Raw genomic sequence first — 506,554 nt, forward strand, 5'->3', positions numbered from 1 at the left:
TCCTGACTTTGTCCCATTTTGGTAATGCTTGCAGTATTTCAAACTTTTTCATTATTATATTTGTCATGGTCATCTGTGATCAGTGATCTTTGTTACTATTGTAATTGTTTGGGGGCACCACAGACTATGCCTGTATCAGACGCAAACTTAATTGATAAATGTTGCTTGTGTTCTGACTGCTCTGCCGACCAGCCTTTCCCCATCTCTCTCCCTCTCCTTGGGCCTCCCTATTCCCTGAGGCACAATAATATTGAAATTCAGCCAACTGTAACCCTACAATGACCTCTAAGTGTTCAAGTGAAAGAGTCACACATCTCTCACTGTAAATCAAACACTAAAAATGACTAGCTTAGTGAGGAAGGCATGTCAACAGCTGAGGCAGGCCAAAAGCTAGGCCTCTTGCACCAAACAGCCAAATTGTAAATGTAAAGGAAAAGTTCTTGAAGGAAATTAAAAGTGCTACTCCAGTGAATACATGAATGATAAGAAAGAAAAACAGCCTCATTGCTGATATGAAGAAAGTAGTAATGGTCTGGACAGAAGATCACACCAACCACAACATTCCCTTAAGCCATACCTAACCCTGAGCAAGGCCCTAATTCTCCTCAATTCTGTGAAGGCTGAGAGAGACCAAGAAGCTGCAGAAGAAATCTAACAGAGGTTGGTTAATGAGGTTTAAGGAAAGAAGCCATCTCCACGACATAAAAGTGCAGGGTGAAGCAGTAAGTGCTGAATGGAGGTGGCTACACTAAACAACAGATCTTCAGTGTAAACAAAACAGCCTTATATAGGAAAGAGATGCCATCTAGGACTTTCATAGCTTGAGAGGAGAAATCAATGCCTGGCTTCAAAGCTTCAAAGGACAGGCTGACTCTCTTGTTAGGGGCTAATGCAGCTGGTGATTTTAAATTGAAGCCAGTGCTCATTTACCATTCTGAAAATCCTAGGGCCCTTAAGAATTATGCTAAATCTACTCTGCCTCTGCTCTATAAATGGAAAAATAAAACCTAGATGACAGCACATCTGTTAACAACATGATTTACTGAATATTTTAAGCCCACTGTTGAGACTTACGGCTCAGGAAAAAAAAACCCTTTCATACTGCTCACTGATAACGCACCTGGTCACCCATGAGCTCTGATGGAGATGTACAATGAGATTTATTCATGCTTGCAAACACAACATCCATTCTGCAGCCCATGAATCAAGGAATAATTTTGGCTTTCAAGACTTAACAGTTAAAAAATACATTTTATAGTGCTCTAGCTGCCATAGATAGTGATTCCTCTGAAGGATCTGAGCAAAGCTAATTGAAAACCTTCTGGAAAAGATTAATCATTCTACATGCCATTAAGAACATTCATGATTCATGGGAAGATGTCAAAATAACAATATTAACAGGAGTTTGGAAGAAGTTGATTCCAACCCTCATGGATGACTTTGAGGGGTTCAAGACTTCAGGGGAGGAAGTAACTGCAGATGTGGTGGAAATAGCAAGAGAACTAAAATTGGAAGTGAGACCTGAAGTTGTGACTGAATTGCTGCAATCTCATGATAAAACTTTAATTGATGAGGAGTTTCTTATGGATGAGCAAAAAAAGTGGTTTCTTGAGATGGAATCTACTCCTGGTAAAGATGTTATGAAGATTGTTGAGATAACAACAAAAGTTTTAAAACATTACATAAACTTACTGTCTTCTATTAAGCTAGACCTAAAGGTATTTGCAGAAATGTAAAATAATGCCACTCTTATCACTAAAATTTTTGTTTTGGAAAATATAATTATCTTGTAAAAATGTTATTCATATTAACATGTAATGGGCTTGTTGCTTTTTAAATGACTTAATAAATGTATTTTTAAATTTCTCAACGTTATTTTCTAATACAGTAAATACTGATAGACATCACTCACATAAACAAAAGGTCTTTGGTATCCTCAATGATTTTTCAAGGTTTAAAAAGTTCCTGGGGGGACTTCCCTGGTGGTCCAGTGATTAAGAATCCATCTTGCAGTGCAGGGGACGTCAGTTAGATCCCTGGTCAGGGAACTAAGATCCCACATGCCATGGGGCAACTAAGCCCGCACACCACAACTAGAGAGCCTGAGTGGTGCAACTATGGAGCCCACGCACTCTAGAGCCCGTGCCACAGCAAGAGAGAAGCCCACACACCACAACGAAGGGCCACTAAGACCCGACACCCAACACAGCCAGTAAATAAATAAATAAATTTTTTAAAAATAAATAAATAAATATTTTTTTAAAGAAGAAAGGTCCTGGGGCCAGAAATTTTAAGGACTGCTGCTAGAGGATATATCCAAGAGAAGAATTGCTAGATTGGATTTTATCTTTGCTAAATATTTCCAAATTATTCTCCAAAATCATTATCAATTTAAACTCTCACTTGCAGTATATGAGGGTGTCCATTGCTCACATCCTTCTCAGCATTCTGGAATTGTTTCTTAAAGTTTTGCTATATCTCATAGGTGCCAAAGTGGTGATTGGGGAGATTATACACTTTCCATGTATTTATTGGCTCTACAGATTTTCTCTTCTTTGAAATTTCTGTTTACACTTTTTGCACATTCCTCTATTAAGTTGTCTTTTCACATGAACTTTTAGGGACTCTTTACATTTTCCAGGGATGTATCCTAGCTGGTTTCTCTTTTTACACTTTTTAATTTTTAATATTTTTCTTTTATATAATGGATTTTATTAGAGATTACATAAAATGCATAATAGTTATGGGTAACATTGATGCAAAACGCCTTCTATAATTAATTTCCCATAGTACCAGTTGACTTATCATTACAAAAAAATCTATTCATGAACTTCCCTTGTTAAAATCTTTTACTGATTTTCATTGTATGACACCCAGGCCACCTGTTGTTGGATACCACTTATCTTTTCAGAATTCATTTCCCAGAATACTCTCCCAAGAAGCACATGGTTTAGTGCAGAATTTCCCGAACATTTTTGGTCACATAACACTCTTTATTTTTAAGTATTATAATGACAAAACACTAGCAGGGGCACAAAATAAAAGGCTCTCGAATTCAGGAGAGAAGTATAACTGATTTAATTATAGTAAAATATTATTGAAATTTGATGTATGATTTTATTTTTTAATTTTTATTTTATATTGGAGTATAGTTGATTTACAATGTTGTGTTAGTTTGAGGCGTACAGCTAAGTGATTCAGTTACTTATTACATATATCCATTCTTTTTCAGATTCTTTTCCCATATAGGTTATTACAGAATACTGAGTAGGGTTCCCTGTGCCATATAGTGGGTCCTTTTTGATTATCTGTTTTATATATAGTAGTGTGTATATGTTAATCCCAAACTCCTAATTTATTCTTCCCCCCCCCCAACGTTTCACCTTTGGTAATCAAAAATTTGATTTTGAAGTCTGTGAGTCTGTTTCTGTTTTGTAAATAGGTTCATTTGTATCAATTTTTTTAGATTCCACATACAAGTGATATATGATATTTGTCTTTCTCCTTCTGACTTATTTCACTTAGTACGGTAATCTCTAGGTCCATCCACATTGCTGCAAATGGCATTATTTCATTCTTTTTTATGGCTGACTAATATTCCATTGTATATATGTGCCACATCTTCTTTATCCATTCCTCTGTCAATGGACATCTAGGTTGCTTCCATGTCTTGGCTATTGTAAATAGTGCTGCAGTGAACATTGGGGTGCTTATGTCTTTTCAAATTATGGTTTTCTCTAGATATATGCCCAGGAATGGGATTGCTGGATCATATGGTAGCTGTGTTTTTAGTTTTTTAAGGAACCTTCATACTGTTCTCCATAGTGGTTGTGCAAATTTACATTCCCACTAACAGTGTAGGAGGGTTCCCTTTTCTCCACACCTTCTCCAGCATATATTATTTGTAGACTTTTTGATGATGGCCATTCTGACCGGTATGAGGTGATACCTCATTGTATTGATAGTTTGTTTGTTTTCCACCATGCAGCTTGCATCTTAGCTCCCCGACCAGGGATTCAACCCGGGCAGCGGCAGTGAAATTGTTGAGTCCTAACCACTGGACCGCGAGGGAATCCCCAACCTCAGTGTAGTTTTGACTTGCATTTCTCTAATAATTAGTGATGTTGAGCATCTGTTCATGTGCTTTTTGGCCATCTGTATGTCTTCTTTGGTGAAATGTCTATTTAGATCTTCTGCACATTTTTGATTGGATTATTTGTTTTTTCTGATACAGAGCTGCTTGAGCTATTTATATATTTTGGAGATTAATCCCTTGTCAGTTGCTTCACTTGCAAATATTTTCTCCTATTCTGTGGCTTCTCTTTTCGTTCTGTTTATGGCTTCCTTTGCTGTGTGAAAGCTTTTAAGTTTCATTAGCTCCCATTTGTTCATTTTGTTTTTATTTTCATTACTCTAGGTTGTGGATGCAAAAAGATACTGCTGAGATTTGTGTCAAAGAGTGTTCTGCCTATGTTTTCCTCTAAAAGTTTTATAGTATCTGGCCTTACATTTAGGTCTTTAATCCATTTTGAGTTTATTTTTCTGTATGGTGTTAGAGAATGTTCTAATTTCATTCTTTTATATGTAGCTGTCCAATTTTCCCAGTACCACTTATTGAAGAGGCTGTCTTTTCTCCATGGTATATACTTGCTTCCTTTGTTGTAGATTAATTGACCAAAGGTGCATGGGTTTATTTCTGGGCTTTCTATCCTGTTCCATTGATCTATATTTCTGTTTTTGTGCCCATAGCATACTGTCTTGATTACTGTAGCTTTGTAGTATAGTCTGAAGCCAGGGAGCCTGATTCCTCCAGCTCCATTTTTCTTTCTCGGGATTGCTTTGGCTGTCAGGGACTTTTGTGTTTCCATACATATTTTAAAATTTTTGTTCTAATTCTGTGAAAAATGCCATTGATAATTTGATACGTATTGCATTGAATCTTTAGGTTGCCTTGGGTAGTAATAGTCATTTTGACGATATTGATTCTTCCAATCCAAGTACATGGTATATCTTTCCATGTGTTTGGGTCATCTTCAGTTTCTTTCATCAGCGTCTTAGTTTTCAGAGTACAGGTCTTTTGCCTCCTTAGGTGGGTTTATTCCTAGGTATTTTATTCTTCTTGATGCGATGGTAAATGGGATTGTTTCCTTAATTTCTCTTTCTGATCTTTCATTGTTAGTGTAAAGGAATGCAAGAGATTTCTGTCTTAATTTTGTATCCTGCAACTTTACCAAATTCATTGATGAGCTCTAGTTTCCTGGTAGCATTCTATGTATGATATCATATTATCTGCAGACAGTGACAGTTTTACCTCTTCTTTTCCTACTTGGATTCCTTTTGTTTCTTTTTCTTCTCTGATTGCCATGGCTAGGACTTCCAAAACTATGCTGAATAAAAGTGGTGAGAGTGGACATCCTTGTCTTGCTCCTGATCTTAGAGGAAATGCTTTCAGCTTTGCACCATTGAGAATGATGTTAGCTGTGGGTTTTTTGCATATGGCCTTTATTATGTTCAGGTAAGGTCCCTCTCTTCCCACTTTCTGGAGGGTTTTTATCATAAATGGGTGTTGAATTTTGTCAAAAGCTTTTTCTGCATCTATTGAGATGATCATATTGTTTTTATTCTTCAATTTGTTAATCTGGTGTATCACACTGATTGATTCACGGGTACTGAAGAATCCTTGCATCACTGGGATAAATCCCACTTGATCATGGTGTATGATCTTTTTAATGTGGTGTTGGATTTTGTTTATTAGTATTTTGTTGAGTATTTTGCATCTATGTTCATCAGTGATATTGGCCTGTAATTTTCTTTTTTTGTGGTATCTTTGTCTGGTTTTGGTATCAGGGTGATGGTGGCCTCATAGAATGAGGTTAAGAGTGTTCCTTCCTCTGCAGTTTTTTTGAACAGTTTCAGGATAGGTGATAGCTCTTCTCTAAATGTTTTATAGAATTCGCCTCTGGAGCCATCTGGCCCTGAACTATTGTTTGTTGGGATTTTTTTAAATCACTGTTTCAATTTCATTACTTGTGAATGGTCTGTTAATATTTTCTATTTCTTCCTGGTTCAGTCATGGAAGGTTGTACCTTTCTAAGAATTTGTCCATTTCTTCTACGTTGTCCATTTTATTGGAATATAGTTGCTTGTATTATGATCCTTTGTATTTCTGTGGTGTCAGTTGTAACTTTTTCATTTCTAATTTTATTGATTTGAGCCCTCTCCCTTTTTTTCATTTTTCTTTTAACATCTTTATTGGAGTATAATTGCTTTACAATGGTGGGTTAGTTTCTGCTTTATAACAAAGTGAATCAGCTATACATATACATATACCCCCATATCTCCTCCTTCTTTCTTCTCCCTCCTACCCTCCTTATCCCACCCCTCTAGGTGGTCACAAAGTACTGAGCTGATCTCCCTGTGCTATGCGGCTGCTTCCCACTAGCTATCTATTTTACATTTGGTAGTATATATAAGTCCTTGCCACTCTCTCACTTCGTCCCATTTTACCCTTATGCATCCCCATGTCCTGAAGTCCATTCTCTACATCTGCGTCTTTATTCCTGTGCTGCCCCTAGGTTCTACAGAACTTTTTTTTTTTTTTAGATTCTATATATATATATGTGTCTTAGCATACAGTATTTGTTTTTCTCTTTCTGACTTACTTCACTCTGTATCACAGACTCTAGGTCCACCCACCTCACTACAAAAACTCAATTTCATTTCGTTTTATGGCTGAGTAATATTCCATTGTATATATGTGCCACATCTTTATCCATTCATCTGTCAATGGACACTTAGGTTGCTTCCATGTCCTGGCTATTGTAAATAGAGCTGCAATGAACATTGTGGTATATGACTCTTTTTCAATTATGGTTTTCTCAGGGTAGGTGCCCAGTAGTGGGATTGCTGGGTCGTATGGTAGTTCTATTTTTAATTTTTTAAGGAACCTCCATACTGTTCTCCATAGTGGCTATATCAATTTACATTCACACCAACAGTGCAAGAGGGTTCCCTTTTCTCCACACCCTCTCCAGCATTTATTGTTTCTAGATTTTTTGATAATGGCCATTCTAACTGGTGTGAGGTGATATCCCACTGTAGTTTTGATTTGCATTTCTCTAATGATTAGGGATGTTGACCATTCTTTCATGTGTTTGTTGGCAATCTGTGTATCTTCTTTGGAGAACTGTCTATTTAGGTCTTCTGCCCATTTTTGGATTGGGTTGTTTTCTTTTTGATATTGAGCTGCATGAGCTGCTTTTATATTTTGGAGATTAATCCTTTGTCAGTTGCTTCCTTTGCAAATATTTTCTCCCATTCTGAGGGCTGTCTTTTCATCTTGTTTATGGTTTCTTTTGCTGTGCAAAAGCTTTTAGGTTTCATTAGGTCCCCTTTGTTTATTTTTGTTTTTATTTCCATTTCTCTAGGAGGTGGGTCAAAAAGGATCTTGCTGTAATTTATGTCATAGAGTGTTCTGCCTATGTTTTCCTCTAAGAGTTTTATAGTGTCTAGTCTTACATTTAGGTCTTTAATTCATTTTGAGTTCATTTTAGTGTATGGTGTTAGGGAGGGTTCTAATTTCATTCTTTTACATGTAGCTGTCCAGTTTTCCTGGCACCACTTATTGAAGAGGCTGTCTATTCTCCATTGTATATTCTTTCCTCCTTTATCAAAAATGAGATGACCATATGTGCGTGGGTTTATCTCTGGGCTTTCTATCCTGTTCCTTTGATCTATATTTCTGTTTTTGTGCCTGTGCCATACTGTCTTGATTACTGTAGCTTTGTAGTATAGTCTGATGTCAGGGAGCCTGATTCCTCCAGCTCTGTTTTTCTTTCTCAAGATTGCTTTGGCTATTCAGGGTCTTTTATGTTTCCATACATATTGTGAAATTTTTTGTTCTAGTTCTGTGAAAAATGCCAGTGGTAGTTTGATAGGGATTGCATTGAATCTGTAGATTGCTTTGGGTAGTAGAATCATTTTCACAATGTTGATTCTTCCAATCTAAGAACATGGTAAATCTCTCCATTTGTTTGTATCATCTTTGATTTCTTTCATCAGTATCTTATAGTTTTCTGCATACAGGTGTTTTGTCCCCTTAGGTAGGTTAATTCCTACATATTTTATTCTTTTTGTTGCAGTGGTAAATGGGAGTCTTTCCTTAATTTCTCTTTCATATTTTTCATCATTAGTGTATAGGAATGCAAGAGATTTCTGTGCATTAATTTTGTATCCTGCTACTTTAGCAAATTCATTGATTAGCTCCAGTAGTTTTCTGATAGAATCTATAGGATTCTCTATGTATAGTATCATGTCATCTGCAAAAAGTGACAGCTTTACTTCTTCTTTTCCAATTTGTATTCCTTTTATCTCTTTTTCTTCTCTGATTACTGTGGCTAAAACTTCCAAAACTATGTTGAATAATAATGGTGAGAGTGGACAATTTGTCTTGTTCCTGATCTTAGTGGAAATGGTTTCAGTTTTTCACCATTGAGAACGGTGTTGGCTGTGGGTTTGTCATATATGGCCTTTATTATGTTGAGGTAAGTTCCTTCTATGCCTACTTTCTAGAGAGTTTTTATCATAAATGGGTGTTGAATTTTGTAGAAAGCTTTCTCTGCATCTGTTGAGATGATCATATGCTTTTTCTCCTTCAATTTGTTAATATGGTGCATCACATTGTTTGATTTGTGTATATTGAAGAAGGCTTGCATTCCTGGGATAAACCTCACTTTATCATGGTGTTTGATCCTTTTAATGTGCTGTTGGATTCTGTTTGCTAGTATTTTGTTGAGGATTTTTGCATCTATGTTCATCAGTGATATTGGCCTGTAGTTTCCTTTCTTTGTGACATCTTTGTCTGGCTTTGGTATCACAGTGATGGTGGCCTCATAGAATGAGTTTGGGAGTGTTCCTCCCTCTGCTGTATTTTGGAAGAGTTTGAGAAGGATAGGTGTTAGCTCTTCTCTAAATGTTTGATAGAATTTGCCTGTGAAGCCATCTGGTCCTGGGCTTTTGTTTGTTGGAAGATTTTTAATCACAGTCTCAATTTCTGTGCTTGTGATTGGTCTATTTATATTTTCTGTTTCTTCCTGGTTCAGTCTTGAAGGTTGTGCTTTTCTAAGAATTTGTCCATTTCTTCCAGGTTTTCCATTTTATTGACATAGAGTTTCTTTTAGTAATCTCTCATGATCCTTTGTATTTCTGCAGTGTTAGTTACTTCTACTTTTTCATTTCTAATCCTATTGATTTGAGTCTTCTCCCTTTTTTTCTTGATGAATCTGGCTAATGGTTTGTCAATTTTGTTTATCTTCTCAAAGAACCAGATTTTAGTTTTATTGATCTTTGCTGTTGTTTCCTTCATTTCTTTTTCATTTATTTCTGATCTGATCTTTACGATTTCTTTCCTTCTGCTAACTTTGGGGATTTTTTTGTTCTTCTTTCTCTAATTGCTTTAGGTGTAAGGTTAGGTTGTTTATTTGAGATGTTTCTTGTTTCTTGAGTTAGGATTGTATTGCTATGAACTTCCCTCTTAGAACTGCTTTTGCTGCATCCCATAGGTTTTGGGTCTTCATGTTTTCATTGTCATTTATTTCTAGGTATTTTTTTATTTCCTCTTTGATTTCTTCAGTGATTCCTTGGTTATGAAGTAGTATATTGTTTACCCTCCATGTGTTTGTATTTTTTACAGTTTTTTTTTTCTGTAATTGATATCTAGTCTCATAGTGTTGTGGTCAGAAATGATACTTGATATGATTTCAATTTTCTTAAATTTACCAACGCTTGATTTGTGACCCAAGACATGATCTATCCTGGAGAATGTTCCGTGCGCACTTGAGAAGGAAGTGTATTCTGTTGTTTTTGGATGGAATGTCCTATAACTATCAGTTAAGTCCATCTTGTTTAATGTATCATTTAAAGCTTGTGTTTCCTTATTTATTTTCATTTTGGATGATCTGTCCATTGGTAAAAGTGGGGTGTTAAAGTCCCCTAATACGACTGTGTTACTGTTAATTTCCCCTTGCATAGCTGTTAGCATTTGCCTTATGTATTGATGTGCTCCTATGTTGGATGCATAAATATTTACAATTGTTGTATCTTCTTTTGGATTGATCCCTTGATCATTATGTAGTGTCCTTCTTTGTCTCTTGTAATAGTCTTTATTTTAAAGTCTATTTTGTCTGATGAGAATTGCTACTCCAGCTTTCTTTTGATTTCCATTTGCATGGAATATCTTTTTCTATCCCCTTACTTTCAGTCTGTATGTGTCCCTAGGTCTGAAGTGAGTCTCTTGTAGACAGCATATGTATGGGTCTTGTTTTTGTATCCATTCAGCCAGTCTATGTCTTTTGGTTGGCGCATTTAATCCATTTACATTTAAGGTAATTATCGATATATATGTTCCTATTACCATTTTCATAATTTTTTGGGGTTTGTTATTGTAGGTCTTTTCCTTCTCATGTGTTTCCTGCCTAGAGAAGTTCCTTTAGCATCTGTTGTAAAACTGGCTTGGTGGTACTGAATTCTCTTAGCTTTTGCTTGTCTGTAATGTTTTTAATTTCTCCATAGAATCTGAATGAGATCCTTGCTGGCTAGAGTAATCTTTTAGGTTTTTCCCTTTCATTACTTTAAATATGTCCTGCCACTCCCTTCTGGCTTGCAGAGTTTCTGCTGAAAGATCAGCTGTTAACCTTATGGGGATTCCCTTGTATGTCATTTGTTATTTTTCCCTTGCTGTTTTTAATATTTTTTCTTAGTTTGATTAATATGTGTCTTGGCATGTTTCTCCTTGGATTTATCCTGTATGGTACTCTCTGTACTTCCTGGACTTGATTAACTATTTCCTTTCCCATATTAGGGAAGTTTTCAACTATAATCTCTTCAAATATTTTCTCAGTCCCTTTCTTTTTCTCTTCTTCTGGGACCCCTATAATTCGAATGTTGTTGTGTTTAATGTTGTCCCAGAGGTCTCTGAGACTGTCCTCAATTATTTTCATTCTTTTTCCTTTATTCTGCTCTGCAGTAGTTATTTCCACTATTTTATCTTCCAGGTCACTTATCCGTTCTTCTGCCTCAGTTATTCTGCTCTTGAGTCCTTCTAGAGAATTTTTAATTTCATTTATTGTGTTGTTCATCATTGTTCGTTTGCTCTTTAGTTCTTCTAGGTCCTTGTTAAAAGTTTCTTGTATTTTCTCCATTCTATTTCCAAAATTTTGGATCATCTTTACTATCATTACTCTGAATTCTTTTCCAGTTAGGCTGCCTATTTCCTCTTCATTTGTTTGTTCTGGTGGGTTTTTACCTTGCTCCTTCATCTGCTATGTATTTCTGTGTCTCCTCATTTTGCTTAACTTACTATGTTTGCGGTCTCCTTTTTGCAGGCTGCACGTTCGTAGTTACCATTGTTTTTGGTGTCTGCCCCCAGTGGCTAACGTTGGTTCAGTGGGTTGTGTAGGTGGAGGGGACTAGTGCCTGTGTTCTGGTGGATGAGGCTGGATATTGTCTTTCTGGTGGGCAGGTCCGCATCAGGTGGTGTGTTTTGGGGTGTCTGTGCCCTTATTATGATTTTAGGCAGCCTCTCTGCTAATGGGTGAGGTTGCATTCCTGTCTTGCTAGTTGTTTGGCATAGGGTGTCCAGCACTGTAGCTTGCTGGTCATTGAGTGGAGCTGGGTCTTAGAGTTGCAATGGAGCTCTGTGGGAGAGCTTTTGCTGTTTGATATTACATAGAGCTTGGAGGTCTCTGGTGGGTCAATGTCCTGATCTCGGCTCTCCCACCTCAGAGGCACAGGTCTGACACCCAGTCGGAGCACCAAGACCCTGTCAGCCACACGGCTCAGAAGAAAAGGGAGAAAGAAGGAGGGAAGGAAGGAAGGAAGAAAGAAGGCAAGAAAGACAGAAGGCAAGAAGGAAGGAAGGAAGGAAAGAAAGGAAGAAAGGGAGAAAGGGAGAAAGGGGTAAGTTATTAAAATAAAAAATAATTATTAAAAATAAAAAAATTTAAAAGTACTAAAAAACAGCAAAAAAAGAAAATAAAAAGAAAGAAAGAAGAGAGCAACCAAACCAAAAAACAAATCCACCAATGATAACTAGCGCTAAAAACTATACTACAAAAAATAAATGGACAGATAGAACCCTAGGACAAATGGTAAAAGCAAAGCTATGCAGACAAAATCACACAAAGAAACATACACATACACACTCACAAAAAGAGAAAAAGGAAAAATATATATATATATTGTTGCTCCCAAAGTCCACCGCCTCAATTTTGGGATGATTCATTGTCTATTCAGGTATTCCACAGTTGCAGGGTACATCAAGTTGATTGTGGAGATTTAATCCGCTGCTCCTGAGGCTGCTGGGAGAGATTTCCCATTCTCTTTTTTGTTGGCACAGCTTCTGGGGTTCAGCTTTGGACTTGGCCCCGTCTCTGAATGTAGGTCCCCTGAGGGCATGTGTTCTTCACATGGGGTTAAAGCAGTGGCTGATATGGGGGCTCTGACTTACTCAGGCCTGGGGGAGGAAGGGGTATGGAATGCGGGGCGAGCTTACGGCGTCAGAGGCCAGCATGACGTCGCACCAGCCTGCGGCACGCTGTGTGTTCTCTCGGGGAAGTTGTCCCTGGATCACGGGACCCTGGCGGTGGCGGGCTGCACAGGCTCCCAGGAGGGGAGGTGTGGAGAGTGACCTGGGCTTGCACACAGGCGTCTTGGTGGCTGCAGCAGCAGAAGCCTTAGCGTTTCATGCCCGTCTCTGGTGTCCATGCTGATAGCCACGGCTCGCGCCCATCTCTGGAGCTTGTTTAGGCGGTGTTCTGAATCCCCTCTCCTTGTGCACCCCGAAACAATGGTCTCTTGCCTCTTCAGCAGCTCCAGACTTTTTCCCGGACTCCCTCCCGGCTAGCTGTGGTGCACTAGCCTCCTTCAGCCTCTGTTCATGCAGCCAACCCCAGTCCTCTCCCGGTGCTCCGACCGAAGCGCGAGCCTCAGCTCCCAGCCCCGCCTGCCCCGGCCGGTGAGCAGACAAGCCTCTCGGCCTGGTGAGTGCCGGCAGCACCAATCCTCTGTGCGGGAATCTCTCCGCTTTGCCCTCCGCACCCCTGTTGCTGTGCTCTCCTCCGCGGCTTCGAAGCTCCCCCCTCCGCCACCCGCAGTCTCCGCCCGCGAAGGGGCTTCCTAGTGTGTGGAAACCTTTCCTCCTTCACAGCTCCCTCCCACTGGTGCAGGTCCCATCCCTATTATTTTGTCTCTGTTTTTTCTTTTTTCTTTTGCCCTACCCAGGTACGTGGGGAGTTTCTTGCCTTTTGGGAGGTTTGAGGTCTTCTGCCAGCGTTCAGTAGGTGTTCTGTAGTTGTTCCATGTGTAGATGTATTTCTGATGTATTTGTGGGGAGGAAAGTGATATCCGTGTCTTACTCTTCTGCCATCATGAAGGTCTCCTCTCACTTTTTTTCTTGATGAGTCTGACTAAAGGTTTATCAATTTCGTTTATCTTTTCAAAGAACCAGTGTTTAGTTTCATCGATCTTTTCTATTGTTTTCTTCCTCTCTAGATTTTAAATTTTTTACTGAGATATAATTTACATACAATAAAACTTACACATCATAACTGTTTCATTTATGAGTTTTGACAATTGTATGAGCCCACAATACCAACACCCAAAACAAGCTGTAACATATTACTGTCACCCCAGAAAGTTCTTCATGTTCCTCCGTAGCAGCAACCACCATAGATTAGTCTATTTCATAACTTCACATGAATGGGATCATACAGTCTGTATTCCTTTGTGTCTAGCTTCCTCTCTCATCATATTTTTAAGATTCATTCATGTGATTATGTGTGTCAGTAAATAGTTCATTCCTTTTTATTACTGAGTACAATTTCGTTATACAAATATACCAACATTTGTTTATCCACTCTCCAGCAGATGGACATTTGAGTTGCTTCCAGTTTTCAGCTATTGCAAGTAAAGCTGCTGTGAACATTCTTGTCACGTTTTTGTGTGTGTGACATATGTTTTCATGTCCTTTGGGTAAAACACCTAGGAATGGAATGAAACACCTTCTAAATGTATATTTGACCTACACATTTTATCTTCCATACGTTTTAATTCATCTCTCACATTTTTTGTCTCTTTGTACTACATTATATATAATCTCTTTAGATTTATCTCCAAGTGCACTCATTCTTCCTCCAGTGGTGTCTACCCAGCTGCTTATCCTATACACCAAGTTTTCATTTCAATACTTTTATTTTCATCTCTAGGATTTCTATTTCATTTATTTTTTAATCTTCTAAGTTTTTGTAAATAGTATCTTATTCCTTTATTGTTTAGTCCATGTTTTACTGCCTTAATTATTTTAAATATCTTGTATGTGATATTTTTATTATCTTTTGGGGGGTTCTAATCACATTGCTTCTTGTTTCTATTTGTTCTCACTCTTAGTAACTTACTTCTTTGTCATGTGTTTATAATTTTGGTTTGAGTTCATGTTAGTGAGGTTTATTTGTGGGGCTTATGCTGTGGGAGTGTGTGTGTATATATATATATATATATATATATACAGATCTGAATTCTTTTTTTCTACTCAGAGCCCAGAAGCAGACAATTTTTCCTGTCATTTCTCTTTGCCTGGACATCTTTTTTTTCTAGTGGCTAGCCTTTTGAGAGTCCTCCACTTATGCAGAGCCTCAGTTCTGCCTCCCAACCATTCACAGTTCAAGGCCTTGCCTCTGTCCCTACATGTCAGAAACCCAAACCTCTTGACTACCAAGCTCACCAAATGTTCCAAAGCAGGGTTGGGGCTGGTATCAGCACCACTTCACCACCGTTGGTGTCTGGAAGTTTCTCCTGTGTTCAAGAGCTCAATATCTTAAAGACTACTGGTTATATTCAATCCCTCAATTTCTAGGTGTTTTCTATTGAGACTTTTTCAGGGTATCTAGTCTGTTAAGATGACAGAATCAGAAGTCCACAAGCTGTTGTTTCCTCCCACCAAAGTCATCAATGAGTAACAGCCACTATTCTGTTTTTCTCCAAGTCAGAGGTCAACTGCTTAGTGCTTAGAAAAGGGATATTATCCAGTTAACAAACAGACATACAGAAACATCTTCCTATCTAAAAAGTTCTTACCTAATCCCTTTATCAGGCTGTAAGAGTTCCTGGATTACTCAAAAAGTTGGTGAATATGGAGAGCTTCCTGGGGGAACATTCCAGGAAGTTTAATTGAGTATAGGAAATATGGAGGCATTTGAAGTGATCCAGGCCTCTCAAGCAAGTTCCATGTTCTTACAGTGTAAGGACACATTTGCTTAAAGATTCTACTCCATGTTTGCTTTCTTTTGCTTTGTTTTCAATCAAAGAAGCAGCTGATCCAAAAATAATTGAAACCTAAACTTAGCAAAAAAGACAAAAATTTCCCAGTGAATCTCATGAGGCAGGATTTGAGAAAGAGTATTATTAATCTAGAGAAATTGCAACTTGTTGAACTTGCTTGTTTAGCAACTGGACTCTAGTTCTGAGGAGGAAGACTGTGCCATTTCCCTGTAATCTCCAGCCCCCATATGAAGTGTTTTCTTTCCTAATTACTATTTCAAAATCAAAACTTCTGTGTTAAAGGTCTTTTACTGAAAGGCAAATAAGAGAACAACATAAATTAGTGGTCAGAGAGGAATGATTTTTTTAAATTGAGTGTAGTTGTGATTTACAATATTAATTTCAGGTATACAACAGTGATTCAGAATTTTTATAGATAATACTCCATTTAAAGTTATTATAAGATGTTGGCTATATTCCTTATGCTGTACAATATATCCTTATAACTTATTTATTTTATACATAGTAGTTTTATACCACTTAATCCCCTGCCCTCATCTTGCCCCTCCCTCCTTCCCTTTCCCCACTGTAACTACTAGTTTGTTCTTTATATCTGTGAGTCTGTGTCTGTTTTGTTATGTTTGTTCATTTGTTCTATTTTTTAGATTCCACATATAAGTGGTAACATACACTTTCTCTGTCTGACTTTTTTCACTAAGCATAATACCCTCCAGATTCATCCATTTTGTTGCAATGGTATTATTTCATTCTTTTTTATGGCTGAGTAGTATTCCATTGTATATATGTACCACATCTTCTTTATCCACTCATCTGTTGATGGACACTTAGGTTGATTCCATATCATGGCCATTGTAAATAATGCTGCTATGAGCATTGGGGTGCATGTATCCTTTTGAGTTAGTGTTCTAATATATACCCAGGAGTAGAATTTCTGGATCATATGGCAGTTCTATTTTTAGTTTTTCGAGGAGCCTCCATGCTGTTTTCCATAGTGGCTGCACCAATTACATTCCCACCAACAGTGCACAAGCGTTCCCTTTAGAGAAAAATGAGTTTTTAAAACCCCAGCCATTTACACAATTCCAGGGAATAAGATCAAGCTATGGATGGTACAAAAAAAACTGTGACAATGGCTACCCCCTGATATGAAGGAAGTAAAATCCCTGTGATGACTAAATACTCAGAGTTAGACCTGAAGAATATTCAGAGGTAGGAGATGAAATGGGAGGGAAGAGGGTGATGTCATGAAAAAGAGTCACTAACTACAGAAATACACCAAAGCCCTAATCCATAAGGACTCACAGACTAGACCTTTCAAGCAACATTATGATGCTTTGTTCTTGGAGACCCGCCTTCTGTCCCTGCAACCTTTCTTGCAGTAATTCTCTTTGGTGTCCTCGTCACATACAGCCTCCTGCAGCCACCTCACACCCCGCATCCCCGCCATCCACACTGGAATACTCTGGTGCCCTCCACCTTCCTGTCGAGCAGAGTGGCTGGGTGAGGTAGGGAGGTGATCTGGGAAGATCCAGCAGCTGCACCAGGAGGCAGATGGAGGTTCCCAGAGGAGAGAGTAGGTGAAAGTCTGGAAGTTAGACAGCTCTGCGGTCAAAATGATGCTGTAGCCAAAGAGGGTAGATTCTGAGACTCTGGTCCCTGGGAGGATTGGTGGTGAGGGAAGCCAGGCAAGACTCCAGTTCAAAAGGCAGTAGGGACTAAGAAAGAGCAGAGGAAAGGAACTGCGAGGCCCAGGGAGCTGTTAGTTGAAATAGATCCCATAACCAGTGGAGTGATCACAGGGATGGAGACAGGAGTCTATGGGCCAGATGAAGGACTTGGTGTTGCCGATAATTTTGAGATGTTAACAAAGGCTCTTCCCATGCGTCCTTCTCCTAGCCTTCTTTGTGTCCATTACTCTTCCCGATTCAGCAAGAACAAAGAATCATATTCTTAGCTCCAAAACATGCTCTTAAAATTCATAACAGAACTGAGCTTATTAAGAGCCAAAATATTTTGATTTGTATGAATTGACCTTTTGAGAGACAAAAGATTGTTTTGGTTCCAGAAGCTTGGCTTTGACTATCAGAATCCAGTGGACTGAACACAAAGTTTATAATATAGTCAAAGTTTGTACTATCAACAAGGGATTTGGAAAGTGCAGGGTGATGATTATGCCGTTTTTCTCCTCCCCCAACAGCCACTGCCCACTCCCCAAGACCAGAGGAAAATCTCACAGATTTGAGGAAAGAAGGTAGTTGGGAAAGGAGAGCAGGGCAGTGAGTAATTGATATGAATTCCTGAGAAAGCATCTCCGTATCCTGCGCATTCCAGCTTCAGACACATGGTGCTAGAGTGGGAACCTCTAAGAGAAATCCCAGCTGGGTTTTTAGGGGGACCTGAGAGCACAGGAAACTTCTACCTATCATCTCAGGGTACCACCCAGAGACACTGAAAGCCTCTTGGAGAAGCCCATATCCAACAAGAGGCTAGAGCGGAGAAGTGACAAAGGCTAAGAGATGCCCATGTAGATGGGCCTGAGCACAGCTTCATAGAGACTCAGCACCTCGGGGTGGTGCAGGAAAAGCAGTCAGGGGTTCCCTGGCCTCCCCCTGAAAAGGGCTCACATAAGCTAAGAGGGGTCCTGGAATGGGGAAGGAGAGCACAGGGCCCTGGAACTAGCAAATGGAGGCCCATTGGCCAGTGTGCAATGGTAAGAACCAGAGAGATTGAGTTACATTTTGTAGATGCCAGGAAAAGATATGAAGATGGCTATTAAACGGATTCATCCCCTTCACAAAAGCCTGGATAAGAGAGAAGCTGTCGTCATCCCCAGCCCCCAGAGCTTAGATCATCCATGAGAGACAGAGATACCTTGAATTAGCTGAATTAAGTGTTCTGCCACAGAATGGACATGGAAGCTCAAGGGCTAAATTAAATTCAGTTGTAGAGAAGTAAAGATACATCTTTTGCACATCTGAACTTTGCAATTGTGAAATTTACACCTGTTAGGCAATCTAGATCCAGAATAACACTGGTTTAATACTGGAGCTCCTGAACTAGTGGTTTAGGGCACCATAAATTTTCTCTAATTAAATTTTACAGAGTTGAGATATACACCTAACTATATACCAGAATTTAGTATAAAAGCTACATTTCAGACCAGTGAGGAAAAGATTATTCAATAAGTGGAACTGGTATAACTAGGAACCACTTGGGAAAAAAATTATGCCAAATTCTCATCTTCTTATATGAAAGTAAATTTCATATAGATCAAATATTTAAACTCTATAAAAGAAACTATAATAACACTTGAAGAAAACTGGGTTTATTTATTTACAATCTTAGAATGGAGAAGACTTTCCTAAGAATGACACAAAACTCAGAAGCATAAAGAAGATTGATAAACTTGACTACAAAATTTTTTTTAATTTATAATAAAAATTAATAATGAAAAAAACAGTTGGTAAACTTGGAAAACTGTTTAAAACCCATACTGTAAACAAAGAGCTAGTTTCCTAAATTTACAAGGAACAAGTATAATCAGTAAAGAAAAAGATGACCAACCAAATAGAACACTGAACAAAGGATAAGAACAGGGAAAGCAAGAAAAGAGATACAATGACCAATACACATATGACAAGATGTTAAACCTCATTAATAATTATGGAAATGTAAACCAAAATAACATTTTTTCAATCTTTAAGATTGGCAAAAATCTAAGTTTGCTATTATTGGTGAGGGCATGGAAACCAGACATCTTCATACAACTTTGAATAAGGGTAGTTGCTACACTATGGCAACGTGTATCAGATGTTTTAATCCATGTGCTTTTTATTCAGCAATTTCATTTTAGGAACTTACAGTAGAGATATACTTGAAAAAGTAGACCATGAAATATGTTCATTGCAACGTTGTTTTTAGTAGGAAAATATGGAAATTCTCTTTAAGTAGGGATGTAAGGAAAGATTGTTCAAGGCAGGCCACACCAATGGCAGGAGCCTGGGGGGAACAAGGGGATCATAGACAATACATTCGACTCACATTGAAGTTCAGTTATACTTCTCGGCTAACGAAATAATCCCTCATCCTTTATTCATACTGTGAAGTTTTGGTATCTTCTTTTTCACTTAATTCAGCCCCAAAATATTTGAGTCCTACTATATTGTAAACATATTTTATTATGTCTTTCTAATGAAGCTGGACCTTGAGGGACTGGTAAAATTTGACCAGGCAGAAAAGGCAGGAAGGGCATTATAGGAGGACAGACAAACATGAAGCTGTGGAAGTTTATGGTGGCTTGATGAGCAAAAAGCAGCACATGTGAATGACAGGGTGTAGATGGGAGAAGCAGTGAAGCCAGAAAATGAGGCTGAAGCCAGACTATGCTGCAGCAACCATTGCTTTTTTGCAAACGATCGTTATTATTAGATTTGTGTTTTAGAAAAACCACTCTGGCAGCCACATGCAGGATGGAATGAAGAGGGAAGGAGGCAAGGAGGCCAGTTAGTTGATTGATGCACTAGGTGATGATGTCAGAACAAGGACAATAGAAGCCAGAACAGAGAAAGGAGAAAGGAATTGGCAACATTTTAGGTGATGTAGATGGAATATGGCTACTTATCAGAAATGATGGGGGAGAGGTCATCTGAGACAGCATTGACAGGACCCGGGCGTTAATTGGAAGTGGAAAGGCAAAGGAGGTGAAAACGTTTCCAGTTTCATAGACTATGAAAAGGTGACAGTGTTTATCAACAGGAGTCTGGAAAGAAAGGCATTTTAATTGAGGGCTGGAAGACATGCTAAATTCTGGAAGTGTTGGGTTTGAGGTACCTAGGGGGCACCCAGGCACAGATGTCTGATAGATATTTGGAAATACGGTTGGAACCTCCAAAGTGGAAAAAGACCACTGCAGCACAGAGGTAATGCAAGATGAGAAGAGGGTGAAGGTAGAACTTTGGAGAACCCCTGCACTTCAGGGCCGGGTCAAGAAAGGGGAGTCAGCAAAGCAATTGAAGAAGCAGCAGTGAGAGAGGTTGGAGAAAAAGTCATGCTCCAGAAGCCACATGGGGAGCCAGCCCTGAATTTGGGACTGCAGGGCAAGCCCTGCAGAGCCCCATAGAAGATCAGCAGAGCAAGCCGCCCCCTCAGCCCCATTCTGATTCTCTCCAGCTGCTATATGGTGTTCGAAGTATTGTTCAGCTTTTCACATAAAACCTCTCAAACACTTTCTAAAAAAGTAAGTGGTATAATCCCCTTTGTCCCGGGATTCACAAATATGAAAAGATGCAATTTCCCTATGCCACCTGGCAAGTCGAGAGCACTGGAGCTCAGGGTTCTTCAGGCCTTAGTCCAAGAACCCAACAGCCAAAACCTTCCAAGCAAATGAACAAAAGCAACAAGATAAACCAGAGTTGGCAAAAAGTCATGCAGATCAAGTTACATTTCTTTTCCATTTTTATGAGGAAACTTGCTACTCACAAAAATATTGAGTTCCTTTCCTACATTTTATAGCATGGTGTTCCTGTTCCTTTTAAAATCTTATAAGAATTTCCCAACAACCCTCATGTTCCTTAAATCCTAACGAAGCCAAGGACATTTCTCAAGGCTGACTTTAGTTAGAAGAATAAGGAATTTCTGGACATTTTACTACTAAATGTTTAAACATGTAATTAATCCTAAAGCCCTTCTGATTATCTGTTTGCTCAGAAAAAAAAATTGATCCTGATTGCAGTGACAGACTCTTAGACATGCCTTGGAATTTATATAAGAAACCAATACGTTATTACAAAAATAATTCAGATCTGTATATTGTGACTTAAAGCTGCCAAAACAAACTTAAGATGCAAAGATGTTTTTAATAAAGAATGTTTAAGAAAACAGCTACACAAGATGTATCCAAAAGAAGAATATTTTATTAAATAGTATTTTTTAGAGTAAGAACACAAACCAGGCACTAGAAGTGAGCTCAACAGGTGAAGGAATAGTTATTTTCCTACAATAGAGTACTGAGGACTCTGGAGCATAACTTGGAAGAATTATAATCATTTTGTTTTATAAATCCAGTTTTTATATGCATAAAGAAGAGTTCTCACATTTTCACAGACTGTCAGATATTTTAATAACTGGAAATTTTAATTCTGAATTAATCTAAATGAAAATTGACTTTATTTGGTACCAGCGTGGTAAAATCCGCTCTCTTGGTACCAAGGCAGCTGTGTCTCCTATAGTGGAGGGATGACTTTTTCTAATTTGCCCAGAAACTTCATGTAGGCTTCCAATGGTCCTGCTTGCTTCTCCTACAAATGCAAACTATATAGACATGTACAAAGCAGAAAACCAAATCCTATCATCCACTCCCCAGGAAGTAACCACTATTAATATTTGATGTATATGCTTCCAGATGTTTCTTTTTACTGCTCAATTATTATATCTGGATAGGTAGATTTTTAACAATAGAAACATACCATAGTATTCTTCTTTAACACATGCTTTTTTTGCTGTTAAGAATATATCAAGAACATATTATCTTTCCCAGCAACCTGTTTACATGAAACACTATACCAGGCAGTCTTCTAGAGGCTAGGGATAAAAGTGAAAAGTAAAAAGAAAAGTTCATGGAAAGATTACATTTTAGAAAAGAGAGGAGGGGACAGAAGATAATAAATTTCAGTGAATAGTATGTACTTGAAAAAAATAGTTAAAGGGGTAAAAAGTGGAGATAAAGGATATTTTATAGAGGGTAGTATGTTGATCAGTGTGCCGGCAGGAAAAGAATGATGATTCAAATGAAGTGGCTGATGAAGGAGCTGTTTACAGAGGCATGGAGAGGGATGCAGGGCAAGAGAGGGAAGGTGATACTATCCCAAGGGCTGAAGTGGCAAAGAAAGGAATAAACAGGGTCATAGGAGTGCCCAGTACCGGTGGGGACATGGAGAAGGTGCCTCTGGTGTTGTGGGGATAGAGCTACTGCTAGAGATGCAAGCCTGAAGCAAAGAGGGAGTGGGGAAGAAATACCTTGACCTTTCTCTGCTCCCTTTCTCTGCTGTCCTGCTGGTCCACTCGTTGGCAGAACCCAAAAGGAAGCCAGAAGGCATGGGAGGTGGTGAGAAGTTGTCAGATTTCAGATAATGTGAAGGTAGAGCCAGTAGGTTTTGCTGATTGGTATGGGGAATGAAGGAAAGCAAAGTACCAGGGATGACACCTACATTTTTAGCCTGAATTAACTGATTGAATAGAGTTACCATCATTGAGGTGAAGATGGCTGGGGAAGAAGCTGGTTATGGAAGTTAAAAGTCTGGGTTTTGGACATGTCTGGTTTGAGATGCTTGTTAGAGATACAAGTAGAGATGACTAGTGAGCAGATAGGTGTGTGAGTTGGGAGTTAGAGGAGATATAAATTTGGGATTAATCCACAAATAGATGGCCAACGGGGCTGATCCAGATCACCTGTAAAGGGTATGCTAAAAAGTCAAGGACACTGTCCCTAGGGTCCTCCAACATTGAGAGGTCCAGAGATCAGATGAAGCCAGCAGGGGAGATGGGGAAGCGTCCAGCAATGTAGAAAGAAACTGGTAAAGGATGGAGAACTGGAACCCAGGTGAAGAGAGGTTTTCATAGGAAAAGGAGTAACCAGCAGTATTAAATGCCATTGACCCGGGAGTTTGGCAGCACAGAAGATGCTAGCAACCCTGATGAGAATAGCTGCATTGAAGCAGGAGGGATGAAAGCCTGACTGCAGTGAGTTATAGAGAGAATGAGGACGTGAAAACAGCAAATCCAGGGAACTGTTTTGAAGAAATTTTGCAATGAAAACAGCTATAATAACGGAGGAGAATTTGGATGAAGAGAAGGTTGTTTAATATGAGAGACATTACACATTTGTATGCTGATGGGAATGATCTCTTAAGGAGGTGGAAATCGACAGTGCAGGAAGGACAGGGCATGACTGCAGAAGCAAAGTTCTCAAGGAGGCAGGACAAGCTGGGCTTCAGGGATGTGGTGCCCAGTGGAGAAGATGTCCCATATGGGCACAGAGACTGTTGGAATGATGTAATAAGAGGGAAGACAGAGGCAGGCAGAGCTGGATGTAGGAAGGTAAGACACACCTCTCCTGATTGCTTCTATTTTCTCAGTAAACTTAGAAGCAAAGTCATCAGCTGAGAGTGAAGCTAGGGGAGAAGGTGCTGGAGCGCTGAGAAGAGACTCTGTGAAACGATCCCTCTTGAAGAGAGGAAGCGTACCACAGAAGTGTGGTTTGACTGTATGACAGCAGTAACAATAAATCTTAAGTGAGACTAGCCAGCAGAGCAGCATTTCTCGACCTGCTTCCTTTCTCCACAGTCAGCAGCTCAGGCGCAGGTATGGAGTAGGTAGAGAATTGAGTTGTCCTAGGGTTTAGGGATTCTCTCTATAATGGCTACAAGGTAGTTTTATTTTTGTGAGCAAAAGGATTTCAAGTTTTGAATTTGGGAGTCCACTTATGGTTTATCCATCACATTAAGTGAGCCAAAATGTTTAAGCAATACTAAGTATAACTTAATCTAGGATTCAATTATATTTTTATATTTGGAGACTTCGAAGCAATTTATTTTGAAAGAACATTAGAAATACATAGGGATGATGAGGCCGTTTGTAATGTCATTTGATCATTAGGATTTATACTAAGAAGTAAAGTTTGAAAGCCACCTTGTGAAGGAGCTTATTAGTCAGTGGCTTACCAACACACCTGTATATATCCCCACATGGGTCTGCAAGTTGGCTGGGTGCAGTCAGGGGGGCCAGGTTCAACCTGAGGCTCTCAGTTGGGCTCAGGTCTGCTCCTCAGGTCTCCTTTCTAAGGCCCAGGCTGAAATGGCTGTATGTTTTTCTCATGGAGATGGCAGAATACAAGAGGTGGGTGCAGAAACATGCACTGTCTCTTAAGTTCTTGTCTCTGAACTGGCACTGTCACCACTGCCCACAGTCCATTGGCCAAATGAAGTCACATGGCCAAGCCCAACATCAATAGGGAATGAAAAGATTATCCACCCACTTTGGGAAGCCCTTCAAATTTCCATAGCAAAGAACATGGATGTATCTTTTTATTATAGGAGAGAACTGGGAATCATAATCCTGATTTCTGCTGGTAGGATCAGACTTCTTAACATCATTGAGATCTTCAAAGACAGACGACTGGAGTTTCATATGTACGAGAATTTGATCTAATACACAATACAATCTATTTGAAACCTCAGAAGTTCTCTGGACTTCTGGGTTCAGAATGATTAGTCAGTGGTCTGAATCCCCATCTATCCCTTTCTTAATCTCCTAAACTGGTATTGAAATTGTTGTCAGATGGGTCCCAATAATTTTATATTTATGAATTGAACACAAGCTAGCCCTCAGAAAAACAGCCCTTCCCATCCTCATCTGGTTTGTGCTTGGAAAATTTCCTGCTTTAAGAACCTTAAGGTCTGTAAATTTAAAAGAACTGTTTTCTCAGGCAAGCATTTTTTTAATACAGATAGAGTTTCAGAATGGGGTCTATCTGGAAATGGCGGGAGAAGGGGGACTGATAAGGGCTATTGCAAATGACTGACTTAAAATACTGGGCATAAGACAGTAGTGCCCAAAGTCCACTAAGCCATTATCAGATACAGTTCTACCACTGAGTTCTTAAAGATTTAAACAAAAAGAAATGAAAAAGGAAGACAGAAAAAAAAAGGTTTTCTTTGAAGTCTCAGAGTTGTTTGCCTCTGCAAACAGAAGTGTTGTTCTTGCCTCTTAGCACAGTACTTTTCCTACTGATTCAACACTTCATTGCTTTTCTGTCTTCTCAGGACTTGCATGGGGGTCTTGTTCAGTGCTCAGGAATCTTTTTACTTAACTATTTCCAGAGACTTAGATCCTTTCATCTTTGTCCACAATTTCCTTCAGTTTGTTTCTTTTGATTCTGTTATTTGATGCTCTTCAAAGATTGTTGAATCCTTGAAGCCATATTCCAACTCTCTTTAATGTTTTTAAACACACACACACATTCATTTAAAGAAAAGTGAAATGTAGTTTGAAGATCATGATGAATCACTAAACATATTGTTGGGTATTTTGGTCATCTTTCCTTTTCAGTGAGAAATTTTAGCTTCCATGTATTCAGCAGAGGCACTTAACTTACTCGTAATAACCTCTTCAAACTCCTCAGTGAATTACCAAGTGCAAAACATCTCACTTCTTTTTTGGTCTGAATTTATGAGACAACAGTTCCAGAATCATGCCTTGCATTGAGGCCCCAAAATTCTTCCATGTTATAGTTAGTACGAGTCCTGAGGCAGAATCATGGAACAATGCAGTGTTAGGCCAGTCAGGGACAGAAAACCTGTATTTTATGCTCTATCATTATTTAAGCAAATTGCTTGGCTTCTTGAGTTTTAAAAGAAACAGAAAAGGATAGTCTTGTGGCCATGTTTAGGTCTTTTACCTTTAAGTTATTTACCTTAATTTGATCATGTTACTAATTTTTTTTTTTTTTTTTTTTTTTTTTTGGTGCGGTACGCGAGCCTCTCACTGTTATGGCCTCTCCCATGTGGAGCAAAGGCTCCGGACGCGCAGGCCCAGTGGCCACGGCTCACGGGCCCAGCCTCTCCGTGGCATGTGGGATCTTCCCGGACCAGGGCACAAACCCGTATCCCCTGCATCGGCAGGCGGACTCCCAACCACTGCGCCACCAGGGAAGCCCTGTTACTACTTTTTACATAAGAAAATAGACAACTGACTATATAGACACATTTTTTAATCCAGTTTATTAACTAGGTATTAAAATTCTCAGTCAAGGCACTGGATTGTCCACCTTTGTTAATTTGAGATGTTTGCCATATTAAGAATTTGCATAAATAAAATTATTTTACTACCCTAAGCCACCCCAGTTCCCAAATATTAGAAAAATGTTTCATTTAATGAGGATTTACTAAGTGTCTTTTTATTTAAGTGAAAAAGAATTGTTCCTTCTCTATTATCTCCCTCAGGAAATAATTTCTTGAAGGTAGATAGATACATTATATTCAATTAATTCCCAGTATAATATCCTAAGACAGTTTTATTAAGCCGGTGGTTATTCAGTTAATAATAATTCAAAGCATTTCTTCAGACTCAATCACTGATCACTTGGTAATAATTACCTCAAGAGAATAGCAAAATGGAGTCATAAATAATTGTTTGACTTCATCTGGTTTAAATTAATAGTATTTACCATGCCTTTCAATGGTTAAAGACAAGAATAAATGCCTTTGGGGTGAAATTTCATGAAGTGATTAGAGGGAGCAATGCTGACCCTTATTTTACACTATAATAGCTTTACAGTCTAGTCTCTTCACCAATAATTGTTAATTCCCACTATTTTCCAATCCTTCTGGGCATATTAAAAAAGGAAAGATTGTATATTAAAAGAGATTTCCCTTCTGGCCCCAAATAAGAATCTAAATAAGGAATCTGAGTCTAATTATCCAGCATTCCATTAGTCCCGAGAAGAAAAAACATGTTTAATCTTTTCATCTTTTTAGAAGACCTGGAGAAAGCTTCACTTCTCGTTGGTATGGAAAACAAATATGTAGTGTATATTGTTTCATTTCTTTTAAATTTTAGAATTTCAAATAGACCTTACTCTTCTTTTCCGTTTCCTCCCTCCCCTTTTCCCTCGCTTTCCCTCCTCCAAAACATAGTCCCGAAGCCACAAAGTGTGGCAGATTAAGGCAGGCATCTGCCCTCGAAGGAGAGGGCCACAGTGGCCCAGTGCAGGGTGTCAGAGCTCAAATCCAGCAAGACAGTGACCACCCAGGATGGTTGCCCTAGGTGAGGTCAGAGCCGGAGCTGGGTAAGCAACATGTCTGCAAAAGGGCAACCTGGTGTATGTAGCCTGTCAGAGCCCAGACAGGATGAGGAAGACATCCAGGCATTGGGCTGCCCAGCACAGAATGCTGAAGCCCAAGCAGGGTAATCAGGTGTCCCTGAGGTGAGGACAGCCCAGGACAGGGCATCTCAACTCGAGTGAAGTGAGTGTCCATGTGGGCAAGAGGGTGGCAGCAGAGGTGGGTTACCTACTAGGGGACTGATGAAATAAGTAAATAAATTAAGGACATTAAGAGTCAGGTTCCCCATGGTTGGAGAAGGAAGGTACAAATATGAGAAGGAAGAAAACTGGAATGGACCCCATGGTGTTGGATTGGAATTGGAGATATCAGTGTAAACTCATGCTTTTCAATATAAATGGGTATAGAGACATAGAAAAGCATATAAATGCAAATGTGTCTTTATACATGCATGTAAATAAAACCATATTGTTTAAAGATACATTTGCATCTATGTTTGAGATATAGATATAGATAGATATAGATATACATAAATATAGATATAGGTAGATATAGATATGGATATAGATAGAGATAGATATAGATATGGATATAGATATGATATGGATATAGATATTGATATCGATATGATATGGATAGAGATATGGATATGGATATAGATATAGATAGATATGGATATAGATATAGGTATGGGTATAGATATAGATATGGATATGGATAGAGATATAGATATGGCTATGGATATAGATATAGGTATGGATATAGATATGGATATAGATATAGACATGGATATAGATATAGATATGGATATGGATATAGATATAGATATGGATGTCTGTCTCTTTCCACTGACAGGGCTTGGGAACAGCCACACTCATAGCAATGAACACACCTAACACCCAGATCTTGAGTTATAAATATAATTTTCCACTAACAGCAACCTATATTTCTTGGAGAAATGGATGATTCTGGAACTGGGTCAGAGAGAGTATAAGATGAGCCTATAACATCTTATTATATCAGGAAGCAAGGAAGTGCTTCAGGAATGATGGGGGGAGCTTCCCTGGTGGCTCAGTGGTTAAGAGTCCGCCTGCCGGGCTTCCCTGGTGGCACAGTGGTTGAGAGTCTGCCTGCCGATTCAGGGGACACGGGTTCGTGCCCCGGTCCGGGAAGATCCCACATGCCGCGGAGCAGCTGGGCCAAAAACAAAAAACAAACAAAAAAAGAATCCACCTGCCAATGCAGGGGACAAGGGTTCGAGCTCTGGTCCGGGAAGATCCCACATGCCGTGGAGCAACTCAGTCCGAGCGCCACAGCTACTGAGCCTGAGCTCTAGAGCCCGCAAGCCACAACTATTGAAGCCCGCGCGCCTAGAGCCCGTGTTCTGCAACAACAGAAGCCACCGCAATGAGAAGCTCTCGCACCTCAATGAAGAGTAGCCCCCGCTCTCCACAACTAAAGCCCCTGCACAGCAACGAAGATCCAACACAGCCAAAAATAAATAAATAAATAAATAAACTTTAAAAAAATTTAGCATTAAAAAAAAAAAGAATGATGGGGAAATGTCAAAAGGATAGAGAAGCCAGCTGGAGGGGGCTGTCACTGGCCAAATCAGGGATAATTTGAGCATCAAAATAAAAATAATAATTATAACCTATTGAATAAAACAGGAAACCGTGACTCCAAACAGATTTAAGTTATGAATGAATTAAAAGTTTCGTGAGAAACAGTTTCAAAGTACCAAAGAAAGTAAGAGTAACTTTCAATGGAAAAGCAGATGCCACCTTAACTAGGTGATCAAAGTGAACTTCATTAGCAATGGGACAAATCTAAATTGTACATCACCTGATAGCTGTAGCAAAGAGAATGTTGTGGCAGTCCTACCAAAGACTCATGGCCTGAATATAATCACGAAGAAATGTCAGAGGAGCCCATATTAAAGAATATTGCACAAAACAACTACCATGTGATTATTAAGTGTCAAGGTTGTGAAAGTCAAAGAAAGACCGACTTCAAGACTGAAGGAGACTAACATGACTGCTAAATACCATGTGTGATTCTGAACCGGATCCTTTTACTATAAAGTACATAATTAGGATATTGGCAAAACTGAAGTGGGGGCTGAGGATTAGAAGTTAGCAATGATTCAGTGTTAATTTCCTGATTTTGATGGTTATTCTGTGGTCATGTAAGAGAATGTGCTTGTAAGGAAATGAACACTGAAGTATTTAAGAATGATAAAACATCAGGTGAGCAATGTGCTCTCCAGTTGTTCAGGAAAACAAAAAGGTTTCTGTCCTGCACTATGCTTACAACTTTTCTAAATATTTACTACTGTTCCAAATTTTAAAATAAAATATATTTATAAAATATAATATTTATTTGAAAAATGAAATAAATCTCATTATTCAATTTGGATTGTTCCCACCTTTTATTTTGTATTCTCAGTATTACCCAAAATGCATCTGGAGCTCCTCAAAGGTAAAGACTGCATCTTGCTCAGCTTTGTACTGCCAAAGTACCTGGAACATAATAGTGTTGCTGAACTGAAAATGGATACATCTCTGTCACCTTCCTTATTTATAGTTGCAATTGTTACTTTTTCCTGTCAACTTTAATGATGCTTCAGGGAAAATATATTAAAATGGCAATGCCTCTGATAAATATTTCTCACTTGTTTCTTTTTGCCTCAACACATATCTCATTTAACCCCATCCCACCCCCCAAATAAAATAAAATAAAATAATAGAAATGCATATCTTAAACAATCAAAGTCTTTATTATGCTTACAACTTAGTCATATCATTGTTGTTGTTGATGATGATGATGTTGTTGTTTAGATTTTACCTCTAGGCTATTTTTTTCCTACCTTATCCACCTTTTAACATACAGGTCCTATATTTCCCTCAATACAAATTCCGCATAACCCACATTTTTTTTTTACACACATCATTCATTAGAGCCCTTTAACTGACGTTTGTTGGCCACATTCTGAATTTTTTCTTGGCTTCCAAACAAACGATTCGAGCCATGACATGGGGAGCTACCTAAGGCCCGTCAGCCACTTACTTTGTCCAGCACAGCCATCTTTATGACAGGGTGGTGCTGTAGAAAGAATTTGACCGCTTTATTATATTTTGCCATTAGCATTTTATAAAATGTAGTGGAAAATAGGAAAATGAAATGGTTGATATTGGTGAAAAATATAGGTTTCATAAAAGTAATACTATTGAGATAAAGATGGAAATCAGTGGACATGCCAAAAGCTGTAGATTGCATTCCTATTCAAATGTTTTTTAAGTTTTGAACTTAACCCAGGTGACAGAGTGTTCTATTACAGGGGGAAAAAAGATCAAAATTACAGCACATAGCATATGATATGTTAGAAATACATCTTTAAAGGTGTTTAGTTGGTATAATTAGACTTACCTTATATGTTTGATATTCAATTTTCATTTATGCTTTCAAGAAGGCTTTATATACGAAAGTAGCAGACTTTCTATAGGGTTCATGAGAGAAAAAGTCCACTCCTCTCCTAAAATTCAGGTAACTTTTCCAGGGTTTTAATTTCCAGCAGCTGTGACTGAGAATGGAGGGATGGTTGAGAGCAATCATGTTGGTGGCCAAGATGATCACCTCCACCCTCAGCAGTGACGCTGGAATGGTAGATTCCCCCACCCACCCATAAATCTCATATATGAGTGTCCAGGAGAAATGATCATCTTTTTTTTTAAGCTGTGGGCTTGGTGAAAGCCAAGATTGTCATAGACTTTATATAAGTTTTTCACTGGGATTCAAAACTCAAACTCAATTCTAAGGGCTCTGTCCTACTGTTCTGTTCCTATTTTGACAGAAAATGTCTAGAATGCAGGTCAGTTAAAGATAGAGAAGGGAGAGGAGAGGAGTGGAAGGAGATGAGGAAGGAAGAGAAAGAAGAAAAGAAAGAAAAGGGAACAAGAGAAAAGGAAAGTGGAAATTAAGCAGAGAAAAGAAGGAAATGCTGATAAGAAGGACAACAAAGAAAACAAGACTAGCTCGGAGGGGTTCAGATTTGACTTCATGATCTCTGGTGTCCATAAATCATGGATGCTAGATTCAGAGTGTTCCTTCTAACTTCTCTTTTTCCTCATTATTGTCAAGAGCACGTGGTCAGGACCCCCGTCATGGGGCTCTTACACAACTTCCAAGCCACCAGGTTAGTTAACAAGGACAATAACATTTGCATTTGCACAGTGCATCCCACTTTCTGTGTTTTTTTTAATTGAGTATAGTTGATTTACAGTGTTGTGCTAATTTATGCTGTACAGCAAAGTTACTCAGTTATACACATATATACATTCTTTTCTTATATTCTTTTGCATTATGGTTTATCCCGGGAAACTGGATATAGTTTCCTGTGCTATACAGTAGGACCTTGTTGTCTATCCATTCTAAATGTAATAGTTTGCATCTACTAACCCCAAACTCCCAGTCCATGCCTTCCCCAACCCCCTCCTCCTTGGCAACCACAAGTCTGCTCTCTATGTCTGTGAGTCTGTTTCTGTTTTGTAGGCAGGATCATTTGTGCCATATTTTAGATTCCACATATGAGATATCATATGGAATTTTGTTCTCTTTCTGACTTATTTCACTTACTGTGATAATGTCTAGTTGCATCCATGTTGCTGCAAATAGCATTATTTCCTTCTTTTTATGTCTGAGTAATATTCCATTGTATATATGTACCACATCTTCTTTATCCATTCATCTGTTGATGGACATTTAGGTTATTTTCATGTCTTGGATCTTGTGAATAGTGCTGCCATGAACATAGGAGTGCATGTATCTTTTCAAATTATAGTTTTGTCCAGATATATGCCCAGGAGTGGAACTGCTGGATCATATGGTAATTCTATTTTTAGTTTTCTGAGGAACCTCCATACTGTTTTCCATAGTGGCTGCACCAACCTACATTCCCACCAACAGCGTAGGAGGGTTCCCTTTTCTCCACACTCTCTCTAGCATCTGTTATTTGTAGACTTTTTAATGGTGGCCATTCTGACTGGTGTGAGGTGGTACCTTATTATAGTTTTGATTTACATTTCTCTAATAATTAGCAATGTTGAGCATCTTTTCATGTGCCTATTGGCCATCTGTATTTTTTCTTTGGAGAAATGTCTATTTAGGTCTTCTGCCCATTTTTCTATTGGGTTGTTTGTTTTTTTGTTGTTGAGTTGTATGACCTGTATGTATATTTTGGAAATATACATACGTACATAAGCCCTTGTCAGTCGCATCATTTGCAAATATTTTCTTCCATTCTGTAGTCTGTCTTTTCGTTTCGTTTATGGTTTCCTTTGCTGTGCAAAAGCTTGTAAGTTTGATTAGGTCTCATTTGTTTATTTTTGTTTTTATTTATATTGCCTTGGGAGACTGACCTAAGAAAACATTGGTACTGTTTATGTCCAAGAATATTTTGCCTATGATCTCTTCTATGAGGTTTATGGAGTCATGTCTTATGTTTAACTCTAAAACTCAAAACTCCATTTGGAGTTTATTTTTGTGTATGGTGAGTGGGTGTGTTCTAACTTCACTGATTTACAGGCAGCTGTCCAACTTTCCCAACACAACTTGCTGGGGAGATGGTCTTTTTCCCATTTTATATCCTTGCCTCCTTTGTCGAAGATTAATTGACCATCAGTGTATGGGTTTATTTCTGGGCTGTCTATTCTGTTCCATTGATCCGTATGTCTGTTCTTGTACCAATACCACACTGTTTTGATTACTGTAGCTTTGCAGTATTGTCTGAGGTCTGAGAGGGTTATGCCTTCTGCTTTGTTCTTTTTCCCCAAGATTGCTTTGGCAGTTCTGGGTCTTTTATGGTTCCATATAAATTTTTGGATTATTTTTTCTAGTTCTGTGAAAAATGTCATGGGTAATTTGATAGGGTTCACATTAAATCTGTAGATTGGGGACTTCCCTCATGTCCAGTGGGTAGGACTCCATGCTCCCAATGCAGGGGGCCTGGGTTCGATCCCTGGTCAAGGAGCTGGATCCCGCACGCATGCTGCAACTAAGAGTTCGCGTACCACAACTACAGATCCTGTGTGTCACAACTAAACATGCTGCAACAAGGATCCCACATGCAATAACTGAGACCTGGCGCAGCCAAAATAAATAAATAAATAAATATCTTTTAAAAGTCTGTAGATTGCTTTGGGTAGTATTGCCATTTTAACAATATTAATTCTTCCAATCCAAGACTGTGGGATAGCTTTCCATTTCTTTGAGTACTCTTTAATTTCCTTTATTAATGTTCTATAGTTCTCAGCATATAGGTCTTTCATCTCCTTGGTCAGGTTTATTCCTAGGTTTGTTTTTTTTTTTTTGGTGCAATTTTAAAAGGTACTGGTTTTTTACATTCCCTTTCTGATATTTCATTGTTAGCGTAAAGAAATGCAACCGATTTCTGAATGTTAATCTTGTATCCTGCTACTTTGCTGAATTCATTTATAGTTTTAGTAGTTTTTGTGTGGAGTCCTTAGGGTTTTCTATATATAGTACGTGTCCTCTGCATATACACAGTAAGTCCCCTACATATGAACCTTCAAGTTGCAAACTTTCAAAGATGTGACTGTGCATCGTTCATCCAACTTATGGACCAGGGAGTTATAGCAACTTTCAGGAAATATTATTTACGTCACACTTTTCATCAGTAAAGGCGAATGACGAATCAGGAATAAACCTGTGACAATTTTGGATGGACTATAACATCTACAGGGCCATAAAAAACATTGACTTTGCTTGGAGTAAGGTTACAGCCATCACCATGAATGGGGTTTGGAAGAACCTTTGCCCGCAGTTTGTTCACAATTTTTGTGGATTTGAGAAGATGGATGAGGAGTCCAAAGAGGTCTTCAACAACTTACTGACCCTCATCGAGAAGCTGGAGCTAGATCTGCAAGAGGACAACTTCACTGAACTCCTTGCTGTGCAACATGAGGAGCTTATTAATGAAGGCCTGATGGAATTGGAGGCCCAGGAGAAAGGACAAAGAGAAACAAAAGAAAGAAGAAGTAACTGAAGAACTGAAGAGATTCATGATGCAGGAAATGGCAAGGGGATTTTCTTTATTTGAGGAGGACTGTTAGTTTTTGAGGCACAGGACCTGAACATAGAATGGTACACAAAGGTTGCAGCAGCCATTCAGAATGCAATCCAGTGCTACTGTGTCATCTATGATGAGATAAAAAGAGCTACTACCCAGGCATCACTGGATCTTTTTTTCAAGAGAGTAGATAGAATTGAATCCAGCAAGGAACCAGAACCTGTGCCAACAACATCAGGTGTGAATGAAATTGCAACTTGCCCTCTGTCTCCTGTTGCTGACGATCCTTCAGCTCTGCCATGTCCCACCCTCTCTTCCTCCTCCAGTCAGTAACTCTTCTTGCCTATTCACTCATTGCCAGCCCCTGTATGCCAGCTGTTGTACTGTACTACTGTACTTTTGAAGCTACTGCACTGTAAGATTAAAAATGTTTTCTTTTTTTTGTGTGTTTGTTTTTTATGTATTATTTGTGTGAAAAGTATTATAAACCTATTACATTATATAGTACCATATAGCCGATTGTGTTATCTGGGTACCTAGGCTAACTTTGTTGGACTTACAAACAAATTGGACTTACGAATGCACTCTTGGAACAGAACTCGTTCGTATGTAGAGGACTTACTGTAGTGACAATTTTACCTCTCCCCCTCCAATTTAGACACCTTTTACTTCTTGTCTGATTGCTGTGGCTAGGACTTCCAACATTATGTTGAATAGAAGTGGTGAGAGTATGCATCCCACTTTCTGAAGCACCAGCACTTTGGTAACATTTTTGCTTTGTGGAAGCTGAGACCTAAAAGGATTTATTTTTTTTAAGAAAGGGGTAGGTGCCAGTTGTGAATGTCAGGCTTTATCTCAGGTTTTGGCCTTATACTCAAAGCTCTGTTTTTGTGTTTTTCTTCCCATTCCACATTACTTGTGTGTTCAAAGTAAATAGAAAATCAATAGCCTTGCTTAGTCATAAGTAGAGAAACTATGGTGTTTAGTTTCTATGGCTGTGGTTAGGTAACCCTCATAAAATTAGGAAACTAAGCCAATGCATACACCACATACATAAAGACATACACTATATAACACCTCAGAGGTATTTCTAGATGGTGAGATTTTAGACCATTTGTCTGTCTTGTATTTTCTAAATCTTCTACAATGAACATGTATCACTTTCATAAAAAAATTTGAGTCTAATGCAAACACAGGAAACATGTAAGAAATTTTATTTAAATCTCTTAACCTCTGCCCTCTTTCCTCTATACACCTGCTAGAAGGTATAGGAGGAATATTCAAATAAATAGCATCGAATGACAGTAAGCAATAATAATAATAACTACTCAGTGAAATTAAGAAAAATTGTATTTACCTCTGGGATTAAAAATATATATGTAATTTTTTTTGATTCTACATTGGCTATACGTCAGCTGCCAAAGTATTGTTGCCTATGTTAATCTAGGAAAACAATAACATTTTGCCATCTTCCCTTCCTCAAAGATTCCTGAGCCATAGTAAACTATACGCAGCTCACAAATGAAAAACAACTATTTCTGGAGAAGTAAGTGTCAGCCAGCCTCAGGGCACTCTGGATCGTGGAACAACCAAATAAAACTCATCACTGTCCTTACTCAGGGGATATTGCTGAAGACTTTGTTTGTTATTTTACTATACCCTCTATGAGAAGTTCTCCTGTTTTTCTTAGTATCAGAAATGGCTTTTCTCCTGCTAAGTCAGTTTTGGGCCTATGTTTCTTTTTATATTAGCTGCTGAGCAAATATAACCCAACATGTAGCAAAGAGACATGTAGCAAAGAGCCCATGTAGCCCAACGTGAGCAGAGACCCATCCTTACAGCACACACTGCAGGTACTAATATCACTCCTAGCTTCATCTGCATCTTTCCTACCCTCTTAGGGCCTTAGGTCCCCTCATCCACTTGCTTTCTATTTTATTTATCTCTTTATATCATGTATATTTTGGTAAATAATCTTAAATCCTTTGGGGGATAAGCAAGGCCATAAATATATGTATGTATTTATTTATATATACATACATATACATTCTTATTGTGAATATGTGAAGCATTGATTTTTGACTATCAGTTGTATTTTTCATACCCTGTCTACCTACCACAGGTAATACTCAACAAATAACTTAAAATGTACTACCCTAAATTCTTGTTATTTATAATCTTTGCAGCCCATAGCCCTTAATATGTCATAAGCAATTAGTGGCAAAGCTATTTCTATCCAAAGTAACTGCTTCAGTATCTGAATTCAACTATATGATCCCCTTGGCCTTGCTGTAGTGATTCACACCTCTTAGAGTGTTAGCAGAATTTTCTAGATTGCCCTCAAGGGGAAATAGAAGTATTTCCTCCCTCAAGGTACTCTTTGACTGTAAAAACATCCATGACTTGTTTCTAGAGTTGGAGATGGGAGAAGAGGGGCAAGAGTAGGAGGGAAACAGGGAGAGAGAATAATTTTGACATAATTTTAACTATATGCTCATAGAAAGACATGTATAACTACTTCCAGTTTTTGAAAAAGAAAATCAGATACACATTAGGTAATGGTAAAAGTTATACAGCGGTTTACCATATTAGTGAATCAATAAATGTTGACATGGGGGCTGATGGCAAGGAGACCACATTTTCTCAAAATATTCCAAATAGAAACAAATAAACAAAAAAGTGTGTGTGTGAGAAAGAGAGAGAGAGAAGGTGAGGCCAGCCAGAGAAAACCAGGACCACAGGAGAGTCAAAATGTGCTTCAATGCAAAGCCCTCCCTTTGATTATAAACAAAATTAGGAAGATCCCCAGCTTGATACTCATGAAAAGCATATTTTCTAAGAAAAATATGGTTTTGATTTCTTCAGCTCTGATGATTACTTCTCTGTGGAGCTCACAGTTGGTGAATTTCTTTCTAACCAGTCATCACTTGCAACAAGTATGTTTTCAAAATGCTTTAGCTTACAGGAAATATAAAGTTGTGGTTCCAAAACACCCTCTCGAGATGTGGCTTAGGAAGGATTTCAAGGGAAGCTGCAGGTAGTGACATTTTCTTCTACTTCCAAATCCTTTAAAGCTGTCATTGTTTTGGTGGTGGTGGTGGTGGTGGTGGTGTTTTGGGGGGTGGTGTTGTTTTTTTTTGGTGGAGTCCGCCCGTGACATGGCTCTAGGGCAGGTTATACAGACTGAAACCTCAGAGCTTGGCATGCAGATTCCCGAACTTCCACAAACCTTGAACAGGCACAACCAAACCAAACTTCCTAGAATCATAAACAACAGGGTGGAGAGGGAAATTGGGATCCTACAATTCCCAGTCAAAGATATTATTGAAATATTCCAGAAAAATGTCAAAAGTTATTTTATACAAAAATTTCACATCTTGTTCCACTAAGCACAGGATGAAATGAGTTTGGGGGTTCTTTTTAATTTTTTAAATTTTTGGCTTCATTGGGTCTTCCACGTTGCTGCTTGCGGGCTTTCTCTAGTTGCAGCGAGCGGGGGCTACTCTTCCTTGCAGTGCTCGGGCTTCTCACTGCGGTGGCTTCTCTTGTTGCGGAGCACGGGCTCTAGGCATGCAGGCTTCAGTAGTTGTGGCTCTCGGGCTCTAGAGCGCAGGCTGAGTAGTTGTGGCGCACGGGCTTAGTTGCTTCGCGGCATGTGGAATCTTCCCGGACCAGGGCTCGAACCCGTGTCCCCTGCATTGGCAGGCGGATTCTTAACCACTGTGCCACCAGGGAAGCCCCGGGATGAAATGAGTTTAAGATTCCTCTAGCAATTAGAGGTCATGGGCAATTTACATAGAGAAAGTGACAGGGTGATTAAGTGGGTAAAACTCAGCCCAGGCATGCAGTCCTAGCAACTTCCACCCTCTCTGTAAAGAGGGTTAACCAACATTTGCTACACCATTATTGTGTGCCTGGCCTCATTCTAGGCTGGAGGGACACAGGAATCAATAAAACTCTGTCCTCAAGGCCCTAATAGTCTAGAGAAGAAGAGAAGTTACCCAACAATTAATGCAAGAGGCAGCAAACATAGTAATTTAGAAGTTAGATATCTGAGTTTGAATTCTGGCTCTGGCTTGTAGCCTATAAGTGGCTGTGTGACTTTGAGAAAGTTATTTGACTTCTGTGCCTCGGTGTTTCATACATGCCCGCACGCATGTGCACACACACACACACACATATCTACAGATACCTTTGAACAGCACAGGTTTGAACTGCACAGATCTCCACTTAAATACACTTAAATGGGGATTTTTTTCAATAGTAAATACTACAGTACTGCCCAATCTGTGATTGGCTGATGACTCCTCAGATCCAGAGAAACTGGGGATATGGATGGCAGACTATAAATTACACGTGGATTTTCAACTATGTGGAAGATCAGCGCCCCTAACCCCTGTGTTGTTCAAGGGTCAACTGTACCTACATACACACACATACACACACACACACACAAAGCAGTTCCTCTTTCATATGGTGGTTGTGAGAGTTAACATATATTCATCACTTAGAAGATTGCCTTGCCCTTAGTAAGTGCTGCATGTGTTTGTTAAATAACTAAATAATAAAATTATAAACAAAATCCATAAGAGAACCCTGCACGACTCTGAGAATGAAAAAGAGGCATCTCTGCTAGCCAGAGAACATCAGGAATGGCCTATCAATCAGAAGATACCGTGCTGGAACAGGTTCTATATGAGACTAAGCAAGAACAAGTCCAAGTTAACCAGGGGGGCAATTGAGAAAAGATGTGCTCCTTACCTCTCCCCCCAGTGTATCCACACAGCAAAGGAAATCAAACTAGAAACAGAGCCAGAGTTCCACCCCTTTTATAGAAGAAATTTTCTTGTAGTTCTAGAGTTAAAATTCAAGAGGATTTACATTCTATTCCCTAATGTATTTATGTTTGTTCCAAAATAAAAAATAATAGTTTTTATTTCTCACCATTGAGTAAAATTGATGTTGGGGCAGATGTGCCATGCCCCTCCTTGCTTCCCAGATCAGGTCAGGGGGTGACCTGATCTGGGAAGCAAGTGGCAGAAGCATTAGAAGATATAAAGGCATGAAATTATTAGAAAGGGTGACATATTCAGGGTCAGTATTAGCAGGTAAAACAGCTGGAGTATTGGTGGTTATGGAATGAGCAGCAGGGTCTCCAGGAAACCCCACACCAGGCTATGCCAGGAGGAAACTCCATAGCAAGTATCCTACAAAAACCTCAGGAACTGCTGTGGGGAATAGGACAGGGAGCCTGCTAGAGATAACTAAGGACAGCCCCAAACATCCAGATAGATAGATACATATATACTCTGCCCCATGGCTCTTAATATTGAAAGCCCAGCTAAGATCAGAAGGAAAAATGTGACTGAGCAGTTTCACCTCAGAGACGACTGTCCCCAAGATGTGACTTCACAAGGTGGTGTTTCTATGTGGTTTCTAGGTAGTCTTTGTATATGCAGAACCAGAAATATGGTTTTATCAACACTCTGAGTATGAAGCAACCTCTCTGACTTTGGCTCGCATTAACGAAACTCACAGAAATATATAAAGTGGGATGCTAATTCATCCACTTACAGTGAGAAAAACAACTTTCATCAAAGTAAAAAATACCAGATAATTATTGAGAAAACTATCTACCAAGCACTGACCTAAATACTTCACTAATGTTATTGTATATAATTCTCAAAACAATCTTACAAGGTAGATGTCAGAGAAACTATTAATGCCCGTGGATATCTCTGTGTACATCTACATTTTCCTGCTTCCCTTGCAGCTCTACTGGACAATAGAATGTAAGCAGAAGTGACTGACGTGGGTCACTTCTGAGCAGAGGTAGTTACGTATCTGATGTGCTTTCCCCAGACTCTCTCTTTACCAAACATGAAGCTGGGAGCAAAGGGTATGGTGGGCCAACAGACGGGAAAGAGAGGGAGGGAGGTGTTAAGGGGAAGGACATCACAATGAGATCAAGGCTGTTCTCCTTCCTAAATACACATTCTCAAGAACCAAGTCTGGTCTAGATGAGATTCCAGGACCCAAGTGAACAGAGAGAGACAAGAGGCTAGAATGGGCCTGTTGCAGGCTACATGGAGGAGTGCCAAGGGTGAGATTGAAAGAACAACCATTTCAGAAGGGTTGAAAAATGGGGGAGGTTGAAGAAAAAGTTGTGGTCAAAGGGAAAAAAAAATTCAGTGGTAAAGTACTTCCATGTGATGATGAGGTCTAGGGTATGAACATACCAAGGGTTGGCAGAAGTGGAGAAGTAGAGGCTTAGGGATAGTCAAGGAATGATGATGAAAGGGTCTGGATGGGTCATTGAAATATCAAAATCTTAAAACCAAGACAAGACCTTAGATTTATGCAATCACAAATCCATTATTTAATATATCGCATACACAAACATAGACATCTGATATACTTGGAATCCTGCCTTATTTTCATTAGTGATTTTCTGCATCATACCCATGTGTCATCCAGACTGGTTTACTTTAAGTCCTATAGGACAGAAGTTTGATATAAAGCTTTAATTCAATATATTGGCCCTTGTTAACAAGAATAAATCATATGCAAACTGACAAATCTTTGGAATGAACTTAATAAATTTATATTTTGATTTTGAGATATGTGATCATGAAGACATGAACTCTGCTCTTGTCTTCAACCAAGTATTTCCTTTTTTATTTTACCAGGCAGAATATGGGTGATGTTTCACAGGTATAATAGAGTCATTCTTTTAAAACATTGTGCTTAAATAGTCCAGATTTTTAGTATATTCTATTTTACAAATTTGCTATTTTTTTTTCTTTAATTAAAAGTCTCTCAAAAAAAAAGTCTCTCCCAATACTCTTGGGATAGATGTATTGGGGAAGAACTGTTACTAACTTGGTAACATATGCTGTTGCAATAGTGCCAGAAAACACACCAGTGAAGACTTCTTGGCTTATGTCAGGGAATGGCCAAAAAATTCTATTAATAGTATGACCATCTCAAAGTTACTTGATGAGTTTCCACTTAATCAACTGGGACTCTCTGACTTTTTGTACCTAACTTACGTGAAGAAATATTTATAGACAAAAATCATCAATACATACAGATGAGGCAAGCAGAACTGTACTAGCAAGGACTCTCTACTTCAAAAAAAAAAGTTCTTCATCACCCTCTGTTGACTTTGAAATTCCTTTTACTGAGGACAAAGCTTATCTTTCAGAAAGAAAGAAAAGACTTAAAATATAATGTATCTCTAAAGGACGTAATATACTGGCTGAAATTCACAAACTGGATTCTAGAACATTCTTAAGATCAGGTTTAATTAAATATAAGAATGTTGAGCTGTTGGGAAGGAAAGAGGCAAAAAATGAAATAAGGTGAAGACTTGTTAGAATTACATTTCCAGATTTATTTTGGCTAATGTTGTTATATACATTTCTCCTTAATTTGTATACTTCTTACCCACTCCTGGCCTCACCTAGCACTGAACACTGCCTTTAAAAGTTACTTTAGGGCTTCCCTGGGGGCGCAGTGGTTGGGAGTCCGCCTGCCGATGCAGGGGACACAGGTTCATGCCCCGGTCCGGGAAGATCTCACATGCCGCGGAGCGGCTGTGCCCGTGAGCCATGGCCGCTGAGCCTGCGCGTCCGGAGCCTGTGCTCCGCAACGGGAGAGGCCACAACAGTGAGAGGCCCGCGTACAGAAAAAAAAAAAAAAAAAGTTACTTTAATTCCTGCCATCCACTATTCCAACTTACATAAAAACAGAACTATAATAACAATGCTTTTTCTTGAAAAATGTCCAAGATGTTTAGACCAAAATTGTTATGCAAATGTAAAATATTGTAGTGGTGGGTGTGCTGTGGTGTGCTTTATTAGGTCAAGGTCCCCAAAATATGTGCACTGTTTGATAGTCCTTTCTTCTGAGCTTGCAAGATTGCCCTCCCCTGGCATCAGGTCCAGCTCTCCAGAACTGCCTACATCCCACCTAATTGCTAATTGTGTTCATTGCACCTCAAATGTGATGTCACCTCTGGTCTGCCTACAGTGATGGAAAACACACAATCAATGCCAGAAGAGACAGGGGGACTCAGAGTAGGTGAACTGCACCTGTGTCACACTTTTCAAGACGTAATGTATCCTTTAGGTGATTTAATGATTTTTGGGGGGTTGGGTGTTGGTAAGTGGATGCCACTAGATATGTGTGATCTGGACACAGGCATGTTAATTTTACTTTCTGAGTCTAATATAACCACGGGGCACTGGAAACTGAATCTGCCCCATCTTCCCTCTGTGCCCTCATCTTTTTATTTTCTTTCACAATGCATCTCTGGTCCTCTCTCACCAAGGACTGCATTATGATTAATGAGTTCACTGACTCTGAGAAAATAAATAGGAAAACTTGACAACTAATGCACATCCCTGACCATTCTCTTTCCATTTTGAACAAAAGAATTGATGGAAACAAATAAGGGAAGAGTCAAAGAAATTAAAATAACCAAAGTGGGTACTTTGAGAAAATATGCCCTAATGGCTGGGTACCCTTCAACTAAGGCTCAAATAATCTGCCTCCAAAATGATGCAAACAGAAAACAAACAAAATCATTTCTAATCTTATCACTTCCCAGTTTTGAGGCTAATTCTCCATAGAACAAAGTCAATTCAATGAAGGATTCAACTTGAACTCACTTTTGCCTTTAAATGAATATTTCAGACTTTCTTATTTCTTACCTAGAAAATCAGCTCAAATTTTTACTTTGCTTTGCACCTATAACACTCACTTAAGCATAGCTTTAGTTTTCTATTCTTTTGGTCAAAAACAAAATAAAGTACTTGACATTTCAAAATACCTTTGACCTTATCCAAAAAATTTCAACAGAGCCTCCAGAAAGCCTTTAAAACCACATCTATTATTTCATGCCTGGGATCACGTGTACTGAAGTATTTGTTAATATTCTCGAACGTCACAGGACTATCTCCACATAGTCTTTTACTGTGAAAGATGCTCTCAGTATAACTAATCCAATTGGCTATTGCAAACATTATTTTCAAACCTTAAAGTGGACCACAAAATTTACACTGAGATACAAAGTCAATATATTTTAAAATTCTATAATCCCTTCCCCTACTTTTCTATACAGAAAAAACTTCTTTAATTTTTTTACCCAGAAAATTACAAACTTACCATTTCCTTCTTCCCGTCTCCTCTTAATTATATGGAATTTTCCCATTTTCTTGGACTGAAATTTAATCCTTCAGAATTCCCAGTTTGTCCCACATGGTTGAATGGAATGTTCAGCATTTTTAAAGTAATATGCCTCATTAGGCAAGTAATCAAGCAAAACAGACATTTATGATAGACTTAAAGTTCTCCAGTTTTAAGTAAACATGTACTCTAAACGTTTTAATAAATCATACTTCTAAATATTCACTAAGAGTTTTACATTGAAAATAGACTACCGGAAAAAAAACTCATGTAACACCAGTCTCGACACTCCAGCCAATGTTGTTGCAAAAGGCAGTGAGATCTAAGTATGAAGGAGTTAGAATAACTCAGCTGATAGTTGAAATCACTGGGACCATTGTAACTAAAAATTGGCCTTTTATTTAATTAAGCAAATAAGTCTGAAGAAATATAAAGTCATTGAAAGAGATAGGGCATGGCTTAGAAATACACAAGCCAAGCACTGTTTGTGGTGTTTGCTAATCCTCCTCCAGGCTAATTAGCTGAAGAAGTCCACGGCAAATCCAAAGAAGGCTAAAGATGATTAAAGGACTCAGAAGGAAAGCCTACAGCAACCTAGGAGGAAAGAATAAAGAAACTGAGGGACTTCCCTGGCAGTCCAGTGGTTAAGACTCCACTCTCCCAATGTAGGGGGCACAGGTTTCATCCCTGGTCGGAGAACTAAGATCCCTCATGCCACACAGTGCAGCCTAAAAAGAAGAGAAAGAAAAGAAATTGAGGTATTCCAGTGAGGAAAGAAAAATTGGGAGGCTGATTTCCAATAAGCCTTCAGTTTAAAATGGCTGTTAAACAGGTCAGGGACAGACTGCTCTCCAACAGAACAAAACAGGAAAGGATGTCATGAATGTCAACACAAGGAATTAGACATAAGACAGATTCCATCTGACTGTTAAACTTTAGCCTGGATCACCACTTTGTGAAGAGTGTGTAACACTGAATCCTCCAACACACCCAAGTATCATGATGGAAACAGGAAAGCAACTGGAAAAGAGGGGAAGAGGAATGTGTTTCTTGACAAAAGGTCTTGAGGATATCAGGAGGGTGTCACACCACACATTATAGAGCAAGACTCCCTGCAAATCCTCTCTAATTCCTCTTTCCCCCCAAATTCCAATCCTTCTGGCAAATTCCACTACTCTGATCATCTCTGAGTCCCTGTCCCCCCCACCCCAGCTCTCTCCTTCCTTCCCACTATCTCTCTCCCCCTTCCTCAGGTCACTCCCTCTCTTCCTCCTGGTCTCCCTCTAATTTTCTTTTTCTCCTTCCCAGCCTCTTTGTACTTCCTCCTCTCTCCTTCCCACCACCCCTCCCTCTTTTTCTCTACCCACCCCACACAAACACCTTTCCCACAGTAGGAAGGTGGGGAACTAAAAGCACTTGTGGTAGAATTTCTTTTTTCATTTTTAATCAGAAATCTCTAGCTTTATTGAATTTATTCAACAGTTAACTGAAAAGAAAACTGTTATTTATTTACTTCTTTAATGAATATTTATTGACTGCTACTCACTGGCAGTCATGGTGGTAAGCTATTGATTTAGCTCACAGCAGTGAGCTAAATCAAGTCTCTGCCCTCAGGAGGTTTACAAGGTATTTGTTTTTTAATGACACAATATAATTTAGGCACACCAAAAGATGGTGGTGTCATGCTTTTTCTATAAATGATATAAACTTCCTCACAAGCCCACTGCTATGAGCTGAATTGTGTCCTTCCTCCAAATTCAGATGTTGAAGCCCTAACTCCCAATGTGATGGTGTTTGGAGATGGAGCCTTTGGGAGATGGTTGGGTTCAGATGAAATCATGAGAGTGGGGCTCTCATGATGGGACTAGTGCCCTTGTTAAGAAGAGGGAGAGACACGAGAGCCCGCTTTCTCTGCCATGTGAGGACATAGTGAGAAGGTAGCCATCTGCAATCCAGGAAGAGGATTCTCACCAGGAACCAAATCTGCTGGCACCTTGATCTTGGACTTCCAGCCTTCAGAACAGTGAGAAAATAAACTTGGGTTGTTTAAGCCACCCAGTCTGTGGTGTTTTGTTATGGCAGCCCCAAAGTCTAATATATCCCCACTCCCACTTTTTGAGGTGGTGGGATGGGATGGGATAAAGGGAAATACAAACTTACCAGTTAAGAATCAATCAGTTACTTTGGTTTAAACAGTCCCAGATAAATATGCAGTCAGTTGAAGTTCAAACTCTCTCTAAGACTTTTCTCTCCTCTCTTGTTCCTCCCTCCTCCCAAGATGGGGACTTACAGGTAGGGCAGAGATTGCATATCCTTGGGGGCAGCTGAAGGGGGTGGTTGACTCCAGGACTGGAGTCCTCAGAGGTGTCCCCTGCACCACCTGCTCATACCCTGCTGGAGACATTTGTCGTCAGATCTTTTGGCAAAGCTGGGGCTCTCGAGAGTCTTTTCCTCTTAACTGGCTCCACCTTATCCCAGGCTGGCTCTGTAAATCCTCTGAGTCTGTCTCCACCTCATCTTCCAGCAGCGCCTAAGAGAAGCCTGCACTGGGGTCCCACCCATTGCTACCACAGCCCAAGCAGGCTTCTGCTTTGTCCCTTCCTCAGGTCAAGTAGGAACTTCTGGATCCTTCCACATCACATAGAGGCCAAGGGATTCTTGGGACTCTGTATTTAACCCTGTCTATGTTTAAATGCTACCGTCAGCCATTTCTACGTTGCTGCTTGGGTGGTTCCATATTGGATATGGTGATTCTCTTAGAAGTCTTGAAGTTTTCCCAGTCTGTTTCTAGGGAAACTAGACCCACTGGAACTGGTGATCAGAACTGTATCTGCCTTCATCTATACTCCACATTTCCCTTTCCTATCACTCCATGACATCCTGGCCAGATTGCATCACTTTCTATTCACTTTTGGTTATTCAAAAATGTATAAAACTTCAATTTCAAACTCTATGTAAATTCTGTCTCCTCGTAGTGCACGACTCCAGAGAAGGTATGAATTGGAATCTTGACTGCTTGGCATGAGATGGAGTTGGAGGGAATCCTGGCTGCAAAACACCCTCTCCTATCTGTCCCAGGCCGGGCTTCTGTCTCTCAAGTGTTGGAATCAGGAAGAAGGGGAAGGAAAGGGGCAGCCGTAGCCATCTCTCTGTTGGCTGCTCTGCTTCTCCAGTGAGCCCTGAGTGTGCATGTCAGTATCCAAAGTCCACCTCTCTGGGAGCACAGGTGAAAATTATCCAGAGGGATCTTCCCATTGGAAGGTTCAGCTCTAGCTGGACCTCTCCCACCCACGCCCTCAGTTATCTCAGTAATATAACCCAAGTCGTGGTGCATAGTCGTGGGACGGGGGGGAGTTGTACAGCAGGGTGGCTCAAGAATATTTGCCTTCTGTATGTTCCCTTGTTCCAAGGAATTTCTCACACCCTGGCCATGCCACATAAGGGTGGGCAAGATCACTGTTCCACTGTCATCTCTTCCACATGGCCAGCCAGCTCTCCCTGGCTTCCATCTTTTCTGCTCTGGTAGGAATGGATAGCCCAGCAACTCTGCTATCCAAGCAGAGGTCACCAGGGGTAGACCCTAAAAGCCATTGTCTTGGAGCCTCTTTCTTCATTTGGCAATGGGAGTCAGGAGAAATCCCTCCCCAATACGAAGGGCAGGAATCACCTACTACCCTCATCTTTTATAGACCAAGGACTGAGTATTAAGGGGCAGGGGGAGTAGGTGTGGACTGATGCCCAGTTCTTCAGACCCTTAGGAAAACTTTGGAGAAAGTGGCAGACCCCAGTTAGTGTTTTGAGCCCTGGACCCTTTTTGTCAAACACAGGGCAATAGAATAAGTCCCCCTTGCCATCCTGTCATTCTCACAATTGCACTTCCCCTATCATATTGGAATCCCTTTCTTCCTAATTCTTTGAAAACAGATAGAGGTGCTTCCCCAGATGGGTGAAATGAGTTCTAACCAGCAATCACTGAAATATGTCACGTGAAATTTCAGGGTCCCTTCTAAAGATCCTGTGATTCTATGAAAACAAGGAAAGAAAAAAAGCAAGTTACATTTATGAAACTAGGTAGATGATTAAAACTAATTCATTATCCTTATTTCTGAATGAATTAAAGCGTTTTTTAATCTAAAGTTTATATTTTATTGATCAAATACCTATTTTCAACAAGTTTCTACAATAATCGAACCATTCATTTTCCCTTTCTTATACTCCAACTTCCGTTCAACTCTATATTTTGATTATTATCTTTACTGAAAAACAGTTCCTATCAATGGATTTGCTACTTGTAATTTTAGATGTGTTTAATCTGAGCAGGATTTGGATTTTATAACTGTTCAATATGCAAAGCTCTGGTGATATCCAAGAATCTTTGCCCTGAAAGATTTTTGGATATGTGTGATTAGGTAGTCTACAACTTTAAAGAAAAGGAGAAAAAACAACTTGTTAGAATCTTTGCAGAAGCATCAATTTAATAGTAAAATGCTGCCTCCTTCTGGATAAATCGTGTTAGGCATGATAAGTTTGTAAAACTGCTTATTTTATACAAGTAAAACATTTTTTAAAGAATTATAATCCTACTTTTTTTCATTAAAAAATAAAATTAGAGGACTAGAGTAAGCCTTGAAAGATTACCTAGATTCTGCCTATGAGAGAGAGTATAAAACATCTAAATTATCTAACCTATAGCGCTGATTTAATTGTCTGACTTCCTTTCAAAGATCTCTAACAGTAACTGAGGAAGTAGGAGATAGCAGATAAAATTGCAGTTAGCATGGTTTCACTTTTATATGAGGCTACCTTACTTAACATGCAGTTGGCATCGTCATTTATTCATGCACACATATTCATCTGCGTGCCTGGAAAAATGTGTGTGTGTGTTAATAAATGCAATGAAATGCCTAGGTGTTCTAGTCTTAATTTTATGCCAGCAGTCGTGTGTATTTTGGCAAGCCACTTAATCTCTCTGAGTCCCAGTTTCCTTATCTGTATACTGAGGATAATGGAACCATTGTTATCGACCTCAAAAATACTTTGTGAAGCTCACTGAAATCAACAAAGCACTGTGTGAGGTATTAACTTATTTATTATCATTAAGGTTTTAACTGGTCACATGCCAGAAGTGAAAGAATAGAACCAGAGTTGTGACCAACAAGAAGAAGAATGCTTAATGATGTCCTATTTATTGCATAAACACACACAGCTAGTTTGGTTACACTCAATCAACTCTCTACTATCTGGAGTAAAAAGCTGAAGAGGAGGTTATAAATAACCTCAGACCACAATCATACAAAAGTCAAATTTACTTCAATTCTCCAGGGGCAGTTTACCCCCACAGAGCCAAGAGAGCAGGTAGGTCTAACCAAGGTAGATCAAGGAACCAGCAGGTAGTTCAGGGACCAGAGTGAACCCTGTTTGCTCCACCTCATCCCTGAGCCAACATCTCCAACCCAACGTGGAGCCCCAGCCCAGGATGATCAAGGCTGACTGTGCCCTGGTTCTATTAAAGGGACTTTCATGATTCTCCAAAAATCCTTCAACCAAAGTAGTACTAACCAAAATCCAAAGCAGCTAAGAGACCAAAGGACACTCCAAATATTCTGATCCCTACTCAGCCTTTCACTAGTGGGCATTCTGTGCCTCAGTTTCGTCTATAAAATCGGTATAACAATAGTACCTGTTTAATTAGGTTGTGAGTTAATGCAAGCAGAGCATTCAGAATAGCGTCTGGCACTTAAGCATTCAATATGTTAGCTGCTGCTACTACCACCACCATTATTATATCACACTAATTTGCTTGCACATGGCACTCATTTATGGGCAAATGATATGTCTCTCTCATAGCTCTTCAATTTTCTGAGACTGAAAATTGTTGATCCTTTAAACCCTTTGGCCATCATTATTTAGAATTTTGTTCCTACACTAGTTACCTCACAATACATGTAATACTTCTTTTTACTTATCAGTTACAAAGTAATAAATTATAACTACTGGTGCTATTTAATGACCTAGTAGCCAAACCAAGCAACAATTCTTTGTTTTGCAGCCATACAAGCAGATGCATCTGGAATAAGAGCTAGGACTTAGGCACATTTCAAGCTGTAAAACGTTTTTTACGGTCAGGAAATATTCCAATTCCATTTCACTCAAAGACCAGAAGCAGCTATAATATCCCTAATTCAGAACTATCTGGTAAATCACTCTAAGAAAAATACTAGAAGGCACCAAAACTGTTTTGATTGAGGACTAAAAATGACATTTGGCCACTAGATGGCATTTAAATTATGTAGCAAGTTTCAGCTCATACGTGATCTATTTAAAATCCTAATTGGTTTGCACTTGGCTCAAGCACTGGCTGTTCATATATTTTGACACTGTGGGAACTCTCATGATTTGGCTGAATGGAGGCCTAGGAATATCTACAACAGGTCCTGCAGCTATGGACATAAAATCATAAAAACCTTTTGAGTTATGAAAAAAGAGAAGTAATTTTAAATTTTTGCCTGAAATCTCCAGAACAGTGTTGTTGGGTTTTTTTAAGTAAATTATTGAGGGTAAGATTGAGAGACTGGATAATTTACGTTTTTTCAATTCACTGGTTGTAACATGAAGTCTTAATAACCACAGAGCAGCATAATTCACAGGCAGCTTGTCTCAGCTGGCCACAGGTACCTCCAAGCCTGGCCTCTAATGTTCTACTGGGTCCAGCAGCTTAATCCTATCTGCCATTTCCTTTTCAATTAATTCCTAGGAAAGGCCAGCCATAGACTAGTGAAATATCCCAGAGGAGAAAGAAATAGAATCTAATCCTCATTGAATAAAAAGCCTGTTATAAAGAAAGGAGGACAGTCAGGTCAGTTATTTTTTCATCTCCCACAAGGATATTAGTAGAGAAACATTTTAAATTTCAACAATTAGACTTTAAGATAGCCATAAATATGAAATAAAATATGTACTAAAATAAACTACAAAATAAATGTGTGTATGTTCTTTCCATATTATAGAGGAAACACTTCTATTTGGGGAGATTTTGCATACAGACACCAAGGTAAGTGATGGTAGTAAGTGATGCTTTCTAGCTCTTTTCCTAGGTTTCAGAAAGTGCCCTGCTGCATTTAAAGCCTTTGGTGCTAAATTCAAATTGTCCACTAGATGGCCCTAATACATATGAGTTCCTTTAACCGGTGGAACATTTAATCCCATGATAAAATAAAGTACTGACATATTTAATTATATTTGTGATTGAAGAAGTCCTCTTCTAAGGGAAAACCATGCAGTGATCATCTACAAAGTTTAATAATGAATTATTAATTACCTAAAAGATAGAGAATTGAACATATGCTTTTTATCTCCTCTCTCAAACTCCCCTCAAAAGACAGAAAAGGAAAGTAAAAGTTATAAATCCACAAGGAAATAAAGAGAAATATAAACAGCAGACCAACTCACATTTTTAGGAAGCTGGCAACCCAATAGCTGAATGTGACTAACCTAGGAAAAAGCTGAAACCAAAGCACCAGCAGAGCAGAGAGCAGTGATCAGGAAGCCTATCCCATCCCAGGATTCTGGAGACTCAGAGATCAAAAGTGCCACTCCCCCTTGCCAGTGGAAAGGCAGGGGCCAGAAATAAATTGAAAATAGAATAATTTGGGGGGAAACCTACATACTGGTCTGCAAGACTTCCCAGCCCCTTTGCCCACTCAGTTCCCGGAAAGCTTTCTGACCAGGCCGATTTACCCCCTCCAAAACTAGAGAGCCATAGATCCTCCTGTGCTCTAACAGAGGGCAAGGCTTCTAGAGATTGGCTCACTCCCGCCTTAATCCTCCATGCATCAGGCTTCCCCTTCCCACCAAAATCAGCTTTTTCCATCCTCACTCTTACGTACAAACAGACAGCCAAGGATCACCAAACATTTTAGGGAAATCTCCAACATAAGAGACACAGAGCAAGGCAAAAAGGAAAAAAAAAAAATTGAAGAAACAGAGACAATGCAGACAACAGAAGAAAATTTCAAAGTAACTAGTGTCCTCTGAAAAAGAAGAAAAACTGTTGGACCCACGACACAAGAATAAAGTGATACTTAAAAGTTTTAAAAAAAAAGAAAGAAGCAATCAGAGAAAAAGAAAGGGCTTTTGAAAACTAACCCTACCCCTAATTAGGGTATAGTATAATAACCAGAATGAAAACTATTTCAAAAGAAATGTTAGAAGAGAATTTTAAGGAAACTTCCCATAAAATAAACAAAAAACAAAAAAAGGGAAGAAGAATAGGAACATTAGGAGAAAAATCCAGGCTCCCCAACATTAGACTAATAGAAGTTCTGGAAAGAAATGAGAATAAAGCAAAGGGAAAAAATTATTGAATAAATAATGAAAGAACATTCCCTCAAACTTAAAGAAATGAGTTTCCAGATTGAAAGCATCTACTTAATACCCAGCTTACTGAATTAAAAAAAAAATAAGTTACATCACTGTACAATTTCAGAACATTTGGGATAAAGAAATGATCCTAAAAGCCTTGGAGAAAGGGGGTATAGTATAGTTATATGCATAGAACAGGTAAACAGAACATACTGGAGGGGCTTCCCTGGTGGTGCAGTTGTTAAGAAGCCACCTGCCAATGCAGGGGACACGGGTTCGAACCCTGGTCCAGAAAGATCCCACATGCTGTGGAGCAACTAAGCCCATGCTGTACAACTACTGAGGCTGCGAGCCACAACTACGGAAGCCCGTGTGCCTAGAGCCCGTGCTACACAACAAGAGAAGCCACCACACTAAGCCCGTGCACCACAACGAAGAGTAGCCCCCGCTCACCTCAACTAGAGAAAGCCCACGCGCAGCAATGAAGACCCAGCGCGGCCAAAAATAAATGATAATAAATAAAATAAATATTTTAAAAAATCTTATCTATAAAAAAATAAATAAAAAATATAAAAAAGAACATACTGGAAACGAGAACTCAGGAAAGTAGCAAGGCTGGAGAGATTTCAGAGTCATCATACAAGTATGTGCAAGCTGAGGCAGGTGAGCAGGTGAAAGTTCTCAGGAAGAACACACACAGCCGCCTTCTAAGTCTTGGACCACAAAGCTGATGTAATAGCAGCTCACTGGGCAGTGACCAGCCTATGCTTGCTACTAAAATGGGGCAGACCACGCTGAGTCATATTAGATCCTGAGGCAAAAGGGAAAATCAGTAATACTGATCCTGTCTACAGTGTTAACTAGTGCCTCCCAAAAATTTATGTCCACCGGAGCCTCAGAATGTGACCTTATTTGGAAATACGGTCTTTGCAAATATAATTAGATTAAGATGAGATGAGATCATACTGGATTAGAGTGGGCTCTAAATCCAGTGACTGGTACACACAGGGAAGAAGGTCAGGGGGAGATGGAAGCACAGATTGGAGTGGTGCAGCTATAAGCCAAGAAAGTCCAAAGACTTCAGCAATCACCAGAAGCTAGGGGACAGGCATGAAGTTTCTCCCTGCAAGTGGCCAGCCTCCAGCACAGGAAGACAATATGTTTCTGTTAAGCCATCCAGTTTATGGTGCTTTGTTACAGTAGCCCTAGGAAACGGATATGGCTTTATTTAAAATTTTGACATTTTATTATGGATTGCTTGGCATTAATTTTGATTTCTTTAAATACTACATTAAAATATCTTGATAAATGAGTTTTTTGGCCCCCCCCCCTTAAATTTTGCCCCTGAAATCCAGGCCCTGGGGCATGTTTTAACTACTTTCATTGAATTGCTAACACATAGCTTTCTCAGTCAGTCATTTTGCAGAGACATATACTCTATATCCAAAGAACAAAGAGTAAAAGCAAGCAAGCATGATATTTTTTTTGGAATCTTTGAATTTTATTTTATTTATTTTTTTATACAGCAGGTTCTTATTAGTTATCTATTTTATACATATTTGTGTATATATGTCAATCCCAATCTCCCAATTCATCACACCCCCCCACCCTCCCCACCATTTTCCCCCCTTGGTGTCCGTACGTTTGTTCTGTACCTCTGTGTCTCTATTTGCGCCCTGCAAACCGGTTCATCTGTACCATTTTTCCTGGCTCCACATATCTGCGTTAATACATGATATTTGTTTTTCTCTTACTTCACTCTGTATGACAGAATCTAGATCCATCCACACGTCTACAAATGACCCAATTTCGTTCCTTTTTATGGCTGAGTAATATTCCATTGTATATATGTACCACATCTTCTTTATCCATTCGTCTGTCAATGGGCATTTAGGTTGCTTCCATGACCTGGCTATTATAAATAGTGCTGCAATGAACATTGGGGTGCATGTGTCTTTTTGAATTATGGTTTTCCCTGGGTATCTGGCCAGTAGTGGGATTGCTGGGTCATATGGTAATTTTATTTCTAGTTTTTTAAGGAACCTCCATACTGTTCTCCATAGTGGCTGTATCAACTAACATTCCCACCAACAGTGCAAGAGGGTTCCCTTTTCTCCATACCCTCTCCAACATTTGTTTTTTGTAGATCTTCTGAAGATGCCCATTCTAACTGGTGTGAGGTGATACCTCATTGTAGTTTTGATTTGCATTTCTCTAATAATTAGTGATGTTGAGCATCTTTTCATGTGCTTTTTGGACATCTGTATGTCTTCTTTGGAGAAATGTCTATTTAGGTCTTCTGCCCATTTTTGGATTGGATTGTTTGTTTTTTTAATATTGAGCTTCATGGACTGTTTATATATTTTGGAGATTAATCCTTTGTCCATTGATTCGTTTGCAAATATTTTCTCCCATTCTGAGGGTTGTCTTCGTCTTATTTGTGGTTTCCTTTGCTGTGCAAAAGCTTTTAAGTTTCATTAGGTCCCATTTGTTTCTTTTTGTTTTTATTTCCATTACTCTAGGAGGTGGATCAAGAAAGATCTTCCTGTGATTTATGTCAAAAAGTGTTCTTCCTGTGTTTTCCTCTAAGATATTTATAGTGTCTGGCCTTACATTTAGGTCTCTAATCCATTTTGAGTTTATTTTTGTGTATGGTGTTAGGGAGGGTTCTAATTTCATTCTTTTACATGTAGCTGTCCAGTTTTCCCAGCACCACTTATTGAAGAGGCTGTCTTTTCTCCATTGTATATCCTTGCCTCCTTTGTCATAGATTAGTTGACCATATGTGTGTGAGTTTATCTCTGGACTTTCTATCCTGTTCCATTGATTTATATTTCTGTTTTTGTGCCAGTACCGTATTGTCTTGATTACAGTAGCTTTGTAGTATAGTCTGAAGTCAGGGAGTCTGATTCCTCCAGCTCCATTTTTTTCCCTCAAGACTGCTTTGGCTATTCGGGGTCTTTTGTGTCTTCATACAAATTTTAAGATTTCTTGTTCTAGTTCTGTAAAAAAAAATGCCATTGGTAATTTGATAGGGATTGCATTGAATCTGTAAATTGCTTTGGGTAGTACAGTCAGTTTCACAATATTGATTCTTCCAATCCAAGAACATGGTATATCTCTCCATCTGTTTGTATCATCTTTAATTTCTTTCATTAGTGTCTTATAGTTTTCTGAATACAGGTCTTTTGTCTCCCTAGGTAGGTTTATTCCTAGGTATTTTATTCTTTTTGTTGCAATGGTAAATGGGAGTATTTCCTTAATTTCTCTTTCAGATTTTTCATCATTAGTGTATAGGAATGCAAGAGATTTCTGTGCATTAATTTTGTATCCTGCAACTTTACCAAATTCATTGATTAGCTCTAGTAGTTTTCTGGTGGCATCTTTAGGATTCTCTGTGTATAGTATCATGTCATCTGCAAACAGTGACCGTTTTACATCTTCTTTTCCAGTTTCTATTCCTTTTATTTCTTTTTCTTCTCTGATTGCCATGGCTAGGATTTCCAAAACTATGTTGAATAATAGTGGTAAGAGTGGACATCCTTGTCTTGTTCCTGATCTTAGAGGAAATGCTTTCAGTTTTTCACCATTGAGAATGTTTGCTGTGGGTTTGTCATATATGGTCTTTATTATGTTCTGATAGGTTCCCTCTATGCCCACTTTCTGGAGAGTTTTTATCATAGATGGGTGTTGAATTTTGTCGAAAGCTTTTCTGCATCTATTGAGATGATCATATGGTTTTTCTTCTTCAGTTTGTTAATATGGTGTATCACATTGATTGATCTGCATATATTGAAGAATCCTTGCATCCCTGGGATAAATCCCACTTGATCATGCTGTATGATCCTTTTAATGTGTTGTTGGATTCTGTTTGCTAGTATTTTGTTGAGGATTTTTGCATCTATATTCATCAGTGATATTGGTCTGTAATTTTCTTTTTTTGTAATATCTTTGTCTGGTTTTGGTATCAGGGTGATGGTAGCCTCATAGAATCAGTTTGGGAGTGTTCCTTTCTCTGAAATTTTCTGGAAGACTTTGAGAAGGATGGGTGTTAGCTCTTCTCTAAATGTTTTTTTTTTATTGTTGTTGGTTTTTGCGGTACGCGGGCCTCTCATGTTGTGGCCTCTCCCGTTGTGGAGCACAGGCTCCGGACACGCAGGCTCAGTGGCCATGGCTCACGGGCCTAGCCACTCCGCGCCATGTGGGATCTTCCCGGCCCGGGGCACGAACCCATGTCCCCTGCATTGGCAGGCGGACTCTCAACCACTGCGCCACCAGGGAAGCCCTTCTCTAAATGTTTGATAGAATTCACCTGTGAAGCCATCTGGTCCTAGACTTTTGTTTGTTGAAAGATTTTTAATCACAGTTTCAATTTCAGTGCTTGTGATTGGTCTGTTCATATTTTCTATTTCTTCCTGGTTCAGTCTTGGAAGGTTACACCTTCCTAGGAATTTGTCTGTTTCTTCCAGGTTGTCCATTTTATTGGCACAGAGTTGCTTGTAATAGTCTCTTAGGATGCTTTGTATTTCTGCTGTGTCTGTTGTAACTTCTCCTTTTTCATTTGTAATTTTATTGATTTGAGGCCTCTCTCTCTTTTTCTTGATGAATCTGGCTAATGGTTTATCAATTTTGTTTATCTTCTCAAAGAACCAGCTTTTAGTTTTATTGATCTTTGCTATTGTTTTCTTCATTTCTATTTCATTTATTTCTGCTCTGATCTTTATCATTTCTTTCCTTCTACTAACTTTGGGGTTTTTTTGTTCTTCTTTCTCTAGTTCCTTTAGGTGTAAGGTTAGATTGTTTTTTTGAGATTTTTCTTGTTTCTTGAGATAGGATTGTATTGCTATAAACTTCCCTCTTAGAACTGCTTTTGCTGCATCCCATAGGTTTTGGATCATCATGTTTTTGTTGTCATTTGTCTCTAGGTATTTTTTATTTCCTCTTTGATTTCTTCAGTGATCTCTTGGTTATTTAGTAACGTATTGTCTAGCCTCCATGTGTTCGTGTTTTTTATGTTTTTTTCCCTGCAATTGATTTCTTATCTCATAGCGTTGTGGTCAGAAAAGATGCTTGATATGATTTCAGTTTTCTTAAATTTACTGAGCCTTGATTTGTTACCCAATATGTGATCTATCCTGGAGAATGTTCCGTGTGCACTTGAGAAGAAAGTGTAATCTCTTGTTTTTGTAATCTCTTGTTTAGGACATTTTTTGACTGTCCTATAAATATCAATTAAATCTATCTGGTCTATTGTGTCATTTAAAGCTTGTGTTTCCTGATTAATTTTCTGTTTGGATGATCTGTCCATGGGTGTAATTGAGGTGTTAAAGTCTCTCACTATTATTCTGTTACTGTCGATTTCCTCTTTTATAGCTGTTAGCAGTTGCCTTATGTATTGAGGTGCTCCTATGTTGGGTGCATATATATTTATAATTGTTATATCTGCTTCTTGGATTGATCCCTTGATCATTATGTAGTGTCCTTCCTTGTCTCTTGTAACATTCTTTATTTTAAAGTCTATTTTATCTGATATGAGTATTCCTACTCCAGCTTTCTTTTGATTTCCATTTGCATGGACTATGTTTTTCCATCCCCTCACTTTCAGTCTGTATGTGTCCCTAGGTCTGAAATGGGTCTTTTGTGGACAGCATATATACGGGTCTTGTTTTTGTATCCATTCAGTGAGCTTGTGTCTTTTGGTTGGAGCATTGAATCCATTCACATTTAAGGTAATTATCAATATGTATGTTCCTATTACCATCTTCTTAATTGTTATGGTTTTGTTTTTGTAGGTCCTTTTCTTCTCTTATGTTTCCCACTTAGAGAAGTTCCTTTAGCATTCATTGTAGAGCTGGTTTGGTGGTGCTGAATTCTCTTAGCTTTTGCTTGTCTGTAAAGGCTTTGATTTCTCTGTCAAATCTGAATGAGATCCTTGCCGGGTAGAGTAATCTTGTTGTAGGTTCTTCCCTTTCACCACTTTAAATATATTGTGCCACTGCTTTCTGGCTTGTAGAGTTTCTGCTGAAAAATCAGCTGTTAACCTTATGGGAGTTCCTTTGTATGTTATTTGTCGTTTTTCCCTTGTTGCTTTTAATAATTGTTCTTTGTCTTTAATTTTTGTCAATTTGATTACTATGTGTCTTGGCATGTTTCTCCTTGGGTTTATCCTTCCTGGGACTCTCTGTGCTTCCTGGACTTGGGTGGCTGTTTCCTTTCCCACGTTAAGGAAGTTTTCGACTATAATCTCTTCAAATATTTTCTCAGGTCCTTTCTCTCTCTCTTCTCCTTCTGAGACCCCTGTAATGCAAATGTTGTTGCATTTAATGTTGTCCCAGATGTCTCTTAGGCTCTCTTCAATTCTTTTCATTCTTTTTTCTTTATTCTGTTCCGCGGCAGTGAATTCCACCATTCTGTCTTCCAGGTCACTTATCCGTTCTTCTGCCTTAGTTATTCTGCTATTGATTCCCTCTAGTGTATTTTTCATTTCAGTTATTGTATTGTTCATCTCTGTTTGTTTGTTCTTTAATTCTTCTAGGTCTTTGTTAAACATTTCTTGCATCTTCTCAATCTTTGCCTCCATTCTTTTTCTGAGGTCCTGGATCATCTTCACTAGCATTATTGTGAATTCTTTTTCTGGAAGGTTGCCTATCACCACTTCATTTAGTTGTTTTTCTGGGGTTATGTTGTTCCTTCATCTGGTACAAAGTCTTCTGCCTTTTCATTTTGTCTATCTTTCTGTGAATGTGGTTTTCCTTCCACAGGCTGCAGAGTTGTGGTTCTTCTTGCGTCTGCTCAAGCAAGCATGGTTTTTAAATAAAAAGTTGATTTCTTCAACAAGGGATGATTACATGTTTTCCTCCCTCATTTCAGATATGCAGCCCATCTCTCAGGAGGGACATACAGATATTGGCAGCCGTGTTTAAAACCAGTAATCACAGTCTGATAATTCCATCTGCTTCCCCTGAGAAAGAAAAATAATTACATGGCAGTTTCAGTGGCCTTGGATCCCATGTAGGGAATTTTATTAATACATTGTATTCACTTTGAGAAAACATCTGAAGGAAAATTCTTTTAGAATTGAATGGGGGAGAGTTGGGTATTGGAGTAAGTGGCAGTTTTAGAACATGGCCCCAAGTCTTTTGACACTCCTTTCATGGAGAGGTGATGGTGGGTGGGGGTCCTATGGGCACACTTCTTTTTTTTTTTTTTAATTGAAGTATACTTGATTTACAATGTTGTGTTAATTTCTGCTATACAGCAAAATGACTTAGTTATACACATATATTCATTCTTATATTCTTTTCCATTATGGTTTATCCCAGGAGATTGGTTATAGTTCCCTGTGCTATACAGTAGGACCTTGTTGTCCATGCATTCTAAATGCAATAGTTTGCATCTACTAACCCCAGACTCCCAGTCCATACCCCCCACCCCCCTTTCCCTTGGCAACCACGTGCTGTATTTTAGATTCCACATATAAGTGATATCATATGGTATTTGTTTTTCTCTTATTTCACTTAGTATGATAATCTCTAGTTGCCAAAAATATGGAATGCTTCACAAATTTGCATGTCATCCTTGGTCAGCGGCCATGCTAATCTTCTCTGTATTGTTCCAATTTTAGTGTATGTGCTGCCGAAGCGAGCACTGGGCACACTTCTTGAATCTGGGCAGGCTTATGACTCCTTCAACCAAGAGACTGCAGTGGACACAATAGTGAGGCTGGGTCATAAAAGGTAATGCAGCATCAGCCTTACACACTAGAACACTCAAGCTTGGAGCCCTGAGCTGCCATGTAAAAGTCTAACTACCCTGAGAACATTAGCTGTAGAGAAGTCAAGCCACATAAAGAAGACAAGTGCAGTTACTTCTGTTGGCAGTCCCAGACCCTGAGGCAGCCCAGCCCAAGGGATGAGACCTGAAATCTCAAGGAGGAGAGGTCCACCATCCCTGCTGTGCCCAGTCTGATTCCTGACCCACAAAACCTGTGAACATAATCAAATGGTTGTTTCAAGTTGCTGAATTTGGGTCAATTTGTTATGCAGCAAAAGTAACTGCAAGAGAGTATGAGGGTCGAAGACATATCAATATGAATGGGTAGATTCATTATCCAAAAATCTTCCAGTCAACTGCAGAATGGAAGTTTACAATACTTTGGAATAAAAGTTTTTCCAAAATAATCTGGAATAATCTTTGTACTTGTTTTCTATTATAGCTTCAGAGCAGTGAAACGTATAAAGCCCATCCCTTGCTCATGCTTTCTGTTCAAATTGCTTCTTAATTGTGAAAACCTCTATCTTAGTCATAAGACAGAAGGATAAAGTCAGCCTTGCCACATTTCAAATTTTATCCCATGAATGCAGATGTGAGTGAACTGCATCCTCAAGCTTCCTAATAACAGAATGGATTAGCATAACTTCTCAGGTGATAATGCTATTTCATGTCTATATGTTTCACAGTTCTAGCAGTAAAAATGCTAATACTATTGCTGACATTTTAAAAACTAATATGATCCTTATTTTTGTTTGTATTTTAAAGCCACAAAAAATAAAACTAACCCCCAACAATGCTCATGCTTTTTTTTTTGTCCTTAAAACACAGTATATGATAAGGATAATGATAAAGTCCTATAAATATATAAAATGCTCATTAGAATAAGCAAGCTTTGTGTTTCTACCATCCTGGAATCCAGGTTCTCAACTTATGGTAAGGTACAAGATATACAAGTTGAAGAATCACCACCCTGGAATGTAGAATTTAAAAAAAAATGTAGTGAGGTGGATGGACATAGAATCTGTCATACAGAGTGAAGTTAGTCAGAAAGAGAAAAACAAATACCGTGTGCTAACACATATATATGGAATCTAAAAAAGCAGTACTGATGAACCTAGTGGCAAAGCAGGAATAAAGATGCAGACATAAAGAATGGACTTGACGGCACAGGGAGGAAAGGGGAAGCTGGGACAAAGTGAGAGTAGCACTGACATATATACACTACCAAAGGTAAAATGGATGGCTAGTGGGAAGCTGCTGCATAGCACAGGGAGATCAGCTCAGTGCTTTGTGACCACCTAGAGGGATGGGATAGGGAGGGTGGGAGGGAGGCTCAACAGGGAAGGGATATGGGGATATATGTATACATATAGCTGATTCACTTTGTTGTACTTTGTTGTACAACAGAAACTAACACAACACTGTAAAGCATCTATACTCCAATAAAGATGTGAACTGTATAAAAAACAAATAAATAAGATAAAATTCAGAAAAAGAAAGATGTGAAAAAAAATGTAGAACAGTGCTTCTGTGAATTGTTGAATTCAAGGTAGACATATAGTATTACACAGATATTATGGGAATAATAGAATTTATCATTTTTTTCTATTTTTACTATTCAGCTACCAAATGTCATTGAAATGAATAATTGTTTTTATTTTTCCTCCAACTCTATCGAGATATAATTGGCATATAATATTACATAAGTTTAAGTTGCACAATGTGATGACTTGATACAAATATATATTGCTAAATGTTTACCATAATAAGTGTAGTTAACACATCCTTCACCTCACATACAGTAATTACCATTTATTGTTGTTGTTATTATGTTGAGAACATTTAAGATCTACTCTTACTGGGAAAACTGGATAAGCACATGCAGAAGAATTTGACCTTATCTAACACCAGTCAAAAAAATTAACTCAAAATGGATTAAAGACTTAAACATAAGACCTGAAACCCTAAAACCCCTAGAAGAAAACATAGCTGAAAAGTTCCTTGTCATTGGTCTTGGCAGCAATTTCCTGGATATGACACCAAAGGCACGAGCAACAAAAGCAAAAATCAATAGGTGGGACTACATCAAATTAAAAAGCTTTTGCACAGCAAAAGGAACAACCAACGAAATGAAAAAGCAACCTACAGAATGGAAGAAAATATTTGTAAACCATATATCTGGTAAGTGGTTCCAAAGTACTTAAAGAATTCATACAACTCAGCAAAAACAACAAAAAACCTTATTAAAAAGTAGGCAGAGAGGGCTTCCCTGGTGGCGCAGTTGTTGAGAGTCCGCCTGCCGATGCAGGGGACGTGGGTTCGTGCCCTGGTCCGGGAAGATCCCACATGCCGCGGAGCGGCTGGGCCCGCGAGCCGTGGCCGCTGAGCCTGCGCGTCCGGAGCCTGTGCTCCGCAACGGGAGAGACCACAACAGTGAGAGGCCCGCGTACCGTAAAAAAAAAAAAAAAAAAAAAAGTAGTCAGAGGAATTGAATAGAGTTTTCAAAAACAACATACACATGGTCAACAGGCACATGAAAAGGTGCTCCACACCACTAATCATCAGGGAAATGCAAATCAGAACCACAAGATATCACCTCATTCCTGTTAGAATGGCCATAGTTAAAAAGACAAGTGATAACAAGTGTCAGCAAAAGGTGTGAAGAAAAGGGAATCCTTTTGCACTGTTGGTGGGAATGCAAACTGGTGCAGCCACTATGGAAAACAGTATGGAGTTTCTTCAAACAATTAAAAAAATAGAACTACCAGGCTTCCCTGGTGGCGCAGTGGTTGAGAGTCAGCCTGCCCATGCAGGAGACACGGGTTCGTGACCCGGTCCGGGAAGATCCCACATGCCGCGGAGCGGCTGGACCCATGAGCCATGGCTGCTGAGCCTGTGCATCTGGAGCCTGTGCTGGGCCACAACAGTGAGAGGCCCGTGTACCGCAAAAAAAAAAAAAAAAATAGAACTGCCATGTGATCCAGCAGTCCCACTTCTGGATATATATTCAAAGGAACTGAAATCAGGATCTCATCAAGGTATCCACACTCCCATGTTTATTGCTGTATTATTTCACAATAGCCAAGATCTGGAAACAACCTAAGCATCCATCAATTGATGAATGGATGAAGAAAATGTGGTGTATATATAATGGAATACTATTCAGACATGAGAAAGAAGGAAATTCTGCTGTTTGAGACAGCTTAGATGAAACTTGAGGGCAGTGTGCTAAGTGAAATAAGTCAGACAGCGTAAAACAAATACTATATGATCTCACTTATATGTGGAATCTAAAAAAGCCAAACTCAGAAAGCAGAGTCACCAGGAGCTAGGGGGTGGGAGAAATGGGAAAGTACTTTTGAAAGGGTACAAACTTCCAGTTAGAGGATTAACAAGTTCTGGGGATTTAATGCACAGCATGGTGACTATAACTAATAATACTGTCTTATATTTGAATGTTACTAAGAGAGTAGATACTAAATATTCTCACCACAAAAAAAAGAAATGGTAATTATGTAACAGGAGGGAGGTGTTAGCTAACTATGGTGGTAATAATCTTGCAATATATGGATGTATCAAATCAGCACATTGTACACCTTATACAGTGTTGTCAATTATATCTCAATAAAGCTGGGGGAATAAAAAAATCTACTCTCTAAGCAACTTTCAAGTATATAATACAGTATTGTTAACTATTGTTAACTATAGTCACCATCCTGTACATTTCATGCCCAGAATGCATTCCTCTTACAGCTGTAGTTTGTACCCTATGACTAATATCTCCACATTTCTTCTACCAGCCCCTGGTAAACACCATTCTACTGTTTCTGAGTTTGACTTTTTAAGATTATACGAGTGAGATCATACAGTATTTGTCCCTCTTTATTTGCCTTATTTCACTTAGCATAATGCCCTCAAGCTTCCGATTATTTTTAAATGATGGAATACAGAGCAGTGTATTTTCTTTCATGAAGGGAACTAAGACATAAACCACACTTCAGGAGTACCTTTGAATGTTTTAGCAGAATACAAAATATGTTTCCAACCAACTTCTGCAAGTTATTGTTAACCAAGCAGAATAAGACAGACACCAAAGAGAGAAATTGATAACAAGAGAGCATACTTCAGTCAGTTGGCAATAGTGTACTTTAATGAACTCTATTATTCATTTTAAATTAGATGTTAATTCCTTATTATTATACATATTCACTCAGAGACCATGGAATTGGAAATAGCAGCAGAGGTTCTGCCTTCTATAACACTGGGCAAGGGATTCTCTGGGCTTTAGGTTCCCCAAGTGTAGAACAAGGATAACAAAAACCACTGGCAGGACTGGGCACAGGGGCCAACACGTTGAGAAGCCTATGGGTTGGCATGTAGTCTGCAATCACTGGTATATTATTATTTCATAGGTAGAACCCCTGTGATTGTTTCTTCTGGAGCAGCTAAAGCAGCTAAAGCACAGGTTTATGCTGTGAAAGACACAACTCATCTGAGGCAATGCGTCACAGAGGCATGTGCAGGGATTGATGGAAAGTGATGTGTTTCTTGAGTTTTATAGAACCTACCTACAGCTATGTTATTTTACGTTGAGTTTTGTATAATTTAGAGCATGTCTCTGTTTATATATGTTTTTCTCCTCTTTCTGATTCTAAACAGCTCACCACACACTCCGTCCTCTTTCCTATCTCTCCCTCTCTTTTCTTTCCTTCACTACTCTCTCTTACACACTCCTACTTTCACTGAACATCTATGGAAAGAAGTAGGAGGCAGCTTTTAGAAGAGGAAATTTTATATCTAACTATATACATAATATATATCTAACTGATCCCCCCCCCCAAACAAAACACCCTTAAAACAAGAAAATAAACTTTAAAAATTCTTCTATTTCCTTTTATGGTCATTTAAGGGAGAGGCATTTAAAGGAGGAAGGAAAGGCTGGCTCAACTATCACAAAAAAACCCAAAAAAAACAGAGGAAGTTAAAGAAATAGAGAAAGCAAAGGGAGGGCGGGGAGAAAGAGAACTCCGGAAGAAAACAAAAATCATGGAAAGTGGAAAAAGACAAGTGAGGTAGGAAGACAAGAAAAGAGGCAATAAAAGATCAAGCTCAGAGGGCTCTAAAGACAGCCTTAGTCACGCTGGCCAGAGTACTGGCATGGTGAAAACAGTGGCCTGAATTCCACCCCTCTCAGGCAAATCACAGAAATCTTTGGGTCAATTTCATTGCCTGTAAAAGGTAGACAAAACCTTTGCCCCTTATAAATTTAAATTCTCATTTTATTTCTGATACCTTTTCACGTTGTCTTTAAGCAGCTTACAAAATGATTAACCACGGTTTCAAGTTCTTTAACAGCTTTTTATACCCATCTTTTCAAAATGCCACCCCTGTATTATTCAAATGGAAACTAACTTAAAATCACATTAATCTCATCAAGCCGGACTAGGTACTGCTTATCCCAGCCTCCATACACAAAGTCGTCATTTTATGGATGTCACTCTTCCACTTTACACCCTAAGGGCACACATAAAAACGACAAGCGAAAGCCTTCAAATAAACCCAAATAACAACACATTTTACAGTTCCCTTTTAACAGAACTCCCAGGTTGGAAGATCAACTAGGATGAGAGGTCGTGTTCACCCTTATTAGGAAACGGGCACAGTTTAAAGGCTTAATTCGAAGTCTTAGGAAATTACAAAAGAGGTTTCCTTTCCAAGAGAGGTTCAGGCCAGGGGAGGAGCAGGCGACCTTCCTACCCACCCCACCCAGCACTCGGCATCAGATTAGAACTAAGCGGCAGCATTCTGCCGCTGACGTCAAAAGAGGCCGGCTGCTGCGAGGGGCGGAGGGAAGGGCGGGCGACGACGCGACTGCGCAGGGGCGGAAGGCGGACGGACGGAGAAGGCAGGCGAGCTAGATCCGGCAGCTGGCGGAGGGAGCCGCACGACCGCGGCCACGCGAGGGCAGGGCGCGCCGCGCGTGCGCGGGGCGTGGCTGTAGTTCTGCAGGTTTTCCGGCATGTGAGTGTCTCTTCCCGGCCGCCCTCGCGGCTTGGTCGCCTCAGGCCTTCCTAGAAATGATGGGGTTGGCGCTCTCCTCCCTCATGACCGTTGTGAAATCATTACGCCCCCGGAGTCCACGGCAGCCCAGCCAGGTCTTGCACGTGTTCATTGTCCCCGGGCCGAGTGCGGTCAAACTTTGCGGGGGTAGCGGGGCCTGGGGCGGGGTGGGGGTGGGGTCTTCAGTCCGAGCACTTGTCTCGCGGGGTGTGGGCCCCAGGCTGACGCCGAGTTAGTTGAAGGGCTTTGCAACTGACCACCCCCTTCGTTCACTTCCCCCACGGTAGAGCCCTCCGGGAAACCCGCCTCTAGATCTGGGATGGCCCTTTAGCAGCTGGAGAAGGGAGTTACCGCCAGAGTCCTTCCGTAAAAAATTGTAAATGCTGTAATAACTATCTAATTAAATTCACTTCCGCAAAGCAGGCAGAATGTTGTGAGGTTCTTTATTGAGAAGGGCGAGCAAAGGGCAAATGATGCTTGGTCTTCGCTTTTAAAAACAGTTGCTGAAACTGTTGAGGGGATACAGTGGAGCTTTTCCAGCTTGTCTTTTCCCCGCCGCTACCTATTTCTCCCTGAACTCCCTCGGCCCAGGGAACAGAGAGACCAGGTTGGGATTTCCGGGTCTACAGATCCGAAGCAGCCTAGAAGGAATCACATGAACAATGCCTAAAACAGCCCATCTCCATATCCTTTTTTAAATTGGAAGCTGAGATAGTCCTGCTGGGAGTGAATGAATAAATATACACTAGTGATTAAACGTATGTATAAGGCTTTGTCCGTGATGTTTCTATTCTGAAAATTAGGTACGCACTAGATATTTTTAAACCTAAAGGCAAAACTGTTAGTAACCCAGCAGACATCTACCACTGATTCATGCTTCCCACCTTAAGGAGTAACTGGATTGCTTTTGAGATTCCAGTGATATGTATGAAAACACTGTACACTCTAAAGCAATTATATGTCAGCTCTAAGTAGTTGCTCTCAGGATGTAGGATTTAGATACCTCTGAATTGTTTCGTGATTTGTGAATAGAGAAATCTGTGGTAGTTTTAAGGTGTGGCAGAGGAGCAATATCAGGTTCGATAGTGTGCATGTGTCACTGTCACTATGAGGAAACATTTCCCTGAGACAAAACTAGACTAGGGCTCCAGTGAGTTTAATGTCACAGTGTACATAATTTAAATCAATCCAACTAACAATTCCTCTAAAGCATCTTGTGGTGGGCCTGGAGAAAGCTTGTTCTTTTAGTTACATAGTAAGATGAATTATTTTCACTGTAGCAACCAATGTTACACCGGTCCAGGGAGAAACAGTGTTACAATAGAGCCTTTGGATGCTGTCATGGAAAGAACACTGGATTGGGCATCAGAAAAACCAGAGTTCTAATCTAACCCTGCCACTCAATCTAAAATCGTCTAAAATCGTTCGTTTCTCTGGATTTCCCTTTCCTCACATTTAATGTGGGTTTGTCACTCTCCTGAATTCTGTTTGCTGGTCAGGCTTTCCCTCTTTGGTCTTAGCACTTTAGGGTAACATAATTTAGTGAGCACTCACTAGAGGTTTGTTGAAATAATTCCAACTCTACAAAGTTTGATGTTGAGCTGTTTTTATTGTTTGAAACAATACATGTAAGATCTGTTATTAAGAATGCTATTTATTGTCAAAGAATCACTCCATAGATGACTTATTACAGAGGTGTACAGGTACCTTTACAGAGGATAAATCTTGACACCACCTTAATCAAATAATCAAAATTAACCAAAAATTGGACAATAATTGGACATCATGTGCCCCTTGCTGTGAAGCTTAGAGAAAGATTCAACATCATCAATGGAGTATTCCTGGGAAAATATTTAACCTGAATCTAATCATAATCTAATCACTGACAACTCCAAATTAAGGAACATGCTGCAAAATAGTTGACCTGGAATCATGAAAAATACCATAAAAGACAAAAACCCTAGGGAATTGTTCTAAATTAAAGAAATGTGACAACTGTTTGCAGGGAACTTGATATGAGGCTCATTTATTTTTATTTTATTATTTTTTAATGAGGCTTATTTATTTTTGTTTCATAATGTTCAAAATAGCTAATGTGGTCCTCAGATTCCCAGAAGTTACCTCCTGTTCGCTCTGAGAAAACTAAATGTGTAGGGAGCTTCAGAAAAGCTGATTCTTATTATTCCTGAAAGTTTCTTCCGTGAAAGACCGCTTGTGTTAAACACTTACTGGAAACAGAAAACACTACTAAATGAGGTCAGCTACTTCACTGCTCAAAATTATAACTCAATCCTTAAAAGGAAAATGGAATCATTTTTAAAATGTCATTTTTAGGGATTTGCTGGCCCTTTCTATTTTTAATTGCCTAGGCCCAGTTAGAGGGAAACAGGCAAAGAATAATAAAAATGAAACTACTACCTAGGGGTAAGACAGGAATAAAGACACAGACCTACTAGGGAATGGACTTGAGGATATGGGGAGGGGGAAGGGTAAGCTGTGACAAAGTGAGAGAGTGGCATGGGCATATATACACTACAAAACATAAAATAGATAGCTAGTGGGAAGCAGCCGCATAGCACAGGGAGATCAGCTCAGTGCTTTGTGACCACCTAGAGGGGTGGGATAGGGAGGGTGGGAGGGAGGGAGACGCAAGAGGGAAGAGGTATGGGAATGTATGTATATGTATAACTGATTCACTTTGTTATAAAGCAGAAAGTAACACACCATTGTAAAGCAAATATACTCCAATAAAGATGTAAAAAAAAAAATGAAACTACTAGAAAAGCTTGAGGAAGTAAATGTTCTTAATATTATTCTTTTATTAATATAGCTCTTGATTTTCTTGAGGTAATCACTGCTTTACACCCTCCAGAGGTCCTGAGAGCCTCTAGAAATGAGGGCCTCTTCCTGAGTCCTTCACCTTCCAGCCCCTGCCTACCTCTGCAGACTCATCAATCCCTGGTGTACACACACACTGTATTCTCACACACCAGAATATTCCTCGTGTAAGTCTTCTTTCAATTAAGGTAGGTTTAGGATGAAATGAATAAAAAGGAAGTTATCTGTTCACATAACTGAAAATCCCAGGGGTAGCATATAGGCTGTGACTACAGGGAGGGGCCCATATGAAGTCTTGGGTTGGGTTTCCATCTCTGGTCTCTGCTCTTTTTTTCTGCTGACTTCATTCTCAAACTGGTTCTCTTCTGCAGCTCCAGGCTTATGTCCTCCTTTCAGCAGTCCCAGCAGCAACAAGCAGCTCTCTCCCCTCCCCTGGCCAGGAGTACAGCCAAAGCCCTGGACTTGGCTGTTGTCCTGAACCAGTCACCGGGAGGAAGTGGGGAAGGGGTCAGCCCCACCTCAGCCACCTACAGCGAGGACGGAGAAGTTGTGGGTCCCCCAGGGAAAATGAAAGAAGGAAGACTGAATGCTGGGCAGGCTGAAACAACAGGTGTCCACTGTATTTCTCAACACACCCAGCAATCTCATACCTCCCTGCCCTGGCCCCTGTTTTTCCTCTGCCTAAGATGCTCTTCCACAGTTATCCTTCTGACAAATACCTGTGTAGCCTTTAAAAGCCAGATCACATGTCACCTCCTTTTTGCCACCTTTTTTGTCTGTAAAATTACTCCATCCTTGGAACTGTTTCTATACCTCATACCTATTTCTATTATTATCAGACTGAACTGGATTTTTTTTAGAACAATTAATTGCAATTATACAAGTAATATATATTCATTATTAAAAATTCAAAGAGTAATATCACTCAAAGAGTGGCCCATGGACTGTCACCAAACTCTGAACTGTTTGTTACAGTCCTCAATAAGTACAGAAATTGAGAGTAAGTCTAAAACTTGTTTTGGCAATTTGATAGAACTTTATGTCTGTTGAATCTAACAATAAACAATTCACAGGACTTCCTGGTGGTGCAGTGGTTAAGAATCCACCTGCCAATGCAGAGGAATGTCGGGTTTGAGCCCTGGTCCAGGAAGATTCCACATGCCGCGGAGCAACTAAGCCCGTGCGCCACAACTACTGAGCCTGCGCTCTGGAGCCCGCAAGCCACAACTACTGAGCCTGTGTGCCACAACTACTGAAGCCCACACACCACAACTACTGAAGCCCGTGCGCCTAGAGCCCGGCTCCACAGCAAGATAAGCCACCGCAATGAGAAGCCCACGCACCACAATGAAGAGTAGCCCCTGCTCTCCGCAACTACAGAAAGCCCACACGCAGCAACGAAGACCCAATGCAGCCAAAAAATAAATTAATTAATTAATATTAATAATAATTTGCCTATATTTGCATGGCTATTGAGTGACAGGATTTTTTTTTCCCAGTAAGTCAACTACAGAGCCTCCAATACTTTCAGCCATTGGGTTCCACTTCCTACATATTGAGATTATTAAAAGAGATAAAATCATCTAATGTGCTTTAAAGCCTTGCCACTCAGTATAGCTCTTAGACTAGCAGTATCAGCATCACTTGGGAGTTTTTTTGAAAATGGGGCTCTCAGTCTCCACCCAGGTAATTTGTATACATCTTAAAGTTTGAGAAGCACTTCTTAAAGAATATCAGGAAATGGCAACTCTCACTGCACTGGTTTTCTATAACTGCTGTTTAAAATTACAACAAATTTAATGGCTTAAAGCAACACAAATTTATATTATCTTACAGTTCTGCAAGTTAGAAGCCCTAAATCAGTTTCAATGGGCCAAAACCCAGGTGTTGGCAGGGTCACACTCCTTTGATGTTGTCTGTTTGGAAGTCATGCCAATAAGCTCTTCTTACTCTTGAACTGCTGACTAAAACTAAGACTGGTTGGCCAATTTTTGACATGAAGTACCATAAAGAATAAATCCATCCAAGGACCAGCTTGACTGGATTATTTGCAATCAGCAGATATTTACTGAGTAGCTATTTGAAGCCTCATCTTTGGACCTTAATTTCCTTGCTTGAATAAAAGAGATGAGAGTAGATACTAACTTTAATCTAGCTCCAAAAGCAAACCTGTGGTTTTGTGTTAGCTTTACAGTTCAGTTTATCAAATTGGCACTGGCCTTAACTCTTGGTCACACATGCCCAGTTTCTGGAAACACCTCCAAAAACTGTCTCAGAGCTTTGGTCCATACTCAGTCACCAAATGACTTCACTATATTGTTTCTGTGAGCTCCTGTCCCCCCATTGCAACTCTCTGGGTATAGCAATTCCAACAGGCCTTCTGTTCTGCAGTCCAGGCCTATACAGAACAGAGGTGGTGGGCTATTTAAGTAGCCCACTGTGAGGACACAGAATAGAGCAGAAGTGGAAACAGCTGATCTGCTACAAAGTGCTGCAAAAATAACAGGATAAATTGGGACCCGTAGCTCCCCGTTAGGGAGACAGGGCTGTGGTGATAGGACAGGCACTTGAAGATGGAACTGACTTCTGGATGGAAAGGAGAAGGCAAGACCAGGTTGCCTATGGAAGGCCCTTGGAGAAAAACACGCAATTCAGTCCACAAGTTCTGATTATGTATCTACCATATACACAGTGTCTATCAGGTTCTGTAGAGAATGCAAATAAATGCAAAAATGGTCCTATTTTTAGGGAGTCAATGAATTCACCCATGAACTAATCAAGTAACAACAATGCATGATAGTATGGAATCATGTGTCAAAATATACTAAAGGTCATTAAGTGCTAGGTCTTGGTTCAAGTTGAGACATAGAGGGGAATAAGGTCAGGTGGTAATGGGATATGGAAATGAGTGACAAGGTAAGTTAAGATTGTGGAAAGCCTCAATTGCCGAAAGGTGTTTGATCTCTATCTTTTATCTTCAGCATTTTTTTTGAGGAAGTGGAAGAAGTAAACTGATATATCAAGAGCAATTTAGAGATGTCCCAGGTTGAATGAGGGATGGGAGAGACTGTAGGCAAGAAGACCATTTAGAAAGCTACTGTGATGGTCCAGGCAGATATAGTAGAATAGAACAGACAGATTCAAGAACAATTTCCTTCTTTGAAGGAAGGAACAACAGGACTTAGTGACTAAAATACAATAAAGAAGAAATAACCAAAGATGAGTCTGAGGTTTAAGATGTCTGGATGACCAGAGTCAAAGAACTTTAGACCTGCAAGGGGTCCAATTGGACTCCCTCACTTTAAGAAATGAGAAAACTGTGGTTAAGTGTCAGAACTAGTTCTCTGCAGAGCCAGCAGCAGAATGCCCAGGCCAGTGCTATTATGAGATTTACCAAGCAGTATATGCCTAAGTGTTAATTACATATAAATCATGTTCAGTCCCAACCACTGGACCACCAGGGAATCCCCCAGAATGACTATTTCTAATGATGAGGGAAACCAGACCAGAATGCATTGTCATATAACTGCCACAGGACTAAATGAAAAAGTCATGTAAGTACGTGAATAAAGTCATGTGTAAAGTCAGATAGTCTCTGATTTCTGCCATAAATAGAAACTTGATGAGCAACTTCTTAAGGTTCTAAGTGATCCCTGTTGACATTAACCGTAATGATTTACACCTTCTCTGACTGCTTTTTGCACTTACTAGTCACCCTGACATTTGTCTGTGTGTGTACCATTCCCTTTATTAAGAGTGTACCTCCATCTAGGCGGGGGACTTACATTTCATTTGTCCTTAGCCTAAATTACACTGTTGCGTTATTAAATTCTGCTGGTCTAACCAATTGCTGAAGAAATTAATGAAATTATGCCAATTGTAATTTTAGGATTAAAGAACCTGAATGTTTAAATATTAATGAAAAACATGCTCCCCTGAGAGGCTGCAGAGACTAATGGAATGAGAGCTGATTTAAGTATCAGGAATATGATTCTTCAGTAGCCCCCAGGTCACAGATAATTCCATTTTTCTCTTCAGTCATCCTCTGAAGCCTGCAGGTCTTGGTAAGTAAAAATGCAACTTTAATTATCGTTGATTTCCTTTTAGACATGGGTGAACTCAGGGTATACTAGTACTAGGACCTCTGTTTGTTGAGAAAGAATATACAAAATATATTATAGACTTACCATTCTATTTTTATTTCGAATGACAACCCAGTCATTTACCTTCTTTTTTAAAAAATTTATTTTATTGAAGTGTAGTTGATTTACAATGTTGTGTTAATTTCTGCTGTACAGCAAAGTGATTCAGTTATACATATATATATTTTTCATATTCATTTACCTTCTTAATGGAACAGTCTCACTTGTCTGAACTCATTGCTACTAAAGCTTTTATGCAATTAAAACATATGCTTTATCCCTCCCAATTCTGGATCCTTTATAACTCTGAATAGGTCTTAGTCTTTCCACATTTTAATGTTGATGTTTTGGAAGTAGGTACATGGAAAAGCAACTTTCTTCAAAACAACTCAGAAATAATGTAACAACCTTTTCAAACCATGATTTTTCTGGAATTTGACTCTTAAAAGGATAGTCAAAAGTTTTTTTCAACTCCGGGCCTTAGACAGCCTTGTGGAGCAGAGCCACTAGACCCATTACTTTCCATCTTCTGGATTAGTCATGAACTTTTTTTTTTAAAGTTTAAATTATAAGTATCAACAACATCACAGTTTAATGAGTTAATGCTAAGCATTTAAAACATCGGCCCACTTTCTCTACCACCATTGTTGAGCCTGAAGGGAGGAACAGTGAAAATAGTCATGTCTATTGGATATAATTTGGGGTACAGTCAGAAGGGAATGGGAAATGGGCACAAAGCTGTGGAATAGTTTGGGTGGTTCTGCACTCCTGGAAATGACTGCCAGACACAGGAGGTGTGGGGAACAGGGAGGTCCGCTGGGAAAAGATATCGGGAGTAGAGCAGGTAACCCCTCCTTGTCCCAGAACTTCTCACTCCTATGCTTGTGAACTTTTTTAGATTAATCATAGACCTAGAGATTAAAAAATAATTATAAAATATATCAAGATATCACCAAATCAGCCTACTGGAGAGGCATGGTGGGAGACCCTCTAAATATTAGAAAAAAGTTCCATTAAGAAATTAAAAATAAATTATATTACTCTTAAGTCATTACAAATATAGGTGGTGATTTCACTGAAGCTCAATGTTTCAATGAAGCATATCACCAATTAGGGTTTTTTTTCCCCTTTTTATTTTGAAATAATTGAAGCTTTACCCACTGATACTATCTTACACAACCATACTAGATGATCAGAACCATGAAAATAGCATATCATCAATTTTTAAAGATTTCAAAGTTTGTTAAAGCATTTTAAATCCCTGCTGAATACTGGAGAAGGAAGTTTCCCTGGAAGCAGCCTAGTCAGAAAGGTGAACATGACATGCAGAGAGGTCCGGTATCTCTATTGGAGCAATGTTTCTCAATCCTGGCTGAACATTCCAATATCTGGAGGATGGGCGAAATTCAACCACTGGCTGGGCCCACCCCAAATCAATAAAATCAACCCCTACAAGTAAGACTCAGGCATCAGTATATTTTAAAAAACTCCTCTGGGGAATTCCCTGGCAGTCCAGTGGTTAGGACTCTGTTCAACCCCTGGTCAGGGAACTAAGATCCCACAAGCCACCGTGGCTCAACCAAAAATAAAAGCTCCTCTGAAGATCCTTATGTGCAGCCAGAGTTCAGAAATACTGATGTAAGGTTGATTTAATGCTTTTTTAAAAATGAGGTTTTTGAATTTTTTTTTTTTTTTTTGGCTGCATCGGGTCTTAGCTGTGGCACACGGGATCTTCGTTGTGGCATGCGGGATCTTTCGTTGTGGCGCGCAGGCTTCTCTCTAACTGTGGCGCACAGGCTCCAGAGCGTGAAGGCTCACAGGCTCCGTAGTTACCGCTTGGGCTCTAGTGCGCACGGGCTTAGTTGCCCTGCAGCACGTGGGATCTTAGTTCCTCACCCGCGTCCCCTGCATTGGAAGGCAGATTCTTAACCAGTGGACCACCAGGGAAGTCCCTTGAATATGTTTTGCTTTAGTGACATCACTGACAAATATTTCAATGTATTCAAGCTCCCTTTGTTCTATAGATCCAGGCTTCAACTTTCTCTAATTAAACTAAGTCTTAAAACTGAGCTATGTAATAGAAAGGCAATGGGACTTCTCATCCCTGGACGTCTCCAAAGTTCAGTCAAAGGACAAAAAAATGGCTGGAGTAAATCAGGATCTACTCCTTTTTCTCCCTCTCTAGCTTCTAGTAGTCTGGATCAGTATCATTGTTTTTACTTCAATTTTGAGGAAATTTGGAGAACTTTTAATATCACAGAGGGAAAAATATGTATACAATGGAAATTTTATTTCTCCTATACTACCTAATTGGAGTAACCACGCAGGAATACAGAGACCCCAGGCATTATCAAATTACCTCTGTAAAGTCTCGCCCTAAGACTATTTTTGGAAACTAGGGATTTTCCAGATTAGCGAAAGCTGTGACGTTGTCACTGGCTCAGGCCTGAGTTTCGCAAGCGAAACTGCTAAAGCAGCTGCCCTCCCAGTCAATACGAAGCCTTCGCCTTACTTCTAAACCCCTGTGAACCACACGCTCATCGTAGAGGTTTTTGTTTTTTGGGTTTTTTTGAGCCGAAGTAGTTCACATTCCTGTTTTCTAAAAATACTGTAAAGCACCTTTCTCCAGATTCCTTGCGGGTCACTTTAAATTACAAGTTCGTCCGTACACGACATCGGAGTAGCCACTTCCACCCGCCAATGTGGGCGAAGGTCGACGCTTTGTGCTCGCCGAAACTGCGCCACCTAAATGCGAAAAGTTAGGAGAGGAAGAGAGACGGGAGCACAGGGACGCACGTTCTAGACAAGTTGTCAACGCGCAGGGGTTACAGTAAATTTTGCAGACCCGAACTTGGGGATAAGGTATCTTGTAAAGCTATTTTGTTAGCCTCCCTTATTATACTTGTGGTTTAAAATATTACAAACGAGGCGGCTTGGGCTTGTTTTAGGAATAGATCACCTCCTCGACCACTCTGGAGGCCCAGCGGAGGGGGAACCCAGGACACCCGAGCGTCCCGCCGCTCCTGGGCCAGCGCAGGATTGATGCGCCGCGGGCGGAGTCGAGGCCTGAAGGGACTAGTTGGCGCACGCCGGAGGGGCGTGGTGACGTCAGGGCGGAAGCGCACGCTGCGTGAAGCGGACCAGAACCCGGCGGTCACGGGAATATCCGTCGCGCCGAGGACGCTGGTTAGTCTCTCTCCGGGTTCCGGCTGCGTCGGGTGTGCGTGCAGCTCGCTGAGACCATGGCGTCCGGGCCTCACCCCACCGCGACCGCTGCCGCCGCCGCCGCCTCGTCGGCCGCCCCGAGCGCGGGCGGCTCCAGCTCCGGCACGACCACCACGACGACGACCACGACGGGAGGGATCCTAATCGGCGACCGCCTGTACTCGGAAGTTTCGCTCACCATCGACCACTCGCTGATTCCGGAGGAGCGGCTCTCGCCCACCCCGTCCATGCAGGACGGGCTCGACCTGCCCAGCGAGACGGACTTGCGCATCCTGGGCTGCGAGCTCATCCAGGCCGCCGGCATTCTCCTTCGACTGCCGCAGGTCAGTGCTCCGGCCCCGGGCCGACCTGCTGCGCCTCTCTCTCCGCTGCGTCCCGGTACCGCCAGGTCCCGGCCGGGTTGGGGGTGTCCCCTTGGGGCTCTCTAGCCGCGGGTCCCAGCCGGAGCCCGGGCGTGTCGAGAGCGGGAGGGCGCTGGGCGACGAGAAGACGGGGACTGGAGCTGTTCGCGGCGGGGAGGGGGAGGGGGAGGGAAGCGAGCGGCGGCGGCACAAAATGGCGGCGGCGCCTGGTGCGGGCCCGCCTGACCCCTGCGCTTCCGTTCTTCTTTCTTGTCTGCAGGTGGCGATGGCAACGGGGCAGGTGTTGTTTCATCGTTTTTTCTATTCCAAATCTTTCGTCAAGCACAGTTTCGAGGTAAGCAGAGCGGGGGCGGGTGAAGGGGGATTTTTTTCATCCGGAAATGGGAAGGAGGGCGGAGGTGGTGTCAGCAGCCAGTTTTTCCAGAAAGGGAGTGGTTAGTTTCAGGCCTTTGTACCTAGCTCTCACCCACCGGGAAGTAGGGACTTGAGAAAAGTGTTTTAGAACCAGAGATGGATCCTGAGCCCAGGTGCCCTGTTATCAAGGATTAGAATTTTCAACCAAATGCAAAATTCCTGTGAGATTGAGCTTGGCTCTGGATTCACAATTAAGGGGAATTAAGCAATAAAAAGAAAGCATTAACGCTAGCATACCTGGTAAGCCTATGGCCTAGAAATGTCAACTGCGATTTCATTTCACCAAAGGTCTTAAAGTTCTCAGCTGTGTCCTAAAGTGTTTTCAACAGGATAACTTCCTTAGACTTTGAGAGGGGCACTTTTTTCTAGCAGTACTCTGTAGTGCCATAATCTCACAACTTTTTATTGGATTGTGGTTCTTTCAGATTGTTGCCATGGCATGTATTAATCTTGCATCAAAAATCGAAGAAGCACCTAGAAGAATAAGAGATGTGATTAATGTATTTCACCATCTACGCCAGTTAAGAGGAAAAAGGTAAGATTGGCATTATTGAACACAGATCTCTTGATACTACTGTGCTGTGCACCAATCATCAGATCAAAACATTCTTTCCTCTCAAGTTAAAACCAATGCAAGGGAAAACTGACTTTCATTTAGGTGTTAAAATTCACGTAGGAGCACGCTGATACTTAATTTGAAAAATCACAATTAACCAGTTATCTAAAGTTTGTAGAGGCAGTTGCGTTTATGGACAATCCTAACAGTGCTGTGAAGCCAGTCCTGTGGTTTAAGATTAAACAAGAAAGGGAATGCGTTTGACTCAAGTCTGAGTGTATTCTGTAAGTTATTTTTCCCCTCCCTTCTCTGGAAGACTGAAGGCTGGAAGTGTAAACACTGCAGTTCAAGTTAATACTGTGGCAAAATTTTGTGTAGATTGTTTTTCCATGGGAAGTCCCAGTTAATTCCTTACCAATTGAGGTTGGCTTTTGTTAGAATACTTCTCAACATTGAACTACGATATATAATACCGGATCTGAAAGGACTGCAGGATGATAAAGTTTGGAGTCAAAGGGATTAAACAGGTATTTTGTTTTGGTCAGGTGACAGTCTCAGTGAGTGGGTTGCATTTAGATAAGGTCCATTTATCTGATCTTGTAAGATAGAGACCAAAATAGTGTTGTCTTTTAGGTGTCGCGGATACCTGCTAACACTTTATGTGTTTCTGCGAGGCAGTACCAAAAAGTTTTAGTTGTAGTGCTTTTGTCTATAGATGATCTCTAGTACAGGCTACAAAAGAATATATTTGGTGTAGATTAGTTCTTGTGTTCGCTTTTTAAGGAATTGTTGTGATGTTAGATAAACTTGTATTGAGTTTGAAAGGAAGTTAGTTATAAAAGGATTTTAAGTCGTTTTGGGGTTGGGTAACCGGTTAGTACCCAATTAGTGTCTTACGTGAGTGGTCTTTTTGCTGAGTCTGTAAGTTGGCAGTAATGGAATTATTCAGAGACAAGCCAGTAGTAACCTTAAAATCTGAAACATTGCTACCCAGATAGTTTTCACGGCATTTTTCAGTTTTCTACATTCTTTATTCTGCCATCTTTTCTCATTAACCGTAACCATTTCCAGGGATAGACTACTTTTTTTAGTTTTCATTTTAAAACATCTTTTAGCTTCTTAGTGAGGAATCCCTGAAAATTGGGAAGTTTTCAAATTGGTATTTAGCATGTTCTGAGCTAAAACTTAGATTTAGGTGATTCTTCAGGGTGTTTAAACAAAATGACACTAATAAAAAGGTTTTGTATCTTTCGTCAAAGGATTCTGTGTTTGCTTAAAGGAAATAGTTTTGTTAGTATTCTTTGGACCATTGAGCTCACTATTATCATTTAGTATTATCTACTTTGAAATTTTTCTTTGAGTAGTCTTCCTTGATTTCAGAGTAGGTCCTCTTAACTATAAAAACCTTGGAATTTAAAACATCTCACCTGATTTGACTGTCGTGTCTGATGTAACTGTGTTTTTTTTTTTTTCCCCTTTTCTTTCGGTCATTATCGCAGAGAAATTGATTGTGTCTCAATCTTAGAAGTCTGATTATAGCATGAAATTTAAAAGGAGTTGTTAATTGCATGGAAGTCTTTTTTTTAAGGCAGGATGTAAAAGTGTTCTATGCATATTACAAGTTTACTCAGACAGGTAGCTTGTATATGTTATTAACTTCAACTCTTTTTTCCCTTGCAACCGACTATACAGCGACCAGCTACATTTACCAAAGCCTGGGTGATGTGGAGTGGTACATAGCGATGAAGCTGTCGTCATGGCAACAGTGAGTGAAGTATCGAAAATCCCCAAGGAGAAGCCAGTGCTCTGAGAATAGGTCACTGGAATCGGGGACTAACAGGTTGGCCACTGGTGAACCATTTAGAAAAACTCCTGTTTCTTGTTATAAGCGTTTGTCTTTGCTGTCCAAGTTATTAGAACGATAGTTTAGTAATTTTTTGCATAGGTTAATGTTATTAGAAAGTACTATCAATATCACACTTTAGTTAGGTAAAGTATGTATCAGTTTGTCTTATTGGTGCTATTTATTTTAATTTAGTTTATGAATAGCTTTAAATTGAAGTGTGACCTTGGTAATAAAAAAAACAGAGGCATTGTATTTGTAGACTTTAGGTCACTGGATTTAAGTCCTGACTACATATTAGAATCATCAGAGGAGCTTTTAGAAAGAACTAATGCCCAAGCCCCATCCTGGATTTTTTTTTTTCTCTCTTCAGTTTTTTGTAGTTTGAGAATGGTTTTTTAAGCTCGGAATAATGGCTGAATTTAAAAAAGTAAGATTGCTTTTTTGTTTCAATAGTTTCCAATTATAATTTGCTTTTGAGATGTAGCATACTCCCAGCAAATTAAGAGTTTTATGTAGTTTTAAGGCACCTACCTTCATACTATAAGGCTTCTCTAAAAGAAGACAAATATTCGAAGCCTGGTGCAACCCACTCATTGGTGAATATGGTGTGGTATTTTCAATATGCATATAGATCATAGATTAGAGTTAGAAAGGAAGAGATCTTGTCATTTAGTCCAGTCTTCCTCTGCATTTTATTTTGGTGGCTCGAAAACTGTTTGTTTAAACACTGCCAAAGAAAGAACGTTCTTTTGAGGTAGGAATTAACAAATTTCTGTAGGTTGAGTAGCAGTCTGCCTTCTTGTAAACTGATCTCATTTAAGTACAGTCTCTTAAAGAACTTGTTCTTCATTTTCTTGGTCCTTTGTACCACGTGAGAGAGACAAACCATGTTTGGATCTGCTCCTAAATTTGTTGTTGTGGTTGTATTTCAAGATCATGCTGAAGGAAAAATAGCTATTCTGAGAGACCAGATAATAAACGTCAAATGACCGGAACTCAGAATTTCATACTAAGACTAAAATTTGAAAGTTGTTCTTTTCATATAAATTAATCTGAAAAATCTGACCAAGTTAAAAGAGGAGGAGGTAGGTAGAGTTAGGTTTGGGTACTTTTTGATCATGAAAATTGTTTTCTGAACAAATGGTTTCTTTTAAAAAGATTTAAAATGTTACCTCTTCAAACTTTTATTGGAAAGGAAAGTTTACCTAATTGGGGAGGAAGAAATTCTAGTAAACCTTAATTCAATTTGATGTACTTGTTACCACGTAAGGTACTAGGTTGATACTTTAAAGAAACCATTTGCTGAGGCAGTCTGAATCTTTTCTTACTGCTGTTATATGGGGACACATTTTTCTACTTCTGATACAAAATAGTCTTTGTAAGTAGTGTAAATTATATATTCATCGAGCCTTTGATTTGTGAGGTAAAACCAGTTCTGAACAAAAAGAAGGTATCAGATTATACACCTACAAAGTTAACTTTGAAGACTACAGGTAGTAGTAGGCCTAAGCAATAAGCTGTGCACTTAGTGGAATTATAGTAGATAGTTTGGTTTGCTTCATTGGTTTAATGTCGGGATTTTGACACAAAAAAATGGGAAAGTAAAGATTGTGGCAGAGTGGATGGGAAGTAATTCGCGTAAGCAGAATTAATGATTAAACCTGATTTGGGACTAATAGCCATAATTCAAATGTTTAGTTGGTTGATTGCAAGAAAATGAATTTTAACAGAATTTGAAATCAACTCTTAAAGCAAGTTGAGTAAGAGGTATAATGAATTTGTTCAACATAAGTGGGAAAAAATGAGACAAAACTGCTTTTATAATAATTTTATAAGGATTCTAATGGTGCAGTTTACTGTTTGAGTTGTACGTTAAGGGTTAAGGTGATGCGCAACTATAACACCAGAGGTATTCTGTCTCCTAATGAATGCCTGATGAAGGGGCCATCAGATAACTAGTCCATTTGACTTTTTTTCCAAATTTTCTGTTTTAATATCTGAAAAATCATAAACCTTAAGATCTTTGGAATATGTTTTCATATATACATTAATTGTTATCATTTGAGTTAAATTTGATTTTTTTCCAAAGAACAATGAACTTGTAGCCTATTTGTCCTGATAAAAATGGGTTAATTATTATGTTTTTAATGTTAGAAATCAGCTCCCTCCCCAATTGGTGGCCGCATTTCTCACACCTTTCAAAGCTATAAGAACTGAATTGAGTGAAGGCCATTTTAAATGTTGTTAGCATGCTGTTTTCCATCTTGTCAGCTTTGCCAACTTTTGTCTTATATCCAACTTGATAGAAATCGTATAGTATAGAATAATTTAAAATAGTTTAAACATTCCAGTTTTATAATTTGAAATAGGAGAAGGAATGGAAAATAAATATGGTAGCTGATTGTTTTTACTCTGGTAGCATATCACTACAGGGTGATGTAGCTTATTTCAGGTTGTTTTCTGATCTTCAAATGGATATCTAGGTTTTTGGCTAACGTGGGCTTAAATTTTTCTGGATTTGGTGTGCATGGTAAAATGAGTTATAAAGTGGGGGCAATGTTCAGAATGACTGTCTTTTTAAAATGTTGTGTTCTGCCCAGAGCAAAAACTCTTGAATCTTTTGGCTGAAAATGAATTGAGTATGGGGAAAAGTATTTAATTGTTCTACCCAGATACATACCTTATCAGGGTCTTAATAAAAACGTATTTGTTGTTGGTTGGATCTAAGAATGTCTCAAATGAAGGACATTGGGACATTTTACAGGCTTTAAAGTGAAAGTCTAAGTCCTGACTGACTTCTCATTAAGAAACTAGTTTTCAATTTTAAGACTTAAAGATGTTTTAATTGAAAGCTTTTTTTCCCCAAAGCATTGAACCACTGATATATGTCGCCTTCTGCATCATAACTTTTGAAGCTATCATAATTTAGTCTGGCACAGAGACCTTGAGTACTCTTCTAGTTTCTTCATTATGGTTGGTCTTCCCATCTCTTTTGCCATTGCATACTAAAGTTAGTACCTAATAATGACAACTCTGACCAAATTTTGGCCTGGTTTTATTGATCACTTCGAATTTTAAATTTGATTTTTAAAACATTTCTTTGGTAATTGAGCTGAATCTATAGTTTCCAGATTATTTTAACAGAGATTCTTAGATCAGTTTATTTAAACAAATTGCCCATTTAGGGGAATCTGAATTAGCTACCCACCGTTTTATCCCCTAATTTTAATTTTGGCGTTAAACTAGCCAAGAGTTGATATTTTATAAAATGAGTAAAATCACTATAATTTTATGAGGTCTTTATAATACATATTTTCAAGAGCACATTAGTTTTGTTCCTGGAGTCTATGGAGACTAACGAGGTTTGTGGAAATCAGGCTATCACCTAATATATATACCTAAAATATCTGGATGAAAAAAATCAACAAGGATGTATCTAAGAGCATTAGAGTGAATTTTTTTCATTGCAGGGTTTTGTTAGTAAACTAGGAACTGAGTCTAGAAAGTATATATTTAATTAGTATAACTTGGACAGCACAAGATTAATGCTTTTAACTTGTTTGCAGGAGTTTAAAAAGCTGGTTTCTGTTGCCAATAGTTGGTTGGAAGGGAAAATGGAGATGCCACAAATAAAATTTTTTGGATGTGCAAAACAGTTTTGATTTTATTTCTTACAAACTATAGGACTCCAAGCCCCCTGATCCTTGATCAGAACTACATTAACACCAAAAATCAAGTTATCAAGGCAGAGAGGAGGGTGCTAAAGGAGTTGGGATTTTGTGTTCATGTCAAGCATCCCCATAAGGTGAGTTGTAGAATACAGAAATAACATTCGTAAGTATTAGGGATTTTCTTAAAATTTTATTTTACATGAATTTATATTTGAGAGTTGGTTGTAAAAAGCAACTTTTTGGATATTGATATTTATCAGTAAAATGGGAGTTGAAAAGACTTGGGTTCAAATCTTCACTCTTTATTTTGTTCTTTTTGCTTCTGAGGTAACCCAGTTTCCATACCTAGAAAACGGAGATTTTTAGATATTAGCCAAGGAATAAATAATATGTGTATCTGCAGAAGTATCTGACAGTATGCTACCCTGTTGCATGGTGAAATGCTGAGTGTGGCTGCTCACTTTTAGCATTATTGAATGTTCTTAGGTTTCTCCAGTGTCTCTTGGCTTCCGTATGCTCAACATAAGCTGTAGCACAATGGTTAAGAGAACAGGTGCTTTGGGGGCAGGATCATCTGCACATAGAAACTTGTTTCTGCTATTAGCTGTGTGACCTAGGCAGATATGTTTCTCAGATTCCACATCTCTAAAATTGTAAAATGCGAGTGATAATACAGGTCCAGAAAGATCAGAACTGAGGTAAACTCATCACACTTTAGTGTGATAAGCTTCACTGTAGAAATATTAGTGTTTGATTACTTACCCACTCTGAGTTGTACATACGTATGTATCATACCCATTGTGTAACTTTAAAAATACAGCAGTCTCTAGGTTTTTTTTTTTTTGTTTGTTTGTTTTTTTTTTTTTGCGGTACACGGGCTTCTCACTGTTGTGGCCTCTCCTGTTGCGGAGCGCAGGCTCAGCGGCCATGCCTCACGGGCCCAGCCGCTCCGCGGCATGTGGGATCTTCCCGGACCAGGGCATGAACCCGTGTCCCCTGCATCGGCAGGCGGACTCTCAACCACTGCGCCACCAGGGAAGCCCTTCTAGGGTTTTTGTACCTTGGGAAATTAAATGAAATAATCAGTTCCTGTCACATGAAACTTAGATACTGTTCTTAACTGATATAACTTCCTTTTTTTTTCCTGCACGATTTTGGAACATTACGTCTCCGTATGAACTCTAGTAGCATAATAACCTACATTGACTCTCGGGTACATTTTAGTTGGTCTGTATTATTTATACAGTTTATAGAAGAATTAAAACTTGCACCTAACATTTTCAGTTACTTATGTTCATTGAACTCTGTACTCTGAAAGAACCACCAGTATGCTAAACTGAGTTTTTTTCCCTTGTCCTTCAGATCATTGTTATGTATTTACAAGTCTTAGAATGTGAACGTAATCAAACCCTGGTTCAAACTGCCTGGTAAGTTGCTTTTTTACATTTCTTTCCTAGCCAGGAAAACAGAAGCAGAAATAAAGTAAGTTTCATTTTCCCTTTCCAAAATAATGAGATGAGTTTGTTTTGGTGCTTTTTGTTTTTTTGTTTTTTAATGAAAAGGTAAATAATGCTTATTTCTGCTTCCTGTTTTCTTGGCTTGACTAATTACTTTTAATGGAGAACTCAGTTTAACTTTGTTCTTTTTTCTACTCTTTAATTAAAGGGTAGTCCATGATGGTAAGTCATAGAACTCTGCCCTCTGCACTTCAGCCCATGACCTCAGGATGGCCTGATTGGCTGCCCTGCTCTCCAGCCAATCCAGTGCAAGCTCTCATCCGAGATTCACTGAAGTGGTCCATATCCATCTGGCAGCATCTTCTAGTTCTGTCGGGGTGTCAAAAGGATTTGTATATTTGCTTCTAGAAGTAACTCTTCAACATGCCTATGTATTTAATGTATACCTGTAACTATCAAAATGAATAGTTCATTTTTGATAGATTTGTTGTCCAGCCATTATGAATTAAATGATTTTTGTTAGGAGTTTGACTAGATTTCTATTTTTTTTTGGTATGTATAGCATGAATTCTACCAAAGGAGACGGCAGCTTAAAGTGGGCACCATTACCATACTTGAATTCATAGCTGCTGGGCTATTGGAGGCAATAGTATTAGAAGAAAGAAGTACTTCATTTTTAAGAGATGTTAATATTAACATAGCACTTTAGAACTTACTTTGTGTGATTTGCAGTGCTGACTTATTTAAAGTCAAAACAAGGAGTTCGTGGTTCAGCCACAACTACTGTCTTAAGACTGTTGATGATGTGCAGTACTTAAGTGATGTAATTCTTATGTTCTGGACTTACGACTGCCATGCTTTTTGGGCTCAATAAATATTAATACTAGAAAAGTCTCATTACTTTTATAAAATGCATGACATTTTTTAATATATGTTCTATAAAACAGATTTTTAGCAGTTTTCATGGGTAAGGAATTTTAAGAAATAGTCTTTTAGTTAACCTTTTGAACTATTTGTAAAATTTCTTCAATACTTTAGGAATTTTGTGGGGAGGGTTCACTAATATAAAAGTCCAGTAATTTGTTAACTGAAGTAGTTACTGCTTTTATTTATACTTAGTCACAAAAAGGTATGTAAACAAGGCTGTTGTATGTGTTTGCTCTTCACTTCCCAACCCAGGTTTTCTGAAGTAGATTACTTAGCTTTCTTAATATAATTTGGTGAGTGCTTATTGAAAATGCCTTTTTTACCCCTCTCACAGTATTGAGTTTTTGAAAGAACTTGATTGACACTGCTTTTCATTGTGGATAAAGGAGAGATGGTCAGTAATTAATGGCTTGAAGTATTGTTGGAGTGGTTTATTTCTGAAACTGGTCATGTCAGAACTGACTTTCATTGCTTTTCATAGAAATATGTTTTTAAAAAACTTTACGTTCTATTTGGAATAATAAGGAATTATTTTAAAGGACTTTGCTTATATATGAGACATGAAGAATGATTCTAGTGTTAAATTCTTATCTCTTACTGATTTTTGAGTTAAGAATTGTTATATGCTAGAATATTGAAGATAAAAATATGAGAAGAAAAAAGAATAAAGTAGATTGAGTCTCCAATTTTATGTAAGCTTCAGAAGAACTGGTTTATTTACATACAAAGCTTATGGTTGAAATATTTTTCAGGAATTATATGAATGACAGTCTTCGAACCAATGTATTTGTTCGATTTCAACCAGAGACTATAGCATGTGCTTGCATCTACCTTGCAGCTAGAGCTCTTCAGGTAGGTTGTTATATATATAGCCTGATATATATATATTCTATAGTCCTGTAGGGTAAATCACAAGAAGTATCAGTTCTCCTAATAAAAACAGTGACAATTTCATGTAAACTATTCTATTTTTATGGTTTAGATTCCATTGCCAACTCGTCCCCATTGGTTTCTTCTTTTTGGTACTACCGAAGAGGATATCCAGGAAATCTGCATAGAAACGCTCAGGCTTTATACCAGAAAAAAGGTAATTCTGTTTACTAGTGTTTGTGTTAATATTTTGTCAGTGCTAAGAATCTAAACTTCTGTAAAAGAGAAATACTAACTTCACTTTCTTCAACAGCCAAACTATGAATTGCTGGAAAAAGAAGTAGAGAAAAGAAAAGTGGCCTTACAAGAAGCCAAATTAAAAGCAAAGGGATTGAATCCCGATGGAACTCCAGCCCTTTCAACCCTTGGTGGATTCTCTCCAGCCTCTAAACCATGTAAGATTAATTCAGGATTGAAATGACTTGAGTACTGAAGATGTATGGTTATTAGAAAGCCTTAGCACTTAACAGTTGCATAGAAACAAAGATGTTAAGAAACTATTACTGTTTTCTCTCATGACAGCCAACTGAGGACTGATACTTGGATGGTATTTGGAGTCACATTTAGAAACAAAATTGGCCCTCTGTAAAATCTAATAGTTAACATGCCTTATTATGTTTTTTTTAACAGCATCACCAAGAGAAGTAAAAGCTGAAGAGAAGTCGCCGATCTCCGTTAATGTGAAGACAGTCAAAAAAGAACCTGAGGATAGACAACAGGCTTCCAAAAGCCCTTATAATGGGTGAGTATACCTGAGTTAGAAAAATGGCCTGAGGAATCTTTTTATGTGTTTAATTTCTAACATACTTAGTATGCAACTAAAATATTGTGTGGGTTTTTTTTTTTAAGTGTAAGAAAAGACAGCAAAAGAAGTAGAAATAGCAGAAGTGCAAGTCGATCAAGGTCAAGAACACGATCACGTTCTAGATCACACACTCCAAGAAGACAGTAAGTAGATACTCTCTTAGGGAAAGCAGTCTTATTTGGAGTAAAGGTTCTGGCTTTTTTTTTAAAAATTGCACATAGACTATTCTCAAAGTTAGGCTAGATTTAGCTTAATATGAGGTAAATTGTGAGAAATGAGTTTGGAAATACGCTCTGTAGGCATGTGGCTTTTTTGTTTTGTGGTGGTGTATGTATGGCATTCTATTGTTTTTGTCCACGTTTTTTGAAGTGTAGGGCCTGGCTGACCACTTAATAATTAATAACCAATAATCAGGACAATCATAGCCAAAGACTCTTCACTAATTAGCTTTATAATTAGATGGCTGGCTACTTGTGGCTCTTCAGTGGTTCTTTTGAGCGTGTGGGAGATAATTCAATAAATAGCTATCTAGGGCACTAAAAATTAATTACTCCCCTCCTTGGAATATAGACATACAGTAAATTTGTTCAAGATTTGTCTAATATGTGAACAGGCTGGAGGAGAGGTAGTGAGGGGTGGGGAAGTACAATAAAAGTCTTCAGTCTGGCCTGTTACTGACACCATTTGATAGTTTTGTTTTGAACCTGCTATGATGAGCACCACCAAAACTAATCTGTTCGCAGTAGAAACTGAATCTAAACCTCAAATTTTTATTATCTAAGTTACAATAATAGGCGGAGTCGATCTGGAACATACAGCTCGAGATCAAGAAGCAGGTCCCGCAGTCACAGTGAAAGCCCAAGAAGACATCATAATCATGGTTCTCCTCACCTTAAAGCCAAGCATACCAGAGATGATTTAAAAAGTTCAAATAGACATGGTCATAAAAGGAAAAAGTCTCGTTCTCGATCTCAGAGCAAGTCTCGGGATCACTCAGACGCTGTCAAGAAACACAGGCATGAAAGGGGACACCATAGGGACAGGCGTGAAAGATCTCGCTCCTTTGAGAGGTCTCATAAAGGCAAGCACCATGGTGGCAGTCGCTCAGGACATGGCAGGCACAGGCGCTGAATTTCTTCCTTTGAGCCTGCATCAACTTTTGATTTTGGCTATCTACAGTGTGATGTATGGACTCATAATTGAAACAAACAATTAAAAGCAAACTGATTAGGATTTGATTTCTTAAAATTCTCTAGGTCTCTAGAAACACTGAGGACATTTTCTTTTGAAAAGAACTATGTTTGTTTCTTTTTTGTTTGTTTTTTTTTTGCACATAAAATGCCCTAGCAGTATCTAATTGAAAACCATGGTCAGGTTCAATTGTAATTATTATACTTGTGTATTGTTTATTGCTATAAGAACTGGAGCGTGAATTCTGTAAAAATGTATCTTATTTTTTTATACAGATGAAATTGCAGACACTGTTCTATTTAAGTGGTTATTTGTTTAAATGATGGTGAATACTTTCTTAACACTGGTTCGTCTGCATGTGTAAAGATTTTTACAAGGAAATAAAATACAAATCTTGTTTTTCTAAACTGCTTCATACATCTTATTTAAATAAATTATTAAAAAGAGAAAAGTTTCAATAGTAAAATGGCTGTACTGATTTTCTGACAGACCTGTTCTTTCTTCCATTACATAAAGTTGGAGATTAAAATGTAATTCTTACCTGCATTGGGAGCTATCATAGAAATCTTCTCTGTATATATGGAAAAAGCAAATGGGTGTGGCCCAACAATGTAACATTAAATGTTTAATTGTAGCATGAAACTAAGTCAAAACTTGATTTGCACATAAATGGCACCATAAGGTTATTTTAAGTCGGTTTTAAGTACTATTGCAAGGGTGAGCAAACCAGAACTTTCAACATGACAGCAAATTAGAGACAACTACTGAGCGTTAACATTTTTCTTGAGGTATTTAATGACGCTTTTTATCTAAGCTAGGAGAACTAAGTGATAAGGTGAGCCGCCCACCCCCCAGGCTGGCTGTTAAAGTCAAGTCTGACCACAAAGAAAAAAAGCCAGAAGTCATAGCCAAAGAATATTTTTAGCATTATTCACATGGAGAGTTATTTCCCCAATATTTTGGAAGTCAATTTAGAGATCGTAAAGGCCATAATAAATAAAAGATTGCTTTATAGTTAAAATTTTCCATTAAAATTTTCACCCATCTTGATTACTTACCTTGTTCACTAGACTTGGCTCCAAATGACTTGTTGCTGTTTCAAAAAATCAAATACACCCACAAAGAGATGAAGATTTACTGCCACTAAGGATGTTTAAAAAGAATAGTTACAGCTTCTGAAGAGGATTCCAAAGATTTCCGAACACATTTCAGCAGTGGCGGGCGTTGGGGCTGGAAAAAGTAGAAAGCCTCACAGGGAGACAAGATTCACTTGGATATAGAAATGTCGGGTATGATACTTAATCAGTTACATTTCTGACTATAAAAACTAACTAACATGGCCTAGTATGAATGAGCAACTTCTGGAAGGATAAACAGTTCATTTAGAGTGTTCTTTCTACATGTGCTTTTATGATAAAATTGCTAAACCGTAACAGTATTTGTGCAGAGCTTAAACTGCCTCTAAATAGCAAACAGTTTCTTTCCTTTACAAAACTGGCATGAAGAAAAGCACAGGCAAATGTCAAGGCCCTGTTTAACAAATTAATCCGGAATTCTTAATAGTGTAGAAATTTTTACCTGCTCTATCCTTGTTTGGAAATAGTACGCGGGTGAAGGGGTTTTGTGAATATGGAAGGTATGGAGGATACATCTGCATGTGAAGTGAGGGTTGCATGTTAGACGTTGCTTTGAGATGGTAACTTTTCCTTGTGTCCTAATTTTTGTCCTGTGCTGTTAGTGAATCAGTTTTCTAGGTTGTCAAGAGCTTGACAACGTTATGCTGCTGTACCCAAATTAAAAAACTTAATTTTCAGACTTTTATTAAGGGAAAGTCGGATACCCACCTCTTGGCTCCAAAAGTACTGATCAGTTCTAGGTCAGGCAATGTTGTTTATACCTCACCAACTCACCATTCCACCTCCCACCCTTACTTGGAAGAAAATCCCAGACAAATGATTTCATCACGTATTTCAGTCCAAAAGGTAAGGGCTTTTTAAATGTCCATAATATTTTTATTATACTTAAAGTAACAGTGTGTCTAACTTAGTATTCAGATTTCCCTTACTGTCTCTCATTTGTTTTTATAATTGGTTTGTTCAAACAAGGTCTATATTTGGTTTAAATCACAGATTGTCCATCTTTTTTTTCCTTGAAATTTAAAGAAATTGGGTCATTTGTCTTGGAATTTTCCATATTCTGGGTTGCCCGATTGTAACCCTATGGTGTCCCTGAACACATTTTTCTGTTCCTTGTAGATCTCAAGGCTTGGTAACTATAATTTTTTTTTTACTGAAGTTCAGAAGTCTGGGAACCCAGGCTAAACGTACTAAATTGCGGCCTCATTCACCAGGTATCTCACCAAGTTCCTGATGTTAATACATTACTTCTTGTACCTCAACAGCCTTGTATGTACGCGCCCCATTTGTGTCTGTCCGCTCACCTTTGGTTTCCACTGCAGCTGTAAATCTACAAATAAGATGTTTAGTATTCATCCTAATGATTCTTAATACAAGCCCTTTCTTGGGGAAAGTCGAGTACCCACCTCTTGACTCCAAAAGTAATGATCAATTCTAGGTCCAGCCTTGATCCCCTCGTGTCCCTTAGAGGAGCCAATCCTGTGGCTGGAAGACACAGCTTGACTTTGTAACCGTTTGAACTTTGTCCATTTCTGGAATAAAAGGAACATGGGCTTCCATGTCAGCTCTGCATTCAAGTCATTCATCTACTAAGGGGATGTGGCAAGTTATTTAACGTCTTGTCTGCAAACTGGCCCTTACCTCCCAGCATTGTACACAGTATGTGTGTTAGACATAAGGGGGTTCTATTTTTACCCCTGCAATCCAAACAATCATGTTAGAAAGCACCCAACTACTTAGAGAAGTTTGAATTCTACATTTCCTATGAACACAGTTCAAAATACAGCTGTTTCAGAATGCTGCCTCACTGAGATTAGCTCTGAATCTGAACAGTACAAGATTTTAATAATTAAAGCATGAAGTAAACACCAGTCTCCTTGATTCCAGCTGTCCTCTTGACCTTTCTGCTTTTGCCACCTCTGCTCAGGATAATTCTAACTCAGTTCTAAGGACAGGAAATTCCTACCCTGCCTGGTTCTATGTCATCAAATTCCTCTCCTATATCAACTATCATCTCAATAGTAGGTATAGTAGCATTTCTGTCTGTACGTCTTTGCCACAGTCTTCAAACAGTAGCTAATGATGTATTGGAAACGTTAATCCCATGTTGTTCTAATACATAAAACTTGCAGTGGTTTCTCATTTCACTCTACAAACCCGACTCCAGCTGTATGTGATCTGACCCCTGCCAGCCTCTTCCATCAACCAACCTCTCCTCCTCTTCCTCAAATGTGCACATCTATTCCTGGTCCTTCCCACTTGCTGTCCTCCCTGCTCGGGATGCTTTTCTTCCATATCTTGTGTGATAGGCTTCATCATTCAGGTCCCCTCTCCAGACATAAGCCCCTCTTGACAACCCCCATCAACGTTCTATTCCTTGCTAACATTAACTTCTTCATAATGCTTGCCACTATCTGAAATTACCTTATTTTACTTTATCATTGACTCTCTTATTAGAATATAAGCTTCAAGAGAGCAGCAGAAATGTGATTTATTCATTACTGTATGGCCCTTACCTAATCCTACAACAGTGCCTGGCCTGCACTAGGATATGCAATAAATAATGAGGAATGAATGAATTTCACATACACTAATTTGCTGAATGAGGCTTTTAAGCCCTCATCTTTCAAGTTTGAGTGCATGTTCTTATTCCAACTGCCCTTCAGTGAATGTGTATATTCCTTTTACCAGGTTCTAGGGTCCTGGAGCTCACCGGCAAAAGGGGGCAGATAAACTACAGCCCAGGGGTAGCCAATTGGTGATCCATGGGCCGAATCTTAGCTTGCCACACGGGTATTTGGTTTGTACAATGTTTGTTTTAGTGAACTAGCTGCTAGCATTTTTTAATTGGAAATACATAAAAACCTAGACCTCCAACTTTTTTATAAAAATTAGAATACATGAGATCTACAATCCCTCAAGGCAACAACTGACTAGCACCAAGCAGCCCTCCGGTTGGGGTGTGCACACTACAGTGTGTTACAGTTCTGTCTACTCCCTCTTAATTGCAACAGCGAAGCAGGTGTAAGTTTGCATTTATCACTGTGTGGACGGTGGTATCTTCCTTGGATCCTACGCCTTTTGCTCACTGATGTTACCTGCAGTAGACCCCTGACATCTCGAAAGATAGCCAAGACCTATATGAATCCCCACATCTGTGAATGTGGCATTGTTTGTATAGGCTCCTGGGTCAGTTGAAAATCAGATTGTGTACTGTGCCCAAAATCTCTCCACTAGTTACCTGCAGTATAATGTGGTTTACCTTTTCAAACTGGAATTCCTCACTCGGGCAGCTGTTTCATTGCTGGAGCACTTATAGAAAAATTCCACAAGTGGATTCTTCCTGGTTTTACGTAGAGCATATGACACATCAGATCTTTGAACAGAGCACAAGGCACATCATAATGCTGAGCCACCCTGAGGTGTAGTATTCCACCCAAGTTCCAAAACTAATTTTCCGCTCAAAATATATTCTTTTCTTGGGCTTTTTCAAAAAAACCAAGTTTCATTCATTGGACAATATCACACACACAGGTATGCATATACACATATATATGAGGGGTGGTATATTTGATGTATATTAACTTGAGGTGTACAACATAGTGATTCACAATTTTTAAAGGTTACGTTCCATTTGTAGTTACAAAATATTGGCTGTATTCCCTGTGTTGTACAATATATCCTTGTAGCTTATTTATTTTATACATAATAGTTGGTACTTCTTAATCCCCTACCCGCCTTGCCTCTTCCCCCTTCCCTTTCCCCACTGGTAACCACTAGTTTATTCTCTACATCTGTGAGGCTTTTTTGTTATACTCACTAGTTTTATTTTTTAGATTCCACATGTAAGTGATATACAGTATTTCTCTTCCTCTGACTTATTTCACTTAGCATAATACCCTCCAAGTCCATCCATGTTGTTGTAAATGGCAAGATTTCATTCTTTTTATGGCTGAGGAATATTCCATTGAGGAGTATTCCATTGTGTGTGTGTGTGTGTGTGTGTGTGTGTGTGTGTGTGTGTGTGTGTGTGTAAAAAACATCTTCTTTAGCCATTCATCTGTTGATGGACACATGTTGCTTCCATGTCTTGGCTATTGTAAATAATGCTGCTGTGAACACTGGGGTGCATATATCTTTTCGAATTAATGTTTTCATTTTCTTCAGATATATGCCCAGGAGTGGAATTGCTGGATCATGTGGTAGTCCTATTTTCAGGTTTTGAGGAACCTCTATAATGTTTTCTACAGTGGCTGCACCAATTTCCATTCCTACCAATACTGTACAAGGGTTCCCTTTTCTCCACACCCTCCTCAGCATTTATTTGTGGTCTTTTTGTTGTAGCAGACGACATTTTATACAGATTGAAAGTGAGAGTCAGCGAACTTGAAAACAGTCAAATTGCAAATGTCGAGTTTCTACTGTAATTGCATATACACCTGATGATAGCTTTCATGATAGGTTTCTACCTAGAGAAATAAGGGTAGCGAAAGTCTTGATGTTCAGGTATGTGGCAGATAACCTGCATATAATTAACACCTGCTTGCAGGATACTTGCTATCTGGGTGGAGACAAATAAGTTTTTAAAAAGCCAAGTAACATCCAAAGTAATCCTGAGTATATTTTAGGTCCAAGCAAGCAGTACACTGAGGACTGAGTTTAAGAAGGAAGAGGGACCGCTGTGGCCTAGGTGCCTTGGAAATTTCATAGAGAATAGGGAGCATGGGCTGGGCCTAGGATGGGAAGGATTTAAAAGGATAAGAAGGAAGAGGCAGTGTAACCTTGAGGCAAGATTCGAGTTATAGACTCAGGGCAGCTTGGAGTGTGCCCCGAGAGGGCACACTAGGCTTGTTTGCTCTTACAGGAGGGGCTCATTAGGGGAATAATGAACTAATATTGGAGCAGAAATGGTGAGGCTTATGGAGTCAGACCGCCTGGGGTCTGCTGTCTAATTTTGCACATACTACTTAACCCCTCTAAGCTTCCATTTCCCAGCCGTGAAGTAGTCATTGAACCTGCTGTATTCAGATAAGCATTAAAGGAATCGTGCATATAATACACTTAATGCAGTGTTAGGCTTGTAGTAAGTGTTAAATAAATAATGGTATTATCATTATTAACATCATCGGAGGCTTGGGGATGCCAGAATAAGGTGCCTTGTAGACCGGAGAGCCGTTTTAAGCAGATGGGTGGCTATCATTTTCCTAAGATTGCCCTAACAAATGACCACAAACTTGATGACTTAAAACAAGCGTCTTCCCGCTCACAGTTCTGGAGGCTAGAAGACTGGAATCAAGGTGTCGGCAGGACCGCGCTCCCTCTGAAGATTCTAGGGAAGAATCCTTCCTCGATTCTTCTGGCAGTCCTTGGCTTGTAGCTGTCACTGCATTCTCTGCCTCCATCTTCACATGGCCTTTTTCTCTGTATGTGTCCTCTTCTCTTCTTATAAGGACACCAGTCATTAGATTTAGGGCCCACCCTAACCCAGCATGACCTCATCGTAACTAGTTATATCTGCAAAGACACTATCAAATAAGGTCACATTCTAAGGTTCTATGTGGATGTGAATTTTGGGGGGACACTTTCAACTCACTACAGGGACATAAGAAAAAAAATGTGGAAAGAAATTGGAAACATTTTAAAAAACATTTTCATTTTGAAATAATTTTAGACATAAAAAAGTTGGCAAAAATACTACAAAGAATTCCTGTATATCCTTCACCCAGGTTTCCCAAATATTATGTTACCACACTTGCTTTATCACTCTCTCCCTCATACACGCATGTGTATGTGTATGTAATGGATCTGATATTTTTGTGAGGAAGTTGTTACAGTCATGATGTCCCTTTACCTGTAAGTATCTCAGTGCATACTCCCTTAAAAACAAGGACATTTCTCTTACATAGTCACAATATAATTATCAAAGTCAGGAAATTAACTGATCCCAAACTATAATCACTGACATTTTTCACATATTGCCAATTTTCCTACCAATGTCCTTTTCCTGGTCCAGGATCCAATCTAGAATCACACGATGCCTTTAGTCCTTTCATCTGCAACAGTTCCTCAGTCTGTCTTTCATCACTTTGACATTTTTGTTTGGGGGAGATTTGTTTTATTTTTCCCCATATGATAGTGTGATAAATTTAAAATCTTTAAGGAAAATTGTAAGAGTAGTACAAGCACTACCCTTATATTCATTACCTAAGATTCATTAATAGTTGATGTTTTGCTACACTTGCTTCGTATCTCTACGTATCTATGTGTAGACACATATTTTTCTTTTTCTTTTCTGAACGATTTGAGTTACTTCACCCCTAAATACCTTAGCATGTAGCACCCAAGATCAAGGACATTTGCCTACATAGCCACAATACAACTGTCCTCATGCTTAGGAAATTTAAACACTGATACAGTTATGTAATACACAGTTTATGTTTGAATTCTCCAGACAGTTGTAGTAATGTCCTGTATAACTGTGGGTTGGTTGTTTGATCCAGGATCCAATCAAAGATTATCTATTGTATTTAGTTGAGTATCTCTTAGGCCACATTAATCTAGAAAATTCCCCATGATTAGATTCATGTTAAACAGTTTTGGGAAGCATACTACATAGATGATTGCATATTCTCAGTGTATCACTCAGAGGGCACATGTCAATTCGGCCCACTATCGGTGATGTTAAGTTTGATCACTTGACCGAGGTGGTGTCTACCAGATTTCTTCACTGTAAAGGTATCTTTAATCTGTACTCTGTGGGGTTATACATGAAGACAGTGAATTTCCTGTTCCTTGAGAATTTTTACCAGTGGCTTTACCATCCATTCATGGCCTTGGCTGGAAAATGTTTTTTCCAATTCTAGTTTGTTTAAACATTTGTTCTTCTGAAAAGAAGAGCTTTCCCTTCACCTCTTCAATTTTTTTTTTTTCCCTCTGTGTTGGGTCTTTGCTGCTATACATGGACTTTCTCTAGTTGCGTCAGCGGGGGCTATTCTTCATTGCGGTGCACGGGCTTCTCATTGCGGTGGCTTCTCTTGTTGCGGAGCACGGGCTCTAGGCGCGCGGGCTTCAGTAGTTGTGGCATGCAGGCTCGGTAGTTGTGGCTCGCGGGCTCTAGAGCTCAGGCTCAGTAGTTGTGGCGCACGGGCTTAGTTGCTCTGTGGCATGTGGGATCTTCCCAGGCCAGGGCTCAATCCTGTGTCACCCTGCACTGGCAGGCAGATTCTTAACCACTGTGCCACCAGGGAAGTCCCTCCACCTCCTTAATATTTTAAAGTATCTGTGGATTCATAGATTTTAAAAATTCAATGTGTTATAATTCATTCCTATCATTATACATTATGATGTTGAAATCATGCCAAATTAGGCCAGTGGCCATGCCAATTTAAGCCAGCTCCTTTGACCTTTCGACATGCCCCCATTTATTTTGGGGCGTTACATTACTTTCTTGTACAACAAGATTATCCAGGCTCACCCGGTACTTTCTCTGCTTTCAACCTAGGAATGAGCCACTCCTCTAAGAAGTATAGGTTCTTTTAAGGGAGGGACCAAATTCTGGCTATTGGGGTGTCATTGTTTCTACACTTTTTTGTATGAAACTTCTGATTCCAATCTATCACTATAAGATTCTTTCCCTCTTCCCCCCGTCCCCACCCCCGGTGTAAAACAGTGGTTTTGTAGAATGTCCCTTAATTGGGGATTTTCCTTGTGGTTAGATACGGGTTTTGATACAACAGAAGTGAGTGTCCTCTCAGTGCACCCTCTTAGGAGGCATATCATGTCGATTTGTCCCATTACTGATGGTGTCAGCTTTGATCATTGTGTTAAGGTAGTGTCTGCCAGTGTTCTCTACTTAAATGTTACTATTTTTACCTTTGTAATTAATCAGATACTTTAAGATCATATATTTTCATCATAATTCTGCCTGCTAACTTTAGCATCCATTGATGATTTTTGCCAGAAACATTTACTGAAAATAATTTTCTGGGATTTCCCTGGTGGTCCAGTGGGTAAGACTCCACGCTCCCAGTGCAGGGGGCCCGGGTTCGATCCCCGATCAGGGAGCTAGATCCCGCATGCATACCGCAACTAAGAGTTTGCATGCCACAACTAAGGAGCCCGCCTGCCGCAACTAAAAGATCCTGCATGCCGCAACTAAGACCCAGCGCAGCCAAAATAAAGAAAATAATTTTCTAATTCTATAATACCATCCCTTCTACATGTATTAGTTAGAGTCTCACTGGAAGGAAGAGCATTTCTTCATTTGTAAATGGACTAATTTTGTGCGTTGTAATTCATTACTATCATTATGTATTTTGTTGTTCAAATTATCCCAAATGTGGCCAATGGGAACCCCCTTAAGCTTTGAGAGGAACATTTTAAAAACTTTTCTTCACATGTATGATTTACCGGAAGATTCCACCATCTGTACGTTCTCTGGAAGCGTAAAACGAGAAGTTCTCGGGCTTTCTCATCAGCACTGGCTTTAGAGGGCATGAAGTGACTTTTGAAGGTCAAGATGCCGACACTGCCAGTTCTTAGGGCTTCTCATGGCTGCAATTTCCGGAACAACTGTCCTTCAGTCCAGGACAACCTCCCTCCCTCACGGATTATAAAAGTTTCCATACTCTGGCAATCTGTTCTTTCCTGACAGGAGCCTTTTAGTTTGCAGTACGAGGTAGTAATAAGCACTACCGCCACTAGAGGTCACTGTTTGGCTGGAGGCGCTGGAAGATCTCACTCTGATCAGCTGGACTCGTAAGCCTTATTCTGAACACAATAAGGACTTGTCTGTTTTCAAAGGAGCAACAGTATCTTTAGCCATGTCCACTTAAGCCTCATTTGGGCCCTTAATCAGACATGAACCCTTGATAACAACTCTAAGAGTATACGCCTTTGCTAAGTTCTGCTGGCAGGAGAATAGACAGCCACCCCAATATATATGTGCACCGAGTTCCAGGTGCCATTCTATTTCACATACAGTAACTCATTTAGCATCTTTCAAAAACCCTGTGGTGGTGGGGAACCCATGAGGAGGTGACTTCCCCCAGCTAGTAAGTGGTTGAGCCAGGATTCAACCCGAAATGGTTTGCTCATATCCTCACCCACTGCACGGCTTTGCTAGAGGCCCATTTTGATCCCAGCTTTCCATATCAAGCCTGGAACCACTGGCCTCTTTATAAACTGCTCACATAATGAGATTTGAAGTTGTCGAGCCTTTCATAGCTTGGCAGTGGATGCCGCTCACCTGCTGTGCCCTGGGAGCTGGTCCAGCAGCCGTGCCCTGGCCCACACCTCAGCCCAGCCTGCCTTCGTGGCGGTAAGCTGGCCAGTCTTGGGGTTGCTCCCAGTAACCCTGTGGCCCTGTTCAGTGTCATGCCCAGAGTATCCGAGGCCACCAGCTTTCCCCCACTTGGCCCTTTCTTCCTAGAAGCAGTAGCAGCCTGCTTTGGAAGCTGCTTCAAATTAAGCCCAAAGAAAGATACCTGATAAGGTTTGAGGTCTTTCCTCCTTGGCAGTGGGTGGTGGAAGGGTCATGGGTTCTGGAGTTAGACCAGCCTGCATTTGAAACCCGTTGGTCCTGATCAGTGCTGTGTGGCCTTGGATAGAATTGCTAATCTCCTCTGAGCCTGAGTTTCCTCATCTTTGCGTAGTCAGTGATAACATCTCCCTGAAGGCTGTGAGAATTAATGATATACATAAAGGACACCAGTACAGGGTAGGAGGTACTTGATAGATTTGACTATTATCACTTCCTTAAAGGCACAGCCCAATCCCCACCAATCAGAACAGCTGAACCTGATGTCACAGCCTCAGTGGAGCTCTCCTTTTTACCAAACACGGGTGCTTCCTACTGCCTGTGTTATTTCGTGAGCAATGAAAACACTGGCAAGTGTCATCTCTTGTGCCTGGACTACTCGACTCCAATCAGAGCTGGGACGGTCCTTTATACAAACTCTAGACACTTCGTCTTAATCAGGGACCCAAAACAGTGCCCAGCACATGACTGTTGATGACAGAAACTAACTGAAGTCAGTTCACAAGTATTTATGGAGTATTTACCAAGTGTCAGGCCATGGGTGAGCCTCTGGGAACAGGGAGGAGATTAAAACCCAGCCTCCCATTGAAGGAGCTCCTGCTAAGGCTAAATTTTTCTGCAAAAGCCTGGAATAGTTCGTGCACTTTTCCAAGCATCCGATTCCCAGGGGAGGGTTTTCTTGGTCGAGGCAGTCTGGTTCACTGCGTTTCAAACAGGAAGCAAAAGCAAAGTCCACAGCCCAGAGCCTTTCACCCTGGAGAGCACATAACATAGCCTTTAGTGCCCGAGGGCCCGGGGGTAAGAGATGGTGAGAGAGGAGATGGCCACGCCCTCCTCACCACGAGGGGGCAGTGTTAGACCGCAGGCGGCGAACTCAGTCAGTGATGGGTTCCCTGGTGACTCACTCCAGCAATGTGGTGTCTGCATGATTTGTTCTTGGGTGGAGTGGAAAAAGGAAAGAGAACGGGTTGGAAAAAATGAAACCATCTGTTGAATTCGCAAGCTGCCACAGTCAGGAGTTCAACCAATGTTCAAGTGACTCTAAGTATTTTTAGTGCAAAGGAATAAGGTAATTTGAGGGTTTCAGAAAACAAGCCCTATCCAGAAACCCAAATGATAATTGAAGGAATACTATGCATTAGCAAAAGCTTTACTCTTTCCTTTGCAAAAACAAAATGACATTTTTTTTTCCAGGAAAAGGAAGGCTTTCAGAAGATAAAAGAAACACAATTGACTGAGTAAACCCCTCCCCACCCTTTGCAATTGATTAAAGAACCTTCCCTCTTATCTAGGTTCAGAACGTCAAGCAACCTCGGTGTGGGCCCTTCATAAATATTCATCGATGATGAAAACGTCGAGAGTGCAAAGGTTCTGTCATCTCAAGAACCCTTCTGAAATGCCAGCAACTGAAGCAGGATCTCCACTATCCTTGGCAAATCGTGAACAAGAAAAGCTCAGTTCAGCTGGTTATGTGGGAAGAAACCGAACAAGGACAGTGGATTAATCCCTCCCAGAGTCTGGGGTTGTGACTGTCCTTACAAAGAGCAGCGCTAACTGAAGCCATGGGTAGGATTTTTTAAACAGCCACTCCCAAAACATCCAAGTCATTGGGATTCAGTGAGTCCACTTTGTGGAAAAAACCTGCCCCGCTTCCTGTGCATCGGAGAAGCAGGCTGTGCCTATGAGCACACACTAATGTCAGAGCAGGGTGCGGCAGTGCATCTGTCATCTTAAACCATCCTGATCACGCTGTATCCACTGAGCTGAGGGACATTCAGAGAGAACATGGTGAAACCAATACATTGGTATGTTGTCCGGTCAAGGTCTGCTTGTTTTGGCCCGGGGAACACCTGGCCTTGGCCCGCGTGATCTCGATAAACAGAGATGAATGTACCTCAGTAACCATTGCCCGGACTGCCTGGGTTGGTGAAGCCAGGTTCTGGCGGAATTGTGCCAGCAGGGCTTGGAGTCCTTCCATCAGAGAGCTGGTCTCCATTGGCCCCTACAGAGACCTCTTTCTGGTTCTCCATTTGCCAGTCATTGACTCAGGCCAGAACAGGGGTAGGGCAGCCACTGCTTGGGTGTGGGCCTGGGCTATCTTAGGCCTGGAACAGAACAGCCCCATTTCCTCACACCAGCCCCCCAGGCTCCACCCACCGCCCACACCGCCAGCCCAAGGAGTAGCCTCTGCCCTCTCTCGGCACTAGAAGGGGACGAGTGGCTTCCCAGCTGTTTGGGGCTCCCAGGCGCCAGGGGGTCTCTGAGGCTAATGCCATGATGTAAGGGGCAGTAGGAGCCGAAGTCCCTTCTCATGGACTCGAACCCGCAGCCAGCGTGGTGGCACCTGGGTGTGCAGGCCAGGCACTGGGAGAACCATGGCACCGGCCACAGCTTCAGCCCTCTGACCACGGCCTCGCATATGCACCTCTATTTCTGGTGTCCCCCGCCCCTCCTCCCTGCCACCCACCTTGTCAAAACTCGCCCTTTCATTCTTCCTTCAGAGACTGATCCAGGACCTACATGCGCAAGGCAGACCTTTGCTGAGAGAGGTAGGCTATGGCTCCCTCCTCACAGATCCGAAAGGCCAGGAAGGAAAACAGCATTAACTGAGTTCGTGCTTTGTGCCCAAAGCTTCAGTTGCAGGGTCTCTCTTAATCCTGCCCTGTCACCTGAGCAGAAGGTCTCATTACTCCCATAAGAACCTGAGGCCAAGAGCAGGCCCTCTGCCGCCTGAGCTCAAAGTCCAGCTTTGCTCCTCACTCTGTGTGACCCTGGGCAGCTGATCTGACCTACATGCCCGCCTTGCCAGGAAATGGGAATCAGGCTGTTGAAAGCACAGAAGGAGTTAACTTATGTAAAAAGCACCGGGGGGCTTCCGTGGTGGCGCAGTGGTTAAGAATCCACCTGCCAATGCAGGGGACACGGGTTCAAGCCCTGGTCCGGGAGGATCCCACGTGCCGCGGAGCAACTAAGCCCGCGAGTCACAACTACTGAGCCCACGTGCCACAACTACTGAAGCCCGCGTGCCTAGAGCCCGTGTCCCGCAACGAGAAGCCACCTCAATGAGAAGCCCACGCAGCGCAACCAAGAGTAGCCCCCGCTCGCCGCAACTAGAGAAAGCCCGCATGTAGCGACGAAGACCCAATGTAGACAAAAAATTAAAATTAAAAAAAAAAAAGCGTCGAGAGAAGCAGTGTTAGTCATCATCATATAGTATTAGCTTTATCATCATACAGTATTAGCTTTATACGTTAAAGATGAGAAAACAGGCCACGGATCAGGTGTAAAGCACAGATTCTGATGGGCTCCACGCAAATGCTCCCCTGAACCCCATGCTGTTTCTCTTTAACATTGTAAAGTGTGGTCCCATCCCAGGGATGGTTACACTGAGCCTTAAAAGTGAGTTTTACGGCTTCCCTGGTGTCGCGTGGTTGAGAGTCCGCCTGCCGATGCAGGGGACACGGGTTCGTGCCCCGGTCCAGGAGGATCCCACATGCCGCGGAGCGGCTGGGCCCGTGAGCCATGGCCGCTGAGCCTGCGCGTCCGGAGCCTGTGCTCCACAACGGGAGAGGCCACAACAGTGAGAGGCCCGAGTACCCCACCCCCCCGAAAAAAAAAAAAAAGTGAGTTTTAGACCACTGTGTGGGAGAGAATTTGGAGAACCAGAGGCACCGGAGTCTTATTTGGGCCCTGAAATTGTACCCCTTGAGCTGAAGCCTGCCAGCTGCCAGCGGTGGGCTCATTACCCATCTCGGGGCAGGAAGGTCCAGCTTGCTCTGGAGAGGGCTGGCCCTGGTTCCTCCCCTCCTCTACTTGGCAGCCAACTGAGACCACAGGGTTCTGACTCTAACATCCTCATCCCCATCGCTATCCTAAAATCTGAGTTGTTTTGCCTGAAAATGTGGCAGAGGTGGAATTTAAACTCAAGCCCTCCTGGCTCCAAAGCCCATGGACTTTCCATTCTTATCTTGGTCAGCTGCCCATAGCTGCCCAGACATCTGTGGCAGACAGACAAATGAGGCCACTGGGATTGACAGTCGGGACTCGGCCTTCATGTGTGGTGGAGGCAGGGAACAGGAAACTGGGCCAAAGGCGGAGGCTGCAGGGAGCAGAGCAGGGACGGGCACAAATGCATAACTAAGTTATCCAATCACTCAACTTATAAATCCAATCAGTGGGGAGACCGTACACACTAACCTAACATGCTACGAGGGGCTCACTTCGGCCCCAAAGCAGAAAAGTATCCAGAGGTGTCTTGGGTCAGGCAAACTATGGTCTCAAGGGTGCAACATTTTCTGGAGCTAGGGCTTCCCTGGTGGCACAGTGGTTAAGGAATCCACCTGCCAACGCACAGGTTCGAGCCCTGGTCCGGGAAGATCCCACATGCCACAGAGCAACTAAGCCCGTGAGCCACAACTACTGAGCCTGCACTCTAGAGCCAGTGAGTCACAACTACTGAGCCCACGTGCCACAACTACTGAAGCCCAGGGGCCTAGAGCCCGTGCTTTGCAACGAGAAGCCACTACAATGAGAGGCCCGCGCACTGCAACAAAGAGTAGCCCCCATTTGCTGCAACTAGAGAAAGCCCGTGTGCAGCAACGAAGACCCAAAGCAGCCAAAAATAAATATATAAAATAAATTTATTTAAAAAAACCAAAACATTTTCTGGAGCTTATCTCATGCCCTGAATTGATACTCTCCTAATTAGCTTTGTGATCCTGGCCAAATCCCTCAGCCTCTCTGAACCTCAATTTACTAATAGGTAAAGCCAGGCAGATGATCCCTACCTCACAGGGGTTTCCAATGGTTAAATGATTTGACATATGCAAAAAGGCCAGGGGCTGGTATGCAAGAGAGGTTTATGAAATGTGAGTATTCCTAGCCTGTGTAAGAACCCACATATAATCTCACTTAGTTCCACCAGAGATGAAAGATCTGGAAGAAGGCTTTCTGCACGCCTGCTCGAATTTTCACGCCTCATATGGGTAAAGAAGCAAGTCTTTGTGTCACTTCACTGCACTGTGGGCGTCAGAAGCCCTTCTCAGCAAACCCAGCAGCTATGATGGGTTGTCAACTGCCTTCCTGGGTCCCTGAGTCCTCTGTGACATGGCTGCCCACCTGCCGCTCCACCGTCAGTCCACGTTTTTCAGTGTTGTGCTTAGCTTCCTCAGAGCAAGATGATACTTTGGCACCAAACTGACAACATTCTTTTCAGTTCTGCCCATCATCCTGCCTGTTTAGGAGGAGGGGCTGGAGGGAGCCATGGAGGGAAGCCTCCAGAAGTCCAGCAACCTTTCATCCCTGTCCCAATGCCAGGAGGCTAAGTCTAAAAGGAAGCTCCTCTGAAGCCTTGGGAAGAGGCCTGGGAGGGGTGTGAAGAGCTGTCTGGAATGTCCGAGGCGCTCAAGGAATCTCTGTCAGATGAGAAGGGAAAAGGAAAGGGCTTAACCAGGTGAAAGGGCACGAGATTTCAGCTGATAATTCATCATAACTAGAGGGTGACCGTTGACTAGATTACTAATTCCACAGGTGTTGACTAGATTACTAATTCCACAGGTATGGGGGAAAAAGGCTTGTTGACTTTTTGTGCCGCGTTGTCCTCTCCACCATGCAGAGCGGGGGTGATTCAACTCCCAGCACTCGAGGGCAAAGGGTGTGAAGCCAGAATCCCTGGGTTCAAGCTATGGTTCCACTCTCACCAGCATGTGACCCTTCAGACCCCAAATTCCTCATCTGAAAACAGGGGCAGTTGCTACCTGGGGCTGCTGTGAGCAGTCTGTGAGAACACTTCTCATAAAGAGGGAACCCAACTTTTATTGGTCACTTGTTATTGCTAATATGCAAGAGCCCTAATTTCTCTCCAGGCCAACTAGTGCTGTCTCAATATCAGCAAAGAGAAAGGTAGCTATTTATCAAGGCATTTTGTAATCTTTGGGGTTTTTAAAAGGCCTTTTAAAGGCTGAACAAAAGCAGACAAGTTGCTTTGCTTTCTCCATCTGTTCCTCCATCTTATCTCCATCATCTTGGGGGAAACACAGGCCCTTTTGGGGATGGCCTTGGCAAGTGGCCACCATCAGTCCCCAGGGCAGGCTCCCCGCGGGCCTGGAGGAGCAGGCAGCAGCCGGGTAGCAGCCTGGGGAAGGGCGAGCTCCAACATGCGTCCCACCTTGGGACCAGGGCTGCTTTAGGCACTTTTGCCCTCATGGGCCACTTCCTCCATTAAAAAATATTTTAACATATATTTTTATGACTGCATTGGTATAAAAATAGATTGAATCCACGCTGGGTTCATTATTACATACTCATCCTTAATTTTTCTGATGATTTTGAGAGGATTGAAATTTAATTGGAAAAAAACTTATTATGGGCTTCCCTGGTGGCGCAGTGGTTAAGAATCTGCCTGCCAATGCAGAGGACACGGGTCCGGGCAGATCCCACCTGCCGAGGAGCAACTAAGCCCGTGCACCACAACTACTGAACCTGCGCTCTAGAGCCCACGAGCCACAACTACTGAACCCGCATGCCACAACTACTGAAGCCTGCGCGCCTAGAGCCCGTGCTCCGCAACAAGAGAAGCCACCATGATGAGAAGCCCCCCGCTCGCCGCAACTAGAGAAAGCCACGCACAGCAACGAAGACCCAAAGCAGCCAAAAATAAATAAATTTATTAAAAAATAAATTTAAAAAAAGAGAAATGAATTATGAGGAGCGGTTTAGCCACTAGGGGGCAGCACGAGCTCACCAGATGCTTATGGGACCCGGGGTGGCGGGTAAATCGTGGGTGAGGACCGAGCAACTGGACTCCCACCGCTGACTCACAAAGGCCTTTTGCTTCTCCCAGCGCTTCCTCGGAGAGGGCTGTGTTAGCGCCTCTCAGCCCCAGGAAGCAGGCGGGCGGGGCGGGACTTACTGCCCCTCTCGGGGCAGAGAGGCTCACCCTGGGAGGCGCGGGGTCGCGCGAGGTCACACGGTGACAGAGACGGGCGACCAGAATTTCCTGGCTCCTCCTGCGAGACTCTCCCTCGGAGCCTCGGCGGGCTGGGTGCTCCGAAGACCTGAGACTTTGGTGATGCCGGCGGCGCAGCCCTGCCACGTCCCGCATCCCAACACTCACCGGGGAGCAGCAGCCCCCGTTCCCATCCCGGCGTCGGGGAGGAGGGGTGACCCTGCATTGCGACCCAGGCCCTGCCCCCCACCCCAGCCCCACCCCGCGTGCCTTTGTTCACTCGCTCTGCCCGGCCCCCCGGGGAGCCTCGCAGGTGAGAGATGTTCCCTCCGCTCCCCCCAGAACTGAGTGCGGACATCAAAGGCGCACACAAGGCGTTCGCTGTGCACAGGGTACAGGACGGACTCAAGCGCGGGGCCGAGGTGGGGCTGTGTGGCCTGGGCCAGGAGGTATAGCAAAAAAGGAAAGACCAGAAACAAAACCAAACAGAACACCAGACAGGAGATGATCCGATCTCCCGGAGGCTTTTCTGCCTCTCGTGGCGGGGGGGGGGGGGGGGGGGGGGGGGGGGGGGGGGGCGGGGGGGCGGGGGGGGGACACCCAGCACGTGGCCGGCGGGAACAATAGGCCTTTCTCCCTTCCCGCAGCTGAGCACACGTCCAGGAGGAGGGCGGACCCTCTCCTGGAGGCCCCGTCTGCACGGAGCCTGGACCCCAGGGGAAGCTACTTTACCACACACATAATTTGCGTTGTGTCCTTCTGCAGAGGTGAGGGTGGTGCCTAAACCCATGACATAAATACATGCTTCTCCCTGTTGGATGAGCAGAAAAATTGCTTTTTTCTTTTAAGGGTAAACATGAGATGCCCGCTGACTCTGAAATGGATGTGGCAAAAGGCAACCCTGTTCTCTTTCAGAGAGCACCTGTTTGGTTCAAAGGGGGCAAGATGGTTCTGGAACCTTGGCAAAGTGCGGCAGGGCCTGAGGCAGGGGGACGAGGCCTTACACAGAGGCCCTAGAAGGGTGGAGTGGGTGGATGGGGGCCCTGGGTGCTCCAGAGGCAGAGGTGACATCCACCCGCTGGGCAGTGCCTGCCCTCGGAGTTACCACACAGGCAGGAGTCTCTCCCATCTCTCACACACGGTGACCCCAGCGCTGGTCTGGTTAGGCAGGCCTGACGATGAAAGAGGAACGAAAGGCTTGTCACGTGGATGAATAATAAGTCCCGGCCCAGTTTCTGGTCTCCACAGTCGCACCTCTGACCGCCTCCCCCAGGGGACTGGCACGTAGAGGTGACAGTCTAGCCTATCACCTAGATAGGCTGGCAGGACTGAGAAGCCTGCTCAGGAAAGGAAAGGGGCCCTCGGCAGAATGCCTGGGTGCAGAGGCTGTGGCTCAGGAGCTTCGTGGCAGGGGGACAGATGTGGCGGTCAAGAGCCACAGGAAAAGCTAATCCAAGGAAGGCTTGCATTTGGGGGTAGCTGTGGCTTTCCCCAAGCCAAGCCAGACTCACCATACTCAGGAATTCTGTGACAGAGGATGACTGACTTCCAGAACCAAAGAGGACTTTCAGGATGATCTATTCTGATCCCCTCAGATGGCTGCTGGAAGGGGCTTTGGAAGAAATATCATCAAACCCCTACGTGGCCCAAAGGGATGGTGTGACTTGCTGAAGGCCCCAGAGCTGCTCAGAGGACAGGAATGGGAAGCCCTGGTTCCCTGCTCTATGGCCCAGAGCTCTTGCTGATAGATGACACTACCTCGAAAATGGAAAGTGTAGGTGGCCTACAGGAGTCCTGAGGACCTGGGGTGCCTCTCTGAGGCCCATGGGGCTGAGGGTGCAAAGTGAACCTTAATCTTAAGGCCAAACCAGCGAGGGAGGTGGGCCACCAAAACACTACAATTTATCCGAGTAGCTGGAGAGCCAAAACACAACCAGCTCGAGATCACGTGACAGGGGAGGATATCTGTGACATGGTGTCTGAAGTTCCATCCATCTTCAGTGTTTAGAGACGTGCTGTTCTAGGAGCCTGAGGCTCCAGGGAGGTCAGAGGCAGCCCGTGTGCCGACTTGAGAGGAGCAGGCCTAAGAGGGCCGTGACTCATCCTGCTGGGGCTTCCCTGGACCACTGGAGCAGCTCTGAGTCAGCAGCCATTTCTGAGATTGGCACCATCACCCAAGGCCTTTGATAGTGACTCAGCGCATTGCCTTCCCCCCCTGGAGAGGTCTCTCAGCCGGAACCTCCCACCTGTGCCTTCCAGGCCCCTCCTCTGCCTTTGGGAGAGCAAAGGGCTGCCTGCTTTCTCCCAGTCTCCCGTCCAGTGGGCTGTCGGAGCCTCCGTGGCCCAGGGCGGGGCTGGGGGCTGGGCAGCGTGCACTGGAAAAACATCAGTTTGGCTTCTTGAGTTAAGCAACCAGATTTCTTCAAATGCTTATTTTGCCAAAGAAAAGAGGAGCATAGGGTTTAGATTTGGAAGACGCTTTAGAGCCCATTGCACTATTTCACCGATGAAGAAACTGAAGTATGGACTGATTACGTGCTTTTCCCAAGATTACACAGAAGTTATTTCCTCGAGGCCACCGTTTTGCCCGGCTCACCAGTAGGCCAGGGTGAGGGGTCCTCTGAGAGATGAACCACAGGCCAGCTCCTGTGCCTGTGCGGTGGCAGGCGGAATAATGCCGCCTGCCCTCGCTCCACAGACGTCCACCCTCTAGTCCCGGGAACCTGTGAATATATCACCTTACATGGCAGAAAGGACTCTGCAGGTATGATTAAGTTAAGGATCTTGAGGTGAAAGATCATTCTGGATTATCTGGGTGATAATCCCACAGACATAAGGATCCTTATAAGTGAAAGGAGGCAGGAGAGGCAGAGTCAGAGAGATTGGAAGATGCTCTGCTGCTGGCTTTGAAGATGGGGGAAGGGGCTCCAATCCAAGGTGTGCGGGGTCTAGAAGCTGGAAAAATAAGGAGATTCCTCCCTGGCCCCTCCAGAAGGAATCGGCCCTGCCTGCACCTTGATTTTAGAGCAGAGAAACCCATTTCGGACTTCTGACCTCCAGAACTGTAAAATAATAAATTTGTGTCGCTATACGCCAGTAAGTTTGTGGTAATTTGTTATAGCAGCAATGGGTAACTGACACATGTCTCCTTACCCCTCCTTCCCACTGCTATTCAGTCGGTGGCTTTAAAGATTATGTTTGAAAACTATTTGCCACCCCTGGATGTCTACTTAATGTGATATAAACATAATTTGGAAGGTTACAATAAAAATATGAAGTCCCTTTTCTTCAGTGAGAGTTGTACATACTTGATCAAGTTGGACTCAGTTGGATATAAAAAATAAACAATTTTCCTCTCATCAGCACCCTTTTAAGCCCCCTCTGTTGAATTATTTCTTCAGCTTTCGGGGGTGAAATGTGGGGCGTATCCTAAAGCTTTTTCAGTCACTTTCTGGTATTAAGAAACATCTCATTTTTAGGTATGGAAGGCCAGTCCAGTCTCCCATCTGAGCTTTAAGCTCTCATCTAATTGGAAGCTTTCCCCATCTGAAGCCTGCAGACGTGCAGAGCCGGGCATTGGGCACAAAGGTGGTTGGCTTTCTGACTGGTCTCCCACCTGACTTTCCTACTGTCTGCCACTCACTTTGCCGGCTCCCGCTCCCAAGGTGGGGAGGCAAGAGGCAGGTCGATTTCACAGACTCAGAAGTGGCTGATGTCCAAATGACTGCTCCTTGCTCAAGGAGCGTTTTGGAGATCTCCAACCACATGGGTCTCCAGCAAAGTGTCCCAACCCTTGGCCCTCTCCTACCAAACTCTTCCGTCAGTCCCTCCACCCACCATGTGCCCGGAAAGAACCTGACTTTCTATCAGAAGTGTTGCACTCCATCTTCTTGGGTGGGGGCGCCTGCCAAGTCTCCACTTGACCACAGTGAACATACTTCTTTGCTTCACCCAGCACTGCACCTGCAGGCCACCCTCACTCGGCCCTTCCTCTCCACTCTCCTGTCCCAGGCAGCTCTAGCCAGGGTCTCACCTTTAGATTTTTCCAGGTCAGTTTCAGTGTTATGAACCATCCTGGCCAATCTGGCCTGGCACGACCATTGGGTTATTTGTGGGAGGTAATAGCAGCTGCTGATCTATAGAAGTAGGTGAGGTGGATTATTTCTTCACAACTCTGCTATTAGGTTCTCATGAAAGCTCTCTGTCTTTGCACAAGAGACCCACTCAAGGGAAACGTCACAGTGTTGTAGAGGTAAGGTTCAAATAAACTACAGGTTTAGCACATCAGACGACCAGATTCCTTCGAACCAACTGCTAGCCAAAGGACCCTTTAGGGATCAAACCTCTGGTGCCTTTTAGGGTACAGGCTACAGGCCCCTAGATCCACACTCAGTTCACACAAGTGTGAGGAGAGTCGCAAACACTTGACCAATCCACATAACTCCAGCCCTGTTAATTTCACAAAATAAAATCCATTTTATTATGCTCATTATGCTAATTAGCAAAGCCTCTGCTATTGTTCAAAGGTAGAGATAACTGTATAGCCTCCTGTGGTAGCTGCCTCTAGAGTGTGCGGAAGGGCACAGTTTAACACACACCGCGTCACCCTGCCTAGTCAGAAGCATTTCAGTGTATACTACAGACATTATGACAGTCGGGGTCCGGCCCTCCTAAACACCTGGGGACGCAGGTCAAGCTCTCCTGAGATGTCTCTCCCACATTCTGTCCCAGTCCTGTGACAGCGTGGGGCACAGCATTTCCACGGCTCTGCTTGGACCAGCCAGGAGACAAGATGTCCATCTCCCCTCCTCCCCTCCTGGGGGCACCCCACCTTCTCCCAGTGGTTCTCTGGGAGCTCCCTCCACTTGGCTTGAGGTCAAGAGTCATGTTCTCAGCGCACTGACAACTCACCACTCTTGTCTTCCTCATCAAACCCCTCCCCTCCTCCCCACATCCCACGGGGATGGGCTCAGGGTCACTGAGCTCCATTTTACGGGTCACTGCTTAGTAAGTTCTGTGTGGATGGTCTTCTGCCCTCCATAGAATGTGGAATGGCCGCATAATACCCCTTGTTTTTAGCTTTAAGGGATCGGCTGAGATTCTGCAGCAGGAGGAAAAGCCCCCCCTTAACATCCTGCTACAGAGCAAGCAACAGAATGTCTTGTTTTCCTTTTCGCCTCTATTGCTGAGACTAAGTTTAACACCCGTCTGCAGTAACCTCTCCTTGGCCTAGAGTTTGGATACTCCTGGATCCCTCTCTCCCTCTGCCTCCTTTCCCCGCCTCCCTGCTAATTCATTCACACCTTCTCTCTTCTGCTCCCCCCACCCACGCTCTGCTGTTGTTCCTTCGTCCTTGCTTTCACGATTCTGTTGCTCATTCACTTGCGAAGCTGAGGCAAAGCAATCTAGAAGTAAATGAATCATTTAGAAAAAAGTATAGTTTTACTACAAGCTTCTCCGTGGATAGTTCCATGAGGCATGAGAAAAACATGAGTGTTTTTCCTGTGAGAAGTTACACCACCAAAGATGCACAGATGGCGTTTGTTTCACTCCAAGCTACAATGGCCTTTCTCTTTTAATCAGATGACGAAAGATACATTGTATGACATTGGAGAGACATCTTCTGATCACAAGTTCCACAGAATCTGGACAGACACTGAAGGCAAAAGCTTAATGCAAACACTTCTTATTTTCAAAAGAGACTAATGATGGCTAAAGGAGCAGGAACAAGACACAGGGTCCGAAGAATTCTGAGTGCTCTGGGAGTTGCCTGTAAGGAAAAGAGGGAAATAGACATCCATGCCTCTGAGAGTGTCGGGGCATCATGTCAGGTGTCAAAACAGAGTTATACAGAGTCACTAGAAGGGACGGAGTAGCTCTATGGACTGCAATATCCAACTAAAACCTTCTGCAGTGTATTAATAAAAGACAGATCGCACCGATTATGGGAGAGGGGGCAGGGTGGCGGGAGCAAAGAAAAAGGAGAGTAACCAAGGCAAAGGACAGCAGTACCCGTCCCTCAGTGCCCAGAAGAGGGGAGGGAGTTTTAGGGCCCACAGGCCTATGGCAGGCTACTCTGATATGAGGGGAGGGGCTGTAGCCAATGGACTCTTGGTAATGTGGATTCAGAGGAATTCAACATTTTTGGTTCATGGTTTCATGATCCCCATCATGAAATGTGCAAATTGGGCTAGTTTAGTTTGATGTCCTTCGACATTTAATAAAGAGACTTCTGGTGGGGACCTGGCTTTCCTTGGGGCTGGGAGAGGATGGGTTGATCGAGTCACAGCATATTAGGGTTCTAGGGAGACTAGTGTACTAGTGGTTCACTGTTCAGTGTAAATGAATACATAGGTCCTCTAGGTCAGTCTCAGTCTCCAGGCCTTGTATTTAGGATGAGGTTATCTCAGGGCTCTGCCTCCCCTTAGAGCACTGGCTCTCAGACTTTCATGGATGCCAGATCACCCAGAAGACCTGTTTTGCTGAGTTCTGCTCCCCAAGAATCTGATTCAATAGGTCCAGGGTGGAGCCTGGGAATTTATGTTTTCAACAAGCAAGCTCTGAGGTTATACTGAGCTGCGGGTCCAGGGATCACACTTTAAGAACCACTAAGAACCTTCTTCCCCCTGCCTAGGCTACTCCCCAGATCAACTGAATCCGGATTTCTAGGGGTGGGAAACAGGCATCAATATTTTAAAACCTACCTAGGCAGTTCCAAAGATGACCCCACTATCAAGATCTACCATTCCAAGTAAATGATTTCTTAACATAGGCAGACATAAAAACACCATCATTTGGGCAAGAAAGCAGCAATAAAATAACACTGGGGGTAGAACTGGGGAATGACAAATAACACCTATTGAAGGCGGACACTGTGCCAGGATTAACTACTTTGCTTCTCACAACAACTGTACCCATTTTGTAGATGTATGAAACAGGCGGCCCGTGAGGCTAAGTAATCTGTCCAAGGTCATGCACCTGGTGACAGGGCTGGGCTTTGAACCCAGGCACCCTGGTCTCAGAGCCCCTGCCTGAGGCCTGCACTATAGGACCCTGCGTCCTCAGTTCGTGGTGTTTATTAACAGTCTTGCTCTCTGAGAGCAGAATTCACAGTGAACATGGAATGAGCCCCATCATCTATCAAACTGGCTTAGAATCCGGGACTCAGCACTTAATAGTGATGTAACTTGAGCAAGTCCCTTAGCCCTTCCGAGCTTTTTTTCTCATCTGGAAGATGAGTATAAATGTGCCGCCCTCAGAGTCCTGCAGGGAAGGTTAAAAAAGTTTGCCTAGTACTCGACATATATGGTGTCTGGCCCACAGCTGAGGCTCAAGAAATGTTTATTCTCCTTCCCTTCTCCATCAGCCATTCCTCTAAATGTCCTCAGAACCCCAAGAGTTTTTCCCAGTTGCTTCCTGAGTAACTTTGCTAATACTCCTTCCCTCACAGCTGGCAAATAAATTCTAGGGAAATGAGAAAGTTTTCCTGCGGTGTGGAAGGAAGCACAGATGTCAGGCTTTCTTGGACAATGAGTTGAGCACACTTGAGTTAAGGAAATCTGTGCTACCACTTGAGGGAAAATAAGGAATGACTCATGAGCTGCGGTGTCCCAGCTGCACTGCACCCAGGGTCCGGGCGCTGGGTGAGGCCCCCAGAGCTGCAAGGTGTGCTGTGTGTCAGTTGTTACTAATTTAAAAAAAAGTACTGAGGCTTGTGAGTGACTCACTCGAAACAGTAATACATACGACTAGCTCTCTTTCTTGAATGAAGAGAGAGGAGCAGAGCTAAGGGTCGCTGGGGCTGTACACAACTCTGGGTAGGCCTTTGGTAGTCTTGAAAGTGAATGTCACCTGAACAGACAACAAAATTAAAAAAGATAGAAGACAGTGTTGAAGGCAGATTGAAAGAACATTTTGAGGCAATCTAGAATAACTAATTTTTATATCCTCTCACTTCTGGGAAGTTTCGAGGGGATCATAAAAAAAAATATGAACAAAGACGGTATAAATAAGTCAGAAAAAGCAAAATCTGGTGGTGGTTGGGGAAAAGGGGTCATAGAATGGGAATTAATCCAGAAAAGCTAGGTTAGGAGGGATTCTTGAGATGGAGCAGAAAACGAAGCTCTGAGATTCCTGGCGCTGAAGGCAAAAAGAACTGTAGGATGCCTTCCGCGGCTTTCATTAATTGATAAAAGAAAACACAGCCAAACTTTATCTTAGTCCTGAAGTACAAGTGGAAACTATTTGCAAGGGTTTTTTTTTTTTTTTATATTCAGCAACATAATGAATGTCTATGGCAGTTTTACAGAGAATTTAAAGTTGTTCTTCACCTGACCATTTCTTAAAATGACATCGGATAAAAGCTTAGGGGCATGATGTTAAACGATCTGAGAACACATCTCTATTGAGTACCAGAGTAATCTAATCCAGGAAGAGAACCTTGTGATTCCAGAGAAGGAAAAGTTTAGAGAATTGCCAAGTACCTTACATATTACCCTTGCCGATTGTCTTGGCAACATGTAACTCCCTTTTTAAATGCAAAGATAAACATTATTAGAGAGCAGCATTTAATAGCTCTTTAATAAGAGTGTTTAAGGACGAACAATTTGATGTGTACGCAAGATATCGGGAAATGCAGTGTGTGGAAGGAAAGAGAAGTACAGTTTTGTGTTTCTATTTGGACAAAAGGTGTTGAGGTGAAAGCCATTTGTGTAAATTCCAAATAGATTTTCAAATCTAGAAAAACAAAACCTCCATTGTGGATTAAGCCCTATTTTGAACAAAAGCTGGAATAGCTTGCTTTGGTTTCTGAAGCTAACAACAGCAAAAAGGGGACCTGTTTTGCATTTAAAAGAAGCAGGGGGAGACAGAAGCTAAGGACAAAAGAATCACCATAGTCTTCCTAAATGTATTACCATCATTATCATCATTAAATATATTTGCTTCTTAAGGCTAAAGAGGGCTTTCAGATGGTCAAAGTATACTAGATGGTCACTGCATTGTGGCCTAGGACATCCTTCATTACAAATCTTGGCCTAAGGAAGCTTTAGGAACCCTCAGTTTAGGGCAGCCACCTGGGGTTCAGCTCAAGTCACCAGCTGACTTGAAGGCCTGGAGGGCCCCCAGGACCTCCTGGCATCTGGAAAGCCCTCCACAAACCCGGCCGCCGCCTGCAATTTTCCCGCTGCTGGTCGATTGCTGAACAAACACAGGTCGTTTGCAAAAAGTACAAGGTTCAATTTGTCAGAGAGGGAAAACCAGACACCGAAGCACAGGAACACAGGCACGCGGGGCCCACGACGAGCCCAGGCAAGGTCAAGGCCCGCCTGCGGCCGTCAGGGCGGAGACGGGACAGGAGGCCTGAACGCTAGGTAGTCCCTCCCGCGGTGGGTGACCCTCGGGCCCCAGCCCGTCAACCACACGCCCCAGCCGGTTTCGGATTCCTGCCCGCGGGGCCTACCTTGCTTCTGACAAGCTGATAACGTCTAAAGTCCCAGCCGGCAGCGGGACCCCCGGTACAAAGCCGCGGCGGGGCCTCTGCCTTCCTCCCGACGCCCGTCTCGGCCCGCGGTGGCGGCAGAGGACGGAGCTTCGGGTCTGGACCGCGCGCTGCCGCCGCCGTGACACCCAACGAGTCCCTGCATCTTCTTGAGGCTCTGGCTTCCTCATCAGTGAGATGGGGCCAAGCCCAACACTAAGCGTCCTACCCGCATTAGAGGGATGTGAAAATACTTAGAAAATGGGAGCCTTGGTTGTCCTAAGTTAACTCACCTGTGAATCCCATTTCCTTCTTAACAGCCTTCCTAGATTAGAGTTGATTTGGGCCAGTAGGTTTTCTCAGTTTCTCTTCCCTTATATTGATTCTAATTTTAAAGGGATCTTTGCTTCCCATACCTAAAAGAATTATTTGACCTGTGGTTTCATGTTTCTACTCTAATGCTTATAAGTCCTATGTCCACATAGGCCTGTAGGCCAAGGGCCAAATGTAAGATTTTCTGGACAGGGCCTGTTTTAGAACTACTTTTTAAATTTCTTTCTCTCTTTTTTTTTTTTTGCTGCACCACAGGGCATACAGGATGTTAGTTCCCCCACCAGGGATGGACTCCATGCCCCCTGCATTGGGAACACGGGAGTCTTAACCACTGGACCCCCAGGGAAGTCCCCAGAACCACTTATATTCTCTTCTCCAGACATTTAGAATTGGGTTGATGGTGAAAACAATTTCAGGTATTTTAACCTTTGCCTGAGTATTTTTCTTCATTTTTCTATGTATAAAAATAAGTACATGTAATAGAGCAGGACCCTATGGGGCCTTCCCCTCCCCCATATCCTCTGCTGTAGCTCCTCTCTGAAGTACCTAGATAATAGTATCTGATGCACATTTCCTGAGCTGCTTTACAGAGACTAAAACCCCCACCAAATGGAAGAAATTACCTAGTTGATGATAATGAGCACATAGCCCCCAGGCCTACTGGCCTCTAAGGGTTGATTATATTAACCCCTGTGACTCAGCCCTGTTACCTCACCGGCAACCAATCAGAGGATTGTGCACAAGCGGATGAAGTACCCTGGGACTCCCCTCCCTCACCTTGCCTTTAAAAACGCTTTGCTGAAACCCATCAGGGAGTTTGGGCTTTTTGAGCACTAGCTGTCCTGGACTCTGTACAGCACCCTGCAATAAATGCTGCACTTTCCCTCACCACAACCTGGTGTCAGTTAATTGGCTTTACTGCACGTGGGCAAGCAGACCCAAGTTTGGTTCAATGACGTACATAGTTGAGATTACTCAACTCCATGTCATTTTTCACTCATAGATTAACTCTGTGTAATTTGGTAGGCCCTACATTTTTTATTCAGTATCATAAGTGTTAGTATTTTTCCACATCATTTAAAAGTCTGTATGTAAAGATCATTTGGGATGGCTATTTCACCATTTAGTAGGCTATACCATATTTTACTAACTCATTCCCCTGCTATTAGACGTATGAGTGGTTTCCAATGTTCTACTATAATAAATAATACTGAAATGAACATCTTCATAAAGCTTTTTCTGCTGTTTACCTCCTTAGAATAGATTTCCAGAAGAGGAACTCTGGGTCAAAGTTTGTGAACAATTTCAAAAGACTTTTTGATATAATGATGTACAGAAGTAGCATTAAGATAGTTTGGAGCAATAGGGATTTCAACGAATAACTATGAAAATACCTGAAAAGGAGACAGAAAGGGAAAGATGGCATGGGGAATCTATTTAGAGTTAGGGCCTTGTTCTGAATAATATAAATAAATAAATAAATAGATGAAATTTCAAAAATACATGAAATAATTGTATACTTTAAAGTCTTATCCCTGGATGTTTAACTAGCTTTACTCAGAGCCTACACTGAAGTATAAAGTTGGGGGAGTACCTGGCAGGGTGGGTAACAGCTGCTTACTCCCAGTACATTGGGACTTCTCAAGGAGCAATGCGTCCCCCACAACTGTCACCACAGTTTTGGTGACTACAGAAGTAGACGTGGTGACTACAGAATTAGACTACAGAAGTAGATATGAGCTTAGAGCTGTCCATCTAAACTTCTTCTTGAAGAAACTGAAGCTCAGTGTACCTCATACAGTGGTTCTTAACCCTAGTTGCATATTATAATCATCTAGGGATTTTTAGAAATCCAGGTTCTACCCCCACATATTCTGATGCCATTGGTCTGTGGTGGGACCCAAGCCATCTGTATTATTTAACAGTTCCTTAGGTGATACTAATATGACCTAGGATTGAGAAGCTCTGGTATAGCAGGAAAAATATGGGCTTTAGAGTCACTCATATCTGGGTCAAATCCCAGCTTTGCCATTTATTAGCAGTGTGATTTTCATTAGGTTAATGACCTTTCTCCTCCTCAGAGTCCTCATTTGTAAATCATAAGATTGTCATGAAGATTAAATGAAATAACATATGTAAAGTGTGTTTCAAGGTTCCTGGCACACAGTTGACATTCAAAAATGTTGGGTCCTTTAGAATGTACCTAAGGTCTCAAAGCTAGTTAGTTAATGGCCAAACTTAAAGGCCAGTCAGAACCATGCAGTGCAACCAGTAGGCACCCACTGAATACTTGTTGATATTCCTTTGATAGGATAGTCTTTGAACATGAATATGAATGTTACTGAGAAGTTCAAAATCCATGTTGGGTTGATATTAGAACAATAAGACCTTACCTCATAGAGAGAGATTAATCTCACTAGGCATTAATTTGCATCCAACTTTTAGATCTTCAGCTAAAAAGGAAACATTTTTATTCTGATAAAACAATTGATTATGATTGAACTCCTGCTAGGAAAGAAATACTTTTATAATTACATGAATGTTTGAGAATGTTCATGTAACTCATGTAATAAGCTAAGGATATATTAGTTAAAATATCCTTTTTAAAAATTTGTCATGACAATTTTAAGACCCCTCAAGCAATGAGCTAATACTATTTCCCTTTTCACTAACTTTAGCTTAAAGTTCTTTAGCATAATATTTTTTGTCTCCATACTATGATAAATGATAGACAGATAGATGGACTGGATTTAGTTTCAAAAGACCTGGGATTGAGGCCTGGCTCTGCCATTGAATATGTGTAAACCCTGGATGATCATTTGTCTTTGCCCTTTGCCTTCTCATGAGTAAAATGAAGGCCTTCATGGCATGATCTGGCTTTAGGACAAAGTGAGTGTAGAACTGTGATGCTGACCCATAGGACATAGTTATTAAATATTTATTAAGCACCTGCTGTGTGCCCAGCGCTATAGTGGGAGGCCCTAGGGGAATTCCAAAGCCTTGGGCCTTATGGGAAGTAGCTTGGAGCCTATCTAGAAGAAAATAAATGCCACATATGAGGAACAACTAGGGTCCACTTTCCACCTAAAAGCTGTGATAAGTCCAGCCAAGTGACTCATGCAAGAAATAACTGGGAACATGTAAGAGATGACAACCATGGAGAAATTCAATTTCTGCCTCAGCGCTTTATTCCTCTTTGGTCTCAGACACAAAGTCCTGGATGGTGACAACCTGAAACAAAACTGCGTAAAGCTCGATGGAGCCAGGCATTTCCTAACTGCACACTCCAGCCCTTCGTCCCCATTCTACATCCCATTACTTTGCGCAGTTTCCAGCAGCATCTGTAAGCCCCAGGCTTGGCCCCTTCCCTGCTTAGAACTTGTGTGCCTCCTACAGCTCTCGACAGAGCCCATACTGTGTAGCGGCTGCACAAAAGGGCACAGTATGCAAATGGCCGTGTAGGAAGCGTGGCAGCAGGAATGTTTCAGCTGTGCCATCTCACAGATGGCCCCTGGGAGGGCACGTCCCTAGCTGTGAGTCATAACCCTCGGCAGGGGTGAGCCGCTCATGAGGCGGGTGGGCATTTTTGTCTGACCCCATTCTAAGCAACTCCCCGAGTCCTTCAATTACCCATTTGTAACATTCTCTTCCAGCAGCCTGGGTGGGGGAAAAACCACCGTGGCATCCCATATACAGAACCTCAAAAGTAAAGCTGCCTGGATAATGAAGATAGAAGATGAAGTTTGAGAAACTCACGATGGAAGAGTTTAACAACAGATGCCTGTGAGAGTGTTGACTTGGAAGCTCTCGGAGCACTGGAAATGATTTCCTTAACAATGGAAGGAAAATTGACCGGGGGGCATGAGTGTTTCATTCATTTTTTCAGACAAGTACAGCAGCACTGCCAGGGAAAGAGAATGTCTGCTCTAGTTCCAGGTTTTCGCCTTTGGCCCAGCCATGGACTCCCTGTGTTTTCTTGTGCAAATCATTTCTTCTCGCTGGGTCTCAGTTTATCCATCTGTAAAATGACCGGTTGATCCAGGTAAATTGTAAGGTCCTTCCTGACTGGAACATCCTGATTCTAGTCAAGCCATCTTGAAGGCTGCTAAATTTTGCAATGCTTCACCCAGAGAGCTCTAACTTGTGCAAGAGATGAATAAAGCACACTCATTGACTTTCTGACTCAGTGGGCTGGGGCACCTCCACACTGCTGTGCTGTGCTGTGCTGTGCAGGGATGACGGGTCTCTGCCCGAGGGAAGAGAGAGCTATTTTGAGGCCAGGCTGATTAGAGATAAGGTGTCTCCTTTCTTCACCAGGCTCTGGCCCTGACTCACGCAAAGCTCTTGGGCTTAAAGCTTAACCCTTAATGGAGGATGTAAGCTAACCCCTCTGCTTGCCTAGGAAACTGGCGCCGGGTACCCAGCTTCCCGAGCCCCTGCTTTATCAGTGTCCGTTAAAACATTTTTTGACCTCTCCTTGCTTAGAGAGCATCTTTGAAGAGCAGCCCTTGCTTGTAACCTCTCTCCTTGACATCTCTTATTTGCTCTTTCCTGTTATTCCCAGTCTTCTGGATTATATAAAGGAGAACATCTCAGTAATCCTCTTAACAGCAAAGACATCTGGCCGCCCCTGTTGGGTCAGGGGATGGAAGTGTCACAAGATTCTTGAAAGAAGTACTGGGCAAAGCTGCAAAATACTTTTGCATGGAAAAGCCCAGAACATGAATACATGAGTGACACAAAAGATCACTAGAGTTATGCTGTTTTTAGTGCCAACAAAATTAAACTATAAGGCAAAATTATCCTAATATTTTAATTTAAAAACTTCTTTAAATCAACATATGTTTTTAAAAAGATATGTTATGAAGTGCTTGATTTTTTTTCCTCGTGTGTGTGTGTGTGTGTGTGTGTGTGTGTGTGTTTTCCATTTATTTCCACTCTTGGTGTGTTATCTCTGATTGATTTGTTTATTTTTTGGCTTGGGTATGTTGAAAGTGCCCTCGTGACACTTGACATGACAGGGCTGTGAGGCTGTGGCTCGGGCTGTGCCTGATTTTATTCAGTTGCTTCATTCCTAACAAGCTGGATGCAGATGGAATTGTTAGAAACTGACTCATGTTTCAGAGACACTTGAGAGAGTTCACCTCTTTAAAAGAAATGTGCGCCAAAGCCGTTTCTAATGAGAATAATCACCCCTCTGTTTGTTTTGAAAATTAAGGTTTTCGAATTTTAAGTTTTCTTGAAGTAAGAGACAAAATACAATGTGGAGAACACCGTTCTGGAGAAAGCTATGGAGTCACGATAACCCAAGACCGTGAGAAAATTCTAGTTACTTCTTTGAAGTTCTCTTTCTTTACCTGTGAAAATAGAATTGTGGGTACGTGTCGAATTCACAGCTGTGGAGCTGGATGGTAGAACACAAAGAGGCCAGCCTGGGCTCTAGGAGCCTGAGTTCCGATTCAGGCTCGGTCCCTACCAGCTGTGTGACCTTGAAAAGGTCACTTTCTTCTTTGCACTTTGGTTTCCTCATCTATCATATGAGAAGTTTGTAGACAGTGGTCTCTTGAGTCCCTCTCAATTCTGACAGTTTAGGATTTGAATAATTTATTGTTTGAAAGCAGCTGCAAAGAAGAAAGAGAGGTTGGTAGTATTGATTTCAGTTCAAGTTATGAAGCACTTTGTGCACCTGTGCCATCTTGGGGCTGCGTCAGGCCTTGTGGAAGATATGAATTCAAGCTTTCACTTGCTCAGCAAATGCTTATGAGCACCTATTATGTGCCAGGCACTGTGCTAAGGGTCAGGGATACAGACACGAATAAAGCCCAGCACGTGGAGGGAGCTCTCAGTTACACAGAGGAGACAGGCACCTGAAAACCCATTTAAAAAATAATAATTTGCATATTAAACCCATTAGACGCTTAGATTCTTGATGAGCAACTAATATACCAAAGAGACATTCCTCACCCCACCTGCTCAGCTATTACCTCATGCCTTCTCACAGTCACTGGGTTGAGGCGAAGCCAGGGCTCCACAGTGATTGTTTTAAACATTTTATCATGGAAATTTTAAGTGTGTGTGTGTGTGTGTGTGTGTGTGTGTGTGTGTGTGTGTATGAGAGAGAGAGAGAGAGAGAGACAGAAAACCTGTATGTAAACATTACTCAGCTTCAATAATTATCAACCTTGTTTAATCTGTACCTTTCCTCAACTGCAGATTATTTTGAAGCAAACCAAAGACATCATATCATTTCATCTGTAGATGTTTAAGAATGTATTACTAAAAAAACAATGTTTCTTCTTTAAAGAACATCCTATAATGCTTGCAGTGGTCTGTTTCTTGATCCGCAGGCTGGCAATTTGGGTGTTTCCCCTTTAAAAAAATTCATCAGCTGAACACATATGGTTTGTTTCAGTGTATACATCGTACTTCAATAAAAAGACAAAACAAAACATAACCACAACACCATTACCGTAGTTCAAAATGGAACAGCAATTCTTTACTACTAGGTCTCTAACTAGTGAGGAACAAGTTTAAGCTATGTGGGAATCCAGCAATAGAGATAGGTGTAGGGCACGATGAGCGGGAGGGTCAACTAACCTGGCCTGGAGGTGGGGTAGGGGACACAGTTGGATGCCTAGAAAGTGCCACGGTCATGTCCCTCACGTCCCTGTCCTGTAGTGGCCACAGGAGATGCACACACAGGCATTCACAGGCATGTGCACGAAAGCGAGTGAGCGTGGCCTCAGAGGGTAGAACCTCTGGTAACTGCCTCTTAGTAGACATTTGGAACAGAGGAGAAAGTTCTCAGGGTTAGCTAGGGCCTCCACAGGACTGTGTAGAGATGGTGAAAGACCTCCCTGTCTGCCCACAGAAAGGAAGCCTGGGGCGCTTAGCATTCTCAGAGCTGCTCCAAGCTGGGGGCCCTCAGAGCCGGGCCCAGGCCACGTGGGCGGCTCAAGGTTCACCCTGGGCACACCGCCAGCGCACACATGTGGCCATCCTGAGTGACGAAGAAGAGGCAGGAAAACGTACCTTTCTCACTGAGCTATTTTCCTTCGGATGTGCCCACACGCTCTATACATTTTGTCTGGAATCCCCGGAAAGGCTCCCTTCTCGCTCCCCACCCTCAGAAGCTCCGTACGTGGTTCAGAAAGAGCCCCTCCCCTGCCACCACCAATACCACCCCATCTCTTGGATTTTTCAGCCTCTAGTCCTGCCCACGCTGTGGAGGCAGCTCCCTGAGGCTCCTTTCTTCCCTGCTCTCAGACAATTCCTCAAGACCCAGTGTCTCTGCTCGGGGCTGCCCTGTGGGCCCACTCTGCAGCTGACCTCTGCAGTCAGCACCCTCAGGAAGGCCGCAGTCAGGGCGCAAACAGTCCCCGCCTCCGGGGCGGTTGGGAAGGCGAGAGAGGATGACGCAGCCAATGCTCTCACCATGGAAGTGAGCTTTAATCAGCTTGAGTTTTGGGTATTAGTCCTGCTTTACTTTTATTTAAAAAACGTTCTGTTGCAGGAAGTTTCCACATTCACAGCGTAGCAGAGCACTACGAGTCTCATTCATTCATCATCGAGCTTCCGCAGCTATCGACTCACAGCTGGTCCTGTCTCACTTGTATCTCCACCTCTTCTCTCCCTCCCATGTTTCCTTCAACAACTGGATTATTTCAAAGCCAGTCTCAGGGAATCTATTTAAATTTCAAATTTTTTTACTTCTTTTTGAGGAGGGTGTATTGGCACGACTCAAATTTAAAAAGTACGAAAAGCTACAAAGAGAAAGGCGCTCCCTCCGTCCTTGCCTCTGCCTCACTGTGTGGTGGATTGATGTCCACTGCATTTTGTAGCTCCTCCCGGTAACACACGGAGTGGGGAATTCCCTGGCGGTCCAGGGGTTAGGATTCTGTGCTTTCACTGCCAAGAGCCTGGGTTCAATCCCTGGTCAGGGAGATCCCAAGAAGCGTGGCCAAAAAAACCCCCAGAAACAAAAAAACAAAAACATGGAGTCCATTTCTCTACCTTGAATTTGGGCTTGGTTGTGTGAATTGCTTTGGCCAAGGGGACTTTAGCCAACGTCACGCAGGTAAAGGCTTGAAAGTGTTTGTGCACTAGGCTCCCCCTCCTGCTCCTAGGGACTCTGTTGTCATGTGCAGAAGCCCCACTAGAGCCAACCCACATATATGTGAACTGGGTAAAATGGTGATGGTTTTCAGCTACTAAGTTTGGCCTGGGTTGCTGTACAGCACAAGTCAACGGCTACCTTCCAGCTCTCCCACCCGCCCGGGGAACATTCCTTCCCAGGGGATATAATACTAGCAGCTCGTGTAGCCTTCCAAGACAGTCCGTGCATAAACAAGCATATAGATACATGTTCTCCCTTCCCCACTCCCCTCTTTTTTTCTTTTTTTTTTGCGGTACGCGGGCCTCTCACTGTTGTGGCCTCTCCCGTTGTGGAGCACAGGCTCCGGACGTGCAGGCTCAGCGGCCATGGCTCACGGGCCCAGCCGCTCCACGGCATGTGGGATCTTCCCGGACCGGGGCACGAACCTGTGTCCCCTGCATCGGCAGGCGGACTCTCAACCACTGTGCCACCAGGGAAGCCCCTCCCCTCTTTTTTTAAACAAACAATAACATACAGTTCCTAACCTAGTCATATTTGTTGGACGTAACTGTATTTTGGAGATCATTTCCTACCAGTGCACAAGGAGCTTTCTTTACAGCGTGCCATTGTATACACACACCATACATTTCTTGATCAGGCCTTTGTTGATGGCATTTCGATTGTTTCCAGTCTTCTGCTATGAACTCCATCGTCGGTACACATGGGGGTATTTCTGGAGGACAAATTCCTAGCTTTGTTCCCAGGGTACAAGCACAGTGGGGCACCACACGGAACGCAAGCTGTAGGGAAGGACAAGCTTTCTGTTCCTCGGGCTGCCTCTTTTCTGTGGGCCACAGCTGTGCAGCTGCATATCCCCACAGTGTCCCTACCTGTCTCTTCTGCTGACAAGGGCAAACCTGCCAGGAATGAGCCCTCTTGAGTCTGTGCAGCTCACCTGGCCTTCAACCGCCCAGGACACCACGGTGAGGGGCGCTCTGCCCCCGCCTCTCTTCCAAGCACTAGAAAGTGAAAACACTGACATGAGAAGCTTCCGGCGAGTACACAGCTGTGATTCTGGGGACAGTTCAAATGAGTTATCATTTACTGACAGACCCTAACAAGGCCAACAAAGGCAAGAGTCCTGGTACAAACAAACCAGTGTCTGGGGCAGCAGGACACAGGAGCCTGTATAGAATGAATTCTAATCAAACACCCCCTGCCCCGACGGCAGCCCCGGGCCATGAACCCCAGGGAGTATTTGAGCCACAAACCTAAACAAACCAGAGCGGCCTGGATATGAAGTGTCCTTGCTGTATGGCGTAGGGGCTGACACAGAGCAGTGGCGTCCATGACATGGACCTGTGAGCAGAGGCCCCCCCCACCTCCCTGCTCCCCAGTGGGCTCCTCACTTCCTGTCCCAGTCCTCCAAGACCCACTTCTCAGAAGACTGGGCTCAGCTGGATCTCCCTGCTGCCTGGGAGGAAACAAGTTCCCAGAGGAGCCTGAATTCCCACCCTGACCCGCTGCCCTCTGCGTGTTGCCCCCGGGGGAGCCGAGGCGGGAGTTGCCGCGCCCCCCTCCCTCTCTCCTGCTTGGTGGAGCTCAGCATCTGCTCTGTTCCTTGTCAACACTTACGTAAACCTCCCCCTTCCTCCCGACTCTGGGCCTCACGGCCTTGCTCGCAGACCCCTGTGGTCGCTCCCGGTTTGGCAGGTGGCCACCATGTTCAGGGCCAGAGGTGGCTGGCCCTCCTCTGCCTGGGTGTGGGGAGAATCCTGGGCTTGGAGCTCCCAGAGTGGGGAGACGGTTCTGTCCACACCTGATAAGACTGACGCCGAGGTGAGGTCAGAGTCCGGCGAGGAGCCGGCTGGCCCGGGGCAGATAACCTGAGGGTACCCGGGGCCCTCGGTGGCCCTCGGGAAGGAAAATACCTGCTCGAGCGAGAAAGCAAACTCCGGGGAACAGGGAGAAGGGAACAGGGAGTGGAAAGAAAGCCGGGGAGGGGGACCTGGGGTGCAGCCTTAGGGGTCTCCTAGGGGCCTCCATCGGCCCACACTCATGGTCTTTATCTCCAAAGCTGGAGACACTCCGGAGAATTTTATCTCACTTCCTGTATCTCGGATGCTTGAGCTGCAGGAGAGTTGCACATGGCCACGGGTTTTATTTACTCCCTGCCTGGGTCCCTCATGCCTGGAGAGGGTGGGCAAGGTTTCTCTTTATCTTCCTGCTTAAAACATGGATCTTTAATAAACACTTGTTAGTTCACGGCTTAAAAAATCGTGACTCTGGGGCTTCCCTGGTGGCACAGTGGTTGAGAGTCCGCCTGCCGATGCAGGGGACACGGGTTCCTGCCCCAGTCCAGGAGGGTCCCACGTGCCGCGGAGCGGCTGGGCCCGTGGGCCGTGGCTGCTGGGCCTGCGTGTCCAGAGCCTGTGCTCCGCGGTGGGGGAGGCCACAGCAGTGAGAGACCCACGTACACCGCCCCCCCTAAAAAAAATCATGACTCTGCTTCTTGGGTGGAATTTAGTTTGGACAATACTAAATGGCTACTATTGCTTGAGCAACAGCGGGCTGACGTTACCGCATTGAAACCCTCTGCAGGGTAGGTATGGCCTCCATTTAGTGGGGGAGAAAGTGAAGCCACAGAGAGGCTGAAAGGCTTGCCCAAGCTCACACAACTTGCAGAAGGTTGGGCTGGGGTTTGAATCCCAGTCTGCAGGGCTCCAAAATTCAGGCTCCTTTCCCTCAGCACCTGAATGCTGCTCTGAGGTTGAGGAGAAAAAACACTCAAGCTGGGAGCAAAACTGCCTTCCTCTCCTGCTCGTCGCTGTTGGTTTGGGGCCCATGATCAGCCCTTGCACCATGGCCATCTCTGGGCACCATGTGGAGGGCAGGCATCAGCAGATCACTGTGAATAAGCAGAGAGCAGGGCCCAGTTGACATTTGGCTTTGCACATAGCAGTAGGAGAGTAAATGAGGGTAGTAGACCTCTTTCCCACTCCCCTGGCATGAACTGGGGCTTGTTCTGGGCTAGTGAGAGGGAAGCTCACACGAATGTTGGCTGAGTATTTCTAAGGTTACTGAAATGGAGCTAAAATGATCATAAAAATAATAAACTGTCAGATTCTTTCCCTTTATTCTAATCCCAAGTCTCTTACAAACTCTGTGCCTGTGGGCAATTTGGGGAAGTTGTGTAACCTCCGCGAGGCTCATCTCTCCACTTCTATTTTTTGTTAATTTTTTATTTATTTATTTTATTTATTTTAAAAATTTACTTATTCGGCTGTGTCGGGTCTTAGTTGTGGCACTTGGGATCTTCGTTGTGGCATGTGGGATCTTTGTTGTGGCGTGCAGGCTCTAGAGCGCACGGGCTCAGTAGTTGTGATGTGCGGGCTTAGCTGCCCCACAGTACGTGGGAAGGTGGATTCTTTTTTTTTTTTTGGCTGCATTGGGTCTTCGGTGCTGTACGCAGGCTTTCTCTAGTTGCGGCGAGTGGGGGCTACTCCTTGTTGTGGAGCACAGGCTCTAGGCACACGGGCTTCAGTAGTTGTGGCACATGGGCTCAGTAGTTGTGGCTCGCGGGCTCTAGAGCGCAGGCTCAGTAGTTGTGGCGCACGGGCTTAGTTGCTCTGCAGCATGTGGGATATTCCTGGACCAGGGATCAAACCCGTGGTGTCCCCTGCATTGGCAGGTGGATTCTTAACCACTACGCCACCAGGGAAGCCCCAGAAGGCGGATTCTTAACCACTGGACCACCAGGGAAGTCCCTCTCCGCTTTTAAAACAGGATCATAACTGTAATGTGCTGTAAAACCCAACGCCTTGCACAGTGTTTTGCACATAGAACAGCCTCAATTAAGGTTTGATGTTTGTGTGAATGCAATACAGGGACTGTCTGACTTAGTTTGCTTTTCCTGTAGCACAGAGCACGCTCTGGACTTGTGCATGATTAATGAACATTTGTGACTTTGAGGTTGTCTTTATAGTTAAGAATGAGGACAAGCCCCATTAAAAAAACAACAACCCCCCCAAAAACAAACAAACAAACAAAAAATCAGCTCCACTTAAACACAGAGAAACTCCTGTTAAGAGAGCCCGTGATTTGCTGCAGAACCCATGGGGCGTTGTGGTATTGGAATTAATAATAAAGGTTTGTTAATTCTCTGCCTTTGCTCCGGCTGCCTTCCAAGATGTAATGTGGAATCCTGCTGTTTCTGCTCCAGATAAATCATTGATAATCTTCAACCCAGTGAGGGGCAAGTCATGGGGACGTACTCCCGTGTCCACGGCGCTGATGAAATCAGATTTCTTGGAACCCATTTACCAGCAGCTTTGAATCGGCCAGATTGCTTGCTGAGCCTAAAATATTGCACACACGTGGCGACCTTGACTTGGCTGTTCCCATGAATCCTCTTTTCCCTTAAGCCATGGTTGACGTTTCCAGGTCAGATGGCAGGGATCGGGCTTCATCTTTATCTTTGCACTAATAATTATTGTCCAGATCTGGCCCACTCTCTGTGCACACTCACTTCCTGGCATTGATTCTGCTCTGATGGGAGCAGAGAGGCTGGGGAGGGGAGAGGAAGGCAGCTATAGGTGACTCTGAGGGCTGACACCTCCTCTTCTCTTCTTGGTTCCTCCGCTGGGGCTACTTTTGGGTAGCAGAACATTTTTTCCCCCACCTTCTGTCCACTCATCCATCTGTGCTTTCCTTTGTTTATCCATCCATTTATTTAAAACACACGAACTGAGACCCTGTTGAATGGAAGCATTGTGGTGGCTGTGAAGGTACACAGAGAGGAGGGGAGATTTGGACTTGGCTTTAGAAGAGCTGAATGCAGGCAGAGAAAAGAGACATGAACCTAAACAGGGCCAACACCCCCAAATGCCAACAGTGGTTACCTCCAGGTAGCACATTTGAGCGGTTTTCAATCTCTTCTTTGTGAGTGTCTGTGTTTCTAATTTTTCCTTCAATAAGCACATATTAATATTTGTGTAACAAAAGTTATTCAAAACGTGAGGACATGGTAAACAGGTGCTAAGTGTACAGGGAGATGCAAATGAAAACACTGGGTAAGTAGAGAGGAGGAAAGTGTATTTCCAGCCCAGGTGGATTTGAAAAGGCTTTAGAAGAAGGTCATCGTTGAGCTGGGCCTTGAGGCTGGAGGGAGACCTTGCAGTGGTTGTCTATGTGGTGCCCTGCCCAGCACCTCTCCTCTCCTCTCCTCTGACTAGCTCCCCTCTCTGTGGCCTGCAAGGAGGTACCTCTTTCCCAGCTGACCTTGCCCTCATCCCCATGGTATCATGTGGCTCTTAAGAAAGGCCCTTGGGACTTCCCTGGTGGCGCAGTGGTTAAGAATCCGCCTGCCAATGCAGGGGACACGGGTTCGAGCCCTGGTCCGGGAAGATCCCACATGTGGTGGAGCAACTAAGCCCATGCACCACAACTTCTGAGTCTGCGCTCTGGAGCCCGTGAGCCACAACTACTGAAGTCCGCGCGCCTACAGCCTGCGCTCCGCAACAAGAGAAGCCAGTGCGATGAAAAGCCTGCTCACTGCAACGAAGACCCAACACAGCCATAAATAAATAAATAAATTTATTTATTTAAAAAAAATGAAACGCCCTTATCTGAAAGCTTGGGGGCAAGCGGGAAAGCTAGAGACACAGATTTCAAAGGTGAGGGTTAGAGGCCATGCCCTCTGCCCTCTCGTTCTATAGATTCCCTGAGTAAACCAAGGACAGGCAGCTAGATCCTAGGCCTCGCACCATTCCAGCTATGTGACATACTGGCAGCCGCACACTCAAATCATTCTGATCCCTCAACCTCTGCCCCCCAGCCCACCCCCGCTTCAACATCTTGTCTGCTCAAGAACAGTGTTCAGAGAATATCGGCGGCCACCCAGCTCAGGCGTTTCTCCTCGGGGAAGGGGTCCCTGACCCCAAAACCACGCCCAGCCCCGATCGACTGGCCTGACTGTGACTCTCTGGCTGAGACGGGGGCTGTCTGGACGCATGGGTGGAGGCAGCAAGGTCACGTGGCTTGTTTCTGTTTCATCTCACTCAGTTACTTGAGCAACAAGAGACAGCAGGAGGCCAAGCACGCCCATCACGGCCTCATCCATCAGTCCCTGGAGAGGCGCAGGGGGCGGAGGCAGCTCTCGGAAGTCAGGAGGCGAGGGTCCTGCCCAGGCTCTCCTGGTCCCCGGCTGGCTGCACGACTTACCTCCTCCCTGGGCCTGTTCTAGACAGAAAGGGCGCCAAGTGCTCTCTGGACGCAGCTCAAGGAGGCGTAGAGGAGCACAGTGCTCTGGGGAGAAGACCGTGCTGCTTCTGCTCTTGGTGGCTTTGACAACTATCTGTCAGCCAGTCTTCCGCGACTTAACTTGTCCCTTGCCACCTGTGATGCAGGAATGTTTGCTGACCAGACAGGCGATTGAACTCCAAGGAGGCCAGCACTTGGCAGTGCCTGGCCTACCAGGATGCATATTTCTTTAGCTGGGGAAGGAGGTAAACCTGGCTTTGGTTCCTAAGCATGAACTTGTGGAAGAAAAGAGATTGAGAAAAAAGATAATCACGAGCAGCTCAAGTCCACAAGTATCTGTAACAAAAAAATATATATATATATAAAAGTAATACCTTCGGCACGGTCTTTGAAATTCTCAGAAAATTGTTACATCCATTCTCGTGTCACGTTCTCATAACCATGCAGAGAGGCAGGCAGAGGAGACAGGATGACTTCCATGCTGCAGCGGAGGACGCTGAGCTCCAGGGAGGCCGAAGGTCCCAGGGTTTCTTGGATAATGGCTGAGCCAGACCTGGACCTCTGCCTTCTGGCCTCAGGACCTTTTCCTTAGACATGACCCATGAGAGCTATTACAAAGCAGAAGCATTCTCCAGCCTTGTTTGTGGTCATGATTCTCGGACTTAACACACATCAGACATCTTTCTGAAGAAGAAAGAAAACAAAGGTGCATTCACCCAACGAACAATTTTACTGCGCATCTCCTATGTGCCAAGCTCTGGGCTAGGCAGCAAGGATTCAAAAATGAACAAGGTGTGGTCTCCACTTCGGAGAAGTTCCATCTATTAGGCACTTACTGCTGCTTAATTAAATCTCCCATTTTGGTGTTGGATGGAATCACCAACCATGAGATCCTCAAAGTAAAACCTCCCACTCTGCAAGCATTTTCGTATCCCAACAGAACTCCAGCAGGCTGCAGCTATGATAAGAAAAGGTACGCTTCTCCTCAACTTCCTGGGAGGGTAACCAGTAACAGGCAGCAAAGATGAAAATACTTGGGGGCTTCCCTGGTGGCGCAGTGGTTGAGAGTCCGCCTGCCGATGCAGGGGACACGGGTTCGTCCCCGGTCCGGGAAGATCCCACATGCCGCGGAGCGGCTGGGCCCGTGAGCCATGGCCGCTGAGCCTGCGCGTCCGGAGCCTGTGCTCCGCAACGGGAGAGGCCACAGCAGTGAGAGGCCTGCGTACCGAAAAAAAAAAAAAAGATGAAAAGACTTAAGCAGATATTAAAGCCACTCCTGGCTCTGGGATGGCGCCTGGGCTGCAGGGAGGTGAGAGAGGCCCCCTGGCCTGGTCAGGAAGTGCTTCCAGGAAACCAGTGGGAAGCAGCCCCCTGGCCCAAGGCTCAGGGGCTGACACGGCATGGGAGAGGCAGCCTTGAGAACAGGTGCAAAGGGATGCCAAAGGAACCTGAAGTCCTTTCTCTGAACATGCACAGCCATCAAAGTCCTATTTCCACAGATGGGGACTTGGGGGCCACACCCCACCTACAGCAAATCACTTTCTGACTTGATGTGTAGAATCTAAAAGGCAGAGGGGGACTTCCCTGGCGGTCCAGTGGTTAAATCTCCGTGCTTTCACTGCAGGAGGCACAGGTTCGATCCCTGGTCCGGGAGACTAAGGATCCCGCATACCATGTGGCAGCTCTGACAATGGGGGGCCTGTCACTGCAGCCTAAGGAAAACTGTTTAGCATTTTACCTCTTTCCCTACACTGGGGCCAACGGTGCCTTGTCCTAGGAAGAGAAAAAGTGTTCGACAGCTTTTAGACTCTCTTAAAGCAGCTTTTATCTGCTCAGTGACATGGCAGTGTGAGGACACATTTCCACCTGAAGAACCCAAACTTTCCAGGTCTAAATAGGGTTCCAATGATACACTCTTAACTGACAGGAAACAACCTCTACCTTAGATTTCTGCTTTCCTCTGCAGAATTTGTAGCCCAGCACACACTGTGGGTTAACCTCGGCAGCCCCAAAGACACAAGGGAAAGGGATTCAGAAAAACCCCACGGCTGAGTGAGTTGATGATACAAGCAGGGACATCAGAAGGCAAGTTAGGGCTCAGGGGTTTCAGTTGTAATGTATAGGGATGTAACCCGTAACACAGGAAGAGAAATTCCTTGCGTCGTTTTGTTTTGTTTTGCTTATTAAGACCACCTCTCCCATCTTTAAAACAGCAAAGAAATGCTATAAGACCTGGACCATTGGTGCAAGTGACAAGCGGAGTTGAATTATCCTCGTGGGATAATCATGCAAAATTAGACCTGGAAAGTGGAAGAGGCCTTAGAGATCATCTAACTGACTGATTATTTTTCTGTGAAGAATCTGAAGCCTCCATCATAAAAATAATAAGAGCGGGGACTTCCCTGGTGGTCCAGTGGTTAAGAATCCGTCTTGCAATGCAGGGGATGCCAGTTCAGTCCCTGGTCAGGGAACTAAGATCCCACATGCCACGGGGCAACTAAGGCCGCATGCCACAAGTAGAGAGCCCATGTGCCCTGGAGCCCGCGTGCCACAACTAGAGAGAGAAAACCCGCACGACAAGAGAGAGAAAACCTCCACAACTAGAGAGAAGCCTGTGTACCTCAACAAAAGAGCCCGCGTGCCACAACTAAGACCCAATGCAGCCAAAATAAAATAAATAAATAAATACTAAAAATATAGTAAGCCTGGTTACCTACCATTTATTGTCCTCCCACTCGGAACCCAGTGCTTGTGTAAAGAACCTGTACGAGCTTGCTAGGGTGGCTGTAACAAGGTACCACAAACTGGGGGGGGGGGGGGGAGGCTTGAACAACAGCAATTTGTCTCACGGTTCTGGGGGCTACAAGTTTGAGATCAAGGTGTTGGCAGAATTGGTTCCTTCTGAGCGCTGACTGAGAGAAGCCGTTTCATGCCTCTCTCTCCTAGCTTCCAGTGCTTTGCCGGCAATCTCGGGCATTCCTTGGCTTGTGGAAGCATCACCCTGACCCCTGCTTTCATATTCACCTGGCGTTCTCCCTGAGCACATGCCTGTCTGTGTCCAAATTTCTTTTTTTAAATAAGGACACAGGTCAGATTGAATTAGGGCCCACCCTAATGACCTCATCTTCATTTAACTAACTGTATCTGCAATGACCCTATTTCCATATAAGGTTATATTCAGAGGTACTGGGGTTAAAGTTTCAACAAATGAATTTGGCGGGGAGAGGGACACAATTCAACCCATAACAGAACTCTACTTACATTGTATCTGGTCCTCAGAGCAAGGCTGCAAGGTTGGCATGATCCGTATTCTACGGATGGGTCAGGCCCCGTTCGAGAAGTGGGCAGCACCGAGGGGCACAGCCACGTGGCTTTGAAGAGCTTGGAGTCTGGAGCCAGGTTGCCCGGGTTGGTGGCCCAGCCTCACCTCCCGTGAGTTAACGAATGTGGGACACTGTTTCACCTCCCTGTGCCTCAGTGTCTTCATCTGAAGAAACAGGGAGAATATCATTTCAAAACCTTAAAAGTTCCGAATGCCAAAATTTATAACTCATTTGGCAGCAAAACCTGATCTGAAATAAACTCATTTGCTAGAGAAACCTGTCTTGAGTTACATGAGGCTACTTTATTTATGCACTCTATACATCTCACTACAGAAATATGAGTACGTTTGATTACAGGATGCTGTCACAGATGCTACAGGACATTATGCAGCCTACAGTACATGCAATGCATTTGCTTTCTCAAGTCCCCAAGTTCTGACACACCAAACACTGCTGGCCCTGAATATTTTTTTTGGATACATCTTTACTGGAGTATAATTGCTTCACAATGCTGTGTTAGTTTCTGTTGTACAACAAAGTGAATCAGCCATATGCATACATATATCCCCATACCCCCTCCCTCTTGAGCCTCCCTCCCACCCCTCTAGGTCGTCACAAAACACCAAGCTGATCTCCCTGTGCTATGCGGCTGCTTCCCACTGGCTATCTAGTTTGCATTTGGTGGTGTATATATGTCGATGTTACTCTCACTTCAACAAGCTTCCTCCTCCCCACCGTGCCCTCAACTCCATTCTCTCTCTATGTCTATGTCTTTATTCCTGCCCTGCCACTAGGTTCATCAGTACCACTTTTTTTTTTTAGATTCCATATATATGTGTTAAAATACATAAGACTTTACTATATACATACATAGTATACAAAAATAACATACATATTTGTTTTTCTCTTTCTGACTCACTTCACTCTGTATAACAGACTCTAGGTCCATCCACCTCACTACAAATAACTCAGTTTCGTTTCTTTTTATGGCTGAGTAATATTCCACTGTATATATGTGCCACATCTTCTTTATCCATTCCTCTGTCAATGGACATTTAGGTTGCTTCCATGTCCTGGCTATTGTAAATAGTGCTACAATGAACACTGTGGTACATGTCTCTTTTTGAATTATGGTTTTCCCAGTAGTGGGATTTCTGGGTCATATGGTAGTTCTATTTTTAGTTTAGTTTTTTTTTTTTCTTTTTTTTTGCGGTACGCGGGCCTCTCACTGTTATGGCCTCTCCCGTTGTGGAGCACAGGCTCCGGACGCGCAGGCTCAGCGGCCATGGCTCACGGGCCCAGCCGCTCTGCGGCATGTGGGATCTTCCCGGACCGGGGCATGAACCTGTGTCCCCTACATCGGCAGGCGGACTCTCAACCACTGCACCACCAGGGAAGCCCTAGTTTTTTAAGGAACCTCCATACTGTTCTCCATAGTGGTTGTATCAATTTATATTCCTACCAACAGTGCAGGAGGGTTCCTTTTTCACCACACCCTTTCCAGCATTGTTTCTAGATTTTTTGATAATGGACATTCTGACTGGTGTGAGATGATACCTCATGGTAGTTTTGATTTGCATTTCTCTAATAACTAGTGATGTTGAGCATCTTTTCATGTGCCTCTTGGCCATCTGTATGTCTTCTTTGGTGAAATGTTTATTTAGGTCGACTGACCACTTTTGGATTGGGTTGTTTGTTTTTTTGATATTGAGCTCCATGAGCTGTTTGTATATTTTGGAGATTAATCCTTTGGCTGTTGTTTCATTTGCAAATATTTTTTTCCATTCTGAAGTTTGTCTTTTCATCTTGTTTATGGTTTCCTTTGCTGTGCAAAAGCTTTTAACTTTAATTAGGTCCCATTTGTTTATTTTTGTTTTTATTTTTGTTACTCTAGGAGGTGAGTCAAAAAAGATCTGGCAGTGGTTTATGTCATGGAGTGTTCTGCCTATATTTTCCTCTAAGAGTTTTATAATATCTTGTCTTACATTTAGGTCTTTAACCCATTTGGAGTTTATTTTTGTGTATGGTGTTAGGTAGTGTTCTAATTTCATTCTTTTACATGTAGCTGTCCAGTTTTTCCAGCACCACCTATTGAAGAGGCTGTCTTTTCTCCACTGTTTGTTCTTTCTTCCTTTGTTGTAAATTAGGTGACCATATGTGCATGGGTTTATCTATGGGTTTTCTATCCTGTACCATTGATCTATATTTCTGTTTTTGTGCCAGTACCACACTCTCTTGATTACTGTAGCTTTGTAGTATAGTTTGAAGCTGGGGCGCTGATTCCTCCAGCACTGTTTTTCTTTCTCAAGATTGCTTTGGCTTGGGCTTCCCTGGTGATGCAGTGGATAAGAATCTGCCTACCAATACAGGGGACATGGGTTCGAGCCCTGGTCTGGGAAGATCCCACATGCCATGGAGCAACTAAGCCTGTGTGCCACAACTACTGAGCCTGTGCTCTAGAGCCCATGAGTCACAACTACTGAGCCCGAGTGCCACAACTACTGAAGCCTGCATGCCTAGAGCCCGTGCTCCACAATGAGAAGCCACCACAATGAGAAGCCCACACACCACAATGAAGAGTAGCCCCCACTCGCCACAACTAGAGAAAGACTGCACGCAGCAACAAAGACCCAACGCAGCCAAAAATAAATAAATAAATAAATTTATTAAAGAAAAAAGATTGCTTTGGCTATTCAGGGTCTTTTGTGTTTCCATACAAATTGTAAAATTTTTTTGTTCTAATTCTATGAAGAATGTCATTGGTAGTTTGATAGGGATTGCACTGAATCTGTAGATTGCTTTGGGTAGTAGAGTCATTTGCACAATATTGATTCTTCCAATCCAAGAACATGGTATATCTCTCCATCTGTTTATGTCATCTTTGATTTCTGTCATCAGTGTTTTATAGTTTTCTGAGTACAGGTCTTTCGCCTCCTTAAGTAGGTTTATTCCTAGGTATTTTATTCTTTTGGTTGCAATCGTAAATGGGACTGTTTCCTTAATTTCTCTTTCTGATTTTTCCTTGTTAGTGTATAGGAACGCAAGAAATTTCTGTGCGTTAATTTTGTATCCTGCGACCTTACCGAATTCATTGATTAGTTCTAGTAGTTTTCTGGTGGCATCTTAGGATTTTCTATGTATAGTATCATGTCATCTGCAAACAGTGACAGTTTTACTTCTTCTTTTCCAATTTGGATTCCTTTTATTTCTTTTTCTTCTCTGCTTGCCGTGGCTAGGACTTCCAAAACTTTGTTGAATAAAAGTGGCGAGAGTGGACATCCATGTCTTGTTCCTGATCTTAGTAGAAATGTTTTCAGTTTTTCACCATTGAGTATGATGTTTGCTGTGGGTTTGTCTTATAAGGCCTTTATTATGTTGAGGTAGCTTCCCACTATGCCCACTTTCTGGAGAGTTTTTATCATAACGGGTGTTGAATTTTGTGAAAAGCTTTTTCTGCATCTATTGAGATGATCATATGTTTTTTATTCCTAAATTTGTTAATATGGTGTATCACATTGACTGATTTGCATATATTGAAGAATCCTTGCATCCCTGGGATAAATCCCACTTGATCATGGTGTACGATCCTTTTAATGTGCTGTTGGATTCTGTTTGCTAGTATTTTTTCAGGATTTTTGCACCTATGTTCATCAGTGTTATTGGTCTATGATTTTCTTTTTTTGGTGATATCTTTGTCTGGTTTTGGTATCAGGGTGATGGTGGCTTCGTAGAATGAATTTGGGAGTGTTCCTCCCTCTGCAATTTTTTGGAAGAGTTTGAGAAGGATGGGTGTTAGCTCTTGTCTAAATGTTTGATAGAATTCACCTGTGAAGCCATATGGTCCTGGATCTTTGTTTGTTGGAAGATTTTTAATTACAATTTCAATTTCATTACTTGTGATAGGTCTGTTTATATTTTCTAATTCTTCCTGGTTCAGTCTTGGAAAACTGTACCTTTCCAATAATTTGTCTATTTCTTCATGGTTGTCCATTTTATTGGCATATAGTTGTTTGTAGTAGTCTCTTATAATCCTTTGTATTTCTGTGATGTCAGTTGTCATTTCTCCTTTTTCATTTCTCATTTTATTGATTTGCATCCTCTCCCTTTTCTTCTTGATGAGTCTGGCTAAGGCTTTATCAGTTTTGTTTATCTTCTCAAAGAACCAACTTTTAGTTTTATTGATCTTTGCTATTGTTTTCTTCATTTCTATTTCATTTATTTCTGCTCTGTTCTTTATGATTTCTTTGCTTCTACTGACTTTGGGTTTTCTTTGTTCTTCTTCCTACTGGTCCTGTTCACTGAAGAAATCAAAGAGGAAATAAAAAATACATAGAAACAAATGACAATGAAAACACGATGACCCAAAACCTATGGGACGCAGCAAAATCAGTTCTAAGAGGAAAGTTTATAGCAATTCAGTCTCACCTCAAGAAAAATCTCAAATAAACAACCTAACCCTACACCTAAAGCAGCTAGAGAAAGAAGCCCTGAATATTTTGAATTAAGTGATCGTGAACCTGCTGTCTGTGTGTCCATCTGTCTATCTATCTATCACAGGATTGTAATGAGGATTAAATGAGTTAATATTTGCACAGTGCTTAGAACATTACCTGGCACATAGTAAGCACTATGTGCATATATTTTAAATAAAATAATAAAAAAATAATGACTGTCTTGTTTAAACCACTCAGGTGGTAACCAGGAGAGAAGGTTCTGGCCACTGAGTGCAGGCATGTCTGACACTGGAAGCTGTGCTTTCTGTGTAGCCTGAGCCACCTCTGACACACCAGGGCTGGGACTCATGTCCTTTGGTCCTTAAAACTAGCCTGTTTATACAGTAAGCTGAAGCACGCTCTACCTTCTGAGAGGATTATTCAGTGAAACCAGGTCTCCTATTTGTATTAGTTTGGTAGGGTTGCCATAATAAAGTACCACAGACAGGGTGGCTTAAACAACAGAGATTTATTTTCCCACAGTTCTGGAGGCTGGAAGTCTGAGATTGAGGTGTCTGCAGGTTTTTTTCTGAGGCCCCTCTCTAGCTTACAGATGGCTGCCTTCTCCCTGTGTCCTCACATGGCCTTCCCTCTGTGCGTGCCTGTGTCCTAATCTCGTTTTCTTATAAGGACACCAGTCATATTGGATTAGGGCTCATTTAAAGACCTTATTTTAACTTAATTATCTCTTTAAAGTCTCTGTCTCCAAATACAGTCACATTCTGAGGTCCCAGGGGTTAGGACTTCAATAAATGAATGTGGGAGTGTGGATCACAATTCAGCCCCTGCCACTATTTTAAGACACTAGATGAATTTACCTCTCACACTAGCTGTACCCCATACACAGGCTGGCTCATGCCTGCCCCAGTGTTTTTCGAAGTGTGGTCCGGGATCACCTAGAGTCCAATCCCTTGGGCCCTTAATAAAATAAGGCTGCCCCCCTAGCCTGTGAGTCAGAATCTGGGGGAGGGGACTGCAGGCCCCAGGTACGGAGCTTGCTTGTTTTTTACATTTATATAAAGGCTTAGTTTAATTAAAGAGATTCAGGAAAAGCCAGGTAGCATGGTAGCTCCCACCCCATCCCCACCCGCCCCTGCAGTCTCCTCCCCCACCTCTGACACCCCACCCCAAAAATGGGTGAAAGAGGAGCTGGAGAGAGAGGGGCAGCCCTATGGGAAGTTGGAGGGGAGAGTACAGTGCATCCTGATGGCTCCTATAGTGTGGGTCGTCCTACAGGGCAACATAGAGCCTACTTTCCCACTCAGAGCCTCGAGGTCCCCTTCAGCGCAGACAGGCAGAGCTTTGCAGCGTAGGTGCCAGCAGGGGAGGCTGTCCTCCCAGGCAGCGCCAGGGTGCAGCCTGACCTCGGGCTCCAGTCATTTCCCGTGCGCAGCACCCCTGCCCCTCTCCCCAGCTCCTGGAGACCTGGAAGCTTTCCCTTGTCCCTCAGATTAGCAGAAGACCTGAGCCTTGAATCCTATTTAAGAGACAGCGATGGGGCATTTTCCAGAGCCACATGCTGAAGCAGGGAGCAGAGAGTGAGTTAGTTCCTGCATCCGCGGACTCTGCTCCAAAACACCCAGTGATGTCGCGGGAGGCGGGGTCACGCTGGCTCCCTGCAAGCTGATGTCGGGCGCGGATTTACCATTCGCATGAGCACAGCCGATTAACCACGACCCAACCAACGTGAGCCTCTAGAGTGGGTGTCTGCTGCAGGTGTGTGTGCACACGCCCTGTCCTACACCCGTGTCTGGGTGGTCACTAGCAAAACAGCGGTGAGCCGGACCCTAACCAGAAAAGGTTTTCCCAGCACCATGACAACCATCAAAGCGAATGGCGATAACCCATCCTTCACCTTTCTTTGCTGGTTCTGGCTTAGATTCCTCATGTCTTAAAATACCTGCTTGGCTGGCAGTGACTCACCTGGACTGGCATTGAGCAGAACAGGCAGGGGATGCTTTTTCTGAAGAACCGTCACAAACCTGCACAGCATCTGAGGTCTTTCATGTCACACATTGTTCCCGTCAAAGCGGAGACGTATTTCCTACTCTCTCGTCAAGGTTGGAGCTGCCAAAGAAAGTAAAGTGATTAGAATGTGTCAAGCTTTGGCACATGTCCTAAACAGCGTTTAAAGAAATCAGGTTTATCGGAGAATCTCTACCGCATCCTCTACCCAGTGCAACAGGGGCCTCATTTTTGATAGGACACTCTCAAAACTGAAAGTTCATAGGTAGAATCGGTCACCTCCATGTCGGGTCCTCTAGTGGCATCTCAGGCAGTGTCAAGCTCTAATTGTTGGGATTTCATGAATTCTGAGTACTTCACTGATTTAAGAACTCTCTGGAAGCTGGTAATTTTGAAACTGCATTGTTTGTAAACTTGAATTAATAAAAAGGGTCAAGAGTTTTACTGTCCAGTAAACTGTATTTATTCGTCCTCTCTTGATTCCACCTGAATTCCACAGGCTGTAAATAGTGGTTTATTGGAAGTCAGACCTGGATTCAAATCATAGGTTCGCCACTTATTAGCTGCGTGACTTTGGCCAAGTTACAGCACTTCTCTGAATGTTTCCTCGGCTGCCAAAGTGGAATTGATACGACCTTCCACATTGCATAGTAGTGAATATTGAAAGAGATCACGAATGTCACAGTTGCCAGCACAGAGTCTGACCCATAGAGGCGCATTCCTTTTCACGTCTCTCCCTTTCCCCCTGCTATTTGAAATGAGCATCATTTCTGGCTTACTAATGTTCTAATATTGGCACATTTTAGTATGTGGTTTTGCTTTTAGAAGGTCATAAATAATCCTCCAGGAAAAATTAGAAACGATCAGTATACAGAGCCCAAGGCCAGCAGTCGCTGAAGTGAGGAGAGGTGGTTTGTACACTCAGACAGAAAGACGGGAGCAAAGACACTTGGCAGGAGTGAGCAGCTGCAGTTTCCTCTTGAAAGCTTCCTTAAGAATTCTCTGTGAAGTGTGATAAGTCGGGGGCAGCTCCAGGGGCACAGGCAAGGTCCCCGGGAGCCCAGCCATCCCCGCACGCGGCCTCCATCCTACACACCATCCCCCGCCGTCCACCCCTGGTCAGGTCCAGCTCCAGTCCCCGCTGACTTCTCCAGCTCTTCCCATCAGAACCTCAGCTTTTATTATTTGCTCCGTTTTCCCCTCATTCCTTCATCTCTTTGGTCTCAGCTTCCCGCCAAAGAAAGGACGGGTTTGAGCCCCGCTACACCCCTTATTAGTTGGGTTATTATGGGTAAATTACTTAGCCTCTTTGAAACTCAGTCTTCCCGTCTGTAAATGGGGATCCTACCTCGTTAGGTTGTTATAAAGACCAATGTGAATAAAATGCATGTCAGAGTATTTTGTAAAGTGCTGAGAAAAAAAAGAATTGAAACCCCTCTTAGCACGTATACCTCACTGGCACACAGCAGGTGCTCAAAAATACACGTTAGGTTACGTTTCGATGACAAACCTTTGCCATAGGAATGCCATGCAACACTCCAACGCCCCAGGGGTCGTCCCAAACCGTCCTCCAAGGGGCCCAAGGGTCTCTAGGTGGTTTCTGCAGAGAATCTGACATTTGCTGTGCATTCGCCGTGTCCAGGCTCAGGCCCGGGGACAGCTTGTGCAATCTCCAAGGGATAGGTATTAACCAAGATGCCTTCACCACGTGTGCGGCAAAGGAAGCCACACCAGGACTAATAATCCAGATATTAGTTTGTTACCACCATCTCTTACACGGAACTTAATCCCAGCAAGGCGCCTTCCCTCCTGTACATTCGGGGGGCCCCTGGGGGAAGATGTCTTACCTGTTCTCACCAACAAATCCATGGCTGGGTGCCAGGTCCCACCCCTTTCCCTGCTCTGCCTCTTCGTCCAGGCAAGACTGCACCGTGGAGAAGATGCCTTTCTCCCTATGCTCGTTTCTGGGGTCCCCATTACGGTGAGCTTGTACCTCTGCAAACAATCTGTTAGCTTTTAGAGACGGCTTTGCCCGGGGATCAGACTTGGGGTAGGGCCCAGGATAGATTGGCCGCTGTTAGCACAGTGTACTCAAACCTACTCCCTTCTTGGACCTGCATGCTTTGCCCCTTGGCGAGCTCACCATACTGGGCTCCTGGCAGCCACTCCGACCCCTGGGGTTTCCCCACTAGCTCAGCAGATGGGACTGAATCCCAGTGCAGGCTCCAGCTACACCAATGAAGAAAGGAAGGCTCAGAGGGGAAAGGAACTTACCCAAGGTCGTGCAGCCAACAGGCGGCAGACAGCCAAACCCAGCGCAAAGTCCAAATCCCATGTTCTCTCTGATCCAAATCCCATGATCAAAGTGGCAACGTGACACGCTGTTCTGACCCTGGCGTCCCTACAGCAGGGCACACTGTGCCGGTCAGTGTTTACTGTACGTACTTTTCTCCTCCCCGGAGACTTCAGTCTCTTTCTGCTTGGTTTCTATTTGGATTTATGCTTTCAACATAAAAAGCTGGGGATTCCTTGCCATTTCACCCTCTTAGCTCCCTCCCATCAGACTCATAATTTATCTCCATGTTATTTGGCTCGTGGTTAAAAGTACCGTGGTACTTATACAGATGAGAGAACAAGCAGGTCAGCCTTAGCCAGGGTTAGCAGATCTGAGAAAAACACAAACCCCTCGCTCGGTTCCCGAAGCCCCTGCAACTTGGCCACCCTACACCAACCCTCTGCTCCAGCAGAAAGGTCCTGACCCTGAGTTCTCCTCACTCTGTCCCCAGTGTAGCCTGGTGCCCAGAGGGGTGGGGCCTGTGCCCCCATGTGCTCACACTAACACAGCTGTCCCCCCCAGCCCATTCCAATGACCTGGCGTCTGCCCCCCTTCCTCATTGACACTCCAGTTCCCAGCAGGGATCCACACCCAGTGCTGGCCCCAGCCCTCTTGGCCCAGGACCTCGATTTTCTATTGTGGCCTTGCCAAAGCTCTTCTTGGGGAGCTGGATGTCTCTTTTTCCCAAGATGCTGCCAGGGGACCTGCCTCCATCTAAACAAACCTTCTCCTGACCCCCATTTCCTCCCCAAGCTTGAACTCTCTCGACTGCCCTAGACTTGGGCTGTACCAGCTCCACTCATCAGATGAGGAAACTCTTTTTTGGGAGGGAGGGGACGCACACCAGCCTGGCCTCCTGAGCTGGCCACTTCCTGGGGTCAGGCGACTTGTCACTTTCTTTGGTGGGCTCCTAATGTACCAGCAGCCACGGCTCTTGGGTGCTCAGTTAATGCAGGGGTGAGGGTAGGGGGGACTGAGTCTTCAGCTGGACTTCTTAAAGACCTTATTTTGTACCACATACCCCCCACCTCACATTCCTGGTCCTCCCATTCTTTCTTTTTCTCCATAGCCCTTATCACCATTCTGATATCCTATGGGTCCCCCTCTCCAAGTAGAGAAGTGAGCTCCCTGAGACCTGAGGCTGCTTTGCTTGAGCACCTGGCCCATGGTGGGAGCTCAACAACTCTCTGCGGAACGGAGGAGCGGAACGCCCGCGGCCTTGGCAGGCAGCACCCGAGCGCATACACCGCGGCGCTGGGAAGGCCAGGAGCTCTCGTTTCTCAGCTGTCACAGAGGCCAGCTGCCTCAGGGCTGCCAAAGAGGATTTCTACGCCTGCTCCATCATAGCCGGGGCAATAAAACGTCTACCAGGGCTTCCCAGCACTGCACTGGGTGTGGGAAAGGCAAAGCCTCCCGGCAGCTTCTTAACCTGGCTGGACTCAGCCATCCACCCTGCTGAAAAAGGGACTGTCCCCTCTGTTCCTGCACCCCCTAAGCCTGTCATACCCCGACCCAGCGGCACCATCTCTCCTTCCCAGACACGAGCTGTCTTACCCACCTTTACACCCCAGTGCCCGGCACAGTGCAGAGAAGCTATGAAGCCTGTGATAGATATTTGATGAATGCCTGGATGCCACGTGAGAAAGGCAGCCCCTTCTGAATTAATTATGTAACTCAAAATGCCAGGGCAGGATGAGTTTATTTCTCCTTTATTGTGATTAATGATTTTATTTTTCCAAAGAGTTTTTCAATTCTGAGATTTAAGTTTTTTTTTTTTTTTTTTGCGGTACGTGGGCCTCTCACTGACGTGGCCTCTCCCGTTGCAGAGCACAGGCTCCGGACGTGCAGGCTCAGCGGCCATGGCTCACGGGCCCAGCCGCTCCGTGGCATGTGGGATCTTCCCGGACCGGGGCACGAACCCGTGTCCCCTGCCTTGGCAGGAGGACTCTCAACCATTGCGCCACCAGGGAAGCCCAGATTTAAGTTTTATATACTGTAAATTTTAAGATATCCCTCCTTTCAAAAAAGACACAGCATAAATTTTAGAGTAAAACTGATGGCTATGTTTTCTCTCCCTAGACCTTAAATATCTCCTTTTATTGAGGGCCGATTTTTTTAAAAAAAATAATGTGGAGTGTTTTATGATACTGAAAATAAAAGTCTGTGAGGAAAAGCTGATGTTGTCTTTACTATCTCTCTTGGAATAATTAAACTTCGTATTTATTACAAAAAGCTTTTTTCTAAAAAAAACAACAGGCAACAACTAATTATCCAGTTTCTCTTGGATTTAGGAGAGGGTGATTTACTTTCAAAAGGGGAAATAAGACACAGAGAAAAAGTAAGACAGTTGTTGTCACATCCAAAAGAGGAGAGACCAAACAATTTCTAAATGGAACTCTTCATGGATACTAAATAGTACTAAGTTTTAAACCAGACTGGACATTTAATTGATTATATTCCTCAAATTCAATGATCAGAAATTAATTTAGTCAGTGTGGTAAAAAAATTTAAGAAGAGAAAAATTCTGCTTTATGATTTTCTTTTTTTTTAAATTTATTTTTGGCTGCGTTGGGTCTTCACTGCTGCACGCAGGCTTTCTCTAGCTGCAGCAAGCGGGGGCTACTCTTTGTTGCAGTGTGTGGGCTTCTCACTATGGTGGCTTCTCGTGTTGTGGAGCACGGGCTCTAGGCTTGTGGGCTTCAGGAGTTGCAGCATGCGGGCTCAACAGTTGCGGCACGTGGGCCCTAGAGCACACGGGCTTCAGTAGTTGTGGCACGGGCTCTAGGGCGTGCGGGCTTCAGTAGTTGTGGCTCGCGGGCTCTAGAGCACAGGCTCAGTAGTTGTGGTGCATGGGCTCAGTTGCTCTGCGGCACGTGGGATCTTCCTGGACCAGGGATTGAACCCATGTCTCCTGCATTGGCAGGCGGATTCTTAACCATTGCACATCCAGGGAAGTCCTATGATTTTCAACATTAGTTATCTATGCTGATCACAGTTTATGGATAAGTGTACAGGTGCCAGTTCACTTCATGCTGTGGAAAGACTCCATTCGTCCCTGAGAGTTCTAGAAAGTTAAACCCCAGAAGGCAGAGTGGTGTTCCTCTGTTGTGCCTGCTTACATAACAACCAGTACAGCATTTCTGCTAACAGCATCCAGATTGTTTCGGGGGGAGCCATGCCCCACCCCACTCTCAGTTCCAGAGGTTAGGAATAGTCATGTGACCTAGGCTTGGCCAATCAGGAATTGACTCAGAAGCAGGGACACGAGTAAAGCCGGGCCAATAGGAATCTGATTTGGGATTGTTGCTGGTGCTATTGAAAAAGGTGTGCTTTCCCTTTTGGGATTGCTAACACTTGGAGCTGCTGCCTGAGACTGAAGGCAACACAAAGGAAAGCAGACAGATGGTAAATTCAACTCACACTGCAACTTGGATGTAACAACAAACGTAATTTCTCTAGCTTACCCATAATCAATCTGGCCCTCCACTGGTTAGTAGGGGTTGAAACCGGTTTAAATCTTGGTGCAATCCAATAATTCCAATATCCTCTTTGAGAACATGCTCAGTTTCTCAGATGGCCTCCCCCATCTCCTGCTCCACCAATAAAGATGATGGTGTCTGGCCAACATTCACCTGTACCCTTCATTATGGCTGACCTTGCTGATAAAATACTGAGATATACCTGGAGCAGCTGGTAAACAGGTGCTGCCTTGAATTCCCTAAGCACCTCCCACTGCCCCCTCCCTGGGACTTTTCCCTAAGCTCCCCACAATCCATCAGTGAAAACGTTAATCCTGGACACAGCAGGGCACTCCATTCTGACTGGTCAATGTCTGAGCCTGTAAGATTTTTAAATGTTTTGGCCATCATCCCTGTAGGGTATATGCAGTGGGGGTAGAGGAGGGACTGTGCTTCTGCATCCTCATGGTGTTGAGAGAAAGGGAACTCCTGGCCTTGCACGCACCCTTGAGTATAGCTGCCCAGTGTCTGTGCATGTCAGAACAAGGTCCACTTTTTGCCTGGACTGGGTGTGCTGCCAGCCTCTGATGTGATGTCTGTGGATGGCGAGTTTGTAGTCGATCCCCAAGTCTGAGGCAGTGCTCCCTGGCTGACGTAGCCTCTTCTTTGATCTTCCAGGTGCTTCTGACTTCTGGCCATGAATTCCTATCAGTCCTGGTCCCAGGGGTCCACCCTGCAGCCTGTACCACTGTGTCACCCCACCACAGTGATCACCCTGGTAAGCTGGCCACAGACTTGCTGCTACATCTGGGTAGGTCCAAGCTACACGGGGACCTAGCATAGCTTAAAAAGTCCATTGTGGGCCTCCCTCTGTCAGACCAAAATCAGGCTACCCAGGCTCTCCCTCTCATACTTCTGGAACCGTGGCAGGGGACAGGGTCTTCCCATGCCTGTGGGGCTAATCATTACTTTTCCACCACAGTTGCTCCTCCCAGGCCTCTGGTCTTGTGCTGCTGCTTCTGTCCTTCCACAATCCCCCTTTCTCCCTCTGTCTGGACGTCTCATACATAAAACCCAAGGTTTAGTCTACCAAACCCAGTCCTTGATCTTCTAAAGAGGAAGGTAATGGAATGCAGAGGCTATTTTCTCAAGGTAAGAGCTTGGATGACAGGGCTCTCATTTTGCTACAAACTCTATTTTTGAATGTCAGAAGCTGAGTGTTACTTTTTCTTTCTCTTTGCATACCTTCTGGAAAGAATCTTCATCCCCTCCTCCAAACTTGAGTAGACTAGATTCATATGCTCTGAAAGGCAAAAGAGAAAAGCACGCTAATAACTTCAAAACATAATCCCTATGCCTTCTGACAACATCTTTCAAGCACCCTAACCTAACCATGCCTGAAGCCAGTAGCCCAGTTTAGCAAACCAGTGGATTCCATTTTGGGTTTAGCTGGTTAGAGCTGGGTTTCAGTCACTTGCTACTTGGAGTCCTGACTGACGCGGGAATAGCAGCAGCTATTTCACATGGTTGTGTAGCATTCGGCACAGCTTCACATGCAAGTGGGGCTGGTTAAATGCATTTGATGGTCAGATTGCTGCCATGGCTAGAACCTGACAAGGACGAACCTGGTTTTGAAGAATTCCCCAAGTCCATTCCTAAACCTTGCAAGTGCATTGCTTCCTCTCATACGGTAGAAGGAAAAGAACGAAGAGAGAGGAATCTTTCCTTTGGGTTATCTAGGTTCAGAATCACCTCTCCTCCCGTTCACCCCTGTGGAGGCTCTACTGAGACCCCATCCTATTAACCCTTCCTGCTTCTCCTTAGCCTTTAAACATGTTTCAGTTTCCCATAGCAAAAAAGACAACGACAAAAAACTCACACCCAGGGACTTCCCTGGCAGTCCAGTGGTTACGACAATGAGCTTCCACTGCAGGGGCTGGGGGCGCAGGGTTCATCCCTGGTTGGGGAACTAAGATCCCACATGCCCTGCAGCTCGGCCCAAACAAACACACAAACGAACAATCAAAAAAAAACAACTCACGCCCAGTTGTAACTTCCCCTTGCCTGCCAACCAACTCTCCTGCAGCAGTGGGCCATATCTACTACCACTGCTGCTCCTCTGTCTGGACTCCATTGACTTCTAACCCACCGTGGCTTGGTTTCTGCTCTCACGTCCCCAGCGAAACTGGAGTCACACGCGTCAATAACTTCCTCATTGTTGAGATCAACAGGCACATTCCAGGACTAGTGCACTGAACCCCTCTGTGTCATTTCCCACTCCTAACCACCTCCTGAGCCTGGATAATCTCTTCATTTGGACTGTTTGATGCCACTTTTTTTCCAGTTTTCTTCTCACTCCTCTGCTCCCTCCTCAGGATCCCTATTTGATCCGTAGAAGCTGGTGTGTGTCACTGTTCAGTTCTCATCCATCCCATGATCTTCTCCGTCTGCCTGCTCTCTCTGGGTCATCTCAGCCCCGCCCCAGCTTCAGTGACTACCTGTGTCGACCCTTTCCCAGTGGGCATCTCCGGGCTTCTCTCCCACGCTTGGCACCTACGCTCCTGACTGCCTCCTGGCTGTCTTCCCTGGAAGTTCCATAGGCACATTAAAATATATATTCAAAACGCGCCATCTTCCTCTCAGACCAGTTTCTACTCCTTTACTTGCTATCACAGTAAATGGTATCACCATCCGTGAAGCTGCACAAACTACCTGGGAGTCCTGAATTCCTATTTTCCTTTCCCCTTTCCCTGCTTACTGAGGCAGACCCCTTGTACCTGGCAGTATATAATGGGTCCCCCAAAGCAGTGTGTGTAAATGGGTGAATGAACTATGGGGGACACAGAAAACCAGGGCTCTAACTTGAGTCTAAAATTTTTTCTTTTTTGCGGTACGCGGGCCTCTCACTGTTGTGGTCTCTCCCGTTGCGGAGCACAGGCTCCGGACACGCAGGCTCAGCGGCCATGGCTCACGGGCCCAGCCGCTCCGCGGCATGTGGGATCTTCCCGGACCGGGGCACGAACCCGTGTCCCCTGCATCAGCAGGCGGACTCTCAACCACTGCGCCACCAGGGAAGCCCCCGAGTCTAAAATTTGATGCTGGTTTACCTTTCACAGTTTTTCACTGCTTCTTCCTTAACAAGAGGGACCATCATTGTACCAGGTGGTCTTCACCGCTGGTCATCTGTGATTCAAGATGACTCCAATCTGTTACCTTAGGCGCGTAACCACCATTCCTTCTTGTCCACTTAACCCCATTGCTCCTTCTTGTGCCTGTCCCGCCTAGGAAAAGAGGAGAGAGGCCCCCGTGATAAAGTAGAACTTCAAACGTAAATTGCACCACCTCGCAGAACACATTTCACCCTGATAAGAGGTCCCGATGTATCCCTGCCGCCACCAGGAGTCACAGTGAGGACTGGGAGGGGAGGAAGGAAAGAGGGAGGGGGAAGGACGGGGCAGTAGGAGGAAAGATAAACAGAGGTCATTTCCTCCTTTCCCTGTCTTGCCAGGTCACGTAACCCTGTGTGAGTCTTCCCAAGTGCTGCGCTGCGCGCGGGAAAGTACCTTCCCTCTCTTGCAGCCGAGTTCAGCCTGGAAATGAGTACCCTGACTGTCTCACGAAAGCCTGTGCGCCTAGCACTTTCGACTTCTCAAAACACTGCATGAATATGTTTGAGTGACTTCCAAGTGCAGGCTTTGTGCTAAGCAATGTGCACCTTATCTCATTTAAGCACTGCGACCTTAGCAGGTAGGTCCTGTTTTTTATCTCCGCTTTGCAGACGAGGAAACTAGGGCTTAGAGAGGTTAATTGCTTCACAAGGCTATCCAGCTAGCAGTGTAGTCCTGCAAATCATCAAATCAAACCCAGGTCTGTATCATTCTACGTGTAAGTCTGGGGTGGCCACGGTTACACTGCTTCTGATGTATTCGTGGTTATCTTCCATACCATACATACATTTAGGACATGGTACATCCAGGTGCCAGATAAACGCTCGGGGAAGTAGTGCCTAAACCACGCCAATAAGAGCTGGATCTGGTCCCAGCCGGCAGAATTCAGAAATGCAGCTTTAGGCGGTTCCCAATGGTTCCTTGTATCTCAATTTCCTCATCTGTAAAATGGAGGCACGAAGCAAGCGTCCTCCAAGGAGCCTGTAGCATTCTGTGGCTCTATTCCAATAGTGCAGTGTCCCAAACACGCTGCGAGGAATCTGGACGGAGAGCGTGATCAAACGGGCAGTGCTCTCTGCGGGCGCTCCCCTGACCTACCGCTGACGCATGCGCCCTCGCCCGCGGCCCTCGCGCCGAGCCCAGAGCAACGCGACCCCTCTCCGCGCATGTGCAAGCCCTGGTGGCCCAACTGCGGGCCCCGGGTGCAGAGACGGCTCCCTCCCCCGGCGCGGCGGAATCAGTGCCCTCAGTAGGGATGGGGTGATCCTGCCAGAAACGAGCCGGGCCCACGGGAGATGCGCCTGGCCCTCGTTGGGAAAGGCCACAGCCTCCCCCAAGGCCCCTGGAAAGCTGTTCCTGTGGGGGAGAGTGTGTTACAGCCTCCGCGCCCTCGCTCTGGACGTGCTGGGCGGCACAGAGAGGCCGTTCTTTCCCAACACAGATGGAAACGCTCTCCTGGCACTGCTGCCTGGGGTGTGGAGGAGGGGACGGCCCCGCAGCTCCGCCGACTCGGGAACCCGGGGAGGACTTTCCTCTCGAAAACCATACTGCTGATTAAAATGAAAACGTCTAAGGTCACCGAGGACATTTATCCAACTAGGAGCGGGGAATGGGAGGTGTGAGACATCACCTGATAGTAGAAGCTCCTAAAGGGCAGCTGGCACTGCAGGGAGGCCCACCCTTCATTGCTGCTTAGGGATGAATAACAGAACCTAGACAGCTATTTTTACACTGGTTGAGAGAGAGAGAGAGAGAGAGAGAGAGTTGCGGGAGGAGGTGGGAGCAACAGGGGGGAGGACCTAGGGAGACAACAAGTGCAGCCTCTTCTCTACTCATCCCGTGAGCTTTCTTATTCCTCTTCCCAATGCGGATTCCCTCCCCGGAAGTTAAGAATTATTTATTACTTTGAAATCAGAAAAGGAAGAAGGACGCTAATCAAAAAGTTCTCTGAACGGTGAAAATAAATGAGATCTCAACATTCTGAAATTGCCCCTGTCGTCGGTCCCCTCAGTCCTTTCTCCCCTTGTTTGCCATCTTTTGAATGTCCAGGTCCGAGGTTATGGATCTGAATTTTCTTTTCCCTACTCAGGGATCATGGAATGGCCTCTAGGAGGTTTGGGTCCATGGGCTGAAGGAGACAAGGAAGAGGAGCCCTTCTACCAGGATGCTATTCAGGTTGTCACTGTTTACTGTATGACTTTGTCCTGAAAGCCCTGCTTCTTCAAACGGGGATTTTTAGACCATGGTAAGTTCTGGGAAGGCAGAAGGATGTCCAGAAAGGGTGGTTGCTTTCAATGTTCAGCTGATACGAGGCAGCCAGAGCCTGTGCCTGTGCTTTCGTCTGTCAGAATAAATATGGTGCTGAACTCACCAGTCCAAGGAGATGTGCTATGGGAGACGGTCGCAAGCTGCGTGGGGAACCACTGCTGACATCAGCTCACTTCACACCACTCAGGCTACTTTGATTCCATTGAACTTCATTTCGTTTCCTCCCCAAGCCCTGACAAATCTGGAAAAAGGAGGCACAGAAAATAATTTCAAAAGTTAAACGAGGCATGAAATGACCCCTGACATCAAAGGGAGGTTGTAGAGGTTACCATCTTAAGAGTTTGCTTAGGGGAACCTTTTAGAAGTTTTTGTCTGAGAATTATGGTGACCAAAAACAGAACAAAACAAACCCCTTACTGAGGAGGAAAGGTTACTTGGAGCTCTTTATTTCATTTGGCACTTCGAAGATTCACCAGATCACAATAAGGGTATAGGGTTGGGGATGTGTGTGGGGGGGATGAACGTGCTTCATCTGTGACTGATGTCTCCCACAAAGAGAAGAAAGTAATCTTTCCCTCTGCAAAGGGAAGTTGGAAGTCAAAGCTGTGGACAAGCATCTAACCCAGCAGTACCACAGCCTCCCAGGTTCCAGCACAGCTGGGCTCTTAGATATTCATCCACTTCTTCCAAAGGCAGGTCAAAGAAGATGGTGTTTTATTAAGGAGATAGTACGATTCAGGGGCTCTTTCATAGCAGAAACCACCCCCTGCCCCGGCCGCCAAACACCCCCATTATCTGTATTCCAGTTTCTTTTTAGCCGAGGTTGAGGGGAAATGCCCCCAAATGATCATTATTATTGTTTGCATGTATGTTTGTTTATTCTGTTTGGCTTTTAAAAACATAGCAGAACTTCTGTATCCAAATGGATAAAGACCCTGAGAGCTTTCAGATCACTAAGAAAAGTGGGAGCACAGCCAGCCATATCCATCCCAGCGGACGATCCTATGCTAGTCCCCTCTCTTCTGTCCCCAGCAGGTTTAATTTAAGGTGGTCCCACACAGTATATTCAAGTGTGGGCAAGTTGATCCGCCCCTCCAGTCACCTTTACTCTGTGTCACTCTGTGTCCCTAGCAAGTTAACCCAGGTCTAAAGATCAGAAAACCAGGCTCCTGAAGAGATTAGGTCTCACAAGAGATTAGTATTAATAATCCGCCTTTGCATATATCCTATCAGCTATCACATTTATTTTTAAGAAATCTAAACTATTTGAGTTCAAAATTCAGTGTCTTTTTCCTGTAATATGGTACAGGAGAAAGGGTTCCGGGAGTGGCAACTTAGTTTGTATCTAATTTCAGCAAAATAATTGCAGACTGCTTCCAGCCTGAATAAGCAGTGAGGTATAGCTCCCAGTATTTACTTATTTTAGAAGCACTCCCTCAGGATGAATGCTAGCTATTTTCAGTTGCATGTGGGAAAACCAAGGGCACTGCCAAGCTGTGGTAAGTTGGCATCGTGTTATGAGCTGTCAACCTCGATACTTAGTTCCACTCAGATTCATTTCTGATTTTCACTTGGCGTGTAACCTTTTTCTTTATTCACTTTGGGATCCTGATCACTTCCTCTGTCTGCCTCCCTACCTTCGCATCTATCTCTATCCTCACAGGCAGCTTTGGCTGAATCCATCTAATAATAACAGCATGAGTGCCAAGTGGGTTGTATAAAATCCTTAGGGAGAGATGTGAAATGAAGCACATTGTTCTTCAGGGCTCCTGGGGACCAGAGTGTACCCACTCACAAAAACAAACTAATATGCAGTGAAATTATACGTCTTTCCATATTATTTATGCAGAATGCGATAATGCTGGGATCGCGCCTGAAGTAGCTATGGTACCTACGGCAGGCAGCCTCTAAAACGGCCCAAGGATCCATCACCTACTAGTTCTCTCATATGGGCTGGAACTAGTGACCCATATGGGCTGGACCTAGTGACCCTTTAGAAGACGACAAAAGTGATGGGATGTCACTCCTGAGATTAGATAACAGAAGACGTCTTTTTGTACATCTCTCTCTCTCTCTCCCTCTCTATCTCTCTATCTCCGTCTGTCTCTCTGCCATAACTGCCATGTTGCGAGCTTCCCTATGGATAGGCCCATGTGGTAAGGAACGGATGTCTCCAGCCAGGAGCCAGTGAGGACCTGAGGCCGGCCAACAGCCATGTGAGCGAGCCTGGAGGGGGAGCCTCCCTCAGTGGATCCTTGAGATGACCGTAGCCCTGGCTGACACCTTGACTGCAGCCTGTGAGACCCGGAGCCAGAGGACCACTAAACTATGTCCGGACTGCTGACCCACAGAAACTGTGAGATAATACATGACTGTTGTTTTAAGCACCTAAGTTTTGGAGTAATTTGTTATACAATAGAAATACTAATATTAATACTAATATTCCCTTAAGCAGGTAGTTAGGAGCTTCCAGTGACCTCACCAGAGGTCTGTCTCCAGCCTCACCTCCTGCTATAGCCCCCGCCATCACCTCTGGGCCCACTTTTTGGCTACATCTTACTCCTAGGTATTTTTGTGTCTTTATATGAGCTGTTTCTTCTGCCTGAAATAAGCAGTCTCCTCTTCTCCATATAAATTCCTGCTCACCCCTTGACACCTTGCTCAGATGTGTCTTCTGGAAAACCTTCCTAACCTTCCTAACTCCGCCAGACAGAGCTCCTGTCCCCTGCCCTGGGCTTTGCCTCTGCCTGTACTTTATCACTCACGCTGTGCTGTCCTGATTGGCAGACGGGCTAGATTGCAACTCCTGGAAGGCAGGACACTTTTATTCATCTTCCAGTCCCTTCCAGTCCCTGTTAGCACAGCACAGTGATAAAACACCATTTCTGGAACAGATCAATGGCTGTTTTGCAGAAGCAAGGATCCTAGGTAGCTAGTTCCACCCCCAGCTGATGCAGAAATTTTACATAGCATCCTCTAAATGTGTGGTAGAAGAATACTTTGATTAATTGGGCAATACATGAATTTTAAGCAGTCAACTCAATCAGCAGATCCAACACTGTAGCAGCCTGCAGTGTTGTAAGGCTCTCTTGGTCTGCTATCAACTCCTCAGCCCTTCAGTTAAGGTCACAGGAGTTGACAGTCCTGTAATCTGAGTTGTCATTTCAACCCATGACCTTTGATATGTTCCAGGCATCACAGACCTTCCTTCCCTTCATTTCTAGAGGAAGCTAGAAAGAAACCATGAAGGAAGGCATCCTTAGGGGTAAACCTAGAAGAGGGGGAAGTTGTATTTGTATCTCAGTTGTATTTGTATAGCAATCTAGCCCATGAAGAGAGGGCTCATTGCAGGGGAGGTTGTTGGAAGATGGTATAGGTGTGGAATACATTGTAAGCCTATCTACTCTGTCACCACGTCCTGACAGTTGTGCCTCCTATATAGAATCTTCCCCCTTTCTCTCCTCTGTGGCTCTTCTCCTAGTCTTGAACTCACCTATAACAGCTTCCTAACTGGTCTCATGACATCCACTTATGACCCTTTCCAAGCTCTTCTTTCCAAACTCTTGTGGCCAGAGCAATCTTTCTAAAATGCACATTTGATCACATCGCCTGTCCACTTAAACACTTCAGTGGCTCCCTGTTAACGGCCTGGCTCGAATCCAGCCCTATCATGCATGTTGCCCACCTCCCTGTTTGTGCTGTGGTCACACTCGAGTCTTTCACGACCTTGAAGACACAAGCGCCATGCCACGCGGAGATGCACAGACCCACCTGCCCTAGTTAATCCTATTCCTTCAGATTTCATTTCACTCATCAATTCCTCAGAGATTTCCCTGATATCCCTTATTAAATCAAGCCCCTTATTATGTACTTGGGGCACCACACATTGCAGTGTCATGTTAGTTTGTGTGGTTATTGGATCAAGGTCGTCTCCTTTTCCATTGTGTAAGTTCCATGAGGGCAGGGATCATGTCTTTTTTCACTGACGTTGTATTCTTGGTACCTAGTATGACCCGGCAAAGAGTGGGCATTCAATCCATATTTGTTGACTTGAAATGAGTGAATTATGGGTGCTATTAAGGGTACATGGAGGAAAAGCAGAAATGCGGGAAGAATGAGGACTTCATGGAACCCAGAGCTGGGGCACAGGATGATAATTTGAATGCACGCCATCCTAAAATAGGATGTTGGAGTTTCTTTAGACTAGTTGCAAAAGTTGCAGAGTGCACAACATTTATAGCTATATCTAACTTCCCTTCTCCCAGGCCACAGCCGCCTCAGGGAAAACCAAGGATTTCGGGTCAATTCCCAGAGGTCTCTGGCTCTGCCTTCTGAACACCTCGCAGGCGCCATCCGGTGCTGACCTGCAGCTCCACCCTTCTCCGCTGGGGGCGAAATGACCGCCTTGCTCTGGCTGCCCCCGCTGGTGCTTCTGCGCCCTCTCACCAGCGCCCCACACCACCCCCGACCCCGGCGGAGAATTGTCCCCCCACCCGCTCCTCTCCCGTAGGCGATTCCCATCCTTCCTCGGTCGTAACATCTCTCAGTAGTTTCGTAGCACACAAGTCATTTCCTCTTCTTTGTTCATGAATCTTAAATGCAAGCGTCTAGGGCCTGCCAGTTGGTTTCATTTCCCAGTCCGTGTTTCTGCCAGGGCTTGACAGGGCTGGAGGTGGCAACCATTCATCCCACAAACATTTACTTCATCAGAGAGAGAGAGAGAGACAGAGAGACAGAGAGACAGAGAGACAGAGAGAGAGAGGAGCAAATGCGGCCCAGGCCCCAGGAACTTGTCACCTTCCGGGGGTCTTTACAGGCACCTTCACCTCTGGATGAGGTATTCCGCTGTCAGACCGTGGCTGAGAATCCGTCCTCGCGACACTAATTTTTGCCAGGAGCCAGGAGTTCAGAAGAATGTTAACCTGTTTTTCTTCCAGCTTTCCTTACACAGCCGACAATATTATTACTCTCAGCTTTTACAGTGCAGGTCGATACACAGATCACAGGGTCCAAGAGGGCTCCTGAGTCATTTGAGAGAGTGACCTTTTTTTTTCTTTTCTAGGTCTTCCATCTCTGTGAATCAGCGATGTGGGAAACCCGGGCCTCAGAAAAATTCAGGGAGGCTTGAGGTGAGCAAGCCAGAGGAGAGTGTTGGCAGGAGCTGAGGGCTGCCACGGTGGGAAGCTCGAGCCCCATCTGAGGGGCTCCGGGTGATGTCTGCCTCCTGTCAGCGCCGTCGGATCTCTGTGACTTGGGCAGGGATGAAGATGCGCAGCACAGCCAGGGTATCCTGGGGGTGTGTGGGGTCCGGACAGCCCGTGCCAGCCGCATTTACTTTTCCGAGTCGTTGGAACAAAGCAGCTGTGGGGCTAAGCCTGCCGTGACGAGAACCCACAACAACTCCAGAAGGCCCCTGCCCTCACCGCCTTCGCTCCCGCAGCGCCGCACTCCTGTCTGTTTAGAGGTGTGCCTCCAGGGCCGGGTGCAGGGTGCGGCATCTAGTAGGTATCTGATGAATAAGTGAATGGCTATAGGGACATATAGGAGGCATAAGAGGCCCCTAGAGTGGGAATGGGTTCCATAGCACCGTACTGTGTTGGTTCTCTACAGTTTGCGGGACCCAAAGAAGGAATAATTGGTCCTTTCTAGAAAAGGCATGTCTCATGTGGGGATTGCACAAGGGAAGGTGCCGGCCAGCGGGGGATCAGGCAGGCAGAGGTAGAGGAAAATGGGGAAGACGACATAGGAAATGATGGTGTTCATCCTAGGGAGGCTTCAGAGCATGCCAGGCGGAACCCTGATTCTCCAGGAAATGGACCGAGAGTGCCTCCAGGGCTGGGGGAGGCCCGCTCTCAGGGAGTCGCATCTCAGCCCCTGCAAAGACCCCCAGGCGGACTCCCGCGCTTTCCCACGGCCGTCCACTAGGGGGCAGGCGGAGGCAGGAGAAGAGGTGGGGCGGCAGCCAGCCGGCTCCTGGGCTGGGCGCCTCAGGCCGCAGTGCACCCAGGCTCACATTCAACACACTGGGCTGTTTGTATTACTCAGACAAGGCCCCGCCTCTCTTCCTGCCTGTCGTGGCCTCTGTGATTTTATACGGTGTGGCCTGTGACATGAGATACCACGAGGCCATGGTAACCAAAGTACACAGCTCGGTGTGAATGTTAATAAACAGGAAAAAAAAGTAATCCCTGGTTTTCTTATTTTACTCACCATTTGTGGTTTTTCTATCCCTGTCTCACATATCCTTTATTATACTGAACAATCAAGATGTAACCGAATTCCACTACTCTTTAAAATGAAAAGATAAATGGGGAAAATATGCCCTGGTCTCCTGTCATGTAGCCTTGAAAGTAGCGACTCATTTCCTCATGTGCGAGTTATCAGTTCCTCTGGATATCCTGCCAACACTCCTCTTGTGTACCAACACACCATCTCAGGGGAAAATTACATTCTTGATAATTCCCACATGCCTTGAAAAGTCATTTCCTTCTAAGAAACTCCTGATGATGGGAATTCTTAATTGGTTTAAATTTTTCCTAATCCTCAAGTATTGAATATAAACAGCACAACTGTCTTCCCATATAAATTATCCTCCTCTACATATTATCAGGCCCACAGACCTGGGACTCAAATAAACTAGACTGAGCATGAAGGAATCAACATTTTACCAGGTCAGATCACAGAAATGAAAGTCTTTGTGTAGAAATGAGCATTGCTTCATACAAAATCAGAGGGTTTGAAAGTTGTTTTCCTACCTGCTGAGAATGTCCGATTAGAAGCCCATCAGTGCTTGATAACATTAATAGAAAGCCTTGCTTTAATGAAGTTAAAGACTCCTGAATGAATTGCTTCTTTAATTGTAATGAGAACAAACCAACCATATTACATGAGCCATTGGAAAATGGCAAAGCCATCTTAAAAGAAGCGGTTTTCTAGTGGAATCAGAATTCTTAAGCAAACCTTTCAGGCTGAAGACCTTCTGGGATGCTTCCCCTGATTTCATTCCAACAGCAATCACAGCTGGGAAATATAAAGTATGATGTCAAGCTACTTTAATGGTATGCAAAATTCTCAAGAATTTTCTAAAAATATGCATTTCCAATGATACCATAAACAAGTTGGTCTAAAATTGTTTGACTTTCAGTTAAAAACATAAACAAACAGGCTTGGATATATTTGGACACAACGTTGCTGGAGGTTCCAGATTCCATTGTTTAAAGGTATTCCATAAATACGACAAAAAGTGTGGAGAAGGCATCCATCTGGTCCGGTATTCAGGTTTACAAAGAAAGTAATTACAGGGCCAGAGACTCGGTGTCAGCCCTCATTCATCTAAATTCTCTTTCTCACATCAACATAGCTTGACCTTGATTTTTTTAGATGCAAGTAAAGGATACTGATGTAATTTGAATAAACCAGTTTTTAAAATTCCCTGAGGAGTCTGGAATCAGAAACGACAGGCTTGATGGACATAAGCTTGAAGGAGTAACCAACTCTTAAGTAATTATGGTGGTTTTAAAACAGTATCTTCCCTTCTTATTGAGCTAAAATTCCATCTTCTTTCTAGGGAACGTTTATTTGTCCTATTCTTTGGAAAATAGCCAAACGCTGGCTGCCACCCCTCCCCTCCCTGACATCCCCACCAGGCCCTTGGTGCCTCCGCAGTGGCCTCTGTGGTCAGTGGCCATCTCTGCTGCTAGATGACCTCCAACCTTCCTCGCCTTTCTCTGAGGGCAGGGGCCTCGCTTCTCTTCCTGACAAAGCACTTTCAGTCAACTCCTGGTTTTCTTCATGGTTGATTAAACTGTCTGTGTTTATTCAGGACCCTTCTCCTCTTTCTGTGTCCGGATGCTGACCTTTCTGTGGCTTCATGGTAGAGGAGAAAGCTCACAGGGCAGTCCATCTGACTGCTTCTTTGCAGCTCTGGTAAAGACTTGGTCCTGGAAAATGTTTAGGCCATTGAAACGTTAGTATGTCTTCAAAGCGTGTGACTTTTTGCCTGGGTAGGTTTCTGAGTTGCTGTTACTGAGTGAGGTCAGAGGCACGTAAACAACACTAGAGGCCCCGTGAGTAAGAACTGCTAACATCCCTCTTGAACCTCACTGATGTTGATCATCTTGCCACTACGCTCCACAGGGCTTCACACGGTCGTGGTTCCTAATAAGAGTAGGTATGGTCTTAATTGCTTGGAAATGGGAAGGAGGGAGAAACTGAAGTGCAGAGAGTTTTGCTGAGTGGCCAAAAGACAAGCCAGAACAGATACCGTAAATCAGAACGCCCTTTACAGAGATTCTTGTCAGCATGATACCTAATCCCCCGCCTGCATCCCCGGTCTGGGGCTCTCAGGCAAGCTCAGCTGCCCCCAGCGGCACCCAGGCCCCGGGCCCAGGTCAAAGGCAAGTTCTACCACGTGCAGACATCACCCCCTTCACCAAACCCTATAACATCTACTTGCTGTACCTCTCAAAATGACATTGTTGTATTTTGCTTATTTGTGTGAATCTTAGGGGCACAGAGACTGTGCCTTCTGTACGTTTACTGCCTGGAAGCATGCAGTGCATACTTTAGTGAAAGTACAGATAAATGAAGGTACAGGTGGGCACCATCTGAAGGCCGTCTCTTACGTTCCTTCAGTGCCACCTTACTCACCTGTGCTGACTCTTATCCTCCCTCACCATCTCTCAGAATATACTCAGTTCCCAGCTTGTACGATTGGCATGGCCTGACTTCTCCCTTTATTTGTTCATCTCAGCTTTATAGGAAGCGCTGCCCAGTTATTACTCTCCATCTCATATTGTAAACTCTTAGAGGACAGAGGTTCCATGGAACTCCCTTTGCCAATTAACTTGACTGTAACACAGTGAGAGGCTAGATGCTTAACGGACTTCAGAAGACGATGCTTAAAATCAGAGAAGTGGCTCCCTAGAGCTGACTGCTGGTGTTCTTCAAAGTGTTTGATGGTCCAGGACTTGCTGTGTGTTCTCGGTCACCGTCGAGCCCTCTCTTGTTATGAATCCCCCATATACATTTTGTTTGGTTTAGCAGCACGTGAGTTGGTGAGAGACCAGGAAAATTACTCTCTGAAGGCAAGGTTTCTCAGCAGCGGCTCTTTGACATTTTGGGATAATTCTTTGTCGGGGGGAGGTGGGGGCGCTGCTGGCGTGTGTGTTGCAGGGTGTTTAACAACATTCTTCATCTCTCCCTTACTAGATGCTGGTCGTGTTCCCCAGTTGCGGCAACTAAAACCGTCTCCAGACATTGTCAAGTGTCCCTTTTAGTTGGGGTGGGGGCAGACACGCTGCTGGGGAGCCACTGTCTAAGGGATAAAAGCTGGAGGGAAAGAATGATCATAACCAAGGTTTCTTCTTTTCTTTGGAGGTTTTCTGGGTTTTTTTTAGAAAAATATAACCAGTCTGGTGCCCTGGCCTAGCCAGTTTCAGGGAGAGTCTCCCAAAATGCATTTAAATTACAGTACTTCACCTCTTTGCCTTTTTTTTCCCCTTAGGGGCCATTTTTTCCCCCCATCATTACCACTGGGTTGGGCCCTGCTTTCTGTGGCTTAATCCCATCTTGTTTCAGGAGTCCCACTGACTTTCAACAAATTCTGAGGGGCACATGACGAACCTCTAGGAGAGGCAGCTGGCCAGAGGTGCTGGGCAGGGCTGCCTGCTGTCCCCAGCCTGGACACTGCCCTGGTGAGGATATCGTGCTTGGGGATCTGCTCCTCCCTTTTGGGAAAAACTAGATTTTTATCTCTTCCTTGGGACTTAATAAGCCACTGGGGGCAATAACTCACACAAAACCAGGCTGCAAACCAGACCGCGACCGTATTGCCTTAAAATGCTTATCTCCTCAGAGCTTTACCCAGGGTTTGAGCTCTGAATGTGGGCAGCGTGGATGTGGTCCAGAGTGCATGCAGGGCCCCCAGGCCACAGGCTCCAGGCCCTGGCTGGGTACCTGGCCCCTTCTGTCTGTCTCAGCTTGCCCAGGGATGACCCTTGTGGGCTGATGGGGGAGGGAGGGAGGAGGCTGGGATCTGAGAGCACAGTGAGAGCTGAGAGATGTGCACAATCCTTAGATATCATTTACAGCTTCTGCTACATTACAGGCCGAGGGCCGGTTACCCCTCCTGCGCAGACACCTTTCCAGGAGACACCGTGCCTTCCGTTATCGGGAGGCCTGGGAAACAGCAACAGCTGTGATGGATGTGGGATCAGGACAGAGGGACTCGGATGATCTCATGAGATATTCTCTTCGGGCTGTGGGAAAGCCTGATGAAACAGCCCTGCCTCTGAGGAAAGCTCATCTCCCTAGAGAAGGGAACAGTCCCCACTGCCCTGGGGGAGCTGATCGCTCGCTGGAGGGGGCTGATGGCCCCTGGCTCTGGTTTTTCTGATCCCTATCTCCCTCCTTCCCTTGAGGACCATCTTCCTCTGTCCTTATATACTTTACTCAAGGGTCTGGCCACTGTGTTTGCTAACGCCGGGTCTCTCAGGAGCGACCTTTGGCATTCTGTGCACAGCTTTCAGAACCCAGGCATCAGTAGGGGTTTTTCCTGAGTGGAGCTGCAGCCTCATGGCTGCCCTGAGCGATAACCTTGTGTCAGGTGTGTTCTCCAGGCTTGTCACTTGGCCACATCCTGTGGGATGTGTTCTTCTTGACTGTGGTCTGATTTTGATAGACATTTCTGCTAAGTGGACAAGGAATGCCGTTGTGAAGTTCGTATGTCTCCTAATAGAGGGGCAGGGAAAAAATTAAAAGAACACCGTGGTCCCCATGTTTTTAAGCAAGGAAAGCAGAAAGCCACCTCTTTTTCCAGGCCATCGAGGTATCTGGTGCTGTCTTTGGAGCCTTGTCCATCAGAGGCTCTCTCCAGCTTGGGCTCTGGAGGCAGTGCAGCTCTAGGGACTGGCGGTAGGTCCTCAGCGTGTGGAAATGCATCAGCTCGACCCACTTTTCTGTCACAAACCAAGTGGGGCAGTAAGCGAACCACATGGAGAGCCCTTTCTGCCACTTGAGTCATTCTCACTCCCATTGCTGGGCCTTTGTCGGAGTCCTTTGTCACTTCTGAAAATGTTATTTCTTAGGAAGTAAAAGAACAGTATGGCCATGGTTAGTGTTGCTGGTAAGTCCTGTTACTTGAGGCACATTTACTATAATAGAAAAATGTGAATCTGACCAGTGTGTTACAAAGCTGGTTACTACCACAACCGTCAGCTTTGTCCCCACGGCACCTGCACTTCAAAAGCATGTTCTTCAAAAGCCATTGTGTTGGGGAAACGGGATGAACAGTGCTGTGCGAGGCTGATTTCTGTTCAAAAGGAAAGAGGAGAGAATGAAAAAAAGCCACGTGGTTGCCACAGGGCTCTCTGCAAGTGTTGTTTCCACACGGGTCTGGTTTGTTGGTCAGGGATCTTGGTCAGGGATGCCCTGTATTTTCTCTGTGTATCTAGTTCACATGACTTCTCGTTCAGCCCTGTCTCAGTCAATATTCTTCATGCTCATTTAGGTTAAATGTGCCTTTTCTTCCTTACAGGTGTCTCTGCTTCTCAGAGGCTCTCACACTTGGTGTGAGCATCCTCTACAGACATGAAAAGATGTGAGGTCTCAGGTCCCTAGGATCAACATGCAGCAGCTTTCTGGATCACGAATTTTACTCACAGACTTTGGGGAAATGTTGTTTTATATGAAATAGTGATCTAACAATGGAGTTGTGTGCTCAGTTTGCAGACATTTTAAAGATAATGCACGATGCTTCAGAAACATTTTGTGCTGGTAGCAGAGGCCATAAGCCACACCCCTGAGACTCCTGAAGTGGGTAGTATTATGGGTTGAATTGTGTCTCTCCAAATACGTTGAAGTTCTAACTCCTAGGACCTCAGAATATGAACTTATTTGGCAATAGGGTATTGCAGATGTAATTCCTTAGGTGGGCCCCTAATCCAGTGTGACGGGCGTCCTTATAAAAAGCGGAAATGAGACACAGACATGCACACGGGGAGAAGGCTGTGTGAACGTGGAGGCAGAGGTGGGGGTGATGTGTCTACCAGGCAAGGATGCCAAAGGTTGCCAGCAAACCCCCAGAAGCTAGGGGAAGGCCTGGAACAGATCCTTCCTCTCAGCCTTGGAAGGAACTAACCCTGCTGACATGTTGATTTCAAACTTCCGGGCTCTGGAATCGTGAGGCAACATATTTCTTTTGTTGAAGCCCGTGGTACTTTGTTACAGGAGCTCTGAGCAAACTAATCCAAGGGGTCAGTCTTTTCTCTTGCTGGAGGTGCTTCATGGGCGGAGTTTGCGATCCCCTGAACCGTGCCATTTAGGGTTGGACAGACCCAGCTTTGGATTCTGGCCATGCCATCTACAAGTCACGTGGCCTTGGGCACAGATCCAAAAGTCCCATTGCGAGGATTTACTTATTTTTAAAGATTTTTAATTTTTTATAAATTTATTTGTTTTATTTATTTACTTTTGGCCGCGTTGGGTCTTTGTTGCTGCACGCAGGCTTTCTCTAGTTGTGGTGAGTGGGGGTTACTCTTCCTTGCGGTGCACGGGCTTCTCATCGCAGTGGCTTCTCTTGTTGCGGAGCACAGGCTCTAGGTGTGCGGGCTTCGGTACTTGTGGCATGCGGGCTCGGTAGTTGTGGCTCGCGGCTCTAGAGCGCAGGCTCAGTAGTTGTGACGCACGGGCTTAGTTGCTCCGTGGCATGTGGGATCTTCCTGGACCAGGGCTCGATCCTGTGTCCCCTGCATTGGCAGGCGGATTCTTAACCACTGTGCCACCAGGGGAGCCCCTCCATTGTGAGGATTTAAATGAGAGGATGGGTGTGATAATACCAGGCACGGGACCTGGTAACCTGGGGTTCTCGGTAGATATTACTCCTGTTTCCTTTTTCCCTTCTGACCTTCTTGTCCCTAGAGGTCATTTTGTCAGAGAGACAGGAGCTCAGGAGCCCTGGAGAGGTAAGATGACATCCTCAGTCACACCATGAGCTGGTGCAAGGCTGGATATCAAATCCAGGCCACCCGACTCCATATCTGTGCTGTGGTTCCCTATGATGTCATCTTTGGGGGGCTCCTCACCCCCTGCTATAAAAATTCTCTGCACGTTGTCTCCCACAGACAGTTGCAAAGGTGATGAAATAGGTGACACTCTAGGCCCTGGGTGCTTTTTGTACCATCTAGTGAGAAGTTCCTGCTATGGGTTCTTGCATTGTCCAGAAAGACTTCTTAACAGAAGAAATGCCTGTTACTTTATTGCTTACTTTGTTCTTCTTTTTACATATTCTTTAAAAAAAATTTTTTAGTTGAAGTATAGTTGTACAGTATTAGATAAGTTACAGGTGTACACTACAGTGATTCACAATTTGGAAAGGTTATACTTCATTTACAGTTATAATGAAATATTTGCTCTATTCCCCATGTTGTGCAGTATATCCCTGTAGCTTAGCTTATACCTAATAGTTTGTAGCTCTTAATCCCCGACCCCTATATTGTCCCTCCTTCCTTCTCCCCACTGGTAACCACTAGTTTGTTCTCTGTATCTGTGAGTGCTTCTTTTTTTGTTGTTATAGTCACCAGTTTGTTGTATTTTCTAGATTCCACGTATAGGTGATATACAGTATTTGTCTTTCTCTGACTTATTTCACTTGAGCATAATGCCCTCCAAGCTCATTCATGTTGCTGCAAATGGCAAAATTTCATTCTTTTAATGGTTTTAGTGGTTGAGTAGTATTCCACTGTATATATATACCACATCTTCTTTATCCATTTATCTGTTGATGGACACTTAGGTTGCTTCCGTATCTTGGCAGTTATAAATAATGCTGCGATGAACAATGGGGTGCATGTATCTTTTCGAGTTAGTGTTTTGTTGGGTTTTTTTGGATATATACCTGGGAGTGGAATTTCTGGGTCATATGGCAGTTCTATTTTTAATTTTTGAGAAATTTCCATACTGTTTTCCACAGTCGGTGCACCAATTTACATTCCCATCAACAGCGTATGAGGGTTCTTAACATGTTAGCACAAAGTAATTATTCCTCATGAAAAGATTACATTTTGTTCAAAAATGTTTTGCAATGTTCATTACAGGAAAAAAGGGCTTGGGCCTTTTAAGAAGAAACCAACTATAAAGTCTGAGGGCTGATCAAGGTCCTAACAACTGCGGAGGCCTGTCCTGCAGGAACACAGCCGGATCCATCGTAATAAGCCATTGATAAGCAAGGGATTAAATTAGTTGGTGGTGACCAATTTCAGATGCAAAGTGGCTTGAGTTACATCTTCCTGATAGAGGAGCGTATTGGGGAAAAATCAGTTTGCAGATTTAGGAAGGTTGCTTAAGTTATGATTCAGTATCGATAAAGATCAAGGGTTTGGAGCCAAACCTGCACAGCTCTCGCCCTCTGCAAGAAAGCTGGACACCCTCCGGAGGAAGCTACAGTCTCCTTCCCCAGAACACGCCCAGGGCACCTCTCCACACAGTGTTGCAGACAATTGCAGGGGGTACAGGTTTCCTCCTTCCACTCACTCTTAGGCCCCCCAACCTTGGGTTAAGAGCCATCACCCTCTCCCTTATTGGCCTCTTAAAAAAAAGCTCAGTGCTAGGTTAAAGGAGAGTTTATGATTTCTTTTCTATTTCATGCTAGAGCTGACTTGGGAAAAAAATTGTGTGGTCTGGGGTGAAGAATACTTATTGGTATAGTAGTGCTGATGAAAGAAACTAAAAATCAAGGTTTACTGAATGAAAAGAACAGAAGAGTTGGGAAGCTGTGGCTGGGTTTCAGGCTGACAGTGTGTGGTCCTGGGGCTTTGAGTCAGTGGCTGAGCCTCTTTCAGCCTCAGTTTCCCTGCCTGCACCCAGGGAAGTAACAGTGCACACCTCACAGCTGCCTTGTGAGCAATAGATGGGACAATATCCTCGATCTTAATGCACCGTGTAAACTGTCGTATGCATAGAAGGTGATATTAATATGGAAAATAAAGTTAGTGACAAAAATACCTAAGCATTTATATTTTTTAGGACTTTGTTCTGAAGTTTGAGGATTTTAATACACTCTAATAAAAAGTATATTTCATGAAAAAAAAATGGGTCTTGTTCTATCCCATGTTTGAATTTCTATATCTCATGGAAAACGTAACCTGGAAGTTGCAAACCAGCTCCCAAATGTGTTATTTCGCCTGCAGGGTGTTAAACAAGTTTTGTTTCGTTCATTTTTTAAATCAGTTGCAACATTTAAAACTAGAAGTTTTCTTATATAAAACGAAAACAAAACCTAGATTTCAGCTGCTTTGGGGGAAACAGAAGCTGAATTACTGGCGCAGCTGTCTGGGATTTCCCAAGACCTACTGCTCCCTACCTTGGGTTGTTTGCTACCTCAGGCCAGCCATACCCAACGCACCCCCATCTCCCTGGTATCATTTTCCCAGTAGTAGGACTAGAGTATCAAATAGCAACTCGATTTGAAAAATCAAACCTGTAAAGCGACAGCAAGTGCCATAAGGATGCTCAAACAGGGGCTGTCTGGCCTCCTACCTTTAGCTGGGTCTACATGGGTCAGTTTGGGTGAACGTGGCCGGCGTGGACAGAATTCCTTTCTTGTAAAGTGAGCACAGGATCCCTGTGAGGATTAAGTTAGATGACATATGTAAACACCTTGCAAGAATCAATGCTTGGTAAATGATAGCTCTGAGCAGGGCATCAGGGCATCACAAAGATTCTGACGAATAATCTGCAGTTCAAACTCCAGAAGTGATGGCCCCAGTCAGGCAGCAGCCGAGCACCTGGGAGGGTCAGCCTGGGGAATAAGGTGGCCCTTGAAACCACAGTTTCTGAGAACAAGGATGCAGGCCTCCAGACTCACACAGGAAGACCGGGGATCCAAGGTGGAAACAGACCCTCGGTGTAACACAAATGCCCTTTACCTTTGGTAAATCACTCCTATGTCACCAGGAGTGTTAGAAAGCTCAGGAGATGTGAAGGGCCACACACAGCAGATTTGATGTGTACCTGCTTCTACTCCAAAGAAATATTAACCAGTGACAGCTTGGTGCCTTTGCCCTAAGCACTCATTCCAGTGCAAATGCACAACTGACTTCCTGCAGAGAGCCAGTGACCAGGAGCCTGAAAATCCATAGGGCAGCCTGGGCGTCTCCTGGGTGGGAGGGAGGCAGCCACTATGACCCTGATTGGCGTTATCTTGGAAGGTACCGCCAACCCCTAGAAGCCATGTCCAGGAATGATCTCCCCACTTTCTTCTCCCTGCCGTGGATTCCTCCCAAGTCTGTTTTTATGGAAGTTGCCTTTCTTCTATTTCTTCTGAGCAGAAGGGGACCATCCCTGGGTTGAGCAAAAGATGAGTAAGTGATTAGTGGCTGCCGTAAAGGGATCTCGTAAAGCATTTATGTTGTCACACAAAAACGATCTGGTTTTTACACATCTGTCTTTTCAGTTCATTTGTGGCAGGTAGAAGGCTGCCAAAGTCATTTTATGACGCCAGGGGTAAGGCTCGCTTTAGGAAATGGGGTAGCCAAGGATCTGGTGTTTCCCCACACTGTTTCCTTCTTCATCTCATGACCTGACAAAAGCAGCTCTCTGAGTCACACGCTGAGTGGCCTACTATTGAGGAAATAATCCATTTGCTATGGTAAACTAGGGATGTCCCTTAGAAAGAAAATCAGGGCTTTTCCTGGGTGGGTCCTGCCCTGGAGTGGGACAAATGATGCAGCAATGAGCCCCACATTGCGGATGTTGACGTGAATAGGGGTGCAGTTTTCACAGGAAAATACAAGGTCATCTCAGTTCAAGCTGTAATCAAGGCAGAGCTTCTGAACCAGGGTGGGAGGGTCCCCAGGGAGCCTGGATTCAGGGAAATCTGGGTTGGAGTGCTTCTTGGTAGCCACAGGCACTCAAGATCCCTGGGGAGATCCACCCTCCACCCCTGCCGCCCCCAAGGGAGGCTGTCTGCTCTGCCAAAAGCCTGAATTTCCTAAAATGGCTCCAGTATCCAAGGAATCCCTGGACAGACACTTTCCAGATGGACTTTAGCTGCTGACTATTAACAGTCCCAACTGTTCCCCACATCTGCTTCTAGGAGATCTCACTGGCTCTGCTCCCTCAATCAGCAGAGATGAGGACACCTCACCCCCATAAATCTTGAGATTGGTGGCTTCTTATTGCCCTTTAGCCCTGCATTCACTCTCTCTCTCTCTCTCTCTCTCTCACACACACACACACACACACACACACACACACACACACACACGTGAGTGCGCTAAGATTATCTCCTTGATCTCTGGGCCAGCAACTCTGGGCAGAGCCACTTGGACAATGGTTACTCCCCCAAATCTGAAGAACTGTACCCCTTAGCCAATGTTTCCAATAAATAATCCTGCCGTTTAGTATAGGTTTATTCTCTGTCTGAAATATACAGAAATGTAATGGTCTCACGTGTGAAAGGGTGATGATCAGCGCTTGTCTGCTGGACTGGACAAAACTGAACCTGAGCATTTCTTGAGGTTTCTTCCATTCCTAGAATCTCATGATTCTGAGATCCTTCCAAATATACACACTCAAAGCGAGTTTTTCTAAAAACAAATTGGATCTCACACAAAGTGAGTAACGACTGAACCAAGTACAGAATCTTACTTGGTTCTGGCCCCAGGAGGAACCTGATAATTTACATTTTGGGTGAAAACTCTTCTCCCCTTTAAATACTGCATAAAAATGGCAAGATTCTCGACTGACTAGTAATGTTACTGTAGCAAACAAAGGGGAAACTATGGAAATCTGACACAGAAATACGTGGCCTGTTATTCAACAAAAAGTAAATGCAACAAAAAGAAGAAAGTTGGCCTCATCCTCCGTCCCAAAGCACCACGCAGCCCATGCCAGCCACCAGCACAGCCCTCTGGTCCTCTCCCACCAGGCAGGCCCCTGTCTTTGCTCAGTTCTTCCCAAGCCTTCAGCGCTTCCTGTCCCACTTTGAAGGCAGGGGTTTCCTCGTCTATATTCACAGCGTGAATTCACAGTGTGAATTCTCCTTTCTGAGGACTTCTGAAGCCCGCCTGCCCTCCAGGCCAGGGGGAGTTCATCTCTCTGTCTCAGGTTCCCAGCCCTTCGCATGAGGAGACAACGCTCAACACCGCTGGCTTATCTTCCCTTGTGTGGTTTGTATATGTGTCTGTCTCCACGGCTGGGATTAGACTTCCGGAAGGCAGAGACGCAATCCTATCTGTGGACGCTTACACAAGTAGACACGTTTGATACATTTTAATGAAGTTTAAGTGAATTGAAGAAGGGTGACAATACCTCCACTCTAGATTTCTCTGTATATACCACAGACTACTTGGAATGTCATGTAAGAGTGGGGGTGACTTAGCAGATATGGTCAGGGTTTCTCCACCTTGGCACAAGAGACGTTTGGGTCGGATCGTTCTTTGGTGTGGGGGCTGTCCTGTGCCTTGCAGGGTGTTTAGCAGCATCCCTGGCCTCCACCCTCCAGATGCCGGTAGCATACCCCGTCCCCTCAAGTTGTGACAACCACAAACACCTGCAGACGTTGTCCATGTCCCTTGGGGTCAGAATGGCCCCAGTTTAGAACCACTGATGTAGGTGATTCCCGAAGGAGAGGGAACCTTCCTGAGCGGAAGTCTGAGACACCTTGCCCAGTGAGGAGCTGCCCAGACCTGCTCCTTACTCCTATAATCATTATTGGTTTAATACATCAGCAGAAGGCAGCTATTTATAGCTTCTGGCCAAATATTTTACTCTGACAGGCTGTCACTGACAGGTTGCCAAACACTGGAATTTTCTTAAGTGGGGTGTGGAAAGAGAGAACAGGGTAAGGCCCATCCTCTGTGAAATATGAATATCTTTTTTTGGGAGGTTGTCGTCTTGGAGACAGCACAACAGCTACTAAGAGGTGCCTGGGGTCATGCCAGGAAGACAGAACAGGCAAAAAATAACAACAACAAAAGCTGAAATGAAAGACGTTTTTTCTTAGCAGGATGTGGGGAGACATCACTCTTAATAAATCAACAGATACAAACTCCAGGAAGGTGTTCACCTATTTTGGCACAAGCCACAGAGCTGTGGGTGGAGATGGTTGGAATATCTTCGGTGTGCAGGGAGGTAACCCCGCGGGTCATCCCTTTGGCCTCCAGATGCTGGGGCCATCTATCAGCCAGGCAGCAGCCCACAGGCAGGTGGAACTCTGATGAAGTGCGTTGGCTCAAACATGGCAAACAGTGTTCGGTGTTGGCACAAACCACCACCCTTGCTTTTCTTTTATGCTACGACACTCTTTCATGTCAGGGAACTGAGTCTGAGTGAGGCTCCAGTGGCCGTGATGGACTCAAGGTCCAGGGCCCCGGGAGAACTGCGGGATTGTTTTTTTCCTCGCTGAGGCGTTAAAGATTGGTTTGTGAAGCAGTGACTGAGGCATTACACATTAATGGTTGCACAGGGACTTTGATTCCATGTATCTCACGCTGACGTAGAAACTGGAGCTGTTATATAAGGTGTTGACTCGCTGCCCTTTCATGCAAGCCCCCCTCATCACATCATGTACCTCCCGGGGCCTGGGGGTGGGGAGAGTTGGGGGGTGGGGAGAGGGGGAGTGAGGCCTGCAGAGCTGCAGAGGCGGGACAGCTGAGGAAAGGCCTGAGGTTTGGGGCAGCGCATGTTAGCACAGCTGCTGAGAGGACGTCTGCCTGCAATAGTGATAACCACCTGACTGCTCTCACCTTTGATTTCTGTTGGCTGCCTTCAGATGTGGGGAGCCAGCTGGGGGCCTCTGATGAGAAAATCAAAGATTGGAGGCAACAAACAGGTTGTCGATACCACACGCTCCTCTCTGACACTGAAAGAGAAACTCTGCTGAGATGCAGCTGGACTTAGCAAGGCCCTGTTGCATCAGGAGCAAACATGGGAACAAGGGCAAGAATGACATGAAATACAGTTTCTGCCCTGATGCACAGGTGCTGAAGGAAGATTTTGCACTTCTAAGGACGAGTCTGCAAAATAGGTACTGAAGGGGACGTGGGATCTGGGTGAGGGCAAGGTGGCCGCACCCGCGATGCGGGGACCCTCTGACCAGGACTGAGGGGCCCAGAGGAGAAGGAGGCTATGGGCACAGATCAGTTCTGGGGTGACAGTCCACCCTGGATAGCCCTGCAGACTCTTCCCTGCTCTCAGTCCCTCAGCCTTGCTCCCAGATGGGGCTGAGGGGCTCCCCTGGAGCAGCCCGGGGGAGGGCAGAGCTGGCCGGGACAGACATTCTCTTCCTCAGGAAAGCAGCCGGGTGACTCACAGATTCCAGGCAGGGAGCGCTGCACGTCTAGACTCAATTCTTGCTGTGATGCATGCAGGCTGCCTCCACACAGTTAGCAAAGTCCCTCTGTTCGGGCCTCATGGGGCCACACCCAGCACTTAGTTACCCCAAAGCACACTCAGCAGACAAAGCCCTGGAAAATGGGAGGAAAGAATTGGAAATAATTTCATATTTCAGAAAAAAATATTGAAGTGTTCATCATGGGAAAAATCAGAACGTTGTTAGTGTCTTTACACCTTGTATGGCCAGGCAGTTTCTCACTTCTGCGTGTGCTGGGGCCACCATAGCCCCTCCTGCCCTCTCCGTCCTGCTCTGACCCTGGCCCCTGATGATAAGGCCACCTTCCCCTGCTCAGCAAGGGGTCTGGAACAACGGCCACATGCCCAGTCCCCTCCATGGTGCTGGAAGGTCTTTCTAGGGAGGTGTTGGGATCTTGCCGCAGCCCTGTGGATGTGAAGGTCCTGTAGTTGTTTCTAGAACGTGCCCTTGAAGGCAGACGTAGACTCTGGCAGCCAGTGCAGGACCCTTCTCCCCACCTTGTGCCCCAACACCCACTTCCCAAGGGAGCAATTAATTAACGATAGTCCTGATCACCAGAGGGAATATCTTACTCTGCAGCATCCCATGATGATTCTCCTAATGAGAGAAACGATGGGAAGCTGAGACCAGGGCTGCTGCCCTCTTCCCAGAAAGGGCAGAGCTGCCATTTGCTGACCACCCTCCTGTCCCAATGGGCCCTCCTTCCCCTTTAGGACACTCTCTCATCCTAGGAGCACCTCCCTGACCCTGTGACTTTCTGTGTCCCCCAAGTGCGATGAATCTTTGTCACCTTGCTTCTGTGCCTGAGATTTAACCGCCCTCTTTTCGTTCTGTCACTGCCTGGCTGAATGATGGGGTATCTGACAGGGCAATCTGGTCTCTTCTTCCGGTTCCCAAGTACAAGATGCACCTTCAGGGCTGATGACCCTGTTCATACCCCGGAATGAGGAGTAACTCCCATCAGCTCGCAGGGAAAGACAAGGCTGGGAGATACTGCCCTAAGGGGGAGAGCTCTTGGGGAGAGCCAGCCTCCTAAAGTTAGCCCATGTCCTGACCCGCGTCCAGTATCCCCCCAACAGAGCCAGGTGACAGTATCTTCTGGCTCCTCTGTTCCGCATCGGCTCACCAGGCGGAGGAGGGGACTCCAGCCAAGCAGAAGGCAGCGTGTGGTTCCTGGCTTTGGCCCTCTGTCAAGATTCCTTCCAGTCCACTTGCTCCCCGGTTGCTTTTTTTTTTTTTTTTTTGCGGTACGCGGGCCTCTCACTGCTGTGGCCTCTCCCGTTGCGGAGCACAGGCTCCGGACGCGCAGGCTCAGTGGCCATGGCTCACGGGCCCAGCCGCTCCGCGGCATGTGGGATCTTCCTCGACCGGGGCACGAACCCGTGTCCCCTGCATCGGCAGGCGGACTCTCAACCACTGCGCCACCAGGGAAGCCCTCCCTGGTTGCTTTTAATCAGTCAAAGCCCAGTGTTCCAGATGAGAAAGGAGTGGGGAGGGGAAGAGGCTAAAACTCTGTTCAAGTTAAAGCGGGATTTACTGTAATTGGTTGTTCATGCTGACTTCCAGCACAGTGCCTCATACACTGCGGCTCAAATTTAGTATTTCTCATCCATGTCTCATCAAAGCCTGACAGTCCCTGAGTCTCTTTTCATTTCCACAGAACCCTACTTTGGTGGGAGCGTGGCAGGGCGGGGAGGCAGGGGCTCAGTCTGGTAAGTGACTCTGGGCTCAGAGATTAACGCTGGTTAAGTGTTAGTGTACTTCCCCTGCCAGGTAAAGTGGTATGGTAGATAACTTTTGGTTTGGGCTGGCTGTGCCCTGAGTCACCTCTGGAAATTACTTCTTCCACATACCGGAAGCTGTTAGTCGAGGTGCGTGCCTGTCCCTGGCCCAAGGTCAGACACTCAAATTTTTTGAGGTTAGTCAGATCTGCCTTCCCTGGAATCCGAAATTGGAGCAAAGTCATCAAAAGGCAGAATCCAATTGGAGGTCATTCCTTATTCACAGCAGTGTGCCCAGGTGACACTGGTGAGGGATTCTTGTGTCTTAGACCCTTGATTCTGTGCTGCTTCCTGCCCATGAAGTTCCTCAGTTCCTGTCCATTTTGTCCTGGTTTCTGAGCCTGGTTTCCTAGCCATTGAGAAATTAGCTGTTTTTCCAGTAAATTCCCTTTTGGTGTAGATTAGCCAGGGTTGGTTTCTGTTGCTTACCTCCCAAGGAGCCCTAATTCACACGCACAATGAACCTGGGTTTCTGAGCATCCCTTAAGTCACACTTGGTTTCAGAATGTTGCCCCAAAGTTGAAGCCAGGGAAGTCTTTTCATTTACCCAGACTACATAGTAATCATCTCCCAGCATCCACCTCTTTAGTTGCCAAGCCCATGCTGGTTATTAGCTGACTATGGTTTCTAACCTGCCTTTTGGTTTCTTGCAGTATTCTTTTACTCAGTTCAGACTGGGCCAAATCTTTCCACCCTGTACCTGGGGAACAGACTTGCTTCCCACGTGTTCTGCTCCTTGATGCTCCTCAAACACACACTAGGGAAATGCAAACTGGGACAATATTTTTGCAAACCAAAATTGCAAAACCATAATCAAGAGCTTTTAAAACATTCTTTCTTTCTGAACTAGTAATTCAACTAATTGAGGACTTTATCCTAAGAAAATTTTCAGAGAAGCAGAAAGATGACTAAGCATATTTATTACATTATTATTTTGTAGTAGCCCAAACTTGAAGACAACTTAAATGTCTAGCAGCAGGGAAATAAACAATGGGTCTGTTCATATGATGATTTGTGATACACCCATTCAAAATCAGTTTTGTGGAATATTTAATGCTATGAGGAAACTCACACTATCTTGTGTACCAGGTGTAAAAAAACCAGGACACAAACCTGTAAGAATCATCTCAACCCATTTTATTCAAATTGGGAAGGACTGCACCAACATATTAGCAGTGGTTATCTCTTCATGGTTTAGTAGGAAACCCTCTGAGGTAAGAACTATGTCTTACTTAAAGTTATAGCTCTAATTCCTAGCTCAGGTCCAGTCATATAGCTTGCCTGGTGAAGTAATGAGGAAGTTTCTTTTTATTTTTCCATAATTTTCATTTCTTTTAAGTAATGAATGTGCATTCATGTAAAATCAGAAAAAAAACATTTTAGGCAATAAAGCTTCAGTGCATGAAGACACTATGGAGCAGAGACAGGCTGTCCAAATTGTGTCTCATCCAAACTCCTGACCCACAGACTTCCTGAGCATGATAAAATGGTGATTGTTTTATGCCACTGAGTTTGAAGTGGTTAGAGAGCAGTGGATACAAAAACATTTCTCCTTAAACTCCCTCTTTGTGAAGCCTTTCCGGATCCTTCCTGTCCTTCCCATAATTCCATGTCCTAAATTAAAATTAGTCATTCCTGTTTTCCAAAGCCCTTCTCTATACCTATATCGAAGTACTGACTCATCTTGCCTTTGGCTTTCTCCAGATGATGAGTTCCTTAAGGGAAGCAACTGTGTGAGTCACTTTTGCATCCTCAGGGCAGTGTCCAGCACATGGAATTTAACTGATGGTCCTTCTATTCCTTTTTCTATCAGTATAACGCACAAGAGAGACAAGAATTGACAGAGAAGCCAAATTTGGTGTGTGCATCAGGCTTTCATGGAGTTCTGGCTATCTCCATGCTTCTGGGCTGCAACTCAGTGCAGCAACGGGACGCACTGGGACGGCACTATGCCTGGAAACCACCCCGGTTCTTGGTTTACTCAGGCTGCCATAACAGCGGGGTGACTTAAACCACAGAAACTTATTTTCTCACAGTTCTAGAGGCTGAAAGTCCAAGAACAAGGCGTTGGCAGGTTTGGCTTCTTCTGAGGCCCCTCTCCTTGGCTTGCAGATGGCAAGTCTTCTCACTGTGTCCTCACATGGTCTTTCCTCCATGCATGCACATTCCTGGTGTCTCCTCCTCTTCTTCTTTTTTTTTTTTTTCTTGCGGTACGCGGGCCTCTCACTGTCGTGGCCTCTCCCATCGCAGAGCACACGCTCCAGACGCGCAGGCTCAGCGGCCATGGCTCACGGGCCCAGCCACTCCACGGCATGTGGGATCTTCCTGGACCGGGGCATGAACCCGTGTCCCCTGCATTGGTAGGCGGACTCTCAACCACTGCGCCACCAGGGAAGCCCTCCTCCTCTTCTTATAAGGATACAGTCCTATTGAATTAGGGTCCCACCCTTATGTCCCCATTTATCTTTACCTCTTTAGAGGTCCTGTCTCCAAATCCTGTTATAATTGAAATTGGGGCTTCAACATATGAATTTAGGGTTGGGGAGAACACAATTCAGTCCATAACACAGTGGATTCTTACACCCCCTGTAGTTTACACTCCCTGTAGTTTACACTCCCTGTAGTTGTAGATGTCAGTGAAAAGAATGAATGAGCTCAGTGATCTACATTCTACCCGCAAGTACTTTCCTGGCTGTTGCTGTTCTTGCTCCCATATCCCTTTACATGATGACCTGCTTAGGGGATAGACGTCTGTGATAACTTGTCCTTCTCCACAGCCAATGGCAAGATCTGATCTCAGGTAGCTTTTGTTTGTTTGCTTGTTTTCTGTTTGGTGCCCAAGGAAACCACAGACAAATCTTCAGTATAAGGCAGTGCTGACTGCAAAGTGACGCACGACATGCCACTGTGTACAAGTGGGTGCTCTTCTGTTGCAACCTGGTCAGTTTACAATAGCTGAATAAACAGCATCTAGAAAGGGGCTTGGGAGGGAAGCTGTCATCAGCGGTCGGAGGATGATTTAAGGACATGCAGGAATGCCAGGAGCTAGGGTGACTGGCAAGTAGTCTTTAGAACTTTTCTTCGCAAATTAATTCCTAGCAATGTCTTTTTTTGTCAATCTCTGTTTTATTGTTTTATATCACATTCCAAAAATGAGAGCGAGAGAGAGAGAGAGAGAGAGAGAAAGAGAGAGAGAGAGAGAGAGAGAGAGAGAACACAATCTTCTACTGAGTTGAATTGGACTTGGAACTATTTTACATCCATATCTGTGAGCCTCAGGTGCTGAATAAGGCATGGAGCAAATATTCAAGGTCATACACTTGCCCTTTGCAATTCAAATTAAAGCGCACCTACCTTGCAATTTTTGCCCTTGTTTTCAGCTGGTCTTTGTCATACTACCTCACTGTCAAACCAACCCTCTCCCCACCCCTCCTCCCACCTTACTCTCACCTCTTAAGGAATGAGAAAATGTTTCTTGTTCTGATTCACGCTATCACTAATGCATGCTCCACAAGAATCAATCAGCTTTCATTTTCACATAATGTAGTATGTTTACAATTACCAACCACCCTGACTGCATGGAGTGTTCTAATATTATAAAGTTCTTTATGTGAAAGTCAGTTCTGAAATACATTTTTATCTGCCAGTTGAAATTGGTAAGAATTTTGTTCCAGTCTGTAAGAAGGCTTTATCCCTGCTCAGTACTATAAAGCCCTCAAGATTTTATCTTTCTTGAATTATCTAAAGGTAGGAAGAGATTCAATTTGTTAAGAGTCCTTGTTTTTGACACAAAGACAAATATCTGCTCCTGAGCTATACTTCACAAAGCAATGATTCATTTTAAAAACCTCTCAGGATCATGAATTCTCCAGATAGAAAAAATGAAACCTAAAAAAATGAACCTAAGTCTTGCTTTCTTCATTAATTTTAGTATGTTCTCTCTCTGCTGCTTCACTTTAGAAAAGAGGTATAATTACTATCTCTATGAGTCAGACTCGTTGCCCAGCATGTTAGAAAATTAAAAAATATTTTCCCCACATCACACCACAAAGTGAGGCCATTGTTCTCATGCAGTTGCTGATGTTCATTCATTTGCCAAAATGACTATACTGGAGGCTTTAGAAGCCATAGTGATAATGAAAAACCATGACTAGAGACTTTTCCAAATGCCAATACATAAAGATAGTAACATGAACTTGATAAACTCTGATTTTCATTCTTTTTCAATTATTCGTAGATCAATAAGGGAGAGTCCGTTTCTCCCAGGCATGACGTAGCAGCAGATGCAGGCAGTTCAGAGTTGTCTTCTTAAACCATACCCCAGGTAGTTACTTAGGCGTTAGGTATGGAATTCAGTCAATGCTAATTACAGAAGGAGACTCAGTATGTGTGAATATGTTATTGACGTAAGAGATTAAGGGATAATTGTAAGTAAGGAAAACTGATGTCATGACATAAAAACTATCCAGCTCAGGAAGGAGCAGAGTATAATAAAATATCTTTACACAGTCCATTTCTTGCCTAAATGCTGTATAAAGAGATAAAGGTCAAAATACTCTTGTTTTTTGGATAACAAATGTAGTGTTTGATCCCAATGCCAAACAAAGACCACTTAGATCATCACTTCTTTCAACTCTGCCATGCTTTTCATGACTTCAAAAGGTGTTTCTGTACAGACTAACATGGAATTTACTTTGAATGAGAAATACAGGCTGCACAGTCACAGATTGTTTGGGGTAAGCAGGAGAGCTCTGCTAATACTCTCACCCAGCCCAGCGAATAGGTAGCATGTCCAGGCCTTTGCCATGTGCACCATGGGGGAAAAGCAAATGAGATGGTGCATGCCCTTGGCCAATGGTGATAGTAAGTGAAACAGAGTTTGGAAATGCCTCCAAAGTGAGGGATGCTGTTACTAATTTTTGTCTTAATCTAGGCTTTTTTGATTAAACGTATTTTTTATATTCTTCTTTTCCTGAAGCCATGAATCTATACTGAATGAATTAGTGGAGAATTCATTCAACAGGCAATATGTAACTTATGTTCTTCACCTCTTAAAGAAATTTCTTTTTTGATCCATTTCTTTGTAAATAATTATGAGTTCAACAGTTTATTAATGACACAGTCATTGGAGCTCCTGGGGTTCATTCAAAATGTGTTGGAGAATTGTTTAGTAGCGATTTGAAATCAGGTAACCAATGCTTTGTGGTCAAACACTGACTTGTTATCTGCAGAAAAGCAGGTTTTCATCTTCCTCTCTTTTTACAGTATTTAATGCAAGAAATTAACTATCTGGTACAGATGTTTCTTAATTTATCACCTCAGCATAGTGATTAGCACAAAGAGCTTAATAAATCTTTGTTGAATGAATGAATGAAGAGAAATAATATAAAGTTAAAAAGTATGGATAATTTTACTTAAAAATCAGCATTTCTTTTCAGGATTAGTTTTAGAGAGCAATGTTTGTTCTAATTTGCTATGGACTAAAAATAACCAAAAAATCAAAATAAATAAAATATATCCTGGGTATTTTCCAAACAGAAAAATATATTCTACATTAAACACTATATGGATTTGCTTCTCCCAGAAGCAGATGACTGGAGGAAATTTCTAGCTTTAACTTCTTATATTACAAAAAAAGAGAAAGGTGGTCATTGGAATAATGGTAAATGAGGCCACTTTTGTTTCTATCCTTTGGTTCCCAGACCTCTGTATTCTTCTGACACAGTGCTTTATAGAGGTCTTCAATTCAGCACATATACTGCGGGGAGGGGATGTCCCCCCATCTCCACAGAATATTTACTGCCTTTAGTTTGCTGAACTAGATATGCTAAAAGATTTACCCAGTGAAAACAACCAGAATGCTAGACAAAATAACAAAGAAAACACTTTTTAAAGGCATCAACAGATGGCACAGAAGTAAGGAATCTGCAGAAATCAAAAACAAGACAGAAGTAGCGACTTCGGGAGAGGAGAGCCAAAGCCAGCTCTCTCAATATTTCTGCCAAAACCTGGAAACCTTGAACTTTTGGGAAAATGTTTGATAGTGGAGGGGAGGAGATGAAGCCTTGGGCCCATGCAAAATTGGAAGTTTTATAGGAGACTCTCAGATAAAGCTGGAATCTCAAAGGGCTTTACCTTCAGTTCAAAGGATGAGTAAAAAATAACCCACTATGCAGGAGACAGCCATGCATCTTGATTTGATCTTTATGCTGGAGGAGAGTGGGATGAATTCTCACCTGAGAATCTGTACCTGCAGCCTGGCCCTCATGTGGCTTTTTGTATGAATTTATTTTATCTGCATCTGAAAAATTGAAAGAAGAGAATTTTAATATAAGTGCTCCAAGAATGTTTGTATAATCAAGAGCAAAGGCAAATCTTTTATGGAAGAATGCAGTCTGTACCCAGGTCTCAAAGAATTCCTATAGATAAAGTTCCAAGGAACTTAAGCTCACATAAAAACACACATAGGCATATTCTGCCCTTCCCCCCACCCCACACAAGAAAATAAATCACCATGAGCGAGAACCAGCAGAAACAGGCAGAAAAATCAGATCTGTAAAGACGATCAGACACAATAAAAAATAAGCATGTTTGGTATGTTTAAAGAAATGAAAAGTTTGTGAACAAGGAATAAGAGAATTTTTAAAAAAAATCTAGCAGATTGGAGAAAAATTGAGTAAAACTTTTAGAATGGAAAACTGCTTTATGCAGAAAGATTATGAGGCCAAATGGAGGAAAGTCTGAGATGCAAGAACAAATGGTGAGCAAAGAAATTGACGAACATTGACTACATATAACAATAATAGTCATGTCTAATTTGTGAGGTTAAACAAACAAGATAGAATTCAAATATGGTCAAAATATAATATAAATTGGAACACTGTGAAAGTTGTAGTTATAATATTGTAAGGTACTTGTATTGTTTGGGTGAAGCATCAAGAGATTAAGTAAGCATGTTAAAATGTCTGGGTAACTCCTGGGACTTCCCTGGTGGTCCAGTGGTAAAGAATCTGCCTTCCAATGCAGGGGACGCGGGTTCGATCCCTGGTCGAGGAACTAAGATTCCACATGCCACGGGGGAACTAAGCCTGTGCACCACAGCTACTGAGCTCGCATGCCTCAGCAAGACAGCCCACGTGCTGCAAACTGCAGAACCCTGAGAGCTCTGGAGCTCACACACCACAACAAGAGAGAGAAAACCCGCACGCCACAAGTAGAGAGAAGCCTGTATGCCACAATGAAGACCTGATGCAGCCAAAAAGTAAAAAATAAAATAAAATAAAATATTAAAAAAAAATGTCTGGGTAACTCCTAAAAATAGTTGTAGAGAGAATTACTTCCAAAGGGACAGAAGTAGGGCGTAATGGTGGGAATAAGAAAAAGAAACGAAAAAAGAAAATCTATTCAGAAGATGGCAAGTAAGAAAAAAAGAGAGAGAGACAGTGGAAAGCACATAATAAGATGGTAGAAATACATCAAAGGAAGAAGAGCAAAGACAGAGTCTTAAGATACTTTGCTCCAAAACAAAACAATGGGAGTCCATACACACTCTAAAATGTTCATTCACTCTATAATTTCATACTGTTAACAATGAAAAAAGAGCATAATGACTTTTGAGAACAAAAGGCTTTAATTTCAACTATCTCAAGTACAGTAGTAGTTCAGCATATCAGAGACCATTCAGCTTATCAGAGACCAATGTCTCCCATAACAGGGCTTTTAATGGGATATTGGAAGGGGCTGCATCAAGGCCTTCTGTTTTATATTAACTTTATTTAAAGTTAAAAGAAACTTTAACTTTTGAAGATCTATGTCTCAAAAATGGACTTTTATAGACAATTTTTAGGAGCACTTTTATGACTACTAAATGTAGAACATGTTTTTATTCTTATAAATTTTGACCTTTGTCTTTATCTGGAGAGTTTTATCTTGTGAACAGCTGTATAATTTGTTATTTCTCTCTCCTTCTGTACCAGTCTTAATACTCTTTTTCTCCTTTGTCTGTGTTTAAAAGAAACTGCTTTTTTAAGGCTATAGCTAGGACACCATATTCTAGAAATAAATCAGGAAGCACAGGACCTAAAGACTTAATATAGAAAATGACATATTTTAAAAAAAGAAATGTGAGGCCTATAATATTTTGCTTCTACAGGATGCTAAATCACTTCCTAGAGGGGCCTCATAAGATTGTGCAGTAGATCTTTTCTTAGGTCTGTTTTGTTATTTCCTATATGCTACTTTCTTTCCTTTGTTCTGTAATGCTTTTTTCATAGCTTCTAAGCTGTTCCTTCCTTCCTTCCTTCTTTTCTGCCTTCCTTCTTGATTGCCCACTCTCAAATGAAGCTAGATCTTTATTTCAACAGATAGGTTACAGAGACATCTCTCAAGTTTGCTCTGGGATGAGGGTAACATCCCTTCTCAGAGACAAAACTTGGGAGTGGGGGGGAAGGTGATGTACCTGGTCCCTGGCCCAGTTTTCAGCTTACAGTGCCTATTTGCCAGTCCAGGCGTTGTCACTTCCTAGCTGTGTAACTTGGGTGAGCTGCTTAACCTCTCTATGCCTCAGTTTTATCCTCTGTAAAAGGAAGCTAATAAATATGTCAACCTCATAGGGTTTCTCGGAGCATTAAATGAAATACTTTTAAAGCCCTTAGTATTGTACATTGCCCATGATAAACAATAAATATCTGCTATTATCATTTTCTTTATTATTGCTACTGCTACTGCTACTGCTACTGCTACTACTAGTACTAAACTGTTGTTACTGCTGCTACTACTACCCCTACAAGTACCGTCAGGTGTATTTCTCTACCTGGCTGCTCAGCCTCTGTTATGCTGATCCACTGCTATTTGAGAGAATCCCACTTCCTAGGGTACAGTGCATCACTGCCCATCTTTCCCTCCTCACCACCACTCAGACATGACTCCTCTTTTCTTTTAGGAATGGCCATCTCAGAATGTTCCCAGCAAAGTAGCTTGGGTGCCTTGAGGGGCAGCACCCATGTGGCACAGCAATGGGGGGCCAGGCTCTTGCTGTGACTTGGTTGTCTGTGTGCTGTGCGTATGTGACATTTCCTTTTCCATCACAGGGCTTTTAATGGGATATTGGAAGGGGTTGCATCAAGCCCTGTTAGATGCCATGCCATTTTACACTGGAAATCTACTTTCTGCTTTTAAACCAGGGACACAAAGTGTGGGCATAAGCCTGATGCCTGTGAAGACCTCCTCTTTCACCAGGCAAGGAGGACTCCATGCTTTTTTATTCATGCCCTTTTGGTGATGAACGAAAACCCCTCAATCTAACCTGCAACGAGACCCTGATCCTAACCTGCGTTAACTCAAGGAGTATAATAGCCTCATTTTTACACACATTTAGATAAGTTAGAAGATCTGAGGTAAATTATTCCCTCAGGAGTACTAGGACTAAATCCAAAGGCAGCCAAGGAAAACTGCTGAGACAACATTCTCATCATATTTTCAGGAAAGTTCAGAACCTTTACAAGAAGAGCTGTCCTGAAACTCATGATATTACATTTAGAGTAAGGTTTGTATTAAACGTTTAATGACTGAGTTTCAATACTGTATGAATATACAATTTCTTCGTTAAAAGTTTAGCTGCTTTTACACTAAGGAAGGTCAGAAGAGGCGTAAACAACAAAAATAAATAAATGGACAGTTCCTAAAGATGTTGTGGTTGAAATACAGTCAGGATCATATATTCAGTCAGGTCACATGCCCTCAGACCCAGCCAGTTGCTCACCCTTTCTGGTGTCTTTCCAACATGTGTCCCAGTCCTGGAGGGGCTGGATGGTTGCAGAGACTCTGGGCATCTGGGGGCCATTGATAATTAAAGAGTGCACCTATTAAGTTAGTATTAGAAACATTTGGGACATCGGTAATTAAAGTAGGAATAGCAATATAGATTCTATATATATATGCTATTGAAATGCATTATTACCAGTTTAAAACATCAAATTACAGATGTTTTGACAAACATTTTCAAGGGCCTTTAATACATGAGCAAAATAAATTCTCATATTGGTTGTATGACTATATTTGATCATAAATAATAAAATCAAAACATGGAAAAATATCTCTTTCCATCAAATAGGGTCATCTTTCCCTACCAATATACTGTGTCCAGGGCACAAATGGTAAACACAAGTATAATCTCTTTTCCCCAAGTTAATGTAATGTACATATCGAGAATTTGACGACATTAACAATTATTGGTTCAGAGTTCCAACCATGTAGTTACAAAGAATTTAAGCCCTCCCTGACCCCAAACTTGATCTTTGTGTCTCACATTTCCCTTCACTGCTTCTCCTACTGCTGCCAGCTGGATATTGAAGAAGAACTTTTTCTTCTTGGTGATTGCAGGTCTGCCTTACACTGCATAAAGTGGATGGGCTTGGTCGGTTCTGGGGTCTCTCCGGTATATTAAGAGTTCCATGGGGACATGGCTGCAGAGAACCACAAGGACCCCACTGATGCTGCACTCAGAAATTTCCTCTTCTGTGATCTGGGCTCATGACCAGAAGAGGCAGGAGGTTGCTCTCAGGTCCTCTCCTTGACATTGGGAACTCTTGGGTGGAGGCAGGCCCAGGGAGGGGAGCCCAGCCTCTGTCTTGGATCTGAGGTCTGGGAGTCCAACCCTCTGACCTGAGGTACCCTACTAAGTTATGCCCAGAAGGTCTAATGCTTCAATGCAAACAAGATTCTGGTTGACTTGACTTGCTAAGTTAGAACAGTGGCCTTTAACATGGAGTATGTGTACCCCAGGGGTACTTGAAGGGGTTGATGATCTTAAGTTCATAGAGCTTCCTGGATTTCCCTAACTTATAAATATTCCTGTTGAAATAAAGTGTCATGCTAGAAATGATATTTTAGTCCACGCTAGGATTTTCTGAGCTCACATACAAGTAGATTGTAGCCATGGGAATTAGACAATTTTGGACTGATGGGTCTCTTTTTTTTATGCCTTGGCTTTGTCAAAGTATGCATTTGGACGACAGTCTTATGAAAGTCTTATGAAAGCAAGGCGAAAATAACACTAGTAAGAAAGGCTGACTGTTAAAAATTCCCCTTCCTGCAATGCATTTAAATATAAGCAGCTCTTTTCAGGTCTTCTTTTTTTAAAAAAAAAAAAGATAAATAAATAAATTATTTATTTTGGCTGTGTTGGGTCTTCGTTGCTATGCACGGGCTTTCTCTAGTTGAGGCAAACGGGGGCTACTCTTCGTTGCAGTGCGTGTGCTTCTCATTGTGGTGGCTTCTCTTGCTGCGGAGCACGGGCTTTAGGCATGTGGGCTCAGTAGTTGTGGCTCAAGGGCTGTAGAGTGCAGGCTCAGTAGTTGTGGCACACGGGCTTAGTTGCTCCGTGGCATGTGGGAGCTTCCTGGGCCAGGGCTCGAACCTGTGTTCCCTGCATTGGCAGGCAGATTCTTAAGCACTGCACCACCAGGGAAGCGTCTCAGGCCTTCTTGATATTTGTCCCCAGGACACTTCCTTATCTGAAAAGAAAAGAAACTTTAAATAGCAAAGCAGTGTAGGTTAGTGTCATTAATTATTTTAAATGTAATTAGAATGTCTTCTTAGACTATCAAAATTTTGGAGATATAATAGATAAACTTTCTATGACATCTTTCCACTTGGCACTTATTATTCTATGAAGTAGTTAAAACAATTTTTTACCAGATACTGTTTCAAATGTTTATTATAATACAGTAAAATCCTCATCTTATTTCATCATAAAATGTTTAATATTTTCTACATCCTACTAATAAAAAGTAAGTAAGATCCTATGTACAGATCAATTATTTTTGACTACATCTACCTTCTTTTTCATTAAATGTATAGAGAAACATTAGATATTGATTCATGGTATCAAGAAATGCATTGTCAGCAAAACTTAACTTTTATACTTATTTGTCAAAATTTATAATATATTTGTTATTTTTAATAGTAGTATATTAATGACTGTAGTAACAACTCAATCCAGAAGAACTTTGTAAAGTTATGTACATGCTTTTGTAGTAATTTAATATGATAGGAGAGCAATAAAAGGTTTACAATTATAAAAATATATTAAAGTAACAGTTTTAGTTTTAAATGTCCATATTTATAATATACTGGTTATCATTACAATATCCTTTGCAACTATTTATATTTATGATGAAATGTTTTAGATGTCAACCTAAAAATGTGCAAGAAGTACATATTAAAAAAATTTTTTTTTCAGGGTACATTGGCAAAAATATTGACCAACAATTCTGGAGGGAACATGTGTATTAAGTCCTTACCTAATCACTGCTATTAAATAAGGTAGTGGATTCTTTTCTCCCTAACTTCACCTCTTCTCACTAACCTCAGTTCTATACTGAGTACCATGTGTCCCTTGGAAGAATAAAAAGATTCTAACTTTGAGATCCCATGAGATCCCAGCTTAAACGTCAACCATTTAAAAAGTCTAGTAATAGGGCTTCCCTGGTGGCGCAGTGGTTGAGAATCTGCCTGCTAATGCAGGGGCACGGGTTCGAGCCCTGGTCTGGGAGGATCCCACATGCCGCAGAGCAACTAGGCCCGTGAGCCACAACTACTGAGCCTGCGCATCTGGAGCCTGTGCTCTGCAACAAGAGAGGCCGCGATAGTGAGAGGCCTGTGCACCGCGATGCAGAGTCGCCCCTGCCTGCCACAACTAGAGAAAGCCCTCGCACAGAAACGAAGACCCAACACAGCAAAAATAAATAAATTAATTAATAAACTCCTACCCCCAACATCTTAAAAAAAAAAAAAAAGTCTAGTAATAGAAAATGGAAACTTGGCTGCCCTGGGTTTTAAGAAATTCTGCTTTAAACGAAAGAAGTAGTCACTTGAATCTTGACAGTAACCTTTATTCCCTAGAAATTTAAGGTTCCAGATAGGAAATTACAACTGTAGAACTCATTCACTTTAAGAAGGCAGAAGGCAGAAGGTGTCTCTTTAGATTAATGTGTTAGACCACATCAAGCTCACTTGAGAGCAAGGTGGATGTATCTTTCCATGGTGCCCGATGCAAAGCCAGATGTTCGTATTTTTCAGAAAACAAATATATTTCCAATGTTAAGTCATATGAAAGCCTCTACTTAAAAGTGCTTCAACGTTCTAAATTATATGTCTGTCTAATTCTTGGGTTTGAATTATTATTATTTATGAGAATTAATAGTAATAACAAATAACCATACAAGTTAAATAACAGCAGTAAGTATGTTAATAAAGAGTATTCAAAACTTTTTACTGGCAAATGAATTCAATCCCTTTCACTATTTTCTGGATTCAAAAAGATTAGAGAATATGGCCACCCTGTGGTATAATGAGATGAGCTGACTTAATGCTCACAGACAAGTGAGCATAGTGCCTTACTGTGTTAAATACAGATTTTGAAATTGAGAATCTGAATCAAATACCCATTCAGTTCTACCTTTAAAATAAACTGATCTTGGTGTAATACTGCAAGTTACTGTTTTATATTTAAGTGACTGAGAACTACTTTCAGGGGGAATAATGATACTCTAACATTTCCTTCATAATTCTAAGAACTTATCTAAGTATTCTGTTTCACAAGCCTCAAAAGAAAACCAGTATTGTCGAATTTTCTTTTGGGAATCAGATATCCAAATATATATCATTATGAGATTAAAATGTAAGGTTATTCAATGACTTGCCAATGATCAAAATGAAAGTATTTCTACTGGATTTTTTTTTTTAAATAACAAATCTCTAGTTCTTTTCAGGCTCAGAAATTTGGGTGATGATATAAGCTATTTATGAATATTGGTTGAATATTGATTTCCTTTAATTCACTAGCTTTCCTGGAGAGTTACAGATTCACAGTCAATAGGCAAAGAAGTAGAATTGAGTGCACTGGAAGCTGAGATGTTGAATGGGTCCACACGATGTGGTGGCGGTGGTCTCAGATTAGGCATAAGGGAACCGAGTGTGGCGAGGCAATTTCCATCTAACACTAACACACAGCTCTTAGAGGTGGAATACGCCAGGGGCAACGGCACCACTGTGAGCAGTGATTCTCATACTTTAACATGTATATGAACCACCTGAGGGTCTCATTAAAATCTGATTTCATGCAGCAGGTTTGGGTGCGAGCCCTGATATTCTGCATTTCTAACAAGCTCCCAGGAGACACTGATCCTGCTGAAGCACTTTGAGTAGCAAAAATTTAGAGCACTGATACTGTTCTTCCAGTGTAGAAATGAGATGTGTGGCCAAGAGTTGGAGGCCAAGGCTCTCTTGTCAAGTCAGCTGTTAAGCAACTGTAAGAATGGAAAATTATTCAACATTTAAGGGACCTATTATCTCCTTCTGTAAAATTACAGGTCTGGACCAGAGGATGTGTCAGGTCCCTTCAGAACTATAAAATTTAAGGACTTTAAGATAATCTTTATTTTTATTTTGGCTGCTATCTTCTGTATTTTCCCTCATAAATGGTAAGCAAAAATCGGAAAGAAGTTTATTGCATTGTATCACTCCCAAAGCTCACCACTGAGTTGTGCTTTGCATTCTTTGAGCCAAGATGATAGCTATTTTTAATGTCCATTTCCACATTCTTCTCTCATAATTCTTAGAACACTATTCAGATTTGTAGTTTGCTTTAAGGAGAATTCTTATGAATACTGAATCTGTGGGTTAGTTATCTGTTGCCCAAATGAAAAAGTAGTTCTTATGATTTCACATTTTCAGAGAAGCTGTAATATTCTTAAATAAAGGGTGATCCTTTAATTGGAACGAATTTCATACATTGCACCCCTGCTAAGTGGCAATGGCTGGTAATGGTTTCAAAGTGCATTTAACAGGGAACAAATTCTTTCCCTTCTCTGAATAGACTTTGAGTCAGCTGCTTCCTGTTTATTCCCATTATCAGCATCTTTATTCAGAATTTCATTAACTCTTGTTTGGACTACTTTACAAATATACCGATTGGTGTTCCACCTCCAGCCTTTTCACTCTATAATTATTCTAATACAGCCCTGCCAGAGCTATGTTCCCAAATTTCAACAAAGTGCATGCCACTTCTAAGTCAAAATCCTGCTATGGGCTCTTCTTCAACACCTCCAAGCTCTGGGGTCAACCTACCTTTTTCAGGTTCCCACTACTTCCCTTCAGCAAGTATTTTCTACATATCTATGACTCTGTTTATACATGTCCTCTACCTGGTATACCTTCTTCTATAAAACCCTCCTCCATTCTTCAAAACCTATCGTAAATTCCAATTCTTGCTTAAAGTGTTCCCTGATTCTTCCATCAAAAAGTTGAACTCATATAACACCTTGTTTTTGATTCTCTTCCCAACACCTGCTGCCCTATATTATAATCTCTGCATACACTTCCTCACTGCCCTCTGTTATACAATTCTTGGGCATCTGTAGTACATCTTAATTATTGTTGTAACTTTCACAGTGCTTTTTCAATTCTCCATACCTGTTGAAGAAATGAGTGAATATATAATATAGCCTAAGTATTAAGGCTATATTATGCCGGTAAGGGGTTTTTAGTACATTTTTTACTCACTTAATGGATATAAAGCTTTATACTATATAAATGCTAGAGCAGAGAGAAAACTTCCAATTTTCTGGATCATGGTAAATATTGCCATAGGATAAGTGTGTTTCAGATTCAACTACTGTTAAAATTTTTTATCTGTTAATTCAGAATATACAAAGATGATATAATTTATATTTCAGATTCTAAAGATGCAACACAATTACACTGGCCTTACAATTTATTATTACACAGGGTTAATATTTTCAAAAGAAAAAGTAGAATTTCTTCCTTAAGATACCACAGACACTGCCTTAGGAATGCTTCCATTATTGTCTATCATGGTTTGGGATCATTAAAGGTGCCCTGCGCAAGTTACAGTATACACTAATTATTATCTTAAAACATGAAAGTAAAAAAATCCATAATTACTGTGGGATTTGTGAACTTTGGACACACACCAAATTGATTTCCCGTGCTCAGTAAGACTCAACATGATGGTTCGGAATTTTCAGCTACAGAGAATTAACCCTTTTAGGGTACTAGGTTGATCTATAAGTGCAATATTATAATCATCATAAGAACTTTAAAAGATAAAGCTTGAGAAAACTTGTTGCATAATCAAAAAGAAATTGGCTATAATCTGTAATATTACAAAAACTTTTAGACCAATAGAACATTAAAAGATCTTAGCTAACATAATTTTCAATATTAATTTCTCTTCCAGTCAATTCTATTGCCAGAAAATATAACTTTTAAGTAGTTCTGACTAACTATAGTCATTTAATTCAATAAACTTTTATAAAATAGTGCTTGAGAAATCTGTTAACTACAGAAAAATTCCCCCATCTTTGTCTACCAATCTAAGTTTAAGAAAAGAAACAAACAGTATTATAATTTCCTAAGGAATATTTTCTATGCTATTCTTTTCTTTTGACACCTATAAATTCTTCCACTGAAGTCATGGAAAATGTATGTCTTATAGGGAAATTAAAACTATTAGACTTAATATCCATTATATGCATTTGAGAGCCCTATTTTGCCATAATAGTCACTGGTTTCTTAACATTCCTGATACTCTTTCATGTCAGGAGTTAATCAGTGCAAAAATCAAGGAAAGTTTGAATGTGTTCTTAACCCTCAGGTTACGTACTCTAATGCTATTCTCTTTTCTAAGTGTCTTTCTTCAAAAGATATAAACACACAACCTAGACTGCTTCAGATGGTCTAGGTTGAAATAAATGTAAATATTGTCTCTATGTTTATCCATGGAATTACCTCTCTGACATACGTGTGGAATATAATACAGCCTGACTGCAGATCATGATTCTATTCTCAGAGTGCCTATTTACCAAATTACTCATTGTAAAGGAAGAGTGTAACAACAAACTGAGAAACCAGGTTTTGCAATGGATGGTCTGTATGTCACTTTTGAAAAGCTTATGGGTGACGTTCTTTACAAATTTAAATATGTTCATAATTTAGAAAAAATGTAGCCCCATGGTTCCTGAAGAGAGAACTGAAATTGCAAGACTGTGGAAAAGCACGTATAATATGACAACAAAGACTGTTGCCCAAAATATTCTCCTGTGCTTTTACTAGACTTTCCACTAGCTTTTGCCATCCACCTTATGAGTATTTGTAATCTGAACATGCAAACACCAGATCAAAAACACTGAGGTCTGGTGGAGTAGTCTCCAGAGTGTGGCATGAGTACTGCTGGCATTATACAAGATAATTTTAGGGGGTATGTTAACAACATTTTGTATTTTAATAGATACATATTTATCTTAAAGTATATTAAACTCATTACTTTATAATTATTCCTCCTCGGGTCAAGCTTCCTTTTTATACAAATTTAAGTTTAAAAATTGAGTGCATTTAAAGAAAATATTAGGTAACCACACTGTAGGTGCTTCTGACAAAAGTCATGATGGAGGTTTGGGACTCTCTGGTAAGCAGAAAAGTGAGGTGGAAAGGTTGGGTTCGGGTAGTAGTGGTTCTGGTTCTAGCTCAGTTACTAACTAGCTGTCCCACCTTAGCCAAGTTAGACTTCTTTGAGCATCTATTCCTTATTTGTAAAGAGACTGTTTCTCTTGCCCTCTAAAAAGCCGGCCGAGGCCGCTTGTACAGCCATGGCCAAGATTAAGGCCTGAGACCTTGGAGGCAAGGAGGAGCTGCTGAAACAACTGGAGGACCTGAAGGTGGCGCTGTCTCAGCAGCGCGTCGCTAAAGTGACAAGAGGCGCGGCTTCTAAACTCTCCAAGGTCCGAGGTGTTAGCAAATCCATTGCCCATGTTCTCACCGTCATCAACCAGGAGAACCTCAGGAAATTATATAAGGGCGAGAAGTATAGACCCCTGGAACTGTGCCATGTGACGCTGGCTGAACAAACCCGAAGGGAACCTGAAGGCCAAGAGGCAGCTGCGGAAGGAGCCACACCCACCATGGAAGCGCGCGATCAAGGCCTGAGCATCCAGGCGTCAATAAAACACGAACAAACTGGCAAAAAAAAAAAAAGAGAGAGATTGTTGGGGTTGGCCTCTAAGATCCACTCCAGCACCACCATTAGATGACGTTATGTTCTCCTGTCAAACCCATTATAAGTACGCCAATCTCTGTAAAACAAAAGCAAGGCATTGTTAAGACTTTATACACGATGTGCTCACTTAAACTAGTCGGGGAAGTTAGTGGCGCTAATGTGGAATTGTTTGAGGTTAAAACACCCTAGATTAGATCAATCCTTTGAAAGATTGGATATAAACTTGATTTTGATTAGTAACTTTACTTTTTTTGCACATGGAAGGGATTCCGAGTACCTTTGGATTCTCTCATCTATATGGTGGCCAATAGCAGAGAGTTTTATGTGCCATATTTCACACATGTTAGTATCGTTCTAATCTGGGAGTAAGAAGCCTGGATATCTATGATGCAGTCAGATGAAGGATTTGAGTAAAATCAGTCATGGAAGAGAAATACACTATTATCAGATGGATAAAATGATAAATAAATACTAGCGTAAGGTAAAGAGTTGTGTTTTAAGAAACGGGAGGAGCCTGAAGCTTTAAGATTACGTAAAATAGCTGGTCTGGTTTCTGGTTTTAATTTTTCACTCTGAAAATAGAAAACATGTTAACAAGATGCCCATTTTCAGGGGTAATACAATTTGAATCCCAAATTAGCACTACGTGCATCTACTAAAGTGTCTTGAATTAGTTCTCTACACAATGGCTCCAGAATACTAGTTAAAACAAAATCTGACCTGGAATACCAAAAAGCATTCAATGCAGAAAATCTCTACCAAGTAATATTTTCATGGCCAGCCTCCTTGTTATCGAAAATAATCTCTATAGTTTGAGAAATAAACCACTTTTTTCTTGAATTGGAGTTTCTGTCCCTTTTTCTAGAGGTTCCCAAACTGTCTTCCTAAAGATTACCTATCATTACTTCTGACCACACTTAAAAAGAAATTAGATTAACCAGTTAGATTGTGAGGTGAAAAAGAGAAAGTTTTGATTGTGAAGAACTTTGTGAATATTTGAATGAGCATTTTGAAAATTATCAAATTAAGGATTAAGTCCTTTCATTTTCTATTTGGAATACTAATTACATCTATTTAACCTATTCAGTTCAACAAACAAATGAACAAACACCAACAAAACCAATAAAATCTATTATTATTATTTTGTGGAAGTAGATCTGCTTGTAATAGTGCAAAAAAGTAAAAAAGATGCTATGGGTGAAAAATTTTACCTATGATCTCTAAAAGGGCATATTCATAGAGCACATCGAAACACACAATACATAAATATAGAAATTGGCCCTCTGGAATACCAACAACTTCATTATCTGTTGCAGTTTCAAAGGCCTCTTGGAAAATGTGGTTTCACAATTCTTTAGCTTTTCCAACTGTCTTGTTAAAAATATCTGTAAGTATGCATTCTTAATCTGTGGTAGTAATTTGATCCTTTTCATCCTTGTACAGTGAGTTTCTGGACTCTGGGAAAGACAGGCATGCTGTGTGGAGCTGCTCCTGACTTTGGCTCCATCACTGCTGACTCAGTCTCCTCTGCAGAATGACAGCCAGTCTCTGCCGGGTCTCACTGACTGAAGACGTTCGACCCCGGGGAGGGTGTGGCTGGGGGAGGGTGGGCAAACCTGAGCTGCTGACCCTGCTGGGCTGAGTTGAGGCTGGGGAAGCGGTGGGTTTCGACACTCCGTGCAGGCTGGGGATTTTGATTCTCATTTCGGAGTTCAGTCTTGCGAGCCTCTTCTCTCCCTGACTGCTGCTAGCTGCAACAGAGGAGGTTAGGCTGCCCTGGCTGAGGGAGCATGGTGATAGGGGTGACCGCCCGCCGAGCTTCCTGAGCTCCAGGAGCTGTTCTCTGGCTTGACTCAAAGCCTCCGTCAGTTCAAAGCGTTCTTCACACTCTCTACGCACTGTTTCCTGAAGAAAAGTGTTCTGCAATGAAAAAAAGGAAAGAAAAAGCAGCCCTAGCTTTAAACGGTGTACATATGGATAGTTACTGGCAATATAAATTGAGAACTGAACTGGAAATCAGAGGTCTATGTTCTTTGACAGGGACAAATAAGTCAAAAATGCAAATGACCTGTAAAGCTGGAAAGAACTTTAAGAGAACATTTGGTTCAACCCTCACAGTTTGCAGAAGAGGAACCAAGAGTCAGCGTCACTCAGATGATAGTGGTGGAGTTGGTGCTAGAACCCAGAATGTCCAATGCCTACTTCAGTGGGGTTTCAACTCCTCTGGGCCTGAGACAGTCTGTCCTGCACGTGTGACGTCTGTAGTTAATATCTGTAGTGCAATTAAGTATGTTATTTTATTTATTTATTTATTTTAAACACATTTATTTATTAATTTATTAATTTTTTTTGTCTGTGTTGGGTCTTCATTGCTGTGCACGGGCTTTCTCTAGTTTTGGCAAGCGGGGGCTTGCGGAGCATGGGTTCTAGGCGCACGGGCTTCAGTAGTTGCAGCACGCGGGCTCAGTAGTTGTGGCTCGCAGGCTCTAGAGCACAGGCTCAGTAATTGTGGCACACGGCCTTAGTTGCTCTGCGGCATGTAGGATCTTCCCAGGCCAGGGCTCGAACCCGTGTCTCCTGCATTGGCAAGCGGATTCTTAACCACTGTGCCACCAGGGAAGTCCCAAATATGTTATTTTATAATGAAGGGAAACTGCAGTATGTGACAGATAAAAATTGCTCGAATTATAAAATTGAAAGAATAAAATATATCAGCTCTAGCATTTAGATAATAAAATCAGTAATTTTATGTGATGCTTTCTCAGTAGAACTTAAATATACTGATGATCTGCTCTTTTGTAAGATATATATTGAAATAAAGAACAAAATCTGCTTTGAACTCCACTCAACAATCATGTATCAAGTTACTAGAAGCTGTAGTGGATACAGTTCCTGCCCTCAAGAAGTTTGCAGCATCATAAGTTTGAGCAGAGCTGCTTTTTATGTCCCCAACATTGGTTGGAGCCAACGGTGGAAGCTATGAGGTTTAAGAGAAGGAAGAATTTTTTAATAGCTAGAGCTGTCCAAGGATACTCTGAAGGGTTGAATCTCACTTGACTGGGAGGTTTTGGAGCAAATTTAAGCTTCAAGCGTTTGACTAGACTAGAGATCATTGCAACTTCTTCAAATGATGAGACTCTACATTTCTAGTTGAAGAATGATAGCCACCTTTCATCTATGGAATTCATCAAAATTACTTCAAGCCCTGTGGTAAGAGTTAGGTCTTGGATCTCCCTAATGTCCTGACATTCATGGCTGCAGGATGTCAAAAAAGAGATTGAAAAGTAAACACTTCAAAATGGTATCCAAATAAGTAAACACAATTCAAGTGACTGTGCTGTAGGATTCTTCAGCTGAAAATGACTTTCCATCAGGTTAGCTTGTTTGTAAAAACAGCCAAGGCATTCCCAAGTCTGAGGCTCAGTGGAAAGCATCCTCCTAAGGGCTTACTGACTAATCTGCTGTCAGTGGAACTAAATAACAAAGCATCAGGGAAAGTAGCATCTTCCTGTATTTGAGTTTCTTGTGATTACGGTCAGAACTCCATCCGATTCCAAATTTGGTAATTAAAGTTGCAGAATATGGAGCAATTTCAGATTAACCGTTGCACACTAATATTCTATAAAATCAGTGGCATGTCTGGGTCAAACAAAGCCTCATCATTTACATATATTAGTAATAGACATATGAGCCATACATTCACATTTTTTTTCAAATCATGGGGATTAATTACTTGCTTCCAGTTGTTATTATCATTATTATTTTAGAGGAACAGGAGACCAAGGATGGTGTTTGTGGCTTTATCATCTGGTTCTCATTAACTCTTCCTGAAATACTTGTTAAAAAGGCAGGAGAGGGAGGGCTAGAGAAGAGGTTAATAAAGTGCCTTGTTAGGTGTCATCTCATTTCTTGCTCCCAACAATTATATTTGACAAAGAAAGACACTGAAGATCACACTGGTATGTAACTTGCTGAGAGTAACCCAGCTTTGAAATGGTGGGGCCCCTGCCTGCCTCCAGAGCCTGGCTCCAAGCTGCGTAGGCCTAAATTAATTGTCTAATTATATCAAGCATGCAGGGGCCATTTTGTTCCAGAACACTGAAGCAATAAAAAACAGTAAGACATCACATCTGGTTTTGCCCAACTTTTCTAAACTTAAACTAAACTTTCTTTTAAAAGGAAAAAGCATCAATGCATTTTGTTCCCCACTAGTAAACAGGCAAAATGTATTAAGTGATTAGATTTACAGGGCTTTAAATAAGTTAGTATAAAAACTCTCTTGATTAAGAAAGTCATGGGAGGGCTTCCCTGGTGGTGCAGTGGTCGAGAGTCCGCCTGCTGATGCAGGGGACACGGGTTCGTGCCCCGGTCCGGGAAGATCCCACATGCCGCGGAGCGGCTGGGCCCATGAGCCATGGCCGCTGAGCCTGCACGTCTGGAGACTGTGCTCCGCAGTAGGAGAGGCCATAACAGTGAGAGGCCCGCATAACGCAAAAAACAAACAAACAAACAAACAAAGAAAGCCATGGGAAAGAGTTAACTTTATGTAAATATATAAAAGAAAAAAATTATAGAAGTTAACAATGCGGTCAATAAATGGGTGACATGAATAAAAGATACACAAATATGGAAGGATAAAATGATGGGTGATGTGATGACAACGGCTCTCATTAAAAGAAAAATAAAATTCAATCCATTTACTAAAATTAAATTCAGGGACTTCCCTGGTGGCCCAGTGGTTAAGAATCTGCCTGCCAATGCAGGGGACACGGGTTTGAACCCTAGTCCAGGAAGATCCCCCATGTCACGGAGCAACTCAGCCCGTGTGCCACAACTACTGAGCCTGTGCTCTAGAGCCCATGAGCCACAACTACTGAGCTCACGTGCCTAGAACCCATGCTCTGCAACAAGAGAAGCTACCGCAATGAGAAGTACTCGCACCGCAACAAAGAGTAGCTAGCCCCTGCTCACCGCAACTAGAGAAAGCCCGCGCGCAGCAACGAAGACCCAACGCAGCCATAAATAAATAAATAAATAAATTCAAGTCTCAAAGGAAAGGAGTAGTGCTCTATGGAAAACATCCATAAAGCAAGTCATTTAAAAGTTATTTTGGGCAAGTGACACTACACTGAAGGAGGAAATGGAAAGGTGGAGCGAACCCAAAGATGTCCCCATAACAAGTACAGTGGGAGCACCCATTCTACCTGTCAACTCCAGATTGAATTTTGGAAGAGCTGCTGACCATCTTAGTCTGGGGCCCACTGCTCTGGAACTCATCCTTCTTCAAGGCTATTAGTTTCCAGAACAAAGGACAAATTCTCTCTTTTCTCTTATTCCCCAAACCAGGAGAACCTCTAAACTGAGAACAGGATCCAAAGATAGAACTTCTATTTTTATCTTTGTCATAAACACTATGAAATCTCAGATGAGTCTTACAATATCTGTATATCCTTTGCCACCATTACTTCCTCCTTTAAAATCTGGATTATAACTCAGTTTTGTACAACATGTAGTTCAGATGTTAGAATTTATTCAATCATGGAATAAACAAATGGAAATAGAACACATCCAGTTTAGGGGACTGCTATTTCAGAGGTGGAGTGTGTGTGACAAGGCATGACAAGAGCACACGTGGATGTGGCCAGAGTCAAGGAGACACATTAGTGGAAAATTCCATCATATGTGGAAAAGAATCATTCACTCATGGTTAGATCGCTTTCAGCAATTTAGGCAAAATGTTTGTCTTTTGGGGTTGTTGATCTTTTTGTAAGGTTGTGTTGCTGCAGAATTTTAATACGTGTTTTCACTGAACAACACAGGAAAATGTCTAAGATGGAATATGTTCAGTAAGACTGAAAATCATGGGCAAACATGAGTATAATCAGTGAAGCTATAGCCTTCTAAATGTTTTAGGTAAAAGTATCTTGGCCATATTTTAGCATGGTAAAATAGTGTTATCACTGGATTGCAACTAGACTGTAAGTCAAAATGGAAAGGGAGGCATGAGTCAGGTGAAGAGGGGCAGTGAGTACAAATTCCTGGCAGTGAGAGAGGGAGAGTCACATCTCGGGATGACACATGGCTTAGTGTGACTCAAGGGCAGAGTGCAGAACGGGAGGAGAGACCAGGACTGAGGCAGGCAGGAATAAGCAGGATCAGATCAAGGACGACTTTGACAACCTGCAAATATTAGAGTTTTAACTTAATTCTGAGGGCCACATGGAGTCATTGAAAGGTTTATTTCAAGCAGGGGGCTGGCATTGTCAAATCTGCAACAAAGGAAGATTGCTTTGCCAGCTCAGTAGAAAGTAGCCCTGAGTGGTGCAGGATGGGAGGCAGGGAGGACAGGAGGCCAGTTTTCATGGAGGAGGTTCCTATTCCGAGGGCCCCTTGGTTAGGGTGGTCTAGGAGAGGGGGAGCTAGCATTCCTGGGTCCTTAATCTCTGCCAATTGGTTGAGAGCATTATCTATAGATATGTCTACAACATTTTCAGATGAAGGCCACTTTGAATGGACTTAAAATATGGCTTAATTGCATTCCCACTGGGAAAGTAAATTTCAAAATGAAAATATAAATTAGCTCACCATCTGTTTGAAATTTCTAATATTAAAAAATGGCCAATTTTCCCCACTCTTTGCTATGTAAGAGTGGTTTATTTTTATGTTTGTTTTCATTTTTATCCTTAGAGACAGCTGGATTGGTTTCAATTCCAAAAACAGTGGAAGAAGCAAGAGAAAGCTTTGCTGGGTAACTTGATCATTCTGAAGGTGAGAATTCCATTTGTGATGGCAATCAGCTGTATTTGGCATAATCTGGGGGGAACATGCCAGGAAGGCAAGTCCTCAGTGAAAAAGAAGCACAGATGGGTGCCTTTGTTCATGCTTTATTACACCCAGTTAGGTGTGAACCAGTCATGCGTTGATCAGATTACAGTTTCCACCAACCCAAACTAGATCTATCCTAGGCTGGCCAACTGGGTGGGGAGCTGAGGCGAAAGGAGACTGTGGAAAAGGTGTGGAAACCAGAAAGATGAGTAGGAGTTAGCAAAGGATGTGCCCAAACTTCCATTTAAGGCTTCTGTTCAACGAATCTGATCAGCCCCAAACACTGCAGAAAAACAGTGGAAATGGCCGTTTGGAAAGGCATGAAGGAGAATCTGAATAAATTTCCAGGAAAGAAGCAAAACGGATGTCAGACAGGTTGTTCTTAAAATTGTATTTCTGTGCTTGCAAACATAATGTACACTGTGAAGTAACTATGGCAGACTTCAAACCAGAAGTAGAAACAGAGGGCAATACTCCCTTGGACTGATAGGCTTCAAGAGCGGATTTTCAGGATGGAGAGGAAGAGCCCATGAAGACACAGTGTTCAGAATTTACTTTCTAAGTCAGTAAGCCAACTTTAATTGAGACTTAATTAGTATTCATTAACTACAACAAAAAACAATTTCTCTGTATTTTTTCCTCATTCTGTCAAATTTCTGTCATCCATACTCTGCATCAGGGCTGACTCTCCAATACGTGGAAGACAGTCTTGCCTAGATCTGCCTCTCCACGACTGGAGATCCTCAATCTGAGCCCTCTACCCCTGCCAACCAACCCTAGGAACAGCCCCTCCGCACCTACACCCCGTCCTCTCCTGTTCCCTGTGGAGCCAGAAGTTAGAGCACCTCCCATTTACCCCTTTACTCTTTGGAAAAGACTCAGATGTTCTCTTTACTCAGGCCCAAATTGAGAGCTACTCATTTTTTAATTTACTAACTTTGGTTTCTCATAAATGGAGTTACCAGAGAAATGTGTAGCATTTTCTCTATATCAAATAAATACAGAAATACAGTAAATGCATATCTTAAAACTAGGCAAATCCCTCTTGCAGAAAAGCTATTTATGTTTTCAAATGTATGTATTCCTAAATTTTAATTAGACCCATCCTTACCAGATGTATTAGTAAAGTTTCCTAAATAAATAGGTTTTTTTAAAAAATAGGCTTTACATTTGGAAAATATTCAGAACACCAAAAAATTTAAAAGTCATCCATAATCCCCCCAATTTTAAAAAGCTATAAGAAGTGAAACCTCTGCCCATCTCTTCTTATCCCCCGGTGGTGACCACTGTAAATAGTTTGGGGAAAATTCTCCCTTCACTTTTTCCTGACATTTCTCTATGTATGTGATCCTATAGAGAAACATATATACTTCCTTTTTTGTTTTTTAAACAAAAACAGATCCAGGATGCCAAGAGATGGTCAGGTGAACCAACAGAAACAGCAAAAACAGCTGTTGTAAAGAAAGAAAGCAAATACACATCTACACTGCATTAGCCACAATTCTGACATACAAAAAGCTCAGTAAAGAAAAATGTGTCTAACTTGTAACATTTGGTAATAAAATCTGACTGGACTGATAGTCTTGTTATTTCACTCATGGGGCCATTCCTGTGTTTCACTGCAGAAATATTAATGTCACTGCATGGAAGAGGCTACTCTAGATCTCCAGGGGCATGTGCATTTTGTTAACTTTCTAAAATTCAAAGTTGAATTCCAAAACCTATCTGAAATCAAAGTTCTTATACAGGAGATTGTGAGCCTAAGTTGCATGCTCCTTTCCTTAGACACTTTCTTTCCTTACAGTCCTTGTTAGTCTCCTCTTTTCCTCCTACCTCACTAGCTATTCCCTCTCTGTCACCATGGCCTAGTCTCCTCCTCCTCCCAGCCTCTCAGAGTTGGAGAGTTCTCCACCCTCTTCTTTGTTACCTCATGCCCTGGGTGATCTCATTCAGCCCCAAGGCATAAGTATCAGCTACATGTGGACGTTTCCGAAATCAGCATTTCTAGTCAGCCTTCCCCTGAACATACCGCCCATTCAACACCTCCGTTTGGATATCTAACATACATATTAAGGTTAACATGTCCCAAATCAAATTCTTGACATTCCTCCCCAGTTGTATTCCTTGACCAGTGTTTCCCATCTCAGTAAATGGCACTTTCACTCTCAGTTGTTGAGATTCCAAACTCTGGAGTTATCCTTGACCCTTCTTAGTCTTTCATATCATCCAACCCATCTCCAACTTCTGTTGCCTCCATCTAGGAAATATATACCAAATCTGGCCACTTGTCACCTCCTCTACCACGATGACCATCAATGCTTTTCTAGACCTTTTCAAGGACCTTGTAATAGGTCTTTCTGCTTTCATTTTTGCCTCTCCCTGCCACCTTGCAACCTATTTTCCACAAAGCAGTCAGAGTTATTCTCTAAAAATAAGTCAGATCATGTCACTCACTTGTTCAAAATTCCCAGGTAGCTTTTCATCACACTTAGAAAAAAATCCAAAGTCTTTACTGCTTCAAAGACTCCACATGAATTGGCCCCTCCAACCTTGCTTTCTACCACATCCTCCTTGCTTACTAAGCACCAGCAATGCTTGCTGACTTCCTTGTGGTTTCTTGAAGGTTCCCAGGATGTTCCTAGCCACAGGGCCTTTACACTTCCTGTTTGCTCTGCCTGGAATGTTCTTTTCCTCACTTCAGGTCTGTTTGAATATTATCTCTTCAGAGAGTCCTCTCCCTCAGAAAGTATGCCTTTACCCAAATTAATACTTCATCTTAGCATCTATTAAAAAACAACTATTGGGGCTTCCCTGGTGGTGCAGTGGTTGAGAGTCCGCCTGCCGATGCAAGGGACACGGGTTCGTGCCCTGGTCCGGGAAGATCCCACATGTCGCGGAGCGGCTGGGCCCGTGAGCCATGGCCGCTGAGCCTACGCGTCCGGAGCCTGTGCTCCGCAATGGGAGAGGCCACAACAGTGAGAGGCCCGTGTACCACAAAAACAAGAAAACAACTATTTACATGTTAAATGAGTGCATAAACAACTGCATTAGACCTATAATGAAAAAGGATATATATGTATATTATATATATATACATATATATATGTATATATATATATAAAACTGAATCACTTTGCTGTACACCAGAAACTAACACAACATTGTAAATCAACTCTACTTCAATAAAAAAGTAAGATTAAAAAAAACAAAAACAGCCACATTAGGCACACAGATGTATACCCAAGCTTGCCTCTGGGATTCTGTGGGTTCATGGAGGAGCTCTCCTTTTGTTCAGACTTGAAGAATAAACAGAAGTGTGTCAGGCACCTGTTACTGAAATTTAAGCTAGAATCTGCTTTGTCTTAATTTCTAAATTTCTCATAATCTTAAAAAATATCTCATTAAGCTTCGTATTCTGTTGTTTATTTGCTTTACTTATAACTTTCCTGGTTCTTCTTCTATACTCTTGTCCTTTATCCTTTCCTCTGCTGCTCTCTCTATCAGGTCCTCTTTATAATTTACTCCTTTCCATTATTTTAAATTATTTTTTAAAATTAAGGTAATATATTATGCATAGTTAAGAATTAAAATACTATAAAATTATAATGAAATAAAGTATTCCTTCACACCTACAAGTTCTGCCTCCCAGGAACAACCATTTTCAGGTTTTTAAGCTCTTTCTTATGATATTTGTCTCCATAGTCCTAAATAATATCATTATACAGCTATCTCATAGTTTTCAGTTTTGAAGTCGTTATCTACTGATTTCATAGAATGAAAGACAAGGATTTAACTTCCTATTTCAACTCGTAACAGTTGTTTCTCTTCCCCCCATTAGGAGATGTTTCTGCTCCTTTGGGAGAAGCTTCTATCACAATTTTATTGGAAAATCTTCCCAATTTCTATAGCAATTTTCAGTCAAATCTATATTACACCTTATATGATTATAGTATAAAAATATTATGCACATCTTAGCCACGCAGTGTACTATGATTACATTTTCTTTCTTGCAAAGTTTCCTTCTAGAGTTTATTATTATCCCGTTACTTATCTGCTTAATTTTCTAGGTGTTGATAACTAATTTTTCACCAAACCTACTTACAGACGTGTAAATATCCTCTCAACATGTTCAAGCGCTCCATGTAATCTATCAGTTCTCTTTTTTATCAGAGACATACTTCTAAAAACCCTCCATTCTTCTGCAGAGCTCAACCTGGCTATTCTCTAAATCTGTTGTACTGCTGTCATCCTTGGATTTCTTCCCACCATCATCCTGGGGAATCCCTCTACCTCTCTCCTGTGCTGGAACGCTCATTTCCTGATTCCTGTGTCTTCTCCCTTCTTAGTTTACTCCCTCTTTGTGGTGTCGTATATCTTCTAACAGCTTCCTGAGAAAGGCTGCAAAGGAAGTACCGTTTTTGAGAACTTTAATGTCTGAAAATATCCTTGACACTTGCATTTAATTGATGATTTAGCAGGATATAGAATCCTAGGTTGGAAAAAATTTTCCTTCAGAATTTGGAAGCCATTGGCTTCTAGTTTCTACTGCTGTTGTAAAATGCCAGATTTCTAATCCTTTTTAAGTGACCCCTCTTTTTTTCCTGAACGCTTTTAAGTACTTACGTTTGTCCTTAAGGTAATGACATTTCATGATGTGTTTGCTTTGCCATCCATCATACTGAGTGGACCCTTTCAATATAGAAATGCCCTTCAGTACTTCGAAAAATTATTGGATTAGTTCCTGGATAGTTTTCTCCCTTCCATTTTCTCTGTTCTCTCTTTCTGGAACTCCTATTAATGAGGTATTAGACATCCTGGCTTGATCTTCTAATTTTCTTTTCTTCTCTCCATCTCTTTGCCTTTTCCTTCTACTTTCTGGGTAATTTCTTCATCTTTATCATCTAAGCCAAATATTAAATTTTTTATTTCAGTTCTTGTATTTTAATACTCATTCCTGTTCTTTTTTTTTTTAATAGCCTCTGTTCATGTTTCATGGATACAATATCTTCTCTTTTCTCTCTAAGGATATTAATTGTGCTCTTTTTTGAAGCTCACTTTTGCTTCCCACATTGTTTTGTATCTGTCTCCTATGAGTTCTTTTTTTGCTTATTTGTTTGATCCTGACTTCTGCCTTTCATGTTAGAGGTGCTCCTCAAATGGTTGGGGATTCTTGGCTTTTTGGGCTTAAAAATGAGTCTTCAAAATGTTACTGGAAGCTCTGTGTGCCTGCATAAGGGCTTATTTACCGGTATATGTCTCAGTGGGTAGATTGGACATGGATATAACTTTTACTTAAGAATATACAAACAGCTTGTGCAGCTCAATATCAGAAAAACAAACAACCCAATCAAAAAATGGGTGGAAGACCTAAACAGACATTTCTCCAAAGAAGACATACAGATGGCCAAGAGGCACATGAAAAGATGCTCAACATCACTAATTATTAAAGAAATGCAAATTAAAACTACAATGAGGTATCACCTCACACTGGTCAGAATGTGCATCATCAAAAAATCTACAAACAATAAATGCTGGATAGGGTGTGGAGAAAAGGGACCCCTCTTGCACTGTTGGTGGGAATGTAAATTGATACAACCACTATTGAGAACAGTATGGAGGTTCCTTTAAAAACTAAAAATAGAACTACCATATGACCCAGCAATCCCACTTCTGGGCATATACCCAGAGAAAACCATAATTCAAAAAGACACATGTACCCCAATGTTCATTGCAGCACTATTTACAATAGCCAGGACATAGAAGCAACCTAAATGTCCATCAACAGAGGAATGGATAAGGAAGATATGGTGTATGTATACAATGGAATATTACTCAGCCATTAAAAGGAATGAAATTGGGTCATTTGTAGAGACGTGGATGGACCTAGAGACTGTCATATGGAGTGAAGTATGTCAGAAAGAGAAAAACAAATATTGTATATTAATGCATATTATGTGGAATCTAGAAAAATGGTATAGATGACCTTATTTGCAAAACAGAAATAAAGACACAGATGTAGAGAACAAACGTATGGATGCCAAGGGGGATGGTGGGGTGGGATGAATTGGGAGATGGGGATTGACATATATACACTATTGATACTATGTATAAAATAGATAACTAATGAGAACATACTGTATAGCACAGGGAACCCTACTCAGTGCTCTGTGGTGACCTACTAAATGGGAAGAAAATCCGAAAAAGAGGGAATATATGTATACGTATAGCTGATTCACTTTGCTGTACAGTAGAAACTAACATAACATTGAAAAGCAACTGTACTCCGATAAAAAAAAAACCTTTTAATTAAAAGACCCCAATTGTCAGTATCCAGAGGTCTTTTCTTTTGAGCTAGCTCATTTCGCCACAGAAAGCTCCTCCAATTTCCTGGATATTGATAGATAAGCCTGGTTGTCTGTGTTTTGGGAAGTGAGTGGGTTTTAGGGACTGGGAGGTCTCACCCTATAATACACAGACCTTCAGTCCAGCTCTTGCCTTATCCCATATTCTGCTGTTGTGTATCCTCAAGACCAAAGCCTCTTGCATTCAGTTTTTCTAGAGTGTAAACCTTTGGTATCCTGCCAGGATCGTAGGTGGGGGCCGCTTGGGGGTTAGAGAGGGCATCTAAGCATCTATTTGCTCCTTTTACAATGATTCAAACAGCCCTGTTTTCAGATCCACTCTTCTCTCCCTCTTTCAGAGGTATCTGGTGTCCTCAATTCCTGAGCCTTTCCAGTGTCATGTCACATGATTGGGTTTGCTCCTTTTAGGATTCCGCATACTCCCACACTCTCCACAGGCATTAGGTTTCAATAGCCGTAGCCTGCTGATTACCTCTCATCCCTACCTTACTTTCCATTTTCCAAAATTTAGTCAACGTCTTTTTCATCTAGTGTCACCTCCTTTCTTGTTCTTTTCTCCTTATGGATTTATTCACTTTTTATTAACTTACTGTCATTTTAGTGGTGTTTGGCATGGAAGCAGAGATAAACATATGCATTCAATTCTCCATGTTTAACCAAGAGCAATCCCTCCTATTTTTGAATCTTCCATTTTCATCAAATAGCTGCAGGAAGTAGTAGAATTTAAAACTTCTGCCCCTTATGTTTTCCTTATCTATAATTTTAAGACAACAAAAATATTGAACTCTCTGTACGGGCTTTCCTTTGATAGTTGTACATGGACTGTTTTTTCAGATTTACCACGTTCTTCCTCTGGATCACAAGGCCCCTAACATCGGGGCCACGCTGTCTTGATAGGACTCATACAGAGCTAGTAGGAAGGAAAACTGGCAGCAAGAAGCATGTGATCTATTTTAACCTTTCTTTAAATGATAATGTCCTATTCTCTAACATACTATGTTTCTTTTCTGACTTGCTACTTTTTTTTTTTAATGTTCCAATTTTCATGTCTGTGTCTTCGCCCTATATAGAATTTCAGGAGCCCCCTTTTCACATTTACGTTTCCCAAACAGTTTTACTTCCCATTTGCTTTCTTCTTATTGACCTGCACCTTTTGTCGCCTCAGCTTCTTGACCCTTGTCTCTGTGGCAGCTCTCCGCTAATCCCTGTTCCATGCAGGAATGTCCATTTTGCCCTTTAGAGGCTATGGCTTTCCTCCTATCCTTGAGAACTTTCTTTATACAATTAAAAACAAAGTTCTATCTATTCTCTGGCCTCTTGAATGAGAGCAGGGCTTTCCTCCCCTTAATTAGCTTCCTTATTAGACCATTGATTTATCTTCTTTTTAATGTGAATTTGTTCTCCACTTAAATGAAGCTTTTTTTTTCCTCCAGAACCTGAGAAATTTCAAGTGTCTGGAATGCATGGTCACAAAAAAGTAGTGCTTTTCACTTTACCTGTTAACAACCTTGATTCTTTCTGGCTCATAACTCCTATCACTTTTATTAGCTCATTTCCTATTTTTATAAGAATATTCTGGACTTTAGCATTCTTAACCAGAGAAGCAGCCTTAATTATTTACTCTTACCATTCAGTTGTAATTATTTAACTTCTAATGGAAAGTCTGCCCTCAGGCATGTCCTTAGGTAACTACTTTTGTGCTGATCTCTTTCTATTCCCCAATAATGATCCATGATCATTTAAATACCAACTCAGTGTCTTGTATCTTTCAAAAGTCCACATTTAAAAAAATAAAACTTTATCTCTAAGTGGCTTCCTTTTACAACAAGCAGGAAGAACTCCAAATGTAGCTCCTTTTGTGTGAAAAAGATATTTGCTCTCCACTTTTAGCCTAGCTTTTCTTGCCAAAATTACCTCCAGAGGCCCTGAGATTGGCAGCCTCTAAAACGGCTCCCAGTTATCCCTGCCCTCCTGCTGCTCACAGCCTTGTGCAATCCCTCTGTGTTGAGTGTGGGCTGGACTTGTTGTTTCATCTCTAATGAATAGAATGCAGCAAAAGCAGTGGGATGCCACTTCTGAGATTAGGTTACAAAAAGACTGTGGCTTCTAGCTTGGGCAACTTCTCTTGCATGCTCTCATTCTCACTCGCTTGTTTTGAGGGAAGCTAGCTGCCACGTTGTAGGCTCTTCTTTGGAGAGGTTCATGTTGGAAGGAACTGAGTGGGGACCTCTGACCAACAGCCAGCATTGAACTGAGGCTCTCAGCCCAACAGCCTTGAGGAAATAAATCTGGCTGACAACTACATAAGTAAGCTTGGAAGCCAACGCTCCCCCAGTTGAGCCTTTAGATGAGACTGCAGCCCCTGACACCCTAACACCAACCTCATGAGAGGCCTTGAGCCAGAGGCATCCAGCTAAGCCCCACATTCAGATCCCTGACACTCAGAAACTATGAGATAATAAATGTTGTTTGAAGTACTGATTTTGATGACAATTTGTTATGCAACAATAGAAAACTAATGCAAGTCCTTATGGCCAATTTTTTAGCTTTTAGTCTGTGCTTTTTATATGAGAAGTTTCTTTTTAGGCCATTCTTTCCTCTGGATGGCAGTTTAATTGCTCACATAATATTTTCTGTAAATTCCTCTTTGAAAGCAGGGAATGGCAGTTGCCAGTCTTGTTCATAATTGCCTATTGATGACTAGCACAGTGCCTGGCACTTGAATAGTTGCCTATTATATATTTACTGGATTTGACCCTTCAGTCTTTTTCTACATGTCCTAGTTTATAAGTTACTCGTCACTTTCCATATTGCCATTTCTTTTGGGGATTTAGGAGTTAGAAAACCTGCTGGTCTAGTAACTTTGAGTTTTTTCTCCTTTAATCTGCTGTCCCTCCTCCTCTTGAACTTCAACACTGCTGTCTCATTTGAAGCATCACCTCTCTCCTTCTCCAGCAGAGCTGAATCCATGTGTGCTCGCTCTTGCCACTCCTGCCTGGACTGGTGGAGCAGCTCCCTTTTTCAAGGGAGGCTGTGCTGCTGTGTTCCAACAGGAGACACTCAATCACGTAACACCCTAACTATCTGGTGGAGTAAGCACTAGTGTGTTTGTTGTTATTCTAAAAGTGAGAGAGAGAGAGAGAGAGAGAGAGAGAGAGAGAGAGAGAGAGAGAGAGAGACAGTGTGTGTGTGTGTGTGTGTGTGTGTGTGTGTGTGTGTCCTGGAGATGTTGAGTGCCAAGCCTGAGGTCACTTTGAAATTTGGAAGCAGAATAACTAGAATTCTGGTATCCTAAAAGAGGAAGTATAGAGATTCATGGAGATGAAGTTTGGTGAGTCAAATCTTGGAGATTCATATTTGAATCTTTGCTCCACCATGTTGTGTGAGCTTACAAATTATTCAAATATCTTGAGTCAGTTCCTCATCTGTAACATGGAAATAATTCCTACTCTATAGGGTTTTAGGCATTATTCTTGATCCAGTATTCTGTTAATTCTACATTTTAACTTAAAATTTGTTTGCAATAGGTTCACTTCATAATTATAATGATAGCATAAACTTTTAATTTGGGTTGATAATTTAAATACAGGAAGAAAACATGGTATGTTTGTTAACGATCAATATTACTACTAGCACTTTCCTTTTATTCTTTTATTATGATGCCAATAAAACCCCCCAAAAATTACTCATCACAAACATTCAGAATCTTCCTCCATTTGCCTTTATTTGCTATACTGTCATAAATGGGATCAAATGTTCTAATGTGACAATATTCTAATTCCTGGCTATTGGAAAATTGCCCCACTGTCTTAATAAGTTTGGGCTGCTATAACAAAATACAAGAGGCTGTGTGGTTCAAACAACAAACATTATTTCTCACAGTTTGGGAGGCTGGGAAGTTCAAGAACAAGGTGCCAGCAGATTTGGTGTCTGGTGAGGGCTCGCTTCCTGATTCAAGATGGCCATCCTCTTGCTGTGTCTTCACATGGTGGAAGGGGCGAGGAAGTTTTCTTTCATAAGGGCACTAACCCCATTCAGGAAATTAGTTCATCTCTCAAGATGTAATCACCTCCCACAGACCCACCTCCACATATTATCACGCTGGGGATTAGGTTTCAACATATGAATGTGGGGGGACACACACACATTCATTCCATAGCATCCACCATTTCTAAACTGTTCAGCAGTTCAGAAATAAGATTTTCTTAGGAAAAAAATTTCAAATCGAAATAAGTCTACTCCGGTTTAAATAAAAACACTGCTGAAATAATCATGCATACATAGGAAAGAAGACCACTACATGTAAATTATCTTATAACTTTAGATTGACAGAAAAATAAAACCCTAAAGAACAATTGTTTTTCAAATATATTGTCCAAAATATTAACTTAAGCAGCAAGTACTCTAAAAGTTTCTTTGGCAAAGATTTAGTGTCACAACAAATAAGACATAAATTTATAAAGATTTCTAATCTGAGAGGTTTTAAATGGTCATTTGCAACACAGTAGAACTGGCTCAGGAAACCTTAGAGATTATGTAGTTAAATGTATTATTCATTTTACAGAAAAGGAAGCCAGGTCCAGAGAGGTTAAGTGCCTGCCTAGTTAAGGACAGAGCCAGGATATGACCCCAGATCTCTGATTAATAGTCCAGGACTCTTTGCATGACACCAAGCTACCTTTCCTGTTTTGTTTGTTGAAAGAACATGCACTCTTCCACTAATTGCAATGGTACCATCACCTGCTTCTTACCTCTTCCTGGGACTGGTTGAATTGCTGTATCAGTTGTGCTTGTGCCAGCATTACTCTTTCCAGTTCATCTGACTTCTGTTTCATTTCCTTCCTCAAGTCCTCTGAAACTGAATCATTACTGTCAATTTCCTTCTTCAAGCGTGATTCAAATTCTGCAACCAAATTTTTAAGGTTTTCGATTTCCTTCTCCTTTAACTCAGATTCTTCAGTATATTGAATATGGGATTCATGGAGCTTTTCTTCAAGAGCAGCCACTTTCAGCCTTAGATCCTTAGTAGCGCCTTCAATTAAGTCAGATATCTGTAAGATAAATCTTGCATTAGTTTGTGGGTGATAGTCTCTAGGTATCCACAGAATTCTCGTGGTTTTAAGAGGTTTATTCTAAATAACTGGTGTTCTGATCTGATGAAAACAAATCCTATGACATATATAGGGCTTCAAGATTTTAAAAGTTAAGACTAAAATTTTATTTTTATCAACTAAAATGGAATTGCATTAATCACTTGGGCATACTTGGAAATACATAAATCTCTGTGGCTGAACTGAGCTACCAAGGACAGCTCAAGTCTTGATCAAGTGCCTGTCTGGACTCACTTTAGGGTGGCTTTGGGACCTAGAAATGCCTGATGTTTGGGGATGCATGTAGGAGAGCACCACACTTATAGTCTACTCAAACCATACCAGTTAAGTTTTCCTTCGATATATTTTTTTTCTTTCTTGAATATGATGACTGGAGGTACCCTAGACACTACACCTTCTATAGCAGCCCTGCCCAACAGAACTTTCTGTGATGATAGAAATAGTCTGTGCTGTCCTATATGGTAGCCACTAGCCACATGTGACTATTGATAGTGGTGTGCTGGTAGATATTTAACAACGGACTCACACATACACACACAAAAGCCAGATTTATATCTAATTTCCATGGTGTGAATACTCTCACCATGGCCAAATCCAAGCTATGAAGGTGATATCACTGTTCGTTAAGCTGGGAAGAAATGCACATAATAGGCTCTCGCTTGTTAGTATGGGCTCTTGTGCCTTTGAAACGTGGCGAACATGAGTGAGGAACTCAATTTTCAATTTAATTTTAATTAATTGAAACTTAAGTAGACACATTAGTTACCACATTAGACAGTGCAGTTCTAGACGATACCAGAATACTTAGAAAATATACTGCTTCTAAAGGTGGTACCTCTAGACAAAGAGAGGAAAGAATAACTTGAGAAACTTCTCCTCAAAGTCATGAAATTCTTTAGAAGGGAAAAGATTACTTACTTTTTTCTCCTTAAAAAGCAAAACAAATAACAGAAAACAGACCAGGAAGAGCAAAACTCCTTCTGATGAAACATATCCTTATTATTTATGCTATGGATATTGTCACATAAATATTAGTACAAGAAATCAGCCCATGAAGAATCTGGAAAACATTCATAGACCAAAGTTCCAAGGATTTTGTGAACCATTACTTAAGTTATGTATCCAAAATTTGTTTCAAATGTTAAATTTACATTAAGAATAACTTTTACAAGAAATATATTTACCACATTAGTAATTTTATAAATTAAATTAATATTCCATTTTCTTCAATTAATCCAGGAAGGAAGAGGGCCACTGCTAGGTCTGAACAGTAGTCTCCTTCATCCAGAGGAGAGCTGACACTGAAACAGAGCAGGTTATCCTGGGGAGAGGAGGCTCACATAGCCACAAACATGTTTTGATTTTTTAAAAAGGGAGTCAACATTTTAAAAATCAAGGGACCTCCCTGGTGGCACAGTGGTCAAGAATCCACCTGCCAATGCAGGGTACACGGGTTCGAGCCCTGGTCCAGGAAGATCCCACATGCTGCAGAGCAACTAAGCCCATGCGCTGCAACTACTGAGCCTGTGCTGTAGAGCCCATAAGCCACAGCTACTGAGCCTGTGTGCCACAACTACTGAAACCTGTGCACCTAGCGCCTGTGCTCTGCAACAAGAGAAGCCACTGCAATGAGAAGCCTGCACACCACAACGAAGAATGGCCCCTGCTCACTGCAACTAGAGAAAGCCCACACACAGCAATGAAGACCTAGTGCAGCCAAAAATAAATAAGTAAATAAAGCTGAATAATATTCCTTTAAAAAAAATAAAAAATCAAGAGAATTCACTCACAAAATCTGGACTTATGATTTCTCTTGAAAGACTGTAGCCCTGGTAAGTTGGGGCCTGCCTTTCAGCATTCCCCTGCTGCTGGTCCTGAGCCACCTGGGGACTGCAACAGCAGTCACAAGGTTACAGGAAAAGTGGGTTGGGGGGCAGGAGCCAGGAAGCAAGAGGTCTGTCTAGGATAGAATCTGTCCAGAAGAGGAGGGGCCTAAGGTGAGCCAGGTTACAAGTTCCCAGCACATACTCCATTGTCCCAATATGACTTCACTTAACAAAACACAAATTAAGAGATAAAATTACTTTTTAAAAAACTTTTTAAGAATTTATTTTTTGATGTGGACGATTTTTTAAGTTTTTATTGAATTTGTTACAATATTGCTTCTGTTTTATGTTTTGACTTTTTGGCCCCAAGGCATGTGGGATCTTAGCTCCCTGACCAGAGATCCAACTCACATTGGAAGTTAAACCCTCTGCATTGGAAGGGGGCGTCTTAACCACTAGACCACCAGGGAAGTCCCCCCAGATGTAAAATTATTAAGAATTTCAAGACAGCATTTGCAGAATGTTAAACCTGAAAGGCCTTTTTGAGTGCGGGGACCTATGGTGCTATACTCACGTGGCTAGCCCTGCCTATCGTTCCCAGTGAGCTACTGAAAAGGCTGTACCATACCCACTATACACCAAAGTAGAGGCCAGTAGGTCTCATTTAAGGCTAATTTACATAGACTCTTAATGAGTTTATTCAAAAATATGACTTCACCACTGGGTCTTGGTTAATACACACACACACACACACACACACACACACACACACACACACACACACACACACACATTCTACTCTCAGGTGTTATGAAAACAAGGGAACCTTAACGAAACCTTGTATTATGTTTAGGATGCATTGCTTAAGAAATTATGGGGACTTCCCTGGTGGCGCAGTGGTTAAGAATTCGCCTGCCAATGCAGGGGACACAGGTTCGATTCCTGGTCCGGGAAGATCCCACATGCCACGGAGCAACGAAGCCCGTGCGCCACAACTACTAAGCCTGAACTCTAGAGCCCACAAGCCACAAGTACTAGAGACCGCGTGCCTAGAGCCCATGCTCTGCAATAAGAAAAGCCACTGCAATGAGAAGCCCGTGCACCACAATGAAGAGTAGCCCCTGCTCACCACAACTAGAGAAAGCCTGTGCGCAGCAACAAAGACCCAACGCAGCCAAAAATAAATAAATAAATAAAGTTAAAATGATACTTTGAAAAAAAGAAATTATGGAGGTGTGATTACATTTAAAAAATATTTCCCTTCATTCAAAAATATTTAGAGTTGAAAATATTTGCCATTAAAGGGGATAGCCTTTAATTGTTGGTAAAATTTTAATTATGTGAAACACCTCATTATCTTTTGTTGGATACTTGAGGTATTGGAACATCTAACCATGCTAATTATTAGTTATATAATTTATGTTGTTTTAAAAATAAGTTTATTTTAGTAGGAAAAAATACCATACATAGCTGGATTGTATGCTTATATAATTTATCTCAGTCATTCATTCTGGAGAATAGCCAAACCATTCTATCTACCTAAAACTAAGGCACAATGACCATGAGAAAATCTACAGGAGTTATAAATATAGTGGTGTCCTTAGGAGGAAATAACCAACATCTACAGTTTCAAACCCATTAAATAATGATGAACATCATAATGACAGACCTTCATTTGTAGTTCTTCTTTTTCTTTCTTACACTTTTGGATTATTTCTTGGTGTTTTTGCTTTTCAATATCGAGTTCCAGTTTAACTTCTTCAAAGAGAAGAGCTTGCTCCTGAAATTCAACTAAATGTTGGGCCCTTTCCTTGGCGAGTTCAGCTTCAACCTAGAAAATAGCATTTAACACACAAATAGAGCCATTTTATCTTAAGATAAGTAAATTAAGCCTATTTTCAGACTCATATTTTTTCTCCCAGACTCATATTTTTCTCCCACTCAGATATAATTGACATACAGTGCTGTATAAGTTTAAGGTGTATAGCATAAAGATTGGACTTACATATATCCTGAAGTTATTATCACAATAAGTTTACTGAACATCCATCATCTCATATAGATACAAAATTAAAGAAATAGATTTTTTTTCTTGTGATGAGAACTCAGGATCTAATCATTTAAAAAATTCTAATCCTAATATTAATTTTTAAATTCTAATGTTTAAAAACAATCTGACTCAGAACTCGGGCCAGAAAAGTTGACCTTAGGTCAAATAGCGTTACATCTTCTAAGACCATCAAAACCTGTAAAATGAGTAGAGAAGTTAGTACAATATATTATAACAGTTTTCAGAAATACTAAAAGCTTCATCTTCTGTACATTTATGGTGTAAACTCAGTCCTTGCCAGCAACCCTATAAGGAAAAAACAAAAGATTTTGAGGCTCTTACACTAAGTTCTGCTGAAAACTAAGAGTGGATACAAGGAATAAATGTCGATTTTTAAAAAATGGTCCTTTCTTGATAGAGATCAGACAGTTTTGGGGACAAAGATTATCATTTTAATGCGATTGAGGCCAGAAGGCTGATTGAAGGAAAACATAGTCAGTGATGCCCGTATCCAGATTTTGACTCACATAAAATCACGGTGCTGGAAGGGACCTTAGAAATCCCCTAGTTCATTTTCTCAAGCTTCCATGAATTGTGGAAGAATAAACAAAGGCTTTGGATTGAGTTTAAATCCTGGCTCTAAATCCTGGCTCTGCCACTCTAGTTGTGTGATCTTAAATTGTGACTGTAACCTCTCCTGATGTGGTTGTAACTAATTCCCTTGGGGGTCGTTATGAGGATTATAAATGAGATGAAACATCTGTGTAAAGCTCTTGCACAAGCAGGGATTCAATAGGCAGTGGAGATTATTTCTACACCCTGACTTCAGTCTCTACCGTGGAATTTGCACCAAATCATTGTCTGCTCTGTGCCTCAACACCACCAGAAACCATAATTCACTCCTTCCCCAGCAGGCGTTTCCATTTTCAGATAGCGCTCAGCATTAGGAAGTTTTTCCTTTAGTTGAGCCAACATCTCTCTCCCCATGGTTTTTAACCATTGGTTTTGGCTCTGCCTACTGGAGCGAGAGAACAAATCTATGAGTCCTGGAGTCATTTAGCCCTGGGAGACTATATAGTGGAGTAAAGAAGGGATCCCAGTGACAGGCCGGCTCGAGATTTACATTGTGCCATGATTATAAATTCTAAGAGGGAGTAAATGCCAGATAACTTGGGAGAAAAACCGTCAAACATGACTTACTGTGACTGTGATTCTCAGGCCACTAAGAGGAGAAGGAGAGAGGTCAACCTGAATTTCTCAAGGGGATACTGAAACTAGGGTACCAGGAAACAGAAAGTTTGCTAAGAAAGTGTTCAGGAAGCCATTTAAATTACATAAAATCCACATAGAAGACTAGTCCCAGTGTGGGGTCTGTGGGATTTATTGCACTGGGTATAGGACTGACCATTTGCATCAAGGCAAAACAGTTATGTTTATACTCAATGCACGGAGTTATTTTGGCTCTCTCAAAATAAATGTCTGGATTGTTTGGGGGAAAGGATACCGATAATCATTTAGGAACATGATAGAACTGTTCAGGTGTGTTGCTAGCAGATTACAAAAGACAAGGAGAGCCTCAGGGCCCTCAGAAAAAAGAGCAGATGTTCTTCTAAATTCCAGGTACTTGTGTTCACTTGCCTCCTGGTAGCCATTTAGATACATCACAGGTATCTCAAAAAAACTGTCTGAACCAGAGATCTTGATACAATTCCCTCCCCACCTGTTCCTTCCTCAATGCTCCCCATCTCAGGACACAGTACCGTCACCCATCGAGTTATTCAAGTCAGTAACTGGGGTAATCACCTTTCACACTTCTGTCTCCCTTACCCTCCACACCTAACCCAGCACCAAGTCCTGTTCATTTTGCCTCCAAAAGATGCATCGAATCCATCCATTTCTCTACACCTCTACTTCCACCACCCTAGTTGTGGTCACCACCACCTCCTGAGTGGCCTCCTTACTTCTATTCCTGCCTCTCTCCAACACCTGATACACAGCAGAGTGTTCTTCACAAACTATAAATTGGATTATTTTATTCCTTCTTAGTGGTTTTTCAATGCATTAGTATAAAATCCAAACTTCCATACACGATCTTCTACAGGACCACCATCAGCCCGTATGACACCTTTGTGTAAATCAAAAAAGCATGCCTTCCTTAGAAGAACACAGCCTTGGGGAGGGCACAAGACTTGGTGAGCAGAGCCCAGGCCGGATTCCAGCTCCCTTCTCTCCCTTGGCCTGTGCTATTAGTCACGATGCAACCTGAACAGCATGTATGGCGGCCCTGGACTTCTCCAACCTGACTTTTACTGCCTTTCCCATTTGATTACTGCGCTCCAGCCACACTGGAATAGATAAGTCAAGAACACATGAAAGGAGGAAATCAAATGCAAAACATTCAGAAAACTTCAAGAGTTAATAGCCCACAAGATACCATGACACTATAAAAAAAAAAAAGAGTAAACAAACATTTTTTGAAAAACTCAAGAAAAATTTGTGCCAAGGTACTAAAATATCAAATGTTCAAAAAAATTTCCTTGTGTGGTTAATTGGTAGAGCCAGAGTTATTTTAGGATAAAAAGACATATTTCAAAATATGGATTCAAATTAAGAGAACAAGGATGTACATAAACTATGTGGGACAGGACAAACTAAATTAGATGACAGAAGGACTTGAGAAGAACTTTTAAAAACAGAAGTTCTTTAAATTTATCACGGGGAAGAGGCCATTTAGCAAATCAGCAGAGTCCCTTGATGAAGAGGAAACAAAGGAAGAGTTCAGGGAAGGAAAGGGGGTGGCTGACTGGTTGAATGAGAAGAATGTTCTGTTCTACCTGAGTCAGGAAGAAAGGAGATCTTCTTGCCCCTGAACTGTTCCTTGGAATGAACTAGTGTAGGTAAGGGGAAGGGGAAAAAGGAAGGAATAGATGGAGGATGGGAAAGAAAAACACTGTAGATAAAAAGAAGAGTGATTTACTATTTCTGATTTGATTTTTAATTTGCACAACCTGAGAAAGAGAAGCAACGTGACGAGCTTCAGGTGGGATTTCTAAACATTTAAGGAAGCTGCAGTGGGAAGCCAAAAGCCATCTGAATGTGTTGACTCTGTAGCACAGAGAGATGACACTACTGGTTCCTTCACGATCTGAAGAGTCTGAACAAAGTGATGAGCCCACAACAATGATTTGCTTAAGCTGGTATATTGTCATTGAAAAGACGAATTCATACCAAATTGTCATGTTTACGTTTTTGACATGTTGATAAGAGCTGTTTGTTTAAAGTATCTTAGATGGCAGGACTTATGTTTATGCAAAATAAATGAATTAGGTGATGGTGCATACATATGTTATGAACTGCTTTATACAAAACTAATAGTAATTTTGAAAATCATGAAAAAATTCTAATCTCTAAAAAACAGCATGAATAATATATGAGTTCAAGAGCTACACAAAAATCAATTATTGTCTGTGAACACATTCCAGATGTTAATTCATCCATATCTTCCTCTAGCTCAAACTCTCTCTCCTCCCTGAAGGCCTTCTGATGACTCCAGAGCATTCTGAGTATGTTGTTTTTTAATTCCTTTTGTATTTGTTGTTGAAATGCATAATTAGAGTTTTATAATATTTGTGTCTAATACTAGTGTGCAAAATGCTATCTTTCCACTAATTATTTTCCAAGTGAGATCTTTGTGGTTGATTTTTTTTTTTTTGCTGTACGTGGGCCTCTCACTGTTGTGGCCTCTCCCGTTGCGGAGCACAGGCTCCGGACGCGCAGGCTCAGCGGCCATGGCTCACGGGCCCAGCCGCTCCGCGGCATGTGGGATCCTCCCGGACCGGGGCACGAACCCGTGTCCCCTGCATCGGCAGGCGGACTCTCAACCACTGCGCCACCACGGAAGCCCTGTGGTTGATTTTGATATCATTTTCTAACTGTTCGTGGAGCCAAACACCAAATATAATCACTGATTACTTTGATGATCCCTTTAAAACCAAGGGAGTTTCTGATGTCAAAGTAGAAATCAGACCACTTGTTTATATTTGATGTATATATATCATTAAACAAAATATATCTCCTAAAAATAAATTATACTATTTTCTAAAAGTTTAAAAACAAATACTGGTTGAAAACTAATACTTCAGATTATTTCTAAATTAACCACTGAATAAATATGTTATAAAAGTAGATGACTATTCAAATACTAGGCTTTGTATTGTAGTAAAAAAAATACGAATGCTAAGGAATCAGACTATGCACTGAAGTCCTTCCAAGAACTGAGTAAACTGAGGGCGGAAGGAGAGAATGTTCACCAAGTAACAAACAGGCTAGGTGGTATGGTACAGGGATCTTTTCATCTACTAACTCATTTAATTCTTACAACAACCCTGGAAAGAACATACAATAATTATTATTCCCACTGTCTACAGTAAGAAATAGTCTCAGAGAAATTAAGTGCCTTCACAAAGATCTTAGAGCTACCATGAGGTGGAGAGGGCTGCACACCCAGGTGTCTCTGGTGGACTCCATAGCTCAGCGTGGTGAGTTTTTCCACACAGCTGTCTTCCTACACATCTACATGGCATAGTGGTTAAGAGCATGGACTTGGTATTTATTTAGTTTCAAAATATTGGGGGATGTTTTTCCAGATAACTGTTAATGAATTCTAATTTGATTCCATTGTGGTTAGAGAAAATACTTTGTATGACTTGAATCCTTTTAAATTTATTGAGACATATTTACTCCCAGTATATGATCTACTTTAATAAATGTCCCATGTGCACTGGAGAAGAATGTGTATTCTGCTGTTAAATGGAGGATTCTATACATATCAATTAGGTCATATTTGGTAATAGTGTTTACTGTATCTCTTCAAAATAAATTATTATACTATTTTCCATAGTTTATATCCTTAATGAGTTTTCTGGATATTTTTCTATCAATTATTGAGAGAGGGTTATTGACATCTTTGACTCTAATTATAGATTTGTCTATTTCTCCTTGTAGTTCTATCATTTTTTGCTTAATTTTTAAGTTCTGTTACTAGGTGAAAAACCATTTAGGATTATTATGTCTTCTTGGTGAACCAATCTCTTTACCATTATGAAATGACCTTCTTTATCTTTGGTAATATTCTAAATATTCAGATTTATTTCCCTGAAATCTATTTTGATTGTAATGTAGCTACTTTAGCTTCTTTTGATTTGTTCTAGCATATCTTTTTTCCATCCATTACTTTTAACCTATTTTTAAAAATATTTCTTTATATAAAAGTACATTTCTTATAGGCAACATATAGTAGAGTCTCGCATTTTCATCCAACATGACAATCTCTGTCTTTTAATGGGGGTATTTAGACTAGGGCTTGGCAAACCGTGGTCCACAGACTAAATTCAGCCATGCCCATTTATTTGCATATCATCTATGGCTGCTTTTAAGCTACAATGATGGAGTGGAGTGGTTGCAACAGAGGCTGTATGTTCCACAAACCAAAAATATTTTATTTACTAACTGGACCTTTATAGAAAAAGTTTGCTGACCCTGGTTTAGACCATTTATATTTCATTTGATTATTGATATAATTAGCTTTAAATCTATCTTGCTATGCATTTTCTATTTGGCCCATCTCATTTTTTCCCCTCTTTTTCTGCCTTCTTTTGGATTATTTTTTAAATTCAATTTTATCTCCTTTGCTGGTTTATTAGCTGTAACTCTTCGTTTTTCTATTTTTGTGGTTGGTTTAGAGTTTATAGAATATATTTTTAACTTATTGCAATCTATCTTCTTGTGATATATCACTTCATATATTGTATAAGAATCTAAATATTCTCACCACCACTACCAAAACAACAAAGGTAATTATGTGAAGTGAAGGATATGTTAACTAACCCTATTGTAGTAATTATTTTGCAACACATATATGTGTGTGTCAGATCATCATGTTGTACATACTAAACTTACAGTGTCACATGTCAATAATATCTCTATAAGGCTGGAGGAAAAAGGGGGCTGTGATGGTTGGTTGATGGATAAAACTAAAATGAAAGGACCCCTTCTTCCCTTCCTTAGATCTCCTGCCATTGTTCCATACTCACCAACCCCAACCAAAAGTCAGAGGGTCCAGGAACTATTACTTTCATCCATTCAATTCAGGCTTTGGGGATAGAAAGCAGGGTTTCAAGGGTGTAGAGTGGCCAGAGTGGGGCAAATGAAAGGAATCTGGCTCAACCCATGAGGCAGATGGAGAAATTCTCAGAGAAGGGTAATCTGCCAGGAAGGTACCCCCAGAAGGGTCCACTGTATTTCCCAGCTCATTGTCAGTTTGCCTACCCATTGCCCTATCTCTTGGCCTATCTTTCAACTGAAAACTTGAGGGGATATTTGTTATTTTCTTTTCTTTTTTTTTTTAGGGATTCATTCTTCCCCTATTGTAGTCAATATGGTTGAGTGGGAATCTGTCCTGTAAGGGTGAGCATGTGACTCAGGTCCAAATGAATCAACATGCCCCGTCTTGCCAGCTGTGGTGATTGGTTCAAGACTAAGCACATGATTCAGTTAGAATCTGACAGCTACAGTGAGTTTTTTGCTAAGAATGCAGAAAAGAGACGGGAGGAGCTACTGTTCCCTTTTTGCCATCAGGAAGGACAACTCTGAGTCTGAAAATGAAACCAATCTGGCAGAAAACCAGCTTGACAGCCCTGAATCCAGCTGTGCCTGAAGGTAGCCCACCACTGAACTTTGCAGTTACGAGAGCCAATAAATTGTATTTTCACTTAAAAGAAGAAAAAAAAGAATTTCACAATAGTATACTTCCATCTTTCCCTTCCCAGCTATTGTGATATTGTTGTCATATATTTAGCTTCTACGTGTTATAAATCTCATTAGATTATTAATATTTTAATTTAAATAGTCCATTATAATTTAAAGAAATTTAAATGATAAAAATATCATATTTATCCATATTGTTACCAGTTCTGGTGTTCTACATTCCTTTGTATAGATCCATATTTCCATCTGGTATAATGTTCCTTCTGAATAAAGGACTTCTTTTTACATTTCTTATAGTGTGGGTGTGCTGGAGATACATTTTTTCTGGTTTTTTCACTCTGAAAAGACCTTTATTTCACCCTCATGTTTGAAAAATATTTTCACTTTGTATAGAATTCTAAGTTGACAGCTCCCACCACCACCCCCTCACCCCTGCCCCACCCTTCTTCTTTCAATACTTTCTGTCCCACTGTCTTCTTGCTTATATTGTTTATGATAAAAAAAAAATCAGCTCTCACCCTTATCTTTGTTCCTCATATATGTCTTTTATTCTCTGATTGCTTTTAAGATTTTCTTTTTATTAATAATTTTGAGCAATTGGATTATAATGCTTGAGGTGTGCTGAGCTTCTTGAATCTGTGGGTTTATAGTTTTCATCAAATTTTGTTTTTTTTAACTGTTATTTCTTCAAATATTTTTTCTGTTCTCTCTTTCCTGTGCTTTGAGGAGTCCAATTATACATATATTAGGCCACTTGAATTTGTCTTACAGCTCACTGATGCCCTTTTTTTGTTCTGAGTCTCTTTTCTATTTTATTTCATTGTATAGTTTCTATTGCTGTGTCTTCAATTTAACTAACCTCTTCTTCTGGAATGTTTAATCTGCCATTAATCCCATCCAGTATAATTTTCATCTCAGACAATTGTAGTTTTCATCTCTATAAATTCAGTTTAGGTCTTTTTTATATCTTCCACATCTCTGCTTAACATGGTCAATTTTTCCTCTAGTTTTTGGACATATGGAATACAGTTATCATAACTGTTTTAATGTCCTTGTCTGCTAATTCTAACATCTGTGCCTTTCTGAGTCAATTTTTATTTGTTGATCTTTCTTCTCATTTTGAGTCCTATTTTCCTGTTTCCATGTGGGGCAATTTTTGATTGGATGCTAGACATTGTGAATTTTATCTTGTTAAATGCTGGATATTTTTGTATTCTTATAAATATTCTTGAACTCTCTTCTGGGATGTAGTTAAGTTTCTTGGAATCAGCTTGAGTTTTTTTAATGCCTTCCTTTTAAAATTTGTTGAGCAGGACCAACTCAGCATTTAGTCTAGGGCTAATTATTCCCTACTACTGATGCAAGACCCTTCTGAGAACTCTACCTACTGCCCTATGAATTATAGGTTTTCCAGTCTGGCTGGTGAGAACAGGCATTATTATTGGCCTTGTGTAAGCATTATCTCTGATCCTTTCAGATGGTCTCCCTTGCTCTGGATAGTTTCCCCATTTATATGCACTGAGCATACATATAATTAATGGGGATTCTTTGTAGACATCCAATATTCTTTCTCTGTGCAGCTGAGAACACTATCCTGTGAATTCTAGCCACTTAGATTCCCTGCACTCTTCATAAGGTCTCCTCAACTCAGAGAATCTGCCACACTCCACCTGGATTCCCACTCCCTGTACCATGGCCTTAAATTTATCTCAAGGCACTAAGTTAGGGCAATCACAGGGGTTATCTTGTTTGTCTCTTATCTCCAAGAATCACTGTCCTTCATTGCCTGATGTCCAGTGTCTTGAAACCATTGTTTCTATCTTTTCTCCAGTGTTTTAGTTGTTTCAGGAAGGAGGGTAAATCTGGTTCCTGTTAGTCCACCTAAGCCAAATACAGACATTTTGGACTTTGTATTAGCTCTCATTTTGGAAGGGGGTGGGGGTGTGGTATCAGTTCTCATTTCCTGGCTATATAACCTTGGCAAATTACCTAACTTCTCTGAGCTTTATTTTTTTCCATGTGCAAATGGGAATAATAATGTTAGAATGATTAAAATTATATTGATGAAAAGGATTTAGCACAAGGCTTGGCATATAGTAAACACTCTAATAATAGAGACTATTTTTATTATGTAGATTAAGGGTTTAAATCAGATGATCTTTGCAGGCTATTCCAGACCTAAAATTTTATGATTTTATTAATTCAATTTTGAAAATTACATGGCATAATTTAAAAAATTAAAGTGTACCCTCAATATTCATTTTAACCATACATTAATTACACATAAATGAAAACTGATATTTTTTAAATGACGACTTTATCTCTGTCAAATTGTATTTTACAAGTTGTTTTTTTTAATTCTATTAACAGTACACTGAGGTACATTAGGAATTATTAGGCCATTTGGCTCTTCCATTATAAAGAAGAATTTGAGATTTTTTTTTGCCTCACCCTTCAATGCTGGAATTATTTCTTGAAGTAAACTTTTTCTCCCTGAGTTTTCATTATCAATCCATTTGCTTAGTCAGGAATTAAGGTTTTGTTTGTTTTAACTACTGGTTTCTCAAAACGCTATGTACTGTTTAAAATGAGGTCAATAGTATAATCCTAAGATGTTCCATAATGTGATATCTTAGTAATAATCTAAGAAAATATTTGGTTGGAATTTGTTTATGGCACTATAAAGTGATCGTCAATAGGTGACTATCACTTATTGTAAGCAGTCTGGCTGTGGGAAATGTTTTAATTACAACAGTTTTTGTTTGTTTGTTTTTTGTTTTTTTTTTGTTTCCCGGTACGGTACGCGGGCCTCTCACTGCTGTGGCCTCTCCCGTTGCGGAGCACAGGCTCTGGACGCGCAGGCTCAGCGGCCATGGCTCACGGGCCCAGCCGCTCCACGGCACGTGAGATCCTCCCAGACCGGGGCACGAACCCGTGTCCCCTGCATCGGCAGGCAGACCCTCAACCACTGCGCCACCAGGGAAGCCCTTAATTACAACATTTTAACTGAAAAGTAACAACACTGCATTTGGAACCAAATTAAAATGTTCAGCATGCACATTAATTTGCTTTCTTCACATCAAAGCAATACTTGAAATAAACAAAAATCCATGATAATTAGTAAATACTCAGTTATTTAAAAATGTGCCATCCTTGTTGCACAGCAACTATTGCTTCTATTACGTGCTTTTTACATACTCTAAAATAATTAAGGAAGGGCATAAATTGCTATCTACTTTTTTTGACTGTTAAAAGCATTTAAGTTGTGAAGTTTATTCTAATATGTGTATCACACATTTGTAAAGGGAACATTTCATTCCTATGCAAAGGCACAATGACCCAAGAAAGAGATGACAATGTCATATTAGCGATTCTCCTTTCTCATGAGAGGACTTTCAGGGAACTTTTAATTCATAGTCTCAATAACTAACACAGCCAAGCGTAATTATCATTCGCTGGCTTTACTGGTCTGGATCTTGATTTACTACTAAGCTAAATTATAAGGTTTATTAACAAAAAGTCATGTCCTCTCAAAAGAATGAAATGTCCATTTATATTAAAGAAAATTACACAGGCCAAAATACATCTATGATATAATTAATTTATTAGAAAGATATCATGGTTTTAATAAGAACTTAGAGAATCTCACATATGTTTATTTTCATCAACAAATTAACTTAGCATAAAGCAAGAACATATAGTTTTATACGGTCAGATGCTAACACTAACTTGGTCGGCATGCTGTGTTAGCACCTCAGGGATAGGGCACAGGAAGCAGCAGTACTAGAGTGGATCATGGATGCAGAGACTTCTTTTCCAGTGGATTATATCTGAAGGTCATTGGTGGGGTGTGACCAAAGAGATGAGGAACTTCTACATAAGCAAAGGCAGGAAAGTTCATTTTGTCAATCTAAGAGGAGCTCAGGAGTTTGAGGGAAAGGAATGATCTGTGAATCTCCATCTGCATTTCACTAATTCCATTAGTGAAATTTCTTTTACTTTTTCAAAGATTTATTTATTATTTATTTATTTAATTTCTTTTTGGCTGCATCGGGTCTTAGTTGCGGCACGCAGGATCTTTTTTGAGGCATGCGGGATCTTCATTGTGGTGTGTAGGCTTCTCTCTAGTTGTGGCATGCAGGTTTTCTCTCCTCTAGTTGTGGTGCACAGGCTCCACGGCACGTGGGCTCTGTAATTGTGGTGCATGGGCTCCAGAGTGTGTGGGCTCTGTAGTTTGCGGCAAGCGGGCTCTACTTGAGGCATGTGAGCTCAGTAGTTGTGGCATGTGGGATCTTAGTTCCCTGACCAGGGATCAAACCCGCATCCCCCTGCATTGTAAGGTGGACTCTTTACCACTGGACCACCAGGGAAGTACCCATCAGTGAAATTTCTGACTCAAAAGATGGGATGTTTATAATATCTCTTTATACATATTGCCAACCTGCCCTCCAAAAGGCTGTGTGTAATTTCCTGTCCCTTAAAGAGTAGAAAAGACTATCTCACTAGACTTTCACCGCAAGACAAAGCTGAAGCAGTAAAAAATAATCTCTCCTTGCTTTAATTTGAATTTTTTGGATTGCTAGATAGGTGGGTCATCTTTTCATATTTTTAAACATGGATTGGTAAGGGTAGGGGAAGTGAATAAGGATAGACTAACCAACTTAGTACACCGAGGCTAAAAAAAATAGAAGTAATTAAAGAAGTGTGGGCTTTAGGGAAGAAGGAGAAGAAAAAGCCTATGTTGGAGGTTCCGAGTCAAGATGGCGGTGTGGGAAGACGCAGAGTTCACATCTCCCCACAACTAGGGTGCCTGCTGGATGCTGGTGGGGGACCCTGACGTCCAGGGAGATGGGAAGAACCCCCAAGAGCACTGGTAGGATGTGGGGACACTGAGGGGGGAGGAGAAGTGGAGCCTGGACAGGACAGGCGCCCCTGAGGGGTGACTGAGAGGCAGGAAGGGGAGGGGTTCCCACGCCTGGAGGGACCCTCAGGGGCTCAGATCAGAGGGGGAGCGGGCCCAGCATTTCCCCTGCCCAATCAGCTGGGGAACTCTGCCCGGCTCTCGGGCTGGGTCCTACACGCTCAGTGGTCCCCTCTGGGCCAGGCTGGTCCTGGGGGCATAGGAGGGAGGCCAGGAGAGAACGGGAGAGGCGGTCGAGAGGGGCCCTCCAGGACCAGAGGATCAGGAAATGAGCAGAGGACGTTTGCCATGCTCACTCAGGCACTGGGAACCTGCCGAGCCCCCAGGCTGGTCCCACACCCTCCAAAGCCCCCTCCAGGCTGCGTGGGTCCTGGGGGCATAGGAAGGAGGGCAGGGAGATCAGGAGAGGCAGGTGGGAGGGGACCTCCAGACTGGAGGAGCAGTAGAGGAGCAGAGGGCATTTGCACCACCCACTGGAGCCCCCCCACCCTCTAAGACCAGAGGCAGGAGGCATGCTTGGGGGCTTCTGTTCTGTTGAGCCTAAGCCCCCCCTCCCACAACCCCCCCACCCACCCCACTTCCTTTTCCAGCCCTTTGGGTCCTAAGCATAGGGCCCGCCCACTGCCCAAACTTCACCGCTGCTTAGGCCTCACCCTCCACAGCCAAGGCCTTTTCCACTTTTTTTTTTCCTCCTCCTCTTTTTTACTATTGTGGTTCTGTTTTACTTTCTAGTTGTTGTTTCATCTATATTTTTATTTTTATATTTTTTCTAACATAGCTGTTAGTTTCCTATTCTAATTTTGGTTTTCACTTTGTTATTGTTCTACTTTTTTATTTACATCTTTATTGGAGTATAATTGCTTTACAATGGTGTGTTTGTTTCTGCTTTATAACAAAGTGAATCATATGTTCCCATATCTCTTCCCTCTTGCGTCTCCCTCCCTCCCACCCTCCATATCCCACCACTCCAGGCGGTCACAAAGCACCGAGCTGATCTCCCTGTGCTATGTGGCTGCTTCCCACTAGCTATCTACCTTACGTTTGGTAGTGTATATATGTCCATGCCTCTCTCTCGCTTTGTCACAGCTTACCTTCCCCCTCCCCATATCCTCAAGTCCATTCTCTAGTAGGTCTGTGTCTTCATTCCTGTCTTACCCCTAGGTTCTTCATGACATTTTTTTCCCCTTAAATTCCATATACACGTGTTAGCATACGGTATTTGTCTTTCTCTTTCTGACTTACTTCACTCTGTATGACAGACTCTAGGTCTATCCACCTCATTACAAATAGCTCAATGTCGTTTCTTTTTATGGCTGAGTAATATTCCATTGTATATATGTGCCACATCTTCTTTATCCATTCATCCGATGATGGACACTTAGGTTGTTTCCATCTCCGGGCTATTGTAAATAGAGCTGCAATGAACATTTTGGTACATGACTCTTTTTGAATTATGGTTTTCTCAGGGTATATGCCCAGTAGTGGGATTGCTGGGTCATATGGTAGTTCTACTTGTAGTATTTTAAGGAACCTCCATACTGTTCTCCATAGTGGCTGTATCAATTTACATTCCCACCAACAGTGCAAGAGGGTTTCCTTTTCTCCACACCCTCTCCAGCATTTATTGTTTCTAGATTTTTTGATGATGGCCATTCTGACCGGTGTGAGATGATATCTCATTGTAGTTTTGATTTGCATTTCTCTAATGATTAATGATGTTGAGGATTCTTTCATGTGTTTGTTGGCAGTCTGCATATCTTCTTTGGAGAAATGTCTATTTAGGTCTTCTGCCCATTTTTGGATTGGGTTGTTTGTTTGTTCTTTTGTTATTGAGCTGCATGAGCTGCTTGTAAATTTTGGAGATTAATCCTTTGTCAGTTGCTTCATTTGCAAATATTTTCTCCCATTCTGAGGGTTGTCTTTTGGTCTTGTTTATGGTTTCCTTTGCTGTGCAAAAGCTTTGAAGTTTCATTAGGTCCCATTTGTTTATTTTTGTTTTTATTTCCATTTCTCTAGGAGGTGGGTCAAAAAGGATCTTGCTGTGATTTATGTCATAGTGTTCTGCCTATGTTTTCCTCTAAGAGTTTGATAGTTTCTGGCCTTACATTTAGGTCTTTAATCCATTTTGAACTTATTTTTGTATATGGTGTTAGGGAGTGATCTAATCTCATACTTTTCAATGTACCTGTCCAGTTTTCCCAGCACCACTTATTGAAGAGGCTGTCCTTTCTCCACTGTCCATTCCTGCCTCCTTTATCAAAGATAAGGTGACCATATGTGCATGGGTTTATCTCTGGGCTTTCTATCCTGTTCCATTGATGTATCTTTCTGTTTTTGTGCCAGTACCATACTGTCTTGATTACTGTAGCATAGTCTGAAGTCAAGGAGCCTGATTCCTGCATGGCTGCCGGCATGGCTTGCGGGATCATGGTTCACGAGCCAGGAGTCAGGCCTGAGCTCCTGTGGTGGGAGCCCCAAGTCTGAACCACTGGACTAAAAGAGAACCTAAGACCCCAGGGAATATTCATCAGAGTAAGGTCTTCCAGAAGTCCTCATCGCAGCACCAAGCCACAGCTCTACCCAACAGCTAGAAACTGCAGTGTTGGAAGCCACAGGCCAAACAACCAGTAAGACAGAAACACAATCCGATTCATTAAAAAAAAGAAAAAAAGTGAGACAGCAAAAAAATATGTCATAGAAGAAGGAGCAAGGTAGAAACCTACAAGACAGAATAAATGAAGAGGAAATAGGCAATCTACCTGAAAAATAATTCAGAGTAATGATAGAAAAGACGATCCAGAATCTCAGAAATAGAATGGAGGCACAGATTGAGAAAATACAAGAAATGTTTAACAAAGATCTAGAAAAACTAAAGAACAAACAAACAAAGATGAACAACAAAATAAGTAAATGAAAAATACACCAGAAGGAATCAATAACAGGATAACTGAGGCAGAAGAACGAATACTTGCGCTGGAAGACAAAATAGTGGAAATAACTGCCGAGGAGCAGAATAAAGAAAAAAAAAGAAAAGAATTGAAGACAATCTCAGAGACATCTGGGACAACACTACATGTACCAACATTCAAATTATAGGGGTCCCAGAAGAAGAAGAGAAAAAGAAAGGGTCTGAGAAAACATAAGAAGAGATTATAGAACAAAACTTCCCTAACATGGGAAAGGAAAGAGTCACCCAAGTCAGGAAGCACAGAGAGTCCCATACAGGATAAACCCTAGGAGAAACACACCACGACACATATTAATCAAACTAACAAAAATTAAATTCAAAGAAAAAAATTAAAAGCAGCAAGGGAAAAGCAAAAATTAACATACAAAGGAATCCCCATAAGGTTATCAGATTATTTTTCAGCAGAAACTCTGCAGACCACAAGAGAGTGGCAGGATATACTTAAAGTGATGAAAGAGAAAAACCTACAACCATACCCAGCAAGGATCTCATTCAGATTTGATGGAGAACTCAAAAGCTTTACAGACAGGCAAAAGCTAAGAGAATTCAGGACCACCAAATCAGCTTTACAACAAAGGCTAAAGAAACTTCTCTAGGCGGGAAACACAAGAGAAGAAAAAGACCCACAAAAACAAACCCCAAACAATTAAGAAAATGGTAATAGGAGCATGCATATCGACAATAACCTTGAATGTAAATGGATTAAATGCCCCAACCAAAAGACACAGACTGGCTGAATGGATACAGAAACAAGACCCATATATATGTTGTCTACAAAAGACCCACTTCAGACCTAGGGACACATACAGACTGAAAGTGAAGGGATGCAAAAAGATATTCCATGCAAATGGAAATCAAAAGAAAGCTGGAGTAGCAATACTTATATCAGATAAAATAGACTTTAAAATAAAGACTGTTACAAGAGATAAGGAAGGACACTACATAATGATCAAGGGACTAATCCAAGAAGAAGATATAACAATTATAAATGTTTATGCACCCAACATAGGAGCACCTCAATACATAAGGCAAATGCTAACAACCATAAAAGGAGAAATCGACGGTAACACAATAATAGTAGGGGACTTTAACACCCCACTTACATCAATGGACAGATCATCCAAACAGAAAATAAATAAGGAAACGCAAGCTTTAAATGACACAATAGGCCAGATAGATTTAATTGACATTTATAGAACATTCCACCTGAAAGTGGAAGAATACACTTTCTTCTCAAGTGTACACAGAACATTCTCTAGGATAGATCACATCTTGGGTCACAAATCAAGCTTTGGAAAATTAAAAAAAATTAAAATTGTACCAAGCATCTTTTCTGACCACAACATTATGGGATTGGAAATCAATTACAGGAAAGAACCTGTAAAAACCACAAATACATGGAGGCTAAACAGTGAGCTACTAAATAACTAGGAGATCACTGGAGAAATCAAAGAAGAAATTAAAAAATACATAGAAACAAATGACAACAGAAACACAACAACCCAAAACCTATGGACCCAGCAAAAGCAGTTCTAAGAGGGAAGTTTATAGCAATTCAATCTCACGTCAAGGCGCAAGAAAAATCTCAAATAAACAATCTAACCCTACACCAAAAGCAACTAGAGAAAGAAGAACAAACAAAACCCAAAGTCAGTAGAAGGAAAGAAATCATAAAGATCAGAGCAGAAATTAATGAAATAGAAACAAAGAAAACAATAGCAAAGATCAATAAAACTAAAAGCTGGCTCCTTGAGAAGATAAACAAAACTGATAAAGCCTTAGCCAGACTCATCAAGAAAAAAAAGGGAGAGGACACAAATCAATAAAATTAGAGTTGAAAAAGGAGAAATGACAACTGACATCATAGAAATACAAAGGATTATAAGAGACTACTACAAACAACCATATGCCAATAAAATAGACAACCTTGAAGAAATGGACCAATTCTTGGAAAGGTACAATTTTCCAAGACTGAACCAGGAAGAATTAGAAAATATGAAGAGACCTATCGCAAGTAATGAAATTGAAACTGTAATTTAAAATCTTCCAACAAACAGAAGTCCAGGACAAGATGGCTTCTATCAAACATTTAGAGAAGAGCTAACCCCCATCCTTCTCAAACTCTTCCAAAAAATTGCAGAGGAAGGAACACTCCCAAACTCATTCTATGAGGCCACCATCACCCTGATACCAAAACCAGACAAAGATATCACACAAAAAAGAAAATTATAGACCAATATCACTGATTAACATAGATGCAAAAATCCTGAACAAAACACTAGGAAACAGAATCCAACAACATATCAAAAGGATCATACACCATGATCAAGTGGGATTTATCCCAGGCATGCAAGGATTCTTCAATATATGCAAATCAATCAATGTGATACAACATATTAACAAATTTAGGAATAAAAAAACATGATCATCTCAATAGATGCAGGAAAAGCTTTTGACAAAATTCAACGCTGATTCATGATAAAAACTCTCCAGAAAATGGGCATAGAGGGAAGCTACCTCAACATAATAGAGGCCATGTTATGACAAACCCACACCAAATGTCATTCGCAATGGTGAAAAACTGAAAGCATTTCCACTAAGATCAGGAAAAAGACAAGGATGTGCACTCTTGCCACTCTTATTCAGCATAGTTTTGGAAGTCCTAGCTATGGCAATCAGAGAAGAAAAAGAAATAAAAAGAATCCAAATTGGAAAAGAAGAAGTAAAACTGTCACTATTTGCAGATGACATGATACTACTATACATAGAAAATCCTAAAGATGTCACTGGAAAACTACTAGAACTAATCAATGAATTTGGTAAGGCTGCAGGATACAAAATTAATGCACAGAAATCTGTGGTGCTCCTATACACTAACAAGGAAAAATCAGAAAGAGAAATTAAGGAAACAATCCCATTTACCACTGCAACAAAAAGAACAAAATATCTAGGAATAAACCTACCTAAGGAGGCAAAAGACTTGTACTCAGAAAACTATAAAACACTGATGAAAGAAATCAAAGATGACATAAACAGATGGAGAAATATACCACGTTCTTGGATTGGAAGAATCAATACTGTGAAATGACTATACTACCCAAAGCAATCTACAGATTCAATGCAATCCCTATCAAACTACCAATGGCATTCTTCACAGAATTAGAACAAAAAGTTTACAATTCGTGTGTAAACACAAAAGACCCCGAATAGCCAAAGCAATCTTGAGAAAGAAAAACGGAGCTGGAGGAATCAGGCTTCCTGACTTCAAGCTATACTACAAAGCTACAGTAATCAAGACAGTATGGTACTGGCACAAAAACTGAAATATAGATCAATGGTACAAGATAGAATGCCCTGAGATAAACACACACACATATGGTCACCTAATTTATGACAAAGGAGGCAAGAACATAAAATGGAGAAAAGACAGCCTCTTCAATAAGTGGTGCTGGGAAAGCTGGACAGCTACATTTAAAAGAATGTAATTAGAACACCACCTAACACCGTATACAAAAGTAAACTCCAAATGGATTAAAGACCTAAATGTAAGACCATACACTATAAAACTCATAGAGGAAAACATAGGAAAAACACTGACATAAACCACAGCAAGATCTTTTTTGACCCACCTCCTAGAGTAATGGGAATAAAAACAAAAATAAACAAACGGGAACTAATTAAACTTAAAAGCTTTGCACAGCAAAGGAAACCATAAGCAAGACAAAAAGACAACCCTCAGAATGGGAGAAAATATTTGCAAATGAAACAACAGACAAAGGATTAATCTCCAAAATATACGAACAGCTCATGGAGCTCAATATCAAAAAAACAAACAACCCAATCCAAAAATGGGTGGAAGACCTAAATAGACATTTCACCAAAGAAGACATACAGATGGCCAAGAGGCACATGAAAAGATGCTCAACATCACTAATTATTAGAGAAATGCAAATCAAAACTGCAATGAGGTATCACCTCACACCGGTCAGAACAGCCATTACCAAAAAATCTAGAAAAAAGGGTGTGGTGAAAAAGGAACCCTCCTGCCCTGTTGGTGGGAATGTAAATTGATACAACCACTATGGAGAACAGTATGGAGGTTCCTTAAACAACTAAAAATAGAATTACCATATGACCCAGCAATCCCACTGCTGGGCATACACCCTGAGAAAACCATAATTCAAAAAGAGACATGTACCACAATGTTCACTGCAGTACTATTTACAATAGCCAGGACATGGAACCAAGTCAGAAAGAGAAAAACAAATACCATATGCTAATGTATATATATGGAATCTAAAAAAAAAAAAAAAAAAAAAATGGTACTGTTGAACCTAGTGGCAGGGCAGGAATAAAGGCGTAGACATAGAAAGTGGACTTGAGGATATGCGGGGGAGGGAGGGGAAAGCTGGGGTGTAGTGAGAGTAGCATCGACATATATACACTACTGAATGTAAAATAATTAGCTAGTGGGAAGCAGCAGCATAGCACAGGGAGATCAGCTTGGTGCTTTGTGATGACCTAGAGAGGTGGGATGGGGAGTGGGGGAGGGAGGCTTAGCGGGGAGGGGTTGTGGGGATGTATGTGTGCATGTGGCTGATTCACGTTGTTGTACGACAGAGACTAACACAGTATTGTGAAGCAATGATACTGCAATAAAGATCTATAATAAAAAGAAGCCTATGCTATAAAATAAAACAAAAGAATGAGACACTTAGAGCAACTTTAGTCCATATTCTCAAATTTTAATTGTTGCCCATATGGAACTGTTGCTATAGAGATCATTTTTGTTATAGCCTGAATGTGCTGTCCCCAAAGGATAAGGGAAGGGGGATTGATTTATAGAGGGCCAGACTGGCTGAGTATGGCCAACTGTGTGAAGACTGGAAATGAAAGTGACAAATTTAGAATTAACCTGACCCAGCAACAATACCTAAAGGATTTCATCTGTGGATGGCAGAGTGGGGAATTCCAGGTGGAGACATTAGTTTGAAGGTGGCCACCAATTGTTGCTTGAGGTTACAAGTTATAAGGTCTAGTCACCAAGGAGAAGCATCTGATGATAACCAAATACATTGTTGGAACTTCAGTCAAACAATCTGAATTTCAGTAGCCAGCTCTAGTTCTAGATGCACATGTAAGACAAAATCAGAAAACCAAGACAGAAGGCTAGAGCTAGGATTAGGTACTGGTGGGGGAAAAGAAACAGCTTGGAAGGTTTCAGCACAGTATGCATGATAAAGCCAAGGGATCAATCAAAAAGTATGAGAAGTTTATGACAGGAAGATGATGTCTATAGCCTCAATGACTAGAGCTGTGCAAGGCCTGAGAAGGCAGGGGCTAACAATTTTAAAAGTATGATTTGTATTCTTTAAAATTATGAAAGCAATACATATTCACTCTTGAAAGTTTGAAAAATATAGAAAAGACAAAAGTCAATGCAATTTTTTCATACTCTAAAAGCAAACATCTTCTTTGTAAATAGTGAGCTAAATACTTATTCATTTTATTTGCCAGAAGTTTATAACTGAATAATTTTAAGTCATTGGTCATTGTTCATTCTCTTGTATTATCTTCTTAAAAGCAGAGAAATCATAAGAATGAATTAATATTCCCCTGCTTTTAAGGATGTAGTCAAATGCAGATTCTGTCATTTTATGGGAAAAAGGGTAAATATTTAAAAGTAAAAATTATGCTTTTACATAAGAACTAACAGCTATCTTAATCTTATAAGATTTCAAATTCTATTCTTATGTTTTAACTTCCTACTTGTCTAATATTTTGTAAAAAACATATATTGTAAGCACGTTTGGTCTAGGAAATTCCAGAAAGAATCAAAGGTGTGCATAGAAGCAAAGAGACCTATCTGAAGTAGCCTGGCAAATGGACAGAATTTTTTAAAAACAAATAAGACACATGCTGCTGAAAGCCACATTACTGTTACCTTCTCCCTCCAGTTATCACCGTTCAGCATCTTCTGTCTAAGGGTTTCCTGCAACTGCTCCATGCTTTTCTGATGTGAAATCAGCATCAATTCCCTGAAAATCATAAACACAACAAATGAGTCAAGACACACCCTTAACACCCTTCTTAAATTACAGTTCGTGGCTCAGGGATTATTTCACAACTCAGTCTGTTTATTCTTCTCTTTAGAAATATATATATACATATGTGTGTGTGTGTGTGTGTACTGCTACTACATACTATTTTAACTGTTGTTAACAGCAATTTAAAAACACTGGCAACAAGGTAAGTATTTTCTCAGGCTTAATTTTTGCTTAATAAGTAATATTATTATTTTTGCATGAAATAGTAACAACATATGTGTAGTCACAAATATAATAAAATACTATACATTGTGGTTCTAAAGTTTATGACTAAATTCTAACACTAGGTCATATTTTGTTTCTTTAAAAAAGGAAAATGTGTTGGGATATGACACAAAACCAGCACGTTTGTAGTTCCTGCTAGATTTATTTTTCTTTTATTTATCTCAAGTGCTAATAGGAACAGACTGAATTAAGTAGAGGGTAATATCTGAAATGTGGTATAGTACAAAACATACTAGAAAATAGGAGAGAAAACACAAAGAACATTTTAATATTTTAATCCACGTAATTGGATCTTTTTCTAATAAATTTATTTATTTATTTATTTTTGGCTGTGTTGGGTCTTCACTGCTGCATGCGAGCTTTCTCTAGTTGTGGCTAGTGGAGGCTACTCTTCGTTGTGGTGTGTGGGCTTCTCATTGCGGTTGTGGAGCACCCGCTCTAGGTGTGCGGGCTTCAGTAGTTGTGGCACACAGGCTCAGTAGTTGTGGCACACGAGATTAGTTGCTCCGCAGCATGTGTGATCTTCCCATGTCCCCTGCATTGGCAGGTGGATTCTTAACCACTGCACCACCAGGGAAGTCCCCACGTAATTGGGTCTTAAAGCTAAGTTTGTGACCCTCTGGGTGGAAGTAAGTGTGGGAGATTCATGAGAACATTTCTCCAGGGGCCCTGAAGTTAAGACTTTAAATATCACAAGTGGTGGCAAAAGTATGCCTGTTGATCAGGGAGTCCCTCCACCCCCTTCTATAATCACCATAACCCTTCTTATTTTCTGTGTAGGTGATTCTTTTCCATTGCTTATTCCTCTTTCTAATCCCTTTGTTTTCCATCATCACCCTCTTCCCTTTAGTTCTGACCCCTTTTCTCAAACTTGTGACTTTCATTTATAACTGCCTGTTAGACATCTCCACCCTGATGAGCCATCAACACCAAAGATTCCACACATCAAAAAACAAATTCATCATCATCTCCAACGGTCTTGCCTTTCCTTTTGACTTCTGAAACCTTCAACAGTCACAATCTTTAGCTTGAAATCCCTGAGTCATCTCTGACTTTTCCTTCTTCTTGTTCTACCACATCCATTCAGTAACAAGTTCTATGTATTCTGCTCCGTGGTGCACCTCGAACTATTTCCTCCCTTCCTTTCCGACTACTAACAGTTAAGGTTCTTGACTTTATTTCTCACCAAGAGTATTGTAATAGACTGTCAATCTATCTTGATCTGTATTCTCATCTCACTCTTACAGTATTATTAAACATTTTTTAATAAAAATAGTGCCTACATTTCTAGGCAAGAAAATTTTAAGGTCATGAACATAAAGACACATCAACTTGGTAACCAGGATTATGAATATTATTTGAGGGAAAATGATTGAAAAGAACAAAACTCCCCAGACTTTTTTTTCAGAACTGTGTCAGACTAGGTACTTTGACAACTTTCCTACTGAAAATAAGTAACGTTTTGTTTTCACTTATAAAAAAAATCTTAAAATTCATCAGTGATCTGGACAAAAAGTTAGGAAGATGCAGGAAACACAAATCAAGAGAAAGGACAGAAAAAGGTTATCAGTGGAAAACTAGTGAAATTTGAATAAAGTCTATAGGTTAGTTAATTGTATTATACCCATATTAATTTCTTAGTTTTTACATATGTGCCATGGTTATGAAAAATGGACAAGAGGGAAACAAATTCTCTGTAACTTTTCTTTAAATACAAAATTATTCCAAACTAATGGTTTAAAAAAATGAAGTAAAAGGAAGAACCCCAACAATAAGTAGAGCACTGAAGCCAATTCTCACCTTGAAGGTACTTTCCAAATCTGATGTACTTGAGCATTAAATTTCATAGCCATGAAGGGCACTGGAGTCAGGAGAGAAAGGAAGAGCTTGAGAGGAAACTCACCTGCATAAAACTGCATCTCAAAGAGGGACACATGCAGTATGCATTTTTGTCATACTGTATGTAAGAATATGAAATTCACACCCAGTATGTGTAAAATACAAATAACATCCCCTCTCAAAGAACAAAAAAGAAATTTCTGGCTTTGAAGTTTGGTGCTAGGTAGAGGGGAAAATACAAATCTCCCACAAGAATTTGTAAACACAAGCCAGTCCCAGTGCAGGTTTGTATCCTGAATTCACACTACCTGAGTGGTCCAAAAAGCTTCATATTGAGGAGATATCTTACAATGGTGTTAGGATAACCTTGCCTCCAGATGCCTGGTAGGAAAAACACCAATATGTTTGGGAGAAACCTATCTTCGACTTGAAACTCAGAGATTCCTACAGATAAAAATTTAAGACCTATGAGACCATAATTTTAAGAATCACAAAATTATTTTTTTTAAAGCTAGTAAGAGGAAGAATGAGCAGACACAAATGATAGCATAATCAAAGCCACAAATTCTAAAGTATTTTCAGATATTGAATATAAATAAGGATGTACAATATGTTGGAAGAAATAAAAGATTAATTTAAATGACTAATGAAATCTGAAATGAACCAATCAAACTTGTAGAAATGAAGCATATAATAACTGAGATGAAAAGCTCAGTAGATGGTCCTATAGCAGATTATTCACAGCTAAAAATGAAGTAATAAACTGAAAGGGAGATTCAAAGAAATTATACAGGGTGCAGTACATGATGTCAAAAATATGTAAAATATAAAAGAGGTTGATATATGGAGGATAGAGTGAAAAGATCTAATATTTCTCTATTTACCATCTCAGAAGCAAATGAGAGAGAAAGGGAGAGGAAGGACATTACAGATTGATGAAAAATACCAACCCATAAATCTAGGAAGCCCAAAGGATTCCAAGCAAGATAAATAAAAATAAATCTCATATCTGGCACCTGGTAGTGAAAATGAAGAATACTGGAATTAAAAGAGATTTTAAAAGATGCTGGAGAGGAAATAAAACATATTGTCTTCAAAGGAACTCAAACGTATTGAAAGCTTACTCTCCAATAGAAACAAGGAAGGCCAAAGACAGCAAAATAATATATTAAAATCCCATGAGAAAATAACCATCAATCTGAAGTTGGGTACCCAGCAAAACTATCTTTCAGAAAGAGGCCGAAATAAAATATGCTCAGAAAAATATAATCTGAGGGTTTACTGCCAGCTAAACGACTTCTAAAAAATATGCTTTGCAGGAAGGATTATGATCTCAGAAGGAAGGTCAGACGATCAAGAAAAAATGGTGAGCAAAGGAACTGGCAAACACACAGGCAGGGAGGGCTTCTTGGGTGTGTGATCGATTCAGCTGTACGGGGCCCATGTTCTGAAGGGGGTCCTGGGTTTCAGATTTAATGCTCTGTGGTCACCACTGAGAAATTCTTAACAACTTTATCTTTGAGTCTGTGTTTTGTAAGTGAGGTCTAATGGGACAGTCAAGCACATGCTGGGGCCTTGGAGCCTCGGCTCACACAGAGTCCTACCTCTCGACACCTCCCTGTCTCCCCAGGATGGTTCTCAACCCTTTTCTCCCTGACCCTTGCCCAGCATCTGCTGTCATCCTCTGCTTCAGTGGGCACAGGCATGGGGAATGTTGGGTCTGCCATATGTGTCCTTTTGGCTGAGTCTGGGGCAGGGCCTTGGGTGCCTCTGAGAGCCTGCATCCATGCTACAATTTCTCCATGCCCAAGGGAGCACAAGATTCAACAGCAAACAAACAAAAAAAAGACCCTGACAAGCTGAGAGAAAGATGGTGAAGGAAAGGAAAAAGCTTCTTTCTTTTTTTGAAGGGGCTCCACGTTTTCATTTTACACTGGGCTTGAAAATTATGTAGCCAGCCTTGTATGTAAGTACTTGTAAATAAATATCATCTGTATAAAATATTAGTTTTGACTGTGTGTAATCAGTGGGGCTAACAAAAGTATAAAACTAGAACACTAGACAAAAATGTAGAATATAGGATGGCACGATGGCAACTATAAGGTGCCAGTGTTATTCAAGAGAAGTTTGCATTATTCAAGAGAAGTTTGAGATATTAATTTTAAACTTCATTAAGCATGCATGGTAAAAATCTCAGAAGTAACCACTAAAAGAACAGAATACGCCATTAGAAGAAGATGCACTAAGAAAATAAAAGAAACTCCAACAATATTGCCCCCGCCCAAGGCCCAAAAGGAGAAAAGAGTGTAGAAAAAGAGGGAGAAGTATTGATAGAAAACTTAAAGTAACAATCATAATAATGGCAAATAAACTAAACTCATGAGTTAAGAGAAACAGGCTTGATAAAACCAAATCCTATCCCTAACCCTACATATTGGGTTAAGTAAAATATATTAATTAAGATAACTTTTACCTGTTTATTTTTACTCTTCTAATATGGCAATTAAAATTTTTAAAGTGACATATGTGGCTCACATTATACTTCTACTGAACAGCACTGTTATAACCCATATTCTCTGAAAACAAAGAAACGTCAGTAACAAAGATAAATATCTCCATGTAGTTGGAGCTTTTAAAAAATGTGTTTCTGAATAACTCTTGGGTCAAATGAAAAATCATAACTGATACTTCAAAATACTTAGAAATGAACAATAATAAAATTTCTACACATTAAAATTTATGAAATATAGCTAAGCAGAAAAGATAAATAAATTGTGGTATACTTCAGAATATAATACAGATGAAGAAATGAAAGATCTTCAGCTACATGTAACATCATGGACAAAAATCCCAGGGACATAATCTTGAGCACAAAGAATAAATCACTGACTAATATATACAGTATAATTTTATTTCCATGAAGATAAAATATATGCAAAATCTAATTTTTTTTTTAGGAATACAAACATACGTGGTAAAATTATAGAGTGAAGCAAAGGAATAACAAGTGTTTTCTGTAGGTTTTTGCGAATGCTCTTTATCAGTTTGAGGAAGTTCCCATCTCTTCCTAGTTTGCTGAGAACCACAAAATGCAGGTTGGTGGTTACCTCTGAGCAAGGATGCCATGTGGTGGAATAAGGAGAAGCACCAAGGGACTTCAACGTTAATGGTAAGGCTCTTTTTCCTAAACTTAGCGTTCATTATATTGTAGTTCTTCATACTTTATACCTATCTAAACCTTTTATGTAACTACTCAGTATTTATAAAAACAATTAATGATAAAGCCTAAGCATAGAGTAGAATGGGCATCTGGAGAAAAGAGAATTAAAGGGAAAGACCAAGGAGAGGGAAATGGCAAGTGAGCAGCAGGGTGGGGTTTACTGCCCACTATGCACACTATGGACAAGGCAGTACCTGGAGAGACAGAGGTGAATGAGGGCAGGGTCCCTGTCCAAATGGTGCTCAAAAGCCAGCAATGTTGTAAAAGGAACACTTATCTTTTAAAATGTGAGGCGGACCTAGCAGGTTATGATGCTTGCTCAGCAGTCTCTAGGCTGGAGAAAGGAAGCAGAAGGAATAAAGAATGAGGATAGTAAAAGTGGGATTACATTAAAACCTCAATTCTGGGCTTTCCTGGTGCCGCAGTGGTTGGGAGTCAGCCTGCCAATGCAGGGGATATGGGTTTGAGCCCTGGCCCGGGAAGATCCCACATGCCGCGGAGCAACTAAGCCCGTATGCCACAACTGCTGAGCATGCATGCCACAACTACTGAGCCTGCATGCCACAACTACTGAAGCCCACGCGCCTAGAGTCCATGCTCGGCAGCATGAGAGGCCACCGCAATGAGAGGCCCATGCACTGCAGCGAAGAGTAGCCCCCACTCACCGCAACTTGAGAAAGCCCATGCGCAGCAATGAAGACCTAAAGCAGCCAAAAATAAATAAATAAATACATAAAACAAAAAAACACCTCAATTCTGGCTTTCTTCCAAATATTTGCCCATTCCCGTCTCCTTTGCAGACTCATCTTTGCCGTCAATTACATGTTTGGTGTTCCTTAGCACTTTGTTCTGAGGCCTCTTTTTTCTCTCTCTCTACTCTTTTTCTAAGTGATCATACCCATGCCTATGGTTAAAATGCAATAGTTGCTGACAACTCCCAGATTTTATCTCCAGCTCACATCTGTTCTCTGAGTATTTGACTCATGTTTCCAACTCTCACCTGACTGCTCTACTTTTATATTTCAGAGTCATCCAAAACTCAACATGTCTGTAATCCCAGAGGCTAACAAGGTCAGTTTATTTTTTGCTCATGATATATGTAATCTGCTGCTTTGCTCTGCATGTTTTGTTCCAGGATGTAGCCCAAGGAACAATTCTTACCTGGGAATGCTGCTTTTGTGATAGAAAAGAAAAATTGCGAAAACATAGGATCTGTTAAAGTTTCTGCTCAGAATCAGTGCATGTCACTCCTCTCCCATTTCAATGGCAAGAACAAATCAAATGGCCAAGTCTGATGTGAATCAGGTGTGGATAGTATAGTCCTCTCACCGGGAGGTGCACAGTAGGTCACCTGGCATCAGGTGGAGTCCATCGCAACTCTGAAATTCTACTGGAAACGACTGTGAGGATTTCTACCCTGGAGGTAGAGAACATTCCTTGCTTAGGCTGTGGTTCTTTCACTTGGGAGTGATTTCTCAAACCATTTTTCTCTGTAGCTCCTGGCTTTCCTCTCTGAGATGTAATTTTTTTTTTTTTCATCCTACAGCCTTGCCACATCAGAAGAGGGTGTTAGAAATTCTGCCCTGTTGAGAGACAGTTTTCTCAACTTCTTTCCTATCCACAGAAGATTTGGAGGAGAAATGGTTCCAAGAGAATTTAAAAAAAAAAACCACAACATTTATTGAGATATAATTGAAAACAGTAAACTACATGTTTAAAGTATACACTTGGATGAGTTTTGACATATGCATAAACATATGTGTGTGAAACCATCACTGCAACCAAAATAATGATATATCCATCATCTCCCAAGGTTTCCCTATGCCCTTTGTTAATCCCTCACTCCTGCCCTCTCGCCCCCAGCAATCAAGAGTTTGCTTTCTGTCATTATACATTAGTTTGCACTTTCAGAATTCTATAAAAACTCTCTATATATCATACAGTATATTCTTTTTTTTGTGTTTGGCATTTTTCATTTAGCATAATTCCTTTTAGATTTGTCCATGTTGTACCATGAATCAATAGTTCATTATTATTATTTTTTGCTGAGTAGTATTTCATCACATGGATATACCACAATTTGTTTATCCATTCACCTGCTGATGGACATTTAGTTTGTTTCACAGGTTTTGGCTATTACAAATATAGCTATTAATATCTGTGTACAAGTATTTGTATGGCTATGTCCCTTCATTTCTCTTAGGTAAATACCTAGGAGTGAAATGGCTAAGTAGCAAGGTAAGTGTATGTTAAACTTTTTAAGAAGCCTCCATACTGTTTTCCAAAGTGTTGTGCTGTTTTACATTCCAACCAGCAGAATATGAGAGTTCCAGTTTCTCCACAACTTGCCAACAATTGGTATGTTCAGGTTTTTTAATTTTAGCCATTCTAAAAGTGTGTGCTTGTGGGACTTCCCAGGCGGTGCAGTGGTTAAGATTCCATGCTTCCACAGCAGGGCGCATGGGCTCCATCCCTCGTTGGGGAACTAAGATCCCACGTGCCGTGAGGTGTGGCCAAAAAAAAAAAATCAATAAAAAAAATAGAAGTGTGTGGTCGTATCTCATTATGGTTTTAATTTGCATTTCCCTAATGACTAATGATGTTGAACATCTTTTTTATGTGCTTCTTGGCCATCTGTATATCTTTGGTGAAGCGCCTGTTCAAATCTTTTGCTCATTTTTTATTGGGTTGTTTATGGTCATCTGAGTTTCTAAAGTTCTTTATATATTCTGAAGACAAGTCCTTTATGACATATATATTGTGCATATCTATGACGATGGCTTGTCTTCATTCGCTCAACAGTGCCTTTTAAAGAACAGAAGTTTTAACTTTGATGAAGTCCAATTTATCAGGGGTTTCTTCTTTTATGGATTGGGCTTTTGGGGTAGAATCTAAGAAATCTTTGCCTAATCCAAGGTCACAAAGATATGTTTCCTGTTTTCTCCTGTAAGTTTTATAATTTTAGGTTTTATATTTAGATCTAGGATCTATTTTGAATTAATCTCTATATATACATTTCACAGTATGAATCAAAGTTCATTTTTTGCATATGGATATACAATTGTTCCAGCACCAATGGTGAAATAAACTATGTGTTCTCCAATGAACTGCTTTGGCACCCATGTAGAAAATCAATTAACCATACATGTGTGCCTATTTCTGGATTCTCTGTCCTGTTCCATTGATCTATTTGTCTATCTTGAGATTAATACCACACTGTCTTGATTACTTGTAGCTTTACGATAAACCTTGAAGTTAGGTAGTGACTTTGATCTTTTGGCTCCTCAAAGTGTTTTCAAAGTTGTTTTGATTATTCTAGGTCCTTTGCATTTCCATATGAATTTTAAAATTAGCTTGTTAATTTGTACAAAAATGTTTGCTGGAGGTTTGATTGTGATTGCATTGGATCTATAAATCAATTTGGGGATAACTGTTAACAATATTGAGGCTTCTGTTCCATGAACTTTGTATATCTCTCCATTTATTTAGATCCTCTTAACTTATCTCAGCAATGTTATGTAGTTTTCAATGTACAGGTCTGGCTCATTATTTGTCAGATTCATTCCTAAGTATTTCATGTGTTTTGAAATATTTTGATAAATATTGCTTTTTAAATTTTGATTGTTCTGTGCAAATATATAGAAATTAATTTGGGTTTTGGATGTTGACTTTTTTTCCTGCAACCTTTTGCCAAACTCACTTATTAGTTCTAGTAACTCCTTTTGTAGATTCCATGGGGTTTTCTATGTTAGTGAGCATATCATCTGTGAATAAAAAAATTTTATTTTTCCTTTCCAGTCTGATGCCTTTTATTTCTTTTTCTTGCCTGACTGTACTCAGTAAAACTTTCAGCACAATGTTGAACAGAACTGATGACAGCAGGTGTTTTTTTCTTGATCTTGATCTTAGGAGGACAGTATGTATTCTCTCACTATTAAGTATGATGTTGTCTGTCAGTTTTCTTAGATGCCCAGTATCAATTTGAACAAGTTTTTCTCTATTTCTACTTTGCTGAGATTTTTTTAAAAATTAGGAATGAATGTTCTGTTTTGCCAACTGCCTGTTTTGTTTCTATTGACATAATCATTGAGTTTTTCTTTTTTACTTTTTGGATAACAATAATCGATTTTTGAATGTTAAACCGATCTTACATTCTTGGGATAAACTCCACACATTCATGATTTCTTTTCTTTTTTATGTTGCTGGATTCAAGTTTCTAAAATTTTGTTTAGAAGTTTTGCATCTGTGCTCATGAGGGATGTCGGTCTGTTAATTTGCTTGTAATGCTTTTGTCAGATTTTGATATCAGGGTAATACTGGCCTCATGAAGTAAGTTAAGAACTATTCCTTCCTGTTTCATTTTCTGGAAGAGTTTAAGTAGAATTAATACTATTTCTTCCTTAAATGCTTGATAAAATTCACCAGTGAAACCTTCTGGGCCTGAAGTTTTCTTTGTGGAAAAAATTTAAACTATAAATTCAGGTCATCTATTCATTTTAGTGAAGCTGGGTAGTTTATATTCCAAAAAAATGTATCCATTTTTCAGAGTTGTCAAAATTAATGGCATAGTCAAGCAAATGGCTTTGTGGCACCAGTTTTCCAAGAGCATTGGCTCACTTTGTTTCTCTGTGACATTTTGGTAAGTCTCGCAATATTTCAAAGTTTTCATGATTATTATTTTGTAATGATGATCTGTGATCAGTGATCTTTGATGTTACTTACTGAAGACTCAGATGGTGGGTAGCCTGTTTTAGCAATAAAGTATTTTTGAATTAAAAAAATTAATGGCATAAAGTTGTTTATAATATTCCTCTATTAATGTATTAATATCTGAAGAATGTAATGTCACCACTCTCATTTCTGATGTTGGTAAATTTTTGTCTTCTCTATCTTTTCCTGATGAGTCTGACTTGAGGTTTATTGATGTTATTGATCTCCTCAAAGAAACTGATTGTTTAATTGATATTCTATATTGTTTTACTGTTTTCTCTGTCATTGATTTCTGCTCTGATCTTTATTATTTACTTTCTTATGCTTATCTTGGGTTCTGTTTGCTCTTCTTTTCCTAACTTCTTAAGGTGGAAGCTGACCTTTTTTCTTTTTTCACATAGACATTTATTGCCATAAATTTTCTCCCTGAAGTTTTGCTTTAGAGATGTTCCACACATTTTGATGTCTTCATTCGCATTTAGTTAAAAAATCTTTGTAATTTCCCCTTTCATATTTTCTTTGACCCATATCTCATTTAGAATTGTGTTATAGTTCACAAATATTGGGGGATTTTACAGATACTTTTCTGTTATTTATTTCTAAGTTAATTACATTGTGACCAGAGAATACACTTTGTATGATTTGAGTCCTTTTAAGTTTTCTTTGGTTTTGTTTTATAGCCAAATTATATGGTCTACCTTGGTGAATATTTTGTATGCTCTTGGAGAAAAAAAATGTGTATTCTGCTGCTGTTGGGTGGAATGTTGTATAAATGTCAATTAGGTTAAGTTGATTGATTGTAAAGTTCAAGTCTTCTATAGCCTTACTAATTTTTCTGTGTACTTGTTTTATGTATTGTTAAGAGAGAGCTATTGACATCTCTAACAATAACTGTGAATTTGTCTACTTCTCCTTGTAGTTCTATCAGTTTTTGCTTCACATATTTTTAAGCTCTGTATTAGAGGCACAAACATTTAGGATTGTCATGTCCTTCTGATGAACTTGTCTATTTATCATTATGAAATGAATTTATTTATTCCTGGTAATAGTCTTTGTTCTAAAATCTACCTTGCTTGATATTAATAAACACATTCTAGCTTCTTTTGATTAGTGTCAGCATGGTATATCTTTTTCGATTCTTTTACTTTTAGTCTTTTGTATCTTTATTTTTCAAATACATTTCCTGTAGGCAGTATATGGCTGAATCTTACGTTTTTATACAATCTGAAAATCTCTGTCTTTTAATTAGAATGTATAGACAATTTACATTTAATTGAATTGTGAAACACTTAGACTTAAATCCATCATCTTGCCTATTTGCCCCATCTGTTGTTTCCTTGGCCTTCTTTCTCCGCCTTCTTTTGGATTTTGCATATGGCTTATGATTTACTTTCATCTGCTTTGTTGGCATATTAGCTATAACTCTTTGTTTTGTTTATTTAATGGTTGCTCTAGGGTTGATAATAGCTATTTTTAACTTGTCACAGTTGTGGTAGGCTAAATAATTGCCTTCAAAGATATCCATGTCCTAATCCCCAAAGTCTGTAAATATGGCAAAAGGAACTTTGCAGATGTGATTACATTAAGGATCTTGAGATAAGGAGATTATCCTGGTTCACCTGGATGTGCCTTAAGTATAATTATCAAGGTCTTTATGAGAGAGAGGCAAGAAGGTTAATGTGGCGGGGGTGGGGGGGAAGGTGGTGATGTGACAATGGAAGCATAGATTAGATTTATGAGGCCAGGATCCAAGGAATGCCAGCAGCTTCTAAAAGCTGGAAGAAGCAAGGAATGGGTTCTCCCCTGGAGGCTCCAGAAAGAGCCAGCCCTATTGACACCTTGATTTTAGCCCCTTAACACTCATTTGGACTTCTGACCCCCAGAACTGTATAAATTTGTGTTGTTTTAAGCCACTAAGTTTGTGGTAATTGTTATAGCAGAGATAGAAAACGATGCTGGTTTACCGTCAAATGTTATTACACAACTTTCAGGTATAAGAGTAGAATCTTATAATAGTAAACTTGATAAAATAAGGAGCAACAGTCAAGGCAAATAAAGTAGCTCTTCACTTGGTTTTCAAAATACCAGTACCATAGAATGGATGTGGCTCGCTATGTGCTTGTTAGAAGTGGCTAGGCAGCAGAGTCCTGGCAATTTGATCCACTTTATTTCTTAAGCCAGGTTTCCTATTTGAAAAGAGGTCTTACTGATTAGAAAATTCCAATGAGCATTTTCAGATGGGTGCCTGTGAGTACATTAGAAGTTACCTTTACTATAAAATGGATGGTACTGAATATTTGAGATGCTCAAATTTTAGTCTCCCTGGAGACAGTTATAATTTTGATATCAACAAAAGTAGAATCCATTCCATATACATTCCTCTGAGGGACCCAGTACAAAACACTGCTGTTATATGTATCCCTTTAGAATAAAAACTGTGAAAGGCTAGCAGATTATAGAAGCCAAAATACAGTAAGCCAAGGTTCAAACAAGGTTAATGAAGTGATAATCATTCACTGAATTGACAAAGAGTCATAAAGTTCCTTATGACATTTCCACAGAATATAAGGTGTTTTGAGTGAACTGTTATAAAATTTATGAACTTGTGTTTGTGATGATAATTTTGCTTGACATTAAAGCTACAGAAATTAGGACTTTCATATCTCATTGATTCCTGCTGAGCCTCTGTTCCCAACTCTTCAGTGCAATTCTTTAATGAGACAAGGCAGAAAGAATGATTATAAATGATGTTACAAACACACTGTCCTTGATTACCATGGAATGGGCACTGGGTAATGTATACAGAGATGAGTATATGTGTGAAAAAGATAATCTTGATTCCAAAAATAAAAATCACACTTATATAGTAAACTCAAGAAAGAGCTTGCACATTATTCAGGAATGTAAAACCATCTTAAGACATTGATAAAGAAAAAGCAGTCTTGCCGTGAAAGAAACTATAAAGGATCAACTTTGACTCTAGTGAGGCTTTCTGAGAGAAATTTAGAGGATTTCTAGAAATTAAATATTGTTAGAGGCATATTCATATTTTAAAAAGCTGAAAATGTGCACCTGTTTTTGAACATCATACAGATATCCAATTTCCTCTTTACAGCCAGTTCTAGAGGTATTCATGCTTTAGAATAATAAGAAACAACACAGATTCAGGTCCTATATTTGGATTTTAGTAAGAATCTGATAGAGAAGATCATCACTAGAATCCAGGAGTTTGAATTGATTTTTGGCAAGTCAGAAGCTGATTTGCTACCAGACAATGAGAGCTTCTGAGTTTTAAATCCTGTGATCGGTGGTTTAACTGGGATTAAATTCATTCCTACTCATCCATACATCCATCCAGCAAATATTTATTGAGTACCCAACTATGTCTCAGGCACTAGGGATAGTCTCTAGGGATATGGTCATTCTTTCTTGCCACTCATTGGAAATATATTAATGCAATTTCCTAATTTTTAGAAGATCCTGAGTGGTAAATGACTATATAAAGTGACATAATTCACAAGAGGTAAAGCTGGTTCAAGCTTGTACCAGCCTAGGGCTCTCTACCCTGTAATTTCATCAGATTTTTTAAAAAAATAACATTTTTGGAGTTGGCACAATAGGCAAATTAGGATCTACTCACAATTAAGAGTATTTATTTTAAAAAAGCATTAACTTTTAAATTCTTAGACCAAAAAGAAAATGAGAATCTAATTTCTTACATACATGCAAAAATCTAATTCCCTTAATTGTAGTTAAAAACATAACTGCAAACAAATGTCAAACCATAATGCCAAATGACAGCTTTAAATTCTGTTTCACAAGTTGTTCTTTTAGAGATGTCTTCACACTGTCAATCAAAGAGATAATTTTGATTTTGCCACAACTCCTGCCACTGTTAAAAGCAGTGTCTGTGATATCATAAGAAGTTTGGCAAGTCTCTTGTTCTGAGAGTTGTTGATAGACAGGAAATCAGAGAAAGAGGTATGTCTTGGGAAAAATACCTGATAAGGTTTGTTATTTTAGAATGATATTACTTAGAACAATTCATTTCATAACACTCTAAACTAACAGAATTGCGTCCAAAATAAATCACTCCATGGACTCATCTTTACAACTCAAAGAGTAAAGCAGATAACACTGAATTCAACAGATATTTACTGAATATCTACGTCACCAATGCAGGGTATAAAAGATGTGTTGCTTTAAGAGGTTAGCAACCTAAACGAAGATGAAAGGAAGGAAATTAATACTTTCTGGGCACCTACAACCTACCAGGCATAATACTAGATGCTTTAATCTTCACAAGAAGGTAGCTATTATTAATATGTCCATTTTACAGATAAGGAAAATGACCCTTAAAGTGGTTAAGCCAGTTGTCCAAACTTGACAGTGGGTTTAAACCTATGTTTGCCTAACTGAGTCCATTCTTTTTATACTAAGCCACACTACCACGAGGTAACAGAACCCTTGAAACCTTGCTTCCACATCCCTTTTTATATTCTACACTTCTTATTGCTTCTAGCCTTCATGAAAGTATGACAAGGCTCATCAAAGTAACTAAACATCAAGTTTCTCTTCTTATAGAATGTGTTGTGAAATGTTTTTATTCTACTTTTGTTCTGAAGATATAGCTCCCCTTCTGACTTTGCTAAGGCACTAGAGAAAGGAAGACAAAAGTCACCATCTTATATTTATTAAATGAATGGAAGAATCCTGAAAGAGTGGGGAGGTGGGGTAAGAAGGCAAGAGGAGGGGAAAAGGGGGTACTCTTAGATTTTCTGCTTTCTGCAGGGCTGGGAGTCCCCTGAAGACTCAGTGTTACAACATGATTGAGAAAGAGAAGCTGACAGAACTGATCCCTTCAAGACAAATGCTAAGGGAACTGCGTAAACTGTAGTGGAGGGAACACAGTTTATAAAGCTAGATACAACGGAGCTTGATTTCTGTCTTTGCCAGTTATGTAGCCCTGGGCAAGACATTTAGCCTTGCTTAACCTCAGTTTCTTCAAGTGTAAAATGTGGAAAATGATACCTGCTTCACAAGAGAGGGTCACAGCTCTGTTAGCCAGGGCCTTTGTGCGAATTTGAAAATGGCTTGCCCTCTGGGTTGGGGAACTAGAAAGAGTGCTCCCTCTGGGTGGGGGCCGACCCAGGTCCCCTCATAGAGCTTGGTGAGGAAGGAATGGTATGCTTATGCAAGAAAAATAAGCCCCTTCCTCTGTGGCAAGTGGTGAGGAGAGCAGAGTTCAGGCTGGTTTTCAGGCCCCTGACCCTTTCTGATGAGCACCACACAACGATGCGTCTCACTCAGGGCAGTGTGAAGACAAGATCATGTCCACAGAAGCACCAAGAGGGCTCCCCATGACTGTGAAACCTGGGGATGGTGTGTGAGAGAGCTTGAGAGGGACACAGCGGGGAGGAGAGAAGAAAGGAAGCAGGGAGGAAGGGAAGAGAGGGCCTGAAGAAACAGGTATGTTTGACCATGGGGCTGTGTCGTATACAGAATGGGAAATTCCATGAACCTCCTGAAATAATTTGCTAGATTTTATGTACATTTCTCCGAGGTGAGGGTTTAGAGCTGTCAATTAAAAAAGAAAAAACAAAGAGAAAGAGAAGAGGATGAGGAAATTGAAAAAGAAGTTAATGTTGTGGGTGTAGGAGGGGGAATAAAATCCTTCCCTATAGCCTCAAAGGTATGCTTCAGGGGGACGGGGAGCAATTAAGCAAATCTCACTTAAGATAAGTAAAGAGCTAGCTGTTAGAGACAGACAGATAACTGCTTATTTCACAGAACAATTTACACATAAGCCACTTGCCCCCCACTTTGGTCACAATGAAGCTTTTCCTCCAACGACATTCTTCACTAATCCTGTCATGTTACTGGCAAGTAAATCATAATAAGTATTTTTCTATATTTTTTCTTGGAATTTACCAAGATAGGGCCAACACAGCTCTTGGGGAGGAACGCATAGGGTGCGGACTATTACAAACAGCTGTGTGTCTCAGCAGTACAGCTTTAGGCCACACGCTACTGCATAAATGAATTTCTCTGAGCGTTATACGTGGGCAGTCTCCAAGCTTAAACACATATGCCCTTCTAAAATGTATTTGTGAGTTGGTTATAGGAAATTCCCAACACATTTTACTATAGAAATACTTTTCCATAAAAAAGGAATTAGGCCTGCAGGCCAGCCCACAAAACCCTATTTAATCCACAATACTTCTGAAGTGGTATCACAAATTCATAGCTCTGGGTGGAGTTCTGGCCCTGGCCGAAGAGACCCTGTAGCCCAGAAGCATGAGAGCTGAGGGCTCTCCTTACACAGAATTTTAAAAATAGCCACACTTTTCTCTGGCACTGTCCCTGTGCCCTGCCCCGGTCCTCCCCATCCAGCAAGGAGAGCCCTCTCTCCAGGCCCAGTGTGCCTGTGACCAAGCTGGCCAGGCCTTCTCTACCCCCAGCATCCAGGATCCTGAAGGACCTACTTCTCATCCTTCCAGTGGAGCCTCTTCTCCTAAGAGAGCTTCCTCAGCTGAGTGCGGGGGAGAAAGCAATGCATACCTAATTAGATTTGTACTAATGTATGAGTTATTTCCTAGTCACTAGCTCCTTTCCTGCTTCAAATTCAGAAGTTCTGCCAGTTTTTTTTCCTAGGGTCAGTTCTGGCTTTTCATATCTTTTTTCCCTCCTCTTCTGAAACTACATACCTTCTAAGCCTCGCATTTTCCACAGTGGTCCCAATGGAAGCAAGGGCAAGTGGCTCTGCTGTGGGGAGGGGTGGGGGAGGAGGGGCAGTGTGCGGAGGCTGCCTGAATTTGCAAAGCCCACACTGGCACCTTGAGTGAGTTGGGCTTTGGCCTTTGGAGAGCACATCTGGCAGCCTGGTTGGCTGCTGTCCTTCCACAGCGGTGGTTTGGGACCTTGCTGTGCAGCAGATTCCCAGGCACCGCCCAGTCCTACTGAACTAGAATCTCTGCTGGTCTCGTCAAGCATCTCTATTTTAAGTTTTTTCCTGAGCCCAGCTTCTATTTTTCGGGAAGGACTTTCACATCTCCAACTTCTTAAGGACACTTCTATTTAGAGATCCCATTGGTGCTTCAAATCAAAGCTCCAAGAGCAAATTTGCTCAGCTGAGAGACAGTTTACTGAAGGAAAGAAAGTAGAGGGAGGAAAGCCAAGTTCATGCATGAGCCTTAAGGAATGTCTGCTGTCAGGTGATGGCAGGAGGGAAGAGCTAAGAACCAAAACAGAGAGAGGAAAGGGGCAGGATAACAGGTTGCCCCTGAAGCCAAAGGAAGACAAAGTTTTAAGGCAGGTTTAGACAATAACGTCAAAGCCTCCGAAAGGTAACTTGTTCTTCAGGATATCTTTTTAACCTGGCTCTCATATCTCCCCCTGGCTCAACATGGAGTAAGCCCTGGCTGTTTGCTCTCATTCACTTGGTACAGACATTCAAATAACCCAACAGAAACTGGCAGAGGGTGAGAGCTAAAGATTTTCATTTTTCTCATGTCTCTTAGGCTTAGCTATGCACAAAACCCTTTGATGAATATCAAAACAGTAAATGACCTGACTTGCCCCCACTGCCCATTGCCAATCCCTTCTCCACCCAGCAGCCAGAACCATCTTTCCATAGTGTCGGTACTTGCTTAAGTCCCTCCAATGGTTTCTTTTCATTGCACTGAAACTAATACCCAAACTCCTACGGGCCTGTGAGGCCCCGAATGACTCGACCTTCACCTTCGCCCCTCACATTTGCTAGGCCTCGTGTCATACTGCCACTTCCAAGAAGTTACCAAGCTCATTTTTTACTTGTAAGACTCCTCCCTGGCCCTTGGCGTGGGAACCTCTTACTTGTCTTCCTTTATGTACCATTTTGGAAGTTACTTTTACAACCACCCTTTCCAAAGCAGGTACCCCTTCTATGAGTCTCTACTACAACACCCTTTCACTTACTTTATATCTGTTATCACAATCTAGAATTATTCTGGTTAGTTCTCTACTTTTTTTTTGTTGTTTAACTGTTTGTCTCTCCTATTAGAATGTAAACTTCATGAGGACAGGGATGTTTCAGATTCACCATTGTATCCCAGGGTACGTAGTACCTGGCACATAGTAAATGCTCAACAAATAACTGTTAACTGACTGAATTATCCAAAGTAGGTCACTCATTGACTCAACAAATATTTATTGAGTGAATACATGTGCCAGATTCTGAGGATACAATAGTAGACAAGGCAGGCAAAATCTGAAAGCGGCCTTGGACAAAGAAAAAAAACCAAAACAATGCTTATATCTAGGAGTAATCCTATGATAATACGATAACTTATTGGGCTGCAAGCACATTTTAATTTTTATTATGTGACAGACATCATGTCAGTAAACTTGGTGCCACCAAATGACTAAGTAATACCATGCCTGCTTTTGGCTAGACTAAAGTATAGAGAGAAAAGAAAGAAAAAGGGCAAGGATGTAAGAGGAAAAAAAGAGGGGGGGAGAGGGGAGAAGAGAGGAAGAAGTAGTCCAGTGAGGTCTCTGTTCTCTGAAAACAAAGAAATTATCTTTACCACTTATAATAGAAGGTAAGATTAGAATCATACTAAATTTTTTAAAAATATGGCAAATATAGTGTGCTATTTCAAAGCAATCAATCCCCTAAGAAAGCTCTATATTTATTCGAATGATGTTATTAATCCTCAAAACATTCATGAAACTGCTGTCTTCAAATTGCTGCCAGAGATAATTTATTAAGCATAGAAAAAAGGAAAACATTTTACATATTTTTAATCCCCAAAGATATTTCCCAGATTGATTTCCCATCATTCTCCTTGAACTTGCTTTCACTGGACCTACTGAGATTGTTTTAAAAATCAAATTCATTCCTAAAGGTCAAAGATTCATCATACTAAGGATATTCTAAAACATGCACACTTAAGCCAATTCTCAAAAAAGAGTTCCAGAAATGTTTGAGCAAAGATAGGATCTTCTCAATGACCAGTATGAAGGAGACAGAATTCACCTGGATAAACAGCTAGATCTAATTAATCTGACATCACTGGAAATGGGGTATTCTGTACCTTTTATATACATAGAGTATACAGCTGATTTTAATCATTCTGACTCAGTCATCATTATGGCCATCAATTACTAACCCATATTATAAATATAAGGGTACTCATGATTACTGATGTGTGTAAGGCTGTTTGTCTCTATTGTATATTGGGCCAAACCGCAATTCTTTTAAAGTTTTTTGTTGGCACTTATAGATTTTCTTTCTTCTTATGCATGGTCAATCTTTCAGCTGCCATTCCTTCTTGTTATTAGTAAGCCTGGCTCTTGCCAATTTCCTGCTTATAAAATTACTGCTTCTAATATGCTATGGGCTTATCAGTGACACAACTGTGAAACGGCAGAAGTGGGGGTGGGATGAAGAGTCACGGAACTACAAGACAAAATATCTTAGCGACAGGCAGTTTATTGGTGTGGCAGGGTGAGGAAGAAATGGTGGATGGCAATAAGCTCTGCATTTGTTCATCTTACTAAACCAAAGAGAAGTAAATGTATATCATCCCAGAGGGGACCAGAGACAAGCCTTGTTTCTCTGTGAACTAGACAGACCTCTGACTAGCCTGGAGTAGAGACAGATGTGATCTAGGGCATAGTGTTGTTGGTTAGAACCTAATTCTAAGCTGCCTGCTAGCCACTTCTGTGGCCCCACTCCCAAACTCCTCTGGGAGCAAATAGTTGCCCTTAAAAAGAATGAAAACAAAATTATAAATCTTCTAAATTAGAAAGCAGTCAAATACTCATAAAATAAAATGAATAAAATAAAAAATAAACTAAAAACGAACCACAACTAGGGCACCTGCTGGTCGCTGGTGGGGGGCCTTGATGCCCAAGGAGAGAGAAGGAACCCCCGAGCAGCCGGGTAGGATGTAAGGGGCAGTGAGGGGGGAGGAGAAGTGGAGATTGGACAGGACTAGCACCCCTGAGGGGTGGCTGGGAGAAGGGAGGGGTTCCCATGCCTGGAGGGACCCTAGGGGGCTTGGAGGATCAGGGGAGGTGCAGTGGGTATTTTGCCCACACACTTGGGCCCCAGGAAGCCTTCTGAGGTCCCAGGCCAGGTCCTCCAACTTCTGGGGCCCCCTCTGTCTGTGTTAGTCCTGGGCAGGAGGGGAAGAAGAGGAAAGGTGGATGGGGAGGGGCACTCCGGGATTGGAGGATCAGCGGAGAGTGTGCCTAGCATTTCCCCTACCCACTTGGGCCCGGGGAGCCTGCTGGGGTCCCGGACCTGGTCCTCCACCCTCCAAGGCCAGAGGCACTCCTGGGTCCCTCCTGCTGCACTGAGCAAAAGCCCCACTCCCCCTGGGGCCTTTTCTGGCCCTGTGGGTCCTAAACATAGGCCCCACCCACTGCCTAAACGCTGCCCCTGCATAAGCCCCATCCTCCACAGCCAAGGACTTTTCAGGCTTTTTTTTTTTTTTTAATCCTCCTCTTTTTTGCCACTGTAGTTCTGTTTTACCTCCAGGTTGTTGTTTCATCTATATTTTAATATTTTAAATTTTTTCTAAATATCTGTTAGTTTTCTAATATTATTTTATCTTTTACTCTGTTATTGTTCTGTTCCTTTCCTCCTTCTTTTTTTTTTTTTGGCTGCCCGTGCGGCTTGCAGGACCTTGGTTCACGAGCCGGGGGTCGGGCCTGAGCTCCTGTGGTGGGAGCTCCAAGTCCGAACTACGGGAATAAAAGAGAACCTCAGACCCCAGGGAATATTCATCGGAGTGAGGTCTCCTGGAGGTTCTCATCTCGGCACCAACACCCAGCTCTACAAACTCCAGTGCTGGAAGCCTCAGGACAAACAACCAGTAAGACAGGAACACAATCCAACCCATTAAAAAAAGAAAAATGAGAGGACAAAAAAGTATGTCACAGAAAAAGGAGCAAGGAAAAAACCTACAAGACCAAATAAATGACGAGGAAATAGGCAATCTACCTGAAAAAGAATTCAGAGTAATGATAGTAAACATGATGCAGAATCTAGGAGATAGAATGGAGGCACGGACTGAGAAGATACAAGAAATATTTAACAAAGATCTAGAAGAATTAGGGCTTCCCTGGTGGCGCAGTGGTTGAGAGTCTGCCTGCCGATGCAGGGGACACGGGTTCGTGCCCTGGTCCGGGAAGATCCCACATGCCGCAGAGTGGCTGGGCCCGTGAGCCATGGCCGCTGAGCCTGCGCGTCCGGAGCCTGTGCTCCATAACGGGAGAGGCCACAACAGTGAGAGGCCCGTATACCGCAAAAAAAAAAAAAAAAAGATCTAGAAGAATTTAAAAAAGACAAACAGAGATGAACAACACAATAACCAAAATGAAAAATACACTAGAAGGAATCAATAACAGAATAACTGAGGCAGAAGAACAAATAACTGAGCTATAAGACAGAATGGTGGAAATAACTGCCGAGGAGCAGAATAAAGAAAAAAGAATGAAAAGAATTGAAGACAATCTCAGAGACCTCTGAGACAACACTAAATGCACCAATATTCGAATTATAGGGGTCCCAGAAGAAGAAGAGAAAAAGAAAGGTCTGAGAAAATATTTGAAGAGGTTAGAGTGGAAAACTTCCCTAACATGGGAAAGGAAAGAGTCACCCAAGTCAGGAAGCACAGAGAGTCCCATACAGGATAAACCCTAGGAGAAACACACCAAGACACATATTAATCAAACTAACAAAAATTAAATTCAAAGAAAAAATATTAAAAGCAGCAAGGGAAAAGCAAAAAATAACATACAAAGGAATCCCTATAAGCTTATCAGCTGATTTTTCAGCAGAAACTCTGCAGACCACAAGGGAGTGGCAGGATATACTTAAAGTGATGAAAGAGAAAAACTTACAGCCAAGATTACTCTACCCAGCAAGGATCTCATTCAGATTCAATGGAGAAATCAACAGCTTTACAGACAGGCAAAAGCTAAGAGACCTCAGGACCACCAAACCAGCTTTACAACAAATGCTAAAGAAACTTCTCTAGGCGGCAAACACAAGAGAAGAAAAAGACCCACAAAAACAAACCCCAAACAATTAAGAAAATGGTAATAGGAACATACATATCGACAATAACCTTGAAGGTAAATGGATTAAATGCTCCAATCAAAAGACACAGACTGGCTGAATGGATACAGAAAGAAGACCCATATATATGTTGTCTACAAAAGACCCACTTCAGACCTAGGGACACATACAGACTGAAAGTGAAGGGATGCAAAAAGATATTCCATGCAAATGGAAATCAAAAGAAAGCTGGAGTAGCAATACTCGTAACAGATAAAATAGACTTTAAAATAAAGACTGTTACAAGAGATAAGGAAGGACACTACATAATGATCAAGGGATCAATCCAAGAAGAAGATATAACAATTATAAATATTTATGCACTCAACATAGGAGCACCTCAATACATAAGGCAAATGCTAACAACCATAAAAGGGGAAATTGACAGTAACACAATAATAGTAGGGGACTTTAACAGCCCACTTACACCGATGGACAGATCATCCAAACAGAAAATGAGGAAACGCAAGCTTTAAATGACACAGTAGACCAGATAGATTTAATTTATATTTATAGAACATTCCACCCGAAAGTGGCAGAATACACTTTCTTCTCAAGTGCACACAGAACATTCTCCGGGGGAGATCACATCTTGGGTCACAAATCAAGCCTCAGAAAATTCAAGAAAACTGAAATCGTATCAAGCATCTTTTCTGACCACAATGCTATGAGATTAGAAATCAATTACAGGAAAAAACCTGTAAAAAACCCAAATACATGGAGGCTAAGCAGTGTGCTACTAAATAACCAAGAGATCACTGAAGAAATCAAAGAAGAAATAAAAAAATACAAAGAGGGCTTCCCTGGTGGTGCAGTGGTTGAGAGTCTGCCTGCTGATGCAGTGGACATGGGTTCATGCCCTGGTCTGGGAAGATCCCACATGCCGCAGAGCGGCTGGGCCTGTGAGCCATGGCCGTTGAGCCTGCGCATCCGGAACCCGTGCTCTGCAACGGGAGAGGCCACAACAGTGAGAAGCCTGCGTACTGCAAAAAAAAAAAAAAAAAAAAACAAAGAAATAAATGACAATGAAAACACACAACCCAAAACCTATGGGATGCAGCAGAAGCAGTTCTAAGAGGGAAGTTTATAGAAATTCAATTTCACCTCAAGAAACAAGAAAAATCTCAAATAAACAATCTAACCTTACACCTAAAGCAACTAGAGAAAAAAGAACAAAGAAAACCTTAAGTCAGTAGAAGGAAAAACTCATAAAAATCAGAGCATAAATAAATGAAATAGAAATGAAGAAAACAATTGTAAAGATCAATAAAAGTAAAAGCTGGCTCTTTGAGAAGGTAAACAAAATTGATAAACCTTTAGCCAGACTCAAGAAAAAAAGGGAGAAGACTCAAATCAATAGAATCAGAAATGAAAAAGGAGAAGTAACAACTGACACTGCAGAAATACAAAGGATTATAAGAGACTACTACAAAAAACTATATGCCAATAAAATGGACAACCTCGAAGAAGCAGACAAATTCTTGGAAAGGTACAATTTTCCAAGACTGAACCAGGAAGAATTAGAAAATATGAAGAGACCTATCTCAAATAATGAAATTGAAACTGTAATTAAAAATATTCCGGGGCTTCCCTGGTGGCGCAGTGGTTGAGAGTCCGCCTGCCGATGCAGGGGACACAGGTTCGTGCCCCGGTCTGGGAAGATCCCACATGCCGCAGAGCGGCTGGGCCCGTGAGCCATGGCCGCTGAGCCTGTGCGTCCGGAGCCTTGTGCTCCGCAACGGGAGAGGCCACAGCAGTGAGAGGCCCACGTACCGCAAAAAAAAAATATATATATATTCCAACAAACAAAAGTCCAGGACCAGATGGTTTCACAGGCGAATTCTATCAAACATTTAGAGAAGAGCTAATACCCATCCTTCTCAAACTCTTCCAAAAAATTGCAGAGGGAGGAACACTCCCAAATTCATTATATGAGGCCACCATCACCCTGATACCAAAACCAGACAAAGATATCACAAAAAAAGAAAATTACAGACCAATATCACTGATTAACATAAATGCAAAAATCCTCAACAAAATACTAGCAAAAAGAATTCAACAACACCTTAAAAAGATTGTACACTACGATCAGGTGGGATTTATCCCAGGGATGGAAGGATTCTTCAATATACGTAAATCAATCAATGTGATATACCATATTAACAAATTAAGGAATAAAAACCATATGATTTTAATAGATGCAGAAAAAGCTTTTGACAAAATTCAACACCGATTCATGATAAAAACTCTCCAGAAAATGGGCATAGAGGGAACCTACCTCAACATAATAGAGGCCATCCATATATGACAAACCCACAGCAAACATCATTCTCAATGGTGAAAAACTGAAAGCATATCCACTAAGATCAGGAACAAGACAAGGATGTCCAGTCTCGCAAGACAAGGATGTCCACTCTTATTCAAGATAGTTTTGGAAGTTTTAGCCATGGCAATCAGAGAAGAAAAAGAAATAAAAGGAACACAAATTGGAAAAGAAGTAAAATTATCACTGTTTGAAGATGACATGATACTATACACAGAAAATCCTAAAGATGCCACCAGAAAGCTACTAGAACTAATCAGTGAATTTGGTAAGGTTGCAGGATGCAAAATTAATGCACATAAATCTGTGGTGCTCCTATACACTAACCAGGAAAAATCAGAAAGAGAAATTAAGGAAACAACCCTTATTTACCATTGCAACAAAAAGAATAAAATACCTAGGAATAAACCTACCTAAGGAGGCAAAAGACCTGTACTCAGAAAACTATAAGACACTGATGAAAGAAATCAAAGATGACATACACAGATGGAGAAATATACCATGTTCCTGGATTGGAAGAATCAATATTGCGAAAATGACTATACTACCCAAAGCAATCTACAGATTCAATGCAATCCCTATCAAATTACCAATAGCTTTCTTCACAGAATTGCAACAAAAAATTTCATAATTTGTATGGAAACACAAAAGACCCTGAATAGCCAAAGCAATCTTGAGAAAGAAAAACAGAGCTGGAGGAATCAGGCTCCCTGACTTCAAACTATACTACAAACCTCCAGTAATCAAGACAGTATGGTACTGGCAAAACAGAAAACAGAAAGATAGAGCAATGGTACAGGCTAGAAAGCCCAGAGATAAACCCATGCACATATGGTCACCTAATTTATGATGAAGGAGGCAAGAACATACAATGGAGAAAGGACAGCCTCTTTAATAAGTAGTGCCTGGAAAACTGGACAGTTACATGTAAAACAATGAAATCAGAGCACAACCTAACACCATACACAAAAGTAAACTCAAAAAGGATTAAATACCTAAATGTAAGACCGAACACTATAAAACACTTAGAGGAAAATAAAGGAAAAACACTCTTTGACATAAATCACAGCAAGATCTTTTATGACCCACCTCCTAGAGTAATGAAAATAAAAAACAAAATAAGCAAATGGGACCTAATTAAACTGAAAAGCTTTTGCACAGCAAAGGAAACCATAAACAAGATGAAAAGAAAACCCTCAGAATGGGAGAAAATATTTGCAAATGAAGCAATGGACAAAGGATTAATCTCCAAAATATACAAACAGCTTATGGGGCTCAATATCAAGAAAACAAACAACCCAATCAAAAAATGGGCAGAAGACCTAAATAGACATTTCACCAAAGAAGACATACAGATGGCCAAGAGGCACATGAAAAGATGCTCAACATCACTAATTATTAGAGAAATGCAAATCAAAACTACAATGAGGTATCACCTAACACAAGTCAGAATGGCCATCATCAAAAAATCTAGAAACAATAAATGCTGGAGAGGGTGTGGAGAAAAGGGAACCCTCTTGCACTGTTGGTGGGAATGTAAATTGATACAGGCACTGTGAAGAACACTATGGAGGTTCCTTAAAAAACTAAAAATAGAAGTACTATATGATACAGCAATCCCACTACTGGGCATATACCTTGAGAAAACCATAATTCAAAAAGACACAGGTACCCCAATGTTCACTGCAGCACTATTTACAATAGCCAGGACATGGAAACAACCTAAACGTCCATCAACAGATGGATAAAGGAGATGTGGTACATATACACAATGGAATATTACTCAGCCATAAAAAGAAATGAAATTGGGTCATTTGTAGAGATGTGGATGGTCTAGAGTTTGTCATACAGAGTGAAGTAAGTCAGAAAGAGAAAAACAAATATCGTATGTTGACGCATATATGTGGAATCTAGAAAAATGGTACAGATGAATCTATTTGCAGGGCAGGAATAGAGAGGTAGACATAGAGAACGAACATGTGGACACAGAGGGGGAAGAGGAGGGTGGGATGAACTGGGAGATTAGGCTTGACATATATACACTACCATGCATAAAAAATAGCTAGCTAGTGGGAACATGCTATAAAGCACAGGAAGCGCAGCTCGGTGCTCTGTGACGGGTGCTCCGTTATGGATGTGATGGGGCAGAGAGTGGGAGGGAGGTCCAAGAGGGAGGGGTTATAGGTATACATATAGCTGATTCACTTCATTGTACAACAGAAACTAAGCCAACATTGTAAAACAATTCTACTCCAATGGAAAGAATATGATAGAAGAATGAAAAACAAATAGCCAATTGTGCCTTCTATACACAGAATAATACAAGACAAAAATTCTTGCCCTTATGGAACTTCTGTTCTTATGGAATATAATAGTTATATCAATAAATGTAAATGGCATAATATGTCCCATTAAAGACTCCTAGATTTAATAAAAACCAACAAACCCCCCACATTTGTGCTATATATCAATATGAATTCAAAACAAAAGGACTCAGAAAGAATAAAAGACATTATCAGGCAAATGAAAACAAAAAGACAGAAAGCAGGGTTGAGATACTAAGTACAGGTAAGTTTAATTTAAAGACAAATTAACTGACCAAAAATATCTAGATTGTGTGGAGGAATATGCTTCTTAGTATCCTTGATACTATCACAACACCAGAGGTATCTTTGCTCGTGGAGAGTCCCCAATAACAGGTATTGAAAAATAACAAAGAGAGAAGAAAAGTAGGAGCTAATAAAAGGAAAAAGTGACATAAAAAGATATTTTTCTATTGGAAAATGATAGAATCCACCAATTATTGGCTGAGGTAAAGCTCAGTAGTATAAGTACCACACATGATCTTTTTGATTCTTTTCAACAAAAATCTAACACCAAATGCCATGTGGGTTCCATCTCTACTTGCACTAACTGTGTGATGTTAAGCAAGTCATTTAACCAATTTGGGATTCAGTTTAATCACTTGTAAAATGAGGTGGTGGGATGCAATGACCTTTCAGGTGAAATATATCTTTAATACTGTGATTTTACTGTTATCAAAATATATAGGACCTTGGTGTTTCAAATATATATGGAATACTGACTTAAACATAAAATATATTTGGAAGAAATTATTCTTGACTGTACCTTTCACTTTTCAGTGTTACAACCTCTTGCTTTGTCTGATTCAGAAGGGTTTTGGTTATTTCCAGTTCATTTTCTGCAAGATTAATTCTTCTTTTTAAGTCAGCTTCTTGCCTTTCTTTTGCAGTCAGTTCTTCCTGTAAAGTTTTATATATTTGTTGACAAGTCATTAAAGAGTCTTCCTTTTCTTTAAGCAATCTGGTGTGCCTAAAATGGAATAAGAAAAAAACCCAACCAATATGCATTAAATACTATGTTTTTATGTTTATCAAAGATAGATAAATATCTCATTTAAAACTAAAGAGTATAACTTTAATTTTTAAAATAAGAACGTTATGTAAATGAATAGTTCTGCGATTTAAACATTTTCCCATCCAGGCAAAGGCAAAATCAATGAAAGCTTCAATATATTATAAACTTGAATTAGGTATTGTTTATGTAAACAATACAATAAGAAAAGCTAAGTACATTTTAAATGTTATTTAAAATATGGTTTCAAATTCAATTACTAAAACTATTAAATAAAAAATTTGCAGTGTATACCGTGACTCAGAAATAATGGATTCGAACTTCAGTTTTCTAAGTTCTCTTTGACATTCATCAGCTTCATTAGATTTATTCCTAAAATAATACAAAAGAGGTTCAAATATTTTATTTCAAAATAGTTGAAGTATAATTTTTTTCCCTTTTATAAAAACAGGTTTTTCCTTTATTAATTTTCCTATCTTTATATTGTATTTGTGGTTACATATGCAGATTTCCTTGAAATTAGAAATATATAGTCAAAAGGTTTTTGTTTGCCAAAAAATAACCTAATCTGTTAGTCCAATTATATGCGCTTTTCCATATCATTACTTTACTCATCCATAAAAAAATTTCTTAGCATGTTCATATTATTATTTCTTTAAAGAAATAAATATTCAGTCCACTTCTATAATGGCCAAGTAATCTCCTGTCAGACTGATCTGCATTTAACTAAAATGTCTAAGCTTTAGACAACATTTAAAAAGCAAACAAAAGAAAATACCCCTATGTGAAAGTGACCAAAAGCACGAAGATTCTGGAGGAAAGTTGACACTGAGAATAAGGTGACAGCCATGGGGTCAGGGTTTTTTGTTGCTTTTTTTTTAAATGATTTTAAACCTGAGGGCAGGCCCCAGTCTGCCCCATACAGGAGAACCAAAATTCTGATAGAAAACTCACAGTCATTCTGGCTTGAAGAACTACAAGACAGTGTTTGGGGACAACCACAGCTGCAGGAAAGTGAAAAGTGAACCCCAAATGGGAGTGAGCCAGTGGGAGGGAATCCCAAATACTGCATATAAACTCTGCCCATATGTCTGGCTGAGCCCTGAACTACAGGTGCCCTGGGCAGACTCCAAGCAGCCTAGTTAAAGATGAAAGAACTGAACTGAGATTTGAACTGTTGCCATAGAGATAGAGTTTGCATTTTGAGGCCAACCAAATTAATTATCTGCTTAAAGTAACACCACCCCTACCACCAACAACAACAGTATTTAGAGAAATATAACAGAATCTAGAATTTCCATAACATAACATTCACAATGTCCAGAATATAAAAAAATTACTCAACATAGGAAGACACAGAAAAGCATGACCTATTCTAAAGAGAAAAGACAGTTTATAGGGACTGACTCTGAGATGACCCGGATACTGAAATTAGCAGACAAGGATTTCTGAAGGCACAGTTATAACTCGCTCAAAGACATAAAGGAAAATCTACTTTAATTCGTGAAAAGATAAAAAACCTCAGTAGAGAAGTAGAAACCATTAAAAAGAACGAAATGGAAATTCTAAAACTGAAATAGACATTTGTCTTGATCTTATATGATTCGGTTTTGTAACAATACTCAAAAAGTTAACATATTAAGAAAGATTAATATTCCAGTTTGTTTGTATAGACTTCTCATTAATAATTTATTATATGAATGTACCTTAAAATAGCTTTGAAAGCTAATTTAATACGTTTATAAATGTACAAAAAAATGTTAGATTCTTAATGGGTTTGCCCTACTTGCAAAATAACTTTAATTTCTAATAAACAATAATTTATTTATATCATGAATATGAACAGCATTTATTTTTATTCATTTATTTTCTTTTCTAGCTTACAATGATAAAATTGTAAGCTACAGAAAATTACATAAACAATTATATGATGAATTATTACAAGGAAGAAACTTTTGCAACTACCATCCATGTAAAAAAATAAAACCTAATCAGCTAGCCTAGAAGCTTCATGTCCTGGGCCCAATAATAGCCAACTCCCTCCTCCCTAAATTGATCATTCTCATGAATTTTATGGTAATCACTGATTTTCTTTGGAGTTGTATTGCCCAAGTTTTATCCCTAAACACTATACTTTAGTTCTACTTTTTCTTTTATGAAAAAAATGTTTTTTAAAACATGTTGTTTCCTTTATTATCCACTTTTTGTAAAATAGTTTTAAGTATTATACTAACATACAATAAACTGCCCACAATTTGGCAGATTTGACATACGTACAAGCCCATGAAACCATCACCGTAATCAAGCAGCACGTGAGCATACTTAGAGCCTAGATACTGGTCTCTAATACCCTTCACATTCAAAGGAACAAGGACTACTCAGAGAAATGGGTGATTCCAAGGCTGGGGCAGAGTAGCTATACCTGAAACAGTTTGTTATACCGAAAGTAAGGAAGTGCTTATGAAAGAGGACGGGATCATGTTCCAACGTCATAAGAGCCAGCCGGAAGTGGCCCCCAGTGGCTAAGCTTAGAACAATTTGTGTGCCAAAATAATTAAGTACAATAATGAATTATAAGCCATTGAACAAAACAGGAGTTCATGAATCCATACCAATAAGTAAATAAATAATGGGAAGAAGGGAGGCTCCTATTTAAAGTAGAATGCTGAGGGCTTACTAATAAATGGTCAGGGAGACTTGGAGTTGGAAAAATCATCATCTAGCAATGACTGTCATAAAGATTAGGTGAGGCAAAAATCATTAATGGATGCTGTATCTAGGGATAAGTGTTGATGAAAAGCAGAGCACGTGTATGTACCTAAAGTGTCTCTTATAGACTGCTTACTGGTTGAAAGGGAACAAAACCCCTCAGTACTAATACAGTGGAAAAATTGAGCAATACCTTGACCAGGTGATCAAAATTAACATCACCAACGAGAGGCAGATGATCATGTGCCTTTAGATGTGGTGCTCTGAGAAGTGCTCGTTCTCACCTATGTGGTTTTCTGGCTGAGAGTACATATCCTTAATCCAATCAAGAAGAAACCAGAAAAATACAAAATGAAAAATATTTTATTTAAAAAAGTATGAGGGGTTCTGCGGTCTTCAAAAATGTCCATGTCATAAAAAGACAAAGATGGACTGGAAATATTCCAGATTTAAGGAGGCTAAAGAGACATACCAAGTAGGCTGACCCTACCTGGACTATGTGCTAGAGGAGAAAATATTATAAAGGCCCACTCAGAAAATTAGAATATGGATGCTAGATTAGAATATTATTAATGTAATTATTGCATGTAAAATTATAACATTGATTACCCTCCTGGTTATATGAAGTATCACTGTCCTGAGGAAAGGCAGGCTAAACTATTTAGAAGTAAAGGGTCGTGTTGTATGTAACTTATCCTCAAATGGTGCAGGAAAATTTGTGTGTGGGTTTCAGGGGGAGAGAGAGAGAGAGAGAAAAGGTTGAGGGGACAGGGGTAGGGGTGAGGGGAAAAAACAAATGGGTTAAAACATTAATAATAGATGAATCTGGGTAAAGCCTATTTGTGTGCTCTTTGTACTATCATCATGTTTACAACTTTTTGTAAGTTTGAAATTATTTCCAAGTAAAACATTAGAAAATAAAGAATAAGGAAAAGATTGACATACCATTAAAAAGTGTGCAAAGGTTGTACTAAGGTGAGTCACAAAGGAAAGAATACAAAGAGCCAAAGATGCAGGAGTACAAGTTTTCATTAAACTAGGATTTTTTTTTTCTTAGTTATACTACCCAGTATTAGCTAGGAAGTGGAGAAATAGGTATTTACAAACACTGCTGAGATTATAAATCAATAAAATCTTATTGCAAGGTAATGAGTCATTATGAATTAATAGTCTTAAAAATATGCAAGTTTGAGTCTAGCAAAAATTATCCTAAGGAAATAACTGCATGTGAATAGAAAGATTTATCTCTATGAATTTCAAAATATCTTGCTTATAAAAGTGAAAAATTTGGAAATTTTAAAATACAAGGGATTAGAAAATAAGTTATGATTCATCCACAGATTAGAATACTACATAGCTATTTGATAACTATAAATATATCATGTAATGACATGGGAAAATATCCAGGATATATTACTAAGTGAAAATATGTTTAAAATATGCATTACTTAGAAAAATGGACTATAAGGATATCGAAATATAAAGATGATGGGTTTTTTTTGTGGATTCCTGTATTTGCCAAGTTTTATACCTTTACTTTTAAGTCAAACAACAATGTTCCTTTTAGAAATGCTTTGAGATTCAGCAGCCCCAGCCACAACTTTCACTCTATGTTCAGATTCTTATACACACTTTTCCAAATCTAGAGTCAGGGACAGCAGAACACCTTTAAGTGGTTATTTTACTATGTGGCCAATAAATTTTGGCTGCAATTTAAGAAAAAAAGGTCCCTGGGCAGTCTACCATCCCAAGAACTCCCCTCACTATGGTCATCTCCCACCCCCACGCCAGTTAAGCCACTCTTTTTATGGTCTGCCCTTCACTGCCCAACTGTTATCTTCCCCTTCATTAGGATGGGAGGAATTGGAAGGAATAGAACGAATGCCTACATCTCTTTAAACACTGCATTCCTTCTTTTACCCTCAGCAAATAGTGTTAATCCTTTCTCTTCAACTGCTTTGCATAAGCCTTCAGAAAGGCCCCTGCTGCTCCTGCCAATCAAAGCAAAGGAAATAAGATAGAGTAGTTGGATATTTTCCTCTAATTTGAAAGGCAAGGGTCATAACATTCCACTTCTTTATGTGAAATAGCCATTCTTAAACTGCCTCCTTGATATTTCTACTTTGCTGTCCAAAAGGCATCTCAAATCTAACAGATCAAAAGCATTGTTTTGTATTTCCCTCACCCCCCTATCTATTTCTTTTACAAATTTTCCCACTTCATGAAATGGCACCAACTCATAATGATACTATTAGGTAACACCTTATATATCTCACACGAAGTTAAAACCAGCCCTTACTCAGCCCTTGTTACAGTTGAGGAAACTGAAAACAGAGAGGTAAGTAACACGCCCAAGGTGACGTAATGCTAAGTAGTACTGCCCCAGCCGTCTGGATTTGGCTTCCAGGCTGTTAGTCACTATACTCTACTGCCTCTCAACTGTCTACCTGATGCTGAAAAGCCCCAAACCCCATCCTTTATTATTTCCTTTCTTTTCCAGTCCTCTTCCTCCCCGGCCACATCTACTCCATCAGTAAATCCTGTGAGAGCGACCCCTGGCATATATTTCTCTCCATCTCCACACTATAGCCTTACACTAAACCAGCCACTTCTCACTTGCATGTACGCTGGGCCTCCCACCTAGTCTCCCTGATCGCTCTTGCACTCCCACTTCAGTCCATTCTCCATGCAGCAGCCATGCCACCCTTTTAAAACAAATCAAATCAGTTCTCTCTATTGCCAAAACTCCAAGAGTTTCCCTCTGCCCTCTGCATAAATCCAAAATCCTCACTGGGCTTTGGACACACTGGTATATTCATTTCTTATTGCTGCTGTAACAAATTACCACAAATGTAGGGGTTTAAAACAACACAAATTTATTACTTTACATTTCTAAGTAAGAAGTCCTAAAATCAAGATGTCTTGAGGGCTGTGTTCCCCCTGGAAGCTCTAGAGGAGAATCTGTTTTCCTGCCTTTTCTAGCTTCTAGAGACCACATGCATTCCTTGGCTTGTGGCCCCTTCTTCCATCTTCAAATCACATTACTCCAACCTCTGCTTCCATCCTCACATCCACTTTTGTGACTTTGACCCTCTTGCTTTCATCTTATAAGGACCTTTGCAGTTATAACATTGAGCCTGCCTGAATAATCCAACATAATCTCCCCAGCTCTATATCCCTGATTTAAACATGTGCAAAGTCCCTTTTGCCACATAGGATAATGTACTCACAGATTTCAGGGATTAGGACATGAAAATCTTTGGAAGCCGTTATTCCATCTACCACAACTGGCCTTCATGTTTCTTTAACTGGTAAAACTCACTCCCAAGAATTTTTTGTCCTTGATCTCTCTGCTTCCGGATGTTAGCTTATTAGCACTGTTAGCTCCTTTCTGTAACTCAGATGTTAACTCAAAGGTCATCTGGGGCTTCCCTGGTGGCGCCGTGGTTGAGAGTCCGCCTGCCGATGCGGGGGACATGGGTTCGTGCCCTGGTCTGGGAGGATCCAACATGCCGCGGAGCAGCTGGGCCTGTGAGCCATGGCCGCTGAGCCTGCGCGTCCGGAGCCTGTGCTCCGCAACAGGAGAGGCCACAACAGTGAGAGGCCCGCGTACCGAAAAAAAAAAAAAAAAAAAAGGTCATCTGCCCAGGGATGCCACTCTATCAAAAGGACACCACTCTTCCCCAACACTCACATTCTTTTATGCCTGTTTTATATTTTTGCAGCACTTAACGTTACCTGAAATTACCTATTGTAGCTTGTCAATCTTGTTACTTCAGTATCTAGTGCTTGTACACAAAAGAGTCATGGCACATAACTGCCTCTCCATGAGCATTTAGTATTGAATGAGTCAATGAAGGAAACCTAGCCTGTTAAATCTAGGATCATGTGAAAGTGTATCTGTACTCTGACACTGGATTGCCACCAGGCCACCTGCTTTCTAGGCAAAAAATTCTCATGAATGATGACAGAAGAGGAAAATCAGGAGAACATTGTATCTTAGAAGGCAATAATAATGTTCCAAGAACAACTCAACTGTGCAAAATGTTGCTGTTATTTGGTCAAGAGCTTTATAAACAAGAAATTTATGCTGGTTATGGCTGATTACTGCTTACAATTATTAGTTAAATGAGGAGGAGGTGGCTGCTAATAAAATTAAAGTGTAAGCATGTAACAAAGTTCCCCAAATTAGAAAGTATATTTCATATCACCACTTTAGACATATTCACTAGTAACTGATAAATTATAAATCATTTAAAGTGAATTTTGTTCTTTTCATTACATATGTGAAAATGAACACATTCACACTGTAAGCTATTTAAGCAATATATAAGTATATAGAGTAAAATAAGAGTCTCTATACACCCCGGCTCTCACTTCCAGAAGGAACTGTTGTAATCCTACCAATCATTTATTCAATGAATTTGAATCCACATATGTTTGTATGTACATTCATATACTTTTTAAACATGAATGGAATCATTTTTCTGGAGCCATATTTTTAATCTCTAAAATTCCTAATAGTTTTTTTTTGGTAACAGCCTGTTCTTCTTTAATGGTTACAATCCTGGACATACTTTGAAGTATATCCTAACTTTAAAAATTTATCTTAACATCTTCTGTTTGCTATGTAACAATTTCTCTAGGTGTTAAAGCTTTTCTGTGTGAATTCAGAGGCATGTGAACAAGGCTGGGGGAAGGTTTTTCTCACATACCTGGTAATCTTTGGTTAGGTGTTCATCCTAAGCCTAAGATTCTGGTTTGTTGTCTGCGTTGCTGTTTATTGTTGCCCTAGATTGTTTCTGAAGGTTGTGATGAAGGGGCAGAGTATGGTGGGGGCACTGGAGGTTTGTCTTGGGATGTGGGGACCGTGGCCTCTGGGGTTCAGTAGCTGGCAGGCTCCCCAGCTCCAGTCCCCACACTCATTGCTTTATTCTGGGTGCAGATCCCTTGCAAATGCTGCTTCACACGGGACCTGTTGATTAGGGGTGGGGTGGGGCTGGTGAGGGGCCAGTGGCTTAAATGTTCCAAATATGATCCCTCAGAGTGGGCTTCATTGGATCACCTGAATCAGAATTGTATGTGTGTGGTGGGGGGAGTGCATTACAAATGCAGATTGCTCAGGGACACCACAAACCCAAACTTAAAGCCAGAATGTCTGTGGGAATGGAGCCCAGAAACTGATCCTGGGATTGGGTCTGTGAGGGAGGTCATACTGTAATACACAGTTTCAGTAAACTATCCAGGATTCTTCTGCAGATTGGAGTTTGAGAACCACTGTTCTGATGATTTGCCTTATCCCACTCCCTTCTCTTTGTGTTAACTGATTCCAGGTAAAGTCCTGCCCGTCACATGCCCACCACACAATTGGTTTTCCTCTAGTTTATTCCTCTGCAGAGTTGACCCTTTTTATTATCCTTCCTATGTATTCTCTTTCAGGAATTCCTAAAAACTTCTCACCCTCTATAGCAGCCTTTCTTATTAGTCTTATTTACTTATCTTATCCTATATACATATATATAAAATAAAAGTGTTATTTCCTAGTTCTCTCTCCCTCTCTCTACATAAATATTTAAAAGTAATAAAGTTGCATTTCACAGCATCCATATTTTTCATTACTTCAGGAAGGTTTTCCCTAAATTAATCTAGATATTATGACACAAATAAATTTGTAGAAAATGTCATCAATTTTCAGAGCAGCACTAACACTCTACCTCTAGTAAACATTACTAGTTACCTTCTGGACATGTACTATAGCTGTCTTCCTGGCCATCAAAGCCCCATTATCATCTGTTCTCAGGGTAAATCCTGCCTGACCTGAGCTAACTGTGGTAGTCCTGTTCCCCTTGCCAGTGATTCATTTAGGAGAGGGTATGTAAAGTGTTCTAGCCAAGAGATGTAAGGAGAGGGCTGTTTGGTGGCTTCTGAGAAATTTTTATCTCACTTCTAAGGAGACACCAGAAAAACAGGCCCTTCCTGCCACTGGGGTGGTTACATTTGGATGTGGTACCTGGAATTGCAGCCATGTCATGATCATAGGGGACTTAGCCTTGGGGTGAAGCCAGTGCTGAGGGCAGCAGAATAGAGACAGAAAGATCATCAAGATCCTTGGTGATATTGTTGAGTCACTGGATTGACTAAACCTGAAACCACTCTACCTTTGTTACTTATAGCTCAAAGAATCCTAAGTGATAAAATCTCTATTTTCAAATATACAACAAGTTCTTATAAACCTTGGAAAATATTTTCTTATAAATCTTAGGAAGAAAAGAACCTGAAGTTCATCCATTTAAAAACTGCCTTTTCCCCGTAAGTAAAAACCCACAAAACGTATATCCAAACATTTAAAAATCTTTAAACAAAACAATTATCTTAAGCTGGATGGGTGAAACCATTCCTCACCCCAGCCCCCACAAAGAGTGAGGATTAAAATTTTTAAAATATCTGATTTCACACCACCTTCCAATTTCTGGAAGTTCAAACAGGTTTGGGTATATAGAGCAAATCTTCAATTTATTAAGAAATGGCATGTCAAAAATTTTGAGTGAATTATTTTGACTTCAAACTGAATTTACCATAAAACAATGGCCAAGTTGAAAATTTGGTTTTAATCTATAAATAAAATAGTACTTACATACTACTGGGGACTTCCTGAGCTCTGAGTACCCTGAGCAGTCCCAGGCTCTGATCCTACATGCCTGCCCTACTCAACTTCAACTTCATCCTAGTAGTGAAGGAGGGTAGACGGAGTAGAGATGGAAGAGCTAGGTACAGGCAGCACAGAGCAAGGTCTCCATCAGGTGAGACCATTTAACTGGCTCTATCTTTCATCAAGTTTTCTAAAAGTGGATGCTCTGCCCATTTTCTAATTTTAAAAAGTTCTCACACAGGTAGGAAGCACCAGTTTTATTATAAACTGAAACAACAGCATCAGTATTTCTACAATTCTACAGTGATTTCCTCCAGGTAATTCATTTGATGGACTTTACTGAGTGGTATTTTCTCCCTCCAACTCCAATCTACTCTGACTCTTATTTCTTAGCACTCATATTATAAATTATATTAAAATTAACAAAAATATCACAAAGCATGTATTAATATTAAATGGGCGGTGGTCTGATGAGGCAGGCCCTCCCGCATGAGACATTCATGAGGCCAAAGCCCTCCCTGATGTAACTAGAGGGTGGGGATTAACAATTTTCTGGCAATTCCCATCTTGCTTCTTTTTTTCATGTATCTTCTCATCAGAAAGTTCTTGCTGGGTGCAGTGAGTCATGCTAGGACCTCTTGCCCACTTATTCCTTCAACCCCAGCTATCATATACAGACAGTTGAACTATTATTTACTGAACTATTGACCACAGTGTTATAAAGCATGAATATTTGGTTTTTCTTGGATTTTGAAAATAAATTATTTTGCTACAAATAATCAAATTATACATTAATTTGATAGAGTATTTTTGGAATTTGTTCTTCCTTGTGTTGTTAAGGATTTTGTTGAACACATTGTTCTTAGGAATAGTCCATGGTCAACACAACATTTAGTTGCTAAGAATTTTCAGTATTTATATTTCTTATGAGGTTCATCCTTCTAAAACATAGGAACTGAAAACCAAAGCTACCAGATTACATACCACAAAGTAAAAGAATTTATTTACTTTTCAAAGATTATATAAATTCTATTTTAGTGTTATAATTATAGATGTACTATATTTATACTATCATTTTTGAAATTTCTGAAATAAAATCATTTCTAAAAGAAATAGAGAGGGCAGACAGCAAAAGCAAGAAGAACTACAATCCTGCAGCCTGTGGAACAAAAACCACATTCACAGCAAGACAGACGAGATGAAAAGGCAGAGGGCTATGTACCAGATGAAGGAACAAGATAAAACCCCAGAAAAACAACTAAATGAAGGGAGACAGGCAACCTTCCAGAAAAATAATTCACAATAATGATAGTGAAGATGATCTAGGACCTCAGAAAAAGAATGGAGGCAAAGATCGAGAAGATGCAAGAAATGTTTAACAAAGACCTAGAAGAATTAAAGAACAAACAAACAGAGATGAACAATACAATAACTAAAATGCAAACTACACTAGAAGGAATCAATAGCAGAATAACTGAGGCAGAAGAACGGATAAGTGACCTGGAAGACAGAATGGTGGAATTCACTGCTGCAGAACAGAATAAAGAAAAAAAAAAAGAAAATAAATGAAGACAGCCTAAGAGACTTCTGGGACAACATTAAAGGCAACAACATTTGCATTATAGGGGTCCAGGAAGGAGAAGAGAGAGAGAAAAAGAGAAAATATTTGAAGAGATTATAGTCGAAAACTTCCCTAACATGGGAAAGGAAATAGCCACCCAACTCTAGGGAGCGCAGAGAGTCCCACACAGGATAAACCCAAGGAGAAACACGCCGAGGCACATAGTAATCAAATTGGCAAAAACTAAGGACAAAGAAAAATTATTGAAAGCAGCAAGGGAAAAATGACACATAACATACAAGGGAACTCCCATAAGGTTAACAGCTGACTTCTCAGCAGAAACGCCACAAGCCAGAGGGAGTGGCATGATACACTTAAAGTGATGAAAGGGAAGAACCTACAACCAAGATTACTCTACCCGGCAAGGATCTCACTCAGATTCGATGGAGAAATCAAAAGCTTTACAGACAAGCAAAAGCTAAGAGAATTCAGCACCACCAAACCAGCTCTACAACAAATGCTAAAGGAACTTCTCTATGTGGGAAACACAAGAGAAGAAAAGGACCTACAAAAACAAACCCAAAACAATTAAGAAAATGGTCATAGGAACATACATATCGATAATTACCTTAAACGTGAATGGATTAAATGCACCAACCAAAAGACACAGGCTTGCTGAATGGATACAAAAACAAGACCCATATATATGCTGTCTACAAGAGACCCACTTCAGACCTAGGGACACATACAGACTGAAAGTGAGGGGATAGAAAAAGATATTCCATACAAATGGAAATCAAAAGAAAGCTGGAGTAGCAATACTCATATCAGATAAAATAGACTTTAAAATAAAGAATGTTACAAGAGACAAGGAAGGACACTACATAATAATCAAGGGACCAATCCAAGAAGAAGATATAACAATTATAAATATATATGCACCCAACATAGGAGCACCTCAATACATAAGGCAACTGCTAACAGCTATAAAAGAGGAAATTGACAGTAACACAATAATAATGGGGGACGTTCACACCTCACTTACACCAATGGACAGATCATCCAAAATGAAAATAAATAAGGAAACAGAAGCTTTAAATGACACAATAGACCAGATAGATTTAAGTGATATTTATAGGACATTCCATCCAAAAACAGCAGATTACATTTTCTTCTCAAGTGCGCACAGAACATTCTCCAGGATAGATAACATCTTGGGTCACAAATCAACACTTAGTAAATTTAAGAAATTTGAAATCATATCAAGCATCTTTTCTGACTACAACGCTATGAGATTAGAAATGAATTATAGGGGAAGAACCATAAAAAACACAAACACATGGAGGCTAAACAATACTTTACTAATTAATCAAGAGATCACTGAAGAAATCAAAGAGGAAATCAAAAAATACCTAGAGAAAAATGACAATGAAAACACGATGATCCAAAACCTATCGGATGCAGCAAAAGCAGTTCTAACAGCTATACAAGCCTAACTCAAGAAACAAGAAAAATCTCAAATAAACAATCCAACCTTACACCTAAAGGAACTAGAGAAAGAAAAACAAAACCCAAAGTTAGCACAAGGAGAGAAATCATAAAGATCAGAGCAGAAATAAATGAAACAGAAACAAAGAAAACAATAGCAAAGATCAATAAAACTAAAAGCTGGTTCTTTGAGAAGATACACAAAATTGATAAACCATTAGCCAGACTCATCAAGAAAAAGAGGGAGAAGACTCAAACCAATAAAATTAGAAATGAAAAAGGAGAAGTTACAACAGACACCGCAGAAATATAAAGCATCCTGAGACTATTACAAACAACTCTATGCCAATAAAATGGAAAACCTGGAAGAAATGGACAAATTCTTAGGAAGGTATAACCTTCCATGATTGAACCAGGAAGAAATAGAAAATATGAACAGACCAATCACAAGGAATGAAATTGAAACTGTGATTAAAAATCTTCCAACAAACAAAAGTCCAGGACCAGATGGCTCCACAGATGAATTCTATCAAACATTTAGAGAAGAGCTAACACCCATCCTTTTCAAACTCTTCCAAAAAATTGTGGAGGAAGGAACACTCTCAAACTCATTCTATGAGGTCACCATCACCCTGATACCAAAACCAGACAAAGATACTACAAAAAAAGAAAATTACAGACCAATATCACTGATGAATATAGATGCAAAAATCCTCAACAAAATACTAGCAAACTGAACGCAACAACACATTAAAAGGATTATACACCATGATCAAGTAGGATTTATCTCAGGGATGCAAGGATTCTTCAATATACACATATGAATCAATGTGATACACCATATTAACAAATCGAAGAATAAAAACCATATGATCATCTCAATAGATGCATAAAAAGCTTTTGACAAAGTTAAACACCCATTTATGATAAAAACTCTCCAGAAAGTGGGCACAGAGGGAACCTACTTCAACATAATAAAGGCCATATATGACAAACCCACAGCAAACATCATTCTCAATGGTGAAAAACTGAAAGCATTTCCTCTAAGATCAGGAACAAGACAAGGAAGTCCACTCTCACCACTATTATTCAACATAGTTTTGGGAGTCCTAGACATGGCAATCAGAGAAGAAAAAGAAATAAAAGGAATACAAATTGGAAAAGAAGAAGTAAAACTGTCACTGTTTGCAGATGACATAATACTATACATAGAGAATCCTAAAGATGGCACCAGAAAACTACTAGAGCTAATCAATGAATCTGGTAAAGTTGCAGGATTCAAAATTAATGCTCAGAAATCTCTGGCATTCCTATACACTAATGATGAAAAATCTGAAAGAGAAATTAAGGAAACACTCCCATTTACCACTGCAACGAAAAGAATAAAATACCTAGGAATAAACCTACCCAGGGAGACAAAAGACCTGTATGCAGAAAACTATAAGATACTGATGAAAGAAATTAAAGATGATACAAACAAATGGAGAGATATACCATGTTCTTGTATTGGAAGAATCAATATTGTGAAAATGACTATACTACCCAAAGCAATCTACAGATTCAATGCAATCCCTATCAAATTACCAATGGTATTTTTTACAGAACTAGAACAAAAAATCTTAAAATTTGTATGGAGATACTAAAGACCCCAAATAGCCTAAGCAGTCTTGAGGGAATAAAACGGAGTTGGAGGAATCAGACTCCCTGACTTCAGACTATACTACAAAGCTACAGTAATCAAGACAATATGGTACTGGCACAAAAACAGAAACAGATCAATGGAACAAGATAGAAAGCCCAGAGATAAACCCACGTACCTGTGGTCAACTAATCTATGACAAAGGAGTCAAGGATATACAATGGAGAAAAGACAGTCTCTTCAATAAGTGGTGCTGGGAAAACTGGACAGCTACATGTGAAAGAATGAAAGTAGAACACTCTGTAACACCATACACAAAAATAAACTCAAAATGGATTAGAGACCTAAATGTAAGACCAGACACTATAAAACTCTTAGAGGAAAACATAGGCAGAACACTCTATGACATAAATCACAGCAAGATCTTTTATGATCCACCTCCTAGAGTAATGGAAATAAAAACAAACAAATGGGACCTAATGAAACCTAAAAGCTTTTGCACAGCAAAGGAAACCATAAACAAGATGAAAAATAAATAAATAAATAAAAGAAATAGTACTCTGGATATTTTACAGGGGCATTTTCTTATCATTTGTTTTCTAATATTTTCTTTCTCACTTATATAAGGCATAAGCAGTCCAGAATTTCAAAGTTACTCAACTGTCTTTTTGAACCTAAAATTGATTATTTATTTATTTATTATACAGCAGGTTCTTATTAGTAATCTATTTTATACATATTAGTGTATATATGTCAATCCCAATAATCTTATGAAACATTTTCAATGCTGTTTCTTCCAGACAGATAATAAAGAGATAATAAGACAAAAAGTTCAGAGAATATTAAGTTACTATATTTGAATAATCAGGGAAAGCTTTAATACCTGGATAGGTAAGTTTCTTACTGAGATAAAGAAACATTTAATATATTTAAAAATATTTACAGGTCCTTCAATATAGGCCAGAAAAGTAGCTGAGAAAAATTGCAGTAGACCATACCAACACATCCAAATTACTGCCCAGAGTCACAGAGAATACATGGGGGTCTTTCTAAATTCTTACAGGCTGTTTAATGTTTACTATCTTACATGAGCTTTTCTTTGTAGTTGTCCATCTCAGTCACTGCCTTCTGAAGTTTTAGCCCACGTGCTTCAATCTCACACTGTAAATCTGGAATGACATAATGTGTTCTTCTGATTAGTACATTTTAAGTGTCCAGATATTTTCATAGAGTAAACCACATTCTTTTAGCATTGCCACTCACCTCCTGAAGAATAATGCAGCTGTTTGTTCCACTTTGCTTGGATGACCATATGTAGCTCATCCCTACTCTGAAATCCCGCAGAATTAATAGGTTTTGACAGACTCAATTTATTGGCCTCTTTCTGCCCCCAACGTCATGCTAATTTTCAAACAGCTAATAGGCTAAATTTTACTGATGTTTTCAAAGGAAATTTATGTCACTGGCACACATATGAATTTTTGGTCATATGGCTCACTTCTGAAACACTTGACTTTCTGAGCTAGCTCTTGTGGCCTGGAACTTAGAAGTATTGCTAAGGCCTCCCAGTAGAACTGAAATAGATAAACCACGTGCAAGGCTTCCAGTAAAGAATCTGTTAACTCTGGGTAGTGTCTAATAGGCATTTTAATGACTTTCAAGCCAAGAAAATACAAGCAGGCAATTGGCTTCCACAGAGTCTTGAACTGAGGAATTCAAGTAGTGTTTGAGAAATATTATTCAGGCAGCCACGTCTCACATGTGTGGATGCAGAACTGAAACTAAAGGAGAAAGAACATATGGCTTGAATGATCTGAGACCCACCATTAGCCTGTGTGTGTGGACTAAGATCTGAACCCCAGCCCCAATAACAGCCCTTGTTGGTACTCTTTTTGGGAAAAGGTGGAAAACAAATTTACACAGGTGGATTAACTGACTTCTATGAAGAAAATAATTTTAAACATTGAAATTTATAAAATTTCCATGTTACATCTGTTCAGGTGTTTTAGTAACATATTTTTAATAGTAAACTTTAAAATCTTTTAAAAATATTTTTGATAGATCTTTATTGGAGTATAACTGCTTCACAATAAATACTGTGTTAGTTGATGTTGCACAACAAAGTGAATCAGCCATATGCATATACATGTCCCCATATCCCCTCCTTCTTGAGCCTCCCTCCCATCCTCCCTATCCCACCCCTCTAGGTCATCACAAAGCACTGAGCCGATCTCCCTGTGCTATGCTGCTGCTTCCAACCAGCCAATTATTTTACATTTGGTAGTGTATACATGTCGATGCTACTCTCACTTCGCCCCAGCTTCGCTCTCCCACCCCATGTCCTCAAGTCCATTTTCTATGTCTACCTATTTATTCCTGCCTTGCAACTAGGTTCATCAATACCACCCTTTCATTTTTAGATTCCATATATATGCATTAGCATATGGTATTTGTTTTTCTCTTTCTGACTTACTTCACTCTGTATGACAGACTCTAGGTCCACCCACCTCACTACAAATAACTCAATTTCATTTCTTTTTATGGCTGAGTAATATTCCATTGTATATATGTGCCACATCTTCTTTATCCATTCATCTATCGATGCACATTTAGGTTGCTTCCATATCCTGGCTATTGTAAATAGTGCTGCAATGAACATTGTGGTACAGGTCTCTCTTTTTTTTTTCGGTACGCAGGCCTCTCACTGTTGTGGCCTCTCCCGTTGTGGAGCACAGGCTCCAGACGCGCAGGCTCAGCTGCCACGGCTCATGGGCCTAGCTGCTCCATGGCATGTGGGATCTTCCCGGACTGGGGCACGAATCTGTGCCCCCTGCATCGGCAGGTGGACTCTCAACCACTGCACCACCAGGGAAGCCCACATGTCTCTTTTTGAATTATGGTTTTCTCAGGGTATATGCCCAGTAGTGGGATTGCTGGGTCATATGGCAGTTCTATATTTAGTTTTTTAAGGAACCTCCATACTGTTCTCCATAGTGGTTGTATCAATTTACATTCCCATCAACAGTGCAAGAGGGTTCCCTTTTCACCATACCCTTTCCAGCAGTTACTGTTTCTAGATTTTTTGATAATGGCCATTCTGACTGGTATGAGGTGATACCTCATTGTAGTTTTGATTTGCATTTCTCTAATAATTAGTGATGTTGAGCATCTTTTCATGTGCCTCTTGCCCATCTGTATGTCTTCATTGGTGAAATGTGTATTTAAGTCTTCCACCCGTTTTTTAACTGGATTGTTTGCTTTTTGATATTGAGCTCCATGAGCTATTTGTATATTTTGGAGATTAATCCTTTGTCTGTTGTTTCATCTGCAAATATTTTCTCCCATTCTGAGGGTTGTCTTTTTGTATTGTTTATGGTTTCTGTTGCTGTGCAAAAGCTTTTAAGTTTAATTAGTTCCCATTTGATTATTTTTGTTTTTATATCCATTACTCTAGGAGGTGGGTCAAAAAAGATCTTGCTGTGGTTTATGTCGAAGTGTTTTTCCTATGTTTTCCTCTAAGAGTTTTATAGTGTATTGTCTTACATTTAAGTCTTTAATCCATTTGGAGCTTATTTTTGGGTATGGTGTTAGGTAGTGTTCTAATTTCATTCTTTTACATGTAGCTGTCCAGTTTTCCCAGCACCATTTATTGAAGAGGTTGTCTTTTCTCCATTGTATGTTCTTGCCTCCTTTATCATAAATTAGGTGATCATATGTGCATGCGTTTATCTCTGGGCACTCTATCTTGTACCATTGATTTATATTTTTGTTTTTGTGCCAGTACCATACTCTCTTGATTACTGTAGCTTTGTGGTACAGTTTGAAGTCGGGGAGCCTGATTCCTCCAACTCCGTTTTTCTTTCTCAAGATTGCTTTGGTTATTCAGGGTCTTTTGTTTCCATATGAATTGTAAGATTTTTTGTTCTAATTCTGTGAAGAAAGCCATTGGTAGTTTGATAGGGATTGCACTGAATCTGTAGCTTGCTTTGGGTACTATAGTCATTTTCACAATATTGATTCTTCCAGTCCAAGGACATGGTATATTTCTCCATCTGTTTATGTCATCTTTGATTTCTTTCATCAGTGTCTTATAATTTTCTGAGTACAGGTCTTTTGTCTCCTTAGCTAGGTTTATTCCTAGGTACTTTCTTCTTTTTGTTGCAATGGTAAATGGGAGTGTTTCCTTAATTTCTCTTTCTGATTTTTTGTTGTTGGTGTACAGGAATGCCAGAGATTTCTGTGCATTAATTTTGTATCCTGCAACCTTACCAAATATCAGTGATATTGGTCTATAATTTTCTTTCTTCGTGATATATTTTTCTTGTTTTGTTATCAGGATAATGGTGGCTTCATAGAATGAATTTGGGAGTTAAACTTTAAAAACTTTATGCATCCATACAAATATATAAAATTTCTATACATATCTACAGTCTGCCTTCTTAACTTTGTTTCATGAAAATGAGGCAGTTCCTTAAATCGGAAAATAAATTCACTCTAAACAAATGTTTTAATTAGAATTTACTAGATATTGGTATAAATTTTTATGTTTATTCAGCATGTTCACATATATTAATGTTATCCCTCAAATTGCTACATAAGTGCAAACAGCCCCATTTTTCAGATGATGAGAAATGAGATTTTCTTTGATTCTCTTGCCTAGTATCTTACAGTGAATAAATGCATTAGCCAGCAGTCAAACTGACAAGATTTTAAACTCGGGTAAGGGGATCTATTTGAAAGAATGGCTCTTTAAATAAATAAATAATTCAATATGGACTTAACTTCGTAGATAATATTTGTATGGTACATTTTTTCCACTTATCAAGTGATATCATTATATGAGAGAAAAGATAAAATAACGTACACATAGAAAATTTAGTTTTGAGGGTAACCAGTTGAAACAAGGCAATCTCTAATGAATGTTGCATAATGTGTTGCTTTGTTATTAAGTACATGTGGGCTTCCAGAGTGTTCTATTCACAGGCACAGCTAAAACATTTCTGCCTATCCTCTGAAAAATAAGGGAAGGAAGTTGATGTTTGTTGATTGTATACTTATTCCAGGCACTGTGCAGGGTGCTTTCTCCTATTTCATTTAATTCATAGTCACAACTATCATGAAAAACAGATACACAAACACAGCCTGAAGGGGTTAGTGCACCATGGCTAGCCCGGAGGGAGTCCGGGAAAAAACCTGGACCTGCCAAAGAAGCAAGAGACTTTTTCTTCCCTCTTTGTTTCCTGGTAGGAGAGGAGAGAGAATTAAGAGCACTGCTTAAAGGAGCTCCAGAGACAGGCGCGAGCCGCGGCTAACAGCGTGGACCCCAGAGATGGGCATGAGATGCTAAGGCTGCTGCTGCCAACACCAAGAAGCCTGTGTGCGAGCACAGGTCACTCTCCACACCTCCCTTCCGGGGAGCCTGTGCAGCCCGCCACTGCCAGGGTCCCGGGATCCAGGGACAACTTGCCCAGGAGAACATACGATGCGCCTCAGGCTGGTGCAACGTCACGCCAGCCTCTGCCGCCGCAGGCTCACCCCACACTACGTACCCCTCCGTCCCCCCGGCCTGAGTGAGCCAGAGCCCCCGAATCAGCGGCTCCTTTAATCCCGCCTGTCTGAGCGAAGAACAGACACCCTCAGGCGACCTACACGCAGAGGCGGGGCCAAATCCAAAGCTGAGCCCCTGGGAGCTGTGAGAACAAAGAAGAGAAAGGGAAATCTCTCTCAGCAGCCTCAGAAGCAGCGGATTAAAGCTCCACAATCAACTTGATGTACCTGCATCTGTGGAATACATGAATAGACAACGAATCATTCCAAATTGAGGAGCTGGACTTTGAGAGCAAGATTTATTATTTTCTCCCCTTTTCCTCTTTTTGTGAGTGTGTATGTGTATGCTTCTGTGTGAGATTTTGTCTGTATAGCTTTGCTTTCACCATTTGTCCTAGGATTCAATCCGTCCATTGTTTTTTTTTTTACTTAAAAAAATTTTTTTCTTAATAATTATTTTATTTGAATAACTTTATTTTATTTTACCTTACCTTATTTTATTTTCTTTTATCCTCTTTCTTTCTTTCTACTTTTTCTCCCTTTTATTCTGAGCCGTGTGGATGAAAGGCTCTTGGTGCTGCAGCCAGGAGTCAGTGCTGAGCCTCTGAGGTGGGAGAGCCAACTTCAGGACACTGGTCCACAAGAGACCTCCCAGCTCCACATAATATGAAATGGTGAAAATCTCCCAGAAATCTCCATCTCAACACCAACACCAAGCTTCACTCAACGACCAGAAAGCTACAGTGCTGGACACCCTATGCCAAACAACTAGCAACACAGGAACACAACCCCACCCATTAGCAGAGAGGCTGCCTAAAATCATAACAAGTCCACAGACACCCCAAAACACACCACCAGACGTGGACCTGCCCACCAGAAAGACAAGATCCAGAAGAAGAAGAGAAAAAGAAAGGGACTGAGAAAATATTTGAAGAGATTATAGTTGAAAACTTCCCTAATATGGGAAAGGAAATAGTTAAGTCCAGGAAGCACAGAGAGTCCCATACAGGATAAATCCAAACAGAAATATGCCAAGACACATATTAATCAAACTGTCAAAAATTAAATACAAAGACAACATATTAAAAGCAGCAAGGGAAAAACAACAAATAACACACAAGGGAATACCCATAAGGTTAACAGCTGATCTTTCAGCAGAAACTCTGCAAGCCAAAAGGGACTGGCAGGACATATTTAAAGCGATGAAGGAGAAAAACCTACAACCAAGATTACTCTACCCAGCAAGGATCTCATTCAGATTTGATGGAGAAATTAAAACCTTTACAGACAAGCAAAAGCTGAGAGAGTTCAGCACCACCAAACCAGCTTTACAACAACTGCTAAAGGAACTTCTCTAGGCAAGAAACACAAGAGAAGGAAAAGACCTACAATAACAAACCCAAAACAATTAAGAAAATGGGAATGGAAACATACATATCGATAATTACCTTAAATGTAAATGGACTAAATGCTCCCACCAAAAGACACAGACTGGCTGAATGGATACAAAAACAAGACCCATATATATGCTGTCTACAAGAGACCCACTTCAGACCTAGGGACACATACAGATTGAAAGTGAGGGGATGGAAAAAGATATTCCATGCAAATGGAAACCAAAAGAAAGCTGGAGTAGCAATTCTCGTATCAGACAAAATAGACTTTAAAATAAAGACTATTAGAAGAGACAAAGAAGGACACTACATAATGATCAAGGGATCGATCCAAGAAGAAGATATAACAATTGTAAATATTTATGCACCCAACATAGGAGCACCTCAATGCATAAGGCAAATACTAACAGCCTTATGTTAGGGGAGGGGAAATCGACAGTAACACTTTCATAGTAGGGGACTTTAACAGTAACACTTTCATAGTAGGGGACTTTAACACCCCACTTTCACCAATGGACAGATCATCCAAAATGAAAATAAATAAGGAAACACAAGCTTTAAATGATACATTAAACAACATGGACTTAATTGATATTTATAGGACATTCCATCCAAAAACAACAGAATACACATTTTTCTCAAGTGCTCATGGAACATTCTCCAGGATAGATCATATCTTGGGTCACAAATCAAGCGTTGGTAAATTTAAGAAAATTGAAATTGTATCAAGTATCTTTACCAACCACAACGCTATGCAACTAGATATCAATTACAGGAAAAGATCTGTAAAAAATACAAACACATGGAGGCTAAACAATACACTACTTAATAACGAAGTGATCACTGAAGAAATCAAAGAGGAAATCAAAAAATACCTAAAAACAAATGACAATGGAGACACGACAACCCAAAACCTATGGGATGCAGCAAAGCAGTTCTAAGAGGGAAGTTTATAGCAATACAATCCTACCTTAAGAAACAGGAAACATCTCGAATAAAAAACCTAACCTTGCACCTAAAGCAATTAGAGAAAGAAGAACAAAAAAACCCCAAAGTTAGCAGAAGGAAAGAAATCACAAAGATCAGATCAGAAATAAATGAGAAAGAAATGAAGGAAACGATAGCAAAGATCAATAAAACTAAAAGCTGTTTCTTTGAGAAGATACACAAAATTGATAAACCATTAGCCAGACTCATCAAGGAAAAAAGGGAGAAGATTCAAATCAGCAGAATTAGAAATGATAACGGAGAAGTAACAACTGACACTGGAGAAATACAAAAGATCATGAGAGATTACTACAAGCAACCTTATGCCAAAAAAATGGACAACCTGGAAGAAATGGACACGTTCTTAGAAACGCACAACCTGCCAAGATTGAATCAGGAAGAAATAGAAAATATGAACAGACCAATCACAAGCACTGAAATTGAAACTGTGATTAAAAATCTTCCAACAAAGGAAAGCCCAGGACCAGATGGCTTCACAGGCGAATTCTATCAAACATTTAGAGAAGAGCTAACACCTATCCTTCTCAAACTCTTCCAAAATATAGCAGAGGGAGGAACACTCCCAAACTCCTTCTACGAGGCCACCATCACCTTGATACCAAAACCAGACAAGGGTGTCACAAAGAAAGAAACTACAGGCCAATATCACTGATGAACATAGATGCAAAAATCCTCAACAAAATACTAGCAAACAGAACCCAACAGCACATTAAAAGGATCATACACCATGATCAAGTGGGGTTTATTCCAGGAATGCAAAGATTCTTCCATATACGCAAATCAATCAATGTGATACACCACATTAACAAATTGAAGGAGAAAAACCATATGGTCATCACAATAGATGCAGAGAAAGCTTTCGAAAAAATTCAACACCCATTTATGATAAAAACCCTCCAGAAAGTAGGCATAGAGGGAACTTTCCTGAACATAATAAAGGTCATATGACAAACCCACAGCCAACATCATCCTCAATGGTGAAAAACTGAAAGCATTTCTACTAAGATCAGGAAAAAGACAAGATTGCCTACTCTCACCACTCTTATTCAACATAGTTTTGGAAGTTTTAGCCCCAGCAATCAGAGAAGAAAAGGAAATAAAAGGAATCCAAATCAGAAAAGAAGAAGTAAAACTCACTGTTTGCAGATGACATAATACTATACATAGAGAATCCTAAAGATGTTACCAGAAAACTACTAGAGTTAATCAATGAATTTGGTAAAGTAGGAGGATACAAAATTCATGCACAGAAATCTCTGGCATTCCTATACACTAATGATGAAAAATATGAAAGTGATATCAGGAAAACACTCCCATTTACCAATGCAACAAAAAGAATAAAATATCTAGGAATAAACCTACCTAAGGAGACAAAAGACCTGTATGCAGAAAATTATAAGACACTGATGAAAGAAATTAAAGATGATACAAATAGATGGAGAGATATACCGTGTTCTTGGATTGGAAGAATCAACATTGTGAAAATGACTCTACTACCCAAAGCAATCTATAGATTCAATGCAATCCCTATCAAACTACCACTGTCATTTTTCACAGAACTGGAACAAAATTTGTATAGAAACACAAAAGACCCCGAATAGCCAAAGCAATCTTGAGAACGAAAAATGGAGCTGGAGGAATCAGGCTCCCTGACTTCAGACTATACTACAAAGCTACAGTAATCAAGACAGTATGGTACTGGCACAAAAACAGAAATATAGATCAATGGAACAGGATAGAAAGCCCAGAGATAAACCCATGCACATATGGTCACCTTATCTTTGATAAAGGAGGCAGGAATGTACAGTGGAGAAAGGACAGCTTCTTCAATAAATGGTGCTGGGAAAACTGGACAGGTACATTGAAAACTATAAGATTAGATCACTCCCTAACACCATACACAAAAATAAGGTCAAAATGGATTAAAGACGTAAATGTTAGGCCAGAAACTATTAAACTCTTAGAGGAAAACATAGGCAGAACACTCTATGACATAAATCACAGCAAGATCCTTTTTAACCCACCTCCTAGAGAAATGGAAATAAAAACAAAAATAAACAAATGGGACCTAATGAAACTTCACAGCTTTTGCACAGCAAAGGAAACCATAAACAAGACCAAAAGACAACCCTCAGAATGGGAGAAAATATTTGCAAATGAAGCAACGGACAAAGGATTAATCTCCAAAATTTACAAGCAGCTCATGCAGCTCAATAACAAAAAAACAAAAAACCTAATCCAAAAATAGGCAGAAGACCTAAATAGACATTTCTCCAAAGAAGATATACAGACTACTAACAAACACATGAAAGAATGCTCAACATCATTAATCATTAGAGAAATGCAAATCAAAACTACAATGAGATATCATCTCACACCAGTCAGAATGGCCATCATCAAAAAATCTAGAAACAATAAATGCTGGAGAGGGTGTGGAGAAAAGGGAAAACTCTTTCACTGCTGGTGGGAATGTGAATTGGTACAGCCACTGTGGAGAACAGTATGGAGGTTCCTTAAAAAATTGCAAATAGAACTACCATATGACCCAGCAATCCCACTACTGGGCATATACCCTGAGAAAACCATAATTCAAAAAGAGTCATGTACCAAAATGTTCATTGCAGCTCTATTTATAATAGCCAGGAGATGGAAACAACCTATGTGTCCATCATCGGATGAATGGATAAAGAAGATGTGGCACATATATACAATGGAATATTACTCAGCCATAAAACGAAACGAAATTGAGCTATTTGTAATGAGGTGGATGGACCTAGAGTCTGTCATACAGAGTGAAGTAAGTGAGAAAGAGAAACAAATACCGCATGCTAACACATATATATGGAATTTAAGAAAAAAAATGTCATGAAGAACCTAGGGCTAAGACACGGAATAAAGACACAGACCTACTAGAGAATGGACTTGAGGATATGGGGAGGGGGAAGGGTAAGCTGTGACAAAGCGAGAGAGAGGCATGGACATATATACACTAACAAACGTAAGGTAGATAGGTAGTGGGAAGCAGCCACATAGCACAGGGAGATCAGCTCGGTGCTTTGTGACCACCTAGAGAGGTGGGATAGGGAGGGTGGGAGGGAGGGAGACGCAAGAGATATGGGAACATATGTATATGTATCACTGATTCACTTTGTTATAAAGGAGAAAGGAACACACCATTGTAAAGCAGTTATACTCCAATAAAGATGTAAAAAAAAAACAAAAGAAAACAGATACACATTTTATCTTTACTAGAAGGCTCTAAGAATCAGAGTAATTAACTAACTTTTCAAAGGTCACAGAGCTAGTTAGAAGTGATCCCGAAAAAGAAAAAAAAGAAGTGATCCCGTGATTCAAACTGAGTTTGGCTTCATCACCAAGTCTTTATCTTTCTCACTCTCTTACACTGACTGTCAAAAATATAAAAGCTACAAGGAGATATGATATTTGTCCATGAAAATGTGGTTAGTGTGTCCATATATTTGTTTAGTGTATCCTAGAATATTTAAAGAGGTATACTTAAGACAAATGAAAAGTATTATTTATTACTACATAAAATATGTAATGAATTAGTCTAATGTCTAATTCCAAGAGGTGGTTTAGATAGTTTAAAAATTAATACAATTAATGAAAGATATTAAGACAAATATGGTATCCTTGTGACTGACTTAATAACACTGACATCAGAGAGAACAATTATACCTTTCTGTTAAATGTCCCTTGCTGCTTTTGTCAGGATATAATCCTAAACTAGATGAAGCATGGATCTGAGCCCACATGATAAATTCTATGTTATTACTTCTAAACGCAGCTATTGTTAAGAGGAAGAACTGATTATCTTAAAAATAAACTCCAAAGAATTGGTTCCTGATACGTGAATTTTATGCTATTAATTCTCAATTACCTAATAATTGATAGAACAGTAGACAGTAAAAATGGTAGCTAATTCAAAACCCATTTTTACAGCATTGTGAAGTATTCTTAGGATCACATTTGAATATACTTGTGCATCAAAGTTCCAGAATTTACTAGATTTAAAGGAAAATAAACTACACAATCATGACCCAACTCAAGAAAGGAAAAGCTATTATACTTTCCAGTATTATTCTCTCTACATACCCACCTAAATCTCCCTTTCTCCCTATTTCAAGATAAACATAGATCCTTAGTCTTTAAATCACAGTACTCAATGAGTAGGGAAGCCAGTTCCTTCAGATTATTCACTATGTATTTACAGCATCTCTAAGTAAAAACCGGGAAAGCAAATAAATGTTTTACTTTAAAACACAGAAACCTCTGAAGGTTGTCGTGTGGAAATATAAGTAATGTCAACAAATAAATCATTTTACTTAAGGAGAGAAGATACCACGTAGAATCAAGAAAAATAGATGTATTATGAATAATCCATAATGTAAACAGCCCACCAGTGTATAGTTAGAAGCTGGTTAATATATTTTCATTGTTTTCTTTTTACCTTTGAATATATTTTCTGTAATAAAGAAGTGCTAAGAATTATTTTTAAAATACATAGGACATATCTTTACTGTTCTGAATGAAGTATAAGCATGTTATTGGTTTATTATTGGTTCTGATAGACCAGTGGGGTCCTTTCGTTTCTGGAAGCAGAGTGCCCAGTTCCTGTCCTTAATAAATAAAGGCACATAGTTCAGCTAAGCAGCAGAGAGATTAAGCCACCTGCATAAGACAGCTCCTTCAGTTCCTGATGCAAGGAGTTCTTAAATAAGTGTACTGTTCTGTGTAGGCCTTCTCTATAGTTAAATAAATTCAACTTCAATTTTCTGTCATTCAGCATGACATTGGATTATGAGGCAAAAGGCCCTGAATGCCTACAAAAAGAAAGGAAGCATTGGCTTTAAACACCGTGCAGATGTAAGGCGGAACCCATGGAAACAATCCAAAATTTACAACAGCAAATTCTACTATAATGTGACTGCGTTCCTTGCAGATATTAAATAAAAAGCAAGTGATTTGAAATGAAGACAAAAAGGAGCTCTTAGCCTCTCTTCATATGAAGCCAGCTGCTTGCTGGATAGCATTACATAGGCATCAGATTTGGGGTAATTAGTCATTTAAGAGAATCCTGCTTTTCCAGAAGGTTTCTAGGATCTACAAATACAAAAGGTATTCATAGTTAGCTATTTTATAGCAGGATATAAAACTTTACAGTCACTTGGAGGGTATATTAAGTTAGTATACTGTTTGAGAAAACAATAAACAAAATCTTTATAGTGGAAAGATATTTCAAGCTTAAAACTTTCTGGATAAAGAAAACACCAAAAAATTAAAAAAAAAAATTTGACTCAAAGTGCAATATGAAAGAAAATGATTCCAGGTTCAAGCAGCAGATTGGAGGAACAAGCAGGCAGGAGAATTGGCACCCAGAAATCCAGATCCAGGAGAATCGTTTTAATGAAAAGGTGAAGGCTATATATATATTTAAAATGGTACAGATAATTGATGAAAAGGAAAAACAAAAACTCCCTGCTCTTTTAATACACTCCTAAGACAGGGTAACATAGAGGTGGAGTGCAGGAACTCTAAAGCCAGACTGCCTAACTTCAAATCCTGGCTCTGCTTCCTCCTAACTAAGTGACTTTAGGTATTTTAGTTTCTTAATCTATAAAATGGTTATTACAGCATAGGATTGTTCTGGGAATTAAGTTACTTAATATATGTAAGGAGGAGAACAGTGCCAGGCACACATAACTACTGGTTATCATCATTGGGGGTGGTAATAAGGCCACCCCCCCTCCCCCCACTTCTGTTCTGAGTCTCATCACTTTCTGCCTGAGGACCTCATTCTTGCGGTTGGGCCTGGTGTCATCAGTGGTTATCTTTGTATGGGGAAGAGTAAAAATGAAGGTTTTTACATATTAAAAAAAAAAACTACAGAGTAACTATGACAAAATGTTAAAACTTGTAAAATACAGGTGATGGATCCACACACATTTGTTATATTATTCTCCGTATTTTTCAGTGTTTGACTATTTTATAGATGTATTGTTTAGGGAGGGGTCTTGCTTGTACAGATCAAGGATAGTATGTTCTGTACTAAGGAGTCTAATCAACTCAGTTCTGTGTGTCCAGGGTACAAAAGAACACAAGGGGAATAGAACTTGATGGGGGTGGGGGATGAGGTTGAAACTGTAAAGACAAGCTATCTGATTTTGTGAATAAGGAGCAGAGAAATTCAGTCGCAGCTGAAGGGGGATATGGTAATGAGGAAGGTTCTTTATTTTGTTTTTGTTTTAAGATATCAGGACATATTTATTTGCATTTAATTAGAGAGTGCCCACACTTGTGAATTTAATGTATGCCTTCTAACCTGTGCCTATGTGTGAAAAAATAGTACTTTTTGCAGGTGTTTTAAAAAACTACATAAATGATGTGAAGCTATAAATCTCATTTTAATTCTTACTTTTTTCACTACATTGTTTTTGAGACCTATCCATATAGCTATATATAGATATGATTTATTCCTTTCTGACTGATATGTAATACTTAATTGTGTGCACATACCACATTTTACTGATCTAGTCCAATAGTGATGAAACCTAGGCTGCTTACAACTTAGTATCACAACAAATAATCCTGCAATAAAAGCTTTTTACCAGAGGTGGGATCAAGATGGCAGAGTAGAAGGACCCTGAGCAGTCGGGCAGGAGCAGAACCAGTTCCACAGTGGAGACTACCATCGCCACATGGCCATGAGAACACGCACTTGGGAAGGAGTGGAACCAGCTCAGTAGTGTGACTCAACCCCTCCAGCCCTGACCCAGCTTCTAACCAAGGCGTGCATACCAGGGAAAAAGTGGAACCAGCTCAGAAGTGCAGCCCGAATCCTTCAGGCCACAGCCACACCCCCAACTAAGCTGGAGACTGCCATCACATGAGGGAGAAGCTGAACTCCCTTGGGGCTCTTGCTCCAGTCCATTGGGCCCTGGCCCAACCCCTGATAGGGTGCTGACTTCCATGGAGCCTAGGAAGAGCCCTGGCTCACATCTGGTTCTAGTTCCAGCCCCTCCGAATCCAGCCCTAACTTGCACCACAGTGGCAGCTGCCAGTGCCCCCTGGGGGAAGATCTGGCCTGTGCTCACTTTAGATCCAGCTCTCCTAGCAAAGCCACTGGACACATGCATACTATATAGGGACACTTCCACATAGCAACATGCCTTCAAGACAAGGATAGGTAAATGGTTCACTTAATTTCATAGAAAACAACAGAGAAAATTAAACAGAATGAGAAGACAGAGGAATATGTTTCAAATGAAAGAACAAGATAAATCCCCTGAAAAACTCTAAAGAAACAGAGATAAATAATTATCTGGTAAAGAGTTCAAAGCAATAGTAATAAGAATGCTAACTGAACTTCAGAAAAAAAATAGATGAACACAATGAGAACTTCAACAAAGAAGTAGAAAATATAAAAAAGAACCAGTCAGAGCTGAAGAATACAGTACCTAAAGTGAAAAATATACTAGAAGGAATTAACAGCAAAATTATGTGATACAGAATGCATAAGTGGTCTGAAAGATAGAACAGTGGAAATTGCCCAATCAGAACAGCAGAAAGAAAAACAAATTTAAAGAAATGAGAATAGTTTAAGGGACCTCTAGGACAACATCAAGTGTACTAACATTTGCATTATAGGGGTCACAGAAGGAAAAGAGAGAGAAAAAGGGGTAGAAAATGTAGTTGATGAAATTATGGTTGAAAACTTCTCTAACCTGAAGAAGCAAACAGATATCCAAGTATAAAAAGCACAGAGAACCCCATACAATATGAACCCAAAGAGACCCACACTAAGATATATCATAATTAAAATCACAAAAGTTAAAGAGAAAATTTTAAAGGCAGCAAGAGAAAAACAAAGAGTCACATACAAGGGAACACCCATAAGTTTACCAGCTGATTTTTCAGCAGAAACTTTGCAGTCCAGAAAGGAGTGGCATGATATATTTAAAGTGCTGAAAATAAAAAACCTAAAACCTAGGATACACTACCCAGAAAATGTATCATTCAGAATTAGAGAGATAAAGAGCTTCCCAGACAAGGAAAACTAAGAGTTCATCAATACTAAACTGACCTTACAAGAAATGTTAAAGGGTCTTCTTTAGGTAAAAAAGAAAAGGCTACAACCAGAAATAAGAAAACCTAGGAAGGGAAAAATCCCACTGGTAAAGGCAAATAGATAGTAAAGGCAGTGGACCAACAACTTAAATAAGCTAGTATGAATGATAAAAGATAAAAATTGCAAAATCAACTAAAACTGCAATAAATAGCTAAGGGATAGGCATGAAAATGTAAAATATGACATCAAAAACACAAACTGGGGAGGGGGAGGGAGTAAAAATTGTAGATCTTTTAGAATGTGTTTGAACTTAAATGACTATCAGCTTAAAACAAGTAGATATAGTTATAGGCCAATATATATAAACTCCACGGTAACCACAAATCAAAAAACCTACAATAGATACACAAAAATTAGAGAGAAAGAAATGCAAACATAACACTAAAGAAAATCATCAAACCACAAAGGGAAGAGACTAAAAGAAGAACAGAGAAGAACTACAAAAATGTCTGGAAAACAAGTAACAAAATGGCAATAAGTAATCACTTTAAATGTCAATGGACTAAATGCCCCAATCAAAACACATAGGGTGGCTAACTGGATTAAACACAAGACCCATATATGCTGCCTACAAGAGACTCACTTCAGAGATTAAAAACACACACAGACTGAAAGGGAGGGGATGAAAAAAGATATTTCATGCAAATGGAAACCATAAGAAAGTGGGGGTAGGAATACTCATAACAGACAAAGTAGACTTTAAAACAAAGTCTACAGGGACTTCTCTGGTTGTCCAGTGGTCAAGACTCCATGCTTCCACTGCAGGGGGCATGGGTTCAATCCCGGGTTGGGGAACTAAGATCTCACATGCCACACAGTATGGCCAAAAAACAAAACAAAACACAAAAACAAACCCAAAGTCTACAATAAAAGACAAAAAGGGGCATTATATAATGATACAGATCAGCACAAGGGGAGAATATAACATTTGTAAACATATATGCACCTAATATAGAAGTACCTAAATATATAAAGCAAATATTAACAGGTATAAAGGGAAAAATTGATGGCACAACAATACTAGGGGACTTTAACACCCCACTTATATCAATGGACAGATCATCCAGACAGAAAATCAATAAGGAAACACTGGCCTTAAATGACACAGAAGACCAGCTGGACTTAACAGATATCTATAGGACATTTCATCCCAAAACAGCAGAATACACATTCTTCTCAAGTGCACATGGAATGTTCTCCAGGATAGATCACATGCTATGACACAAAACAAGTCTCAATAAATTAAGGAAGATACAAATTATATCAAGCATCTTTTCTGACCACAACAGTATGAAATTAGAAATAAGTAACAGGAAGAAAAATGGAAAAAACACAAACATTGGAGACTAAACAACATGCTACTAAAAAACCAAGGATTCAACAAAGGAATCAAAGAGGAAAGCAGAAAATACCTAAGACAAATGAAAATTAAAAACACAACTTTCCAAAATCTAGGGGATGCAGCAAAAGCAGTTCCAAGAGGAAAGTTTAGAGTGATACAGGCCCACCTGAAGAAATAAGACAAATCTCAAATAAACAACACAACCTACCATTTAAAGGAATTAGAAAAAGAACAAACAAAACCCAAAGTCAGCAGAAAAAAGGAAATAAATAAAGCTCAGAGTGGAAATAAATAAAACAGAAAAAAAAATAGAAAAGATTGATGAACACAAGAGCTATTTTTTGAAAGACAAACAAAATTGATAAGCCTTTAGCCAGTCTCATTAAAAAAAAAAAAAAAGAGGACTCAAAATTAGAAATGAAAGAGAAGTTACAACTGATATCACAGAAATACAAACAAGAGAAACAGAATGCTACGAACAGTTATATGCCAACAAATTGGGACAACGTAGAAGAAATGAATAAATTCCCAGAAGCATACAAGACTGAATCAGGAAGAAATAGATAATCTGAACAGACCTATTACTAGTATTGAAACTGAATAAGTAATCAAAAAACTTCCAGCAAACAAAAGTCCATAATCAGACAGGTTCACAAGGCAATTCTACCAAACATGTAAAGAAGAGTTAATAGCTGTCCTTCTCAAACTATTCCAAAAGACTGAGGAGGAGGGAAAACTCCCAAACTCATTTTATAAGGCCACTATTACCCTGATACCAAAACCAAACAAAGATACTACAAAAAAAGAAAATTACACACCAATATCTCTGATGAATATAGATGCAAATGTCCTCAACAAAGTATTAGCAAAGTGAATTCAACAATACATAAAAAGGATCACACATCATGATCATGGGATTTAACCCAGGGATGCAAGGATGGTCCAATATCTGTAAATTAATCTATGTGAAATTGTGATATACATCAACAACATAAAGGACGAAAATGACATGATCATCTCAACAAATTCAGAAAGAGCATTTGACAAAATTCAACATTAATTCATAATAAAAATTCTCATCAAAGTTGTTATAGAGAGAACATACCTTAACATAATAAGGGCCATTTATGAAAAACCCAAGCTAACATTATAGTTAATGGTGAAAAGCTGAAAACTTTTCTTCTAAGATCAGGAACAAGACTAGGATGCTCATTCTTGCCATTTATATTTAACATGGTATGGGAAGTCCTAGCCACAGCAATCAGATGATAAAAAATAAATAAATAAAAGGAATACAAATTGGAAAGGAAGAAGTAAAATTGTCACTATTTGCAGATGACATGATATTATATACAGAAAATCTTAAAGTATCCATCTAAAAAGCTATTAGAACTAATAAATGATTCAGTAAAATTGCAGGATATAAGATAAATATACAGTAATCTGTTGCTTTTCTATACACTAATAATGAACTATCAGGAAGAAAAATTAAGAAAACAATCCATTTGCAATTGCATCAAAAAAGAATAAAATACCTAGGAATAAATTTAACCAAGGAGGTGAAAGACCAATACTCTGCAAACTATAAGACATTGTTGAAGGACACTGAAGATGATACAAATAATGGAAAGATATCCTGTGTTCATGGATTGGAAGAATTAATATTGTTAAAATGTCCATACTACTCAAAGAAATCTACAGATTTAGTGTAATCCCTGTCAAAATACTCATGACATTTTCCACAGAACTGGAACAAATAATCCTAACATTTGTATGGAATCACAAAAGACCCTGAATAGCCAAAGCAATGTTCAGAAAAAAGAACAAAGGTGGAGGTACCGTGATCCTTGACTTTGGAGTATGCTGCAAAGCTACAGTATTCAAAGCAGTATGGTACTGGCACAAAAACAGACACACAGATCAATGGAACCAAATAGAGAGCTCAGAAATAAACCCATGCACATATGGTCAATGAATCTATGACCAAGGAGAAAAGAATATACAATGGGGAAAAGACAGTCTCTTCAACAAGTAGTATTGGGAAAACTAGAAAGCTACAGGAAAAAGAATGAAATTAGAACATTTTCTCATACCACATACAAAAATAAACTCAAAATGAATTAAAGATATAAATGTAAGATCAGAAACCATAAAACTCCTAGAAGAAAACAGGCAGTACACTCTTTGACATAGGTCTTAGAGTTTTGTTTTGTTTTTTTTTTTTGGATCCGTCTCCTTGGGCAAGGGAAACAGAAGCAAAAATAAACAAATGGGACATAATAAAACTTAAAACATTTTGCACAGCAAAGGAAACCATCAACCAAATGAAAAGGCAACCCACCTACTGAATGGGAGAAGATATTTGCAAATGATATGTCTGATAAGGGTTAATATCCAAAACATACAAAGAACTAATATAACTCAATATCAAAACAAACAACATGATTAAAAAATGGGCAGAAAACCTGAATAGGCATTTTTCTAAAGAAGACATACAGATGGCTCACAGACACATGAAAAGATGCTCAACATCACTAATTATCAGGGAAATGCAAATCAAACAAATGAGATATCACCTCACAACTGTCAGTACAGCTATTGTCAAAATGACAAAAAATGTTAAGTGTTGATGAGGATGTGTTGAAAAGGGAACCCTCGTGCACTGTTGGTGTGACTGTAAACTGGTAGAGCAACTATGGAAAACAGTAAGGAAGTTCCTTAAAAACAGAAAAATAGAACTGCCATATGATCCAGCAATTCCACTCCTGGGTATATATCCAAAGAAAACAAAATTTGAAATTTGAAAAAAATATATGCACCCTAATGTTCATAGCAGCATTATTTACGATAGTCAAGATATGGAAGCAACCTAAGTGCCTGTCAATAGATGAATGTATAAAGAAGAAGTGGTATATATATATATATATATATATATATATATATATATATATATACACATACAATGAAATATTAGCCATAGAAAAGAATGAAATTTTGCCATTTGCGGCAGCATGGATTGAGCTGGAGGGTATTATGCTTAGTGAAATAAGTCAGACAGAGAAAGACAAATACTGTATGTTATCACTTATGTGTGGAATCTAAAAAATAAAAAAAATGAACAAATGATAAAACAGAAACAGACTCACAGATACAAAGAACAAACTATTGGTTACCAGTTGGAAGAAGTGTGAAGGGAGGGGCAAAATGCGGGAAGGAGATCAAACTACTACGTACAAAATAAATTAGATACAAGAATGGGAGTAAGACACAGCACAGGGAATATAGTCAATATTTTATAATAACTTTAAATGGAGTATATTCTATAAAAGTATGGAATCACTCTGTTGTACACTTGAAACTAATATAATATTGCTAAGTTGGCTATACTTCAATTAAAAATAAATAAATAAATAATTTTTAAAAAGCTTTTAACCCATCTTCTTGTGTACTTATAGCAGAGTTTTTCTGCAGTATAATCCCTGGAGCGAACTCATGAGGTCATAGGGATACACATACTTAAATAATGCCAAATGGTTCCCAGGATGGAGGCACCAGCTTACACCATCAGCTCACTGAATGACGGTTCTTGCTTTCCTGATATTTACTAGAAGAGGTATTAAAAAAAATCTTTTTTTTAGGGTGCAAAGGTAGTGCCTCATTGTTGGTTTAGTTTGCAGTTCTCTGCTTACTACTGAAGCTGATCATGTCATTTTATACTTCTTAGTCATTCATATTTCCCTTTTCATGATTTGCCTTTTCCCCAGTCTCTTTTCTATCCATTTCAATAGTTTTCTTCATCCTCTGCAGAAATAGCACTTTTCAAGGTTATGAATGACTCTATGTTGGCAATTCCAAAATTTAATTCTCTGTTATTATCTAATTCAAACTTTCAGCAGCGTTTGACACAATTGTTTACTTTTTTTTGCTTTATTTTTTAACATCTTTATTGGAGTATAATTGCTTTACAATGCTGTGTTAGTTTCTGCTGTATAACAAAGTGAATCAGCTATAGATATACATACATCCTCATATCTCCTCCCGCTTGCATCTCCTTCCCACCCCTCTAGGTAGACAAAAAGCACTGAGCTGATCTCCCTGTGCTATGTGGCTGCTTCCCACTAGCTATCTATTTTACATTTGGTAGTGTATATATAAGTCCATGCCACTCTCTCACTTCGTCCCAGCTTACCCTTCCTCTGCCCCCCATGTCCTCAAGTCCATTCTCTATGTCTGCGTCTTTATTCCTGTCCTGGCCCAAGTTTCTTCAGAACCTTTTTTTTTTTTTTTTTTAGATTCCATATATATGTGTTAGCATACTGTATTTGTTTTTCTCTTTCTGACTTATTTCACTCTGTATGACAGACGCTAGGTCCACTCACCTCACTACAAATAACTCAATTTTGTTTCTTTTTATGGCTGAGTAATATTCCATTGTATATATGTGCCACATCTTCTTTATCCATTCATCTGTCGATTAGGTTGCTTCCATGTCCTAGCTATTGTAAATAGAGCTGCAATGAACATTTTGGTACATGTCTCTTTTTGAATTATGGTTTTCTTAGGGTATATGCCCAGTAGTGGGATTGCTGGGTCGTATGGTAGTTCTATTTTTAGTTTTTTAAGGAACCTCCATACTGTTCTCTATAGTGGCTATATCAATTTACATTCCCACCAATAGTGCAAGAGGGTTCCCTTTTCTCCACACCCTCTCCAGCATTTATTGTTTCTAGATTTTTTGATGATGGCCATTCTGACTGGTGTGAGGTGATACCTCATTGTAGTTTTGATTTGTATTTCTCTAATGAATAGTGATGTTGAGCATTCTTTCATGTGTTTGTTGGCAATCTGTATATCTTCTTTGGAGAAATGTCTATTTAGCTCTCCTGCCCAGTTTTGGATTGGGTTGTTTGTTTTTTTGTTATTGAGCTGCATGAGCTGCTTGTAAATTTTGTAGATTAATCCTTTGTCAGTTGCTTCGTTTGCAAATATTTTCTCCCATTCTGAGGGTGGTCTTTTTGTCTTGTTTATGGCTTCCTCTGCTGTGCAAAAGCTTTTAAGTTTCATTAGGTCCCATTTGTTTATTTTTGTTTTTATTTCCATTTCTCTAGGAGGTGGTTCAAAAAGAATCTTGCTGTGATTTATGTCATGGAGTGTTTACTTTTTTGAAACACTCCTCTGGTTTCCTTTACATTATACTCTTTTGTTTCCTCCACCCTTGTTCACTTTTGCATTGGCTACTTCTCAGTCTCTATTGATGATTCTTATTCTTAGGTACACTCTAAATATTAGAAATCACCAGAGGTTCAGTCCTTAGCCCTTTTCTCTACCTGCATTTCCTCCCTAGTTGATCTCATCTAGTCTCATAGCTTTGAATAGCATTTATATTCACATCTTCCATCATCATCGTCATCAGCGTCATCATCATCATCACCATCACAGATAGTAAGTGTTGAGTATTTACTATGTGCCAGACACTATATTCTAAGTGCATTACATTCATTTAATCTTCCTAATGTAAACTAACTAGAATGTAAGTTCCATGACAGTGGGAACCTTATCTTTTATACTCATAGTGTCTGAGACAAGGAAGGTGCTCAACAAATTACTGTTGAAAGAATGAATGAAATTTTGGAAATACTAGAAATAAGAATTCCAGCAAATAAACTTTTAAAATTATGTACCTAAGATTAAAGTGGATGGAACTGAAAGAGTTGTGCAGTTTTCATTGGTAACACCTAATATGTATCTTGGCGTTAAAAGGCACGTTTCTTATAAATATGTTATTTTATTTCAATAGACGCTTATTGACTCCCTACTCTGTTTAGGTAGGATCCATGCTAGCTAGATTCAGCGTACAAATATCAATAAGATATATTTCCTTGTCCTTAGAGAAATTATAAGCAAGTGTCTCATTTTCCTTCATGAATGATAGATTATGTTTCAAATTACAAATCAATAACTCCTTTAAACTTAAACCTGTTTTACTTTTCTATAATTTTAAATGATTTTATTTAGTTATGTTGTTAGTTAATTACGTGGCTGAAGTTGTGGGATTTCTTATCAGACATAACTGATGTGAATGAACACAATCAGTATTTTGCATTTAGATGTCATCTATATGTATAAATTATTGTACCACAGTTTGATGAGCTTAGTGCTTCACAAAAGTAATATATCACTTAATTTTTTAAATGAGCATTAACAGAGAAAACCTTTACAGATTTAAGAATCTATACCAATAACAGAAGAAATTTCTTTAATGAGTATTCAACTATATCAATTGCAAATTAACATATTTTAACTTAAGCAAATATTTCATAAAGCTCAGATGGTGAATACAGCCACTTGGAAAGTTCATTTCATTTTAGGGTTTATATTTCAGAGGTTTAATTCACATCTATTCTGAAACAAGTATACTTGAAGTATATTAACATTTTCTGCATAATGCCAGAAGGGACTGAAATAACATTTGGAGATTTTTATAAATCAGATGATAGAACAGGTGTGGCTATACAGCTAATAAGTTATAATTTGGTCCAGATGTAGTTATATTAAAATCAGAAAATTATTTATCTGGGTCTGTGTGGGGAGGGGAGAGTGGATTAAATTAAGCTAAGGAGATAATCAGATATTTAAAATTTGGAAATAAATTTCCCTCTAATACCAAGGATCAAGAATTTGCTTCAGAATGCAAAAAAGATGCTTCTAAACTTCCACTGTATTTTTTATTCTGAAGACTAAAAACAGCCAAATATAGTATAAAGATAATTGTCACTAATGGGGGCTTATAAAATATTACAAATCATGGATGGATAAGATAGAAGGAGTCTTAAATTCTAAAAATCATTTAACCACTCTTTCTCAACTGGCAATCTTCATGATTTAGAAACTTCTGAATACAAGAGAACATTACTTTGTTTTCTGATAAATTTGTACAAATAAGTAAATTCACAAAATTATATATATCTCATTATTTTATGCATGTACACATTTTATATATGCATTTATATATTATTTTATATATAAAATAATGAGATTTTTCAAGACTGAAATATATTAGTAATAGATATGGATAGCCTAGAGTGAAGTAAGTAGGAAGGGACAGGGACTTATATTGAACAGAATATTAGCTGAAAACATGTATGGGATTAAAAAAGAAAAAGACAGGGTTAATAATAAAGTAAATGAATAAATGGAATATACAGAAGTTTAGATCTAAAAATATTTAAGAGATTTTCAAATAAAGTCACATAATCATACAAACATCAACTTTCTTTAATCAATTAGTGTGTTTTACAATCAGAATGCTTACAGAGATTCCTGTGTGCCGCACTGATTCTATGCAAACTGGAAAGGAGATGGAGTGCATCTTCAGCCACACAGAGTACCCACAGATTCTTTTTGCTGCTTCCTTTCTCCTTGTTGTGCTGGGATGGCAGCAAAATAGGCAAAGGGCAAGAATTTCTTCCAAAGAATGTTTTCATGCTACAAAACTACTTTGTGCTAATTGCATTTAAAAATTCTACCATGGGGGGCTTCCCTGGTGGCGCAGTGGTTGGGAGTCCGCCTGCTGATGCAGGGGACACGGGTTCGTGCTCCGGTCTGATCCCACATGCCGCGGAGCGGCTAGGCTCGTGAGCCATGGCCGCTTAGCCTGCGCGTCCAGAGCCTGTGCTCCGCAACGGGAGAGGCCACACGGTGAGAGGCCTGCGTACCGCAAAAGAAAAGAAAAAAAATCTACCATGGGGACTTCCCTCGGAGTCCGGTGGTTAAGACTCTGTGCTCCCAATGCAGGGGGCACAGGTTCGATCCCCGGTTGGAGAACTAAGATCCTGCACGCCACAGCGTGTATACCACATGGGCATGGCCAAAAATAAAATAAAATGTCATTCTATTGTCTCCGGGTAGCTATTAAAAAAATAAAAATAAAAAGTCTACCACACAATTACATAATTTAAAGGTAGCAAGCATAAAACCAAAAATATTTTATAACTTTAAGAACGATCTGAAGGCAACACTAACATATATGTGAAAAGATTTAGCTATGGGGATGTTTATTGCAATATTTTAACAGAAAAGAGTACAAACAATTGTCCAAAAATAAGATATGATTAAAAATTATGATTCATCCAAATTCAGAATATTATGAATATTTTTGACATGGAAAGATTTCATAATGGAAGAAATGGAGGAGGTGGATATTATAAAACTCTATTATTCCACTCATAAAAATATATTTTTTCAAAACAGAAAGTCTAGGAGGATACATATCAAATGTTTACAAAACTATGCGAATGTTGGAATTTCCTAATCAATAGGGAACATGGCTTATTTTGGTAATAGAGAACAAAAGAATCATATTAAGGTGGCCTAACACCGAACAACATAATATACATATACCCATCTTACAACCTATTTCATAACCTATCAAGCATTTGTGTAACCCACCGCCAGGTGTCTACTATTCTCTGGACCTCTTCTGCCTTCCCCTTATAGAAACTTGTTTTTACTACCAGTACTGGAAGTACCTGGTATAGTAGCTTTCTCTGAAGTATAAGTTAATATAACAATGTGTATGCTTTGATGCTCACAAGCAGTGGAGTTCAAGCAGTTAAGAGCCCAAGTTTTGGCAGCATAGCTCTGGACTCAGGTTCCAATTCTGCTGATTAGTGGCTGTTGCCTTGGGCAAATGACTTAACTCCTTTAAGCCCCAGTAATCTCATTTGTAAATTGGAGATAATAAAAGGGCTTAGTGCAGGAGGATTATAATAAGGGGGTACACAGTGGCTTCACTGTGTTTGACATGTGGTTAATGCCTTGTGAATGTTAGTTATTATTTAGACTGTAGTAGGAAAGCTACTTTACTTCATAGGAATGACTTTTTTTTTTTTTTAATGATGTAAGGAGAGTATTAGTGATTAGCTAGTAGGAAAGAGATGCTGGTAAGAAGTGAGACATTGAACAAGGGGTGGGGAAGGGTGATGGGTCATTTATTTCTCATTCAGTTAGTGTTGCTATTACTCATGGCCCATAAATGTGGATGATTTTTAAATGTCTATGAACAGCAGGTGTGCTGTGTGCCTGGGTGAGTCCATGTGTGAAAGAGTGGCTGTGAGTGTTGTCAGGAGTGTGTTCATATGGGTGTTAGGGATAGGGCAGAGGATCACTCCCTCCTCTCACTGGTCGGCTGAAGCTTTCCTGAGAATGCAGCATGCTTAGTGTAGAAGCTATGTGTAATACAGAAGATCTGCTCCTAATCAAGCCTAGACTTCATGATATAGGTGTCTAATTAATAATGCTGAATGACCAAATCAATTGACTGGTGACTGAATGGGCAGAAGATGACTTAGAAAGAGGACTGCATCACATTACACCACAAGTACAGAATTGAAGAAAGAATAAATGGGGCAAGGAGTGGCCAAGATGGTGCAGTAGGAAGACCCTGAGGTCACCTCCTACCTATGGGCACACCAAAATTACAACTGTTTACAGAGTAATTATCTATAAGAATGACCTGAAGACTAACAGAAAAGATTTTCCACAACTAAAGATATAAAGAAGGAACTACAATGAGACAAATAGGAGGGTCAGAGAAACAATATAGTCAAGACCCACACTCTCTGGTAGGCGATCTATAAATGGGGGGATAATAATAATTGTATTGGATATATGGATAAAGATATATGGATAAAGATATATGGATAAAGAAGGATAAAGGAGGTGTGGTATATATATACAATAGAATATTCCTCAGCCCTAAAATATATGAAATCTTGCCATTTGCAACAAGGATGGTCTTAGGGGGTATTATGCTAAGTAAAATAAGTCAGACAAAGACAAATATGCATGATTTCACTGATACGTGGAATGTAAAAAACAAAACAAACAAAATGAAAACAGACTCATAGAGAACAAATGGGTAGTTGCCAGAGGGAAGGGGTAGGGGGCGGTGAAATAGGCGAAGGGGATTAAGAGGTATAGATCTCCAGTTACATAATAAATAAGTCACATGGATATAATATACAGCATTAGGAAGATGGTCCAAAATATTGTAATAACTTTATATGGGGACAGATGGTTACTAGACATTGTGGTGATCATTTCATAATGTCTGCAATTGTCAAATCATTATGTCATTCACCTGAAACTAACACAATATTGTAAGTCAGCTATATTTCAATAATGAAGAAAGAATGAATGGTCCGAATCTTTCTGAGAGAGGGAGACTTAGGAATTGAGGCAAAGGACAGAGTCCACAGGATTAAAAAAAAAAGATGTATAAAATTTAACCCAAGGACCTGGGGAGGATGGCGCAGTTAAGGAGAAGTCAGAGAAAGTGGTAAGGCTAAGACCTAGCCTTAAAAGAGAAAAACCATGCTGGAGGGGCAGAATGAGGAGAGGAAGAAGGTTGCAGTGTCTGCAGGCCACAACAGTGAGAGGCCCGCGTACCGCAAAACAAACAAACAAACAAAAATTCAGAACATAAAAATATGTTTCATGTTAGTTAAAAGTATGACGTGTTAACTCATTTATTAAGAGAACCTAAGAGAGAATAAGTAACAACTAACAGCATAAATAATAACAGGCCACAGTACAGAAGTTCAAGTGAGATGAATTAAGAGGTTGCAAGATACAGGGGAAATAGATAGTAAAGCATTTGAATACTCTGAAAGAAAAAACAGGGGACAGAAGGTGGGACAGAAAATTAGCCTAGGAAAACAGAAGGGGAGATATTCAGCTAGGACTAGAAAAGAAGCCTTATTGTGATGCTTATCACTTAAAGCTGGTTCTGCAACTGTGGAGAAGCCAGTAACATGACTTGTAAGAAAGAATATAAAGAATGCAAATGCTTAGAATTGGACTTAAGATTATTAATTATAAAAAGCCATTTACAAAGCTCATATTGAAAAGTCAATTTAAATACTTTCTATTGTATGCTTTGAACAAATAATTATGTTTCTTCAAACAAGACACAGGGAGAGTCAAGAGATGAGTCGTTTATCAGTCTGCCCTTATTTTCATTTGCCAAAAGAAAATCTAAAATGCTATGCCCATTATGTTAACCCAGTGATTTATCTGGGGAGAAGATATTCACTGTGATGCATGGTTTTTCCTCTTCTCAAATAACTGACATGATTTTGAAAAGATATTAATAAGCTGGAAAAGCTATCGATGATAATTATTGAGATAACAGAAAATCTTAAGCACATTAATTGGCTAGTAATAGAAAAATTAGGCAGGCATTTAAAAGAAAGCCAACTAAAGCAAGATTGTTGAAGTTCATGAAAATTATAAAAGTAAATGTCATAACATCGTAGAGAAAGTAAAAGTAAAGTAATTTGAATGGCAACAAAATTTGAGCTAGAGAAATTTATAGCATATTCTTAATATAGAGGACAAAAAAAAAAAAAAAGGCTGTTAAGAATGTCTAAAATTAAGAGTGTTGGCACATATAACCAGTATGGAGCCAGGAGGTCAGACATCCAATGAAGACCTGTGAACAGGTGGAGAGCACCTGCACACCAGAAGTCAAAGTGAAGTCGAGGCCAGCTGGCTGGCATGTGGTTAACGCTGAATAAATATTTGCTGAAAAATGAAGTTATTCTCAGGATATGGTCAGCCCAGCACCAACATATGGGAACAGATGAGTTGTGGTAAGAGGCTGGTTCAATGGATAGTGGGCAGAGATAAAGGCAGATTATAACAAATAGAAAATAGGTACTGAGAGGAGGGGAGCAGAGGGGCTGGCCTGGACCACTGGAGGTGGGAACACCTGTGAAAGTCCCCAATAGACCCTAGAGGGGAGAAGAAAGTGTACCAAGTATGGGAATACAACACTGCCAAGACCTGAGATGGAAACTTTGCTGTCTTTCCTGCACTTGTAGTTCTATAGCTTTCCTAAACCACTGTAACCACTTTTGTAAAATGAATTGGAGAGAAACAATACATTGGTGCAATCAGTTTGCCAGAAGGTACTTGTAGATAAAGTAAGAGAGGCATATTAATAAACATTTTTCTAAATGGTCTGACATTTCTACTGAGAACTTAACATGGGAATTAGATTGTTGTGGGGTAAAACAACAACAACAAAAAAACCTGGTGCCCTTCATGGATAGGTTCATAGGAAGTGGTACTTGTCATCTTGAATTAAGAGAAACTTTAATGATCCTGTCCACTCTGACATACCAATTTTCAATGGTTTCAACCAAAAGAGAGGTGACAGATAGCCTTTTAAGATAGCTTCTTTCTCTGTTAACACAGTTTGGGTATTGTTACCCATGGAGTGAATCTATTCAACACCAGCAGCAGAAACCCTAATTTAGTTTTGAAATTATGTGTCATTTTGCTCTGCAATTACACTGTCCTTTAGATGAATCTGTATTACATCTATAACTACCCAATCTCTACATGTAGAACTGAATAGATCAGCTGCACTTTATGCAGCTGATCTATTTATAACACCCATTTATGATAAAAACTCTCCAGAAAGTGGGCATAGAGGGAACCCATTTCAACATAATAAAAGCTATATATGACAAAACCACAGCAAACATCATTCTCGATAGTGAAAAACTGAAAGCATTTCCTCTGTGATCAGAACAAGACAAGGATGTGCACTTTTGCCACTATTATTCAACACAGGTTTAGCCATGGCAATCAGAGAAGAAAAAGAAATAAAAGGAATCCAAATCGGAAAGGAAGAAGTAAAATTATCACTGTCTGCAGATGACATGATACTATACATAGAAAACCCTAAAGATGCTACCAGAAAATGACTAGAGTTCATCAATGAATTTGCTAAAGTTGCAGGATATAAAATTAATACACAGAAATCTCTTGCACTCCTATACACTAACAATGAAAGATCAGAAAGAGAAATCAAGGAAACAATCTCATTTACCATCTCATCAAAAAAAAATAAAATACTGAGAAATAAAACTACCTATGGAGGCAAAAGACCTACACTCAGAAAACTATAAGATACTGACGAAAGAAATAAAAGATGACACAAACAGATGTAGAGATTACCATGTTCTTGGATTGGAAGAATCAACATTGTGAAAATGACTATACTACTCAAAGCAATCTACAGATTCAATGCAATCCCTATCAAATTACCAATGGCATTTTTCACAGAATTAGAGCAAAGAATTTTACAATTTGTATGGAAACACAAAAGACCACACATAGCCAAAGCAATCTTAAGAAAGAAAAATGGAGCTGGAGGAATCAGGCTCCCTGACTTCAGATTATACTACAAAGCTACAATAATCAAGATAGTATAGTACTGGCACAAAAACAGAAATATAGATCAATGGAACAGGATAGAAAGCTCAGAGATAAACCCACGCACCTATGGACACCTAATCTATGACAAAAGAGGCAAGAATATACAATGGAGAAAAACAGTCTCTTCAATAAGTGGTTCTGGGAAAACTGAACAGCTACATGTAAAAGAATGAAATTAGAACACACCTTAGGATTTAGGATTAAAGACCTAAATGTAAGGCTGGATACTATAAAACTCTTAGAGGAAAACATAGAAGACTCTCTGACATAATTTGCAGCAAGATCTTTTTCAACCTACCTCCTAGAGTAATGAAAATAAAAACAAAAATAAACAAATGGGAGTTAATTAAACTTAAAAGCTTTTGCACAGCAACGGAAACCATAAACAAGACAAAAAGACAACCCTCAGAATGGGAGAAAATATTTGCAGGTGAAACAACAAAGGATTAATCTTCAAAATATACAAACAGCTCATGGTGCTCAATATCAAAAAAACAAACAATCCAGTTAAAAAATGGCCAGAAGACCTAAACAGACATTTCACCAAGGAAGACATACAGATGGCAAAGAGGCACATGAAAAGATGCTCAACATCACTAATTATTAGAGAAATGAAAATCAAAACTACAATGAGGTATCAACTCACGCCAGTCATAATGGCCATCATCAAAAAATCTACAAACAATAAATACTAGAGAGGGTGTGGAGAAAAGGGAACCCTCCTACACTGTTGGTGGGAATGTAAACTGGTACAGCCACTATGGAGAATGCTATGGAGGTTCCTTAAAAAACTAAAAATAGAGCTACCATATGATCCAGCAATCCCACTACTGGGCATATACCCAGAGAAGAACATAATTCAAAAAGACACATGCACCCCAATGTTCACTGCAGCACTATTTACAATAGCCAGGTCATGGAAGCAACCTAAGTGTCCATTGACAGACGAATGGATAAAGAAGATGTGGTACATATATATAACGGAATATTACTCAGCCATAAAAAAGAACAAAATAATGCCATTTGCAGCAACATGGATGGACCTAGAGACTGTCATACTGAGTGAAGTAAGTCAGACACAGAAAGACAAATATCATATGATATCACTTATATGTGGAATCTAAAAAAAGGGTACAAATAAACTTATTTACAAAACAGAAATAGAGTTACAGATGTAGAAAAGAAACTTATGGTTACTGGTGGGTAAGGAGGAGGAGGGATAAATTGGAAGATTGGGATTGACACATACACACTACTGTATATAAAATAGATAACTAATAAGGACCTAATGTATAGCACAGGGAACTCTACTCACTGATCTTTAATGGCCTATATGTGAAAAGAATCTAAAAATGAGGGGATATATGTGTATGTATAACAGATTCACTTTGCTGTACACCTGAAATTAACACAACATTGTAAATCAACTATCCCCCCAAAATATTTTTTAAAAACTCTAAATAATGTTCCAAGTGATGGTATATGATAATTTATTACCCATTTCATTAGAGTTGGGAATAAATTATTCCTAATCACTATTAAAAATATAATCTTTGCATATAAATAACATTCTTCTGCAGTTTTCTAAACATAAATTCACAAAGAGATTACTTGATCACAAATATTTTTATGGGTTAGAGAAATATAATAACAATTTTTTATCACCAAAGGAAGGGAAGCTTTATCACTAAAGTCTTTGTACTAATTTAAAAGGAGGTAAATGTTTTATTTTTGTTTAGTTATTGGTAATTCAATGTTTCTTGCTTGTTTACTAAATTTCCTGTGTTAATTATCTGTTTCTGTTTTTCAACCATTCGCCTGCTTGGGGTCTTGGAGTTTTCTCACACAGTTGAATAAATTCTTTATATGGTATGGATAGTAACATTTTGCATACCATATATGATACAAATATTTTTTTGTCCATCTTCTATTTTTAGGTTTGGCAGTTTTTGAATTCAGAGATTATATATTTTTATAGGCAAAATCTGTTAATATTACTCTTTGCAATTTCTGAAGTGCTGCTTTATCCCTCTGCGATTAGGGTAAGTTCTGTATCTTTTTTTGGTGCTAGTTTTTCCTGTTATTTTTTTTTCTATTTAATTCGAGGTTTATTTGGGTGTATTTTGGGTTATTTTGTTTTAGTTACCCCTACACCACTTATTACATAATTTTGCTTTTCCCATTTGTTAATGATCCTTATATTAAAATAGATTCGACTTCTGTATTTGCTATTCTGTTCTAAAAATAACATTGCCATTTTTACAGCTTCTACACACTCCTATAATAACATATTCAAAATATGCTAGAGCTAGGCAGCCAAACGTGGTTCTTACTTTCCAGACTATTTAAAAAATATGTTTTTTCCAAGATCTGACATGACTGCAATTGACACCAAGCAGCAGAAGCAGTAGAGAATTCATTCCAAGATCAATCGGTGTTCAAGACCATAGGAGTAAGTAGGGGATCGTGCAGGGTGTCCAGTGCTTTAAGGACACAGCAGCTGTACCCTTCCAGATGGTTCTTGTGGCATGATTTTGGCTGTGTTTCTGGCAGTTCTAGCTTCACGGTTTTCTAACCATCTTCTAGGCCTGATTCTTCCACCTTCTCAAAGATTCTGAATATATAAATAATATCCCTTCAGTAAATTTCTTTGATGATTAGAGTTAGTTTCTGGTACTTGCAACTAAAAAACCTCACTAATGCTTAATCTATTCTATTCTATTCTATTTATTATATATATTTTTTACAAAGAGACGTTTTATTAGCATTGTTACAGCAACGTGTCCCAGGAGCGGATGGATCCTCAGCACACAGCCCACTGAGCTGCAAGCAATGAGTCAGAGGGAAACAATTATTGTACACAGTGCAGACAAAGGATCATCCCAAGCCTCAAAGAGAAGACGTAAAATCACTTTACAAAAAAGTAAATAAAAATAACACCCATTTTTCTCTTTTAAAAAGTGCCATCTCTCGAGTGGCAGAGGATGGAAAGCCCCAGGACCCGGCGACTCAGTAGCCCTGATGCTCGAGGGGCCGGGCCTGCTCTGTTTTCTAAAGCTTAACATAAGCGTCCCAGATCTTCATCTTTCATACTCCTTCTCTACAATTTTCATTCCTACTAATTTCTTCAGTGCGTCAGCCTCACAGCTACCAGCCTTCATCAGAATGTTAAGACCAGAGACTCCCTTTGTAAAGCTTAAATCTGAGTAAAGAGTGAAGAGACAAAACATCGAATCTTAAAAAGCCAAAGGATAGTGGAGCCAGTGCCAATGCACTTCTTTTAAATTAAGGCATTTCATTCTTTCTTTTTTTTTTTTACTGTGCTACAATGTGAACATGCTTTTTCCTATTTTCCTTATTCTTATTGTTAAGCTAGTACCAAATTTTCCTCATCATAGGAACCACCTCGAGCACTTATTAAAAGTAGAGAGTCTTAGAATCTTGGAGATACTCAGTATGTTCCGACTGATATGCAAGAATGTACATTTTCAATACGTTCCTTTATTATCCCCACACATGCATTTCCACAGTCCCAGATGTTCCTGTGGTCAGGCAATTTTGGAAAACACTGTCCTAGCTTTAATTCCTAGAAGACTTGCTAGGCCAATGGTCCATTTTTGTGAAAGGGGTAAAATCCACCACCTCTTTTTTTTTTTTTTTTTTTTAAAGGAAAAGGAGTTCAGTGTTTTCATATGCCTTTTTGGAATTGACAGAAATGATTAATGAGCTAACAGGCTTTGTCCCAACAGAGACCTGGGTTTGAATCTCAGCAGTGTGACCATGGCCTACATCTCTATGTCTGATAGGAAGAATAAAAGCTTTCACATTAGAATACTGTGAGGATTAGATAAGGGAAAATTAGTCAAATGCTTAGTGCTAGTCAAATGACTGATACAGAGAGAGTTCCTAGTTAGTGAAAATGTTTTCCCTTTCTTCTCTTGTCTTTATTCCCATAAATCACTTTTTTTTCAAACATAGAAAGGTAGTTACCCCTTAACTACCTGTTACATGCAATATAAGATATGTTCCCTAATGTCTCACTGTTCTTTTAAGAAACTAAAACATTCAAGGAAATGGCTTATCTTAGAAACCACATTAAAATGATGAAATAAAAGAGAAATAAGGATAATAATCTTTGGGGTGAATTGCATTTTTGGGAAAGTTATGTATAACTGTGAAATGTATATTTTAGCAAATCTGTCCTAAATTTGTTCTTCTCTCTGAAGTCTAAAATAACAGCATGGCATAGTAGGAGTTTTATTTTACTTATAACTTCATTAATTTTTTATATGAGTAATACATTCAAGTGGTTCAAAATATTTTTTAAAGTATCAAATATACTGCTGAAATTGTTACACTGATATTCATAATATAAATAGGTCTATAATATTCTTTTCTTTTAATGTCTTTGTCTTGATTTTGGTAACAGGGTTACCCTTGCCTTGCAGGGTGAGTTGGGAAATATTTCCAATTTTTGGTTGTTTAGAAAATATTGTGTAAAATTAGGATCCTCTGTTTCTTGAAAGTTGGTAGAACTTGCTTGTTAAATAATCTAGCCCTTTCCTGGTGAGCAGATATTGCTGCAATTTCTTGAATAGTTATAGGAACATTTAATTTTTCTGAGTAAGTCTTGGTAAGATATATTTTTCTAATAATATGTCCATTTCATCTAAGATTTCAAAGTTGTTGGCAAAAGTTGTTGGCAGTATTCACTTTTCTTTCTACTTTTTACCTGTAGTCACTGTTTCTGTTTCATGCCTTATATTTTTCATTTGTATCTTCTCTCTTCCTATGATCAAACTTGCTAGAGGTTTGTCTATTTTATTTTATTTTTTATCAGTGTTTTGTTTTATTGATCTTTTTTATCATATTTTTGTTTTCTATTTCACTGACAGCTGCTTTTATTTTTATTGTATTTTTTCTTCTATGTTCTTTGAGTTTATTCCCTCCTTCTGATGTAAGTATTTAAAGCACCACTTTGGCTACATCCCACAAGTTTTTGATGCATAGTGTTTTTTAATACCATTCAATTCCAGATATTTTATATTCATTATAATTTCTGCTTAAACCCCAAAGTTATTTAGCAGTGTGTTTTTGTAAAATTGTGAATGGTACAAGGATGCCCACTATCCCTATTCTAGTCAAAACTGTATATGAAGTCCTAGCCAGTGTACATGTCATGAAGAAACTGAGTGATCCAACTGAATAATCCTGAGGTCCAATGAAAAAAAAAAAAAAAAAGATAGGGAAATCTAACAAGCTTCCAGGTAAATGGATGAGTTATCTTTAAAGGAAAAAGAATAAGAGCTGTAGGTAGATTTCTCATTTGCAACACTGAAAGCTAGAAGTCAAAGCATTAGCATAAACAGTCTACTGAGAGAAAAGAACTCAAGTATTCTACACCTAGCTAAGTTAGCATTACATCCATCAAGTTGAGAATTATATTTTATTTTGAATTTCTAAGGAACATTTACAAAACCTGATCATGTACTCAACATAAAGAAAAGCTTAACAAATTCATAGAGGTATTATGTCACATTATTTAATCAGAATATCCCTAAGTTAAATAAATAATAAAAAAGTAACTCCCTTGCACAACAAATTAGAAACTAAGAAATATATTCCTAGATAACCCTTTAATCTAAGAAAAAATAAGAAATACAGAGTATTTAGATAGCATTGAAAAAGAAAATAATATTAAAAGCTATGAGATACAAAGTTTACTCAAACAAAAATTTATACTTTGAAATACCTCTATTATTAAACAAAAAAGATGAGAACTAAAAGAACTTAGTAGTCTTTTCAGAAGTCTAAAAAATGAAAACAAAAAACAAAAAGAAACCAGGAAGAAAAAATTAATAAACATAGAAGTCAAAAGTAATGTCATGGAATATAAAAGTAGTAGAAAGCATTAAAAACAAAAAACCCAAAAGTTAGTTCTTTGAAAGCCTGATAAATAATAAGAGATAAATAAAAGTAGATACCATTAAAAATCAGAAATCAGGTATCACCACAGATAGAGGAGATATTTTAAAAATAAGAGTACTACATGCCATATTATGGATACAAATCTGAAATCTTAGAGAAAAATGAATGATTTCCTGTCAAAATATAAATAATAAAAACAGCTCAGAAGAACTGAAGATTTAAATAGTCAAATTACTACAGAAAACTCTGGAAACATTAAATAATTACCATTTAAAGAGGCACCAGAATCAGATGAGTTCATAATTGAATTTTACTTAATGATACTGGGTTCACATTCAAGTTTTATCTAACCTTTAAAAAACAGACAATCAAATGTTATTAAACCTATTTATTAACATCACTTAATTTTAACACAAAACTCTAATTAGTGCCCCTTAATAAAGAAAAATTATAGACCAATCTCATTTATAAATGTAGGTACTGAACTTATAAATAAAATATAACCATGTAGAAAATGATATGTAAAAAAGTAGTATCAGGAAATTTAGTAATACAAATCCATTTTACCAGCTGGTTAAAGGAGAAAAAACATGTTTAATATCAATAGATGCTGAAAAGGCATATAACAAAATCCAGAAGCATTTCTAATAAAACTTTTAAGTAAAGTTGGAATAGAAGGAAAATATTTGATTAAAAATAAACAATATTTACCAAAACCCAAACATCAAATATAATTCCAAGTGGAAAAACACCGAATGATTTCAATTAAAATCAGGAAGTAGACAAGGATGATCACTGTCACCATTATTATTTAACACAGTTTCAGAGGTTCAAATAGATTTAATAAGATATGAACAAGACAAGAAATAAGATAAAATATATAAACATTGGAAAAGAATAGATGAACTCTTTTTGGGGGGCATTGGGGCTGGTCATATAAATGCACAGCTAGAAAATCCAAGAGACACTAAATAAAAACTACTAGAAGTAATATGAGAATTTTGTAAATTTAATGGATATGAGACAAATATATAAAAATCAATAGCCTTTTTTCATCTATCAATATCAGGACATTGAGATAGAGCAAATAGTTCATTCACAGTAGATGCAAATATGATAGTCATAAGTTTTAAAAGAATGGCAAAGAAACATTCAAATAAAACTATAAAATTATATTAAAGAACATAAAACAACATAAGGACATACCATATCTTGAATGAATAAACTTTTATAATATTAAAAAGACTTAGTATCACTAAAAATGTCAATTCTCTAAAAATTAGTATAAATATAATGTAATCCCAATTAGAATCCCTGTTAATATCAGAATTTAATGATATTATCTTAAAGTTTATATGGAAGAATACCTGCTGTGAATATGTAATAAAAGTATACAGACTGGAAGAGAAAAACTTTACTAGATATCTATCAGAGTCTTTGGATTAGAGGTAAATAAATGATCTTAAAATTCAAGTCAAAGAATAACTGCCTTCAAATATATATTTAAAAAGTAAGAACAAAGGACAGAGAATAAACTTTACCAGCTATGAGAATATACTATTAAGTCAAATGAATATGATACTAATGGTACATCTAATAAATCAGTGGAACAGAAAAGAGAATACAATAATAGATACTAGCATTTGTGAAATTTTGACATATGACAGGTAGTAGGTTTATTTAGTGGGAGAAGGATGGATTATTTAATACATAATACTGATACAACTGGCTATGTATTTGGAAAGAATAAAACTGGAGCCCCAAATCTCACATCATATAAAAAATAAATTCCATACGTGCTACTGACTTAAATGAAAGAAAACCCAAGAGACCATATGTATAATCTAGGAATGGAATGGACTGTTTTAACCAAGACTAACCAGAAACAATAAAAGACATTAATTTGATGACACCCAAAAGAAAAACTTTGATATGGTGCAATTTACTGTGAAAAGTCAATAGACAAATTATATATTAGAAAAAAATTGAATAGAGAAGATAATTACTTTACTATACAAACTGCTCTTAAAAATTGTTAAGGAAAATTCTAATAATATAATAGAACATTGGCAAGATCTATGAATAGGTAATTCACAAGAGAAAAAGTAAAATATCTGATTTTAAAGTTTGTATCTAGTTCCATATTGCTTCCAAGTTCATGTGACAACTTCTCTTCTCTTTCAGAATCAGTTCCTCTCCAGATTTCTCTAGTCTGTGGTGTGCTTCCATCATTAAAGACTTCCAAGCAAAGAAGTTCAGAGCCCTCTGCGACTTCTTTCTCGCCCTTGTCTACTCAGCCAGGTGTTTACCTCTCTATTCCTGGGTAGTCCTCTCAACCCTGATTCTATTTAAGCCTTCCCAGTGTGGCCATGGAGAGGGCCAAGGAGACATAGTGGGACGAGCATGAGTCTTGGAGTCCAACTAGGTTTGCTTTCACTCCCTGCCATTTACCAGCTATGTGGGAACAAGTATGTTACCTCTCTGGACCTTCATTCTCTCCTCTGTAAGATGGGATAATTATACCTGCTATTCATGATCATTGTGAGAAGTGACAGAAGTAATTTATGTACAGTGCTAACATGGTTTCTAGCACACATTAGGACCTAAAAAATGTTAGTTCTCTACCCCACTTCAGTTTCTTATGGTTAGTCTAGGGACTGGGTTACCAGCAATGATATTTTCTAAATGGCTACCTGACTCCAATTTCTTGATATTTGGAACACCTCCATATGTTGATAGTAGCTTAATTTTGCTAAAACACTGCTTGTGTTATATCATTCTCCTGATTACCAATTTTCAAAGATTCCTTACTGCCTTCAGGAAAAAGTACAAACCCCATAGCCTTACTGCTAACATACTCATTGTTCTAAGGTAAAAATTTTAAAACCTTGCCCAAGGTTTCCAAAACATAATTTTTAACCTTTTCATTTGGGAAAATGAAGAAATGCCTAAAAATTTGGAATCACCTTATATAACAGCATATGCTATATTTTCCTTCAGTACTCTAAACCACCATCCACTGGGAATAATGATATACAAAAGAAAATTCTACTTTGTTTTCCTGAAATCTCACTTTGTACTTGAAATGTCTTTAATATATTCACTTAATACTTGCCACTCTAAATGGCAGAATAGGAATGGATGATAGCAAACATTTATCACAGAAACAGTTATGGCATTGTTATTAATAATTAGGCATATTTACAACACAAACTAGTTAAAACAAGATTTTTGTTGTGATCATGAGAGAAATAAAAATTTAGACATTACTTTATTATGTCTAGTTGCTAACAGCAAAAAATAATTCTTTTACCTAGTACTTCCTTTTGCAAGTCATGGCATCTGGTTTGCAAGTTTACTTCCTGTTGTTTGAATGTCTCAATTTGCTGAGATCTCAATATGGCTGCATCTGACAACAGTTTCAGATTTTTCATTTCCTCTTCAAGGCATACGTTATTTCTCTGGGACACTGTCAAACTTTTATTTAGCATCTTTATTTCTGTAAAGAAAATTCAAAGTTTACAAATAGATAACACTGGATCATAAAACATTTCTTTAAAAATGATTATTTTCTTTTAGAAAATGAATAGTTGAAAGCCAACATGACTTCTCTGAGAGTATAGTGACACCTAACCAAAAAGTTAAGTTTTAATTTAGTAGTTATTCTGAAAAATAAATGAAAAAAGGATTGTATTGCTAAATGATGCATGAAACCTTTTAGTAGTTTTTTTAAGTCTTTAAATTGTATTAAATGGCAATCCTGCCTGCTTTTTAAATACTCACATGAATGAATAAAATAATATCCATGTAATGTTCTGGGTTTTATTGAAATTAAATTGTTTTCTTGGCAACATGATTCAGAAAAGTAAATTTAAATGTGTTAGCATGAGCTGGTTGGGAAGAATTTCTAGGAGATAACTAGGGCATATTCTATACAAATTATGAAGAAAGGTGGTAGGGGTGGAGAGAAATAAAAGGATGTAGTGTCTAAAACTAATAAATTTATGGGCAGAAAGTATTAGCTAATATATCTTAATGGTTCTAATAACACTCTGTCCCCTCAAAATAAGGGCAGAATTTCATCATAGCAATCAATTCTCCTTATTCTATCTACTTAGATTAAGTTTAATAACAATATGTCTTCACAGCATTATGTAGATTTAAATGTGCTAATTTTATATAAATTTGTGAGAAATTCATGGAACATTTTATCCTTCACAATGATAATTATCAAGGTCTCCTTTGCTTAGTGTTTTCAGCACTGCTGCCTTAAGCCACCATTAAAATATACAAACACACATGCAATAAAAATACTATAAAATTTGTACAACAATTAACTGAACTGATGAGGATGTGATCTACATGAAAATCTGGACAGTCTGCTTTTTCAGAGAGCTCACTTGGCATTTCTTCCTTGCTTAGCTCATCCTGGACTACATGATGGGTTTAGTGTGTTGTTGGGTGTCAAAGGAGGTTGGCTTGGTTTACTGGTCTTGGAGCCATCACAGCAGAAATAGTAGCCACATGGGCCAGCGAAGACCAGAAGTAGACATCCATGGGATAGACATGGCTGCAGAGGCAATATGGCCAGTAAATGGTTACAGGAGAAGTAAAGCAGTACGCTGAACAGAGCACAGAGAAGAGGGCATGCCCCAAGGGATGGTGATGAGTAGGATCAGGAATGTGGTCTAAGGAGAGAAAAGCAAAATGCCTTTCTGTGGGAAGAAAGTACATCTGGAAGAGAAAGTGGCATTTAAGGTAGACCTAGGGCATGAACACAAGGGGTCTTGCCACCATCTTCACCTTTAATTCCTACTCAAAATGGAAAACCTAGAGAAATAAATTGGCATGGATCAAATAAGTGGGGGTCTACTATATTCCAATGGTTCCTTTATATGGGAATATTTTCCCCTAGGAATAGCTATATGCTTCTAAAAATTTATGGATATGTTCCCATTTGTGTGAGGAAAGCTACTAACACAGTAGTAGAATTTTTTAACACAGTAGTAGAATTTTTTTTTTATGTAGTTAAAGAAAATAAGGAGGTTGCAATTTTTCTTCAGGCCCAAGAAGTCTTCCTGGGTAATTTTTCTAGCCATAATGGTAGCTTCTTATGGCTGAATAAACTGTAACCTACCGTAACCATATCTGTCTATGATTAAGTCCGAATGACACTGCAGAGGAGTGCACACATGCTGTGACCTATTTATCGTTTGCCAGAATGGTACTGCTTAGGTTCACAGGCTGACTCTCTTAGTGTACACTACTATCTGTCTCTAAAATAACTCCTTGTGTCAATGTCACTTTCTATCTGACATTAAAAGCATAAGAATTTGCAATACAAATTCATTTGTGAAATATATTCTAACACATGGAAAAGTACAGTAAGATTTTTAACAGGAGGTTTCTAACATGGAAATAGGAGAGTAAAATCAATGGGGGTCAATTAACTCACCCTTGGCAAATTATATATCCCCTGTACCTATGGCAATCCTGGTGTCAAATACTTAATCCTACTTTCATCATTAATACAACCTCATAATTGCCACTTATGTGTCCCAATCTGGGTTCATAAATTATGATCAACCTATTCTGGTCATTGTACCCACCATACACTCTCCCTGTCTTTGCACCGCCCCATGAAGAAGGTCCTCCTAGCCTCATACGTTGGACCTACCACAGCTCTTAGGCTATCTCTGCCTGGAAATCTTTCCTGACCAGATCTGTAACTTGCACCAGTTACACTATTTCTATGGCACTGATCATATGCATACATGTGACCTACTATTTGACCGTAAGTTATTTTAGGCCAGAGGTAATATCTCATTCATTTTTTATTCCTCCCATAATTTCTGCCACAACATTCTAGAATTAACAGAAGCTCAATAAATAGCTACTAAATGAGTAAAGGCATTATTGCACAAAGCTTCTAATATACCACTAGCTGAAAATCCTAAATATGTGTTTATCTTAACTCTCCCTTCACTTCAGAGGCAAGCATTTTGAGCTGCAAATTATTTAACGTAAGACTTGATAAGGCAGTAAACACACACATCTAAAAGAAGGAAACATTTTTAATAGGATAAGCAAATAGGCCTATTCTATCCCCAATTTCATCAATTTTATAAAAAAATGTGGACTACATTTCTAAACCTAATTCAGAACTTGAATTTTAAAAGTTCAAGAGCTATTCGGTCAAGAGTTATTTTGAGAGTGGAAGCAAATTGATTCTATGCTTGCTAAAATATTCTGCCTTGGTAAAAATATTATTTTTTTCTGAAATTTCTTCTACTAAAATAGCTATGCTCTGATTTGAGAAAACCTAATCTATGAAAAGTTAGACTTAAAAATATTGATTACATAAATTGATAACCACTAATTAGAAGAATAGGAAATACTTCACTTGTATCTTCTACTTAATATTCAGCATACTTTGTCAGCAAGAAAATATTAAACAATGCATTTTTCTAGAAACTTCCTTCCTATTTTGGACTTTGATTTTAAATGTAAATTAATTTTAATGTGAAAATCTTTTAAAGTATCTGAATAATGTGTGCAGTGTATATGGGGTTTACTACATTTATTAGTTTGCTAGGGCTGCCATAACAGAGTATCACAGACTGGGTGGCTTAATCAATAGAAATTCATTTCTCACAGTTCTGTTGGCTAGAAGTCTGAGATCAAGGTGTCAGGGTTGGTTTCTTCTGAGAGTCATAAAGGACAGATCTGTTCCAGACCTCTCTACTTGGCTTGTAGACGGCCGCCTTCTCCCTGTGTCTTCACATTGTCTTCTCTGTGTGTGTGTCTGTTTCTAAATTTCCTCTTCTTGTAAGGATACCAGTCATTTTGGATTAGAGCCCACCCGTTTAAATTTAATTGTTTCTTTAAGAACCCTAACTCCAAATATAGTTATATTCCAAGGTACCAGGGAGTTAGGACTTCAACATATGAATTTGAGAGAGACACATTTCAGCCCATAATGCTATATTTTAGAATAATTATTGGCGTTTATGTTGTGATTATAAATATGCAAAAATAGGTGAGCATGTGGAGTATAGAAGATAAAATTGAAAACTGAAAACAACTGAGTTAGTATAGAGGAATTAGGAGTTTATTTTACTTCTTAGAAAAATGTTTCAAGTTTTATTTTACATCAACTTTTCAAACGAAGAACTATGCCGTGCAGAATCAACTCACACCATAAGGATATATCCATGTGATAACAAATAAAAGCTAGTATTGAAAAAAAGTATGTTATTTAAAATGTTTGTAATATTGTCAAAGTTTATAGCCAATAGATGTTTTTAGCTTTTAAAGTAAGTGTGACAGAATTTGCTAGCTGATGCAAGTATAATTATTAGTATTAATCTCATACAATCAATTTTTTTGCCTTGATAAAATTTTTCTGTTGTTCTTAGTCCTGTTAGCTTAGTCAATGAACTTAAAATTATGTTACATCATTAAGTTTTTAGAAAGCTTCTATAACCTTATTACCAAGGCAAGCTGATATAAAATAATATTAAAAAACTCTGAAACACTAGATTTATTATTTAATGAAGGAGTCATAAAACACTATATAGGTTACTTTTTTAAAAACTATTTTGAAATACTTAGAGATTTACAGGCAGCTGTAAAGAAATGTATAGGAAGGTCCTGTGCTGCTTTTATTCCTCCTCTCCCCATGTTGACATTTTGTATAACTACAGTACTCTATCAAAATTAAGAAACTGCTCTTGGTATAATCCACAGAGCTAATTCAGATTTCACCAGTTATACACACCTTTCTCTGTGTGTGTGTGTGTGTGTGCGCGCACAGCTCTATGCAATTTTATCACATATGTAGCTTTGTATAACTACCAACACGACCAAAACATAGGATTATTCTATCACCACAAAGCTACCTCCTGCTACCCCTATATAGTACACCTACTCCTATCCCCACCACCATCCCTAATCCCTGGAAACAACTAATCTGTTCTCCTTCTCTATAATTTTGTTATTTCAAGAATGCTACATAAATAGACTCATATAACATGTAACCTTTTTGAGGCTGGATTTTTTTCATGCAGCATAGTCCCTTGAGCATGTATTAATAATCTGTACCTTTTTTATTGCTGAGTAGTATCCCAGTTTGTTCTTCATTCACTGAAGGATATTTGGGTTGTTTCCAATTTTGGTTATTATGAATAAAGCTGCTATGAACGTGTATGTACAGGTATCTGCATGAACTTAGGTTTTCATTTCTTTGGGACAAATGCCTAAAAGTGCAACAGCTGGGTCATGTGGTAAGTGTGTGCCTTTTTAGTTTTAGAGGAAATTGAAAAATTATTTTCTAGAATGGCTGTACCATGTTACATTCCCACCAGCAATATTGATTTGGTTTCTCTGATCCTTGCCAACACTTGCTTTGCTCAATTAAAATTTTAGACATTGTAGTAGATATGCAGTAGTATCTCATTATGGTTTTAATTTGCATTTCCCTAATGACTAATGATATTGAACAAATTTTTCTTGTGCTTATTTGCCACCTGTATATCCTCTTTGATGAAATTTCTGCTCATTCATTTTGCCCATTTTCTAACTGCACTATTTTTTGATGTAGAACTTTGAGAGTTTACAAAAAATAGATTCTAGATACAAGCCCTTTGTCAGATATGTGCTTTGCAAACATTTTCTCCCAGTCTGTAACTTGCCTTTCCATCCTTTTAACAGGGTCTTTCGCAGAGGAAAAGTTTTTAATTTTGCTGCAGTCCAATTTACCAATTTTTCCTTTTATGTATCATGCTTTTAAGTTCAAGTCTAAGAATCCTAGGTTACAAAGATTTTCTTTTTTTCCTAAAAGTTTAATAATTTTATATTTTACATTTAAGTCTATGATCCATTTTGAGTTAAATTTTTTATAAGGTGTGAGGTTTGGATCAAAGTTTTTGATATCCAGCACCACTTGTTGAAAGGCTAGGCTATCCTCTGCTGAAGTGCTTGTGCACCCTTGTCAAAAACGAGTTGGGCTGTATAAAACATATAAGCTACAAGGATATGTTGTAAAATACAGGGAATATAGTGAACATTTTATAATAATTATAAATGGAATATAACCTTTAAATATTGTGAATCACTATGTTGTACACCTGAAACTTATAAAATATTGTACATCAACTATACCTCAATAAAAAAAAAAAACCTAGTTGGGCATATTCGTGTGGGTCTAAATAAATATATATACATATATATTTAATTTTAAAATTTCATTGTGAAATAATTGACATTCATCACTGTATAAGTTTAAGGTGTACACCATGATGGTCTAATTTACATAGAGTGTGAAATGATTACCACAATAGGTTTAGTAACACCCATAATTTCATATAGATACAATAAAAAGAAAAAAAATTCTCCTTGTGATGAGAACTCTCAGGATTTACTCTCTTAACAACTTTCCTATATATCACAGAGCAGTGTTAACTATAGTCATCATGTTGTACATTATGTCCCTAGTAATTATTTATCTTATAACTGCAAGTTTGTACATTTTGACAACCTTACTCCAACTCCCCCTCTCCCTCCCCCACCTCCACCTCTCATAGTCACAAATCTGATCTCTTTTTCTATGAGTCTGGTGTATAGTTTTTCTTGTTTGTTTATTTATTTATTTAGGTTCTACATACGAGGAGATCATACAGTATCTGTCTTTCTCTGACTTATTGGGTTGGCCAAAAAGTTCATTCAGGTTTTTCCATAAGCTGTAACGGAAAAACCCGAATGAAATTTTTGGCCATCCTAATGTTTCACTTAGCATAACATCTTCAAGGTCAATTCATGTTGTCCCAAATGGTAGGATTTCTGTTTTTATGGCTGAATAATATTCCATTGTGTGTGTGTATATATATATATATATACACACACACACACACACACACACACCCATTCACCCATTAATGGATACAGGTTGTTTCCATGTCTTGGCTATTGTAAATAATACCACTATGAACATAGGGGTACAGATATATTTTGGAGTTAGTGTTAATAAACTTAGGTAAAAGCTTAATTGAATAGTCAAGACAACAAACTAGAAATAAGAAACAGTAACAAAATATAAGGGTGTCATTATAACTGACATTAAGCCCTTATAATTTTTGTAAATAGGAAATAAACCAAAATAAAATTATAACATTTTAACAGTTTTAAAGTATAAAAAGTTCATTTCACTATTTATACCAGCATTGTCCAACAGAAATACAATGCAAGCCACATATATACATTAAAAATTTCTAGTAGCCACATTAAAAATGTAAAAAGAAACATGTAAAATTAATTTTAACAGTGTGCTTTAATTCTACGTATCCAAAATACTACCATTTCAAAGAGAGGCTAGAGCGACATTCAAAGTGCTCAATAGCTCTGTGTGGCTGGCGGCTACAATATTGGACAATGTAGGTCTATATACTTCCTAGGCTTTTGGTCATCTTTTTGTGTAGGTGTGATAGTTACTCAAGCTTTATAAGAATTAACCTTCAAAAGTATTACACTCTATTTTCTCTGAATCTAAATTTAAGATAAAGATTATTTATTTAAAATTCTATATTGTGAAATTGGCATGTTTATATATTTACTAGAACTGCTGCTAAATTTAAAGTGTGCTCAAATTGATCAGAGATTATAAAAAGGCAAGCATCAGCATATTTGTCATTTTGCATATACTGGTACATGTTTGTATATATGTGCCCTGAGGCTTCGATTGTGCTGATAACATAGAGTAAGAAGAAATTTTTTTAAAAAGAGCGGGAAAAACCCTTACAATAATATAGCTTCACTTTCACACACCCCAACTGTTATGGTCACTAAGCTCTTGCTTGGAAATTAAATATACTGTCCTTGTGTATGTATTTCCATCTCTGAGCTTCTGCAATCACCACTGTGTAACTTCCAAACAAAGCCCTCACACTTCTGATATAAAAGCAATATGATTTATTATAATGGTAAATGTTAAAGTTAAGGGTTGAAAACTACCTCCTGTCTTCTCATGTTAGATAAAATGTAAAATGTAATACTACTTGATTCTTCAATACCACTTTTAGGAATTAACTGTGTTAAATAAAAAAAATGGGACAAGATCATAGAGATTCATGAGTAAAGATGTTCACTGAAACCTTATTTATAAAAGCAAAAACTATGATCAACCTAAATGTCCACAAATAGAAAGCCAGTTAAATAAGTTAAGATACATTCCTACAATGAGATGCTATGTCAAAATAGTTTACACAGTTAGTTGGCATGACTGTATATTTACATGATATATTATTAAGCATATATATCTATGCAGTAAAAATAAAGATTAGAAAGTTCTATATCAAAATGTTAACAGCAGATATCTCTGTGTATTGAGATTGTAGATGATGTTCACTTCCTTCCTTGTTCTTTTTCTATGTTCTATTTTCTATGTTTTAACATTGAGGCTATTTTATGTTTATAGTCAGAAAAATCCTTAAAGGCATTTGAATTTGAGGGGAAAAAAAGAATTATCAAGTTTTGCATTTCCCTCCTTAAAGTTCAAAAAATAAGTTTCAAACAAGCTTTAAAAATCAGATTGAGAATTTTACTACTGATAGTAACCCATGGCTGCAGGCACACGCAACTCATAAACAAAGCCTCTCCTTTCTCCTTACTCTCTCTCCCTAGATATAGAAGTAGTAAGTGAGCATTATCAAAAACATTTAGAAAATACTCAGAGGTTTAAAAAGGAACATAAAAATTATCAGATTTAATCTGGGTTAAAATTTGGGTGTCCTTTATTTCCATTTAAATTCTACAATGTTCACTGAGCACCTACCCTGTGACAGGCAAAATTCTCTTAAAACACTAGGAAGACAGCATTCAGCAAAGCCATCAAAATTCCTGTCTTCCTGGAGATTATAGCCTAGTGTGAGGAGTCTGGCAGTAAACACATAAATCAGTAAATGGATAAGAATATTTCTGACAGTGATAAATGTTATTAAAAATGAAACAGAAAAATAGGATAGAGAAGTGTAAGGGAAGACTACTTTAACTAGGATGGCCAGCAAAGATCTCTCTGAAGAGGTGACATCTGAACCAAGACGTAAGTCATAAGAAAGGTCAGCTACTTGTTCTGGGAGACCCTTAGCTAACCTCCCCTTCATGTACCTGCAGTACTTCCCTCTGTCCTTATATTATATGGGTCACATTCAGAGAGAATAAAGTGACTGAGCTTTTAAAGTGAGGAAGGAGTAATATTCCTCCATGCAGAGGGGTTGTCAGTACCTCCTCGCTTTTCTATCTCTTTCTGTGATTGTGACATATTTCAGTCTATGTGATCCTCTGTGGTTTACCTAAACTAAGTCCTAAAGTTGACAATTAGCTTAAAAGATTCCCCCAAAGAAATCATGCATTAGGGAAGATACTGATAATGCAACAAAAATGAAAACAAAAACAGGTAGAGCTGATGCTTCTTCTCTTCTCGTATGACTGAGTTCATCATTACTGACATCATGAGGTAAATATTCTATAATAAGATGTGACAAGACACTCAAAAATGAGAAAGTTATTGAGAAGTGATTTGAATGTGGATTAATATCCTCTATATGTGTCCCATTAAAATGGCTAAAATTTAAAAGATTGACAACACTAGGTGTTGACAAGGATATGGAGCAACTAGAACTCTCATACTTTGCTGGTAGGGATTTAAAAGGATCAACCACTTTGGAAAACTATTGGGTAGTTTCTTAAAAAGTTAAATATAACCTACCATAAGACCCAGCCATTCTACTCCTAGGTAGTTACTGGAAAGAAACAAAGGCATATATTCATCAAAAGATACATGTGAATGTTTAAATAATGGAAATGATGCATAAAATAGAGTATATCTATATTATTAACTGTAGTGGACATTGTCAGTGACCCGCCCATATCCCTTGAACCTTTCAATGTTCTTCTACCGACTTCCAGTTCCCACTATTTGCATCTCTGTGCTGGAGGAATCTTTTCCCTGGAACTGCAGAAAGTAGCACTTCCCACCAAATGGCAGACTACAGGTGCCAAGGAGTTTACACTGTCTGGGAGCAGCCCTTAACCAATGACTCTTGGGAGTTGATGTCCAGCTCCCTCACTCCTTGAGTGAGGAATTCTGAGGCATGTGTTTTAAACCATTTCTCAGTTTCTTCATGGGATTAAGCTCCAGTTGCCCACTGCAATACTGCAACCTTTATTGGCTGCCTTTCTGTCCCTATACCTGCATGACCTTCACTTCCCAAATAAACTACCTGCAGTTATACCTTTGATTCAATGTCTGCTGAACTAAGACACTTTTTTTAAAGGTAAAGTATTAAAAATTAACAATTTTTGCAGTTGAAAACATGGTTGTTATAATATTCATCTGTATTTGTCCAAATTTAATTCTCAAAATTAGTTAAAAATTTTAAGAGTATTATCATATACAACTCATTTCTAAAGGCACATATTATATAATAAAATTAGGAAACTGAAGTTATAAGGTTAGAATGCTTTCTTTTTCTAACATTTAACTATAAAAAATTTAAAATATACAGAAAAGTTGGAAGAACTGTACTGTGAACTCAAATACACACACTACCTAGATTCTTCAATTAACATTTTACTATATTTGCTTTATAACATAGTTATTCCTCTAACCATCTTACATATTTATGCATTTCAAGATAAGTCAATATATTTGACTCCCTAAATACTTCAGCATGCACATTGTTAATTAGCGTTCAATATAGATTTCTAATTTTTGAGTGAAATTTACCCACAAAGAAATGAATAAATCTCAAATGTACCAACAGATGAGTTTTGAAAAATACATCCACTGTGTAACCCAAACCTCTATCAAAATAGAGAGCATTACTATCACCAAAGAAAGTGCCCTCATGCCCCCTTTCCATTCAATCCTCCCCTCTGAGGTAACTTCTGTTTTTGTTTTTGTTTTTTTTCCCACTATAGATTAGTTTTGCCTATTCTAGAACATCATATAAATGGAATCTTACAATGTGCATTATTTGTGTAAGGTTACTTTCAGGCAGCGTAATATTTTTGATGTTTATCCAAGTTACTGCATTACTGTAGTTCATTCTATATTCCATTGTTTATTCAGCCGTTTTTTTGATAATCCATTCTACTGATGTACTTCTGGGCTTTTACCAACTTAAGGCTATTTTGAATAAAGCTTGAATAAAGTTGCTGAATGTTTTTATGGACATATGTTTTCATTTGGGGGAGATGGTAAATTCCAAAGAGAAGAATTTCAGAGACATCAGACAGATGTATCTTTAGTTTTATTAAAAAACTGTCAGATCCTTTTTCAAAGCAGCTGTAACATTTTATACTCTCACCAATTTGTTTGAGAGTTCCAGTTGCCCTCCTTCCTCACCAAAATTTGCTGTTGTCATTTTTTTTCATTTTAGCCAACGTAGTGTGTATGTACTGGTATCTCACTGTGGTTTCAACTTGCATTTCCCTATGATTCATAATGCTGAGCACCTTTTCATGTCCTTATTGGCCATTTGTGTATCTTTCCTTGTAAAGTGTCTATTCAAATCTTTTGGCCATTTTTGGTTGGATCACTTGTCCTTTTACTATTGACTTGTAGGTGTTCTTTATGTAACCTGGACAGCAGTCCTTTGTCACAGAGTTTTGGAATATTATCTCTGTCTGTGGCTTACCTATTCATTTTCTTAATGGCATCTTTTGATGAGCGGAAGTTTTTAACTTTAAGTCTAATTCATCAATTTTTGTTCTTTTGTTATTCTTACTTCTGTGTCCTATCCAAGAAACCTTCATTTACTATCAATTCATGAAGATATTTTCCTGTTTCTCCTTTTATTGTTTTAGCTTTTATATTTAGCTCTGATTAATCCTGAATTAATTTTTATGGCGTTAAGGAGTCAAGGTATATTTTCCTATATGGCTATTCAGTTGTTCCAGCACAATCTGTTGAAAGACTTTCTTTTTCCCATTGAATTGTTTTGGTGCCTTGTCAAAAGTGAAATGATCATTATCAACAGGGGTCATTTACAAGGCTATTTTGTTCCATTGATCTATTGTTGATCCATATGCCAGTATTACACTGATTTATTTACTGTGATTTTATAATAAATCTTAGAGTCAGATGATGTTAATTCTCCATTATTATTAGCTTTTTATATAGCTTTTTGTATTTTTTTTAGTGGTTGCTCTAGGGATTATACATCCTTAATTTCTTAGTCTACATAGAATGAATGTTGCACCATGTCACATAAAATACAAAAAGCGTGCAACCATATGGATCTATTACCCCATCCCCCTGTCCTTTATGCTCTAGCTGTCATATGTTAAATCAATATACTTTATAACCTCCACCATATAATATTATAATTCTTACTTTAAATGATCATAGACAGTTTTTCAATTCAAAGAAAAAAAGAGTTTCATATTTACTGATATTTATTACTTATGGTACATTTTAACCCTTCCCTGGAGCTCTGTTCACTTTTTTCAGTGTTTATCTCTCTTCTTCAAATTGAATAATTTCTATTAATCTATCTTAAAGTTCATTGATTCTTTCTTTGGTAATCACAATATGCTATAAAAGTCTATCCAGTAAATTTTTATTTTAGATATTGTATTTTTTAATTCTTGACTTTCCAATTTTTAATAGTTTCTTGCTGAGATTTTCTCTCTTTTCATTCATTATTAGCTTATTTTCCTCTATGTCATTGAACATAGTTAACAGCTGATTTGAAACCCTAGTCAGCTAATTATATCATCTGGCCCACCTCAGGGTTGGTCTCTGTTGACTGTCTACTCTTTTGAGTAGAAGCCATTTTCCTGTTTCTTTCCAGTTCAAGTAGTTTTGGATTGTATCCTAAACATTGCAGATGTTATGTTATGGAGACTCTGGATTCTGTTATGGTCCTCTAGAGTATTGTTTTGTTTTTTTTTTTTTTTTTGGTATTGCTTTGTTTTAACAGGTAGTTAACTTGGCTGAACTCATATACTAAAGACTGTTTCCCCTAGGGTAGGTAGCAGGTAATGTCAATTGCTTTAGCCTTAGATGAGCTACTTAAGAGTCTTCCCTGTACACACGTATTTTAGGGATAAGCCAGAGATTTGGGAAGAGTTTATATGCGTAATTTGAGCTCTCACTTTCTATCTCTTTTCGAGGATATCCTCTCACTTCTCAAAGCTGGGACTGCCTTGATCTCTGTCCTCCAGTCTTAAAGCCAAAAAGACTATAGATTTCTATCAAAGTTCTAGCTTCCCTGCTTGGAATAGATTGTACCCTGCCCTCAATCTAATAGCCATAAAAAAACACCAAAACAAACAACAACAACAAACAGGGAATTCACCCAGTGCTATCCCCTTCTTTCAATTAAAAAAATAATAGATTTTTTTAGTTCAGTTTTAGGTTCATAGTAAAATTAAGCAGAAAGTACAGAGAATTCCCAGATACTTCCTGCCCCCCACACATGCATAGCTTCCCCCACCATCAACATCCTGCACCACAGTGGTATATTTTTTACAATTAATGAACCTACATTGGCACATCATTACCATCCCAAATCTATAACTTACATTAAGGGTACATTCTTGGCGTTGTATATTCTATGGGTTTTGGCAAAATGTATAAAGACACCTATCCACCATTAAACTATACAAAAATTTCACTGCCCTAAAATACTCCATGCTCTATCTATTCATCCTTCCTTCCTACCCTGGCAACCACTGACCTCTTTATTATTTCCATAGTTTTGCCTTTTCCAGAATAGTCATATATTACAGTTGGAATCATCCAGTACATAACCGTTCTAGATTGGCTTTTTTCAAATAGTAATAGGGCTTCTTTCAATTTTTCTTATGTTCCCTCCATGTGCTTGGTCTTGGTCACTCTCCAGTGTTTTTAGGTACGTACTTTGTCCAGAATTTATAGTTGTTATCTATGGGAAATCTGATCTAATTAGAGCTACTCAGCCATTAACAGAAAAAAAGTTTTAAAATACAAATTTGTACATTTAACAGGAATAACCAGACTTCTGGTCACAGTTCAAGATTGATGTATCAGAGCTTATCTTAGATCAGGCCTATAATTATTAAATTTCAGGGATGGAATAGATCTTAATGGTCATCTAGTATACTAACAAATAACAGGTTTAAAATTAATCATAATTCCCATCACATAAAATGAAGTATCATTATTTCATGACTTATGATATACCATTTACCAAAAAAAGGACGATTATGTTCTAAACATATATAACAAACCTGTCAAGGCTGTTTCACTTATGGATTTAATTTGTAGAAAAACTTCTCCTTTCAGTGAAGTCCAGTTTTGAAAATTATCATATACTTCATTTTTAATACTGGTTAGCTCTCTTTTACTAAAAGTAAGTAATGAAAGGGTCTTATTCCAGAGATACTTGTATTCTGTCAATCTCTGACTGTAAAGAAGTAAGGAAAAATTAGGATTTTTAAAAATAGCAAGCATAATAACAAATATGTATTTGAAAAAAGGTTTTCTTTGAAAAATGGTTTTAGAGTGACCATACAATCTACTGTTTAAATGGAGACAGTTATGAAAGTAAAAGTAGGTGCTATCTGCATTATGCTGAGACAACATATAAACTGGGGTTATCCCAGGAAGACTGAGGTATATGGTCACCCCAACTCATTTCCATTGTGTTATAATATTTTAACTATAAATAAAGATAGCTAACTACTTTCATACACATTTTTCTATTAATCTTTTAAAATTAATTTAACAGCAAACATTTAGTGAAGGAAATTCAGTCAAAAGTGACTTAGTCAGGACTCCCCCGGTGGCGCAGTGGTTAAGAACCCGCCTGCCAATGCAGGGGACGCGAGTTTGATCCCTGGTCTGGGAAGATCCCACATGCTGCGGAGCAACTAAGCCTGTGTGCCACAACTACAGAGCCTGTGCTCTAGAGCCCACAAGCCACAACTACTGAGCCTACGTGCCACAACTACTGAAGACCGCGCGCCTAGAGCCCGTGCTCCGCAACAAGAGAAACCACCATAATGAGAAGCCCAAACACTGCAAGGAAGAGTAGCCCCCGCTCGCCGCAACTAGAGAAAACCCGCCTGCAGCAACAAAGACCTAATGCAGCCAAAAATAAATAAATAAAATTAAAAAGTGACTTAGTCACTGAGCCTAAAAGAGAATCTCAGATTTGTAGACAGCATTCTTCCTGCGCTAGAGTCCTACAGGCAGTGTAAAACCTAGGGTAATAATCAATGAAACCTTTTTAAGTGACTGATCCAGTGCTTTTCCCACATCAAATGCCACAGCTCAAAGTAACCACATGTTTTTTACTATCTCAATGATTTTTATTACTTCAGATGTCCTGGCTATCATTTACCTAATAATCAAGCAAGATGCAGACATGGATATGAGTGTTGCCAGCAAAAAGATGATGACTGAAGCCATGGGAGTTAATATTTATCTACCTAAGTAGGCTAAGATCTATTATGCAGAGACTGTATCTGTCTTGTTCATCACAGTCTCCCTTGCACCTAGCACAGTACCTACCATATAGTATGTACTCAACACATATTGATGAATGAATGAATGAGTGAAAAAAACAGATCACTCTGTTGGAGGAATAAAGAAGTAAGAAATACTGAGGATAAGATACTGGACAACACTAATATTTATGGGAATAAATCAGAAAACAAACCCTCAAAGGAGATGAGGGAGGAGCAACCAGTGAAGAAAAGCCAAAAAGATAACATCGGAAAAGCCAGGGGATAAGAGAATTTAAAGTAGAGAGTAGTGATCAGTGTTTAAGGCCTCAGACAAAGGCTGAACAGAGGCCATTATATCCGGTATTAAGGAGGTCTTTGGTGACCTAAGAGAGAGGCTTCAGGTAGGAAAAGACTGAGCAGTAAAGCAGAAGTGAGAAAATAGTTATGTGGTACCAGCAATCAAGAACCTTGATTGAGGCAGCAAGGAGAGAAAAAGGAAGATACACAGTAGAATGGTTTGTTAGGATGGGAGACACCTGAGTGTTTACAGAGCTGAGCAGACAGTATGAGTACAGTCACAGAGGCTAAAAAACACAGGCAAGAGATGTGATCATTTTTTGTGCAGAGAGCTAGAAAGAAAGGACAGACGTAAAACAAAGGCTGAAAGATTAGCCTTTGCCAGGAAGAAGAAGGGTGGTGTCATTCTGTGTGGTTAATTAATAAGGTCCACTTGAGTGACCAAAAGCCACAGGGAATCCTCAATCAGCATGCAGACCTGGGAGCTAAGAGAGATGTTGATTTCAAAAAAAAAATCAAAGAAAGGGGTGGGGGTGAGAGAGGGATGGATTGGGAGGTTGAGGTTAGCAGATGCAAACTATTACATATAGAATGGATAAACAACAAAGTCCTACTGTATAGCACAGGAACTATATTCAATATCCTGAGATAAACCATAATGGAAAAGAATATAAAAATGAATTTATATAACATGTGTAACTGAATCACTTTGCTGTACAGCAGAAATTAACACAACATTGTAAATCAACTATATTTCAATTAAAAACAAGCCAAAAAAAAAAATCAAAGAAAGAGTCCAACAGATCACTAAAGCAAAGGGGAGCAATGGTGAGGATGGGAAGTTTGAATGCGAAACCAGGAAGTGGTAAGACAGAGACAAGAACTATGAACTAAGTCAAGGTTAAAGGCCTAATGGGCCCAATGTAAGGCAGCTGCTGGGAGCAAGTCATGAACATGGGGGTCAAGGCCTAAAGGGACATTTAATAGAAGAAAGACCAGATATGGATGCATGTGCTTCTGTAGGGACAAAAGGCAGGAAACAGAAAAATCAAGCCACTTAGCGAAGAGCAGATCCATCACATTTTGTGCGGCCTAGATCTTATACGATTGGTGTGGATAGAGGGATGGCTTTCTTGTAAAAGACGACTACAAAATTAGGTTTAAAAGTGTGCACTTATAGATTGAGAAAAATCATTACAAATAAAATTGTAAAAGTTAATAAATCTCATCAATATCACAAAATACAGAAAAACAGTATAACTTTTTAATAAGTAACAGCTCTACAATACTTCTTTTGTCTATAATTTTTGGTTACATGCTTTACAAGCACCTTTTCATATGAGAACCATTTTATAATAATACTTTGTGTGGAGAGAATATAAAAATTATACAGCCTTTCATCTAGCAAGGCCATTAGTTTTATTATCTGTGGTAGTTTAGAAAGATTCTTTTAGCTTCATAGCCCATTACTGGTAATATCATGTAAATATTAAGCATTGTCAAATTTGGGAAAATCCTTATAAAAATTTTTCATATATGATAGAATTTTTGGTATTTCAAGTTTTCTTGGAAAATGACATCTGAAATTGTCTTTCAAATGATGAAACTCATGAACCAGCTTATCTCAGATGTCCTTGAAGTGGTATACTATGATTTTTATGTTATATTCAGTGATGTCAGCAGTTTTGGTCAAATCAGCAAGAAACTTAAATCTTTCTCCAATGTATTCAAATAATTAACTCCTCTTCATTGAATGGATTACAAAATAATCCAAGAGATTTTATTGAAATTGTATCACTTATGATGTAATCTGAAAAAATGTTATAATTTGTTTTTTATGACAGAATAATTTCTATTGTTTAAATTGTTCATCTTTATTGCTTTTACTCCATTAATTCAAAAAAATTCATACAGGGCTTCCCTGGTTGTGCAGTGGTTGAGAGTCTGCCTGCCGATGAAGGGGACGCGGGTTCATGCCCCGGTCCGGAAAGATTCCCACATGCTGCAGAGCGGCTGGGCCCGTGAACCATGGCCGCTGAGCCTGCGCATCCGGAGCCTGTGCTCTGCAACGGGAGAGGCCACAACAGTGAGAGGCCCGCGTACCGCAAAAAAAAAAAAAAAAAAAAAAAAAAATTCATACACATCCCTATTTTTAGTCTGCAATGTCTTGTTTGTGTAATTGAAGCAGTCTAAAATGACTTTCCAAATGGCAGTTATAATGTATATTCCCAACACAACTTTCTCTCTCAGATCCCTCAAATGCCAGGGACTACTCCAAGGGCATACTGACATCAGAAGTAGGAGAAGGGAAATCAGAGTGCAAAGAGACAGAATTTTTACAATTATAATTTAAAACCATCTTACTTTGCCAGGGGCCCTCCCAGAAGCTTGGAAGGGGGTCCTGAGTGCGGGGTTCTGAAACTTAAGTATCATTTGACTCACAGGAAATATGTCTGTGTTGATAACTTTAACTCCCTTTGTGAAATACAAGGCAAGACACACAGCTGGTGAGAGATGAGTAGCACAAAGAACTTTAAGCAGAATATTGAGGATTTAGAATAGTATTGAAGAAATTGAGGGCCTGGTGTTTAACAACCTGTAAGTGGATATAAAGACTGAGGGTTTTAAGGGTAAATAAGCAGAGGTAAAAGTAGCTGGAGTATTGGTAAATTCCTCTATGCAGAAACATACTCTATGAAGAAAATACTAAAGAATACACACACACACACACACAAATACTAGAATAAATGGGTTCATCAAGATCACAGGATACATAAACCATGTGCAAAAACCAATCTGTTTACTAGCAATGATGAATCCCAAAAATAAAGTTAAGAAAAAAATCCCACTTGTCATAACATCAAAAAGAATAAAATATTTAGAAATAAACTAAATAAAAGGAGTGCAAGACTTGTATACTAAAAACAAAACATTTCTGAGAGAACTAAAGATCTCAGTGGAGAGATATATGGATTCTTGGATTGAAAAATACAACATTTTAAAAATGGCAATTCTCCCCAAATTGATCTATAGATTTAATGCTATACCTATCAAAATCCCAGTAGGCTATTTTTCAGAAATTGACAAGATGATCCTAAAATTTATATGGAAATATAAGGTTCCCAGAATAGCCAAAACAATCTTGAAAACAAAGAAATTTGAAGGGCTTACATTTCTTGATCTCAAAATTCACTAAAAATTATAATATTCAAGAGAGTGTGGTACTGACATTAAGAATAGATATACATCAATAGATGAATAAAATAGAATAGAGAGTCCAGAAATAATTCCTTCCATTCATGGTGAATTGATTTTAGGTAAAGGGACCAAGGCAACTCAATAGGGAAAGAATAGTCTTTTTAACAAACAGTGCTAGAATAATTGAATATTCACATGAAAAAAAAAGATGAATTTAGATCCTTACTTTACATCATTCACAAGAGTTAAAATGGATCACAGACCTAAAGGTAAGAGCTAAAACTATAAAACCTTTAGAAGAAACTACTGGAAAAAATCTTTGTGACCTTTGGTTAGACAGAGTTCTTAGATACATTACCAGAAGCACAATCCCTAAAAGAAAACATTGATTAAACTGTATTTCACTAAAAATAATAACTTTTGTTCTTCGAAAAGACACAATTAAAAAAATGAAAAGACTTGCCACAGACTGGGAGAAAATATTTGCAAATCATATTTCAAATAAAAGACTTGTACCCAGAACATACAAAGAACTCTTATAATCTGATAACAAGAAAACAAACCAATGAAAAATAGAAAAAATATTTTAATAGATATTTCACCAAATAACCATAAAAATAGTTAATAAGCACATGAAAAGATGTTCAACACCATTAGTCATTTGGGAAACACAAATCAAAGCACAATGAGGTACCATTTCGCAGCCTCTAGAATGGCTACTATAAAAAAAAGACAGACAATAAGAAATGTTGTCAAGAACACAGTGAAAGAAGAATCCTCATTCCTGGTAGGAATGTAAAATAGTGCAGACACTTTGCAAAATAGTTTTGCAGTTTCTTAAAGGTTAAATATCAATTTACCATATGATTCAGTAATTCTACACTTAAGTATCTACTCAAAAGAAATGAAACATACATCCACACAAAGACTTACATGTGAATGTTTATAGCAGCATTATTCATAGGTGCCAACAAGCGGAAACAATCCAAATGTCCTTCAACTAATAAATGCATAAATAAAATGTGGTATGTTCAGACAATGAAACACTATTTAGCAATAAAAAGGAACAAAGTACTGATGCATGATACAACATGGATAAACATCAAAAACATTATTGAAAGATGTCAGATATAAAAGACCACATACTATAGGATTCCATATATTTGAATTGTCCAGAGAAATATCTATAGAAACAGAAAGAAGATAAGCAATTGCCTAGGATTGGCGGTGAAGATAGAGATTGCAAATGGCATGAGGATCTTCTAAGGATGACTCAAATGTTCTAATATTACATGTGGTAATGGTTGCACAACTCAGTAAGTTTACTAAAAATCATTACATTGTCTACTTAAAAGGGGTGGATTTTGTAGTATGTAACTTATATCTCAATACAGCTGTTTAAAAAAGACATGAGCTGATTATGGGATCAAGGCTAGAAAACAAAGTAAGGCCAGGAAATGGTTGGGAAAATCAGAAAAACAAAACAAAACAAAACTAGAAGCCTTAATGTGGCTGACGAGTTGGTGTGAAAGTGAGAGATTTGGGGAGTTGGCTTAATTTCAGAGATGACAGAGTCTGGATTTACAAACAAGAAAAATTAAAGGATAAGTATATTTCAAACAATTTATGAAAGATTTACAATAAGAATCCTATAAAAGTAAGCACTACCAAAATATTTCAAATATGGATTGATTTGGAATATTGGAGTTATACACAACTTTACATAAAGTGAAGTATACCTATATTCCATATTGTTTTTTAGTATCTATTTTACAGGCTTTCAAAAGTTAATTTCCATTCTCAAAAGACACTTTATTCTGAATAGCAGTTGTGCTGAGCCAACTGAGGCATACCACAGCTACTCCTTACAGAGGTCAGGGAAAATACAAAGCATGAAGAACACTTTGCTGGAGGCTAGGTGATTAAGCCCTATTGCAATTAAACAAATGAGAGAATAATTTAAAAAGAGCAAAGTGACTCAAAGACATAGTGCATTGATCTCTTGAAAGTTCCTTTTGGACTCCGTAAATAAAGATGATTACATCTGAGTAGCTAAAGCTCAAGCTTCTTTTCTTTACCACTTTAAGAGATAAGATTATAAGCTCCTTTTCTTTATCCACAGCAAACTCGAAGTTTTACGTTCTGGTAGATATTTTTTTTAAATAATCAGTAAACTAGTTTAAAATGAGCTTTTAGTAATGCAACAAAATCACTGAACTCTACAACTTTTGGTTTGATTTTATTTTCACCAGACTGCCTTCTCCCATGCAATGTACCTACTAGTGAGAGTATTAATAAAACATGTAATTATTTTTATTCATCTGTCACAAACTTTTATTTATACCGTCTAGTTAAATGGTTACTTCTAAAATTTCTAGTGTTACTTTTTTATATAAATCAGATCCGAAACTCCCAATTTGTGATCTTTTATCTAAAAGTAAACAAAAACCACAGATCTTTTGAAAACATTTTAAAAAATAAGCAGTAAAAGTATAATGCAAAATGATGACAAAATTACAACACAGAATAAAAATAACATTTAAATATGTATAAGCTTCTTCAAGAATTTAAAATACTACAAATTACATGTAAAATGTGAATAATAAAGACTGACTTTATCAGTCCATAATATCCTGAAGCAGCATTAATTGTCTAATCTAGTCCTAGTCTAGCCTTTAAAATTTAGTCAATCCTGCCATCCATAATGGCATCTCTGGATAAAACAAATGGGATTTCCCGAGTGGACCTGAGCCAAAGCTATTGTTGGGGCCAAGACTGAATACTGATGGTCCTGACTAAAATGGAGAGTTGGGGTCACCGGGGTGATATCCTGCTGGTTCAATACCAGATTTCTAGGAAAGGACAGAGAAGATTTCTGATGACAAAAATTGTCATCTGTTTTGTGAGTAGACTCATTCATTAATTCAAAAATTATTTATTTAGCATCAGTTATGTGCAAGGCATTAATGAAAGGTTAGATGGATAACAGGTTATCACCAGATATTGCATAAAAAAATTATTAGCCCACATAACTTTTTTAACAGAACAATATTCCCAATAATAATAAGTAGACTGGAAAAAATAAGAACATTAAAAGTATTTACCCGGCATATTTTTTTTAGTCATCCTGAACCTGTGTCTATTTATAATGTTCATTTAACTTATTTCCCTTTTCTAAGAACTAAAAGTTACTCAATTTAAAAATTAATCATTCTTTCTGATATTCTCAATATATTCAATTCCATTTTTTAAAAAGTACTTCCTATTTTCTTTAGAACATTGGGCTTTACCTTTAGTTATTATAAAGCCTTCAAAGATTATATAAAAGCAGATTTAACACCATTTATATTGGAAATTTCTAAATTTAGGAGGTCTATTACTATCCATTTAGAAAGTTTCCCCATTCTATTCTTTTCATGTCACTGGACTGTCGGTCAGGAGATCAAGTATACCAAGAAATACTGGCCAAGAGGAAAATGAATTAGTTACTGTTCTTTCATTCTAAATGTCACTGCAAAATCAGAACAAGGTGTTTGCCTAATTTAAATGTTATTGGCAAAACTATTTAGTTGAGATAATAGTTTAAAAAAAAGTGAAGTGTTTCCATTTTTTTCAACAACACTATAATATTAAACTATATAAATATAGAAACTACATTACTAAAAGGTGTTTGAATGTTTATAAAGTTAGTATTAAATGAGTGTATATTTTCAATACTATAATATTCAATTCTTTAAAGATAGTCTTACCTGAAGATTTGTGATTGTCTTTGTTTAATTTTTAACTCATGTTGCAACTGACTCAATTCTTTCTGTACTCTCTGAAAATCATTTTGGTGACTTTTTAACTGCATGCTTGCATCTCGAATTCTAAAAATATAAACAAATAACAACTGTTATAAGCCTAAATATTTCCTCATGAGTACTTTATCAAAATTTAAATCCACTTTTTTCATTGCAGCACTATTTACAATAGCCAGGACATGGAAGCAAACTAAATGTCCATCAACAGAGGTATGGATAAAGAAGATGTGGTACATATATACAATGGAATATTACTCAGCCATAAAAAAAACAAAATAATGCCATTTGCAGCAACATGGGTGGACCTAGAGACTGTCATACTGAGTGAAGTAAGTCAGACACAGCAAAGACAAATATCATATGATACTGCTTATATGTGGAATCTAAAAAAAGGGGACAAATGAACATAGTTACAAAACAGAAGTAGAGTCACAGATGTATCAACAGAAAACAAACTTATGGTTACCAGCAGATAAGGAAGGGGTGGGATACACTGGGAGATTGGGATTGACATATACACACTACTACATATAAATAGATAATTAATAAGAACCTACTGTACAGCACAGGGAGCTCTACTCAGTACTCTGTAATGGGCTATGGGAAAAAAATCTAAAAAAATAGTGGATATATGTATATGTATAACTGATTCACTTTGCTGTACACCTGAAACTAACACAACATAGTAAATCAACTATACTCCAAAATATATTTTTTTTAAATTTTAAATCCATTTTTAATAAAAATAAAAGAAAACTATGGGACCGTCAAGATGGTGGAGAAATAAGACGTGGAGATCACCTTCCTCCCCACAATTACATCAAAAATACATCTACATGTGGATCAACTCTTACAGAACACCTACTGAATGCTGGCAGAAGACCTCAGACTTCCCAAAAGGCAAGAAAATCCCCATGTACCTAGGTAGGGCAAAAGAAAACAGAAAAAACAGAGACAAAAGAATAGGGACAGGACCTGCACCTCTGGGAGGGAGCTGTAAAAGAGGAAAAGTTTCCACACACTTGGAAGCCCCTTCACTGGTAGAGAGGGAGGTGGATGGGGGGAAAGCTTTGGAGCCATGGAGGAGAGCGCAGCAACAGGGGTGCAGAGGGCAAAGCGGAGAGATTCCTGCACACAGGATCAGTGCTGACCAGCATTCACCAGCCTGAGACAATTTTCTGCTCACCCGCTGGGGCAGGTGGGGGCTGGGAGCTGAGGCTTGTGCTTCGGAGGTCAGATCCCAGGGAGAAGACTGGGGTTGGCTGCGTGAAGACAGCCTGAAGAGGGCTGGCGTGCTAAAACTAGCTGGAAGGGAGTCAGGGAAAAAGTCTGGACCTGCCGAAGAGGCAAGAGACCATTGTTTCAGGGTGTGTGAGGAGAGGGGATTCCTTCCATGTGTGCCCACAGGAGACAGAGCACCACCTAAGCAAGCTCCAGAGATGGGTATGAGCTGTGGCTAGCAGCTCAGACCACAGAGACAGGCATGAAATGCTAACGCTGCTGCCACTGCCACCAAGAATCCTATGTGCAAACACAGGTCACTACCCATACCCGCCCCACAACCCCACAGGAGCCTGTGCAGCACACCACTGCCACTGTCCCCAGATCCAGGGACAACTTCCCCGGGAGAACACACAGAGCACCTCAGGCTGTTGTAATGTCACGCTGGCCTCTGCCGCTGCATGCTCCTGTCGCATTCCAATTATGACTACCATCCCCCTCCCTCTCCCTGGCCTGAGACAGCAAAAGAGCCCTAATCAGCCGCTGCTTTAACCTTCTCCTGTCTGGGTGGGGAACAGACGCCTGAGGGCGACCTACACACAGAGGTGGGGCCAAAACCAAAGCTGAACCCCAGGAGCTGTGTGAACAAAGAAGAGAAAGGGAAATCTCTCCCAGCAGCCTCAGGAGCAGCGGATTACACTCCCACAATCAACTAGATGAACCTGCATCTGTGGAATCCCTGAATAGACAATGAATATTCCCAAAATTGAGGCAGTGGACTTTGGGAGCAACTGTAGACTAGGGGTTTGCTGTCTGCAACTGAATTGTTTCTGATTTTTATGTTTATCTTAGTTTAGTTTTTAGTGCTTGCTATCGTTGATGCATTTGTTTATTGGTTTGGTTGCTCTCTTTTTTTATTATTTCTTTATTTTATAACTTTTTAAAATTTTATTATTATTATTTTCTTCCCTTTTTTTTGGATCCTTTTCTTCTGAGCCATGTGGCTGACAGGGTCTTGGTGCTCCAGATGGGTGTGAAGCCTGAGCCTCCAAGGTGGGAGAGCCAAGTCCAGGACATTGCACTACCAGAGAGACGCCCCAGCTCCACATAATACCAACTGGCGAGAGCTCTCCCAGAGATCTCCTTCTCAACGCTAAGACCCAGCTCCACCCAACGGCCTGCAAGCTCAAGTGCTGGATGCCCCATGCCAAACAACTAGCAAGACAGGAACACAGCCCCACCCATCAGCAGAGAGGCTGCCTAAACTCACACTAAGTTCACAGACACCCCAAAACACAAAACCAGACACAGCCTGCCCACCAGAAAGACAAGATCCAGCCCCACCCACCAGAACACAGGCACCAGGCCCTGCCACCAAGAAGCCTACACAAGCCACTGAACCAACCTCACCCACTAGGGGCAGACACCAAAAACAACGGGAGCTATGAACTTGCAGCCTGTGAAAAGGAGATCCCAAACACAGTAAGTTAAGCAAAATGAGAAGACAGAGAAATATGCAGCAGATGAAGGAGTAACAAATGAAAAGGAAATGGGCAGTCTACCTGAAAAAGAATTCAGAGTAATGATAGTAAAGATGATCCAAGATCTTGGAAATAGAATGGAAAAAATACAAGAAACGTTTAACAAGGACTTAGAAGAAATAAAGAGCAAACAACAATGATGAACACCACAACAAACGAAATTAAAAATTCTTTAGAGGGAATCAATAGCAGAATAACTGAGGCAGAAGAACGCATAAGTGACCTGGAAGACAAAATAGTGGAAATAATCACCGAAGAGCAGAATAAAGAATAAAGAATGAAAAGAATTGAGGGCAGTCTCAGAGACCTCTGGGACAACATTAAACATGCCAACATTCAAATTATAGGGGTCCCAGAAGAAGACCTGGATCTGATAAAATATTTGAAGAGATTATAGTTGAAAATTTCCCTAATATGGGAAAGGAAAGAGTCAATCAAGTCCAGGAAGCAAAGAGAGTCCCACACAGAATAAATTCAAGGAGAAACACGCCAAGACACATATTAATCAAGCTATCAAAAATTAAACACAAAGGAGAAACATTAAAAGTAGCAAGGGAAAAGCAACAAATAAAATACAAGGGAATCTGCATAAGGTTAAGAGCTGATCTTTCAGCAGAAACTCTGCAAGCCAGAAGGGAGTGCTAGACATATTTAAAGTGATGAAAGGGAAAAACCTACAACCAAGATTACTCTAGCCAGCAAGGATATCATTCAGATTCAACAGATAAATTAAAACCTATACAGACAATGAGAAGTTAAGAGAATTCAGCACCACCAAATCAGCTTTACAACAAATGCTAAATGAACTTTGCTAGGCAGGAAACACAAGAGAAGGAAAAGACTTACAAAAACAAACCCAAAACAATTATGAAAATGGTAATAGGAACATACATATCGATAATTACCTTAAATACAAATGGATTAAATGCTCCAATGAAGAGACACAGACTGGCTGAATGGATACAAAAACAAGACCCATATATATGCTGTCTACAAGAGACCCACTTCAGACCTAGGGACACATACAGACTGAAAGTGAGGGGAGGGAAAAAGATATTCCATGCAAATGGAAATCAAAAGAAAGCTGGGGTAGCAAGTCTCATATAAGGCAAAATAGACTTTAAAATAAAATTACAAGATACAAAGAAGGACACTACATAATGATCAAGGGATCGAACCAAGAAGAAGATATAACAATTGTAAATATTTATGCACCCAACATAGGAGCACCTCAACATATATGGCAAATGCTCACAACCATAAAAGGGGAAATCAACAGTAACACAGTAATAGTAGGGGACTTTAAAACCCCACTTTACCCAATGGACAAATAATCCAGAATGAAAATAAATAAGGAAACCCAAGCTTTAAATAACACATTAGACAAGATGGACTTAATTGATATTTATGGGACATTCCATCCAAAAACAACAAAATACACTTTCTTCTCAAATGCTCATGGAACATTCTCCAGGATAGATCATGTTGTGGGTCACAAATCAAGCCTCAGTAAGTTTAAGAAACTTCAAATTGTATCAAGTACCTTTTCCAACCACAATGCTATGAGACAGGAAAAAAACTGTAAAAAATACAAACACTTGGAAGCTAAACGATACGCTACTAAATAACCAAGAGATCACTGAAGAAATCAAAAAATACCTAGAAACAAATGACCATGAAAACACAATGAGCCAAAACCTATGGGATGCAGCAAAAGCAGTTCTAAGAGGGAAGTTTATAGCAATACAATCCTACCTCAAGAAACAAGAAACATCTCAAATAACCTAACCTTACACATAAAGCAGTTAGAGAAAGAAAAACAAAAAAAACCCCAAAGTTAGCAGAAGGAAAGAAATCATAAAGATCAGGCAGAAATAAACGAAAAAGAAATGAAAAAAACAAGAGCAAAGATCAATAAAACTAAAAGTTGGTTCTTTGAGAAGATAAACAAAACTGATAAACCATTAGCCAGACTCATCAAGAAAAAAGGAAAGAAGACTCAAATCAACTGAATTAGAAATGAAAAAGGAGAAGTAACAAATGACACTGAAGAAATACAAAAGATCATGAGAGATTACTACAAGCAACTATATGCCAATAAAATGGACAACCTGGAAGAAATGGACAAATTCTTAGAAAAGCACAACCTTCCAAGACGAAACCAGGAAGAAATACAAAACATGAACAACTAATCACAAGTAATGCAATTGAAACTGTGATTAAAATTCTTCCAATAGACAAAAGCCCAGGATCAGATGGCTTCACAGGTGAATTCTCTCAAACATTTAGAGAACAGCTAACACCTATCCTTCTCAAACTCTTACAAGATATAGCAGAGGGTGGAACACTTCCAAATTCATTCTACGAGGCCACCATCACCCTGATACCAAAACCAGACAAAGATGTCACAAAAAAAGAAAACTACAGGCCAATATCACTGATGAACATAGATGCAAAAATCCTCAACAAAATACTAGAAAATAAAATCCAACAGCACGTTAAAAGCATCATACACCATGATAAAGTGGGGTTTATCCCAGGAATGCAAGGATTCTTCAATACACACAAATCAATCAATGTGATACACCATATTAACAAATTGAAGGATAAAAACCATATGATCATCTCAATAGATGCAGAAAAAGCTTTCAACAAAATTCAACACCCATTTATGATGAAACTCTCCAGAAAGTAGTCACAGAGGGAACTTACCTCAACATAACAAAGGCCATATATGACAAACCCACAGCCAACATCATTCTCAATGGTGAAAAACTGAAACCATTTCCTCTAAGATCAGGAACAAGACAAGGCTGCCTACTCTCACCACTGTTATTCAACATAGTTTTGGAAGTTTTAGCCACAGCAATCAGAGAATAAAAAGAAATAAAAGGAATCCAAATCAGAAAAGAAAAAGTAAAGCTGTCACTGTTTGCAGATGACATGACACTATACATAGAGAATACTAAAGATGCTACCAGAAAATTACTAGAGCTAATAAATGAATTTGGTAAATTAACAGGATATGAAATTAATGCACAGAAATCTCTTGCATTCCTATACACCACTGATGAAAAATGTGAAATTAAGGAAACACTCTCATTTACCATTGCAACAAAAAGAACAAAATACCTAGGAATAAACCTACCTAAGGAAACAAAAGACCTGTATGCAGAAAACTATAATACACTGATGAAAGAAATTAAAGAAGATAAAAACAGATAGTGAAATATACCATGTTCTTGGATTGGAAAATCAACATTGTGAAAATGACTATACTACCCAAGCAATCTACAGATTCTATGCAATCCCTATCAAACTACTGATGGCAGTTTTCACAGAACTAGAACAAAAAATTTCACAATTTGTATGGAAACACAAAACACCCTGAATAGCCAAAGGAAACTAGAGAAAGAAAAATGGAGCTGGAGGAATCAGGCTCCCTGACTTCAGACTATACTACAAAGCTACAGTAATCAAGACAGTATGATACTAGCACAAAAACAGAAATATAGATCAATGGAACAGGATAGAAAGTCCAGATATAAACCCACACACCTATGGTCACCTTATCTTTGATAAAAGAGGCAAGAATATACAACAGAGAAAAGACAACCTCTTCAATAAGTGGCACTGGGAAAACTGGACAGCTACAAGAAAAAGAATGAAATTAGAACACTTCCTAACACCATACACAAAAAAAAAACTCAAAATGTATTAAAGTCCTAAATGTAAGGCCAGACACTATAAAACTCTTAGAGGAAAACATAGGCAGAACACTCTATGACATAAATTACAGCAAGATCTTTTCTGACCCACCTCTTAGAGAAATGGAAATAAAAACAAAAATAAACAAATGTGACCTAATGAAACTTCACAGCTTTTGCACAGCAAAGGAAACCATAAAGAAGAGGAAAAGACTACCCTTCAGAATGGGAGAAAATATTTGCAAAGGATTAATCTCCAAAATATACAAGCAGCTCATGCAGCTCAGTATCAAAAATCAAACAACCCAATCCAAAAATGGGCAGAAGATCTAAATAGACATTTCTCCAAAGAAGATATACAGATTGCCAACAAGCCCATGAAAGGATGCTCAACATCACTAATCATTAGAGAAATGCAAATCAAAATCACAATGAGGCCATCCTCACACCAGTCAGGATGGCCATCATCAAAAAATCTAGAAACAATAAATGCTGGAGAGGGTGAGGAGAAAAGGGAACCCTCTTGCACTGTTGGTGGGAATGTAAATTGATACAGCCACTATGGAGAACAGTATGGCGTTTCCTTAAAAAACTAAAAACAGAGCTACCATACGACCCAGCAATACCACCACTGGGCATATACCCTGAGAAAACCATAAAGTGAAAAAGAGACATCTACCACAGTGTTCACTGCAGCACTATTTACAATAGCCAGGACATGGAAGCAACCTAAGTGTCCATCTACAGATGAATGGATAAAGATGTGGCACATATATACAATGGAATATTACTCAGCCATAAAAAGAAATGAAATTGAGTTATTTGTACTGAGTTGGATGGACCTAGAGTCTGTCATACAGAGTGAAGTAAGTCAGAAAGAGAAAAACAAATACCATATGCTAACACATATATATGAAATCTTAAAAAAAAATGGTTCTGATGAACCTAGGGGCAGGACAGTAATAAAGACGCAGACATACAGAATGGACTTGAGGACACGGGGAGGGGGAAGGGTAAGTTGGGACAAAGTGAGAGAGTAACACTGACATATATACATTATGAAATGTAAAACAGATAGCTAGTGGGAAGCAGCTACACAACACAGGGAGATCAGCTGGGTGCTTTGTGACCACCTAGAGGGGTGGGATAGGGAGGGTGGGAAGGAGATGCAAGAGGGAGGGGATATAGGGATATATGTATACATATAGCTGATTCACTTTGTTATACAGCAGAAACTAACACAACACTGTTAAGCAACTATACTCCAATAAAGATGTTAAAAAAAAAGAAAAGAAAAAAAACCTATGCTTCTCTTACATGCTAAATGAATGTACAGAGAAAGTATAGAGAGACACATACCAAATAGCCATTTTTCCTGGGGAGGAGAGTGGAATTCTCAGGCAAGGAATAGGCAACAAATATTGAAGGGAAGCATAACTTTATATCTTTTGTATTGTTTGAATTTTTGCAATGAACGTGTATTTTTACTTGTAATACTAATTAAAATGTACCTGGACAAATAATTTAACTTTTATCAAAGTAATACATGTACATAACTTAAAATGTCAAATATTTCTAAAAGAGTTATAAGAAAAAATAGTAATCATTTGATTTTACCCCAATTCTCACTGCCCAAAATAACTTTCAACTTTTTTTCTTCTAGTATTTAACTCTGTATTATTAAATAACATGCTTATACTGTTATTTCTTAAATTTCATTTTAGATATTGTCTAGTGAATAAATCAGTTAAATCTGGTTCTGCTACTTAATATAACTGAGACCTGAATATGATGACTTAAATATACAAAGGTATCAATATATTATCTTACATAAAACAAATGTATTGTTAGCCAGTCCAATGCTGATATGATAGCTTTAGAGTGTCATCAGGGCCCCAGGATCCTTCCAGCTCTATGGTCTACTATCTTTGGTGTGTGTCCATTATTCTCATGGTCTATGATAATGGCAGAAATGCCAACTATCACTTTCCCATTCCAGACCATCAGCAGTAGAAGACTCCTCTGTCCCTTTCAAGGATATTTCCTGGAAGTACCACAGTATACTTCTGCTGAACCTAGACACCTGGCTGTACCTAGCTGCAAGTTAAGCTGAGAAATGTAGTTATTTTAACTGGAAAGATTACCCCCCAGATATATCCATAGTTCTATTTCTAAGGAAGAAAGAAGAATGTACGCTGGGATAAGTACCTTGCAGTCTCTAACACAATTGCAATAAGAATTAACCCTCCTATACATATCTACACACCTATACAGATACACACACACACATGCACACACATGCACACACACACAGCCTTCCTCCCCTCATCCTCCCAATATAGTTAAATCACTCTTTTTATCCAGTGTTGATATTATTCTTCACTATGGGCGACATGTTATGCCATGATCACATTTCTTTTTTTGTACAACTTTTTGTTGCCCCTGGATTAAAAAACATCTCCTTTTCTTCCTTCTTAGTTTTTTGTGTGCCTATCACTTCTGAATCTTACAGAGGTGTAATCCTCCACTCTCGATACCTTCAGCACAGCAAATAATCCTTCCATATCATTTCTTTTCCAGAGGCAGCCTTCCTAGAGCTCTCCACTCCCCTGCTCTAGTCTCATTATGCTCTGGTTTGACTATACAACTGTCATTCTGGGACTTCCCTTCTTTATTATTTCAGCTTGCTTTCATGTCAGATCTCCTGTATCCTGGTTCTAAAGTCTTCCTCCTCCTTGGTTTACTCCTTTTGGTGGAGTAAATCCTCCAAGAGCTTTTTGTGCACAAGAGGTAAATCTGAGACCTTGATAATCTGAAAATATCTTTATTTGATCTCAGACTGAACAGTTTGGCTGCATGTAGAATCATAGATGAGGAAAGTAATCTTCATCAGAAAATTAGGGCTTTGTTCTGCTGTTTCCTAACTCTTAATGTTGCTTCTGAGAAGTCCAATGACATTCTAATTCCTACTGCTTTGTGTGATACATGGTAGGTGCTCCCCACCCTGTCTCCACCCCAGTTCAGAAGGTTTAAAAGTTTCTCTTTTCACTTTGTATTCTTAAATTTGATCACAATATATCTTCATGTTAGTCTTTTGTCATTCTCTGTACTGGGCGCATGGTGAATACTTCCTTTGGAAATGGATGTCTTTGAATTCCAGGAATTTTTCCCTAGGAAAAGGAGAAAGATTCCTTCCCCTCCATTTTCTCTATTTTATTTCTGGAGTATCTTTCTATTTTTTTGAATGTGGTGCTTCCCAGAGAGATCTAATTTTCTTACCCTTTCTTTGCCATCTTACCACTTTTGACATTTTGTTCTACTTTCATTATCTTCCATCCTGCCTATGAAATTTTTAATTTCTGCTATCATATTTTAATTACCAAGAATTCTTATTCTCCAAAAGGTCCTCTTTTTACTGTACCTGGTTTTTGTTTCATTGATACCATTTATTCTGTTTATTTTTTTGAGGTTATCAATTATAATGTGTTTTTAAAGTTTTCTTCAGCTCACTGCATTGCTTCTGTTTCCTTTGGGTTTGTTTTTTTCTCTCTTTACTTTCTGTCTTTCACATTTGAGGCATCTCTCAAAAGTCTGGAGATCCTTTATTGTCTATTCATATTTAAGATTGAGGCACTTAAAAGGATATTTGGTCCAGTTTCTACAAGTTAATGATGACAAAGGGAGAAAAGGGGGGAGAGAATTTTCAAGATAAAAGAGAAGAAAAGTGACAGTCAAATGGGATACATAGACCTTGTACAGAATCAGATTCAAACAAATAAACTGTAAAAAATTATACTTCTTTTTTAAGAAGTGAGGAAATTTGATTATGGACTAGGAATTAGATAATACTGAGGAACTGTTACTAATTTGGGGCTAATAATACTGTTGTTATATAAGAAAATGGCACGTCAAACTGAAGTAGGGACTTCCCTGGTGGCGCAGTGATTAAGAATCCACCTGCCAATGTAGGGGACGTGGGTTCAAGTCCTGGTCTGGGAAGATCCCACATGCCATGGAGCAACTAAGCCTGTGTGCCACAACTACTGAGCCTGTGCTCAAGAGCCTGCGAACCACAACTACTGAGCCTGCGAGCCACCAGTACTGAAGTCTACGCGCCTAGAGCCTGTGCTCCGCAACAAAGAGAAGACACCACAATGAGAAGCCCGCGCACCACAATGAAGAGTAGCCCCCATTCTGACAACTAGAGAAAGCCCATGAGCAGCAACAAAGACCCAATGCAGCCAAAAATAAATAAATACATTTATTTTTTTTAAAAAAACAAACTGAAGTAAACAGGGATGAAAACAGTATGGAGTCTTGGATCTGCCTTGAATTACTTCAGCAAACAAGAATAGGAACAGATGAAACACATATAACAAAATCTTGGTTATTTTTGAATCCGTGTTAATGGGTATTTATTATACTATGTTCTCTTTAGAAAAATGAATGGGGCTTCCCTGGTGGCGCAGTGGTTGGGAATCCGCCTGCCAATGCAGGGGACATGGGTTCATGCCCCGGTCCGGGAAGATCCCACATGCCGCAGTGCAGCTGGGCCCGTGAGCCATGCCCACTGAGCCTGTGCGTCCGGAGCCTGTGCTCCACAACAGGAGAGGCCACAACAGTGAGAGGCCCACAACCCGCAAAAAAAAAAAAAAAAAAAAAAAAAAAAAGAATGAATGAGAGAAATGGAAATAAAAACAAAGATAAAAAAATGGGACCTAATGAAACTTCAAAGCTTTTGCACAGCAAAGGAAACCATAAACAAGACCAAAAGACAACCCTCAGAATGGGAGAAAATATTTGCAAATGAAGCAACCGACAAAGGATTAATCTCCAAAATTTAGAAGCAGCTCATGCAGCTCAATAACAAAAAAACAAAAAACCCAATCCAAAAATGGGCAGAAGACCTAAATAGACATTTCTCCAAAGAAGATATATAGACTGCCAACAAACCCATGAAAGAATGCTCAACTTCATTAATCATTAGAGAAATGCAAATCAAAACTACAATGAGATATCATCTCACACCAGTCAGAATGGCCATCATCAAAAAATCTAGAAACAATAAATGCTGGAGAGGGTGTGGAGAAAAGGGGACCCTCTTGCACTGCTGGTGGGAATGTAAATTGATACAGCCACTGTGGAGAACAGTATGGAGTTTCCTTAAAAAACTACAAATAGAACTACCATATGACCCAGCAATCCCACTACTGGGCATATACCCTGAGAAAACCATAATTCAAAAAGAGTCATGTACCACAATGTTCATTGCAGCTCTATTTACAATAGCCCAGAGATGGAAACAACCTAAATGCCCATCATCGGATGAATGGATAAAGAAGATGTGGCACATATATACAATGGAATATTACTCAGCCATAAAAAGAAACGAAATTGAGCTATTTGTAATGAGGTGGATAGACCTAGAGTCTGTCATACAGAGTGAAGTAAGTCAGAAAGAGAAAGACAAATACCATATGCTAACACATATATATGGAATTTAAGAAAAAAATGTCATGAAGAACCTAGGGGTAAGACAGGAATAAAGACACAGACCTACTGGAGAACGGACTTGAGGATATGGGGAGGGGGAAGGGTGAGCTGTGACAGGGCGAGAGAGAGGCATGGACATATATACACTAACAAACGTAAGGTAGATAGCTAGTGGGAAGCAGCCGCATGGCACAGGGATATCGGCTTGGTGCTTTGTGACTGCCTGGAGGGGTGGGATAGGGAGGGTGGGAGGGAGGGAGACGCAAGAGGGAAGAGATATGGGAACATACGTATATGTATAACTGATTCACTTTGTTATAAAGCAATTAACCTCAATAAAGATATTTAAAAAAAAAAAGAATGAATGAGGCACTGAAATGCTCTCTGTAAGCTTGTGTGTGTGTGTGTGTGTGTGTATGTGTGTACAGTAGTTGTTAAATGATGGGCTTCACTGTGGGGAAATCAGGTGAGGAACTAGCTGTTTTAATAGTACCTATGCCATCTGACCGAGTCAGGGAAGGGTAATTATCAGCCTTTGGGAAGGTATACTGGGAAGAAGTTCTGAAAAGCCTAAATGCACCTTTAAAATATTTTTCATGAATCGTACTATTTCCATTCCCACTTTGTACCCTGAAAGTATTTCCCTAAGCATACTAAGAGGAAAAAAATCAGCTGAATTTGTTTTCAGGAGTCACACCTTAAAAAAATAATTTAACAGAGGAACGTAGAAAAAAGGTTAAGAAAATATATACCGGACAGATGCTTTAAAACGATAAAAGATATATATTAATGTTAATAACTAGCAAGACACTAAATGGAACAACACTTTTATTTTGATAAAAAGCCTAATTTACCACGAAAAATACGAATTATAAGCCTTTGTATACCCAAAACATAGCCTCAAATTATATAAAGGAAAAATCTGTTAAAAATCCAATAAGAACAAATTAATAATCATAATAAAAGGTAATAACACATTTCTCACAGAAATGGTCACAATGACATGAAAAATAGGTAAAGATATTGAGGATCTGAATAACATAATTAACCAGCTTAATGTATGGCCATAATCGGAACTTATATCTAATAATCATTTCTTCCAAACACATGGTATAACCACAAAAATTGACCACGTAATCAGCCACAACTGACATTTTAATATATTCATAAAAAGAAAAAAAATTACACCCACATTCATTGTCCACAATAAAATCACATGAAAATCGACAACAAACGGTAGTCAAAAACCACATACATGGAAACTTCAACATACATCTGATAAACCTTGGGCCAAAGAGGAAATAGAAGTCGAGTTATAAACTATTTAGAAATAAATGATAATGGAAGCACTATTTATCAAAGTATTTAGAAGAAAATTTATAGCTTTAAATATTTACTTTAAAAAAAACAATGAATGTGTACTCTGAATGTCATAATCCAGGAGAAAAGCATAAATGACAAAAAACAATGAATGTTCAGAAGCAAGGCAACCCCAGTAGCAATGAGCACACCCAAAGCCAATATCTTGGTTTCTAAATACTATTCTCCAGTAAAAGATATCAGAAGATCTTAGAGAACTGGTTGATTCCAGGGGTGGGGCAGGAAAAATTTAAGATGAGCCTAGAACATTTTATGATGCCAGAAAGTAAGGAAGAGTTCAAAGGAAGACAGAGGCATGTTGAAAGGGCACAGGTACCACCTCAAAGAGCTCCTAATGGCTAAACTGGAACAACTGAGCAACAAAATAAATAACTGTAGTACTGGATTATAACCCACAAAATAAAAGTGAATGAGTCCATACTGACATTAACAAATAACTGAATAGTTAAACAAATGGGAGAGAAGGAACAGCTGTTCCTTACAGAGAAATTCCAGTTAATAAACATAGAAGGAATGAGAAAAAAAAAAATTGTTAGAAGAGCACAGTAATAACTGTTGCAAGCAAAATCTATGCTAAAAGTAGGTGAAAGTTTGAGGAGAAACAGAATATTTGAATATTCTCAAAGTTTCTACCCCAAGATATTTATTAATTGTAAAGGGAAAAATAATAATTTTACAGTGGAGGAACCTGGCATACATCACCTTAGCGAAGTGATCAACATTTAACATGATCTGTATTAAGACATATTGACATCACATACACTCTGACATGATACACTGAGAAGGGCATATCACTTCTGTGGTATTCTTGCCAAAAATGAACAATCTCTATTAAATTATGCGTAAACATCAGACAAACCCAAATTGAGGGGATTCTACAAAATAACTGACCAGTTCTCTTCAAAAACCTCGAGTCATGAAAGACAAAGAAAGACTCAGGAACTGTCACAGATCAAAGGAGACTAAAAAGATATGAGGTCTAAATGCAATCAGTGATCCCAGATTGAATCCTGGAGTGGGGAAAAAAAAACATGTCAGTGAAAAAACGGATAAAATCAAATAAAGTCTGTAGGTTAGTTAATAGTAGTATACCAATGTTAGTTTCTTAGTTTTTATAATTGTACCATAGTTATGAAAGTTGTTAGCATTAGGGGAAGCTGTGTATATGGGAACTCTCCATACTATTTTTGCAACTTTCTATAAATCTAAAATTATTTCAAAGTAAAAAGTTAAAAAAATCACTTGTACATATTTAATGAATAATTTGTACATGTCAAATGTATCTGTTATAAACTATGGTGTAAAAAGGTAGGTATACTTTAAATTTTGGAAGTTATGCATTTTTATATAGCAAAAATAAAAGAAAACACCTTCACGGTCAATATTAGAGAAACATTAAGTAACCTATATTCCTATGGAATACCATATATATATATATTAAAAAAAAAAAGAATGAAGTAGATCTCTATGTCCTGACATGGAAAGAATACTAAGACTTAAGAAGAAAAAAGAAAAGCAAGTTGTAATTTACAGATCAACAAGAGTTTTCAAACACTCCTACTGGGAATGTAAATTAACATAGCTACGTTGAATAAATAGTAGGATCTACTAAGCCTGGCCATATGCACAATGCCATGACCCAGAATTTCCACACCTGGTACATACCCAACAGAAAAATGTACTCAAGTATGTACCAAAGACATGCACACAAATGTTCATGGCAGCACTGATTTTAATAGCCCCAAATTGGAAACAGCCAAATGCTCACCCACAGTAGAATAGATAAATCCATTGTGGTATATTCATACCATTGAAAACTGAACAGCAATAAGAGTGAACGAACAGCAGCTACCCATAGCAAGATGAATGCTTCTTGCAAACATAAGGCTAAGTGAAGTAAACCAGACAAGAAAATACACACCATATGATTCCATTCACATAAAGTTCAAAAATAGGCAAAATTAATCTATGGTGTTATAATTCAAGATAGTAATTTCCTTTGGGTGGGTGACAGTAAGATAAGTACAAGAGCGCTTCTAGGGGGATGTATCTTCAGTTTCATGATCCGGATGCTGATTACATGGGAAATTCACTTTGTGAAATTTAGTTTAGTCATACATGTATTATTTGTGCATTTTTCTCTTATATATGTTATACTTCAATAAAAATTTAGAAAAATAAAAAATTAAATAAAGTAGAATTAAAAAAATCACCTAGACAGTATCATTACGTGTAAGTACATCTAAGGTTGATAAATAGGGAAAAAAGTCCAGAAATATTAGAAGGATTTTAACCTTATATAGTACATTGTGGGGTTAAATGAAATTTGTATTAAACATTCCTTAATAAAACACGAGGAATACAGCCAATCTCTTGTGATAATTGTAAATGGAGGGAGGAGGCAAGATGGCAGAATAGGAGGATGCAGAATTTGTCACCCCTCAGAAGTATATCAAGAATACATCCATAAATGGAACACTTCTCACAGAGCACCTGCTGAACATTAGGGGAAGACTTCAGACACCTAAAAGGACAAGAAAAATCCCCTCACAACTCGGTAGGACAAAAGAAAGAAGAAAAAAAAGAAAAGAGGAATCAAAAAAGGGACCAGCAACCCTGGTGGGAAGCTGAGGGTGAGGGGAGGTCCTCGCACTCAGAAAATCCCTCACGGTGGGGAAATCAGCTGGGACGGAAAGAGACCTTCAGGAGATCAAAGGAGAATGCAGCGGACGGCCTGTGGAAGGCAGGACAAAGCAAGAACTGCGTGCATAGTCTGCGCTGCAGCTCTGCGCATCCCAGCCTGAGTCGTGAGTCGCCTGTTGCTGAGGGGGGCTGGGTGCTGGAAAGTGGGGTTTGGAGCCCAGACACAGGTAGGGGACAGCTGTTGGCTGTATAAAGATAGCCTGAAGCGACAGGAATAAGGGACTGCACAACCGGGAAAGTTTGTGGAAAAAAGCCCAGGACACCATAGAAGCAAGGCATCATTGTTGAGTGGTGCCCAAGGGGCGGGGCCACTATTACAACTCCTTTCCCTACCCGCCAGCTTCTTCGGCCTCCATGGTAACTGGAAAGGGCTCCCATCTGAGTAGTTCGCCTGTCCCTGAAGCCAAGGCCTCCTCCGCCCGCATAGGCTCTGGGGTCCTGAGTGCCCCTGCATGAGATGGAAATCTGCCAATGCTGGTGGGGGCTGAGTACTAAAGTGAGGGGTTAAGGAGAGGATCTGGGGAGACGAATGCTGTTGGCTGTGTGAATTCAACAGAGGGGATGGGAGCGAGGGGCTCCATGGCTGGGAATGCCCCTAGAGGAAGTGTGATCTGCCGAGGAAATGAGGCACCATTGTTGAGAGGTGTGCAGGGGATGGGGATGCCACTGCCCCCCCCACACCAGCTCTTGCCTCCATGCGCACTGGGAGGGACTCCCACCAGACCGAGCATGCCACAGTCTGTTGCAACTGCCTGCTGGTCCCTGCCACCACAGGCAACTTGCACACACCCCAGGTGTGGCTGCTGTACCCCTCCCTAGGTGGAAGGAGTAAATGTGCCCTAATCAGCCACTGCTTTCTCTCCCTGTCACCTGGGCAGGGAACAGATGCCTGAGAGTGATGCACATGCAGCGATGGGGCCAAAGCCAAAGCTGAGCCCCAGGGGCAGGGAGACTAAGAAAAAGGAGTGGAAATCTTTCCGTGAAGGTGCACAAGCTGCAGATTAAATCCCTGAGATCGGCTTGGTAAATCCTGCATCTGAGGAATACCTGAACAGACAATGAGTGTTCCCACAATTGAAACTGGTCTAGCCTTAGCAGCAGTGGACTTTGGGGACAAGTACACGTGGGAGTTGGGGCAGGGCATTGTCTGAGCTGGTCCCACAGTGCCCAGAGCCAATCCCCACCTCCCCAGGAGGCCCTCCAATACCTCCAGGTAGGTCTTTGGACTCTGATGGCCAGAAGGGAGTAGCAGGACATATTTAAAGTGATGAAAGGGAAAAACCTACAACCAAGATTACTCTACCCAGCAAGGATCTCACTCAGATTCGAAGGAGAAATCAAAAGCTTTACAGAGAAGCAAAACTAAGAGAATTCAGCACCACCAAACCAGCATTACAACAAATGCTAAAGGAACTTTGCTAGGCAGGAAACACAAGAGAAGAAAAAGACCTACAAAAAATACCCCAAAACAATTAAGAAAATGATAATAGGAACATACATATCAATAATTACCTTAAAGGCAAATGGATTAAGTGCTCCAACCAAAAGAGAGAAACTGGCTGAATGGATACAAAAACAAGACCCATATATATGCTGTCTATAAGAGACCCACTTCAGACCTAGGGACACATACAGACTGCAAGTGAGGGGATGGAAAAAGATATTCCATGCAAATGGAAATCAAAAGAAAGCTGGAGTAACAATTCTCGTATCAGACAAAATAGACTTTAAAATAAAGACTATTTCAAGAGACAAGGAGGGACACTACATAATGATCAAGGGATCAATCCAAGAAGATATAACAATTGTAAATATTTATGCACCCAAGATAGGAGCACCTCAATACATAAGCCAAGTGCTAACAGCCATAAAAAGGGAAATTAACAGTAACACAATAATGGTGGGGGACTTTAACACCCCACCTACACCAATGGACAGATCATCCAGACAGAAAATAAATAAGGAAACCCAAGATTTAAATGACACATTAGACCAGACAATTAATACGTATAGGACATTCCATCTGAAAGCAACAGAAAATACTTTCTTCTCAAGTGCACGTCGAACATTTTCCAAGGCAGATCACATCTTGGTTCACAAAACAAGCCTCAGTAAATTTAAGAAAATTGAAATCGTATCAAGCATCTTTTCTGACCACAACGCTATGAGATTACAAATCAATTACAGAAAAAAAACTGTAAAAAAAACATACGGAGGCTAAACAATACGCTACTAAATAACCAGGAGATCACTAAAGAAATCAAAAAATACCTAGAAACAAATAACAATGAAAACATGATGACCCAAGAACTATGGGAGGCAGCAAAGGCAGTTCTAAGACAGATGTTTATAGCAGTACAATCTTACCTCAAGAAACAAGAAATATCTCAAATAAACAACATAACCTTACACCTAAAGCAACTACAGAAAGAAGAATGAACAAAACCCAAAACTAGTAGAAGGAAAGAAATCATAAAAATCAGAGGAGAAATAAATGAAATAGAAATGAAGAAAACAATAGCAAAGATCAATACAACTAAAAGTTGGATCTTTGAAAAGATAAAATTGATAAACCTTTAGTCAGACTCATCAAGAAAAAAAGGGAGAGGACTCAAATAAATAAAATAGAAATCAAAAAGAAGTTACAACTGACACTGCAGAAATACAAAGGATCGTAAGAGACTACTACAAGCACCTATATGCCAATAAAATAGAAAACCTGGAAGAAATGGACAAATTCTTAGAAAAGTACAACCTGCCAAGACTGAACCAGGAAGAAATAGAAAATATGAACAGACCAATCACAAGTAATGAAATTGAACCTATGATTTAAAATCTTCCAACAAACAAAAGCCCAGGACCAGATGGCTTCACAGGCAAATTCTATCAAACATTTAGAGAAGAACTAACACCTATCCTTCTCATACTCTTCCAAAAAATTGCAGCGGGGCACTTCCCTGGTGGTGCAGAAGTTAAGAATCCACCTGCCAATGCAGGGGACACGGGTTCGATCCCATATACCGCAGAGCAACTAAGCCCGTGTGCCACAACTACTGAGCCTGTGCTCTAGAGCCCACAGGCCACAACTACTGAGCCTGTGTGCCACAACTACTGAAGCCCGTGCACCTAGAGCCTCTGCTCTACAACAAGAGAAGACACAGCAATGAGAAGCCCATGCACCACAATGAAGAGAAGCCCCACTCACTGCAACTAGAGAAAGCCCGTGTGCGCAGCAATGAAGACACAACACAGCCAAAAATAAATAAATAAATTTATTTAAAAAAAACCCCACTATACTCTTTAAAAAAAAAAAAAAAACTGCAGTGGGAGGAACACTCTCAAACTCATTCTACAAGGCCACCATCACCCTGACACCAAAACCAGACAAACATACCACAAGAAAAGAAACTTACAGGCCAATACAACTGATGAACATAGATGCAAAAATACTCAACAAAATACTAGCAAACCAAATCCAACAACACATAAAAAGGATCATACACCATGATCAAGTGGGATTTATCCCAGAGATGCAACGTTTCTTCAATAAATGCAAATCAATCAATGTGATACACCATATTAACAAATTGAAGAATAAAAACCATACGATCATCTCAATAGATACAGAAAAAGCTTTTAACAAAATTCAACACCAATTTATGATAAAAACTCTCCAGAAAGTGGGCATAGAGGGAACCTACCTCAACATAATAAAGCCTATATATGACAAACCCACAGCAAACATTATTCTCAAAGGTGAAAAACTGAAAGCATTTCCTCTAAGATCAGGAACAAGACAAGGGTGTCCACTCTCGCCACTATTATTCAACATGGTTTTGGAAGTCCTAGCCATGGCAATCAGAGAAGAAAAAGAAATAAAAGGAATCCAAATCAGAAAAGAAGTAAAACTGTCACTGTTTGCAGATGACATACTATACATAGAAAATACTAAAGATGCCACCAGAAAACTACTAGAGCTAATCAATGAATTTAGTAAAGCCACAGGATACAAAATTAATACATGGAAATCTCTTGCATTCCTACACACTAACAACAAAAGATCAGAAAAAGAAATCAAGGAAACAATCCCATTTACTGTTGCAACAGAAAGAATAAAATACCTAGGAATAAACATACCTAAGGAGATGACAGAACTGTACGCAGAAAGCTATAAGATAATGATGTAAGGAATAAAAGATGACACAAACAGATGGAGAGATATACCATGTTCTTGGATTGGAAGAATCAGTATTGTGAAAATGACTATACTACTCAAAGCAATCTACAGATTCAATGCAATCCCTATCAAATTACCAATGGCATTTTTCACAGAATTAGAACAAAAAATTTTACAACTTCTATGGAAACAGGAAAGACCATGCATAGCCAAAGCAATCTTGAGAAAGAAAAACAGAGCTAGAGGAATCAGGCTCCCCAACTTCAGACTATACTACAAAGCTACAGTAATCAAGACAGTATGGTACTAGCACAAAAACAGAAATATAGATCAATGGAACAGGATAGAAAGTCCAGATATAAACCCACACACCTATGGACCCCTAATCTATGACAAAGGAGGCAAGCATATACAATGGAGAAAAGACAGTCTCTTCAATAAGTGGTGCTGGAAAAACTGGACAGCTACATGTAAAAGAATGAAATTAGAACACTCCCTAACACCATACACAAAAATAAACTAAAAATGGATTAGACACCTAAATGTAAGTTCAGACACTATAAAACTCTTAGAGGAAAACACAGGCAGAATACTCTTATGACATAAATCACAGCAAGATCTTTTTTGACCCATCTCCTAGAGTAATGATAATAAAAACAAAAATAAACAAAGGGAACCTAACTAAATGTAAAAGCTTTTACACAGCAAAGGAAACCATAAACAAGACCAAAAGACAACCCTCAGAATGGGAGAAAGTATTTGCAAATGAAGCAACTGACAAAAGATTAATCTCCAAAATATACAAACAGCTCATGCAGCTCAATATCAAAAAACCAAACAACGCAATCAAAAAATGGGTGGAAGACCTAAATAGACATTTCTCCAAAGAAGATATACAGATTGCCAACAAACACATGCAAGGATGCTCAACATCACTAATCATTAGAGAAATGCAAATCAAAACTACAATGAGGGGACTTCCCTGGTGGTCCAGTGGTGAAGAATCCACCTTCCAATGCAGGGGACACTGGTTTGATCCCTCGTCGAGGAACTAAGATCCCGCATGCCATGGGGCAACTAAGCCCATGCGCCACAACTGCTGAGCTCGCACACCTCAATGAGAGAGGCTGGTGCTGCAACTACAGAGCCCATGAGCTCTGATGCCGGCATGCTCTGGAGCCCATGCACCATAATTAGAGAGAGAAAAACCCACACGCCACAACTAGAGAGAAGCCTGTGAACCACAACAAAAGATCCTGCACGTCTCAACGAACAGATCCCATGTGCCGCAACTAAGACCCAACGCAGCCAAAGAAAAATAATAATAATAAAGAAAAAAAACCTACAATGAGGTATCACCTCACACCAGTCAGAATGGCCATCATCAAAAAGTCTACAAACAATAAATGCTGGAGAGGGTGTGGAGAAAAGGGAACCCTCTTGCACTGTTGGTGGGAATGTAAATTGATACAGCCACTATGGAGAACAGTATGGAGGTTCCTTAAAAAACTAAAAATAGAATTACCATATGATCCAGCAATCCCACTACTGGGCATATACCCAGAGAAAACCATAATTCAAACAGATGCATGCACCCCAATGTTCACTGCAGCACTATTTACAATAGCCAGGTTATGGAAGCAACCTATGTCCATTGACAGAGGAATGAATAAAGAAGATGTGGTGCATATATACAATGGAATATTACATAGCCATAAAAAGGAACACAATTGGGTCATTTGTACAGACATGGATGGACCTAGAGACTGTCATACAGAGTGAAGTAAGTCCGAAAGAGAAAAACAAACATTGGATATTAATGCATATATATGGAATCTAGAAAAATGGTATAGATGATCTTATTTTCAAAGCAGAAGTAGAGACACAGACATAGAGAACAAATGTATGGATACCAAGGGGAAAAGGGAGTGGGTGGAAGGAATTGAGGGATTTGGATTGGCATATATACCCTATTGATACTCTGTATAAAATAGATAACTAATGAGAACATACTATATAGCACAGGGAACTCGATGCTCTGTGGTGACCTAAATGGGAAGGACATCCAAAAAGGAGGGGAAATATGTATAGGTATAGCAGATTCACTTTGCTGTGCAGTAGAAACTAACACAACATTGTAAAGCAACTATACTCCAATAAAAATGTTTTAAAAAGTCAAATCACTATGTAGTACACCTAAATCTAGCATAATATGATACATTAACCATATTTAAATAAAAATTAAATAAATTAAAAATTCTAGTTTTTTATTGGAGTATACTTGATTTATAATATTGTGTTAGTTTTAGGTGTACAGCATATTGATTCAGTATATTTGAAAATTATATTCCATTATAGGTTATTACAAGATAATGGGTATAATTACCTATGCTCTATAGTATATCCTTTAAATTAAAATTAAAAAAAATAAAACTGACTGGAGCTATCGTCAGTGCTACCACTTAAAAAAAAAAACAACTGTTAATGGAGTGTAACCTTTAAAAATTGTATAAAAATAAAATTCTTTTAAAAAGCCCACTTCAACTATTAGGATTTACCCAGAAAAGAATTCTAAGCCTGTTTTTTAACAAAACATTTTTCTTTTTATAATTTAAAAAGAAAAAAAAACACACATTAAAACACTTTCCAAGGTCACTTATTTTGATATATTCCCCAAATGAATGTTACATATAAATAGCATCTCAAGCCCTCTGACAACACTCCCTGAGAAGTTAGGTCACATTAGTTCACTCTGTTCTGGCTTTGCTAACTCCACTTCTTTCAAATCAAACTGATACGGTTAAAAATGACATGCCTGAAAGGTCCTTATGTTCTCTTTTACTGTATATATTATATCAACTTTATGAAATAAATAATTCACAAAATATTGCAATCCAATATGCACTGTGCAAGCACACGGATTTCGCTAAGAGTCATAATTCTTCTGCACAGAATTTGATCACTACGTTGACTGATGTGAGGACATGCTGTTGTCTAGTCAGAGGGTGTTCCAAAAACAGTGGGACTAACAGCATGTTCTAGTGGACAGAGTCCTGTACTGGAATTAGATGACTTGTATTATAACCCTCTTGCCAACGCAACCATGAGAACAACACATTTATTACTGTTATCTATTTTCCAGTTTTTCCTGTAGCCAACTTGATCAAAACGGATTGTGGTAAGAATCACAGAGTTGTAAAACAAATTTGGGAAAGGTATTACTGCTCTTCTTAATTATTTTCATTTGGATCATCTATTGACATTATTCGTAATGAAAATATTATAAAGGAAAATACTTTAAAATGTCCTTTTAACTTCCCTCCACTCTGTAGTCAAACACTTTAGAAAAGACAACCAGAAAGCTGATCGCGTCATTGGGTATTTTACCACCTGAAACCTAAACTCTTTTGTTAAGCTCCTGGTTCTAAGGATTCATTTATTTTTAGTCTTTCCATCAAACTGGTTTTGCAGCAATCTGAGATGACAGGTGGAAGTTCGGGGTCTGAAAAAAATAAAGTGGGGGATTTTCAGGATTGTATCCTACCAAGATCTGACAGGCAAAGGCATCTAACTATCAAGGGGAAAATTAGAACTGCAACAAAGAAATCAATCAAAACAAGATAGTACTTCAAGGGTTCTTGGGAAATGGATTTTAGACATTGACATACGACTGCCAAGAAGTGGCTTCTGTAACCACTTTTTTGGAATCAATCACTACCTAAATGCATCCAGAAAATTAAATTACCTTTCTAGAAAATAAAGAATGGGGGTGGGAAGCCCACATATACAGGTAGATAAATCACTCAGGATTCAATAAAACTAGAAAGAATTCTTATTTCGCAGAGAAAAGTCATAAGTACTTTGTGAAACTCCAGAGGCAGAACCCAAACTTCTTTACCTATTATCAGGACCTATGGCAACTTCAAAAGTGTCAACAGGAGATTGCACAGGACCAGAAATGTCACTAACATACAAGGGTATAGAACAGTAGCAATATTCAAGACAAAATTATTTGTGAATACAAACACTTAATTTCCTCTTGAGTGGCATTCTATTGGTTTTATTTTAAAAATTTATTTTATTTTAAAAATTTTATATATAATATAAAAATATATTCTTTTGCTAAAGTAGTTTTAAATTTATCCTGAAGAGTCATTACCCTGTACAATGTACTCCTTTAGTTTGACTCCTTCTAAAACGTGCTTGCCTTATTGAGTTAAGGGTCAGGAATATTTAGCTTTGCTAACAGGTAGGGGTTTCAAAAGTCTAACATTAATAAGCCATCGCTTGACTTTGATACACATTCATATTCATTCCCTCCTCTCTCCTCTCCCCTCTGTCTCTGTCTCTCCCCACCCTCTCCCAATAAGGCGAGGGAATGGTACCTTGCATGGGACTGAATCTACATTGCTTGTTAAATTAACCTCATTTAATTAACCTCATTTGAGCTTTATTCAGTCTTTGATTATTCACTTATTTCCCCCCGGTCTCTTTAATATGTAGAGAGTCTATTAAAATAATAGATCTTCCCTTGATTAAATACGATAATGTTAAGCTTTACTAGTGCAGAAGCAGAAGTTAAAACCCTTAACCCTGACTTAATAAAAAACCGATAAAATACACACAATTCTGTATTTTAGGGTTGATATATATAGTTCATAAAATGGAGGCAAAATGTTTTACTGTATTTTTCTTGAAAGTAAAGAAATAAAAGACAATTTAGAGAAAAACTGAAATCTCCATTGTTTTAAAGTGCTCTTAATAAAATCACGTTGTTTATATAAAATACTGTCTTAAATATTGCTACCATCACTTTAAAGTACTCTGAATAAAAATTACCTTATTTATTCTTTAATGCAAGACCTTATGTTTCTTACTTCCCTAATTGTTCTCTCCTGAGAGTTCTAGTAGCATAGTAGGCATTGATAAATATTCTTCTATTGATTAACTCTAAAGGATGAAAAAGCATATAAAATCCTTGGATATCCTCTCTTTTTCATGTAGTAGTTAGCTACTATTTTGTCCACCTAACATATTCCTTTTCTTTTGGGAATCATCAATGCTTCCTTCCACCCCACTCTTACAGATCCAACCATTCATATGACTGCCACAGACAGAAGTTTCCATGTTTATGACCCAACCCCAGTGGCTTAGTGGACGAAACACCTGCCCCAAACTGGGTCAGAGCTCTTATCCAGGATTATTTTCTTGGAACTACAGAAAACAGCAGACAGTCCCTCTCAGGTGGCAGTAGATGTAAGAAGTAAAACTTAGGCATTGTGGGCAACAATTTTTCCTTTAGGTAAAGAAAGCCAATCAGCAGTTTAAGAGAATAAAGGCAAAATGCAAAGAAAAGCAGAAATGAAAGACAACAAAAGGAAAATCTTAGGGCTGGTCATGTCCTTTGTTCAGGTTACTCCTGAAACCTAGCTTCATAGACCCTTCCACCGTTCAAATTTTTCCTTGAAATCTGTGATCTATTAAACACTTTCTGCCTATGCCAGTTCAAGCTAGATTTTAGTCCTTACAACCAAGAGTCCTAACTAAAAGTGTTTGAAGACTGAATGCTTTCTACCAGTCCTTAAGAATGAAAAACATATAGTTAAAGAAGCAAATGACAATAAATGGGCAATTCAGAGGAAAGTAATATTCTGAGTAAAACACCCAAAAAAATGTATATCACTAAAATTCAGAGAAATGGAAACTGAAACAATAGTATTTTAATCTAATAAATTAACAAAGCTTTAACAAAAATGAGCATATCCAATATTGGCAAGTTACAATGAAACAGCATTCTCTTACATCATTTGTGGAAGAATAAATTTTTATAAACTGTTTTTATAATATATTTTGAAACTATGCATTAAGAAGCTTAAAAGTATTCATATTCTTTGACCCAGAAATTGCACTGCTCGGATCTAGCGCTAATATAGAAAACCTTTTTCTTTGCTTTGGCTTGGAAGAAAGCCAATCACCCAGTAATCTGCAGTAGCAAAATTCTGAGAGTAATACAAATGCTTGGTAAGAAAGTGATTTATTAATTTATTCAATGCAGTATTAGTCATTAGAAATAATTTTATAGTCAGTGTGTGTAATAACACAGAAAAATGCTTATATTATGGTACTGGATTTTTAAAAATCAGAATATCAGATTGCAAAATTAAATGTTTTTAAAACTATATATATAAACAAAATAATTCAGGCATGTCTTTGACTGTAAGTTTTTATAATATAAGCTAGATATTATTCAATAGGTTAACAGGGAACATAATTTGCATTCTGAAGACTGATTTTACTGAAAAGTTGATGTCTACAGGTATTAGCACCTTGTGTGAAGGGATAAAAGCTGTTCTCCAAATGCTGGAACACATGGCTACTCTGTGTAAGGGGCTGGCTGTTGAGTCGGCTGCCTCCTTTCTTTACTGTTGGTGGTTCTGACGCACAATTCCTAGAAACCCAATTTCAGTACAGTTTTACAGGCTGTTCAGGATGTTCTCGGTGATATTTAAGTATATGTTTGTCCCTTAGCTAAACTATATTTATTATTTTTATCCTGCAGTAGTAAAATGTCTATAAAAGATTTTTAAACTTTTATTAAAATTCTTATAGAAAAAGCAATGTTTTCATTGTGAAATTCTCAGCTTCTAAATCTCTTTTTCTCATTGAAATATCTTTTTTTAAGTGTGATTTTTAAAGTTTTGGGGGGTAATACAATGAACACATTTTTTTTTTTTTTGGCGGTACGCGGGCCTCTCACTGTTGTGGCCTCTCCCGTTGCGGAGCACAGGCTCCGGACGCGCAGGCTCAGCGGCCATGGCTCAAGGGCCCATGGGATCTTCCCGGACCGGGGCACAAACCCATGTCCCCTGCATCGGCAGGCGGACTCTCAACCACTGCGACACCAGGGAAGCCCCCAATGAACACATTTTAAAAGAAGAAACTGACTCTAAAAGTTAATATCAGCTATCATAGGAAGTAAAATTAAGGTAATCTTTTTCATCTACTTTCTTTTTTTGGTGGGGAGGGTTGGCACACTGCATGCCTCGCGGGATCTTAGTTCCCTGACCAGGGATGGAACCCGTGCCCCCTGCAGTGGAAGCGCAGAGTCCTAACCACTGGACAGCCAGGGAAGTCCTTACTTTCTACTTTCCTAATATTCCATAATGTGTACAGCAAAAATATGACAGATAATTTTTTCTAAAGAATAGATCTAGATCAGCAAATCATCTACAAATTAACATTTGAAATGATGAAAAAATGAGTATATCTGAAACACAGTATGATAACCCATTTATTAATGTGCCCCAAAATATCATTAGATTACATCAGTTGTTTTAAACACTAGTCTAACATCTATTTTTCTTTGAAGAGGTTCAAGAGAGCTGTACGTAAGCTTCTAGAAATAACATATACAACTATAAGATGTTCAAAGAATCATTAAAATTTAAGGTTTCCTTTTCTTCCCACTTTTAGGTTTGAAATAGTAACCTTGGTTCAATAAAAGGAAAAGAGAGGATGTGAGAGCTTCAGGTCACTATTTGTATCTTCTGATAAAGCTGTAATTACACTAAGGAGAAAAAAGAAAGATGAAAGTCATTCATTTTAAACTATGTATTACATGCCCACGATGTGTATGATACCACACCAAACACCATTTATTTATTTGGATAGAAAGGAATGGTACCTGTCCTCGAGGGACTCATGGTTAGATGTGGCAGAGAGCAAAAAAGAAGGTAGTTACATTGCAGTGCTATACCAATGGTAAAGGAAAAAGGCAGATGAGAGGAGGCAGAGAAAGGCAAGTAATCAGCTGCTGTTTCTGTGTCCTGGAAAGCATGAAGAACTTTCTGATTAGAGAAGTCTCTCTGATTTCATCATAAATGCTGTTGTAAACAGGCAAGGAGGGAGGGGAGAGGAAAAGAGGGAGGAGGTCCGCCAAGCGTAATGGAGGGAAGAAATGAAGATTTGTTAGAAAGACTTAATTTCCTTCTCAAAATATTTAATGATCACCAAAAAAAAAAAAGTTATTGTGGTTACTCCCAAATCAAAGGTCATTCAAAGAAGTTCATTAATACTGCAGTGACATTTAAAATGCATGAAAAATCTTTTCAACAAGGTATTACATGTTCTTCATTTCACCATTCAAAGAGAATAAGAAAAATAGGAAAAAAAAATTTAAGTAGTATTTATTTAAAATTCAACTTATTGCCTGCCATATTCTGAGGAAATAAAGTTATGAAATATTCTCCAACTGAAAATTATTAAATCACATAAAAATATAATAGCCAAAATATTCTTGCAGTTAAGAAAACTATTTTACTTTTGGCCACTTTTTCTGCTATCATTGTTTTACTAAATATTTTCTAACTCAAATCCTACAACCTTAAATTGAAAGTTTCCTAATGGCAATGCCAGTAGGAAATGTGACTCTTTTCGATCATCATATAATGGTACTGTGGCCTCAAATTAATTTTAAGCAGATGCTTATAAGGTTCACAAAAGACACCTCAGCTATAGGGTTGGCTAGGAACATTGTTACACTAGTTTCTTTGTAAAGGGTTCAGCTATAGACAGAACAGAGAACTAAGCTGGTGTGAGGACTTGCCCGGGTTCTGCTGTGAACAATCTTACATTTGCCTAATTTAGAAGCTGCAAACCAGTTCCTGAACATGTTTTATTTGACTTGCAGGGTGGGTTTTTTTTTTTTTAATGAGCACCAGTTGAAAATTTGAGGGATTTTACATAAAGATCCAGATTCTCTGCTTTTTCTGTAAAAATCAAGTAATTCAGAAACAGTGGCCCACATTTCTATCTCCTGGAGCAGCTGCCTCATTTAATGAGCCTGTACTTTTCCAATCACTGTAGTTCACATCCAGCCTGTTTTGTTCACTTACTCTGGATACCTGTTTTGCTCCATAGGAATTTGATTTGCCATTCTGCCTACTTCTAAAATGAGCCCAACTGAATGAGCATTTGGCTACTTCAAATATTTTTTTCTCTGAAAATTACGAAAGGTGGTTGCCTGCCATTCACTTGAGGAATTCCGTAGAATAAATGAACTCTATTTTTATTTTTAAAAACAAAAAAGTATATATCTATCTCTATCTATCTATCTAGAGAGAAAGAGAGAAAGAGAGGAAGAGAGAGAGAGAGAGAGAGAGAGAGAGAGAATGGTAAAACCATAGAGAAAAATCTAAATTTATACGGACAGTTACCAAGATATTAAAACTTAAAGGCAAGGAGAAACCATGACTGCTCCAAAACTGCAATGGTTCCTTAATTGAAAGATTAGCTGATATCTACCACACTGACAGCAATTTGGTTCAACCACAGCTGGCAAGAATAGGCCTTTTTCATCTCCTTTCCCTTTAAACAATAAAAACAAAAACAACTGCAGCAAGAAGTGGCCCAGCACCAACTATACAAAAGGCCCACGCAACATGCTTTACAGATATTCTGATTGCAATCTTTTGGGGTTTAGCTCCAGCTTCTCAATTTCCTTTCAGTTCCAATCAAGGGATTTTCACCAGATATTTAGCAGTTTCTTCACCAGATCAAATGTTTCATTAACCCTTATTTTAATGTTGTCAAGGTGTGTTCTACAGTAAGCCCCCACCACAATTATAATGGTTTCATAGTAAACTAAGATTAGAAAAAACAGATTTCTTTACTGTAAGACTTCTCACAGCTTTTACTATGCTAATGTGTAAAGAGAATCACCGAGAAAAGATAAATGTAGAGAATGTTCTGAACTTAAAATTTGACCATAGAATACTTTCTCAGTAACATTTCTCAGGAATCCCTTGGAACATACTTTGAGCGTGTTCTATTTTCAGTATTAATTTAATAATCATTCTAAGTGGTTACTTTTATTTAAAGTGATGTTCATTTCAATAGGGTATCAGAATATATCAGCAAAAGGCAGAAAGTCAAGCAGATAGCAGCTACTCCCAACAAGAATAGAGATTCTTCTTTTCCTATTGAGTCCTGAAGAGGACTCACATCTGGCCCCATAAGCTGTCCCCTTCAGAGGGACTCCTGCCCAGGATGTATTCTGCCCCATTAAAGGCTTCCCTTCCCTACATACTATTTCAGGGGTGGTCTGAGGCTCTGCCTTCCAAGCTTTCTTGATAATCAAACTGGTTTCCACTTCTGAATCCTTTGTTTCACCTCTAAGTTCACCCTTGGCCCACTGTTTTCAACTTGGAAGACTCTTTGAGCAGGCCAATGTGCCCAATCCTGTCCTCCACCTGCAGGGGGCAACTGGGGCATGTTCCCTTCCCCAAAACCAAATTTCTTCCTCAGACCTAGATACTTTCTTTGATTTTGAGAGAAGAGCTATAGGACCGTATCTAAATATGCCGTTCCTCAGATTGGTTCAAGATGGCAGAGTAGAAGGACATGCTCTCACTCCCTCTTTCGAGGACACCAAATCACAACTAACTGCTGAACAATCATTGACAGAAAGACACTGGAACTCACCAAAAAAGATTCCCCACATGCAAAGACAAAGGAGAAGCTGCAATGAGACGGTAGGAGGGGTACTATCACAATAAAATCAAATCCCATAACTGCTGGATGGGTGACTCACAAACTGGAGAACACTTATAGCACAGAAGTCCACCCACTGGAGTGAAGGTTCTGAGCCACACGTCAGGCTTCCCAACCTGGGGGTCTGAAAACGGGAGGAGGAATTCCTAGAGAATCAGACTTTGAAGGCTAGCGGGATTTGATTGCAGGACTTCGGCAGGACTGGGGGAAAGAGTGACTCCACATGTGAAGGGCACACACAAAGTAGTGTGCGCATCGGGACCCAGGGGAAGGAGCAGTAACCCCACAGGAGACTGAACCAGACCTCCCTGCTAGTGTTGGGGGGTGTCCTGCAGAGGCAGGGGGCAGCTTTGGCTTAACAAGTGACAAGGACGCTGGCAGCAGAAGTTCTGGGAAGTACTCCTTGGAATGAGCCCTCCCAGAGACCACCATTAGCCCCACCAAAGAGCCCGGGTAGGCTCCAGTGTTGGGTTGCCTCAGGCCACAAAACCAACAGGGAGGGAACCCAGCCAAACCCATCAGCAGACCAGCAGATTAAAGTTTCACTGAGTCTACCCACTACCAGTCCCTCCCATCAGGAAACTTCCACAAGCCTCTTATCTAGCCTCATCCACCAGAGGGCAGACAGCAGAAGCAAGAAAAACCATAATCCTGCAGCCTGTGGAACAAAAACCACATTCACAGAAAGACAAGATGAAAAGGCAGAGGGCTCTGTATCAGATGAAAGAACAAGATAAAACCCCAGAAAAACGACTAAATGAAATGGAGACAGGCAATCATCCAGAAAAAGAATTCAGAATAATGATAGTGAAGATGATCCTGGACCTCGGAAAAAAAATGGAGGCAAAATCGAGAAGATGCAAGAAATGTTTAACAAAGACCTAGAAGAATTAAAAAACAAACAAACAGAGATAAACAATACAATAACTGAAAGGAAAAATACACGAGAAGGAATCAATAGCAGAATAACTGAGGCAGAAGAACGGATAAGTGACCTGGAAGACAGAATGGTGGAATTCACTGCTGCAGAACAGAATAAAGAATGAAAGGAAATGAAGACAGCCTAAGAGACCTCTGGGACAACATTAAAGGCAACAATATTCACATTATAGGGGTCCCAGAAGGAGAAGAGAGAGAGAAAGGAACCAAGAAAATATTTGAAGACATTATAGTCAAAAACTTCCCTAACATGTGAAAGGAAACAGCCACCCAAGTCCAGGAAGCACAGAGAGTCCCATACCAGATAAACCCAAGGAGAAACACTCCGAGACACATAGTAATCAAATCAGCAAAAATTAAAGACAAAGAAAAATTACTGAAAGCACCAAGGGAAAAACAAATAACATACAAGAGAACTCCAATAAGGTTAACAGCTGATTTCTCAGCAGAAACTCTACAAGCCAGAAGGGAGTGGCATGATACACTTAAAGTGATGAAAGGGAAGAACCTACAACCAATATTACTCTACCCAGCAAGGATCTCACTCAGATTCGATGGAGAAATCAAAAACTTTACAGACAAGCAAAAGCTAAGAGAATTCAGCACTACCAAACCAGCTCTACAACAAATGATAAAGTATCTTCTCTAAGTGGGAAACATAAGAGAAGAAAAGGACCTACAAAAACAAACCCAAACCAATTAAGAAAATGGTAATAGGAACATATATATCAACAATTACCTTAAACGTGAATGGATTACATGCTCCAACCAAAAGACACAGGCTTGCTGGATGGATACAAACAAGACCCATATATATGCTGTCTACAAGAGACCCACTTCAGACCTAGCAACACATACAGACTGAAAGTGAGGGGATGGAAAAAGATATTCCAAGAAAATGGAAATCAAAAGAAAGCTGGAGTAGCAATACTCATATCAGATAAAATACACTTTAAAATAAAGAATGTTACAAGACACAAGGAAGGACACTACATAATTATCAAGGAATCAATCCAAGAAGATATAACAATTATAAATATATATGCACGCAACATAGGAGCACCTCAATACATAAGGCAACTGCTAACAGCTAAAAAGGAGGAAATCAACAGTACCACAATAATAGTGGGGGGACTTTAACACCTCACTTACACCAATGGATAGATCATCCAAACAGAAAATTAAGAAGGAAACATAAGCTTTAAATACACAATAGACCAGATAAATTTAATTGATATTTATAGGACATTCCATCCAAAAACAGCAGATTACACTTTCTTCTCAAGTACACATGGAACATTCTCCAGGACAGATCACATCTTGGTCACAAATCAAGCCTCAGTAAATTTAAGAATTGAAATCATATCAAGCATCTTTTCTGACCACAACGTTATGAGATTAGAAATCAATTACAGGGAACAAAACATAAAAAACACAAACACATGGTGGCTAAACAATACGTTACTAAATAACCAAGAGATCACTGAAGAAATCAAAGAGGAAATAAAAAAATACCTAGAGACAAATGACAATGAAAACACGATGATCCAAAACCTATGGGATGCAGCAAAAGCAGTTCTAAGAGGGAAGTTTATAGCTATATAAGCCTACCTCAAGAAACAAGAAAAATCTCAAATAAAACAATCTAACATTACACCTGAAGGAACTAGAGAAAGAACAACAAACAAAATGCAACGTTAGCAGAAGGAAAGAAATCATAAACATCAGAGTAGGAATAAATGAAAGAGAAACAAAGAAAACAATAGCAAAGATCAATAAAACTAAAAGCTGGTTCTTTGAGAAGATACACAAAATTGATAAACCATTAGCCAGACTCATCAAGAAAAAGAGGGAGAGGACTCAAATAAATAAAATTAGAAATGAAAAAGGAGAAGTTACAACAGACACTGCAGAAATACAAAGCATCCTAAGAGACTACTACAAGCAACTCTAGGCCAATAAAATGCACAACCTGGAAGAAATGGACAAATTGTTAGAAAGGTATAACCTTCCAAGACTGAACCAGGAAGAAACAAAATTTGAACAGACCAATCACAAGTAATGAAATTGAAACTGTGACGAAAAATCTTCCAACAAACAAAAGTCCAGGACCAGATGGCTTCACAGGTGAATTCTATCAAACATTTAGAGAAGAGCTAAGACCCATCCTTCTCAAACTCTTCCAAAAAATTGCAGAGGAAGGAAAACTCCCAAACTCATTCTATGAAGCCACCATCACCCTGATACCAAAACCAGACAAAGATACTACAAAAAAAGAAAATTACAGACCAATATCACCAATAAACATAGATGCAAAAATCCTCAACAAAATACTAGCAAACAGAATCCAACAACACATAAAAAGGATCATACACCATGGTCAAGTGGGATTTACTGCAAGGATTCTTCAATATACACAAATCAATCAATGTGACACACCATATTAACATATTGAAGATGAAAAACCATATGATCATCTCAATAGATGCAGAAAAAGCTTTTGACAAAATTCAACACTGATTTATGATAAAAACTCTCCAGAAAGTGGGCACAGAGGGAACCTACTTCAACATAATAAAGGCCATATACAACAAACCCACAGCAAACATCATTCTCAATGGTGAAAAACTGAAAGCATTTCCTCTAAGATCAGGAACAAGACAAGGATGTCCACTCTCACCACTATTATTCAACATAGTTTTCAAAGTCCTAGCCACAGCAATCAGAGAAGAAAAAGAAATAAATGGAATACAAATTGGAAAAGAAGAAGTAAAACTGTCACTGTTTGCAGATGACATGATACTATACATAGAGAATCCTGAAGATGCCACCAGAAAACTACTAGAGCTAATCAATGAATTTGGTAAATTGCAGGATACAAAATTAATGAACAGAAATCTCTTGCATTCCTATACACTAATGATGAAAATTCTGAAAGAGAAATTAAGGAAACACTCCCATTTACCACTGCAACAAAAAGAATAAAATACCTAGGAGTAAACCTACCTAGGGAGACAAAAGACCCATATGTAGAAAACTATAAGACACTGCTGAAAGAAATTAAAGATGATACCAACAGATGGAGAGATATACCATGTTCTTGGATTGGAAGAATCAATATTGTGAAAATGACTATACTACCCAAAGCAATCTACAGATTCAATGTAATCCCTATCAAATTACCAATGGCATTTTTTATGGAACTAGAACAAAAAATCTTAAAATTCGTATAATTCAAAAAGACACATGCACCCCAATGTTCACTGCAGCACTATTTACAATAGCCAGGTCATGAAGCAACCTAAATGCCCATTGACAGACGGATGGATAAAGAAGATGTGGTACATATATACAATGGAATATTACTCAGCCATAAAAAGGAACGAAACTGGGTCATGTGTAGAGATGTGGATGCATCTAGAGACTGTCATACAGAGTGAAGTAAGTCAGAAAGAGAAAAACAAATATCGTATATTAATGCATGTATGTGGAACCTAGAAAATGGTACAGGTGAACCGGCTTGCAGGGCAGAAATTGAGACACAGAAGTAGAGAAAAAACATATGGACACCAAGTGGGGAAAGTGGCGGGGGTTGGGAGTTGTGGTGTAATGAATTGGGAGATTGGGATTGACATGTATACAGTGATGTGTATAAAATGGATGACTAATAAGGAAAAAAAAAAAGTAAAAATACACTCCCCCCCCCAAAAAAAAGCACCACAGAGCTGATCCAGTCAATTCCCAGAACAGTGAGAGATAATAATAAATGATTGTCATTAGGTACAGTTAGTGTGAATTAGTTCCTGTAAAAAAATGATCAATTCTTGGACTCTGGCAAAAAAATAAAATAAAATAAAATAAATAAAATAAAGATGCTGTTCCTATAAGTTTGGTGAAGTTGAATATTAATATTTTTCTTGTTAAAGATCAGTAAGGCCAATCCAAAAGATACATGAAGTGAGCTAATGAAGAGTATATTGTCATACCCACAACTTGTCACGTTGTCAAATCCACAAAATCTGATCTATCTGATCTTCACATATTTCCCAAGCAGCCCACACCATGAACTTCAAGATCCATGGATAAAAATTATAGCCAAGGAAGGTTTTTCCAATGCCATTCCTTCACCAGCATCTTGAAGACAGAAACTACATTATTTCTTTTAGACTTCTCCGCTCTCCAAAATATAGAACTTGAAACCTCCCCTGATAGCAAAGGCATAGTTAGAATTCCTGAGCCCCTCAATAACAGAGATTCTCCTATGTATCTTGACCTAACAAGGCTCCAGTGTCCCACAAAGGGCTCTATTGAGAAACAGAAGCCAGCTAAGGGAGACCTCTTGAAAGTTTTTGGATAGTTCCTTCACTGCAAACAGGAAGCTATCATTAGTAGGCCTGAGGTGCTTCAAACTAGCTGACCATCAAACCAGGCTAAATCTTAGCAGTAATTCTCTCCACTCAGTCTCACCTATTCATTTATTCATTCATCAAAGAACAGTTAATTTAGAAGACTGGTTGGTTGGTCAACCTGCACTAAAGGTAAGTACTATAGCAGCAGGCATGCACAGAATTTTTTGTGAGCACAGAGGAGGATTCAGTCAAGGAAGTTAGAATGGTAAAGGATGAGTTAGGGTCAGTATGGAGCAGAGGAGGGCATAATAAGCAAGTAATTTCAGAAGGGCATTAGCCAAAGCAGAGAAGCTTGAGAAAAACTGGCATATTCTGGTTAATTCTTAGTGGTTCCCATGGAGTGAAAACAATTAAGGGCAAACTGAAGATCACGTGAGCCATGTTATGGAATGTACACTTTTCCCTCAGTGCTATGGGGCCCCTGAGGGATTTGAGGCAGGAATCAGATTTGCCTTTTAGAAAGATTGCTCTGCCAGAAGTCACCTAAAAAACTTCCAAAAAGACTTAGGCTCAGGAATATTTGAGGGGGAGAACCCCCTCCTCCTATCAGTATATCCTCCAGTTGAGTCCTCTCCTTTAGAATCTTGTTTCTCCTATACAGCTCAACTTATAGATGCTCTCATTGATTGATAGCATCAATCAGTGCTTATTCTACTTCACAACTACTGCCACATGATTTCCCCACTTAGAGACTCGAACTCCTGCCCTCATGCCTTTTTCCTCTCTCCTCCTCTCTTTCCTGCTTGTTAGGACACCAGTTCTGACTCCAGGCCTGAGTTCAACAGCCCTGCACAACTCTCTGCACCAATTCATTCTTGTTGTTGAATTTTTTATGCTCCATTAATAAATAGGCTTCTATCTTGGTTTCTTGTCATCTTTTCTTCTGTTGGTAACCCCATCTAAGACTACATCCTTAATATTCTCTTTCCAGGCCAGGATCACAGTCTTACAATTCAGTTTCTCTAATTGTCACTGACTGAGTGATTAAATCAACTTTTGGATTCCCCAACATGAGCCCTGCTATCTGTTGGGGAAACTTATTAGTTATTAGTACTTTGACTTGAACTTCTCATGTTAATTTTTATCCAACACATCAACTTAGAAATTCAAGGGATATGTGTGGAAGGAGAGCAAGTATTAAAAGTCTACACCTATACAGTACATAAGACTGAGGCTGTTTTCCTTAGCACCTGTTCTAGCCAATGGATGAGCGTAATTCCAGGTCCCAACCCCTTCTAGTAAGCTATATGCTTGTCATGAGAAACCAAGCCAACCTTCACTTGAGCTCAGGAAGGTGATAACTGCCATTTATTCTAACTGTTCTCTCAGATGATAACCTGGCTCCTCAGACTGATCCTCACTGACACCTAAATCTTACGTTGCATGCCATAAAATAATCATGTTATACTTCTCCTTTGCTACCCTTTAAGTGTTTCCTTCCCTTATCCAGATTTAAAAGATTCATAAACGCTTCAATTCTTCCACGCTTAGAAACTAGATAGGACTTCCCTGGTGGTGCAGTGGTTAAGAATCCACCTACCAATGCAGGGGACATGGGTTCAAGCCCTGGTCCAGGAAGATCCCACATGCTGTGGAACAACAAAGCCCGTGCACCACAACTACTGAGCCTGAGCTCTAGAGCTCATGAGCCACAACTACTGAAGCCTGTGCGCTACAGCCCGTGCTTTGCAACAAGAGAAGCCACCGCAATGAGAAGCCTGCGCACCACAACAAAGAGTAGCCCCTGCTCACCGCAACTAGAGAAAGCCTGCACTCAGCACAATGCAGCCATAAATAAATTAATTAATAAAAAAAGAAACTAGGTAGTATTGGGCCTATGCTGTAGGACTTATAATCTATTGAATATGGAATCATGTAACCCAGAAGGCAAAAGCGAATACTTTTTCTTACCCTTTAGTAATTTTGAATTTATTTCTCAAAATTAAAATTCTCCTGAACAAAGCTGGTGGTATAGTGCTCCTTGATTTCAGACTATATTACAAAGCTATAGTCGAAACAGTATGGTACTGGCACAGAAACAGACACATAGATAAATGGAACAGAACTGAGAGCTCAGAAATAAACCCACACATATAGGGACAATTAATTTACAACAAGGGAGCAAAGAACATACAATGGAGAAAGGATAGTCTCTTCAATAAATGGTGTTGGGAAAACTGGAGAGACACATGCAAAAGAATGAAATTAGACTACTGTCTCACACCATACACAAAAAAATAAAATGGATAAAAGACTTGAACGTAAAACATGAAACCATAAAACTCCTAGAAGAAGACATAGTGGTAACAGCATTGCATCGGTCTTAGCCATGTTTTTGTGGATCTGTCTCCAAAGACAAGGGAGACAAAAGTAAAAATAAACAGATGGGATTACATTAAACTAAAAAGCTTCTGTACAGTGAAACCATTATCAAAATGAAAAAACAACCTATGGACTGAGAGAAAATATTTGCAAACCATATATCCAATAGGGAATTAATATCCAAACTATATAAGAAACTCATACAACTCAATATCAAAAAAACAAATAACCTGATTTATAAATGGACAAAGGACTTGAACAGACACTTTTCCAAAGAAGACATACAAATAGCCAAAAATATATGAAAAGGTGCTCAATATCACTAATCATCAGGAAATGCAAATCAAGATATCACCTCTGTTGACTGAAAAAAAAATGCACAATGTGAGAGCTGTGAGTTAAGTTTTAGTTGGGGCAAAATGAGGACTACAGCCCGGAAGACAGCATTTCAGATAGCTCTGAGAAACTGCTCCAAAGAGGTAGGGGGGAAGGTCACTGTGTATGTGATGTTGGTAAAGGGGGAGTACATGTAATCAAGCACATATTTTTTGCAGAAGGTTTTTGCTAGTCTCATGAAGGTTACTGCTAGTCACAAGGAGCAGACATCACCATGAAGGATTTAATGCTTTTCTAGATATGAGGAGATGCAAGAATAGGGCTCATAAAATCATCTCCTGAAAATATCTAACTATCTGAAGACCTATTCTGCCAGTTTTTCCCAGATCACAGAGTGCCTCATTCCTGATCTCCACCCTGAACTCCTTTCAGGGGGTGTTGAAGGTCAGCAGCTGCAGCGGCTCATAATTTGATTCTTGTACAGGTAGATGGCAAGTGCCAATTTGTAGGTGACAGGGCCCCCTCATGGTCATAAATTCGACCATGGTTTGGGAGGCATTACATGACCATTTCAAGTGCCAATTTGTAGGTGACACTTCACACCTGTTACAATGGCTATTATCAAAAAGACAAGGGATAACAAATGTTGGAGAGGATGTGGAGAAAGTGGAACCTTCCTATTCTTTTGGTGGGACTGTAAATTTGTGCAGCCACTATGGAATGGAGATTCCTCAAAAAATTAAGGAAAACAGAATGGAGATTCCTCAAAAAATTAAGAAAACAACTACCATATGACCCAGCTATTCCACTTCTGGGTATTTATCCGAAGGACACAAAAACACTAATTCAAAAAGATATACGCACCTCTATGTTCACTGTAGTATTACTTACAGTAGCCAAGATATGGAAACAACCTAAGTGTCCACTGATGGATAAACAGATAAAGGAGCTGTGGTATGTAAACACAATGGAATACTACTCAGCCACTAAAAGAATGAAATCCTGCCATTTGTGACAACATGGATGGACCCTGAGGGTATTATGTTAAGTGAAATAAGTCGGCCAAGACAAATACAAATTTCACTCACATGTGGATTATAAAACAAAATAAACAAACAAAACAAAAACAAACTCATAGATACAGAGAACAGATTAGTGGTTACCAGAGGGGAAAGAGGTTGAGGGGTGGGCAAAATGAGGGAAGGGGGTCAATTGTCTGGTGATGGATGGTAACTAGATTTGTGGTGATGATCACTTTGTAGTGTATATCGAATTATAATGCTGCATACCTGAAACTTGTAAAATAAAAAAAATTCTCCTAGAGTGTCATAGTGTAAACAAGCAAAAAGATACTTATCTAGCTTCCCATAAACACTGCTGTCATCTTTGATTAAAAAAAGAAACACAACTTTTAGAAAATAACTGTCCATATCCAAGGTTGCTGCCTCTTTTCTTATCCACCCTCTGTCAAAGTAATGCTCTATCAGGGGTAGGCTGATAGTGCTGATCTCAATCAACAGCATAGAGACACCACAGAGTTGCCTGGTAAATATAGTGCAATATTACAATTTAATTGACTCCAAATATACTAACGGGGAATTTCTGATAGTTGGAACAAAAGACTGGGCTAAAGTTTGTCTGCATTATTTATGAGGGAAATATTAATTTAATAACCACTTACAAACTTCAGAAAAATACTTAAGTATGAACTGTTTACATTTAGAAATAATTAAAAAGTTTAACATTAGGTTTAAGGGTTATTAAATCAAATCGGTGAAGTATTAAATCACACAGTGCTTTGTCATCCTGGTTTTATTACTTATATATATTTCAATGAATTAAAACTACATATTAAACATTCTCTCATTTAGATATTTAGTAATCTAGATTGCTCTTGGCAAACAATACTGAATTTTGAGGTCAATTACCACTTGTGAGATTTTACTTCTCTTAATTTTGGCATTTAAATATATGAGTTAGTTCAGTATGCTGCTTTATATGTTGCTATTTTATTGATAGTAAAACGTTTATTTTTCAAAATCATATCTTCCTACAGTTCAGAAAACTTTTATAACAATGACAATAATAACAACAAAAATAATAATTAACTCTACTGAGTGCCAAACACTGTGCTTAATAATTTGCATGAAACATCACAATATTCCTATGAGATTAATTCATAACCAGCCCCATTTGACAGGTAAAGGAATGAAGAGGCAGAGAGGTAAACAAGCTGAACGAGGCCACACAACAAGCAAGGATGGAGCCAGGATTTGAACCCAGGCAGCCTAACTCTCATCCTGCTACTAACGTGGAATTGACCATACTTTGCTCTGATTTGTACATTTGATTATTTATTTGCATATCACTTTAGAAGATGGATTTTTATATGCATATTGTACTTTGACTTCTGTCTTGATTGAATTGATACTTAATGGGGACTGACATGAATCGAGGAGTAGGAAATGGCCTTATTAAGAAAGGGGGGTGAGCGGCAGCTAAAAATGTTATGCGCATGAAGTTAAGCAGAAGATTAACTTTACACATATTCCCAAATATACATTTTTTTTTTAAATCCCCTCACAAAACCCAGGAGTTCACAGAGGGAAAGAGTTCACTGGTAATTCTCACGAACCTTTGTTTCATAGGCATAAAATGTTTTCAGAATCAACCCCAGTTAGTCTCTGTCTTTCAGCACGGTAAGAATTTGGCATGCTGCTCCTTTCCTCCTTAGAGAGAAATCCAAATGCTTGCCAAAGCGCTTAATATTCTAGCTTCCACAGCAAATCTCTTTCATCTCCTTCTAACTTCCTCCAAATTGGCTTCAGATTTGGGCAAAAGAAAGAAAGGCACTGGAGGAAAGGGGCATAAGGGGGGTTGTTGGTGTTGCTATCTTTTTCTACTGCAACAAACAAAACATGCTTATAATTATGTGAAACATATTTTTTTAGTATAATTCTTGCTATCAACCCTAGAAAGCTCTCGAGCTGCAGCTTCCCTCTCACAACAGCGTAAAACCCCAGGCCAATATTATAGTGTAAATGAGGTACTAAATGATTGGCTTCTAACTCATTGACAATTTTGAGTTTTACTTTCTATAGCTAACTTCTTTTTTCCTCTAAAAGTGATAGGAAATAGAGAAAATTATAACCTATTCTTCTAGATATAAAGATATGAGTGAATAAAATATCTAGCCAAAGAAAACAAGATTAATAAAGAAATCTAGGATTTAACATTTACAAGAAGATAAGCTTTCCATTTCAGAAAATAAGAGCTCTAAAACAGGTTATACTAATGTTTCTTTTTTCAGAGGCATAAACATAATATGTTTTTCTGCTCATATTCTAATTAGCTTTTCATTAAGTTAAAAAAAAAAAAGGAAAAAAAGACAGGCTTGTGTTTGGAATGTGACACTGCTGAGAAAGACCTGAAAACACTGGATAAAGTCTGACACAGAACAATGGTGACAAATATTCCAAGAAAATTCTGCCTTTAACAGACACAACTTAAAAAGAAATAAAAGACAGCAAAAGGCTAAAAGCAAAAGATTAAAGAAAGAGAAAACAAATAAATCTAAGCAAAAGGAAAGGAGCAATAGGACACAGCACATTTAATTAGCTATCCCTTTCCTCAGATTAGCAGCCCCGCAGATCTGCTGGATATTCTAACTAGGCATTTGCAATCTTTTTATTTTTGTTTCTCTCTCTGTGCCTCTCCAAAACCTTCTGACTTAATATCAAAAGAAAGCTATTAACCACATTTCACAAAATTACTTATTTTACAAAACCAAGGTTATTAACAAAAGGATAAGGACAACATAAATCACAGATCTATGCACGGCTCAGTGAGTGTTGTGAATTTGGCACTAGTTTTTTTCTTGGCCATACTGTATTTCCAATCTAAGCCTGAGTCTAGGATATATTCTGCTGTTAAGATTGGCCATACATACTACCTTGCCTCCCTATTCCCTGATTGTATCATTATGTTCACTGTTATCACAACTCTATTTGCATGTTAATGACAGAACATGGACTGAACAACTCTCTTGAGTTTGTCAAAATAATAACAGAATGATGCAAAATATATACAAATGAATATTCATATGTCTTTCTTAAGATATACCACCGGGAAAAAATTAGAAAACGATCAGTCATTCATGAATAAATGAGTGAACAAGTTAACCTAAATCTTTATCTACAGATTTTTTTTCAAATGGCAAGGGGAGGGTCCGAAGAATTACCCTGATTCCAGCACCTTACCACAATAATTATGTTCCATTTAAAATTTTTAAAAAATTTCCAGTAGATAAAAATGATTCTAAATTAGATCAACATTAGGATTATAACTCATATAAATTATATGAGTTGCTATTTGAGTGCTCTTCCCTGAGCAATAACCAGGGGACTTTCATTAATATACCAATAAAGCAGAATATAGAAAGTATCATTCAAATATTTTTCAATAGAGAAATCGGAATTCAAAGCTACCATTCTGATGGCCACACAAAACATCTAAAAAATAATCCTAATATTTATGAATACATGTTTTTAATTATGAAGTCTTGTTCCCTGAAAAAAAAATCTATATCATTTTACTAACATATAATTTGAAAAAGAATGTTCTCCATGAAAATAAATGTGATTTTCTTTTACCTTTATCTCGTGTACAACGTGAGTCTTTGAACACAAAGGGTCCTGACGAAAAAAAAAGCTTTAAAAAAATGTTTAAGTTCATCTACATAATTACTGACACATGAAAAATGTATAATTATTACAAAGTAAAAATTTTTTTCTTGTTCTCTGAGCCTTGATTAAAAGCTAATACCACATTTAAATATGCATTTTCCTTCTTCCAAGCTTCCTTGCAACACTCCATCCCCAATTTGGATAAGGAAAATGTCATAAATCATTTTCCATTTTTCCTTTCTCTCTGTTTCTCTGCTCCCCTTTCTGAACTCAGGCACAGGTATTCCACAAGATGCTGGCTGGTAGCAGGTAAAATATATCCCTCCTCTTCTGAGAGCAGATGATGACAAAACCCACGAGTAATCATATACAGGCGACAAAACTCAGTATAAAAACTCATGTCCATTAACAGAAACATGGAATATAAATTCTAGCAAATTGCTATGATTCAATATTTTAAATAATATTGAATGATGTGCTTTCCAACGTGTCATTGACATTCATCTGAAACCATGAAGAAGCAAAGTGAGAACATCTTTCATAGCAATCTAAGCATTTATCTGGGTACAAATATCAGAGGATTCAGCATGAGTGAGGTTGCCTGCTGAGAACAGAAACTGAAATGCCAGGAGGCATATTAAAAGCCACTGTAAATGATGCAATTCATAGCAGACAGCCATCTAGAGGCCTACATGCATTTACTGTTAACGGAAAACAAAGGTGGCAGCAAGAGATATGTTCCATTTCTCCATCCTTGACATGAATATCATTTATAATACAGAACAACGCATAAGCTTGATTACTTTCCAGGAGGTGTGTAAACATTTCTTTTTTGTGGACAGTGGTAAAATCAAAATGAAATGTAATATGAAAACCTTGGCTTCATGATTAATATCATGCATTTCAATCACTCAGCAAACTAGCAAACACCTCCCATGCAACCACCACGAGGTGCTAGATCCTATGGGTAATATAGGGGAAGATAAAGACAGTTACTGCCTCAAGGATTTTGACATATTAAAAAGGCAAGACTTAAGAACAAACACCTACAAAAATACAAAATAAGACTGTACCTACTCAACTGCTAAATGGTTTGCTTGAAAATGTAAGTGCTATATTATATCAAAAAGATTATTATGGGCTGGAGTAAACAGAGGTTAACATCATAAAAAAGAAAGATCTTGAAGAATCAAAATAATGTAAGCAAAAAGAAAGAAATGAAATGGGTAGTTTATTTTGGCTTGGGAAAAAATATGTGCAAACACACAAACGAGAATGGCCTCAGAAAGTTTTATACTAATTCATATCTGTATCAAAATTACAGACTTTTTAAATATGCAAATGAGTTATTTTCCCAAGATTAATCGTAAGTCCTAGGATAGTTCCAGTTTAAGATTATTCAAGAATAATTACTGAGGGGAGGAAAACCTAAATTGCAAATGACAAACTGCTGAAGGCTCACTGTGGACAACTCTGAAAGGGACCTAGTCATAGCACTGCCTCCATAATATTGTGCAATTTACCTCTAGGAACTTGACTGGGTTCCCATAGTAGATACTGAAGAAAAAACCCCTTCTCCTTCTGATTCTAGTAGAGGGAATGGAAAATGAATATGCCAGAGCACTTTGTTCTTAATAAGACCTGCACTCAGGGGAAACCAGTCAACCAGAACCTAACCTGCTGAGGTATTATCAGAGGCCTTGCTAAGGGAGATACCCAACTCCAGCTCACTCCAGCCATCCTGTCCCAAATAAGGGCTGGGGATGGAAGGTGGGCAGGGGTGGAGGTGGGAAACCTTATGAAGTTCACAGGACAAAGGCTCACTACAAGACTGAGACTTAATCACAGGACTACAGATCACTTCCTTTCCCTCAACACCTCACCACTACATTACTAAAGGCCTATTGAGAGCAGTTCCTTTTACCTTGTACATTATGTCCAGCCATCAAGAAAAAATTATAAGGCATACCAAAAGGCAAAAAAACACAATTTGAGGAGGATACAGAGCAAGCATCAGAACAAGGCATGGCAGGGATATTGGAATTATCAGACTGTGAATTTAAAACAACTATGATTAATATACTAAGGTTAATATGCTCGGATGTACAAAGTAGATAGAATGCAAGAGCAGATGGGCAATGAAAGAGAGATGGAAATCCTAAGAAAAACCTAAAAAGAAATGTTAGCGACAAAAAAAACTATAACAGAAATGAAGAACACTTGATGGGCTTATTAGTAGACAGTACAGTTGAGGAAAGGATCTCTAAGTTATCAATATATCAATATATATTTGATATATCAATAGAATACTTGAACCTAAAAAAGCAAAGAGAACTAAGACTGAAAAAAACAGAACAGAATATCTAAGTATTGTGGGACAACCATAAAAGGTATAACACATGCATATTGGGAATAAGAGAAGAGGAAAAAGAGAAGGAACAAAAGAAATATTTGAAAAATAATGACTGAGAATTTCCCCAGATTCATGTCAGATACCAAAGCACAGATCCAGGAACCTCAGAGAACACCATACAGGATAAGTGAAAACAAACAAACAAATAAAAAATAAACAACAAAAAAAAAAAACCCCACAATGCATACTCAGGCACATCATCTCCAAACTAAAGAAAATCAAAGATAAATTTAAAAATCCTGAAAGAGGCCAGAGGGCAGAAACACTTATCTATATAGGAACAAAGATAAGATTTACATGTGACTTCTGCTCAGAAACCTTTGTGAACAAGAAGAGAGTAGATAAATATTCAAAGAGTTAAGAGAAAAAAACCCACCAACCTAGAATTCTGTATGCTGTGAAACTATCCTTCAAAGGTGAAAGAGAAATGAAGGCTTTCCAAACAAAAGTTGAGGAAATTTGTTGCCAGTAGACTTGCCTTGCAAGAAATATTTTAAAAGTTTTTTAAAGAGAAGGAAACTAACATAGGTGAGAAACTAGGATCTACATAAAGACAGGAAGAGCATCAAAGAAGGAATAAGTTAAGGTTAAAAAAAAAACTTATGTTTTTCTTATCCTTAATTCATCTAACAGGTCACAGTTTGCTCAAAATGATAATAGCAACAATGTATTTGATTATGAATGCTTATGTATATAACTTATCAGTATATATATGCTTATGTACATATAAGTGAAATGAATAACAGCAATGATACAAGGGATCGGAGGAAGAAATCAGGATTATTTTGTTATTATAAGGTATACATAATACTACTGATGAAGAGGTATAGTGTTATTTGAAAGTGAACTTGGATTAGCTGTAAATATATATTGCAAACCCTAAGGCAACCACTGAAAATGTAAAAAAAGAAGTAGAATTGATATGTCAAAAAGAGGAAAGAAAAGAGCATCATATAAAATGTTCAGTTAAAAACACAAAAGATAGGAAAAGAGTAGAAGATTTAAAAAAAAAGAGCAAGGGCAATAAGTAGAAAGCAGTACAAATACAGCAGAAATTAATTCAACTATATCAATAATCACTTTGAATGGGAAAGGTCTAAGTACACCAATTAAAAGACAGATCATCAAAATGGATCCAAAAAACAAAAAAATAAATCAACTATATGTTGTCTGTAAGAAACCTACTTTAAATATAAAGACACATGCAGATTAAAGGATTAAAAATAAACAAATGAGACAACATGAAACTAAAAAGCTTTTACACAGTGAAGGAAACTATCAACAAAACAAAAAGGCAACCTACTGAATAGGAGAAGATATTTGCAAACAATATATCTGATAAAGACAACAAATAACACATGTTGGCAAGGTTGTGCAGATAAAGGAACCCTTGTACACTGTTTGTAGGAATGTAAATTGGTGCAGCCACTATGGAAAACAGTATGGAAGTCCCTCAAGAAATTAAAAATAGGAGTACCATATGATCCAGCAATTCCATTGCTGTGCATGTATCTGAAGAAAACAAAAACGCTAATTCAAAAAGATACATGAACCCTAATGTTCATAGCAACATTATTTACAAATAGCTAAGATATGGAAGCAATATAAGTGCCCATCAATAGACGAATGGATAAAGAAGATGTGAGACACACACAAATGCACAATGAAATACTTCTTAATTTCTGTTTTTGATAGTTTGTCATTAGTGTATGGAAATGCAACAAATTTCTGCATGTTAATTTTGTAACCTACAAATTTACTGAATTCATTTATTATTTCTAACAGTCTTTCTGATGGCTTCTTTAGAATTTTTTACATATAGTATGTCATCTGCAATGAGTTTGATTTATCCCTTTCCAATTAGGATTCTTTTCATTTCTTTTTCTTGTCTGACTGCATTGCCTAGGATTTCCAATACTATGTTGAATAAAAGTGGTGAGAGTGGGCATTCTTGTTTTGTTCCTGATCTTAGAGGAAATGCTTTCAGCTTTTCACTGTTGAGTATGATGTGAACTGTGGGTTTGTCACATATAGCCTTTATTATGTTGAGGTATGTTACCTCTATACCCGCTTTGGTGAGAGTTTTTATCATAAATGATTAAGTTTTGTCAAAAGTTTTTCCTTTATCTATGGAGATGATCATATGATTTTTATTCTTTGGTTCGTTAATATGGTGTATCATATTGATTTGTGAATATTGAACAATCCTTGCATCCCTGGGATAAATCCCACTTGATTGTGGTGTGAGATCCTTTTAATGTATTGTTGAATTTGGTTTGCTAATATTTTGTTTTTGCATCTATATCCATGAGTGATATTGGTCTTTAACTCTCTCTCTTTTTTTTTTTTTTTGGTGGTATTTTTGTCTGGTTTTGGTATCAAGAGTGATGATGCTAGCCTCATGGTATGAGTTCAGAAGCATTTCTTCCTCTTCAGTTTTTGGAAATAGTTTGATAAAAATAGGTGTTAACTCTTCTTTAAATGTCTATTCAAATTCACTTGTGAAGATATCTGGTCCTGGACTTTTATTTGTTGGGAGTTTTTTCGTTTTGTTTTGTTTTTTTACTGATTCAATTTCATTACTGGAAATCAGTATGTCCATATTTTCTATTTCTTCCTGATGTAGCCTGGGGACATTGTACATTTCCAGGAATTTATCCATTTCTTCTAGGTTGTCCAATTTATTGGTATATAATTGTTCATAGTAATCTCTTATGATCTTTTCTTATTCTATGTTGCTTGTAACTTCTCTTTCATTTCTGATTTTATTGATTGGATCCTCTCCTCTCTCTTTTTTTTTCTTGATGAGTCTGTCTAAAGTCTTGTCAACCTTGCTTATCTTTTCAAAGAACCAGCTCTTAGTGTCATTAATCTTTTCTATTGCTATTTTCAGTCTCTATTTCACTTATTTCCACTCTGACCTTTATTACTTCTTTCCTTCTACTAACTTTGTGTTTTTTCTTCTTTTTCTAGTTCCTTCAGGTGCAAGATTAGCTTGGTTAATACTGTAATTGTTTCCTGAGGTAGCCCTGTAACGCTATAAACTTCCTTCTAAGAACTGCTTTTACTGCATCCCATAAATTTTGGATTGTTTTGTTTCCATTTTCATTTTTGTCCAGGCATTTTCTGATTGCCTTTTGGATTTTTTCAATGACCCATTGTTTATTTAGTAGCATATTTTTTAGCCTCCATGTATTTGTGTTTTTTACAGTTTTTTTTCTTGTATTTAATTTCTAGTCTCACACTTTTGTAGTCAGAAAAGATGCCTGATATTTCAATCTTCTTAAATGTATTGAGACTTGTTTTGTGGCCTAGCATGTGATCCATCCTGGAGAGTATTCCATGTGTAGTTGTTTTGGGATAGAATATTCTGTATATGCCTATTAACAAGATTTGAAATAACGTTTCATTTAAGGCCAGTGTTTCCTTATTAATTTTCTGTCTGGATGATCTGTCCATTATATAAGTGGGGTGTTAAAGTCCCCTACAATTATTGTATTACTGTCTACTTCTCCCTTTATGTTTGTTAATATTTGGCTTTATGTATTTAGGTGCTCCCATGTTGGGTGCATATATATTTACAATCGTTTTTTCTTCTTCTTGGATTGATCCATTGATCATTAGGTAATGTCCTTCTTTCTCTCTTGTTATAGTCTTTGTTTTGAAGTCTCTTTTGTCCGATATAAGCATTGCTACCCCACCATTCTTTTCATTTCCATTTCCATTGAATATCTTTTTCCATCCTCTTACTTTCAGTTTGTTTCTTTGGGTTTGAAGTGAGTCTCTTGTAGGCAACATATGTATGAGTCTTTTTTTTTTTTAATCTATTCAGCCATTCTATGTCTTTTGATTATTTAGTCCATTTACATTTAAAGTAATTATTGATAGGTATGTACCTCTTATCATTTTGTTAACTGTTTTCTAGTTGTTTTTGTAGTTCTTTTTGTTCCTTTCTTCTTCTTATGCTGTCTTCCCTTTTGATATGATGACTACCTTTAGTGTTAGGTTTGCATTAATTTCTTTTGTGTGTGTGCATCCATTGTAAGTTTTTGTTTTATGGTTACTCTGAGGTTATACAAATATAACAACCTATATTTACAGGTGACTATTTTAACTCGAAACTCTCTTAAGTTTGAACACATTCTAACAAACCTCCCTCCCCCCATATTTAATGTTTTTGATGTCACGTTTTACATCTTTTTATTTTGTGTATCCCTTAAATACTTATTGTAGATACAGATGGTTTTACTTGTTTTATCTTTTAACCTTCCTATAGCTTTATAATTGACTGATCCATTACATTTACTGTATGTTTGCCTTTACCAATGAAAGTTTTCCTTTCATAATTTTCTTATTCCTAGTTGTAGCCTTTTCTTTTCCACTTAAAGAAGTCCTCTTAACATTTCCTGTAAGGCCAGTTTAGTGGTGCTGAACTCTTTTAGCTTTTGCTTGTCTGTGAAACTCTTTATCTCTCCTTCAATTCTGAATGATAAACTTGTTGGATAGAGTATTCTTTGTTGTAGGTTTTTTCCCCTTTTAGCACTTTGAATATATCATGTCACTCCCTTCTGGCCTGCAAATTTTCTGCTGAGAAGTTAGCTGGTGGTCTTATGGGAGTTCCCTTGTAGGTAAGTAGCTTTTCTCTTGCTGTTTTTAAGATCCTTTCTGTAATTTTTGCTATTTTAATTAAAGTGTCTTGGTGCAGACCTCTTTGGGTTCATCTTGTTTGGGACTCTCTATCCTTCCTGGAATTTAATGTCTGTTTCCTTCCCCAGGTTAGGGAAGTTTTCAGCTATTATTTCTTTAAATGAATTCTCTGCCCCTTTCTCTCTCTTCTTCTGGGACTCCTATAATTTGTATGTTATTAAGATTAATGTTGTCTCTGAGGTTTCTTAAACTATCCTTATTTTTTTTAACTCTTTTCTCTTTTTCCTGTTCAGCTTGGGTGATTTCCACTTTTCTATCTTCCATATCACGGGCCAGTTCCTCCGCATCTTCTAATCTACTGTTGATTCCTTCTAGTATATATATTTTTTATTTCAGTTATTGTACTTTACAGTTCTGTTTGGTTCTTTTTTATAGTTTCTAACTCTTTATAAATTCTCACTGTGTCTATCCATTCTTCTCCTGAGTTCAATAAGCATCTTTATGATCATTACCCTGAACTCTTTATTGGGTAGACTGCTTATCTCCATTTCATTGGTGCATTTTCTGAGGTTTTGTCTTGTTCCTTCATTTGGAACATATTCCTCTGCCTCTTCATTTTGCCGAATTCTCTGTTTATATCTATGCATTAGGTAGGTCAGTTATATGTCCCGATCTTGGAGAAGTGGCCTTATGTAGGAGACTTCCTATGGGGCAAAGCAGCACACCACCTCTAATCACCAGAGGTATATGTTATAGGGATATTACCTATGGGAACTACATCACCCTTCTGTTGTGGTGGGGTCAACTACTGTGGGCACATTGGTAGGTAGGGTTTGCCCCCAGCCCGGCTAGCTGCAAGGCCCTGCCTTGTGTGGTGGCTGTGGTCCACTGGTGGGTGGCCCAACAGCACGTGGTTGCTGGGGGCTAACTGGTTCATGAAACCAGCTCCTTCCATGGCTATTTGTGCATCTTGGTGGCACATGGCAGCTGCTAACCCACTGGTAGGCAGGGCTGGCTCCCTGTGCATCTGGCTGGCCCAGGGGCATGCAGCTGCTGCAGGCCTGCTCATGGGCAGGGCAAGTCCCCAGCACTAATTGGCTAGAGAGAGAACTCCAAAATGGTGCTTCCCAGCACCAGTGTCATCACAGTAGAATGAGCTGCCCAAAATGGCTGCTGCCAGTGTCTCCAACACCAGGGGGAGTCCTGCCTTTCTATGAGGGTCTCCAAAATCAGCAAGTGGGTCTGATCCAGGCTCCTTTCAAGCTATTGCCTCTGTACTGGTACTTGGAGCACGTGAGATTTTGCACCTGCACTTTAAAGGGTGGAGTCTCCATTTCCTATATCCCTCTGGCTCTCCTGAATTTAAGCCCTGCTTGTTTTCAAAGCCAGACATTCTGGGGGCTCATCTTCCCAGTGCAGGACCCCTAGGCTGGGGAGCCCAACTTGAGGCTCAGGACCCCTTGCTCCTCAGGCAGGACCCCTGCAGTTGTGATACCTCTCTCATTTTTGGGTTGCTGACCCAGGGGTGTGGTTCTTCACTATAACTGCATCTCTACCCCTCCTACTCATCCTGTTGTAGTTCATTCTTTATCTCTTTAGTTGTCAACATCTTTTCTTCTACTCTTCGGGTCATCTCATAAATAGTTGTTCTGTAAACAGTTGTAATTTTGGTGTGTCTGTGAGAGCAGGTGAGTTCAGAGTCTTCCTACTCCACCATCTTGGGGAAGCTCCCAAGACATAACAATTCTTAACATGTAGGTGCTAACAACAGAGCACCAAAGTACCTGAGACAAAAAGTTATAGAACTATAATGGGAAATAGATGCATCCACTATTATAGTTGCAGATTTCAACACCCCTCCATCAGAAATGAATAGATCCAGTAGATAGAAAATCAGTAAGGAAATAGTTGAACTCAGTAACACCATCACAACTATATAATTGATATCTGTAGACAACTTCATCCAACAGGAACAGAATACACATTCTTCTCAAGATCAATGGAACATTCATCAAGATACACTACATTCTGGACCATAAAACACATCTTAACAAATGTAAAAGAATATTAAATCATACACGAGAGTAGAGTCTGCTCTAAGGCTACAAGAAATTAAACTAGAAATAACAGAAAAATATCTGGAAAATCCCCAAAAATGTGAAGATTAAATTACACACTTCTAAATAACATGAGTCCAAAAAGAAATCTCAAAAGAAATGTAAGGATATTTCAAACTAAATGAAATGAAAACATACCTTATCAAAATTTGTGGGATGAAACAAAAGCAGTGTTTAGAAGCAAATTTATAGTATTGAATGCATATATTAGAAAATAAGAAAGATCTACTAACCAATAATCTAATCTTCTAACTTAGAAAACTAGAAAAAGGAGAAAATTAAATCCTAAGTAAACAGAAGAAAAGAATTAATAATTAGAGCAGAAATGAAATTAAAAACAGAAGATCACTTGAGAAAATCAATGAAAACAAAAGCTGTTCCTTTGATAAAAATCAATAAAATCAATAAGTTTCTAACTAGGCTAACTATGAAAAAAAGAGAGAGGATACAAATTACTAATAGCAGAAATGAGACTTCACTACAGATAACATAAAAAAGTAAAAGGATAATAAAGGAATACTATGAATAACTCTATGCCCACAAATTTGATAACCTAGGTGAAACACACCAATTCCTTGAAAGAACTGTCAAAACTCACACAAGAATAAATAGCCAATCTGGATAGGACTATACCTAGATAAGAAATTGTATCAATAATTAACAGCCTTCCAAAAGAGAAACAACAAGGCCCAGATGGGTTCTTTGGTGAATTCTAACAAATATTTAAGAAATAAATTATACCAATTCTTCATGATCTCTTTCAGAGGATAGAAGCAGAGGGAATACTTCCGAGTTCATTTGACAAGGCCAGCATTACCCTAATACCAAAATCAGACAAAACATTACAAGAAAAGAAAACTACAGAGTAACATTTCTCATAAACACAGATGCAAAATTTTTCAAAAAATTATTAGCATATTGAATCCAAAAAAGTTTTAAAATATATAGACCACAGCCAAGTAGGATTTATCCCAGGTATGCAAGGTTAATTCAACATTTGAAAATCAGTTAATGTAATCCATCACATCAACAGCCTCAAAAAGAAAAATCACATAATCATATCAATAGATGCAGAAAAAAACATTTCACAAATCCAACATCCACTCATGGTAAAAATTCATAGTAAACTAGGAATAGAGGGGAACTTTCTCTACTTAATAAAGAAAATCCACACAAAAAAACTATAACTAAATCATACTTAATGGTGAGAAACTGAAGATTTCCTTCTAATATCAGGTACAAGGCAAGGATATCACCCCTCATCACTCCTTTTCAACATCACATTGAAGTCCTTGTTAATGCAATAAGGCAAAAGAAGGAACTAAAAGGTATACAGATTGGAAAGGGAGACATGAAACTGTCTTTGTTCTCAGATGACATGATCGCCTACGTAGAAAATCTGGAACTAATAAGCGATTATAGCAAGGTTACAGGATGCAAAGTTAATATACAAAAGTAAATCACTTTCCTGTATACCATGAACACATGGAATTTAAAATTAAAAAACACATTACCATTTACCTTAGCACCCCTCAAAATGAAATACTTAGGTATAAATCTAACAAAATACATACAAGATCTATATAAGGAAGACTACAAAACTCTGATGAAAGAAATCAAAGAAGAATTAAATAAATTAAGAAATATTCCACGTTTATGAATAGGAAGACAATATTGTCAAGGTGTCAGTTTTCCCCAACTTGATGTATAGATTCAATTCAATGTCAAAGTACCACAAGTTATTTTATAGATATCAGTAAACTGATTCTGAGATTTATATGGAGAAACAAAAGACCCAGAATAGCCAACACAGTACTGAAGGCAGAATAAAGTTGAAAGAGATACTACCTGACTTCTGGACTTACTATATAACTACAATAATCAAGATAGTGTGGTACTGGTGAAAGAATAGATAAATAGATTAATGGAACAAAATAGAGAGTCCAGAAGTAGAACTACATAAATATGGATAACTGATCTTTCTTTTTTTTTTTTTGGTGGGGGGTGGGCATGCCACACGGCCCGTGGGATCCTAATTCCCAGACCAGGGATCAAATCCCGGCCTCTGGCAGTGAAAGCACCGAGTCCCAACCACTGGACTGCCAGGGAATTCCCTATGGTCAACTGATCTTTGACAAAGGAGCAAAGGCAATACAATGGAGCAAAGACAGTCTCTTCAAGACATGGTGCTGGAACAAGATGTTCACTTGCAAAAAAATGAATGGAGACACAGACCTTAACACCCTTTACAAAAATTAACTCAAATGAATCATACACCTGACATAAAATACAAAACTATAAAAATCCTAGAAGATAACATAGGAGAAAACCTAGATGACCTTGGTTACAGCAGTGACTTTTTAGATACAACACTAAAGGCAAGATTCATAAAAGAAACAACTGATAAGTTAGATTTCATTAAATTTAAAAACTTCTGCAAAAGGCAATACCTAGAGAATTAGAAGAAAAACCATAGAATGGGAGAAAATATTTGCAAAAGACACATATGATAAAGGTCTGTTATCCAAAATATACAAAGAACTCTTTAAACTCAACAATGAGAAAATAAACAACCCAATTAAAAAATGGACCACAGACCTTAATAGACACCCCACCAAAGAAGTTATGGCAAATGAGCATATGAAAAGATGCTCCACATCATATGTCATCAGTGCAAATTAAACAAAAATGAGATGGCCTATCAGAACGCCAAAATACAGAACACTGACAACACCAAGAGCCGGTGATGATGTAGAGCAACAGGAGCTGTCATACATTGCTGATGGGAATGCAGGCACTTTGGAAGACAGTTCAGCAGTTTCTTACAAAACTAAATATACTCTTATCATATGATCCAGCAATCATGCTCCTTGATACCTACATACGAATATTTATAGCAGCCTTATTCATAATTGCCAAAACTTGGAAGCAACTAAGATTTCCTTCAGTAGGTAAATGGATAAATAAACTGTGGTACATCCAGACAATGGAATATTATTCAGAGCTAAAAGAAACCATGAAAAGACATGGGGGAACCTTAAATGCATATTACTAAGTGCAAGAAGCCAATCTGAAAAGGCTACATACTGTATGATTCCAACTATATGACATTCTGGAAAAGGTAAAACTATGGACTCAAGAGAAAGATCAGTGGTGGCTGGGGGGAGGGGTAGATGAACAGGTAGAAGACAGAAAATTTTTAGGGCAGTGTTAACTATTCTGTATGATACAACAGATAGATATACATCATTATACATTTGCCAAACCTACAGAATACAACACCAAAAGGGAACCCTAAGAAAAACTACAGACTTTGGGCAATTATGATATGTAAATATAGGTTGATCCTTGGAAAAAATAAATGTACACTTCTGGTGAGTGATATTGATAATGGGGCAGCTATGCATGTGTGGAAGAAGAGAGGATATGGGAAGTCTCAGTATCTCCCTATCAATTTTGTTGTGAACCTAAAACTGCTTTAAAAAATAAAGTCTCAAAGAATAATTCTTAATAACATCCATTTGACTCTCATAAAGTTCCCAATTTGGATATGAATCTTATGGTCCTCTTATAATGTGCTGTTTCAGCAGAGAATTACACTACTTGACATCCTTTCATTTAATAAAGGTTGTTTTGTTTTAAACACCATTGAGAAGAACCTTTGCCAAGATATATCCTTGATTCTGACTTTTATAAAAACATGTAAATTTCTAAATTATCTGGGATGTACCACCACAAGATTGATCCAAATGTCTATGAGCATCTTTAGATTGTGAAAGTATAGAAGCTACCATTTTACGGGATTGCATTGTTAGAAACCAAATTAAACCTTATTCATAGCCTTCCCTAATGAAATAACATCTTCAATCCACAATCAACATCATCATCGATGAACATTTGTTGGGCATCTACTATATGCAGTGCAGTATTCAGGGTGGATAGGGTTGGGTGGGGAAAGGGTGACACACAAAAAATAAGATATGGTCTTGATTCTCCAGCAGTATAATCTATTGGTTGCTGTTTATCCACCCATCTGTCCATCCATCTCATCCATCCAAACCACCCATACATCCATGCATTCATCCATCCATTCATCCACTATCATAAAAGAGCACATGCTAGGTACCAAATAAGTGATGTAGGTAGCAAGTTTATTTATCAGGGATTGTATCTGGTTACATACAACAGAAAACAGACTACAGTATACTAACCATATAGTGGTTAATTGTTCTCATATAACAAGAAGTCTGGGGAGAGGCATTTCAGGGACAGTAGAAGGGTACTAAGATGTCATCAATGACCCAGACTCCTCCTGTCTTTCTTAGAATGTCATGCTCACCCTCCTCAAAGTAACCTCACCATTACAGAAGGCTGATCTGCCTCCAGCCTGTCCTCTGAATTTCAGGTAGGAAGAATAAAAAGGAAACCACAAAGGGGAGGAGGAGTATAAAATTTCCCACAAACCCCCAGCAGATTTTCACTTACATCTAATTGATAGTATGTTCATAGACAGTCCCCCTTAATTGCAAGTGAGGCTGAGAAAGTGAGTGTCTAGCCTTTTCAGCATCTATAGAGAAAGGTCAGCTCTACGGCTTACAAGAATCAGAGTGGAGAATTTTTCCAACACAGGAAGCCACTATACATTTTTCCTATCTGCTTATAAATTAATGAAATCAAAAAAATATTTGGGAGTGCTACTATGTGCCAGATACTCTGTTAGGTGCTGGGGATAGATAAAGCAAAGAATAAGACTGGTTTTCACAGAACTCACATTTAAGCCAGGAATGCAAACGTTAAACAAATAACTATAAGTATGAAGAGCACTATAAAAATGGAAAACAAAGAATATCATGGAGCTCCATCACGGGTCAGGGAATTCCTGAGGACCTGGAATTTTAGCTGAGACCTGCAAAAGGAAATAGAAGAACGTGGAAGGGGGAAGAGTCCCCAGGAGAAAGTACAGTACATTCAAAGGGTATGGTTGAGAGTATGGTACATCTTAGGAACTGAAAAAAAAAGTCTAGGATGACTGGAACAAAGCAGGTGAGGCTGGGATATAACCAAGGGCCACAGATCATATAGAGTCTCAAACCATAGAGAGGATTTGGACTTTATTCTAAGGCAAATGCAAACCTGTGGCAGGTACAGTGGTAGAGTGTAATAGTCAGATATGTATTTTGACACAACCATCTTGGGTACAGACTAAAGAACAGATTCATTCAGGTCATGTAGGGAGACTACTGTAGATGTCCAAACAGAGAATGGACCAGGATGGTGGCTGTGTGGATTGAGAAACATATAGACAGATTGAAGAGATATTCAGGAAGAAGGTGATAAAATAGGAAAAATCAAGGAATGCCCAGGAATGATAATAATCATAACTTGTTATATAAGTAATTTATGTATTTTATTAAATGTACATATATATATAAACACTTCACAACAACCCTATTTAATACTCAGAATAACCTTGTGATATATGTAGCAGCATTACTCCCATTTTAGACTAGGAAACTGAAGCAAGTCCATAACACGAATAACCTGTGGAGCCAAGATTCAAACCCAGTCAATCTGATTACAGAACCCAGATTCTCAACACTACCTTAAATGCTGCCTAGTAATAATGGGGGAAACATTTCCTGGCATTAAGAAGACAAGAGTAGCAGATGTGGACAGAAGACGACCAGTTCATCTTGGGGCACTGTTGAAGCCTGTGATGCAGCCAGGTGGAAATTTTGATTGGAGAGTCGAATAGATTAGCCTGGAGCTCAGAGGATAAGTTAGAAGTAAAAGTGGAGATTCACAAGCCCACAACACAAAGAGAGTAACTGAGGCCTTGGGCTTGGATAAGAACAGCTGGAAACTGAAGAGAAAATGTAGAATCAAAATAGAAAAGAGCAGGTCTCCAATGACAGTGTCTTCATGCCATCGCTTGCCATAGCCATATTTGTGTGGTTTCTTCAAGTAACCCAAATAGTGATGTTACAGAAAAGACAACGAATTTAATCAACTGTGTGAGCACTGTTATTCAATCTTTTTGTTTGCTTATCCATCTATAAAATGGATATGACAGGAGTTTCTAATCATACCTCACCCAATGAGTTAATTCAGTTTTCTCCAATTTGAAAGTGTTCCCATTTAGAAATATGTAAATCGTGAAGAATCTAAGAAGAAACAAAAATGCACACTTTTTGAAGATGCATTAATTCGAACCCACAACAAATAAATATCATTCTATTCCTAAGCTAAAATAACATGTCCTGACTTGTTTGTTCAGGCCTGGTGGTGAGGCAGTAAGGAGCTGGGTGGAAAGGTGAGGATAGAAAGAAAACTAACGGAAAGGTAAGCAGGGCTGGGTGGTTTAGAATGGTCTTGCTGCCTCCAGCGTTAGAGGGCAGCTACCTAGCACCTGATAGGATTGCCCTCAATAGGGCAGAAAGTGCGGGTTCTCACTAGGGCCTCACTGCCCTCCTGAATTACTTCCGTAGAGCTCTCATAGATTTCTTCTAGTACTAAGTCAGCCTTGCTTAAATAAATAAACGTAAAAAAGAAAGAAAGAAAATCCACCTCCCCAAACCCTTCTTCCAATCCTACTCCTACAAAAAGCCTTTCAGAAATCCCTAAAAGCTCAGGTAGAAGGATTTGCAGGAAAGCTGCACTTAACTGTTGACCCTCAGGATTTACATATTCCGTTTCTTGGTTTTTATCCAGCAGCTCCCTCCGTTTTTCCCCTATGTTGTTAATTTTATTATGTCCTTTTAAAACACCTCACACCCTTTTTGGAAAGAAGGGTGTATGATAAATAAAAGTAACAATTAAGCTCTAAAGTTATGCTTTCTACAAAATCTCTACTCCACCGAGCAGAAAACACAGGGTATGAACCTAATCAAAGTTGGGCTAGGCATTTTAAAATCCCCAATTAAACTGAAATTAATTGTCATGATAGAGCTGAGATCAGGATATTTCCTAGATACAAGAACTTCCCTTGTGATATTGGGCAATGTTTAGATATCCAAAGTAGGTGGGAATGTGATGCTATCTATGGTGGGGGGGAGGGGGGCGGGGGACTGTATGCTATTAACCTTAGTTAAAAAACACAGGAAGGAAAAAAAAAGGAAGGTGAGGGAAGTGAAAAAAACTGAATTCCTGCCAGGCACAGAGTAATGTATATATCATCCCAGTGAAGTAGCTATGTCTCTGACCACTTTATAGATGAAAAATCAAAAGTACAAAAAGAGGGAATCCCCTGGCGCTCCAACGGTTAGGACTCAGTGCTTTCACTACCAAGGGCCCAGGTTCAGTCCTTGGTCGGGGAACTAAGATCCCACAAGCCCCACAGTGCGGCCGGAAAAAAAAAAAAAAAAAAAGCTATATGTTAAAAGTACAAAAAGATTACGAGGCAAGGTCATGGGGCTAAGCAATAGCAGAGCCTCTACTGTTTATACTATATCATACACTGCTTCGCTTCATTTATTCTTGTAATTCCACTAGGATTTAGTCCAATACAAACTGTATTTTATGTTATAATGATAACTAATTTTAAGTAAGGGAAATTCAAGGAGGAAAGATAAATAGAAGGAATACTGAATGTCTGGGACAGAAACTCTATAGCAGGGGTCCCCAACCCTGGGGACTGGTACCAGTCCATGGCCTGTTAGGAACCGGGCCACACAGCAGGAGGTGAGCGGCAGAAGAGCGAGTGAAGCTTCATTTGCCGCTCCCCATCGCTCCCTATCACTTGCATTACCACCTAAACCATACCCCCCAAACCGCCCCCATCCGTGTAAAAATTGTCTTCCACCAAACTGGTCCCGGGTGCCAAAAATGTTGGGGACCGCTGATCTGCCGTGTTGATTAAAAAGCTTGAGGGAGGGCTTCCCTGGTGGCGCAGTGGTTGAGAGTCCGCCTGCCGATGCAGGGGACGCGGGTTCATGCCCCGGTCTGGGAGGATCCCACATGCCGCGGAGCGGCTGCGCCCATGAGCCATGGCCGCTGAGCCTGCGCGTCCGGAGCCTGTGCTCCGCAGCGGGAGAGGCCACAACAGTGAGAGGCCCGCGTACCGCAAAAAAAAAAAAAAAAAAAGCTTGAGGGATTAAAAAGACCTCCTTTAAAAACACAAAGCAGAAAAAATGTACTTTATTTTGGTAAACATGTTGCTATAGCAACAACATAATGATACACAGAAGAGCTTTCAAAGTTATACTGGTAATAAAAGATATACATGAATACACAGGTCTATCAATGTTGTTGAGTAAATACCAATCTCCATAACCTTGCCAGATCTGGTAACGAGAAACCCATGTAAATATTATTTATATCAATAGTAAAAACCAGCTGTCAACTTCTAGTATTTACTGTTTGTATGTGTCCACAAGGAAAAGGAGTAATGGAAAACAGTATGCTCTATACCTAAGTACTTTGGTCTGCAACACAATTAGTGCTGGTACAGGAGAAAAATGAAAAGATAATAAAAGGATTAGCTGGTCTTGGAGCTACATGGTATGAATAAAACCTGTTTAGGTTTCTCAAAGTTTAAGTAATACATAGTACAAATATCAATATAATAAATTCATATCCATACATCTAGAATAAGAGAAACATGATATAAACATCTAGGTTTAAATTATTTGCTACTAACACCCTGTGTCTATTGGAGTCATTTTTCAGTAGCCTGACAAAGAACCAATGCTCTTCCAAATGGTACTCAACCTTTTTTTTCCTGCCTTCCCCATGTTCATATGCCCAGTCACACTCTCATCAGTAACAGCTTTTATTTCACTGCGGAGATTCCCACTTGGCCCCAAAAGGCAAATCAGAATCTTAGGAGAGAGGTGAAGGTTTGAGAAAGCTCCTAGATATGTGAAATGAATGCCTAGGAAGTATGCCCAAACCATGAGAGCTATAGTTCTGCATCAGTTCTTTGTTCTATAAAATCTTGATTATTCAAAATTCAATTGTCACAAACATTTTTAACATGTATGCCTCTTACACTACTTCCATAGACAATAGAGAGTACTGTACAAGTAAAAAAGCTGAGCCTGAGTAAGACGTGTGCAAAAGACAAGACCTTTAAAAAAGGGAGGCCCTGATAGGTTTCTTTCCTTGAGATAACTATTTTTTTCCCCCCTCTTAAGGAACTAAAGTAAGCAGCCATGTGTTATTTTCTGGAGGGAAATGTAATGTCCAGAGAGGCAGGCCCTGCTAGTGTCTTCTTCCTTACAACAGACCCTGTTATTTCAGGAAGCAATGAGCCAACTCCCTGAAGTCAGTTCCCCAGATTCCCCTGCAGTTGTGGGAAGGCTTTGGACCTCCTGTCACTGGCATTTCCCCTGACTGCTTCCCCCTTCATATTTCTGCCTAGAAATGTACTTTTGACAGTGCAGAAGCCATCTTGAGATCATGAGGAGATCAGCATGAGACTGAAGGCCTACTCACTGAGAAAGACGGAATGAGAGATGGAAAGGGGCTGGATCCCTGGTGACATTCTGAGCTGCCTACACGCCTTATTTTTGATTCAAGAAACAAATAAAACCTTGTCCATTCGAGCCACTTGCTCCAGAATGCATTCCTAACTGACATAACTGGTCTATGAGGGAGGTAGTTTTGGCAGAGGAAGATAATGACTTACAAAATCTGCCTGTTTGCCCCATTATCCTCTACTCCAGCCAGGTACATCTATTTCCTCCAAGTGTCTTCATTTATAAACTTGCAGACGCTCTGTTAATTTGATCCCAAATTGCGGACTCAATCTGGCTCTCTGAACCCTTGGTGTGTACCTATGCCCCTTTCTTGGGCTGACTGGTCTAGATTTGACTTCTACAGCTCATCTGATTTGTGAGAGTGGCCAATTATGATCAACAGAACTCTTAAGTCTAGTTCCTCATGGACAGGCCTAGCCTTCCACTGCTTAAATTTCCATGCACCATCTCAATTTGGCATAAGCAAAAGAGAAATCAAAAAGGAAATATTTAGCAGGCACGTAGAGATGCATATATCTAACTACTAACTTTTGTGAGCTACCTATTAACATTGTGAGAATTTAAGCCATTACTTTAAAAAAATGTTCTTAGTTACTCAAAGCAATATTTAAGTTGACTAACAAATCAACACAAGGTCACAACCAAGATGGAGGAGCACTGCTTCAGGACTTGAGAAATGCCAAGGCAATGAGATCCCTGAGTTTGCTTATTGTCTCCCATACATCTCACAGAGTGCTACAGAAGTTTCCAACCCAGAACCACCAAAAGCCACAGACAAAAAAAAAAAAAAAAAGAAAAGTCTGATCTACTTAGCTGATCAGGGAAAGCCTGACTAAACAATAGAAAACAATCTTGGTAATAGCTGCCTTCTCTCACCAAATATCAACTGTAAAACTGTACCCCCCTCCCCACCTCACGGTTTAAGGGCAGACACAACTGAGCAGAGAGTTGATCTTCCACACCACCACAGCCCTGCTCCATAGATGCAGGTGATGCACTCCAGGTCACCTGGCCGGTATAGTATCAGTGGGGTAAGCTGAGAGCCGATCTTCCATTCCCCTCTGTAGAAGCAAGATATGCTCCCATTCCCCCACACGGTAGTGTCAGTGGGGCCAACGGGGAGCTGAGCCTTCACCCCAACCCTGCACCAATGAATCTGAACAAAGTGGTACAAGTTGTTAGTAGTAAGCACTCACTCTCCTTACACTCCTTGTGTCAGTGAGGCCCAGTGGGGAACTAAACCCAACTGGCAGCAAAGAGACCAAAGGAAGCAGTGAAAAACAGGACTGGTGGCACTCTTATTCTGACTCCCTACCCGTATCCTGTTTCAGAGGGTCTCAGTCAGAAGCCTCCAGCTGCACGCAGTATCAGTGAGGTAGAAAAAGGTAGTGACACAGAGTAGTCAACACCCTGCTTCCCCTCCTCTGATGCCAGTGGGACATGCAGGGAGATGAGCCTCTACTCCTAGCTGGCATCAATGAGGCAGAATCAGGGCTGGTTGGCACCCTACTTCTCCCATCCTTTGGTGTCAGTGGGGCACAGAGAGAAACCAAGCTTCTGCCCCCACCCTGCTGCAAAAAAGCAGTGTGAGACAGCTCTCTGGTTCCCCCCTCCCTGGTGACAGTGAGTTCAGTGGGGAACTGATCTTATATCCCCATGCAGAGACACAAGGCTGTGCAAGTTGGTGACCTACTTTTGCCAGAAAGGTGTGAATGGGGCCAAGGGCAATATGTTAACTTCAACTTCACTAGTCTTATACAAGGCAGTGTAAGTCAAAACCCAACTTTTGCTAAAGTAGTGACACTGGACCTAGCAGGAAGCTGAACAAACATACCCATTTGGCTTTCACGCTTTATCTCAACAAGGGGAATGTGTGCTAAAAAAAAAAAAAAAGATTGAATAGGATCCAGAGTCTCACAGTATAACCTCCAAAATAATCAAAGCTCAATGGAAAATCACTCATCATGGAACCAGGAAAATCATAATGTTCACGAGAAAAGATAATCAACAGACCCAACACTGAGGTGAATCAGATGTTGGAATTATCTGACAAGGATTATAAAGCAGCCATCATAAAAATTCTTTTAAAAGCAATTAAAAATTCTCTTGAAACAAAAGAAAATCTCAACAAAGAAATAGAAGTTACAAAAAACCAAACAGAAATGATAGAACTGAAATATATAATAACTGAAAGAAAAAAAGAAAAAAACCTCACTGGAGGGGCTCAACAGCAGAGTTTAAGGACAGAAGATAGAATCAGTGAATGTTAGGATAGATCAACAGAATTCACCAATCTGAACAAGAATGAAAATAGACAGAAAAAATAATTAACAGAGTCTCAGAGACCTGTGTGACAATAACAAAAAAGCTAGCATTCATATGATCAGAGTCTGAGAAGGAGAGGAGAGAGAGGAAGTAGGATTAAAAAATATTCAAAGAAATAATGGTTGAAAACTTGTAATCATGGCAAGAGATATAAACCTACAGATTCAACAAGCTGTAGGGAAGATCCCATTCTATCTTAATAGAATAAACCCAAAGAAATCCACGTTAAGACAGATCATAACTGAATTATGATAAATTATGCATCTATATTGCAATAACTAGAGCAACCACTAAGAAATCTATACAAAGCAATATACTTAAAACACTATGTCAAGATATAATCCTAAAAATGCTCAACAAACCAATCTGAAGGTAAGAAAGAGAAACAGAAGAGAACCAGAAGAAACAAACTGAACACAAATAAAATGGCATATGTAAACCCTAACATATCAACAATTACCTAAATATATATGTAAATCTAAATACACCAATTAAGAGGCAGAGTGGATTAAAAAAAAACAAACATACTTTAACAATATGCTATAAGACCCACTTCAAATTCAATGACATCGGTAGGTTGAGAGTAAAATGGAAAAAATATACCATGTAAACAGTTTTTTGTTTTTTTTTTTTGCGGTATGCGGGCCTCTCACTGTTGTGGCCTCTCCTGTTGCGAAGCACAGGCTCCGGATGTGCAGGCTCAGCGGCCATAGCTCATGGGCCCAGCTGCTCTGCGGCATGTGGGATCTTCCCGGACCAGGGCACAAACCTGTGTCCCCTGCATCAGCAGGAGGACTCTCAACCACTGCGCCACCAGGGAAGCTCTAAACAGTTTTTTTTTAAAAAAAAAAGCAGGAGTCGCTATATTAACATCAGACAAAGTAGACTTCAGAGTAAACAATTTTACTAGAGACAAAGAAGAATATTACATAATGATAAAAGGATCAATCCACCAGGAAAACATAACAATCCTAAATATGTTCACACCAAACAAAACAGCTAGAAAATACGTGAAGCAAAAATTATATTACTCAAAGAGAAACAGACAATCCACAATTAGAGTTGGAGACTTCCAATACTCCACTCTTAGCAACTGACAGAATCACTGGACAGAAGATCAGCAAGGAAATGAAAGAACTCAAAACCATCAAACACCAGGTTTTAACTGCCATATTTAGAAAACTTCACCCAACAACAGCAGTGTACACATTTTTTTTCAAGTACCCATGGAACAGTCACCAAAGCAAGTGCCTATCTTTGTCCATAAAACAAGTTTCAACAAAAATTTAAAAGTTGAAATCATACAGAATATGTTCCCTGACCATAATGGAATCAAACTAGAAATCATTAACAGAAAAATGACAGGGAAGTCTACAAACACTTGGAAACTAAACAGCACACTTCTAAATAATCTGTATATCAAAGGAAAACTCTCAAAGGAAATGTTAAGAATTATACACAAACACAGAACTGAATGAAAATGAAAATACAACATATCAGAATACGTGCAGCATAACTAAAGCAGTGAAGACAGTAAATTTATGAGTGAAATTTTCTAATATCCAAAGAAAAATCTACTTGGGCTTCTGTCAGGGGAAGGGGAAAAGCAAATATTTTAAATATGCCAAAGCTTTCTATTATGTTTAACAAGACCTGCCCTCAGGAGAAACTATTTTACCAGAACTTAACCTGCTGGGATATTATCAGAGCCTAACTAACCTGGCAAACGGAAAAACCCAGCCCTAGCCCAGCTCTAGAAATCCTGTCCCACCTAAGGTCAGGGGGGTTGGGGATGGAAGATATGGCAACTGAGAAATATCTGTGTTCACAGTCCACAGGCAAAGGCTCACTACAAGACTGAGACATAATCATAGGACTGTACAACAGTTCTCCTCCCTTGACACTACCACCACATTACTAAAGGCCTATATACTGCAATTCCTTTTACTAGTATTTCATGTCCACCTATCAACAAAAACTTAACAGTGTATACTAAAAGGCAAAAAAACAGTTTGAAGAGACTAAACAAGCATCAAAACCAGAGTGAGATATGGCAGGAATGTTGGAATTATCAGACCAGAATTTTTAAAAAATTATTATTAATATGAAAAGGGATTTAATAGAAAAAGCAGACAACATGCAAGAACAGATGGATAATGTAAGCAGAGACATGGAACTTCAAAGAAAGAATCAAAAAATGCTAGAGATAAAAAAACACCATAACAGAAATGAATAATGCCTTTGATTGGCTGATGAGTAGACTAGACATCACTGAGGAAAGAATCTCTCTGCTGGAGGATATGACAATAGAACTGAAAAGCTACTGAAACTGAAAAGCAAAGAAAAAATTTTTTTTTTTTTTTTTTTTTTTTTTTTTGCGGTACGCGGGCCTCTCACTGTTGTGGCTTCTCCCATCGCGGAGCACAGGCTCCGGACGCGCAGGCTCAGCGGCCATGGCTCACGGGCCCAGCCGCTCCGCGGCATGTGGGATCTTCCTGGACCGGGGCACGAACCCGTGTCCCCTGCATCGGCAGGCGGACTCTCAACCACTGCGCCACCAGGGAAGCCCAAAGAAAAAATTTTTAAAAATAATAGAATATCCAAGAACTTTGGGACAATTATAAAAAGTATAACATACACATAATAGGAATACCAGAAGGAGAAGAAATAGAGAAAGGAAAAGAAGAAATATTTGAAACAATGATTGACAATTTCCTCCAAATTAATGTCAGACACCAAACAACAGATCCAGGAACTTCAGAGAATACCAAGCAGGATAAATGCCAACTAAGATTTAACATCTCCAAACTACAGAAAATCAAGGATAAACTCCAAAAAGAACTGAAAGGATAAAAACACTTTACCTATGGAGGAACAAAGATGAAACATATCCAACTTCTCCACAGAAATCATGAAAGCAAAAAATAGTGGAGTGAAATATTTAAAGTTTGAGAGAGAAAACAGCCATCAACCTAGAATTCTGTACCCTGAGAAATTATCCTTCCAAGGTAAAGGAGAATTAAGACTTTCTCAGGCAAACAAAAATTGAAGAAATTTGCTGCCTGTAGATCTGCTTTGCAAGAAATTTTACAAGAAGTTCTTCAGAAAGAAGGAAAACAATATAGGACAGAAATTCAGATCAACATAAAGAAAAAGAGCATAAGAGAAGGAATAAGTGAAGGTACAATAAAAACTTTTCCTTATTCTTAATTGGTCTAATAGGTAACAGTTTATTCAAACTAATAGGAGCAACAATATATTTGATTACCTATGAGATATCTATATCTATCTATATATAGATATTTATGTGTGCTTACTTGTAAGTAAAATGCATGGCAGCAGTGATGCAAAGGATGGGAGGGAAGAATTAGGAATATTTTGTTATTATAAGGCACTTGCACTACCCATGAAGCAGTGAAGTGCTATTTAAAAGTAAACTTGGATTAGTTATAAAAATATATTGCAAACTCTAAGGCAACACCTTAAAAAAGTGAGAAAAAGAAGTATAACTGATATTCTAAAAAAGAGAAATGGAATTGTTGTATTAAATACTGTCAAGTCCACTAAAGGCAGAAAAAAGTGTGGAAGACAAAAATAAGAACAAAGAAAAAGGGCAGCAAATAGAAAACAATAACCAAAAACTGGTAGATGTTGATCCAATTATATCAGTCATTACTTTGAATATCAATGGTCTACAGACACCAATTAAAAAACAGAGACTGTCAGAGTAGATCAAAAAGCAAGACCCAACTATAATGCTATCTTCAAGAAACACAGTTTAAATATAAAGACACATACAGACTAAAAATAAAGGGGTGGAGAAAGATATATCATGTTAACACTAATCAAAAGAAAATGAGAGTATATTAGTTTCAGACAGAGAAGACTTCAAAGCAAGGAAAGTTATCAGAAATAAAGATGGGGAGCTTCCCTAGTGGCGCAGTGATTGAGAATTTGCCTGCCAATGCAGGGGACACGGGTTCAAACCCTGGTCTGGGAAGATCCCACATGCCACGGAGCAACTAGGCCCGTGAGCCACAACTACTGAGCCTGTGCATCTGAAGCTTGTGCTCCGCAACAAGAGAGGCCACGACAGTGAGAGGCCCGTGCACCACGATGAAGAGTGGCCCCTGTTCACCTCAACTAGAGAAAGTCCTCGCACAGAAAGGAAGACCCAACACAGCCAAAAATTAATTAATTTATTAATTAATTTTTAAAAAAAGAATGCATTGCTTTAAAAAAAACAAAACAAAGAGGGGTATTATAAAATGATAAAGGGGTCAATGCTCTAAGAAGAGATAATAATCCTTAAGAAGACAGCCTAACAATAGAGCATCAAAATATGTAAGGCAAAAGCTGATAGAGCTGCAAGAAGAAACAGATTAATTCACTATTACAGCTGGAGACTTTAACACCCTTTTATCAAAAATGGACAGATCCAGGAGGCAGAAAATCAGTGAGGACATAGTTGACCTCAACAGCATCATCAATCAACTGATATAACTGACATCTACGGATGACTTCACCCAACAACATCAGTGTAATACATTCTTCTCAAGTTCACATGAAACACTTACCAAGATAGACCACATTCTGGACCATAAAACACATCCTAACATATTTAAAGGAATAAAAATCACACAATGTCTGCACTTAGACAGCAATAAAATTAAATTAGAAATTAAACAAAGAGCTGGGAAATCCCAAAATACTTGATTAGACAACACACTTCTGATTAACAGGTGTATCAAAGAAGAAATCATAGAGAAATTTAAAAATACTTTGAAATAAATGAAAGTGAAAATACAACGTATTGAAATTTGTGGGATGCAGCAAAGCAGTGCTTACAGGGAAATTTATGGCATTGGAAACATTTATTTGAAAAGAGGAAAGATCTAAAATCAATAATTTAAGCTTCCACCTTAGGAAACTAGAAAAAGAAGAGCAAATTAAATACAAAGTAAGCAGAAGAAACGAAATAATAATAATTAGAGCAGAAATAAATGAAACTGAAATAGGAAATCAATAGAGAAAAATCAATAAAACCAAAATCTGGTTCTTTAAAAAGATCAATAAAATTGATCTTCAGGTAAGGCAAACAAAGAAGAAGAGAGAAGATACAAATTGCTAGTATCAGAAATTAAGAGGAGAGCTTCCCTGGTGGCGCAGTGGTTGAGAGTCCGTCTGCTGATGCAGGGGACACGGGTTCGTGCCCCGGTCTGGGAAGATCCCACAAGCCGTGAAGCGGCTGGGCGCGTGAGCCATGGCCACTGAGCCTGCGTGTCCGGAGCCTGTGCTCCGCAACGGGAGAGGCCACAAAAGTGAGAGGCCCATGTACCGCAAAAAAAAAAAAAAAGAAAGAAATTAAGAGGAGTCATCACTAGAGATCCCTCAAAAAACTAAAAACAAAATTACCGTATGATCCAGCAATTCCACTCCTGGGTATATATCCGAAGAAAATGAAAACATTAATTCAAAAAGATATATACACCCCAATGTTCATAGCAGCATTATTTACAATAGCCAAAATATGAAAGCAACCTAAGTGTCCATCAAGAGATGAATGGATGAAGAAGATGTGGTGTATATATATACAATGGAATACTACTCAGCCATAAAAAAAAGAATGAAATCTTTCCGTCTGTAACAACATGGATGGACTTGGAGGGCATTATGCTAAATGACATAAGTTAGACAGAAAGATGAACACTGTATGATATCACTTATATGTGGAAAAATAAAACAAACTAATGAATACAACAAAATGAAAACAGACTCATAGATATAGAGAATAAACTAGTGGTTACCAGTGGGGAGAGAAAAGGAGGAAGGGGCAATACAAGAGTAGGGGACTCAGAGGTACAAACTATTATGTATAAAATAAACTACAAGGATATACTGTACAACACAGGGAATACAGCCAATATTTTATAATAACCATAAATGGAGTGTAACCTTTAAAAATTTAGAACCACTATGTTGTACACCTGTGACATATAATATTATACATCAACTATACTTCAACAGAAAAAAAGTATAAAAAAATGTTTTAAAGAAATACTATGAATAACTCCAGGCCCACAAATTTGATCACCAAGATAAAATGAATCAACTCCTTAAAAGAAATGCCAAAACTCACACAAGAATAAATAGACAATCTGAACATAACTGTATCTAGAAAGGAAATATCATCAACAATTAATAAACTTCCAAAACAGAAATCACCAGGTCCAGATGGATTCACTGATAAATTCTACCAAATTTTTTAATTTCCTTAAAAAATTCTACCATTTTTTAAGGAAAAAGTTATACCAATTCTCTCTTCCAAAAGATTGAAGTGAAGAGAATATTTCCCAACTCATTCAATAAGCCAGCATTACCCCTAATACCAAACCAGACAAAAATTCAAGAAAAGAAAACTATAGATCAATATCTCTCATGAACATAGATGTAAAACTTCTCAATAAAATATTAGTGAATCAAATTTTAAAATATATTTAAAAAATTATGCACCACAACCAAATGGGATTTATTCCAGGTATCAAACCTGGTTCAACGTTCAAAAATCGATTAATGTAATCCATCACATCAACAGGCTAAAGAAGAAAAGTCACATGATCATATCAATAGACGAAGAAAAATATTTTGACAAAATCCAACATTCATTCATGTTAAAAACTGTCAGCAGGGCCTTCCCTGGCAGTCCAGTGGTTAAGAATCCGTCTTCCAATTCAGGGAACGTGGGTTCGATCCCTGGTGGGGGAACTAAGATCCCACATGCCGTGGGGCAACTAAGCCCGTGTGCTCTAGAGCCTGCACACCACAACTAGAGAGAAGCCCATGCACTGCAATGAAAGAACCCACATGCTGCAGCTAAGACCCAATGCAGCCAAATAAATAAATAAATACTAAAAAAAAAAAAAAAAAAAAAAAACCTGTCAGCAAACTAGGAATAGAAAGAAACTTCCTTAGTTTTATAAAGAACATTTAGGGAATTCCCTGGAGGTCCAGTGGTTAGGACTCTGCACTTCCACTGCAGGGGGTACGGGTTCAATCCCTGGTCAGGGAACTAACATCCCACATGCCACACAGAGCAGAAAAAAAATAAATAAAAGAAATTTACAAAAAATCTACAGTTCATACCATATTTAACAGTGAAAAACTTGAAGGTTTCCTGTTAAGATCAAGAACAAAACAAGGATGTCCCCTCTCACCACTGCTATTTAACATTGTATCTGAAGTCCTAACTAATGCAATAAGACAAGAAAAAAAATAAAGGTATACAGATTGGGAAAGAAGAAATAAAACTGTCTTTGTTCACTGATGACATGATCACCTATACAGAAAACCTGAAAGAATCAACAAAGAAACAGAATCAACAAAGAAACTTGGAACTAACAAGTGCTTATAGCAAGGTTGCAAGATAGAAGGTTAATTATACAAAAGTCAGTAACTTTCCTATATACCATGAACGTATGGAATTTGAAATTAAAACTCATTACCATTTACATTAGTCCCTCCCAAAAATGTAGGTATAAATGTACAAACTCTAATGAAATATGTATAAGAACTATATGATGAAAACTATAAAATTCATATGGACAAAAACAAAGAACTAAATAAATGAAGAGATATTCCATGTTTGTGCATAGTTAAGATTCAATATTGTCAAGACATCAATTCCTCCCAACTTGATCTATAGATTTAATTCAATCCCAAACAAAAATCTCAATAAGTTATTTTGTGGATATGGACAAACAAATTCTGAAGTTTATATGGAGAGGCAAAAGACCCAGAATAGACAGCTCAATATTGAAGGAAAAGAACAAAGTTCAAGGACTGATACTGCCTAGCTTCAAGACTTACTATAAGGCTACAATATTCAAGATACTGTGATTTTGGTGGAAGACATATAGATTAATGGAACAGAACAGAGTCCAGAAATAAAACCAAATAAATATGGTCAACTGATCTTTGACAAAGGAGCAAAGGCAATGCAGTGGAGCAAAGACGTGTGGAGACGGAAACAACTAGACAACATCTACATGCAAAGAAAAAAAATGAATCTAGACATAGGTCATACACACTTCACAAAAATTAACTCAGATGAATCACAGACCTAATGTAAAATATAAAACTGTAAAACTCCTTTAAGATAACATAGGAGAAAACCTAGATGACCTTGGGTACAGCAGTGACTTTTTAGATATAACACCAAAGGCAAGATTCATGAAAGAAACAATAAGCAGGACTTCATTAAATTTTAAAACTTCTGCTCTACAAAAGAGAATGTCAAGAGAAATGGAAGACAAGCCACATACTGGGAGAAAATGTTTGCAAAAGACATCTGATAAAGGACTATTATTCAAAATATACAAAGAACTTCTAAAACTCAACAATAAGAAAACAAACTATCTGATTTAAAATGGACAAAAGACCTGAACGAACACCTCAGCGAGGAAGATATACAGATAACAAGCATATTAGAAGATGTTCAACCTCATATGTCATCAAGGAAATGTAAATTAAAACAACAATGAGATACTACTATACACCTATTAGAATGGCCAAAATCCAAAACACCAACAACACCAAAGCGTGGTGAGAATTTGGTAACAGGAACTCTCAATCATTGCTGCAGGGAACACAAAATGATAGAGCCACTTTGGAAGATAATTTGGTAGATTCTCACAAATTATACATACTTCTACTATATGATTCAGCAATCACACTCTTTGGTATTTACCCAAAGGAGCTGAAAATATGTGTTCACACAAAAACCTGCACATGGATATTTACATCAGCTTTATTCATAACTGCCAAAACTTGGAAGCAACCCAGGTGTCCTTCAGTTGGTGAATAGATAAATAAACTGAGGTTCATCCACTGAATGGGATATTATTCAGTGCTAAAAACAAACGTGCTATCAAGCCATGAAAAGACGTGGAGTAAATTTAAATGCATATTACTAACTGAAAGAAGCTAATCTGAAAAAGCTACACACTATATGATTCCAACCATATGACATTCTGGAAAAGGCAAAACTATGGAGACAACAAATAGAACACTGATTGTCTGTCCTTAGAGGGGAGGGAGGGACAAACATGCAGAACAGAACACAGAGGATTTCTAGGGCAGCGTATCTATACTGTATAATACTACAATGGTAGATACATGGCATTACACATTTGTCAAAACCCATAGAATGTACAGCGCCAAGAGTGAACCCAAATGTAAGCTATGGATTTGAGGTGATAATGATGTGCCAAGGTAGGTTCATTGACTATAACAAATGTTTCACTGTGATGTGGGATGTATACAGTGGGGGAAGTTGTAGGTGTGTAGGGGCAGCAGGTATATGGGAACTCTGTACATTCCACTAGATTTTGCTGCGAACCTAAAACTGCTCAAAAAATTAAAGTTTATTGATTTTTTAAAGTCAGTTACCAAAGGGAAGAGGGGAGGGGGAGGGGCAAATTACAGTTATGGGATTAAGAGATACAAACTACTATGTATAAAATAGATAAGCAACAAAGAATACAGCACAGGGAATTATAGCCATTACCTTGTAATAACTTTGAATGGAGTATAACCTGTAAAAATACTGAATCACTATGCTGTACATCTGAAATTAATATAATATTATAAATCAACTATGCTTCAATAAAAAAGCCAGCATAAAACATTTGTGAAGTGTAATGTTACAAAATATAATTTTAAAAATCAAGTGTTAGAAACAGGCATCATTAGAAAATCTACAAACAGCAAATGCTAGAGAGGGTGTGGAGAAAAGGGAACCCTCTTGCACTGTTGGTGGGAATGTAAATTGATACAGCCACTATGGAGAACAGTATGGAGGTTCCTTAAAAAACTAAAAATAGAACTACCATATGACCCAGTAATCCCACTCCTGAGCAAATACCCAGAGAAAAACATAATTCAAAAAGACACATGCACCCCAATGTTCACTGCAGCACTATTTACAATAGCCAGGTCATGGAAGCAACCTAAATGCCCATCGACAGACAAATGGATAAAGAAGATGTGGTACATATACACAATGGAATATTACTCAGCCATAAAAAGGAACGAAATTGGGTCACTTGTAGAGACGTGGATCGACCTAGAGACTGTCATACAGAGTGAAGTTATGTCAGAAAGAGGAAAACAAATATCATATATTAATGCATATATGTGGAATCTAGAAAAATGGTAGAGATGAACCAGTTTGCAAGGTAGAAATAGAGACACAGATGTAGAGAACAAACGTATGGACACCAAGGTGGGAAAGCAGGGTGGGGGAGTGTGGGTGGGATGAATTGGGAGATTGGGATTGACATATATACACTAATATGTATAAAATAGATAACTAATAAGAACCTGCTGTATAAAAATAAATAAATAATTTTTTTTAAAAAATCAAGTGTTAGAAAAGTTATAGTAGGTCAAGAAAAATATTCTATACTAAAACATATGTAATCCCATCCCATTAAAAATCCCATCAACCTAACCTTGCAATAGATAGAAATGGACAAACCCACATTCATTTTGGAAGAATTTAATATTCCCCTATGATTTGCCAAGTGAAATAGGCAAGAATAAGCAAAGACATACAGATTTTGAATAGCACAATTAACCGGTGTACTTTAATGGATCTATTAAAAAGTTATATCCCTAATACAAAGAACATGCCTCATTTTCTTTTTTTTCACCTTATCAAAATAGGTAAGAAGTGGATTTATTTAGAGAGATAGAAACTCCACAGACAGTGTGGACCATCTCAGAAGGTGAGAGGCCCCGAAACATGGGGTGGTTAGTTTTTGGGGACTGGGTAATTTCATAGCCTAATGACTGTAAGGATTATTCCAACTATTTTGGGGAAGGGGAGGGAATTTCCAGGAATTGGGCCATTGCCCACTTTTTGGCCTTTTATGGTTAGCCTTAGAACTGTCATGGCACTGGTGGGTATGTTATTTAGCATGCTAAGGTATTACAAAGAGCATATAATGAGGCTCAAGGTTCACTGGAAGTCGAGTCTTCTGCCATCTTGGACCTAGCTGAGAACATGCCTCATTTTCAAGTAGTTATGGGGTAGTTCCAAAAACTCACTGTTTTTTAAACTCTCAGTAAGTTCTTCTAAATAAGTCACATTCTCTGTCCATGGTGGAATAAAAAATGGACATAAATAAAAAGATAGCAAAAAATAAAAGGTATCCACTTAGAAAACTTAAAAAATGTTCTTCCAAGAGTCTTAGATTAAAAAGGAAATAAAACTGAACTCCCATCTTATTTAAAAGTAAATAAAAATAAAACACTATTATCAAAATTTTGTTGTGAAAACTTATTACCATAAGGAAACTTAATAATTTTAAATGTAACTACTAGGAAAAGAGACTGAAAAATTAGCCAAGGCTTTGGTGAGGTAACTAGTAAGAAAACTAGAAATTTTTTAAAGCATAATAAATAAATAAAAATAAGAGTGTAAATTAATGAAATAGTAAAGAAACAGATTTGATCAGTTAAGCTGAATTCTGGTTCTTTGAAAAGGTCAATAAAATAGATCTGTTTCTTTTCTTAGGGAAAAAAAGTTTCCCCTCCCCTCTCTTTATCCTGTCTCTCTCTTAATCAAACAGAAACAATCATCCCAAGAAAAGATAAAGGGGGTTGTAACAGATACAGAGGAAAAGTTTTAAATAAAAGGATACCACATATTACTAACTAACAAGAAACTTGAAATGTAAGTGAAATACTTGTTTTTCTAGGAAAATATCAATTTCTAAAATTGACTCAGGAAGAGGTAAAATCCACAAATAAACCAATAAGTACAGAGGACACATAATGAGTCATCAAAATTCTACTTCCCAAAAAAGATACAAGCACACTCTTTATGAAGGATATCTGCCAAAGCTGCAAGGAACAGGCAACTCATGTGTTATTCAACATGTCTGGTGTACACAAAAGGTGAAAGGCTTCTTAACGTTTTTCAACAGGCTAGTTTAAGCCAGTATTTATACTATAAAACAAGACCTCACCTGTGAATACGGATGCAAAAATCTATGTAAAACATTAGCAAATTAATCCAGCACCATATTAAATATAAATAACTTTTGTAAAATTTCTCACACATAACTAGTAATATGGATAATTATTTTAGTGGTACAAAGACATTTTATTTTAATAATTATATCTTTATTTTTAACCTTCTATTTATGGCAAGTGATAATGTTTTCCCACTTACTTTTCTTACAGAAAATTTCCTTTAAACATATATATTAAATGGAGCATTTATGGAAAAATAGTATAGAGTACTCATAGCTGTAAGCAAATGCATAAAATTTAGGGAACTCTGAAATACACACCATAATCCAAATGGCTTTATACCAAAAATGTAAGTATAGCTTAATATTAGAAAATATATTAGGAGAAAGTGATGTCAACAACATGGTAGAGTGAATATATAGGTAAGTGAAGATAAGATGTTACCTAAAAAAGGACTATTTTATTTATGAGACATTTTATACAAACTTCATGGTAACCCCAAAACATAAATCTAGAGCAGAGACATGAAATATAAAAAAAGACGTAACTGAGAAAAACATCACAGAAAACCTCTAAACCAAAATGGCAGGCAGAATCACAAGGAAAAAGAAATAATGGAGAAATAGAGCAACCAGAAAACAAGATAAAATGGCAGTACTAAGTCTTCACCTATCAATAATCACCCTAAATGTAAATGGATTAAATTCACTAATCAAAAGACACAGAGTGGCTGGACTGATTAAAAAGCAAGACCCAACTGTATGCTGCCTCCAAGAAACTCACCTCAGCTCTAAAGACAAACACGGGCTCAGAGTGAAAGAATGGAAGATGATACTCCAAGCAAATGGCAGCCAAAAGAAAGTGGGTATAGACATACTCACATCAGACAAAACAGACTTCAAGCCAAAAAAGTTAACATGAGACAATAATGCACAGTATATAATGATAAAGGGATCATTCATCAAGAAGACATAACAGTTATTAATATATATGCACTTAATCTAGGAGCACAAAAATATATAAAACACTTATTAGCAGACCTAGAGGGAGAAACTGATAGCAACCCAGTAATAGTAGGGAATTTAACACTCCACTTACATCAATAAATAGATCATCTAGACAGAAAGTCAACAAGGAAACACTGGCCTTATGTGAAACATTAGACCAGATCGATGTGATAGATTTGTACAGAAAATTCCATTCCAATGCAGCAGAATACACATTTTCTTTCAAGTGTGCACGAAACTTTCTGAAGAATAGACTATATGTTGGGACATAAAACAAGTCTCAATAAATTTAAAGACTGAATTCATATGAATCATCCTTCCCAATCACAATGGTATGAAAACAGAAATAAACTGCAAGAAGAAAGCTGGAAAAGTCACAAATATGTGAGGCTGAACAACATGGTACTTAACAACTATTGGTTCAATGAAGAAATGAAAGAAGAAATAAAAAATTACCTGAAGACAAATGAAAATAAGAATATAAAATACCAAAATCTATGGAATGCAACAAAAGCAGTTCTAAGAGGGAAGTTTATAGCAATACAGGCTTACCTCAAGAAACAAAAAAAGTCTCAATGAAACAAGAACAATATTAAACAATCTAACCATATATGTAAAGGAACTAGAAAAGGAAGAACAAATAAAGTCCTAAGTCAGTAGAAGGAAGGAAATAATAAAGATCAGAGAGGAAATAAATGAAATAGAGAATAAAAACACAACAGAAAAGATCAATGAAACTAAGATCTGGTTCTTTGCAAAGATAAACAAAATTGACAAACCTTTAGCTAAACTAACTAAGAAAAAAGAGAGACAGGAGGCTCTGTTAATAAAATCAATAAAATCAGAAACAAAATAGAAGAAATAACAATGGATACCACAAAAATACAAAGGATTATAATAAAATATAATGAACAGCTATATGCCAAAAATTGGACAACCTAGAAATGGACAAATTCTTAGAATCATACAACTTTCCAAGACTGAGTCATGAAGAAATAGAAAATCTGAATAGACCAATCCCTAGTAAAGAGATGGAAACAGTAATCCAAAAGTTCCCATGAAACAAAAGTCCACCAGAAGACCAGAGGGCCTTACAGGTAAATTCTACTAAATATTCAAAGAAGATTTAATATCTATCCTTCTCAAACTACTCCAAAAAACTTGAAGAGGGGCTTCCCTGGTGGTGCAGTGGTTGAGAGTCTGTCTGCCAATGCAGGGGACGTGGGTTCGTGCCCCGGTCTGGGAAGATCCCACATGCCATGGAGCAGCTGGGCCCGTGAGCCATGGCCGCTGAGCCTGCGTGTCCAGAGCCTGTGCTCCGCAATGGGAGAGGCCACACAATGAGAGGCCCACGTACCACAAAAAAAAAAAAACTTGAAGAGGAAGGAAGACTTCCTAACTCATTTTTATGAGGTCAACATCACTGTGATACAAAAACCAGACAATGACCACACACACACACACACACACACACACACACACAAAATTATAGGCCAATATCTCTGATGAACATAGATGCAAAAATTCTCAACAAAATATTAGATTAATAAAACAATAGATTAAAAGTATAATAACCTTGATCAAGTGGGATTTATTCCAGGGATGCTTCAACTTCCACAAATCAATCAACGTGATACATCACTATAACAAAGTGAAGGATAAAAACCATGATCTCATTTCATAGATGCAGAAAAAGCATTTGAAAAGATTCAACACCCATTTATGATAGAAACTCTCAATAAAGTTAGTATAGAAGGAATGTACCTCAACATAATAAAGGCCATATATGACAAACCCACAGTTAACATAATACCCAATGGTGAAAAACTGAAAGCTATCCCCCTAAAGTCACGAACAAGACAAGGATATGCACTCTCACCATTCTTATTCAACATAATACTGGAAGTTTTAACTAGAGCAATCATGCAAGAAAAATAAGTAAAAAGCATCCAAATTGAAAAGGAAGAAGTAAAATTGTCACTATTTGCAGATGATATGATTTTAGATATAGAAAACCCTAAAGAATCCACAAAAAAAACTATTAGAAATAATAAATGAGTAAAGTTCCAGGGTACAAAATCAACATACAAAAATCGGTTGGGTTTCTATACACTAATGATGAGTTAGCAGAAAGAGAAATTAAGAAAATTCTATTTACAACTGCATCAAAAAGAATAAAGCACCCAGAAATAAATTTAACCAAGGAGGTGAAAGACCTGGAAACTCTAAGACATTGTTGAAAGAAACTGAAGACACAAATAAATGGAAAGATATTCCATGCTCATGGACTGAAAGAATTAACATTGTTAAAATGTCCATATTACCTAAAGCAATCTACAGATTCAACGCAATCCCCATCAAAGTCCCAAAGACATTGTTCACAGAAGTAAAACAAAAAATTCTAAAATGTATATGGAACCACAAAAGACCCTAAATAACCAAAGCAATCCTCAGGAAAAAAGAATAAAGCTGGAGGTATCACACTCCCTGATTTCAAACAATATTTCAAAGCCATAGTAATCAAAATAGCATGGTATTGACAGAAAAAGATACATAGATCAATGGAACAGAATTGAGAGCCCAGAAATAAACCCATGCATATAGGGACAATTAATTTACAACAAAGAAGATAGTAAAGCATTTGTTAAAATTCAATTCCTGATTAAAATATTAACCTTAAGGATCTAGAAAAAAAGGGAAATTCCTTTGACAAAAGTCATCTTTAAGAAACCTATAGCCAGGCTTCCCTGGTGGCGCAGTGGTTGAGAGTCTGCCTGCCGATGCAGGGGACGCGGGTTCGTGCCCCGGTTTGGGAAGATCCCACATGCCACGGAGCGGCTGGGCCCATGAGCCATGGCCGCTGAGCCTGCGCGTCCGGAGCCTGTGCTCCGCAACGGGAGAGGCTGCAACAGTGAGAGGCCTGCGTACCACAAAAAAAAAAAGAAACCTATAGCCAACACCCAATTTAACATAGAAACACACCAGATGGGTTCACATTAAATCAGAAATAAGACAAAGATGCATTCTACAAGTTTACTGTTCAATACTGTTCTAAAGGTCTAATCCAAGTTAACGAGACAAAAAGGACGGGGAGTGGGGAACTATTAGAAATTTAAAGGTAAGACAGTTACTATTTGCATATAATGTGATTGTCTTATATATGTGTACTGTGTATATATAAAATGAATAGATGTAATATATTCAAGAAAATCAACTGAAAAACAAATACAAGTAATAAAAGAATTCAGTAAGTGAGCTAGTTACAAAGTCAATATATGAAAATCAATAGCATTCAGAAAAATTTAAAAATCTAATGAACAAAAAGATCCCATCCCCAACAGCAACAAAAGTTACATGTCCAGGAATTAAACTAATATGGAATATGCAAGAAAATTCCAAAATTTTATTGAGTAATTTAAACAAAGCCTGAATAAATGGGGGTAAAATACCATGTACCAGGATAAAAAGACTGAAGATTATAAAGATGTAAATTCTTAAGATGTCAAATTGCTCTAGAAAGCAAATGCAACTCCAATCTAAATCATAATATAGAATGTTTTATGGAATCTGATAAGCTGATTCTAATTCATCTAGAAAATGTTAGAAAAGCCAGGATAATATGAAAAGCAAAACAAACAGTTGCCCTACAAAATATCAAAACATATAAAGCAAAAGTAGTTAAAAGTGTGTTGCTGGCCCACTCCTATACACTGGATATTTGTGTCCTCCCAAAACTCTTAAGTTGAAATCTATTGTCCAATGTGATGATATTTGGAGGTTTGGCCTTTGGGAGGTGATTAGGTCCTAAGGATGAAGCTCTCATGAATGGGATTAGTATCCTTATAAAAGAGACTCCAGAGAGCTCCCTTGCCTTCAATGCCATATGAGGACACAGCAAGAAGACAGCTGTCTATGAACCAGGAAGGGGCTGTCACCAGGTAACAAATATGCTAGCACTTTGATCCTAGGCTTCCCAGCTTCCAGAACTATGAGAAATAAATAATATTGTTATAAGTCACCCAGTCTACTACTTTGTTATAGCAGCCCAAATGGACTAAGACACCCAGTGATAGATTATAGATCAATAGCATAAAACAGAGTCCAGAATAACACTATAATAGGTGCCATTTCAAATCAAGTGAGAAAGGATGAAGAATTTAAAGAATGATATTGGGACAACAATAAATAAATAAATAAATAAATATTTATAAAACAACAACAAAAAAACCCATGAAATTATAAATCTAACTCATACATTAAAAGCCTTACCAGAACAACAACACTATAAAAGTTTTAAACTTATGTTGTTTTTCAACTTGCTTGAATCTAGGTTAGCAAAAGCCAGAGTAAGTTTCTGTTGTTTGCAACCAAAAGGACTTGATTCAGAACGCTTACCAGAATTTGGCATATTTTTTAAAAATTGATACAGAAAAAAATACAATAAACAATAAGATAAGCAGCAATGAGAAAATATTAGCAATATGTAATCAAAGTATGAGTCCATATTATATTAAAAACTCCTATATATAAACAAATAATACTGTATAAAATTGGAAAATATATATGAACAAGTAACTCACTGACAAAACATAAATATCTAATAAACATATGAAAAAAAGTTCAACCTCACTAGCAATAAAGAAACACAAATTAAATAACAATGAAGTAACATTTTTTCTGCTGAAGAAAAATGTGAAAATTTGAGAAAAATTAAGAAGACTCCAGTATTAACAAGATGTAAGGAAATGACCACTTTATAAACTATTGGCCAAATACAAATTAACCCTATCTTCTCAAAGGACAATTTGGTATAATGTCCACCAAAATTTTAAATTGGTATTTACTTTCTTTTCAGCAATTCCACTTCTAGGAATTTATCCTATGGAAAACATATGTACACAAGAATATAAATAAAACTACTGTGTGTAATCATAAATACTGGAATAATCTAAATGTTGAAAAGAGAAATGGTTAAGTAAATTATAGCATATTCTTAGTAAGGAAGACTTTGCAGCAGTTAAGAACAAAATAGATCTATATGCATTAACATGGAACAATTTCCAGTATATAAAATTAAGTGGCAAAAGTCACAGACCAATATATTTATTATATTACTTATATTAAAAATGAGTCTATTAAAAAATAGTTTTAAAACTACATGGTATATATAAACATTACATATATTTAAAGGATATATCTATAATAAAGTTTAAGGCAAAATGAAGGATCTAGAAAGATATATACCAAACCATTAAAAGTGTTTTTTTATTTTTTTATCTCCAGTAAGAAGAAAGCAATCAGAAGGATAAAAAAGGACTTTCTTGCCTTTTCTTCTATATATCAATACTTCTTTTATTTCGTATGTTTATGTATTATTTATATAATATAATATATTATTCAAGAAAGTGGGAGTAACACCAAACAAAAGAATCTGACAGGCAAAAACCCTCCAAATTTAAAATTTTAAACTAAATATTTTTAATTTTTCCACTCAAACATTATTAAATACTTTACTATTCAGACTTGAAATTCAAGAAAATATAACAAAATTTTCTTAGCAAAGGACTAAGGATTGGTATTTAATGTAATTATTCAAATTTGTAATAAAATTTAATAGGAGTACTTAATCCTAAGAGATTTAAGAAAGTTTCTACTTTATAAGGACACGATTTCATTATATTCATTAGTTCATAGTTTACTAACACAACTGTCGATATTTTCTTTTGTTTTTTCTTTTGTTTTTTCTGCGGTACGCGGGCCTCTCACTGTTGTGGCCTCTCCCATTGCGGAGCACAGGCTCTGGACGCGCAGGCTCAGCAGCCATGGCTCACGGGCCCAGCCACTCTATGGCATGTGGGATCTTCCCGGACCCGGGCACGAACCCGTGTCCCCTGCATCGGCAGGCAGACTCTCAACCACTGCACCACCAGGGAAACCCCAGCTGTCGATATTTTAAATGGAGACATATTCATTCAAAGGAAAAGCCATGAAACAACAGCAAAAACCCTTTCGTAGAAGTGTTTGTATAAGCTCAGTGAGGTGTCTTTAGGCAGACTAACTTGCTGATTAGACTCAACATTAGGAAACCAATCTTTAATTTTATTCCAGTTTCACTGATTTAGAATCATGTGCCAATTTTAATGTTTTGGCCTCCTTTTCATAACATGAAAGCCTTATTCTATAAATCTAAATATTCATGCACGTTTAAAAACAAATGTTAGATATCAAATCTACCAAAATTCACCTGATTTTTGATAGATAAACTTTCCTAATGAAAAAATTAAGATATATATCTGGGGAAAAGTTAAATCAACCCATCACAACTTATAGTTACTGAATCAATTGGTTTCTAATTATTGATAGAAATATACACCTCAAAGGAATGCTCAAATTATATTTAAGAAGTATATTTAGTAATCAGTAATAATAAACAAACTCAAATGTATTAAGGTATAAATTATACTTGATGCAGAGAAATTCTAGAAAAACAAAGTCAAGTCTATACTCTGTACTTTTCTTCCAAACTAAATAAATGACAGAAAAGAATAACATATTCTAACCTTTCCATTTTGGATTCACTGTCAATTTTGTACTGTTCAAAATCTTGGCTAAGAGTCTGTAGTGTTTCTTGAAGGCTCTTTTCACGTTCTACACTTCCTTGATAAAATTTCATCTCTTTTTCCATTGCTTTCACTTTTTCTTCCATAGCCTTAAACTCATGAAGAATTAGATAGCTGACTCCACAGTACTTACAAACTTTTTCTTCTGGAGACATCTAGAAAATAGAACAGACATTTACTGAAATGATAGTTTTTTAATTCTAAAACATAACGTTCAACTGAAGATGTTATTGTAACCATGTTGGTTAAATGAAGTAAATGTATACTGTGCTATGCCATGGAGTAATACTTGCAACACTGCATACATCTGGATAAAATTTTAAAAACTGGCATGATATTGACTGACACAAAATCTTGGAATTAGAATAGGGTTGTTCAGAGTAATAATTTCTCCATGGTATCTCTAAGAAAGATTTACTCTTGAAATATTTTCCATAAAATAAAACTAAAAATGATGAAAACATCTTTACAATTCTTATTTTAAGATGCCTTTTCCACGATGTGGGAATAAATCACTGGCCTTTCACTTCCAACTGCACTGTGATCCTGGAGATGCTTCTTAGCTTCTTCAGATCTCATTTCCCTCATTTATAAAATTATGGCATTGGGCCAAATGAACTTTAAGTTCCTGTTCAGTTTTTTAACATTTTAAGATTTTTATAGGATTTAACATTCTGTCATAAAACCAGATATAGGAGAAACACTTTGAACCTAATCTCTTCTGCCTAAATCAGATAGTACTTTTCCCCTCAGGTAGGTATGATTATACCTATTTTACACTTAAGGAAATGGAGACTACTGAAGTTAGATAACCAGCTGCTAAGTAGAGAAGTCAGCATTAAACCCAAGTCTATTTTAAAATCAGCACTTATGCCTGTAACCATTTGTATCATATTTATCTACCATATGAATGTCAGCTAAATCCTCTTACTTCCTTCAGATAAAATGCTTATATATCTTTGGCCAGATAGGGGCAGTGAAAAATGGAATTTTAGCAAAGTCAAGAGAAAGGTAATTCTTTTTTCTGTCTCAAGTATACAAATATTCTTCAAGTGGCCTCTACTTGTCTCGCTATTCACCAAAGACAGGACAAAGCTTTGTTAAATATTTGCTCCAGGGCACTAAAACTCTTAGATTATACAAGGAATGCTTACTCTTAATGCAACCTCCCTTAGGACTGTAGAAACTGCTCCTATAACTGAGTGATGCCACCATATCTGCCTATCAATGCCATCCACCATCTGTGCCTATCCATGCCATTATGCAAGAGACGGTTGAAACAAACTAATAATCATTTTTGAGAGGGCAGACAGCAGAAGCAAGAAGAAGTACAATCCTGCAACCTGTGGAACAAAAACCACATTCACAGAAAGATACACAAGATGGAAAGGCAGAGGGATATGTACCACATGAAGGAACAAAATAAAACCCCAAAAAACAACTAAATGAAGTGGAGATAGGCAACCTTCCAGAAAAAGAATTCAGAATAATGATAGTGAAAATGATAAAAAAAAAACCTCAGGAAAAGAGTGGAGGCAAAGATCAAGAATATGCAAGAAATGATTAAGAAAGAGCTAGAAGAATTAAAGAACAAACACCTAGAAGAATTAAAGAACAAACAAACAGAGATAAACAATACAATAACTGAAATGAAAAATACACGAGAAGGAATCAATAGCAGAATAACTGAGGCATAAGCACAGATAAGTGACCTGGAAGACAGAATGGTGGAATTCACTGCTGTGGAACAGAATAAAGAAAAAAGAATGAAAAGAAATAAAGACAGCGTAAGAGATCTCTGGGACAACATTAAACGTAACAACATTTGCATTATAGGGGTCCCAGAAGGAGAAGAGAGAGAGAAAGGACCCAAGAAAATATTTGAAGAGATTATAGTCTAAAACTTCCCTAACATGGGAAAGGAAATAGCCACCCAAGTCCAGTAAGTGCAGAGAGTCCCAGGCAGGATAAACCCAAGGAGAAACACGCTGAGACACACAGTAATCAAACTGACAAAAATTAAACACAAAGAAAAATTATTGAAAGCAACAAGGGAAAAATGACAAATAATATACAAGGGAACTCCCATAAGGTTAACAGCTGATTTCTCAGCAGAAACTCTCCAAGCCAGAAGGGAGTGGCATGATATATTTAAACGGATGAAAGGGAAGAACCTATAACCAACATTATTCTACTCAGCAAGGATCTCATTCAGATTCTACAGAGAAATCAAAAGCTTTACAGACAAGTAAAAGCTAAGAGAATTCAGCACTACCAAACCAGCTCTACAACAAATGATAAAGGATCTTCTCTAAGTGGGAAACACAGAGAAGAAAAGGACCTACAAAAACAAACCCAAACCAATTAACAAAATGGTAATAGGAACATACATATTGATAATTACCTTAAACGTGAATGGATTAAATGCTCCAATCAAAAGACACAGGCTTGCTGAATGGATACAAAAACAAGATCGATATAAATGCTGTCTACAAGAGACCCACTTCAGACCTAGGGACACATACAGACTGAAAGTGAGGGGATGGAAAAAGACATTCCATGCAAATGGAAATCAAAAGAAAGCTGGAGTAGCAATACTCATCAGGTAAAATAGACTTTAAAATAAAGAATGTTCTAAGAGACAAGGAAGGACACTACATAATGATCAAGGGATCAATCCAAGAAGAAGATATAACAATTATAAATATATATGCACCCAACACAGGAGCACCTCAATACATAAGGCAACTGCTAACAGCTAAAACAGGGGAAATCAACAGTACCACAATAATAGTGGGGGACTTTAACACCTTATTTACACCAATGGACAGATCATCCAAACAGAAAATTAATAAGGAAACACAAGCTTTAAATGACACAATAGACCAGATAGATTTTATTGATATTTATAGGACATTCCATCCAAAAACAGCAGATTACACTTTTTTCTGAAGTGCACACAGAACATTCTCCAGGATAGATCACACCTTGGTCACAAATCAAGCCTCAGTAAATTTAAGAAAATGGAAATCATATCAAGCATCTTTTGTGACCACAATGCTATGAGATTAGAAATCAATTACAGGGAAAAAAAACATTAAAAAACACAGACACATGAAGGCTAAACAATATGTTACTAAATAACCAAGAGATGACTGAAGAAATCCAAGAGGAAATCAAAAAATACCTAGAGACAAATGACAATGAAAACACAACGATCCAAAACCTATGGGATGCAGCAAAAGCAGTTTTAAGAGGGAAGTTGATAGCAATACAAGCCTACCTCAAGGAACAAGAAAAATCTCAAAAAAACAATCTAACCTTACACCTAAAGGAACTAGAGGAAGAAGAACAAACAAAACCCAAAGTTAGTAGAAGGAAAGAAATCATAAAGATCAGAGCAGAAATAAATGAAATAGAAACAAAGAAAACAAGAGCAAAGATCAATAAAACTAAAAGCTGGTTCTTTGAGAAGATACACAAAATTGATAAACCTTTAGCCAGACTCATCAAGAAAAAGAGGGAGAAGACTCAAATCAATAAAACTAGAAAAGAAAAAGAAGTTACAATGGACACCGCAGAAATACAAAGCATCATAAGAGACTACTACAAGCAAGTCTATGCCAATAAAATGTATAACCTGGAAGAAATGGACAAATTCTTAGGAAGGTATAACCTTCCAAGACAGAACCAGGCAGAAACATAAAATATGAACACACCAATCATAAGTAATGAAATTGAAACTGTGATTAAAAATCTTCCAACAAACAAAGTCCAGGACCTGATGGCTTCACAGGTGAATTCTATCAAACATTTAGAGAAAATCTAAGACTCATTCTTCTCAAACTCTTCCTAAAAATTGCAGAGGAAGAAACACTCCCAAACTCATTCTTTGAGGCCACCATCACCCTGATACCAAAACCAGAAAAAGATACTACAAAAAAAGAAAATTACAGACCAACATCACTGATGAATATAGATGCAAACATCCTCAACAGAATACTAGCAAACAGAATCCAACAACACATTAAAAGGATGATACACCATGATGAAGTGGGATGTATCCCAGGGATGCAAGGATTCTTCAATATACGCAAATCAATCAATGTGATATACCAAATTAACAAACAGAAGAAGAAAAACCATATGATCATCTCAATAGATGCAGAAAAAGCTTTTGACAAAATTCAACACTCATTTATGATAAAAACTCTCCAGAAAGTAGGCATAGAGGGAAACTACCTCAACATAATAAAGGCCATATATGACAAACCCACAGCAAACATCACTCTCAATGGTGGAAAAACTGAAAGCATTTCCTCTAAAATCAGGAACAAGACAAGGAGGTCCACTCTTGCCACTATTATTCAACATAGTTTTGGAAGTCCTAGCCACAGCAGAGAAGAAAAAGAAATAAAAGGAATACAAATTGGAAAATTGGAAAAGAAGAAGTAAAACTGTCACTGTTTGCAGATGACATGATACTATACATAGAAAATCCTAAGGTGCCACAGAAAACTACTAGAGCTGATCAACGAATTTGGTAAAGTAGCAGGATACAAAATTAATGCACAGAAATCTCTTGCATTCCTATACACTAATGATGAAAAATCTGAAAGAGAAATTAAGGAAACACTCCCATTTACCACTGCAACAAAAAGAATAAAAAACCTAGGAATAAACCTACCTAGGGAGACAGAAGACCTGTATGCAGAAAACTATAAGATACTGACGAAAGAAATTAAAGATGATACAAACAGATGGAGAGATATACCATGTTCTTGGATTGGAAGAACGAATATTGTCAAAATGACTATACTACCCAAAGCAATCTACAGATTCAATGTGATCCCTATCAAATTACCAATGGCATTTTTTTACAGAACTAGAACAAAAAATCTTAAAATTTGTAATGGAGACACAGAAGACCCCGAATAGCCAAAGCAGCCTTGATGGAAAAACACAGAGCTGGAGGAATCATGCTCCCGGACTTCAAACTATACTACAAAGCTACAGTAATCAAGACAGTATGGTAATGGCACAAAAACAGAAATATAGATCAATGGAACAGGATAGAAAGCTCAGAGATAAACCCACGCACCTACAGTCACCTAATCTATGACAAAGGAGGCAAAGATATACAATGGAGAAAAGACAGTCTCTTCAGTAAGTGGTGCTGGGAAAACTGGACAGCTACATGTAAAGGAATGAAATTAGAACACTCCCTAACACCATACACAAAAATAAACTCAAAATGGATTAGAGACCAAAATGTAAGATGGGACACTATAAAACTCTTAGAGGAAAACATAGGAAGAACACTCTTCGACATAAATCACAGCAAGATCTTTTTTGATTCAGCTCCTACAGTAATGGAAATAAAAACAAAAATAAACAAATGGGATCTAATGAAACTTCAAAGCTTTTGCAAAGCAAAGGAAACTACAAACAAGACGAAAAGATAACCCTCAGAATGGGAGAAAATATTTGCAAATGAATCAATGGACAAAGGATTAACCTCCCAAATATATAAACTGCTCACGCAGCTCAATATTAAGAAAACAAACAATGCAATCCAAAAATGAGCAGAAGACCTAAATGGACATTTCTCCAAAGAAGTTATACAGACTGCCAAGAAACACATGAAAGGATGCTCAACATCACTAATCATTAGAGAAATGCAAATCAAAACTACAATGAGGTATCACCTCACACTGGTTAGAATGGGGATCATTGGAAAATCTACAAACAACAAATGTTGGAGAGGGTGTGGAGAAAAGGGAACCCTCTTGCACTGTTGGTGGGAATGTAAATTGATACAGCCACTATGGAGAACAGTATGGAGGTTCCTTAAAAAACTAAAAATAGAACTACCATATGACCCAGCAATCCCACTACTGGGCATATACCCAGAGAAAACCATAATTCAAAAAGACACATGCACCCCAATGTTCATTGCAGCACTATTTACAATAGCCAGGTCATGGAAACAATCTAAATGCCCATTGACAGACAAATGGATAAAGAAGATGTGGTACCTATATACAATGGAATATTACTCAGCCATAAAAAGGAATGAAATTGGGTCATTTGTAGAGACGTGGATGGATCTGGAGACTGTCATACAGAGTAAGTCAGCAAGAGAAAAACAAATATAATATATTAACGCATAAATTTGGAACCTAGAAAAATGGTACAGATGAACCGGTTTGCAGGGCAGAAATAGAGACACAGATGTAGAGAACAAACGTATGGACACCAAGTGGGGAAAGTGGTGGGGGGGTGGTAGGATGAATTGGGAGATTGGGATTGACATATGTATAAAATGGTTAACTAATAAGAACATTCTCTATAAAAAAATAAAATAAAATTCAAAAAAAATTTTTTATACATTAACGTTTTTCTCATTTAAACTTAAATAATAAAAAATTCAAATTAAAAACCATGATATAATACTATGGGATACAGATGAATGACTACATCAATCACCTAACTGCCACTGACACCAAATTTACAGATTTATAAAAGAAGTTTGAAAGAAATCATAAATATAACCTGGTTCAAGCTCTGGATGGGTTCATTGAGACTATTCCAAGCTAGATAAGTTGTTATCCAGGCTCTATTTCAGCATCCCAAGTGATGGGAAACTACTTTGTAAAGCAGCCTGTTCCATCCTCTGATGGTTTTGTCTATGAGGAAATTCTTTCTCTTGCTGACCCCAAATCTTCCTCCCTGCAGCATCCACAGGTCCTAAACCACCTGGCAACCATGAGGAATAACCCAGGCCTTATTCTAATATTTAAAGACAGCTATTAGGAACACTCTGTATCTTCTAATTCTCCAGGTCAACGCTTCCAATTCCTTCAGCTGTTTCCCATATGACATGGTTTTGAATTTCTTCCTCATTCTAGATAATTTTCTCTGAACTTGTTCCAGTGTTCTCTATATGTTTCAAGGTATGGTGCCCAGAATTGAATACTTCAGCTGGTCTCACTAAAGCAGAATAAGAGAGGATTCAAACTTCCCTCATTATAATCTCTCATTAATAATACCATTAGTAACATCATCTTACTCAACCTTAGATCACAATGGTCTTTTGTATTTTTGGCAATTATATGTTGCTATTATATACTATAACTGGCTTTTATGTTAAATAAAGCCCCTATTTAAAAACACACTGCACTTGGGCTTCCCTGGTGGCGCAGTGGTTGAGAGTCTGCCTGCCAATGCAGGGGACACAGGTTCGTGCCCCAGTCCGGGAAGATCCCACGTGCCGCGGAGCGGATAGGCCCGTGAGCCATGGTGGCTGAGCCTGCACGTCTGTAGCCTGTGCTCCGCAACAGGAGTGGACACGGCAGTGAGAGGCCCGCTTACCGCAGGAAAAAATAAAACAAAAAACCACACTGCACTGTAAAACCATGTCTCATTATACTGAATATACCAATCCATTCCTTCCCACTTATTTCCCCTTTTGTAGAGAATCCACCTTCCACAGTCCTGGTTGCTCTGTGTGGTTATATGACTAAACCCCCCTCCACCCATCCACCCTACCATGGCTGAGTGGTGGATGAGGGTTGGACATAAGACCAAGAAGAACCAAGCCCTGAGCTGGGATGAGCCAGCTAGGCCTGTAAGTGTTGAAGACCAGGCAATTTGGACACCTTTAGGGTGGCCATAATAAAGAAGGGTCACGTGCGATGTACAGAGTAAGCCACATTATTGGGATGAGAGCGAAAAATGAGCAGACACATAGAGAGAAGATGAGAAAAAGACATTGTGGATCCAGAGTAAGAGAGGAAAATATGGAACCAGTCAGTGTCTCATACCCAGCGAACTTCCAATTCCTTACTTCAGTCCCTGATGAGACCTAGTTGCCCTACTTGCCCTTCAGGATCCATGCCCAATCTTCCTCCACTATTCTCCTTTTCCCCTAAAGCTACCTATCCCTTACAACCAATAACCCTCATTCTGTTATGTGAGCATTTGGCTTTTCAGATGCAAGGGCACAACAAGAAATATAACTGCAAATATAAATAAATAAAATATATTTTTTATGTATATATACACATACATATGTATGTTTTTTGTTTGTTTGTTTGTTTTGGGGTTTTTTTGAGGTACGCGGGCCTCTCACTGTTGTGGTCTCTCCCGTTGTGGAGCACAGGCTCTGGACATGCAGCCTCAGCGGCCATGGCTCACGGGCCTAGCTGCTCCACGACATGTGGGATCTTCCCAGACCAGGGCACGAACCCATGTCCCCTGCATCGGCAGGCAGACTCTCAACCACTGCACCACCAAGGAAGCCCCATATGTACGTTTTAAACTCAGACTTTAGTGACTTCAGTACCCAGAAAATTCTAAGCTTTGTATCTTCTGCAAAATTGATCCTTGCAAGTTGTTTTATTCATCTAATTTATTGATAAAAAAATGTTGAATATGACAAAGTTGAGGCTATGGCATGTCATATCTGCTTGGTTGATACTAATCCACTACTCTGCACATTACAGATACAGCGCTTCAGCTGGTTATTAAACTACACAATTATTTGTGTAACCAGTTTGTATTTATTCATACTGTCTTTAGGAATATTAAGACAAACTTTGTCAAATGCCTTCATAAAGTCCATATGTTCTATGTCAACTACAGTTCCTGGATCTAGTGACTTTACACAAAATGGCATGGCAAGGTCTACGTGCTGGTTCTCTTCAAGAACATAAAATTGGCTCAAGGGTTAGTATTTGCTCTAGTATCTCCTCACAAATCACCTTTTTTTCTTTTTATAAATATATTTATTTTATTTACTTATTTTTGGTTGTGTTGGGTCTTCACTGCTGTGCACAGGCTTTCTCTAATTGTGGCGAGTGGGGGCTACTCTTCGTTGCGGTGCGTGGGCTTCTCATTGTGGTGGCTTCTCTTGTTATGGAGCACGGGCTCTAGGCACGCAGGCTTCAGTAGCTGCAGCACACAGGCTCCGTAGTTGTGGCTCGCAGGCTCCAGAGCACAGGCTCAGTAGTTGTGGCACATGGGCTTAGTTGCTCTATGGCATGTGGGATCTTCCTGGACCAGGGCTCGAACCTGTGTCCCCTGCATTGGCAGGTGGATTCTCAACCACTGAACCACCAGGGAAGCCCACAAATCACCCTTTAATATTATATTCTAGAATCCTGTCTGGGAGTTCACTGGTTGTAATTTATGGTCATTCTATACATGGAATGGTATTTGTACACTATCCTCTTACTCTCTACGCATTCTCAAAGATCATCAAGAGTGGCTTTGCAATCCCACTGAAAGGTACTATCAGTCCCCAGGAATATAATTCATCCAGGTCAAGAGACCTGAACTAATGCAGAGAATAAGGGTATTTTCTTACAGTCCCTTTGCCCATCATGAGTTTTGGTTCCTTCTCATCAATTTGAAAATTACATTCTTACTCTAAGGAAATTTCATCCTTAACCTATTAATCACAGTTCTTTCCCTGCTCCTGGGAAAGTGCCATATCCTTATTTTAAATAAAACTCTTGCTGGATGGAGCTTATGCAGCCTGATGTACAAAATACAAACAGTATAAACTTCACAATTGTGAAAGCTATCAAAATGTTATTACACCATAGCAATCATGGTGGGGAAAGCTGAAAATAAGTGAAATATACATTTTGTAGAACAGGTCTTCTAAAAGTTCAGGAAAGGAAGCCAAAACATGATACTCATTATGATCTAGGAAACAAGACAAATTATAAAGTAATAGGTCCATAGGAGTAGACTCTATACTTCACTTAGTACAACCTGAATCACTGTGTAAAACAAATATACTGAACAAAAGTTTTCAATGCTATTAAATTGTAAATAGTTTTCTGTAAGTAAAACTGCAACAGGAAAATATAATAACGCTTTCAAATTCTTTGTATCTACATAGGCTAATTACTTAGGACGTTTCTGTGAAACTTGAGAAGATATGAAATACTAAAATTATGTTCCCAGATGAGGTAAGTAAAACTTAGATGTTTTTTGTGAAATATAATGTGTGCTTCATTCTTATAACTAGGTGGTATATCATCTCGTTGTGTAAGTAAAATAAGAACATGCTGTCATTCTTGAGAAAAGAGCTATCATTAGCAGGATGCTTTTGCTTTTTACAAGATGCACTTTGGAGGAGGCATCAACAAATGCAGTATTTTAAACAAATGCAGAGCCATTTGAAAATAAATTGTAAAATAAACTTCTCAAATGTAGTATCTATACTTTTAAAATTATAGTTATTTAAATATAAAAATGATGCAAAATTTTTAAAAGGTTAAATTAGGCTTCAGATCCTTTTCAAAACTCCTGTCTGTGCTTCAACTGGAAAAAGCACTCAGTAACCTCCTGCTGTGCAAGCGAAGCATTCTCTGATCCAAAAATTGTTCTTCCTTCCTTTCCCCACCCATCCCATGCTTTTTGTGCTTGCGTAAGGAGGAAAGAAACAGAGAAGCTATTCCACTGCTGTAAAAATGACAGCAGTATAAAATGTTGACCTTTCGAAGAAGTTTTACATTTAAAAAAAAATGCCTTTACTCAAAACAATGAGTGTCTACCTAGTGTATTTCATTCAGATTGGGAGAAACATTTTGAGGCAGGACAGTGGACCTTCTGAGTCATTAGCAACACAGACCACCTGACCATTTCATAAGGCCATCAAGACCCTTCCTTTCAATAAGTCAACTGGCTGCACCACCAATTTAAAAATCAATTTGGTAAAGACCATCTACCCAAAACCCCTAAACCTACATTCCCAGCAATATGGGTTTTTTTAGATACAGACAGTATTCTTCTCAAATTTATATGAAAAGGCAAAGGAACTAAAAAAGCTACAACTGTCTTGAAAAAGGATAAAATGGGATAAGCATTTTACCTGATTTCAAGCCATACTATTATATACTAATAAACACTGTGTAGTATTTGTCAAAGGATAGATGCATAGATCAATGGAATAGAATAGAGAACCCAGAAATAGATCTGTATAAATATGCCAAACTGATTTTTGGCAGAGGTGTAAAAGAGCAATTCAGTAAAGGAAAAATAGCCTTCTCAGCAAATGGTCCTGGAACAATTAGATATCCATAGGTTTAAAAAAAAATTAAAAAAGGACCTCAACCTAAACCTCACACCCCATACAAAAATTAACTTACAGTGGGTCATGGACTAAAATGTAAAACATAAAAATTTGATTTCAGAAGAAAAAAGCTTAGGAGGAAATCCTCAGGATCTAAACTAGGGAAATAGTTTTTACACTTGATACCAAAAGCATGAACCATAAAAGGAAAAATTGATAACCTGAATTCCACCAAAATTTAAAACTTTTGCCCTGTAAAGAGAATGAAATGACAAGCTACAGACTGGGAAAAAATATTTGCAAGCCACATATCTGACAAAGGACTAGTATCTAGATTATATAAAGAATTCTCAAAACTCAACAGTTTAAAAAACATCCAATCAGAAAATGGTCAAAAGACATGAAGAGACATCTCACCTAAAAATATACACAGATGATGGGACTTCCCTGGTGACACAGTGGTTAAGAATCCACCTGCCAATGCAGGGGACATGGGTTCAATCCCTGGTCTGGGAAGATCCCACATGCTACGGAGCAACTAAGCCCATGCACCACAACTACTGAGCTTGCGCTCTAGAGCCCGCGAGCCACAAATACTGAGCTCATGCGCCACAACTACTGAAGCCCGTGTGCCTAGAGCCCAGACTCCACAACAAAAGAAGACACTGCAGTGAGAAGTCCATGCATGGCAACTAGAGAAAAGCCCGCGCGCAGCAACGAAACCCCAATGCAGACCAAAAAAAAAAAAATTTTTTTAATTAAAAATTTAAAAAAAGGACTTCCCTGGTGGTTGGGAATCTGCCTGCCAATGCAGGGGACACGGGTTCAGGCCCTGGTCTGGGAAGACCCCACATGCCGTGGAGCAACTAAGACTGTGTGCCACAACGGTCTCTAGAGCCCACGTGCCACAACTATTGAAGCCCGCGTGCCTAGAGCCCGTGCTCTGCAACAAGAGAAGCTCACCACAATAAGAAGTCCACGCACCACAACGAAGAGTAGCCCCCGCTCAATGCAACTAGAGAAAAGCCCGCGCACTGTAACAAAGACCAACACAGCCAAAAATAAAATTAAAAAGAATTTTAAAAAATAATAAAAAAATAAATAAAAATTTAAAAAATTAAAATTAAACAAAAAGATACACAGATGCCAAATAACCACATGAAAAGATATTCAATATCATTAGCCATTAGGAAAATGCAAATTAAAACTTTAATGAGCTATCACTTCACACCTATCAGAAAGGTTATAATAAAAACTAATGACAGTGGTACAATATATTTAAAGTTATAAAAGGGAAAAACCTACAATGAAGAATACTCTACCCAGCAAGACACTCATTCAGATTTGATGGAGAGATCAAAAGCTTTACAGACAAGCAAAAGCTAAAAGAGTTCAGCACTACCAAACCAGCTTTACAAGAAATGTTAACAGGATTTCCATAAGCAAAAAAAAAAGGCCACAACTAGAAACATGAAAATTACAACAGGAAAAAAACTCAGGTAAACTCAGTAAATATAGAAAATCAACCAGGCACAAAGCTAGTAGGAAGGTTAAAAGACAAAAGTAATAAAATCATCTATACCCACAATAAGCAGTTAAGGGATACACAAAACAATCAGATGTAAAATACTATGTCAAAAAGAATAATCGGGCTTCCCTGGTGGCGCAGTGGTTGAGAGTCCGCCTGCCGATGCAGGGGACATGGGTTCGTGCCCCGGTCCGGGAAAATCCCACATGCCGCGGAGCGGCTGGGCCTGTGAGCCATGGCTACTGAGCCTGCACATCCGGAGCCTGTGCTCCGCAACGGGAGAGGCCACAACAGTGAGAGGCCCATGTACCGCAAAAAAAAAAAAAAGAATAATCATGAGGGGAGGAGAGTACAAATGCAAGGTTGTTAAAATACATTTGAAATTAAGAGATCAACAACTTAAAACAATCAAATATATATATATTGCTATATATAAATCTCATGATAACCACAAACCAAAAATCTATAATAGATACACAGACAAAAAAGAAAAAGGAATCCAAACATAGCACTAAAGACAGTCATCAAATCACAAGAAGAACAAAAGAAGAAGAAAGGAACAAAAAAGACCTTAAAAAAATTAACAAAATGGCAATAAGAACATACATATCAATATTACTTTAAGTGTAAATAGACTAAATGCTCCAATCAAAAGACATGGAGTGGCTGAATGGCAACAAAAACAAGACCCGTATATATGCTGCCTACAAGAGATTCACTTCAGATCTAAAGACACACACAGACAGAAAATGAAGGGATGGAAAAAGGTATTCATTGCAAATGGAAATCAAAAGAAAGCCAGGGTAGAAATACTTGCATCAAATAGACTTTAAAACAAAGAATGTTACAAGAGGCAAAGAAGGACATTACATAATGATCAAGGGCTTAATCCAAGAAGATGCAACAATCGCAAATATATAAGCACTTAACACAGGAGCATCTAAATACATAAAGCAAATACTAACAGATATAAGGGAGAAGTTGACAACAATACAATAATAGTAGGGGACTTTAACACCCCATTTACATCAATGGACAGATCATCCAAACAGAAAATTAATAAGGAAACACTGGCCTTAATGACACACTAGACCAGGTGAACTTAATAGATACACATAGAACATTCCATCAAAAAGCAGCAGAATACACATTCTTTTCAAATGCACGTGGAAAATTCTCCAGGATAGTTCATGTACAAGGCCACAAAACAAGCCTTGGTAAATTTAAGAAAACTGAAATCATATCAAGCATCTTTTCCAACCACAATGCTATGAGACTAGAAATCAACTACAAGAAAAATAAACTGTAAAAAACACAAACATGTGGAGGCTAAACAATATGCTACTAAACAAGCAATCGTTCACTGAAGAAATCAAAGAAGAAATTTTAAAATACATGGAGACAAAAGAAAATGAAAACACAACAATCCAAAATCTACAGGATACAGTAAAAAGGCAGTTCTAAGAGGGAAGTTTATAGCAATACAAGTTTACCTCAGGAAACAAGAAAAATCTCAAATAAACAATCTAACATTACACCTAAGGAAACTAGAAAAAGAAAAACAAACAAAACCCAAAGTTAGTGGAAGGAAAGAAATCATAAAGAACAGAGCAGAAACAAATTAAATAGAGACTTTAAAAAACAATAGAAAAGATCAATAAAACTAAGAGCTGGTTATTTGACAAGATAAACAAAATTGATAAACCTTCAGCCAGACTCACCAAGAAAAAAAGAGAAAGGACCCAAATCAATAAAATCAGAAATGAAAAAGGAGAAGTTACAACAGACACCATAGAAATACAAAGGATCATCAGAGACTACTAAGAACAACTGTATGCCAATACAATGGACAACCTAGAAGAAATGGACAAATTCCTAGAAATGTACAATCTCCAAAGAATGAACCAGGAAAAAATAAAAAATATGAACAGATCAACTACCAGTAATGAGACTGAATCAGTTTTTTAAAACTCTCAAAAAACAAAAGTCCAGGGCTTCCCTGGTGGCGCAGTGGTTGAGAGTCTGCCTGCTGATGCAGGGGACGCGGGTTCGTGCCCCGGTCCGGGAGGATCCCACATGCCGCTCCGCGGCTGGGCCCGTGAGCCATGGCTGCTGAGCCTGAGCGTCTGGAGCCTGTGCTCCACAATGGGAGAGGCCACAACAGTGAGAGGCCCACGTACCGCAAAAAAAAAAAAAAAAAAAAAAAGTCCAGGACCAGATAGCTTCACAGGTGAATTCTACCAAATATTTAGAGAAGAGTTAACACCTATCCTTCTCAAACTATTCCAAAAAATTGCAGAGGAATGAATGCTTCCAAATTCATTCTATGAGCCCAGCATAACCCTGATACTAAACCAAGACAAATATCACAAACCAAAAAAGAAACTACAGGCTAATATCATTAATGAACATAGATGCAAAAATGCTCAACCAAATATTAGCAAACTGAATCAAACAATACATTAAAAGGATCATATACCATAATCAAGTGGGATTTATCCCAGAGTTGCAAGGATTTTTCAATATCTGCAAATCAATCAATGTAATACACCACATTAACAAACTGAAGAATAAGAACCATATGATCATTTCAATAGATGCAGAAAAAGCTTTTGACAAAATCCAACACCGATTTATGGTAAAAACTCTCCAGAAAGTGGGCATAGAGGGAACATACCTCAACATAATAAAGGCCATATAAGACAAACCTACAGCTAACATCGTACTCAATGTGAAAAGCGGAAAGCATTTCCTCTAAGATCAGGAACAAGACAAAGATGCTCACTCTCACCATTTTTGTTCAACATAGTATTGGAAGTCTTAGCCACGGCTATTAGATAAGAAAAAGAAATAAAAGGAATTCTAACTGGAATGGAGGAAGTAAAACTGTCATGGCTTGCAGATGACACAATACTATAGATAGAAAATCCTAAGGATGCCACCAAAAAATTACTAGAGGTCATCAATGAATCTGGTAAAGTTGCAGGATACAAAATGAATGTGCAGAAATCTGTTGCATTTCTATACACTAACAATAAACTATCAGAAAGAGAAATTAAGAAAACAGTCACATCAAAAAGAATAAAATACCTAAGAATAAACCTACCCAAAGAGGTAAGGAAAACTATACAACACTTATAAAAGAAACTGACAATGACACAAACAGATGGAAAGATATACTGTGTTCATGGACTGGAAGAACTAATATTGTTAAAATGACCATACTACCAAAGGCAATCTGAAGATTCAATGTAATCCCTATTAAAATACTAATGGCATTTTTCACAGAACTAGAACAAATAATTTTAAAATTTGTATGGAAATACAAAAGACCCCCAATAGCCAGAACAATGTTGAGAAAGAACAGAGCTGGAAGTATCATGTTCCCTGACTTCAGACTATAATACAAAGCTACAGTAATCAAAACAGTATGATGCTGGCATAAAAACAGAAAAAATAGACACACAGATCATTGGAGCAGAACAGAGAGCCAGAAATAAACTAACACACCTATGGTCAATTAATCTACAACAAAGGAGACAACAATATATAATGGAGAAAAGATAGTCTCTTCAATAAGTGGTGCTGGGAAAACTGGACAGCTACATGTGAAAGAATGAAACTAGAACATTTTCTAACATCACATACAAAAATAAACTCAAACTGGATTAAAGACCTAAATGTAAGACCAGAAATCATAAAACTCCTAGAAGAAAACAGGTGGAACTCTCTTTGACATAAATTACAACAATAGTTTTTTGACCTTTCTCCTGAAGCAAAGGAAATAAAAGCAAAAATAAGCAAATGGGACATAATCAAACCTTTTGCACAGCAAAGGAAACCTCTGAAAAAACAAAAAGACAATCTACTGAATGGGAAAAATATTTGCAAATGATAATACTGATAAGGGGTTAATAATCAAAATATAAACAGCTCACACAACTCAATATCAAAAAAACCCCAAATAACTCAATTTAAAAATGGACATAAGACATGAATAAACCTTTTCCCATGGACAACAGGCACATGAAAAGATGCTCAACATTGTTAACCATTAAAGAAATGCAAATGAAAAACCACAAGGAGATATCATCTCACACCTGTCAGAATGGCTGTCATCATAAAGAACTCAAAAAATGTGGGCGAGGATGCAGAGAGGAAAAAACCCTCATACACTGTTGGTGGGAATGTAAATTGGTGCAGCCACTGTGGCAAACAGTATGGAAGTTTCTCAAAAAAAACTAAAAATACAACTACCATATGATCTAGCAATTCCACTCCTGGGTGCATATCCCAAAAAAATGAAAACACTAATTCAAAAAGATACATGCACCCCAATGTTCATAGCAGCATTACTTACAATAGCCACAAGATATGGAAACAACTTAAGTGTCCATCAACAGATGAATGGATAAAGAAGATGTGAATGGAATACTACTCAGCCTTTTTAAAAAGAATGAAATTTTGCCATCTGCAACGAACATGGATGGACTTGGCAGGTATTATGCTAAGTGAAATAAGTCAGACAAAGGCAAATATTGTATGATATCACTTATATGAGGAATCTAAAAAATACAACAAACTAGTGAATGTACCAAAAAGGAAAAATAATCACAGATAAAGAGAACAATCCAGTGGTTACCAGTGGGTAGAGGGAAAGGAAGACAGGCAAGATAGCGGTAGGGGATTAAGAGGTACAAACTACTATGTATAAAATAAATAAGCCACAAGGATATATTATACAGCACAGGGAATATAGCCAATATTTTACAGTAACTGTAAATGGAGTATAACCTCTAAAAATTGTGAATCTGTTGTACACCTGAAATTATATGATTTTGTACATTGACTATACCTCAATAAAAAAATTTTTTTAAACTAATGACAACATCAATGCTAAAGATGTAGAGAAACTGGATCACTCATACACTGCTGGTGAGGATGTAAAATGTTATAGCCCTCTGGAAAAGTTTGGCACTGTTTTGTAATTGTACTTGGGCATTTATCACAGGAAAATAAAAACATATGTTCACATAAAAACCTATACACGAATATTTATAGCAGCTTTATGCATAATAGCCAAAAACTGGAAAAAATTCAGATGTTCTTCAACAGGTTAAACAAATTGTACTACATTCATACCATGGAATGCTACTCAGCAATAAAAAGGAATAAACTACAGATAAACACAACAACAATATGTATAAAACTCCAGAGAATTACAGCTGAGAGAAAAAAAGTAATCTCAAAGACTACATATTGCATGATTCCATTTTTATAACATTCTTGAAACGACAAAATTATTGGAGACCAGATCAATGGTTCCCAAGGGTCATGAATTGGAAGAGGGAGAGTGGAGGTGTGTAAAAGGGGAGGCTGAGGTGAATGCAGCTATAAAAGGGTAACATGAGGAATCTTTGTTGTGACAGAATCCTTAACTGTGTAAATGTCGATATCCTGGTTGTGATATTATAGTATAGTTTTGCCAGGTGTTACCACTGGAGGAAGCTGGGGAAAGGGTACATGAGATCTCTTGGTATCATTTCTCACAACTGCTTGTGAGTCTACAATGATCTCAAAATAAAAAGTTTGATTTAAAAATAATAGAATACTGTAGGAGATTTAACACCCCACTTTTCATCAAAGGATAGATCATCCAGAGAATCAACAAGGAAACACAGGCCTTAAATGATACATTAGACCAGATGGCCTTAATTGATATTTATACAGCATTCTATCCAAAAGCAGCCAGAATACACATTCTTCTCAAGTGCACACAGAACGTTCTCCAAGACTGACCACATGCTGGGCCACAAAGCAGGCCTTGGTAAATTTAAGAAAATTGAAATCATATCAAGCACCTTTTCCAACCACAACACTATGAGATTAGGAATAAACTACAAGAAAAAAACAAAGTAAAAAACACAAACACGTGGAGGCTAAACAATATGCTACTAAACAACCAATGGATCACTGAAGAAATCAAAGAGGATATTAAAAAATATCTAGAGACAAATGAAAATGAAGGCACAACGATCCAAAACCTATGGGATACAGCAAAAGCAGTTCTAAGAGGGAAGTTTATAGCAATAAAATCTTACCTCAGGAAACAAGAAAAATCTCAAATAAATGACCTAACCTTACACCTGAAGCAATGAGAGAAAGAAGAAGAAACAAAACCTAAAGTTATAGAAGTAAAGAAATCATAAAGATCAGAGGAGAAATAAATGAAATAGAGACAAAGAAAACAACAACAAAGATCAATGAAACTAAAAGATGGTTCTTTGAAAGATAAACAAAATGATAAACCTTTAGCAAGACTCATCAAGGAAAAAAAGGGAGAGGACTCAAATCAGTAAAATTAGAAATGAAAAAGGAAAAATTACAAGCGACACCACAGAAATAAAAAGTATCATAAAAAACTACAAGCAACTGTATGCAAATAAAATGGACAACCTGGAAGAAATGGACAAATTCTTAGAAAGGTACAAGCTCCCAAGACTGAACCAGGAAGAAACAGAAAATATGAAGAGACCAATCACAAGTAATGAAATTGAAACTGTGATTAAAAAACTCCCAACAAACAAAAGTCCAGGACCTGATGGCTTCACAGGTAAATTCTATCGAATATTTAGAGAACGGCTAACAACTAGCCTTCTGAAACTGTTCCAAAAAATTGTAGAGGAAGGAACACTCCCATACTCATTCTATGAGGCCACCATCACCCGGATTACAAAACCAGACAAAGATACCACAAAAAAAGAAATTACAGGCCAATATCACTGATGAACATAGATGCAAAAATCCTCAACAAAATACTAGCAATCTGAAACCAACAATACATTAAAAAGATCATACACCATGATCAAGTGGGATTTATCCCAGGGATGGAAGGATTTTTCAATATCTGCAAATCAATCAGTGTGATACACCACTGTAACAAATTGAAGAATAAAAACCATATGATCATCTCAACTGATGCAGAAAAGGCTTCTGACAAGATTCAACACCCAGTTATGATAAAAACTCTCCAGAAAGTGGGCATAAAGGGAACATACCTTAACATAATAAAGGCCATATATGACAAACCTACAGCTAACATCATAGTCAACAGTGAAAATCTGAAAACATTTCCTCTAAGATCAGGAACAAGACAAGGATGTCCACTCTTGTCACTATTATTCAACAGTTTTGGAAGTCCTAGCCATGGCAAACAGAGAAGAAAAAGAAATAAAAGGAATCCAAATTGGAAAAGAAGTTAAACTGTCACTATTTGCAGATGACATGATATTATACATAGAAAATCCTAAAGATGCTCCCAGAAAACTATTATAGCTCATCAATGAATCTGGTAAAGTTGCAGGTTACAAAATTAAGACACATAGCTCCCGGGAAGATGGTGGAAGAGTAAGACGCAGAGATCATCTTCCTCCCCACAGATACACCAGAAATACATCTACACGTGGAACAACTCCTACAGAACACCTACTGAATGCTGGCAGAAGACCTCAGACCTCCCAAAAGGCAAGAAGCCCCCCATGTACCTGGGTAGGGCAAAAGAAAAAAGAATAAACAGAGACAAAAGAATAGGGACAGGACCTGCACCAGTGGGGGGGAACTGTGAAGGAGGAAAGGTTTCCACACACTAGAAGCCCCTTCGCACGCAGCGAAGGGGGGAAGCTTCGGAGCCCCGGAGGAGAGCACAGCAACAGGGGTGCGGAGGGCAAAGCGGAGAGATTCCCGCACAGAGGATCAGGGCCGACCGTCACTCACCCGCTCGAGAGGCTTGTCTGCTCACCTGCCGGGGTGGGCGGGGCAGGGAGTTGAGGCTCGGGCTTCGGTCGGAGCGCTGGGAGAGGACTAGGGTTGGCGGCGTGAACACAGCCTACAGGGGGATGGTGCATCACGGCTAGCCGGGAGGGAGTCAGGGGGAAAGTCTGGACCTGCCGAAGAGGCAAGAGACTTTTTCTTCCCTCTTTGTTTCCTGGTGCGCGAGGAGAGGGGATTAAGAGCGCCGCTTAAAGGAGCTCCAGAGACGGGCACGAGCCACAGCTAAAAAGCGCAGACCCGAGACGGGCATAAGACACTAAGGCTGTTGCTGCCGCCACCAAGAAACCTGTGTGCGAGCACAGGTCACTATCCACACCCGCCTCTGGGGAGCCTGTGCAGCCCGCCACTGCCAGGGTCCCGGGATCCAGGGACAACCCCCCCAGGAGAACGCACAGCGCGCCTCAGGCTGGTACAACAACATGCCAGCCTCTACCGCCGCAGGCTCGCCCCGCACTCCGTGCCCCTCCCTCCCCTCGGCCTGAGTGAGCCAGAGCCCCCGAATCAGCGGCTCCTTTAACCCCGTCCTGTCTGAGCGAAGAACAGACGCCCTCCGGTGACCTACACGCAGAGGCGGGGCCAAATACAAAGCTGAGCCCCTGGGAGCTGTGAGAACAAAGATGAGAAAGGGAAATCTCTCCCAGCAGCCTCAGGAGCAGCGGATTAAAGCTCCACAATCAACTTGATGTACCCTGCATCTGTGGAATAAATGAATAGACAACGAATCATCCCAAATTGAGGAGGTGGACTTTGAGAGCAAGATTTATGATTTTTTCCCCTTTTCCTCTTTTTGTGAGTGTGTATGTGTATGCTTCTGTGTGAGATTTTGTCTGTATAGCTTTGCTTCCACCATTTGTCCTAGGGTTCTATCCGTCCGTTTTTGTTTGTTTGGTTTGTTTTGTTTTCTTAATATTTTTTTATTTTAATAACTTTATTGTATTTTTATCTTATTTTATTTTATCTTCTTTCTTTCTTTATTTTTTACCTTCCTTCCCTCCTTCCTTCCTTCCTCCCTCCCTCCCTATTTTCTTTCTTTCTTTCTTTCTTCTTCTACTAATTCTTTTTTTCTACTTTTTCTCCCTTTTATTCTGAGCCGTGTGGATGAAAGTCTCTTGGTGCTGGAGTCAGGAGTCAGTGCTGTGCCTCTGAGGTGGGAGAGCCAACTTCAGGACACTGGTCCACAGGAGACCTCCCAGCTCCACATAATATCAAACGGTGAAAATCTCCCAGAGATCTCCATCTCAACACCAGCACCCAGCTTCACTCAACGACCAGCAAGCTACAGTGCTGGACATCCTATGCCAAACAACTAGCAGGACAGGAACACAACCCCACACATTAGCAGAGAGGCTGCCTAAAATCATAACAAGTCCACAGACACCCCAAAACACACCACCAGACGTGGACCTGCCTACCAGAAAGACAAGATCCAGCCTCATCCACCAGAACACAGGCACTAGTCCGCTCCACCAGGAAGCCTACACAACCCACTGAACCAACGTTAGCCACTGGACAGACACCAAAAACAACGGGAACTACGAACCTTCAACCTGCAAAAAGGAGACCCCAAACACAGTAAGATAAGCAAAATGAGAAGACAGAAAAACACACAGCAGATGAAGGAGCAAATAAAAACCCACCAGACCTAATGAATGTAGAGGAAATAGACAGTCTACCTAAAAAAAATTCAGAATAATGATAGTAAAGATGATCCAAAATCTTGGAAATAGAATGGACAAAATGCAAAAAACATTTAACAAGGACCTAGAAGAACTAAAGATGAAACAAACAACGATGAACAACACAATAAATGAAATTAAAAATACTCTAGATGGGATCAATAGCAGAATAACTGAGGCAGAAGAACGGATAAGTGACCTGGAAGATAAAATAGTGGAAATAACTATTGCAGAGCAGAATAAAGAAAAAAGAATGAAAAGAACTGAAGACAGTCTCAGACACCTCTGGGACTACATTAATCGCATCAACATACGAATTATAGGGGTTCCAGAAGAAGAAGAGAAAAAGAAAAGGACTGAGAAAATATCTGAAGAGATTATAGTTGAAAACTTCCCTAATATGGGAGAGGATATAGTTAACCAAGTCCAGGAAGCACAGAGAGTCCCATACAGGATAAATCCAAGGAGAAATATGCCAAGACACATATTAATCAAACTGTCAAAAATTAAATACAAAGAAAACATATTAAAAGCAGCAAGGGAAAAAACGACAAATAACACACAAGGGAATCCCCATAAGGTTAACAGCTGATCTTTCAGCAGAAACTCTGCAAGCCAGAAGGGAGTGGCAGGACATATTTAAGAGATGAAGGAGAAAAACCTGCAACCAAGATTACTCTACCCAGTAAGGATCTCATTCAGATTTGATGGTGAAATTAAAACCTTTACAGACAAGCAAAAGCTGAGAGAGTTCAGCACCACCAAACCAGCTTTACAACAACTGCTAAAGGAACTTCTCTAGGCAAGAAACACAAGAGAAGGAAAAGACCTACAATAACGAACCCAAAACAATTAAGAAAAGGGAATAGGAACACACATATTGATAATTACCTTAAATGTAACTGGACTAAATGCTCCCACCAAAAGACACAGATTGGCTGAATGGATACAAAAACAAGACCCATATATATGCTGTCTACAAGAGACCCACTTCAGACCTAGAGACACATACAGACTGAAAGTAAGGGGATGGAAAAAGATATTTCATGCAAATGGAAACCAAAAGAAAGCTGGAGTAGCAATTCTCATATTAGACAAAATAGACTTTAAAATAAAGACTATTAGAAGAGACAAAGAAGGACACTACATAATGATCAAGGGATCGATCCAGAAGAAGATATAACAATTGTAAATATTTATGCACCCAACATAGGAGCACCTCAATACATAAGGCAAATACTAACAGCCATAAAAGGGGAAATCCACAGTGACACATTCATAGTAGGGGACTTTAACACCCCACTTTCACCAATGGACAGATCATCCAAAATGAAAATAAATAAGGAAACACAAGCTTTAAAAGATACATTAAACGAGATGGACTTAATTGATATTTATAGGACATTCCATCCAAAAACAACAGAATACACATTTTTCTCAAGTGCTCATGGAACATTCTCCAGGATAGATCATATCTTGGGTCACAAATCAAGCCTTGGTAAATTTAAGAAAATTGAAATCATATCAAGTATCTTTTCCAACCACAATGCTATGAGACTAGATATCAATTACAGGAGAAGATCTGTAAAAAATACAAACACATGGAGGCTAAACAATACACTACTTAATAACGAAGTGATCACTGAAGAAATCAAAGAGGAAATTAAAAAATACTTAGAAATAAATGACAATGGAGACACGACGACCCAAAATCTATGGGATGCAGCAAAAGCAGTTCTAGGAGGGAAGTTTATAGCAATACAATCCTAACTTAAGAAACAGGAAACATCTCGAATAAACAACCTAAACTTGCACCTAAAGCAATTAGAGAAAGAAGAACAAGAAAACCCCAAAGTTAGCAGAAGGAAAGAAATCATAAAAATCAGATCAGAAATAAATGAAAAGGAAATGAAGGAAATGAGAGCAAAGATCAATAAAACTAAAAGCTGGTTCTTTGAGAAGATAAACAAAATTGATAAACCATTAGCTAGACTCATCAAGAAAAAAGGGAGAAGACTCAAATCAATAGAATTAGAAATGAAAAAGGAGAAGTAACAACTGAAACTGCAGAAATACAGAAGATCATGAGAGATTAGTACAAGCAACTATATGCCAATAAAATGGACAACCTGGAAGAAATGGACAAATTCTTAGAAATGCACAACCTGCCAAGACTGAATCAGGAAGAAATAGAAAATATGAACAGACCAGTCACAAGCACTGAAATTGAAACTGTGATTAAAAAGCCCAGGACCAGATGGCTTCACAGGCAAATTCTATCAAACATTTAGAGAAGAGCTAACACCTATCCTTCTCAAACTCTTACAGAATATAGCAGAGGGAGGAACACTCCCAAACTCATTCTATGAGGCCACCAACATCTTGATATCAAAACCAGACAAAGATGTCACAAAGAAAGAAAACTACAGGCCAGTATCACTGATGAACATAGATGCAAAAATCCTCAACAAAATACTAGCAAACAGAATCCAACAGCACATTAAAAGGATCATACACCATGATCAAGTGGGGTTTATTCCAGGAATGCAAGGTTTCTTCAATATACACAAAACAATCAATGTGATAAACCATATTAACAAGTTGAAGGAGAAAAACCATATGATCATCTCAATAGATGCAGAGAAAGCTTTTGACAAAATTCAACACCCATTTATGATAAAAACCCTGCAGAAAGTAGGTATAGAGGGAACTATCCTCAACATAATAAAGGCCATATATCAGAAACCCACAGCCAACATTGTCCTCAATGGTGAAATATTGAAAGCATTTCCACAAAGATCAGGAACAAGACAAGGTTGCCCACTCTCACCACTCTTATTCAACATAGTTTTGGAAGTTTTAGCCCCAACAATCAGAGAAGAAAAGGAAATAAAAGGAATCCAAATCAGAAAAGAAGAAGTAAAGCTGGCACTGTTTGCAGATGACATGATACTATACATAGAGAATCCTAAAGATGCTACCAGAAAACTGCTAGAGCTAATCAATGAATTTCGTAAAGTAGCAGGATACAAAATTAATGTACAGCAATCTCTGGCATTCCTATACACTAATGATGAAAAATCTGAAAGTGAAATCAAGAAAACACTCCCATTTACCATTGCAACAAAAAGAATAAAATATCTAGGAATAAACCTACCTAAGGAGACAAAAGACCTGTATGCAGTAAATTATAAGACACTGCTGAAAGAAATTAAAGATGATACAAATAGATGGAGAGATATACCATGTTCTTGGATTGGAAGAATCAACATTGTGAAAATGACTCTACTACCCAAAGCAATCTACAGATTCAATGCAATCCCTATCAAACTTCCACTGGTATTTTTCACAGAACTAGAACAAAAAATTTCACAATTTCGGGGCTTCCCTGGTGGTGCAGTGGTTGAGAGTCCGCCTGCTGATGCAGGGGACATGGGTTTGTACCCCAGTCCAGGAAGATCCCACATGCCGCGGAGCGGCTAGGCCCGTGAGCCATGGCCGCTGAGACTGCGTGTCCAGAGGCTGTGCTCCACAACGGGAGAGGCCACAATGGTGAGAGGCCCGCGTACCACCAAAAAAAAAAAAAAAATTTCAAAATTTGTATGGAAACACAAAAGACCCTGAATAGCCAAAGCAATCTTGAGAACGAAAAACGGAGCTGGAGGAATCAGGCGCCCTGACTTCAGACTATACTACAAAGCTACAGTAATCAAGACAGTATGTTACTGGCACAGAAACAGAAAGATAGATCAATGGAACAGGATAGAGAGCCCAGAGATAAACCCACACACATATGGTCACCTTATCTTTGACAAAGGAGGCAGGAATGTACAGTGGAGAAAGGACAGCCTCTTCAATAAGTGGTGCTGGGAAAACTGGACAGGTACATGTAAAAGTATGAGATTAGATCACTCCCTAACACCATACACAAAAATAAGCTCAAAATGGATTAAAGACCTAAATGTAAGGCCAGAAACTATCAAACTCTTAGAGGAAAACATAGGCAGAACACTCTATGACATAAATCACAGCAAGATCCTTTCTGACCCACCTCCCAGAGAAATGGAAATAAAAACAAAAATAAACAAATGGGACCTAATGAAACTTCAAAGCTTTTGCACAGCAAAGGAAACCATAAACAAGACCAAAAGACAACCCTCAGAATGGGAGAAAATATTTGCAAATGAAGCAACCGACAAAGGATTAATCTCCAAAATTTAGAAGCAGCTCATGCAGCTCAATAACAAAAAAACAAAAAACCCAATCTAAACATGGGCAGAAGACCTAAATAGACATTTCTCCAAAGAAGATATACAGACTGCCAACAAATCCATGAAAGAATGCTCAACTTCATTAATCATTAGAGAAATGCAAATCAAAACTACAATGAGATATCATCTCACACCAGTCAGAATGGCCATCATCAAAAAATCTAGAAACAATAAATGCTGGAGAGGGTGTGGAGAAAAGGGAACCCTCTTGCACTGTTGGTGGGAATGTAAATTGATACAGCCACTGTGGAGAACAGTATGGAGTTTCCCTAAAAAACTACAAATAGAACTACCATATGACCCAGCAATCCCACTACTGGGCATATACCCTGAGAAAACCATAATTCAAAAAGAGTCATGTACCAAAATGTTCATTGCAGCTCTATTTACAATAGCCCAGAGATGGAAACAACGTAAGTGTCCATCATCAGATGAATGGATAAAGAAGATGTGGCGCATATATACAATGGAATATTACTCAGCCATAAAAATAAATGAAATTGAGCTATTTGTAATGAGGTGGATAGACCTAGAGTCTGTCATACAGAGTGAAGTAAGTCAGAAAGAGAAAGACAAATACCATATGCTAACACATATATATGAAATTTAAGAAAAAAAATGTCATGAAGAACCTAGGGGTAAGACAGAAATAAAGACACAGACCTACTAGAGAATGGACTTGAGGATATGGGGAGGGGGAAGGGCAAGCTGTGACAAAGCGAGAGAGAGGCATGGACATATATACACTACCAAACGTAAGGTAGACAGCTAGTGGGAAGCAGCCACATAGCACAGGGAGGTCAGCTCGGTGCTTTGTGACCGCCTGGGGCGGGGGATAGGGAGGGTGGGAGGGAGGGAGATAGATGCAAGAGGGAAGAGATATGGGAACATATGTATATGTATAACTGATTCACTTTGTTATAAAGCAGAAACTAACACACCATTGTAAAGCAATTATACTCCAATAAAGATGTAAAAAAAAAAATTAAACACAGAAATGTTGCATTCCTATACACTAACAACGAAAGATCAGAAAAAGAAACTCAAGAAACAATCCCATTTACCATCATATCAAAAAGAATAAAATACCAAGGAATAAAGCTACCTAAGGGAGACAAAAGACCTGTATTCAGAAAACTAGAACAATATAAGATGCTGATGAAAGAAATCGAAGATGACACAAACAGATGGAAAGATATACCATGTTCTTGGATTGGAAGAATCAATACTTTCAAAATGACTATACTACCCAAGGCAATCTACAGATTCAATGCAATCCCTACCAAATTACCAATGGCATTTTTCACAGAACTAGAACAAAAAATCTTAAAATTTGTATGGAGAAATGAAAGACCCCAAATAGCCAAAGCAATCTTGAGAAAGAAAAATGGAGCTGGAGGAATCAGGCTCCTTAACTTCAGACTATACTACAAAGCTATAGTCATCAAAACAGTACGGTACTGGCAGAAAAATAGAAATATAGATCAGTGGAACAGGACAGAACCCCAAGAAACAAACCCCTGCACCTACGGTCAATTAATCTACAACAAAGGAGGCAAGACTGTACAATGGAGGAAAGACAGTCTCTTCAATAAATGGTGCTAGGAAAACTGGACAGCCACATGTAAAAAAATGAAATTAGAACATTCTTTAACACCATACACATAAATAAACTCTAAATGGCTTAAAGACCTAAATGTGAGACTGGAGATTATAAAACTCTTAGAGGAGAACATAGGCAGAACACTCTCTGACATAAATCGCAGCAATATCTTTTTTGATCCATCTCCCAGAATAATGGAAATAAAAATAAACAAATGGGACCTAATTAAACTCAAAAGCTTTTGTACAGCAAAGGAAATCATAAACAAAACAAAAAGAAAACCCACATAACGGGAGAAAATATTTGCAAATGATGTGACTGACAAGGGATTAGTCTTCAAAATTTACAAACAGGTCATGCAGCTTAATATCATCAAAACAAACAACCCAATCAAAAAATGGGCAGAAGACCTAAATAGACATTTCTCTGAAGAAGACATACAGATGGCCAAGAAGCACATGAAAAGATGTTCAGCATCACCAATTATTAGAGGAATGCAAATCAAAACTACGAGATATTCCCTCACATCAGTCAAAACGGCTATCTTCAAAAAATTCACAAACAACAAATGCTGGAGAGGATGTGGAGAAAAGGGAACCCTCCTATACTGTTGGTGGGAATGTAAATTGGTACAACCACTATGGAGAACAGTAAGGAGGTTCCTTAAAAAACTAAAAATAGAGCTACCATATGATCCTGCAATCCCACTCCTGGGCAAATATATGGAGAAAAACATGGTTCTAAAGGATACACGCACCCCAATGTTCATTGAAGCACTGTTTACAATAGCCAAGACATGGAAGCAACCTAAATGTCCATTGACAGAGGAATGGATAAAGAAGATACGGTACATATATACAATGAAATATTATTCAGCCATTAAAAACAATGAAATAATTCCCTTTGCAGCAACATGGATGGACCTAGGGATTGTCATACTGAGTAAAGTAAGTCAGGCAGAGAAAGCGAGATATCTTATATCGGTTATATGCAGAATCTAAAAAGAACTGATACAAACTTATCTTATTTACAACACAGACTCACAGACTTAGAGAAGAACTTCTGGTTACCAGTTGGGAAGGTTAGGGGGAAGGGATAGTTAGGGAGTGTGGGATTGACATGTACACACTGCTATATTTAAAATGGATAACAACAAGGACTTACTGTATAACACAGGGAACTCTGCTCAGTATTATGTAACAACCTAAATGGGAAAAGAATTTGAAAAAGAATAGATACATGTATATGTATCACTGAAAAAAAAAATAATGTTGACAATAATGATAATGGTTTAAGGCTACATATATATATATATATATATATATATGCAAATCTGGGACTAAAATACCAGAGATTAATCCATAAAGAAATTTTATTGAGCAATTTTAAGAAACGTTGTTTTCATACACAAATTATACATGACACCCCTATGTTTCTTTCGTCATTAGTTTCAAAAGCACAATTGCTTAAAAAGACAACACATATACCTGCACACACAAACACACATCACTACTTTTCCAGGATGCTAGCACTAATGTTTCTAAGACAGTTTTCTCTTTTTTTCTCTACTTTAACTGAACACAAAATCTGACCCTAGCCACAGTGGCCCAAAATGACCTGGAAAATTAAGTTTATTTTTTCTGGCAATGACAATCTGTGCTTGGAAATATAAAACTGTTATTCTGAATAAATTTCAAAGTTCCAAAGTACTAAGATTACTTTACTGAAACAGGACAAAATGAGCTGTTACTGGTAGGGAAAGGGATTGTTATCCCAGAAAGAACAGTGTGCTCTCCAGACCTTGCTCTGTCACTTCTGTTTTGTAAAATAAATAACTCTGGTCTCTTTATTTTACTTTGTGTCCTGTGGTAATAAATATCTCCTGAAGCTAAAATCCTATTACAAGTGCTCATTTTGTCACCATTTAAAAAAAAAAAGAGGTCAGTTCTACTTTTGCAAAATAAGTGATTTTTCCACTGATTTGTTGAGGTTGTTCTGACTTCTGTGTATGTCTTCTAGCAAAAACAGCAAAAAAGAAAGTTATTCATTGCTTTTTTTCTAAAAAGAGGAGTCCATATGTCTCTGAGATAGGTGGACATTCAAGGGCGGAAGAGATATAGAATTATTACTTTGCTGATCTATAAATGTTGTTTTAGTTTTAAACTGTGGCAATAAAATCCCAAACACAGAACTATACTATCATTACAGGTACATTCTGCTTTCAGAATGCTAGATGAAAATTCTAGCAAAGCTACTGCTTATCGGAGGTCAGAGACAGGTAGGAGTCAGCTCAGTCTAGAGAGTAGATTTACAGATATGATCTAAGTACATATAGAAGTAAGCTGTGGAGTCTAGCAGCAAAGGGGATAAGTATGGTCTTGCCGTCCAGCCCATGGGCCTGTTTTACATTTTCTGCCAGTTGGGGAAATGGGAACCTGAAACATGTTTTATGCTCAATCAGAAATTGTGATAAAAAGCAAAAAGATTAGGGAGTGATAGTCAAAAGATTATCTTATTCTTTCTTCCCTAAGATGAGACTGGGCAGGGAGTGGGGGGCATGATTTAACAATCTTCGCTTTCTAATCAGACAATGGACTCTCTCACTAGAGCTTATTATCATCAGCATTCTTCTCCACACTTTTCCTTTGGTGGCCATCTCCTCCTGCCCCCCCCACACACATTTACTTTTTCTTGCAACTCTTTCTACTGCTACCTATTTTACTATTAGTAGTACAGTGTAGTACAGCCATTTTCATTTCCTTTATCACATATCTTTCATGTATTTCATCAACCATCCCATTTCCATATCATACAGCAAAAGTACAGAAAGAAATAAAGAGGAAAGACTCCCCTTCCCTTCCCTTCCTTGATTTCTACACTAACCTTCCTTGACTACACACAGAAAAAAAGGAAACACAGCAGGGCCTTCTCTAGAAAGAATAGCCAGCATAAAAACTAACATAAAAAGTTAACAAAAGAACAAGAAAAAAAAAGCCTTTGAAAGACCTCTCTGTCACTGTACACTGATCCACCCACCTCATGTCTTTTTCTATCCAATAAAGAACTGTAGCACAATTTCCAAGCCATTATGAAACACAAAGATTTGTTTTATCTGAATAATGAAATGGTTGTAATCTGAAGTACTCCTATTACTATTATAAGCTATATATCTATCTAACATGATTGTGTATAGAATGATGTACGCAAGCTGACTAAATAGATATACTGGCTGATCACTAGACAATTTAACCAGTTATATTACGGACAATCTAGAGGAATCAAATATAGGTAAGAAGTTATGGAAAACAAGTAACTGACATGCTCAGACTTAGCTTTAATAGGCTGTGGGATGCATGTACATATTTTTGGTTGCTTTATCATCAAGTACCCAAAACAGTGTCTGGCACATTATAGGCACTTGATCAATATTTGTTGTACAAATGTATCTAACTTAGGTCTGAAAAAGTGCAAAGCTGCACTTTATACTCTAAACATTTAGCAGGCCAAGGGCTACTATCAGCTCACTTGTCCAGGACCTTAGACAACTGAGCTGCTCCTGGCCTCCTCACCTCTCTGCACATATAGACAGCTGCCTGCCATTCAAGCTTTAAGAATATAACCATATTTATAAAATGCTTGGTTTTAGCGTTTTTAAACAATTTACTTAAACATTAAAAAAAAAACAAACGCATTCTTCAAGTCATAAAAACTCTGTTAAAATAAATACATACTCTTTCATGCATTTAAAACACTTATGTTGTTAAACATTCTGTAACCTGGCCAGTTTCTTCTCACCAGTAAGCTTTTGTTCTCTAGGCCCAGAATGCCCTATTCCCTGTCTGTCTCTAGAAATATTTAGCTTTCAGGGGCCAATTCCAGTTCTATCTCCTGCATAAAGATCCTCCCTTGACCATCCTAATACTCAGGGATTCCTCTCCCCACCTTCTCCATTTTCAGAGAAGATACTATCTTATGTGACATTTAAATCAAACACTATCTTTTAGAGGTTTTTTTTTTTTCATGTCATTATATATCTGCTTCCTGACAGATGACTGGTATCTGAGTATGGGTATTGTTTCTTGCAGATTGTTTTGTTTTGTTTCTTTTAATCTCTACCACACAGGCTAGTACACGGAAGTAACTGAGTTGAGGGAGAGATAGGACACTCCATGTCTTCAAACACATCTAGGCACCATTTCTCAGGTAAGCATAGCAGAGCTGAGTTCCCTCTGTGCTTACTCTCTCATACTTAAAAGGTGAAGCAAATTAAATGCAATGGTTTAAAAGGTCTTTTCTAGTAACTGGACTTCCCTTCCAGTTCCTGCTAGATTGCCATTTACATAAATCTAAAGAACATGCAGTAGAAGTAAGCATCAAGTTAAATCAATGGCATGATTAATGTTAACAGGCAGTCCAAAACAACATGCACAAAGGATAAAAGCATATCTGAGAGCTGACTGCAATTTTTAATTAAAAACTAACGACTGGTGATTAAGAGCTGACTATAGATTTACTTTAAAAACTGAATGATTAATGACAGTTAAGGTTTGAGGTTTTAATTCATAATTTGTCAATCAGTTTCAAAGAGATATATTTTTAATTATGCTGTTAGCAATGTATGCATTGCCAAACTAAACATGGGAGAAATGCTTTTGCCTGAGGACAGCTATAAATTAACGGGGAGGAAAGTAGCATAGCAACGGTGAAAAAGAATTGATTGTTAACCAGATTAAATGAGTTGATATCTATGTAAGGCCTTAAAACACAGTAAAATAAGAATTAAGGTGAAACTGAAATAGACCCTTATAGAGAGACACACTTAAAAATTTTTGCATCATAAAAAGTTACAAACTAATTATAATTTCTGTAGTGGTTTACTACTAATTATTTGTTTTGCAAATATAGAATAAATATCACTTAAATTTTAAACAGACCCATTAATGTCAGTTGATTTTTTTTTAATTAGTTTTTGTTTGTTTGTTTGTTTTCTGAAAAGCTGCTAGAAAAATATCTAAATATTTTATTTGGCCATTGCTGGAGCCCTCTTTTCACAAGAGGTCCACAAACACCTGGTCAAATACCATGCCAGAATTATATATCTGTCTTCTTTCACAGGCTGAACATTCTTTGCACTGAATTGAATTCTACAGTTTTGACCATTACAATTATTCCCTTCCTTACACCACCAATTCACTGCAGATCCTCTGACTAAAATAAATATAAAACCTCTGAATTCATTCTCCCATGTTTTAGAATTATCTGTTAAAATGCTCCTAATGTTGTGCTGTAATAACATAATATCATACCTTTTGGATTTCTTCAGGTAATGCATGCATGGGAATGTGACGATCCATAATTTCTCAAGATATACTGAGGGAGCTCTGAAGTAAAATAATCTAAAAACATTGATGGTGATAGTCAGAATTAAAACAATGTGAAGAAAATTCAAATTAAAAGAAATAAATTCCTAGGAGTATTTGGGGATCAATGGTGATAACTGTTTCAACAGATGTTTGTTTCATCAACTCAAAGTTAAAAGGTACAAATGGGTTTTTTTTTCAGTTAGTTATGAGGCCAATAGAACAGGAAAGACCTCGAGAGAGACTACTGAATTAGAAATAATACTTTCTCTCTTTGGAACTTTATAGTCTAATTGTAACTTCTGTGGTGGTTTACTACTAGTTATTTGCTTTGCAAATACAGAATAAGGATAACAAAATTTTAAACGGATCGATTTATTTCATTTAAAAGAAAGTGGTTTTTTCTGAAAAGCTGCTAGAAAAAATATCTAAATAATTTTAGTTCAGCAGATTAAAAAAGCAATTGTGACATGAATGCTGGTTTAAATGATGAAGTGCAGAAAAAGATATTTAGGGTTATCAGGTTAAGTATGATATGCAGGCACTGAATAGAAGAGTCATCAAAGCATGAGAAGCCAAGTGCCAATCTTACCACAGATGGACATTTAAATAATTTTTATGCAGATGTTTTACATTTAGTAGATTTTCATTTTCTAATGAAACAATTCAATACAAAACTCTATCACTACTTTCATAAAACCACGCAAGATGAATGAAGGGGCACTTTGGGTTCTTTTTTTTAAATCCTTCCCAAATGTGGAGAAAGAATAGACAGTCCAGTTTCAGGAGTGAGAGATATGTATATATAGAAAGAGAGAGAGAGAGAGAGAGAGAGAGAGAGAGAGAGAGAGAGAGAGAGGAGTAGTGAAGGGGGACAGCAGAGTAAGATGATACAGGCACAATTCCATAGCAGGAAAGAAGGCCTGAGGGCCAGGAGTCGTAGACAAGGAACAAATCTAGAAGTTCAGGGAAAAAAAAGTCTTATCTTTCTCATGGGAGTAGGGAATTAGTGAAGGCTACCTGAGGTGGTTTACTTTTGATCAGGACAAGATTTTGACAGAGAGACTGAAGAGGCATAGTACTCTATCAGAGACAGTAACCCCAGCAACATAGCAAGGTGCTAGGAAAATCGTAGTTGACAAAAATTCCTGTAGAGGCAGTATTTTTTTTAATTGTGCGAGTATTGGTGGAAGAGAGGATTTCCCATCCCCTGTGGTAGCACAGAGCTCCACATTTTAACGAGCTGCTGTTTAAAACAAATAGCTAATGGGCTGTCTTCTGACATCAACATAATGTGTTTCTGCCTGCGGGGATGGGGGGTAAAGTTAACTGATGTAGTTAACATAGGCCCACATGGCCAAGTACATAATCATCTGATGTTTGGCAGACTGTCATGGTGATGTGGCAAGAGCTCATTCCTCACAGAAAGCTCATTATTCTCATTTCTGCCATTTTACAATGGGCTCACCATCAGTAAAATAAGATGGCATCATCTTAATTAAACTCTACTGGGAGCAGAATTTTTCCTAAAATTACCAACTAAATCTCATTTTTAAATTTCACGCATAAATTCATTTGAGAGCATGGATCTAGAGACACTATAAACAAGGTATAGTTGAACAGTATCATTATTCTAAATCTATTCCAATTTTGTGGCCTTATTATACCAAGTGGGAAAAATTGGTAGGTCTGATTATTGAGGAAAAATTAAAAACAAAATATCCTGCCAATCCAGAAAATCTCTCCATGATGCAGAGAGAAAACAATTTTATTACTGAATAAGCATTTAACTAGACTGTGATGCACAGCACAGCTAATCTGCTAATGAGATTACAAAGACAGAAGAAAATCCCACTCTTTTTAATACAGCCAAACAGATACACTCCATTACATACAATGTTCTCAAGATAAATGATAACTTGTCCTCAACACAGCTTGCTGTACTCTCTTTCATAGTTTGTTTTCAATTCAACTGGTAATTGAAGTAGCCACCTGTGCTAGCTAAGAGCGTTTGTTCTAAGGAATACATATCTCTATGACAAAGCAGGTGGTTACTAGAAGTACGAAACTCTCAAGGTAATATGGAGATAGGGGCCTTATCTTCCTTGATGTTTACATTTTAAAGAAATGGCTCCCAGGTGCTCCAGAAGAACATTCTGGGTCTTTAAAATATGTGCATACATATTAAAGGAATAGAGGAAGCCCTCACAAATAAGAGGTTTCCCAAGAAAGGGAGGCGAGAGGTCTCTTTCCCTTTAGGCAAGAGGGAAATTTTTTAATTTTTAATTTGCTCTTGCATTGTTTTACATTTTTTATCAAAAGAGACCCTTTTATTCCCTCACATTACACACTTTGTAGACTGCCCTTAGACAGGGGGTGAGATGATAACCGGCAGCAGCCGCGTAGGTATTTGTGAACCACAGGATCACGAGGCAGACGTCAAAAATACAGACACGTCCCCGACTGCTCACTTCCGATTCCCTTCCTGACACCAGTGTCACGTTGGGCCATTAACTCACGTTCAGCTCTCATGCCCTTCCCTAAAGAACTATTCCCTTGGTGTGAATCACCCACAGATGAGTAGGTCAGGGTCAGGTGAAGCGGAAGTTAACGTCCTAAGACTTTTCTAAAGGGGCGGGATTTTCCAAACAGAAACTAACTGCAAGTCCAGCCAAAACGGCTGCAAGGGTTTTGAAATCTGTCCCTTTCTAACCCCGTTCCATCGGGACCTGCGATGGCAGGAAGAGGAGGAGGAGGAGGAGGGTGCGGGGTGAGGCCGAGCCGCGCACTCGCGGGGAGAAGAGGGCGTCGGGCCCGGCGGGCTTGCGGAGACACTACAGGGGCTGCAGCTGGGGTCAGAGGCTAGGCGCCGGGCCCATCCACTAGGCGCGAGAACACGGCTCGGCTTTCCGGCCCTTTCCCCGGGAGCCAGCACGCCTCCGCTCCGGAACTGCGCCCGGGGACCGGGTCATCCCAGGGCTCAAGGAAACCTTCCATTGTCTCTCACCTAGACTTCAATTCTGCCGGGTGCGAAACGGCTTTCCCGGTCTCCCAGGACACAGTGCTGTACGTCGGCCTGACGTCAGGGCGCGATGACGTCACGCCCACGCCGCTCCCCAACGCAGAAGTGGGACTCCCGAGCGCCGCCCGGGGTCCCAAGTGCTGCGCGGAGGCGGGAAATCTCGTGGCGGGGCTCGGAGAAAGGGCTGGGTTTACGCTGGGGGCTGTGAGAGGGAAGCAATGGGTGAGAAGGGCGAGGCAGGGGAGGGCGGGCTGGAGTGGGGGAGGGAGGCGTTCCCAGCCGTGCGGCGGGTTGGAGAGACGCTGGCTGAGGTGGAGGCCAAAGTCCGCCTACCTCTCACGTCAGGCCCCAGAGTCCTTGTGGCTGACGCAGCAGTGGGCAATTACTGTTCTTGAGCGGAAAGAAGAGAGATGCCTGTCGAATTTATGGGTGTAAAGGGAAGCTCTGGTCTCAGTCATTGCAGGGAGGGCAAGTTAATTGGGAAGGTGTTAGTAAAATTTTCATACTAGTCCAAAAGTAGTCAAGATGAAAGGCTTAGTTCAAAAGATATCTTGAGACCCGCTAGTCCACAATTTATAGAAGGCTGCCCACCCTTACACGTGACTTACTTTCCTTTCTTCGTTCAAAAGAAAGTGTTTATGGATGACCTACTACGTAATAAGCAACTGCATACCAGGCTGGGGTGATGCTCAGTGACTGAATCCATGCAGGGAACTCGTTCATAGTCCAGGTCTCTCCTTTGAGGATTTTATGAGGTCCAAAATGCAGCTCTTCCAAGAAATAGAACATTCGCAGCTTGCTAGCCGGGTAAGAGACTTACTACTATTGAATGAAATAAGGTTGAGTAAATACAAAGAAAACACAAAATACACTTAACCTGATTGATATTTTTGCCCCAACGTCTACCAGTGACTTTCTGTTTCCACTCCCTAAAAGAGAGCATCTTTCTTCATTTGGAAAAGATAAGCAATAATTAGAGGATGGAAGAGAGGGTTAAGGGAAGCAGAGGACAGCCAATGAAGTGGTCAAGTACAGCATGTTTATGAGAAATGCAAAGAACTTTCAGAGCTGTTCATCCTCAGCATGTTTCTTTGAGGGACAATGAAGTAGGATTGTTCTCATTTTGTAACAATGGGGGTTTAGGTTAGGGGGTTTAGCATCCAGATCCATGGAGTGCTTTATCTAGAACAGGAATTGCACACCTAAAGCAAGATCACTCTTCTGAGGCTAGTTTGGCTATTGTATGATTATTAGCATTAATAATATTTATTGAGTACTTTGTATATATGATAAGGAAACACTTTAAGGATGGGAGAAGATCCAGCTGCAAGGCTGTAATTCATTGTGTGGTCTCATTTCACCTGTGCTTATTCATCTCTACAGTGACATCAAGACCGATTTTCCTTCCACTGTAAATGTCCCTTAGACCTTCACACTGTCCAATAAGATAGGCACATGTGACTACTTAATTTGGTTAAAATGAAATAAAATTTCAAATTCCATTCCTTTATTGCACTGGCCACATTTCAAGTCCTCAGTAGGCACATGTTACTACCACATGAGACAGCACATATATAGAACATTTTCATCATCAAAAAAAGTTCTGCTGAACACTGGTAGACCCAGTAAGAATTTACAGGATAAACAGAGTTGATAAATTGTGAAGAACAGACCTTGTTAAAAGAGTAGCAGCGAAAAGTTGTATTCCTGAACACCACAGACCCACCCCTGCCCTCACTCCATATAAGGAACCAGCTCGCCCCCCACACCCCCTCCACCCCACCCCTGCAGGGAGCAAGCAAGAGAACCTGTTGTTTTCGCTCCCTAGTGCTGCAGCAGGATTCCCCGCAAAGCCTTGCCTGGAAGGAAAAAAAAAAAGATAAAGAAGAGTTGTAACAGGGTTTTACAAAACAGGTTTTTAAAAAAGTTAAAAAAAAAAAAAAGTAATCCAAAAAGCCTCTTCCCATTGTTGGTGTGTTTTTTCTTGACTCTTGCTTGGTCTCAGTCTCTCCCTTTACCTCTCCAGGTTTTTTTTCCTTGTCCCTTTTGTTTTTCCAGTCCTTTTCCCCACCCCATTACTGGCCATACTGGAACTGAAGCAGAATTCAAAGCATTTCCATCATTGGACATACTGAATAAAGTTTTGTTTTATCCTCTTCTTAAATTTTAAACTAGGTAAGTTTCACTTTTTATTGTGACTTCTAAAAATATTTTAAAAATAATCAGTGAGAACCAAATTGAGTTCCTTTTAACCCCTTCTGTGACCCTTTATTATTATTTTTCTCCTGTGGGTCAATGACCCCTGAGAGCGGGGGGGGGGGGGGGGGGGGGGGGATACTCCCTAGTTTTGGAAGTAGAGTCTCTGTAAAGTGATAAACTAGGGCTTTCCACATGGTCCGCACACCTTTGTGTTGTAGCATTAACATTTGTGAGAACACAGTGTCTATGCTTCTGTTATGAATTTGAATTTACCTAAGATATTTATCCAGCAAGGCATTGTCATTCATCCCATTCATTCTGGTAAGTAATATTATGCCCCCTCCTCTCCTCTCCCTGTGCCCACATGAAAAGCATTTGGGAGAATAGGTACTTTGTCTGCAAGTCTGATACAAAGACCAGGAAGTCTACCCAAGATTGCTTATTTTAAAGTGAGCTCAAAACTGTACAAAGGGAGCATGACAAAATTACAGTTAGCCCAACTTTATTTTTATCCTGTGAATCAGAACACAGTACAACACAACACTGAGATCCTCAAGAGTTTGAAATAAATCGTTGCAGACGGGCTTCCCAGATTGGAAGCAACAATGGCTTTCACTGCTATTTCTGGGTTCCATCCAATGCAAGTGCAGAATTTTTTAAAAGCTAACATTTACTGGGCTCTTTCCTGGCATTTCATACACAATGTCTCATTTATGGAGAATCTTTCCAAACATAACTCAGTCAGATCCTATTTATTGTTTACTCTCACTCAAATGATGGAAGTGGCCAAGGGCATGACCCAACACTTGAGCACTAAAGTATACTTGGACCGAATATGAGTGTAAGCAGAAGCACCTGGGACTCCTGTATTGGGTTAGCTGACTCTGCCAGCCAGCCAGTATCCATGGGACCTCAGCCTGCTATGGATGTCACATGTAAATACCCAAGAAGTATTTAATTCTGGAAATGTAACTTTGTGTTATACTTACTTTTTTCATAACTTTTCCCATACAGCTTCATTAAAAAAAAAAAAAGCTACAAGTGACCTCCTGCTTTTTGTACTTACCACATTTTATTCCCACCAAAATGTGGATAGGATTTTCTTTTCTGTTTTTTTTTAACTGCTAATCAATAGTTAGACTCCTTTGTAAAACTGTTTTGTCTATTTTGAACCCCAAATAACTCTGGTCTAGAGGTGGCTTGAACACAAAATACTATTTGTGGGTTTAGACTCTGTATATTTTTGAATCCATCACATGTGCAGTGTAAACTAGAGTACCTAATAAAATGAAGGTCACAATGTTTAAATAGAGCTTCTCTCTAGGAGTTCATTTTGTCATCTGTGCAGAAATAAATTGTGTACTGAACTCTTTTTAGCCCTAAGAATATGATTATTGAACAAAATTTCCAATGAGACAAGTTAGGCCTTAAAGCAATAAAACATCTACTTTCAAATATTAAAAGTCAAGCTCAACAGTGAAACTTTTGATGATCATAAATGTATTCTTTTGTGGCCTGTTCACTGTTGGTAAGAGCTTTACCCAAAAATGTACTGTGTGCCAAATATAGTTTAATATTTGTCAAACGAATATGTTTATTTTTAATTGAGATATAACTGACATATAACATTATATTAGTTCCAGGTATCCAAAAGAATGATTCAATGTTTGTTTATATTGTGAAATAATCACAAGTCTAGTTAACATCCATCACCACACATAGATGTGATGAGAGCTTTTAAGATCTACTCTCTTAGCATCTTTCAAATATACAATACAGTCACGATGCTGAACATTACATCCCTAGGACTTACTTTCATGAATATATTTAAAAACACAAAAAGAATAAACCTCTAAGGTAGTGACTTAAAACTCTCGTAATGCATTTGATGCTCAAAAATATGGCACTGATAGTTCTTTAAACCTTAGCATCCAATATCTAGCCTATAACAAATGTTAATGAATTCAAAGACCGAACATAGACAACTGCCTTATGCATTTAAAAAACAACTTTTTAAAGAACTTGCTTGTTTAATGAAATTATTACTTGTTTCTGAGATTTTCATAAGATTCTAATGAAGCACCTAAGAGCCTAACATGTTTGATACGTGACTGGCAGAAGTGATTTCATTCTGCTTTTATAGAGATGAAGTTCATGATTCTGCACCTATAATTTTAGGTAGCTATGGAATTTATATAAGAATCGAATTAGGGCAATTTTCCTGTCATTTTGTTATATCTCTATTAATAGAATATTTTAATACCATTAAATAAGGAGTTGTGAATCATCTTAAAGAGATTTTCTTATGAACTAAAATCAAACATTATTATCAGACCTATCAAACATTTGAATTTTTTTTTTTTTTTTGGCTGCACCATGCAGGATCTTAGTTCCCGGAACCTGTGCCCCGTGCAGTGGAAGCGCAGAGTCCTAACCACTGGACCATCAGGGAATTCCCTATCAAACAGGTGAAAAAAGATTAAAGTAATGATAGTAGCCTTGGTTTGCAATGGTGTAGAGCAACTAGCACTCTTAAACACTGCTTTTAGGGTGAAAAAATTAATGTATTTTAATACATTATGTTTTAAACACCTTGAAATGTTCAAAACTATTGTAGTGGACACCTGATTCCCCCTTCTTCCTTTTGTTCAGGAATCCAGACCTCATCACCCTCCCCTCCCCTCCCTCCGCCCCTAAGCACACGTGAATCAGCCCAACTCCAGGAATGAGCTCAGATTAGGTCAATTCTACTGGCCACTTGCCCTTTACCAGTTATTTAAATCAGGAATGGGCCTATGACCCAATTCTCCAGGAGAAGGCTGCTGGAAGCTTCTGGGAGAGTTCTTTGTTATTAGCACATATATTTAGTGTTCATCAGAGTCTTGTTTATAATGTTTAAAAATCTGAAATACCAAAATGAAATAAATTGACTTATCAAACAAGAAGATTGTGCAGCTGTTTAAAATGATGATGTAGTTTATTGGTGATGAATGTCCCAGTGAATTCTATTCTTCTTTTCTATGAAAAAAAGCAAGTTACAAATAGTGTTATAAATTTTTAAAACGTATTCCACACAGCATTCTAAATATACATTTTGTTAATGATTACTATCAATGTATATTCTGTTAGAATATCAAGGTACCTCACAGAATCAACAGAAGCGCTAAATAACCAAGCTTCAAGAAAGCAGGAAACAGGACTGCTTTGAGAACTCTGGAACTCTAAGAAGTCATGGAAAGTCTCAGCCCTTTGAATCTACCACTTACTGAAAGTTGGTTCCTTTCTCTTTTACAGTGTCTGCATGTGGCAGGGCAGTGGTGGCTGACAGTCCAGTTTTGACACCAAGAGGAAAAGGGGCTTCTATTCCCAACCTCCAGTTAGAAAAATGCCAGGAAATGACTGTTTAGCACACCTTGAGTAACACACCGATTCCTTGACCAAATCACTGAAGCCAGGAGGAGACAGGTACCTGCCTCCTGACCAATTGTGGTGACCAGGGAGGCAAGGCCACACATGATGACACCTCCCTTTCTAATTACATGTCTAGAAGAGTAAGGCAGAAGCAGAATCCGAGAAGGGGCAGTTCTGTCCCAGAAGACAGGAAGAGTGCTAGGCAGATAAAATAAACGTTCCTACATACACAAGTGAGAATCTGAGTTAGCTGGGAGAACATTTTAAAATTAAACAGTGAATCTTGCTATCGTTCCACATGTGGTAAATTGAGAGGTGAACATGTGTCTTCTGAAAGAGCTTTCTGGGAGTTTATGATAGGTATCCTAACCCCGGAGAAGCCCCTCTTATATAATGGTGTGTTACTTGTGTAACAAGTGTGTGTGTAACTAGGCACCACAGGCCCAAGGGTAATAATAGAGAAATAAATAAATGCATAGATCCACCAAATCAAACTTTAAATAAATAAGTTAATGCGGAATTTTGAGAGCTTAGACGACTGGAGTGGTCTTGTGTGTTAAACTGTCTTTGTGTTAATATTTTTGTTTTTCTCTCCAAACTTGATTTATCTACAAATCAACAAATATTTCAATTATATAAACAGATATCTGAGTGAAAAAAACATTTTTCCCGCACATGATCTTGAGAAGGAACTTGGATTATGGCGTCCTGTGAAGTCACTTTTTTTTCTTTTAAATGTCCTTGGGACTCTCGAGTCAACATGTAATAGAGGGCTCTCCAGTTACTATGTCATTAAAATCAGGCTCCTCTTCTTTTAAAATAAAACACTGGCAAGAACGCTTCTAGGAGGAATGACAGTTTGCACAGCATCACAACTCTGTTACTAATTCTTGCGCAGAGTGCACAAAATTTGCGTCCCAAAGCCACCGTCCTTGCTCTGATTCCTTCCTGTGATAGCATGTCACACGAACCGCACCTGTGTGCCCTCTTAATGTAAAGCTTTCGTTGGAAAGTTTCCCCGGAACGACTGCTTACTGATAGAGCAGCTCTGGTTCCCAGTTCGTTTAATACATCCTGTCTGAGCGGGTTTTATTACCAAATGTTACCCAGGTTCCGATAACAAGGAGACGCCGTGTCCTCTCCGGTGAACTCACTCCCCGTCCCAGAAGTATAGCGTGACTCCTCTCCCGGCTGCGGTTATAAAAATGGAAACTGGGCGCCGCCCTCCTGCACCTGTGCTCCTGCCCCGCGATGGCGAGGCTGCAGGCTAGGCTAGGAGGGCGGACCGGGGCACGAAGTGCGTGCAGCTGCCGGGCGGAGGGTCACGCAACCCCGCGGCCCCGCCCCCGGCGGTTTGCGCTCGCCTCTTCCGCGCTCACCCGGACTTCCTGGCCAGCCAAGTGTCCGCCTCGCGTGCCAACCCGGCCGCCTAAGCCCGCGAAGAATCCGGTTCCGCCCGGCCCCCGCCGCCGACTTGAGCCCAAGCGGCTGATGCGCTCATTTTAAGGCCGAAAAGTGCCCAGCTCCGCTGCTGTAAAGCAAACAGCACGGGCGGCGGGACGAGGGCGAAGGGGAACGCCGGCGAGGAATCGGTCTCGCCCCGCGGACACCTGTCGGCTTCCTGAGCTGCCCCGGCGCTTGTTCGCTGCCTGCCTTGCCCGGGAGCGCGGTCGCGAGCCACAGCAGCTTCGCGCCCCACCGATGTTGCGCCCCGGGATAGGGACACCCGGGAAGGGGGTTGCGCCCCCCTCCCCCAGCGCGCCACCGCAGCCCCGCCTGCCGGGAACCCGGGGCGCACGTGAGGCGAGTGGCGTTGCCGGGCGACTGACCACGTTGACCCGGCGCTTTCCCACAACGAGGGGGTTGGCAGCTGTGCGTCAGAGGGTGGTGAGGGACAGGGCCGAGGCTGAAAAGAACGAAGGCCACCGCCTGGGAGGTCAGGTTATTTGTTGACGTCCGGAGGCCGTCTTTCTGCAGCCTGAGAACGGCGGCGTGGTGACAAGCAGTCTGGGTCTCCAAGGAGCGGCGAGGCGCGTCTGCACGAAGGCTTCGGGGTGGGCGCGCCGGCGGACCCGGCGCCTCTCACGCTATGCCGCGTGCCGCCGAGGCTGCGCGTGTCGTGACGAGCGGCGATGAGCTTAGTCAGTTACCACAGCGTCAGGGCTGGGAAGTGCAGCCTGTCACGCACCCCGGCCTCTGCGGCGCGCCGGCCCTGACCCGGCGGCTTGGACGCGCCGGCTCTGGCAGAGGGAGCTGGGGGTGAATCAGCCCCTTCCAGGGGCCAGAAAATGCGACGTGCACAGTTACGGGGTGGATTCCATGAGCAAACCCGTTTGGGAGGCGCACACTGATGATGACCTCTGTGAATCGGTGTCTTATACTTTGCCCAGTAGGTAACTGTCTAAAAACCACTCTAACACGGAACTCAAAAGTCGTTAAAATGTGCCTTTAATTTGCTTATATTACTTCGTTCGGCAGGCGGTGCACAGGGTTTGCATATGCTTGCATGAAATTCAATCTACACAGTCAAGTCAGGAGGCATGGTTTGGCAAGAGGGATAATTGTGAATTCAGTACGAGAGTCAGGGTACAAACAGTATGATTACTTAAAAGGACAAATAAACTGAAAAAAAAAATTGACCATGACACGAGGAAGCCATTACATTCATCCTTTCATGGTCTTGAACATCTTGTACCAACTCAGCTATAACACACAGCAGAAACTTATAATTAGACACAGAAAGTGCAAGTATTTAGCTCACCAGGCAAACATAAAAAATAAAAAAGCTTTATGTTATAGACACATGCTTGACATCCATAACATAAGAGAGGTATATCTTTAAATTTTTTTGTATTTCAGTCATTTCCTTAGTATACATGTGACTCCCTGGTAGGTATGCCACTATGAAACAAATAGAATTAATCACAAAATGCAGAAAAATCTCTGCTCTGAATTTTAAATATTTGTTATGAGAAAAAATTTTTTAAGAGATTGCAGTGTTCGTATGATGCAAGTTCAGTAAGGAAATAGGGACTTGAACCTAAGTGCCTAGCAAACTGCATCAAATGAATGTTTTGAATGAAGTAAAGTAAAGAATAAGTGAATGAATGAATGTGTAGGCAGTCCTCTGATGGTTAGAGCTGTGAACTAAAATGTCTTGAGTAATGCAGCCCTGCCACTGACTCATGTGGGATCCTGGTATGATGGAAATAATGCTTACAGCATACCTGCTTCACCAGAGGTGTGGGGAGGACTATTCCTTACTCACCAAAGGTGCTTTGAGATCTTTGGAGGAAGGTGATACATTCAAATATTATAAATAATACACTGCAATTATGACGGCCCATATATAAAATTAGAAAAGTATAAAATAATATTTACAACTGTGCCACCAATTTTTGTTTGTTTGTACTTTGTCTATCAAGTACTGAACTACAGTGTGGGAGGCTGCATCCTTACATAATCTATTTGGTTTATAGACGTTTTATTGTCAGTTGACAAAAAGCTCATGATGTGCAATGAAAGTTTGATGTTTATTTATTTATTTTTGGCTGCACCGAGTAGCTTGCGGGATCCTAGTTCCCAGACCAGGGATAGAACCAGGGCCCTCAGCAGTGAAAGCACAGAGTCCTAATCACTGGACCACCAGGGAATTCCCTGCAATGGAAGTTTTAAATAATTGATATTTGAGTAGTATTTGTGGTGATGGTATTTTATAAGAGAGCTGAGACCTCTGGCCTATGAAGTGCCTAGAAGAAAACTTATTTTTGATGACTTTGATCTGTGGAATCTTGAAAGCAAGAGACCATCTTGGTGTATTTTCCTGATGCTCAGTGACTGAAAGTCTAGGATTAGAGATTTACTTAATCATATTAAGGGACCTACTGTGTGCCAGGCATTGTTATAGATGTTGGGGATAGAGAAGGAAACAGACAAAACTGATTGATTACTTAATGTTTAAATGTTTTTGCCTCTATTTAAATGCAAACCACCTTAGGAATAGTAATACAGTACGTAAGTCCTTGTGTAAATGTAAAATTAGCTCGTCATCTCAGCTTTTAGAAGAGATCTCCTGAGAGGGGAAGGAAGTCACTACAGAGTGGTAAGTGGTTTTAACTTGAATCAGAAGGCAGATACCATGCTTAATCAGCCTCTTCTATTTAGAAAATCGTAAGACGAAATCACTCAGTACTGCCTGTTTTCCATTATTCTTCATTTCAAAGTTGCCCACATCTTTCTTAATGCCCTCTGCTATCATTGTAAGGCTCTGCATACCTTTTCTGCCCAGCCGCCATACACTTGTGCGGTTTGTTGAATGCATAATGGTGCCTGGCAGAGGAGGTGGAGAGGCTTTGAACTCCAGCCCCTAGCTTCACCTCCTAAGATATATACCATCCACCTGAGGAAGGGATGCCTTCTTAAAAATTTGAACAAAGCACCATAGGGCACAGGGGATCTCTTTGTTCTTCAGAGTTCTCAGGCACCTAGCTCCCATCTGCCCCTTGACGTGTATTTTCGTACTGTATTTAATAGCACTGCTCTGTTATGAGTCGCAAGACAGGGAGCACTGGGGGATGGGGAGAAGCCAAGGCTGAAGGAGAAATGAACCAGCCCGTCAGCTTCCAGGATGTCCAATTAATATCTAGATCAATGGGGACTTCCCTGGTGGCGCAGTGGTTAAGAATCCGCCTGCCAATGCAGGGGACACAGGTTCGAGCCCTGGTCCGGGATCCCACATGCCGCAGAGCAACTAAGCCCAAGAGCCACAACTACTGAAGCCCGCACATCTAGAGTCCGTGCTGCACAAGAAGAGAAGCCACCACAATGAGAAACCCACGCACCGCAACGAAGAGTAGCCGCCACTCACCACAACTAGAGAAAGCCCATGCGCAGCAAGGAAGACCCAACGCAGCCAAAAATAAATTTATTTGAAAAAAAATCTAGATCAATGAAGACTAGCCAAGGCAGGATGCTGTGTGAATGTTCTGCAGCAAAAGTGAAACAATGCTGGAGCAACAGCCTGCCTTTTCAGTTTTAGCAAACTGGAAGACCTATCAACTCACAACAGGTTGCTCAGTACTGCATTGCAACCGGAGAACACGATACCATCAGACAACATGGCTCAACCTTTTGCTTGCCCTTATTTGTAGGATTTGATGTCAGATGACTTGATAGAGGATATATGTCCTGCTGAACCCTGGAGACAACCTTGGTATTAAAGCCTTTTCCTTTTCCCATTGCTAACTTCTCTGTGGTCTGTTGATGCTAATTCATGTTGCAAACAATGAGTGGTAGAGACTGCAGTCAAGATGTAGTGACCTGATTAGTCCAAACTCCTGCAGGGGAGACGTGCAAATAGATAAGCCCCAACAGGACCTGAAGAACCATGTGGTTTTGAAATCCTGGGTGGATGGGCCCCACCCTGTATACACCTTAAATCTCCTGGTTCTCTGAAGGTATAATTATTGCTCAACAACTCAGGGGATGGGTTAATTAGATTTTTGTATGATTTGATTATAATAAACTTAATAAAATGTGCAAATGTGTGCATAAGATAGATATATTTTTAAAACATGGAATTAATATCATATAAGAGCATAAAAATGATCCAACTGCATTAGCATCTTTTAAAATATAGTCCCTTTCTAATAATAGTTAAGCAGATAGTTTTGTAGTTTAACATATAGGACTAAAGCAAATGCAACATATGAAGGAATGTGTTTACTCAGCACTACACAATTTATCATTTCACTTATCAAGTAAAGATTCCTATGGTATTCCTTAAATTAATTAATGATCATTATCTACAAAATCCTTTAGAGAGTATTGCTTTCAGTTTTATGTAGTTTCAAAGTGGAGAAACAGATGAAAGATTCTATAAACCTTATACCTACTAAAGATAAGAATTAAAGCAATTGTGGAACTTTACAGATAGAAGACACCTGGTAAATATAGTTTATTATTATAAGCTGATTAATATAATTCCCTACTTGAGACAATAAATGTAGCACACAATAGATTGTCTCCTGTTTGATGACAGAGACTGCTTGTTGTTGATGTTTGCATCGCCCTAGTACCACCCAATAAATGGTGATGATTGAATGAATCAATTAATGAATGAGTATGAGAGAAAACCCATAAGAACTATCCTCCAAGCACTTCACTCTAATCCCTAGGCCCTCCCAGTTTCTCTCTTGCTGAGTGCCTTCCCAGATTATTGATGCCTTACGTGAGCAATCAGGAAAAAGGAAGCAATGCGGATGGGAGGCTAGCTGTGGTCAGATGCCTCTGAAATGAACAAAATATTTGCAGATGTTTCAACAAGTGGAGGGGTTGGGCTGAGTCTAGGCCACAGGAAACAACTTCCACACCTTGGGGCTAGTACAATAAAGGTATCATCACTCACCAGCACAGGATTCTGTTGGAAACTTGAAAAGGCACTCAAGGTTGGAATGCTGCATGAATCCAGACTTGCCTCAGGAATGCCACAAGTGATCAGAATTAAGTATAGAAATTAATGTGATTTGTAAAAATATCAGTAAGGATCATGGTTATCTGGGAATCAAATCCTTTAATCACTTTAGACAGAACTAATGAAACTAGAAGAAACCATCACTGATTTTGAGAGTCTCCTTCTAAATTAGTTGGCCTTTGGCTTTTGGAGAGCAAAGTTCAAATTCCAGTTCCTGTCTGACAGGAAAATAAGTCAGACACAAAGTAGATAGATAGTCTTTTAGACTCCAAACTGAAACAGCAGGGCATAAAGGAGATCTGAGTCTTAAAGAACATTTGTGTTTGGAATTGCTGAATTCATTCACCTACTGTGGTATTTTTCACTGTGCCTTTTGAGGCTGTCCGCTTTAGATTGATTATATTTGTCTTTGTTGGCAAATCTGTGCAAATGTAAATAAGGAGTTTTATATTTTCTAATGGAAAATTTCGAAATTCTACTATGTTCTGTGCATGTTCTCTTCTGGAGCATGTTAACTCTCTAGCTGTGTAGTGGAAGATGGGGCACATGATTATAAGTATCAACTGCTTGATAAGATAGTAATAAGATACAGACACCTTATAAAGCTCAGAACAAGGTACAGCCGCTTATTGGCTTTGTGCCCTAGTCATATTACTACCCGAGCCTATTTTCTCATCTCTAATACGGTAACAATTGGAGGATGGTTTTGGTTTTGGCTCAGAGGGCAAGGAGGAGACTATTTTCTAAAACAATTTTCTATATGCTTGGCAACATTGGATTTGTTCCATAAAATCCTAAACTTTTAAAGTGAGAAGAACTTATAGTAGCATAGCTGTAGACACTTTACTAATAGAGTTAAGCTTTTTATCACCCCCAAATGAAAGTTTTTTGAAAAATTATAAAGAATAAAAGAAAATGCTGGCACTATTGACTGGGATATTTGGGGGGTAGAGCAAAATTAATTAACCCTAACATTATTAGAGAATTATACATATGTTGCTATTCTAAGTGAATTGCCCTTTCAGAATATTGGAATTCAATATGCAAAGACTAGATGCCAATGCTGGCAGAAAACCCTTTCATCTTTAAAAAAAAAAAACAAAAAAACTGTGTATGAGATTTGCTTCAACTCCCTATTATAGAAGTAGATCAATAGAGCAAAGAAGAAATCTAAATGGCATCAAGACACCAAATTCCTCAGTTTATGGGTGAGGAAACAAATTTAGAGAGGATAATTTATTTTAAAAAATAATAATAATTATTATTATTACAGGTGCTATTCAAGGCACCAGTCTTGCTTCTGGGCATTCAGCAGTGAACCAAACAGATGTGGTTTCTTGCCTTGAATCATACAGTTAATGGAGGAGCTGGAACCAGAAATAAGTCTGTGGATGTCTAATTAAAAGAGCTTGCATTGATCAAGTACTGACTCTGGACCAGGCCCTAAGTGTTTCACCTACATTAACTCTTGAAATCTTCACTAGCTTATAGTAGGGTGGAATGTGTCTTCCCACCCCTGTCGTCTCCTCCTGTGTGGAGGGAACTCCATAAATGTAAACATCCTGGCTCCTCTCTCGACATCTGAGTTTGGAAAGAGTAACAGCCCGTGAGTAGCCCAGCATCTTCTCTTCTTTAGGACTGAGCTGTCCTGAAGGGAATGTTTGTTCTTCTTTGCTCTTCCAGGCCCAATGATGAACAGGGCAGAAGGAGGCCTTTTTAGGTCTTGTGAGTGGGGAGAGAAGTCTCATACTGGGGTTTTAAATGAGGAAGGTAACTGTCAGATATCAGCTTTCTCATCAATAAAATCTCTGTCTGTATGTATGCAAGAGAGAAGCATTTCATAAAAATAAGAGTAAGTAAGCAAGTGTTTACTGTTGTATTTGAACCATCCCAAACCAGCCAAGTTCTCTCCATTGTGCATATCTGTGCCTCATGTTCTGACCTCACCTGCCACAGGAAATAGTGTCTTATAATATCAATATAACCTTCTGGGATCGTGTGGCCCAAACAGCAGAGCAGCTTGCACAGCAGCCTGGACCTGTTGCAGGTGCTACATAAAATTAACCATCATACCTTCTAAACAGATTTGGTCCAATTTCCTCAATTTCTAAAACTGTGAGTTTGCAGTTGGGCTTTTTGGGAGACAGAGTGGCCAGATGATAGGAACTTGGGATTTATAGAATTAGAAGACTTAGATTTGAGTCTACCCTGGGTAAGTCTCTCTAACTTTGAACCTCTGTTTTTCCTCTAGATGACAACACAGATTGCCTTACTGAGCTCACTTGGTTGTTTGAGGCCCAAAGAGGAAAATGAATGTGTAAGTGCTTTGTAAACTGTAAAGAACTATAAAAAATGTTAGTTGTTTTGCAGGCTTAAAGGGCAATCTTTTAAATCCTAGTTCTCATTTTTGCTATGGATTTTAAGCTTAATTTATACAAAGGTGTTTGTATGGTTTGGTGGTTCACAGTGGACTAGAGGGTTATTATTTAAAGGCTGAGAACCACTCTCCAACTAAGCTCTCCCCTCTTCCAACCAACATTATGTACTTAATTAATGTAATTAACAAATAAAAACCTCTCTTCCATTGCTGTCTAAATTTTTACCATTAGTCTTTTGCATTACATAATGCCTCTCTCAGTGACTCCCTTTGAATTTTGAGCAGGTTTGTAAAATACTTGCCCAGTGAGAAGAAGCAGCAGTACACATAAGAATTGGAGTAGAGTTGGGAAGGATAAAAGAAAGGCTGCAGGCAGGTGAAAGGCACAGAAGAGTCTGGGCTATAAATTTCAACCAAAAGTACTGATAAGGAAACACGAGGGAGCAGAAGGTCACCAGGAGCAAAGGGAACATGGTTTCAAAGTGGCACCTTTAACACAAATTGTTTTAAGGCTTGCTCCCTCTGATCAATCTACCATATCTCAACCTGGAAGTCAGAAGAAATAGATTCCAATCCTGCCTCAGTGACCCTCTAGCTGGGTAACGTTGGGTATGTAACTTTGCCTGCTGGGGTCTCATTGTCATTATCTGTAAAATGAAAGTTTTAGACAAATTTTCTTTAAAGCCATTTCTACAACAAATACTCTATAATTCTAGCAAAAAGCCCGTAAGTTCCCTCCTCTTTCAACATTTAAGTCTTATCTTCCTCCAGGGGAAAAATTATCTTAGAAATGTGATAAGAAGTAGGGATATGTGTGTGTTTGTGTGTGTGTGTGTGTGTGTGTGTGTAGACACCAATGGTAAAGTTACATCAGAACATCATAAGCTAGAGAGAAGCATTTCATAAAAAATAAAAACAAAGAGTAATTAAGCAATTGTACATTATCATACTTGAACCATTTCTCTTATAAGCAAAGGAACTTCCCAAGAAGTTGTTCCAATTATAGTTGTATTCAGACATGAGCACAGTCCAGTTAAAAAACTGTTGAGCCTTACAAACAATACTTGGAATATTAAAGAAAACACACCAGCATTTAAAGCAGGCCACCAGTGTACAAACATCGTCACTAAGAGAACAAATGAATAAAATATGTACAATAGTTGTTAAATTCTCAAAACAATACATTTTTCTCCTGAGTATAGAGGACACACTCTCCATGTTTTTCTGCATGGTGATAATTCTGTTCACTGCATAGTAGGTTTAAGCAAAAGGAATTACAGAAAGAGGACAGCTATATGACCTCAGGCATTAAAAACAAAATGGTTTAGGAAGGGGGATTCACTGATTCAGTATCAATCATTATGAGAATCTGGTGGAATCAAAGGCATTCCTGTGTCTTTCATGTACTTTAATAAACTATTAATAACTTAGGCTTCTATTAAATACAATTCTACTCTCAGAACCAACAAAAAGATAGCAATACTATTGTCATTTTTCTAGTTTATATAGATGACCTATCTCAAGCACTCTTTTCTGTTAAACCTGACTATGTCTTCCAGAACTAAGGACAGCAAGCATTACTAGAAGGCTAGAGACAGGAGACCAGAGAAAATTAAGGAGTCTGGGGAGGGAAGATAGTACACAAGAAAGACCTTGGTCTTGAACTGAGACTTGGGCTCAAACCCTGGTTCCACTAAGTCTAAGCACTTAACTTCTCCAGGTTTGATTTTTCTCTTCTGTAAAATGGGGCTAATATCTGCCTTGCAGTTGTGAGAAATAATAATACCACATGCGAAGCACCTAACAGGTACTCAGTACACAGGAGGTGTTACCATTGTTCCTTTGTAAATTATGTCTCAGTAGAGCAAATAACTCTGTCCTCCCTGTTTTAAATTTGAAAGCAAGTTCCTCCCAGGTCTTAACTCCTATGAAACTACGCTGTTTCAGAAAAGTTTTGTAGTTTCCTTGAAACTACCTGGGAAAATAATAATGGTCTTCAGAATAGAATCTACCTTCTGACATTAAAAAAAAAAAAAAAAGGAAAAAGAAGGGGAAAAAAGGAGGAGGAAGGAAAGGAGGAGAAGGATTTAAAAAAAAAACAACTGTAAGAAATCAAAAGAAGAAAATTAGCAGAAGCAAAAATGAAAAGGAAACAGGAGACCCAGATCTTGCGCTGGCATTTAGCCATATTCAAAGGTTACTTAAGTCCTCTGAATGGTTTTCATGAAAATCCCAAGGCTTCTCTTGCTTGACTCACCCAATCATAATAGTCCTTTGAATTGAAATACTTTTTTCCTAGATTTTTTCCAGACTGTCTATTTCTATTCATCCTTTAAGGTTCTTACTGAATCTCACTGGGGGTCCAACATATGTGAAGTACACATCTTACTAGGTGCTTTATTTGAGTTACCTCATTTACAAGGGACAGTAGACTTGAAAGGTGGGTAGTATCACTGCTTTATACAAGGCAGCAATGAGAAATTGTCACCTAGCCAGAAAAAGAGTCAAGCCAGGAATGGATCCCAGGACTGTAAGATCCAAAACCCTTCATTTTGTTCCTTTCCATCACAATGTGCATACCCCTGATCCTCTGCATCAGAATTAATGGGCCCTTCCTCCCCTCTTTCAGCACTTGGCTTATCCTTTTATCATTGCAATTATTTCACTCCATTTTGTGTTTTAATTTATTTTAATTCTCTCTTCTGCCAGTTCTATTCCATTTATCAAACATTTGTTGAGCATCATCTATGGGTAAAATACTGGATTATATCCAGGCTCTAAGAAGACTAAATTTTTGTTTTGTTTTGGTTTCGTGTTATTATTACCTTGTTTTTTGAATTGTGGTTAAAAACACATAACATAAAATTTACCATCTTAACCATTTTAAAAGGTACAGTTCAGTAGTGTTAACTATTACTTACTTTGTTGTGCACCTGTAAATTATCTTATTAATATCTGTAATCCCCATAGAGCCTAGCACGTATTTGCTGGATGTCAGGACTTTGTCACCCAATCCCCACACTGCCAATCCCCAAATCTCATTGTTCCTGAGTCCATTGTGCCCAAAGAAATCCTAGGTAGTCCTGTTGGCAAGGATAGAGTTAATATTTCTAAGACAAATTCTTTTAAATACTTCCTACCTAAGAGCTGTCATACATCCCAGGTCTCTAATTTTATTTACTCATTTTCAAAATAGGTTATAAATTCACATGGTTCAAAATTCAACAAGTATAAAAGTGTCCAGGAAGAATTCTCCAACTCACTCCCCAGCCATCCAATTTCCCTCCCTGGTGGCAACCTTTATTATCCTTATTATTTTTTGCATATACAAGCAAAAACACACGCTCACACAAACATTTCCTCTGTCCTACCTTGTACACAAACTGTAGCATATTATTCACACTTGCTTTTTTCACTTAATATATCTTGAAAGTCATTCCATTTAGTACATTCAGTTTTTACATTTCATGGTCCTATATAATATATTAATAAATTCCCTATTGATCAACATTTAAGCGTTTTGGGGGGCCAGTCTTTTGCTAGTAAAACATGACTGCAATGAACAGCATCTACCTACATCATTTTGCAAATGTGCAAGGATATCTGTCAGATAAATTTCTAGGCTTGGAATTACTTGGTCAAGATGTGTACATTTGTGGGTTTAGCAGACATTGCTGGAAATTTTTACATTGCCGCTTCCCCGCTCCACTCCCTAGCAGTTGAGAATTGTTGCAGTATAATGACAGATGTTACTTACTGACAATGGCAGTGCTTGTTCCCCATGTTAACAGTGTGGAAGCAGAAAAGATAGAATCATCATACCCCCCAGCTACTTTGGTCAGTATTTCTGATTTATGAAAGAGAGAATCCGCTTGACCAGGCTTGTTGTGTCCAGCCAAGCCTCAAGGTCTCCCGGAGTCACTAGCCCAGGGTTATTTACCAGCCTTGGGTCGCATGCTCAACTAGAATTCAGTCTTGCGGCTCAGGGTCAGCCTGATGAGCCCGGGGCTGCCTCTCCAGCAGGGGTTATGGACGGAGCAGGATTCCTTCAGAAGGAGCCTCAGCAGGCAGATACTGGGATTGGGACATCTCTAGGGTGACTGTAATCCCAGTTTTCCCAGGATGGTCCCAAGTTAGGTCTGTGGTCTGGCATCATTACCAGCCGTGCTCCCTTTCATGCTCAAAAATGTCCCAATTTGGACTATAACTTACTAATATTGCATAAGGTAGGGCAGGGCTATTAATATTGTGGTGTAAGGAGCCCTGGGGTTTGTAAAGGTGCCTGGGGAGAGACTTTCAGAGGGAAAAGGAGACACCAAGCAGGTGGGAGTTGGGACGCATTGCCACTGTCTAATGTGACTAAGAGTTTAAGCTTATAATAACTAAGCACATTCTACCTGAGTTAGATGGTTCTCAGAACTTTTAAATCATTCGTCCCCCTTCTACTGACACATGTGTACTATTGGGCATTTTCTCCACCAGAATAGATCATTGAAAACCTCTTGAGGCAGTAATCCCTTGACCTTCACAGATATAATATCTGCACTTACCTAGTCATTTGACAGTGCAGATGGGGCCCAGCCTTAAACTAATGGATCACTTGTGGCTTTTAACAGGGGCTTCCTCAGCAGAACTTTCACCCCATGCAGAGTCAGAACATGGAGTCTGGTCTAGGTGAGAGAATGGGCAAGAATGACATCTTGAGTTCAGTTCAAAGATGCTGCACTTTGATTTATTTCCAAAGCATCGTGTAGGCAGTGCAAAGCATAGACATGAGGTAAGGCAGATGCAGCTGTCCATTGCCTCCTTTGTTTTTCACAGAGACATCATAAATTTTGTGGTCTTGGCAGCCTGAAGAGAGTGAGATGTCTGGGAGGTCAGGGGAGCCCAGAAGTGTGGACTCACTATCTTTCATACCTCCACACACATTAGCAACCAGAAAAAATTTATGCTACCATATAAGGCAAAAATGTAGTTACTCACTAAGCTGTTTCATTCAGGCTAATGTCCAGATTCCAGACCTTGAAATGCTTGCTGTGCCCAGCCTGGGGCAATCGCTCCTTATCTACACCTGGGCGGCAGGGTGTAGGAGTTTTCCACTTATTTTGTAGGCAGGCCCGGCCTTGGTCTACCACAAACATATTTAGCCTTTAAGTTCTCAAACAAACTCTTGGCCTTCTCCTGAATTAACACAGGCTAAAGGACATCTGTGTTGATTCTGATCATCTATCTCCGTGGGCAAGGCTTTCCATTTTGTTAATCACTGTGCCTCATCTCTTGCTGATTACTCTTGATTGCAAAAGCCCAGCTCTTCAATTGCTGCCTGATTCTCTTTGTCCTTCAGAACTATTCCTTCTGGGAAGCAACTCAGCCCTTGTACACATGCAACTCTCATCATTTTCTCATTTAAAATGTTTATTCTCTCCATTTTGGTTTCCATCACAGCCATATGTGTCTTCTTACCAGCTCTTCCAACAGTCCCATGGCCTTTGTACTTTCTGGACAAAACAGAGTCAAAAGGGTTCATAAAGTACCCCCGTATATAGGCACGATCACAGCAAACATGGCAGTGACTAAAAGATGGCCACTGACAACTGGTAATGTCATTAGTCTGTACCACGCTGGACAGATGAAATTTTCCTGTGGAGCATAGTTTTGTTTAAATCTATGAAAGTACATTGGTTTAAGATTCTTAAATAAAGTAGTTTCCTTTCCTCTTTCTCCCTGTTTCACTTCTTTTCTCCCTTTCTCAACCTCTCAACCAAAGAAAGTTTAAGATCAATTTGTAGAGTCCAAAGAAGCTGATTATGACTTGAATGACAGAAGGAAAATGGGTAGAATGGCCAGTGAAAACAGAGAGGCTGCAAAAGTAAAAAGGGAAGAAGGGTGGAGCAGATCACTGCTAACTTGAATCTCCTAGATGTCCATAAAGTTAGAATTTAATTTGTATCAGTTTGTAAAAACAAACACAAGTCCAGCTCCACCCTGCCAGCCCCTCCCAGCAGGGGAGGATTATATTACAGGAGGGAGTATACTGAGAGAAGATTATATTTTCCACACACCAATATTAGGGTTGGCTTTCTGACTTGCTTTGACTAATGTGAGTAGAAGGGACATGTGACACTTCTAGCAGAGCTTTCAAAGCTATTGCATGGTTCTGCCACTGCTTTTCTCTCTGCTGTAAAATGACCAGTGTGTCACAGGTAGGGATTACTCCTTCAGTCCAAGCCCCGAAATAAAGATGACGTGGAACAGAACATGAATGAGAAATTAAATCAGAAAACAACGTTCGTTGTTGTAAACCACTCAAATATCAAGATCATGTGTTATTGCACCATAACGTAGCTTGACCTGACTGATAAGACATTCATTCCAGAAGCCAGAGAGAGCAGTAGTAGGGATGTGTGGGAGGGGAAATACAAGTCAAGTAGATTGTGGCACAACGAGACAGGAAATTTAGGTGCCAGTCAGATATCAAGAAAACCTCCAACGGGAACAATATAGGCTCTGACAGGAAAATCCAGGATCAGAGGCGCCAAATGGAGCAAACCTACACGATGACTTTCCTTCAGGAGATAGGAGGGGAGAAAAAGGACACAAAATTCAGAATGCACAAAAGAGCAAAAGTCCCTTAGTTGTCTGTAGAGTAGAAATGAAATAGTCTTTTGGGGATAGGACTAAGAGAAACTTCAAGCCCTTTCTTTCCTCTGGGCCAAGTTTGACTGCCTGTGGTATGATTGAAAGCCCCAGGTGGAATTTTTAATGTATCCCACACAATCTCCATGAGGCAGGGTACCATTTCAGAGAGGACATGGGAGCTGTAGTAGCTCAGGTCCAGCCTACTGCCTGGGCCCAAATCCTATGGTTAGATGCAAACTGTGGAGGCGGCAGGGGTCCCAGGCCCTGGATTGGTATATAGCTTTTTAAGGCAGTTTTCTACTTTTCTATATTCTTCATTTCATATGGGTTTTGGATCCAATTGATCTTGAAAGCCAGGATTCTAATTTTCTCTCTGGAGCTGAGAGAAGTTGTGTTTAGAGATGAGTTTTTCCCCATAGGTTGAGGATTGTTGTATGAGATCATCATTGTTGTATGCATTGTAACATTGTTGCCAAGATGGATAACTCTTGCCTGTACCAGGTACAGAGTACGAGGTCACAGTCACACATACAGCCTAGGTCTCTGGGTTGCAGGAGGGCAATGGTTCTCTCGAAGTATGGTTCTCAGAGCATCAGCGTTACCTGGAAACTTGTTGGAATGCAAATTCTTGGGCCTCATCCAACACCTACTGAATTTAAGACTCTGGGAGTGGGGCCCAGCAATTTGTGCTTTAACAAACCCTCCAGGGGATTCTGATGCACACTTAAATTTGAGAACCACTGCATTAGGGGCATCAGTCTGAATAACAAACATGTGTCTCTTTCTCAAGGCAAGTCTTAGTGGCCCCAGGCTTAGAGTCAGGGATCAACTCCACACCCTCCTCTGAGCTTATTAAATGATCGTCCACTCCAGGTTGCCAGCAGGGCTCACTATCTTCATAATGCATCTCAAAGTGGAGGAGGTGATGGATAGGGTTGAGGCCTCCTTGCAGTGCTGTGTTGAGCACCTTAGCTGGCCCTCTTGGGCCGATCCAGCTTGAACCTAGGTCATCTTTGGGAGCCATAGGCAAATATAACTTTCACTAATCTCTTGTCTCCCTTCACATAATGTCCACGTAAGACTAAAGAGGCCGCTGATGAAATCCACCCTGTGAGGTCAATATTATCTCCATTTCCTCACAAGAAAACAGCGCTGTGGAAACTTAAATAACTTGCCACAATCATAAGGTTAGTAAGTGATAGAGTTGGGATTTAAATCCAGTCAAACATCAGAATAAACTGGGAAATCGTTTGGAACATTCCCAGATGAACACTTAGAATCCTGCTCTGAAAAATACTATCTACATTGATTTAACAGCCAATGTCAAAAGTGTCCTCCTCTTGTATTAACCTGCCATCACCAGTCATTTGCTTTCCAAAATGAAGCAGTTGACTCAAACATTAATAAATGAGGATATAATTCTAACTTCAAGATAGATGTATTGTTATTTTTCTTACACTATTTGCTCTGTAAAATTTCCTCCAAACTTAAGGGCAAGAGATGCTGACCTCCCCTGAACTCCAAGCTCTACATAGCTCCCCTGGGATGTCTAATAGGCACCTCACGCTGAACACACACAAACAGAACTCTTCATTCCTCTTCCCCAAACTCTTCCTCCACTGGTCCTCCCTGTCTCAGGAAACACACCATAGTGGTCAAGCCGAAATTTTAAGAGCCATTTTCTACTCCTCCCTTTCCCCTTTCTCCTGTATCTATCTACCTCATCAGCACATCCTGGTAGTTCTACTTCCAAAATGTATTTTAAATCTATACACTTTTCCATCACTACTGCTACCACCTAGTCCAAGCCACCTGGACTACTGATTCACCTCCCAATTAGACTTCCTGTATTTACCATCCCACCTCCTAAAATCTGTTTTCCACACATATTCTGAGTAAGCTTTTGAAAGTATACTGGCTCTTGTCACCCTTAAGTGTAAGCCCTCCAGAGGTCTCCCATGGCATTTAAAATAAAATCCAAATTCCTTCCCATGGCCCACAAAGGCCCCACAGGATCCAGCCCCTGATGATTCCCTGACCTTACCTCCTCCACACTCACCCTTGCTCACCTCTCCTCTGCCCCTCTGGCTGCCTTTCTTTTCTTCAGCAAGACAGCCTCTGGGGCTCATTGCTGCCACAGGGTAGCAATGCTGTTCCCTCTACCTGCAGACTTCTTTCTTGGGACCTTGAATTGACCATCCAGGATATCAGCTTTTAGCTCTCAGAGCAAATGTCATTTCCTAATAAAAACCTTCCCTAATGACCCTATTTAAAGCAGTGCATCTCTACCCCATCATAGTACCCATTTACTGCTTTCACAGTGAGGGAATCAGAATATGCACCTCTAAATACACTGCTTAGGCCATATTTATTATATTGAGCTGAAGGCAATTGAAAAACAGCAGATGCAAGAAGGGCTCTCTGCCCTTCCCCATTTCTACCTAAAAGCAGGGTATAAATTTCCAGTGAAAAAATGCCATCCTGGTACCAGAAAGAATAAAACATTCTTATCTGGAGATGAGGAGTTGATACCAAGATGAATCTTCACAAACAAATCTTATGAAAATAACCCGTCCCTTCCATTAGGTACCCCCATATATTTCCTAGTCACTTTCCCACAATTTACCACGCCTAGAAGCCCAAACCCCTTTCCTTTCTCTAGTTACTTCTCCACAATTTATCACCCTTTGTTAAAACGGTATATAGGCCCCCAAGTCTAACTGCTTCTTTAGGGTTTTCACCTCTTTCCTATGAAGCCTTTGTGCCATCTGAAATTATTAACATCAGATAAAATGTATATGTTAATAATTTCTGCTGTTTAATCTGTCATTTGTCAGCTCAATTTGCAGGTCCTAGCAACAGATTGTAAGAAAGCAGAGGAAAAGTTTTTCCTCCCCTGTGATAGCACTTACCTATCAAAATTTATATTGCTTTTCCTTTTATTTACTATTCTGTTTAATGTCATCCCCCCTAAAATGTAAGCTCAATGAAGGTAAGAAATTATTTGTTCTGTTTACCACCATATCTATAGGCCTAGCACATAGTCGTTGCTCAATAAATATTTGTTGAACAACTGAATTTGTACAGAGGGGATATAGTTTAAGCCCCAAGGAGAGTGACGTATTTGAGAGAGAATATTGATGGAAAAACCCCACTAACTGACCACAATTGGTAGAACTCTTTGTTTCAGGTCCTGAGCACAAGCCAAGTTACCACCTTAATGGAGCATTGACTAAATGCTCAGGCAACAGATCCTTTAGTTTAAAGAGAAAGGAAAGCATAATGTGTGAAATAAAAATTTCACTCATGGACTTGACAGAATATTGAATAGGAGAATAGAGAAAACCAAAATTAAAAAAATAATAAAGTTAGCACCCTCTCAGTGACCCATGGGAAAATATCACCCAGTTTAATACAGAGGAGAGAGGTTACACCAGGAAGTTCTAGGCAGACAAGAAGAACGGCCAAGTTGCATCCTTTTGAAATGCCTGACTTTGAGGACAAATTTAATTAAAATAAGAAGTAGTACATGATTTGAAGTTAGGATCAAAGACCACTCACTGCACAGAACAGAAAAGGGAAACAAAAGTGCAAGTAAAATTTTCTTTTGAGCCATGCAGGCTGATAGATGTCTCAAGAGACTGGAAAAGATCTACTGCTTTTAAAGAGTTTCAGTGTTTTCTCTTGTGGCTTCTTTCCCAGAGAGGAGTTAATCCTGACAACTACACTGCTGTCTTATGCCTCTTCATTCTGCCATTCACCATGGAGCACCTGCCCTGCAAATTCTACCTTGTATGGAGAGGAAAGTAGACAGTATTTTTTGGAAGTATGGTTTTCACAGTTCCACCTTGAATCATGGCATTTCTATTCTATTCTATTCTATTCTATTCTATTCTATTCTATTCTATTCTATTCTATTCTATATTATTTCATACTACATTATTTCATATTATACTAAGCTAGCGTTTGCTTTTGAATGAAGAAGTCGTGGATCTTTAATCAAAATGTTGCCAGCTCCAATATCATAAAAATTGTAATATGTACTAAGTTTGGCCTAGATGGGCTTCCACCTCTGTTTTGTTTTTTATATTTTTCTCTCCGGTCTGTCTAGAACTTGAAAACACACACACACACACACACACAAAAAAAAAAAAAAAAAAGAGAGAGAGAGAAAGGAAGATAAATGTGAAGATTTGAAGGGAGGCAAAGTGAACAGCCAGGAAAGAGCATTGTAAGGCATACAGTAAGAATCTAAAAGTAGAACAAATATCAAAGAACAAAAGCCTGATTTTAAAAAGCAATTTTAGCATAGAATCCTGGGAAGAGAAAAGGGATGGGGCAGCAGGGGGGATGTGGTCAGGGAGAGACAGCAGGAAAGAGAGTCAGGGAAAGACAGACACAAAGAGGAGACAGAGAGAAATGAGACAGTAAACCGTGTTCTGTTCAACAGTGGTTTCAAACTAACTCAAGTTTGAAGCAGGGGCATTTGCTGAGTTGACAGTAATAGCAGCCCTACAAAAAAACGGTGGGTTTGCCCAGGTACATCACAGTCTCTGATGGCCCATGATGGCCTCTTCAGGTTTCATGTGCCTCCTGACCCTTCGCATGAAGAGCCTGCTGTGGCTGATCTGATGTGTTGCTACTAGAATAAGAAATTAATAGAAATTTATGTAGTGTATTATGCTACAGTGGTATGTCTCCTCCTGCGATCACTAGTTTATTAGCCAAGAAGTACCTATAAAGTGTTTGTGTAGGGAAATACCAAAGCAGAAAAGGAACTGATTTTTTTAAAACATGAACTTCTTAAAATATAAAGGATGTTACATACACACACACACACACACACACACACACACACACACACACCTTCTTTTATACACTGAAAGCGTCATAAAATGATGTAAATATAGAGACTGTTCTAAATAATCATTTCTGGGGCTTCCCTGGTGGCGCAGTGGTTGAGAGTCCGCCTGCCGATGCAGGGGACACGGGTTCGTGCCCCGGGCTGGGAAGATCCCACATGCCGCCAAGCAGCTGGGCCCGTGAGCCATGGCCGCTGAGCCTGCGCGTTCGGAGCCTGTGCTCTGCAACGGGAGAGGCCACGGCAGTGAGAGGCCCGCGTACCGCAAAAAAAAATAATAATAAACAATCATTTCTGCTTTAAGCTAGTATAGGAAATAAGTTTTTGTGATTCTTTCTAAAAATTGTTTTTTAAAAAAGGAATGTCACAAGGGAAATTATAACTGGAAAATTATGCAAAAAAATAAATCTGATAAGAAGTTCTCCCCTTGTCAGGATAGGCCTGGGATAAGAGGAAATGAATTTGAAGAGATTTTTAATTGCATCATCTCTTTCTCTCTAATCCATTTGCACATCATTTGATGTCACTAATGTCAGTTTATTAGCAGTGTGGTAGAATTAGTATCAAACAGCCCTATATTCAAATTCCAGTTCTAGTAGGCCCTTGCTGGGTGAGTCACATAATCTCTCCGAGGCAAGATTTTTTCATCTATAAAATGGGGACCATAGGATTGTGGTAAGGATAGTATAGGATAATATATATATAAAATCTGGCACAATGTGCAGTGCACAGTCCTAGTAATTATTACTAATTACATTCATTTGATAAATATTTATCATGTGCCTTCGGTATGGTAGGCATTGTTCTAGGTGCTAGGGGTAGGAGTCGGGGCTGCCTGTGGGATTATACAAATTGTGTACAAAGCAAATCCACAGGCCACCATTTACCTCATCAACCAAAGGAACAGTGTACCTGTGAGCTAGGAATATACAACCTTGGGAGCCATACTTTGTTGCCCTAACAGTGGAAAATAAAATGGGTAAATCTTACACTCTCATAAAAGGAACAATATTTATTATTATGGCTTCACATTTTATAAAATCCCTATTGTTCACCATAAGAGTAGCTATTTAGTAAGCCAATAAGTGCTATTTAAGCCGTTACCAAATATTCAATGCTATGCTAGGTGGAGTAGGCAATGTAGAAGTAATAGGGTTTGCCTTATTTCTCAATTAAGCAGTTTCAACTCCAGCTGAGGAGTCAAGATACACAAAATGGGGACAAAATATATTTAAGTGCTAATTTGCATGGTGTAATTAAGTAAGGCAGATCTCACTTTGCTTGGGAGTATAGGACGTAAAAATGACTATGCGAGCTGAAGCGTGCCAAGTGTTCTTCATAATCAATAGGAAATATTATGATTATTCCAAGACCTTTAAAATTGTTTGTGAAAACATTAAAACTCCTCTTAAGGCCAGTTATAAATGTATAGGGAGAAGAAAAAAGTAGTAAACACAGATATTCAGTAAACTATAATTTAAAGCATTAGAAACATTGAGGATTAAAGTATTTTACTTCCTTGTAAAAAACATACCGAGAGTAGTTTCAGCAGTACTTACTGTCTTATCGTACAACTTACAATACATCTTTTCCTTGCTTTGGCAAAATTGTCGTATTTCTTTCTAAGTCTGGATCAGCGTCCAACATTTTATCCTTTGCATGTTCAATGTTGTGACATGTCTCCAAGAGCTTCCTTAATATGAAGTATTTTACTGGATTCACTTCCTCTGGGACATCGTCATCCTTTTCATCACAACCACTTTCCTCTTTAATGTCATTAGTTTGCCTTCACTAAGTGCTGCTTGCTGCATACGTAGAGGGACTCACACTGGAGCAGTGACAACATTGCACACAGTCAGCTATTTCTTCTATAGACCCAATCCCCATTTGGATTTCAATTCCAGCTTTATCTCTTTTTGTACTTTGCTGTGCTTTCATCGTTGTTGGTCAATTCATTCTTTTGATTGACCATTTCTGTACAATGTCACAGAGGTTTATCTCTGGGAGACAAGGAAGCAGTGCAACTGCACACTTTGCTATCTGTGTGATAGCAAACAGATCTGGGTGAACTGAATAACAGATGTGAGGTGACCATACAGACTTTGGAGGAAGTGATGTGATTAGTCATGGATCATGATGTGCATCTGTTATTTACATAGTGATTTGTGTGCTGAAGTGCTAGGAGCGAAGTTTGTACTTTATGCAGTTACTCACAGTTAATATACCATGTAGCATGCTAACTAAAATGAACTGTGTTATTGGGGCCCTGGTGTTATGTAATTAAAGTGTGGTACTGAAACTCACGCATGTCAGAACCATGTAGAGGACTGCCTATTCTACATCATCATTGTTAGTTTTTAGCATATATTAATGGAAAAATATGTGCTCATGATAGAAAGCTATCTCATATGTTATAACTGAACTGGATTAAACATGGAAGGATAATAAGGGCAATATATCAAAGTGAAGTGTTAAACATGTACCTTAACATAACATAAATAAAGCTAATAAAAACCTCTACTAAATCACAGATTAGTACACCTAGTACGGAGCAGTATGGCACTAGAGGCCAGAGTTCAGTGGCTTCTGGTGTTTCTCACACTCTATTCCATCTTTCTTTCCCTTCTATTTTTGCCTTTTTGTTTTTCTTTTCTTCCAGTGAAGCTCAGCTACAATTAAATGTAATATATTTTATTAACAATAGCAACACAGAACCTAATTTGTATAAAAATATGTCTCTATCTCCTGTCTCCTTTTTTACCCTTCTAATCTATCCTTCTATCTGAGTATAAGCACCCAGATGATGTTTTTCTGCTCATAATAATGATGATCTCATTATGAAGTAGTGGGAAGTGAGATGATTTTTTTCATGTTCATATTTGTACTGTGTTCATTGTTTGAATTCTTCATGACAAGGATTGATGAACATGTTAATGTTTGTGAAAGCAGCAGTGATTTTCCTCAAAATCAAAACAATAAAATTTGAAAGCATTTTAAAAATAATTGAAGGAGGGACTTCCCCCTCCTTCCAATGTAGGAGGTGCAGGTTTGAACCCTGGTCGAGGAGCTAAGGTCCCACATGCTGCAGGGTGTGGCCAAAAACTAACTAAATAAAAAAAACTAAATAAATAAAAAAACTAACTAACTAAATAAATAAAATAATTGAAGGAAATCTTTTAGAATTTTCCTAATTGACCAAGCAAATTTCCTCAGAATTTTTCTGAGGAAGGCACAATTTGGCATTTTGAGTGGGAAAATAGGTCCTTGATCTTTTCCTCTCCACTCATTTTATGAGCTTGATTATTCTTAAAAGGAACTGACAATAGCCATGGGTCTTCCTATAAAACAATCAACTCCTTATTCTTTAAATTAACCCTCACTCTCTGCTCTGCTAAAAGTAATTCCTCTACTTTGAAGAACAATTTTTTTGTTGTTGATGAAATTGTAAGCTCCATGGGCACTTACAACCATATCTTCTTCATTCTTGCACATAGGCACTGAATAAACATTTGTGGGTATAAAATTTTTTTAATTTTTTTCTTAAAATATAAAATTAATGCTTTGCTATGTTAAGAGTAAAGAGCTAGTTTAAAAGTCTGCCTGAAATTTTGGTTTGTTTTGTTTTCAAACTCAGAGCTTTCAAGTTCAGGACTATCAGCCTTCCTAGACTATACAGAGAGGCTGCAGATTCTAGGAAAACACTCAGGTTTACATTCAAATATTAAGTAATCATCAATAGTAAGTGAAAATGAGAGAGAAGCCATCCAAGTCTAAGTTTTGTATTCCTTTAAATTTTGCTTCAAATAACACTTTCTTATAGTAAAACATATTAGTGTTTATTACACTGATGTAGAATAGCTGCATGCTTCTAACAAGCTATTTTTGCCCAAACCCTAGTTGACAAATGGGCTTTGTGCTTTTTTCCTTGATTGAACAGATCAATTAAAAAAAGAAAAAAAGAACAAACACCTAGTTACACTGTACTCTCAGCCTTGCTATGGATATAATCAGGGTTGAGTTTTTTGACCTGTTTCTCTTCTTTACATTACCTCCTGGGGAATTCCCTGGTGGCCTAATGATTAGGATTCTGGGCTTTCACTGCTGTGGCCAAATAACAAACAAACAAACAAACAACAAAACAAATACATTACCTCCTGGGAGTTCTGCTTCTCTATTAGCCTCAGTTTCTATTGTTACAAAGAGTAGTTCCAAACCTCTCTCCTGTCCTACCCTGTTACCCCCAAAGCCTCTTTAATTTTATATCTAGTTGTTTATATGTCTCATGATCCCCTAAGAGTTAGTATCTTGATAGAATTTTCTCCCATCTTAGTCACCAAGGCCACTCCCAAAATGGCCTCCAACTCTGAAACTTGAGAGTTCCTCACGACAGTTTTTCTCCTCTGATTGTTCTAATTTGCATCAATCCATTCTGTTCTCTTTGTGATGCTTACTTTCCTTCATTTCCACCACTGCTGACTGAATCCTAATCCCCTTTATCCCTGGATTGTCCACAGCCTCCACCCAGAGCTCCTGACCCCAATCCATTCTGCATTCGGCAGGCAGAGTAGACTCTCAGCCACCCTTTTCATCTTTGTTCTGCCCATTGGAATCTATAGCAATTCCATAAAATTAACTGTATTTTATCAGCTTCCATTTAAGAACTTCCATTATTTACCTCCTTTTCTTATCAAATTATGCTACTTTCTTGTTAAGAACTGAGAATTTATAATCAAATTATGTTGCTTCCCTGTGGGAAACCTCATTTCACTCCAGACTCCTTATCAAGGCCTAATAAGTGTCTGCCTATCTTTCTGACCTTGTTTCCTACCGCACTTGCCACAGCTCACTCTGCTTTAGTTCACTCGCTCCTTCCTGCCCAAAGCCCTTTGCACTAGCTTTCCCCTCTGACTTGAAAGCTCTCTTCCCAGGTCATTGCATGACTGGCTTCTTCTCATCATTTGGGACTCAGTGCAGCTGCTATCTCCTCAGAGAAGTCTTCCCTGACCATCCTCTCTCATGTGCATTCATAGCTGCTACTGTCACATCTCTTAGTTTTATTTTATTCATAGTACTTTATATTATTTTTTACTTGTTTATAACCTGTCTGTGCCACTGGACAAAACAGTCCACAAGAAACCAAACCTTGGCTCTCCTGTTTGCTGCTGTATCTACAGGGCCTAGACAAGTGCCTAGCACACAGTTAGAGCTCAAGGAATATTTTTTGAGTGAATGATAGTGACATGATTTTTACTCCCTGATTAAGTCAAGCCATACTCTGTGCTGTATTGCATGTACATTAACAAATTATTAATCATGTGTTTTCTTTATTCTATTCCACTCTACTGAATTCGCCTTACTGTTCCTCCTTATGAATTTGTATTAATCACTTCTTTCAAGATTTAGCACAAATGCAAAACACTTGCAAAACCCTTCTCAAATTCTTCCTGCCATGAGCATTCTATTACTTCTCCCCCACAGATTCACCACATCGTTTTCATGATATTATCTTGTGCTTTAAAAAAAAAATCAGTGTTGCTTTATAACTATAATTTTTTTTTTCTTTTTGAAGTCATCTAAAATTGTTTGCTTACTGAGAGAAGGTGTGGTTAAGTGATGGAAGTTTTGGACTGGGAGTCCTGGAGAACAATTCCAGACTTTGAACAGGCCATTTCCCACATCTGTAAAATGGAAGAGTTAATCTAGACCAGAGGTTGCAAAATGGCAGCCCACAGGTTGAATAAGGCCCACAGATGTGTTTCATCTGGCCTTAGGAAAATTCAAAATAGTTGGCAATGCTTAAAAATTGGGAAGTTTTTGGAAAGCTTGGAATTCTACCCTCTCTGAAAAAAAAATCAACAGATCGGGCAACAAGAAGCCTATATTTCTGCATGGCAGCAAATCCATTGAGAAGCAAAGTAACTGTCCCTTAACACAGGGCAGGAACTCTCTGATGTGACATGGTACCCTAGTGACCTGGGCACTTCACTTGTTTATGCTAACTCTCCATTAGAGTTTGAATATATAACCCAAAGACTGTATCACCTCTGGGGTCCCTTCTAACTCTATGATGCTGGATAAATATGTCTTATCTCTCTACCCAGACTTAAAGTTCTTGAAGGACAGTGCCTGGTTCTTTTTCTTTGCTTATGCAGGTTATAGTGCTGGGCATAAAGCAGATGCCTAAAAGTTTTTTGTTGAGGGACTTCCCTGGCAGTCCAGTGGTTAAGACTCCATGCTCCCAATGCAGGGGCCGTGGGTTCAATCCATGGCTGGGGAACTAAGATCCCACATGCTGTGCGGTGTGGGCAAAAAAAAAAAAAAAAAAGTTGTTTGTTGAACATTAAATTTAGTTATATACACAAATATGCAATAAAAAAAACAGATACTACCTAATGAAAAATTTACTACAAATGTTTGTTTGGCTTTTATAAAGAAAGACATCCTATCAAATGCAATTATAATACTGACACAGAGTTTGTGTGATATGGAAAACTTAACTCTGGACAGATACCAACCAGATGAAGTTTCATTTAGGCAGGAGAAAAGAAATGTAGTCCCTCAGTCTCCTTTCTCTGTATGTAACTCCCACTAATGGTTCATTGTAGTTATGCGGACGTATCAAGAGCAGACTATACTTAAGAGATGGAAAAATATTGCTATTTGCCCTCCCAAGTAACAATCATATGTTCAACAGCTGGGACTTGCTGAGACCCTCATTTATTATAATGCCAATTATTACCTTTGTGTATTCCCACAAAACCACAAAATATTTGGCATGGTACAAGACCACCATATTTAATAAATCCCTTTATTCTTTCTGCAACAATTCGTTAACTTTTGATGGGAACACATCACACTAAAACATTTTCCATGGATTAACAGCAACAGCTAAAAGATTCCGCACCGAAGTTGGGCCATACTTGGTACACTGAGGTGAATGGAAGTCTCAGGTCTGTAACTGAGAGCAGATTTAGCACCAGGGTTGTCAAAGACTATAGTCTGAACACTTCCTTCTCCATTTTTCCATTTTCTACTATAAAGAGTACTCATAGATAACATAAATATTTCATTTGAGAAAAGACTACATTGCTCAAAAACTGTCTATGGTAACAAAGGACATAGTTGATACTATGCCTTTCATATTAATACCAGAATAAATATTTTCTATAAAGTTTGAATAACCGTAATATTTGAAAAACATTTTAGAAATTTACATTTATTTGGAACATTATATTCTAAAGAATTAAAAGACAAATAAGTTAAGCTAGTTAAAAATGTCAGCACTTAATTTGGACAGTTTTAACTTCTAACTTTTTTATCATGTGTGCAGGGACTGAGCTGGTCTGTTCTTTTATACTATCTATGAAAAAATGGCTTAGTAAATAATGACAGTATAAATAATATCTGAAAGAAAGCATTTACTTATCAAAGAAAAGAATTTGTCTTCTAACACTTGAGATTTCTTTTACTTATAAAACATTCTATTCAAAGTGTAGGCAAGACCAGAACTTCTTGGATACAATAATCATTTTTATCTATTAACTAAATCTAGGTCTGAACTGCCAGCACTTGTTAGTCATTTTTCTGGTTACTGTATGTACTTGAAAGTAATAAAGCTGCATTTCCTTCAAAATGGCCCAGTTGATCCAGATTAGTGAGTTTTTCTATATGTATTTATATTTGGGTTTGGATAATTTTCATCTTCCATTGATGTCTAAAGCATTGCAAATTAAAGAAATCTAGTTGCACCAACAGTGAAAAGTAGAGTAGAAGAAATCTTTCTGCAAGCTGTGTGATTTTAACCTTGCTGAGCCTTAGTTTCCTTGCTTATAAAATGGGGGTGATAATAGTATCTATTCCCTAGAGATATTAAGAGGTTAATAGAGATAAGGCAAGCATTCTCTTAGTAAATAAGGTCCATGGTATCATGATCATTCCTAATATATGTTGAAGATCCTGTGTAATAAATTATGCATCTTCTTTTTTTTGAATTTTATTTTATTTGCATCTTCTAATTTATACTGCATTATTCCCATTCTACAGATAAAGCCACTGAGACTCAGAGAATTAAGAAACAGATCACACATGTTGAAGAACATCCTCCTAACGGCTTCTGCTTGTAAACTAGCTGTGAACAAAGCACTATTTTGCTATAAAAGCAATCTTAGAAATTAACCAGCACAGAGTCAATGGTCAATGGTGAGTAGTGGCTGCAGTTCTGAGACTGGTTTTCATATATGCTTTGTAGGAGCAACCTCAGTATTTTGAGGTCGTACCCTGTGCAGGCGATATGAATCATCACCTACCCATCCACTCCTCCACACTCTGACGCTCTCCATTATGAATTGAGTCCTAAGAAATTCCTATCTCATTACTCCCCAAGGGTTTTCAGCCACAGTCATCTCTGACTTGTATTTTCACCCTCCTAGTTAATTGCTTTCTTAGACTCTTCTATTACGCTAGTTGATGTCTACCTCAGCAAATAACTTTGCATCATTATAGAGGAACAAGATAGTGTCTGGATTGCAGATTGGTTTAGAAAAGCTGCATTTTCCAATTCATACCACTCCATGACCCAGTAACCTGCTGGAGGACATGGCCCTGAGTACAGAGGTGACTCTCCATGAAGTATTGTTTCCCTAGATTCTTTTTCCCGACTACCTGAAGTAGGTTAATGGAAGGAGAGGCATGTTTGTGGTGGTGGTAACAGTGGTGGTTACCACTGTGGTGGTAACCACTGTGGTGATGGTGGAAAGAATCCGTTCAACTACATCGGTCACCTCACCCAGCAAATATTTGTATGGATGTAGGAATTCATTTTACTTTGATAAATTTGAACTTATCTTGTCAATGTTTCATAGTTTATCAGGAGTGTATGACGTTAAAATTGAAAGTTCCCAAATATACAGTATCTCTGTTTTCCTCAAGTGGCATAGGTCTTCATATGTTTGGTTATATGTTTTTCCTTTAAAATATCTTTTTACCACTTGCCTAAAGTAAATGCATTTAACATAAAGCCAGGGGTAAAATGAAACCACGTCATATGGATTCAGGTAACTTCTCAATTCCTGGGAATTCTAGGTATGGTACCTGTGCTAACCAGACCGTCAACCCCCAAATGGATTCTAAGTATTTTATGGAGAAATACAATATTATGCTTGTCATGCTGAGTAACTGAACTATTTAGAAGAAACTCCAAAAGATACTTTATATCAACAAAGTATTTCTAGATGTGTTTCTAGATCACAAGCTGCGCACCTAGGAGCAAAATGTGTTATAATGAGTTCAATCTCAGCCTTAGAAGAGGCAGACAGAAGCGTAGACTAGGGCCACACCCTGTGAAAAAGCCTTAGGACAGCCTCAAAAAGCACATAAAAGAACACGAGTGAAGCTTGGGCAGGGTGCAGAACAAAATTTCCTGGGCTCTTTTATGGCCCTGTCTGTTCTTGTAGTCTATGACCTCAGGGCTCTGCAGCCTTCTTCCTGGGTCTGTCAAATGGAGGAATGCAACTCCAGGACGTGGAGACAGCCTGAGCTATGCACTATAAAACTCAGATCCTTTGCTCTAGGGGTGGTTAAAAGAACAAAATTATTATAATTACTAGGTGTAACTTTAGTCACTCTACATCAAATCTTCCCCTAAATGTGCACCCTGGATCTGCACGTCTGTTACCAAGAAAAGAAGGTGACTGCAGGAATAGGAAAAGACTTCTGCTGAGATGCTGGATTTTACACTGTTTTCTAGAACCTGTCTTAATAATCACCTGCAGAGCTACAATTTCGGCAAAACAAGCTGGCAACCTAACCTAACGTCACTGTATCTTGGATTGTCAGAGCATGTCCCCACGTGCCCAAACCTGCCTCATTGTCTTCCTGCTTTCCTCTGTGCTTCATCAACACTGCCCACTTCTTTCAACCACCTGGGTCTCCATGTGCACAGCCCAATACAGCAGCCACGAGCCAGTGTGGCCACTGAGCATAAGTAATGAAGCCAGTCTGAAGTAGGTGTAAAATACACACTGGATTTCCAAGACTTAGTATGAAAAAAAGTAAAATATCTCATTAATAATTTTTCATAGTGCTTTCAGGTTGAAATGAGAATAATTTGGACGTATTGACTTAAATAAAACATGATTAAAATTAGCTTTAGCTGTTTCTTTCTCCTATTTTTGAATGTGGCTACTAGAAAGTTAAAAATTACAAATGGGGCTTGCCTTTTTGGCTCACATTATATTTCTATTCTATAGTGGTCTAAATAGTTTCCATTCCTTTGCTTTAGCAAGCTCTATTTAAGAAAAAAAAATGTCCTTAGACAATAGCCTCTAAAAATGTTTAATCTTTTTATATAAATATCAAATAGTTTCAAATGGAATATCAACTAAATTCAGCATTTTTAACTCTTTAAAGGAATGAATTTATGTATCCAAAACAAAGCCAGTTGTACTGGAAATTCAAATCTATTAAGCTGTAGGACAGATAATGGGACAAGCAGTGGTACTAATCCTTTTTTGTGTCTTGGACCCATATTGTTAATTGAGCAAGTATTTATCATGTGCCTACTGTATTCAAGATTATGTCAGGCTCTGGAATTACAGCTGAAAAGTCTGAGGAAAATTCTAGACACTCTCCCCAGAAAAAAAAGCATATATATATATATATATATATATATATATACACATTTAATTTTAGGCTCTTGTGAATCTTCTGAAGCCCATCCATGAATCCTAAATTAATAATTTCTAAGTTTGAGAACAGAGCATGGGCTTCAGGGCCAGACAGATCTGGGCTTGACTACTGGTTCCACTAGTTATTGAGGTGACCTTGGGCTGTAATTTATCTTCTGTAAGTCCTAGTTTCCTCATCTATAAGATGGGGAGACTTGAAACAAATAGTGGGGTATGAGAAGGATTAACATTGAGATTGAGATATATAAAGGCCTTCCTTGCATAGTCCTTCTTAAGCACCCGAGTAGATACTTAACATATCATAACTATTATTTCTCATCTTTCCTTATGTGAGGAAGTGGCTCAAAAGAGTAAGTTAGAGGATGGATTCTTTAAGTCTGAATCTTCCTTTCTATGTCAAGTTCTTAAGTTATATAGTAGCCCTAGAGGTTAGTTTCTGAAACGAAAATAAGAGTTTGGTTCTGCAACCAAGCCATGACCTTTCAAACAAGTTGTCCAAAAATGGTGTGTGAGTGTTCTGGGGTAATATGACTGTACAGAACTGAGAATACATCTTCCCACACCTTGAGAGATACTATGTGGTATGTGCATATGTTTTTCTGTGGTTTGAAAACAAACAAATTTGTGTCTGCAAATCTTACAGATGGGTTTCTGTTTGGGGCGTGTTATTTTCTTTGTTTGTTTTTTTTAGAAAACTGTCATTTTATATATATATGTATACAGATATAGATATATATCTCTTACAGGCAGTCTGAAGGCAGCTTCCAGCAGGCACAAGCAAACTTTGGAATGTAAGTGGCCCTAAATGAATAAGAACTTGGGCTAAGAAGGCAAATGCCATGATATTCCTATACTTCTTGTCCTTCCAATGCCACACTCTGGAATGATCCATCCTCCAAATTATTAAGTGAAAGGTAGAGTGACTCACCAACTACCAGGCGATGAGGCTAAATCAGTCTTGTCATAATTTTACAGACTCCTCTTTCCACTCACGAAAACAAGTTATGTGAGGTATTTATGTACATCTGTGTTGCTGGGCATTTTCCAAATGCCTCTTGGAGAACATTAAACAGGAAATTGATGCCACAGGGCAAATATTCATTCTCCCATCCTCTCTCACAAAAACAAGTACAGATTTGCTGTGGCTAGACTGACTTCCTGCAGTGTGCTGTTGCTTATTCAATTTTACACTAGAAGGAAAAAACCCCACACATTCTCTGTTTCAATTTAGGGCATGTTGAAGATGGCTAAAATGCATAAACAAAAAAGCTTCCCTCATGAGAGCACTGAAGTATAGAATTCAATGCCTTATAAAATCACCAAATTGAAAGGTTAATGATTGTTCTTCATGCCTGCTGATGAAAGTCAATTTGTATCACGTTAGACACATCAGATTTGGTTTAAACAGCATGTGCTCTAGTTTTCAAATGGAAAATCTTTAAGCATTTGGCCACTCACTGCAGCTTTTCATGTAGGGATAGTATCTCTTTCTAACCTTTTGCAGTGGTCCTTGGTTAGTGGCCTCTTCAGCATCCATTGCTCCCTATTCAGTTCCTTATCAGCCCAGAAAATGTGTGGGGATTCATGAGGCTCTGGAAAAACTTCATCTTCTTCCAGCCCCAGGAATAGAGGATGTGACTCAGGTTAAACTATTCAATGCATTCTGTCCCCCAGCCACAGAGATTTGTTCAAAGGAGGTATGTGACCTAAGCTCATCCAATCAAAGTGAATCTTGAGGCATTTTCTGGGAAAGAGTCATTCTCTTTTTCCTGGTAGACAAGAACACTGAAGCAATTGGCAGTCATCTTAGGGTCATAATGGGGACTAGCCTTGAAATAAAGCAAATATGATGGAGGGCAGAACAGAGAAACTGAATTAAACTGGGTCCCAGATGTCATCATTTTACTGCTGGAGTAAGCTTGACCTGAAGATCTATCTCTAGACCATTTAACAATATAAACCATTAAACCCCCATGTTGTTTATACTAGCTTGATTCAATTTTTCTGTAATTTGCAACCAAAGCTTTTATCTGTTTGAAAATATTTATAAAAGAAAGGGAAAAGGATAAAGAGAGAATCTAATGGGCTACTTTTAAGGTTAATTTCATAACTAAGTATAAAAGAGCAAGACCAATAAGGAAAAGAAGAGTGATTGCTACTGAGAACAGGTTGAGGAAAAAATGTCTCACAACGATGAGTAGCCACCATAGCAATGTTGGGTGGGACACAAGTCAATCCATGTATCCCTCCCTGGGCCCAGGCGTGGGGGGCGGGTGGTGAGGGTTTAGCAGCAAAAAGGCTCTACCCTGGGGGTAAGGCCCTCTCCATCAGCTCCTGGATCAAACTACTTAGCAACATATGCAGTTTGCAATTTCAATGTCATTTGACCTCCATCCTCTTAGTTGGTCCCTACCACCTCCCTCTGAAGAATTATATATTATTATTATGTCCCATTTTATAGATGGAGAAACTGAGGTCCAGAGACTCCAAGTTATATGTATAATAAACAAGCAGTAGAGAGTGGACATAGAGCTCAGATCTTCTTAAACATACATCATCCTTGAAGGTTGTCCTTTTTGTATTATATTTGGTAATTGGATCATCTAGAATGATGCCTGGAGGTATTTCACATCTGGCTTCATCCCTACTGTTTCCTTTGCTCTTGCCATCACTGACATTAGCCAGAGTTTATTTTGTCCACTTGGTCACCATAATTTCCTTCAGTAGTGCTTCGCACTCTGAAAGTATCCCCTCTCTACCTCCCATGACCCGACACCATCAAAACTCTTATTTCCTCAGTCCCTTAAGAGAACAAACTGCAAGGAATGCTCTTGCTGAATGAATGCACACTTTGGTGTGAAATACTGGTAACAACTTTAAGTGTTACTCCTATCTCTGAACATAAGTACTTTATAAGTAGACATTTGGGGAGATTTTGACTTCCATTGAAGAAGTCAATCTCTCAGTATGAATTTCAGGCAGTGTGGCAAATTGGAGGCAGAATATTTGGGGTAAGTGCCCTTGCTGGTAGTCTTGCTACATAAATCACTTTTTTATTCACCTACTCACAAGGCTCCACTCTGCTCCAGCCCATGACTTATCAGATAACTTTGGATACACTTTGATCCTTGTACAGAACTACTCTTTCACCAGCCTAACTTGGACTCGATTTCTCCCAAAGTAGTTCTGTACATCTCAAAGCTTCATTCGACAAACACTACTGAGAGCTTCTTATATGATGGCACGATGCAGCATGCAGGCACTCTAAGAGCCTGGTGTGTGGATTCAACTAAGACACCATGTTATTTAGGCTTTTTCAAGTGGCAAGGTACAGAGGCCTATTTGGGATACTTCAGGGGATGGAAATTACTAGAAAGATAGATGGGGAACTATGGAGCTATAAAAAGCAGCTTTTAGCTGGCTCACAGAGAACTAGAACATAGTACAGTATGCAGCAAGAGCTCCTGACACCCTCATGAAACAAGAGCTCTGGTCATCTGGTCATTGCCTCAGGCTTATTTATCCTTGCTCTAGTGAGTCCACTAGACTCAATTACTGTGACTCAGCTAGTCTCTATCTTCATTTATTTTCCTTTCTTTCTGACTAACTTTCCCCCGCCTCATGGATTCTACTACCTCAATGCTTCTGTTTTGAGCCTTTGAACGGCATGTCTCTAGGTCTTTGTTGTTCTCTCCTGCTTATAGCCCACTTTTTGCCTCCATTCAAAGGCTCCAAGAGAGGATCTGTTTGGGTCCATTGGTTACTGTCTAGTTCTGAGCATCTATTTTGGACTAAGTTCTCAATCCAGGCCCCCCATGAGTTCCCTGTGGACCAGGCAACAACCCCTGGTTTAACCAGTCATGTGCTCCTAAGCATGGCAATCCTTGGCAGGTCCCTGGGACTCTGAAGAATCCACCTGGAAGATTTCCTTCTCTGCTCGTTTTAGCAACAATCCTTTCCCAAACAAAACAAAACAAAAAAGTAAGACTAGACTAGCCAGAGCAGAATGACAGGTCACCATATATATAGCGGCAATTTGGAAGAAAAGAACAGACTATTAGAGGGTTAGGGTACTAAGTATCGAAAGCAACATGTGAAAAATAAGGCAGCAAAGTACTAGGCTACTAAAAATCATGATCTAATTTAAATAAGACCTAAAAAGAATGTTATATGTTCCAAATGTACCTTAAGGACAAGATAATTGAGAATCACAATGGTAGTTCACAGAAACATGAAATACAAGAGCTGGAGAGCACATGGCAGGCCACTTGTCCAGCCCTCTCATTTCATAATTGGGGAAAGCCCATAGAAGTTAACTGACCACTTAATTAAATTCACACAATGGCGGGTGGAGCCCTGACTCCTGAATGATGACCAATATACCACAAGTCTATATTTCTGAGCTAGTAATGGATTTTTCCTTCCTTAAAAATGGGGTGGATCACATTTAATGCTCAAAGGACTGTACTGATTGTACCAGTGAATGTGGACAAGGGCAAATAACAAAGTTGGGACATAGTGGTTTGAAGTATTTACACAAGATAACGGTTGTGTTTTCCACAGGGGAACGGAATATAATGAGGTGTAACAGATAAAGGCCAAAAAGTAAGAGTTTAGGATCTCAGATTCAAGTCTCACTCCTGCCACCAACCAGCTGTGTACAGTTGGACTGCTATCAACTTCCCAGGCCTCAGGTTCTTCACCTGTCTAAGGAAAAATTAGGCCAGATGACAACTCAGGCCCCATGTAACCATGACTTCTCTAGCTCTGCCCATTCTGGCAGTGACAACACCCACCTTTTGGAGTTAAGTTCAGTGGACCAGGAGTACCAAACCAGCTGACTGCCTGCTAGTTAAATGGAGAATTTAATAAGATGTTCTCAGAACTATCTAAAGGCAAGTGGACTATGAAATGGATTTGGCCTTTCATGAAATCTTGGCTTAGATTTGTTGCCATCTCTAAAAGTACCAAGAAAGGCATTTAAAATCATAATGTTTCATAGAGAAAAAGAAAAAGGGTTTCTATAGTGCACCATTTATGGAGACCTTTAAGCATTTTTTTCTTTCTAGTAAGCTTAACATGGAAGAGCCTTGACAATTATCCAGTACACAAAGTGACATTTAATATATTCTCATAGTAATAAATTTTGATGGGTGTAAAACTAAAAATGGATTGTGTAGAGAGAAGGGTCTCCTGCTTGGAAGTCATACACTGAGACTGCCAATAAATCTTTAGGCCATTGGCAGGGCCACTACAGATGGTTATACCCTAAACAAGTCTAAGGGGTGCCATTCACATAGAACCTATGTGGGTGGTGCCTTCTGGAGTTATACACTGCACAAGTCACAAAATAGTCCATAGTGACCGTGCCCATAGAAATATTAGTGATATCTTTCGGAATACCATGTGTGATAAATGATACTTCAGCAGTCTGCTTGTCTTACTAGCTCTTCTTGTATTTCAGAACAAGCAACTATTCAAAATAACAAGCACGTCACAAAATTATTTCAATTTGACAAAGAAACATATTTTCATTTACTTAACCAACTTTTCAGTCGCTATCACATTCAGTTGTAGTGAATATCCAGTACCAAGTATAGCCTGGATTTTAATCTCAGCTTTGGCATCTCCTACTAGTTACGTGAGCTTTGGGAATGCTACTTAACCTCTCTGCATATCATTTTCCACATATATAAAATATGGATGATAATAGTACCTATATCGTAGGGTTTTTATAAGAATTGAATTAAACATGTTCATATTTTAAAGTACTTAGAACAGTGCCTAACACATACTAAGCATTTTGTATGGATGTGTTAAATAAGTAAAACATACAAGTACCTATTTGTTATCATTTACTGACTATTCCAGCATATTTTATCTCTTAAACAGAATGTTGTATTAGCCACAGTATACTTTCAGTTACACATCCAACTAATATTTTACTAAGACAATAATTAAAGAAAAATAACATATTGAGAGTTGTTTAAACCTCTCCTTCTCTAAAATAGATTAGACACAAAAAATATGGGTTAAAGAACCACACTCTTAGTGATAAAGTACTACTTAAGATTTTAAAACAAATGTGTAAGTTCAGTATTTTAGACCTAAATTGGATTGTCAGACAAAGTGAAAAGAACACCTAGGTGAACACCCTCTTACAGGTTTCACTTCTTCCAAAGTCAAAAGTGTAAATTGTTTTCCTAAGCTGACTGTGGCCCATTTCATTATGAGAATATATAAATTCAAAGAAGTTAGTTTGCTCTACTAATTTGAATTTATTACCCAAATAGCATAACAACAATATTAGAAGGAAGGAAATACCATTAGCACTCATACCCTAACACATCAGTTGTTTTAATTTTTCTTTGTTTATTTCTATATCAAGTCTATTTGCATAGTGGTTGAAAAAAAAAGTAAGATGCTTAATAAGCCTCAGTCATCTGTCCTCTTTACTTATCCTCTTTTCTTATCCCTCTGGGAGAAGTTTTTATCCACTCAGTAAATATTTATTGAACACTTCCTGTGTGCCAAGCACTGTTCCAGGTGCTGGGATATAATGATGAACAAGACAGCCTAAGGCCCCAGTCCTCCAAGAACTTAATTCTAGTTGGGAATAAATATGTAAACCAATAAATAAATAAAATAATTCCAGACCTTTTGGGGTCAGCGAAGTCCCCTCTGAGGATATATGAACTGATAGAAGAATGATAAGGAGTTATAAGCCATCCAGTGAGCTGAAGGCATCTGGAGGAACACATGCAAAAGCCCTGACATGGGAAACAGCTTAGCATATTTGAGGAAGCGGAAGGAGGCCAATGGGAATGGAATTAGTGAGCAGAAACCCAAGAGGTAGGCAGGAGTCAGCTTCGTAGGGCCTGTAGGTCGTGGTGGGGAGTTTAAGATTTTATTCTAAGTGCAACAAGAAGGCTTTGGAAGGTTTTAACCAGAGGCAGCACATGTTCTGTCCTTGCTCTTAGGTTATTCTGCTTGCTTAGTGGAGAGTGAATTATGGGGAGGCAAGAACAGGAGACAGACCCATTAGCAGATTATTGCAGTAGTCAAAGCAAGAGAGGATGATGGCTTAGACTCAGATGATGGCAGTGGAAATGGAGTAAAGTAGAGGGATTCAAGATATATTTTGGAAGTAACACCTACAAACTTGTCAATGGATTAGATACAGAGAATGAGGAAAAGGGAAGAATCTAGAATGACTGAGATCTCAGTTTTTTGGGGTTAAGCAACTGGGTATATGATGGGGGTATTTACTTAGACTGAGAGAGAAACATATTTAGGGCAGAATTGAAGAGTTCTTTTTTTTGTACATTAAGTTTGTAACACCTATTTGGAATTCAACTGGAAATGTTAGTTGTGCAATTAGATACATGAGTCTGAAGCTTAGGTCAGTTACATAGCTGGGAGACGTGAGCACATAGTAACCTTTAAAGCCATAGGACCAGAAGAAAATTAAGGAGAGAGAATTGAAAACTAGGCCCTTCAACAGTCCAACTTTCAGATTTCAGGCAGAGGAGAAAGAGCCAGCTATAAAAATTGAGACTAGTTCAGTGGTTTAGGAAGAAAGTCAGGACAATGTGATGTTTCTTGAAGTCCAGAGCATAAATTGTGTGAAAAAGGAGAGTTCTTATGAATGCTGTTAACAGGTCAAGTAAAGTGAGAATGAAGAAAAATCCATTTGATTTGGCAATATGGAGATTTTTGGTGATTTTTGACAAGATCAATTTTAGTGAAGTCCTAGGGATTGATGCTAGAATGGAGTGGGTTGAGATTGAATGGATTTAATGCAATTCCAGTAAAAATCCAAATAGAATATTTCTTAAAAATTGACAAATTAATTCTAAAATGCATATAGAAAAGCAAAGGGCCTAGAATAGCCAAATTACTCTTAACAATGGGGAATTTTTCATATTAGATATCAAGACTTGTTAAAAATCTAAAATAGTTACGGAACATTGATATATGGACATGCATGGCAATGCATGGCAGATTATTCAGTAAATGGAATGACTGGTTATTCATATGGAAAGAGTAAAATTGAATCCCTACCTCACATCATCCTGATATATCAATTACAGGTGGATTGGGAATGTAAAGTGAAGGTCAACATTTTTTTTAACTTTTAGGAGAAATTTTTTTAAAATTTTATAACCTCAGGGTAGAGAAGAATTTCTTAAATTAAGATACAAAGTTCTAACCATTAAAAAAAAGAATGACAAATCTGACTACATTAAAATTAAGAACATTTGCTTCTCAAAAGACACCATTTAGAAAGTGAAAACTCAAATCACAAACTATAGTAGAATATGAGATGTTTGCAACAACTACAACCAACAAAGGATTAGAAGCCAGGATATCTCAAGATCTCCTACCAATCAATATCAAAAGACAAGTGACTTTACAGAAAAAGCAAAGAACATACAAAGAAATTTCATAGTAGGGAAATCCTTAATGGCAAATAGACATATGGGAAGATGTCCAGCCTTTTTAATAATTAAAAAAGATGGAAATTAAGATGATAATGAGATAACATTTTACATCTGATAGATTGACAAAATTAAGAAGTCAAGCAATACCAGGTATTGGAAAGGTTACAATCAACAGAAACTCTTAAAAATACTGCTGAAAAAAAAAGAGAATACTGCTGAGAATTCAAATGGGTTAAAACCAACTTGAAAAACTATTAGCATTATTTTATAAAATTGAATAATCACATAGCCCAACAATTCCATCCCTGATAATACCCTAATGAAATGGATGCCTTGTTCATTGCCTCACTGTTCATAACAGTACAAATGAGAAACAACACAAACATCCATTGACCAGAAAATGGATTAATAAATTATAGAACATTCTCATAATGCATTACATTTAAGCGTAAATGCTTTACATTTAAGAATGAACTGCACCTACATGAAACAATATGGAAAAATCAAGTTCCATACATAGAGTATGATACCATTTTTGCAACACTCAAAAACAAAAACAAAAAAACATACATCATATTGTTTGGTGATACACTATCAAAGACCCATCCTAAGGTATCATTGCAGCCCCATATCAACACAGGGCTTCTCTGAGGAACAGGTTGCAGCTGAGGAATTGAGGAATAAACTTTTTGTTCTGTGATTTCTCACTGAATGTCTCCAGGAAGTTCACACACACACACACACACACACACACACACACACACACACACGCCCATCCACTCCCTGCCCTGCGCAGGTCTGACCCAGAGGTGTGGGGTAAGGGGGGAACACAGAACCCTGGAATCTGAATCTGAATTTGTGGTTGGTTCTTCCTCTCAGCTGCAGAAGGCTTTTTCATTCTGTGGAACAGGAACTTGCCTTATATCCTATCCTGTGTATTCCTTGTCTGCGGCTCCCTAGAATAAACTATGGTTTATTGGATCTTCATAAGGCTTTTGTACTTTTGAGTCAATCTTTTTCTATTTCAAAAAGCCAAATTTTTGCAAATCAAAAGGGCTTACTCTCAGGATATTTTGTTTCCCTAGGTAATTAAAAAACTATTTTGAAATTCAAAAATCTAGGCAATGACCTCTTTGTTCTATGCTGTATCAAATACTCCTCCTTTCTTAGGCCTTAGATTCAAGGTATACTCTTAATGGAAATGAGGGTAAAAAAACCCTGAACTACTGAAAAATGCAAGAGATATTAAAAAATAATATTTTCCTCTGCTCCTTAGCATGGGATTCCCTGCCCTTCAGACCAAAGGGTCCCTTTCTGTCATTCCAATTGCTCTGCCGGATACTTTCCCAATGCATTTTGCATTCCAGCTACAACGGATTTCATACTTGTACCTCCCAAGAGCACAGAGCACTTTGATGGCATCATGCCTTTGCACGTGCAGTTTCCTTTTGCCTGAAATACCCTCCTTTTAAGTCTGCCTCCTCATTTTATAAGGTAAACTCCTAAACTGGAGATTAAGCTATTTTCCGTCAGTGCCAAACCCACATTTCTCTGGGGCTGGGGCTATGCAAACCAGCTTTCTTTTTAGACAGCAGAATTCCTTTTGGTTTCTGTCAATAGGGGGCACTAAAGGAAGACTGGGAGACCAGAAGGCCTGAGGAAGTTGAAGGGACTTGTTCCTTCCTATTTGCTTGCAGTTCCTGTAAAGTCACCCAGCAGCGACACTTCATCCTGACAACAGCAGTTGTTTCCATCCCTAGAAGAACCAGCTTCATCTTACCTTCCTCAGAAACACCAGCACCAGCCAGCCCTATCTCCTCCAAGGTCTGGGTCCCATCTCTGCACAGTACTTCATTCAGCTTCTAAATTCTGATAACCCCAATCTCTTCCCTTGGTTTGCTCAGACCTAGAGGTGGTAGTTGCTTCCTGAAGTTGCTGTCTCTGTGAAATCTCAGGGTTCCCTTTTTGCGTTTTCAATTCTCCAAGACCTGACTAACTAATTTCTTATGTTAAATTTTCTCTGTTGAAATGCTTAATGTGCTTTTGTTTTCCTGACTGATACTTGTCCTCTGTTAAGTGAAAGGTAGCAGAATATGTCACCCCAAAATATGCCATTTTGACGTAAGGATTATTTAGAGCTGAAGGCAATTGAGAAGAAACAGATACAAGAAAAGCTCTCTGCCCTCCCCTGTTTGCCTAAATGTAAGACATAAATTTGTAAAGGTGTTCTCCCCTCCCTTCTCTACCAGGAAGAACAGAAGTTAGTTACCCCAGAGATAGCTACATAACAGACTTTACTAACTAGTCCTTATCTTCCATTAATTCCCCCATATATTTACCTTCCCACTATTTGCTGCCCTGGAAATTCAAAGTCTTTTTCCTTTGTCTTGTCACTTCTCTAAAATATCTGTTATATTTTTGTTAACATGCTATGAAGCACAAGTTCTAACCACCTCTTTGAGTTACTCATCACTGACTGCTCCCATGTATGTGTGCAGTGCATGCACTAATAGACTTTTGTTTGTTTTTCTCTTGTTAATCTGTCTTTTATCAGTCTTATTTGCAGAGCCCCAGCCAATAAACCTAAGATGAGTAAAGGGAAAAGATTTTCCTTCCCTACGTAGGACTACCTGGACCATTTATGCATTCCCTCCCCATCAAAGTGTTTGTTTTTGTGCTTCCCAAGTACCTTTTTTTTTTTTTTTTTTTTTG

General features: G+C 39.4%; 2 protein-coding genes, 3 long non-coding RNA genes, 1 other non-coding gene and 1 pseudogene across 16 annotated transcripts; 3 read left to right on the forward strand and 4 right to left on the reverse strand.

The window, feature by feature from the left end:
• Window positions 1-59,351: 59,351 nt before the first annotated feature.
• LOC132425190 (U6 spliceosomal RNA) lies at window positions 59,352-59,458 on the reverse strand. The gene has a single exon (XR_009519383.1). It is a non-coding gene; the product is annotated as a U6 spliceosomal RNA (small nuclear RNA).
• A 6,018-nt stretch (window positions 59,459-65,476) lies between these two features.
• Window positions 65,477-69,925, forward strand: LOC132424241 (uncharacterized). 2 transcript variants are annotated; one of them, XR_009519188.1, is made up of 3 exons: window positions 65,477-65,604; window positions 68,853-69,091; window positions 69,555-69,925. It is a non-coding gene; the product is annotated as an uncharacterized lncRNA (long non-coding RNA). The 2 variants fall into 2 exon arrangements; XR_009519189.1 differs by lacking the exon at window positions 65,477-65,604 and adding an exon at window positions 65,606-65,738.
• A 5,173-nt stretch (window positions 69,926-75,098) lies between these two features.
• CCNL1 (cyclin L1) lies at window positions 75,099-89,981 on the forward strand. 2 transcript variants are annotated; one of them, XM_060011236.1, is made up of 11 exons: window positions 75,768-76,171; window positions 76,470-76,544; window positions 77,050-77,159; window positions 82,711-82,831; window positions 84,060-84,124; window positions 85,834-85,933; window positions 86,064-86,168; window positions 86,265-86,406; window positions 86,642-86,753; window positions 86,861-86,959; window positions 87,599-89,981. In XM_060011236.1, exons 1-11 carry the CDS (start codon window positions 75,866-75,868, stop codon window positions 87,945-87,947), a joined length of 1,584 nt encoding a protein of 527 aa, XP_059867219.1. In that variant the 5' UTR covers window positions 75,768-75,865; the 3' UTR covers window positions 87,948-89,981. The 2 variants fall into 2 exon arrangements, with proteins under 2 accessions (XP_059867220.1, XP_059867219.1); XM_060011237.1 differs by lacking the exons at window positions 85,834-85,933; window positions 86,064-86,168; window positions 86,265-86,406; ... (1 more) ...; window positions 86,861-86,959; window positions 87,599-89,981 and adding an exon at window positions 84,363-85,816 and having other exon boundaries at window positions 75,099-76,171.
• Window positions 89,982-129,137: 39,156 nt separating this feature from the next.
• On the reverse strand, window positions 129,138-166,428 carry LOC132424975 (uncharacterized). 4 transcript variants are annotated; one of them, XR_009519315.1, is made up of 8 exons: window positions 166,338-166,428; window positions 150,907-151,044; window positions 148,476-148,649; window positions 146,614-146,671; window positions 139,534-139,677; window positions 133,056-133,281; window positions 130,169-130,478; window positions 129,138-130,069 (listed from the first exon to the last, which is right to left on the reverse strand). It is a non-coding gene; the product is annotated as an uncharacterized lncRNA (long non-coding RNA). The 4 variants fall into 4 exon arrangements; XR_009519316.1 differs by having other exon boundaries at window positions 129,138-129,660; window positions 129,756-130,478; XR_009519313.1 differs by having other exon boundaries at window positions 129,138-130,478.
• Window positions 166,429-169,859: 3,431 nt separating this feature from the next.
• Window positions 169,860-183,386, reverse strand: LOC132424976 (uncharacterized). The gene is made up of 4 exons (XR_009519317.1): window positions 182,716-183,386; window positions 179,192-179,256; window positions 171,115-171,268; window positions 169,860-170,664 (listed from the first exon to the last, which is right to left on the reverse strand). It is a non-coding gene; the product is annotated as an uncharacterized lncRNA (long non-coding RNA).
• Window positions 183,387-185,731: 2,345 nt separating this feature from the next.
• LOC132424978 (large ribosomal subunit protein uL29-like) lies at window positions 185,732-190,961 on the forward strand (annotated as a pseudogene).
• A 1,223-nt stretch (window positions 190,962-192,184) lies between these two features.
• On the reverse strand, window positions 192,185-468,639 carry LEKR1 (leucine, glutamate and lysine rich 1). Of its 6 annotated transcripts, XM_060011239.1 has the most exons (17): window positions 465,461-468,639; window positions 460,563-463,971; window positions 459,428-459,576; window positions 458,740-458,956; window positions 455,679-455,768; window positions 451,537-451,576; window positions 422,316-422,530; window positions 338,211-338,330; window positions 329,746-329,921; window positions 315,788-315,973; window positions 276,904-276,985; window positions 262,065-262,142; window positions 261,525-261,728; window positions 233,804-233,897; window positions 212,825-212,986; window positions 208,970-209,269; window positions 192,185-192,951 (listed from the first exon to the last, which is right to left on the reverse strand). In XM_060011239.1, the coding sequence occupies exons 5-17, from the start codon at window positions 455,702-455,704 to the stop codon at window positions 192,538-192,540; spliced, it is 2,097 nt and encodes a 698-aa protein (XP_059867222.1). In that variant the 5' UTR covers window positions 455,705-455,768; window positions 458,740-458,956; window positions 459,428-459,576; window positions 460,563-463,971; window positions 465,461-468,639; the 3' UTR covers window positions 192,185-192,537. The 6 variants fall into 6 exon arrangements, with proteins under 6 accessions (XP_059867222.1, XP_059867221.1, XP_059867223.1 ...); XM_060011238.1 differs by lacking the exon at window positions 458,740-458,956 and having other exon boundaries at window positions 460,563-468,639; XM_060011240.1 differs by lacking the exons at window positions 451,537-451,576; window positions 458,740-458,956 and having other exon boundaries at window positions 460,563-468,639.
• Between the last annotated feature and the right edge of the window lie 37,915 nt (window positions 468,640-506,554).

The sequence above is a fragment of the Delphinus delphis genome, chromosome 4, assembly GCF_949987515.2.
Source record: "Delphinus delphis chromosome 4, mDelDel1.2, whole genome shotgun sequence".
Classification (NCBI taxonomy): domain Eukaryota; kingdom Metazoa; phylum Chordata; class Mammalia; order Artiodactyla; family Delphinidae; genus Delphinus; species Delphinus delphis.

Coding starts and splice junctions, on each gene's coding strand:
- CCNL1 (XM_060011236.1), top strand. CDS start 75,866: ATGGCGTCCGGGCCTCACCCCACCGCGACCGCTGCCGCCGCCGCCGCC. Junction 76,172..76,469: donor TTCTCCTTCGACTGCCGCAG/GTCAGTGCTCCG, acceptor TCTTGTCTGCAG/GTGGCGATGGCAACGGGGCA. Junction 86,754..86,860: donor TCCAAAAGCCCTTATAATGG/GTGAGTATACCT, acceptor TTTTTTTTTAAG/TGTAAGAAAAGACAGCAAAA.
- LEKR1 (XM_060011239.1), bottom strand. CDS start 455,704: ATGCATTACCTGAAGAAATCCAAAAG. Junction 315,974..329,745: donor AAGTGAAACAGCCTTGACAG/GTTTGTTATATA, acceptor TTTTCTTTACAG/AAATAAAGATGCTAAATAAA. Junction 262,143..276,903: donor AACTACAAAGAAAAGCTCAT/GTAAGATAGTAA, acceptor GTATTATTTTAG/GAATAAATCTAATGAAGCTG.